This window comes from Heteronotia binoei, chromosome 21 (assembly GCF_032191835.1).
Source record: "Heteronotia binoei isolate CCM8104 ecotype False Entrance Well chromosome 21, APGP_CSIRO_Hbin_v1, whole genome shotgun sequence".
Classification (NCBI taxonomy): Eukaryota; Metazoa; Chordata; class Lepidosauria; order Squamata; family Gekkonidae; genus Heteronotia; species Heteronotia binoei.
Genome location: NC_083243.1, coordinates 79,018,477 through 79,595,192, shown reverse-complemented (window position 1 = coordinate 79,595,192; position 576,716 = coordinate 79,018,477). Strand labels below are relative to the sequence as shown.

At 43.0% G+C, this 576,716-nt stretch overlaps 11 protein-coding genes and 2 long non-coding RNA genes across 26 annotated transcripts in view; 7 read left to right on the top strand and 6 right to left on the bottom strand.

Annotated features, from left to right (window-relative positions):
* Nucleotides 1-178,573, bottom strand: part of LOC132590295 (uncharacterized) — a 394,082-nt gene extending 215,509 nt beyond the window's left edge. The window contains exons 1-4 of one of the 5 annotated variants that reach the window (XR_009556656.1): nt 178,435-178,573; nt 169,289-169,392; nt 165,798-166,008; nt 163,834-165,159 (exon numbers count right to left, since the gene is read on the bottom strand). This is a non-coding gene — a long non-coding RNA (uncharacterized LOC132590295). Of the gene's footprint in view, nt 1-163,833; nt 165,160-165,707; nt 165,718-165,797; nt 166,009-169,282; nt 169,393-178,434 lie in introns of those variants that run through there. The other 4 variants (XR_009556655.1, XR_009556657.1, XR_009556659.1 and 1 more) reach the window with 4 other exon arrangements.
* Nucleotides 8,892-79,044, bottom strand: RTF1 (RTF1 homolog, Paf1/RNA polymerase II complex component). Its single transcript, XM_060263312.1, has 18 exons — nt 78,737-79,044; nt 66,189-66,299; nt 64,747-64,894; nt 62,472-62,673; nt 45,547-45,661; nt 38,130-38,241; nt 35,041-35,176; nt 34,544-34,721; nt 33,049-33,131; nt 32,466-32,553; nt 32,254-32,361; nt 31,396-31,473; nt 29,629-29,750; nt 29,338-29,395; nt 28,731-28,808; nt 27,786-27,881; nt 15,123-15,234; nt 8,892-11,531 (listed from the first exon to the last, which is right to left on the bottom strand). Exons 1-18 carry the CDS (start codon nt 78,812-78,814, stop codon nt 11,425-11,427), a joined length of 2,010 nt encoding a protein of 669 aa, XP_060119295.1. The 5' UTR covers nt 78,815-79,044; the 3' UTR covers nt 8,892-11,424.
* NDUFAF1 (NADH:ubiquinone oxidoreductase complex assembly factor 1) lies at nt 79,015-104,648 on the top strand. The gene is made up of 5 exons (XM_060263323.1): nt 79,015-79,602; nt 80,544-81,134; nt 87,266-87,451; nt 89,928-90,002; nt 104,120-104,648. Exons 2-5 carry the CDS (start codon nt 80,643-80,645, stop codon nt 104,276-104,278), a joined length of 912 nt encoding a protein of 303 aa, XP_060119306.1. The 5' UTR covers nt 79,015-79,602; nt 80,544-80,642; the 3' UTR covers nt 104,279-104,648.
* On the bottom strand, nt 105,639-132,358 carry NUSAP1 (nucleolar and spindle associated protein 1). 2 transcript variants are annotated; one of them, XM_060263322.1, is made up of 12 exons: nt 132,009-132,358; nt 127,967-128,029; nt 126,399-126,581; nt 120,081-120,246; nt 118,459-118,554; nt 114,473-114,582; nt 113,646-113,711; nt 113,201-113,388; nt 112,668-112,819; nt 110,885-110,995; nt 109,612-109,702; nt 105,639-106,081 (listed from the first exon to the last, which is right to left on the bottom strand). In XM_060263322.1, exons 1-12 carry the CDS (start codon nt 132,096-132,098, stop codon nt 105,994-105,996), a joined length of 1,404 nt encoding a protein of 467 aa, XP_060119305.1. In that variant the 5' UTR covers nt 132,099-132,358; the 3' UTR covers nt 105,639-105,993. The 2 variants fall into 2 exon arrangements, with proteins under 2 accessions (XP_060119305.1, XP_060119304.1); XM_060263321.1 differs by having other exon boundaries at nt 112,641-112,819; nt 132,009-132,335.
* OIP5 (Opa interacting protein 5) lies at nt 132,387-152,832 on the top strand. 2 transcript variants are annotated; one of them, XM_060263324.1, is made up of 5 exons: nt 132,443-132,768; nt 142,628-142,694; nt 143,703-143,822; nt 146,682-146,763; nt 152,071-152,832. In XM_060263324.1, exons 1-5 carry the CDS (start codon nt 132,504-132,506, stop codon nt 152,224-152,226), a joined length of 690 nt encoding a protein of 229 aa, XP_060119307.1. In that variant the 5' UTR covers nt 132,443-132,503; the 3' UTR covers nt 152,227-152,832. The 2 variants fall into 2 exon arrangements, with proteins under 2 accessions (XP_060119308.1, XP_060119307.1); XM_060263325.1 differs by lacking the exon at nt 143,703-143,822 and having other exon boundaries at nt 132,387-132,768.
* Nucleotides 178,574-178,785: 212 nt separating the features above from the next.
* On the top strand, nt 178,786-182,056 carry LOC132589209 (uncharacterized). The gene is made up of 3 exons (XR_009556557.1): nt 178,786-179,014; nt 179,738-179,873; nt 181,680-182,056. It is a non-coding gene; the product is annotated as an uncharacterized LOC132589209 (long non-coding RNA).
* A 2,119-nt stretch (nt 182,057-184,175) lies between these two features.
* On the bottom strand, nt 184,176-235,072 carry CHP1 (calcineurin like EF-hand protein 1). The gene is made up of 7 exons (XM_060263327.1): nt 234,887-235,072; nt 203,950-204,022; nt 198,492-198,572; nt 195,946-196,073; nt 188,219-188,280; nt 186,226-186,348; nt 184,176-185,714 (listed from the first exon to the last, which is right to left on the bottom strand). Exons 1-7 carry the CDS (start codon nt 234,951-234,953, stop codon nt 185,661-185,663), a joined length of 588 nt encoding a protein of 195 aa, XP_060119310.1. The 5' UTR covers nt 234,954-235,072; the 3' UTR covers nt 184,176-185,660.
* LOC132588861 (actin, cytoplasmic 1-like) lies at nt 218,149-219,204 on the top strand. Its single transcript, XM_060261324.1, has one exon. The coding sequence runs from the start codon at nt 218,154-218,156 to the stop codon at nt 219,201-219,203; it is 1,050 nt and encodes a 349-aa protein (XP_060117307.1). The 5' UTR covers nt 218,149-218,153; the 3' UTR covers nt 219,204.
* A 110-nt stretch (nt 235,073-235,182) lies between the features above and the next one.
* On the top strand, nt 235,183-294,569 carry EXD1 (exonuclease 3'-5' domain containing 1). 8 transcript variants are annotated; one of them, XM_060263313.1, is made up of 12 exons: nt 235,183-235,540; nt 237,889-238,067; nt 245,699-245,767; nt 246,992-247,049; nt 252,387-252,517; nt 254,232-254,299; nt 264,985-265,071; nt 272,173-272,277; nt 272,433-272,513; nt 273,049-273,192; nt 273,634-273,825; nt 292,284-294,569. In XM_060263313.1, the coding sequence occupies exons 2-12, from the start codon at nt 237,935-237,937 to the stop codon at nt 292,716-292,718; spliced, it is 1,503 nt and encodes a 500-aa protein (XP_060119296.1). In that variant the 5' UTR covers nt 235,183-235,540; nt 237,889-237,934; the 3' UTR covers nt 292,719-294,569. The 8 variants fall into 8 exon arrangements, with proteins under 8 accessions (XP_060119296.1, XP_060119298.1, XP_060119297.1 ...); XM_060263315.1 differs by having other exon boundaries at nt 235,246-235,528; XM_060263314.1 differs by having other exon boundaries at nt 235,464-235,805.
* Nucleotides 294,570-298,416: 3,847 nt separating this feature from the next.
* INO80 (INO80 complex ATPase subunit) lies at nt 298,417-434,192 on the top strand. The gene is made up of 36 exons (XM_060263311.1): nt 298,417-298,688; nt 329,086-329,271; nt 333,363-333,529; nt 333,968-334,035; nt 334,591-334,752; nt 335,402-335,522; nt 336,200-336,414; nt 338,032-338,085; nt 340,842-341,045; nt 342,202-342,397; nt 342,577-342,644; nt 343,575-343,784; nt 346,084-346,164; nt 346,953-347,048; nt 348,917-348,976; nt 349,833-349,975; nt 351,560-351,644; nt 352,486-352,603; nt 353,605-353,690; nt 361,920-362,087; nt 363,137-363,270; nt 365,941-366,008; nt 367,156-367,249; nt 368,493-368,670; nt 379,543-379,680; nt 384,911-385,136; nt 389,051-389,178; nt 392,343-392,437; nt 394,087-394,159; nt 395,395-395,553; nt 396,572-396,674; nt 400,411-400,499; nt 416,515-416,670; nt 417,005-417,164; nt 431,761-431,976; nt 432,504-434,192. Exons 2-36 carry the CDS (start codon nt 329,129-329,131, stop codon nt 432,707-432,709), a joined length of 4,668 nt encoding a protein of 1,555 aa, XP_060119294.1. The 5' UTR covers nt 298,417-298,688; nt 329,086-329,128; the 3' UTR covers nt 432,710-434,192.
* A 32,612-nt stretch (nt 434,193-466,804) lies between these two features.
* CHAC1 (ChaC glutathione specific gamma-glutamylcyclotransferase 1) lies at nt 466,805-469,850 on the bottom strand. Its single transcript, XM_060263326.1, has 3 exons — nt 469,439-469,850; nt 468,975-469,010; nt 466,805-467,835 (listed from the first exon to the last, which is right to left on the bottom strand). The coding sequence occupies exons 1-3, from the start codon at nt 469,679-469,681 to the stop codon at nt 467,431-467,433; spliced, it is 684 nt and encodes a 227-aa protein (XP_060119309.1). The 5' UTR covers nt 469,682-469,850; the 3' UTR covers nt 466,805-467,430.
* Nucleotides 469,851-507,564: 37,714 nt separating this feature from the next.
* LOC132589437 (14 kDa phosphohistidine phosphatase-like) lies at nt 507,565-508,028 on the top strand. Its single transcript, XM_060262165.1, has one exon. The coding sequence runs from the start codon at nt 507,566-507,568 to the stop codon at nt 507,923-507,925; it is 360 nt and encodes a 119-aa protein (XP_060118148.1). The 5' UTR covers nt 507,565; the 3' UTR covers nt 507,926-508,028.
* A 67,274-nt stretch (nt 508,029-575,302) lies between these two features.
* Nucleotides 575,303-576,716, bottom strand: part of DLL4 (delta like canonical Notch ligand 4) — a 15,823-nt gene continuing 14,409 nt past the window's right edge. Inside the window, exon 11 of the mRNA XM_060262127.1 lies at nt 575,303-576,716. This exon is cut by the window's right edge and continues 394 nt beyond it. The gene's annotated coding sequence lies outside the window, so the exon portion shown is untranslated.

Genomic DNA, 576,716 nt, shown 5'->3' with positions numbered 1-576,716 from the left:
TCACGGTAACATCTATAGGTATTGCGCAACAGAGTTTTAACAGCTCTACATTCTTTATCAAATCAGGGCTGCAGAGATTGTTTCTTTCCCTTTTTACATTTTTATGTCTAGCATTTAATGAACTAAGAATGTTAGATACTAGGGAATCATATGCTGTTATTAGCACTGAAGGATTAGTTGCATTAGTTAAAACACTTCTAAGATTCGAAAGGGAATGAGAGTTTAAAAGTAACTGAGCTTCTCGTTTTGTCTGATTATTCCAGCAGATTTTTGTTAAGAATGTAGAATCCACCAAGTTTAGAGAGGGATTAAGAGAAAGGTCAGGGGAGAACTCTGCATGGAGGGTCAAAATAAGTGGAAGGTGATCACTGATAATGAGATCACCTATGCAGAAATCTTTTATATAAGATTCTAGTGAGGGAGGGACAGTAATGTAATCAATTGTGCTGCAACCCTTCTTAGAAATGAATGTAAAATCCCCAGAATGAGAAAACCTTTCCAGACCATTTAGCCAGACCCTATTGTGTTGGATACAGAATTTGGCAAAGCAAATGCCTGCCAAGTTTGAAGAGCTATCTTTAGCTTGCCTCCTATAGGAAAAAAAGGTGGTAAGGTAACATCTAAATTGAGGTTAAGGGCTTTAAAAAAGATTTTTTCCATCATTGCCAACTCTTTCATTAAAATCCCCTGCTATTATTATTTCAGTGGAGGGAAATTTGGTTTCCAGTTCATTCATAATTATATTCAGACGTTCCCAATGATGTAAAAGGGCTGATTTATCTAGGGCAGAAGGGATATATATGTTTACCAAAATCACAGAAAGATTCCCATAAACCAACTTGATAGCTTGTTCCGTAGCGCTTCCAGCCTGTAAGGGGATGCATACAAAATTATAAAGAAGAGACACAAATATAGACAAACCCATTTGAAAACGACCTCTTGAGTTGGTTCTAAAGGCTGGTAGCGAATAGGGCTTATAGCCTTCAAGGTAGATAGGACTTTGGGACCAAGTCTCTTGAAGTAAGATGACATCAAAGTTCTTAAGGTAACTAATGAATTCTGCGTCTTTGGTTTTATTCCACCAACCAGCCACATTCCGCAAGATGATCTTAATATCCGATAATAGAGAAGTATTTGGAATTGAAGACAATGAAGAGGATCTCAGTCAGTCATCTTGGAATAATTGGTTTGATGAACAGGAAGAAGTAAAAATCATACCTTCGTTTTCAAGGCCTCTAGAAATATTTTTGCTAAGTTCACAAAGGCTTGGCCAGATGAGTGTATCCTTAGGATTGATGGAATTATCCATAAACATGGTGGGTGATGGATGGATCTCAGCAACGACCAGCCTTTCCGAGGGCCGCCTGATTTCACGTTGAGGGTAGATGGTTGATGGAGTCTCAGATGAAAGAGTAGGCAATGTATTATCAAGATTCGAGTTTATTAAAGGAGGGTGAATGGGGATTGAAAAATGAGGTGGATCTTGTTGTTGATCTAGATTGATCAAAGGCACATCTTGGAGATCTCTCAACTCAGCAGAAGAAGTCTCAGGAGATCTCTTTTGCTGCCCACCCTGCTTTAATAAGAGACTTTCTTTCAACAAGTCACAAGTTCTATCTGCAACTGTTAAAGAGTTATTCTGTAGGTCTAGATATTTCTTTCGATGAATCAGGGGTAGAATAATTTCATTCTTGAAGACATGAGTAGGGAAGATTCCTTTAGATGAAAGGTATTTTTTAGATCGCAACAAAAGCTGACAAGCAGTCATATTTCTCCTCTCTGCAAGCACCACAACAACGGCGTGCTTTCTTGTTAACGAGATGCAATGCATTACCATCTGCTATTTTATTTGGCAGATTTAACAGGATTGATTACTCTACCATTGTCTTTGTAATCCCAAATGTATTGAAATGTATTATTGAATTGTCCTTTATGATGATATTCGTTGTATATATTTGAAAGATATTTTAGCAGATATGTTGAGCTGTGCTGATTCAGGCAAAGTCTACAGACTTTTAAATGACACCTGCTGAGTTAACTTTAATGGTTGCCGAATTTCTTCAACAGGCCATGGAAATCCGACAGAGACTGGCTCTGGAATGACCATATCTTATTTGTTTTATTCATTTAATTTTGTTAAATTTTAAATTATATATATTTTACTCATTTTATGTACATTAGCTCCCCTGCGTACTCTATTTTCCAGGATTTTATATTACTTACATTGTTATTTGTACTGCTAAATCTGTTTTATGCCAATAAAGGCTTGTTGTTGTTGTACTAACAAGCAGTATAAGGCCTACCTGGAAAGAGGGTGCTGGAGGTTCTCACAAGTGAACTGCCTCCAAGACTCCCCGGCCCACTGGAGCTCCTTGAGTGATGGACGTCCAGGGTGTAATGTCTCATGAATGTGTGCAGCATGGCCCAGGTGGCAGCTCTGCAGATGTACATCAGTGGGATCCCTCTGAGGAAAGCCGTGGATGCAGCCAGTGCCCTTGTGGAGTGTGCACAAATAGGATGCGGGAGAGGTTTCTTTGCTAGCAAGTAGCAGAGCTTAATGGTCTCCACAATCCATTTAGATAACCCCTGTGCGGATATCCTGTTCCCTCTGGCCTGGGTCACATATGAGACAAAGAGGGAGAAAGAGTGGCAGAACTCCCGCATTCTGTGCAAGTAGAAGGATAAGGCTCGCTGGACATCCAAGGTATGCAACCTCCATTCCTCATCTGAGGAAGGGGCGGGGAAAAAGATGGGTAGAACGATGTCTGCCGATAAGTGGAACTCTGAAATTACTTTTGGCAAAAAGTTCAGATCAGGGGCCAGGGCTACCCCATCCAGGATGAAGGTGAGATAGGGAAGATCACAACACAGTGCCTGAAGCTCCCCCACTCTGCGCGAGGACGTGATTGCTATTAGGAAGGCTGTCTTCCACGCCAGGAATTGGTGTGAACATGTGGCCATGGGTTCAGAAGGCCTCATTGTCAGTTTGGATAATACAAGAGGTAGGTCCCATGCTGACAATGGTCTGCATGATGGCGGAAAGAGGTGAATGAGCCCTCTGAGGAACTTTTTTGTGGATGGATGTGTGAACACGGAGAAACCGTCCACTTCTGCATGTGCAGCCAAGAGAGCCCCAAGATACACCCTCAGGGATGAGTAGGAAATAAAAAATTAGGGTGAGGTCTGCCTGAGGTGTGTGGGCCCCCCAACGTGTATAGTAATGAACAAAGGAGTCCCACTTTGCCGCATAGGACTTCCTAGTGGATGGCTGGCAGCTATTGAAAAGGACATGATATATCTTGTTGGACAGCTGAGTCAGTTCAACCTCCATGCAGTTAGCTTCAACTGGAGCACGTGGTGGCGTATTGTGCCCCCATGGGCCAGCAGGAGGTTTGGTACTAGTGGGAACTGGTAAAATGACTGGTTGGAGAGGTAGAGCAGGGCCGGGAACCAATGTTGTCACGGCCACCAAGGAGTGATCAAGATGCCCACCAGCCATTCCTCCATTATCTTGTGCAGAACCTTGGGCGTGAAAGGTATTTGAGGAAACATATATAAGTGTCTGTGGCACCAGGGGTAAAGAAGCCCGTCCCCCAGCGCCAGAGGGTCTGCACCCCCTCTGAAGCAAAATGCCAGACATTTCCTGTTCTCTCTGGTAACGAAAACGTCTATGTCCGGGTACCCCCATTTCTGAAATAGGAGTTTCAGGTACAGCCAGTTCAGCTCCCATTCATGAAAGGATGCACCCCCTCTGCTGAGGGAGTCTGCTTTCATGTTCTGTATTCCTGGGAGATGAGAGGCAATCGGGTGAACTTGCCAAGTCAGACAGTCCTCCCATATGTCCTTGGTCAGTCTGCATAACCAGAGGGAGACTGTACCCTCTTGTTTGTTCAGGTAGTAGAGGGCCGTGGTGTTGTCTGTCAACATGGAAATTACCTGGCCTTGAATTAGATGCTGGAAGGAATGAAGTGCATACCGTATGGCTAGGAGTTCTAGAAAGTTTATATGGCACTGTACTAGGTGTGGTTTCCAAGGGCCCCCTATGCAGATCCCTGCTAGGTGGGCCCCCCATCCCCATAGGGAGGCATCCATTGTGATGGTCTTGGATTGAGTCTTGAGTTTGAAGGGAGCTCCTTGTCCCAAGCTGTGATCAGACTTCCATGTCAGGGAGTGAAGGACACCTTGCGATACAGTGGAGGTGTCTGAATGGGTCAAACACCTGTATGAGCCATACCTGGAGAGGATGCATGCGCAGACGCGCATGGAGCAAGACTGAGGTCATGGATGCCATGAGTCCGAGAAATCATTGGATCTGGAGCACTGTGGCAACTGTCTCATGACGGATGGTTCGAATGAGGGCTTGGATCGCTATGATTCTGTCCAGCAGTAGAAAAGCCTTGCAGTGAGATGAGTCCAGGATTGCCCCTATGAACCGCAGCCAAGTGGATGGTATGAGGTGTGACTTCTTCCAAGTTGACCTGGAGTCCCAGGTCCTGTAGGAGTGTCATGGTAATATGTAAATGTTCTTGAAGTTGTTGAGATTTTGCGACCACTAGCCAGTCGTCGATGTACGGAAATATTAGTATCCTCTGCAGATCTAAGTGTGCTGCGATGACCACCATAGTCTTTGTGAACATCCTGGGTGCTGTAGAGATGCCAAAGGAAAGGGCCGTGTATTGAAAATGCTGGTTCCCAATAGCGAAGTGGAGGTAAGGGCGGGACAAGAGATGGATGAACAGGTGGAAGTATGCATCCTTGGGCTACATTTGAACTAGGGAGATTTGCCTAGCCATGAAATCATTGTCTCTCATTGGGACCTACTTTAAAGGGTTGTTGTGATGATAAAAGCAGGAAAACTCAAAGAATGCCACCATATTCCTTGGAGGAAGGGCAAGATAAATATTCATTAAGTAAAAATTCCACAATAACACTGCAGCTATTAAGTTCCGGTTCCGGGAGTGGTTGGAGTGGACGGCTTCTTTATCACCGCTCAGTGAGACTGTATATTTTATCTTGTTATTTTATTTATCCTTTCATTTAACTTCATCAATTTGCTCTTAGTCTAATAAGGAAACCTCAAGGAGTTTGTGTTAGTGCCAAGTAGCTTTTTAAGCTGTAGCCTTGATGCTTTGGTGTCGATAGTTACTATCTTGTCTAAACAGCTGCTATCTGTTATCCACTCCCTCAAGAGTGAAAAACTAGAGTGATTTATGGTACCAAGGACAGGAGCACTTAAAAGGAGGAAAGAAAGAGAGGATGAAGGAGAGGTGACAGAAAGAGGAGGGGATGATTTACAACTCCCTGCAAATAAACAGACAAAAATTTGCGACTTTTTTGAAAAAGAAAACACAGTTATTTATAACGTGCCAGTTGCAAATTATTTTGCTCCCCTGGCTGAATGTCATGAGGATTTGGGGTCTGAGTCTGAAATGCCTGACGCAGTTTGTTTTGAAACACAATGGGAAAAACTGCTGGAACCGCAAATCATTAGAGAAGAAAAGGCTAGAGAGTCAGACATAACAATTAATAAGTATGCAGACCTTACAGCGAAAACAGTGACTTTGATTTTGGAAAGAGTTTCTGAAATACAAAATAACATCAACAAACTCTCCTCAAAAATTGAACTGTTAATTAAAGACAGGAATCTCCCAGCTGCTGCATATTATCATGAGAGACGGAGCTCACCTGTAAAGAGAACTAATGAAGTTAAAGGACAAATGCAGTCTCACTGGGTTGATAGACACATAAAACAATCCTTGGTACTTCAAAAGAATAAGATATGTTTAACAATTTGCCCATTTGGAGGCAGGAAAATTTGGTGGAAAACAAAGGATGACGCCATCAAACATCTTGGTAACCGACTGGGGAGTAGATTAAACTATATAGACATAGATAGTATGCATCCTTGGAGGTCTATGGTGGTCATCCAGGCATTTTCCCAAAGGAGAGGTAGAATGTTCGGAATTTTTTGTAGACTATGAAGGTGTTGAGTGCTCTGAGGTCTATAATGGGGCGGAGGCCCCCATATTTCTTGGGTACCATAAAATATCGGGAATAGAAACCAAGGTCATGGGCGGGTGAGGTGACAGATTTTATTGCTGCTTTGGTAATGAGGTTTTGTACTTCCTCCAACAAGATGGGTGTTGGTGGTGTGATGATGATGCCGGAGAGAGGAGGAATCTGAAGAAATTTTATGGGGTATCCTTCCTGGATGATCGTAAGGACCCACTTGTCGGACGTTATCCTCTGCCAGACAGATAAGTATGGGTAAAGACAGGTAGGTTGGAATGTCGGAGGGGTCTGGAGAGTGAAATCAAAGACTCTGTTTAGTTGACTTGGCGCCCTTGTGTTTAGACTGTTGTTGAGCAGGGGTGAACTTCTGTTTAGCTCCGTACGTAGGTCTGGATTGGCTAAGCTGTGACTGAGGAGACCATGGTCTCTCTGGAGATGGCTTCGAATAAGGTTTTTTAAACCAGGATTTCGACCACATTTTTTGTTTCTGAGTCCTGGAGGATGTTGAAACTCCCAAGTTTCTGGACATTTTAATACTCTTGTCCAGCTCTCGGAGGGTAGTGTCCATGGTGGAACTAAAGAGGCCCTCTCCCTCAAAAGGTAGGTCCTCAACTCAAGACCTGGTATCAGATGAGAGTGCTGTTGCTCAGAGCCAGGAGTGTTGTTGAAGAGTGACTGCTGACGTGAGCGTCTTAGTGGATATATCCAGTGAATGTTTTGCTGTATTGACCTGACGTTTTGCAACTAACATCCCCTCCTTAAGGAGACATTTGGAGTCTTGACGTTTGTCTTCCGGTTTCATGGAGGTGAACTGTGTGGTCTTCTCCCACAGAGCATACTGGTATCAACTCATGCATGCTATGTAATTGGCCGTCTTTATGCCTAACGCCCAGGCTGCGTAAAACTTCTTGCCCATACTGTCTAGCTTCTTCCCTTCCTTGTCAGATGGTAAAGCGTGTCTTTTTGCTCTCGGAGGAGGACGTTACCACAACCGAGTTGGCCTTAGGGTGGTTAAAGAGGAAGCTGGCCTCAGTTTCTTGGATTTTGTACATGTGGTTGATTCTCCTTGAAGAGACCAGTGTCGAGGCTGGTTTGTCCCAAAGCGATTTAGCGGCCTGAAGGAGTACCGAGGTCATAGGAAGAGATATTGGTGTTGAGGTGTCCTTCTGCAGTATGTTGAAAACTGTGTCTGTTATGGTAGGTTTTAGTTACAATACTGGTAGCGAAAGAGCTTGAGCCATTCGCTTGATGAAATTGCTATAGGCGCTGTCTTCAGAGGGTGAGATGGAGCCTTCCTCCAATGGTTGTTGTAGGGGAGAGGTTTCCAGGCTTGTCTTGGGTTGCTTGGAGCGGTTGGACTCACCATCTGAGTCAGAGAATGTCACCTCACCTTCAGAAAGCTCTGGAGATCTAGAGGAGTACTTGGTTTCAGAGTCGGTGGGTACGGTCTCGTCTGGGCTTCTTCGGTGTCGGTGTCTCAGGTGCCAGGCGGTCTTGGTCCCGATGCTTAGAGTGGTGAGACATCATGGAACAGGCATCCCAGTCTGGATATGAGCGGGGCATCCATGGAATGGGTGGCATGGGACAAGTCCCATACATATACCACCACTGTGGTGGCGGAGGTGGAAGTTTCGGGGCTTCTGGTTGTTTTGGTGCCGGTTGTTCTGGGCTCAGTTGGGTCGGTGGCTTCAGTGTCAAAGGAGTGTCTCTTGGCATGGGATCGGGTTGTGCCGGTTGTGTAGGTGAGTCAACGTTTGATCCTAAAGATGTAGAACGGGATGATTGTTGGGTAAGGTCCATTTCGAAGTCAGACAGACTGGTGTCCTGCGTGTTGCCCTTCTGCCCTGACAGCTGGTGTATGGGGAAGTGCAGAAGTTGGAGTGGTGGTATCTTCCCCGGTGCCGGAATCTGTCCTGAGGGCGATGGAGTTGGATGCGAGCTCTTAGTCGAGTCTTTTTTACTTCGTTTCTCCTTATCCTTCTTTCATTCTTTGTCCTCCCTGTGTTTTTTGGCAGGAGTGGAGGCTTCCAATTCAGGTGCCGGGGTAGAGCGTTTCGGCACCGACCATTCAGCATTGGATCGAGCGGTAGTCATGGCAGTCGAAGTGGAAGCTAGTCTAGAGTCGTGTTGCGACGAAGCCATGGAATGCGCGGTGAGGGCGGATTCCATGAGGGCTGTTTTGAGTCTTGCAGCACGGTTTTTTCGTGTCTGCTTTGAAAATTCTGCACAATGTGCGCAGGAGTCTGGTCAGTGGACTTCCCCAAGGCACAACAAAGTTCGTGTCCATCCGGTGGGGGAATTTTACTGCCACACCGTTTGCACCTCTTGAAGAACCCCCAAAGTTTTATCATGCGGTGGTGGAGTACCACGCCGCCCCAAGGGATGGGGTGGGTAGGGGACCTTTTACCCCGACCGGGGAGGAGTGCACTCGGGTAACAGTCCTTACCCTCTGCCACAGAAGTTTTCTCTTTGTTTGTAGGAAAAAGGTCGACAGAATAGTCGAGAGGAAGAAAATGGTGAGTACCGACGAGCAGTTGGAAAGGGGAACCGATCTGCACAGCGGTCAGAAGGGAATTGGCAGGATCCTCGTGCCTGTCCCAGTGGGCATGCGTGATGGAGCCCACACGCATGACCATTGAGAGGGCGTAGAAATCCTTCTAGGATAGGCTTTGAAGTATCGATCGGAACCAGCGCAGGCGCACTATATCCCATTGGTGTGAAGCACAGAGACCACGAAGAAGATTTTTGGGTTATTCCTCAGTTACAATGAAAGCAAACTATCTGGCCTCACTTACTGTTGCATCAGGGACAAGTACAAATAGCATTTGAGGTGTACAGAATACTTTATGCATCCAAAGGATTAAATACGAACAGTCTCATTAAAACCAACCAAAGTTTATTTATAGCAGTCTATACATTTTTAACGAATGCTGCCAAGACATCAAATGAATTAAAGCAAATAAACCCATCCCCTCCCAATGAGCCAGTGTTGTCGTCACTCACCGTCACATGCACTTAAAGAGGAGAAAACATTACACCTTCATACACAATTAATTTCATAGCTATCTGAGAAAAAAAATTACTCCCTCAATGCATTATTCTCTGTGAAAAAACAGATGGCATCCAAGGACTTGTAGTCCATGACCTCTATTCAAAGCAGAATTTTTCATTTAGCAAATAGGGGATGATTTCTTTACTTGTTCTTTCTAAGTACATCACCCACCTCCCCATTTCTTTAGGCCTATTAACCCCTTTGGAAAGGATAAAACTGCTACATTATTTACAACTTAGAGATGCCATCAGGATTTTGGTTATATAGCCCACATCAGCAGGTGTGCCTTTGTTGCAAGGGTCTGGTGTGGACTGCCCTCAGGGCAGAGTTAGCAAAATATCAAGAAAGTTATAGGTTTCAGCCTTTGTTTGCTTTTTCATTCTCCTATGTCCTAGTTTTTATAGCAGTTGGTGGGCTATTAAACCCTGCAATAGTTTTATAATGTTTTTCTTTATCGTAAGTGTTGGTGTTGGGGAGACTGGCTACTACAGACATTGCTGGCAAAAATCAAGTGGGACCAGCTGTGTATCCACATAGTGTGTATCATGATGGTGCCCAAACAGTTATACATTGGCAGATTCTAGAAATCCACTCTTTAAAAAAAGTTAGAAGCACATATGTAAATAAGAGATCACAAAATCGAGCTCAAGGAAGGGCGGCTCGGAAAAAACGGCAGAAAAACAGAATGATTACATATTTACACAATAGTCCACAAAGTGGGTCACAAACTATGGACTATCTAGTAAATAAAGCCACACAGTTTACACGACTTGACAAGAACCGCTTCAGGGGGAGGATTCTGTGGAGGTTTCTCCCTAATCCCCTCTTCATTTCTTCAGGTTTGACAGTTACATGTCTTCCTAGTCTTAAATAAAGAATTTTTTAACAGATACATTAAAGCATCAATAAGGATCCCACAAATAATAGCCACAAGATTCAAATTTCTATTCAGATAGATATAAGCAAAAAATTTGTTGGGCTTGCTTAAGAATGCTTTATGCATGTTAGGATTTTTCCTTTTAAACCCCAAGTCAGAAAAGCAACCTTAATTTAGGGCACTTTCCAGCACTGGCACTAGAGTAATCTGTTGGATCACTGGTGTGTGTGTTGTCCTCTGTTCAGTATAACCCACCGTATTTCATTCTGAAGAGCTCTTTGATAAAACATCATTTATTTACACTTTGATCTTTACACCTGAGTGATTATCAAGCAGTCATCTTGTTCCTATTCAAACATTCCATACATACAATTTTTGTGCTAGAGTTGCACTGCACATATTGTACCAGTTACATATAGGTCAAATAACTGCGCTCCCATATTATCCTAGTCACATTTTCTACGGTATCTTTTCCATTCTGTGAATCAAGATTTTAAAAAAAGTTTAAACAAGAGGCAAAATTTTAAAAATCTGGCCTGAAAAAGATGAGGTGACCATGAGGGAAAATAAAAGCTGTGTGAGCATATAGATTTGGTATTCTTTAAAAAAAAAAAAAAGGAAGGGGGAAAGGTTGTTCCGCCTCTCTGTAACAGGGAATTTATTATGTATGTAAGTAAAGACTTTACAAAACAAGACATTGGAGGGAGAAGGGGGGTGATTTTTACAAGTCTGTGCAAAAGGAATAGAGAAATGTGAAGCTACGCAGCTATTGTCAGCTGAACTTTTTTGTTGTTGTTTAGCAAGAAGTATTTCTTTGACTAAACTGCTCCTGCTGTTTTGGATGCTCCAATGTAGCTGACAGAAATTGAAGACAACTGTAAAGAACTGTGACAGATATAAACAGTACTGCAGGTTAAAAATGATAAAAAAACCACCTGGAAAAAATTTGCACAACCCACCCACCCCCACAAAAATGTACATTTCCAACCTAACTTAGTTTGTAAAGATGTCCTTCTCCAACGTTAGGAGTTGGGGGGGAGAAGAGGAGGGGAAAAAAGATGCAGGTAACTTTCAAGCCCCAAGAGGCCTTGTGCCACATTTAACTTTTTTTGCCTGTGGTGGCAAGTCAGCCAAAAGTGGGAATGCTGCTACTGCCTCAATGAGATTCCTGCAGAAATCCAGACTCCAGGTTAATACTGAATATTAACAGCCAGCCAACCAGCCGTATAAAAAATCAAAATAAAAAACCCCAAAACCTAAATAGCACGGATCCACATGTGTGGGTGACAGGTGGAAAGGGAAAGAAGGGAGATCTATACAGTAAAGAGTCAATGGTTTATATTACAGATGGCTGGCAATTTCAAAGAGTCTCTTCCCAGCTCTGTTGCTGCTCCAACCCCAAAGGGCAAACTGAAGAGGGAAGGAACAAAATAATGGACATCATGAAGCATGCAGGATCAGAAGCAGCAGAGAGTGGGTATGCTCAAATAAGCCCCCTCCTTTTCTTGTAGTCCTCCAGGTTCAGTGATCGCCGGGGTGCACCATCTTTTGCAGGAGGAGCTTTGGAGGTGATAGCCAGTGTTTTGGACTCTGTTGGGAGAAAAGACACAGATTAAGGATTTATGCAGTGCAGTGTTGGCTTGAGAGGAGGCCTGGTGCTGGCCTGTATTGCTCTTGCAGTAGAAGCAGTAAAAAATAAGTACAGACCAACCTTTGGTCTGTAAAGGAAAGAGACCATACACATCAGGCTGTCACAAAATAAACTCAGCATCTTGGTGACAAATGCCATAGAGACTTAGGGTTTGATTTCTGTCCCATACTTCAATGCAGCATTATTTACCATAAAGCAACATATTGCTACCACTTCTGATCAACTCTTACCTTGAAAGCTATACACAGTAATTCACACAATGTTCATCTCCAGACTGGATTACTCTAACTATCTCTGTGCTTGCCTGACTTTGAGACTGATCTGGAAACTCCAACTGGTTCAGAATGCGGGTCCTGACAGGAACACCATGGACCACACATATTCAACCTGTGTTGCACCAGTTGGGGAGTAACGGATCAGGTTCAAGGTTTTGGTACTGACTTTTAAGGCCCTGAAGGGCATGAAACTCTGACTTTTAAGGCCCTGAAGGGCATGAAAGTCTGAAACTCATGCATCTTAGGGACTGCCTCCTCTGGTATGTCCCTCAAAGAGCTATATGCTCTGCTGAGAACAATCTATTGGTGATCTCTAGCTCTAAAGATGTCCTGCTGTCCTTGACCAGAGCCAGGGCCTTTTCAGTCCTGGCTCCCACATGGTGGAACTCTCTGCCAAATAACATCCACGCCCTGCAGGACCTTATGCAGCTCCACAGGGCATGCAAGGCAGAGATGTTCCACCAGTTTTTCGGTTGAGAATAGCAGTGGGTTCCACCTATCTGGCACTCCTTTTCCCTCTTCTACCATGCCTTCTTTTGCTTATTGATAGACAGTAATACATATTGTATTGCTTTTGGTACCATCTGATGTTACCTTTAACTTTCAACTATCTTATCTTTTGGATTTTACATTGTATAATGTACAATTACATTGTATATCTACTGTTATTAACTGCCTTGAGCTCTGTGAATTCACAGAAGGCAGTATACAAATTGAAATTATAAACAAACCCTATGATGAGACAATCTAAAATAATAATAATAATAATAATAATAATAATAATAATAATAATAATAATAATAATAATAATAATAATAATAATAATAATAATAATATAGAGAGAGAGTGATGGAAGATGAAACCTCCCTGGTCAGATGGCATTCAATCAGTTACTGGGGAAGAACTGAGGAGCACTATTCTTATTGATGCAGCTGGACTAAAGCCAAAAGGACATTCAGCTGTTGACATGAATGGATGCAGAAGAAAAGTATCCTATCCTATGCATACAGCAGGAACATGCAAAACGAGAAGTATGAAAAGGCAAACTCAAAAGATAAACTCAAAATTGTAAAACAAGAAATGGAATGTTTAAACACTGCAATCCTGGGAGTGAGTGAACTAGAGTGGACTGGATCTGAATTTTCCATCAGAAAACAACAAAGTACTTTACTCTGGAAATGACAAACACAGAAGAAATTGAGTAGCTTTAACAGTAAGGCTAGATGTAGCATAAGCAGTCAAGGGCTATAATGCGGAGACTTAACGGAAAGCCAATCAGCACAACCTCAACTACAGATGCTAATGAAGAAGGCATTTTCAAATGAGTAGGAAATTATTCCAGCCAACCAAGGTCAACCACTTCAAAAGAAAACCAACTACTTTCCTAGGCTAAAACAAACTGTACCACACTATAAAGTGAGAAAAATTAAGCTACAGTTAAAGTCACTCAAAGCAGAGCTCAGTATATGCTGACTCTCACAAGAAGTTTTAATGCACCTGATATGCTAGATAAGACAGGTGTTTAGAAATAATCTTTTTGCCAGTTTCTTCTTAAGAGTGAATATAAAATAATAAACAATATTAGATGACTTGTTCCAAGTCAAGTTTAAAGAATACCTAGTGTTACATTCAATGCAGTACAGAAAAGGGTTATTACATGAGGATATGTTGGGTATTTATTACATATACATACATAGACCTTTATTGGCATCAATGGGTATTTATTAAGATAGGGAAGGTTGCTACTTCATGTTTCAATTTGTGCAGTCTACTGCCAGTCATGTTCTGTGACTCTGGCATGACCCCAGAGCACACTGATTTATGCAGGAGATCACAACTTTAATGCCTGTAGCTCACAAGACTCTGCAGCTGTGACGGTAAGGTATGGGTTAACAGAAAACCAAGGAAAACCAAGCACACCTAGAGCCTGCGTCAGGTGACCTGAGGGTGGGGGCCAGAGTGCTCGGAACGCTCAGTGTGAGATTGACAGCTAACGGCTGAGGAGAGTCAGTTAGTGTCCGACAGAGGCTGAAGAGAGTTAGAGCCTGACAGAGCCTGAGAGAGTTGGTCTTTGAGAGAGCTGAGACAGTGGCTGAGGAGTGAAGAAAAGCTGACTGCTAGCTCTATAAACACAGCAAGGGGCTGTGTGTGACTAAAAGGAAGAGTCACCGTGAAGACCTGAACAGTCACAGACACTTTATACATCTCTTAAGAGCTAGAGAGGTGGTTGAGGGAACATATGTGGGTCTAGAAGTCTGAAGGGCTGGGAGTAGAGGCTCTAGTCGACTTGTGAGAGACTTGGCGTATTACACCCAAGAGGCCAGCCTTTGCTAGTGTTGGAGAGTGTTTATATAAGAACTGTGAACCTGAGAGACCCCTTAGCAGCCCCTGAAGTCCACCACCTGACCACCCCACCCCACCAGATTAACCCCCAAAACTTTCCTGCAAAGCAGGCATGCCACCCAAGTGGGGCCTAGCCTGCCACTCTGCCACCACTGATGCAAGCCACAAGCAGCCAGGGGTTGCTGCCCCCTGTCAATCTCAGGTACTCCATGTGTGCCCTAGCTGCTCCTCATCCAGGATTGTTTGAAGATTGGGCAAGCTGTCCCGTCTCCCTGTCCTCAGCCCCACCCCCCTTCTAACCTTTGCCCTATGGCTGTCCATGCTTCAGGTTGAAGTTGAGCCTGGAAGGCAGCCAGTGATGGAGGAAAAGGGAGAGGGATGTGACCAGACTGGGAAAAATAAAAGAAAGCAAAGGAGCTGAGTTCAGGGAGGAAAAGATATGGGAGCTCAGTGGTTGTGGAGCAGAGCACCGGTAGGGGGGAGGGAGGTTGCTCATGGGCCAGATCAGAGACCTCGATGGGTCTGATCCAGCCTGTGGGCAGTTCATTTGACACCTCTGTACTAGGAGCTACTTCTACAGAACAGTAGTGAAAAAACCCAACACTCTCTGAGGTCAAACCAAAGCATTTCCCCTCAACTAACTATAAAACTTCTCTGATTACATGCCGTCCTTTTTCTGCTCCATCAGTTATCAGTTAGCAAACTCATTTGCTAGCCGTGGCTCAACTCTTCAAGCTAGCAGGAATCCAGAAGCAGGCATAGGAAAATCTGTACAAAATTCACATTTCCATTCATAAGCACTGGGATTTTGCTCAAAAGAATCTGACATTTTACACAAGAATCCAACAGGAACCAAACACTTCCTTTCAGTTTCTGCACCATTACCTTACATTCCTCAGCAGCAGCACTTACCTGAGCTGGGAACCTGGAGATCGATCTTCACATCAAAATCATGCACTTTGAAGAGGTCCTCTGAGAGGTCACTGGCTGATTTTGAATTCATATCTTTGTCTTTTCCCTGACTCTGAAGCAAAACAAGGGGAAATTTTCAATATCAAACAGTTTTAAAAGCTAAGGTATGTCTAGGCTTATATATATATAGGATGAGACTGAAAGAACAGATGGAAGAAATTCTGAGTGAGGAATAATGTGGGTTCTGCCAAGGATGCTGTGTAGTTGATCACTGCCTGGTTTTAGCTCATTTGATTGAGAAGCATACTTCTTCAGTAAATAATCATCCATATATAGCCTTTGTGGATTTACAATCTGCATTTGATAGCATCTCTAGAGCTATACTGTGGCAAAAGCTAAAGGAAACTATGATCAGCAGAGGCCTGCTATGGCTACTGACTAGATTATACCAAGGCACAAGAGTGAAAATCAGATCTAGCCTTGGAGCCCAAATTACAGATTATCTCCCAACCTTTACAGGTGTTCAACAAGGTTCTCTTCTATTCCCTCATTTATTTAATCTATATATCAATGATATTGTTAAAGCAGTTTCAGGACCAACTCACCATGCACCTATCTTTAATAATCAAGATCTTTCAATTCTAATTTATCCTGATAATACTGCATTATTATCTCTGTCGACTGAAGAAAAAGGACTGGAGGATAGCGAATGTCAACATTAAACACGTAACAACATTCAGCTATTTAAGAACGCTTTTCTCCCAAGACCAATCTTGAAAAAAACCAATTCTAATTTCTCTCTTACAAGATGGTTGTCAAGCACGCTCATTTCTGTACTGCATTTTTCTAGATAGAGAGCAGGTCACCAGCTCACCATTTCTCCCCCCTTTATTTACAGCCAGTTGGCAAATAATAAATCCATCTGCCCTAGGATGTTTATGCTGCAGCCTGCTGATGTTACCTTCAAGTCGCCTCTCCCACAGTTTCACACAGACAACCCTTATCTCTTCCCAGAGTAGTGTGAGAATGTTTGATGTTTCCAATAGTCTAAAATTCCTTAGTAATAAAATAGATAGTTGTTTAGTAACCTTTGAACCCGTGACTCAAGTATGCATCTGTATGGTAACCTCTGATGATATTGTATATAGCAAATGTGTAACCGTTTGTACGTCATTACTCCCAAGGCTTGTGTCCTTGGTACAGCTCCTGAGTTTCTAACAATAAACCTACTTTTGATTTAAAACAAAGGACTGGTTATTAAGAAATATTAGCACTTGACATTTTGGAAGTAATCCCACCTAGGGGGACGTAACCGAATTGGAAACTTTCTACCACAATGGTGGAGAGAGCTCCATATAACTGAGAAGCCCCCAACAACCCAGAACGGCTGGTTGGCAAGGAAGGACCTGACACAGCCCCAAGGTAGCCTCCATGGCACATGCTCGATGCCAGGAGGGCAGAGAGGCGATCTTAGCACTACCCCCACCCTCCACGCACACGAATGGGGGACAACAGTGACCAAGAAACCTCTGAGGCGAGTGGCGGGAATGGTTGAGAAGAATGAAGTCCCAATGCGATCCCAGATGAAGAGGAGGAGGAAAAACAAAATCCCAACCCACTGGATTTCCTCCAGACGATGAGGTTGGAGATGGCAGAGATGGCCAGAGGTCTCAAAGAAGAAATGCAAGCAAACAGTGCATTCATGACCCAAGAAGTGAGGAGGCAGTTAGACTGGGCACTGCAACCGCCAGCGCCGAGAGTGGGGCAACCACATCAACCTCCTCCACCACCACTGCAACAATCCCAGCAGCCTCAGCCACCGCCGCTGAGGGATTACGACAGAGGCCATGAGCTGGATGCCACCCTCGACAGGGATCCCGAGGAGGTGGAGTACTTTTTGATACAAGCTAACAGCTTCGTGTTCTATTGGGGACACACCTTCCCCAATGAGTTTAGCCAAGTGTGAGTTCCATAAGACGGAACTGGATTACCTGGGCTACCGAGAGTTGGAGAGGGGGTTGGCGATGGACCCAGCCAAAATACAAGCAGTGCTAGATTGGGAACCCCTGAGGACACGTAGACAGCTCCAATCCTTTATCGGATTTGCGAATTTTTACCGTAGTTTTATACAAGGGTTCACCCACAACATGCTCTCCTTACGGACCTCCTTAAAACGAATGGGAGAGGTCCCGAGGCCAAGCGGCCGGGAGCAAAATTGAATTGGACGGAGAGCTGTCAAGAGGCGTTCACCAAATTAAAGAGACTGTTCACCAGTGAACTCATTTTGATTCATCCCAATGAATTAAAACCCTTTGTAGCCCAATGTGACACCAGTGATGTTGCCGTGGGGGCAATTCTAATGCAACCAGATTTGGGGGGGGGGTCCCTAAAACCCTGCGTTTACATCTCCAAAAAATTCTCCCAAGATCAAAGGAACTGGTTGGTGTGGGATAAAGAAGCGTTTGCTGTAACATTCGCATTAAAGATGTGGAGATCTTGGTTAGAAGAAGTGAGGGTCCCGTTCGAGATATGGACAGACCATAAAAACTTGGAAGCCCTAACAGGGTGCAGAAAACTAACTGAGAAACAAATCTAGTGGTATTCTTCGCCTAATTCGATTTCAAATGAAACACATCCCGGGGTCTAAGAATTTCTTAGTGGACGCGCTATCTCGCCTCCCCCAGCACAATAGCCAAAGAGAAGAAGTGGTCAATTTGTTAATCTCCCACAGCCACTTGGGAGGAACTGTGACCACCCGCTCACAGGCAAAGCGCGAAAAACCTGAAGAAGTACTATAGTCCTGTCATAACAATACACTAGCCGGGCATTTTGGATATGTCAAAACCCTGCACCTAGTGAATAGGCAATTTTGGTGGCCGTTTATGAAAAGAGACATATCTGACTATGTAGCCTCTTGCTCAATTTGTTTAATGGCTAAAAGGCAAGGGGGAAAACTGCCAGGCTTTTTACAACCACTGGAGACAGCAGCCAGACTCTAGTCAGTGGTCTCCTTGGATTTTATCATAGAACTCCCTCCTTCCATAGGAAAAACCCTAATTCTTGTGGTAGTATACACCTTTTCTAAGCAAGCACATTTCATCCCATGCTCACAGATACCCATGGCTAAAAAACTAGCCCAACTATTCTTCCAACACATGGTGAAATTACACTCTTTTCTGGATAAATTAGAGTACAGTTCGTTGCCAACTTCTGGCGGGAGTTTTGTAAGTTAACTGGGATCGAGCAGGGATTGAGCTCTGTATATCACCCTCAAACTGACGGACAGACGGAGAGGGTAGCCCAGGTAATCCAGTTCCGTCTTATGGAGCTCACACTTGGATAGCGTTGCTGGAGCAATATTTAAGATGCTTTGTGAACTAACAACAGTCGAATAGGGCAGAGTTGCTCCCTTTTGCAGAGTATGGCTATAATGACAGCATACATAGCTCAACCAAATCCTCCGCCTTTCTGGTAGTAAATGGCTATGAAAGGAAACCCTTCCCACAGTTACCGGGAGGACCAATAACTGAAACCCCATCAACTTTTAAACAATGATGGGGAAAGCTTGGGAAAACATCCAAGAAAATTTGGAATTGGCTAAAGAGACTTACAAAAAACATTAAGACAAGCACCATTCTCCTGCTTGGGATTTTAAAGTACGAGAAACAGTATTTCTGTCCACCAAAAACTTGCCACTACCACAAACCTCTAAAAAACTGACACACAAGTTTTTGGGACCATTCCATATAAAACATGTGATCAATAAAGTGACTGTAGAACTCGAATTACCAAAACTGCTTAGTAAGATACACTCCATCTTTCATTGCAGCCTCCTCCAGAAAGACCCTGGAGCGAGGCCCTGGCACCCCAGACCCGAAGCTCCAGAACCTATCCCGGTGGGAGGTCAGAATCACCATGAAGTAAAAGAAATATTAAGCTGAAGCGGGGTGTATTGTATTTTCTGATTAGATTGAAGCATTTTTCAACAGCTCACGATGAATGGGTGATTAGTTCAAATGTGAGAGCCCCAGCGTCGATTAAACAATTCCCGAAGGAAGACACAATCAAAGGATTTCAAAAAGTCCAAAAAATCTGAGTCATTCACTTTACTCTTCAACCCAGCTATGTTCCAGGAGACAATGTGGATATTCCTTGTAGCTTCCCTAGCTGGTAGTCAATCGATAATGGATATCCCTTCTAGCACCCTGGCATCATCAGTGAAAATACAGCCATTATGTTGAGGTGCCCGTGAGCCAGTTAGAGAGGGTTCCATAGTCAGATCAATTAAGTCAGCCGATGGGGGACAAAGGGATAGGTGGTTGCCTGCAGGATCCAGGTTGATTGAAGGAACTGATTTCCCCAGCTCTAAAGACCTTTGCAGCTGCCCCTTAGTACATTCAAGTCTTACGAGGATCGCCTGTTGTTTTGCTAGAAGGCTCCCAAATGACTGCAGAAGGTCATCTTCTATTGAAACATTAAGGGGACTATGCATCACATCCATAGAGAGCTGCACTGATGACTCATTATCCAACTCAGGGTTTGATTGGGACTGACCAGAGCATGCTCTGGATACCTTAAAACACATTGAAGCCTTATATTTTGCCACTGAAGATGATGCCTTCTTCAAAAGATGAGGATTACTTCGCGTGCTGTCCCTTGCGGATAGGTTAGGCAGCAGCGCATTAGTTTGAGAGTTAATAAAGGATCGCACAGGGAAAACCCCCTTCAACCATAAGTAATTGTTTCACCTCAAAATTAGTGAAGGAATGTTGGGGGATTGAAAGGTAAGCAGAATTCTCTGCATTTCAGACTGATCATTAAGAGATTTGATGGTAATCAAGTCAATTTTGTGATAGTTCAGATGAAGAAGTTCACAGAGATGAGATTTAACTAGAAGTTTACTTCTTCAGCATGGGGTCTTCCTGCCATAAGGACAAACTGTGATGCATACCTTATTGGGCTGTAGAACCAATTGTTGCATGTTCCTTCCATGGCCCACACTGACCTTAGACTCCTGTGTTGCAGACGGACACCGCTTTAAAGGGGCTGAAGCTCCAATAGAAGTATCATCCAGCTGGGCTAAGTGAACTTTATCCATTGACACTGATAGTCTCTTTATTTCCAAAGAAAGGTCAAGAATTTGATCTTCTAATCCCTTTAACTTTTTAAAGATACATTCCACTGTGCTTGCAATCAGGGTAAATGGGGCGAGCTCGTCAGAAGACATGGATCTTTCTTCATTATCACAGTATATTTGTAACTCATGCTGTCTCTGTTGCACCTTTAAAGGCCCCACCCAAGACTGGAGTTGAGAGTCTATGACATCTTCGTGTTCAGACTCATTAGTCAGTTCATTAGTCAGTTCCTCCTTTTCTGCTGGCTCTAACTCGTCTTCTAGAGGGGAGAAGTGATTCGATGTGTTAATAGCAAATGATGGCAGAGCAGATTTGGACTTGCTGTTCAAGGTAAAAAAGTCCTCTATCCTAAATTGTTTGCAAACTGGCAAAGAAGCAGATTCCTCCTCCACTTCTCTTGGCCGCTTGCCCGATGCCATTAAGAGGGTTCTGTTGGATTTTATTGATAAGATTTTTTATTGATATCTTTATCAATAAAATCTTAAAATTTCTGGAAAAAAAAAATAAGAGGGTTCTGTTGGGTGGTAATTGGCACTGTTCAGCTGTCTCCAGAGGCGGAAGACAGTTTTAGACTGATAGATTTTAAAGTTTTTAATCTCACCGCTTACAGAAATCATTCTAAAGGTCGCAGTAAAGCAGACCTGGCTGCTTTGGTGAAATCCAATTTACCATTTTCTGATTATGTGATGTCTTTGTCTAGGAAATTCCATACTGCTCAGCTCATGATTTTTGGTGATTTTAATGCTCGGATAGGCAGTAATAATCAGAAATGGATCTCTCATTTTGGCTGTGAAGCGGCTGAATCCCTTCCACTACAATTATGTTTGCCCTATTGTTCTAAAGATACTTTAACCAATAAGGTGGGTCTTAGATTAATTGAATTCTGAATAGCACACAATGCTGTAATATTTAATGGTCTCTCCAAATTTCCGGCTGCAACTGATTTTACTTTTTTTTCCACATGGGGTTGCAGTGTGATAAATTTTTGTTTGGGTTCATCCAAACTTCTGCCATCTATCGATAACTTTTACATTGATTTGCGCAAGGAAAGTGACCACTTGCCCTAATTCACTCTTTAAGATTGGATCTGGAGTTTAATATGGTATCATCTTCCCAATCGGTGAAAGCCTCTGAGAATATTCTAAAAAAAAATCAAGTGGTCCCCTTCCCTCTTTGGCTCTGAAGCACTGTGCAGATTAAGGGATTCAATCATGAATTCCAATTCAGATGATACAATCCTTTCAGGATTCTCATTATTAATTGATTACTGTAGTGCTAAAGCTAAACCTGTGATCTTGTCTAGGTCTAGTTTCTCTAGCTGGTTCGATACAGATTGTTTAGCTTGGAAACAAGAACTGAGAGCACAATTTAAAGTTTTCTTTCAGAATAAATGGGACCAACTTTACCACTCGATAAAATCTAATGATAATAAGGCTTTCTGGAGAATCATTTCGGGTAATCTAAAAATTCTGTTACTGACCCAAATATTTCTGCGCAAAGATGGGTTGATTACTTCTCTAACATTTTTGCTGCTTCATGTGTATCCCCTCCTATTTTAGCAAACCCCACAGTTACTGATATGCCGGTCTGACCTCCAGTAACTTTAGAGGAAATCAGTGATTTATTGAAGGATTTAAAAGCGGGTAAAGCATCAGGCCCTGATGGCTTTCCCGCTGAGGTATTCACAAAGTTTGCCAATTGGTGGCTCTTGCCCCTTGCAAAATTGTTCTCTTTCATTGATCTGCATGGTTGCTTGCTCATTGGAGCCATAAGAATGGGTTCCGGTTCCAGCACGCCCAGCTTAAGGACGGCGGTGACTTTGTCTCTGATTAAAAAGCTAAGTTATCAAAGTTTTTAAAACCTTCAATTGATGTTTTAAACTCATCTATTGCTGCTTACAACTTTGTTCTTCCCTTTTGGCAAGGGTGGACAAGTTTTATCTTATCTTACTCCACTAACGAGGAGTCAATTATCTGCCGTCCATTTACTGCTGGGAGTGGAGTTTAAGAAACTTCAGCCAGAGGATTTTATGTCTTTCTTTAAGTCTAGTTTTGGAAGTTTATCCTTGGCAGAGGAACCTTTTCAAGTTGTGGATTTTGTGAGATTATTTAGCTCCTCCTTTGAGAAAAGACTGTTTGAAGTTTTAGTGTCACTATTATTTTCACCTGTGTTATTCCAAGCGTCTCCCTTCTACCTCTGGATTGTATTTTAAGTTTTCTGTTCCAGCATAGCCTTTGGTGGTTGTGCTTTGGCTGCTTGTCAACAATGGGATTGAAAAGGACATAAACTTTTGAAGAAGAGGTTTCTCAACCGTCATTCAAACAATCTAAATTGGATCATATGTTGCTTAGGAGGGCGAATTCCTCACCCATCAAATCACCCCAGAGACTGAGCAAGATATGCCTGGTTTCATGTCTCCTAATGACAGACAAGCCACCAGACCTTGGGAGGGCTGGAGCTGCTAGCCCAACAAACAGTTCTAGTTGCTGAATTCCTAAATAAAATATTTCAAGCCCAAGAGAGGATTGTTGGCCCTGCTTCAAGAACTGAATAACACCATGTCTACCAATAAGGATAGCAGCTTACCAATCACTAAAGGGAGTCCAAGTGTGTGATTCCAGTCAGTTATGATGGTGACCAGAAGGCTAATGTAAAAGCCTCCTTTACACTAGTCCTTAATCCTTATGCTGTAGTTGTTAATGTGTTCCCATGGAGAGGGAGACATTTGATTGGAGCCAGAGAAGCAGAGCAATAGGTCATCTGGCTGATATTTTTAAGCTTCACCATAAATGATCTTATTCGGATTGAGAGACTAAGCAGCCCAACAGGTTTGAACGTTTCCTTTTGCATTTTCGCTCTAAGACAATACCATCACGACTGTTTGCCCAATCCACCAAATTAACTGCTCTGGGCATTTGGGTACAGAGACATTTCAAAACCACCTTAATTCAGGAGCTAGCCCCTGAATTTGCTACATTAAAATCTGAAAGATCCGTTCAAGATTTAAATGCAAGGGCAACAGGGACCCAAAAGGCGCCTATCAACCCTTGGGATCTGCTGATGATCCTAGACCTGCCTATTCCCTCCAACTTACAACAGCCATTGAGGGTGTCAGGACAGGAGCCCTCTACTGATATCTGTCCCTAAGATCCCAGAAACATTAAATTCAAAAAGTCAAATCCACATGGAGACTGCGGATTCCCCAGGTGCAGAGGATGTGATAGAGGCAAGGCTTCTCACCTCCTTTAGGATGTTACCAACTCAAGAACAAGATTGTATATTTGGTCGTATGGAGCTCTTGGTATCCACCCTGAAGGGTTTAAGACAGCCCCTGGCAGAAAAAATGAACCTAATGGACTCCCCTCCTCTGCCAAAGATGGTTCTCTAGTGCCAGCGCCATTGAGATGCATTCCACTGGAACCAATCATAACAATCAAGAAAAGGGGCAACAACACCAATCTGATTATCCCTCCAAACAACCCAATCTTGCATACGATCTTAGATGAACCTACTGGAGTCGAAGGAATCACTGACCCTGTTTCCCTGGCAGAAGCTTCAAAAGTATGATGGCCAATTCAGCGTAAAATAGAGAAGCCAAACCATCTTAAAATAATCTCCTGGAACATAGCTGGCTGGGCTTGCCTGAGAAGCCTAGATCATTCCTCACTTTTTAAGACATATGACATTTTATTTCTTCAAGAGACCTGGACAGCTGGGGAGCTTTTATTGGATAGTTACTATGGTTTTACTAACAAGGCTAACCCTGGTGAAGGCACTGGGAGGCTCAAAGGGGGATTGGGAATTCTAATCTCCTCAACAATTAAAGGTAAATGCGTATATTTAAATAATGCAAACCCATGGAGATTGGCAGTTCTCCTTCATTTAAACACAGAGACTATTTTATTAATCGATGTCTACTTACCTCCCCATCAAAGACAATCAGACATTCTTGCAATCTAGAATGATTTCGAATCTCATTTAGAGGATCTTCTGAATGATACTCCAGTTGATATGATCCTAATGGGAGGGGACTTTAATGCTCAACTAGGCCCTCATGATGAGAACCTTATTGGAAAGTTTGAATTTCCTACTTTCATCAATGAGACGAGTCGCCATCCCTCTCTCCTTCGACACCTTTCAAAAGACCCCAGGGTAAATTTTGCAGGGGCTTGCTTAGCAAGGATGGCTAGAAGGTTTGACCTCTCCATATTGAATGGCTCCACAGTAGGTGATTATCCTGGGGAGATCACCTTTCTACCCAGCACTAGATGCAGTACTATTGACTATTTTCTAGCCAGCCCAAGATTACTTTCGAAGGTTCTTCATCTACAAGTTCTACCCGAACTAGAAAGCGATCATCTTCCACTATTACTCACTCTAGCTCCTTTAGTTCCAGAGACTTTTCATAGTATTACGATGGGCCCACATTTGGTTCCAGTCCAACAAATGAGATGCCGTGCCAAGTGGTCCGATCAGTTGGCACAAACAGTGAGGGGAGCCCTGGAGAAGGAGGATGCTTGCTCCAATAGAAAATTAATTATGGATACTCCCCATGACTTGAACCCTCTGATCCCCTTCGACCATTTCCTCCAACTCATAAAACAATTACTGGTTCAAGATGCTTCTGTTCAACATCGTAGATTCAAAAACGTCTCCAAGCTCTGGTTCGATAAAGAATGCAAGTAAGCAAGAAAAGATCTAAAATCAGCGTATCATGCATATAAGAACACTGAGGGCCTTGATTCTCTGTGTGCACAATACCATCTTTCATGTTCTAAGAAGTTATACAAACAACCGATTGCCACAAAGAAGCATGAGGCCATGAAAGTGCTGTGGAATAGCATTATACAGTCATCCAAGGAGAAGATCTTGACAGGGTTTTGGAAATTGATCTCGAGCCACTCCTGCAGAGACATCTCCCCCAATGGTATTTGTCACCCCCAAGAATTGGGGATAATTTTTTCAAGTACTGTACTCTGATCCCCACCATTCTGCAGTTCCCCAGATTCATGAGGCCCTTTCAGACCTGCCACCTTGGCCTCCAGTGATGGCTGGAGAAGTTAGATCTTTGATCAGTAAACTCAAGAGAGGCAAAGCTCCAGGCCCGGATTTTATTCCCCCAGATCTATTGAAAGATACTATAGACTGGTGGTCCTCTCTCTTGGCCCCATTGTTTACTTATATAGATTTGACAGGGGATTTACCTGAGACCTGGAGAGAGGCTATCATCATTCCTTCTTTTAAGTCCGGGCAGAAGGATAATCCAGCCAATTATAGGCCAATCAGCCTCTTGAATATTCTGGGCAAAACTATAAGCTAGCCATCTTCTAGAGAAATTGCAGTGCTGGCTGATTCAAGAAAGGTATCTGGTAGATGAGCAAGCTGGGTTTAGGGAAGGATGATCCACGTTGGGATATAATTTGATTCTATCACATTTGATAGAGAAATACGCAACCAGCAGAACGGTTTCTCTTTATGCAGCCTTTATTGACTTAAAATCTGCTTTTGACTCCATTCCCAGGGGGAAATTATGGGAGAAGCCCACACAACAGATCCGCCACATGCTGCGCTCGGCCAAAGATATGAGAGATCCACTTTCAACCCCTGGAGTCTACAAAATACACTGCTCCTGTGGTGCAGTCTACATTGGCACTACCCAACGCAGTATCAACACCCGTCTCACTGAACACAAGAGACACTGTCACTTGTTTCAGCCAGAAAAAATCAGCTGTAGCTGAACATGCACTTCAAGAAGGAGACCACGTCATCCACTTTGAAAGAACTGAAGTCCTTTCTACGGTCTCACATTATCATACCCGCCTGAACAGAGAAGCTATTGAGATTTACAAACACCAGCACAACTTTAACAGAAAGGAAGAAGGCATTTTCATCCACCAATCTTGGTACCCAGCTCTGCAAAACACCCTACAGACTATAAACTGCAGAAAGTCTCAGAACCACCAGCACATTCCACAGAACAATCAGCACAGTCAACAACCATCTTCCATATCTTCACATCCCTTCCAACCCTCCCAGCAATTAACACAGAACAATGGTCACATTCAACAGCCAGTTTCCTTATCACTACCCTTCCAGGAAGCCCCACCAAACAATGGGCACATCCACAAACCAATTGCCCTTTCATCACACCCTCTCCAGCCTAGAAATAGCAGCTCTCCAGCAGCCCTGGCCCCACTCAATGCACAGCAGCCAAGAAGGTCAGAGCGCCTGCTCCAGCTGCAACGCCACTGAGGATGTTCTCTGCAGCTGAGAACGAAACGTCTGGAAGGAAAACTTTCTCCAGTAGAACACAGCACTTGAGCCCGAAAGATTCTACAAACCCTAATAACTGTGTAACCGTTTGTACGTCATTACTCCCAAGGCTTGTGTCCTTGGTACAGCTCCTGAGTTTCTAACAATAAACCTACTTTTGATTTAAAACAAAGGACTGGTTACTAAGAAATATTGACGCTTGACAATGGTATTTAAATGCCTTGATACTTTTTTCCCCACAGAAGAAGGTAAATATTATCCAGCAGCTATTAGGACTTTTTGTGGGTAAATTTAATCAAATACTTTATGGCACAGGAACGTGGGTAGAAGTTCTATCAGATATTACTGATTTCTTATTAAAATTCCTGAGAAAAATAACCAGGTTACCAAAGTGTGTATCCAGTATAGCTATTTGCCAAAAATTTGCAATTCCTTCATTAGAATTAGTAGCTTGAATGGATGCAATTAGACTCAGGATTAAGATTCTTTTTAACTACAGATCTAAACTCCTTTTTAGACTAGGAGAAGATTCTTTCAAGTTTAAATGGAAGAGACTGGTTGATCAGAGACTGGAACAACTAGACTTTACTAAAACTTTATTACTCTCAATGGAAAATAAGAAAATTGCATCCCAAAGGGTCAAGAAGCAGCTATCAATACTAGATTTTAGAAGCACAAATCAACAAGCAAGAAGGGCATATTCCCTTGCTTATAATGGACTTGAACCCCCAATTATCTTACCAGCATTTTTTAAGTCCATGACAGCTCCTCAATGCTATGATATTTTTTGGTGGCTAGACTGAATGCTGTATTAAACTCAGAAATGAAAGGCCACTTTTGGGAGTTCCCTTTTCAGAATGCTGGTACTTCTGCAATAGGGGGAAGATAGGTACCTTGGCTTATTTAGCTATTAAATGTTCCAAATTCAGTGAGGAGAGAGAGAGATGGATTACCCCAGTACCTGAGAAGAATGAGTCCAGAAATATTAACCAGAGCTGTTATTTTCTCTTACAAATAAGGACCCATATGCCACCAGCATCCTATCTTTTAGCAACCTAGCATAAAATTAAAAAAAAAACTTGTGACTAGAGTGAGCCTCTTTTTCTCATCTATGTGGTTAGGTTAAAGGCTATGGTCAAAAGAGTCGCACTATTAAAGGAAAATATTTGTTTCCCCTGTTCACATGCATAAGAAGAGCAACTATTTCACAAAGTTATAACTTTATTAGAACCAGTCAGAGGTTCTGTGCACTTGCCTTGTTTACGTCCTTTGGAGCATCCGGCAATACACCAGATCCATATTTTGCATTCAGTTGGGCAAGAATAGCAGCTTGGACAGCAGGATCTCTAGACTGTGAAAAGAGGTAGAGATTTATCCTGTGCCACATATAAGACAGAACAAATGTACAACTGTACTTGTTTTATTGCACAAATTAATACCTATGTAGTTAGAACCACAGGAGGTATCTTCCCAAATCTAACATTTTCACCAATTTTCAGAGTGGTATCAGTATTCAGGTTCAATATATCATTTTGCTGAAGGAAAATATAATGCACAATTCTTCATTGAGATGGACAATAGGTAGGACAATGGGTTGAATCTTACAAGCCACCAGAATTTAGCTAAGAGCAAGACTTGGTGCAAGTCTCAAGCTAAGGCTGGGAATGGCTTGTGCTGTGCTATACCTTGAGCTAACATAAGTGGCAATTTGGCAATGATGATGATGATATTGGATTTATATCCTGCCCTCCACTCCGAAGAGTCTCAGAGCGGCTCACAATCTCCTTTACCTTCCTCCCCCACAACAGACACCCTGTGAGGTGGGTGGGGCTGGAGAGGGCTCTCACAGCAGCTGCCCTTTCAAGGACAACCTCTGCCAGAGCTATGGCTGACCCAAGGCCATGCTAGCAGGTGCAAGTGGAGGAGTGGGGAATCAAACCCGGTTCTCCCAGATAAGAGTCCGCATACTTAACCACTACACCAAACTGGCTCTCCGTTATGAACTTAGTACAATGATGAACTTAGTACACTACTAAGCTAAGCAGCCATCTGAAGATCCTTCCCATCAACCCCACAGACTATAGTTTTCTGTTGATACTACTTCAACACCATATGCAGCAATATGTGGATAGCTCTGTTCTAGCTTGTTAAGCCATTATGAAACATAAATAGTCTTAAACTACCCCCCAACTTTACTCACATTAGAGACTATTGTGGGTTTGCACTGCCGCCTAGTAAAGGGATCCATTTGCTGTTTTTTCATATTGTGGCTTTCAGCCTGCATAGGGAAATACAAATTATCAGTCACCTTCCTCTGTCTTGTTTGGTTTTCCTCAGCACAGCCAAGCAACATAAGATTATTTGACACTACAAGGATCAGAAACTCCTTTAGCCAAGTATCTGGCTTTACAGTACTGCAATGTACACTATTTTTAAAAAGTGTCTGGTATTTAAAAAAGGCAGTGAAAGACTACCTCCAAGACATGCCATTTTATTTGAGTAATCTTATTCTTGTAGGTCAACAGGTTTGTTTCTGCAAATGTCACGCCATGAAATTGTGTTTATATTATACACAAGTGCCCTCTTTTGAAACAAACATAAAATTACACTCCTTGATTATCATAAAGAGAACTGTTCAATACTTTACAATACTTTGTTGAAATTGGCACCAAAGTGGCATATGGGTATAAAAAGCAGCAGCTTCTTTGAAGTACTGGGGAAGATATCAAATATTTACCTCGGGTTGCTACCTTTTTAATGGTCTTTCTACATTCTAATGGCTCGTCTCCATGATTGTTACCACTCACCACTAAAGCCTTTTCAGATTCCACAATGTTCCATTCTCTATTCCTCTGATTAATGTAACTGCAAAGAAACACAGCACAAACATTAACACATCCCATAGAGACAATCCATCAAATTTTCAACATAAGCAATTTCATCAGTAATCAGGTAAAGAAAATTAGCATGAAGCACCTTCAAACAAGATTACTAACCACAGAATTTACTAAAGAAAGAAGGGGACTCACAAAACGTTTTGGGGAAGTCCAGCTTCTGGTATGCTGCTTCTGTCCAACCATTAAATGCCAGATACATACCTGATGGCTGAAATGTTTTTTGTTCGCTGGCGATCCAAGGCCTCTGCTCTCTCCTCTAACTCATTAAGCTGATCTTGAATCTGTTTTGCCCTGTCCTGGTCACCCATGTCCTCTGCCATCGCCTTCAACAAAGATGTGTTTGTTAGGCCTGAATTATCCCCACAACACCCATTATGCGAGTCAGAGTTCATAAAAATATTATTATTATTATAATTATTATTATTATTTCAATTTAATTAATTGCCTCATCTCAGCTAGCACCAAGCTCTGGGCAATGTACATCAACAATATATTGCAGAAATATTTATTGTATATAGCCAAAGGTCATCACAATGGAAAATTAAGAGCATAATGATAAAAAAGTCAAACAAACCTAAAAACATAAAAAAATCCATTATAATATACGGAAGCAAGTAATATTAAATTACAGAAACACAATTACCATTAGGCTCAACCATAAAAGACCTAATTAGATACAAACATTGGTTAACATCAACAACATAATAAATACAAAAATTTAAGACAAATAAAACAATTTAAGCTAAAAATATTTACAACCTCTGATGGTCCCCTACTAATTTCCTTCTGTTCCACACTGTGAGACATCGTATGTTTGGAGGGGGGGGGAGCTCGGGGGGGGGGGAATGAGGTGCCAGCTTGGCAATCATCACTGTCCTTAATCGAAAGCCTGGTGGAACATCTCTGCCTTACAGGCCCTGTGAATTTGCATAAGATCCCACAGGGCCCTGGTGTCACCTGGCAGAGAGTTCCACCAGGTTGGAGCCAAGATCAAAAAAGTCCTGGCCCTCGTCAGGACCAGGGATCACCAGCAATAGAGCATTATCGTGCTAACATTAGACCAGGCAGTGCTATTGTTCATTCAATAAAACAGGATAGACTCTGGTCAAACACATGTGGTAGAAGGAACAAACATCAATGCAGTAATTGATTTTATCTTGGATAATAGACCAGTAATTTAAGAGTGCTATCTCTTAACTTGTGTGTGTGACATCAAGTCTCAGCTAACGTAGGATTTTCAAGCCAAGAGACGTTCAGAGGTGGTTTGCCTTTGCCTGCCTCTGCACATTCCTTGGAGGTCTCCCATCCAAATACTAGCTAGGGCCAACCCTGCTTAGCTTACATAAGAACATAAGAGAAGCCATGTTGGATCAGGCCAATGGCCCATCCAGTCCAACACTTTGTATCACACAGTGGTCAAAATACACACATACAAACACACTGTGGATAATAGGCACTGATGGAGCTCTGCTCCATATTTTTATCCAATCCCCTCTTGAAGCTGGCTATGCTTGTAGCCAAATTCCACATCTTAATCACCCTTTGGGTGAAGAAATACTTCCTTTTATCTGTTTTAACCTGACTGCTCAGCAATTTCATTGAATGATCTAATAAGATCTAACACGATCTGGCTAGCCTGTACTATCCAAGTTACAGTAGGTAGCTTCTTAAATTAGCACTTTTAAATTACCATTACTGACAGTAATACAAATTAAAGGCTGGTGGCACAAGCTGAACAATCCGTTTACTCCTTGTACCAAAACAAACCTCAAAATAATAATTGAGAAATTAATCCAAGGAAGGCACAATCAAAGTAGGAAATCATTCAATATAAAAAGGAAATCTGGGGGGAAAGCACCAACAAATCAGACACTGGGAAAAACTGCAGGGAAAGGCAGTAAGAAAGAATTTATTCAACGCACTAGCTAAAGCTGCCTGGAGTCTCAGTTGAAGGCCCCCTTTTCTTACCTTCTCTTTCAGTAGCTGTGTTTTCTTCATGGCATAGTTTGGTGGTGCTTTCCGGAATCTCTCTTTCTCTTTTACAATCTATAAATGGAAAAAAGAAAAATAAAATACTTTGTAGCATTAACCCTGGGATTCCACAAATGACAAGCCATCCAGTTTCATTACCTACCATAAGGTTGCTCTTTATACCTAACACTCACTATATTAGTGTGTATACAAGCCAAGGTCAGTTCCCATACTTAATGGCCCATTTAAAGATCAGCTTTCCTCCCTAACTTATGTACACTGTATTGGAGTAGTAAAATAAGCACTTTAGAACTTGTCCATACATCATATACTGCATGCTGGCTGCAAATCTACTGCTGATTCAAAAGTGGTGAGAAATAATCTACCTGTACTAAAAAGGTAAAGGTAGTCCCCTGTGCAAGCACCAGTCGTTTCCGACTCTGGGGTGACGTTGGATCACGATGTTTTCATGGCAGACTTTTTACAGGGTGGTCTAGGGCAATGCTAGTTTATTTTACAGGTAGGTACTGCAAAAACAAAACAAAAAAACCTTAACCCTCAATTCCTCACTCATAATTATTTACAATATGAGTCCCACTTCAGCTGTGATCTGATTTGTTGCAAGTCTGATGTATATCACTTTTCTATCTGCCTACAACAGGGGCATCTAAATGGAGTCAAAACAGAGCCTTGTGCCAGGTATTTCGTTCTCCAAATTAACCTTGAGCCCATCTTATATTTATAGAACCAGAATTTGGCAACTGAGAACATCTCCTCTTTAAAACCTCACCTATCTTTCCATTATGAACCTTCAATTGTATGGTTCCAGCTCAAAAGTACATTTTCTTCATTTACCTCCTCAATGTCCTGGTCATTAAATTTATAGTTGAGGGCTTCTTTGATGGACACTTCCTTCTTGTTTATTTCATCTAGTGTGGGTAACTGCATCCCAGCAGAAAACATCTAGTTACAAAAAGAGGAAAAATGCCAAATGTCTTCAGTTATTGCTCAACACTATAATTCTTGGCAAAAGGTATTAGGCAAAATAAAGATTCCAAGAAACTTACAGCTTCCTTCCACTTCATGAATTCACTCTCTGTGAATTCTTGATTGGAGACAAATTCTAATCGAAAAACACGCTGGTCACTACCATGCCTGTACAACAAAAAATAATTTTAAATCAGATTGCTGTATGAGAGCAGTTGTTAACTTCTAATCTCTAAATAGGACGCTGTTTTAGAGAAGCATCCAGCAAAGGGCAACTCTACACCTCACTATTTATCCATGTCATATTATGGGTTGGATTCTGTCAGCTTTACTGATGGGACAAGAGGAAGGAGATCCAAAGCTGGAAGAATCCAGTTCACTGTCAACCTCAACTCTAGGTTGCTACAGGAAGAGAGATTCTAAATTGGATTGTACTGGTGAAGAAGAAATCCCAGTCCAGTACTTATAGCACAGGAGACACATCTCACCTACTGCAGTATTGCAGGTACTCCATGTTTTCCACATCTCTATGGATGCTGTAAGGGAAACCCTTTTGAAAGGTTATTTACCAACACCCTATCCTTAAGAAGAGATTTTGACATTTATGTCTATACTCTTATCGCCCAAGGAGTATACCCTCAAAACGAATTCCCAATGTTGTACCTTAGCTGTAATCCTTTGTTTGTCCTGGTACCTCCAAGTTGATAAACCTTTGCAGTTTCTACAACACCAGTTATTTCTGCCACCTATGGATATAGGGGAGAGAAGAATATGAAAACTGCATGTTAGATGGGGAAAAGACTTGACAGTAGGTAGAGCAGAGCAGGAGCTGCAGAATGAGTTCATGCTGACTGTCACATCCTTAGCGATGTTCAATTTGAAGCAGGAAAGTATCAAGTTAATGACACCATTTAAAATGCTTTTGGGTTTTTTTTTAACACATGGAGCAGGAAGTTACATAAACGTTGATGTATATTTATTAAGAATGTCAAGACACTATAACAAGGTAAATAATACAGAATTACTGTAAGGGATATTACCAGCAGCTGATGCCTCACATTTTGGGAATTAACTTTTCATGGCTCCAACACCTTGAACAATAATGAACAAAATAGAAAGACTGAACAGTTGTGGTTCTTAGTGTTCTAATGATCCTCCACCCTTCCCTTGTCCAAGAACACCTGAGAGGTGGTGGGGAATGTGTGTGTGTGTGTGATGTCCCAAGCCCTCCCCTCTCCATATTGCCTTGTGTATATTTCCACCACTCAAATTCTGCCCTGGTTTCCTGCTATTTATGGTTTGAAGCACAGATAAAGTCTATGTGTTAATGTGTAAGCTGCTATACACACCCTCTTCCCCTGCTTGCTAAAAGACTTTAGCCCAGTCAGAAGCCTTTAATCCAAGCATGGAAAGCAGGCAGGTGCTTTGGGTAAGAAACTTTGAGCACAGTCTAAGATCTTTTCTACAGACAAAAACTTTTATTCATTGAAAAACATTTCTAATTTTAAGGAGCACAAGAACAAAGGAAAAATCACCTCAGAACATTAGAATGAATATTACAGAAGATGAATAACAATATACAAAGAAATAAAGTCAAAGGCTAACTAAGCTGTACAAGTCACTGGGTGTACCTTGGCATTTTTTCTGAAGATTGGATACAAGCAAAGCTGAAACTTTGAAACAGGCTGGGTCAAGGCAGACTTCACTCCCATTTATCCCTGTTCTCTGGTTCTTGGCTTGAATGCTTGCACAGTGTACTAAACTTTTAACTCTTTACATCCTACTGGGAGGGTTTCTCTTTGTCCTATTCTGAACTGGTGTTTGAGTTGCCACATGTGCTGCCCTGCACCTTTCCCCCATGATATCAAAGATCACGCACTCAATTTTCACAGTCCTAACTCAGGATATAAAAAGCCAACAGTCTATCTTACTTCTTCCTAGCATGTAAGCAAATGGTCATTTTAATTCTGCCCATTTGTCTCCATAAAGGGAACCATCTCTTCAGCCTGAAATGGGAGGAGTTCATTGCTTCCTTCCTAGAAAGACGGCAACCCACTTGGGGGCCAGTGCCTCCTGTGTATTAATCAAGATATCCTGTATTCTTTTATTACAACAAATGCCAGTGGAAGTTAGGGTCTACCTTCTAAGACAAACTCACCCTGTAAACAGGTTTGCTGTTGTGGTTTCCTATACCAATGCGCACAAAGCAGCCTGTGACTGTCTTGGCAAAAAATGGCATGTGACACCAACGCTCCAATTTGTGCCGAGATAATCGAACGCGATTTAGTTCTTCAGGCAAAGACACTGGTTGTGATTTGGGAGGAATTTCTTCTTTCCTAGTACAGTAAAGTAGAAGACAGAAGACCATTCACATCCTAGAGTCTGAGTCCACAGAGTTATACATTTGGTATCTGAAACTTAAAACACACACAGGACAATAAAGTTAATATTTCTATGACAGCATTCAGACTTGTCCTCCAGCCGTGAATATTACAATGTAAATGGTACAAGTTAAAAGCAAGTACATCCCATGGTATTACATAACCCTAAAGGGTATAGGCTCCTTTGCTGAACACAGAATCTAGGATTAGAGACTGGAACAGGTTCAAATCTTTTCTCCCTTACCCTTAACACAAAGAGACATGCTGTACTCACTCTTCCTCCTCATCAGAAGATGAAGATCTGGATGAACGATCAGTCTTCTCACTAGATTTATCATCTTCCTCCTCCTCTTCATCATCAGAATATACTTCACTAGTTTTTAATGGCTGTTTCTTTGCAAGCAACTCAGCTACAAGGAATAAAAGGGAAACAGCTTGGTATTTGTTCAGTTTCCTTTTACCCCTAGAAACTCCTTTAAATTGAACTATAAGCAAGAGAGATAGATAGCCTAGTACAAATCTGAAGTCAGCTCTCATTTGCTACTAGAGTTGTTTATTGAAGCAATAAATAAGAATTTCCTTAAAATTTAATAAGTTTAGCTGCCTACATACAGGCTACAGAACCATGCAAGCAGATGTACACACATGAAGGAGCTACTTATGGTACATGGCAAAAAAATCTGAAACTGAGGAAGTTACAAGAGCATCTTATGATACAGCACTGTGTTCTGCTGCCAGATGAAAAATAAATTTGAACTGAATTAATTTTTTTGCTTGTTTTTTAAAATGATAGCTAAACATGTAAGATTGTACCCAATGCACCACAGAGCTCTGTTTGCAGAACAGAACAAGCTTTCTTGTCTCCACCTCCAGCCCCTTGCACCCCACCCCAACACTGCCTCTAGGGGCAAGGGACCCCACAAGAACAGCACTGAGTTTGATGTGGAGGTATGCAGCAGGAGGAGGGAATCTGCAAAAATCAGTATTTGGGCAGGCATAGAACAAAGGAGAAGAGACAGACTAAAGCAGAAAGGAACACTAGAAAGCAGAAGCACTTTGCAGTGCTGATTCCAAGCAAAAACCAGTCATGGCTGCAGATCGTAAGAGACACCCTACCTGGGGTCATGACCATTATGGTATCTAAAAATAAGCAATGCATTGTATATCATTTTCTGAAATAGTAAAAATATTACCTTTTAATAAATGTATAATATAGCTTCTGAAGTTGTTTAAAGGCTCTACTGAGTTTTAAGTCAGTTTTTTTCATTATAGCAATATATTAAAATGAACTTATCTAAATCATAAACACATTGAGATAAGTTTTTTTCTTAGTGAATCCACCTACTCCATTCGACTGCATAGAAAAATACATCCAACTGGACATCTTGGGCTTGCTCAGAGTAGCTCTTTAGACCGTGGATACAATACAGGGTAGTACAAAGGGAGCATTACTTTAACATCTCCCAGCCTAGCTGCCAAAATTACTTATGTAGTGCCATTAACATGCACAGCATTTTACAAAACAGAAAAATATCTCTGCCCCTAAGAAGCTTACAATCTGAGATACAGGCAGCAAAGGGGTCTGGAATAAATATGAGACAGATATGTTTATTATCGATGGAAATGCTGAAGTGTACTTCCATTAGGGGATGGATAACAACATGCAGGCATCTTGGAGGCAGTTTCAAGTGAGGACGCCAGCAAGGGCTGAACTGCCTTGATTCCTAGGATGCCCAGGAGGAAGGCAAGTTTCAGGAGCAGGAGTCCTTCAGAGGGCAGGGGGAGAAGCTGCTGAAAGTATGATGCAACAGGATACGGTAGCAGAGACATATGGGATTGGATCCTGTAGTCATAGATATTTCCAGTGCTCCCCTCCCACCACCAGTACTTTCCAACCCAAGGAAATTATCCTGTCTTTTCAGCTATCTCAGCTTAGCTCACAGAAGAGGAAGGAGGGGACAATTCCATTCTCTTCTCCCTCCTTAGTGCTGCATCTCAACCCACATGTGTATTACACTATGTAAGTCCTGCAACGCTGGGAACAAAATTTCCCAGGGTTGGAAAGGATTGCTGGGGTGAGAGGAGGGAGAAAAGGCCACAAAGAGCTCTTGAAGGATCCTATGATTTCTTTCTGCCAGGTTTTTCTTCAACAAAGAGATTCCTTTCTTCAGAGGAAGCCTTTCTCCCTCAGAATAAATAATTCTCTATTAGGGAAATCTTAGAAAGACTTAGTGGGAGAATCATATCCAAATGGGACTGCAAGGATCCTTCTCCAGACTTTCAGGAGGCATGCAAGGCTGTCTTACTTGGAAAAGCATTCTGTTGAAGATGTGAGGCATAACTCATCATTATGAGGATTTTAAAGAGTGTCAACTGTACAATACAGGTTGGATCCAGTGGAAGATTTCTATAGACAGAAAGGGGGGGAGGGGATCTGTGCTGATTTCCCCCATTCTATTGCAGACCCCCAGGGAGGGAGAATTCTGGGCTGTAGTGGGAGGGAGAAGGTGAGAAAGGCATGCTCTACTTATGAAAATCCCTTCCTGCAGTAGAAGCTGCTGCTGGATCCAAGCCTATATGTCTCTCCTTAGGAAACCTGTCCAATTATTTGTTAAAATATAGATGTAACAGTTCACAGTACAAATACAATTGATTTTTGCAAGGCATCCTGAACTTTATGAAAGGGCAAAGTTTACATTTTGATAAGTCCAAAGCCTGTTATTTCAAGTGTCAATGGCAGTGATCTGTAAAAACGCAGATAACATTGTGACAAAAAAGGAAAAGCAGAGAGAAAGATTACAAAAAATTTTGAAATATGTACTGGGAAGAAAAAAATGCTTCCATGCTTTTGTGCAGAGGTAGCAGATGAACAGATGAAGGGAATTAGCAGTATTAAAAAAATGAAAACAACGTCCCCTTTGGGATGTCACTTCACATGACATTCACAAAACAAGATGTATTAATGCTAGTTCTACCTGGTATGTTTTACTAAGTGAAATAGTGGTTGTAGTCAACAATGAAGAAAGCACAATCTAGTCTTTCAAATAACAATCCAATATGGCTCATGCCTGGCCATGGCAAAGTCAGAATAACCATATACCTTCACTCTGAACAAACTTAGCTTATGGTATTATTGCATTTAAATCCACATGAAACTACTAAATAAAATTATGTGGGCAGGAAAAAACGATATGGCTGGGCTATAATTTAAAATGTAATGCATCCCACCTTGCATCCCTATCACAGTGACATATACAGAAGGTAGGGTATCACATGGCAACCGTATTACATGAACCAGAAATGCACTGTTAGTTTAAAAGCAAAGAAAACTACAAAAACGTGGGCATAAATCTTTCAATGTACCTGTCCTGTTCTTCCTTTTCTCCCTCTCTGCTTTCAGTTCTTCCATGGCTTGGGATTTCTTATCCAATTTTTCATCTCGCTTTGACCGCCGTTCTTTATTATGTGACATTACCTGAGAAGAACACATAAGCCATTTCAATACCTAGTCCCAATTCATGTATGAAAACACCTACACCTACATCCATATGGCCTGAAATACAGTGAAGATTATGCAAGGACAGGTTGGGTATGACCACTTACACAAAACAAAAATATAGTGAATAAAAACAGGTTTCTTACCTGTAACTGATGATCTTCGAGTGGTCATCTGTGCAGTCACACACATGGGTTATCTGCCAGGACTGAACCCGACCTCAGAGAATTCAAAGCAATCTTGGAGCATTAATTTCGGCGCGCACTTCCTCTCGTCCCGGGGAGGAGGCATCACTGTGCATGCCTAGACGAGAGGGAGGCGCTTCACCCACCCAGTTTCTTCCCGCCACTGCATAGGTGGAAAAATTTTATTCAGGAACAAGAAACCAGCAGCGGGGAAGGATGGGCGGGCATGTGTGACTGCACAGATGACCACTCGAAGATCATCAGTTACAGGTAAGAAACCTGTTTATCTTCTTTGTGGTCTCTGTGCAGGCCCATACATGAGTGACTGGCAAGCTATTCTGTCCGGAGGCGGGTGCTGGGTCTGTAACCAAAGGGCAAGGTTAGTTATGCATATAAGAAGCAATATCGTACTTACAATGTAGGTGACTGGGGACATCAGTCGAAGATGGATTGTAATACAGCCTATCCGAAGGACGTGTCATGCCGTGCATGGACGTCTATGGCGTAGTGCGAGGCAAACGTAGATGGAGACGACCAGACCGCAGCGACACAGATGTCTTCCATCAGAACACCCCTACAGAAGGCTGTTGAGGTTGCAACGGCTCTAGTAGAGTGAGCTCGTAAATGTTCAGGTATAGGCTGCTTTGCCAGTCTATAGCATAATGTAATAGCAGTCACAACCCATTTAGAAAATCTCTGCGTTGAGATTTTAGTGCCTTGATTGGGGGTAGCGTATGCTATAAAGAGTCTAGTGTCCTTTTGAAACTGACGTGTCCTTTCGATGTAAAAGGCAAGGGCCCTACGTACGTCCAGGTTATGTAAAGTTCATTGACCTGCATTGGTAGGGTGTTGGAAAAGGGCAGGTAAAGTCGAAGGCTTCCCTAGATGAAACGCTGAAACCACCTTTGATAGAAAAGAGGGGTCGGGACGTAGAATGACTCTGTCATGATGGAAAATGGTGTATGGCGGGTCTGCTCTAAAAGCGCAGATGTCGCTAGGTCTCCTGCCAGAAGTAAGTGCTACTAGTAAAGCTGTCTTCCAGGACAATAGATGTAAAGGAATGGATGCCATGGGCTCGAAGGGTGGCTTCATTAACTGGCTCAGTACAAGTGACAAGCTCCAGGTGGGATGAATCTGGCGCATTGGGGGATGAAGGTGGAGGATTCCATTCAGAAAAGCTTTAGTAGCATAGTGGGAGAAAACAGTGCAGCCTTCAATATGCGGATGAAATGCAGAGATGGCCGCTAAGTGGACTTTTAGAGAAGAGTACGAAAGTCCTGAGTTAGAGAGAGATAAGGTGTAGGTTAAGATCTGAGTGATAGTGGAGAGTTCAGGTTTGAAGTTACGTAGAACAGCATACGCCGAAAAAGTTTCCATTTCAAGGAATAAGATTTTCTGGTAGCAGGTTTTTTGGTGTTGAATAAGACATGCCGAATGTCCAGAGGAAAATTCAGAAATCGATTTTCCAGGCAGTCAGTTGTAGAAGTGCCGGGTTGTGGTGTAAAACCCTGCCTTCTTGCTGTGAAATCAAGTCCTGAACTTGAGGAAGTCGGAGGAGTGTGTTGTCCAAGAGGAGGAGAAGAGTGGTGAGCCAAGGTTGATGAGGCCACCATGGTGTAATCAAGATTCAATTGGTCTGATCTAACTTTATCTTTTGTAATACCCTTGTGATGAGAGGGATTGGTGGAAATAGGTAGTGTAGTGTCCTTGACCATTGCTGGAGGAAGGCGTCCCCCGCCGACAGTGGGGATGGAGGGCCCCGAGTGTAAAAACGCGGGCACTGTGCGTTGTCTCAAGATGCAAATACATCTACTGTCGGAGTTCCGAAGGTCTGGAACACTGTGTGCAAGTAATGACAGTTGAGGGCCCATTCGTGGTCATTGACTAGATGGTGACTCAGTGTGTCTGCTTGGACATTCTGGACTCCTGGTAGATGCACTGCTGTCAGGAAAATGCCATGGGCGATACTCCAGTGCCATAGGGATAGGGCTTGTTTGCATAGTCGAACAGAGGCCGTGCCTCCTTGGAGATTGATGTAGAAGACGGTGGCTACATTGTCGGAGGTGACCTGAATGTGGTGGTTGTGAAGGGACGGAAAAAAGGATCTGAGGGCTCTGTGGACTGCCAGAAGCTCTAGACAATTGATGTGAATGGATCTCTTGTAATCTGACCATTGTCCCTGAACTGTCAGTGTTCCCAAGCGGGCTCCCCATCCCCACTTGGAGGCATCGGTCATGACAATCACAGAGGGCGGTGTTCGTACAAACGGCATTCCTGTCAGGAGATGACGATCCACCGTCCACCACCTTAGAGATGGGATAATGTGAGATGGAACCGTAAGTAAGGTCATTTGGTGTTGCAGGTGTGGATGGAATGTCCGAACAAACCACAGTTGAAGGGGGCGCATGTGAAGTCTTGCAAAACAGAGGACGGCGGTGGTGGCTGCCATGAGGCCTAACATCCTTTGAAAGATGAGGGCTGTTTGGGAATGATGTATTATGATCGTATTGGCTAAGGATTGGATATGCTGTACTCTGTCTGCTGGAAGATAGGTCTTGTGAGATATTGTTGACAGGCTTGCTCCTATAAATTGTATGTTCTGAATGGGATTCAGGTTGGATTTTGCATGATTGACCTGAAGACCTAGTGCAGACAGGAGGGACAGGGTAGATGAAATGTCCTTCTGAAGTAGTTTCTATGTTTGGGATACGACCAGCCAATCGTCTATATAAGGGTAAATGGAGACCTGTTGTTGTCGGAGTACTGCTGCCACCACAGCCATGCATTTCGTGAAGACTCTCAGTGCTGTAGAGAGACCGAAGGGGAGAGAACGGAACTGATAGTGCTGATCTCTGACAGCAAACCTGAGGAATCTTCTGTGATGGAGACTGATGGTGAGATGGAAGTAAGCATCTTGTAGGACTATTGACGCCATCCAGGCCTGCTCTGGAATCAGTGGTAGGATAGATTGTAGGGTAACCATGCGAAATTTCTTATAGCGGATATGAAGGTTGAGATTTCGAAGATCCAGTATAGGGCGCAGCCCCCCATCTCTCTTTGGGACCAGAAAACAATGGGAATAGAATCCCATGTGATGGAACTGCAGTGGAACTGGTTCTATAGCTCCCTTGTCCAGCAAGGTGGCGATTTTTGATTGTAGAGGAGGAGAGGGGGGTGTAGGTATGAACCTGTGGAATTCTGGAGTCGAATCGAACTCTATGATGTAACCCCTGTGGATGATCGCCAGGACCCATGAATCCGATGTTATGGATTCCCACATGGGGTAGAATGGTCATAGTCTGGTGGTGGCGTCTGGATGGTATTGTGGCTGATCGAGAGGTAGAGGGAAGAAGTCAAAGAGACTGCTTTGGGGCCAGTGCTGACTTTTTTGCGGTTTGTGGATGTGCTCTCTGCTGAAAAGGCTGTTTTGCCAGAGGAGCCTTATGTTTCCAGAATTCGGCTTGCCGGGGGGATCGAAAACATTTCTTAATATGAAGGTTTCCAGGTTCTCTGCCGATTAAGCTGGGATTGCGGTTGAGTAACTCCCAATCCTTTGGCCCGTTTCCTACTGTCGTCAACAGTGGTCAACATGTCATCCGTGGTGGCATTAAAGAGGCCCTGTCCATCAAAGGGTAAGTCCTCTATTTTAAATTTGATGTCAGGCTGCAGTGACGAGGACCTAAGCCATTCATGCCAGCGTAGGGCAATCGAAGAGGCCATAGATGAACATGCCACAGCATGGCGCACTGTGTTAATTTGCTGCTTGCTGACCCTAGTAAGTTCCTGAAGGAGGTGGGAAGCTCCTGTGCTGTATCCAGTAAGGAAGGAACCAAAGTGTTAAGTTGGGAGGTGAGGTTGAAAGCATATGCCAAAAAATAGGCCATATAATTGTGGATTTTTGTTGTGGCAGTTGTAAGGGAATAGATCTTCCTTCCCAGAGTATCCAATTTCTTGCCTTCCTTTTCAGGTGGGACTGGGTGTCTTGTTTGTTTTGATTTTGAGGACAAATGCACTATCATGGAATTTGGAGCCAGATGATTGAAAAGAAATTTAGATTCAGGAGCATGAATTTTGTAAAGGGATTCAACTCGTTTCGATGTGGGTGGCACTGAAGCGGGTTTGTCCCAAGCTTCTTTCAAGGTTTCCACGGAGCATCGGAAGAAAAGAGCCTGCTGGCAGGTCTGCGTGCACTAAATCGTGGACTACATCCAACTCTAGGTGCGTCAGTAGTCAGCTTGACGTTAAGGGAATTAGCCATATTAGATAGCAGATCCAGACAGGATTTGGAGCCCTCTGAGGGTGAAAGGTCAGCAGGTTTGATAATGTCAGATGCCGGTGAAGGAAGAACTGAGGCTGTGGAGTGGGATGAGTCGGATTGCTCAGCTTCGGACTCTTCCTGGGTCTCGATGGGTGTTTCAAGAGGCTTAGTTATTGTAGCAGTTTGTTTGGGCAGCAGAGGAGGCTGTTCTGGTTGTTTAGAAGAGACTGAACACACAGAAGTCGATCTGGTTGAAGACAGTGGCTTCGACACCGTAGTGTGGTGTTTAGGGTGACAATAGGGGCTTTCACGGTACCGAGAACAGTCCTCACAGTATGCCTAGTCTCGATGTGAAGGAGTTTCACGGTACCGAGGATGGTCATTCCGATATGCCTGATCCTGATGTGAGGGATGGTAAAGTACCTTACGGTACCGAGAGTCTTCACGGTATTGATACCGATGGGAATCTGAAGAAGGTGATCTGTAATATCTTCGGTATCTGCGAGGAGATGGTGACCTGGACCTCGATGGGCTATAATAATAATAGAGTTCCCTATGATGACTTCGAGATCTCTCTGCTTGAACTCGCGTGGATGGCTCTCTCGGTGTCGAGGGTTCTATTAGGAGTGGAGATGCAGGTGTCACTATCTGTTGTTTGGTAGGCATTGAGACCTCCCGGAATGAGTGTGCGCCGAGAATGTTTGCGCGCTGACTTCTGCTGGAATATGGAGATTCAGTGTCGAGGATCTTGTCAGGTAAAGATCCGTGAACTGAAGGGGACAGAGAATGAATGTGTACGACCTCGAGAGGTACGGTATCGATGGGCGCCGAGGCTTCCAATGGAGTCGGTGCTGTCTGTACCGAGGTTGCCGTGTCGATAGTCAGGTGCGATGCAGAAGTCATTGTTGGAGACTTCGAATCCGAGGGTCTATGGCTTGTTTTAGACTTCGTTTTTGGTGATGTTGAAGTCGAAGGGTCCTTAGAAGTCGATTCTGTACGATGTCTCTTCCTAGAATCGTCAGACTTCTTGGAATGTTTCCCGGACTTAGGCTTACTGGGAACCGAGGCCACAGAAGCTGCCGGTCAAGCCACTCCCTTTTGAGTAGATAGGGAAGATGGCGAGGTTTGGGATCCCGAAATATGGGACATTGTAGGGCGCAGTGAAGATTCTAACAAGTGACTTCTGAGTCTAGCCGTGCGTTTTTTTCTTGCTTGCTTCCCAAACTGGCTACAATGCAGGCAGGTGTTGGTACGATGAGCCTCACCCAGACAGAAAAGACATAAAGAATGACCGTCGGTAGATGGAATTTTTGAGGTGCACCGAACACACTTTTTGAAAGTGATTTTTTGTCTTTTCCTTCCATCCGCCCGGAGGAGGGGGGGGGAAGGAGAGGGACAAAGGCCAAAATAGAAGGGATATATATTTAAGTAATATATATTTTAATGATACCAGTGAGTTGAAGAAGAAGACAACGAACGGTGAGGAAAAACAGTGAGGACTAGCGCAGGAAAAAGATGAAGATTGCGATGAATAGAGGAGACTCAGCGAGGTAGTTGTATCCCGGGCGGCGGTAAAGAAGAAACTGGGTGGGTGAAGCGCCTCCCTCTCGTCTAGGCATGCGCAGTGGATGCCTCCTCTCCGGGACGAGAGGAAGTGCACACCAAAATTAATGCTCCAAGATTGCTTTGAATTCTCCAAGGTCGGGTTCGATCCTGGCGGATAACCCATGTGTGGGCCTGCACAGAGACCACGAAGAAGATCCCCAAATTAACAACACCTGTTCTTCTTTCTGACAGAGTTTTGATTCTTAAAAACTTATACCTTGAAAATCTTGCTGGCCTCTCAGGTGCTACTAGACTTGAATCTAGCTATTCTTCCTCTTGTTTACAAAGCTGAGGTGGCATTCTAAAAATCTGCTTCAGCCATCACTACTTTATGATGAAGTATTACCTTGACCCCAGGAATCATCCACATGCAAATCTCAGTCCACTCCACAAATCCTGTAGTTAGTTTTTACACACACAGTGATTACCTACAGTTTGGTAGAAACTTACATGTTTCATGCCATTCTGATTATTAAAATCTGCTTCTAGGGTGGTTTGCATTGTATATCTACAATCACATAATCTGGCATCAGGAAAATTCCTTAAATTCAGTGTTATGGATATCATAGAATGCATGCTCACAAACCAAATGCTTCTAAAACGTTACCTGGCCAGTGTGATGATAGACCATTTCTAGCAAAGCATGTATTTAACAAGCACTAAAGATGAATAGTCCCGAATAGTCCCAAGGAAAGTGGATTAGTGGGAAAAATACTGACAAACCATCCAGATACATGGATTTACAACTGGTCTGTCATTTGTGCATAAACATAAGAATCTGTCAAGATAGTTTATCTAAGACAACCAACTAGACATGGGGTGAACTTTTGAAAAATAATTTAAAACATTTTTAAGCTGCCTTTCCACCCAACTCGGGGGCTTAAAGTGACACACAATAATGTTAAAAAAAGATCAAACCACATCAATACATAAAAACCATTAAAACAATTAAAACAGAACACAAACATGTGAACTGGAAGAGGGGGTCAATAAGAATCACTGAGGGAAGACCAGATAAAACAACAAAGTTGCATCTGGTGGAAGATAATAATAGAGGGGGACAGCCAGATCTTGTTTGGTTGAACTTTCGTGAAGACTATTCTATACAGCCCAGAGAAAAGTCCTTTGGTTAAGATTAAGATGCATAATAAACTGGAATCTAAATTACTTAGCTTTGCCAATGACTACCAAAAAGAATTTCCAGCCTCTAGGAAACACAAATATTGTTTCTCCTACCTGGGATTCTTGGATCTGTGTCAGTTTCTTCTTTTCCTGTTCTTCTTCTTGCTTTTTCTTTTTCTCTTTCTTTTCTTTCTTTTTTGCTGTCTTTAATTTTTTCTTTATTTCAAACCTGCATACAAATACAAGGTTAAAATATGAACAGGAGACTGCACGCAAAAGAGAATGCAGATTCAAATAGCAGAGTGGATTAATGGCTTTGAAGTAAGGAATGAACCCTTTGTAACAATTACAATGAAGTTAGATAAAAATGTTTCCATTATTTATTGTCAACAGTTTTCCTAATCTGTGGCAAATCATGATTTTTAGCTGTCCAGTGTTTCAAAGCATAAGACTGAGATGGAAAAACTGAGACTGAATCAGCAGGAGTGTTTGAATATGCAAGGTAGATTGCCTGAGAATTATGTAGGAATTTTTATCTACATTTACAGCAAGCCTCTGAACAAAACAGCATCTTTAAAGCCAACAAGGTTTAATTCTGGGTATCAGCTTTCATGTGCATTCACACAAAAGCTTACTCCCAGTATTTAAAACTTTATTGGTCTTAATTGAAGGTATCACTGGATTCAAACATTGTTCTGTTGCTTCAGACAAACATATCTACCCACCTGAATTTATCTTCAAGGGGCCTCTGAAGTCGATCTTAATGTTTGGTATGTATGTACAGAAGATACTCAGGACACAGTTCATTTAAGGCTTTAAAAGTAGAACCACATCCTGAATTCTGTTAATTAAATCAGAACACTGAGGAAGTGCAGAAGAGGGCAACCAAGATGATTACGGTATGGCTAAAGAATCTGAGATTCTTCAGTTTATAAACAAGATAAGGTGGGACATGGCAGATGTTTATAAAATTGTGTGTCAGGTGGAAAGAGTGGATTGAGAGAACTTTTTTTTCCTTTTTCAAAACAGTAGAATTTGTGGGTGTCAAATGAAGTTGATAGACAATAGATTCAAGATGGTCAAAAGGAAATACTTTTGTTCAATCAGTAATCAAAATGTGGAATTCACTGCCAGAGATGCAGAGCTGGGCAAAAGCAATGGATGGAATAATGCTAGGAGGCAGCATCAGGTGAAGATCCTGGGCTCTGTGCTGTGCTAGGTGGGCTGCTGTGCAAGGCAAGATGTTGCACTAGATGGGCTGCTTTTCTGATCCAGCAGGGCTCTTCTTCCAGTGATACTCTCTCAGGAACGGGCCAGAAGCATTTAAGTGAAGGTGTAGCAGTTTGCTGCCTTGAAGAATCCATTGTTCATAAGGAAGCTTGGACGTGATTGTGTGTAACTATGGCCAGATCTCATTTTTCTAAGGGACATATCTGGCAAACCAATTGAAGCTGTAACACCATACAGATGCCACAATTTATATCTATCTGCAGCAAGAGATCTATTACTATATGTAAAATGAAATCTGATCTTGCATGTAAAATTTAAATGGAGGGTGCAATTCTTTCCACAACTGACCAACCTTATCTCTGCTGAGCTGTTTTGACCAATATCACCTCAGTCTATTGGCCCTCATATAATCTATTATTGTCCCCAGAACCTTTTACGAATTTCTACCATCTCAAATGGCATTGCTAAAAAGATGTAAGAGTTGTGTCATTGGCATATTGATTCTCCTTATGTAAAATTTAAATGGAGGGTGCAATTCTTTCCACAACTGACCAACCTTATCTCTGCTGAGCTGTTTTGACCAATATCACCTCAGTCTATTGGCCCTCATATAATCTATTACTGTCCCCAGAACCTTTTACGAATTTCTACCATCTCAAATGGCATTGAAGAAGAAGAAGATATTGGATTTATATCCTGCCCTCCACTCCGAAGAGTCTCAGAGCAGCTCACAATCTCCTTTATCTTCCTCCCCCACAACAGACACCCTGTGAGGTGGGTGGGGCTGGAGAGGGCTCTCACAGCAGCTGCCCTTTCAAGGACAACCTCTGCCAGAGCTATGGCTGACCCAAGGCCATGCTAGCAGGTGCAAGTGGAGGAGTGGGGAATCAAACCCGGTTCTCCCAGATAAGAGTCCGCAAACTTAACCACTACACCAAACTGGCTCTCTGCTAAAAAGATGTAAAAGTTGTGTCATTAGCGTATTGATTCTCCTTATTTTTAGGTGATTTTATCCAATACTTTCATGCCTATGTTAAATAGCATGCAGGATCTTCTGGTATCAACAAAGCTGGAATGGAAAATATCACAGCACAGTGTCCCCCAGTATAATTTTTTTAAAATCGCTATGTTTAATGGTACCAAAAGCCAGTGAGAGGTTCAGGACAGTCAGCTGGGCTGCACTGCCCATCTCCCTGCTGGCAAAAGTTACCCATCAGTGGATGCTGCAGAAATTTAAGCCTTAATACAAAGGCTGGAACTGAAGATGTTTAAGTAGCAAACAAGCTTTCAAACTGCAGAATGTTTATGCTGTATCATGTGGAATGTGAAAGTCAAAATAATATTTCTATAGGTTTTAAGTGTTTATTCCATAACGTTTATTCTGTGGTCCCATGTGGAGTGGCAGGCTAAGGATTGCATTTTACCAACATAGTTTAGAAAGCTGTACATGGCAGAGGCTCAATAGTGGTTCAATGCTTCAGCACAGAGTTTGTGTGCAGGAAGTACACGATACACTCCAATGCACTTTCTGAATACCTGGTGAAGGATAAGACGCAAGTTTTTTTATGACAGATATTAATGCAGAAATATAACATGGCACCATAATCTAGTTGGGAGCAAACCAAGGCCTTGTAAATGCAGAGCATGCGGTTTCCCATGCAGCAGGGAAAAAAGTACTCTGAATATTTAAGTTCCTTTTTAGTACATCCTGACTTAGTTTCCTAACCCAGTTTCTGCTTGTGTAAGGCACTTCTGCACACACAATCTTTCTCAACCTTTACCAAGAAAAAAAAAAGTTGCATTAAGAAGCTGCCTTGAACTTCCTACCTCCTGCTCCTAAGTTCTGAAGTAAGTTGATCTCAAAAAGACATTAAGATTGGGAAACTGACCCTTAGTACAAAGCTACCAAGACCAGACTTCCAGGAGATGTCAATGGCAAGTGTTCACAACACAAGAAGGCATCATCAATCAGTTTCTAACCCATCTAATGCAGTTTTATTCTGCCCCTTTCTCCAAGCTGCTATAGGCAGTGTATATTATTCTTCCTTTCCTTTTTACCCTCACAACCACAGTACAAGGTAAGTTAGAATGAGGGAATGTGACTGCCTCAAGGTCACCGAGCAAGATTTATGAAAAAGTAGGTATTCAAAATCCAAGTCTGACACTCTAACCACTGTACTAAACATAATCACACTAATATGTCAGTTTACCAGGTTACTGAGCTTAGAGCCAGGTTTCAAAGTAGGTGTAAGCTACCCTAAGTTCCAGGAGATAAGGAAAGTTAGAAATGTTTCAAATACATATGATAATGGCAGTCTACCACAAACCTGGAAGTACATGTTCTTGCCACACCCAGTTAATTATTCAGGGCCAACAGCAGTTCAAGCTCATTGCCAGCTAGGTGCCACAACTTTTCAAATTATGTCCTACAGCCACATTGCCATGAATATGATGTCATGTAATTCCAACGGTGAAAAAAGTTGATCTTTATCCTGTTAGCAGGAGTCAAAACAAATTGGAGCAGTTTCCAAACATGCAGAAATTCAGACAGATAATTAGCAGTGTTGGAAACATGTGGGAATCTCCCCACATAAAAGTTTGTAAGTCCAGAATTTAATGTTTGTAAGTCCATAATTAAATGTCCCTTTTTATACAAGGTGGATTTCTGGGTATACTGTGTATCTGAAAGAACTTTGGTGCCTGTAGTATTGATAATTCTGGAGAGTGAATGACTCCAAAAACATTTTGTTTCAAGCAATGGATCTGACAGACTGCCACTTATGCCTTATTAAAAAGCCTGCTAATTACCCTACATAGGGTATTTGTGGAAAGCACATCAAATCAGTTTCATTTATTGTTGTTGTAAAAACAATTTTTATTATTCTACAACCTATTATATCACTATTTCATTTACTTCTCTCAAATAAAAGTCAATATGTTGTATCACATTTCCACCTACCCTTCAAGACTTCCCCAGTGTTACTTACAATATAAAAGCAATAAAGTTAATTTAACATTTAAAAAAAACTTTTTAAAAAGAAAAAAGGAACTTATACTTCTTTATGGTTATTACCTTATTTGATTAATGATCCAATATATTACTAAATTAAGTCATATTATCTATCTTATAATCTTTTAAGAAAGAACAAAATATTTTCTCATACTCTCATTTTAACTATCATTCTTGCCTCAGTAAATTAAAAATAGCTGATAAACAAGTTATGCATTATCAAATATCACCAAGTGTCCTTTCAGTCTCCAATGTTCTTCCACATAGTTCTGAAACTTTCGCCATTCATTATTAAATTTTTCCATATCAAGTTCCTTTAGTGTTCTTGTTAATTTGTCCATTTCACTCCAGTGCATAATTTTCATAGCCCAGTCCCATTTTTCTGGAATTTTATTTTGCTTCCACAACTGTGCATACAATGTCCGTGCAGCTGAAAGCATGTACCAAAGTAATGTTCTGTCTTGCTTCGGAAAATTTTCTATTTGTAATCCCAACAAAAAGATTTCTGGTGCCTTCTTCACTTTGTATCCCAAAATCTTTGACATTTCTTGCTGGATCATTTGCCAATATTGTACAGCCCTTTCACAAGTCCACCACATATGGTAGAAGGACCCTTCATGTTTTTTACATTTCCAACATCAATCAGACATCTGATTATTTGTTTTCGACAGGTTTTTTTGGTGTCATATACCATCTATACAACATTTTGTAACAATGTTCTTTTATGTTATTACATGTCGATATTTTCATAGAATTCTTCCACAAATATTCCCATTGTTCCATCTGAATTTCCTTGTTTATATTAACTGCCCACTTTATCATTTGAGATTTTACGACTTCCTCTGTAGACCATTTCAGTAACAGTTTATATACTCTTGAGATCAATTTTACGTCCTCACCAAACAACATTTTCTCCATTTCTGTTCTTGTTTTATTCCTTCATTCCTAATATCCTGCTTCAGTAGACTTTTAATTTGTAACCATTGAAACCAATTAAATGTATAATCCAATTCTTCCACTGATTTTAATTCTGCTTTGCTTCCTTGTATTTTTAACAATTGTTTATATGGTAACCATTTCTCTTCCTCAATATCCGAATATAACTTTATTACTTCCGTTGGCACAATCCACAGCGGTTTCCTCTCATCTCCATATTTTTGGTATTTCAACCAAGTTTTAAGCAAACTACTTCTTACATAATGATGTAAGAAAAAACCATCCATTTTACTTTTCCCATAGCACAAATATGCATGCCAACCAAAAACCTTTCCATGGCCTTCTAATGTTAATAATTTTGTTTAATAACACTATCCAATCCTTAATCCATACCAAACAAACTGCATCATGATATAGTCTTAAATCCGGTACTTGGAAGCCTCTCCTTTCTTTAGTGTCTGTTAGGATCTTCATCTTAATTCTTGGTTTCTTGCCAGCCCATATGTTCTCTATGTTGCCAGCTCGATGTTTCTCTATGGTTTAGTCCTAGAGGGGCTTAAAAAAAGCTATAGTTTTCCCTTCCCTTGATGGCCTCTTCCGCCCACACTTGCCACAAAGTCTTGTTATCTATGGTTGTGAAGTCTCACGATGTTCCCAGACGTCATTTCCTGTAATGACTTATTGATCTGCAGTTCTTCCACTCTCAGGGGGAGTGACCACAAAAATTCCAAACAATATCAGCTTTTGCCTTTTTTAAGCCTTATATCTGTTTAACTCAGTCCAAGATTTCCCCCTCCTCCTCCTCCTTTATTATTACAAGTTGTTTATGTGTCCAGACCTTCGTTTGCCTTCCAAATATTTCCCAATTTAGTCCCGGAGCAACAGATAAAAATCTCTTGACCTTTGAAGACCCGACATCAAACACACTGGTCTGTTTCTCATCCACGATTAATTAGCCCTTAAGAAGCTTGGCACACGTTGAATTTATGTCAATTTAACGACCCCAGATACCCTCTATAGACGTTGGAAGTGGTTCTTCTCCAGAGACTCTTCAAAGCCAAAAAGAAACCCCCCCCTGGGATTTCTCGTTAGCCAAAGTACCTCTCCTCAGAACTTTAAGCATATCTTGGCCATCATCTTGTCTAGATGATGTAGACAGCGGGTATTAAAACACCTTCTCTGTCCAGAATAGAGGGTCTGGTGAGCTCCCCCACTGGAAAGCTCATCAATTCTCCATGAAATCCAAACCGGAAGCCTGTTTAATTTATTGTTGTCCTGCATCACCAAGGCTCAAGATTCCACCAAGGCTCAGGAAATAAGGCTCTCATTCACGATTAGAGATGTGAAGGCCTGGAAAGAAGCCAGGGGTGGAAACTAGTCAAAGGGCCAAAATTACTGATTTCACTGACCAAAATTTTTTTTAAAGCCCTGACCAAAAACTGACAAATTACTGAACAATTTAATTTCAGTTTATTGATAAACTGAAGTATAACTGGGACTTCATTTATTATTATTATTATCTGGCCTCCACCATCCTCATAGCCAGCCACTGTACACCTTTTAATTGAGAACATTAGTTTTTATGAAGATAGGACAATATTTTCATGTTTCCAGCTGAGACTGAATCCTACTAAGACAGAGGTTCTGTAGCTGGATAGGGAGGATTCAGAGCCAACTCCCAGCTCTTGGTGGCATGTCCTTAACACCAGCATCAACTGTCAAGAGCTTGGTCGTGATTCTGGGTGCTTCCTTATCAATGAAGGCCCAGATCACAAATGTTGCCAGACTGGTTTTTTTAAAAATTAACTTTATTTAAAAATACCTACCAATAAAAATAACATATATAATAATCATTTAAAACAAATATAACCATCAATTAGCCAGTTCAAAACAGCCATTTCTGATAATAAGAATTATTTGGCAGAACCTCACATTCTATCAAATATTTTGTCTGCATAAACTTTTCTGCTGAGTTATTGTTGGTTGGCATGTCTAAGTTAACCGCAATTTTGTGCATAACTAAAAAATTTCAAAGATGTGTTCTCCAATTATTAACCATAGGGATATGACTATTTTTCCAATTTAATAAAATTTCAATATGCACAACTGCTAATAATAGTGAGATTACATCTAATTCTGTTTTTGTGCAAGTAGAAGAGGGTAAAAAATCTAAGAGTGCCATTTCAGAAAGAAAAGGTAAGTCTTGTTTAGCAATCTGTTTAATTTCTCCTAATATGTCTTACCAATAATTATTAATGGTTTCACAAGACCACCAGCAATGCAATAAATCAGCAACGTTGCAACAATTTTTCCAGCAGTATTTGGAATGTGAGGGTATTATCTTGTTTGGGAGTATAATGCCATCTTGAATTTAATCTAAAACTTTGATAACAAATGTGAAAAATCTTTGAGGTAAAGTTATTTGAAGTCCATTTTACCTCCCAATTTTTCTCTTCTATTCTATTACTACAGTCCCAAACTCAAAGTTTTTGATATTGATTTAAACTTTTAAATACTAAAGACAGTAAAATATGGTATAATTTTGATGTTAATCCAATATTACTTTTATCAAACTGTTTTAATAGCGATTCAAAATCAGTTAATAGTCTTTCCAGGGATTCTTTAATTGACAAACAATATAAATGGCAAAGTTGAAAGTATAAAAGTCAAGGGATCTCATGCCCTACTTTCTTCTCTAAGGGTGATTTCCTACTAGACCTTTAATCCTGATTCAACCCTGTCCCCAAATGGACATTCTGCATTGAACTAGGGGTCACCCCTGGTTTTATCTTGAGTTGTTTTTTGTTTCTACATTCAATTGAGGTCACCCTGGGGTCATCCCATTGTTGTCCTGGGTTATCACAACACTGTTTGTCCCAGGGTTTTCTTGCATGTTCAGGGACAATCCTGGGGTTGATTAGTAGAACTCATTTTGGAACCTTTCAACCCCTTTACACCCTGCCATCTGCAACTTCACCAATCTGCCATCTGTCAGTGCATGTAAGCTCTTATTTTGGTAGGAGAGTTCTATTACATATTTCCCCCTTATTTTCTTTGTCCATTTTGGGTTGCGTGCCATGCAGTCTTCTACCCCCCACCTATATGGGATGGATTTGAAGGACTCAAAAGTGGTGCAAGTGCTCTCCCTTCTTAATTGTGGAGGAGAAAGTGGGCAGCATATGACAAACCGCCAGGATATTCTTTTTCTCCTGTTGAGGAAAAGATGCCTTCACCCAAGAAGCTCTTCTGACTCGCTTTTGTGTTGATACCCATGGTTTTTGGGTGCTGGGTCTCAAGTCTGGCTGCCCCCTGGTACTCTGGAGACCCCTCTACCAAACTGAAAAGCCACCCCCCCACTCATCCTCTGGATCCCCTAAAGGGAGAGCTGTTTCTCCACCACTTCCATCTTTACTTCTGTTGATAACTATGGTTTTGTGTGCTTGTGTTACGGTTCCATAGGAAGTGGGCTGGGAAGAAGGCCAGCTTCTCCCCCCACCCACATTGGATGGATTTGGGAGACTCAAATGTGGTGTGGGTGCACCCTCTTCTTGACTGTGGAGGAGAGAGCTGAATGGGCAGCATATATCAAACTGCCAGGATATTTTTTTTCTCCCATTGGGAGGAGGATGCCTTCCCCCATGAAGCTCTCCTTCCTCTCTGTTGATGACTAGGAGCTTGAATATAGAATAACCCAGGACAGGCAGGCAAGTTAAACTGGGACAAATGGTGGTGTAGAAAAAAAATACAGATTTCTATTTCCTGGAAGGAACCATGATTGATTAATGAATCACAAAAAAGGTGAGAGATTTTTGGGGTCAATAAATGTCTCTTTTTTCCCAAATGTTTAGCATATTAATTAACATATCTTGTGATTTATTTATAGATTATCAGTGTTATAATCCATCCAGCAAATCTCTAGTCAAGTATAAGGGTGAATGTAGGCACTCTATGCTAAATGCATTATCATCTTTTACTATCTAGTTAATAGTTCTGTAATGTTACTTAAAACCAAGGCCTGATAATAGAAAAATAAATCAGGTACCCCTAAGCCACCCTTTTAGCGGGTTGGCAGTAAGACATTACATTTTACTCCAGGGACCTTTTTATCCCAAAGAAAATTATTAAAAATATGTTGCCATTTCTGAATAAACTTGCGTGGCAAGGCAATAGGGAGCATCTTAAACAAAAATAAATAGGTAGTATAAAACTTTCCAATATCATAATTTCATCTGCCCAGGTAAACTTAAGCTTACCCCAATGTTCTAAGTGAGTAACAGTTGATTCCACAATAACTGTAAAATTATACTTCATTAATTTTGTTAGAACAATTGGTATATTCATGGCTTTTTTTTTTTTTAGCAGGAACGCAGTTCTGGCTGGCTTGGCATCAGGGTGTGTGGTCTAATATGAGTTTCTGATGGGTTTTTTCTACAAAAAAAGCCATGTGAAACAATGGTGACATCATGAGGTGTGGCCTAATATGCAAATGAGTTCATGCTGGCTTTTTCTACAAAAAAAGCCCTGGGTATATTTGTGTCTAAATGGCACCAAGATTGCATGATCCATTTATATGGAAACAAAGAGTGAATTCTAACAGCAGTATGATCTGTTAAATAAGCAGGATACAATTCAGATTTGTTCAACTTTAAACCTGAAATGACACTGAATTGGTGTAAAATAGCTTGTAATTCAACTAATGACTGTTCTGGAGATGTTAAATACAACACCATATCATCAGCACAGAGTGCCACCTTATGATCTTTCTAACCTATCTGAATTCCTGATTAAGTTTTGTTGAATAGCCATAGCTATTCAATTGCTAAGGCAAACAAAGAGGAGACAAGGTCAGACTTGAATTTTTCCACCTCTGCAAGGTCAGGCAATGGGCCCCCTACTTGTTCTGCCCTGCCCTAGTCACAGTAATAAGAACATAAGACAAGCCATGTTGGATCAGGCCAATGGCCCATCCAGTTCAACACTGTGTCACACAGTGGCCAAAAAAACAAACCCCAAGTGCCATCAGGAGGTTCACAAGTGGGGCTAGAAGCCCTTTCACTTTGCCCCCCTCCAAGCACCAAGAATACAGAGCACTGCCCCAGACAGTTCCAATAATATGCTGTGACTAATAGCCACTGATGGACCTCTGGCTCCATATTCTTATCCAATCCCCTCTTGAAGCTGGCTGTGCTTGTAGTCACCACCACCTCTTGTGGCAGTGAATTCTACATGTTAATCACCCTTTGGGTGAAGAAGTACTTCCTTTTGTTCGTTCTAACCTGACTGCTCAGCAATTTCATTGAATGCCCACGAGTTCTTGTATTGTGAGAAAGGGAAAAAATACTTCTTTCTCTACTTTTTCCATCCCATGCATAATCTTGTAAACCTCTATCATGTCACCCGCAGTCGACGTTTCTCCAAGCTAAAGAGCCCCAAGTGTTTTAATCTTTCTTCATAGGGAAAGTGTTCCAACCCTTTAATCATTCTAGTTGCCCTTTTCAGGACTTTTTCCAATCCTATAATATCCTTTTTGAGGTGTGGTGACCACAATTGTACACAGTTTTTCACATGAGACCGCACCATTGATTTATACAGGGGCATTATGATACTGGCTGATTTGTTTTCAATTCCCTTCCTAATAATTCCCAGCATTGAATTGGCTTTTTTTTATTGCAGTCGCATACTGCTTTGACATTTTCAGTGAGTTATTTACCACGACTCCAAGATCTTTCTCTTGGTCAGTCTCTGCCAGTTCACACCCCATCAATTTGTATTTGTAGCTGGGATTTTTGGCACCAATGTACATTACTTTGCACTTGGCCACATTGAACCTCATCTGCCACGTTGATGCCCACTCACCCAGCTTCAACAGATCCCTTTGGAGTTCCTCACAATCCTCTCTGGTTCTCACCACCCTGAACAATTCAGTGTCATCTGCAAACTTAGCCACTTCACTGCTTACTCTCAACTCCAAATCATTAATGAGCAAGTTAAAGAGCGTGGGACCCAGTGCTGAGCCCTGCGGGACCCCACTGATTACCGTCTTCCACTGCGAAGATTGCCCATCCATGAAATAGTCAATTTCAGTTTGGACTACTATAACTTATTCTACGAGGGCCTAACCTTGAGACTGACCTGGAAACTCCAGTTGATGCAGAATGCAGTGGTGCAGGTCCTTACGGAGACCCTGTGAACAGAACATATTCGATCCGTGCTGCGAGAGCTGCACTGGTTACCAACTGAGAACTGGATCAGGTTCAAGGTTTTTGCTTGTCATCCGCGGCCGAAGAGATATCCAGCTGACCTCGCCAGGGCTTTTAGTGCACTGGTTCGAATCTGGTGGAACTCTCTGCTGAATAACATCCATGCACTGTGGGACTTGATGCAGTTCCGCAGGACACATAAGGTTGAAAACAGTGACGGGATTCATCTGGCTGGCACTCCCCCCCCCACCCGATGTTAGCATAACTGGAAATTCAGATCACCACCTGAGCAAATCTGACTGATATGTTATTGTAATTGTAGTGTTTTAACCCAAATAATATATTGTTTGTTTATTGTTGTACACCGGCCCGAGCTCTATTTAAAAGGAATGGGCAGTATAAAAATCAAAATTAATAAATAAAACATATTAAAATACACAAAATAATTATGACAATAAAACATATTTACTGTAAGATAAGACTTGCCTTTGCTTTTACTTTATCTTTGGGTTTTGTTGCTGAAAAATAAGTTATTAATGAACTTTCATTTTTCAATAATTTCCTGCCCTGTCCTGGATAGCCCAGGCAAGCCACATCTTGTCAGATCTCCAGGCCCCCAGTAGGAGTCAGTCACCAGAGGTTGACATGACTGCCAGTTGTGGACACGCATGCACACACACACACCATCCCCCAGTTTTCTGCACTGCATCTGCAAGCATTTTTTCTTGTCCTCTTCTTTCCCCCAAAATGCAGTAATGAAAAGAACCCCCCCCCAAACACACAAATTGCATTCAAATAAACAAATACTGACTTTGTTGGGTTTAAAAAAAAAATTAATGACCAAGATGAAAAAAACGACTTTCACTAATTTTACTGACCATTTCCCACCCCTGGAAAAATTAGGAATTCTGCCCCCCCATTCCCTTTCCCCTCAATTCTTCCAATGGAAAAATTGTGGTTTTCTCCTAGGGCAGGGGTGGCAAACTCATTTGTTAAGAGGAACGGATCTGACAGAAATGGGACTGTGGGGCTGAGTCATGCATATCCTAAAATGTAATGCCATTTTGCATAGAGGAAATATAGAGGAGATAGACTTTATAAAAGACACAAACACATCCATGCTCTTAGTCAGCTTTGTCTCTTCTCAGTGGAGTGAGAACTAGTGCCTAGTGAGTACTCTAACTTGGGAACCCACAGCCGAAGGGGTATATTACACAGGAGATCTATTGCTAAGCTGGGTAGACTGGAGGAGGGGGGGAAAGCTTGCAATGCCTTGCCATTTCATGTTTTTCCAGGCTGAGAGCATTTTATTTTTTTTTCATTTTTCTGCTGTGTGATCTTTGTGCTTTTCTTTGATGTTTTGTTTTTTTAAATTGCATTGTAAAAACCCACTATTCCCCTACCTTTCCATTTTAAACAAATTATTGCAAGAGTTTTAAGCATGTTTGTATTTTACGTTAAATATATATCTGTAGTCAATGTTCTGCAATAACTTGCCCATTGGAATTATGGTGTATCACAACCACTGGAATACCACCACTATCTCTGTCCTGAAGATCCCTCGAGCACAATCTCCTGACAGTTTTAGGAGAGCCAGCTACATCTTCAACAGCTTTCAGCATGAAAAACTGACATTCTCCCCCAAAGTAGCAGAAAAGATTAGAACAGGGGTGTCAAACATGCAGCCTGGGGACTGAATCAGGCCCCCAGAGGGCTCCTATCAGGCCCCTGAGCAACTGGCTCTTGCCTGCTTCCTTCTCCCCCTCTCTTGCGTCATTCTGCATCACTGCTTGCTTTGGAAGGCTTGCTCAACTGCACAGGAGCTACAGAGCAAAACCTCTATTTTCTCCATTGATCAAGGCTCCTCTCAGTCCTGGTCCCCTGGGGAAGGAGGGAAAGAGCTTCCTTTGCCCAGTTCTCCAGATCCCATGGGAGAAATAACAAAGAAAACACTTTCAAGACCAACGAGTGCTAATGTTTTAAGCAAGTCTTATTTTATTTTTTAAAAAAACATTTGTGTTTCTCTGTGTCCATTATAAAGTGTATATATCTGCTATCTAATCTTGAATAGGTACACACATGGCCTGGTCAGGCCTGACAAGGTCTCATTTATATGATTCGGCCCTCATAACAAATGAGTTTGACACCCCTGATTAGAAAAAACTGAGATGGAAGGCACTATGTCTTGGTGGTCTACTTCTAGTACTGAGTCTTTGGTGTGGGATTATTTGCCAGTTCTCCTTTAGCTGAATTTCCCAAATTTGAAATGACAAAATTCAAGGTTCAAGATCCACCCCCAAAAGAGAACACTACTTTAACAAGGACACCAGGATATTACTATTATTATTATTTATTTGATTACACTGAGCTCTGGGTGATGTACAAGGGGCATAATGCCATAAAAATAATACACAAGTTAAAAACTATTACACAGCTTACTAAATTTAAAACTGAACCTGGGGATCAGTTCAAATCACTCATACTATGCCACTCATGAATGACTTTTGTCAATAGGTTGACCAGCTGCCTGAATCCAGATGGGCCATCGGCTTTTATGAGTAAGAGAAGGAATTGTGTATTTCACCAGACCAGATCCTTGACTCCATCCACAACAAACATGTAAGTGGATGTTCAATACCTGGAAGGCCAAAGTACTAAGCAGCTCACTCACCATAACCAGGAATACTTTGGAAAGGAAGAAGGGCAGAACACAATTGGTAGTCATCTATGATGTTCTGGGATAATTCCATAGGGGTTTTTTTTGTAAAACAATTTTATTATTCTGCAACATATTATATTATTATTCAGCTATTATTAAAAATTTAGTACCAATACATTGCATCACATTTTCCACCTCCCTCCCCCCCTTTTCATGAACTCCACTGGTGCATTTTACTTGAAATACTAACAAGAAATAAAAGGTAGTTTTAACATTTTAAGAATCTTCATAAAAAATCTTATAACTATAGTAAAATAAAGATAAGGAAAAAACCATTAACCATCTTCGTTATAATCCTTTAGTCCTCAATCCTTGTCATAAAAATAAAATTGAATATATATTCCCATAGTCTCACTTCAACTATAATCCTTATCAAAACAGGTGGAAAAAAAAGAAAGAGTATAATTCCATAGTCACATTTTTAAACTATATGAACATATGAAGCTGCCTTATACTGAATCAGACCCTTGGTCCATCAAAGTCAGTATTGTCTTCTCAGACTGGCAGCGGCTCTCCAGGGTCTCAAGCTGAGGCTTTTCACACCTATTTGCCTGGACCCTTTTTTGGAGATGCCAGGGATTGAACCTGGGACCTTCTGCTTCCCAAGCAGATGCTCTACCACTGAGCCACTGTCCCTCCCCAATAGCATTTAACTATTATCAAAAATCACCAAATGTTCTTTCACCTTCCATTGTTTTTCAACATACTTCTGAAATTTTCCCCACTCATTTTTAAATTTTTCTGTATCATATTCTTTTAAGATTCTTGTAAGCTTGTCCATTTCATTCCAATGCATAATTTTCATAATCCAGTCCCACTTTTCTGGTATTTTGTCTTGCTTCCACATCTGCGCATATAATGTCTGTGCAGCTGAAAGCATGTACCCAACAAAAAGATTTCTGGTGCCTTCTTTGTGTTGTAACCCAGAATCTTTGAAATCTCTTGCTGAATCATTTGCCAAAATTGTTTTGCCATTTCACAAGTCCACCACATGTGGAAGAAAGATCCTTCATGTTTTTTACATTTCCAACATCTATCAGACACCTGATTGTTCATTTTCGACAGTTTCTTAGGAGTCATGTACCACCTATAAAGCATTTTAAAAGTTTTCTTTAATATTATTACATGTCGATATCTTCATAGAGTTCTTCCATAAGTACTCCCATTGTTCCATCTGTATTTCTTTATTTATATTTATCGCCCATTTTATCATTTGAGATTTAACCACTTCATTTTCTGAAGACCATTTCAATAATTGTTTGTAAATTCTTGAAATCAATTTTTCATTATCGCCAAACAGCATTCTCTCCAATTCTGTTTGTTATTGTCTTACTCCATCATTTCTAATATCTTGTTCAAGCAAACTTTTAATTTGTTGCAATTGAAACGATTATATTTATATTCCAATTCTTCCATAGTTTTCATGATGGCCATGCCATCTGGGGCTGCTCAAGATGAGGCCCTGGTATGAAGTCCCCACGACGGCCAAATCCAAAACCACCACCAGTAATTCAGGGTGGGACCAACACCAGATGCAACAATGAAAAAGAACCTTGCCATTCTTTCCCATGTATCCAACACCAGATACATAACACTTGAACATAGATCTATGACAAAATACATGAATTATCCTTCCCTGACACTTTCACCATTCAACATCACATATAGACCATCTGCCAACTGAGAGAACAACTAGAAACAGAGAAAAACAATTTTTAACCCCCCTTAATCATGTCTGTCATTCTGACTCTCAGCAATATATCTTCTGAGGCAGCTTGATGAAAATGCTAACTCTATGTGTGATGAAGCAAACTTCATGGTAAGGATCAATAGAAAAGGGACTGAAATGAAATGGCCAATGTTACAATGACTTTATACAGAATTATGGTGGTGCTGCATTTGAAATATTGTGCACAGTTCTGGTAACTACACCACAAAAAAAATCTCCCAGAGCTGAAAAAAATGCAGAACAGTTCAACCCTATAGGAAAGGAAAGCTCTCCTGTGCAAGCACCAGTTGTTTCCGACTCTGGGGCGACGTTGCTTTCACAACGTTTACACGGCAGACTTTTTACAGGGTGGTTTGCCATTGCCTTCCCCAGTCATCTACACTTTCCCCCCATCAATCCTATAAGGAAAGACTAACCGGTCTTGGACTAAACAGTTTAGAAAAAAAAGGTGACTAAAGATGGGATATAATCTAATTTTTAGAATTACATATGAGATGGGAACTTTCTGTATCTAATTTCTCCTTTTCCCATAATACTAAAATTCAAGGTGATAGGGAATAGAGTTACAAAACAGACAGGAAACATTTTACTCAACAAGTAACTGAATTGTGGGATCAGCTGCCAGTGACTGTGTTGGTGGCCACTAGCATACATGGCTTTAAAAAAATTCCTAGACACATTCAAGAGGATAGGTCCATCAATAGCTACCCATGACAACTAACAGGAAGCTCCATCTCCAAAAGCAATAATCCTCTGAATAGAGTGTTAAGAGGCAACGTCAGGAGAAGGCCTTGGCCTCTGTGCTCTGTTTTTTGGACGTGTTATGAAACCGAATGTTATGCCTTTGCCTGATTCAACAGAGCACATGTTTCCCCTGCGTGACGTATAAACTTCTAAGGATACCCCAGCCTGCTCCCCCATCCAATCTGGTTAAAAAAAATCCGTAAGAATAATCTCTTACACCAACTTCCTCTCTCACTGATCAACCAATCAATGCTTGTTCTCACTTCAGTAGGATCTTACTTCACCTCCATCTTGCATGGTTGGAAACATGTAAGAACTCCCAGGCACAAGCTCTGCATGTTGTTTAATAGCTAACTCCAGGTAAGAGATAGATAAGGATGACAGATGTTCTATGACTGAAACCTTAGTGTTTGCAAACAGAGAGAGTGTGTCTTGAAACTGATATATAATTATTTCTAACCCAAACCTTACCTTCTCTTCAGCACCTCTCTCTTCTCTATCCGGTTGAACAACTCCTGTTCCCTCTCCTTCTCTGTCATTTGTTCCAGCCGAGCTCTGTCTTCTTCATCACCCATAAGGTCCTCCCCATAGCCATCTGTGAATTCATCTTCAGATGATGAGTCAGAATCTGAGCTGGAAGAACAGCTGTTGCTTTCAGAGTCTGACACCTCACCTGAAAAAAACCAGAATGATTTCACTATGATGATGCAGTTAAGAAACTCCAGGTGAACTACATATTGTTATGTTATTTGCTTGCGCTTATCCCTCTTCCCCTCATTCCTTTCACTCTCCATCAAAATTTGGACTATAAACTCTTTAGATAGAGATGTATCATTTGCAATAGAATGCTGCCCATAATGACTATGCATCTGGAAATTACACACACCTTCTTTACAGGTAACAGAACACCCCTGACCAACCGTAAATTATGGCAGGCAATAATACATTTATGTTATTATTACTAGGGGGGTGCATTCAGATCTTCCGAGCTGAAAATATACCCCCGAAATTTTGGTAATTGGTATTTTTCCAGTGTATTTCAGCATCCCAAAGATATCTGGGATTTCTTGGGGAAAACAAATAAACAAAAAATCTTGAAAAATTGCGGCTATATTTAGGGTAGATTCAAAAAATAGCTGAGAGGCAGGAGCATGTTTGCTGGGCTTTTTACTGCTCCCTGTGGAGCATCTGTTTGTCAGGCTGTGTTCTGCAGTCTCTTTAAACGTCCCCAATTAAAAGGAATGCAATAGAAAGCCCAGAAAACCAGCTGCTGGTGGAGGAATCTGCTCTGTTTGTCAACTGTTTTTTGCTGCTTTGCCAGCACTTTGGGGGGTTTCTCCGCAGTTCCCCCCCCCCCAGTTTTTTTCTTCTTGGGTCTACTGGACACCCCAAAATCTGGGATTTCTGGGAAAAAACATGGATCCAAATACAATGCCAGTATTGGGATCTGGGATTTTTCAGAAACCCTGAAATTGGGGGAGGGGGGACTCCAATAGACCTGAACAAAAAAAATACTGATTAGAAAAACCTTGCACAGCCCTAGTTATTACCTCTAGTAAACTGAAATCTGATGGATTTAGGTATACTCAACTCTTCAGTGGCAGATCTACCCACCTTCTCCTTCTTCCAGCAGTTGCTGGTCAGTATTGATGATGCAAGGATTTGGGGAACCCATGTGGGTAAAAGGTATGTTATGTGAACAGCTGCAGTGAAGAAGAAGAAGCAGGCATACCATATCATCTGCTGGAAGAACGGATTCAAAAGCTCTAACCATATATCATTCAGAAGGTCATTTTCTCTTAGTTTCAATAGCAGTGTGAAAGAAACCCAATATTCTTTACAGCATAAAGAAACAACACCAGACATCTCTAACAGTAACAGGCTGGTGACTATTTGCATGGAGTCGCAGCAGTCATTAGGGTCGTTTTCGCACTCACCTCCAGCCGGCGCGACCCCCCTCTTCACCGCGCAGGATCTGCGCGGATTTCGCACTAAATGCCGCGGAGCAGCCTTTTGCGCCGGAAACTCCCGGCGCAAAAGCCGCTCAAACGCCAAACTGCTTTTTGGCGATTTACGTTTGAGCGGCTTTTGCGATGGGAGTTTCCGGCGCAAAAGGCTGCTCCGCGGCATTTAGTGCGAAATCCGCGCAGATCCTGCGCAGTGAAGAGGGGGGTCGCGCCGGCTGGAGGTGAGTGTGAAAACGACCTAGGAGATTCCAAAATTGACAGAAGGAGGGAGAAATGACTGAGGACTAAAAAGGAACATAAAGTTACTGGTATTTATTTAAAGGTAAAGGTAGTCCTCCTGTGCAAGCACCAGTCATTTCTGACTCTGGGGTGACGTTGCTTTCACAACGTTTGCCCGGCAGACTTTTTACGGGGTGGTTTGCCACTGCCTTCCCCAGTCATCTATACTTTCCCCCCAGCAAGCTGAGTACTCATTTTACCAACCTCGGAAGGATGGAAGGCTGAGTCAACCTGGAGCCGACTACCTGAACCAGCTTCTGCTGGGATTGAACTCAGGTCGTGAGCAGAGGGCTCCGACTGCAGTACTGCAGCTTTACCCCTCTGTGCCATGGGGCTCTTCACAGGGCATTTATTTAGGGAAGAATAAAATCCTTCTTGCTTTACTTCTGGGTCTAAGAAATATGAAACATCGGTCTACTGCCAAAACAAAAATAATCTGCTTCAAATCAAATAGAAAACGGGTATTGACACTACTGACAATACACATGTGTTTTTTTTACCTTCCTCAGGTGCTGAGCTCTCTGCAGAGCTCTCTTTATCAGAGCTGCCTGATGACGCTGTTTTGTTTGTCTGTTTCTTCATGGCTCCTTTTTTCTCAGCTTTCCCTGCTTTCCCCTTTTTTTTGTTTTTTGCACCTCCAACTGTCCACTGTAAAATAAAAGAAGCAAACAAATATATATCACCATGTGAAAAATTTGGTCATTTTATTGCTTTAAAACTACTGGCAATTTCCGCAACAAGTATATTCAATGTGCAGAAGACTGTTCTTTTAAAAAAGATCTTGCACACTAACACAAAATACTTATATGCAGCTTAGAAACAAAACTACAGGAAATTATTTTTCTTACTTAAATGCCACTTTGACACTTTGCTATTTGAACAAGCATGAAGTATTAAGAACCTCTTAGTAAAACACACAGCATAGAACTAGAGAACTACGCATGGAGCAGAGGTCGTAGAATGGATCTTTGCCTGTTCCCTTCTTCCACTGCAGCCTTCTTCTTCCAGCATATAGTAGCTCCAAAAGAATCTTAACTCCTCTGGGAGTGATATGGGAGCAAGTAGGAGGAGCAATGATTAAGTGGAAATCATCAGAAATCAGCTCACTGGCATTCCCCTATCCCATACTGTGTACACCATTCCGCATTCTGTTTGCAGTTCTGAGAACCCAAACTACAGTATGGAATATTTACTGGTTTTGTTCAACTTTACAACAAGCATGTTTGAGGCTTTTCTTCAGCATCTTAAACTACCACTACACTCCTACCGGTATACTCTAACTCTGAAACAAGTGTATCTCCTGTTTTTGTTTTCCCCCTGCATTTTTCATTCTTGTGCCTTAGAATGGTGATGGATCTGCTAAGTCATAGCTGACTTAAGGCACCCCTGAAGGGTTTTAAAGACTAAAGACATTTAGAGATGGTTTGCCATTGCCTGCCTCTACATAGCAACCCTGAACTTCCTTGGTGGTCTCCTATCCAAGTACTAACCAAGGCTGAGCCTGCTTAGCTTTGGAGATTTGATGAATTTGGGGTAGCCTAAGCCATCTATGTCAGGGTGTGCCTCATAACGCAAGTCAGTATTTGCCTGTTAAATGTAGGGGGTTTTCTTAGCACCTTTGACAGAATTTCTTAATATTTTAAGTTACAAGAAATATAAAGCTTGCCTTTAACAAAAGGAAAAATAATGCCTATACATCCCAAATACTTATATATCTAAAGATCTTCTAAAAATGGAAGTCCTTTTAGACATTATCTTGCAAATTTTTACCTCATCCATTCCTCCTGTCCACAATAATGCCTATCGAAATCCAATAAGTATTTTCTAAATCTAGATCTGCCCATAAATAAAATGCAATACCAATCATTTATAGAGAACAACCCATCGTAATAGCCTCACTGCTAATATAATAACAATTAGCTACCTAGTTTTCTACATTTACCTCATCATCACTATCTGAAGTTTCAGAGTCTGATGATGCTGTTGGCTTGCTAGCAGGTGTTTCCTTTTCCTCAGAGTCACTGCGTTTCCGTTTGGCCAATGACAAGAGCTCCTGATGAAGCAGAATACACAGTTATCTTACAGCAGGCTTTTCTAGTTTTGACTAAGATATAATTACCACAACAGTATTTTAAATAAGAACCCTCTTAAAATACGTTAGTAATGATATAGCACAATGTACAATTTATTCCCTTTTTTAAAAAAAAATCAAAGACACAGAATAAATCTTATATATTTTACTAATTCATACACCACATTTCCACCAACTGGGACCCAAAGTGGCTTATATTACTCTCTTCCCCTCCATTTTATCCTAGCATCCCTGTGAGGTAAATTAGGCTGAGAGAGTGTGACTACTCCATGGTCACCCAGTGAGATTTCATGGCATGAGTGGGGATTTGACCCTGGCCTCCCAAGATATTGGTCCAACACTTCTAATCACTATTTATTTGGATTTTTCAACTGCCCTTCTCTGCCAAGCCGGGCTCAATGTAGCGTACAACACAGACATTAAACAACTAAGAACAGACTAAAACCAGCAACAAACAGAATGCAGGGGGAGATGGCACAAGAAAAGCCATTGACACCACTATCTCTCAGGAGGGGGCAGAGTGGCAATGGAAGTGCCCAGCAGCAACCAGCACGTCCTCAACCGAATGCTTGGCAGAACCATACTGGCTCTCTTTTCTACTTCCATCGTGGCTCTGTGGCTTTTCATCTTGATGAAAGCCTGCAAATATCCAACCTTCTGGAGAATGGATAAAAAGGTTTTGTTTCAGACAGTTTTTATTATCTTCTGTCTCTAACACTGTATTATACATATTTTTTCAATGCTATAAACTGTTTTTCACACATATCAAAGTCAGTATAAAACTGAGTACAATGAACAGCTGGGCTTTTCACAAAAGAAATGTTATAGGTCAGTCAAAAATCCTTACAAATTTTCTCAGTTGGATTCTAAATTTTAAAAACATTCGTTCATATATTCATGTACCATATATCGTCACTGGACTAGATAACTAAAAACATGTAGGCCAGTTGCCAAGTTAGAATTTGTTCATGGGAACACTCCCACACAGTACATAGGAATAGTTTATGCAAGCTAAAGCACATATATATATATCTGCTTCAGAATTCTATATAGACAAGCATCTGATACAAGTAATCATGGAGGAAGTGCTAATGTTTCAGTCACGGAATGCCTTGTAAGAGGAAAAAAAATAAGATCTTAGGGAAAAATAAAATTATTTCAAAATGCCAATGAACTTTCTGTAGGACAGGAACAAAACCCTTTAAAATGTATAGATTTAGCATTTAAAATTACAACAGTGTACTAGGTTAATATGCCATGCTACTTGACTTCATCATGACATCTGAATTGGGACGGCTTCAATAATCACCACTGTGAGGGCAAGCTACGTTTTGCATTAAGTATGGGTACACAAATTCAGAAGTCACGCAGAACTAAACTAACAGGAAAGGGAATAGGTGAATGTATATAGGCAGGGACTACTTATGGTGTGGTCATTATGACCACTAAACCTTAGTGATCAGGCAGGATGTCAGCTAAGCTGTACCTCAGTTGTCTCACTCTCCAATTTGCTAGAGGAGAGGGAGAAATTAACACCTAACAGAAAGTTTAGTAACATTACTGCCTTGAAAGGGGTAGCCAGCTCCCCGCTAAACAGAACTGAACTAATCTAGTCTGTTTCTTCCTGTGTCAGCTTCTATGAACTTTATCATTGCAATTTCCATGAACAGTAGGATCCAGTTTTCCAAACAATAACAGAAGACAGCAACATAAAATTTAAATGACATTGGAGATTCACCCTTACTCAGTTTTTCTCAAGATGTTATTTTTATGGGCTGGAACCTATAGATTCACTTATGGTGGAACTCTCCTTTGGTTCCAGACTTGTCAGAAGAAAGCATCTGTGCTAGTGGAAGGCACCACCATTGTTACCAGAACAGATCCATGGGATTCAGCCCAACTACTGTAGACCAGGGGTAGCCGACAGTAGCTCTCCAGATGTTTTTTGCTAAAACTCCCATCAGTCCCAGCCAGCATGGCCAATGGCTGGGGCTGATGGGAGTTGTAGGCAAAAAACATCTGGAGAGCTACCATTGGCCACCCCTGCTGTAGACAATGATTTAGTTATACGGAAGAGCATCTCATTGACAAAATGAAAGTTCTTGCCTACCTCTGAAAGCCAGGAGGACACGGTTTCATACACTGTCAAGGTAGTGACAGGACAGGAAACAGCAAAAGTGCTGGGGAGTGAACCCTCATGGCCAAGTGTAATAAGTCACCACCAGACCATCTGTCTACCTTTCCAGCTAGGAGACCAAGGGAGAGAGTCCCCAGCCCTACAGGGTATTAAGAGATCAGCCTTGCAAGATAGAGCACTTGAAAGTTGAGTTCAAAAACCATTAATTGGATAGCTTTAGCCAATGCGGGGCAAAGTATTGGTTTTAGACTGAAGCCCCAAAACCCCAATAACTCCACAGAAGTATAATTAATATGATTAAAATAAATGTGCAAAAGGTATACAGATATAACAAAAGTACAAAGCAAGGAAAAAATAATAAAATCTAAATAGCTAACCCTAAAATACTAATACAGGCTTTAGTCCTCTGACCCAGATCTTATGTGACCAGACTGAAGGCACAGAATTGAGGTAAAGTTTCTGAAGGCACAGAATTCAAGTAAGCTTTCAGAGTCCAAAATCCAAGAACAGGTATTCTGGCCATGAAAGGCACAACCTTGTACAACACAAGGCACAACAATGACCAAAAGTATGACCCAAAGGTATAAACAATGAATAATCTCACTTTATGCGAGGCTACCCTCAGCTAGCTTGATTCAGGTGTGTTGCTAAGGCACATCACTATGCATTCTTGCAGCCAGTACATGCCCACAGTTAAGCAAGCATTCAGCTCAATGCCCGGGGTTCCTTGTGCTAATGAGGTGGAATGCAAGTGCAAAACTCCTTCTTGGACTTAGCCATGAAGCGCCCATGATCTCACTTGTACCTGTGCCCATCTCATCCCCTTATCTCTCTTGCTGAAAAAACAAGCCATCATTAATTAAGTTCCCAAAGAGAGGTCTTCTGCAACTTCTACTAGGTCCAGAAGTCTGAACTAAAGATTTTAAAAGCCAAGAAACTACTAAGCAAAGCAAGTTTCTTAACATACATTATTTGTGAAACAACAGTTTCTAGCCCTCTTGCAGAATAAAAGGAACACAAAAGTGGAAAGTTGTGAGGAAACAACGCCCTAAGAAAGACTTACAATTGACAAGGCCACTCTCCATCAAGCCAGCTAAAGATTACCTACTAAACAAAGCAGTCTTCCATGACTTGATGCCATGGAAGATGAATTAGCAATCTACAATGAAAGCAGAACTACTGCTACCCTTCTCTGCAAATGGAGATTAACTCTGGTCAGGTTCTGCCACTGGAGAATAAACAGTGATTTTTGCTGATACTCTCCTCCAATCACTAGCTCCCAATATAACCATTTGTATGCCAGGTGCACAAAACACTGGCTCATATGCAAGGTCATTTTTCTTGGCTATTTCATCAACCTGGACACCCCTCCCCCTCAAAAAAAGTTACAGCACACAAAATTAACAAGCTACGTAGCTTATCTAGTGCTTAGTGATCGTTTAAAGTATTTATAATCTGCACTCTGTTCAAGAAGACAGCTGAGCGCTAATGAATATCAATTCAGATTTCCTGTACTGTAATTCTAACAAGAGTTGCCAAATTGTGAGGTTTTTAACAACAAAACACAAATTAGATTTTCTGAACTTTTTCAAAAAGTTCAGTGATGGATCTAAACTCCTGTATTATTACCTCAGCATCTAAGAAATCACTTGGACTCCCTCAAACAATATGAACATGAAAGAAGCAGGATGAAGTCTACAAAATTCTTGTAAACATGCTTTTATTCCCACATTCATGGTATTTCCACATTCTGCATGGCATGAAAGTGATCAGGCCTGGTAACATCAACTAGCTTCTTCTGAAATCTCCATGATTACCAGGCTGAGTTCCTGAGCTCTGGGGTTCCATAAGAAGCTTACCAGGTGTTCTTCAATAAGATGCCAGGCAAGCTTCTCATGCCCATCTCAACCCTTTATCATGTGAGGCTATAGAGTGCTGCATGCACTCTTAATTCACCCAGGGGGATATCTACGAGTACCTCATGTGAACTGTGCAAGCACATTAGAGTCCCTCTGCTGGTCATCAGCTGGTGAAAAAGTTCTCTGAAAGCAAAAACTTGGAACACTGGACTTTGCAGTGCCTACCTATTCAGTCCACAGCCAACAGTACTAACTTACTGTTAAACGTAGTACCTAAAAGTGAAATGGGAAAGAGTCCTGGAGGGAGAAATTATTTTGCATGAGTGGCAATGGATTTGGAAAACAATACCAAAAATATTGATCTAAATAAAGAAAATGTATTTAAAATTATGTGTGGGTGATATTTAATGCCATGTCAATTACCATGTACATATAAATTTCCAATTTATATATGCTGAAGATGTGCTGCGACAAGAACTAACCAATTTCATACTTTGGTGGAGTTTATAGAGGTGCAGAAATGTTGGACTTCAATACTAAAATTAATTCATGAAATTACAGGTTATAAAGTACCCCAAGATCCAAAAGCAATTTTTGTTGTGCTATCTGAAGGGTATGACTGAAGATACAGATCTTGAAATAGTGTTGGATTTATTAACTAGAAATACACAAGTTTTCTCACTGTTTCAGAATGGCTGTATAAAGTATGGAATACAATCCACTTAATTTGGAAAATGGAGTTAGCCAGAAATGCTTATTGGCACCCTCCTTTTTATTTATTTATTTCCATTTATATCCCGCCCTCCCCGCCGAAGCGGGCTCAGGGCAGCTTACATGCTCATGCGTATGCATGAGTATAAAACATATATTTAAACAACATAGCATCATTTTTTGATGATCATTGCCATCCACCAAAATTAGCTGAGATTGGTGTACCTATTCTGCTTCACACAGATAATGCTGTGATTTTGTCTCAAACCAGTGGCAGACTAAAAAGGGCCTTGCAATCTTTCTCCAATTATTGTCAAGAAAGCTTGGTGATTAACTACCCTAAATCTGAGACCCTTGTTTTCACCAAGACTAGAAAATGGAACCTGCCTCAATTGTCTCTCAACGGTTCCAATATTGAGCAAGTAAAGGCCTTCTCCTATTTGGGGGTTCTGTTCTCAACAGACCTTTCTTGGACCCCTCAGTTTAGAACAGCGCTTAATAAACCAAACCTTACGCAAACACTATAAATAGGTTTTTTCACAACAAGGGAGGGAAGTATATTCCTGGAGAAGTACAACCATTTAATCTGAAAGTGATTCCCATCATTCTTTACGGTTCAACTATTTGGATTAAAGCTATTTCTGATAATATTGACCAATTCTTAAGGAAAATATTGAATAGCCCCTGCTGTGTGTCAAACATTGTATTACAGGCAGAATTTGGACAGATATCCTTGGAAGCAAGAGCATCGCTTTTTGCCTTCAAACTAAGATTAAAACAACTCTTTGCTGAGGATGGTTTGTTAGCTGCTTTAAATCAGGATACCCACAAATCAACTTGGATGAAAGCCCTGGATGAGAAATTGATGAAAGCTAGAATGCAGATTTTTGAGATGAAAAAAAAAAAAGCATTTTCTCTGATCAAAAAGTAAGTCTTTGAAATCAACCATGGTAGTTTGAACATGAGAGTCCATAGAGTATGCTCACCCCTAACATTTGGTCTATCTTACTCAAAATCTTTAAACCCCGCCCCCCCAATATGCACTATTTTACAATCCTGTGTTATTGCAGAGCTTTTCTGCTTGCAAGACTGAACATTATACCTACAATGGTTTTGCAAAGGAGAATTTTGAATAGGCCCTACACTTATAGAATCTGCCCCCTGTGACCTTAACAGGACTGATATATCCTTTCATGCTCTGCTGGAATGCAGATTTTTTGAGTTTATGAGGGGTTACTATATTGAGCCTTTATTCAACCAACTGTCCCCCCCTCCCTGTACTCCAGAAACCCTGGCTCTTTTGCTCCGTGATAAGGATCGTAAGAATACTCTAGCACAGGGGTGGCTAAACTTGCTTAATGCAAGAGTCAGACAGAATAAACAGATGTTTAAGAGCAGCAAGACATGAATGTCAGGGAGGGAGGGAGGGAGGGAGGGAAGGAAGGAAGGAAGGAAGGAAGGAAGGAAGGAAGGAAGGAAGGAAGGAAGGAAGGAAGGAAGGAAGGAAGGAAGGAAGGAAGGAAGGAAGGAAGGAAGGAAGGAAGGAAGGAAGGAAGGAAGGAAGCTTTAACTTTGAATGCATTCTCCAAGTTGCTGGCTGGCTTGGAGAAGTGAGTTAAAGAGACAAGTGCCTTCTCCTAGCTGGTCAATGGGGCATTGGCAGCTTTGAGAGCCACACAACATGTGTGAAACAGTCACATGTGGTTCCCGAGTCACAGTTTGGCCACCCCTGCTCTAGCAATAGCAAAATTTGTCTCAGTCTTTTTAACCCTTGCATAAAAAAAATAAGAAAGTCTTTTGCTGCTCAAGACTGATGAATCAATGAGCTTCTATGGGTACAAAAGGAAAGGAATGGAATATAGCAGAGGTTCCCAAACCACGGATTGTGGACCAGTACTGGTCCATGGCCTGTTTGCAACTGGGCCACCACTCCCTGCTCTCTGACGCCGCCCTCCTGCCCTCGCAGCACCGCAACGTGCCGCTCAGTCCCCGCCCCCAGCACGATGAGGCTCGGCTTGCTGCCACCACCAGGGCCTGTCTCCTCCCTTCCTTTTCCCAGCTTTGCAATGTGCTCTGCCCCCCTCCCTCACCTGTGGAATCAGAGGAGGCTCAGCGGCCCTACCTGATTCCATGTTGTTTGAAAAGTGGACTGGGGAAGAGTTTTGTCCCTCCCTCACTTCCTTCAGCGCGCTCTTCGAATAACTTCCAATCAGGCCAGGCCTGCCAAAGCGGCCCTCGTGGTGTCCCTCTGATCCTGCTGGGGGAGGGGCTGGCGATGGGGCTTGGCTCCACAAGCTGCAGCAGCGGTGCCTTTTCAGGACAGGGCTGGTTCCTGCTGCCACTGGCCTGCCTGGGCTGAGTGAGCTCCGTTTTCCCGGAAGATCAGGTGATTGGGGGGGGGGGGAGCCTTTACACAACCCTGAGCAGCTTCTTCTGGACATAGCCGCCCTGAGCCTGCCTTTGGCGAGGGAGGGCGGGATACAAAAATAAATGTATTATTATTATTATTATTATTGTAATTGACCTGGGGTGGAGAAGGGAGGGAGGAGGCAGCGGGGGGGGGCCAAATTAGGCACAACATGGGGGAGGGGGAGACAAACGCCTAGTTTGCCCCCTGCCTCCTCCTCCCGCCCTTCCCCACCCCAGGTCAATTTCAATGTCCAGAAGGGCACAGGAAGGCAACCCTATTTGCTTTATTTTACACTCCCCCCTTCTCTTTCTGTCAGTCTTTTCTCCTGTCTTCCTTCCTTTTACTAATCTGAGTACAGGAAGGGGGGGGGGGAGAAGCCTGAAATGCCCTGCCCTGCCATGTCATTTCTTTCTTTCTCCCTGTGTTCCTTCCTTCTCTCTTTCTGTCAATCTTTTCCCCTATCTTCCTTCCTTCTTTCTGTCAGTCACTCTTTTCCCGTCTTCCTTCCTTCCTTCCTTCTTTCTTTCTCTTTCTTTCTTTCTTTCTGGAGAGCCAGTTTGGTGTAGTGGTTAAGTGTGCGGACTCTTATCTGGGAGAACCGGGTTTGATTCCCCACTCCTCCACTTGCACCTGCTGGAATGGCCTTGGGTCAGCCATAGCTCTGGCAGAGGTTGTCCTTGAAAGGGCAGCTGCTGTGAGAGCCTTCTCCAGCCCCACCTACCTCACAGGGTGTCTGTTGTGGGGGAGGAAGGTAAAGGAGATTGTGAGCCGCTCTGAGACTCTTCGGAGTGGAGGGCGGGATATAAATCCAATATCATCTTCTTCTTCTTCTTTCTCTCTCTCTCTCTTTCTGTCAGTCAGTCTTTTCTCCTGTCTTTTCTTTCTGTCTGTCTCTCTCTCTGTGTCATTCTTTCCTCCTGTCACTCTCCTTCCTTCCTTCCTGCCTGCCAATTCATGTTTTCCCAGGCTGAGAGCATTTTGTATTTTTAGTTTTCTGCTGTGTGATCCTTGTGCTTTTTCTTTGTTTTATTTTTAAAATTGCATTGCAAAATCCCACTACTCTTCTACCTTTCCAAAACAACATATTGCAAGAGTTTTAAGCATGTTGTACATCATTTCCTGTCTCCTGTCTCCACCCCCAAATTTTAGTGGGCCACAAAGGAGAAGTGTAAAAATAATCGGGCCATGGGGGGGGGGGGGAGTTTAGGAAACCCTGGAAAATCGCATATTTAACAAAACAGATATATTACAAACAATATTTATATAGTATTGACCCTTTTACTGATGAACATCTTCAACCATGGACTTTTAAAATAGCACTTTGAAGCAAGAAGTATGAAGATGGAATTCAACTATGTGAATTTTTTCCACCATTGTGGAGCTGTTTCCTTTTTTAGAATATAGACTGGTATTTGATTCCTTTTAGTTAAACAAAAAAAGCTTCTAAAAAACTCAAAGAAATGTACAGCCCACAAGATACATCCCCCCCCCCCAATTCTATGGCAAGATAAAATCTGAAATGCATCCTACAAATAGAATTCTCAAAAGCCGCCGCAGCAGGAAATGTACTAGAGCAGGGGTGGCCAAACTGCAGTTTGGGAGCCACATCTGGCTCCTGAAGCCCCCACTGCCCTACTGGCCAGCTTGAAGAATGCATTTAAAGTTTAAGTTGTTTTCTTTCTACCTCTACCTCCCTATCTTCCTTCCTGTATTACAGCTCTCAAACATCTGACATTTATTCTATGTGGTTCTTATGTTAAGCAAGTTTGGCCACCCCTGTACTAGAGGCATGAACTTAAGAATTTTAACATAAAGGAACTGATTGATATCATTGTCCCATCATTTCTTCTAACACTGAGATGTTTACAGTTGTATTATATGGTCAACAAACTTTTTGACATTACATGTAGATAGATCCAAGTGAGCAGCCATGTTGGTCTGAAGCAATAGAACAAAGCAGTAGACAAACGGCACCTTTAAGACCAACTAAGTTTTATTCAAAATGTAAGCTTTCATATGCTCTTAAGCAGACTTCATCAGACCATCGTCTGATGAAGTCTGCTTAAGAGCATACTGCTTTGCTCTATTTCTTTCAGCATTACATCAATTTAAACAAAATCTTTGATTGGACAAGTTTGATTAAATTCTTTCAGCATCTAGAATGTAGTAGCCTCAAAAGCTATGTTAAAAATATAGCCATATTTGCAGTAATATGTACACTCTCCCTAGCAAGACTAAGAGTAATTAGCTGTTTGCAGCATGCAACAGCTAACAGTAGAGCAATTACATCACCTCTAACTCCTCTATAATAAGTACAAAGCAACAGCACACGGGATATAGTCTCTATCACTCCTGCACCACAAGGAACGCAGCTGATCCTTGAAATGGCACTCAAGGATTCCTGATGGAAAAACATTACAACATGGTAATGCAAAAACTCTCCTACATTTTGGTATGCTTGAGGTTTTTAAATAGTATGCACATTTTTCAAATACTGAAAAGTACAGATCCAAGGTTAAAGGTGAACAATGTGTAAGTGTCTGATAATCTGTATCACAAATCCTTTGCTTGACTAATTGTCTAGGTCAGCTCCAGAATGTAAAGCAGTAGAACAGGGGACAGAAAATCCAGCGTAATTAATTTCTTGGATTTCATTTGCTCACAAATGCTTCTTTCAGTACCAAAGAGGCAAAGCTTGAGGATGCATGTCTAAGGCAAATACCCAGAAGTTCATGGCTGCAATACTTGCACTTGCTGTTAATGAACACGCCTACCCGAGGCTCATAACTGCCACTGCTACATGTTTAGGGAGTCCCAGAATAGCTCTATATTCTTTCTATGTCTGGATTGCATCCACCAAGCCACCAGTACTCTATAAAGTAGACAAAGCACCAGTTTGGTTTTAGATACATGAACTGCAGCAGGAATGTAACATTCACATTTGACATAATAGAACTAAGCAACTATTTGAGCAGATTATTTGGTGTGCATGCTGGAGATGTGCAGTCCATTTACCAGAATAATTAAATTCAATGCTCAAATACTTATAGGACTGTACTTATAACAGCAGACTATCTATACTTAACTCTGCTATTGTCTTTTTGACACCTTGGGCACATCAGCCTACAATCAAAAAGGCCTGCTATGCCACAACAAGACAAATACCTCTGCAATAAGACAGATGACAAGCAGGCCCATGTATAAATATACTGAGCTCAAAGGCTAGCAAGCAAATATGTAACATAAACAGCTTTGCTTATGCTAATTTAGAATAACCACAATGAATATCCTGCAGGTTGGACAAAAAAATTAAGAACTAAAACATGATTACAAAATATCTACATAAATCATATTATAGAATAAATATAAAGGTCTAAGTATGAAGATATACAATACAAAGGTCCAAGGAAGCTAGTACTCAGTTTTCTTCACTCAGCTCTGCTCCCCCTCCTGTAGCCTATTCTGCCCAATCTTTCCATTTAAAAAAAGTTACTGAGGAATAGCACACAGAGATGGACCACAAGGCAGTTAACTCCACATCGTAACTGCACTTGAATGGACTTTTCCTGACAGGCTACCAAATGTGCTGGGTTTTTGAAGCCTATAGTTCTATTATGCAGTTTCATACTATGCTTCAAATGTGTTGCCTGGCCCTATGAACTTGTCTGCCTCAGCCTAAACAGAAAGGTTAAGCTTTAGGTTCTGCCTTTCCAGTTCCATGTACAATCCACTGCCATGACATCAAAAACTACTTGTTTAAACACATATAACCAAAGATCTTAAGTTCACACACTTAAGGGAAATAAAACAGAAGTTCCATAGCACTTTAAAGACAAACTAAATTATTTCCATTACAATCTTTCATGAGTCAAATGCATACAATTTTCATCCACTAGCCAGATACATCTGTAACAAAAGCTACAAAACAGAAAGGCAGAAGAGGTACAGGGAAGATGTTCCAAAGAGATCTTTTGTTTACACTTTTTAGTATAAATGTTATCTGCATAACAGATGAAAACTTTAAGGTGGAATGTGCTTCGACTCACGAAAGCTTACAACAGAATGCTTCTTGTTAGTCTTTAACAGGCCACTGGACTCCTGTCTTATTTTGCTGCTATATACTAACATATCTGGAATGATCAAAACTAAAAGAGCTCTGCAAAATACCACCAGACACTATTCACGTACATGTATCTTAAGAACACAGTGCTAGTTCCATTTCAATCAACAGTATTTGCTGTGCATATAAATTTTGAACGTACAACTAGCAGAAGTACTGCTGAACAACTGATTTCCAAGTGGCAGTAATTGTCTGACACTGCTGCCATCTCCAGGTTCAAATGGACAAGAGACAGACTAGAAGCAGCTTACTTGCCCCTCAAGATCTATGCGCCTTAGATGTGTTAAGGCAAACAGGAAAAAAAGCATTGTACTAATTAAAGGCTGTGCCACAGGGAAACAGATCTCAGCCCACTCACCCGAAGCAACGACTGCACCCTGCAACAAGCTAAGACAAACTTACAAAATGCTCACCGGCTGCACTAGGAAGTCTAAGCAACAAGGGTCAACACTTTCAAGGCAACACAGGGGCATGGATAGGAGAAGCTAACCAAGCACCTCTAACCGTTTAAAAGACCCAGCTGAAGGCCCAAGAAGGATACTCAGCATATTTCTAGATATATAACAGAACAGGACTGAGCTTAGAATGAGAAAATCAGCCTCACTGGAAAATTTTCCACCTAGCTAGAGGACAGTAGGCCTCTTTACTATGAAGCTAAACCAGACATCATACGGCAACCTGTCTCTGAGCAAAGTTTAAGCTTTGGATAACTGATTGCAACAGTTCAGCTGACAGTAATTCCCAAGAACCACCCAGCACCATTAAGACAAGGTATCGAAGAAAGCCTGTTCAGGTGGGGCCTCCAGACGGGTGACTTCTACACAGCCTGCAACATAACATCCTTGCCTTTCCGCGATCACCTCCTAGGGTTCACTCCCCCCATTTCAGGGGATCAGCATCAGCTTCTCCTCTCCCTAAATCACCGCCGTATCCGAGGCCGCTCACATCTGATCCAAAACAGCATCGCCCGCCTGCTCAGCCTCCTCGCCGCTCTGCTCCACGTTTCTTCCCAAAAAGCCCTCATCCAAGCCGCTCGCCTTCTTCATGGGCCTAGAGGAACCCCCAAGTCGCCCACAGAGCTTTTCCAGCCCCCCACGGGGAGCCAGCCCAGCGGAGACCGGGATGGAACTCGGCTGGGCCCAGCGCGCCGGCGCTGCTCACCTGGTCCAGGTTTTCCTCGCTGCCGCTGTCTTCGGTGTCGGAGTCAATGAGGACACGGCCTTTCCGCTTCTTCACCATGGCGGAGCCGGCCTCACCGCCGCCCGACCCCTCTGCTTCTCACGCCGGGCCTCGCGTCGTGGCCGGTGTGGCACTCAAAGCGGCCGGGCCTTTGCCGAGCCAGCCGCCCGCCAGCCAGCCAGCCAGCCCGGGACACAAAGGGCACCGAGCATGCGCCGTACGCCGCCCCGCCTGCTGGGGCAGGGCCAAGGCAGTGACGAGATAGGCGGGGCTAGTGAAAGAACGCCGATGAGGGGGGGAGGAGGAGAAGCGAGGCAAGGCCGTTGCGTCAGTTCGGTCTGGCGGGCTGTTTTGGAAGCTGCTTTGAGAAGATAGGCCTGTTTTCTATGGAAAGGAACGGAATATTGTTATCAATAAGATTACAATTCTTATTATGAAAACATGAATTGAGCCGGGTTCCAATTTAGGTAGTAGTTGGACGGGCTGAGCCGTCGACTGGCTTTTGAAGCGCGCTCTAGTTCAGAGGCAAACAAAAGATATTTCTAAGGCGAATTCTTTATGGGAAAAGTTAACTCCTAAGAGAACACAAATTCCCACTCTGTGCCCTCTCCCTTTAAAGGCAGCAAACGGCTAAAGAGCACCAAACAAAGGAGGAGGGCCATTTTGTTGTTGCAGTCAGAGGTGCTGAGGGTGGGATGGTCCTGTATGCAACTCGGACTCTTCGGCATGGAGTTCTTGTTTCCTTGACGGGAGGAAACGGGAAGGGGACTGACGAAATCGATGGAAGCATCCGGAAGGCTTTCTGCGTGGGACTCACAGTTGTACGGACTCTGGAAACGCCATAGAAAGTAGGTGAGGCTGGCGTGTGGGAAGTAGTTGATCTGGAGAACATGACGGGGGACCATATGGGATGCATTGGCGTTCGTTGGCCTTTCCTTTCATGGCCGCCGGATCTACCAAATCACCGCATGGAAGCTGGCCTGTTATCCTTGTTTTTCGCCATGTAGTTCTCTAGTTGCAGGTCTTGTTAAGCATGATTCCCCTAGGATGTTTTAAGATAATTCATATGAACCAGATTACCAGGACCCAGTGTTAGAAGCAGGTTTTTTTTTTTAAAGAGAGGAGTTGCCTTGGAATACGTGGAAACTAGCAAATAAGACGCATAAGGTGTGAGACCCCCATAGTTTTTAGCTAATTGGTTAAAAACATGATAGTGTCATTGACTCTGAGTAGCTGACATGGAAAAGAGAGCCTGACATGTATCTTCTATGTAGAAATCTACTAGATGTAATTATTTTGTTAGGAATCACAGATGGATTAAAGAATTGTGCTTAAATACTGGATTAACCCTGGATTTTTCCTTTGTTTTAATATTGCAGTTGTCCAACATCTAATCAGTTGTTTGAGAGAACTAAACAAAAGGAATAACATTTGTATTGCCACAACTGCTTTTTATCAAGAGCTAGAGTACATCAGTTTCAGAGCAAATTGTCATGGTTCTGTTTTTCTCTTCAGATATAAACGGCACATCTCCCTCAGATTATATAACTGATTTCATAGTGATGCATATTCTAAATTATGAAAGCAGGACTGAACATTTGTGTCACCTGTTCTTTAAAAAAATCTGCTACTTGCTGATTTACTGAAGTATTTTATGAGGCTGGGATTTTCTTTATGCTATAATACTAACAGTATTACTTAGGTAAACCCATTAGGTATGTATATATTGCAGGGAATGAATTAAAGGAATCAGTAATTTTTCAAAATTTGTAATTTCTTATTGTTACAGATGAAAGCGAGCGACTTCAGCTGGAAAGTGACATCTGTTCGTTTACTTTCATAAAAAGAGCTTGTTTGTCAAAGCATATTCTAATTTTCTGTGGTTGTCATGGCTTTATCCCTCAAGGTGCTTTGTCAGTGTCATTGGCAAAATGGCTTGTATCCCTTTTTTAGATCTGTTGGTGGTGGTTACAACACAGGTCAATACAGCAGCTATAGAAGACCAGGAACACCACCTGACAAGACCCCACCATGGGCAAAGATTAACTTTAGCTTTCAGAAGGGAATAGAAGGGATCAAGACCCATTTTGGACGCTTAGCAAAAGAGGTAGGTGATCATCTGAGAGGGCCTGAGGGACGTCCTTTAAAGGAATACTTGCTGGAACAGACAAGAGTGACTTGGCAGTTTCGCACTGAAGAAGATTTGAATAAATGGGTAATCTCCTCCGACACTGAAATTGGAGGAAAAAGTGAAGTGTACCTAAAACTAGGTAAGGATAACCAGTCTGCTGTGTTGTATGGGACTCTCAATACTCAAGTGCCTCGGGATGGAGAGACAAGATACAGTGGATATTGTTCCATGAGATCAAAGCCACAACTTGTGAGTACAACATATTAGTATATTTACTGGGCAGTGTGGTCTTTGTTAATTTAAACAGGTCTTTTAGTGAGGGTGTGCAAGGAGGGAAAAGATAACTTGTTGGCCTTTCTCTTCCTCACTCGCTCTAACATAGACAGAATGCCTGAAAATAAAAACTTATCACCCCAAACTCTATATTATCAGGAAAAGGTAGATTTAAAAAAAATTGTTGAAATCCAAGATTAAAATTTTAATCAAAAGCAAAATGAAATACTTCTGTCAAACTTTTATCCTTTATAAGTAGTAGAATTCATTTATGTTATGTGGAGCCCATAGATACATTTAATTATTGTTTCCTGATAATAACTGTTTGACTTTCAAAAATTTTGATTTTAGAAACACTGACAAATAAGTTCATTTGCACCATTACTAATGCAATATCTTTCTAAAACTAAAAAGTTCAAACAAATTATTTTACCATACATGTTTTTGCAGCTTATTTGGCTCTGGAAATGACATTAATTTTAGGAGATCTGTGTGCATGAGTGGGTTTTTTTTTTCACATACACCCCCCCACCCCGCTTGTTATATGAATGAAACAATCCAAAACATTATTTTAAAGATACGTTGTTCTATAATATGAAAGGGTTGTTGCTAACCTCTTGACATTTTGTAACACTAGTGATGATAGAATTGCTCTCTGGTATCCTCTTCATCTGTTGTTAAGTGGACCCTTTCGGGATTGAGGGAAATGAAATAGGAATGGAGACAGCTTATATATTGTAGGTGGGAAAATTTGCTCTGGTTGTGACAGGCTATTCAGTTCAGTCCATTGCAGTTCTTTGAATTGACAGCAATGGTGATGAAGAAGGCATTTTTTCCCACTACAATTGCAAGAGCTGAATCTTGACCATCTCAGTTTTTAAAAATAGTTTTAAATGGTCTTTGAACAATCTGTTGAAGCCACCTATTAAAGTGCTGTGGGGTACTTTGCTGATCAAGTCTCTAGGGTCCGGGTTGACTTGGATGCAAATTTGGATACGAATCATTTATTAGATGTATTAAAAACACCCATTTAGCAATTGTATATGAATAGTTTCAGATTTATCACCCTGATGCAGATAGCATTCCCAGATTTGTGTAGAAAGTCACCTGCTAGTTAGGCCTTTCTCTTTGTGGCTTGTAAAATTTTAGCAATTTAGCTCAGTACAATTTTAGAGTATTCTCTCTAGAAGCAGATTTTCCAAGAACAATGCATTCATTTATTTAGCATACTTATATTTTATTTAGGAAAATTATCAAAGTGTCTTACAGCAACTTAAAATACAGAAAATAAACAAAATATATATTATATATAAGCAAGCAAAATTAAGTTAGGAAGTTTTAAATGGGACTGATTTGCTGGTTTTTGCTAGAGTGCAGTTGTTGGTCAGTCAGGTGAACTGTCCTAACCTTATTTTGAAACCATCATCCATCTTCAGCATGGCAGACCTAGCCGTGCTGCTTCATGCTTCTATGACCACTCAGTTAGATTACTGTAATATGATCTAGAGCAGCCCCATGGTGCAGAATGGTAAAGCTGCAGTACTGCAGTCCTAAGCTCTGTTCATGACCTGAATTCGACCTGGGTTCATGACCTGGGTTCAGGTAGCCAGCTCAAGGTTGTCCATCCATCCAGGATCGGTAAAATGAGTACCCAGCTTGCTGCGGGGAAAGTATAGATGACTGGGGAAGGCAATGGCAAACCACCCCGTAAAAAAGTTGCTGACAAAATGTCATGATGCGCTGTCACCCCTGAGTCAGAAACGACTGGTGTTTGCACAGGGGACTACCTTTACTAGTATGATCTAGGAGGGGCTTTTTTTGAAGATGACTCTGACATCAACTGGATATGGTTGCTTTGTCTATATTATGCCACTATTGAAAGATCTACATTGGTTGTCAGTTTGCTTTTGGGCCCAATTAAAGGAACTGGTTGTTAGGTTATAAGAGGCATTGAGCTTATTAGAAGGATAGGATATACATTTTAAATGCATAAAAATCAATCCTTTTTCTGTGAAGATTGGTCTCAGTTAATTGTATTGGCATGTATCCATGTGTGTGTGTATAATCAGAAGGGTACTTAAGTCTTCAGACTAGAGGTAATGATTTCCATTGATTCCTCCTTTTCACTTTGCCCCATTAGAATGGAGGGGTACAACTTGCTTAAAAGAAATAGACAAATACTGAAGAGCGAAGGAGTAGCAGTATGTGTCAACAATGTATATACTTGTGAGGAAATACATAAATGTGAGCATGGAAGATCAGTTGAGAGTCTAGGTAAAAATAATAGGAGTAAGAAATAATGGTGAAGTTAAGGTGCGAGGTCTGCTGTAGACTACCAGGCCAGGCAGAGGACTTGGATGAGACACTCCTAGACCAGACCACAAAGTTTTCAAAGAGACAGGTGTTCATGGGAAATTTCAGTTACCTGGATATCTGTTTAAAGTCAAACCCTGCTAAAAGTTAAAGGTTTAATAAATTCCTGACATCTTTCTGACAACTTCACCACCAGAGTGTGGAGAAGGAAACAACAGGGTCTGCTATCTTAGATTTGATTCTTACCTATAGAGAAGAACTGGTTGATGAGGTGAAAGTAGCGGTAGCAGTAAATTTTGGAATTTAAGATCTTAGGGAAGAGAAAAACTGTACATAGAAAAATAGACTGGACTTCAGAAAAGCTATTTTTAACAAACTTAAAGTTATACTGGGTAGAATCCCATGGTCAGAAGTACTAAGGAGAATGGTGTTCAAGAGGGATGGGGGATTCTTAAAAGCAGGAAAATACGATCACAAACTGTTCCAATGAGATGAGAAAATGGGAGAAACCTAAAGAAGCCTGGGTGGCTCCATAAACAGCCTTCTAAAGATCTAAGAATTTAAAAAGATTCATTTAGGAAATGGAAGGAAGACCATATGACTAAGGATGAAATGCTTCTAGTGAGAGTGTTAGAAAAGCTAAAGCTCAGTATGAACTTAGGCTACTGAGAGATTCTAAATACAAAAATAAAGGGTTTGTTGATTAAGTTTGGAGCAAGATAAAGAACAAGGAAGTTGTAGGCCCATTGCAGGGAGAGGAAAGTGAAATTTTAATAGCTGATGAAGAGAGGGCAGAACTGTTCAATTCCTACTTTGCCTTGGTCATCTCTTGTAAGGGAAATGAATGGTGCTCAGCCTGGCAAATGGAGAACACATACTGAGCGGAGTTGTAACCTAGGATAGACAAGGGGGTGGTACATAAACACCTAGTTTCTTTAAATGAAATTAAGTCCTCAGTACCAGATGAATTACATCTGAGGGTGCCAAAGAAACTTGCTGATGTAATTTCAGAGCCCCTGCACATTATTTTTTAGAATTCTTGGGGAACAAGAGAGGTGCCAGGAGACTGGAGATGGGCAAATGTTGCCCCCATCTTCAAGAAGAAGAAAAAGGATCCGGGTAACTACCGATCCATCAGCTTGAAATCTACACCCGGAAAGATTTTAGAACAAATAATCAGTCCTTGAGCATTTAGAAAGGACAGCTGGGATTACTAAGAGCTAGTTTGGGTTCCTGAAGAGCAAATCATGTTAGACCTTATCTCCTTTGTTGAAAGTCACTACCTTGTTGGATTGGGGAATGGTGTGGACTTAATTTATCTTGATTTCAGTAAAGCTTTTGATAGCATTCCATGTGATATTCTTGTTAATAAGTTGATAAAATTTGGCTTGGATCCATTACTGATAGGTGGATTTGTAACTGGTTGACAGATTGTACCCAAAAAGTGTTTGTTAATGGCTCCTCATCCTCTTTGAAAGGAGTGGCAAATGGAGTGCCTCAGGAATCTGTCTGGAGCCCTGTGTTGTTCAGCATCATTATAAATTACTTTAGATGAAGGAATAGAAAGGATGCTCAGTAAATTTGCAGGTGATACTAAATTGGGAGGGTTTGCAAATACAGTAGAAGACAGAATCAAGATATAGGATGTTCCTGACAGGCGGAAAAACTGGACTAAAATGGTCAGTTTCAACAGAGATAAATGTAAAGTTCTGCATTTAAGTAGGAAAAATCAAATGCATTATTATAGGAGGGGAAAATGTGTCTTGGCAGTAATACATGTGAAAGGGATCTAGGGGTCTTAGTTGACCAAACACTGAATATGGGACAGCAGTATGATGTTGTAGTTAAAAAGGCAAATATAGTTTTGGGCTACATCAACAGAAATATAGCATCCAGATTATGCGAAGTAATGGTACTGCTTTACTGTGCTCTGTTTAGACCTCATTTGGACTACTGTGTTCAGTTTTGGGCACTGCAGTTTAAGAAGGATGTTGATGACCTAGAACAGGGGTGGCTAAACTGTGGCTTGGGAGCTACATGTGGCTCTTTCACACATATTGTGTGGCTCTTGAAGCCCCCCCCCACCCTGTCAGCTGACTTGGAGAAGGCATTTATGTCTTTAAATCACTTCTCTAAGCCAGTTGTTTTCTTTCCATCTCTCCCTCCCCATCTTCCTTCCTTCCTCTGATGTTCATGTATCATGGCTCTGAAACATCTGACATTTATTCTATGTGGCTCTTACGCAAGTTTGGCCACTCCTGACCTAGAATGTATCCAGAGCAGGGCAGCAAAAATGGGGAGGGGCTTGGAGACCAAGTTTTATGATGAAAGGTTGAAGGAGATGGATATGTTGAGCCTGGAGAGGAGACAGCTGAGGGGTGATATGATAACTTTATCTTCAAGTATTTGAAGGGCTATCATATAGAAGATAGAGCAGAGTTGTTTTCTGTTGCCCAGTAGGTCAGACCAGAACCAATGGATTGAAATGAAAAGTTTTTGATTAAACATTAGGAAGAATCTTCTGTTACTGATGGGACAGGATTCCTTGGTAGGTGGTGGGCTCTCTGTTTTTGGAGGTTTTTAAGCAGAGACCATCTGATAGCAGTGCTGATTAAGTGAACTTAGCCAGATCATGAGAGGGAGGGCAGGAAGGGATGAGTCAGTGTTGTGCTCTTATGGCCCTTTCTTACATGACCAGGGTAATGCCGATCAACACTTTGGGGGTTGGAAGAAATTTTCCTACAGGTGAGATTGGCGAGGGATTCTGGAGGCTTCTTGTCTTCCTCTGGGCATAGAGCAGGGGCCACTTGGGAAGTGGGGTGGGGGGAATTGTGATTTTCTGGCATTGTGCAGGGTGTTGTACTAGATGACTCTTGAAGTCCCTTCCAGCTCTTGATTTGTTCACTTCTTTAGACTGTTAAAACTCCCTACTTCCATTATGGAATATTCTGAATCCATATACATACATAAGTTCTGTCAAGTTGCAACTTACTTTTGGCATCTCCGGCAAGGGGCTTGAAGGTGAGAAGCAGAGGTGCTTTGCCATTGCTTTCCTCTGTAGAGTTTTTCTTGGTGGGTTCCTGTCAAATACCAACCACGCTTAGCTTCTGAGATCTGATAAGACTGGACTCTGTGTGTGTGTGTGTGTATATATGTATATAATACTGCCTTCCCTCCTATTTAATCCAGATATTTACAGTGAAATAAACTAAATGCCATTCTAGATAATTGCTTCCAGCATGTTATGTTAGTGTGCCCTTTCACCAGTGCAGACAGCCAAGTCCTGGTATACATGAATTTTGGCAACTGCTGCCTTTGAACTGCTATGTTCTTGACCAAGAATCTTTCTCATTGGTTGGCTCAAATACAGACAGTCAGTTGGAGAACAGAATGCTGCTGTTGAAGCAGTCTTTCCAATCTTAGAACCAGTAATGGAAATGGCAGATGCACTAACTATGCATGGAACTGCTAGAGCTGGGGCCTCAGTGTAATACTTTGATTTTGTGCCAGATAATATAATTGCGGATCAGATCCAAAAGTTCTAGTGGATATAGAATATAAATGTTTAGAAACAGTTCATTAGTCATGGCAATAGGGTTTATGGAAGATCTAGGAAGGAGGAGGAACGTAACCTAAGAGTGTAACCTTAGTTTAACATGCTGCCCATAGCTCTTGAGTACTCTGAAAACCAAAATTAATATCCTGCAAAATCAATTCCCAAGAGGGCAGGAATAGAGTTTATTTGCATGCAGCAGCTGGTGAAACATTGAATACATTGTTGTTCGTTTTGGTAGATTTCTTTTGATCGAAAGCGGCCTTATGATTGGTCAAATTTCAATTGCCTGTACCTGCGTGTTCGTGGTGATGGTAGACCTTGGATGATAAACATCTATACAGACCCATACTTCTCTCATCAGAAGGATGATCTCTATAATTACTTCATGTTTACCCGAGGCGGTCCATACTGGGAGAACATCAAGGTAACCTAACTGTTATTTCCAAAATAATGTTAAAAATACATGAATCAAGAGTCCTTAGCTTGCTTATACTGGTTGATGGAAATTTATTAACTGTCATTACTTTTCATTTTTTGTAAAATTATAACTATTTCTGTTTAAATGCAACTATCTATAGTATCTACCAAGTAGAATTCCATGTTGATTTTTGATTATTGAGGTTCTTCAAATTTGTAGTCTTGGTCTTGGTCTATAACTACTTTATGGGTCTATTCCACTTTGGGGATCCATGACTATTTGGTCCTTTCTGTCTGCCTACATGGTTCTAGCCAGGACCCCTGGGCCACCGATGGCCTCAGATGCAGAGAAAGGAGGGAGTTAATTGCACCTTGTTGTTCCTCTCTTTTTAAGTCTCTCCTAGGCGGCTTGGAGAATACCTGGAGCCTCCTCCCTGGTCTGCTTTTTGGCCCCTTATATGAGTGAGGCCTAATCCTGAACATACCCAACAGTCTTTCTTTTCTTTTTTTTATGTTCAAACTTTATTAACTATTAAACATTTACAAAGTGACATAGTATTGCACATATCAACAATAGCTATCTTATCTTATACAGTGTACAATGATAAAATTTTCAAAAAGAAAAGAAAATTTAAAATATAGCAGGGGTGGCCAATGGCAGCTCTCCAGATGTTTTTTGCCTACAACTCCCATCAGCCCCAGCCAGCATGGCCAATGGCTTGGGCTGATGGGAGTTGTAGGCAAAAAACATCTGGAGAGCTACTGTTGGCCATCCCTGAAATACAGCATCTTCACATAAATTAGATTACTGTACATGGAATTATTTCACAACCAGATAAACACTCAATGATAGGAAACCAAATTCCTACAAACTTAGTATCATAAGTATCAGTTAATTGTATGTTATTTGATATTTTGCTTGATAGAAAATGTTCCCAAAGCTGATGTTGCCATTCAGTTATTCCCAACAGCCTTTCTTAACCGCCTACACCTGTTTCCTATTTGCTTGACAGCTTAGCTGATCTGGCCCAGTTGCAGGTACTCCTGGCAGCTACTTAAAGAGGCTGCTCAGTGCTGTATAGGCACTGTGTGTTTCTTGGCCTGGCCAGCCCTCCTGATGTTGGAGCAGCAGTAGGAATTGTTGGCAGTCTAAAGGTTGGGATTGGGGTCATGGCCATCTGCTGTGGCCTGGATACATCCAGGAGAGATCCCACCTAGAGAGATGGAAAGAAACAATACAGTTGGGAAGTCACTATACTTTTGCTCAATTGCATTTTCTTCCAAGAGAGTACAGCCAATCATTGACAATGTAGGCTGCATGGGGAAGCAGCCACTTAACAGCCATCATGGATATGTCCAGCTATATGTTTGCAGATATATGTCGGGTTGCTGGGACTGTATTCTCAGATACATTGCTTTGGGTAGAAATGGATTTTCTTATTTGTACCTATGTGGCGGATGAATAGGGTGTTCGACTGTATAGCATTTAATTGTCACTACAAAGCTTTTCTGCTGGCCCCTTTTGACCCCTAAGACAGTTGCACTGGTAATTGTGGGGCCCACAGAGACAAAATCATGTGGAATGGGAGCTATAGAGAGGTGGCAATTGGACAAGATTAGCTCTTCTGCATCTTTATTATTATTTATTAGATTTATATCCCGCCCTCTCTGCCTCTCTGCTGAAGCAAGCTCAAGGCAGTTCACAAGGAATAGAATTGCAATAAAACAATCATGATACAATTAAAATATACAACATTCAATAAATAACAATTAAAACAATTTGGTGCTAATGTTGTTAATGTCTGGTACCACAAGAAAAGCTGATAGGCTGCCACCCTATATTATAAAGTGTGAATCACAAAAACAGTGTTATTCTACTAAGCCTGAATATATGGTCAGTCTCGCAGGTTGCCATGGCATTTTCTTAGTTTAGGTGATGGTTCTTTCACTGTAGGATCTGCCACTCTAGCCACCTGTGATTCACTGGCATGTACATAAATATTTTGTTCTGCAAACATATGGCTGGTCTTTTATGTAATTGAGTTTTTAGTTAAAACCAGTTTAAGAACCAGGCACCTAATAAATTCTGGTTGACAATGGAGAAAATGTTATTTAGCCATCTCACCTGTTTATGTAAGCTTTGTATAGGTATTTATAGATGGATTTAAAAGGGAAGTAGGAGTCTGTCAGTGGCTAAAGGAAATCTTCACATTCAGAGGCAGTAAACCTCTGAATACCAATGCCAGGATGCAATATCAGGGGAAAGCTTCAACCGCTGTGCCCTGTTGCTGGCCCTCCAGAGTAACTGGTTGGCCACTGTGGGAAAGAGGATGATGGTCAGTGGACCATTGGTCTGATCCAGCAGGGCTCTTCTTATGTTATATGCAAAGCTAGTACTGCTCTGAAAAGCAGAAGACAAATCTGAGTCATACAATGATGCTTGCTACCAGTAGCCTAAAAACTTGCTTATAATTTATTGACAGATTCCATTTTCTAAGTTTTTTTTGTCAAGCCGGGGCAGAATCCAGGATCAGCAGCACGACCTCTGGTTAGACAAGGTAAAGTTTCCTGTGTCTTTTTGACTTCCTTAATAGATTTTTTTCTGGGGGGGGCAGTCTTTGTTCTGGAATGGCATTCACTAGAGGTCAACCATCAGGAATTTGTATATTCACTTCTATGGAAACTGGCTCTTGTGCACAAAGTCATGTATGCTTTTGCTGCACGTACACAACTAGTGAGAACTGGCAAGCTGCTGCTTTTAGAAAGGTAGATGCAGTTTGACTTCACCTAGAGGTCTAAGGCTATCTATTCTAATCTAATGTAGACCATCAAATAGATAGATTGTGTATAGACCATGCAGTAGATGGGGCAAGTAATGTGTTATTGTTCCAAACTGAAAAATCTGTAGTGTATGTAAAAATAAATGTTGCTTTTAATTTGCCTTATAAGGGATATGAGTTCTGAATAGTGCTGCGGAGAAGTCTGATCAACTGCTGGATTTTATATTTTTGAAGGGACATTAGCCATTTTGTCTCTCCATCTTAGTCACCTCTGATACGTCTTGAAATGTGTTTCACTGTGAGCATTGTGTAATCTCATTAAGTCTGTAGTATCTTATAAGAACTTATAGACTGCAGACTTGGAAGTTTTCCATGATACCTTGAAGTAGTTTTCCTTCAGGAGCTCAGTGAAATTCAAATGTTTATGTGATTTTGTGACTTTTTGTTGATCCTAATAAAGTCCCCTGACCTGGATAGCTTGATCTAATTGGATTTTGGAACCTAAGTAGGGTTGGCCTTGGCTAGTATTTGGGTCGGAGACTTCCAAGGAATACCGGGGTTGTGAAGTGGAGGCGGGCAACTCTGTATGTCTCTTGCCTTGAAAATCCTATGGAGTTGTCATTAGTCAGCTGTGACTTGACAGCAAAAAAAGAAAGTACTATATTGTGATTGCTCCTGGTATAGAATTCCCAACAAGCTATGAACAAGCAAATTAGAATACTACTGGATACTTTGCTTTATGTTTAATGTTGTCAAATGTAATTTCCAGCTTAATTTAGGTTGAAATATAATACCCAGGTAATTAAATTGTTTAACTTGGTCAGCTTTCTTCCCATTAACTTCCATTTATATTCAGGAATATTTCTTGCTTTAGAAAAGGTCATGATTTTAGATTTCTAGGTGTTTATAGATAATCCCTCATTTACAGTATTCAGAACAAAACAGTAAACAAGTTTCACCTTTAAGACCAACAAAGTTTTGTTCAGAATGTTAACTTTCGTATGCTCTAAGCAGACTTCATTAGTCTGATGAAGTCTGCTTAGAGCATACGAAAGCTTACATTCTGAATAAAACTTAATTGGTCTTAAAGGCAAAACTTGTCTACTGCTTTGTTCTATTGCTTCAGACCAACATGGCTGCCTACTTGGATCTATTTACAGTATTCAGAGAAGACTAAATAATTTGCGAAGGCCTAATGGCGAGTGAGAAAGGACCAAGATATCATCTGTGCATAGCATTAACAGTATTTTTTTAAAAGATCCAGGAGGACATGTTGGTTTGAAACAATAGAACGAAGTTAGAGTCCAGTGGTGCCTTTAAAGCCAACAAAGTGTTACTCAAAATATGAGTTTTCGTGTACTAAAAGCACACTTTGTCAGACAATAGTAAGGAATGGAATTAGTCCTACATATTGGGAGTTGGAGTGAGTTAGTTTGCAAAATAGTGAAAATATTTTTAATAGATTAAAAGTTCAAGTTCAGGTCTGGGTAATTTTTGATCTGCTAGAATATGGGCATGGATCAGATGAGGAGCTAAAAAGATAGCTAGATAAATCTAGCAATCATAAAACCAAACTATGGTCTTCTAAAGACTGGCGTTGATGAAAGCTCGCTTGTTCAATTTTCAGAATGTTAGATGAATAGACCCAAGATGTTAACTTGTTATACAGGAATTAACCTTGCAGTTTCCCTACAACTGATAATGGATTTATAGATCAGTAATTCTGTGGATCTGAAAAGCTTTATTTCTTGTATATCAGAATAATAGCTCTCCTCCAAGAATCAGGCATAATTCCTGAGCTATTCTAGAGAAAATGGGAGCAAAAATCCTAGCCCATCACTTTGGATTGTCCTTAAAAAGCTTGGCTTGGCTTAAGTCTGAACCTGGAGCCTTATGAAGTTTTAATCCTTTAACTAAACTTGATATTTTTCTTGTAATAACCAGTGTTCCCTCTAAGCTGAGTTAGCTCACAGGCTTTTAGCCTCCAGCTCACACATTTTTATCTTAGCTTAGGAAGGATGGCACCAGAGGAAATTAATTTATGCAGTAGCGCACAACTTTAATGCCAGTAGCTCACAAAGTAGAATTTTTGCTCACATGACTCCACAGCTTAGAGGGAGCATTGGTAGTAATTGTGGAGGCCACGATGGGGCCTTTAGTATATCTGGTACCTTTGAATTAATAGTGGGGGTTCAAAAATCAACAAAAATGTTGTTCCCACAGAGAAGGAGCAATGTGATATGTAAACTTCCCTCCTGACACTTGTGAGCCGCCCTGAGCCTGCTTCAGCGGGGAGGGTGGGATATAAATCTTGTAAACCATTGAACCATTAAACCATCAGTTTCTAAAAGACATTTGAATTGGTTTCCTGTAGCAGTTTCCAAACCCATTATTGTATTCTCGTTCTTCTTTTGATTTGTCAGTTTTTAAAGGTCCCTTTTCAGTCCCAGTAACTGTAATAGATCATGTTTGAGGTTATATTTTCAGAATCTTCCATGTGTTTGTCTTACTAACCTTAGTGATCTGCAGTTGTTGTCAAGCCTTCAATTTTTATGGGGTTCTGATTCATTGGATAAGCTTGTTCTAAAACAATAGGCTCAAATTTTTCAAAAAGATCCTCTAGTGTTATCAGATTTTGCACCACTGAAGATTCACCTCTTATTTGTTTAACCATACTTAGGCATAGATTTGAAAGCACGGCAACCCTTACCTCCCTTTCTGCTTTTGGGGGAGTTCTCTTGTACCCCCAACAATATAAAACACCAAAATAAAAACCCTGCAAGAACTAAAACAACCTGCAGTTATCAGAAGGCTAATACAAACTCACTAATAAGTTTCCACTTCTATGTGGAGCATCGCAGGCAGCCATCCTCTCACCCATATTTAACATCTATATGCGCCTCCTTGCCCAGATTGCCTGAGGTTTTGGACTGGGTTGTCACCAATATGCTGATGACACCCAGCTCTATCTGTTGATGGACGGCAGACCATCTTCCGCCGCTGAACAATTGTCCGAGGCGCTAGAAGCCATGGCTGGATGGCTACAGCAGAGTTGACTGAAGTTAAATCGATTTAAGACGGAAGTCCTGTACCTGATTCGAGGGGGGTGGGGTCTGTGCACCCAGCTCCCAGCCTTGGGTGCCGCCGCTCTGGTGCCGGCCCAACAGGTGAAGAGTCTGGGGGTGATTCTGGACGCCTCCCCCTCCATGGAGGCCCAGATCATAATGGCTGCTGGGTCTGTCTTTTTCCATCTACAGCAGATCAAGCAGCTAGCACCATACCTATCCCCCCAAGACCTGGCTACAGTGACCCATGCAATGGTGACTTCCAGGCTGGACTTCTGTAACTCACTCTACGCTGACCTACACCTGAAACTGATCTGGAAACTGCAGCGGGTACAGAATGCGGCAGCTCGCTTGCTGATTGCATCACCTATATGGGTGAGCATACGGCCGGCACTCCACAACCTGCACTGGCTGCCTATAGAGTACTGGATCCGCTTCAAGGTGTTAGTCTTAACTTTTAAGGCCTTGCGCAGTCTAATTTTAGCAACCTTTTCCCTGCAAAATTTGTTTTCTTAACTTTTGTAAATCTTTCTGTAACCATATTATTTATCCAATCTCCATCTCCCCCTTCCGCCACGATCAGATCTGTTTGAGTAATATTACAAAGATTAAATTGGCCTTAGAGAATTAACTGCATATATTTTTGATATAGTTTTCTACTGCTATCCAATTTTCATTTCGTTGAATTGTATTAAGGATGGGGGGGAATATAAACTGATAATTATAAAATTATTATTTTCAATCTGTATTTTAACTGCCATAACCAAAGATTAAGAGAGTCTCAACTTTGACATATTTATCATTAGAGAGGAGAAAACAAAACATCTCAAACCAGCACTAGCTCTCTCTTTTCACTGTTCTTTTTTGCTGGTAAGCAAAATGAGACATAACCAGGGAGAAAAATATCCTGGGTAGCCCATGTTTCTTGTAAGAGTATAATGTTGAATTGAATTAGATATTCTCAATACCATTATTTTCCTTTGATCAAATTACTTGGACTGTATGTATAAAAAGATTGCTGTAGTTTTTAGAATTTGTTAATATTATTACCTTGCCTAATCCCTGCAAGGGCTTGCTACAATTTTCCTAATTTTTGTTCAATATGTTGCTGTTCCTCCACCAAAAGATTGCTGAAGGTATTTAGCAGGCTTTGTTCCTGAAGATCTCATTTTCCCATTTCCTTCTCTATATCTGTCTCAGGATCTCTTGATGTTATTTATCTGCTGCAGAAGAGAGTGGTTTAAATTTTGATTATAACCTGTCCTCTGGTCTAAAGGGATTTCTAGATCAATTAATGTGGACTCTACTGTCTTTTTGGCTCTATTTTGTGAGTGTGGTTGTTCTAGCTTTGATTTAATCAAGGAATTTCTTTTAAATTATTATAAGCTCTTGTCAAGTGAGTTCCAAAATTCCTAAAATGCCCTATATTGGAAAACATTTTAGAGGAGATCTTATATGGGGAAAAAGTTCAGGATATACCGTTCTGTATAAATGGGGCCCTGAATTTTTTCTACATATTTCAGATCTATGTAGGGGACAGGCATGCCCAATAAGTAAGAGAGATGACACAAACTATTTCTTTATCTCCATCTGTCCTGATAGGGAAAGATTGTGATCACCACCTGAAATCTATTTAATTGAAACCTAGTCTTTCTTTTGAGAGCCAACATAGAGAGGGCTTCCTTTTTGCAGGATGTTTTCCATTAACCGCCTTGGAGTAGGGGCTCTTATCTAAATTTTGAGCTGGATCAGCCTGCTTCTGTATGGAAGAATTCAATAAAAATCCTTTATAAACTGTTTTTTTCATATGTTTTAACGTATCAGCTATAAGAACAGTCTGAATGGTTAATAAGTTAAATTCATGTGGTTTCCTTTTGATTTGGGATTCTGTACCTATGCTTAATAGAGAAGGTCCATTTCTGGATCCTATTAAGGCTCTCATTTACGCCAGAATAATTCTCCAAGACCTCAAACCAATTTTTTAGTGGCACAAAGGGCAGTTTATTTATTTAGAACTTTTCCAATTTACTTTGCTTACCTTTTATAAAAGGTTTATCATCAATCTGTTGTGCTTGTTGTTTACTCATTTCAGCAATTGAAAAGGAAGAGAACACTACCTCTCTTCTATCCTAAGTAATAAAGCAGCCAAAGACATCTTCAGCAGGAGAGAAAGGAATGAGGAAATAGGTCGAGAAGCCAAAGTCAGTCACCTTCTAGCTAAAAACCACAAAAACTTTGAACTACAAAGAATGATAAAATACTAAATATAGTTGACGGGACTCTAATAAAAAACACACTAATAACAGCCTAAAAGGCCTGAGCTAATTTGAACTAAGTTCTACTGAAATAATGAAAATAAAACCTATAGGCAGCTGCTGCCTCCCCACCCCCCAATATTCTGTCATCTGGAAATAATGAGGACAAAAAAGGTTGACGGAATTTAAACTAATAAAACTTCCAGGTCTTTTGAAAGTTCAAGTTAGTCTGAAAACAAAAAAAAGACAAAATAATGCTAAACAACTGCTAGAAATGTCTTGCCAGTCCCTACATGATTAAACCTGATAGGCAGTTAGATAAGAGAACTGGTTGTACATGAAAAATAATCACTCACAAAAGCAGTCCAAATAAAATGGGGGGTGGGGTTAGAATGAAAGGAGGATCTAAAATAGATTTATAAGAAACGGGGAAAAGGTAACAAACAAGTAGAAACTGAAAATTTGAGAATAAAACTCCTTGGAGCAGAGCACAACCTAAAAGCATCAGCCAGATTAGCACTGGAAACCAGAAGTCTTATATGGTATTGGGTTTTTGATTGATGCGGTAGATGAAGCAATTGAACATATGAAGCTTTCTTATACTGAATCAGACCCTCAGTCCATCAAGGTCAGTATTGTCCACTTAGACTGGCAGCAGTTCTCTAGGGCCTCAAGCTGAGGTTTTTCACGCCTATTTGCCTGGACCCTTTGTAGTTGGAGATGCTGGGGATTGAACCTGTTTACCAAGCAGATGCTCTACCATTGAGCCATTGTCCCTCCCAACCTTTAACACAATCTTTAACACAAATTGACCAACCTTTAATACAATCTCTCTGTAGCATATCAGGGGTGCCAAATTTTGTCTCTGATGTAGCCTTAAGAGTGGAATTAATCAGAAATCTCTGAAAGCTTTAGTGTGGCAAAGATCATTTTTTTGTTGTATTGGAAGATGCTCATGTCTAACAAGGGGCCTTTTAAATTTTTAAGTGAATACAGAGCAGGGGCAATCACTCCTGCCTCTTTGCCTCTGCTTATTTTAGGCACTACTGTCTGGGACCCAGCTCCCCTCCCCATTTCATGTCCCTTGCTTGGCTACCTTATTGTTCACCCCCAACTTTCACCAGTTGTCCTTAGCCAATGTCTCTTAGACTATGTGGTGTTTCCTCACCCACACTTGGTTCTTTCCCTTCTGCTTGTTTTCTTCATTCAGCTTATCTTTATTTAACCATGCATGGTGTGGAGTTGTTTTCTGTTGATCCAGGTTGAACTAGAACCAATGAATTGAAATTAAATCAAGAATTTTCAGCTAAACATTAGGAAGAACTTCCAGGCACAGCAGTTCCTCAGTGGAACAGCCTTCCCTGGGAGGTAGTGTACTCTTCTTCTTTGGAGGTGTCAAACATGTGGCCCAAGGACCGTATCAGGCCCCTGGAGGGATCCTATCAGGCCTGCGAGCAACTCACTGTCATCAGCTTCCTTCTCTCTCTTGCTTCCTTCTGCATCACAGCTTACTTTGCCAGGCTTGCTCAGTTGTACAGGAGCTATAGAGCAAAGCCTCTATATTCTCCGTTGGCTGATCAGCACATGAAGCAACGTAAGAACAAAAACCCTAGGACCGCCAGACTACATACTGTCCGATCAGTGCCCTCAGCCAATGGCGTGACAGAACATCTCTGCCTTGTAAAACCCTAGGACCGCCAGACTACATACTGTCCGATCAGTGCCCTCAGCCAAAGGCGTGACAGAACATCTCTGCTTCGTGCCCTGCGGAAAGGTAGCAAATCCTGCAGGGCATGGATATTCTCTGGCAGAGTTCTACCAGGTAGGGGCCAGGGTCAAAAAGGCCTTGACCAAAGACAACTGGATTTCTCTTGGGCCAGGGACCACCAGATTTTTAGTATCTGAGCATAACAGTCTATTGGGGATGTATTGAGGTGGTCCAGGCAGTACGCAGATCCCTGACTGCGAATGGCCTTAAAGGTTAAAACCAACACCTTGAATCTGATCTGGTGCTCCACTGGAAGCCAGTGCAGCTTGTGTAGTGCAGGTTGAATGTGCGCTGTCCAGGGGGTCCATGCCAGACCTGCACAACTGCATTCTGCACACTAAAACACAAAACACTAATTGATTGGCTGGTAAAGCACTAGCACAAGGCTTTGAAAGCTGCAACTGATGTAGCCAGAAGTAGATATTATTAAATGAGAAAAACAGGTTTCCTACCTGTAACTGATGATCTTCGAGTGGTCATCTGTGCAGTCACACTTGTGGGATTAGGCGCCAGCGCCAATCTCGATCGGTAAACTTCAAAGCTGTGGATTTCCGCGCCCCCGCCCCAGTGCGTATGCCCAGAAGCCCCCACTGCGCATGCCCACTGGGACGGTCGCAGACATCCCGCCAGTTCCTTCTGGCTGCCGCGTTAGCCCCACAGAGGGACCGGCAGCAGCGGAGAAGGCGGGCAGGTAGTGTGACTGCACAGATGACCACTCGAAGATCATCAGTTACAGGTAGGAAACCTGTTTATCTTCTTTGTGGTCTCTGTGCATCACACTTGTGGGAGATTAACAAGCTCAGGCCTACCTGGTGGAGGGTACGCTGGTCCATCAGAAGGAAACCGACTGCAGCACGGCACGGCCCCCTGAAGAAGCTTGTCTGCGTCTCAGGTCCAATGCGTGGTGCGCCACGAAGGTGTGCGCTGAGGACCATGTGGCCGCCCTACAGATGTCCTGCAGGGGAACTCCCTTCATAAACGCCTCCGATGTCACCACCGCCCTCGTCGAGTGAGCCCGCAGTGGCCCGGGAAGAGGTGTCTTCCGAAGAAGGTAACACAAACGAATAGTCCCTGTAATCCACTTGGACAATCGTTGGGACGAGATGCGCTGTCCCAGAGAGGACGTAGCATAGGAAACAAAGAGTCTTGCGTCCTTCCTTGAAGGGCTAGTGCGATGTAAGTAAAAGGAAAGTGCTCTTTTTACGTCCAGAGCGTGTAGCAAACGCTCAGAGTCATTAGCCGGAGAGGGGAAGTAGACTGGGAGATAGATTTCAGAGTTGAGATGAAATGGCGATACCACTTTAGGCAGGAAGGTGATGTCAGGGCGTAACGTCACCCCATCAGCTGAAAACACCAGATACGGAGAATCGCACCTAAGCGCTGCCAGCTCCCCGACCCGTCTCGCGGAAGTGACCGCCACTAGGAAGGCCGTCTTCCACGCCAAGAGGTGGAATGGGCACGTAGCCATCGGCTCAAACGGCTTCCCCACTAGAGCCTTCAGAACTAAGGGAAGGTCCCATGCTAGGGCAGGAGCCCTCACCGCCGGGTACAGTCTTGCCATGCCCTTGAGGAACCTTTTAACGTCCGGGTGAGTAAAGGGCGAATGTCCATCTATCGGCACGTGCACTGAAGAAATGGCAGCCAGGTAAGCTCCGAAGGAACCAGAGCTGCAGAGGCCGCATTCGAAGTCTCACAAAAGTGACGACAGAAGTCGTCGCTGCCATAAGGCCCAGAAGTCACTGCAGCCTCCTTGCAGAGACAGTTGGGTTCTGTTGGATTGAGGACACCATCTGAACAATGGCGTCCGCCGGGTCCGGAGGGAGAAACGCCCTGCAGGCGAGCGTGTCCAGGATCGCCCTAATGAATTGTACCCTCTGGGAGGAGTGCAGATGGGACTTTTTGTGATTGATCTGAAGCCCCAATTCGTCCACCATGGTCTTGGTGAACACCTTTGGAGCCGTGCAGAGGCCGAACGGCAGGGCCCGGTATTAGAAATGGTCGTCTCCGACCGTGAAGCGTAGGAACTTCCGATGGCGGGGATGGATGGAGATGTGGAAGTACGCGTCTTTCAGATCGAGGGTCGCCATCCAGTCCCCGCGTCCCAGAAGAGGGAGTATGTAGGGCAGCGAGGTCATTCTGAACTTGTCGCACCTCACAAAGATGTTCAGGGCCCACAAGTCCATAATTGGCCGGAGGCCCCCGTCCCGTTTGGGGACCGCAAAGTACCGGGAGTAAAAACCTAGACCTTTCTGGTACGTGGGAACCCTCTGGATGGCTTGCTTTAGAAGGAGAGACTGGACCTCTTCGCGGAGGGTCTGTGAGGGTGGGGTGGACGAGGGGTGGGAGAATTCTATTCCATAACCCATCCGGATTATGGACAAAACCCACAGGTCTGAAGTAATACGGGACCAGGCAGGGAAAAACTTGGCAAGGCGGATAAGGTCCGAGTCGGTAGGGCCAGGCAGGTATAGAAGGGAGTCAAAGACCTTGTTTGTGTTGCTTCGCACCTTTCTGGCGAGCCGTCTGGGTGGAAGGCGGGGAATACTTAGGCTTCGTCTGGTAGGGAGGCTGAGTGAAAGAGGTCAATTTTGAGCGCCACTGCCTGTCAGGCGACTTAGAATAAGGCTTCTTCTGCCAGGTCTTAGGCCACTGCCGCTTGGGTTGCGGACGCGGCCCGGAGACCCCCAGGTTCCTGGACGTTTTGATGCTTTTATCCAGCTCCTGGAGGACCGAGTCCGTGTTCGAACTGAAGAGGCCCGCTCCATCGAAAGGAAGATCCTCGACGTACGCTTGCGTGTCGGGCTGAAGGGCCGTAGATCTCAGCCACGAATGCCTGCGTAAGGAGATAGCTGTTGTTAAGGCTTTAGCGCAGGTGTCTCCCGAGTGTTTTGCAGAGTTCAGCTGCTGCTTTGCGAGGGTCATCCCCTCTTTCTGGAGCTTCTTGAGGGCATTGCGGCTCTGTTCCGGAAGGGAGCCCAGGATGGTTGAGACCTGGTCCCAGAGAGCGTATTGGTATCTCCCATAGCACGCTGCGTAGTTCGCGATATTAGCGCCCAGGGAACCCGCTGAGTATAGTCGTCTGCCCATGGTGTCTAACTTCCTGCCCTCCTTATCAGGCGGTGTGGAGTGAGTCTTCTTTGCCTTAGAAGACAACGACACTACCACCGAATTGGGTTTTGGTTGGACATACAGGAACTCCGCCGAAGCTTCTTGGATCCTATACATATGGTCCAGCCTGTGGGAGGATACAGGCGTGGGCGCAGGCTTGTCCCAGGAAGACTTAGCGGTTTGTAGCATCACATTCGTGAGGGGCAAAGCTACTGCTGTAGAAGTATCCTGCTGGACAATGTCGAAGACTGTATCCGTCACCACGGGCTGTGGCTGCATCGTGGGGAGTGAAAGAGTCTGGGCCATCCTTTTTATAAGATCACCGTAAGACTTGAGGTCTTCGGATGGTGATATTGGCTGCTCCTCAGATGTCTTCGCCGGAGGGGAGGGTTCACCATGTGATGATGCCTCTCTGTCAGGAGACGAGCCATCAAAAGACCGTGGCGAAACCTCTGGGGAGTCGGAGAGTTCGGATTGACGCTGCCGTCTCGGGGACTCCTGCACGTCAGCTGGAGTAGACGCTTTCATGGAAGGGGCGCGCTGTTCGAGCTCCTTCTGGCGGATAGGACGTTCTAGCTCAGGAGGCTTCGACACCGATGGCACATGTCTCTGCATCCGATAAGATGTCCGAGACCGATATGAGGTGTCAGAGGCTTGGTCCCAGTCCCTCTGCCGCTGTTGAAGCCAAGGGAAGGGGGGTTGCATGGGATAGGCCCCATACAAGTACTGCCACTGCCTCTGGTCCCAGGGAATCTGGGCCGCCGAACGACGTGGCGAATGGTCATCATCTTGACAGCGAGGGGAGTGGCTGCTAGAAGATCGGTCCCGACGCTGGTGTCGATGCCGAGCAGGGGAGCTGCGAGCCTGTGAGGCCGATCTGTCATGCGGGCTTTCCTCGGTAGCGAGGCGTTGGGCCGGCTCGATCTCGGAGTCCGAGTCGGAAATGACCAATTGGGTCGGCAGCGATGCTAGCTGAGAGCTCGGATGCTGGACTGGCGAGGCAAAGAGCTTCAGCGGCGGGACGACTGGTGCGGTCGGGTCCGCCGGAGATGCCGGGGAAGACTGAGTTGCCGACTGGCTGCGCCTTGGCTTCTCAGATTTCTTGTGCTTCTTCTCCAGGGGCATCCCTTTGTCCTCCTCAGGCCTTTTTATCGGCACTGAGGACTCTGAGGCCGCGACCGAACCGGATCGCTTCCGAGGCCGTTCGGTATGGACGATGGCCCGACTGGTATCGACCGACGTCGACAGGTCCGCCTGGCCGGCTGACGACTCAGCCTGTTCAGCACGCGGGGAAAGTGCTCGTTCCATCAGCGCCACCGCGAGTCGTGCCGCCCTGTTCTTTCGCGTCTGCTTGGAGAACTTGGCACAATGCACGCACGAATCAGGCCTATGCCGCTCTCCCAGGCACAATAAACACAAGGAGTGCCCGTCGGGTGGGGCGATCTTACTCCCACATGCTGAGCAGCGGCGAAAAAATCCCCACCGTCTTTCCATATGAGGGAAACAAACGGCGGGAAAAAACGGAGAAAGGAGAGGGGTCCCCCCCGAAGGGCGGGAAAAACAAAACCCCACTCTCCCGCAACTAGTAAGAAAAAACTAACAATATCTACACTAACTATACCAGGAACTATATACAACTAACTAGCTAAATTCCAAATGGAAAAACTAAAGTTCACCGACTGTAGCAAAGAGAGATCAACCGATCAGCGCGGCGGTCAGAAGAGAACTGGCGGGATGTCCGCGACTGTCCCAGTGGGCATGTGCAGTGGGGGCTTCTGGGCATGCGCACTGGGGCGGGGGCGTGGAAATCCACAGCTTTGAAGTTTACCGATCGAGATCGGCGCTGGCGCCTACTCCCACAAGTGTGATGCACAGAGACCATGAAGAAGATTATGGTATTTCACAGTAGACTGTTGCAGTTACTTGTAGCAAGTCTCAGTGCAAAATTGCCAGAGTGTGGGCAAGTCACATGACTGGAGAAGTGTGTGTGGGGGGTAGATAAGATAGGTGAGAAGAAAGTGAGTTCAGTCTTGAGAGCCAGTTAGTAGAGAAGCAGGGCCATGTGTTACTGAGAGGCGCTGCCTGATATAAACGGAGTACCCCAGTGCAAATAAAAAGAGAGGGTCTCCTATTTCTGGTAAACAAAATGGAGTCCGACCAAAAGACAGGCCAAGACAACACTCCATCTAAAAGGGTGGAGTGGACCCCTGCAGAGAGCTTGTTCTGGTCGGCGCCTATAGTCTGCCTCTCAGGAAAGTCTCACATATTCCCCCTTCAACACCTCTGCCCAAACAGGATGCATAATAACATGGGAACTGCTAGTATGTATTGTTCATACCCTAATTCTCAGCTACTGATCAATCAGCCATCTCCTTGGCTCTTCCTGAAACTCAGTTTCTGTTTGTTTACTGCTATGGTAATATCTGATATCTGGGCAACTTCTTTGTCTTCTATGCTGGCCTCTCCACAGGGGGTATCTTTGCTGAACTGCTCAAACCATTAACACATCCTGACCTTTTGTAACCTATTGGACAGTACTAAATCAGCCCCACTACCTGAAGATCCATCTATGTGAGCAGAGTCTGCACTTCTCATTGGCTTGAGGTGGGCACCCAGATACCCAGAATAGACTGACCACTGACCACCACACAAGCCAGCCCCTTTTCTGGGTTTGTCTCACCCCCTCCAAAGATTATATACAGGACTGCAAGCCATGCTGGCTCTCTCTCTCTCCCCCTGCGTGGACACTGTGCATGTCTTCATCTTCAAGGTCCCAAATAGACCTCTGTACACCTGGAAAGCTATAATACCTTGTGTCTTCCCTTTGACTCTGCTATATCTTGCGTCTTTATTTCTTAGGTCTTGTGTGTGTGTGCTTATATTTATGTGTAAAAGAATGATTGTATCACAACACCTACATTTATTTAAGTAAAACATTATAAAATATCACTGCTTGGACTATTCTTGGCTGAAAACCAGAACTCTGCATTATTGAAAGCAAAGATCCTCGCTCCTAAAGTTGCTCTACCAAGCCTCTTAGCTAATTTCCCCATTAAAAATAAGCGACTCAAAAGCATTGCAGTTAACACATGTGCTGTGAACACGATGAAAAGCAGGATTCAGTCCCCAACTAATGTAAGCAGGGCATGCAGCCGGACAGTTGTGTTTGAGGCTTGTGTCATTGTCCTGCTCAGAGAGAACCCAGATTTCTAAAAACTGTGGACAGAAAACATTTCTTTTCCGGCTGGGAAATGGGGGGTGTGTGGAGAGAATACACTAGATGACATCGTGGGGAAAATTTATTAGCAATGTTAAATTGAGATAGAGGTAGTCCTGGAAATTTTCAGCCTGTTTATGAAAATAGTATTTCTGGTCAGAAGATATAGACAGAAGGGTTTTCCCATAGAAGTCCTTTGTATCTGCCAAGTCATTTCTGAGAATCAGATGAATCCTTCAACAGTTTGTGGTGCAAGAGTTAGTGTGTATGACACTACTTGCTTCTATGAGCAAAAATATCATCTTATATCTACAGGACTTCAGATCCAAACTAATGTTTAGTCAGTATCTGTTTAAAGCCTCTTAACTGAGATGTATGGTTCCATAAAGAATTCAAGATTGATTGACTGTTACTTTTAAACCTTTTTGGGAAGAAATATAAGCTGTGTTAAAAACATGTTATCTTTTCTCTTTTTAAAACAGATCAGTACTCTTGGATTCACTTTAGGTGACCAGGTAGATGGCCCATTCCAGCTGGAGATTGACTACATTGGATTGGGCAAAGACAGAGCACATACAGAAGAATGTGCCTATGAGCAATATGAAAGAAATCCTAAGAAGAAGCGCTCTGGATGGCTTTAATTCATCTACAGTACTTGTTATATTAGCACTGCTATACCACACTGGTCTGTATCCAGAAATCTCATCTGGCAAAATACATTGCCATCAGCAAAACACTGTCCTTTGAAATTATTTAGGACCAGGTGCTGGAGTGAATTAACACAACTCATTTCCATTTGTGACGCATCCCTGAAAGGTCTACTAAATTATATCAGCTCAGCATCTACCTTAAAATGCTTCTTGAATCATAATTGTCATAAAACTTTACTCCCGCCATACTTTTAAAATTACTTTCTCCTATGTGGCCACAGTGGCATGATGATTTCCATCTCTGTTTTATGTTTTGATTATTTGCCCACTTTTTGTGGGGAAAAACATTGCCAAATCTTAAGAGTTCAGCAAAAAAAATTTTTTTGGGGGGGGGGGGTTGTGAGGGGGTAAGAAAGAGCACAATAAAATTTAGAATTTCTGGAGCTCCACCCCAAAATGAAGCCTGTTTAGGACCAACCTGACAGACTTTAGCCCACGGGCATTAAACTAATTTGTTATGAGGGCTGGATTTGACATAAATGAGACCTTGTTTGGCCAGGCCATGTGTATACCTATTAAGATCAGGTAGTAGAGATACAAACTTTATAAAGGACAAACACAATACTTTTTTTAAAAAAAAACCCTTAAAACATATTTAAAACATTAGCACTCATTGGTCTTAAAGGAGTTTTCTTTGTAGTGCTTCCATGGACCTGGGCAAAGGAAGCTCTAGCTCCTTCCTACCCCTGGAGACCAGGACAGGGGGGAGCCTCTACCAATAGAAAGAAGAGAGGCTTCGCTCAGTAGCTCTGCTGTGCAATTGAAAGACTGGAAAACCAAGCTCTGCCTCCCCCCCGTAAGGGCAGAGCCTCAGCCAATGGAGTAAATAGAGCTTTTGCTCTAGCTCCTGTGATTGAGCAAGCCTTGCAAAGCAAGCTGTTATGCAGAAGGAGGCAAGACATATGGAGAAGGAAGCAGATGACAGTCACTTGCTCTGGGGTTTGATTTGGCCCCAGCACTGCATGTTTGACACCCCTGCTTTAATCCAATGTAAGATGTGAAACAAATGGTTGACTTACTTTGAGGCACCTTTATTATTAGCATAGAGAGTGCATCAGATTTGTCTTCTTTTTTAAATAGAATCTCATATTGCCATGTCAAATACAGTCCTTGATCAGAAAGCTTTAGAATGGCCCTGACTTTTTTTTTGGGGGGGGGGGGAGGGGGATAACTTCAGTGGTTTACTCACTGGACGGTGGATGTCTGCCACAGAACAGTTTATGGAAAGCCACATTTGGCAGGATTGGTGTAGTAGTTTCTATTCAAAACATAAATATCATCACGACGATACTGTTATAATTGCCGAACATTTATTTTCTCTCAAGTTAGCCATGCATATAAAAACATTTGTATTTTGTCTGCACCATCAAGTACAATAAAAAGAACATTTCACAGAAAGCTGTTGATTTTCATCCAGTCTAGAGCAGTTTGATAAAACATTAAAAAAAATTACAGTGCAATAGTTGCACTTCGTTGCTTACAGCCTTTCAAGATCGTGAGTCTCAATAGCTAAAATAACTAAAACAGTGTTAAAGCCAACAGACAGTCTTAGGTAAGTCACTGAATAGGGAAGAAAGAAATATTTACAAAGGATGAAGTAATTTTGCATGTAGAATATTATTTACAGAGCAACTTGAGGGGTAGTCCTAAACAAGAGTCAATCCTCTACGGATTCCAACTGCCTTGTCTTTTCTCAGTTTTCTCCCTTCTTCATGTCTTTGTCTCCTCTCCTCTCTGGAAGTAAAGTATTTCATTAGGTTAGTGCAAAAATAATGCAAGAATATTAACAATTGGACAAAGATTTTGAAATGTTCTTGTCCTATATCCAAAGTACGGAATTGATAATTTTGACAGATAAGCAATATAAATGTCTCTTAAATCAACAAAAGCCAGAGATTGCCACATGAAGCCACATCTCAACTTGATCAGCTCCTTGTTCATAGTCAAAGAAGCTGCATGCCTGGATTTGTAAATTGCAGTTTTGCATTCATGAAAATCCAAGGTCTCATTCATTCAATTATAATTAAGTTGTACAGATCAGTTGGAGACAGTCGTCTGAAGGAATCCAGACTTTTTCGGGTTCAGAAACTCGGGCAAGGTGTCAAACGTATGACTTCCAGGGCTCCTGCTGTAGCCGCACCATAGCTCGCTTTCCCTTCAGCTCTTTGTGGCTCTGCTTCCTGTTTTCTGCCTCTTCCCCCACCCCAGAGTTCTGTGGCTCCATCATGCAGGACAGATACAAACACAAGTGCCTCTCTCACAGCTCCCCCCAACACCCCTTCTGCTTCCTTTTCTGGGAGGGGGAGAAGGAAATTGAGAGAACAAAGTTGGAGCCCCATGGCAGCTTTAAGACCATTTTATTTCAGGTATAAGCTTTTGTGTGTAGGTACACTTCTTCAGAGGGTGGGTGGGTGGATGAATTTGACAAGCACAATTTACACTGAGAAAATTTTAGCTTATTCTGAAATTTTTTTAGAAAGGATTGAATTTCTCTGTTCCTATCTGGATTTTAATTTCTTTCAAAAAAGACCCTGATTAGGAATCAGAACACCTGGACTGGTCCTTATATCTTGGAGAGTGAAGTGATATCAGATGCCTAATGATAATATTGGTAATAAGACAGGAAAACTAGCTCTCAGTTCAGTCCTGGAGGATGCATTGTCTTGAGCGTCACTATCAATTGCAATTCAGCCATCTCTAATCTCCCTTTGAAATTCCTTTGTAAGAGCACTGCTACTCTTATGCCCATTGATTCTTTGCATCCTCCTGGTGTCAGGAACAAGTTCCTGATAGGTATCTCACTGCTGTCTGTATTGGTGGTATTATCCTTGCTTATTAATGGTTTACTATTACTGTATTGTAGCCCTCATGATTTACTAACCACATATTGTAATTTCAATCATGAGTATTAACACCCATTGATTTTCTTTCCATTTTAAATGTTTTATTAGGTTTCAAGGGCATTAGGGAACCGGTTGGGGAGAGGGAAATAGGGAAGAAAGCTGTTACATGTTTGCATTACAAATATAAAACATATCGGGGTTGCCACTAAAATTTTATTTTTCATTTCCCTGACCACCATTCAAATAAAACCACAAGTTAAAAATGAATAGGTCGTGTTACATTAATGCAAGGCTTAGTGAAATGTTCCACTCTACAGCTACAGAAGTCCGAACGGCAAAAATATTTGTCAAAGTAACATATTTTGTAGCTTCTTTCAACAGTAACTCTGCAGCAATATCTGTTTTGCAATTGCACCAAGATACAAACTTCAATTCAAGTAAACTCTGAATGCTAACAAGTAGGAACTTTCCAAAGCTGGGGAAGTTTCACTTTCACTTTCTGGTTCCAGAAAGTATAATGAGCAGATCAGCAGCAAGAAAGGAGGTGGAGTGTCTGCAGTTTAGAGAAGCAGACAACCCTTATTTACAACCTTTATGCATGGGAGAAGTCAGGAAAGAGGGGGAGAGAGCTGGTACTCTAAACTCCAGCAGGAAGAAGCAATCACATTTGCAAAATTTACTTTGCATGGTGCAGAGTAGAAAGGGCTACATATCTGTGAAATCCAACAGCAGCAAAACTCATTGGCAACTCTGTGCTGCGTTTAGCAGGAGACAAAACGTCCATTCCATACACAAGCATGACCCAAAAACATGTTTATCTTTATAATAATACTACTAATAATAATACTTTTTATTTATATCCCTCCCCGCCAAAGCAGGCTCAGGGCGGCTCACAACATGTAACATTTATATGTAAGTTAAATGCAGTACTACCAGGTAGGGATGAAAACAGATGTTTAAAGTTTGTATATTGCTAAACGTTTAAACTAGCCTTGCTTTGCAAATGCTACAGGCAAACCTTGAAAATCAGGCGGGGACAGAGCTCAAGAAACACATTAGGTTGGTTGCTGTGGGTGGAGCTGAGAAAGGGCATCATTAAGTTTTACTTGTATTCTGCTACTTCTCTATTTCAGTTGCTACAAGAACAGATCATGCTCTTGCAGCAGCAGGTCAAAAATCCACTGCTTGAATATATTTTATCACCATTTCCCTGAATTCAGACCAATTTCCATTTCCCTGACTTTCCAGAAAGTGGCAACCCTGCATATATACCCACTTTCTGTAGACATTTAGTATTCTATGTGTAGTAGCATGTTCTAGGCCTGCAGGTGGAAGAGGGCCGTGGGGAGACCGCTCCAATCTGGTCTCTCTGGCACCACTGAAAAGGGAAGAGCACTTGAAATGTGACCTTAGGAGGTAATACTGAGGCATGAGAATGGAATATTTTAATTCAAAAGACTTTTGGCAGGCATGGGAAAGAGGGGAGCCATTAGTTTGTAACCTGTAATTGCCTGAGAACTTCAATTCACTTCATTCTAGCAAGACATGGTCTTGTGTACGCATGCCAATGTTTGCTTCAAGCCTCATCATTAAAAGCTGCTTTTGAACCCACCTAAGGAGCCTTGTGATTGAACGGGAGCAAAACCTCATACCTGCTGAACTGAATCCTAGGTTTCCTGTCTCTTTACCAGTGTTGGTATCTCCATGCCTACTACCCCTCTGCATATCACACCTGATCAAATCAAGCCTATTGTCATTCACCTGATATTGCCATTCAAATTCTGAAATCACCTTTCTAAAGTTTATATCTCTGGTACCATTTGTTACATTTTATGGCACACATGGCCTGGCCCAACAAATATCAGATCCATCCATTATAACAAATGAGTTCGACATCTCTGCTCTAGGATCTGGGTCCATCAGTAAGCAATCTGAGGAAGGATGGGAGGGACTATAGACCAACTATAATCACTAGCTCTCGTTTGGTAAAAGAAAACATTCTCTGTCTTTTCTCTGGCTCTCAACTAGTCTTCTTGACTTAATATTTTATGATAATTAGATACAAAAGCCAAATTTGGTATTTAGGATTTTATTCTAGAACTTTCATTCACCGCATACCAGATTAACCTCTTTAAAGACACAAAAATTGCTGAATCATCAGTTGATACAGAATATATTATTGAGCCCATACAACCTTTATGCATGCTCAAGTAGAGGTCATCAATTTCTACTTTAGAGTATTGGTTAGGATGGAAGGATACAATTTGAGCAACATAGTGTTTTTTGTTTCATAAGGGAGCTTCAGTGTTTGGCTGCATGATCCATTTACAGATAGAGAGGTATATTCAGTAGGAATTATCACTCTTGACTTTAGTGGAATTGAAAGTGCCATGTAAACTTAGCCTGACAAATTATACTTACCGGGTTGCGGGAACTGGCTGTTTATAATCTTTCTTGTGGGAGTGTACACTCTGGATGTTTTCCTTTGATTTACCCCAAGGTTTCAGTTTTCCTGTTTACAGAGAAGGAAAGCATGCCCAGATTTAGCTAGTGTACTTTTGTCCTCAGTTTTAAGGAAGCTGCATAAATTCCTTGAGCTAATTCAGAGGCAAATGGTGTGTCTCAATTTCACTGTTTGTCAATGCTAGCAATGCAAAATGCCATCTATAAACTGATGATTCTCTTATAACCAGCATCTGAAGAAAGCTGAGGGCAGCTGTGTCAGTTTGCAGTAGAACAGCTAGATTCAAGTCCGGGAACGCCTTAGAGACCAACAAGATCTTCAGGGCATAAGCTTTTGTCAAAAGTATTTGACGAAGGGTGTGCTGACTCTAAAAAGCTTAGACTCTCAAAATCTTGTTGGTGTCTAAGGTGCTCCTGAACTTGAATGTAGCTAAAGTAAGATCCAGGAGGGTAACCATGTTGGTCAAAGCAACAGAACAGTCCAGGCACCTTTATGACCAACACAGTTTAATTCTAGGCATATGTTTTCGTGCACATGCACAGTTCAGATATCTGTGTTGGTCCTATAAGGTGCCAATGGACTCAAACTTTGTTCTTTAGCTAAAGTTCAGAGTGTTATCACAGCAGGCAGAATTTGTGTCTACTGGAAATGAACTCTCATAGTTAACTGCGTTTCTTGTGTTAGAAATACAGGATGCATTTATGAAAAACAAAATGGTAATACAGTAAGACGAATGAGTCATTCTAACAAAGGAACTTGCAAAACATTGAGAAGGCTAATTTCTTACTATTTACAGCCATCAGAACTGAGCAGAAAGGCATGTCATACTCCTTTTGTGGTACTACAGAAGGTGAGAAGATTCTAGTTAAGCAGGGCCAGGAAAGCAGGGCTTTCTACTCTGCCTAGAGGACTAGACTGTCCAATGCTATGGCTGTACAATCAGGAAGATCAACTCAAAAGCAGTTAACATAACCTTTGCTTCAATATGGCTGGAAACAAAACCAAAAACATCCTTATTAGCCAAGACAAGTGAAATGGAGCTTCTAAAAATATGGGACAAGAGAACATACACTCCCACCATACTCTATGAAATGCTTTGAAAGTTTAGATACCCTAGAAAACACACATACCCCAACTTTTCAGCTCTGTTCTGTGTACCATCTGAGCAAAATCAAAATATTGGCTTGATTGCTACTGCCTTGTCTAAAACATCTTCTAGAGAGACGGTACCTTTGTGAGGCTGATAACCAAGTGGCCTTGACAGACTAGCTTTGAGGTCAAATGCTGGCTTTTTGGTGCTTGAAGGTTCTACTGCTGGCCCTTCAAACTTGAAGATAACAGCTGAGGGGAGGAGAGGAAAAAGACAGTACACTTAAAAAAAAAACAGTAAGCAATGTGCTTGGCTGTACATGCACAAATCTAAATTGTTTTCTTCTTGTAGGCTCTTGTTCTAGTACAGTCCATTTGTAGGATACCCAATATGGACTCTGGTTGTAACAAAAGATTTGCATTAAACTTCTCAAAGCACAAGCAAATGCTTAAAGGATAATCTAGTTGATCTTTGACTTGAAACAGGGTTCCATTTTCCTAATCACTTTATTTGCAAGGGGAATAATTACAAATTTTACATTGCAAAGTTGTACCGTATTTGCTGGCGTATAAGACGACCCCCCAACATTTCTTACAGGAATTGGAAATTTGAACCGAAACCCATTATTATTAGAAACACCAGCCACAGTTCTAATCTCTATTTGCTATTTAGTCACCATTCCTATTTATTATTATTATTATTACGTCTATCTCCTCCTTCCCTCCCGCCTTCCCAGAAACTCCCCTCAAGAAACATTGGACGAAAAGGAAAGAAAAGAGCTCCACCAACGCGCATACGCTTTCCGCGCTCCCTCAGGGTGGGACAATGTATGTTTGAGGCGAGGGGCGGAAAAAGAAAAGGGGGACCTTGCCACGCAGGCGCAGTTGCATCCCGTTGTCAGCCGCTTTGACACACGAAAGGGGTGTGGGGAGGCTAGGTAGAAAAGGAGGAAACGAGAGTGCGCTCCCGCCCGCCCGTGTGGTGACGTGATGTTGGCACGCCCCGCGCTCAGGGTCCAGCGGGCTCCGATCCCTTCTCCCCCCCAGTTCCTTCCTGCGTGGGTGTGCGCGAGAGCCAAAGGGGGAGGGTCGAGCGCCTGTCAGTGAGTGAGTGAGGCGCTGCCGGCTGAGGCGGCGGCGGGCCTCCTTCCCCTTCCCATGGCTGGGCCGCTGAGGGAAGGGTCCGGGTGTGGGAGCCATGAGCGCGGCAGCCTCCGCCGCCGCCTCGTCCTGTACAGGCTCCGGTGCTGGCGGCTTCTTCCTCTTCCCGAGCGGCACCGGCGACGAGCCCTGCATGGCCATGGGGCCCAGCGAGAGCGCGGCTGGCTTTGGGGTGCTGCTCTTGCCGCCGCCGCATCCCGTGGCCTCCTCAGGGCTTCCTTCCCCGGGCCGCGGCGGAGTGCACCTGGCGTATAAGACGACCCCCCCCCCCACTTGGAGGCATGTTTTTCAGGGCAAAAAAGTCATCTTATATGCCGGCAAATACGGTACTTCAAAGAAAAGGCTAGGATGTAGTGTACTTCTAATACACAGGTGATTCTCAGAAGAGTAGATTTCCCATTGCCATAGTATTTTACAAGGAGTGGTAGCACAGTAGCTTTAGTCCCCTAAAGACACTAAACAAGACAGGAAGGAAGATGGACCCCAGTCTAATCCTTAATACTATTTCAGTATGTCACCAAAGGCAGTCATTAAGTATATCAGCACACTTTGCTGCACAACAGAAGGCAAAGCTAAAATCTCTTATCTGCCCAGCAAAGAGTCCTTTTGAAAAGCTTAACCACAGAAAAGGCAGGAAACCTGGTCCTGCAGCAGTATTTTGTTTTACCAAGAATCCCTTCTGACACATAGAATGAAATTAATGGTCCAGTTTATTTGCAAGTTCATTCTTATTTACCAGAGTTTGAGCTTTTTATTAACTGACATTTTGTTGTGCTTCCCCCAAAGTCCTTCCTAGAAACAGATATACTGCTCTTCTGGCCATCTGGGGTGCAGGTGTTCAGGAATGGAGATTTTCTAGATGGTGTCTTGATAAGAGAGCGCTTGTGTTCATTATCCTTGGTGGCTTCTGAAAATCTAAAGAAAATACTCAGATGAGCATAACAGCTCATTTTCAGCTGTTTCTTAAATCCATTTCACCTGAACAGTTACCCACTGCTCCAGTACCAAGTCTGTTACATATTTAGAACGTATAATAAAACCCAATGTCCCAAAGAACCAAATGATGTCCCTAAGAAGTTTGAAAGAAATGGCATTGAACATTTTTTAGATTTTACTCTTATAATAAGAGTAAAATCTTAGCCGCCCTGAGCCACCTCGTGGGAAGGGCGGGATATAAATCCTAAATAAATAAAATAAAATAATATATTGTAATCTTGTGAGAAGCTGGTCCTCAGATTATCAGATCCCAACTACTCTAATAGATTAATAATTGATACCTTTAAGAATGTTGTTTACCTGACATTCATTTTGATTGCAGAGAGACTGGTAGAATTGAATGCTGATTTCCGTGTTAAAATACTCTTATTTCCGTTGCTTACAGAACTGTGTGGTGAGCGCCGCAGGCTTGCAGGGGTACATGTAGCCACACGATTGTTCCCATGGGGATGAGGGCTTAATAAAAACTCTGTGACACTGGAACATGTCTGCAAGATGTGAGGATGGTTAACCATTTTAAAGTTTGGCCTCTCTTATTTGGAATGATAGATTACAAAACTGCCTTCCCCCCATGGATCCATTCTGCTAATGGCAGGGCCTTGCTCTACACAAGGTGTTTTTGTGCTAGCAGAGAATGCCGCTCCTGACAAGTTGCTCAGCTATTAGCAGAATAGACTCATAAGGTCTAATTCCATTGGTTTTAAAGTAACATTTTAACTGAAAATTTGTTCTGGTAAAGTCTTACCTTGGAGTTACTGTTTGGAGTGACTTTCCGAGAAGTCTTCAGATGGTTGTTTTTCTTAGCCTGCTTCTGCCAAAATTGGAAAATAAACTGCATAACATTTGTATAAAAAGTACTTACAATAAAATAGTTTCTCTGCAGATGCTGTTCTGACCATAAAGACAAAAAAGGTGCTTATGCACAGAGTACATAACTAGTAATTTATTTTTTCTAATTTTGTAAGAATTCAGACCCCTCTCCCAAATCTATCACAAACATAAGCACCTATGGTTGTCTTTAGCTATTAGCAGTACAGCTACTTAATACAGAGCTGAAGCATGTCATATGGCTGGGATGAAATACAGCTTTCTAAGATCACGGAGGTGGGGAGGGAATCAAGTTTCAAAGCCAATACTCTGAATTTGCTGTCAAAATGCAATGCCCTTTGATTGTTCTGGACTAGTTGAGTAGGCTTTCATCATTTTGTGAGGACTCAATACCAAAATATATCAAGCTTCAAGATTTGCATAGGTTACTTTTCAACAGATTTATAGGGAGAAATTCATTTCAGCCCCTGAAAGGATTAAAGAAAGCCTAAAAGGAATGCAAGGAAGCACTGGGCCTAGGAAAATTAAGAACTAGAGGAGACAAGGAACTGAAGAAAGTATTTGCTGAGTTACTGTAGTGTCAGGGGCCAGGGAAAGGTACTTGTGTATTGTTGGTGGGATGGTATTCAAGAGCAAGGAAAGCTAATGACCAATATTGTTTCAGGGTTATTCAGATTCCATCCTGGTACACATATCACAGTTGGAAAGATATTTAACAGTTTCAGGAAAAGTCCCAGTACTCACCTTGACCTTATTAACTGAATTACTGAAGTTTTTAATCACTGTTTTCCTTTCAATGTAATCATCAATAGATTCCATTTTCTTGAACTGAGCCTCATGCAGTTTCTTGAAGTCTGTGTAATTGAAACAAACATATTGGTTCACTTTAGAAGTATCCATAATAAAAGTTGTCTCCAAGCAATAAAGACAAGATTATCTGGCCTGTAAAAAGACAGAAAGGATGAAGGAAAGGAAGTATTCTGGGTAATTTCTTCTGTTTACCTCATGCTTATCAGAAGATTTTAAACAATTTACCACTAAAAATAAAACTGTCTAATAATATGACTTCTCAAAACTGGTGAAAAAAACAATGAATAATCTTCAAAAATTATAATTTAAAGAGAAATGAGATCTCTTTAAATTATCAATTTTTGAAGAATACAGATGCTTTTGCTTTGCTTATGCATACACCAGCAGGAACACTGTAAAATGGGTGTCAGACTCCCTTGTTGGGCCAGGCCATGTGTGTACCTATTTAAGATTAGGTAGCAGAGATACAAACTTTATAAAGGACACAGTCAAAAACAAATATATTTTTAAAAACTTAAAATATGCTTAAAATGTTAGCACTTGTTGGTCTTAAAGGTGTTTTCTTTGTATTTCTCGCATGGAGTCCAGGGAACTGGACAAAGGAAGCTGTGGATCTTTCCTTCCTCCCCCAGGGGACTGGGTGGGGGGAGTAGCCTCAGCCAATAGAAAGAAAAGAGAGGCTTGGCTTAGTAGCTCTGCGATTGAGAGAACCTGGAAAAATAAGCTCTGCCTCCCACCCTCTCTCCCCAATGGAACCTCAGCCAATGGAGAAAAGAGGTTTTGCTCCGTACCTCCTGTGCAGTTGAGCAAGCCTTGCAAACCAAACTGTTATGCAGAAGGAAGCAAGATACAGGGAGAAGGAAGCAGATTTCAGCCAGTTGCTTGTGGGCCTAATTTGGCCCCCAGACTGCATGTTTGACACCCCTGCTATAAAAACACAACCATTCGTTTTTACAAACTGTTTCGACATTGTAGTTTATTAGGTTTTGAAGCTAGAAGCCAAAAACATGTTAAGGCAGTAAACTCCATTTGTTAGCAGGAGTATCTGGACTGTAAAAAGACAGAAAGGATGAAGGAAAGGAAGTATTCTGGGCGATTTCTTCTGTTTACCTCATGCTTATCAGAAGATTTTAAACAAAATTTACAACTAAAAATAAAAATGCCCAGGGAAAACGTTGTTTGGAATGTCTTTCCGAGAAGTCGTCAGATAATTACTTTTCTTAGCCAGCTTCTGCTTTCATCTCTGTCCTTAAACAGTTGCAATATAAGTATTCTTTAGCTACAGTGTGCATGTTCTACAGTAAATGAACACTGAAGGCCTAAAGAGTCATACACTTCTAAGCTCATTAATTCAGTAGACTTAAAAGAGTTCAATTCTGCTTAGGGTTGGACTGCAAAGATTCAATTTTTGTTGAAATATGCACGTGGTTCCAGTTACAAAACCAGTATGTTTTTAATCCTTAGTGTTTATTTAGCAACAATTATCTTTTTTTCTTCAGCTGTAGGCGACTTGATTTTTTCCAAATATGTAACATAAAAACGTTATTGCTATTATTATATAAACTGGTCTCAAGTCAAATAAAATAACCACACTAGCTTTCTTCACCCAAAGAACAAGTTCCTACTTCCTTTTTTATTTTAGAAATAAAGAATTAGAATTGTCCTACTGTCCATACATTTATAGGGATGGGCATGAACCAGTGCACAAAGCTAAATCCATTATGAATTTGGGCCAGTCTGGGAAGTGATGTTCAATTAAGCATGTGCTCCATGGACATTCTCTGAGCTTCGGGGATGGTCCAGGAAACAGAAACATCTCCTGGAAAACCGGGTATAAGCACCAGCAAACTCCCAGGCAACAGTGGGGATGGAATTCTCTCCAGCCTTGAAAGCACCAATTGGGACCTTCCAGAGCCTGACAGGGACTCTTGGCTGCCAATTAGAGAGCTCCTATTTGGCTCTATAGGATTTGAAAACTATACAAGAAGTGGGCTCAGACCCACATCCCTCTGTTGGGAGTTTGAAGCATGTAGGAGAGGATTAATACTTGCCAGTTGCCCACTAGACCTTTAATCCTGGTTCAGCCCTGTCCCCAAACTGATATTCTACACTAGACATAGAAACCAATTATATGAGTCTATGATTCTAGTGTAGAAAATCAGTTTGGGGACACAGCTGAACCAGAGTTAAAGGTTTAGTGTGAACTTGCACACTGTATTTGTAATTAATAGCACATGGAAGATTCAGCTTTGCTGGGCAGAGAGGGAAGGGGATTATTTTGATCTCTTAGCTCTGTGTGTGCCACGGCACCCAGCCATTCTACCCTTGTTGAGCAGTAGGGCTTCATTTGTAGGTTCCTCTGAAGAGGTCCCGGATTTCTACACCCCCTCCTCCTTTTGTCAAACAACTTTCTGGGCTGTAGGGGGGCAGCCCAGGGAGGTCCACTGTGAGTTTAGCTCACACAGGGTCCATTTTATACACTCCAGAAAGTGCACCTGATGTCTCCCCCAAAAGCACTTTCCTGGGGGCACCTTCTTTGGGGAGTTGTGACTTGGACCCCCCAGTCCAAGCTGTAGGGTGAATCCCTGGAAAGTCCACTGCAAGCTTGATGCCTCTAGCTTGCCCAGGGTCCATTTTATACACTTCAGAACCTGCGCCTGATGTCTTCTCCCAAGCACTTTCCTGGGGACACCTTCTTTGGGAGGCTGTAACTCGGACCTCCTAAGCCCAGTCTTCACCAAATTTGGTGGGCAGGGAAAGGAGAGTCAACTGGAGATCTCCTGAGAGTCTGGAGATTCTAGCACCCTGGGAGGGGGCAGTCAGCTGTGTTACAAACTTCCCAGATTGGCTTGGTCTGTGTGAGCCCAGTTTGGGGTTCAGTCCATGGGCCACCCTGAACTGAACCACCTTTTCCAGTCCATACTCATCTATATAAATTTATATAACTGTGAGACACAATATACATCTGAACATTGATAGCAGTTCTCTTAACTGCTGCAATGTGATAAATTTATACTGTCCTCAGCTTCCTCAGGCACCCAGTTAGGATCATAATGAAAGCTAAATATCTTATTGAAACAAGAAAGATAAAATTGCATTTCCATAGGTGTCTGTTTTTTCCTGTTTCAGCCTCGGTATTTACTGTGCTTTTGATTGGACATCAGGTGGTTCCAATGTTCTACTCATATAAGGGAATATCTGTCATTGGGAGATTCCATGCTGTAGATCCATCCACCCCCGCCCCCCAATGAGGTTGTTCCAGGGCTGGAGAGTTCTATGTGCAGAATTCTCTTAGGTCAAGCTAGTACATAAATAACGAAACAGGAAAGGTACGTGGGTGTCTGATGAGGCACCGAATAGTTCAAGTAATTGGATTTAAGAATTGGGAGGGTGAATACTGAATGTTATTTCTGGGAGATTACAGAAGAACAAGCGTTCTTTTAAAATTCTTCCTGTGATAAATATAAGTGAAAAAGCTTTCTAAACTCAAAGTAACTGAAGCATAAAAACAAACCATTAGCATGATCTATAAAAGCAACAGATGGCAATGGAAGAAAAAGAAGATACTGGATTTATATCCCACCCTACATCCCGAATCTCACAATCGCCTTTGCCTTGCTCCCCCACAACAGACACCCTGTGAGGTGGGTGGGGCTGAGAGAGCTTTCACAGAAGTTGCACTTTCAAGGACAGTTCTGTGATAGCTATGGCTAACCCAAGGCCATTCCAGCAGCTGCAAGTGGAGGAGTGGGGAACCAAACCTGGTTCTCCTAGGTAAGAGTCTGCAGACTTCACCACTACACCAAACTGCCTGTACAACTGAGGATCAGGAATATGACTTCCCTTTCAAAATCTATAGTATAGGAACCCTAATGACAAGATTTTTTCTACTATTTTAGTACAGTTTGCCTGTAACTTACTTGGAGTACTAGAAGCAAATCCTGTTCTCCCAGATTTGGACAGACTAGTTGTGTATTCAGGTTTCTTTCCAGAAAGAGGGTCTACTAGAGTCCTTCCTGATTGCACAAAATAAAGGACAAAACTTTTTAGAATACTAGCAAACATCTTAAACCATTCTTATAATTTTCAAGCTTTTCAAGTTGATCTGGCCACATCCACATTTCCTCCTCTGCCTCAATTATTCCATACAATTATTCTTATGCTTTATAGCTTTGTACTGAATTCTTGCAACTATTTTGTGGAACAGTAATTTTTTTAATGCCATGATCATACCTGTGGAAAGGAAGAACATTAACAAATAAAGAAATAAAATAATAAAACAGAGCTCTTATTCTAAACAGTCTGTCATTGAAGGATTGCAGAAGTATAATGTCCAGATCATGTGAAGTGATATCGCTTTACTCAGCTCTGGTCAGACCTCAGTTAAAGTATGGAGTTCAGTTTTGAGTACTGCAATTTAATGATATAGACAACAAAGAGGGCAACAAAGATGGTGAGGGATCTGGAGACCAAGTCCTATGAGAAACTGTTGAAGGAGCTTGATATGTTTAGCCCAGGGGTGGCCAAACTGAGACTTGGGAACCACATGTAGCTCTTTCACAAATATTGTGTGACTCTTGAAGCCCCCAGTGCCCCATCAGCCTACTTGAATGTATTTAAAGTTAAAGTTGCTTTCATTCCACCTCTAACTATCTCCTCCCATCTATCTCCCTTCCTTCTAGCTCTCAAACATCTGACATTTATTCTATGTGGCTCTTACATTAAACAAGTTTGGCCACCCCTGGTTTAGCCTGAAGAGGAGATGACTGAGAAGTGATATGATAACTATCTTCAAGTACTTCAAGGGCTATCATAGAGGATGGTATGGAGTTGCTTTATGTTGCCAAAAGGGCAGATCAAAACCAATGGATTGAAATTAAACCAAAGGAGTTTTCGACTAAATATTAGGAAGAACTTCCTGACAGAGTGGTTCCAAAGTGGAACAGGTTTCCTTGGGAGGTGGTGGGCTCTCCCTTTTGAGGTTTTTAAACAAAGGCTAGATGGCCATTTGACAGCAATGCTGATTCTGTGAACTTAAGCAGATCATGAGCAGGAAGGCTTGCATCAGTGCTTAATTCTTGTGGCCCTTTCTTACATGTCCAGGGAAATGCAGATCACCAGGTTTGGGGTCAGGGAGCATTTTTTTCTCCAGGTCAGTTTGGCCAGGAAGGTTTTTTGCCATCTACTGGGCATGGAAAAGGGGTCACTGGGGTGTGTGTGGAGAAGGTATTTGTAAGTCTCCTGCACTGTGCAGGGGGTGGACTAGATGACCATGGAGGTCTTTTACAACTCTAGTATATCATCAATCCATTATTGCTCAAAAACAAGAGGCCCATTTCTACCTAAAGTCTTGCTAGCTCTCCATGAAAATAATTTGAGAATATGGTGTACTTACATCACAGTACTCAAAGGCCTTTTACCCGCTGCCTCCAAACTTTTATTTGAATGAGAATCAGCTTTTAAAAATAAATTTGAGTTTATGAAAGTTTTCCAGGTATCATACTATCATGAACCAGTATTCTACCTTATGAGGACAGCTTACTTTCAAGTCTTTTGCATTTAGTAGAAATCCGCTTTTTGCATTGACTTGGAGTGGCTACATTCTTTGTGATTCCACTGCTTGTCAAATACTCAGATTGGTTCATCTTCACTGTCCTTTCAGGTCCACTATTCTGTGGCTCTTCTCTTCCTTTCAGCTCAGAAAAAACCTATAGTTCAAAGGTCCTGATTAGACGTTTGTAAAAGAAAAATTTAACTTAAAATCCCACCCTGCATTTCTGTTTTATATACATTATTTCCTTCAGTTTGAACACAAGCAGGAAAAAATAAATATAGAAGTAGAATCAAATATGCAAACACAATCATACATAACTTTAGGTATCATGGTTTTGTTTTTTGTTTTTTTACAGATGAATATTAGCTAGTAAACAAAGAATTAGGATATTATTGCTGACTGTTTTTTCCAGAAAAAAATAATTTTTTTGGAAAAATTGAAAAAAAAAATGCTGCATTAGCACTTCTTTTTCAGATTGAAAGTCATTCTGTTACTTTAGGAACATAAAATATGACTATGAACAATTTTACTTGGGATGAAATTTTATCACACCTAGCATATTAAAAATATAGTGTATCCAAACAATTATTACAAACAGAATTTACTTTTAAAATAATATTTCATAGAATCACAGAGTTGGAAGGGACCTCTAGGGTCATATAGTCCACCCCCCACAATGCAGGAAACTCAGAAACACCACCCCCTAAATTCACAGGATCTTCATCGCTGTCAGATGGCCATCTAGCCTCTGTTAAAAAACCTCCAAGGAAGGAGAACCCACCACCTCCTGAGGAAGCCTGTTCCACTGAGGAATCGTTTTAACTGTCAGGAAGTTCTTCCTAATGTTGAGCCGGAAACTCTAGTGATTTAATTTCAACCCATTGGTTCTGGTCCTACCTTCTGGGGCCACAGAAAACAATTCCATACCATCCTCTATATGACAGCCCTTCAAGTACTTGAAGATGGTGATCATATCACCTCTCTCCAGCTCCTTCAACCTTTCTTCATAGGACTTGGTCTCCAGACCCCTCACCATCTTCGTCACCCTCCTCTGGACTCGTTCCAGCTTGTCTATATCCTTAAAATGTGGTGCCCAAAACTGAACACAGTACTCCAGGCGAGGTCTTCCCAGAGCAGAGTAAAGCGATACTATCACATCACGTGATCTGGACACTATACTTCTGTTGATACAGCCCAAAATTGCATTTGCCTTTTTAGCTACCACATCACACTGATGACTCATGTTCAGTGTATGACTCACTAAGACCCCTAGATCCTTTTCACCCATACTACTGCTAAGTCAAGTCTCCCCCATCCTATAACCACGTATTCGATTTTTCCTACCTAAATGCAGAACTTCACATTTATCCCTGTTAAAATTCATTTTATTGGTTTTAGCCCAGTTTTCCAGCATGTCAAGGTCATCCTGTATCCTGTTTCTGTCTTCTACTGTATTTGCAACCCCTTCCAATTTAGTATCACTGGAAAATTTAATAAGCGTTCCCTCTATTCCTACATCAATTGTTTATAAAGATGTTGAACAAAACAGGCTCCAGGCCAGATCCTGGAGGCACTCCACTTGTCACTCCTCTCCAAGAGGATGAGGAACCATTCACAAGTACTCTTTGGGTGCAATCTGTCAACCAGTTAAAGGTCCACCTAATGGTAACAGGATCCATACGACATTTTACCAACTTGTCAACAAGGATAGTATGTGAAACCTTATCAAAACCCTTACTGAAATCAAGATAAACGATGTCTACAGCATTCCCCTGATCCAGCAAGGTAGTCACTTTCTCAAAAAAAGATATCAGGTTAGTCTGACATGACTTGTTCTTCAGAAAACCATGCTGGCTCTTAGTAATCATATCCATTCTTTCTAAATGTTCCAGGAACAAGTGTTTGATTTGTTCTAAAACTTTTCCAGGTATAGACGTCAAGCTGATGGTCGGTAGTTACCCGGATCGTCTTTTTTCCCTTCTTGAAGATGGGGGACATTCACCTGCCTCCAATCTTCCGGCACCTCTCCTCCTATTATCCAAGAATTCTCAAAAATAATAGCCAGAGGCTCAGAAATTACATCCGCAAGCTCTTTTAGAACCCTTGCATGCAATTCATCTGGCCCTGAGGACTTCGTTTCATTTAAAGAAACTAGATGTTTATGTACTACCCCTATGCTGATCCTAGGTTGGAACTTCATACCCTCCTTATATGTTCTGTTTTTGCCATGTTGAGCACCGTTTTCCTCAAAAGAGAAGAGTGAGGAAAAGTAGGAATTGAGCAGTTTCGCCCTCTCTTCATTACCTATTACAATTTCACTTTCTTGCCCTTGCAATGGGCCTTCCATGTCCTTGTTCTTTTTCTTACTCTGAACATAAGAAAAGAACCCTTTTTTGTTGTTTTTAGCATTTTTGGCCAGCCTAAGCTCATACTGAGCTTTAGCTTTCCTAACTTTTTCTCTACAAGCACTGGTGATTTGTTTATATTCATCCTTGGTTATAAGGCCCTCCTTCCAATTCCTAAAAGAGTCTTTTTATTTCTCAAGTCTTTAGAGAGCTGTTTATGGAGCCAATTTGGTTTCTTTAGGCTTTTTCCATTTTTTCTTCTCATAGGAATCATCTGTGATTGTGCTTTCAGTATTTCGCTTTTAAGAAACTCCCACCCCTCCTGAACCCCCTTCCTCCTAAGTATTTTTGACCATGGGATTTTACCCAGCATAGTTCTAAGTTTATCGAAGTTTGCCTTTCTGAAGTCCACCCTATAACTCTGACTATGTATAGCTTTCCCCTTTCCTAAGACTGTAAATTCCAAAATCACATGGTCACTACTGCCCAGGGTGCCCACTATTTCCACCTTCAATCAATTCTTCCTTGTTGGTGAGAATCAAATCCAAGAGAGCAGATCCCCTTGTTTCCTTCTTCACTTTCTGGAAAAGGAAGTTGTCAGCAAGACAAGTCAAGAATGTATTTGACTTTTCATTCTAGCAGAGTTGGACTTCCAACAGATGTCCGGGTAATTGAAATCTCCCATGATCACTGTATCCCTTCTCTTGGAGAACTTTGCAATCTGCTGTAGAAGTATCTCATCCAAGTCCTCTGCATGACTTGGTGGTCTATAGCAGACCCCCACAATAGTATCACTGTTATTTCTGACTCCTTTTATTTTTACCCAGAGACTCTCAACTGAGCTGCCATGCTCAGATTCACATATTTCCTCACAAGTATATACCTCCTTCACATATACTGCTATGCCTCCGCCCTTTCTCATTTGCCTGTCCCTTTTAAATAAGTTGTACCCCTGAATCCTAATATTCCAGTTGTGAGTGTCATCCCACCAAGTTTCAGTAAGGCCTATTATGTCATAGTCTCCTTCCTTTGTTAGGACTTCCAGTTCCTCCTGTTTGTTTCCCATACTCTGTGCATTAGTGTAGAGACGTCGGAATCCACGTTTCATGCATCCCGAGGATTTAGTTTCCATACAAGCCTGCAAGTTCACATTACCTAGCGTATGCACCACTCACCATCTCCCAATAGAAGACCACCATCTCGAAAGCGTAAGCCACGGTCCAGAAATTGGAATCTTTCCTGACGACACCATCAACGTAGCCAGTCATTTATTTGAAGCATTATTCTTTTTTGTCCTAAGCCACGGCCTTCAAAAGGAAGCACTGACGAGAACACAACCTGTGCACTCAGCTCCTTCACCTTCTGACCCAGAGCCACATAGTCTTTCTTAATATGTTCAGGGCTATGACGGGCAGTATCGTTCGTTCCCACGTGGATCAGCACAAAAGGATAGTAATTTGTGAGCTTGATAAGTCTTCCAATCCTTTCTGTCAAGTGCTGGATGCGTGCACTCAGCAAACAGCAGACCTCTTGGGACAGCAAGGAGTCTCCAATCACCACCACCTTCCTCTTCCTATATTAGGGAGCAGAAGCTCCAGGCTTCTAATCCACAGGATCCTGAGAAACTTTCTTTAAGCTTTGTGGAGGCTGGGGAAGTAGCCCTTGTTCCAATGGCTCAGAATCAGTTACTGTGGGGAGATCCTGGAACCTATTGCTGAGCAGCAGGGGCTCAGAAAATCTCCTGATTTTCTTTCTCCTTCGGGTTACATTTTTCCAGGAACCCTTCTCCTGTGTTGGGTCCTCTTCTAATTGCTGAGATACCGTTTCCTCTCCCCCGTCTTGTCCTTTCAAGAGCGCCTCATACGTTTTGTCAAGAAAATCCTCATCTTCCTTTATACACTGCAGAGTGGACAATCGTGCCTCCAGTCCCTATATCTTTTCCTCCAGCAGGGCCACTAACTTACACTTGCTGCAAGTGTAATTCGTGCTACTCTCAGGTAGAAATACAAACATCCCACAGTCTTTACACGTCACTGCCTCTGCTCCCTCACCAGCCATACTGCTGCAATCCATTTCAAAATTTTCTTTATCTTCACTTTATATCTCACTACCAACTGCCACTTGAAACTACTTTTGAGTAACTACCCACCTTTCTACAGAACCCCTAGGCTGGACCCCCAGGATAAGAGCTCGCGCCTCTGGCAAGGATGAGTCTTGCAACTTAAAGGCCCAAGCCCCCACCCAGCTCTGACTCAACAGCCAGAGCAACAGCAGAGGGTGGGGCCAGCAATTACCCCCAGGCAAACAAGCTCTCCTCACTCAGCAACAGTTACACAAAAGACACACAAAAGCAATCAGAAACCCCTCTCCAGCAGGCACCAAGCACTCACATAGTTCCCTCCCACAGCAATACTAGGTAAGAACATAAGAAGCCATGTTGGATCAGGCCAACGGCCCATCCAGTCCAACACTCTGTATTACACAGTGGCCAATAATTTATATATATATACACACTGTGGCTAATAATAATGCTTCCCAGCAGTTTTGGAAAAGCAAATCAAGTCTCACTCACTTTACCAGCAGCTCTGTTCTAGCTCCAAGCACCTTCCTCTACTGCAGCTGAGCCACTTCTGCTGCAGTTAACATTACCTAACATATTCATTTGTAATTGTAACAAATGGAGCAACAGTCTTCTGAACTGTTTACTAGTTTATGTGGAATAGACAAAAAAACCTCCACAAAACAATTTTTAAAAATCCAGAAGTAGATTTCCTCTCCACAGTATTGAATAAAAATAAAACCACCTCATTCTCATAAAAAGAATTGAAAGGTGGAGTGTATAGAAGAGAATGTAGGACTAAGTTTCAGTGAATGGGCATGACCTAGGATTTGCTTGTCCCTAGTGCACAGAAATTAGAATAATCTGATACCATATATATATATATATTTAGAACTGATTTGGAAAATATTTGAACACCTTGTCTTAAAATATTTTATTCAGCATATTAAAATAAACCGTTCCATAATCAATTTCTTTTCTTTTTTTCAATTTTTCAGACAAAAACAGAAAAGGCTTCAGGAAAAAAACGGAACACCCCCCCCCCCCGAGTTTTTTTCAGAATTTTTCTGGACCTTCACATCTCTAGTAGGTTCTCAGCTATAGTATAATTAGCCAATTAATTTAATAGAGTACTTGAACATTACAACATTTCTTTGCTATTTTAAAATCACAGCACAGATTATAAAGCATTTTACCTAGGGCTTGGGCCTCCACACCTCCTTTTGCCCACCACCAGTGCTGCCATTTCAGTGCCCATGGACATCAATGATTCCTGTGCCCCCTTACTCTGCCTTTCTCCAGCAATGCCAGTTCAGAGGGAGAAAGGATGACCCTTGTGCCCTCTCCTCTGCTTGTCTTCAGCATTGCTGTCTTGGTGGAACAAGAGGAAGAATGTAGCTGCCCCAGCAAGAGGGGAGCACCAGTGAGTCCTGCACTTCCTCTTCTGCCTGCCTCCAGTTTTGGTGCTGCCTTTGTGGAGATGGTAGTGGTGAAACACTATCACCTCAGCAGCTGAGAAAGCTGGCAGGATCCATGCCATGCTTTTCCCCTGCCCCTCTCCAGTTACACCACCTCAGTGGCTGAAGAGTGGAAAGAGAACAACAGCTTCTGCTCCTTCTCCTGCCTTCCTCCTTGCATGCGTCCCTGCCTCTGAAAAACAATGATGTGCACTTTCCTACACAACTATTCCCAGTTTGTGGGGTGTGTGTGTACGCGTTGTAAACCCCTCTAACAAGATATGCTTTTACATCCAAAAAGAAAATCTGGACTAATTAGCTCTCTAAGAATTGTTCTTCAAACTGTTAGTTCCAGTTATCTCCAAAATCTATCCATCAACTATCAGCATTAAATACTATTGACGAGCTGCGACTATTTCTCATTTAAAGCTATACATAAGATTACCTCTTTCTCTGGACAGAGTTCTTTATTTTCTTCATGAACAGTTTTTCCTTCTGGATTTCCCAGATCATCATCATCTTCCTTCTTTTTTCTATACCTCTGGATGGCAAAGGACACATTTAAAGGTATTTGACTGCCATCAAGTGCCTTAGTATCCACAGAAGAGAAGGAGTCTCTTTCGCTGACCTGTGAAAAAGAAGTTGGATTATGTCATTTGTATGTATTGTTTTTCCAGATTATTAATAATTACCAGTGAAACAACGTGCTAAAGCTCTCAGCTACCACCAACCAATTGCTGTAACACAATATTTGGGGGATATCATAGAATCTCAGGGGCGTTAAATGTGCAGCCCATGGGCCAGTTCAGGCCCGCAAGCAATTCTGCTTCCTTCTTCCTCTCTCTGACTTCTTTCTGCATCACAGCTTGCTTTGCCAGGATTTTTCAATTGCATAGGAGCGATAGAGCAAAGCCTCTATTTTCCCAATTGGTTGTGGCTCCTCTTGGGGAGGAAGGGTGGGGGGTAGAGAGCTTGATTTGATACTGATCACAATTGCAAGAGTGCTAATACTTTAAGCATGTTTTATTTTAGGTTTTTTTTAAAAAAATTATTGTGTTTGTGTCCTTTATAAAGTTTATATCTCTGGTATCTTACCTTATATTTGATGACACACATGTTCCGACCTGACCCAACAAGGTCTCATTTATGTCAGATCCAGCCCTCATAACAAGAAGATGAAGATATTGCATTTATATCCCGCCCTCCACTCCAAAGAGTCTCAGAGCAGCTCACAATCTCCTTTACCTTCCTCCCCCGCAACAGACACCCTGTGAGGTGGGTGGGGCTGGAGAGGGCTCTCATAGCAGCTGCCCTTTCAAAGACAACCTCTGCCAGAGCTATGGCTGACCCAAGGCCATTCCAGCAGGTGCAAGTGGAGGAGTGGGCAATCAAACCCGGGTCTCCCAGATAAGAGTCTGCACACTTAACCACTACACCAAACTGGCTCATAACAAATGAGTTCAACACCCATGTGACATAGATCTTTAGTTCATTTCACAATGTCTCATGATGTAGGGTTAAACTTCATGATCTCCTCCCCCAAAAGTTCTTCCTGACCCTGGAATGTTTATTCCTGGACAACTTGCATGAACTAGTAACCACATGTATTGGAAGGCAATACTAAGAAGGGACAGAAATTGCCCTCTTTTCTGTCAGTGGAGTTGTGCTGATGGAAGAGGCAGTGTCATTTCATCCCATTTCCCAATATAGCCTCACAAGCTGTAATGTTATTGTAAGTCCACATGGGTCCCATGACTTCTTCATGTTGGAAATGAACTTTCTTCATGTTGGAAATGACTACTGAGGGCATGGAAATGCAGAAAAGATCTGTAATCATAAGCACCTTTCACTGACAGATCTATAAATTACAAGTCAGAAAATCTGTCACTTCAGTTCTTGCAGGTAAACAGGTTTTGGTGGCATTTCACTCCAAGGAAAGCACTGGAATTTTTGAATTGTAGGAACATCCCCCCTTTCAACAGAGAAACTTAGCCAAGACATTTCTATACTTACTATTTTTTCATGTTCTTGTATTTCATAAAAGTGATGCTTCAATGCTTTTAACAGCTTGTCTGCCTATAAAATAGTTACAGTATTATTTAAGCACTAGACACTTAAATTCAGCACATAAGGCACAAAAATCAGCACAGCATGTCAGATCATATAGTAAATATACAAAATTATGGATAAAAGGAAAAATCCTCCCTTCCAATTATCAATTTATCTTGAAATAGTTGTTTTATTATAAAAGTTCTATCTCATATTTGGGACACACTTCTTCCAAAACTGCTCAGAACAATATGAAAGCCATACTTCACAATATATCATGTAGAATAAAACTGCAAGAAGAGAACCATAATAACTAACAGTACTTTAAAAAAAAAAGGCAGACCCAGCTTTCAGGTATCCTGATCTCAAATAATTTAGGGCTTATTAAAGTAATAACTAGCTTTACTAGCTTACTGTTTTGTTATTACTTGTATTGTATTTTTTGTGAAATGAGGTTGTATCTGGCTTTAATGATATAACCTGCTTTGAGTCCCATGGATTTGGAAAAAAGTGGGATATGAACTATTAGACTTCTTGTTGGAACAGTACACAAACTGTATTTCTAAATCCTTAATGGCAATATGTTTCACACCAGAAGTTTGGGGAAATACTGTAACAAAGGGGGAAAAAGTATAACTATAAACATTGTAGCCATTTAAGTGTATTGAAGGAAAATAATCTGCATAGAGTCCTTTTCCCTCACACAAAGGTATTTTTCTGTTCTTTACGAGTAACATTTAAAACAGATGTTATCTCATGCATATCTAGACACACAGCCACAAAATAATTTTAATTAGCTATTTATTTAAAATATTTTCTATCCCACTTCTCCACAAGGTACGCAAGGCAACATACAATAAAACACTATTAAAAACTTCAGTCATCAGTATGAAACCAGCACTGTTGCAGTTAGTGTCTGACTAGTATCTGGGAGACCCACATTCAAATCCCCACTCTACCACTGAAGCTTGCTGGGTGAACTTGGGCCATTCACCTACACTCAACCTAATGTACTTCACAGGGCATTATGAGGATAAAAGCACTTGGAATGATGATGTTGGTGCCCAGAAGAACCAAATGGATAAAGGAAGTTCTTTAATTACCTTGGTCCCACATTTTATAGGGCTTTATTAATCAAAACCATATACCAAGCCCAGAAGCAAACTGGTAACCAACACAGATCTTTTAATATTATAGTGATATGTTAACAATAACTTATTCCAGTCAGTAAATGGGTAACAGCATTCTGAACCAGTTGAAGATTCTTATCAGTTTTTGAAGGCAAGCCCACACAGAACACATTTCATCAGACGAAAGAGTAAATGACTAGTACATTAAAACTTGCTAGATCCCGTGTTTCAAGGATTGGTCACAGTTGCCAAAACAGATGTAAAGACACCAAGGACCACAGCAAAGTGTTGTGTCTTCACCTCTAAATCTGGATGTAACTGTATCCCTGAGGTATGAGCCTGCGCCTTCAAGATGCATGTTACCCCATCTAGAGCAGTCTGTCTCCCAGTCCCCTGATCAGCCCCCACACCAGTCAACAGCACCACAAGCCTTGGACAGACTGAGCTTCAGTTTACTGGCTCTCATCCAGCCCAATACCACACTCAGGGATTAGCCCTTAACATTCAAAGCCTCACAATCTCAGTGAAGAAGCGTTGTGTGCTATCAGCATGCTAGTGTCACCTAAAGTCCACAATTCTAGTTGACCACTTTCAGAGATTGTATGTAGACCAGGGGTGCCAAATGTCTGTCCCGCAGGCCACATCTGGCCCACCCAGCGCTTTAATTAGGCCCACGGGGCTCTTTTCTCCCCCTCCTCCTGTCCTCACCCTTTGAAACACTGAGGCTGATGAAGTTCCCTGCTCTTTCAGCCTTGTCTTTGCTGGCTGCAGCATGAAACAAAGCTGCATGGACAACATAGAACGGATTTTCTATTAAGGTCTCCATGCCCAGATAGATAGGGCCCAGAGACCTTAATGAAAAATCCATTCCACGTGTTCCTTGCAATTTTGTCTGTGCTGCAATGTGTTTCAGTGGAGTGGAGATAATTTCACTTTCAATGTGCCTGTATTTAACTATTTAAGTAAATTTATATTACATCCTACCCCACAAATCGGCTCAGGATGGATTACAACATACAGCATTACAACACTTAAGACAATAAAAAAGAATATATTAAAACAAGTAGAAACCTCCTGGTTCAGAGCAGGTGACAGAAGGGTATAAAATTAGAACAATTTCCAGCTGGCTACTATAGCCAGCTGAAAAACTCATGCTACCAGGAGTTCAACCTGTTTCAAATAAAGGGTTGCTGCTTTAAAACAGCTTGCCTCTGTTGAATAGTCCTGACCTAGTGAATACTCTAATCTGGGGACCCACAACCAAAGGGAGATATTACACAGGAGAGCCTTTGCCAATCTGAGTTGGGGGGGGGGGGGGGGAGAAAAGCTTTCAATGCCATTTCATTGTTTTCCCAGGCTCAGAGCATTTTCTATTTTTTAGTTTCTGCTGTGATCCTTGTGCTTTTTCTTGATGTTTTATTTTTTAAAATTGCATTGCCAAATCCCACCACGTTTCCATTTCCAAGAATTTTAAGCATGTTTGTATTTTAAATTTAAAAATAATATATTTAATTGTGTTTGTGTCCTTTATAAAGTTTATATCTCCGCTACCTCACATTATGACACACATGGCCCAGCCCCACAAAGTCCCATTTGTCAGATCCAGCTTGACACCCCTGATTGTAGATATTATTTAGAACAGGACAGAGGAACATTCACCTGGACCACTCACTAACTTTAAAGCACTGTCAGACTACTGCTTGAAGCTACTCTTGTTCTACTATTATAACCCACTTTGAACCATAAAGAAAAGCAGCACATAAATGTTTTAATAAATAAAATTAGCGAATCACTCACAGACAAAAAATCATCGGATTGTAAAACAAGATTATGGTAGGGTAGCTACATCAGTTTGCTGGGCTTGTTCCCACAGCCATAGCAAGAAATTAAGGCAAGCAGACGAAGCTTTTCCTGTTGCTCTATTTTCTAGAATCTAGAAAGGTAGCTAGAAAATTGCTTAACGTAAGAGCCACATAGAATACATGTCAGATGTTTGAGAGGCACAAGACATGAACATCAGTTGTTTGAGAGCCATAAGGAAGGAAGGAATGGAATAGATGGCAGAGGGAGAGGTGGGAAGAAAGCAACTTTAAATGCATTCTACAAGCCAGCCAACAGAGCTGTGTGAGCTTGGAAAGCCACACAATATGTGTGAAAGAGCAACTTGCGGCTCCCGAGCCGTTGTTTGATCACCCCTGTTCTAGATACAACTAGCGTCATTTGCTTACGTGAAGCTGTTAAAGGCATGGGTTCAAGAGAAGCTAAAAAGCAGGGGAGATAACAGGTGGCGACCGGTCAACTGAAGATCGACGAACAGTTGGGCGCGGGCCGGCTAAGTTTTTCATTTCAACGCCCCCCCCCCCCCCCCCCAATACACACAGATGCTAGTCTTCAGCCTCATTTAGAAGTCAAGTTGCACTTTTAAGACCAACAAAGTTTTCTTCAGAACGTAAGTTTTCGTGTGCTAAAAGCACACTTCTTCAGACGAGGGGATCAGGTACAGTGGGCTGAAATACATGCAGTTGATTAAGAGAGCAAATATTTCAGCCCACCGTACCTGATCACACGTCTGAAGAAGTGTGCTTTTAGCACACGAAAACTTACGTTCTGAATAAAACTTTCTTGGTCTTAAAGGTGCCCCTTGACTCCTGCTTTGTTCAACTGCTCAAGACCAACAGGCTGCCCACCTGGATCTAGCCTTATTTAGGGTACCAGTTTCCAACCCGTCCCATTCCGCTGCGGTTCGAGGCGCAGAAACCTGTGGGGGAAATCGCTTCAACTCGCACCCGCCGGTTAAAGGGGAAAGAGCTGAGCGAGGTGAGTTTTCTCCTAGACAACTGACAACCTCGCATTAAAAAGCCCGCTCTTCTGCCCACCTTGACGTTAGCTCTCAATCCTGCTCCTTTGGCCAGGCGCTGAAGCTCGCTGTATTTGAGTGTTTCCAACTGTTCCAGATAAATCTCCATAGCTGAATCTCACAACGCCGCCTTAAAAAACAAAACGACCCTCGCCCTCAACCGCCGCACTTCAAATTCTCGCGCGCGCACTGTTTGCTCCGCCCTCTTTTCTCCAAAACCGCCTTTCGGTTTAGGGTCCTGCCTACTGTTGATGCGAGGAAGAGAGCCACGGCCAATAGAAACACAGGATTTAGCTGTTTGTTTTTAAAAGTCCAGTGCCTTTGGTTCCCCAATTCGGGTGTAAACAAAACGATGCCTTCAATTGGAGATTCGTAATGTGATTCGGTCGGACGGTATTACGGTAAGGATGATTGTCCAATCAAACGGAAGATCCTCGGATTCCTCCAACTAGAGAGGCTCCAAGAGGCACGACAGGAGGCGGGAAGTTAGGTTTGAAATTCTGGCAGATACAAGATGGCGGTGCGCCGGCAGCTGCAGCGATACTTTCAGGAACCCCGAGTCGGGGGTGCAATTATGGTGGAGAGGCCGAGACCCGCGACGAGGAATTGGCACCAAGAACAGGAGAGAAGGAAGGCGCTTGATAACGCCAGCAGCGTCCTAAAAGATCGGAGTCACCGGCTGGAGGAATGTATGATGTTCCAGTGTCAGCGCTGCCGAACTGTCCTGGGAGACTCCCTCTCTCTCTGCGCCCAGGAAGAGAATCTTATCGCTTGTTTCAGTGAGTTGGCCAGGCTTTTGATCGGCACGGAGCGCAATCTCTTATTAGGGTGATTGAATTTCCATGTACTGAAAACATGAGCTTTACTATTCCACAGCCTGCTTCATCAGCCCGTAGAGGTCTTCAAAACATCCGGTGAAGTCAGTGGTGCCAAAGTGGTGGCCTTACGCTTTTGCGTTCCTGTTTTGTTCCTGCTCAAAAAAATCCTGTCTTTAGCTCCACCTCGGTACAGATCAGGTCTACCCAACAACAAAGCAGATTCGGCCGTCAAAACATCCCACTGAGCAAGCCAAGTTTAAAAGGCTCGTACAAGCGTAAATTCTCCTAATCTGCCTCGCAGGTTGTTGGGTAGACCTGATCTGTACCGAGGTGGAGCTAAAGACAGGATTTTTTTTAGCAGGATCAAACAGGAATGCAGTTCCGGCTGCTTTCGCGTTAGGGGCGTGGCCTAATATGCAAATGAGTTCCTGCTGGGCCTTTTCTACAAAAAGCCCTCTGAAACAATGGTGATGTGAGGGGTGTGTCCTAATATGCAAATTAGTTCCGGCTGGGCTTTTTCTACCAAAAAACCCCTGCCTAAAGATAATAGTAATAGCTTACGAGTGAGGAACACTGACATTAAAAGATAATTGATTAGCTCAAAACCAGCCCCTGAACCTATTGCAGAGATTTTTTAAAAAATCCAGTTATTAAGGAATTGTGCCAGAAACCTCCCCCCTCCCCACTCTTCCTAGCAAAGAGAAAGGAATTCCATATGACAGTAGTTTTACTTTGTTAAAGATTACTAGGGTTTTTTTTTTGCGGGGGGGGGGGGGTGTTCTTCAGGAAACTAGACAAGTTGGGAGCGACCTTTAATTTCTCTACTGTAGCCCATGCAGGTGAAAGGACAAAAAGTGACTGCAAGGATCAGGGGTGGCTATGACATGTAGAGTACAGAGAATGAAGGAGGAGAAAGAAGTGGAGGAACACAATTGTGATTTCCCCATCATTTCACATATGAGAATAAGGACACTTCTGTACATTAGTACCAGGAGGGGCCCAAGGAGTCTGGTAGGCCCCTGTCAAAGAAACATTTAAGGAAATCAGGGTGAAGAGGATAGAAAGAAGCTAAGCACTATTTCAAGGGTGGCCAAACTGGCTTTCACAGATATTATGTGACTCTTTAAGCCCCCACTGCCCCGTCAGCCAGTTTGTTCAAGCCAAGCCAGCTGGCAGCTTGGAAAATGCATTTAAAGTTGCTTTCTTTCTACCTCTCCCGCCCCATCTATTTGCTTTCCTCTCCCCCTCCCTCTCTTCCTTCCTGTTGTGCAGCTCTCAAACATCTGATGTTCACATCTTGCAGCTTTCAGACATCTGACGTTCATGTCTTGTGGCTCTCAGACATCTGGCATTTATTCTATGTGGCTCTTGCATTAAGCAAGTTTGGCCACCTCTGCACTATCCCTGCCTCTCAGTAAATAACCAGGGCATGTATTCCACCTCTCTTCCCTTGTAGGGACACTTGCAGGATATTCCCCTCAAACTCCTCCATCTCCAAGCCTTTGAATATTTGCTAAGCCCAGCAGTTTGTGAGTCCACAGTTCTTCCATTCATAAAAAAGACTAGTTCTAGTATCTACCTGAGCCATCTGTCATTTCAACAAAAAGAACTATTTGTTGATGGAATTGAAGACTTTGCCTGAAGAAAATCTCTAATGTAGTCCCAGCATTTTCAGCTGCTCTCAGTTTGGAGAGCCAGTTTAGTGTAGTGGTTTAGTGCGCAGACTCTTATCTGGGAGAACCGGGTTTGATTCCCCACTCCTCCACTTGCACCTGCTGGAATGGCCTTGAGTCAGCCATAAGAACATAAGAGAAGCCATGTTGGATCAGGCCAATGGCCCATCCAGTCCAACACTCTGTGTCACACAGTGGCCAAATATATATATATATATATTTATATTTATATATACAGACTGTGGCTAATAGCCACTGATGGACCTCTGCTCCATATTTTTATCTAAACCCCTCTTGAAGGTGGCTATACTTGTGGCCGCCACCACCTCCTGTGGCAGTGAATTCCACATGTTAATCACCCTTTGGGTGAAGAAGTACTTCCTTTTATCCGTTTTAACCTGTCTGCTCAGCAATTTCATCGAATGCCCACGAGTTCTTGTATTGTGAGAAAGGGAGAAAAGTACTTCTTTCTCTACTTTCTCCATCCCATGCATTATCTTGTAAACCTCTATCATGTCACCCTGCAGTCGACGTTTCTCCAAGCTAAAGAGTCCCAAGCATTTCAACCTTTCTTCATAGGGAAAGTGTTCCAGCCCTTTAATCATTCTAGTTGCCCTTTTCTGGACTTTCTCCAATGCTATAATATCCTTTTTTGAGGTGCGGTGACCAGAACTGCACACAGTACTCCAAATGAGACCGCACCATCGATTTATACAGGGGCATTACGATACTGGCTGATTTGTTTTGAATTCCCTTCCTAATAATTCCCAGCATGGCGTTGGCCTTTTTTATTGCAAACGCACACTGTCTTGACATTTTCAGTGAGTTATCTACCACGACCCCAAGATCTCTCTCTTGGTCAGTCTCTGCCAGTTCACATCCCATCAACTTGTATTTGTAGCTGGGATTCTTGGCCCCAAATTGCATTACTTTGCACTTGGCCACATTGAACCGCATCTGCCACGTTGACGCCCACTCACCCAGCCTCAACAGATCCCTTTGGAGTTTCTCACAATCCTCTCTGGTTCTCACCACTCTGAACAATTTAGTGTCATCCGCAAACTTGGCCACTTCACTGCTCACTCCAACTCTAAATCATTTATGAACAAGTTAAAGAGCATGGGACCCAGTACTGAGCCCTGCGGCACCCCACTGCTTACCGTCCTCCACTGCGAAGACTGCCCATTTATACTCACTCTCTGCTTCCTATTACTCAGCCAGTTTTTGATCCACAAGAGGACCTGTCCTTTTACTCCATGACTCAAGCTTTCTAAGGAGCCTTTGATGAGGAACTTTATCAAAAGCTTTCTGGAAGTCAAGGTAAACAACATCTATTGGGTCTCCTTTGTCCACATGTTTGTTCACCTCCTCAAAGAAATGTAACAGGTTAGTGAGGCAAGGTCTTCCCTTACAGAACCCATTCTTAGTCTTCCTCAATAACCCGTGTTCATCAATGTGCCTACTCATTCTGTCCTTGATAATGGTTTCTACCAACTTTCCTGGTATTGAAGTCAGACTGACAGACCTGCAATTTCCCGGATCTCCTCTGGAACCCTTTTTAAAGGTGGGAGTGACATTTGCTACCTTCCAGTCCTCAGGAACGGAGGCAGATTTCAATGAAAGATTACAGATTTTTGTTAGAAGATCCACAAGTTCAACTTTGTAATTTGTCTATCAGTTGTAGGACCTCCTCTTTGTCACCTCAATCTGACTCAGGTGTTTCTACACCCCTTCCAAAATTAGTGGTTCTGGGGTGGGCAAAAAGTTCTCATCTTCCACAGTGAAGACAGAGGCAAAAAATGCATTCAGCTTCTCAGCCATTTCCCTATCCTCCTTCAATAATCCTTTTACCCCATGGTCATCCAAGGGCCCCACTGCCTCCCTGGCTGGTTTCCTACTTCTAATATAGCTTTCATAGGAGTTTTCCTTGAAAGGACAGCTACTGTAAGAACTCTCTCAGCCCCACCTACCTCACAGGGTGTCTGTTGTGGGGGGGGGGGAAGGTAAAGGAGGTTGTGACCGCTCTGAGATTCAGAGTATAGGGTGGGATATAAATCCAATATCTTCTTTCAATATCTTCAGAGCAGACTATTCTGAGCTGGATAGATGGTGGTTTTATATGAATACAGGACAACTTGCTGTTTTCTCTCATTTGGGTTCTCATGTGCATTTACATCATTTGATCATGACCATGCTGTTCAGTCTTAGATGTACTGTACGCTTGACTCTAACTAACCTTCCACACCTATATGTAACACTGTACCCAGAATTAAACTTTAATGATCTTAAAGGTGCCACTGGATTCAAAATTTGTTCCATTGCTTTAGATCAACTTGGCTACCCACCTAAATCTGTGTCCTGCAGATAGTTTGCAGTCAAGATTGCTTCATTTATTGGGTAGACCTGCATCCTTGAGCATGCATTTGTTCATCTCCAGTAGAGATCTGTTTCCTTTCAGCAGTGCCATTCTGCTCAGGTGTAAAGCTCACTGACTTCATGTGCATGATACCTTCCTCTACCAAGGTTTGTGTGCGATGTGATATAAACTCACCTCCATTATCCATCTGTAGCATTTGTGGCTTTCTTCCAAACTTGTTAGAAACCATAGCAACACATCTCTTGAGGAATAGCTATTCCCATCATTTGATGTTACATGTACTGGTCGAAGAATGTCACTAGGAAGTAATAATAATGGCTTGGTAGTATTGAGCCGCTTTGGTGGGAAGGGCGGGATATAAACTAAATAAAATGAAAATGAAATGTTTCTTGGTTTTATGTGAAAATGAGGGTCTATATAACTCCTGTTTGCTTCTATATAACAAACATTTGCTTATATCATTGATATCACATGACTTTACTTTAATGCCTTTGGTGAGGTTCTTGTTTTGAAGGGCTAGGACAAGGGTGGCTAAACTGTGGCTCAGAAGCTACATGTAGCTCTTTCACATATATTTTGTGGCTCTCGAAGCCCCCACCGCCCCATTGGTCAGCTTGGAGAAGACATTTAAAGCCTCTTTGAATCACTTCTCCAAGCCAAGTAAACCAGCAGCTTGGAGAATGCATTTAAAGTTAAATTTCCTCCCTTCCTTTCTTTCAACATATGAACATATATGAACATATGAAGCTGCCTTATACTGAATCAGACCCTTGGTCCATCAAAGTCAGTATTGTCTTCTCAGACTGGCAGCGGCTCTCCAGGGTCTCAAGCTGAGGTTTTTCACACCTATTTGCCTGGACCCTTTTTTTGGAGATGCCAGGGATTGAACCTGGGACCTTCTGCTTCCCAAGCAGATGCTCTACCACTGAGCCACCGTCCCTCTCCAGTTCTCAAACATCTGATTTTCACATCTTGCAGCTCTCAAACGTCTTACATTTTTTCTGTGTGGCTCTTACATTAAGCAGGTTTGGCCACCCCTGGTCTAGGATTACTACAGTGTCCTAGACATCTGTGCCACAGTTCCAGGCTCTCTTCATCTTTCCTTTCATGCTCCAGGTGTACCCTTTTCCCTTTTGGTTACCTTGTGCATATACAACATTATCTTTGCTAATGGTATATTTCTTAATTTCAAAACATATGTCATAGTTGTCTAATGCAGATTCAAGTCTGTACAGGATATCTTTCACAAAAATTAGGATTTTTTTTTTGTGAGGTGTGCCACACTATAAAGTGTCAGTATCCATGCCTTGAATCTATATGCATTCACATTAGTAATGGTGAATCCTTGGAGTGTGTGCTGTAACTAGATGCTCCACTGTCTATTAACCACTTACTGTCTTGTTTCTGATTCAGTATCATCATAAATAAGGCTTTTCTGGTCAATTAGTAAAACACTGGGTAGGGCTTGCTCTTTCAAGTTCTTTCAAGAAATGTAACTTGGACTGTTTGTGATTCAACTTTAAAATAATCTGTTTTGAGTATTCCTCCTGCAGTTCTTTTCATGCTTGATTAAAAGATTTTGCATCTTTTGGCTTTGACTTTGCACACTCACAAATGCAAAAAAAATCTCCCCCCCCCCCCCCCCCCCCAAAATCCCAAGCATAAAATTTGCCTTTTGTTCATCAGTTAGATTAAGGTCTTAACTGGAGGGAGGGGAGGGATGATGACTCAGTGAGAGCATCTGCTTGGTAAGCAGAAGGTCCCAGGTTCATTTCCCAGCATCTCTAACTATAAAGGATCCAGCCAAATAGGCATGAAAAACCTCAGCTTGAGACCCTGGAGAGCCGCTGCCAATCTGAGTAGACAAATACTGACTTTGATGGACCACGAGGGTCGGATTCAGTATAAGGCAGCTTCATATGTTCATATGACAAACACAATTATTTTTAGGGAGGGTTGGTGGCTCAGTGGTAGAGCATCTGCTTGATAAGCAGAAGGTTCCAGGTTCAATCTCCAGCATCTCCAACTTAAAAAGAGTCTAGGCAAATAGGTGTGAAAAACCTCAGCTTGAGACCCTGGAGAGCTGCTGCCATTCTGACTGATGGACAAAGGCAATACTGACTGATGGACAAAGGGTCTGATTCAGTATAAGGCAGCTTCATACGTTCATATGTAAGGTCACAGATTGCTAGATTTTTGAACACATGCCTCAGAACACATTCAGACAGAACAATTTTTTCTGATATGTAATCTTGTTTTGTAAAGTTTCTTATCCATACTCCTTGTGATTTAATACTAGTTAACCCCAAAGACTCTTCTAGGCTCTTAAGCATTTATTTTGCTTTTTTTTTAAATAGTCTCACTGTCATCCAGTGATCCCATAATAACATTCTTGGCAATTCCATTTTTGATTATCCAGGAGTCCAAGTCCTTGCCTTTCTCTGTTGGTTTTTCTTCCTCTAGGATTCCAGCAGCTTCTTTTGCTTCAAGGAGTATATGAAATCTTTTAAGCCAGCTTCTGTAGTTTATCTCCAAATATCTGCTTGATTCAGCTATTACAGCAGCTTGGAGAAAAACAATGGAGAATTTTTAAAGATCAAAAAATAAACGGGGATCTGCTAACCAAAGACTTTACGTTCTTTTTAAACATTAAGGTTAATCTAAGCTTCTGATAGACTCTGGACCTATGATCTATTGGGTTAAATATAAAATAAATCATTTGACTTGGAAGCACAGAGGCTTTGTGCTGAATCCCCAGTCCACATTTCTCAGTTAAGGGGAAAATGCCATTCAAACAAATTACAAAGATAGTCTGACAGTGGTAACAAGAGAAAAAAATGTCTTACAAAAATAGAAGCACATCTTACATGACATAGTCATGTAGGTATATTTAATTTATTGTGAACAGATTAACAGATTAATTTGCTACAGCTCAAAGCCCAGATAACATAGAAGAATAAATGTCCTATATAAGATGACACAGAAAGCAAGCAACAAAGAGGTACAGGATCTGACTGATGAGAGTGGGATCAACTGTCAAGTGTACTTGAGTGAGAGAATTATCTTAACCCTTTCCCTCCCAGATCATCTTGCATGCAGAGTTACAGTATTTAACACCAACATGGTTCATAGAATCATACAGTTGGAAGGAACCTCTAGGGTCATCTAGTCCAACCCCCTGCACAATGCAGGAAACTCACAAACACCTCCCCCTAAATTCACAGGATCTTCATTGCTGTCAGATGGCCATCTAGCCTCTGTTTAAAAACCTCCAAGGAAGGAGAGCCCACCACCTCCTGAGAAAGCCTATTCCACTGAGGAATCGCTCTGTCAGGAAGTTCTTCCTAATGTTGAGCCGGAAACTCTTGATTTAATTTCAACCCACTGGTTCTGGTCCTACCTTCTGGGGCCACAGAAAACAATTCCACACCATCCTCCATAGGACAGCCCTTCAAGTACTTGAAGATGGTGATCATATCACCTCTCAGCCGTCTCCTCTCCAGACTAAACATCCCCAGCTGCTTCAGCCTTTCCTCATAGGACTTGGTCTCCAGACCCCTCACCATCTTCTGGACCCATTCCAGCTTGTCTATATCCTTCTTAAAATGTGGTGCCCAAAACTGAACACAATACTCCAGGTGAGGTCTTCCCAGAGCAGAGATCACATCACGTGATCTGGACACTATACTTCTGTTGATACAGCCCAAAATTGCATTTGCCTTTTTAGCCACCGCATCACACTGTTGACTCATGTTCAGCGTATGATTCACTAAGACCCCTAGATCCTTTTTGCACATACTAATGCTAAGACAAGTCTCCCCCATTCTATAACCATGCATTGGATTTTTCCTACCTAAATACAGAACTTTACATTTATCCCTGTTAAAATTCATTTTATTCGTTTTAGCCCAGTTTTCCAGCCATTTCCCAGCCATTTAGCTCAGTTTTCCAGCCAGTTCCTAGTGCCCATTTATAAAAATGCTCTTATAAACAATTATATTTTTTGCATTTTGTGAAATGTATTCTAATTATCCTCAGGCAAGCCATTCCACAGAGTGGGAGTCATAAGAGAATGCTTAGTTATGGGCAGGTGCTGATTTTTACCATTTGCATGGTAGCCTCTTCAGAAGACTTTGATGCGGCTGTTGCTAAGCAAAGCACTGACGTGATCATCTTGGGGTTGAGAGGATCAGCAAGATGGAAAGATTATGAAATAACCTTACTATCTATTCAACTTTCAGTTCAGTCTGTGATTATGGTGCCATAGTGGTATTTGAATAGAAATAATTAGATGCAAGTGATAGAGTTGTAAAGAAAGAAAAATCCCATATCCTCTTTTGCTTCGGTTCCGCTATTCCCCCCACATGTATCTTCTGTTCTTACCCACCCTGCCATACAAACTTCCACCCCTACTCCAAGTACAGTTGTTTTGAGATCCTAGTTTTATTCATTAAGTTTTGGCAATAGATGTTTCTGATTATTTCAGTTTTCCTAAGCCAGGAGTGTCAAACTTATTTGTTATGAAGCCGGATCTGACATAAATGAGACCTTGTTTGGCTGGGCCATATGTATCATAAAATGTAATGTCAGGTGGCAGAGATGTAAACTTTATAAAGGGGACAAACACAATTAAGGATTTTAAAAAAACCATAAAATAAAACATGCTTCAAACATTAGCACTCTTGCAGTACTTTGTTTATGAAACAGTCTCTGATAACTGACACTACTTGCTCTGAATTATTGCACCAAAATCTGGAGACAATGTGCTGTAGCAATGAGTATGCTGTTCAGGTATTGTCCAGATGTGCATCTATAAGTTGCAAACCTACTTCTGATTTATTGCCATAATGGTTAATTCTCATGGTTAATGTTCTGTGCCCTGAAAACATGAAATGGCTGGGCATTTTACATAAGTTGCTTAGTGTTCTGGTCAAGAACATGTAAATACAGCATGACACAGATTGAGGACTATGTGTTTATCTTGTAGCAGTCTTTCCCCTTCCTTGGGGAAGAGTGGAGAGAGGCTGCTTTGCTTGGCTGCCTCAAGCACACAGAGAAAAACAAAAATGGTGACCACAGAAGTAGGAGAGGGGGAGAAGGAAGCAGACCATGAAGGGTCACATAGAAGTCCTCTTGGGAATGGTTCAGGCCCATGGGCCAGACATTTGACATCCCTGTCCTATGCCATGCATATCACCCTGTGTTTCTTGGCAGGATAAAATGAAACAAAAAGAAAGTGCATGCTGCAGCAATTCTATCATTGGTACTGCTTACCTGTAAATGAATGCTGGAAATTGGTTTTGAATGAAGTCTGGAAGTATTTTAAGTGGTTTCAGCAGCTACCTTGGCATTTTTCCTCTGTCTATACCAGAAAATGATAGTGCTAGATCAGTGGTATTCACTTGGCAGCTTGCAGAATGCCACATTTGCAATTACCTTCAATATAATGAGCCATATTTGCTTCCATCCCTGACATGAAGCCTACACCTGGGGCGGGCTTGCATCTTACCTGTTCTTCTGGCAATGGTTGTTTTAATGTGGGAATCACCTGTCAGCCATAAGCCCCACTAGGCAAGGACCTTGCCTACTTTCCTGAAACATGGGGCAGATGTCATATTGGGGAACAGTGCCTTGAAGAACCACAAGAGGCGGGTTGAAAAGCCACACGTAGCTCCCAAGCCACTGAGTATTACTTTGCAAGATAAATACACTGACAAAAGGGATAAATAAACAAAACCTTGTTAACTTTCAGGTTTCCTTGTCCTTTCAGAGGTCACAAATGATGTTATTGTGGAAGATTCTGTGATGGTCTGCATTGAAGGAGACTTCATGGGATGGTAGGCATTTGTGTGGGGGAATAGCTGTTTATCAGCACTGACACTTTTCACCTTCACTGGCCATGAAGGGAAGAGCAGGATACATGGAAGAACAGAGAAATGATAGAATGTCAGTTGATCTGTCATTGTGACTAATTCCGTTAGAAGTAGTCCTGATTCTTCTTTAGGTATAAAAGTTAAAGGTAGTCCCCTGTGCAAGCACCAGTTGTTTCCCACTCTGGGGTGATGTTGCATCATGACATTTTCACGACAGACTTTTTATGGCGTGGTTTGCCATTGCTTTCTCCAGTCATCTACACTTTCCCCCCCAGCAAGCTGGGTTCTCATTTTACCAACGTCGGAAGGATGGAAAGCTGAGTCAACCTTGAGCTGGCTACCTTTAGTTATACTTTACTATTTAGTTTACTTCAGTATACTCTTTAGGTATAATGGTTCATAAATTCACCTGTAAAGTTACAATTGTAACATGAAAAATTCATGAAGATTAGATCCTACATTACTATTTAACAAGATCTTTTGTGACATCTATCAAATATGAGTCCCCACAAACAATGTTTAATATTGCTATATTAATGCAGCATCTCTTGGAGAGTAACTTGGAGGTACCATTACCTCCATGCCATTATTGTAGCTAGTGGCTTTGATCTCACAAAAAATTATGGGGATGAGAGGATTTCTGTAAGTGAACTGTGAGGCTTCCCACTGAAGCCCCAAATGCCCCCCTGAAATGTCCCTCAGAAAAGGGGAACCCCCCTGGATCAGTGTGAGGAAGGACTTAGAGGAGTTCTGCAGCAAGGGGGAGAGACTGGCAAAAATCCACTCCCTTTTCTATCAGCAGAAATTTTTCCTGGGATCCAGTCTACGATCTCAAAAACCCTGTAGATGAACTGTTACCTTTAAGGGATCACATGTTACTATTGGTGCCCATATAGTGTTTCAAATCCTGATGGGGAAAAAAATTATTGAAAAGAATTTTAACTGACTTTATACTCTGCCTTTTTCTTCCAGTACCTACAACACATTGAACTGTCGGTCATGTAAGCTGGACATAGGCATCACGTTGCTGTGTTCAGCATCGTTGGCATATCTGCGAGGCATCTTCTGTCTTTTCAAGGACTGTGTGGTGTGGTTAGTGCCTTCCAGATGAACACTGTACTGCTCAGGACACAAAATTCATGACAATAAGCTTGAGTAAAATTCTACAAATCATCTTATCCATGTTTATTTACTAGAAGAAAATGTTATAAAAAGGGAAACTTTTTGAAAGACCACAGATCTTATTCTTCTGGCTAATGGTTCCCTTATGTATAAATGATATTGTAGTTATACCAAAAACAATGTAAAGCTAGGAGTATAGTGTTCCAGTGGCAGAAGCATGTTGTGAAGCTGACTGCTCACTGAGTTTCCAATGGGTTTAGAAGATAGCTACTCACCTAAAATTAATTTGTCTATGTTAGTTTGTAGTATACCAACAAAGTTTTCCAGGGTGTAAGCTTTTGATGTGCTGAGCTAGTTTGAGCTGTAACCTGCATGTGACTACCAATGGTGTTCTGTTGTTAGTTTTGTTTGCATTTCTGACCTATGTGGATATCTCCTCACTCTAGTCAAGCTGATTACATTTTGCATTCTGACTCCAACTGGCCCTTCTTTGTAACACCCCCCCCCAACACATCTTTTGAGCTGGATATAAAGGCAGATGAAGTTCTCTTTTGTATCTGACCAAGTGAGCTTTGACTCATGAAAGTTAATACCCTAGAAAATGTTGCTGGTCTTTAAAGTGTTACAGACTCAGTCTTTTTCCTACAGTGTTAACTAGTATATCAAATATTTTATTTAAAACATTTGTTGTGGGAACTCAAAGGCAGCTTACATTGTGAATTACATTCAAATCCATAAAATACATAAAAACCACCAATATAAAATCAATAAATTAAAACTGCTGGTAGACAGAAAAACTAATCAAATGTTGTCATGGATAACATGAAGCAGTCTTCAGCTGCCTTCTATAGGATGAAATGAGGGGCCAGGCATACCTCCCTAGAGAGGATGTTTCATAATCATTGGGCTGCTATGGAAAAGGTCCTCTTTTGTGTACACACAAGGTGAGCTTCTTTGGTTGATGGGATAGCCAAGAGGGCTTCTTCCTCTGATCTTCATTCCTGGGCAGGAGTGAATGGGAGAAAATGGTTCTTCAGATATTATAAATCCCTAGAAAGTGCCATTAGAGTTTCTTTATATTATGTGTTATGTTTTTATCCCAAAATCAGGTAGTATATGTGGCATGCTCCACACATTAATTAATCCTTTATCCTCATGACAACCCAAGGAGGTAGGCTAGGCTGCCCACAGTCACCTAGACAGCTTCATAGCTGAGAAAGAATTTGAACCTCAATCAAAGTCCAACATTTTAGGGGATCTCCCACTTCACATATCTACTACATGCGTGATTATACATGTACTGAACAGCCATCAATGATCAAAATGCAAAGCAGAGCTTTCTCGTCTCCTTAAAGATAGCACTTTACGTGCTTAGCTGTGAAGTAAGTGTTAGTGAGATTCAATGCTCCCTCTAAGCTGTGGAGTCTTGTGAGCTTTGTGAGCTGCTGGCATTAAAGTTGTGAGTGAGCAATTTGGCTACTGCATAAATTATTTTGCTCTGGGGCCATCCTTCCTGAGCTGAGACAAAAATGTGTGAGCTGGAGGCTAAATAACTGTGAGCTAGCTCACACTAACTGTGTTTAGAGGGAATGCTGGTGGGATTGTGTCCTCCTGTTCTGAGTGCTGCATGGTGCATCTCACTGGCAGAGAGGCCACTTATAGTGGTGGGACAGGCCTTGCAGCTGTGAAACATACTACCTTTAGCCAAGTGGGGTGCTGCATACAACCCATTAACTAGTGTGAGACACACACACACTCTCTGTGGCACAAGTGATCTTTGTATATGTTTTTAGGCTACTTGGAGGAAAAATATGACAGGGAAGACCTCTAGTTCTTTAAAACCAAAAAGGTACATATAAAGGCCTTTTGAGCTATAAAAATGTCATTTAAATAGATGATCGTGTTAATTTACTTTTTGATATTATCTATGACAATTAAAACGTTAGTGCAGGGCTGTCAAATGTGTCCCAGGGGCCAAATCAGGTCCCTGGAGGGCTTCTATCAGGCCCCCAACCAACTGGCTGTCCTTTGCTTCCTTCTCCCTCTCTCACTTCCTTCTGCATAACAGCTTGCTTTGCAAGGCTTGCTCAATCTCACAGGATCAGCAGAGCAAAGTCTCTATTTTCTCCATTGGTTGAGGCTCCTCCCTTGGGGAGGAAGGGGGGAGGCAGAGCTTGCTTTGCCAGGCTTTCTCAGTCGCACAGCAGAGCTACTGAGTCAAGTCTCTCTTCGTTCCATTGGCTGAGGCTCCTCCCCCCAGTCCCCTGTGGAAGAAAGGAAACAGCCAGAGCTTCCTTTGCCACATTCCCTGGATCCCATAGGAGAAATACAAAAAAGCACCTTTAAGACCAATGAGCACTAACATTTTAAGCATGTTTTAAGGGTTTTTTTAAAAAAATATTTAATTGTGTTTGTCTCCTTTATAAATTTATATCTCTGCTACCTAATCTTAAATAAGTATACACATGGCCTGGCCTGACATGGCCCAGTCCAACCTGACATGGCCCGGCTAATCAAGGTCCCATTTATATCACATCTGGTCCTCAGAACAAATGAGTTTGATACCCCTGTGTTAGTGAATTACTACTTTATCAACAACAACATATCTGAAGACAGATAATCTATTGCTGCTTTGGACATTTAGGATTTCCCATTGCTGAAGGAAGAAGAAAAAAAAAATAGTCTGAAAATATATATAATCTGAAATATTCAATATAAATTAATGAATTTACTGGCTTTAAAAAACTTGCATTTTTACATCCTTATCTTTTATATATTTATACAACAATTGATGAGATGAAATTAAAATGTGAATATTCTGTTTTTCAGTTACATGTTAAAAACTAAAACCACAGTCAAAGCATCAAAGATAACCTTCCCTACAGTGAGCCTAAAGGAACGTGTCCAAAAGGTAATCCTCCCCCCTCTTTTCTGTATGCATGTAAGAATTTGCACCTTGTTTTGATGGGATCTAGACAGATACCTACAAAGAAATACCCACGATTCAAAACACATTAAACACCCTGTAACTTCTGCAACACAGAGCCTAGTTGAATTTAGCCATGATAACAATTTCTTGGATTTCTTCTTTGGCTGCTCTACAATTAACTGGCCCTTTGTGGCCAAAAGGAATAGTCAGGAGAAGCTTCTGATGCTGATGGGGTGTACAAAATGTAGCAGTCTCCCCCCACCCCTTTAATTTACGGCACATGCTATGGTGTCTCAGCTTAGGCCAAAGGCAGCACTTCGAGTGTGTAGAAATATAAAAGACACAAACATGAGTATGTAATATCAAATCTCAGACACACTTTAGCAAATGTTGATTGCCAGAGTCCTTAAAGTACAATCCAGGTTGTGTCAGAATCACATGATTTTGTTTAATTCTCCAAAATATTCACTTAAAAATACTTTTAAATAAACATACACGTTCCTGACAGGGTGCAATCAAACTCATCTTCAAGTAATTGTTCTTGCATTTCAAATAAAGGAAGTGACATTAATGCATCCAACATTTACCTTTGTCTTAGGGTGCAGTGCAGATTGGCAAAGAATGATGAAGAAAAGTTAAAATGTTTTCATTAAGCCTTTTTCCTTCGCATAGTGGGAAGAGCTCTCTTTCATTTATAAGACTTTTTGTTACATTCTTTGTGAATTGTCACCTAAATGTATAAGCAAATTAAAGTGACATACAGCTATACCATTAACTTTTTCCAGATTTTCTCTTCTGAAGTAGCAGGGTACCCTTTAACAACTGAGCACTTCACTTTCCTATCTCCCATTGGAGGCAGTAATAGGTGACAGTCTCTGTCATTATGCAGTACCCTTCTGCTTCTTCTTACCTTTTTGTAATGAAGGGCTATCAGAAGAGCCTGCATTTCAAGGACCAATTCCACAGCAAGAATGTATGCATAAGGATAAATCACACAACAACCAGAACTGATTTTGTTAGGGGAAGGAACTGCATTGGTTCTTCCAGTAATGTGGTGGTGTTGTTTTTGAAAAATTGAATTGAAAAAATGATTCCCTAAATAGGGTTTGATCTGATTTAGTATGTTTATTTTAACTTTAATTTTTTTTACTAAAAATATAAAGAACCACATGCTTTTTGTGTCCTGATAGCAGCAATATTTGATTAGGATTGAAGTCATACTAGTGTGGTTTATATGTTATATTCAGGTCACTAACGTAGAAACTGCATGTGGTTGTCCACTCATCCATGTAAACCATTTAACTTGTGTAGAGTGGTCACTGGGGCACCTCATTTTCACTGTCACTCTCTTATCGCTGATATTATTTTTTAGTTTCCTGTGAGATTGATGATTATATCACTTAATCCTGGTTTTGATTTGACCTGCAGAATCAATTGTGTGAATAGAGAACTAAGTTTTCTAAATTTGGGTTGTAATAAATCAATAAAACATGTTCTCCTTTAATGAGAGAAATCATCCAAATTAGTTAGGTCATATCTCCTCTCACTCCAGGCAGGGCTGTGCAAATTTGTGTAGACTGTTCTGCTTGTTCAGAGCAAGGCTGACTCTAGATAGCTCTGCTGCTCCAGGAGGCCACTTGGACTTAACTCTGTGTTCTTGAAGACTCTTGTCTTATTGGTATGGAACACAGAAAAGCCTTGAAGAAAGGCCCCATTGCCCACCTTAAAAAAGAAAAAGTGATTATTAAGACAAGCCTTTCCTGCCTGAGATTCCAGCCATCAGAGACTGTCCATTGGCAGATACATCTACAGTGGCACAAGCTGCTGTCAGTACTGGCATATCCAAAGCTTCGGGTAGTTCCACAGCCAGCCCACAGTTGCACAGGAACAGCCTGACAGAGATCTACCATGTCTGCACCTAGACCTGTTCTCTTGGAGCTTCTTACCTTATCTGTATGGAAGATGGAAAGGCTTCAAGGAAGGGCCTCATTGCCTGTCTTAGAAAGAAGAGGGAGACCATTGTGGCTGGCTTCTCCCACCTGAGACTTCAGGCACTGGAGACTGGCATGGGGCTAGAGAGCCAGTTTGGTGTAGTGGTTAAGTGTGCATACTTTAATCTGCGAAAACCAGGTTTGATTCCTCACTTCTTCTCTTGCAGCTGCTGGAATGACCTTGGGTCAGCCATAGCTCTCACAAGAGTTGTCCTAGAAAGAGTAGCTTCTGTGAGAGCTCTCTTAGCGCCACCCACCTCACAGGGTGTCTGTTGTGGGGGAAGAAGATAAGAGATTGTAAGCTGCTCTGAAACTCTGATTAAGAGAGAAGGGCAGGGTATAAATCTATGGTCTTCTTCTCTCAGTACTGGCAAATCCAAGGCTTCTCTCAGTACTGGCAAATCCAAGGCTTCAGATTGTTCCACAGCTGGCCCACAACTGCTCTGGAGTATCCCAGCAGAGCTCTACCAGGGTCCAAGCATCTATGAGGAGATTGCAGTGGGTAGCTTGCCCCATACAGACTCAGAGGGTTGGAGTGAAGGCCAGATTCCCCCTCCCAAGACACATAGGGGCAGTGAGATAAAGACCTCCAACACAAACAAGGGGCCAATCCAAGCAGAGCAGTTCCTTCCTCCCCACCCCCAACCTCTGAGGCCTTTCCCAGGGGGTTTGGCAGTCTGTAATATCCCAATAGGGCGGCTGCACAGGTTTTCCCACATTTTTTCAGCCCTTCCTTTGCAGATTGGAGGATGCAGGCCTTCAGTCCAGCTTGGGCCATCCCTAACCCCATGCATATAAAATGCATGAATCATGTTGGCCTTTCCATGGCTAGGAGTACCTGGCCAAGCAGTGGCAGTGGCTGATCTCACCCATAAGCATCTTAAGGACCCTAGCTAGCATCAGGAGCATTTGCGTGCTAGTCAAAAGAGATGTTCCCCTTTCCCACCTGTGACAGGCTCGGGTCAGGGGTGAGGGAGCAATCTTTGACCAAGTATATATGGCAACAAGCTCTGATAAAGAGGAGGAAAAATAGTCATAAAATTCTTCTAGGCCTTTCCAGCCAGAACATTTCTGGAGATTTAAAAAGATGTTTTTTTAAATCTCTTAACTACTCTTAACTCCCTTCTCTTAACTACCAGTGGGATACAAAACCTGGACCATCAGCTTCAGCCAATTTAGATACTAGAGGTCTTAAGAGGTCATATAAAGGGTCCTCAGTTTGTTTGTTCCCTAATTGGTTACATGCTAAACATAGTCTGAGCAGTACTAGACAACCACACTTTATTACAGGCATAACCTTTCCAGCAGGCAACATGGAAGACTTCAAGATCCTCTGCTGGATGCTCCAGTCATAGTCATACATTCAGGAGCTCTTTTGTCTAAGGACAATGTGTTTAAGGATTCAGTGAATAATACCACCACTACCACCCTAGGGAATTCCATGTAACAGCCTCTCTGACAATCGGAGCCCCCACTGTGCTCAAATTTCACCAGGGCCCATAATGACTTGGGCTGATAACCTTCAGGAGACAGATGCTAACCCCTTGATGCTTAAAAGATCCATCCTAAAGATTAAAAGGGCTGCACATTTTGCAGCAGACACATTCCAAGAGGTCATGCAGTTTTGTGCCAGAGCACAGGCCATCAGTATAGTGACTAGTAGGATATTATGGCTAAAGCATTGGAAGGTGGACCCTCTGTCTAATTCAGATTTACTCAAAAAGGGGGGGGGGGGAGCAAAAAAGATTCTAGGAGCTCCTTTCAGCTACAGGTCCAGATTCCAGCAGAGATCTGGAAAAGTGCAGTCACCTGACTATATGGTTTAGGGTCGACTGCAGCAGTTTTCCCACATCTGGATGGTCTATGACCAACCAGTGGTATTCTCCATCATCTGGAAGGGACACAGGATAGAATCCCCCAGCATTGCTTCTGTGCTTTCCCACTTTCCAAGACAGAAAAGAGATTGCTTGAACTGCAAAAGATTGTGTAATTTTTTCTTCTCATAGGCAAATTAGGTGTTCTCTCAAAGGAACCATGCAGTAGACACCTCCCATTAGGCATAGGTTTCCTGCTGTTACAGGCCTTGAGCAAAATACCATTTAGGCCTTTCAAATGCTCAGAATCTAAAGTTTCCTTCTCAGAAGTTGTCTTTTTCTTGCAGAAATAAATTCTGCAAGGATTACTGAATTAAGGGCTTTATTGGCCAGGAAGGAATTGTGTACATTTCACAATGTCTTGGTGGCACTCAGAATGGATCTTTTCTTTGTGCCAGAGGTATTTTCCCTTTATCGTTTTAACCAAGAATTGGCACTATCATTCTTTTGTCCAATGCCATCTCAGAGAGAGAGTCTAGGACAAATTAGACATGCACAGAGCTCTGTGGCATTTGCTTAAATAGGATGGCACAGATTAAGCTAAAGGATTTTCTATCTGCGTCTCACAGCTCCAGTGGAAGAAATCTGTAGAGCTGCAATCTGTTCCCCTTTTTATACCTATGTGAGACACTAGAGGTTGGACCAGTTAAAATCTGTAGAAGTTTCATCTGATAGAAGGGTGCGAGCATAGTGGTGGGACAGAATAAAAATGAGGATCCCACCCAGGTTGTAACCAGTTTGAAACACTGGAGCTTACCTGAAGGTTTCTTCTCTTTAATGGGGCAAAGTCATCCACATCCCGCCAAAAAACAAAAATAAAAATCTAGTCAGATGCAAAATCTGTTATGGAGCTGGCTTATACTAAGACTGGAGGGTTAGCCTCGCCCTGAGCAAGCAGAACAGTCTACACAAATTTGCACAGCCCTGCCTGGAGCAAGAGGAGGTGTGACCTAACTGGTTTGGATTATTTCACCCCACTGAAGAGAAGAAACCATCAGGTAAGCTTCAATGTTTTGTTTTCTCTCACACAAGAATCACTTGAGAAATGCTAACTTTAGAGCTGTTCTGCTTGCATATTGGGAATTGCAGCCATTCAGTGGTAGTAATTTTATGAAACAAGAAATCTTTAAAAATGGAAATATTTCCACAGGAAAATAAAGCACTGAAAAATCTTCCACAAATATCTGGATTCCTTTATTTGTTAACTGTTCATATCAATACTTGTTCTATATAAATTGTCTTTGAAGGCTGCATATTTTGTTTTAAAATGGAATGCTTAGGTATATGGGGTAATGCCTGACAGGTTTTTTTTTCTATTGTTTTGCTACTGTTTACAAGGCAGGCTGCTTAACTGCTACAAAAATAGCTTGGTGGTCTGTGTTTCATATTACCTAACCTCAATGGTTTAAACTTTTTTTTTTTAGTTAAAAGAAAACCTAGTGCTAGTGCACACGCATATACAAGCACAGCATAAGAAACTGGAAGAACGAAGCCAGCAGAAAATTGCAGCCAAGAAGCATTGCTACAAACTAAGGCCTTATACCTTAGCATCTGGGCATCAAAAAAAGTTGAACAAATGACTGATAGTTTGAAACTCATAGCTGCTACTCTGATTTCTTTTGGAAGTACTAGCTGAAGTCTCAGAATGACAAAATGTTTCTTTTACATAGGATGCAAATATATGTATTCATTGTGTGAACGTGAGCCGCTGTGATAGATTTTATTCCACACATATAATTTAAATATTAAAATATTGTTCCTAACCACCTATGTATAAGAATGGAGCACATCTGTTTCCCCAACCCCATGATATAGTACAGTTGGCTGCTGGGCAACTTGTCTTGTTCTGCTGCTGGGATCCTCATTGTTGTAGCAGGGCACCAGACTTGCACTGTCGTTGATCACTGGAAGCAGAGACAGAGAAGGCTGTCAGTCTTTCTCTGCATACTTAAAGTTGCTGTACATGTGCAGAAAGTTATAGCTTATTTCTGGGTGTCCTGTCCTACTTTGCTTGAGGGAATGATAAAAGTTATTTAAAGGTAAATTTCTAGCAAAAGGCTTGCTAGACTTCCATGGGTAAAGCTAAGCTGTTCAGAGAAGGAAGTTCTACATTATGTAAAAATCTGTCTACATTTAAGATTGTGTGTGTTTAGTATATTCTGCAATAAAGATTTCATTTAGCATCACATCCTTAGTCTTCCATATGCTCCTAGTCATCTTCCTCTATGACCATGGGCAATTCTTCAAGACGATAGTTACAGGATACTCACTTGGGAATAAGACACTTTGACCATATCAGATATTTCTCTTGATTAACATTCCCGGGACTAGGCTGCAGCGTTATGCTTGCTTGTGTAAAAGCTTTGTTTCCCAGAAAGCAAATTAGGCAGAATACACAGGTGATGGCTAGGAAGCAGGATGAATCAAGTAGCCAGTTTTCCTAAACTTGCTTTCAACAGGTATCCAAGGATGGGTGTGTCTAGTCTTAAGATGTGAAATAAGCACTGAATAATTAGCATATTTTAAACTCTTGTGTAAGCTTTGTTAAGAGCTACCATGCAGCTGAAAAAGTGTAGTATAGGAATGGGAACTTCATTTGCATTTCCAAGCACTTGAGACATTCAGCATTGAATGGTGTATATTTTTTAGAATTCTCTGGCATTAACAGTATATGTACTGACTATTACACTTAAACCATATAGGTAAAACTCTGCTTCCTGAGAGACTGAATTGTCCTTTAACTGACCCATCTCATCTGAAATTCATTCTCTGCAACCTACATGATTGTATGTAGTTATCTTTCTCAGTCACTATTAGCTAGATTGTTGAATTAAGAGTGGTAAGAGATATATCTAACAGCATCATTATATGTAGTGCTCAATGAAAACTAAAATGCCATCTTGCATCCTAGGGAGTAAAATTGAAACTGCATGAAATGTTTTAACTGTTGTTAGTCGCCCTGAGCCCTTCGGGGGAGGGTGGGATACAAATGTAATAAAATAAATATAGGAGTTGGGGTGGTAATAAAATTCAGCCAGTGCTGGCAGCAGACAAGTAGCCCAGAATCTCTGTTTTGGAATTCTCACTTTTCCAGGTGACATAGGAAAGAATGGGATACAGAAAGCCAAGAATTGGAGATTAAAAAAACTGGTCACATAGGTGAGTCAAGATCCTATGCAAGAGGAGCATTCCTGCTAAGAGAACCTTTAACATCCCATTTCCCCCCTACCCAGGTCTTCTCCCCCATCCCTGTGGGTAGCATGCAATGTTCCCTCTAAGCTGCAGAGTCTTTTGAGCAAAAATTCTACTTCATGAGCTACTGGCATGAAAGTTTTGAGCTACTGCATAAAGTAGTGTGCTCTGGGGTCATCCTTCCTGAGAACATAAGAGAAGCCATGTTGGATCAGGCCAATGGCCCATCCAGTCCAACACTCTGTGTCACACAGTGGCCAATTTTTTTTTTTTATATATATATATACATATATATATATATATATATATATATATATATATATATACACACACACACACACACAGTGTGGCTAATAGTCACTGATGGACCTCTGCTCCATATTTTTATCTAAACCCCTCTTGAAGGTGGCCATGCTTGTGGCCGCCATCACCTCCTGCGGCAGTGAATTCCACATGTTAATCAGCCTTTGGGTGAAGAAGTACTTCCTTTTATCCGTTTTAACCTGTCTGCTCAGCAATTTCATCGAATGCCCACGAGTTCTTGTATTGTTAGAAAGGGAAAAAAGTACCTCTTTCTCTACTTTCTCAATCCCATGCATTATCTTGTAAACCTCTATCATGTCACCCCGCAGTCGACGTTTCTCCAAGCTAGAGTCCCAAGCGTTTCAACCTTTCTTCATAGGGAAAGTGTTCCAGCCCTTTAATAATTCTAGTTGCCCTTTTCTGCACTTTTTCCAATGCTATAATATCCTTTTTGAGGTGCGGCGACCAGAACTGCACACAGTACTCCAAATGCGACCACACCTTCGATTTATACAGGGGCATTATGATACTGGCTGATTTGTTTTCAATTCCCTTCCTAATAATTCCCAGCATGGCGTTGGCCTTTTTTATTGCAAACGCACACTGTCTTGACATTTTCAGTGAGTTATCTACCACGACCCCAAGATCTTTCTCTTGGTCAGTCTCTGCCAGTTCACACCCCATCAACTTGTATTTGTAGCTGGGATTCTTGGCCCCAATGTGCATTACTTTGCACTTGGCCACATTGAACTGCATCTGCCACGTTGACGCCCACTCACCCAGCCTCAACAGATCCCTTTGGAGTTCCTCACAATCCTCTCTGGTTCTCACTACCCTGAACAATTTAGTGTCATCCGCAAACTTGGCCACTTCACTGCTCACTCCCAACTCTAAATCATTTATGAACAAGTTAAAGAGCATGGGACCCAGTACTGAGCCCTGCGGCACCCCACTGCTTACCTTCCTCCATTGCGAAGACTGCCCATTTATACTCACTCTCTGCTTTCTATTACTCAGCCAGTTTTTGATCCACGAGAGGACCTGTCCTTTTACTCCATGACTCAAGCTTTCTGGAAGTCAAGGTAAACAACATCTATCGGGTCTCCTTTGTCCACATGCTTGTTCACCCCCTCAAAGAAATGTAACAGGTTAGTGAGGCAAGATCTTCCCTTGCAGAACCCATGCTGAGTCTTTCTCAATAACCCGTGTTCATCAATGTGCCTACTCATTCTGTCCTTGATAATGCTTTCTACCAACTTTCCCGGTATTGAAGTCAGACTGACTGGCCTGTAATTTCCCGGATCTCCTCTGGAACCCTTTTTAAAGATGGGGTGACATTTGCTACCTTCCAGTCCTCAGGAACGGAGGCAGATATCAATGAAAGATTAGAGATTTTTGTCAAAAGATCCATAAGTTCAACTTTGAGTTCTTTCAGAACTCTCAGATGTATGCCATCCGGACCCGGTGACTTATTAGTTTTTAATTTGTCTATAAGTTGTAGGACCTCCTCTCTTGTCACCTCAATCTGACTCAGGTCTTTCAACACCCCTTCCAAAATTAGTGGTTCTGGGGCGGGCAAAAAGTTCTCATCTTCCACAGTGAAGACAGAGGCAAAAAATTCATTCAGCTTCTCAGCCATTTCCCTATCCTCCTTCAGTAATCCTTTTACCCCATGGTCATCCAAGGGCCCCACTGCCTCCCTGGCTGGTTTCCTACTTCTAATATATTTGAAGAAATATAGGACAAAAATGTGTGAGCTGGAGTCTAAAAATCTGTGAGCTAGCTCACGCTAACTCAGCTTAAAGGGAACACTGGTAGCATGCAAACAGAAAGATGTGAAGGCCTAGGGAGGAAAATAGGTTAAAAAAATTAGAAGCATTGCGGTAAAACATACAAAATGTTTCTTTCTTTGAAATGAGTTAAATGCTTTTTAAGATGAGGTTTTACTGAAAATGTAGTCTGAGGACCCCCCATCCCTCAATTTTTCCATTAGAAATACTGGAAGATCTTAGTGCTGAAAAAATACTCATGTGAAATAGATTTTTGTTTTGGAATTATTACACTAACCAAAGGAGGAGGGCTGAACTAAAAACCTTCAAGAAACTCCTCTAGTAGTCTCATAAAATGGGAACATGCTTTTGTAAAAGAGTAGAAAGGCCTCACTTCCAGTTTGTTAGAGTAACATTACTTTTTTTCTTACAGTAAACATTAGCAAGGCCTCATTACAATCTACAGAATTAGGAGGCTTCAAAATGCTAAATCTCGTAATCCATGTCCAAAGGCATTTTACATTTAATGTATCCATGTGTACAGATCAGGGGGAAACAATAAGAATAAGGCATGAGATAAAATTCAAACCTGATCATTCATTTAAAATAAAACTAAACAATTAAGATTTCCTGAGTCTATTTAATGCTGTTGAGTACTTATAAAGTTCCTCAGCTTAAACTTCTTTCCCTTGCATACTTAAGGAAAACCTCAACATATCTGCAGCTACATTTGGCTACATCAAATTTCTCTCTTTTCAAAGAAAAGACACAATGACATCTTAGTGCATTCTCAGCCCATGCTGCTTTATTGCTAAAAATTGTATACAGGTGCAGAGTTTCCAAGTTCATTTTTTAACATTATTGTTTACAGTGTCAAAATAATAAATTTTATTATCCCTCCCCCAAGATGCATAGATATAAAAGCAAGCTGCCTTCTGGAAAACTTCAGATATATACAGGGGTAGGTTTAGGTTTCAGTACTATTACATAACCTGTACAATGAACTAAATGGTTTGCAGTGTGGCCTATACTTTCCCCATCTTTTTTGTACTCGGGGAAGTTGAAGTGTACACCCATTCCTTAGATTTAGGCCCCCCCACCCAAAAGTAGCATTCCTAGCATTTGGTTTTCAACTACCCTTTTATCTTTTCTACATGTCTTCCATGCATTTTTAAGTTCCAGTAGGATAGCCACGTTAAGTCTGTTGTAGCTACATTAAAAAGCTGCGGAAGCTTAAGAGTCACTTATTCTAAGATAACCTGCCATGTAGTGGACTGTAGCCCATGAAAACGTGTTCCATCATAAACCTGTTAGTCTTTAGGATGCCACAAGATTCCTTTGTTTTTACATACTTCCCAGGACACTTGACAGTAATTTGTTCCTTAGAAGGATGAAATTAACTTTGCCACCTATGGCTGTACTATCTGTGCTTACAACTTTAAAAAGGAGAATATTGATGGAATAGACCACAGTATCATAATTTATTTTGCCCGTAGAATGCAATCAGAGGGGCAGCCAAGCTTATGTTGATGCCATAAAGCCTAAAATAATAACTCCAACAGTCAAACATTTGACAGCTATTTACTGACAATGGCAGTTAAAAAATATGGCCTCAACAACAAGCTAGAAATGTATGTGATTTCTAAAAAGAAAAACCCTATTACTTAGCATAAAAACTATTAGTTACCCCCTTCAGAATCAGCTGAAAAATGTTAGGGTTTCTTTCAGGCAGCACCTTCATATTTTTAAAGTCATTTTTCAGTTTAAACTTTGTTTCAATAACTTTTTAAAAAGAATCTGCTCTTTCACAATTTAGAGAATATACATTTGCAACCCGTGAAGTATAGCTGGTTTGTAAAAATTAGGGATCCAACACTGACTTTTGTAACTGAACAAAACTAGGAAAAAATAAAAGCTCACTGCTACTTATTCCCTGGCAGATCTAAAGATACTACCTTTACTAGCATGCTTTAATATAAGCATGTGTCAGAATTTAAGCCACATAAAAATTCCAATTTTCAGATTAATTTTTGTACCATTGTTACTGGCATAAAACCAGTTCACCTAGATTTAGCTGCTCAGATGGTTACAGAAACATGAAAACACCACCTGCCCTTAAAATCTATTCAACCCCTGAAAAGTATAGATTGCTTATTGATTTCATTCATCTCCTGTACAGGCTGTGGACTAAGGTTCCTGTTCCTTCTCCCTACTACCTAAACAATCCCCTACTACTTAGACTTTTTTGGGTTTAACCTGTTCCCCCCCCCCCCACTCTGAAACTCTGCACCTTTCTATTTGTACAACTGCAGTAGAAAAGAAACCCATCTTACCACCAACCTTGTCAGTTTATGCCCTGGCCTTATGCAGGCACAGGGGATCCCTGAACTTGGCAAGAGGTAAATAGGGCTTTGTTCTGCTGATTCTTCTTTCCAATACACAGTTTTGGTGTCATGCTTCTTCCCTTATTTATAGACTCTGCCCCTTTTCTAAAGGGGTAGTATGTTTTCTAAAAACAAAATCTGAGAATCAAAGCAGTAAATTCAAGCTATTGGTATATTAGTTCCTATTGCTTCATTATGTATAAATGCATATTTCAATTTACTGATAGTAACTATAACACTAGACATCTTAATCATGCATAATTAGAATACTAGCTCTATAAAAGACTTGGTTTGTGAGTCTGTGTGCTTGTGCCACTGTTCACTTTCCTATGCAAGTTCTCCATTCTGAAGGCTCCACAAGCCAAATTGCCTTCTACTGTGTTTAGTAAACACCTGTTCTGTATGGAGGAACAGATAAATTGCACCACCATCTGATACTAAAGAACTGCTAAGCTTTGTGGAGCATTATATTGTGCTGTAACTTGCAGACTTTTGAGAATTCCACATAAAACCTACTAGCAAGCGCTTCAAAAAGCCTCCATCTCACCTATTCTCCTACACCACCATTAAGTCAACTCCTCTCCCCATCTTTATATTTAGGGAATGTTCATTCTGGGGACCTCTTCCCATGATGACATAAAGCCATCTGCTCTCCTGGTTCCAGTCAAATGATACCTTTAACACAAGGAATTCTTTCCTGCATCCTGGTGAAGAGACCCTAATAAGTTTTTATTCCTTGAGACTACTTTGGGTTGGAGAAAGAGTCTACCCATCTCTGCTGATTTTGAGAAAGGAAGAACTCATTGCCTCTCTATAGGAAGAGGACACAGTGTTTTTATCCTCTAATTCCCAGCATATGCATACAGATATCTGTACTGAAAACCTATTTTTGAGACACCCATGTATGCTTTTCCCCTCAATATTGTGCTTGGAGTTCCACTAAACTTACTGTTTCTAAACTGAAAAGCTAAGAAAAGGACAATTTGTCTAAAATGAAGTCTAGTAAGAACAGTTTCACCATATAAGATTGCAGCTGGAGCCAAGGCAAGACTGAGTGTCATATACCAGCTCACACAGATAAACTCTCTCACACAAAGAATGTGCTTTCAATGAAATTTCAATATTAAGTTAAAGGATGATGATTGGAAAATCTTAACAAAACAAAATCCAAGTCCTGCTTAAATACCTCAAAGAGAATGTAGGGGGAAAAGGGATCCCCCTGATTATCTACTTACAGGGAGGAAAGTTTCCGTATTCCATCTTCAAGACCTTAAAATGCCATAGCCAGTGAGTTTTATTTAGCTATTTGAATGCTCTGAAGAATAATGTCCCTCATTTTTCCATATCTAGGCTGCTGCTAGTCAGCCAAGCATCTTCAAGGACACAATTGTATGCATTCTGACTAGACTTCTTAGTAGCACCAATAAGCCATGGCAGCAAACCTTGCAGTTAAGCGACTCACATATCTGAGCTTTGGATACCCACTTTCCATTATGATTAAATTGGGCAGTGGCCATTAAAGCAGTTTAGCACCAGTTTTGCAGACAGGGAACAGTACTCACAACCAACTGTTCAGATGATTTAAAGCAATGCAAGTTCTACAGTCACTGCAGTGATACTTCTCCAGGATTCTGTAAGTGTATTCAGAAGAACCACATGACTAATTAAATGCAAATAATTTCTTTATCTAATCTAGCCTTATGAATTTTTCTTGCAAGATTAAGTTTTCTATATATTTTATTATATAAGCAAAAGAGTTACACAAACTTTGTTGATTTTATGTATAGAACAAATTTTCTTGACTTATATGAAATTTTAAAAATATTCCCATATAAAAGTATATGGATAGGGCTTTGACAGTACAACTGTGCATTCCCTTTTTAAACAGGAACTTTCTTCATCCAATCAGAAAGTTAAGCTGCTGGTAGCCAATGGGTATCTGAAGAACATAAGAGAAGCCATGTTGGATCTCTCATACTTTAAATATGCAAGGCCATATTGTTTCTGTATACACTTTCACTGACAAATCTGCTCTGGTCTACATACTTCAGCTGAATTCTGCTTAAAGCAGAACTGCGTTTACAGCTTCCATGTTTTTCAGTATGCAAGTACATATTAGAGTGACCTGCACTGTAAAGAGGTATGAATTGCAAATGATTTCTAGGATAGTGGGGAAAGGGGCGGAAAGAAGGATTGCCAGGCACACTGGATTACTATACCTTATTTTCCCATTTCCTAGTCTAAGTGTAGCTTTGTAAAACTAAGTGAAAATGTAGCAGATTTGAAAAAAATATAGCAAAGCACATGTCAGGCATCCACAAGCATTTTAAAAGACGTATCAAGGTGTTCTGTATTTTGCTCAGTTTCATAAAAATAGTCAACTCCAAACAGTTTCCATGGTCAAGTGTCCCAAATTACACATCTGAGTAAAACCTAGTCTTGTTCACATGCTCGGAAGAGTTTCCTTTCATTCCAGCGGTAAGCATTAACTACATGCTATATACAGACAAGCAGAATAAGGGTTCAGCTAACCCTTGATGAACAATCAATTCTGAAAAACCAAACGTCTACTGAGGAGTTTATACTGGACCATCTAACTGCAGCATTCAAATGACAGGAGAAGAATATTCTAATTTTTTTTAAAAAGCTCCCATCTCATCAAGCAACTCCCCGCACCACAGAGCGCCACAAACCTATTTGGTTGGTACCATTTATTCTACTGTACAATTCTTGCTAATGCAAGTTAATTCCTATTACATGCAAACAGTTATTGCTACTAAAGTTCTATTTATTAAGTCATCTTATGGCTTTATTTGCATCAGGGATTCTTCCCCCTACATACTGTGCTATTTTGCATTCCAGTTTCAGAGGTATTTTTCCATCAATTGTTTCTTCCGAACACTAAAACTACTTCATTCAGTGGCACAGATATTTGTTCACAACAGAACCTTGACCAAGCACAGGTTCTCACAGCTCATCTGTAAAAGACCCACCTTCCCAATGTTTATGACAGAACAGGCAGAGACCTTTACAAGTAAAGCTAACTTTACAAGGATCCCTTGCATTGCAGTTAATTATATATTTCCTATTAATTTTACGCAATCCACTCAGAATGAGAAATTTATCCTCCCCACCCCCCAATCCCCAAGGTGGCCATTTACAGTACAAGAACAAGAAAAAAATGCAGTATGTATCTTCTTTAAGCTAGGAGCAGGACTTCTTTTCAGACAAACAAACAAAAACCCTGGAAAGAGAAGCAAGGCAGCTCAAACAACAGAACTTTATAACACCACATTAATGGCTTAAATCAATGCAAGAGGACAGTAGGCAAAAGTTACCTACTTAGAGCTACATTTCCAAGCAAAGGAGAGACACTGTGGGAACAGAAACAGCTGCAGTACCAGTAACGGCATTCCAATACTTAGGATTACCTGCAACTTTATACAAGTGCTTCTCTTGCATTGTTTTAATAATGGACTGCACTATTACATTTTATATTTTAAACTATACTAGTAGTTCTACCATTCTAATGTAATTACAAAATTCTTGATCAACAGATACAGTTATGTTCCTAAAACGGGCCACTGGGGCACATGTGCAGCTAGTGAATAACTGCTTTAAAGTACATAAGCTGATCTGTATGGGAAATACAGCATTTGACTCAATATGCAAAGGAATGTTTTACTAGAACATGCAACAGGAGGAATTACTGATCATCTTATTCCAGTAGTAGAACTTTTAGCGCAGGGGTCCTCAGTCTTTGAGCTTGTGGGCACCTTTGGAATTCTGACACAGAATGGCCGCCAGAGGAGATGGAGCCAACCGCAAAAGTGGTGCTGCCAGAAGTAAGCTACACACACAGAAGGAGCCCAAGCCCAGGGGAAAATTGGGTTTTTAAAAATACACCAGGCGAAGAGGACTGAGAAAGAATAAAACTAACACTGGTGGCTGGTGCCACTGAAATGGCATTATTTCAATCTGCTCAGCCAATCAGAAATCCTGTTGGGCAAGTGATTGACCCGGCACATGCGCTTTCTAACATAATTTAGTGGGCACAAGGAAAGGCACCATGTTGGGGACTCCTATTTTAGAGTACAACTGATCAGTGGACTTCTCCATTAAAGCAAGCCATAAAGTCCTTTCCTGAAGACTGCCACTGAAGTCTGGATTTTACCTTTAGTTCATTTCAAATATCACTAAAATGTACTTGGCTGCATGCAAGTATAACTTCCACATAATTTCAAACTCACATTACTGGTTTATACCATAGTTTCTGCAACCACTGCCTAGAAAAGATGCTGTATCTTTAGATTATGAACATAATTCTGTCTGTTTCTTATTAGTTACATCACCAGTGGTTTGTCACTCTGAAATTGTAAAAAAAATTACTACTAGGTTCATGCACTGATCCTAACATGGCACTACAGTTTTGCTACAAAGCACTAATGCTTATGGAACTATACACATCTCAAAATGGAAGACATTGGTGATTTTGTTGTTCTCAAACAACTTGTAACTTTTGTCCACAAGTATTAAAATATATTTATATGTATATATATTATACTATTGCACATGCCCATATTTGTTTAATCTTTCATATGGAAAGGTTTCCTGCCGACATGGAGAAACAGATGCAGACGAAAATATAAAACCAAGAGATTAAGGCAGTATTGCCTTTGCACAGTACGATTAAGATGCTACAGGACAAGTACTGCAATGGGGTTTCCTGCATATGCACAGGCTTTCCCCCCAGGACTTCAACTTCAATTCTAATATGGCCCTATTGTGCACACATATATTCATGGTTAGAAAAAGGCCTAGAGGGAAAAGGGAGGAAGGATTCTTTTACTGAAGGTTTGCATGACCAATACTGATCCTCAGTTGTATTAATTGTGAACCGATGTGATAAAATCCAGGGCTTTTTTCCTGCAGGATTCCACAGGAGTGGCGCTCCGCCTGGGCTGGCCAGGATTCCAGCTGGCCCAACCTGCCATGTGCTCCCAAGGCCAGGGGGTGTGGCCTAATATGCAAATGAACTCCTGCTGGGCTTTTTCTACAAAAAAAGCACTGATAAAACCTCTAAATAACCTCATCCTGTGACAGCCTATAGTATCAGAAAAAATATTTCTGATGTTAAATGACAACTTGGAGTTTGCAGACAAGTCAACAAGCCATCACAATGCTGGATGCATTTAAATTTTCAATTTCAGGGCTGTACAGAATAGTTTTCTTACCAATTAGAAGACCTTGCACCTAAAACCCCACTGAATTCAACAATAATTCCTGTTCAGAATATCCTTAAATCATACCAATTACCTAATAATATTTTATCTGGATTCCAAAGTACTTTTAAAAATGTCACTCTCAATGATAAGCATAACAATTTTTTTGTGCTGGGCAAAAGAGCCAACTTATGTTCTGCTGTTTTACAATGTCGTATTCCAACCTTTTTCTCAGATTGATAAAGGATTAAAAATTCCCTTGCATTTTGTATTATGGAAATCGCACACAATGCCAATGGATAAGCCAATACAAGTGCTTAGTTAATGGTATGGTCCATTTATTCATGTCCATGCCAGAAAATAATGCCCTTGCTATCTATCACCAGATGCTAGGCTATTCTAAGAATTTTTGTTAGCCAATATTGACAGTTATTACAAAACATATCACCATTTAAATCCCGATAAGGGATTTTTAATCATCTGGCAAACCTGTTCTAAATTCACATTTAATAAGTAAGGTGCACTACTGAGGGCTCCAGGTTCAGCATAAATAGATAAGACCTTTATACCAGGAAGCCACCAATCCTGGCAATTATCTATTATCCTGTGCTAAAGCAAAATGTCCCATAAAAGTCACACACAGACAATAAAGAATCCTGTGTAAACTTGTTAAAATCACAACTTCCACCTTAACTGCAAGTGGAGACACCAAAGGAAGCAGTGAAGAAGCCCTTCTTGAGTGTGTCTAGCCTTTGTTCATCTAAGTGGTGGATAATTTCACATATATTTTTTCACTATCACATTTGTTCCCTCTGGGGTAAAAACTTGAACTGGAGAAACCTATTGCTCATTTTGCTGCTAAATTCTGTAGGGACAAATGGAGATGCTGCTTAACCCCTCCACCCCCCCCCCATTCCTCTCAGCTTGCTTGCATGTACTTTTAATCAGAGCTTCACCTTGAGAAGGGATTTGTCAGAATAGCAGCAACATCTCCTTTCCAGCAAATATGTAGATGTAAACATGCAGATTTGTTGGGTTTCTTTAAAAACAAGGATGCACTCAGACAGTGGACAAAATGCCAATCAGTTTCTTTGCACAAGCTGCTAAAGACAGCAACATTAAGACGGTTTTCTATAAATCGGTAACTTTTAAGGGCTGAAAAATCCCAGCTGAGGTATTTTTCAGAGAGTATTTTAAGATTCCTCACTTTAGAGAACACATACATCCTAGTTAGCCTACCACAACTTTTCATGTTGAAAGACTGGCATTATGTTCATAAGACTCATCAGTTTGCTAGATTCTCCAAGGTTATGTAGAGAGTTGACAGTTAACCAAGGTATTTTGAAAAGAGGTAAAAAATACCAATCAGTACTGTCTTTTGCCAGTGCCTGTATGCACAATCTCTTCTAGACAACAGAAACTCCTGAGCAAAGACCTAGTGAAGTTGACACTTTCTGTGAAATGTAAGCTATTCATTTCAGTTGTTTTGCAAGAACTTCATATGTCAAATGTTGAAGAGCTGGACCAGAAACAGAGCAGGGGTTCTTCATTTTCTTTCATGGAGATGACTTCTTTCATCACAAGTAATTTCCTGAACAGATGATGCTTCAAGATCAGACTTGGCTGCATCCACCATAAAGGTCCTGAGAATAACAACAATAACAATGTAACTAAACTGAAGTTCATTTTCATACAACACTATATGCATAACCATTTTATTGAGCTCAGCTTTTGTGTTAAAAACTGGAAGATGATCCTTATTTTTCTCCCTTAAAGCATGCTAATCATAGCAAAGTTGCTGCCCACTCTGTCAGCTTTCACACACGCAGCCCAGATCATGACATTTCTGAGTATTCTATATATAGGAGAGTAAGCTTATCACATACTGCAGAAATCAATGAAAATCACTGCCAGAGAAGACATGTGGAAAAATAACTGCATACAGAGAAGTGACTACTCTTAGCATAATACTTATTTTGAAATATCAAGCTGTAACAGGAAAAAATCCCCATATGTTATGTAAGAATATAAATCAGTAGTGAAGGCTGAACTGGAGCTCATCTGCCATTATCATTATGGATTCAAGAGACTAGTTTTCCATTTCAGTGATCAATGCCAGTATGATTAATTAAAAAATAGGAGACCTGTACCCAAGTAACAGGGAAAAGTTTCATACAACAAAATGGTGCTTCACAAGAATGCTAGCACTGAAGTTACTAAATGGCTACCACATACCACACTCAGAATACCATGACTTCATGATAGGACTTCCTGCACCCACCTTATCTTAACTGCTTGCCTTAATTGTTATTTTTTTGAGTAGTTATCTTCAAATTCATATTAATGAGGTTTGCTCTTGCACAGAGTCTTGATTCAGAAACCTCTAGAGTTAGCATTTAGACTTGGAGAATTCATGTCCAAGGGGAGGAATCCCATCTTTCCGCTCAGCTCCTTCCAAAACCTAAGACTACACCACAACAAGTTAAAACCACCTGTTGCAGAGAAAGTAAGCAGGTCATGTGAATCTGCAGATAACCATAAAATACCTCAAAAAACCTGCTTGGAGCCTGAAGAGCCATTGCACCAAAGTGCAGAGAAGCAAGACTTCAGGGAGAACAAAGTCTTATGAATCATGGAGGACTTATAAAAGCAGGATTGGTCCAATGTCACACAAGTTAAACTTGAACATCTAGGAGCAGGAGTACGTCTCTGCTACTTGAAGAAAGAAGTAACAAGGCCTATGGAATGAGCCTTGAATCACAACTTAAGTGTATTGCCAGTCTTCTTACTGAAAAGGCAACTGTTCAACCTGTCCCTGCCCTCATGATGCACAGAGGAAGAATAAAGTCATGAATGGTATTATACTGCAATGATAGTTGCCATGGTCCTAGTCTCAAAACCAGCTACATACTTTGATGGACTGTTGTTGTATAAGATGTAAAGACCACCACAGTTTGATCAACCTCCTCAGGAAAGTCGTCACAGTGACAAAATCTATGCCCAGACAAAGTATTGCCATCTCACTGTGCAATGAACTGGAATAATTAAAGGGACCACGGTGGACACAGAACAACACTATACATACAACTATATGTTCTAATATTGCTTACAAAAAAACATAATAAATACTTCAATAGTTATATGAACACTCCATATATTTGCATGCGTTTTTTATTTTTTTAAATAAAAAATCCATATTTTACAGCATAGAAGTAGCTAGTTATAATAATAGATGGATTTTGTGTTGCTACTTCATCAGTATTCTTAATGTTTTCTTGTTGAGCTGTATGTAATAAATATTTATAAATATTTTCCTCTATGAGATCTCATTGCTGCATTGCTTGCATTTTGAAGAGCATTATGCTGATTTTTAAACTGAAGGTTTAGAACCATATGAGAGAAATAAATTGGCTTTCTCCATATAGAAAAGTGCATTGCAACAATGAGTGGTTCCTTTATGAAGCCTCAGAGCTTGTATCCAGTATCCATGGAGAGTTTTCTGGGCAGCTATGAAATGGAAGGCTTTGCACAGGTATTAAAAAAGAGACTGGCTTACTCCTTTATTACATACAGCTAAACAAGAAGACATTAAGAATACTGATGAAGTGGCAACACGAAACGCGTCTGTTATTATAACTAGTTACTAGTATGCTGTATTACTAAACAACAATGAGCTCCGTTGAAAATGGTTATTTTTGTGTGAATGATATTTGCAAATTCCAAAGTATTTTCATAAAAAAGTATGGTAGCCTATATAAATCATAGTTGTTTTGTTTCTTGTAGTATCTCTCTACTGTGACCCCATTATTGTTTTTTTGCCCTTGCCAAGAGCAACAAGTCTCCTGTACTGTCTGGCTGCTTCCCCACTCACCCACATCCCCTCATTTAAATCTTATTTTTTAAAATTTTATTTTAATATTTTGTGACACAACAAGTGATGTCATGCTCCTCTAGTACCCATCATGAACTTTTAGACATTTGTTGAGAATTTTATTTCTATGAAGAGGTTCTGGAACTCTGTTTCCCACATTTCCCAGGAAAAAAAAGCTCTGATTCTCTCTTCCCCACTGCATTCTTCACCCATGCAAAGTAGATTAGGCTGACAATGTGTGACTGGCTCAAGTCACCCAGTGAACTTCACAATGAACTGGGATTTGAACCCAGATCTCCCCAAATCTAGTTAAACATGCAAACTTATTACATCACACTGGCTCTCTGAGTGATGTCTACCTCAGGGTGGCTCGGCGGTGCTGATGTTGTTGGACCTGTCGGCTGCGTTCGACACGGTCGACCATCGGCTACTGACGTGCCGCCTCGCCGACGCGGGGATTCAGGGGTTGGCCTTACAGTGGCTTTCCTCTTTCCTGGAAGGTCGGGGACAAAGGGTCGCAATTGGGGGGGAGCTATCCCGGAGGCGCACACTCGATTGTGGTGTGCCCCAGGGGGCGGTTCTCTCCCCGATGTTATTTAACATCTATATGTGGTGTGCCCCAGGGGGCGGTTCTCTCCCCGATGTTATTTAACATCTATATGCGGCCTCTTGCCCAGATTGCCCTGAAGGTATGGGCTGGGATGTCACCAGTATGCTGATGACACCCAGCTCTATCTACTGATGGATGGCCAACCTGTCTGCGCCCCGGAAAATCTTGACCAGGCATTACGGGCCGTGGCTGAGTGGCTCAGACTGAGTGGGCTGAAGCTAAATCCTACAAAGACAGAGGTCCTTTGCTTGGGTCGCCGCGGCCCGGGGAGGGGGATCTCCCTACCGGCTTTTGACGGTGCGCCGCTGACGGCGGCGGACAGGGTCAAGAGCTTGGGGGTGCTGTTGGAGCCTTCCTTAAAGATGGAGGCTCAGATAGCAGCCGCTGCCAAGTCCGCATTTTTTCATCTTAGGCGGGCAAGGCAGCTGGCCCCCTTTCTGGAACGCGACGACCTAGCAACAGTGATCCATGCTACGGTCACCTCAAGGTTGGACTACTGCAATGCCCTCTACATGGGGCTGCCCTTGTCCCGGAAACTGCAGCTGGTGCAGAATGCCGCGGCCCGGCTGCTATTGGGTCTCCCAAAGTGGGGACACATCCGGCCGGGTCTCCGGATTCTGCACTGGCTTCCAGTGATATACCGAGTCCGGTACAAGGTGCTGGTTATTACCTTTAAAGCCCTATATGGCCTGGGACCTGCCTACCTGAAGGACCGTCTTTCCCCACATGTTCCCCAGAGAGCACTGAGGTCGGGAACACAAAATCTCCTCACTATCCCCGGGCCAAAAGAAGCCCGTCTGAAAGCCACCAGAGAAAGGGCTTTCTCCGTTATGGCCCCCGTATGGTGGAATCAGCTGCCAGAAGAGGTGAGAGCCCTGCGGGACTTGGCGCAGTTCCGCAGGGCCTGTAAGACGACCCTCTTCCGGCTAGCCTACACCTAGCTATGATGACAACTGATGTAACTGGCCAGCCATCTGTTTACAGGAAATTGAAATATTCTGTTTTAAAGTTTTAACTGTTTAAATATTTAATTGTTTTATACTTAATATTGTTTAAATTTTATGTTTGATTAAATTGTTGGAAGCCGCCCTGAGCCATTCGTGGGAAGGGCGGGATATAAATCTCAAATAAATAAATAAATAAAATACACAAACATTTGTAATAATGGTACCAGCCAACGTGTTCTTAACAAAGTAACATATTTTAAAACAAGTTCCATCCACATCAAGTCAGCTTCTAAACTGCTTTGAAATCAAGAGGCCAAACCATGAAATTAGCAGAAGACACTTACTGTTTGTTTCAGGGCCGCACAAATCTTCATGTATAATGTCTTTAGCTTTCTGGTAAAGCAATTTTCTTGTTCCACCTGGCAATCAAGATGGTTTATGTATGGACCTGGCAGACACAACAGAAATAAAACAGTTTAAAATGTGGGCATTCCTCAATATTTATTCTTTTCCATCTTGCAACCAGTGTTCCCTCTAAGCTGAGTTAGTGTGAGCTAGCTCACAGTTTTTAAGCCTCTGGCTCACACATTTTTGTCTTAGCTCAGGAAAAATGGTCCCAGAGCAAAGTAATTTATGCAGTAGCTCACAATTTTATTGCCAGTAGCTCACAACTTTATTCCAGTAGCTCACAAAGTAGAATTTTTGCTCACAAGACTCCATAGCTTAAGCAGGGGTGGCCAATGGTAGCTGTTCAGATGTTTTTTCTTACAACTCCCATCAGCCCCAGCCAGCATGGCCAATGGCTGGGGCTGATGGGAGTTGTAGACAAAAAACATCTGGAGAGCTACTGTTGGCCACCCCTGGGCCTTAGAGAGAACACTGCTTGCAACTACTATCAACTACTGAAAATCTACTAAGACAGGGTATTACTAGAACAAGTATAAAACAAATTCCACGTCATACTCTTTTATTAAGGCTAAGTAAAATAATTCAAAATGCTGTGCAGGCTTTCAGGTTTCCCAGAATTCTTCACCAGCCTAGATATTTAAAGGGATGGCAGCAATGTTGTACTGCTCCCTAAATAAAGATAGAAACTAAGCACATGTCAGAATCATACAGGAAAGGTGTTTTGGTTTTTTTAAAATTAAAATTACCATCACATGAAGGTGGTGGTGGGGGGAATCAGCTGTGGAGGAAAGGCTATCCCAGGGAAAGGTTAAGAACAAATGTCACAGTCTTCCCTCACTTTGTTGTGGTGCTAATTAGCTGTAGAGTTCACACTGCCAAAGAAGATCCCACTTTATGGTTCTTCCCTTGGAAAGATACATACAAGTAAATCACACTTCTGTTTGTGTGGGGTTATGGCAGACACCTCCACCTCTTCCACCTGCAATATTCTACCCTATCATCACTTTGACGTAATTAGGAAAGCTACTTCCTTTTGCAGTCCAATTCAACAAGGTACAACACCTCAGTTATTTATCTTAAATAGAAAAATGTGGAGAAAAAGTGTTTGTTATTTCCTCCCCGCACCTAACATTTTTTTAAATTTTTCAAACCCAACATCTTCCTCAATTTTCTATGAAACATATTCTCTTTAGAATGAGTTAAATACTTTGAAAGACAATGTGGGCATGCTGTAAAAAGGTAAAGGTAGTCCCCTGGGCAAGCACTAAGTCATTACCAACCCATAGGGTGACATCACATCATGACGTTCACTTGGCAGACTTTTTATGGAGTGGTTTGCCATTGCCTTCCCCAGTAATCTACACTTTATCCCCAGCAAGCTAGGTACTCATTTTACTGACCTTGGAAAGACGGAAGGTTGAGTCAACCTTGAGCCGGTTACCTGAACCCAACCTCCACCGGGATCTAACTCATGCTGTAGCCACATACTTTTCTTAAATCCAAGATACACTTCAGAATCTAGGATACTAATCTTCATGAGGGGAGAATGCAAGGTTTTCATTGCTTCTCAACTGCTGCATGCCTTACGTTGTCCTTTTAAGCAGACTGTTTTCTTGTGGCTGATCTCCCCAAACCATAAAACATATACCCACAGACTAGGTAAAAAGTAGCTTATTGGTCTATCTTCCTGAAGGGAAAAAAGACCAGATGGTATCTTTATAGGTGCAGACACTGTACCAAAGCCTTAAACTCTAAAAGTTTCACTAAGAACTGAGCTCTCTCTAACCAGCAACCACAAAAGGAAGGTAACAGCTTTTACCTGATGGTGGAAGACAGGAGGACCTGGCATGACTTTGTCCATGGGGTCGCAAAGAGTTGGACTCGACTGTGCGACTGAACAACAACTAAAATGTATATGTGCTAAGGGAGCACAGGGTGCAGTATCTTGCAGTTTTCTCAAGCACTATGTAGATTTACAATTTTGCTTGTGAAAAATAAGGCACATAACTTTTCAATTCCTTGAATATGTCAAATACTAAGATTGTATATGCTAAGTTATAAAAAAAAAGGTAGTCCTCTGCACAAGCACCAGTCGTTTCTGACTCTGGGGTGATGTTGCTTTCACAACTTTTGTGTGGCAGACGTTTTACGGGGTGGTTTGCCATTGCCTTCTGCAGTCATCTACATTTTATTTCCAGCAAGCTGGGCACTCATTTTACCGACCTCAGAAGGATGAGTCGACCTAGAGCCGGCTACCTGAACCCAGCTTCCGTCGGGATCGAACTCAGATCATGAGAAAAGCTTAGGACTGCAGTACTGCAGCTTTGCCACTCTGTGCCATGGGGCAGTTATAAACAATGCATTTTATGTTGCTAAATCTATAAAATTAAGTTAGCTTTGATTGTACAGTAAGTGAACATTGCATATGTATTTTCCCACATTTTCTGTCCCCCCTCAAAAAACAAAACAAAATCCCCCCCCCCAATGAATTCAAAACTTTCTGAAATTTTACATCTCTATCTGCAATTTCACTGAAACTGAATTCTAAACAAGACTTTTTTGAATCACATTGGAAGGAATCTGCAAGTTTTCATGAAGTGGCACTCAATAAATACGGCCACCAAGCCCCTTCATAAGCATGCCAGAACTGTGTTTCTGGCGATATGTATATTCCATCCATATTTTGAGTCTCTACTATCATATATAGGTTGCCATATAAACTGTAAAACAACACTTACCCCTACACAAATGCACTTAACATCAAGATACACCAGCACTAAATATGCGGGCATGAATGCATCCAGTGCTGTGCAAACTGCACTGGCTACCTCTCGAGTACTGGATCTATTTCAAGGTGTTGGACCTTACCTTTAAGGCCCTTTATGGCCAGGAGCCTGCATATCTCCAGGACTGCCTCTCCCCATATGAGCCCCTCCAGGCTCTAAGGTCTCCTACACAACATCTTGTGATCCCTGGTCCTAAGGATGCCCAACTGGCCTCAACGAGGCCCAGGGCCTTTTCAGTCTGGGCCCCTACCTGGTGGAATGAGCTCCCACTGGAGATTTGGGCCCTGTGGGACTTATCCAGGTTTTGCAGGGCCTGCAAGATGGAGCTGTTCTGCCAGGATTTTAACTGATCCAGTGGGCATCCTTTGAAAGTCATTGCTTCCCCCAGAACCATATCACCAAGGTATTTATGTTATGTTGTGTGGTTTTGCTGCCAATGTCTGAACTATTGTTTACTGTGTTGCCTCTGATTTGATAGTACCCATTTTTATGATGCTGTTTTAATCCTGATATGTGGATTCTAATCTTAATATGTTGTTAATATATTGTTCTATTATTGTAAGCTGCCCTGAGCCCACTTGTGCGATTGGGTGGGATATAAATAGAAAATAAAATTTAAATACACTTAGGCAACAATGAAAGCATTTAAAATGCAGTATTCAAATAAATGCATTTTTAAATGCTGCATTCTTTTCACAACTGGTAACCATGACCTTATAAAAGGAGTGTAACCATCAACTAAAAACTGTATGCAGTTTTCAAAAATGTACTAACATAATACTTTGTAAAAGAAATGGAGTATTTTGACACTAACATGATCAGAGAATCTGTATTTTCTGCTTGAACCTCTTTGAAGAAGAAGATCAAAATAACGCCTCAAGAATGCAAAGCTGACAAGCCCAGCAATAGAATGATGGATCACCTATGAAAAGGGCTACTCCATTATAAAGAGCTTACACAATTAAAACACAAGCATACCCCCAGTATGTATAAACCAAAACACTCTGGTCTGTATTATTCTCCTTCTGCAATGCGGGGATATTTTCAAAGGCAAGGAAGAGTCAGCATCTTTAGCAAGATGCAGCTCTCCAGGTCTTCTTAAGATTGTCCTCTCATTTTCATACACTTTGTGTACTACATACATTTTCATATATCATCCTATACTCTGCATTTACCATTTCAAATCAAACTGCAATAACTATAACAATCACTACATCGTTTTTACAGGATGTGGATATGACATTTAAGCTTTCTTACTTTCCCCAAGATTAAAACTCTGATTACTGTAACATATAGAGAGGAGAAGGGAAAAGGGACTTGGCTAATTCAGCTCTTTAGATACACACAGTATCTGAAGGGGTTGTTTTTTCACACCAATTTATGCCTGATTTCCAGAGGTGCTGAAGATTTGCAGTTTACATGGATCCCATGGAAAATGCAGATGCATAGCATTTTGTAAATCAAGGAAGAGAAACTGGTATCACAAAATTTTAAAATTATACAAAAATCACCACTGAAAGCACTGCTATATTCAGAAAACAGGCTACCTATTCGCTTGATTTATAACATTGGATTCTTCTCCCCTTTCTTTATCCATTCAAATAGTCTGGTATTCATTCAGTGTTATGATGCTAATATGTATTTGCGTAAAAGAGAAAAAACCCATGATTTTGTGATGCAAATCTATTTCTAGAACAGCTGTCCATTAACTTTTTAGAATCACTACACAAATTAGAGTAAGCCTGATAAAAATCTGAACCCCTGATTCTCTACTCCAGGGGTGGCCAATAAATAGCTCTCCAGATGTTTTTGCCTACAACTCCCATCAGCCCCAGCCAGCATGCCCAATGGCTGGGGCTGATGGGAGTTGTAGGCAAAAAAAAAAACTTCTGGAGAGCTACCGTTGGCCAGCCCTGCTCTACTCCATACAGCAAATTGACAGTATACTTAAAATTAACAGAACTGTGCATATTACAAGATGACACAGTTCACAGTAACAGTGACTCTCAGCATCTTGTATTTTACCCTTTTCCAGGTAGTAAATAGTAGCAATGTTGCCAAAGGAAATACAGTAGATTATTTTTTTCCACAGTTACTTTTGTTTAGCTAATGTTAATATGTTAAAAATGCAATAGTAAAGGGTAACTATTTCCATTTAAGGCTGCATTTCTATGCTTTGTTTACAGCAAGGTTCTGTAAGGCTTGGGTAACTAAAGACTCAATGAGATCTCAAGGCTTGAAACTAAATAAAGAAGCTATCAGCTTGCCTGTCAGGACTGCTCTTGGGCCAGATCCAAGAGAGGGCTCATCATCAGAGAATGAACAAGATAAAATAGGGGCCACCACAAAGAATATCAGGAGATACCTGACACCACTGGACCCCTCTAGATCCAGATCCCTGGGCCTCAGATCGAAAGCTCTTCCCCTAAGGATCGGCTCCAGTTTATTTATTTCATTGCATTTTAACCACCACCCCTCCCCAAAAAAGCAGGGCTCAGGGTTGTGTACAACACAGTAATTCATAATTCAGGATTAGAAATTTAAAACTAATAAAAACACAATAACTAACCTTAAAAAATTGTGTTAAAATTGCCAACCTGCCAGTGATGTCCCAGTTCCTAGGCTATCAGTCCTCCAGGTTCTCTCGCCATCTGGCAGGAGTGGTAGAGACAGGCTGGCAGTTCATGCTCCAGCTATGCAGCCAGATCACAACATGTGCATATATAGTGCTTAGCAAGATCTGGGCTCAGTCAAGCCCAGAAAGAAGGTGGTGCTTTGTCCTCTCCAGGGTATTTAATCCCTGGTCTAAAGAGAAAGCTTTGCTTGTCCAACCAGTCTGCATGGGTAGTATACTTCTGTGCTATCTGTGAACTCGAACTCAGCTACATGTCAACTATGACAGTGGCCTTTGTGCTAACTGGAAGACTGGACCTAGCTTCCAGCTACTACTGACTTTTGCTCCTGATCTGTCTGTGGTTTGCTTTTTCTCTCAAAGGCAGAACTGCTTCACTACCAAAGAAGGAAAGGAGATAGGAAGTAGAACTGTCAACTTCACTGGAACCACAAAATCTATATTAACCATGTACAGGCCTTGGTCTCTAGAACTGCAAGGAATACAAATAATACACTGAGGCTTCTGGCCTTACCCAGGACAAGATACCATAACACTGACACAAAGCTCAGTTTCTGCTGTTGCAATTGGACTGACTGAAAATATTTTGTAGTATATTCTGCCACTGAGGTTCAGAAGTTAAACCTTTTCATTCAACACCCTCCACCTTTTTAAATAGCAACTTGCAGAGTAAATACTGAAGCTATCCAGCATACTGAGAACTATGCTATCCAGACAGCAGTCAGGCAATTCTCTTAAGAGCGTTCATGCTAGGCTGCCCAATTCAAGAAAATACAGTCATTGTAAAGCACTTTGAAGACAAATTTTCAGGTCTTCTAATCACATCCAAACAATTTTTAGGGATATTTGCTATATCTGACTGTTACAGAGGAACTGTCAGTAGACAACCTCTCATTGTCTATACTCGTGTCCAGCTTTTCTCCAGCAAGATCCTTCTCCAAGACAGCTGAGCTAGGGGGTGCTGGTGCACAAGTTTTCAAAAGGCTACTCACAGATTTCTGCTCTTTGCTCACAACGCATTTCCCCTTGCACTGGAAACAATGGAGGTTGGGGGCACCTCCTTCTGAGGCCCACAGAATTGGACTTCTTAGTCCAATCTTTTTGAAACTTGGGGAGGTTTTTGAGGAGAGGCACCAGCAGCTATGATACAAATGTGGTGCCTCTAACTCAAAAAACAGACCCCCAAGCCCCAGGTTGATTCTCCATTATAGTCTAGGGTGCCCATTGACTATCATGGTCCACACAGGCTACAATAAAGCTGGGAAAAAGTGTGTGTGTGTGTGGGGGGGGGGTTCGCATACCCCTATTATGCTTTTCAATATGATTTGTAAGCTGCCTTGAGTCACAGGGGAAAGTGTAATATAAATATTTGAATAAATAAGCACTTTAGGCAGGTTAATAACATTTAAGAAACTTCCTATTTGTTAGGTCAGGCAGGGTTCTGACAGTGGTTGTTCCTTGTCTCATTATACTTGACCTGTAATGCTAACTATATTTGACTAAAAAACACGCACGCACGCGCACACACACAACAGGCTGCATGATTCCCTCCCTCCCACAAGTGCTAGTGTGTTTTCTAAGGCTCAGCACAGGGTGACAGTCCAAGGCCAGATCTATCAATATAGTGGAAAGGGGCGGGTTGACCTGTTCTCTGGAAGCCAGGTCTACCAATATAGTGGGGAAAGAGGGCAAGTAGATCTGTTCTCCAGAGGGCAGGACTACAAATATTGTAGAAAGGGGTGTGTGAAATTTGAGTTGATTCTGTTTTCTCTAATGTTTGAATTATTCTTAAAATACAGTTTAAATATAATTTAAAAGAATTTAAAATAATTTAAATATAATTTAAAAGGTTATGGAAGTAATTTTCTAAAAAACTAGTTTACATGATAATCAAATGCAGACTCACAACTTTAATGCTACTAGCTTTTTCACTCACAAAGCAGAATTTCTGCTCACAACAGTGTGGAGCTTAAAGGGAACACTGGAAGCAGTGTCAAAAAAGACACTTGTGATAAAACTGGAATTCACTTGTAAAGGTCAGTAAACAAAGATAAACAGCTTGATGAGTTTCCAATGCCTATTGAGTTCAGACAGGGAAAAATCCTTTTCAAGGTTATGGTTTTAACCTTCAAAGCCCTTTATGGTCTGAAACCAACATATCTTCGGAACCTCTTCTTCCCCTATGTGCCTCAGAGAGCTCTGTGCTCTACTGAACAACATCTGCTGGTAGTCCCTAAAGGTCATTCGTTTAACCTCAACCAGGGCCAGGACATTTTCTATTCTGGCCCCAGCCTGGTAGAACATGCTTCCATCTGAAATCAGGGCCCTTTGGGATTTAATGCAATTCCACAGGGCCTGTAAAACAGAGCTGTTCCATCAGGTGTCTGGCTGAGGTGGTGGATGTCTGCACATCTTTGGCCTCCCTTGCCTACACAGCCTATGTGAACTGTTCTTCTTAGAAACTGCTGTGGCATCTGCTGAATGAGCCAGTGTGTCATCTCATGCCCAGCATCTGTAGGAGGTGTTTATGGACACCAGAGGGGGGGGGTGTCCTTGCCACCTATTAGTTTTAACATTTTAACTTATATGAATTTATATTTATTGTATTTTTGGCATTATACTTATTTTATCTGGTTTTAACTGCTGTAAGCCACCCTGAGCCTGCTTCCAGGGAGAGCAGTTTATAAATTTAGTAAGAAATAAATTGCATTTGCATCTGCTGTAGAAAGAAAAAGATAATTGCTGCCCCTTCGTGCCCATCTTTGTCTTTTTATATTCCAAGCCATTTTGGCAGCTGAATAAGTAAACTTCATGTGTATGCATTTATTACATTTCTACAACACCTACCTACTTCAATAGATGCAGCTGCTAACTACTTAGGAAATGGCAATGAGTATACAGTGCATACCAATTAATACATTCAAAATGTGTTCTTCAGCCATCTGCTGCTCGAACAATGGCACATCAGAGATCCGTCAACTCATTCACACTATATGATTCAACATTTCTTTTTAAAGCTAGCCATAACTTCCTGCGTTAAAGGCTCATCCTTCTTAGTTCTGCTTTGTTTAAAGAAAGCCTTCTACCTACTACTTTTATGAATATATATATTCCAAACTACAAAGAGCACTGAAAACGGAAAAGAAAACGGAGGAAATAAACGGCAAAACTGACAGGAAAAGTAAGCAGCAGGAAAATTATTTAAGAGCACTGCGTTTACCACGTATGAACGGCAGGAGGACTGGAGCTATCTTACTTCCAAAAAACCCTAAATTCCATTTCCAAAGCATATAACCTAGGGAAAATCCCGGAATGTAAGTGGCATAAAGCACAGCGGGAGAGAAGCCAACAAGAAGTTCAGGTACAGAAAGAAATGGCCACGTAATTCTCCTCCGGACTCAGGAAGAGTCCAGACCCAACCCACTAAGGGTTTCGCGGCTCCGAAGGAAAATGACCACCGTCGAGGCCAGAAAAAGGAAGCAGGGCTTTTGTAAACGAGAAGCTCGAAGCTTAAAACACCCGAACTTACCCCGGGCACAGAGCTCAGGAGGACACTCAGGCACCTGGCCCGACCTGCAAGCAGGCAGCCCGTATTGCACCCGTCAAGCCTCGCCGCTTTCGTTCAACCCCTTCTACACTGGCCCTTGAGTTCACCCCCTCTTACCTCAGCTGAGGCCATTGGGCCGCAGCCCACGGCTCTTACTTCACTTCTTCCCCTCACTCCGCCATTTTCCCCTCCTTGCATCGACTACCCAATGGGGTCCCGAGCGGAGCAACAGCCCCACCTACCTCCGCATCCTTCTATTGGGTCATGCTCCTATCAATCATTTCTTTATACATCCGTTATTGGATACCGATACAGCCTTGAACAAGCTCCAGAGGACGCCCTCCCGAACGGTCCACCTGATTGGCTAAGAATAGGCTATCACTTTGAGACAGGATTGGCTATTCTTAAGTGCCTAAACGCCTACCCTTTCGCTCCGCCGGGTTGGTGGGGTAGAAGCTATAAACTGCCATTCTTGACGCCCCCTGCAGGAAATGTATTAGCGGTGCAAATGCGGGTTATGTCAGAAAAGGGCTGGTTGTGTCCGCCAGCAACCATAAAGGGGCTAATTAGTGGTAGGTTTTATGAAGGCATAGCGGCCCCTTGGCGCGGAGTGGTAAAGCAGCAGTAGTGCAGATATTGTGGTCTGAACTCTCTGTGCTCACGACCTGAGTTCGATTTCGGCGGAAGCTGGATTCAGGTAGTTTACTCAGCCTTCCATCCTTCCGATGTAGGTAAAATGAGTACCCAGCTTGCGGGGGGGGGGGGGGGGAGTGTAAAAGACTGGGGAAGGCAATAGCAAACCACCCCGTAAAAAAGTCTGCCGTGAAAACCTTGTGAAAGCAACGTCACCCCAGAGTCGGAAATGACTGGTGCTTGCACAGGGGACCTTTCCTTTCATTTCCTTTATGAAGGCATCAATCCTAAACTAGAGAATGGTTTTATAGCGTTCTTTTGTAATTATACATCGGTATTTTAGCAAAATAAAACAGAAGTCCTGTGGTACCTTCAAGACTAACATTTTCCCCAGCTTTCGTGAATCAGAACTCACTTCTTCGAAGCTTAAACTCTCATCAATAAATTAAACAATAAGAAAATCAGCTTTATAGCCAGACTCTCACGGAAACTGTAGGCGGATTACAAACTATGAAAAACAATTTAGACTGCAAACACAACAACGTTGTGGACCTAGGATTGAGGATGGTGTTTGGTTGATGAGCTCTCATTCAACACTTTTGCATTGCCTTTTTTGGGGGTGGGGGGGTAGAACTGTGACTTCCAGGTCTGCAACAATGTAAGAACCTCACAATATTATATGGAAAATGGTTTCTTCACTCTAGCATCTGAGTGCGCTCTGATTTAAGATAATGCTGGAATAAATATTTTTAAGGTGCAACAGGCATTTGTTTTATAATTGCTTTAGGTTTTTGTCTCCTTGTGGCAGCTGCCTTTCTTGGCTAATGGACAGAACGTATGTTACTTTCATCCTCTTCTTGGGGCTTTCTTCAAAGCAGCAGGCTGGCTCATCATGGAAACAGAAGGCTATGTTTCGGATCAATGTAAGGAGGATGGGGAGCTGCTCTCCATTTGTGAATGGTTCAGTCTATCCTACATGAAAAAATAATTTTACTGTTAGTATTGCTTTATAATGGCTATAGATATTTCCCATCACTCAACTTGCCTTGATGCAGCCTTTGGGACCAAAAGGATTAACTCTGAAGTTGGAGACGGTGTGAAAAACGGGGCCTGAACTTATGGCTTACTGCACCTATGTATGCAATCAGTTAACAGAGAGCCTGTTTGGTGTAGTGGTTAAGTGCGTAGCCTCTTATCTGGGAGTACTGGGTTTGATTCCCCATTCCTCCACTTGCAGCTGCTGGAATGGCCTTGGGTCAGCCATAGCTCTGGCAGAGGTTGTCCTTGAAATGGCAGCTGCTGTGAGAGCCCTCTCAGCCCCACCCACCTCACAGGGTGTCTGTTGTGGGGGAGGAAGGTAAAGGAGATTGTAAGCCACTCTGAGACTGAGATTTGGAGTGGAGGGCGGGATATAAATCCAATATCATCATCATCATCATCTTAATGTGCTTTTTAAAAAATATACAATATTAAGGTAACTCACATCCTTCTCTATAGCTGGGGCTGCAGAGTGGTGAGAACATTTATGTGTGTGAGTAGGAACGTGACTGTGAGGCCAGAAGAAATAGGTACTTCAATTTCAGCTTTCCAGAGAAAAGCCACAAGAGTCAGACTTGGTGTATATGGCCCTTTCTGCTTGCCCTCCCAAAATAGCTCAGTTCATTCACTGGAACCTCTCAAGTCTAAAAGAGCTCTCTCAGTTCCACTTACCTCACAGGGTGTCTGTTGTGAGGAGAGGGATAGAGCCACAGCCAGGATTCCAAGTTTGGTGGGGCACACAGGAGATTTTTTTGTTTGGGGGGGACATAGGGAATGGGCACTGGACGGTGTACTCAAGAGTAAGCCTTTCCCGCAACTGCCCGGCCCAGCTGTCCAGGGTTCTGGATGTGTGTGCTGCAGTCGTGCAAAGTGAAGCTGGTGTCTGCACATGCACACGCACTCCTCCCCAGAGAAGGAGAGGAAGCTATGGGGAGGGGGAGTCGGAGGTAATGGGGGGGGACAACATGGGAGGGGAACTCAATGAGGGCATCGCGAATCCCCTGTAGTTCCCCAGATGGGCAGTTGCACTGGTCCCTGGCTGCCTGGCTCCCATCCCACAAGTCCTCACTTCCTGCCATCCCCCCACCCCAGCCTCCAGCACCTCAGGCTGATCCAGCACCTGGCTAGCCACCCACCCTTTAAGCTGCCTCTTTTTCTCTGGACATGGAAGGGCTGGCGAGTAGGCTGCATGGAAGCTGCCTTCCCCGCCAGCAACAGCAGCTCTCTTCACCAATCCCTCCCCCACCATTGAGCCCGCTGTGGCTGGGGTATCCTCCAATGCATGCCTCCCTCCCCCTGCTGTTGCCGATTTGGAGGGAAGCTGCGCCTTAGCCCCCCATACCAGCTCTGAGGCACAAAGCAAGTACGTTTGCCCCCAGGGAGAGTGGTCACAAGGACCAAAGTGGAGCATGTGGTTTCCCCTCCCCACCCTCCTTAAGGGCTCTGATGCTGAGACCTGTGGGGCTCCAGTTGAGGAAGCTGCCTGCTCAGCAGCCCTGAGTGGCAGAGAGACCAACAGAAATGGAGGGGCCTCCAATGAAGAGGCAGTACAGCTGGGAAAGGAGGTTGAAAGGATGGGCCTGCCCCCCCCCCCCAGTAGCTACGAGCCTGGGAAAGATTTTAAGCTGCTCTAGGACTCCAAGTGAAGGGCAGGGTATAAATCCAATGTCTTCTTTTTCTTCTTCAACTAGGAAATCAGAAGAGCAAGAGGAAGTTGGTTACAACTGTCAGCAAAACTAGCAGAGAGTGGTAGGAGACAGGTGGTCTTGGAGGAGGTGGAGACAGTCAACCCACTGGCCTTCAAAGTGCTGATGTAGCCTATAACTCCAAGACAAACTTGTGATTTTTTACTGCTCGGAGTATGTAAAGTCTAAGAGGAGAACCAGGAGGCAGAGTCCTAAACATCTTTCGTCTCTCCAATTTTAACCAACCACCACAGCTGCAGCAGAAGCAAACCTTTGGTATGTGAGCATGTGGCATGCTGGGTGGTTAATGAGTCAGTAATGTGAAAGCCTCAACATAGATTGCCTTGATAATATGATTCAATAAACATAGCATTTGTATTCAAGATTCAACTGGAGCTTTCCCTGTCTCCTCTTGGGGGGGTGAGATTTCATTTGGCTCAGCCAAGCAGGCAGTGGGCCTGATCATCCCTCCATCCACCCACACACAAGGAGGATCTGACAGCAATTTAGCATTTAACAAAAGGAGGCATATATATGTGAAGACATCGCTTCTTATATGGAAGTCATTCCATGTGCCAACTAAAAACTGGTGTAATATCAAATCAACCACTAGAAGGAGCCAAACACATATAGACCAGACCCCCTCACCAAGAAACTGGAACTTGCAACAGAAGAAAATGAGAATGTGGAAGAGTCCTGTACATGAAAGATGCTGGCGTGGGAGGCTGGGTTATAGCTGGACCTATGGTTGGAACTCTATGGCCCAAATTTGGTGTCAGAACCAAGGATTCTCAGTTCCTTCCACTTGGATTGTGAAACAGCACTGTGGTTGGGCAATTTTCTACTTATGCTAGACATTTTTCTCCTACAAATCCACTTTTAAGCATTAGGTTCAATCACGCCTTGCTTTTGGCATAAATTATCTACATACAGGGCACTAGGAAATGCCATGTTTCTTGCAGACAGACAGCGATCACCACTGTGAGAAATTTGTTCATCCTACATACAATTCATGAAGAAATCATTTTGCTTTTTTAAAAAAACCTAGCACTGTAGTATAAATCTTCACATATTTTCCTTAACATATTGATTAATCTAGCATGAGAGATTTTGCCTCATATATTGTACACTATTCATAACAGCATCTTGGGCCATATTTTTAAGTCCTAGTTCTGTAATATAAATCTTACATAGTTTTCCTTTGAATAGTGACCAGATCCAGTCTTCTACATTTTAGTTATTTTCCTCACTGGGAATGTCTTCAACAAGACCTTCATAAAAGAGAACCTCTCAGTGGCAGCAGAGAGCGAGCTGAGGAAAGGGCACTTTCCCCTCTCTTAATCATGCTGGGGAAAGCTGAGAAATCAGTGTGGGAGGAGGAGAAAAGGAGCACCCTTTGGTGTTTTTGAGCTTTAAAACCTCTCCATATTAGCCCTACACACATGCAGAACCCACACGTGACAGCACAGGTACCACAATGATGAACTGGCCTATAACAGTCCACACAGTACACCCAGCACCTCTGCTGCCATCTATCATCCCTGCTGATAGGACTGCTAATGATCTGTTTAGTTTTATTCATTCTACTCTTCCTATAAGGCAAGGGTGGCCAACGGTAGCTCTCCAGATGTTTTTTGTCTACAACTCCCATCAGCCCCAGCCAGCATGGCCAATGGCTGGGGCTGATGGGAGTTGTAGGCAAAAAAACATCTGGAGAGCTATCGTTGGCCACCCCTGCTATAAGGAATACAAGGCAATGTACATGGTTCTCCCTTAACCAGGCTGTGAGGTAGGTTAAACTGAAAGAGTGAGCTACTGGCCTAAAGTTATTCAGTAAGCTTTATGGCAGTGTGAACATTCAAACCTGGGCCCCTACTCCAACACTAACTCCTATAGCACTCTGGCTCTCAAATAACACCAGAATAGATTAAAGGAATCAAGGACTGCCTTCATTTGCTATCCCAGTACTGACAATATGAGCCACTGGTTTCCATGAGAGAGGCAGCAATCAATGCAAGCAGAAGGAAATTTTCCAGCCTCCCCCCTCCTCTCACAGTAGCCTGCCCCACCTGACTCCAAATCCTGCCCTCCACAAATAGGTGGAACTGTGTGGTGTCAGGGGCTGCTGTGGGAATGGAAAACTGACAAAACAACAATTCTCTTTCTGGTGGTGGATGTGCCTTCCATAAGTGAATAACATAGGATTCAAGCTGAAATATATGCAATGCCTGGATATCTGCCTGCCTACCCTTATGTTGGATCAATAGAACTTATTCTTTTCAGCCCCTCAGAAAGGAGGAAGTTCCAGTTGATTTTGACATTTAAGCCTTTGTTCTAAATGATTTCCCCCTTTTTCAAGAAATCTGTTAAAAGCGCTGAGCAGTAAATACAGATTGCATCTTAAATATCAAGTTACTAGATGAGAAAGCCCTACAATTATAGGATTCAACAACTGTAGGATCTTGCATTACTAAAGCTCCTTTTGTTATAGAAAGGCAGACATTATGTTGAAGGATTTTATTCATGGATTTTTGATGAATACAATAGACGTGACAAGGCACAACTGTGGATTACAGCTATAGAACCAAATGGAAAATGTGCTTCTTTGAAAATAAGCTATTTATACCTATGACATCTAACAATGTTGTGAGTGTTACATTCCTTCTTTTTATAAAATTTCTGTTACACCATGATCAAAATCCTAAAGTGTTTATTTTACAGAGATCTATCTTTAATTTTGCTCCCAGGCATTTACAACTTTACATTTTGGTCTGGAAAAGATTTTCTGCTGCGAGTTTTTAAAGTGAAAAAATTATGTGCAACTCTGAAAGATCACTGAATTGTACAGGAAAGAAGTAAACCAGATAAAAATGCACTCAATACTTACAGAAATGCTGACACGTGGAAGTAGTGGGGGAGCATTTGAACACTGATTTAGTAAAAGTATTCTGTGCATTCCGGAAGCCAACACTGCCAATTCAAGTTGCCTCACTAAAAAGTTAATGTGTTTTGATAATCAACACAATGGTATTGCCGGCTGAATCACAAAGGCAACTCAGTCTGGAAAGTTCAAAACACTCACTGCTTTTCATTTTAAGCTTTTACTGCTCTGAAGTTGTAGCAAAATTTACTGTAATGATGTTTAATAATTGATGTATGATTGAAGTAAAACATAAAATTACCTTAGTTATGTGTTCAGCATTTTCCTAAAAATATTAGTGTTCCCATCTCATAAACAGGGCATGTAACCTCATTCCAATCCTCCAGCATGGGCTGTTAGAATACCGGTCAGAGCTCAAAAATCTAAATGGGCTAGTGTGGCATCATTAATATGAAAACAGGACTTTCATCACAACTGTGCAATAAACAAATATGTTGAAAGCACTGAAAAAACATAATCAAAAATGGGTGATTACTGAGAAAGTATTTAACTTCTATTACTAGATGGGAAAACAGACTATGAAACCGTAGAATGCAAGTGTCATGTTACTGCATTCTCAGAATTGTAGAATATAGATCTGGTAGATGTCCTACTTCTTATTTTATGTGAATGGGTATAGTCCTCCAAGTCTTTATCCTGAAAACAAAATTTAAAAGGCATGAAAAACAACAGAATATACTACTACAGAGTCAAACAGATTTATATTGTACATTACTTCAAATAGCTCTTCATTGAAATTTGCCCTCTTGTATTTCCAATTCAGAGTTCATAAGATGATAGAAGGCTACAGTACATGGGAAGAACACATTTCTAATCAAAAAAGCAATGCAAAGAGTTGTGGAAAAGAGGCCATTTAACTGATCCATTCCAGGCTGCATTGCAGCCATGTCCTTTTGTTCTGATGCAGAAGGAATGTTCACATTGATGGAACAAACTGAGAAGGATTCGGAGATGTACCTCACATGTACCAGTAGCAATGCTTAGAAGGAGGGTAAAATAAACTCTATTCCTTAATTATCAGGATAACAAGGAAGGGACTTCATCCATCAGTGAAGAAATCGAATGCTCATCTTTTGCTCTACATCCACCTTCTCCAAAACCTGCAAAAAAATTTGTTACAATTTGTTACAGGATTCTCCTTCTCTCTCAGTATTAAAAAGGTGGAATTTTTTTTAATCCTATGCTAGTCATCTTTCCTACTGGATAATTTTCTTGTCCTCCAGAAATCATTTCCCCCTCATCAATCTAGTGGTTATCAACTAACAAAATTTGCACTTAGGAACATCTGAGAAACAATCTGCATGTTAGGAATATTGTCACCTTAACTGAAATATTAAATTCCTCTTCTCTTCAATGCATAATATGGGCACTCAAGAACAGAAAAGGATATTGGCTAGAGTAATTTAAGCAACCACAAAATATTGTTTGTTTTTGTCAGCACAAAGGGCCTATTTCTGTTCATTTTTGTCCAGCAAAGGAAATCTAGAGAAAGGAGGAAACTGCTAATGTAATGCAGAATGGTTTAAGGCCTATTGATCTCCTTGCAAATCTGATCAGAAAATCTTAGCACTAGAGTAACCAGGACTGCCATAATGAAAGTGGTTTCCTTACCTTAACAAACTCTGTAAAAGAGATAGCACTATCACCATCTTGATCAGCCTCCTGGATAGTTCTGTCAGCAATGCTGCCCAGCTGTTCATCAGAGATGTTTACACCAACCATCATCCGCAACACCTGCAAGTTAAGTAGTTAGGGTTTTTTCTCATATTCAAGTGAAAAATTCACAGAAATGCTGTTTTTCCAAGTGACACGCAAAAAGATCCTTCCAAAAAGATCCTTCCAAGTCCAAGATTTTTCAGGAAAAGAGAAAATAGTGAAGATTTTTTGCCTCTCAACAAAGAGGTCCCTCTACACTATCATGGCTAATGGTGTTAGTTCTATTCTCAATAAATTTGTCTGTCTCTTTTCCCTTTTAAACCCACCTAAGCCTGTGGCCATCATCCGATTTTGTGGCAGTGAGTTCCTCAAGTCAACTATCCATTTTGTGAAGCAGTATTTTCTTTTGTCTGTCTTGAATCTACCGCCATTTTCGTATTAGTATTAAGAAACAGAGCCTAAACAACTTAAGGTTTCAAAGGTTAATGCTAGTCCAGAGTTAAGCTTGAAAACTGAATTGCAATCAATGTAATTTGGAAAGTTTGTATTGTGTTCTACATGGTAGATTCCAGTTGGAACTATTATAGCTGTTTTGGACTAACTGGAGTGTCCAGACATTTTACAAAGGCAGCCTCATACACATGTTAGAGAAATCCAATCTGGATACAGTTATCAAAGGCACACATAAGTGTGGCCAGATCAGTCCTGCTAGTGCCATCTCTTTCTTAAATTTCAATATTGACACTTGATATAGTCTAAGACTGTTGAGTGGTTACCTCCTACCAACAGTACTTTTGTCTTATCAAGACAAAACACAGATTTGGTGCCCACTGGCAATAGTCTGTCAGACTCACAATCTTTGCATTAGTTTTCCCTGCTGTAGATAAGAATGAAATCTGAGGTATCACAAAGGCTAAGAGGCAGAGCAGCAGCCTACCAATACCTTCTAGTGAGGCAAAAAATTTGACAGAGCAAAAGTTCAGATGAAAGGTGTCTAAGAAAAAGTTTAAACAGAGCCCATAGTACTGCTTCCTTTAGTGTTCTAGGAGTGTATCTAGTGAAGTGAGTTCTCTTAAGTATTTTGTCCACAAACTAACAGGTATGCAAATAAATCCATACTTTTATAATGGCACAGTTGGATTATTGTAGCTTGCCCTATGTTGGGCTGCCCTTGAAGACAACCTAGAAATTGCAGCTGGTCTACAATGAAGCAGCTCAATTATTGTTGGGGGCTAGCTGATCAGAACATATGTCTGCCATTTTTTATCAGCTACATTAGCTGGCAGTTTTTTCCAGAGTTTGCATCCAAGTAATGTTTATGGCCCACTACAGCCTGAGATGTGCATATCTGAAGGACCATTCCCCTCCCATATTTTCCTGTGCACCAACTATAGTCTTCAGGCTAAAATAAAGATGAAGCAGATGGTGAACCCACAATCACTCCTACACTCAGGCCTCATTATGAAGACAGTTATTGGCCCTCCTCCCTTGTTCTGGTGTTGTATATTGACATGTTTTCATATAATTATTTTACTGTTTTTAAGTGTTCAAATGTTTTTATGCTGGATACCTTGGGGACTGTGTTCAGGTGGAAAGGGAACATTAAAAGGTTTTAAATAAGAACTGTTTCTCCAATCAACTTTTATCGTTTTCATTTATACTTGCAGTTTCAATTGCTGAACCAAAATTATATATTATTAATCACAAATTTATCACAGTGATTGTGGAGGGTGATTATACATCCCGGTGCATAACAGGCTCCTTATCACTAGAAAAATCATCAGTTTGCACAGTGTAAAAATTATGGCAGCAGAAAAGTAAAGATTTCCTTGCTGTCATATTTAACAAATCATTCAAATATAGGCATGTTTGCAATCTTAACTTTCAAGCACGTAGCAAACCTGCAGTGATATACAACTGGCTTATAGGCTGTGTAAGATGAACATACCTGAAGAAGCTCTTCCCGGGAAATCTTGTCATCTTTATCCAGATCGTATAACCGAAAAGCAACTTCAGGAAAATAAAATGATGAAAAGTTAGTCACCTTTTTCTCTCTCTTTAGAGTGCATTGCTTAAAACTTGAGCATGCAGAGCAATGACTTGTTCTGTAACACAAATACTTTCCTTTGAGCTCTCCACACTCTGTCAGGTAAAGAACGGCCCAACTAGTTAACATTTGACCTGTCCTTTATTTATTTCATATCACTTCAATTTACATCAGTATATGTAGAACAGAATTTTGTTCTTCCACATATAGGAACTTCTAGAACATGTATAAAACTGAGTACTTCAACTGGATTCCCAACTGCAATTCTGAAGCCAGAAGAGCCAGCAGCAGTTGTTAACTATGCATCCTACTATCATGCCTAGGCAGAAGTCTCACAAAGAACGACCATTGGATAGTCATCGTGAAGAGTCCTTCTCCTCTGAGGACAGGAGGACATCTTGTGGGTGATTTCCCATCCTACTTGTAGGGAGGCAGGAACAATTTTTTTAACTTCCTGTTCCTGCTGGGAGTCACCCATTCCCTTCAGGTCAGCAACTCCACAAGCAGTAACCATAGAACTGGAAGAAATACTTAGAAAAAACACTAATATGAAAGAACATTAACTCTCAACAAATAACATTGTAACAGAATAAGGAAGGACATTGACGAACCCACCGCCATGACTGCTGGACATGAAAAAATGTTGATGAATTCACCTAATTCTGTCTGGTGAAAAATAAATAGCAGAACTCCTGTGGGGAATCGGCAGCGATCCAGGAGGGCCAAGATGTCCTCCTGTCCTCAGAGGAGAAGGACCCTTCATGGTGAGTATCCCATGGTCGTTCTCCCTCTGAGGCAGTCGGACATCTTGTGGGACATCCTAAAGCAGTGTCCCTAATGTGAGGGAGGGAAATAGCTGCCGGTGTCCCCCAGAACATTCTGCAGAACCTTGCGGTCAAATGCTGCATCCTTAGAGTCATAGCAGCTTATTTTGTAATGTCTTATAAATGTCGATACTGATGACCATGTTGCAGCCTTACAGATTTCTTCTACCGATGCACTATTTGCTAATGCTGCATTTGTGGCTGCACTCCTGACCGAATGAGCTGTAACGCCGGACGGAACTGGAATCCTCTGAGCTTTGTATGCTTCTGCTATGCAACGCTGAATGACCTTACTAATAGTTGATGCAGACAACTTTTTACCTATGTGCGGGGGCGAGATATTTATAAATAATGACGCCGTCTTTCTTATTGACTCCGTCTTGTGAAGGAAGGCTTTTAGCGCCCTACGCATGCCCAGGGTATGCCTGGCAACTTCTTTTGGATGTTTTGGATTCGGACAGAAGAAAGGGAGGTTTATCTCCTGCGATCTATGGAACTTAGAAACTACCTTTGGTAGGAAACTTGGGTCCGTATAGAGGACGACTTTATCTTTATGAAAAACACAAAGGTTAGATTTCATGGACAGTGCACTCAATTCCGACACTCTTCTGGCGGAGGTAATAGCCACGAGAAAAATAGCTTTCATCCTCAGAAAAGTTAATGGTACTTCCATAATAGGCTCAAATGGTGCTTTGGTCAAGGCTGATAATGCAGTATTTAATTTCCACATAGGAAACCTATGAACTTGCGGTGGCAAAGACAGGGTAGCGCCCCTCAGGAAGCAGCAAACGTGAGGGTGTCTAGATATTGGTTCTCTGTTCCCATTGGGAAGGACTGATGAAACAGCCGCAATTTGCCTCCGTAGGGTAGCTGCCAAGACCCATGGATAAACCATTTTGCAGGAAGGATAAGACATCGCTGATCTTTGGCACTATCTCCTGAAAGCTTTACAGGCCACATTATACAACCTTTGTGCAGATGGTTTTCTAGATGCTAACATGGTTGAGATGACCTGGCTTGAATATCCTTGTTGTAGGAGTTTTGACCTCTCAATCTCCATGTGGTCAAGCGAAACCACTCTGGATATGGGTGGAGAATCGGTCCTTGATGTAGCATATCTGGCCAGGCTTCCAGCATCAGTGGTTGCCTGATCGATAGCTCTTGTAGATCTGCAAACCAAGGTCTTCTGGACCAATAAGGTGCTACCACCACTATCTCTGCTCTTTGCATTCTTATCTTTCTGATGAGTCTTGGAATCAGGGGCAGAGGAGGGAAGGCGAATAGTAGCTCCTTTGGCCATGGTGTCGTCAGCGCATCCGTGGCTTCTGCCCTTGGGTGGAAGTAATGGGAGTAGAACCATTTCAGTTTGTTGTTGAGTGGGGACGCAAATAAGTCTACGGTTGGAACTCCGAAATGCATCACAATGTCCTGGAACACTCTCTGACTCAAGGCCCATTCTCCCTGATCGATCTTCTGTCGACTCAATCAGTCTGCTTGAATGTTTGATGTGCCCTTTATGTGCTCTTCCCTGATCGATGCTATGTTGGATTGGGCCCATATGAACAGCTTGCATGCTTCCTTGTGGAGAGCTCTGGATTTGGAACCCCCGTTTGTTGACATACAATTTTGCTGATATGTTGTCCGTTCGAATAAGGACATGATGGTTGCTCAGTTGAGGGGCGAAGTGGAGGGCCAACCTGATTGCCCTCAGTTCCAGCACGTTTATCAGAACTTCCACCTCCCATGGAGACCACCAACCTTGAACTGGCGAGTTCTAGAGTGTCACACCCCATCCTGAGAGGCTGGCATCCGTGAACAGTTGGAATGTTTCCTTAATCCAGAATACTTTCCCTTGGAGCAGACTGGAGAGTTTGGTCCACCATCTCAAGCTCATCTTCACCTGTAGTGGAATCTTGAGTGACATGTTGGTCTTCTTTGATATATGACTCTGATAAGGCCATAGGAATGCTTTTTATTGCCTGATGTGGAATCTCCCCCATTCAATTTTGTCTATGGATGAGACCATCAATCCCTGCAGTGCCACCAACGACATAAGTGAAGACTGTTTGGCTTTCAAGATTGCTTTTGTTGACTCTTATTATCTTCATAGCTTTTCTTCTTGGGAGATACAGATGGTTCGATGTGGTATCTATAACTACCCCCAGGTGTTCCATGCGCTGTTGAGGCTGTAGGCAACTCTTCAGAGCATTTACTAAGAAGCCAAAATCCTGCAGGCATTCCATGGTCACAGATGTGTCTTATTGGGCTCTCGTCATTGACAGGGTCCTAATCAGGATGTCGTTGAGGTACAGATGAATCAGAATCCCCCCCTCTCTCAGAACTGTTATTGGGCTCACTAGCAGCTTGGAAAACACCCAAGGCGCGGAGGCAAGCCCGAGTGATAGTGCCCTGAATTGGTAGTGGTTGTCTGAATAGCAGAATCTGAGGAACTTTCTGTGACCTGCAAAAATGGGAACATGAAGTACGCTTCCAAGAGATCTACTGAAGTTAGGAGATCCTGTGGTTGTAAGGATTCTGCTATTGACTTCAGGGTTTCCATTCTGAAATGTTTCGAAAAGATAAATTTATTCAAGTATTTCAAATCCAGTAAGGACCTCCAGTCCCCTGACTTCTTTGGCATGGTGAAGAAAATAGAATACATTCTGGTGCCCTTCTCTTCCGCTGGTACCGGCTCTATGGCTCTGATTGATATCAGGTGTTGTATTGCTTGCAATGTCCTTGACTTCTTTTGAGAATTCGTGTGTTCTGGAGAACATATGAAACGGGGAGGCGGAAATGACAGGAACTCCAGTTTGTAACTGTCAGAGACTATTTCCTTGCACCACTTGTCTGCTGACTCCTTCTGCCAATGATGTTGAAAATGTAGCAGTCTGGCTCCGACAGGAAGGGTAGCATAGTCACGCTTTGGTGATCTTTTGATCTCTGTTGGATCTGTCCTGTTGCTTGCTTGATTTGTTGAATCTGTTGCCAAAGTTTGACCTTCTGAACTGCTGTCTAGGTTGGTTCCAGGATCCTCTTTTAGTGTCTTGATGAAAGCACAATAAGGTATGTTGAGTATGAAAGGACGATTGATTAGAGGATCTTCTGTCTTGCCTGCGTAGAAACCTAGGCATTGCCTTCTTTTTATCTTTGGTTTCCAACAAAATTTTATCCAGAGTGTCACCAAACAGCAGACCTCCTTGAAAAGGATATGCCATCACTATGTTTTTAGAGCGATAGTCTGCGGACCAAGCATGAAGCCATAAGGAATGTCTTGCTGCTGTGAAAGAGGCGATGGCTCTGGAAGCAAAAACTAAGGAGTCGAGTGTTGAGTCTGTCAGGAAAGAAACTGCCTTGAGAATCCTCTGTGCACCGTCAATAGTGCATGTGTCTCCGGGAATCTTTGTAATTAGCTTTCTCATCCATACAATGGATGCTCTAGCCACCATTGACCCTATGGCAGAGGCCTTAAGAATCATAGAGCAAGCTTCATGCACTCTTTTAAGTGCAAACTCAGACTTCTTATCCAAATGATCCCTTAGTGCACTGTGGCCGTCTTCAGAAACAAGCCCCGAGGTTTGTAGAGCTGAAATTGGAGCGTCATCTAAGGGAATCTGTAAAAATTCGTTTGTAAATGAATACAAATGATAGAGCTTTCTCAGAAACCATGGGTATTGCTTATTGGCACAAGGCCTTTTCCATTAAGACCTCATTTGCCTTTCAAAATATGATGGAAAAGGGTAAGCTTTTTCAGATGCACTTGCTTGGGGAAAAACTCACTATCTCCCTCTTTATACTTTCTTTTTGATGTACTACCATTTTCCTAATTCAAATCTGGGTAATTATGGAGATCTAGGGCTGCCAGAGTCTTGGACGGAAGCTACTGGTAATCATCAGCATTGAAAAACCTGTGTGCTGGTTCTGGTACTTCTATGTCTATCTCATCGTCCTCTGTGGAAAATTCTCCCTCCTCCCTTTCACTTAGCTTATTTGCTAGTTCCTTAGGTCTAACTGGGGACCTAGATCTATGTGGGTTCCCCTGCTTCTGTGTTGCTTTGGTGGGCCAGGCCTGCCTACTTTTGCCCTTAGCCCTCTTTTGAGGCGAGGCCGAACGCAAGGAGGAGGAGGAGGAAGAGGGAGAACAATGACGTCTCTTTCCCTTGGTTTTCCACAGCTCCAATAACTCTCCTTTAAGGTCCTCTTTTAAGGACACAAGAAAATCGTGGGGCATGAGGACAGGAATAAGATCCCCTTGATCATTTATTAATTGCTTGCTCATTTGTTCTACTCGGGAGTCACATGTAGCACCGGTTGTGCTTGCCGCTGCCTGCACTTGAAGCCCCTGCCCCGTCGAAACGCCACTCTCACTGTTCGAAGCATTCACCATGGCTTGCTGCTTTGGGAACTCACTCCTCTTCTCCTGGGTTAAAGAGCCTTCAGCAGCCTTCGTTTTGGCGCGCTTTACAGATGGGCCGCTAAATGGCATTTTTGCCGACATGGAGACCTGAGCAGACCGCGATTGGTTCGTACTGACTCCGTTCTCCCCTCCTGCTTCTAGAGGCTCCTGTTTCCCTTCTGAGAGGAACTCGTCGCTGCTCTGAGGCATGAAGACGTGGGCTAGTAGTCTAAAGGTCTATGCTCCAGGGACTGTGCCTCAGTGGAGCAGGCATAAAATGGCGAGCGGGAAAAGGAGAGAGGGCAATAGATTGGAAATACAACACACAACAAAAGAGAGACTAGAAGAAAGAAACTTTTATTTTTAAGGTTTAAGAGAAGATATAAGAAAATAAAGAACAGACGAAAAAGCAGAAAGACTGACACAGTCTGAAGAGATGCTCTCCCTACTGAGGCAGGAAACAAACTGAAGGGAATGGGTGACTCCCAGCAGGAACAGGAAGTTAACAAATTGTTCCTGCCTCCCTACAAGTAGGATGGGAAATCACCCACAAGATGTCCGACTGCCTCAGAGGGAGAACTGCTTTCCCATAGACATTTTGCTGTCTTTTTGTTTACATCTGTATTTTCAATTGCTACAAGCTGCTTTGAGAGACGTTTGGGCTGAGAAGTGGAGTTAAATAAATCGTAGCTCACAGAACACCTGAAGCACACAGTTTAAGAAACTACTTTAAAATAACAACAACAAAAAAGGATATATCTGGGAGAATTAGCTGCTACCTTTAAAAAGTTTATTAATTTTATATTTATATATTTTATATCTCAATGCACAGCAGTCAAGAAGGTCAGAGCGCCTGCTCCGGCTGCAACACCACTGAGGATGTTCTCCGCAGCCGAGAACGAAATGTCTGGAAGAAAAACTTTCTCCAGTAGAACACGGCACTTGAGCCCGAAAGATTCTACAATCCCTAATTTTATATTTGTTGAACAACTAGATAAATCTAAGCAAACTGGAAGTATCACTGTAAGCTGATTGCTCAATGTGGCTAATTCTCAATATAAGCCTACCTGTGGATACTTCAGTCTTGATACTGAGGTTTTCAGCAGACAAGATATGTCTTTCTACAGACATAAAAACGCCTCAGGGTTTGCAGAAAAATCTTTAAAAATCTAAAAAACACTGGGTGTGGTGGTTAAAGCCCTCAAAAATAACAGAAGCAGTACCTGTAGCTTTAAGAAACAATGGAGCTCTCAGAGACCACTAAGGCAGCTGTTAGATACCCCACCAGTACTGTCAGCCTTCAGGCCTTCATTTCTGTCAGTAAAAGGCAGGGAGAGAGGGCAGTGTCCTTTTCAGGGCAGTTTTGGCCTTTGAAGGAAGACTCATTGGGGGTTGACCCACCAGCAACCACCAGGAGACCTATTATTCACCACTGTTTAAAAGCAGCCATCTCACAAAAGCCAGTGTGGTGTAGTGGTCATAGTTTCAGACTAAGATATGGTAGCTCCTAATAACAGCTGAGCCGCAGCATTTTACACTGCAGCATTTCCCCATTCCTACTCCCCAACCAACCTATATTTTATCAGTTCCCATCTTCACCTGCCTTGGGTTCTGGGATGCCTGGGACAAAGGTAAGTATATAAATATTTTATTAATTTATATCCTGCTTTTCTTCACATTGGGGACCCAAAGCAGTTTACATAATTCTCTTCTCCACTTTTGCTTCACAACATCACAGTGAAGTAGGTTAGGCTGAGAATGTGTGACTGGCACAAGGACACCTGGTGAGCTCACACAGAGAAGGTTCTTCTATGCAGGCAACAGATCTGCACTGTACTAAATGATTCACAAAAGTTACTCAGAAGAATTATTAGGGACTGTGGTCTATACTACTGTGAAACTAGGATCCTATTATGGAATTTTGCCTCATTTAATGTGCCATGTTAACACTTCTGCTTTGCTTCAATTCTATTTTTAGACTTCTGGTTGGTTCTACTACCATAATCTATTGCATTGTTTACTGAATTGTCCTATCCGTCTATTGACTCACTCTGTGTAATCTGCTTTGAGTCCAAGGGAGAAAGGCGGACTAAAATAATGTAAATAAAAACCATGAGGATACTATTTAAAGGTAAGGTAACACAAAGCACAGTTTTACTTTGACAGTTTTTTAAAATCCAGTTTCACATTTGATTACAACTCTTACTTCCATAATATTTGAATGAGGAGATGAATATACTAAAAGAACAGTACAGAAAAGGTCTACTCAGAATCTTACCTGGGTCTATTCAGTGAGACTTACTGCCAGGAAAATGTTCTTAAGATTGTACTGTAAAATGCAGAATTACCAAATAGAATACAAAGCAGCATAATTAATCTCAATGACTGTATAATTTAAAATTTCTTACAGTGCAACTTGTTGCTCCGGCTGTTGAGTGGTTCTGGACCATTCTGGTCTTTGCTTTTCTCATTATCTTCAATGGGGCGGAAATGGGCCAGAGTTCTCATGAATCCACGGAAGTTTACCTGGTCTTCTCTGCACAAAAGTTATGATACATAATATTAGAGCTCCTCTTGAATAAAGTTTTACACAAAAAACTTTACCCACATTTGGGAAATGACAGAAATATTTTCTTTCCCCTCCAGTTTTTCCATACACACAGCATTCTGGCCTCTTTTTCTTACCTCTTTGCTTAAAATTTGTGTTGCTGTTTAAACAAATGAGTGTTTAATGAGCATCTCAAAATGTAACATAAAGATGTCTCAACGGGGAAGTAGTCAGGATCTCAGAGGTTAACTAGTAATTTACTAACTGTCAAAGCACATTTTTTCTAAGGCAAGATAAAAATCAGGATGTTTTAAAACACTTATTGATTGATAGAAAATTTTTATATACCTACCTTTGTCCCAGGCATCCCAGGACCCAAGGCAGATAACAACAATATAAAACCAGTCTAATAAAACATTAAAAAGTAAACCTAAAAGAACTTATTACCCCAACAAATAAGGTTTCTTTCAATAAATGAGGTAAAAATAATGATAATAAATCTCAACCTTTAACATACAAGAAATGCTAAAAGAACTTTCATTTCCCCCCCTGTAATTGATAGCTAGCTGGCATCCTTTCCAATCTGGTTCCAGGCCTACTTCTTGGACTCAGTCAATGATTTATTATGGGCAAGGACAAGTAGAATAAAATGTTCATTAACCAAGAATTTATAAGAATATAAATACAAAGTATACATTAAAAAGCAGATACATGTTACTGAATGTTTTACCTCTAGCTGCTACAAAGAATCTGACAACTCTTTCTGAGGTATGGGATTCAAGGTCTGCAAGAAGAAAGGAGGTATACCATTCCTCCAATCTCTTCAGGATCTTATAGATGGGTTTAATAAATATATATCTAAGGTCATTACAGAAGGAGCAGTGCAGCAGCGCATGTCTAGATTTTTCAATTTCCTCAGTAGTGCAAAGGTATAAATACTGAAGTGCCACACCATGGTATCCTCCCTTCTAATAAAGTAGAATATTGAGATAGGCCAGAGTGAAAGCTATCCAAGTGTTTTGGAATCAACAGATTAGCTAAATAGTTTGATAATAACAATTCATTGTTCCTGAAGAGATAGTATTTTGCAGCAAAACTTAAATGTGGTTATGGGATCACCCAGTTGGATGAGCTGTATTGCAGATGGAAAGAGGAAGTGTGACTCTGTTGATTCTTCTAGAACTCTGAGGCTTTTGATACCATTGTGATTGTGATATCCCTTTTTCTGGACTACCTTTCAGGGCTGGAGCTGGGAGGCACCTTTTGCTGTGGATTGGGTCCTACCTGCAAGACAGGTTCTGGAAGGTGCTGCTGAGGGACTCCATTTCAGTCCCTTGACCTCTGGGGTCTCACAACATTCTATCTTGTTGGCCCATGCTTTTCAGCATTGACATGAAACTGCTGGGTGAGGTCATCTGGAGATCTGGGCTGGGTTATCACCAATATATGTATGATATTCAGCTCTGCCTCACATTTCCAACAAATCACAGGGAGCCTGGGGAAACTCTGAACTGATACCTGGATGTAGTTTTGGGATGGTCGAGGCCCAGTAAACTGAAGCTGAATCTCAATAAAACCGATGTGTTACCAGCCGCAACCCACAAAATGGCCTTAATGGGCGTGGCACCAAAACAATAAAATTCCCTCCCCAGGGAGATTTGTATTCCCTTTAATAATTGCCTTCTGCCACCAAATAAAGACTTCTCTGTTTTATCTGGTGTTCCCTTACTCCCCATCTCCGTTCTTGTTTAAATGGCTAGGATTATATATATCTGTACTGCTCTTGTTTTTAACGTATTTTTAATTATTTGCTGCTCTCAGGGTCCTATTTGGGCAGAAAGGCAAGATGCAAATGTTTTAAATAAATCAACAAATAAAACTGCTAAACAGAGACCTCTGTTAGAAGAGGGTACTGGTTTCTTGATGCTTTAAGTGAGTTACCTTGACACATAGCAGCAGCTTAGGTACCATGAATATCATTTTAATTCTAACTTCACCACAGTTATTTTGGAAGAGTACAAAGGAGGTCTCAGCTGCTTTCCATACATCAAGATACAATCAAAGCCCAACAGAAAGTGTTTGGTATTAAAATGAAAAAAGCTTGCATCTTAGATATATTCTACATGTAAACTATAGAACTGCCAGCTTGAGGATGGAAAATTTCTGGAAATTTGTGAGTGAAGCCTGGAGAGGGACATCAGCAAGGTATAGGCCACCCTCCAAAGCAACCATTTTGTCCTGGGGAACTCATCTTTGTCATCTGAGATCAGTTGTAATTTCAGATGATCTCCAGGCCCCACCTCGAGATTAGCAACCCTCATACACTATTTGAAATTTTTAACTCAAAACAATTTAAAAATTATTTTTTTAAAAAATTAATTTACAATACACTTGATAGAAACTCACCCTTCTGGAAAGAAGGCATTGATAATCCGATCCCCTAGGGGGTTGATGGCAAGCTCTGGAATGCGCTGAAAATCCTCACGGCTAGTTTCCCAAAAAAAGAAAAAGAAAATTCACATTCATTATTTAGCCCAACATCTATATTAAACTTCTATTATTGCTGTCAGGCCCCACATAATAGCTATGACAGTGTTATTAAAGGCTCTCAAGGTAAGAGAAATGGTCATGCTTATAACTGGAGTCCAGTGGGTAGCCTTTTGCAGAAAAAACAGCAGAAGAGACTTGTGATAATGTGAATGCTAGTAAAATGGTGACAAAATTTTGTAGACTGTTATTGTATTCCTTTAGGTAGATATACACACACCCATTAAGTACAAAGAAGGAGGGGGAAGAAAGGCCAAAAAAATGTAGCAATGTTAGAGATTGCTATACACAATACAAATGAAACCAAAATCCAGTCAAAGAGTAATAAATTCCATAGAGGTAAGTAATTTTGTCCATTGCAGTAATACTACAAATGTCTTGTGGTGCCTTAAATATGAACACATTTTTATTGAGACAAAATCTTGTGGATTAGAACCCATTTCAAACTAATAAAGCAAACCCTCAGTTGGCAGATATGTTAAATACAAACACACAGATGTTTATAGCTTAATTATTCAGTGAATGATAATAATAACTGAGGTGTCACTATTTCACTTCACACACTCCTCACTCTCAAATCTTCCTTTTCTTCTTAACTTTCTAACAGCTTCTATCTCTCACACTTCTATAATACACTGGCAATATTAATTTTTGGCTCTCTATCTAGCCCCTAATGTGTCCTCTAAAGTATTCTGCTTTTCTTCCTAGAATCTTAATGCCTTTCACAGCACCAGTATGGGATTCTAATCAGAAGACCGCTTCTCAGATTCTATAGACTGCTGACTGACCACAACTGACTGTTAACTGCTGTCACTCTGCTGAGAGTTAACTGCTGACTGACTTCTCTCTCTCTCCTCCCTCCACACATACTTCTTAGCTCTGCCCATGCTCTCTCAAGTCACCAATCACTTCACTCACTCATTCCCCCTCTTTCACCCACCCTCGCTCTACTGCAACTTACCAACAATTAAAGGAACACATATACAAATTCAAATCTTTACAATATCCCTTGTAGAAAAACGGTGTAAGTAGCCATACTGGTATACACAAAATCCAAAACAAGCAAGCACATTTATCTAACCTATTTTATTTGGGTCAACAGAACAACACAACATTGTGTAACTTTTGAGCTCACTACAACTCTTAAGCAAGCTAGATATTATGATAAAAACAAAATTTTTCTTGCTAGATAATTCTGATCCAGAAATAACAGAATTAATAACAAAGGTTTTTTTTATAGAGCTATGGTTACTCGTCCTGATAAGTAGTACTATGCATCAGGTTTTACTATGTTGCTCCTTTGTTTTTATCTTGTAATCCTAATTTTATTCTGTATGGATTATATATTCTTTTAGTATGTAACCTGGTCTACCCTCTATTTTATATTCTTATATATCCCAATAAAGGCTGTCTTGTTGTTTGTTTGAAAAACAAATTTTGAAGGGAGGAATAAAACAGATTTTTCAAGTCATGATCTTATGACTGCTTTAATAGCCCTGGTTGATGACATCTGGCTTCCAGTGTTCCTTCTAAACTGAGTTAGTGTGAGCTGGCTCACAGGTTTTTAGCCTCTGTCTCACACATTTTTGTCGTAGCTCAGGAAAAATGGCCCTAGAACAAACTAATTTATGCAGTAGCTCACAACTTTAATGCTAGTGGCTCACAAAGTAGAATTTTTGCTCACAAGACTCCACAGCTTAGCGGGAACATTACTGGCTTCAGTTAGATAAGGGCAAGTGTGCATTACTGACATTATTAGATCTGTCAGCAGCATTCAACATAGTTGACCACTTGGTCCTATTCAACTGCCTAGCTCACTGGGGGTAAAAGGTACTGCTATACAGTGGTTTCAGACTCAATTGAAGGTGCTGGTCCTTACCTTTAAAACCCTTAATGGTCTGGGACCCTCATACCTATGGGACTGCCTCTCCTGTTATGATTCTCCCCCCCTCCTTCCCACTTCCTGTGTTTATCTTTGCACAGCTTGCTAATGGTCCCAGGTCTCAAAGTAACACAACTTTCTTCCACCAGGAGGAAAGTCTTCATAATTGTGGCACCCTCCCTCTGGGATGCAATATCCGAACAAACCTGTGGGCAACAGGACCACATGTTTCAGAGGCATGGTAAGGCAAAATTATTTCGGGATACTTTTGGCCCATAATATCTCTTTATTGTAAGACATAGTTGGCTTGTGGATATTGTAATATCTAATGTCATTTGTAGGGTTCCTATGGTTTTAGGGTTGGGATCAGATGGCTATTATTTATAAGACTGTAAAGGATTTTATTGGCTATTTACCATGCTATTTTGTACTTATTTTAATTGATGTAATCGTGTGTTGCTGTAAACTGCTTTGAGCTCTTAACCAAAAAGAGACAGTATAAAAATTCAAATAGAAATAGGCCAGCATTTGGTGTGAGATGCCATGCATGCTTGTTGATTTGAATTGTATACTTAGTTACACAATATGGATACACACCGGGACAACAGCCATCTGGAGTATCCATTTTCAGATATAGAATTAGCCCAGAAGGCAAGACATCCACCCAATGTGGGTTACCAATGAAAACTAGTACTTATAATACATGGCTATGTTGGAATCTCAGTATTGCTGAAGTTTTCCATTAACACTCCAACTCTGCTTGTTAAGATTCAGCTTCTGAAGTTTAAATGTAAGACATAGGTGAGACATTTCTATGTTTTATGGCTGGTCTTTGTTAAAAATTAACCACATGTAACTATGCCTTTTAAGACTATTTCTGCTGTATTGTTACTAGCATTTAAATATGCCATTTCACTCATGAAAGGGACATTATCTGCTAAGTACGCCAAATGGAAAATCTACACAAGTCATAAAAGTAAATGAATACTGAGAACTAAGGTGTACTTGTTTTATGTACACAACTCTCATTTTAAAACCTACTTCACCTGGCTTAGGCTAGAACATACAGGAAATGATTACTTTGTGTTTGGTTCACAGTGCAGAATAGAAAACAGGCTCTCCCCAGGAACCAATGCATTTTAGTGGCATGTTATGAAGTAAGACAGAAACGTATTCATTTTATATTCAACAAGCCACTCCAAATAATGTATTTGATGTCTAATGTGTTTACACAGTGGGGCCCATATTCAGTAACAGACTTATCTTCTCTGAACAGGGACTCTAGCACCAGTGACCCCTTTATATTTGTCAGTATATTTGAATAACTGGCCATTGATAATCTTCACATCTTTTCCCCATGTATATAATGCTGCCTTTTTAAACATATATATGTAACTGAGCAAAAAAATTACAGCAATGAACCTATGCCCCAAACTACAGTGATGCAGTTGCAACTAAATACACAGACTTCCTGATGTCTCTAGACGTGGAAACCTTTTGGTGGGGTTGTGCATGGAGCAAATCTTCCCTTTCTTTAGAAGTTAAAACCAAGCAATCTGTTTTCCAAAGCAAAAAGCCAATCCCAGCTTTCTTCTGCCTCCTCGATGCAGAAAGTGCTTTAGAAGAGTGCAGCAGGCATCACCTTGGTATCTGCAAGCGTTTCCATTTGTAACTAGCCACCTCCACCATAAAATATTTAGCTTACAACTTCCCAGTATTTTGTGGAACCTCCCAACATTTTGTCATTGTTCCATCACTCTTGCAGCCATTCTGTGGTGGAATCTACTATCTCCTCCCAACATTCCAAAAGTGCCTGCAGCTCAACAAGGGTTGAGACGAAGGTTGCCATCTGATGGCTGGCACCCAGGAGCAGATGGGTGGGCATTGTTGGCATGTTCTAGGGGAAAATGGAAGTGACGCTGTGTTATTCTAGGAATCATCAGAAACTCTATGGTAAAATCACAGGAAAGGAAAAAGGAAAGGTCCTCTGTGCAAGCACCAGACTCTGGGGTGATGCTGCTTTCACAATGTTTTCATGGCAGACCTTTTTACGGGGTGGTTTGCCATTGCCTTCCCTGGTCATTACACTTTCCCCCCAGCAAGTTGGGCACTCATTTTATCGACCTCGGAAAGATGGAAGGCTGAGTCAACCTCGAACTGGCTACCTGAACCAGCTTCTGCTGGAATCAAACTCGGGTCATGAGCAGAGGGCTCCGACTGCAGTACTGCAGCTTTAGCACTCTGCACCAATCACAGAGTTACTGCCAATTCCTAGACCAACGTAACAGCACTTCTCCATTTTTCCCAGAAGCAACTTTGTTGGTCTTAACATCAATTTTAAATTTTGCATGACATCAACTTTTTTCCTGTCACCCAGAGGAGTAGCAGTGGGAAAAGCAAGTTGTCAGCAAGAGGGCTCTTATATGCCTTAGTGTGCATTTTTAAATAGAAAAGCCAATTTACTGAGAAAGTTGAAGGTAGTGAAACAAGGAATGGGTTAACAATTCAGAACAGGGAAATGGAAACCATCTCAAGAGGTCACTACCAGCTTCCTACATCTCGAACCACCTTATCTTGACTCTTTCTCAACAGCCCCCTTTTGGTCTATTTTTAAAAATAGTGCCATTAACAAAATTTGTGGTTGACCCCCATCTTTATTCACATTAACCAGTAATCTGCATTGGCTAATTTCCTTGGTGACATACCAGGTTCAAGTTTTATTACCTGTAAGGATAGTTAACTGACCTGAATATTTAATACACTATATGAATACTAAGGACGAAGCAAAGTAGTTCTGCAAATACTGTACCATAGTTAAAGGCAAGTTGTGCTTTGTATTTCACTACTTCCCTCTCTCAGCTGCTTCACACCCAATCTCCACAACAGCAAATCAGTATTTAAAAACAGCTGTTAAACTGTATTTCTGTTCTGGAGATCTGCTGTGCACTATGAGCATGTTTTCCCCTTCCCCTTATGGAGAGACCATAACTCAGCAGCGGAGCACAATCTTTACATGCAGAATCTGCGTACCAAGTTTAACCAACACATCCCACTCCCTTGTCTCCAGTTACAAGGACCTCACACAGCAGCCCTGGGAAAGGTTCCTTTATCAGGATCTTTGGAGGGTCACTGCTTGGCCAAAGCACACAGCACTGGGCTAGAATAACCAACAACTGTATAAGACTTCATATGTGATCATGTGCCTTTCTCCCCAAACTGAGCCTTCCTTATGTGATTTGATGCAAAGCTGTATGGGCTACAGGATAATTTTAGAATTATTATAATTGCAAATTATACAATTCGCATTTACAAGGACAGAATTTACACAATCCCGATTTCTTTTTATTTGTAGGAAGAGTTAATAAATCCTACTTTGTAAACCAAGACTTCAAAATTCCATCTAGTAAGCACAATAGCTGCGTGAAGAGTACATACCTAAGAGTGCCATTCTCTCCTTTGTCCAGGCTAGTAAACCGGCTGTACAGACGTGTAATCTGGCTGTGAGAAACTGAGGAAAGAAAAAAAATAGAAAAGTTCAATAACACTATTTAATTAATGCTAATGAATACAGAAGACACCCTATTGCTATTCATTAGCCCAAACTTTAATTTTGTCAAGTCCTTATACATTTTAACAGTTCATGAAAAGAACTTCAAACATTACTCCTATAAGCAAAATGTTCCACTATTCACATACTAGAGGTTAACCTTAAAAGAGATACACATCTGTTCAAAAGGACAGGTTTGGCACAGTAAGAAAGTTGTATTATAGCTTTGCAAACAAGCTTGAAGTTACTACCATGAACCCCAACCCCCAAACATTCACGAACTTTTCTGCCCACCCACACCTATGTCACTCAGGGTTGATTCACACATTACAAAATCTATCCACTGATGTGCTCCTTGAGTTCTGTGCTCTGTCCTTCCACTGTGTGACTGGGAACAAAGAGAAATGATGGTGCATGGGCAGAAGGAACTCAACCCATACAATTTCCTTTGACCTGAAATAGCTACAGTTGGAGAAATTACATGTAGCCATCAGTGTACACAAGTTCTCCAGTGGGGCAAATACTTCCCCTGTGGAACCATTTCAGGTCAGAAAAACAGTGCAGGAAGAATTCAAGCCTCTTCTCCCCTCTTGGGATGCTTTGATCCCAATCAGGCCCCTCATCACCTGAATTCTCAACACAAAATTCCAGGTGCAGGAAAAGTGGACACATGGACTTTGTAGTATACGAAACTACCCTTAGAGTTTCAGTGGCTTACAAGAAAAAAGTTCACCCAATGCACAAAAACTTCCATATCTGATTGTCTAGAACAGGCGTGTCAAACATGTGGTCCAGGGGCCGAATTAGGCCCCCAGAGGCTCCTATCAAACCCCCAAGCAACTGTCTCTTGTCTGCTTCCTTCTGCATCTCAGCTTGCTTTGCAAGGCTTGCTCAATTGCACAGGAGCTACAGAGCAAAACCTGTTCTCTCCATTGGCTGAGGCTCCTTCCCCTCCTGGTCTGCTGGGGAGGGAGGGAAAGAGCCAAAGTTTGGTGTAATGGTTAAGTGTGCAGACTCTTATCTGGGAGAACCGGGTTTGATTCCCCACTCCTCCACTTGCATCTGCTGGCATGGCCTTGGGTCAGCCATGGCTCTGGCAGAGGTTGTCCTTGAAAGGGCAGCTGCTGTGAGAGCCCTCTCCAGCCCCACCCACCTCACAGGGTGTTTGTTGTGGGGGAGGAAGGTAAAGGAGATTGTGAGCCGCTCTGAGACTCTTCGGAGTGGAGGGCGGGATATAAATCCAATATCATCTTCTTCTTCTTCTTCAAAGCTTCCTTTGCCCAGTTCCCTGGATCCCATGGAAGAAATACAAAGAAAGCCCTTTTAAGAACCAAGTGCTAATACATATACATATCTTAAAAGTTTATATCTCTACTACCTAACCTTAAATAGGAACACACATGGCCAGGCCCAACATGGCCCGGCCAGGTCTCTTTTATGTCAGATTCAGCCCTCATAACAAATGAGTTCGACACCACTGGTCTAGAAGTAATTCTTAGCACAGAATAGGCAAGTAGCTATGAATGCCTAGTTTACTAAAAGAAAGCTCTATACAAATAAAGAATTTTAGTGAGAAAGCACTGCCAGCCAGCAGCCAGATCTTGATATTTAGAAGTTCTGAAGCAACCAGAAAAATGCAGTTTTTTTCTGCATCCCATTGTCTCCTACTACAAGCCAAAATGAAAGCTTAGCTTGTTACAGCAGACAAGGAGTTAAATTAGTCACAGCTGCCCCCAAATGTGTAAGACATTAGGCAGAATATCTCCAATGCACCTCCCTCACCCCCAACCAACATCAACTACTTCTAGTTGATGGACTAAACAAAGCAAGGCATGGAAATTGCTGCTAAAGAGATGGTCTGTTTGTGGTACCTTCTGCTCCTCAGTACTCAAGATATCACCTGTGCTATCTTGAAAGCATTGTCTGACTGTTCTTTAGAACAGCCAAAAGCAATGCACATCATAATTAAAAGAACATCATACACCCAAGGGTGACAGGCCATTAGGGTCAAAAGGACTTCTATTGGTGGGCTGATAGCTAGTCCCTCCACCAGGTGGGAATGGCAGTGCCTGGTCAAGCACCACACAGTGGCATGAAGGTTAGCACCTGGCTGAGCACAGTGCAATGGCAAGGCTGGCTGGGTGGTCAGGCAGGCTCTTTCTCCTTCTCTCCTTTTTTAGGGGAGAGGATGAATGAGGCACGGCCCTTTTCCAGGGCTTTTCCTCCCAGTCCACCTCTGCCTATACCTTTGCTCTCTATTCACTACTTTCCCAGTGCACATCACTCTGCTGATCATGTATTCAATGCCAAATGAATATAGCAAAACTCAGCAGCGTTCACAGCATCTGCACTTGGTAACCCATGAATCTAAACAAATATCCAACCATGCCAATGAATAAAGTCAAAATCAAGGACTAGTGGGGGGGGGGGGGGAATGGTAGTTAGAGATTAGGCAGCATCTCTGAGATTCACCCATCCCACTCCACGTGGAACTTCATTATGTTTCTGTTTGCAAATATTTGTTTTCCCTGATTTCTTATAGAGCTTTACTTGTCAAGAACACATTTCCTGTCAATCTGTACGCAGACCCGCTATATCAGGGAAAGGCTCCAGTCTGCTGTTTTCAATACTGCAAAAGTGTTCACTGATGGGAGACAGGTAAGGGAAAGCTGCTCCTGTACCTTGCAAGTAGCTTGCACAGAATGACCGCAGACTTCTATTGAAAGTGGCATGGTGGAGTCAGCTTCTTTCTGAGAACATGCTATCAGGAAGCAACATTCCTGTTCATGGTCATACATTTTGAAGTACATTGTGGAAAAAGATAAATGAAGTGAATTCTCAGTCATATAGCACACAGATACAGAAAGAGAAATTGTGAACAGGTTAAAAGGCGAAAAAATCCAAGAGACATCAGTACAAGTCTTTACCTCTTCAATTTTTACCCATTTTACCCCACTGTTCATAAGTTCTTCTCTGTATCCAAACATGTGTGCATGCATGGAGATGTCAAATTTTTATAATTCTGAGGTGGTGAGAGGGAAAGTGTTGGGAGCCCCCCTCCTGAAAAGAATAGACATATTTCAGGGGAAACTGAAAAATATGTTGTACTAATTTTCCTATCAAACCTAGACCTATTTTGCCATTTTAACAACAATCTGAATTATATAATTGTTTGAATGCTGGACCAGTATCTTGGAAACCAAGGTTCAAATGCCTACTCTGCCATGGAAGCTTGCTGGATGACCTTGGGCCAGTCATACACTCTAGCCTAACCAACCTCACAGCATTGTTGTAAAGAAGAAATAGAAAAGTGGAGAATTTTGTAAGCTACTTTCAGTCCCACTAGGGAGAACGGTGGGATGTAAATAAAGTAAATAAATAAAATGCACAATTTATAAAACATATAAAATTGTATTAATTGATATTAATGGAATTTATGTATAATGCCTTAGGTTTCTATAACCAAATTGCAAATATACCCAATACTAAAAAGAAAACACTGCAGACTGCTGAGCCTTAGTATCGTCATCCATTCCAGAAGAAAAACATACTTTTCATAGAATTTTTTTTCAGCACTCCCCAAAATTTTCTAATGCAAAATATGAAAACAAAAATAGGCTTCATCATGCTATATATTTTGAATGAATAAAACCTTGTAAAGTATTTTATGAGGTTTTCTGAACACTCCCCCAAGTTTTCATTAACATTAAGTGGAAAAATGCCATTGAGAAAACAGCACCCCCCAGGCCTTCACATTTCTGTGGATATACACAACCCCTTACATACATTTAAAACTGTACCCCATAAAACCCTATGTGACAATACATTTTTCATCAGAACCATTTTGATTTTCACTGCAATAGTCTAGCACACTGTCCCTCCTTTAACAAGCGTATTCACTCTTCCTGTAAAAATGAAAAGCTAAAACAAACAAACTTAAGATGGAGCATTAACAGAAAGTGTCACCCTAATGAGATGGCTGCTCTAGCTGTCCCCACACATTTTCTTGGAAAACCCCCAGCTCAGGCACCTCAAATAAAGTACTGAGAAAATGAAAGAACCCAATACTGACCTGCAAATACCAATGACTACCTCTTTCTCTCACTTCATGTCAATGTACTTCCTAACCTTTCTCTGTATGTTTTGTACATTTGCCTTCTCATTTCCTGAATCCTTCTAACCTACATTTCTTTGAAATTAGGACAAAGATCCAGCATAGCTTTCATTTTAAATAAAGCCACATGGCAGATAGAAGATTTCTAAATTTTCTGGGGTGGGACAGCAACAATCATCGTTCTGAACTTGCCCCACCAGTTCCTCTAAACTTCTTGAGAGAATACCATTCATTCCTGTCAATTTGGAGGTAAGACGATAGATAGGAAGAAGTATTTAGATAACCCTAATTCATGAGCTGGCGACATTTCTCATTTCTACTTTGCAAATGTTGAAACAAGGTTTGAATGGAGAGAGATCTAAAATTTCCAAAAAAATTTAAGCCATGGAGAAAACACTTTTTCCACCCCCAAGGATTTTTTTTAAAAAATTGGGGGGTGGGGGTGGGGGGGAAATGGGAATACACACAATTTTTACTCTTATCAAATCTAAACTAATTTTACTGCTTTACCAACATAAAATATATTGTTGTTGTTAATTCAATTTGTGGATAATCCCTGCTATTGCAGGGCCCTGAGCGATATACATAAGGCTAAAAACATTTACCAGATAAAACAATAGATATTATAAAAAGAGATATCAAATACAATTTCTTATTAAAGTATCTTTAAATTGCACACTGCCAGCCACTCCGCAAAGCAGTCATGCGGAACAGTGGAGGGTGCCAGCCAGGACGGAAACCATCACTTTCCTCAACCAAAAGCCTAGTGGGACATCTCTGCCTTACAGGTCCTGATGGACATACACAAAGGAGTCATCAATCTGGATGAATGATATCAGAATTTGATGATTACTAGGATAATAGGTTAAGTAAAATAGTTATTAGAGACAGACATATCTATTAATAGAAGAGATTGTTATACATAATACGAGCCCCACAAAGCACTGAGGTCAGTAGGAAAAAACAGACTGACTACCCCTGGGCCAAGAGAAATTAAACTACAGAACACTTGCACACGGGCTTTTTCGGCTGCGGCCCCATATCTTTGGAACCAACTCCCAGAGGAGGTGCGGGCCCTGCGGAGCCTTGATCAGTTCCGCAGGGCCTGCAAGACCACCCTTTTTAAATTAGCTTTTATGAACAGCTGAATTACAATTCTATAATGAAGAAATATCCGCCATCAGCACTAACTAGAATAGCGTCAATGATAATGTTACGGTTTGTTTTAATTAATGTTCTACTGGTTTTTAAGGTTAAATTAATGTCTAATTTTAATGTTTTTTGCTGTAATTGTTTTAATGCACCATTGGTCACTGTATTGTTTATTACTGTTTCATTTATTAATGTGCCATTGGTCATTATATTGTTAGCCGCCCTGAGCCTGCTTCGGTGGGGGAGGGCGGGATACAAATAAAATTTTACTTACTTTACTTACTTACTTACTATATAATAGGATTGTGTTCAGGAAGAGCCTGGGAGAGAGGCTGAGGAAAGGTGTGGAGCCATACTCATGAGAAACAAAAGGAGTCCTTTCAGTAGAGGAGTTCTTGACAAGGAACAACAGCATACATGATGGCTTGTGAGTGTCATACTTACCTGGGAGGGGGATGTTGGAAGTGAGATCAGACTACCCTTAGGCCAATGCAAATGCTAACTTTGTTGCTGTGTACAGGGCACATGAAGCTGCCTCCTGCCTGCATCCATTTTATGATTATATGCAGACCTACAGAGGTGCCACACAAGGGTGCCCTAAGAAGTCCCGAAGATGAAAATGTCCATCCTTGTTCATACAAAAGGCCTGTCATGGGCGTAACAATGGGACTGAAAAGTTATAAATGCCTAAGTTTTGTACAATACACCCTATGCTATCTTAGCATATGTACCTTGGTGTTGTTGTTGTTTTTGGGGGGGGGGGGGTTTCTGCTGTGTGGTTAGAGAGAACTAACAAAACTTTGCTTTCCTCTGAGGCTTTGTTACAGTTTCTGCCCACACCTCTTTATCTTTTTTCTCCTTCCTGCAAAGCAGGGCAATAAACTACTTTCTACCCAGTTTGTGGACTTATTTTATATACACCCCCACCTTTGTCCCCAATTAGGACCCAAACAGCTTACACCATTCTCTTCTTTATCCTCACAACAACCCTGTGAGGTAGGTTAGGCTGACAGACTGTGACTGGCTCAAGGCGAGCTTCCATGGCAGAGTAGGGATTCAAGCCTGGGTCTCCAACATCCTAGTCAGACATAGGCTTGCCAATCCCCAGGTCCCAGTGGGGTTCTTCTGCTTTCCCAGGCTCCTTCCCGCTTCCAGTCAGCTGGCCGGTGGGGGGGAAGCCCTGCCCCCACAGCCACCATGTGCCTTTCCACCTCCGGAGGTTTCAGACTCTACTTGGAAAGGCTTTCTCTTGGGATGGTGTGTCTGTGTCTTTAAGGCTGAATGGGGGCGGGGGAGCAGGCAGAACAACATGGCTGCTCCCAGTGGCTGTGAAAGCAGGTCAGATCCTCCGTTGGTTGCACAATCTTTTCAGAGGTCATTTACATAGGAAAGATAAACTTGAACCTTTGGTTGCTCTGTGTTACTTTGAAGAAGTTGGAAGTTCAGCAATTCGTGAGTAGATATGCCAATTCTCAGGTGGGATAATAAACAAAAAAGGGAATCACAGTTAATGAGACAAGCAACAAAAGAAACAACTACTGTGATATGCTGACTAACAATGTTTAATAAAACCATTTAAATCCTTCATATCTTTTTATACTTCATATTGTAACAGAAGTCCAATTCTCAAATTCACATATTACAAAAAAAGTCCTTTGGGCACCTGAATGTAGGCTCATTTCATCAATGGACTTCCTGAGGAGTAATCCTTCCTATGTTTCTTCCAGGGTTACCAGCCTCTAGTACCAACCCAATGTTAAAGTACTTTTGCAACATCTCTCTCATTCACTCAATGACACATGTGCATATATTTGTTTTAGGAGCTTGAGCCAGTCAAACTTATTCTTTTAACCAGATGCACAAGACTTCTGGAGTTTGCTGGTTTATAGCTCTCTACAATATATTACTAAAAGCAAGCTGTTCTTTAGATGGCCAGTTGCTCTTATACTCTTTATAATTAATTGTTCATTTTTAATTTTAATTTCAAGCAAGCCATTCTTTTGACAGCAATTAAGCTCAAAGTCACTTAAATGTATGATTTTAAGCTGGTCAGTACTATGCCTCTCCTGAATGCAAAAATCTTAGAATTCTAAGAGGTTTTGCATTCAGAAGAGGCATAGGACTGACCTGCTTAAATTAAAATAAACAAATATATGCACTTAAGTGTCATTGAGTGAATGAGAGAGAAGATGTTGCAGAAGTACTTTAACGTTGAGTCGGTACTAGAGACTGGTAACCCTGGAAGAAACATGGGAAGGATTACTCCTGAGGAAGTCCACTGATGAAATGAGCCTACATCCGGGTGCTCATAGGACTTTTTTTTTTGTAATACGGAAATCTGAGAATTGGACTTCTGTTACAATATGAAGTATAAAAGATATGAAGGTTTTTAAATGGTTTTATTAAACATTGTTAGCATATCACAGTAGTTGTTTCTTTTGTTGCTAATCCCCAGGTGGGAGTAGGCCCTGCTTTAGAGTAGTCAGAAATGAGGGTGAGGGGTGGGGAGGGAAATGTCTGCTGGGCACTTCATTATTCCCTATGGAGATCAATTCCCATATGGTATAATGAAGAATTGATCTGGGGTATCTGGGGCTCTGGAGGGGCTGTTTTTTGAGGTAGAGGCACCGAATTTTCAGCATAGCATCTGATGACTCTCCTCAAAGTGTTCTCCAAGTTTCAAAAAGATTGAACCATGGGGTCCAATTCTATGAGCTCCCAAAGAAGGTGCCCCTATCCTTCATTATTTCTTATGTAGGGAAGGCATTTAAAAGGTTTGTGGTTCCTTTAAATGTGATGGCCAGAACTCCCTTTGGAATTCAATTGTGCTTGTCATAACTTTGCTTATGGCTCCACCCCCAATGTCTCCTGACTCCACCCCCAAAGTCCCCAGATATTTCCTTGAATTGGACTTGGCAACCCTAGTTAGACACTCTAACCACTATACCACACTGGCTTTCCAGTGCCATAGTGTGCCTGAAGGAGAGGTGAAAAAGGACAACCACATCAGGTCAAAAGGAGAACAGAAGGCATGCAGCTATTGAAAAGCAAATGAAAACCCTGCATGCTCCCCTCTTGAAAATTAGGTATCCTTCTAGATGCAGAAGTGCATTTGTGTTTCAAGAGCTGTATATGCCCACACAATACCCACCTTGTCTTTAATAGTATTTCACGCATTTGAAAAGAGAAAATGTTTTGTAGGACTTTTTTTTACCACTCTTCCAAATTTCAATTTCCTCCCTATTGGATAAACTTCAAAAAGGTCTGAAGCCCACCTACCCCACTTGATTTTTTTCAGTTTGTTCCTGCAGGCTTTACTCCTACTTAACCCTGCTGAATACATGGGGCATACTTTTGAGTAGATTTGTTTAGGATGGTATGATGTGCCCCTTCCACTTCCCTCCCTCAGAGGCAAGGTTTTCCCTCTACTTTTCTGTCCCTTCACTGACTGAGCAGCCTTGGTAATGTGTTTTCTTCTCCACCCTGAAAAAAGTTTGGCAGCCCCCACCCTGTCAGTAAGTTATAGTATGGCTATTTGCTCATATCAGGAACCTGAGGGAAGGGATAGGATCACCCTTTAACATAAACCCTTGAAAATGGCACTAGAAATGGATGGTGAATGATGCCTCCTGAGCTCACCCCTATTTCCCCGCTGTGGCAGCACAACTCAGAATTGGGCTCAGAAGGCATTTAAATGTCTTCTGAGCTCACTTCCAGTCACGCCCATCATGGACTTCATGAGCTGGTTCATAGACTGGGAAATTCTGTGGAAGTTTGTGGTTTGTGAAATTCATGAGCTTCCCTGAACTTCCATTCTTTTGGTCCATGCCCATCCCTAGTCTCTACAGGCAAGCTCTAATCACACCAGACCACGGATCTCTGTACTCATCAGAGATAACTCTCCCTGTTTGACTGGGTAGGACATTTCCTCTCTCCCTAGAAGATCTATTCCCCTTCCTTTGGCCTGAATGGGAGTCTTCTCTACCCAAACTTCCAATCCAAATTATCTCCAGTACTGCTGTCAAGATTCTAGGCCTAGTGAAGCCTACAGGCTTTAGGGAAGTAAATATTAACAGGTGCTCTGTGAGTACTATAACAGTGGGAATGCAAAGCCAAAAGGGGATGTTACACTGGAGAGCCGTTGCCAATTTGAGTAGATGGGGTGGAGGGAGAAGCTTGCAATGCCCAGCCATTTCATGTTTCCCTAGACTCAAAGCATTTTATATTTTAGTGCCTTTTCTTCATGTTTTATTTTAGAAATTGCATTGCCAAATCTCAGTATTCCCCCACCTTTCCATTTTAAACAAAATGTCATAAGACTTTTAAGCATGTTTGTATTTTAAGTAAAAAAATAATATCTTTAATTGTGTTTACCTGTATCCTTTATAAAGTTTATATCTCCACTACCTGGCATTACATTTTATTACATGCATGGCTCGGCCCCATAAAGTCCCATTTGTGTCAAATCTGGCCCTCATAACAAATGAATTTGACACCCCTGCTTTGGAGAGTAGACTCTATGGTACTGTATCCCATTGAGATCCCTGTCTTCCCCAGAATCCTCCTGCAAATCTCCTGGATTTTCCCAGCCTTGATCTGGCAACCCTACCACTGTACCCCCAACTGGTGGTGGCAAGGAGGGACCTGGCAACCCTAGGGAAAGTGTTCCATACCCTTAATCATTTTAGTTGCCCTTTTCAGACCTTTTTCAATGTTCTAATTTCTTTTCTGAGGTGCAGCAACCAGAACCATACACAGTATTCCAGATGAGGCTGCAACATACAGGGGCATTATGATGTTTCAATTCCTTTCCTAATAATCCCCAGCATAGCATTTGCTTTTTTATTGCAGTTGCACACTGAGCAAACATTAGTGAGTTATCTATCATGACTCCAAGATCTCTCCCCTGGTCAGTTACCGTCAGTTCAGACCCTATCAACCTGTATTTACTGTTCAATGTGTATTCTTTGCAGTAACAAAAGAAAACTACAGCTCTATTCTTTAGGACAGAACACCAAACAACTTGATTTCTTGGTGAGGTTTTAGCTACACTGTTCATTAATGAATACTTTAGGTTTTAGAAGAATGTATTGCTCACAACTGAGAATATTTACATATGATTAAAGCAGAGGAATCAAACTCATTTAACGAGGTCCGTATCTAACATAAATCTCACTTTGTTGGGTTGGGCCATGCATGTCATAAAATGTAACACAAGGTACTGGAGATATAAATTTTATACAGCCTCTGAGTACAGATAACCACCAGAATTTAATCGCTGCCTGAAATCATGATAGTAGCACATGCAAATATTTTAAAATTATTTTTATGTCTTATATTTTTATTGTTGTTTATTTTATCGGTCACACTAGTGTGCTTGTGTCGATCCTCGATCTGTGAGCCGCCCTGAGCCTGCGTTCGGTGGGGAGGGCGGGATATAAAATAAATAAATAATAATTTATAAAGGTGATTTATAAAGGGATAACGATTCAGGCCGCCAAAATTAATGCAAATAATTGTTTTTCTATTTGAAGTCATGTGGGGAGAGCCTAATTTGATGAACACACACCCTGGTCCACCGCCCAAGGCAAATGCCTAGGTCCAGGGCTTTTTTGTAGAAAAAGTCCAGCAGGAACTCATTAGCATTTTAGACCATATTCCCTAATATCAGCATATTAGGCCACACACTCATTAGCATATTAGGCCACACCATCTGGGATAATCAAGTACAAATTGAATTGGTGGTAGCTGGCTCCCACCCCTCCCTCCCTCCCTTCATGCTGAAACTGCAGCTGCTCCAAGCAAACCTTTAAAGGCACCCACAAACCCCTGCAGAAATCCTTCACAATGCCCACCACTCAGGAGACAGAGGGAGGGAGGAAGGAAGGGAGAAAGGTGGTAAAAAGAGAAATAAAGAAATGGGGGGAAGAAAGGGAAATGAAAAGGAGGGAAGAAAGGATAATAAAGGAAAATAAAGATGTGGGGGAAGAAATGAGAAGGAAGAGAAGTAATGGGGGGAAGAAAGGGAGAAGAAATGGAAAGAAGAAAGGGAGAAGAAATGGAAAGAAAAGAAGAAATGGAAAGAAAGAGAAATAAATAGGGGAAGAAATGGAAAGAGAAATAAAGAAATGAAGGAAAAGAAAGGTTAATAAAGGAAAATAAAGAAATGGGGGGAAGAAATTGAAAGGGGGGAAGAGAGGGGAATTAAGGGAAACAAAGAAATGGGGGAAAGCAATGGAGCAAAAGGGAAATAAAGATATGAGGAGAAAATTTACCTGAACTGTGACAATGACTTTTCTTGGCTGGCCAGCCAAGCTCCAGGGAGGCTGCCACACAGTGCAGCTGGGTCCTGCGATCCCTGCTGGCCAGCTGGGCTCTGAGGAGGCCACTGCACAGTCCAGCTGAGCCCCACGATTTTCACTGGCCAGCCAGGCCTCAGGGAGGCCGCCATGTGGCTCGGCTCAGCCCAGCAATTCCCAAGGGCCAGACCAAGTGTCATGCCCTACCTAGAATCATAGAGTTGGAAGGGACTTCCAGGGTCATCTAGTCCAGCCCCCTGCACAATGCAGGAAACTCACAAACACCTCCCCCTAAATTCACAGGATCTTCATTACTGTTAGATGGCCATCCAGCCTCTGTTTAAAAACCTACAAGAAAGGAAAGTCCACCACCTCTCGAGGAAGCTTGTTCCACTGAGGAATTGCTCTGACTGTCAGGAAGTTCTTCCTAATGTTGAGCTGGAAACTCTTTTGATTTAATTTCAACCCGCTGGTTCTGGTCCTACCTTCTGGGCCCACAGAAAACAATTCCACACCATCCTCTATATGACAGCCCTTCAAGTACTTGAAGATGGTGATCATATCACCTCTCAGTCGCCTCTTCTCCAGGCTAAACATCCCCAACTCCTTCAACCTTTCTTCATAGGACTTGGTCTCCAGACCCCTCACCATCTTCGTTGCCCTTCTCTGGACCCATTCCAGCTTGTCTATATCCTTCTTAAAATGTTCCAGGACTGACTGTTTGATTATTTGTTCTAAAACTTTTCCAGGTATAGATGTCAAGTTGATGGGTCGGTAGTTACCCAGATCATCTTTTCCCCCCTTTTTGAAGATGGGGACAACATTCGCCCACCTCCAATCTTCTGGCACCTCTCTGGCACAAGAATTCTGGAGAACAGGATACCTGGCTGGTTAAAGCCTGTGGGGATGGTATTCGAGTCCCCCTGGTGAGATTATCAACTTGTCCCTTTCTTCAGGGAAGCTTCCAAGTGGGGTTAAAGGAGGCAGTGGTTTGGCTGCTCTTGAAGAAACCAACATCTATCCTGGACCCATTCCAGTACAGTTTCTGCCTAGTTGCTCCCACAGATGACCTCTGGAGACATCTGGATCAAGGTGGATCAGTATTGCTGTTTCTTTTAGATCTAACAGCAGCATTCAACAATTATGATCTGCTGGTCCACCTGCTTGCCTATATAGGGGTTAGGGGTCTGCCTTGCAGTTATTTTCCTCCTTGCTCTGTGATTGGGGACAGAGGGTGGTGCTTGGGGAGAGACTCTCCCTGTGATTTTCACAGGGTACTGCGGAGGCAATTCTCAACCCAGTGCTGTTTAACATCTATGTGCGCTCATGCGCCTAGTTGGTCTGGAGGTTTGGGCCAGGTTGCCATCAGTAGGCAGATGACACCCAGCTCTGCCGATGGGTGACTGCTTGGTCTCTGCCCCAGAGTCTTTGGTCAGGGCTTTGAAGGCCATGGCTGGATGGCTGCAGCAGAGCTGGTTGAAGCTTAATCCAGAAAAGATGGAGGTCTTGTACCTGAATCGAGGGAGAGCTGGATCAAGAATCAGACTACCCACCCTGTGTGGGAAGTTATGTGTAAGGTTTGGCAGTTGGTATAATTGGATACTATGTAACTAGAAGTACAGAATGCATGTGCTCCTTGTTGTTGAGCAGACTGTACTTGATGCCTTATTGGTTAAGGGGTATGACGTGTATGAGGAAATAAAAGGAGGTGCTGGAGAGGCTGAGGGATCAATCATTCCCTGTGCAGCTGTACTCGAGCATGCTTTGCAATCTTTAAATCTGTCTCCTGTCTACCTTTCTTCTTCACACCATTATATTGTTGGGGCTGGACTCCGACAAGTGGTGCTTCGTGTGAGGCTTCCAAGAGAGCAATCTTTTAGACTCTGTTCTTCCACCACCCACGCCCGGCAAGGGTTTCAGGCGCGCCACACATCTTCGGATCCCGGGTGAGTGTGACTGGTCAAGATAGAACACATCGGCAACTATGGGTTCCTCACTGTCCGTTGAACAACAAGCCTTTTCTCAAGACCTCCTCTTTCTACTCACTAAAGAAGGACACTCTGTTACAAAGAAGGAGGTTGAAGATTTAGTAAAAGCTATTGATGATGTATGTCCATGGGTCCCCGAAAGAGGAACCCTTAAGTTGAAGGACTGGGTGAAAATTGGCGGCCATTTCCAAGATCACCCTCGGGTGACGGCCAGAGTTCTGTTTACATGGTCCAAGGTCCGAGCATGTTTGAAAGGGCTTACACCGAACAATATTTTGTTTAATCAGCAAATGGAGGCACACCCGTCACCTATGGCTTCGCTGCCGCGACTTTTGCCGCCCGCCTCCGCGCCACCTTATGCCCCGTCTTTAAAAACGGATGAGCGACATTTTGCGTCTCGCAAACCATCTGATGATCATGATACGGACACTGAGGATCCTGGGTTTCCCTTAGCCCCCGTCATACAGCCGGACCGCTCGGCCACCTTTGCGGCAGCTGTTTCCGCCGCAGTCCTGGAAGAAGGGGACATTACTATCGCCATGGATGATGATATTGCCGCACTTGTCGTTGACAATGGCTCTGGAATGTGCAAAGCTGGTTTTGCTGGGGATGACGCTCCCCGTGCTGTGTTCCCCTCCATCGTGGGTCGCCCCAGGCACCAGGGTGAGATGGTCGGAATGGGCCAGAAGGACAGCTATGTCGGTGATGAGGCACAGAACAAAAGAGGTATCCTGACTCTGAAGTACCCGATTGAACACGGCATTGTCACCAACTGGGATGACATGGAGAAGATCTGGCACCACACCTTCTACAATGAGCTGAGAGTTGCCCCCGAAGAACACCCTGTGCTGCTAACAGAAGCTCCCCTGAACCCCAAAGCCAACAGAGAAAAAATGACACAGATCATGTATGAGACCTTCAACACCCCAGCCATGTACGTCGCCATCCAAGCCGTGCTGTCCCTCTACGCCTCTGGCCGTACCACTGGTATTGTGATGGACTCTGGGGATGGTGTCACCCATACTGTGCCCATCTATGAAGGTTACGCCTTGCCCCACACCATCCTCCGTCTGGACCTGGCTGGCCACGACTTGACCGACTACCTCATGAAGATCTTGACCGAGAGAGACTACAGTTTCACCACCACCGCCGCGTCCAGTTCGTCCCTGGAGAAGAGTTACAAGCGTCCCGATGGCCAGGTGATCACCATCGGAAACGAGAGGTTCAGGTGCCCGGAAGCTCTCTTCCAGCCATCTTTCTTAGGAATGGAATCCTGCGGTATCCATGAAACCACCTTCAATTCAATCATGAAGTGTGACATCAACATCCGTAAGGACCTGTATGCCAACACTGTCCTATCCGGTGGTACCACAATGTACCCTGGTATTGCTGACAGAATGCAGAAGGAAATCACAGCCCTGGCACCCAGTACAATGAAAATCAAGATCATTGCTCCCCCAGAGTGCAAATACTCTGTCTGGATCGGAGGCTCCATCCTCACCTCCCTGTCCACCTTCCAGCAGATGTGGATCAGCAGGCAAGAGTACGATGAATCCGGACCTTCCATTGTCCACCGCAAATGCTTCTAAACCAAGAAAAAGGACCTTTGTGGGTCCCAGCTCGTTGTATTCGGCCATGGCGTGGACTTCCTACATCGTGAATCTTATTGAAGGATTTAGATTTGGATTTAGAGCAGACTTAGGTTACTGGGAAGATAACAACAACCATCCATCATATGGAAGAATCTACTCATAATGCTCCTTTTGGTACAGACTCCCTACCTGTTGACAGTTGGTGGTCTGTACTGTAGAAATGGCTCCCAGATGTGGGATGGTTGCAGTAATATTGTACAATTTTAATGTTAGGTTTGTTCATATTAATAGTATGATGTTGTTTTATTCAACATATTTTTTCATTGTTTTGTTTTTTAGTCTTGTGGATTTAAACCTCCTTCCGTGGCCTTGGTGGCTCGTAAGCGAGCCTTTTAATTACAGTATCAGGCCTTTCCCACAAAAGAATACAGTAGATGGGTTGGCCATAAGCCGCCTTTCCAGAAGTCTTTTTTTTTGAATATATATAATTGGCAAAGTTTGTCAACAAAAAATAAATATAAAGGGAGGAGATGTGGGAAGTTATGTGTAAGGTTTGGCAGTTGGCATAATTGGATACTATGTAACTAGAAGTACAGAATGCATGTGCTCCTTGTTGTTGAGCAGATTGTACTTGATGCCTTATTGGTTAAGGGGTATGACGTGTATGAGGAAATAAAAGGAGGTGCTGGAGAGGCTGAGGGATCAATCATTCCCTGTGCAGCTGTACTCGAGCATGCTTTGCAATCTTTAAATCTGTCTCCTGTCTACCTTTCTTCTTCACACCATTATATTGTTGGGGCTGGACTCCGACAACCCTGGATGGTGCAGTGCTTGTGCCTCCCCCGAAGGTGAGAAGCCTGGGGATTGCCCTGGGTGCCTCGCTTTCTATGGAGGCCCAGATCATCACGGTGGCCAAATCTGCCTTTTACCACCTTCAGCAGCTTAAACAACTGCCACCTACCTCTCCTCTCAGGACTTGGCTACAGTGACCCATGCAATGGTCATGCCCAGACTTAACTACTGTAACTCGCTCTACATGGGCTTGCCCTTGCAGCTGATCCGGAAACTCCAGCTGGTGCAAAATGCAGTGGTATGCCTGTTGATGACATTGCCCATGTGGGCACACATTTAGCTGACACTCTACCAACTGCACTGACTACTGGTTGAGTTCCAGATCCATTTCAAGGTATCGTATTAGCCTTCAAAGCCTTGTGTGCCCTGGAACCAACATACCAGAGGGGTAGCCTCTCCCCATATGTGGTCCAAAGGGCCTTGCACTCTTGGAACAAGATCTTTTGGATGTCCCCAGCCCAAAGGATGTCCACTTAGCCTCAATCAGGGCCAGGGCTTTTTCAGCCTTGGCCCCAACCTGGTGGAACATATTCCCAGCAGAGATCAGGGCCCTGTGGGATTTACTATCGTTCTGCAGGGCTTGTAAAATGGAGCTGTTCAGCCAGACTTTGTGTTGAGACAACTGGGCGTCCAGGAAGGCCTACCGCCACCCCCCCCCCCCCACTGACACTGCTGAAATACCATCTTAGTGTACCGTCATATTGAAATACCATCTTATGTAGCCCAGTTGAAGGTTGGAGACCAATGATTCTAGCTGGAAACCCTGTATTTTAACAATTTTATACAATTTTATTTATTTTAATTCATTATTTATATTGACTTTTACATGTTTCTATTTTTATGTCATGATCCACCCTGAGCTAGCTTGTGGGGAGGGCAGAATATAAATTTGAAGACATACAAATAACTGTGTAAAATTTAAATTTTAACAGTCCAAATACGCTGGCAGGATGTATGAAACTGCTTCTGGCCAAATAATATACTTTGTTTATTAGAAAATTTGTTTTCCATCTTCAACTCCCGTTCCCCATCTCTCAGACAGCAAAAAAGTAGATGTATGCATATGGTAGCAATAAATGGTACAGCAGTTTACAACACTCTCTCAAGAATTGGGCATACTTTCAATTTGTTTTACAGAAAAGCATACTTGTTTATTTCTGTTATTTATACCCATCCTTTCTCCCCAATGGTGACCCAAATCAGCTATCCTTAGTCTCCTCTCCTCCATTTTACCCACATAACAACCTTGTGAAACAGGTTAGGCTGAGAACAGGTTAGGCTCAGTATTATGTGGAAGGCTAAAACAGAGAGGGATTTTAATTTAGATCTCCCAAGATCCTAGTTTGACAACTCAAGCTGCAGCACCACATCAGCTCTCAGGCAATGAAGACATTTATACTTTTAAATTCCATACATATGTCAAATAGTGCAATTTTATATAAGAAGGTAAAAAATAAAAAGTACAAGAAATCAGAAGGAAACTGAGACTAGGAATGGCAGCCATGAAGGAGCCAGAAAATATTCTTAAGCATAAGGATGTGTTACTGGTGACCAAGATCAAGATAATCCATACCACAGTATTCCCTGTTATTATATGTGGTTATGAAAATTAGACAATGAAGAAAGCAGACAGGAAGAAAGTTGATTTCTTTGATATGTGGTGTTGGATGAGAGTTTTACAGATACCATGGATTGCTAAAAAAAAAAAGACAAATAAGTGAATTCTAGCTCAAATCAAGCTTGAGCTCTCTCTAGAAGCCAAAATGACTAAACTGAGGCTATCATAGTTTGGTCACATTATCAGAAGAGAAGAGTCTCTGGAAAAGGCAATACTAATGAAAGACAATTCTAGGCAGCAGGAAAAAAGAATACCCCACCTGAGATGGACTGAATCAATCAGGAAAGCCCATGCCCTCAGTTTGCAAGACCTGAGCAAGGCAGTTAACAACTAGATGTTTTGGAGGTGAGTAATTCAGAGGGTTGTCGTAAGTTGGAAGCAACTTGACGGCACTTAACACACAGGATATAAATGAAACTTTTTTTGTGAAATCAGTAAAAGATGTTTGATAGGACAGTTACTGCATATATTTCTCCTCCAAACTTCCATTTGTTTTCTATTAAAAAAACTTTTATCCTTAAAAAAAACTTCAAAATTTCTGCATGTTTTTCATTTCTAACTATGAATAGTTGTCCATAGGCAGTAAACAGAGTAGATGAGGGTCAGAAAACTGTAATAACCCAGACAACAGGGCCTTTGCCCAGCTTCTGCTAGTTCACTAGCTGTGACCTTTCCTTGAGAAATGTGATTTGGTCACACTTGCATCACAGTTCTTCTACAACTATAGCACCTTTTCCATTGCCATAAGCAATGTACAGAAACATGAAGCAGGACAACTACTCTAAACAAAGCTGCAACAGGTAAACAGTTTAGATGTTGCCAATCATACTGTGTTAACTTCCACGGAAGGAAAAAGGGTTGTGCCCTGTGCAACATTCCTCACAACATTCCTATGTCTGTAATCAGCAAGTTATTGCAAGCCAGAAGTCAACAAGCAATTCATTCAAGTTAATGCCTCTTTGCACTGTATACAGCTTGGCAAAGGCAACAAGCAACACAACCATCAGCCAAATAGTTGTTTTTAAAAGTCCCACATGTACATACAAAGCATCTCCTACATAAGTACACTTTTTCCAGAAATATTACGATATTCTTAATGCTATGAACAGTGTTAGTGAACAGTTTGCTCACATAACAGCATATATCTAAACCGAACCTTAGCGTGGTACAGCACTGAAGTATAATGATAGTACAGACCTGCAATAACCATACAATTTTAGCAGGGTCAAAGGGTGATCCTCAGAGAACCCTTCCCTGTACCATTAAAGAAAAAATGGACCACATATATTGTATCAACAACTATAAGTTTCAGGAGTTGTGACAGATGTGTTTTTTTGCAGTGACAAAACTTTGCTCCTGAATAATACCTGAATGAGAGATTGCCTGGCAGCACCATGAAACGGCCCATTGGACTTACCGTGAGGGGTCCTTCTCCTCAGAGGTTCGGAGGACATCTCTGTGGGTTATTCCTACTATTCCTTCAGGGAGGCAGGAACACTTTTTTCAACTTCCTGTTGGCGCCTTCGGAATAACCCCGCCCTCAGTTGTGGGACTCCGAAAGCAGTGTCGTCTTCCCTCTAACTAGAAGGACTATAAACACAACTAACAACTCGTTTTAACATGTAAACTGTAAACTTGAACTCCGATAATACTGAAAGTAACACAGTACAAGGGAGATAGGCTATAGAAAGAAACCTAAGCGATAAAATGAATCTGGGAGTGGCGAGATGTCCTCCGAACCTCTGAGGAGAAGGACCCCTCACGGTAAGTCCAATGGGCCGTTCTCCCTCAGAGGTTGTCGGACATCTCTGTGGGACCTATCAGAGCAGTCCCCTTTAATCGGGTGGGTCTTCATCGCTGACCTCCCCCAGAACATGCAGTAATACCTTTCTCCCAAATGCTGCATCTGCTGATGCCATGGAATGGATCTTATAATGTCTTATGAATGTAGACGGAGAGGACCAAGTAGCAGCTCTACACACCTCTTCGACTGAAGCCCTATTCAGCAGTGCCGCGTTTGTGGAGGCACTCCTAAGAGAATGTGCCGTGATTCCTCCAGGTACCTGTAACCCTGATGCCCTATATGCTTCGCTGATACAGGCCTTCAGCACTGCACTGATGGATGAATTAGACATCTTGTCTCCCACTCTTGGAGGAGAGATGTTGATGAACATGGATTCAGTTTTTCTAATTGACTCAGATCGTAGAATGAAAATCTTCAAGGCCCTGCGCACATCTAACGTATGCCAGACTACCTCCTTTGGGTGTTTGGGTTCTGGACAAAAGGTGGGTAAGTAGATTTCTTGTGAGCGGTGGAACCTAGAAGCAGCCTTAGGAATGAAGGAGGGATCCGTGCGCAGAACCACCTTTTCTTTGTGGAACACGCAAAGACCCGCCTTCACTGATAAGGCCCCCAGTTCCGAGACTCGACGTGCAGACGTGATGGCTACTAAGAAGAGAGTTTTCATTCGCACCCATTTTAAGTCCACCTCTCGAAGGGGCTCAAATGGCTTCTTGGTAAGCGCTGATAAAACGGTATGGAGCCGCCAAGACGGAAAGCGATGGACTGTCGGAGGAGATTTCGATTTTGCCCCCTGCAAAAATAATTGGATGTGTGGATGTTGAGATAGCCTATACCCTCCAACGACCGGTAAGACAGTGGACAGGGCAGCTATCTGCCTTCTCAGCGTAGCTGGTTTTAACCTGGACTCCAGGCCCTCCTGTAAAAACGCTAGTATCTCCGCAATGGAAGGGGAAAGCGAAGGAACCTTTTTCCTACGACACCATCGGACAAAGGCCTTCCAGGTGGTGTTGTATATGCGAACTGTGGAGGGCCTTCTTGATGCTAGCATAGTGTCCGTCACCTCCGGAGAGTAACCTAGATTTCTGAATGTCTCCCGCTCAATCTCCACGCGGTCAGATGAAACCACCCCGGGTCGGGGTGCCACACCGGACCCTGATGAAGCATGTCGGGAGGAACTGGAAGTGACATTGGAAGGTCTATTGATAGCTCTGTCAACATTGAGAACCACGGACGTCGTGGCCAATAGGGAGCTACCATGATGATTTCCGCCTGTAGAGCTCTCACCCTCCGCAGTACTCGAGAAACTAGAGGGACCGGAGGAAACGCATACAAGAGACCTGGAGGCCATATGGCTGTCAAGGCATCTGTCTGTTCGGCTTCTGGATGGGAGAACCTTGTGAAGTACCTTGGTAGTTGCGAATTTGTGTTTGAAGCGAAAAGATCCACCTCTGGTAGACCCCAACGCTGGCATATGAGGTCGAATATGTCTGAGCTGAGGGCCCACTCGCCCTCGCAGATTTCCTGTCTGCTTAACCAATCTGCCTGTATGTTGTCCTGGCCTCTGATGTGTTCCGCCCTTAGAGAGGCCAGATGTTTTTCTGCCCATGTCAGAATTCTTGATGCTTCCCGGTGCAACTGAGAAGACCTGGAGCCCCCCTGGTTGTTCAGATACGCCTTGGCTGTGATATTGTCCGTTCTGACAAGCACATGCTTCTGGAACAATTGGGTCCTGAATGCAACCAGGGCTAGACGTATGGCTCTGATTTCTAGCAGGTTGATGGGAAGCAGACTCTCGGACTGAGACCACCTGCCTTGGACTGGCTTGTCCTGAAGAGAAGCTCCCCAGCCCCCCAGGCTGGCATCTGTGAATACCTCCAGGTATGAGGGAGGATGGAACAACTTGCCCTGGCGAAGATGAGACAAGTCCGTCCACCATCGCAAACTCCTCTTGACTGACAACGGAATTATCAGATTTATGGCCTTTCTCTCCATTATCTGAAGTTGAAATGGTCGTAGGAACAGTTGAAGAGGCCTGGAATGGAATCTGGCCCATTGAATCATGTCTATGGTCGATATCAAAAGTCCCATTAGTTTGGCAAGCAACATCAGAGGTGATGATTTGCTCTGGATGACCCTGGAAGCCAAATCCTTGATGGCCCTGGCCTTGGACAGAGGTAGAAATAGCGAATTGCAAGTGGAGTCGATCATTGCGCCTAGGTGCTCCAACCTCTGACTCGGCTGAAGTGAACTCTTTTCTTTGTTCACCAGGAATCCGTGAGACTGAAGACACTGAATGGCCAGAGTTGTCCCCCGAAGGGATTTCTCCTTGCTGTTGGATCTGACCAAGAGGTCGTCCAGATAGGGGTGAATGTGAATACCCTGCTTCCTCAGCTGGGCTATTGGGTGAATTAACATTTTGGAAAAAACTCTGGGCGCTGTTGACAGGCCAAAGGGTAAGGCCCTGTATTGGAAGTGCTGATTCAGTACCACGAACCTTAGAAAACGACGATGAGAAGGGTGGATAGGGATGTGGAGATAAGCTTCGGTCAGGTCTATGGAAGTGAGGTACTCCCCTGACAATAGAGAGTCCATAATGAATCTCAAGGTTTCCATTCTGAAGTGACGTACTTTGACATAGCGATTTAGAAACTTGAGATCCAAGATGGCCCTCCAGTCGCCATTCTTCTTGGGTATGGTGAAAAGGATGGAGTATACGCCTTTCCCCTTCTCCAACCCTGGGACTAGTTCGACTGCTCGAATGTCGATAAGATGCTGAATTGCTTTTGAGGTGATGAGACGTTTGTGCTTCTGCTTGGGGGAAGGTGATCTGACAAATCTGTCTGGTGGAATGCGGTGAAACTCTATTGAATACCCCTCTTTTACAATTTCTAAAGACCATTGGTCTGCCTGAGAGGCCTCCCAGGCTTCTGCAAAGTGGAGTAGTCGAGCTCCCACCGGTACGTGACCGTAGTCATGCCTGCTTGGACTTGCCCTCTCTGTCAGGCTTGTCCATTTTGGAGAAGTTATTACGATTGAATTTGGAGCCGAATGAGCCTCTTTTGAAGGAATTCTTTGGTGTTTCCCAATTAAACTTCTTTGATTCAGAACGATATCTGGCCAAGGAATGTTGGGTCCGAAAGGACTGAGGGCCCCTCTTTTCATTCCTCCGAATGGATTTGGGCATGGCCTTCTTTTTATCCCTAGTCTCTACTAGGATCTTGTCCAAAGCGTCCCCGAAGAGACGATCCCCTTGAAAGGGATAAGCTGCCACTGTGGATTTAGAGAGGAAGTCAGCTTGCCAAGCCCTAAGCCACAGGAGGCGTCTAGCCACAGTAGCGGAAGCCATTGTTTTAGAGGCAAAGGTCAGTATATCTAAGGTTGCGTCAGCTGTGAATGACGCTGCCTTAAGGATGCGTGAGGCGCCCTCTAACATGCGTCTGTTGTCCTCTGGTAACATCTGGAGTAACTTACGTACCCAAACAATGGACGCCCTGGAGACCAGGGAGGCCGCGGAGGGCGCCTTAACTATCATGGCCACAGATTCGTACAATCTCTTCAAGGTTGCCTCAGCTTTTTTGTCCAGGGGATCTCTAAGAGAACCCTGGCCGTCCTCTGAAACCAGTCCTGAAGACTGTAGAGCTGCTACTGGGCCGTCCACAGTTGGAGCTTGTAACAACTCATTGGTATAGGCAGGCAGTGCATATAACTTCTTTACTAAGTGAGGAAACTGCTTAAGGGAAGCTGGCTTTTCCCATTCTGCTCTAACCTGCTTTTCAAAGTATTCTGGAAAAGGGAAGACTTGTTCAGAAGCTTCCCCCCTGGGCAAGAACTCAGAATTACCACTGGTTCTTGACTTAAACTTCTTAGATTTAGCTACCTTGACTTCCTCATCAATAGGGCCCTCCTCAATTTCTAAGGCTGAAAGCGTTTTGGCTAGAAGAAACTGGTAATCTTCCTGATGGAAGAAACGACTAGCCTGTTCAGGAATTTTAACCTCCTCCTGTTCCTCCTCAGAGAAACATTCCCCCTCTTCCCTGTCTTCCTGGTCAGAGTCAGATGCCATAGTCTCGAGCTCTAAGGATTGGGAAGACTGCACTGGGGCCTTTCGCGCTGCCTTAGTGGGCCAGGAGAAAGAGCGGGGAGGGTCTGCAGGAAAGGTTGATCCTTGAGGGAGAAGCCCCAGCCGGGCGCAAAAGGAGCCCATTTCCTCCTGCATAGCTCTTCTAATAAAAAGCATAGCCTCTGGATTCAGAGGGTTGCCCATTTGTACGTTACCCCCGTCCTGGAAGCCTTCGATGCGCGGTTGCAGGTAGTTCCGAGTCTCCGGAGTGCCTGCTCCTGGGGGTTGGAAGGTCTGAGAGCTACGCTCCGCACTTCCAAAATGGCCGCCGCTGCTTGCTGCCGCCCCGAGGGACGTAGCCTGGGCCTTCATTACGCGCCGTTTCTTGGCGCTGGCAGCTGGCTCGTCTGCGGCCGCGTCAGGAAGGGCGCGAACAAGCCGCAAAGGCAGGTCGGCTCCTTCGACGTGAGTCGGCGCTGCTAGAAGCGCGGCGCGCGACTCTCCCTCCTCGTCCGATAGGAAACCGTCCCTACTACAGGCCATTCTAAAACGACCCAGAACAAGTTTCCTCGGTAGTCTTTGATCAGCAAAGGCAGAAGGAAAAGGAGGGATAAGTAGATATGGAAAGGAAAGGATATGGAATGGAAATTGAGAAGAAGAAACAGAGAAAAAAGGCTGAGCCTAGCCTTGTGCTGCTGCTCCCTGTAGAGGCAGGAACAAAACTGAGGGCGGGGTTATTCCGAAGGCGCCAACAGGAAGTTGAAAAAAGTGTTCCTGCCTCCCTGAAGGAATAGTAGGAATAACCCACAGAGATGTCCGACAACCTCTGAGGGAGAACTTACTTGAACTCTTTGGAATGTTGGAATAAAGATCTAACATGTGAAAGAACTTATAGTAAAAGTTCTAACTTTCTGTTAGACACTCATTCATTAAATATAGGGGCCCGATATGATTAGCTAGGCACTTTTCTTTCAATTTGAGTTAGGTCTTTTTGGGTCTGGTCCATTGTTATTAAAGTTTTTCATGTTATCTTAAATTAATTTTAATTCTTAATGTTTTGTCTATTCTATCTTATTATTTTACACTTGCTGTTAACTACCCAGATAGCTTAACTACAGAAATGAAATAGATTATGATAATAGTAATAATAATAATAATAATAGTGAATACTGAAATATTTCACATCTCAAATACTCTAATTTTAAATTGTAGCTCAAAACACAATCTTAGTTGTCACTATAAGCTTGTAAGATATATTCTAAATTCATTTTTCATAACACTATTCACATTGGCGAACACATAAAAGGCTGAGTTGGAGTAAGTTTTATGAGAACCTGCAGCAATAACAGTGAGTGAGCTACCACTACACAAATTTCACAATGTCTTTAAAACTGTGTTGATAAGCAAATCATAGATTGCCCAAATCTAATGCCTAATGTCAGGAAATTGTCTAGTATGGCTTTAGTTTCCACAAAATATTGTACCAGTTCAAGATCCATATTAGTTACCTTATAACTAAATTGCAAAATAAAACTAGCTTGCTTTTCCACCTCTCGTTTTAATGCAAGGTTTGTTACTATTATTTATATATATTATCTAAATAGAAAAACCAGTTGCAATGATAAGGACAAAGTAGCCTGTTACCTCTACAGCTATTTTTATCCACTTCAAAAATACATATCCTGCTTCTTCATCACATTTAATTTTGTTGCTTAGTGTTCTGAAAACAAAGTAAAGTACATTTCATTACACCAATAATAATCAATTAGTAATAACAGTGTACCATGTTACAAAGCCCCTGACCTCACGGGCCAGGCTAGCCCAATCTCATCAGATCTCGGAAGCTAAGTAGGATCACTCTGATTAGTATTTCAATGGGAGACCACAAATAAATTTCAGGGTTGCTTTGGAGAAGAGGGCAATGGCAACCACCTCTGTTAGACTCGCGCCTTGAAAACCCTACAGGGTCTCCATATGCTGACTGTGACTCAACAGCGCTTTACACACACAGTTTACATAGGCCAGAACCATCAAAAACAACCATCACAAAAAAATCCCCATCAAGGATAGTCCAGAAACTGCTGTATGGGTTAATATAGAAAGAGGTAGCTTTTCTGAGATGTGGGCTCAAAGTCCTGAAGAGCTTATGGAAACAACCGACATTTTTAACTGAGAACAGAAACAAACAGCTAATAAATGAAGCTCTTGCAGAATAGATGTTAGGTGACCCACACCTATCAGCAGACAAGTTGCTATTTTTTATACCAAGTGTGTGAGATTCCTTCAGGAGTAGCCTCATGTAGAACACATTACATCAAATTCAGCCTTGAGTTTAGAAAGGCATGAATCAGGCATGAATGACTGCTCAGCAATTTCAGAGAACTTGTGGACATTTAATGAAATTGCTGAGCAGTCGGGTCAGAACAGATAAAAGGAAGTACTTCTTCACCCAAAGGGTTATTAACACATGGAAGTCACTGCCACAGGAGGTGGTGGCGGCTACAAGCATAGACAGCTTCAAGAGAGGATTGGATAAGCATATGGAGCAGAGGTCCATCAGTGGCTACTAGCCACAGCGTATAATTGGAATTCTCTGTCTGGGGCAGTGATGCTCTGTATTCTTGGTGCTTGGTGGGGGGCACAGTGGGAGGGCTTCTAGCCCCACTGGTGGACCTGCTGATGGTGCTTGGTTTTTTTGGTCACGGTGTGACTCTAAGTGTTGGAATGGATGTGCCATTGGCCTGATCCAACATGGCTTCTCTTATGTTCTTATGGCTAAATCAGTTTAGTACAAAATAGAGGACACTTTACAAACCAAGTGCAGATGGTAAAGCAATCTTAGCAATGTATGCCACAGTTCACCAACCCAGCACTTATTGTAGTACTTGTCTGGAAGAGAGCCTGGGTCAGGAGGCAACCTAGCACCCTACCTAATCAAGTGTGCTACATGAGAGAAGGGAGGGTAGGAAAGTGGGTGCCAGCAGGGGTGGGGCCAGTGTTTTTCTTCCTGCCGAGCTTCTCTCTCCCCACTCCCAGCTCAGCAAGAGGAAGCCAAACACTTATTTATCTTCAAAGGCAGTGCAAGGAGGAAAGCAGAGAAGCACTTGATCAACTTTTTGGCTCCTGGATGTACACAGAGTTTCACCTCCTGTGCCAACCATTTCGTACATGGCTACATCTCATGTGGTGGCTATTTTGGATGGTGTTCAATTCATTATCCCTCTTAAAATATCAGAGGTGCCCACAGGTTCAGAGAGGTTGGGGACTGCAGAACCATGCCAACCTGCTCTTCTTGGATCCACCCCTTCTTTTTAAAGAACAGTTCTAAACTACTGACTTCATTCAATAATGTTAACTTTGTGGTGTCCCTTTTGTAGTGTAAGGTACTGTCAAACTCCATAAGGTTTTCAAGGCAAGACATTTAGAGGTAGTTTGCCATTGCATGCCTCCATATCACAATCCTAGTATTCTTTGGTAGTCTCCTAACCAAATACTAGTCATGTTAGGGCCAACTCTGCTTAGCTTCTGAGATCTGATGAGATGGGGCTAGCCTGGGCTATCCAGATCAGGGCATTGTCTCTTTTGACACTGTATATTACCAAAGAGAAGTATTACCAGTAAGTGAACAGGGAAATATCCTTATGCATCAGAAAGAACAGCCGAATGAAGGGTAAGACTTATTTAGGCTATTTTTAATTTAGTAAGAAAGGATGACAACAGTAAAGTTGTAGAAGAAGGAAATACTATGTTTAGGATCCAAGAAGAAATCTGGTAATACGAGAAAAAGATTTTCAAAAAATTGCATCCATCCGATAAACCAAGCACATTAACCACAGCACATATGATTTGTGAAACCTCTTCTTTGCATTTAAAAATATTTCTCAACATGAAATTGTTCAGTGGCTACATGTGACACTGAAACTATTCCATAAACCAATTACCCCATAGGCCTACAGATCTTTCTGCAGAAGTAAAGCAAATGTTGGTCTCAAAAATAACACTAGTATTTCATAATCTGTAGTTACAAATGCAGTAAAAATTAAGCAGAGACTAGTTTGCCAAAGGCTAACAAAATATTATTCTAGAGTAAATTTTCATGGATTAGAGTCCATTTCTTCAAGTGCAGTCTAGCAGCTCCTCTAGGGCTGCCAGCCTCCAGGTGGGGCATGGAGATCTCCCGCTTTTACAAGTAATCTCCAGCTGACAGAAATCAGCTCCCTTGGAGAAAATGGCTGCTTTGAAGGGTGGACTCTATGGCACTGTACCATGCTGAGGTCCTTCTCCTCCTCATACCCCTCTCTCTCCCAGATCCCCCCCAAAGTCTCCAGGTATTTTCCAACACAGACCTGGCAACCCTAAGCTCCTCACAGGCAGACTATAATGCATGTATTCAAAGATCCAAAGACTATCAATACTTGAAAGCATTCCAAGACAACACAAGTCATTTTTTATATATTTATGTCTAAAAATATAAACTATGTAGGTAGCATCTAGCAAAATGTCAGAAACTACATGAGACTACACAAGGCTTGTAGTGAGTAAGTGTGGGGCTTCAGTGTTCTTTTTGTTCTTTGTAGCTGGCAGAAACAGTGGTGCAAAATATATTTGGCTAAATTGTATAATTTACCTACAGAGCTTGGATTTTTATTCTACTGAATATATTTAAATTTGAAAGATGAGCCACATAAAGATATACAAACCTAAAAAGGTGAATCTTGGATAACATGTAGCCTCTTTTAGTGGCACATATCTTAACACAATTCTCAGTATTTTGCACTTTCAGAAGTATTTAATCACTGTAGCTTTGATTTAATTTCCTGTATCACCTCTCTCAGCTATGCTGCTATCAGTCAGCCTATCCTTACAGATATATTATCCCCATGGCAACCACAGCAGTTTCTTACAAAAAGAAATACCAGGAAACCATTAGTGTATTTTTAGCTTCCTTTGATGCAGTTAAGCAATTGGAAAAAAGGTGAGCCTGATCATGTGAGAGACAAGCAGTACTGAGAACATGACCCACACCCCAATTGCCAGGCTGCAATATTGCACTGTCCTATATTAACTTTATAACTTTAAGATTTCCTATTCTATCAAGCAAATCAATCCCAAATACACACAAGGAATCCATCTTCATCAAAGGAAGCAAAAAAACACAATTTATGCACTATATTTTGCATTCTGACTGTCTGACAACATTGTGATGTTCTACATTTTAAGCTTTAATATTTCTTCACATGCTGCAATGTATTTTAATACTCATTACACTTTGTTCTAAGCTGCCTGGGACATGTATTTGGAGAGTGGCCTATAAATGCACTAAATTAATAAATAATAATTTTGCTTTCCTGACAAACATCAGCCCCCAAAACAGGTCACAAATCAAAATCTACTACAAGTGACTGAACTGAAAACAAAATGTTCTGGAGAGGAAGATCAGCTGAAATAGATCCAGACAAAATGAAGAGGCTACTTCTCAGTTTACCTCAGAACAGTCCCATCAATGGCAGCTGGACACTGGAGGGAAGAGGGCTGTTTGCTCAAGCTAGATCCAGGCATAATGAAAGTGTTCCTGGCTGCACTCTATTCTCCTTCTCAGTGTTGATGGCAGCTGGCAACTGGAAAGAGGGGCTTTCTTCTGGATCTAAGAATAGCAGAAAAATTCCTGGCCCTGGCTTTGATGTGACTGTGCCCTCAGAAGTTGAGACTTTGCCATTTACTTCAAGTCAGAGTAACTGCTGCATATCTTTTGTACAGAACAAAGCATTGCAAATCTGATATGCTAATACAATGTTGAAGCTGGTCTATTATATGGCAGCATTTCTCTATGCATGCCATGGTACTTAACTACAGTATTAGCATCTCAGTTCAGCCAAGAAGTTGCCATATGGCCCCAGGCAAGTCACTATCTCAGTTGTAAAATGGGAATGACAATGACCTCACTGGATTGTTATGAAGGTGAACCTGATGGAAGGCCGAGACACATTTCATATTAGAAGTACTATAAACACAGATGCACTAATTAGTTCCTCTCAGAGACACTCAAATAAAACAAACTGACTACTGCTTTGACAACTATCCTTCTGTACGCTCTGAAGCACACTAAGGCAGCAGTGTAACATCTCCTAGTTCAATTCACATTTTTTCAAATAAGTAATTATGTATTTTGTACTCAGCAGCATTCACAATACAAAGCTTAATTTAAGCCAGGACTTTTAAAAAAATGTTTACCTCAGGAACAAGCATTAAGAGAACACATGAAAGCATAAGCAAGTTCAATTCCTTCTTTACTTTGCCACCATCAGCTATCACATATCCAGGGATAAGGTGAGAGATTATCTTAAGCAAACTAAACTATACTTACAGCCTACCTCAGCTAAAAATCTGAGGTAGTAAAATATTTATGCTGCTGAAATTATCTAAAACAGGATAAGCAAACACATTAAAGTACCATTAAAATTGCCACCACTGCTACCTTAAACTTCTCCCCTCCTCCCTCCACCAACAAGGATAGTTTTTCACAGGATAGTGATTCAAAAAGATATCCAGATTCTGAAAACTAGTTAAACAGAGGAAGATCTACAACTACCAGCATGAAAATATTGACTGCCCCTTGCGCTCCTGTACTTTCATGGTGGGGGGATAAATTGCTCACCACAAAAAAAAAAAAATTAAGATCACACCTTCACATTAAATAAAAATACTTAAGTCAAACATTTCTGTAACAAGAGTACTTATTCCTTTGTGTCAAGACTTTCAAATCAGTTACTTGCAGCTACTCCGAACCAACAGGGCTATAGCACTTTGAAGGATTGGCAATAAGATATCCGAAGGGGGTGGGGGAGGTGCCAGTCGACTTTTACCTGAAAGAGACAAGTCTCTGGGCTGTGCTTGGGACACACACAGCCTTTGAAATCATGAGTCAGAGGCTGTAAGGTAGAACAAGGCAGAAGTGAAGTGCCTTAAGAGCGACATAGGTGAGAGAACTGAAGCAACACCTGCTGAAGTTCACCTTCCTACGTAGACAGGGCAGTTCACAACCCTTCTCATCTAGGCAGAAATCCACAGGACGCCTAGGACAGGGAACGCAACACTCTGACAACCAACCCCACACTCTGCTGGACAAAAGGGAGAGATAAGGCGAATGAAATGTTTTAAAGGGCCAAGAGCAGCCAAACTGGGCTGGAGGCTTCTGGCTGGTTTACTGAGACTATGATGACGCCAAGAAACTGTAGCTTTCCGCCCCAGCCCCGTGTCAGGGAGAAAGAACCAAACAGTCTCGCTAGCCGCACTCGAGAGAGGAGCCCTGAAGAATTAAGGCCGGCACGACCCCTATTAGTACTCACAGCCCGTCTCTTTCTTGATCTCTTCAATCTCCTCGTCCCGAAGCAACGTGGACGCCCGAGAACCCATCACAGCCGCCTCAACGCAAGCAACCAGGCAAATGAAGCCGCCAGACTAGAGAGACTTCTCTGGGCCTAGAGCCGGTGAGCATCCACTGCTCTAACGAGCCAATCAGCTACGTTGCGCCAGCTACTGAGATTGCAACTGACAGAACGCGCGACGCCCCCTCTTATCACCTCCCATCTCCCCTCCCCCAGCTGCCGAGTACACCTCTAGCCCAGCCTATCGAAAGTGCGCCTGCGCAGAACAATTTTCCCACTTTGGCTACGTTTCTCCCTTTTGGCCTGACGTCATTACAGGCGGCTCGTAAATGTTTCCTAAAAACTACAAATCCCAGCAGCTTCTGATAAAGGTTCTTTCCCAATAGCGGCTGAATTGGTGCAAAGCTCATTTCTCCCATTCTTTTTCTTTAGTGAGAGTTTGTGACGCTTGGAATTCATATTCTCACGTGTGAGCAGCTGTTCAGCTTCACCCTCGGGCTCTCTGCGTATGAAAGGAGAGGCTGTGGTGCATAATGCCAGGAAGTGGAGAAGTTATGAAGCACCTTAATGTTTGAAACGGCTTCACGGCCTGCTCGCTGCAAGGTGGTTCTAAAAGTGAGGCGCGCCGTTCCCGACTTTATTTTTTTTTTTTTTTTTAAATTCAGTGGTAACACACACCCGGAATTCTGCAGAGAAACTGTCACAGTTGAGGGAAGTGTAGTCAACGGACAAGCTCCTTGTTGCTTTTTCTGAAGTTATAATGTCGTGCCCCAGCCTAGTTTAACTTAAGCCTTAAAGGGCTTGGCGTACCGACCGTAAAAGGAATAGCCCGTAGTTTTTAAAGGAAACGTTTCCTGTGCTTTGCCGACGCCAGTATATGGTAAAGTGTGCGTGACTAGGGAAAGTTGTAGATTGGTGGCTCAGTAGTCTACCCAAACACAAGGCAAGAAGTCACTGGAGACTTAAAGGTTTTTACGGTCCTAGGGAGTAATTTCTTTTAACATGCTTAGGCTTCTGCTATAGTTGTATAGACCGCTGGAATTAAATATCTCAGCTAATTTTTATAGATGTATGAATCCTTTCTAAAGCTGGTGATGGATCCAAAACTCTAAAAATTGAATATGAGTCTTATCCAATGTTCCCTCTAAGCTGCAGAGTCTTGTGAGCAAAAATTCTACTTTGTGAGCTGCTGGCATTAAAGTGGTGAGCTACTGCATAAATTAGTGTGCTCTGGGGTCATCCTTCCTGAACTAAAACAAAAATGTGTGAGCTGGAGGCTAAAAATCTGTGAGCTAATTCAGCTTAGAGGGAACACTGGTTATCATACTTTTCTATTTTTAATTGTTTTAATTATTTGTTGTTTCTTAGACTTGTGACCAGACTGCATCTATTGTTACAATGCCTTTATTGTTAGTAGGAACATGGGCTCCCCTATCCTTGTTACGGCTCCCCTAACTGCTAACACAGTTTCAGATTGCTACTATACCTGCAGCTGCTGCATTAGTTTTTCTTTAATTCACTTTAAAATGTGTTATATGGGTAGTGTTCATCTGCATGTGTCCAATGGGTATCTATTTCAGGCGCCCCGTCCTTTTGGGGCCTGTGGGCACCTTTAGAATTCTGACACAGCAAGCATGGTGGATGCAGCCTTAGGTTGTACTCCTCCAGGTGGTGACTAGAGATCACTTGGAATTGAAACTGATCTCCAGGTAGCAGAGATCTGTTCACCTGGAGAAAATGGCTGCTTTAAAGGGTGGACTTTATGGCATTATACTCCGTTAAAGTCCTTCCCCTCCCCATAGCCCACCTTCTTCAGGGTCTGCCTCCAAAATATCTTGGTATTTCCCAGACTGAAGCCATTACAGCTACATGACTGCCAGGTAACTGCTGCAAAAGATGGAGCCAGTCATAAAATGGCTGCCACAGCTTACATTGACTTATACAGTAAAGAGGAAGAAGAAAGAGATTGGATTTATACCCCACCCTCAGCTCTGCTTAAGGGTTCAAGTGACTTTTGACTCTAGCTTGTTCAGATTACTATAAATTTCTGTGCTAAGAATAGCAAATGGTTGGTAGGCCCTTTAATTATGTATGCAAACTAACAGCAGTGGGACTACTGTACTAGTTTACAGTAAGATGCACTTGATGCAACAGCTTTGTTTCCTTGTGTTGAATGAAAGGTATTGTTCATTTGCACAAAGTATAGTGCACATTTTACATTCAATGATAAATTGCAGTTAGGTTTAGCAAAATATTTCAAAGACTTTTTCCCTTTAGAGAGATCTCTTAAGTGGCATCAGCAGATATGGAGAGAGAACAAAATAACATTTTACTGTCTGAAATAAAATTACTTGATTTAGAATTTGTTGAGAAGGAATGTCCGTCTAATGTTTGGCATTTTGGTTTTTATTTGCATTGTCCACTGGTAATATGAAGGTGGTGTCTGACTACCTGTGGGTTTCCTGGATTATGCATTGAGCAACTGCAGTTATTTTGTTGTTGTTGTTTGAAAATTCTTTATTTCTGTTTGACCAGTTTTTATGATACTGTGTTTAATTTTGTATTATGATAGCCAATGGCCACATACAATAAATCTGCTGCTGATTTGAACTGCAGTTACTTTGGTTTCCAATATTTTGAATTATTGTGCTTTATTTACAGACTATATATTGTTTTGTCTAGTAATATGAATTTTTTGGCTGTTCCTGTAATATTGATCACATGCTTGGGGCTGCTATTATTTTATTACTTTTTATTTTAGTATTATGTATATCAAGAAGTGACTTCTGGCCTGTGTTTTTAAAGGTGGTTGAAAGTGATTTTCATTTTTGTTGCCGAAATGAAGTATATAGAATTTTATGCAATAATTGGGCAGTATTTCATTACTTTTGTAAATAACTCTAGGGTTTTTTTATTATGTTGATATTTCTGGAAGCATTTTAACAGAAGCCTTCTCTGTTTAGTTTTTCATCAAGGTGGAAAGCCAGATTCCATAGACAATGAGCCATAATGGATCCCAGCAGTGATTACCACTTGCTCAGTGATGTTCTGGGAAAAACAGTTAAAATCACACTGAAATGTGGTATATTCCAGGGAGTGCTGCAACATGTGGATTCCAACCAAAGTATCTTTATAAACAGAGGTTCTGTTTTTGTTTAAAATATTTTTATGTCTGTCCAGTATTTTAAACAATGAGGTTCTTTATCATCTAGACCAGAGTAAAGTCATTGGTGTTTTTTTTTTTTCAGGACCCACACTATGGGGGAGATGGGGGAGACTTGTTTTAACAGTAATATGTGCGAAAAGGATCTAGGGGTTTTAGTGGATCATACACTGAACAAGAGTGAACAGTGTGATGTGATGGCTCAAAAGGCAAATGCAATTTTGAGCTGTATCAACAGAAGTATAGTGTCCAGATCACATGATGTGATGGTATCGTTTTACTCTGCTCTGGTAAGACCTCACCTGGAGTATTGTGTTCAGTTTTGGACACCACATTTTAAGAAGGATATAGACAAGCTGGAATGGGTTCAGAGGAGGGCGACGAAGATGGTGAGGGGTCTGGAGACCTATGAAGAAAGGTTGAAGGAGCTGGGGATGTTTAGCCTGGAGAGGAGGCGACTTAGAGGTGATATGATCACCATCTTCAAGTACTTGAAGGGCTGTCATATAGAGGATGGTGTGGAATTGTTTTCTGTGGCCCCAGAAGGTAGGACGAGAACCAATGAGTTGAAATTAAATCAGAAGAGTTTCCGGCTCAACATTAGGAAGAACTTCTTGACACTCAGAGCAATTCCTCAGTGGAACAAGCTTCCTCAGGAGGTGGTGGGTTCCCCTTCCTTGGAGGTTTTTAAACAGAGGCTAGATGGCCATCTGACAGCAATGAAGATCCTGTGAATTTAGGGGGAGGTGTTTGTGAGTTTCCTGCATTGTGCAGGGGGTTGGACTAGATGAACCTAGAGGTCCCTTCCAACTCTATGATTCTATTTTCTAGGAACTAAAAGTATATTTTGATGCACAAGGTATCAGGTGGTTCCCTTAATATAGTCTCTGAGAGCCTAATTTCATGATACACTGTTCCTGGGCTTGTCCCCAAGTCTCGTTAAACAGATGCGCACTGGGAGTTCCCTGCTAGAACTTAGATTCTCAGAAGGTATGGGGCAGGTTCCACAACAGGACAAATAATAGCTCCTACCTACAGCGCCATTTCAAGTTGGGGAAATGATGTGTGTGTGATGGGGGGGGGGGGGGAGAGAAGGTTTAAGACTCCTATCTACAAATCATGGTTTGGCCCTACACATCTAGGAATCCAAGTTTCGACTGGGAACTCTTAGTGCACATGTGCTTGACAGAACCCTGGGCTGTTCTGGAAACAGTGCATCATGTAGGCATAATCTATACACGACATGTAACACAATAGCCATGGGACTGGCATGAAGATGCCAGCTGTGAATTTCCTATTAAGTCTTAATGCGCCAAAGAGGGGCCATTCAGATTGGGCCCATAGCACAAGGGGAGAGGAAGGGCTTCCCTTGCACTATTTTCCTGAACCAAAATAGCCCCATGAGGGACTGCATGTGCAAGTATAGAATGGCTTTTGCAGCCCTTTAATGAGGCCATTAACACTCCCGGACCATTCCAGTCAGAAAAATGTCACAGGAGAAAGTTTGAAGCCCCTCCTCCCATGCCACAATCTCAGTCCAAATTGGGCCCTGCTGTACTTCAGAATTGAGTTCCAATGGAATATTTGCAGCTGCTGTATGGCTGCAATTCCCCATGGAGATCATATATTACATGTAACATGTCATTTGGGCTGTAGGGAAATCCAAAGTAGCTTTAAAATGATTGTTATACATATACCTAAAGTGACTAAAATTACAATGTAGAATGTAGCCATTGACACTTTGGGAAACAACTTTTTCACAAAAGAGAAGCACTTTGGGAAACAACTTCATTTTCATGTAAGAGAAGCTGTGCACAGAATTTTTTCAAGCCTTTGTTCAAATTTTAATCTGGTCCACAGGCCACCAATTGACCATTCCTAAGCAAAAGATAAGGAAGAGCTCATCAGGGTACAGTAAATATTATTACTGTACAGGATTTGAAAGCTGGGTTTATTCCGCCGCCACCCCTCCCCCCTCCCAATAAATGTGAGTTAGAGACCATTGAGAATTTGTAGGGAAAGTGTTAATCAGAAAATCACCCTCTGTCTCCAGTACAAAGGTGTGAGAGTGCTAAGATCCGGAACTAGTGTTTTGCTCACCTAACCCTGAACCTCAGAAGCCTTGCTCTGTAGCACATCTACCATATAATGTAGATTGCTGAACAGGAAGTTGCTGTTCAATATTAGAAAAGCCATATAGCAGTTTTTGTTCTTTGTCAGACATCAAAGCTTTATTATATAGAAAATCATAAAATAATAGAGTTGGAATGGCCCCCCAGAGTCATCTAGCTCAACCCCCCCTGCACAATGCAGGAAATTCACAAATACAGCCCCTGAAATTTACAGGATCCGGATTGCTGTCAGATGGCCATCTAGCCTCTGTTTAAAAACCTCCAAGGAAGGAAAGCCCACCACCTCCCAAGGAAGCCTGTTCCACCGAGGAACCGCTCTAATGGTCGGAAAGTTCTTCCTAATGTTGAGCCGGAAACTCTTCTGATTTAATTTTAACCCATTGGTTCCGGTTCTACCTTCTCAGGCCACAGAAAACAATTCTACACTGTTCTCAATATGACACCCCTTCAAGTATTTGGTGATCATATCACCTCTCAGTCGTCTATTCTGCAGGCTAAACATGCCCAGCTTCTTCAACCTTTCTCCATAGGACTTGGTCTCCAGACCCCTCACCATTTTCATTGCCCTCCTATGGACCCATTTCAGCTTGCCTATACCCATCTTAAAATATGATGCCCCAAACTGAATACAATACTCCAGGTGAGGTCTTACCAGAGCAAAGTAAAGCGATACCACCACTTCACGTGATCTGGACACTATGCTTCTGTTAATACAGCCCAAATTGCATTTGCCTTTTTAGTCACTGCATCACACTGTTGACTCATGTTCAGCGTATGGTCCACTAAGACCCATAGATACTTTTTGCACATACTACTGCTAAGACAAGTCTCCCCCATCCTATAATTGTGCATTGGATTTTTCCTACCTAAATGCAGAACTTTTCATTTACCCCTGTTAAAATTAATTTTATTGGTTTTAGCCCAGTTTTCCAGCCTATCAAGATCATCCTGTATCCTGTTTTTGTCTTCTACTGTATTTGCAACCCCTCCCAATTTAGTATCATCTGCAAATTTAATAAGCATTCCCTCTGCTCCTTCAGCCAAATCATTTGTAAAGATGTTGAACAAAACAGACCCCAGGACAGATCCTTGAGGCACTCCACTAGTCACTCCTTTCCAAGAGGATGAGGAAGGAACCATTCACAAGCACTCTTTGGGTGCGATCTGTCAACCAGTTACAGATCCACCTAATGGTAACAGGATCCAAATCACATTTTACCAACTTGTCAACAAGAATAGTATGTGGAACCTTACCGAAAGCCTTGCTGAAATCAAGATGAACTATGTCTCCAGCATTCCCCTGATCCAGCAAGGTAGTCACTTTCTCAAAAAAAGAGATCAGGTTAGTCTGACATGACTTGTTCTTGTGAAACCCATGCTGGCTTTCAGTAATCACAGCCATCCTTTCTAAATGTTCCAAGATTGACTGATGATTTTTTCAAAAACTTTTCCAGGTATAGACATCAAGCTGACAGGTCAGTAGTTACCTGGATCCTCCTTTTTTCCTGTCTTGAAGATGGGAACAACATTTGCCTGCTTCCAATCTTCCAGCACCTCACCTGTTCTCCAAAAATTCTCAAAAAAGTGGCAAGAGGCTCAGAAATTACATCTGTAAGGTCTTTTAGTACCCTTGGATGTAGTTTATCTGACCTGGCTCAAGCTCTCATCGAAATCTGACTCAACAGCCAGAGCAACAGTAGAGGGCGGGGCCAGCAGCCACCCCCAGGCAAACAGGCCCTCCTCTCTCAGCAGCAGCCACAAAAAGACACACAAAAGTAATCAGAAACCCCTCTCTAGCAGGCTCCAAGCAGTCACACAAAGCCCTCCCACAGCAACCCTCACAGTTCTCTCCCACATCAACCCTAGGTAATCCTCCCCAGCAATTTTAGAAAAGCAAAATCAACACTCACCTCCCCAGCAGTTCTGTCCCCGCTCCAAGCATCTTCCTCTAACACAGCTGAGTCAATTCTGTCATGTAGGTGCGTCACTCTGTTTGCATTTGGCTTAAATAAATGTGGAAACCCAGCATTATTTAGGGTTACCAGGCCCCCCTGGCCATCAGCAAGAGATGGGGGGGGGGGGGTAGGATTGTCAGGTCCAGATTGGGAAACTCATGGAAATTTGGGGATGAAGCCTGGGGAGGACAGGGACTTCAGTGGGGTACAATGGCATCCATATTCTCCAGGGGAACTGACCTCTGTAGTCTGGATGAGCTGTAATTCCTGGAGATCCCCAGGTCCTACTTGGCTAGCATCCTTAGTATTCCACCAATGGTGGTTCCCTGGATGAGCAGCCTCATTTGTCCATGTTTGCTCAGAAGCTGATCTTGTTGAGCTGTACGGTGAATTTTACTGCCAAGGAAAAGTATAGGGTCACAACCTTATTCTTTTTAAGCTGCCCAAATTTCAGGTAGCTCTGGAGCTAAGGAACAATGTTAATTGGCATTGCTTGAGATACTTGTTCCTGACAGATTAGGCAGAACATGTTCCTTTTCTCTGCCTATGTTTTTGTCTGTTGTCTCTGTATTTAAGAGTATGGGATGCTGGATGAACAGGAGAGAGGTAGAATGCTCCTCTGCATCTTTTGAAATTCAGGTGCAATGAGTAAAGGCCTAAGCTTGGGAGACTGGGCAATATAAGCATTGGAAATGGCTAGATAAATGGCAAGGACTTGTGACAGAACTCCTGAGCTAGGATCAAGTCTTTTTCTGTTTTCATTCCTTCCTTGCAGAGGTGGTCCTCTGTTGTTAACAATATAATTGGTGTTGCGTAAGTGGAAGTGTCTAAAGATAGAGGAATGAACTTCACAATGGAAAATGGCACTGTATAAGCAGAAACAAGGTTTAGGAGCTAAGCCTTAGAAATATTTGCCATATGCATTCCTGATCTTACAAAGTGTAGTGAATATAGTTTTCTAGTACTTAAGATGCAGCTATGATGGAAAATGTTATATATTTATATGAGCAGAATTTCATTAATGTGCAGTTGGATGCTTTGGAAGGTAGGCTGTATGACATTGTACCCCACTGATGTCCGTGTCCTCCCCAGGCTTCATTCCCAAATCTCCCAAGAGTTTCTCAACCTGGCAACCCTGTCCCCATCCACTACTGGTGGCTGGAGGGGGCTTTGCAACCCTAGATGTTAGTTCTCATCTGATTTCATATGCCAATAATAAAGACAAGCATGCATAATAAGTGATTTCAAAAGTGAAGTCTAGCAGCACTTGTATTTTTTGTGTAAGTTTCTGGTTCAGTCCAAATACCACTTACACTGTATAGCGTAAATATTAAATAAATGTATGAGGCACTTAGGCATAGAAATTACATAGTATTTAGAGAGTTTACCAGTCGTAACCGTTAATATCAATGTGATTTATTTCCAAGTAAGTATATTTCATGAGATGAAAGCTTGCTGTAGAGTGAGGTTGGAGTATTGTTACTTATCTATCAGTAGAAACACCAGAAGACACAAAGTAGTCCATAAATAAGTTGTTCTGGAAGGAGCTGAAAAAGGAGGTAGAAAGGAGAAATTCATATTGCCTAGCCTGGTAATATCATAAGTGGTTATCAACCAGGAGAGCTTAGTTTTACCAACCTCCAGATAAACCTGCTGAGTTCTCAGAGTTACAGCTGATCTTCAGACTATGGTGATCAGTTCTCTTGAAGGAAATGACAGCTATGATACTCCTGTCCACTTTCTTCCCCTCAGAGATAATATTTCCCCTCCATTTTTCTTTTCCTTTGTGACTGAGTCATCTGAGTTATGTATTTTCTTCTTTTCTGAAGAACTGTGGCTGCCTCATGCATATTTTGGTTGTTGGCTCAGTTGAGGAATCCAGGGGAAGGGTCAAGAGTCCCCTTTACTCAAGAGTACCCTTTACTGTCATTACTCAACTCTTTTCAGCTAGGGCTGAAATTAGACTGAATCTCTCCTCAGCATTCAGCTCTTGTCTTTCTCTGCTCAGCTGATGCTAACCAATCAGATTCTTTGGAGCAGCCTGGAACAACTGAAATAGTACTCAATGCGTTTTTGAAATTCCAAATTAACAAAATACTTTATTCAACATAGAGGGGAAATGTCAGGTGAAATCAGAGGTAAAATTTATGAGGTATTCAAAATAGAACTATGTAAATCAGTATATACACAGACTTTAGTTCATATGTTTCAGGCTACTGAGAGTTTCAAAAGCTTTTCACAGTGATTTAGGATCTTTAAGATGAGCAGCTTTTGTTCCAGTGTTTCCCAAGCACTCCAGTACATTTTTTTTGAGCCTTCACTGACTCTTTTGGTTTCTAGAAGACTGATACACTCTGTCTAGTACCCAGATTCATTCTTTAAACACACCAGTACTCTTCTTGAGTTTTATCTGACTTTTAAGATTTTACAAGGCAGTTTCTAACTACACCAAAGTACTCTTCAGAGCTATCTTCCTGCTTTGACTGGCTAGGGAAATGCTTCTATCACTAGAAGATCTGTCCCCTTTTCTGGCCTAAATAGTTGTTTCCCCCTAACTACCCACTTCTCTTACCAGCTTTCCCAGAACTCTATTTGTGTTAAACTACTCTGTCAGACTCAGAGCTGATTTCAGAACCTGTCATTACTCAGCTCTTTTCAGCTAGGGCTGGAATTAGACTGAATCTCTCCTCAGCATTCAGCTCTTGTCTTTCTCTGCTTAGCTGATGCTAACCAATCAGTTTCTTTGGAGCAGCCTGTCACTCAAGGCTCTCTGTATCTGTGAAGAATTAACCCTTCACAGTCCTTTATTTGTTTGTTCAGCACTTCTAAGCTTTTAAAAGCGCAATGCATCACAGCATTGTATCATAGTTAAACTTCCTTCCCTTTCTCAGGCTTCACCCCAAATCTCCAGAAGTTTCCCAAGTTAGAGTTGGCATCCCTTAGAGAACTTCCCACGAGCCTAGGCAACCAGTAATCCAAAGAGAAGCCTCAGATAATGATTGAATAATACACAGTTTAATGAAAGGTGAGATTACTATTTACAGTGACATTTCACTTCTCCCAGCAACATTTGCTTTTTGTCATTTTTAATTAGGAAAGTTAAAAGGCCCATGACCCCAAAATTCTACAGAATGATTCTATTTTACAGATTAGTTGAAAACTCTTTTCCAGGAGGCTTTTCCATAAGTACAGGGCAGCCACTAAGTAGGCCCTGGATACCCCTGTCCAACATATCCATCTGGGAGGAGCAAAGCTAAATGTTAAGGAACTTAAGGGGGGGTGAACAAACTAGATTGCTGTACCTTACGTCTTCACTATATTAAAATATAACATCCATATATCAATATGAATAAATTATACAAGCAAGTGTACTATTCTAATGAAGAAAATGATCAAACATTTCAGGCAAGGTCCTTTGCAAAATAACTTCCACGTGCATTTTATAGTTTATATTTATTGTCTGAATGAAATATTTTTATTTGTCTTTGGTTCAGTTTGTGATTGATATTGCTCTTTTTTCCAGTTAAGAACTTGGAAAATGGCAGATGTATTCCAGGAGTAAAGATGTTTTTTGGTCATGAAATTGTGAATGGTGAGAATATATTTTGATGATAAATAGCAACTTTGTTTCTTTTTGCATATATGACATAATTTGGGATTTCCTAGCCCATTTCTAATTTCCTACTCACAATGATTTTTTTCATTGTATCTACTAGAAAGTTACATGTTAGCTTGACATCAGGGAAATAATACAAAGATTTACAGATCCCCAGTTTATTTTCTGAAATGTATTAAATAAAAACAATTGCAGCAGTTCCAACAATGATACAAGAGCATTCACCTCTTCAGTTAAACATTAATGAAACTAGAATTCACCTCTTCAGTTAAACATTAATGAAATCAAAATTAAGTCCAAAGTAAGTAAATTCATGCCATAGTATTTCCCACTACTTTGTATGGATCTGAAAGTTGGACAATGAAGAAAGGTGAGAGGAAGAAAGTTTATTCATATGAAATGTCCAATGCGTCTGAAACAAAAATTACTAAACCTCCTTTCATTCTGCTTTTCAGTTTTAAGATTTTCTGTTTTAACTTGTGTCTTGATGTACTCTCTTATACTCAACATATTAAGACATATTAATACTTATTATAGTATAGATTTTATCTTCTGTGTTGAAGCTTTTAAATTCTTGTTTTTTTACTTGGTCTGTGACCGTAAATAAACTGACTGACATATGAAATGTCATATTAGGAGAGAGTTTTATGGATACCATAGACCACAAAAAAGGCAAATGAGTAAGTTCTAAACCGGGGTGGCCAAACTTATTCAACGTAAGAGCCACATAGAATAAATGTCAGATTTTTGAGAGCTACAAGACATGAATGTAAGAGAGCTGGAAGGAAGGAAGGCAAACAGATGGAGGGAGGGAGGTGGAGGTGGAAAGAAAGCAACGTTAAATGCATTCGCAAAGCTGCAAGCTAGCTTGGCTTGGAGAAGTGATTTAAAGAGAAATACCTTCTCCAAGCCAGTCGACGGCGCAGTGGGGGCTTCGAGAGCCACACAATAAGTATGAAAGAGCCACATGTGGCTCCTGAATTGCAGGTTGGCCACCACTGTTCTAGATCAAATCTCTCCTCAGAAGCTGAAATGATTAAACTGAGGCTATTGTACTTTCATTGAAAAGGGAGGATGCTGCAGATTCTATAGGGGGCACTGCACCTTTGCTTCCCCTCCCCCGCTGCCTACAGCCCTGGATAAATGTCATTTCTGGTTGAAGACTAAATCTGTAATAGACTCTGGTGATTTATGTTTCAGTGCAGTTGCTTGATGAATCAAAGAAATGTGATGCAGAAGGAATGGAAACTCCTACCAGGTATATATCAAGACTTTTAAGTTGTCAGTTTCCCAGAGTGACAAAAGAACTTCGATATTTATGCAAGCAATTTGAACTATTCTCTTTGTATTGATGCAACCAATGAAACCTATTATGTACAGCCCAGTGGAGTATAAAAAGTTGGTATGTCCACTACTTACATGATAGGCTATATGATCTGTTTTTGGTTAACTTTGTTCATTACCTCCTTCCTTGTAGGTTAGCAAAATATAATTACCGTATTTTTCGGTCCATAAGGCGCTCTGGACCATAGGACGCACCTTCCTCCTGGGGGGCGATCTGCTGCCTCCGCCTCCGATCCCAGCGCTTCCCCCACACCTGCCTGCCTGGCTCCAGCTCTGCTTCCAGCAAGCGCTGGGATCGCTCCACGCTGCCCCCACCGCAAACCCAGCGCTTCACGAGTGCCAGCTGCGGAGGGGGAAGCGTGCTTCCTCCGTGCCTGTCTGCCTGGCTCCAGCTCTGACGCTTACAGCAAGCGCCAGGATCGCTTCCTCCGCCCTCTGATCCCGGCGCTTGCTGTAAGCATCAGAGCTGGAGCCAGGCAGACAGGCACGGAGGAAGTACCCGCCCCCTCTGCAAACCCAGCGCTTCGCGAGCGCCGGCTGTGGAGGGGGCGGCGTGCTTCCTCCGTGCCTATCTGCCTGGCTCCAGCTCTGATGCTTACAGCAAGCGCCGTGATTGGAGGGCGGAGGGAGCGATCCTGGCGCTTGCTGTAAGCGTCAGAGCTGGAGCCAGACAGGCACGGAGGAAGCACGCTGCCCCCTCCGCAGCCAGCGCTCGCGAAGTGCTGGGTTTGCGGTGGGGGCAGCGTGGAGCGATCCCAGCGCTTGCTGGAAGCAGAGCTGGAGCAGGCAGGCAGGCGCGGGGGAAGCGCCGGGATCGGAGGCGGAGGCAGCGGATCGCACCCCCCCCCGGAGGAAGGTACGTCCTATCGTCCCTTCTCTCCATAAGACGCACACACTCCCCCCGCTTTTTTTGGGGAAAAGTGCGTCTTATGGTCCAAAAAATACGGTATATCTCTTATAGGACATTATAACATAGCATGAGATTAAGCATCTCAGCAGTGAAAACAACTGTTACAAAGAACTCACTGACATAATGTGTATATTTTTATATAATCTATGGTTTTCTAATTAAGTAGTCTTTCTAATTAAGTAGTCTTTTAATTAATATTAATACAAGTATGGATCTTGGTCTCTGAGGGCATGTGCCATATTTCTTAAGTCATCAAATGATAAAAGACAATAACTTTTTGATATAATTATGTAAGAGGAAACTTGTGCAGTTATTAGCTTATAAAATTTCCTGTATTATATTTATTTATTTAATTTACTTATAGTTGCAGAATTAGAAAACAATGCAAACAAAAACTGTCTAAGGGATGACATACCATAATGCAGAAAGTGGATTACAAAGGTAGAAGTAGAATGATACATTCAGTAGACAACAATTCTGTTGCCTTATAAAAGCATCTCTTGAGCTGCTCTATTATACTTTATCATTTTATTTTATTGGATTTATAACCTGCTTGAAATCTGGCTCAAAGCAGGTAACAACAGTTTATGGGGCATACAGTCTAAAAGTTATAATTACAATAACAAATAATTACAATAAATACAATAAAATAGAACTACTATACAGCTAAAAGATGGCGTAATATCATGTTGTTGTTCAGTCGCACAGTCAAGTTCGACTCTTTGCAACCCCATGGACAAAGTCACGCCAGGCCCTCCTGTCTTCCACTATCCTCTGAAGTCTGCTCAAATTCGTGTTTGTTACATCAGTAATGCTATCCAGCCATCTCATCTTTTGCCGTCCCCTTCTTCTTTTGCCTTCTGTCTTTCCCAGCATCAGGATCTTCTCCAGTGAGTGCTCCCTTCTCATTTGGTGGCCAAAGTATCTGAGCTTCAGCTTCAGCATCTGACCTTCCAGGGAACAGTCTGGGTTGATTTCCCTTAGGACTGACTGACTGGATCTTCTTGCAGTCCAAGGGACTCTCAAGATTCTTCTCCAGCACCACAGCTCAAAAGCATCTATTCTTCTGCGCTCGGCCTTCCTTATGGTCCAGCTCTCACAGCCATACATTACTACTGGAAATACCATCGCTTTGACTATACGGACTTTTGTTGGCAGGGTGATGTCTCTACTTTTTATTATACTGCCCAGGTTCACCATAGCTGTCCTCCCAAGGAGCAACTGTCTTTTAATTTCATGATTACCATCACCATCTGCTGTGATCTTGGATCCCAGAAATGTGAAGTCTGTCACTAATTCCATGTCTTCCCCTTCTATTTGCCGAGGAGTGATGGGGCCGGATGCCATGATCTTAGTTGTTTTTATATTGAGTTTCAAGCCTACTTTTGTGCTCTCCTCTTTCACCCTCAACAAGAGGTTCTTTAGGTCCTCTTCACTTTCTGCCATTAGAGTGGTATCATCTGTATATCTGAGGTTGTTGATGTTTTTCCTGGCAATCTTAATTTCGGCTTGTGTTTCATCCAGGCCAGCATTCTGCATGATGTACTCTGCATATAAATTAAATAAGCAGGGTGACAATATACATCCTTGTTGAACTCCTTTTCTTATTCTAAACCAATCAATTGTTCCATATCCCATTCTGACCATTGCTTCTTGGCCCTTATACAGGTTTCTCAGGAGACCTGTGAGGTGGTCTGGTACTCCCATCTCTTTAAGGATTTGCCACAGTTTGTTGTGATCCACACAATCAAAGGCTTTAGCATAGTCAATGAAACAGAAATAGATGTTTTTCTGATGCTCCCGTACTTTCTCCATAATCGGTTGAATGTTGGCAATTTGATCTCTAGTTCCTCTGCCTCTCCGAAACCCAGCTTGAACTTCTGGTAGTTCCTGATCTTCACATTGCTGAAGCCCAGCGTGTAGGATCTTTAACATGACCTTGCTGGCATGTGAAATGAGTTCAATGGTGCGATAGTTTGAACATTCCTTGGCATTACCCTTCTTTGGGATTAGAATATAAACTGACCTTTTCCAATCCTGTGGCCACTGTTTCGTTTTCCAAATTTGTTGACATAATGTGTGCCATCACTTTAACAGCATCATCTTTTAGGACTTTGAATAGCTCAACTGGGATACTGTCATCTCCGCTCGCTTTGTTGTTAGCAATGCTTTCTAAGGCCCATTTGACTTCACACTCCAGGATGTCTGGTTCAAGGTCAGCGATTTTGCTGTCATGGTTGTCAAGGACATTGAGATCCTTCTTGTATAATTCTTCTGTGTATTCTTGCCACCTCTTCCTGATCACTTCTGCTTCTGTTAGGTCCCTACCATTTTTGTCCTTCATCGTGACCATCTTTGCACGAAACGTTCCCTTGATTTCTCCAATTTTCTTGAAAAGATCTCTTGTCCTTCCCATTCTGTTATTTTCCTCTATTGCTTTGCATTGTTCCTTCAGGAAGGCCTCCTTATCTCTCCTTGCTGTTCCCTGAAAATCTGCATTCAGTTGGATGAATTTTTCCTTTTCACCTTTGCCTTTTGCTTTCCTTCTTTCCTCAGCTATTTGTAAAGCCTCATCAGAGAGCCACTTTGCTTTCTTGCATTTCTTTTTCTTTGGGATGGTACTGATTGCTGCCTTCTGTACAATGTCACGAACCTCCGTCCATAGTTCTTCCAGCACTCTGTCTATCAACTCTAGTTCCTTAAACCTATTCTTCACCTCCACTGTATATTCATAAGGGATGTGATCAAGGTCAAACCTGAATGGCCTAATGGCTTCCCCATTTTCTTCAGTTTAAGCTGAATTTTGCAATGATCTGAGCCGCAGTCAGCTCCAGGTCTTGTTTTTGCTGACTGTATGGAGCTTCTCCATCTTTGACTGCAGAGTATATAATCAATCTGATTTCTGTGTTGCCCATCAGGTGATGTACATGTGTAGAGTTGCCTTTTAGGTTGTTGGAAGAGGGTGTTCGCTATGACCAGTTTGTTCTCTTGACAAAACTCTATTAGCCTTTGCCTGGCTTCATTTTGTTCTCCAAGGCCAAATTTGTGAGTTGTTCTGGTTACCTTTTGACTTACTTTGGCATTCCAGTCCCCTAGGATGAGGACATCTTTTTTTGGGTGTTGATTCTAGAAAGTGTTGTAGATCTTCATAGAACTGGTCCACTTCTGCGTCAGTGGTTGGGCATAGACTTGGATTACTGTGATATTGAATGGTTTGCCTTGGATACGGACCAAGATCATTCTGTCATTTTTGAGATTGTATCCCCTTTCTGTTTTCCTCACTCTCTTGTTAACTATAAAGGCCACACCATTTTTTCTATGGGACTCTTGCCCACAATAATAGATGTAGTGATGGGCAATATATATATGAACATATGAAGCTGCCTTATACTGAATCAGACCCTTGGTCCATCAAAGTCAGTATTGTCTTCTCAGACTGGCAGCGGCTCTCCAGGGTCTCAGGCTGAGGTTTTTCATGCCGATTTGCCTGGACCCTTTTTTGGAGATGCCAGCGATTGAACCTGGGACCTTCTGCTTCCCAAGCAGATGCTCTACCACTGAGCCACCGTCCTTATATATGATGGGTAACGTATATGGAGGGGCAATATATAATCATCTGGTAAGAAGCGAAAGGAGAATGGAAGGGGACAGAGGAGGAGAAAGGGGAGGCCAATCCTAGATGAAACCTATTGCTACCCTCAACCATAAGCCCTGTGGAACAACTCTGTTCTGCAGGCTCTGATCTCTCCCAGGATAGTGTTCCACCTGGCTATGGGTGAGAACAGCCAGGTACTCTTTGGGCCGGGGACCACCAGCAGATTTTGATCACTCGAGTGTAACACTCTTTGGGGGACATACCAGGAATGGCAGTCCTGAAGATATGCTGTCTTTTACCATTTAGTGCTTTAAAGGTCAACACCAAAATCTTGAATTTGATTTGATCTTCAGTCTGGAGCCAGTGCAGCTGGTAGAGAGATGAGTATGGCAACCCACTATATCAAGCAAGATCAGTTACCCTGCCATTGTGTCTTGGGTGCTTCTTTCTTCTTTGATTTCATTGTCTTCCTCTTTGAATTTGTCCTTTGCATGTCATAATCAGTACTGCTGAGCTGACTTGGCCATTGGTTTTCTTTTTACCTAAGGTCTCTTTCGTCTTTACTGTTTTGACTTCTGAATAATTATTGATATATCTGCCAGGAGATATAACAATGTTTGACTAAAATTCATAACTGAATGGAGAACAAAATAGTTTTGTATTCGCATTAGCTAAAATGTGACCAGTATTCTGTCTGTTATGTTATAATTATTTATCCACAGTGCCAATAATTATGTCTTATACAGCAGAGAAAATCCAGCTACTAGAATGGCTGCTGACAGAGAAGAACCACTGAAAGAGAACATTCAGGGATCTAATGCTGCTTCCCAAGAGATGAAGCAGCTCAGTCTATGTCACTTTAAATCTACCTGTTCAGGTAACAATCAGAAATTCAGGCTATTTATTCGGCAATTCCTTTTAAAAAATCCATTTCTATACTGTCATCTTAAGGCTGATAACATAGCCATGAGATTTTGTTTGGTTTTGATTTTTTTATTCTTAAAACATCTTTACATCTAGCAGATAGTTCATTAATACTTCCTTTATGTGCTTGTTGCAAAAATACATTGCATTTTCTAATAATAATAATACATTTTATTTATATCCCGCCCTCCCCGCCAAGGCAGGCTCAGGGCGGCTAACAACATATTCATATAAAAAAGTTATACAGTAATTTTAAAATCAGCATTATCTTAAAACCATTCCAATTTACATTCGACATAATTTAACAGTAACAGTGGTGTTCCTGGCGCTATTCTTTCTGTTTGCATAATGGCGAAGATCACTGAACAGAGTCACTTTGGCGGGTCCATCAATTCGGCCATCCTTAGTCAGCAGTCTGCGAAGGCCAACCTAAAAAGGATGGTCTTGCAGGCCCTGCGGAATTGGTCAAGACCCTGCAGGGCCCGCACCTCTTCCGGGAGCTGGTTCCACAGGCATGGAGCTGCAACGGAGAAGGCCCATGCGTGGGTGTTCTGCAATTTCGCCTCCTTCTACAGTGTCACAGTGTCTTAACATGCACCTACGCATTGCAGTGAAGAACATTTCTGTTGCAAATAGGATCGTTGTATGCATGGGTCACTTTGTAGAAAAACAGGTGGTGGAGCTCATCCAGGGATTGTTACGCAGCTGCACCTACTATTCAGTGGACAAGGTGGAGAGGAGGAGGGGGAACCCTCAGAAAGGTTCAGGAGCTATGCTCCTGTGAGCTCCTGCTGAAGCTGAGGCCTGGTTGTGTGGATTCTAGTACTGCTAGTAGCAGTTAATATTTGAACGTAGTTAGAGCCTAACAACTTTCCAGTTTTTCTTCCTCTAAACACTTTTAAATAGTGTAATTGGAGGTAGGAGTGGGATGCACTTGGGCAAATATGTGGCTAGCATTTGGGGCTCTGGTGCCCACTGCACTGCCTTGTGCACACATCCATGACTTTTAAAGGTGCTTAAAATAAATCATGTTTCAAGAAGAATAGTTTAAAATGAATGCATGTAGTGTCAATAGGGTGTGTGGCAGCACTCCATTTGGCAACTGAGCAGTATGGAGATGAGGCAGGCTGCCAGACATTTGCCTGCTGGATTGAAAGAATATACTTTACCATTTTCCCCATAGTGATGGGCTTTAAATGGATCCATTCTAAATTATAAGAGTGCATAAAGTTGAGTAATTTTGACACCACTGTTTGCATGTAACTGTAACCACTAGACAGAAAATCTTTCAAATGTAGTAGTGACTCACTCAGTCAGGATCAAGCTAGAATCTGCTTGTTAAAAGATGCACTTGAATGATTTGATATGAGCCATCAAAACCAATAGCCATCCACCTTTGGACTAGAGGCGCTTAAGTTTTAAAACTGTTTTATAAGGATCAATGAATCTTTGCTTATAACATGCCTGAGTAAAGATTCAGGTGGGTAGATTCAGGAAATCTGAATTCTGTATCTGATGAAGTGTGCTGGCACACAAATGGTTATACCTTGAAAAAAACTTTATTGGTTTTTAAAGTTCTACTGGATTCAGACTTCGTTATGCCTAAGTAAAGTTTTGCTGTGATTGCAGATAAGAAGAAAGTATTCAATGTGTTAATTTGATTTTAGATGAAGACACAGAGGAGGCTATAGAATACATTGTAATTGATCAGTTCCAAAGGAAATTTGGTTCTGCTGTGAGTATGCTTTAATTTCTATTTGGTTGTTTTCCCCCTCAGGCTTTTCCATTGTCCATAGTAAATACAAGATCTATGAGAAGTTGTATTAGAGCACACATGTTAAATACTTGCCAGTTCTTTAAATAATTGCCAGTAGGACTTAACCTAACCTAACAATATGCAAGAGTTGTAATGATTGTTTCCAGCTCACCCTGGCTAAATTCTCTGAATTGCACTTTTGGTAGAGTCCATGAAGCTCTAACTTCAGTTTTACCTTGCTTTTATCCCCAAAGCAGCATACATTCTCCCACCCTCTATTTTATTCTTGCAACAGCTCTGTTAGGCATGCGACTGGCATAAGTCACTCTGCAAGCTTCCATGGCCAAGTGGGGATTTAAACTTGGGTTTCCTGGATCCTACACTGACACAGTAATCATTACACCACTTTGGCTCCCTCAGTATGTCCCCAAGATTTGCTCTGATCCCTCTTTTAAGTTTCAGATCTTCTTCAGGGTCTTTGTGCATCACAGCTGTGGAATATTGTGGGCCTGTGCTGACCTTGATTGGTAACTCGCAAAGCCAAAAGGATTTTCACACCCTTTGCAGTGTCATGCACAGCAGCTCCACTATACATGCTTACAGTAATGGGCATGAGGATCCTGCCAGTTCCTTTTTGACCACCAGGCTGTTAGAATAGTCTTTCCTTGCCTTGGATCAAGTCTTTCCCACCTTTCTTTGATGTTTCTTTTCTGACCTTTTCTTTTTCTTCTTTTTCATTCATCAGCAAAGAGAGTTAGAACTTTGTTAGAACTCCTGGAGACTGATTTGGAGTTTTTCCTCTGAGTTGGGGGCTTGGGCCCTACACCCTCCTCTGCCTTACACTCCCCCTTCTGCAACTGTCAGAAAAATTTGTTTTTCCATCTTTTTGACTTATGGAAAAATGCTGGGGGTGTTTTTAAAAGGTGTAGCAAGATCCCTCCTCTGGACAGACACTCATTGTGCCTCCTTCATCATGGACTCACTGGACTGATTCTTGCATCTACTACTCTAAATTTTCCAAACAAATTAGAAAAAAATTGAGCATGTCATCTCCACACTGTGCTCTTGGAATCCACCCTTTCAGCCCCCACAATGGCAACCTTCATTGAAGCATCAACTTCTGCACAAACTCAGATTCCCAGCTCAGCATTGACCTCCACCTCTCTACTGACACAGGTTCCTCCGGCACCAAACGAATGGTGCCATTTGACTCGGAAACCTCTTCTCCTGCTAAGAAATGCAGGGAGGGTAAGGAGCATAAGGCGGACAAACACAAAAAGCATAAGAGAGACTCTGACAAGCCCTCAACATCACTCTGACAAATTGAAGTCTCCTCATCAAACTCCAGAGCCACCGGCAATACTTCCACACTAGTTGAACTTGTTACAATCTCCTATTTGTGCTTTGAACTTGTGCTCAGGATCAACGCAGCCAGTCTTTCTATCAGAGTTTGAGATCAACCTCATGCAGCTGACATCCCATTCACAGTCATCTAGCATGGAGACCAGTCACTCTGACCACCCCAATTGCCCCCCTTGCTGAAACATGGTAGAGATTATTTGTCAGGTCAATTCATAGCACCAAATCAGGGTTTTGCCACAGGTCAAGACAAAAGAGATTACTGTGACTGATCTCTCAACTTTAAACCGCCCTCCTCACCATCACCAGAGCCTGGGGACTAATGTATTAATTTATATTTTATCAAATTTATATCCTGCCCTCCCCTAATGGGCTCAGAGCAGCTCACAACATTTTAAAAAAACATAAAATTTTAAATTCGGATATACAATAAAATCATTTTCATACATTTTACAATCATTACATCCAAGATGTATATTGATATTCTGATTATTCCAATGTTTTTGGTTTCAGTTCTTTCAGTTCAGTGACTGTGGTAATATTTATATGGAGCATATGCACTCCCTATCTCTTTCCCACGGCTATCCTACAGACCAATGGATCGGGATCCACAACCTGCAGCTTCTTACCAATACTGACACTGGGACACTAGGCTGACAGCATCAGCTTCAAAACCACTACCAACATCGACTTGTCCCCGTAGTCATTCATCACATTCCCAACTGCCTCCCTGGCCAGTTTCCTGCTTCTAATATATTTGAAGAAATTTTTATTGTTGGTCTTTATGCTTTTTGCAATATGCTCCTCATAGTCCCTTTTTGCCTGCCTGATCACAGTCTTGCATTTGATTTGCCACAGCCTGTGTTCCCTTTTATTAATCTCACTTGGACTAGCTTTCCACCGCTTAAAGGAGTCCTCCTTACCTTTTACAGCTTCCATTACTTTGTTTGTTAACCATGCAGGCCTTTTCTTATATCTGTTTGTGCCTTTCCTAACTTGTGGTATATATTTTATTTGAGCTTCTAGGATTGTAATTTTAAATAGTCTCCAAGCTTCCCCAAGGGTTTCGACTGTATTTACCTTTCCTTTCAGTTTCCTCTTCACATGCCTCCTCATCTCAGAGAATGTACCCCTTTTAAAGTTAAACGTGGTTGTGCTGGTCTTTTGGGGCAACTCCCTATTTATACAAATGGCGAAATCAATAACGTTATGGTCACTGCTCCCAAGTGGTGCGATCACTTTTAAATCTCTCACCAAGTCCTGGGCATTACTTAGGACCAAATCCAGGATCGCCCCAGCCCTGATAGGTTCTGTGACCATCTGCTCCATAGCAGTCATTGAGAGCATCTAGAAACTCAATCTTTTTCTCTTGACCTGAACACATATTGACCCAATCAATCTGCGGGTAGTTAAAATCACCTATTACGACACAGTTTTTACGTTTAGTCGCTATCTTTAATCCGTCCATTTCTGACCATTCTTCCTGATGATAAATGTCAGGAAGCTAGATGCATCCAAAAGGAGGGTATGTTGCTAGCCAAAACACAACTCAATCCTTACAAACATCCGTTGGATATTTTCACCAAGTCTCACCTCTGCCATCACACTAAGACACCTCTCCTGGCTACAATCAATGTCCCTACAAGAAGATATCAGAGCATATATTGAAGACCTTCCCTTTGAAGGAGAGGATCTGTTTAGCTCCACTACTGGTGTTGTAGGATCTTGACAAAAGTATCAAGACCTTGCAGTTGGAGAGGGGGGGGGGGGAATCCTTCTCTTCCAGATCCTCCCAATCTCAACCTTGGAAGAAATCATAGTCTCATAGGCCATTCAGCAAGCACTCCACAGACCAAACGTAGCAATCAAGATCCCAACAGAGCCTCCTGTGAACACATCCAAGTCTAAATTTTCTTCCTCCACCTCCCAAATGGGAAGATCTAAGGCTGCCAGGACTCCCAAACAGAATCTTTGACACCAACATCACAAACATTGAAATTCCAAGCGTAAATTCCTCTGGACCCGCTCGACTTTACTACCACTTATCAGCTTGGAAAGAGATTCACGTCCAATAAATGGGTCCTCTCTGTCATCTCAGATGGATATACAATAGAATTCATTCAGATCGTGCCACCTTGGGGGGGGGGGGGTTGTCACCCCTCCATCGGCAGTCCTCCTGGAAGAAGTACAAACTCTACTGGACAACAGGCCATGGAACCAGTCCCTCACAACCAACACCACTTTGCCTTCTACTCCACTATTTTACAGTTCCCAAGAAGAATGGAGGCCTCAGCCCCATTCTGGATCTCAGGGCTCTGAATGAATTCATCATATACAAAAAGATCCACATGATATCTCATTACAATATCCCATCACTTCTCTGGGAAGGGGCATGTATGCTGACCCTAGATCTACAGGATGCCTGTTTTCACCTTACCATTTGTCATCAACACAGATGGTTCCTCCAATTTGCCATCAGGGACCATCATTTTCAATATAAGGCTTTACCCTTTGGAATATTGACAGCACCACAGGTTTTCACCAATATGACCATGGTCATTGCAGTCTATCTTAGTCTTCAAGGGATCACCATCTTCCCATTCATAGATGACTGCTTTTTGTGGCAGATTTCAGGGAAACCCTCCTCCAACTCATACTCTGAGGATGAATTTTAAGAAGTCCAACTTAATTCTAGCCACTTGGGTCCAGTTCATTGGAGCAGTGCTCAATTCACGACTGGGCAAGGCTTTTCTTCCCCATTAAAGGACAGAGGACATGATTGCACTCATTTGTCTAATCCACTCCCAAGGAAAAGCATCAGCTCTCCAGATCCAACGCTTGCTAGGAATGAGAGCTGCAACAACCTCAATCATCATCTTCACCAGCCTTCATATGAAGCATCTACAAACTTGGTTAAGAACATAAGAGAAGCCATGTTAGATCAGGCCAATGGCCCATCCAGTCCAACACTCTGTGTCACACAGTGGCAAAAAAAAAATTATATATATACACACACACACACACACACACACACTGTGGCTAATAGCCACTGATGGACCTCTGCTCCATATTTTTACCTAACCCCCTCTTGAAGGTGGCTCTGCTTGTGGCCGCCACCACCTCCTGTGGCAGTGAATTCCACATGTTAATCACCCTTTGGGTGAAGAAGTACCTCCTTTTATCCATTCTAACCCGACTGCTCAGCAATTTCATCAAATGCCCACGAGTTCTTGTATTGTGAGAAAGGGAGAAAAGGACTTCTTTGTCTACTTTCTCCATCCCATGCATTATCTTGTAAACCTCTATCATGTCACCCCACAGTCAACATGTGTTATGTGTTGGTGTATCAGGTACTTCTCCTAGGGGGTGCCCACACAAAATCCATGAAATGTGCACCCCACCCCCACAGAGATGCATCTGTTCTTAGGGTTACTGAGGGGGTTGGTGGGTGAAATGCAGCACCAGCAAGGAGATTCTGAGTTACTGAAGGTATTCAGTAGATTCAACACATGGTTATTGAAGGTATTCAAGTCATTGATCCACTCATAGTTGCTTCACCTTCTTCTGACACACCTCTTAACGTCCCTAGAGTTGTGGGAAGATACTCAGAATCTCCTTGCTGGTGCTCCATTTCACCCACCAACCCCCTCAGTAACCCTAAGAACAGATGCATCTCTGTAGGGGTGGGGTGCACATTTCATGGATTTTGTGTGGGCACCCCCTAGGAGAAGTACCTGATACACCAACACATAAGCTATCTCAAACTACTGGCAGTGAAGTATGTGATGCAATCTTTCAGTTACCTGACTGGGGACAAGTAGTCTCAGTACTCACAACTGCTCTGTGCTACATAAACAGACTAGGTGGCACAATCTCCAGACAGCTGTGTCTTCTCACAGTGGATCTCTGGAAAGACTGTCAGTCTCAGGATGTCTTCCTTGTAGCTTCATGACTACTGGTGTTCAGAACAGCACAGTGGACTTCCTGACACTCTGCTACCACAATCTACTCGGCTTGAGCCATTCATCCCTCAAGGTATATCTAGCTGCTATTTCAGTTGTTCCAGTTGATGGGTTTTTCTGTGTTTGCTCACTCTCCTACAAAAAGGTTCCTCTGGGGTCTGCTTTGTTTGTTCCCTCCATGGAGATTCCCTGCACCAGCCTGGGACCTTTCCTTTGTTCTTAACAAATTAACTTCTAAACCATTTGAACCTATGGGAACTTGCAGTCAGCAGAATCTATCTTGGACGACAGAATTCTTGATCAGCATTACCTCCGCTAAGGGTAGGTGAACTGAGAGCCTTACGGTGTGACCCTCCCAACCTGATGTTTCATGCAGAAGGGGTCTCTCTGGCTCCAGATGTGAACTTTCTTCCCAAGGTGGCCTTGAACTCTCATCTCCAAGCAGACATTGCCCTTCCAGTCTTCCTTCCCGCTACTTAGGATGAGTCTGAACACAAACATAATTCGTTGGATGTTCAGAGGGCTTTAGCCTTTTACTTGCATGGAACTCGGAAACATCATGAAACCCCTGTTATTTTTGTATCCTTCCCCTCACACAGTTTGGGGACTGATATTCCTTCTCAGACTCTAAGTGGATTGTTGAAGAAAACAAGTTATACTACCTGCTGACCAAACACACTCCACCTGGACCTCATTGATCTCACTTCAGCAGAGCCCTGGTCACCTCCACGGCTTTCCTCAAGGGTATGCCACTTCATGATACATGTCAAGCAGCCACATAGGCCCTGCCTCACACTTTCATGAAACATTATGCCCTGGACGTATGTCTGTCTCAGTAGACTTCAGTGGGACGGTGTTACAAGCAGCATGTGTATGAGTCTCTGCCAGCACCCTCTTCTAGGTAGGCTCTTTTTTGCTTGCTGTTCTCCCATAAGTATGATGCACAGAGACCATGAAGATGAACAGGTTGCTTACCTGTAACTGATGTTCTTTTGAGTGGCCATCTGTGCATTCACACCACCCTCCCTCTTTTCCCACTGCTGTTTGGACTCATCTAGAAGCTTTTTTTGGCAATCAGAAGGAACTGGTGGGATCCTTGTGTCCATTCCAGTGGACATGCTTGGTGCATCCTCTGCACGTGACATTAGAAAGGGTGCAAAAATCCTTCTGGCTTTGCCAGCACAGGCACACCGTATACCATAGGTGTGAATGCACAGATGACCACTTGAAGATCACCAATTAAGATAAGCAACCTGTTTTTATAACAAGTTTTTTATTAAAATAACCTGGTTTAAAATGAAATCTGAACTATTTATTTATTTATTTATTTGGGATTTATATCCCGCCCTTCCCACAAGTGGCAACTGAATAAAATTAACCTCCTAGAGCTGGATTTATTACCCTCTTAGGAATTCATGACACCTGCAATGTGCTTCACTTTGTAAAGAAAGAATATGGGGGAAATATTTGTCAGTTACCATATTGTACAATAATTCATGTAGTTTATGGCTGGATACTGGGGGGCTGAGACCAGCACATTACCACAGGAGTCATTCAGTGATCCATTTAGATGACCTCTTATTTTTGTTTTTTGTATAACTTGATCTCTACAATGGATTCAGTGTCCTAATTATAAATATTAATTAAAGAACATAGATATTTACCTTCCAACCCATGGAGATCACTGATCTGCTGAGGCAATAGCTACCAGCCTTTGGTTTTGATAGAGATTATGTACTGTTCTGGGGTGGGGCTGAGTGGTTATATGGTAACAGAGAAGACAAAAGTAGAAATGAACACTGGAAAGAAGTGTCACCTTTTGATTCCACTCAAGATCTATACAGAAAAGCCTTTCATGGCTGCAGATTATGAAAGACATCCTATGTAGAATAATACCTATTGCGTTATTTAAAAATAAGCTGTGTTTAATATTTCTAAAAATAATAAAATATCAAATTTAATATAAGTCTGTTTATATTGATTCCTCCCTAGTCCCCCCTCCCCATTTTTTTCCTTAGCAGAATGCATAGAGAAATAGCTCTACTGCTATTTTCTTTTAGGTCTTGTGCCACTTTCCTATTAGGCCACAGTGTTCCCAGAGTAGAACCACTTAGTTTTCTTTCTGCAAGCAAACAAAAAGAGAACCAGGATTATAAAACAACCTCACAAAAATTAATTGGATTTTTGATTAGATGCTCTTTATCCTGAACATTCAAATTTAGGGGGAGGGGTTTGATTTTAAAAAATGCTGAGGTTTTTTTTCAAAAGGCATTGATCCGAGGAAGTATTAAACGTTTTATTATTTATTTACAAAATGTATACACCCATCTTTCCTGCCCTCATCAGACCACCAAGGGAGTTAACAGACTTTTAAAAGTTCAGGATAAAAATGCATCTTAAAAGCCATTAAAACCAAAGAAGAACACATCATTAAAACAGTTAAAATCAAAGATAGCATAAGCATTAAAAAGTATCAGAACAACAATTAAAACATAGGGCAGGAAGGAGAATCACTGAGGGAACATCAAATGAAACAAAAAGTCTTCACCTGTTAGCAGAAGATGGCAACAGAAAGGGACTGACAAATCTCCCTGAGGAGTGAGTTTGAGAATTTTGGTTATATAACCAAGGAGGCACTCTTAGGTTGCCACCCAACTAACCTCAGAAGGCAGGGGTACCTTGGAAGATGACCAAAGTGATCAGGTAGGTTAATAAGGTTGTTCAAATATGCTGACCTCAAGCCAAATAGGGCTTTAAAAATCAACATCAGCATTGTGAATTGTGCCAGAAAACAAATAGAGAGCCCGTGTACATGGATCAGGACTGGAGTGATACTGTCCTTATGACCTCTTTCTGTCACCATCCTGCCTGCAGCATTTTGCACCAGTTAAAGTTTCCGAACTTTGCTCAAGAGCAACTCCATAAGGCTTTGCATTAATATAACCTAGATGTAACCATGTATTACTATGGCCAGGTTTTTTTCTGACCTGGAAAGCTTTTGGCTGGCTGAACAATTGAAGCTGGTAAAGTGTGGGCCTAAGAGTATCCCCAAACTACAAGAGACAGTTTCTCATCCATTTTTTCCTGGAAAGATGACCCAATAACATTTCACACAACTGGTATGGGTTACTAAATATTCAAAAGGAGTGGAATAATCTAAAACAGCTGTGCAAGTGTGAGTCTAGATTTAACTGGGTTTTGGAAGTTTTGAAATGCACTGCCTTCAGCCATTAAAACCAGATCTTTATTATTTTGATTTCTATCCTGCCCTTCCTGTGAGCTTGCTCAGGGTGGGTTACAGCAAAAATTAAAAAAAATTAAAGGAAAATTAAGATTACAATTAAAACAAGATTAAGATTACAATATAGACAGCTGAAATACCAATTTAAAACTCTGCTTCAACAGTCCTGACCACTCAGGTCCATAGGTCCATCAGATCCTAATTACTGGGGGCCAGATAGAAGGCGACCTCTGCCGCCTTAACTGAAGACCTGGCAGAAGAGCTCTTATTTCACTGCCCTCAGATTCATTGAAATTTGTCTCTTGGGATAAAGAATATACCCCCAAAGTCATTTATGCATATTTTGTTTACAATTAAGATAATTATATACCCTTTGAAGTTGTATAAACATTTTATTTAGCCTGAAATCATAATTACTTGCTAAATAGTGTTTTCTGTCTAAGTAATCATATAAGTAATTGTGCTTTAAATCACTGCACCCAGGATACAAATTTGTGATATACATATGCCCTTAGTGATCAAACAGAGAATTTTGAAAACAAAAGGCTTATGTCAATATAAGATGTACTGAAAGGTGTGATTGTAAAATAAGTGTAAAAATTGTATTTCCTCTTTCCACAAGTTGTCTTTGTATGGTTTTTTGATTATTCAAGCTTATACAGATTTAAAGCGAATGGGAAGTTTCGAAAAATTTAGTTACATTTATATAAATAACTTCAAATTGCAAAGTTCTCTTAAGTACTTCTTCAACAAGAATGAAATAATTTGTTAGATGAAAAATATGAAGAATGTCAACTAGTAGAGTAACATAAAAGAAATTTTATCTGACAGCATCAGTCCTGATCCCATAGATCCCTGATCACATAAAAAGCAAATTTTACAAGAAGCTGATGATGTTACATTATCATCATTGGAGCATAGTTCCCTCCCTGTCTTTAATATGGAACAATAGCTGATGACCTCCATCTGATGGTGGACAGAGGCCAAGCCTCTCCATTGTTCTTATTGGATTTATCTGCAGCCTCTGATACAGAAGATCATGCCATCTTGTTGAGGCACCTGGAGGCAGAACTAGGTATCAGAGGATGTGCATTGAATTGGTTCAAATCAATCTTCATGGATTGCTGCTGGAAACCAGTCGTCATTAGTGTGGGATCTAATTTGTGGGATTCCTCAGCACAGTTCTATCCCCCATGCTTTTAAATCTCTATGTGAAGTCCTTAAGACAAATCATTTGTAGTTTTGGAGTTGGTTGACATCAATATGCAGCTGCAAAAAAGGCTTTCAGCTCAGCCTGTAAGATGGCCCCTTACCTTGATACAGCTGACCTGGCCACCTGACTTAGCACCACAGTAACATTGAGACTAGACTACTGTAATGCACTGTATATTGGTTTCTCCTCAAAATCAACTCAGAAACTGAAACTAGTCCAGAATGCTGTGGCTTGGCTGGCTATTAATGGGAGCTAGATGGAATGTACATATTACTCCTATTCTGCAGATGCTCCATTGACTGCCCGTCTCTTACCAGGATCAATTTAAGTTATTGGTTATCACAAACAAAGCCCTTAACGGCCTTGGCCCCTTTTATTTGTGAAACTGCCTCTCTCCCATGCTTCTCCACAACACCTTCACTCATGCCAACAGGGACGACTCGGGTGCCAACCTGCAAATGAGCAAAATCAGCAACTGCCTTTATACATGCTTTCTCTATTGTGGCTCTAAGCTTGTGGAAGGGCCAGCTCAAGGAGGTAATGAAAACTCCCAGATTCCTGGTTTTGTGCAAACTAAGGGAAATTGGATTATTCAGGAGGGCTTTTCTTCACAAGTAATAGGGTTGCACTATATAAAGGGTTCACAAACTTACTTGTATTGAGATTGTACTCTATACTGCTTTGTATAGCTTACTATGTGTAGGATCCTACTATGTAATTTCTGAACACTTAATGGGTCATGTTAATACTTATGCTATTTCAGTTCTTTCTGGTGGTTTCAGACTTCTAAAATACTACTGCATTGGTTATTGAACATCCCTTGTTAACTGTACTGATTTACTATGTGTAATCTGCCTTGAGTCACTCCCTACCCCCTTGTTCTGACTAGATGATGCACATCAAAAAGCAAAATGTTTGTGCTATAGCAGCAGAGGGTGTCAGTCTGTGCCGTCATGGAAAACTGTCTTGGCTGCAGGTAAGAAGACAATTTAACAACACATACTTTGCAATTCATATCAAAGCATTTGGTTATTAGTTTCAGTCTAGCCAGTTTGGTGCAGTGGTTAAGTGTGTGGACTCTTATTTGGGAGAACCAGGTTTGATTCCCCATTCCTCCACTTGCACTTGCTGGAATAGCCTTGAGTTAGCCATAGCTATGGCAGAGGTTGTCCTTGAAAGGGCAGCTGCTGTGAGAGTCCTCAGCCCCACCCACCTCACAGGGTGTCTGTTGTGGGGGAGGAAGATAAAGGAGATTGTGAGCTGCTCTGAGATTCGGAGTGGAGGGCGGGATATAAATCCAATATTATCAATCTGTGGTTTCCCTCAAAATCTGTATATATAAAGGTTTTAGATGTGCCGTATCTTGGTTTATCAATATAATACTCCCCTCCATTTCCTCCATTATTTCTGTGTCCTTGCTATAACTTACATTGAATTTAGGTAGTTGTGTAAGCTCATTAAAAAACAAACAGAATGTACAGCTTTTATTGCCCCAAGATCTGCCCCTTTTCAGAAGCCATAATCCCCCAGAGAGTACCCTTCATTCTCTAGCACCTATGTATCCAGAGGTACAGGAAGACTATATCTTGTAACAGAACAGTGAACCAAATGCATCTCATGATGAGACAGTCAGGTTCCCAAAAGAAAGATGTGACACAGTCCACTGGGACTCATTCTGTGGTTTAAAACGTTCCCCTCTCACCCAGGCCAACATGAATAACTGGTATTTGCAGGACAATAGCTTGACTTTCCATTCCACTAGAATTAATCATCCCATTAATCAGCAGGATAATCTGTTGGAAGTGAAAGACTAGGCACTATCCCCTGCCTCAGTGTCCAGACTGCATGGCAAGAGAGTCAAACAGCTAGATAGGCAGACTCAGCTTGATTCCTGTGTTTATTCTTCTGCTACCATCCCTTTGATATGTAGAATGCTATTCTCAAGGAACAACTTCGTTCCTCCCATTCATCCTTTCCCACAACACACTTCTTCTTGCATACACTGAGGAGGACATGCTCTCCATCTTGGCACCATAATGAAGTTGGCCCTCTCACCAGCTGCAACCACCCATAGTAAATTAGATTAGTATACTATCCTTGTCTCTATGCTTTCCTATCTAGTTCTTAAATAGACTATTATTAGTCTTCAAACTGAAAAGTGGCACTTTATAACGTGGCTTGAATACTTGGTACAAAAGTTGCTGCTGCATGTATAACAAAGCAATCTGCTAAACTAATCAGTGGGGTAAAGAAAATAAACTGTGCAAGCCAATATTAAAATTGTTAAATTGTTAAATTATACACACTCATCATAGAAATTAATATAATATACAATAGATCATCAACAAGATTTACACAGAATTCATAAACATCCAGCACTCAACATAAACCACCATGTATATAAATAACTTTGCTCCAGGTCTTCTTTTTTTTTTCCAGTTCAAAAATCCAGTCCAACTTCAGATATTGTATCCAAAAGCCCGGTAGGAAATCCACTTCAATAGCTCTTGTAAGAAATAAATTCCAGGTTGCTTAGAATTCAGTGTAGCCAGGGCTTTTTTTGTAGGAAAAGCCCAGCAGGAACTCATTTGCATGTTAGGCCACACCCCCTGACATCACTGTTGTTTGGCATAGGGCTTTTTTGTAGCAAAAGCCCAGCAGAAACTCATTTGCGTATTAGGTCACAACCCCTGATACCAAGCCAGCCAGAACTGCGTTCCTGTGCATTTCTGCTCAAAAACCCTGAGTGTAGCAATGTTCTTCCATAGCCTGCCGAAGCAAAATCCTTCATGAGTTGCCAAAGCAGCCCCACCCCGACACCTTTGCCGGCTTGTGACAGTGTTTCATGTTCACAGCTTCCTCAGGAATTATTCCTTAACAAACTATAACCAACTCATACATTCACAAACAGCATGTGAGACCATGTGTCGAACAAGGTTTGTGTATTTTGAGCTGAGGAGAGGTTTGTGAATGTATGAGTTGGTTATAGTTTATTAAGGAATAATCCTTGAGGAAGCTGTGAACGTGAAACACTGTCACAAGCTGGCGGAGGTGTTGGGGTGGGGCTGCTTTGGCAGCTCATGAAGGATTTTGCTCGGCAGCCTACAGAAGAACATTGCTACACTGAATTCTAAGCAACCTGGATTTATTTCTTACAAGAGCTACCGAAGTGGATTTCCTACCGGGCTTTTGGAAACAATATCTGAAGTTGGACTGGATTTTTGAACTTTTTTTGGCGGGGGGGGGGGGGGACCTGGAGCAAAGTTATTTATATATACAGTGGTTTATGTTGAGTGCTGGATGTTTATGAATTCTGTATAAATCTTGTTGATGGTATGGTGTGAATTCTATTGTATATTACATTTTCTATGATGAGAGTGTATAATTTAACAATTTTAATATCGGCTTGCACAATTTATTTTCTTTACTTCAGTTGTTCCTGTGTGTTCCTTACTTCTAAACTAATCAGTGGGAGCTGGACTAACTATACCAGTTAACTCAACACCTTCTGCCTGTTAGCACTCCTGTTCCATTATAGCGGTTGAAACTTTGTTTCCCGTTGGCAGAAAAAGTGCTGGGTTTTGGTATAAAAATGACTCCTTCATCCCCAACATAGAACCACACTTCAGGACAGCACAATATGACTTAATTTCTCTTGTTCTGCTTCTCATTCTCTGCCTTGCCTCCATGTCCTCTTCTTCCTCACTCTATAACTTCATCCCTTCCTGCCTTTTCTCCAGCCAGCAGGTACTGTCACCTTCCAGCATCTTCCCAGCACTGTGCCCTCTTTCATAACTTTCTGCTCCCTAGCCGGTCTACAACCCCTGTCCCTTGTGAAATTTCTCTCTTAGAGTATGACAGAGCTTAATGACCATTCAAAGGGTTGATCAGGCAGAGTCACCGATTTGATACCAGCTGGATGGACTGATATTCCTAGAAATTCTTTATTGAGTATTGTGTTTATAGCATCTGAACCAATATTCCTGAAAGCAATTGCTGCCGAATCTTCTTCTTATATGGATCCTTTGTGCTGAGTGCAGAGATTGAAAAATGCAGGTCCCTCAAGAGCATTCATTTCCCAACTGTTAATTTAACTGGCAATAAAAAAATATCAAGACACATGATACCTTCCAAATATTACAGGAATATTCAGATAGCTAAATGAAAATCAAATTCATCATTTCCCCTTCACCTGTATCCAAAAATGAAGAAATAAATGATTTACTTCATTATTTTTATTACTTTATCTGAATTTTATTCCCATCTAATATATTTGACAGCAAAATTGGATCCTCAACACAGAAGATGAATTATCTACTGCTCTTGACACAGATGTTGAAATAGCCAAGAATAATTCTAATATACACCATAATGATGAGCATTGCTGAATACAATGCAAAATAAAAACTTTCAAACCGAAGCATCATTTGACAGGCAGCAGAGAAAAGGGAGGGATATTGTAATACCCAGCTACTATTCAGCATTGTTCAAACCCAGGGATCCTTAACCTTTTCAAGCCTGTGGGCACCATAAGAATCCTGACACCGGGTTGTGGGTGCAACCACAGAATGGCTTTCGCAGGACATAGAGCCAACCACAGAATGTCTGGGGCTGAGGTTATACACTTAACAGTAGATCTCCAGCATTTCAGGCAAAAGCCCTGTTTAAACTGAACTCATTGTTTAATTTTTTTCCCTAACCACAGGTTATGTTCAGTCATGCAGTGAGTGGAAGATATTTGTGCTGTGGTGGCAGCTGTTGCCAAAACAATGTTTTTAAAAATTTGCACAGTGAATCAGATTCCTGATTGGAAGCCTGTTAAGGAATTTTACATGTCTTACAATTTTTTAACATATTGGAATTTTACATGCTGGTTTTGCCAAATTTTAGAAATGTTGTATTCTTCCCTGACCACCCCCCACCCCCATGGGTCTGTTCATTTTTTTTTTAACTCTGTTTTAACTCTGCTTAGAACAGGGGTGTCAAATGTCTGGCCTGTGGGCCAGAACTGGCCCACTCAGGGCTTTAATCAGGCCCATGGGGCTCTCTTCTACCCCCTCCTCCCCCTCCTGTCTTCACCCTTTGAAGCTCCGAGGCTGACGAAGTTTTCTGCTCTTTCTGCCTTGTCTTTGCCGGCTGCAGCAGGAAACAAAACTGCAAGGAAAATGTGGAATGGATTTTCCATGAAGGTCTCTGTGCTCAGAGAGATAGGGCCCAGAGACCTTAATAGAAGATCAATTCCACATTTTCCCTGCAACTTTGTCTGTGCTGCAATGTGTTTCAGTGGAGTGGAGATAAGTTTCACTTTTCAGCATTCCTATAGCCAGCTGAAGCTCATTGTGTCCTTACAAATAAAGTGTTGATGCTTTGAGCCAGCTTGTCTCTGCTGAATGGGCGTGACTTAGTGAGTACTCTAACCCGGAAACCCACAGCCAAAGAGGGATATTACACTGCAGAGCCATTGCCAATCTAAGTAGACCTGGGGGGGGGGAGGGGAGAGAGAAGCTTGCAATGCCATTTTATTATTTTTCCAGGCTCAGAGCTTTTTATATTTTTAGTTTCTGCTGCGATCCTTGTGCTTTTTCTTTGTGTTTTATTTTAAAAATTGCTTTGCCAAATCCCGCTATTCCCCCACCTTTTCATTTTAAACAAAATATTGCAAGAGTTTAAAGCATGTTTGTACTTTAAGTTAAAAAATAATATATTTTAACTGTGCTTGTGTCCTTTATAAAGTTTATATCTCTGCTACCTTACATTACATTTTATGACACACAGTCCTATTTGAGTCAGATCCTGCCCTCCTAACAAATGAGTTTGACACCCCGACCTTAGAAGCTATTTCAGTCAAGGGTTGAAGCTACACTATCTCTCAGGGAAGAGTTTTATTATTTTTTTTCTTTTGTGGAATGTAGAATGTATTCTAAGCAGAGGTTAGAGAGAATTATGTTTGAGAACAGAATTTGTGAACTCTCTTCAAAATTCTAGCCCATGACCTTTTGCACACCTTACCCTATAAAAGAGTGACTCAGTGTCTTGTTCAGTGTGCTTTCATGATCTGCTCTTGCAGGCACCAGGATGATCATCCTTAATAAAGATTGTATGCTCTGTTAACTTGAAAGCCTTGAGTGTTTCTCCCCTAGACATGTTCTCAGAAAGCGGGGCCCTGTCTATTCTAGGCCTTGCATAACAAAACACTGTTGGGCAAAAGCCCCATCTGCCCCCTCACACTTTTTGAAAAAACTTAGCGGGTTCTTGGGAAGGTGTTGGCGGGCACAATGGTACCAATGGGCACCACACTTGGGACTCTTGCTCTTAGCATTCTAGTTCTGTTCACAAGAAGCTCCTGTTAAGTGGAAGCTTTCATCTCAATCAAGAACAAAAAGAGGCATAGATTAACCAGTGATCAAACTAAAAAATTGTTTATATTTCTCAAAAAAATTCTGGAAAATAAGTCACAAGTACAGTATAGGAGTCCCATGGCACAGAGTGGTAAGCTGCAGTACTGCAGTCCAAGCTCTGCTCATGACCTGAGTTCGATCCCAGCAGAAGCTGGGTTCAGGTAGCTGGCTAAGTGTAGATGACTGGGGAAGGCAACGGCAAACCACGCCACAACTAGAGCATTGTTGCTTGAATTCATTTGTTGAAGGTTAGCCTGTCACAACAGTAATTATGAATTAATAATTATTTACATGAATGGATGATCATAATTTTTATTATACATGTTAATTTTCTCTAGCCTAAACCACTGTGGAAGATTTACTGAAAATTGAAACACAGGAAAATAAAACACCCAGGTCTTTGTATGGAATACTTGGGCTAGTAAAAATATACATGGGACTTTAATATAGGGTTGTCAATCCCCAGGTGGGGGCAGGGGATCCCCTGGTTTGGAGGCCCTCCCCCTGCTTCAGGGTTGTCAGAAAGCGGGGGGAGGGGAGGGAAATGTCTGCTGGGAACTCTATTATTCCCTATGGAGATTTATTCCAATAGAAAATCATGGAGAATTGATCCGCGGGTATCTGGGGGGGCTGTTTTGGGGGGTAGAGGCACCAAATTTTCAGTATAGCATCTAGTGCCTCTCCCCAAAATACCCCCCAAGTTTCAAAAAGATTGGACCAGGGGGTCCAATTCTATGAGCCCCAAAAGAAGGTGCCCCTATCCATTATTTCCTATGGAAGGAAGGAATTGAAAAGGTGTGCCGTCCCTTTCAATGTGATGGACAGAACTCCCTTTGGAGTTCAATGATGCTTGTCACAGCTTTGATCTTGGCTCCACCCCTAATGTCTCCTGGCTCCACCCCCAAAGTCCCCAGATATTTCTTGAATTGGATTTGGCAACCCTACTTTATTTCTTTGTACATAATTGCCTAGTGTTGGGTTCTTTTGTTATTAACTTTGTATACCGTCACTCCAAATTGTTCATTGTTTGTAAAATGCCAAGAAAAAAGGCCAGTTCAGGTGTGGTGGGATCAAACAAACTAGTTTGGAATGAACCATGAATTGGCCACTTTTAGCACGAATCATGATTTGTGGCTCGGTTTGTGACCATCCCTATTTAACATCCTCTCATGATATGGCTGCTTTTTTCTTTTCTTTTCTTTTTGTTAAAAAGGAAGAATGTTTACATATCTCCTATGCAGCATCTAATTTTGAAATATTAATGGGTGGAAGGGTACTGAGACAGCTTTGTCCTACACATACCCACCTATTATATATTTGGTATCATAATTCAAGCAGCAAGAATTGTATCTAAGCATGGAAAAGTACAGACTGCCATCCCTCCACTGGCACACACTCTTCTTTATTTGATAATCTCTTGATAATCTCTCTCTTCTTCCTGTTTGAAATGAGAAGACTTTTGTGTACATATATTCAGGAAATGTTGAGCTTCACAGTCTTATCCTAAGCACAGTACTTGAAAGTAAGTCCTGCTTGCCTCAGTTATGCTTACTATGTAACATGTTTTGAATTAGGGTAGCAATTATCAAGGTAAGTATTTTTAAATACTGTAGTGTTTATATTTGGGTAATAGCAGACTGTTAATTTTTTATTCTGTTTTGCATACATATTTGCCATAGGTAGCAACAAAGAGCCATGTTTTTTTATTTGACATTTTCCTCCTGGGACCTCAAGTGTTTAAGAACGGCCTCCAAATGATACTGGAAGACAGGAACATTTTGAAAGTATGTATTTGGCTCATGCGAATAGTTGAGAGCAGATACAGGGAAAATATGGGGTAGTCAGAATATAGCAACAAAAATATGTCTGTGTATATTTACACATTTATTCCTATACCTGTTCAACTAAAATTCAGGTTATTTTTTCCTCTATTACTTAGGTTATTCATGACTGCCGGTGGCTTTCTGATTGCCTTTCTCATCAGTATGGAATTATGCTGTCCAATGTCTTTGATACACAGGTAGTTTGCTGGATGGCTTACGAGATTGAACTGTTTTGTAAAGGAATTCTTTATCTTGAAGGACATTGCTCCTTAATGCATGCAACCTTCCACAGAATCTGAATACCCATATGAATTTGGATTCATGAGAAACCTACTTCAGTTAGCCATGGTTTTGGAAGAAGGCATGAGAGCTAACAACATGCAGATAGAAACCAAAAAGATCCCATGTTTTGCATTGCAAATGTCCTTGTTCTTGTTGATGGAGCCTGACCAGTATATTTCTAATAACATTCTGCTGCTTATGTCCCACTGTTACTCCCATTACATCATTGGTTTTATAACAGACATTTCTATTTCTGCAAAAGGGAAAAAACCCTCAGCTAATGTACTGGGTTTAATAAACATGTAGAGGATATATACAAATAATTTAAAGTCATGTCTGATTGGTTGGCACAAAATTTTGGCTTGGTGACAGCACAGTTAACCCTCCATGCTCTGTAGCACCATGTGTACTTCTGGCCAGGGTGTACTTACCTTTGCTTCCCTTCCACAGGTTGCTGATGTCTTGTACTTTTCAATGGAAACGGGTGGTTTCCTTCCACACTGTATTTGCACTCTACAAGAATGCTTGATGCATCACCTGGGACTGCCTTACAAACAAGTTTCTTTTATGGCACAAAGGCAGCATGCAGTTGAGGTAAGTGATTCTGCTGGGATGGAATGATCCTGTCCTTTTGAAGGAAATTGCCTCTACTGATGGTAGAGGCAAGCAGGGCTCAATTAAACCCTGTGGAGGGTCAAAATCTCAGGGACCACCTCATAAATTATCTCAAAGTTGGAGCGCGCATCACCACCACCTGCAGCCCCCACTGTAATCTTTGACAAAGCCCCTTGACAAAGCTGTGGGGGAGAGGCAGGCAAACTTGACAGGGGAGCCCATAGGCCAGTGCCTACTTAGCCTAATTATTAATCCGGCCCTGGAGGGATTGTCTAACTGGGGATGTGCTTATTTAGTAGATTAGTCCTTTTTAGGCATGATGTTTAATCAGAAATCACATCCAGTTTTGGAATAATGTTTTTACTAATTTTTGTTACTCTTTAAATTATACATGTGTCATTATATGTCTGGGGCATGCAGAGAAACCCTGAGGTGTGGTTTGTAAGACCCCTTCCACCTGCATTGCTGAGTGTGTTGGCTCTGGAAACATTTTACCTTCTTCCTCTTCGTATGATGCTCCTGGATGAAATTATGTCTGATCTAACAGCTTTGGTTGATGGATACCTAAACGCATTTCGAGAAGGGTCTGCAGACCCACTAGGGAGCACAGAGGTAGGGATCACTTTAATACTTATTTTTACCAGTTTTGTCATCTTAAATCAGATCCGGTAACTATGTGCATTCCCTCTAAACTGGGGCCATTTTTCCTAAGCTCACACTAACTCAGCTTAGAGGAAACACTGGCAGGGAGTCAAAGGAAACAACAATAGATTGTATTTTTCTTGGTAATGAGGTTGAGCAATTTGATGTAAATGCGTCCAACAGCAGCAGGCAGGCATAGCTCTCAGGTTCCGTTCTAAAGTAAAGTTATAACCAGAATTTTAAGGTTGATAGCCAACCTCTTGTCACTAGGAGGTGCTGTCCTGTCTCCAGGTACATGGCTGTATAATTTACACCAGAGATGTTGAAACTCATTTGTTACGAGGACCATATCTGACATAAATGTCACTTTGTTGGGCTGGGCCATGTATACCATAAAATGTACGATGAGGTACCTGTCCCATTACCACTGTGTGCTGCTATTATTTGGCATCGGAAATCATTCCGCTCTTCAAGATATAAGGACCAATGCAAGTGCTCTAATTCCTAATCAGAGTATTTTTTTGAAAGAAAATAAATCCAGATAGGAACAGAAAAATCCAATTTTTTTAAAAAACCATCTTTTCAGAACCCAAAATAATTTCCTCAGTGTACATTGTGCTTGTCAGAAGAATCCATCCACACACCCATCACCTTCCACCCACCTAAAAAGAAGTGTGCTTGCACACCAAAGCTTATACTGGGAATGAAATGTTGGTCTTAAAGCTGCCATGATGGGACTCCAAATTTGTGTGTTCTCTTTCATCCCCGAAAGAGGAAGAGCAGCCCTGGAGAAGGAAGCAGAAGCTCTGTCTCTCTGTGTAGGTGTGAGAGAAAGGGGACTTGTTTTTGTATCCTTCTCACACAAAGTAGGAAGCAGCTACAGAGCTGTGTGTGTGAGAGGGAGGCAGGAAACAAGCAGCCTGTGAGGGAGCTGGGGAAAAGCAAGTTACGGTGTCACTGCAGCAGCCCTGGAAATGGAAGCAGGAGAGGGAATTTGCATGGGGGTGGGATTTGAGCCCTGCATGGGCTGCATGTTTGATACCCAATTTACAGTTTGGCACTCCAAGGATACTCAACAAAAACATTGCCTGGATCTGCTCAATGTGTTGATTAAAGGAGCTAACCCAGACAAGGATCTCATAAAGTATTTGGGATACGACTTTGGCATTAAAAGCTTTCCCAACCACGGAGGCAAGTTGACTTCCCTTCACATTGGAAAACTTGGCAGGTTTATTACTTGTTTCCTCTGACCTGTTCAGCTATTAGAGGATTCCCAGATATTTGAAATGTTTGACTTGCTCAATTATATTACCATTTATATACGAAATTAAAAACATTTCAAGGACCTTGAGAATACCAAGATTTTAAATTTTTTAAAATTAACAAATAAACAGTTGTTCTTGCAGTAAGATGTGATAGCAGATAAAACACACTTAAGGCCCTTCCATGTAGCTTTGTATCAATTGCCGTTTTTAAAGAAAAGCCTTTTACTGCTACTATGGGGAAATGGCAACTGTTAGGTACGAAGGTACAAATTTAGGTACGAAAGTTAGGTACGAAGAAATTTAAGACCCATAGAATGCTGATGTGGGTGGGACCTTGGATAATGCTCATCTTCCCATCCAGGCTGCCTAATAACTTGCTTGGACTGCTCTCTTTCAAAAAAAGAAAAAAAGAGTGAAGCAGCTTTGGGAAGGAAAAGAACAAGGACGGGCAAAGGACCCTTGAAACATGATTAAACCATGATGGTCATATGGATATTCCCCCCCCCCCCCAAAAAAAGCTCTGTGTTTTTTTTTAATCCACAATTGAGTATTGTTATATCAATATCGCATTCTAATGATGTGTTTATTGTTATTTCTTATTTATAGTCTGCGTTTCTCATAGGGGTTCAAAGTGGATTACATAGTAGTCAGTATGGTCAACAAAGTGAGACGTTCAATAAATAGTGCCCAACAACTTGTTTATTTGTTGGATTTGTAGCCTGCCCTCCCCCGTACAACAGGGCTCAGAGCATGTAACAACAGTATTATAGAAGTCTAGAACCAACAAGAAAGAACTGAAGCCTATAATAAGTATTAACAATCTATTAACTGGTACAAAAATTACAAAATAGGATCCTATATACAGTAAGCTATACACAGCAGAATAGACCACAATCCCTAATCTTTATCCAGGCAAAAAAAAATTTGTGTCCAATAGCACTGTTAAGACCAATAAAGTTTAATTCTGGGTATAAGCTTTTGTGTGCAACACGGCTACCCACCTGAAGTTATCCAAATAAGCTTGTGAATTGTTAGTGCAGTGCAACCCTATTACCAGTGCAGAAAAGCCCTCTCAGATAGTTCCATTTTGCAGAGTTTGCAGAAAGCCAGGAGCCTGCGAGTCTTCCTGACCTCAGGCAGGCCATTCTACAAGCCTGGAGCCATAATAAAGAAAGTACACATATTGGAAGTTATGATTTTGCACATTTGCAGTTCGCAGCTGCAGCAGTCCTTGCTGACATGGGCATCTGTTGCGATGGAGCATAGGGGCAGAAGCAGTCCTGCAGATAAGAGGGACAAAGGCCATGAAGGACTTTGTATGTGACAGCCAGTACCTTAAACTGAGTCCAGTGTATCAGATTCTCTGAATTCCCAGCTTTCATTTTTTAAAAAAATCTCTAGCACCATTTGTTGCATAGGTATGAGAAAAGCGTATTTCTGCAATAAAATGTGCTACGGACTTTTTTTTTTAAAAAAAAACAGCTAATAGTTCAATGAAGCTGAAAGAGATGGTTAAGATTGTTATATGGATATAAAATTGTTGATAGCTGAAAAAGCTCTGGTGGTTGGGACAGGGGTGGGAATGACCATTGCTGGAAATCTGCCACGTGGAAGCCCCATAGCCATTGTGCTTTCTCAGCAGCAGCAACAAAAAAGCACAGAAGGCTGTCCCTATCTGGAAACCACCTATGAGAGTCGTTGCTTGGAAACAGAAGAGATGGGCACCATGCAATAATTTTAAAAAAATATATTTTCCTCACTCTGGCTTTTTTCTGTTTATGTAAAAGCATGAGTGAAGTTTTGATATTTTTAAACCATTGGGCCTTTCAAACTATCTGTGAGGGGCTTCTCCCTCACTGCTGCAACACCTCTGCCTTCCACTGTGTTGTTGTCAAGCTGGGAGGATGTCTCCAGGCCTCAGAATGGGAACAAGCACCTTGCCTCTCACTTCCCTGGGATACACCTTCCTTCCTTCAGGAGATCTCTGTTCCTACTTTCTCTTTGTCCTGTTGGGGGCTACCTCCCTTTCATCCAAGACCCAATCCTGTTGCCCCCAGTCAACAGCCAGCAGCAAGATCTGCCTCATTTCTATCTATTGGGGAAAAAACAGGTTGCTTACCTGTAACTTATGATCTTCGAGTGGTCATCTGTGCAGTCACACACATGGGTTTTCCCGCTGGAACGAACCCGACCTCGGAGAATTCAAAGCTAGCCTTAAGCGTTATTTTTGGCGCGCACTTCCTCCCGCCCTGGGGAGCAGGCATCCACTGCGCATGCCTGGAGCGGGGGGAAGGCGCTCCACCCACCAGTTTCTTTCCAGCCGCTGTTAAGTGCCACAGAGTCTAAGGGATGTAGAATCACAGAAACAGCAGCGGGGACGGATGGGTGGGCGTGTGTGACTGCACAGATGACCACTCGAAGATCATAAGTTACAGGTAAGCAACCTGTTTATCTTCTTCGTGGTCTCTGTGCAGTCCCACACATGGGTGACTGATGAGCTAACCTGCACGGAGGAGGGTGCTCTTTCTGAAAGAAAAAATTTCAGAAGTTAGGTTATACATAACAGATCAGTAAGGTACTCCCACTTACCATTGGAGAGCATGGCAGCTCAGTTGAAGATGGAGCGGAGTACGGCTTGCCCGAAGGAAGCATCTCGCCTTGCATGAATGTCCATGGCATAATGCATGGCGAAGGTGGACGATGAAGACCATACTGCTGCTGCACAGATGTCTTCAACGGGTATGCCCCTCGCAAAGGCGGAGGATGTGGCTAGTGCCCTAGTAGAATGTCCCCTTAGAGGTTCTGGAACTGGTTGTTTAGCTAACTTGTAACAAAGTGATATAGCTTTAACCAGCCACTTAGACAGTCTCTGTATAGAGAGTTTTTGTCCCTTCTTGTGGGTTCCGTAGGAAACAAACAATGCGGTATCTTTGCGGAATGCAGCAGTCCTGTCCAAATAGAAGGCAAGGGCCCGACGCACGTCGAGGTTATGGAGGGATTTCTGTCCCGAATCCGAGGGGTGTTGAAAAAAGGATGGCAAAGTGGTTACACTTTGGAGGTGGAAGGGTGACACCACTTTAGGTAAGAAAGTTGGGTCCGGCCTCAGAACCACTCTGTCATAATGAAAGACAGTGTAGGGCGGATCAGATCGGAAAGCGCAAATGTCACTGGCTCTTTTAGCTGAGGTGAGTGCAACTAGCAAGGCTGTTTTCCACGATAAAAGGTGCAAGGGGATAGACTCCATCGGTTCGAAGGGGGGCTTCATCAATTGACTGAGCACGACAGATAGACTCCATGTAGGGTAGAGTTGCCTAGTCGGAGGTTTAAGGTGGAGAATTCCCTTCAAGAAAGATTTTGTAACAGGATGTGCGAATACTGTGCGGCCCTCTATGCTCTGGTGGAAGGCAGAGATGGCTGCCAGATGCACCTTAAGTGAGGAGTAAGTGAGACCAGATTCCGAGAGAGAGACGGTATAAGTAAGGATCTGCAAGATGGAGGAGGACGCAGGGTGGAAATTATTGCGCATGGCATATTGGGTAAAGCGTTTCCATTTAGCTGTGTAGGATTTCCTAGTAGAAGGCTTCCTGGCGTTTAAAAGGATGTGTCTGACGTCGTCAGGAAAGCCTAAAAACTGATCCTCCAAGCCGTTAATTTGAGGACTGAGGGATTGTGGTGTAGGACCCTGCCCTTCTGTTGTGACAGAAGATCCTGTACCTGCGGGAAGCAGTGATAAGTCTTGTTCGATAGGAGGAGTAGAGTGGTGAACCACACCTGGCGCGGCCACCAGGGAGTGATCAAGATACAGTTCGTGTGGTCCAACTGCAACTTTTGAATTGTTCTTGTTATGAGCGGAATCGGTGGGAAAAGGAAATGAAGTGGGCCGTTCCACGTTTGTAGGAACGCATCCCCCGGTGACAGGGAGGATGGGGGGCCTCTCATGTAGAAAATGTCGCATTGAGCGTTGTCCGGGGACGCAAAGACATCTATGGTTGGGGCACCAAACATAGTGAAGACAGGGAGGAGATACTTCCTGTTGATTGACCATTCGTGATCGTTTACTGACATCCTGCTCAGAGTATCTGCTTGCGTATTCTGCACCCCTGGTAGGTGCACTGCAGTCAGATGGATTTTGTGAGCGATGCTCCAATGCCACAAGCGTAGTGCCATCTTGCAGAGACGGGAGGACGCAGTCCCTCCTTGCCGATTGATATAAAACACAGTTGCCACATTGTCTGATGTTATTTGTATGTGGCGACCGTGCAGAGATGGCAGGAAGGATTTCAGTGACCTGTGAACAGCAAGGAGCTTGAGACAGTTGATATGCAGGAGCTTTTCGTTCGCTGTCCACTGACCTTGGACCATCAGAGAATCGAGGTGAGCTCCCCACCCCCACCTCGACGCATCTGTGGTGACAACAGTTGAAGGTGATTGTTTCAGGAATGGCATTCCTAGTAGAAGATTGTGCTGGTTTGTCCACCACTGTAGGGACGGCAGAATGTGGTTGGGAACTGAAAGTAGCGTCCGTTGTGATTGCCTCTGTGGGTGAAAGGTTCTGACAAACCACAGTTGTAGAGGCCGCATGTGGAGCCGAGCATATGAGAGAACGGCGGTTGTTGCTGCCATCAGACCCAGCATGCGCTGAAACACGAGAGCTGTCTGTGTCGGATGGGAGATTATATTGTTGGCCAGGGTTTGGATATTCGTAACCCTGTCTATGGGTAAGTATGCCATATGGTCTGTGGTGGATAGATATGCCCCGATGAATTGTATTGTCTGCGAGGGGGAGAGTAGAGACTTTTGCTGGTTGACCTGCAACCCTAGAGTAGCGAGGAGGTGAAGGGTTATTTGGATGTGTTCCCTGAGCTGCTCTTCCGAGGTTCCCACCATCAACCAATCGTCTATATAGGGGTAAAGGGCTATGCCCCGTTGACGGAGGAACGCTGCTACCACTGCCATACATTTTGTGAAGACCCTTGGGGCGGTTGAGAGGCTGAAGGGAAGCGCCCGGAATTGGTAGTGGGCATCCCCTATGGCGAACCTCAGGAATCTTCTGTGGCAGCTGTTGATGGTAATGTGGAAGTACGTGTCCTGCAGGTCTATCAGCGCCATCCATGCGTCCTTGGGAATGAGTGGCAGTGTGGACTGTAGGGTAATCATGCGGAATTTTGTGGGACATATGTATTTGTTCAGTCTGCGTAAGTCCAGGATTGGGCGCTGACCCCCGTCTCTCTTCGGCACCAGAAAGTACCTTGAGTAGAACCCCGTGCGATGGTATTGGGGGGGGATTGGCTCTATGGCCTGTTTGGCCAGAAGGGTGTCGATTTCGTCTTGTAGAGCCTGTGAGGGGGGGGGTTGTTAGAGTATTTTGCACGCAGCAGAAGAGCTGAAGGAGAGGGACAGGCAAAACACAGGAATTAATAGACAAGAGAAACAGCTGTATTCAATGGTAGATATATTTACCAGGAAAGTATCCAATATTCAGAGTCGTTGCCAGGCCAAGGTCATACACAGTAATCAGTACACACTCCAGTAGATAACAGTATACAGCAGTAAGTATACACAGCACGATCCAAGCACAGTAGCATAGGATCCAACACCAGCAGTGATCGCTGCCACCCAGATAGCGGGCCTCACAGAACCCACAATCCTTACAGGCAGACTGAGCAAGCTCACTGAGCTTCCCTAAGTACACATACCAATCATCAGGGTTGCATCAGCTCTGTGAGTCAGCACAAAGCCTAATTACAGGTGAGGTCATCCCACCTTACCTCAGTAACAGGTAACAGCTGGATCATGATGCAGCATGACTCAGCATGACATTGCAGAAACAACATTACTATTACTAAGATGGAGTCAGTCAGCCATTTTAGGACTGAGTTCCAACATTCTCCTCTTAATAGTTCTGTTCGTTTCTCAATCCGAGCTTTTTACAGTGCTCATTATGCTTTTCCATAGTCTGGGGTTTGGTAAACATATCTGCTGTATTGTGGCCAGTATCACAATACCTTATGTTTATCAACCCTTCCATGATACATGATCTGACATTCTGGTACCTTATGTCAGTGTATCTATTCCTTGTCTTTACTCCTTCTGCTTTTGCAATCTCAATCACAGCTTGATTGTCTTCCAGAATTTCAACAGGCTTCTCTGCCTCTATATGCAGGTCCTTTAGTAGCTGTCTAAACCATTCTACCTCAGTACAAGCAGTAGAAAGGGCGCAGAACTCTGCTTCTGTGGTGGACAAGGCAACCACACGCTGCTTTTGTGTCTTCCAGCATACTAACACCTCTCCCAAATATATGGAAAGACCTGTTGTTGACTTTCTGGTTTCACAGTCACTTGCAAAACTTGCATCTGTATACACTTTCAGTGCTAGCTCCCCCCTAGGTTCGATATAAAGACACCAGTCAGCAGTGTTCTTTAAATATCTCAACACTCGCTTAGCAGCAATCCAGTGATTCTGCTTAGGGTTCTGGGTAGCTCTTGCCAACAGATTACAGGCTACTGATATGTCTGGCCGTGTCCAATTACTGATATAGCTCAGACTACCAATTAACGACCTGTACATTTCAACATTACATGGTGGGCTATCTGTAACATCATTTACAAAGCCAGTCACCATAGGGGTTGAAACAGTTTTGCAATCAGTCATCTTGTACTTGTCCAACAAATCTATGATTTTAGGTTTTTGTGACAGTTTAAAACCTTGTGTAGTTTTTGCAATATCTACACCCACATAGGTCTGTACAGTACCAAGATTTCTCAGTTTAAACTTCTTACTTAAGGCTGAAACAATATCATCTGTTTGTTTCTTTGTCTTGGTCAGAATCCCCAAGTCATCCACAAAAGTAAGAACAATACATCGTGTTTCACCACTTCCCTTGGTAAACACACATGGATCAGCAATGCTCTGGGTAAACCCTAGCTGTTTAAGTGTACCCACTAGGCATTTTGACCATTGATGACCACTTTGTTTTAGACCATACAAGCTCTTATTTAGCAACCAGTATCCCTTTCCAGTACCAGGAATACCTTCTGGTCTCTTTAAATAAATTTGGTGCTCCAAATTAGCATTTAGGTATGCTACACAGACATCCAAATGGGTAAAATGGAGTTTTTCTCTGGCTGCCACAGTTAACGCAGTCAGAAGTGAACTGTTCTTTAACGTTGGAGCAAACACTTCGTCATAAGTCTCATTAGTCTGTCTGCAACCTTGTGCTACAAGCCTCGCCTTATACTTTTTTCCCCCAGACTGGTCTGTTTTCACCTTGTATACCCATCTACTGCCTATGGGTTTTACACCAGCAGGTACAGTATCAGTCTCAACATAAACATTTAAACGTTTCAGGGAAGAAAGTTCATCGTCCATAGCAGCCTTCCAGTTACACTGCTCTTCCTTGGACAAAGAGAAAATGTCAGTATATTTCTCAGGCTCATGTATAGCAGACATTACAGGACTAAATCTCTCAGGAGCTCTTCTTTCACGTGTAGATCTCCTCAATGCAGGCTCATCAGTTGGCACATTCCTCCCGGATGATTCCTCACGAGTAGGCTTCTCCTCCATCTCCTCCTCGTCAGGCATCTCTTCTTTTGGGGTTAACTCAGCTGCCTCTCCCTCCTCTGGGTTGCTAGGCATTGAGCTGACTTGTAACCGGATTCCTTGGTCATCCTCAGGACAGAACGCTGGCGATTGGGTGCAACGATCCCAGCCCTCTGATCTCTCCAGAAACGTGGCTGAAGCACTAATTACCACCTCACGACTGTCGAGCGTGCCAAAACGATAACAGCTCCCGTTTCTCTCATACCCGAGAAACCTCATACGTCTAGCCTTCAGTTGGCCTTTACGTCTGAGCTGTTGAGGAATATGAACAAAAGCTGTAACTCCAAATACATGCAAATTTGCCAAGTTAGTTACCTTGTCATGCCATAGGCTTGCTGGTATTTTGCCAGTTGATGAACACCAAACTCTGTTCAGGTTGTAGTTGGCACAGCACATAGCCTCTGCCCAAAATCTCCAGGGCATATCTGCATCACGTAACATACACTGGCACATGTCTTGCAATGTACGGCCTCTTCTCTCACAAAAAGCATTATGGGTAGGTCTGTATGGAGCAGTCAATCTGTGCTCAATCCCAAGCTCTGCAAACAAACTTTGAAAACGTTTATTAACAAATTCCGAGCCTCTATCAGAAATAATGCATGCAGGCACATTTCCAGTTTTTCTCTTAACAAACCTTAGCCAATTCTGCATATTTTGAAAGGTTTCAGTTTTAGCTTTCAACAGGTAAACAAAACCATACCTTGAATAGTGATCTTCTATACTTAAGACATATTTGGCCCCGCCCACTGACTCCTTAAAGGGCCCTATCAGGTCTAAGAACACTAGGTCAAGAGGTTTCTTACTAGTAAATTTACTTGGAGTACGCACAGGAGCTTTTGTAGACTTCACAAGCTTGCAGATTTCACAGTCAAGAAATTCCTTGCAAGGTTTAAGATTAATACCTTCTGCTTGTTCAACAGTCTTCTTTAGAGCAGGAAAACCAGCATGGCCTAATTTCCTGTGTAAAAGATGACAGCAATTATCATGCACTGGTTTATTCACACAGACGTTATTACACGTTTGTACCTTGGTATGCAAGAAGTATAAATCTTCCTTCAGCATTGCCTTTACACACACACCGTCTCTGGTGTTCTTCAGCTCACAGCACGAGGTGTCAAATTGCAGTTTGAAACCTTCCCTGCACAGAGCAGACACAGACAGCAGATTCATCTTAAGTGAAGGAACAAAACCCATATGCAGCTCCTTCCTTAGGCTTGGCAGGAACACTTTCCCTCTGCCAAAAACAGTTGCTTTAACTCCATCTGCCAAAACAACCGACTGGTTATCAACAGGTGTGTAAGAAGTAAACAAACTCCTCTCTCTACAGAGGTTCTCCGACGCTCCGCTGTCAATTAGGAAAGATTGAGTGTGGTTAGTTGACTTACCAGTAGTAACGAGATGCACATTACCACTCTTATCAGCAGACCTCATTTCAGACCGTCTCTCTTTCCCTTTCTGGCCTTGACAATTCCTAAACAAATGTCTAGATGAGCCACACCGGAAGCATTTCTTCCTTACAGCCATTACATTACCTGTTTGACAGTCAGGATCCTCCTTAACAGTAAATCCACTGCCCCTCTCTGGCTTACTGACAGGCTTTTTCTCCACACGTAGAGAGGAATTGGACTGTCTCTTGCCATATTCATCAAGAAGCCGTCCAGTTACGACGTTCATGGTTAACCCTGTCTCAGGCAAACCCTCCAGGCTCGTTATCACAGCGTCATATGATGCATCTAAAGAACTTAAAAGTATGCACACCTCCTGTGATTCAGAAAACATTTGGTTATGCTCTCTTAGCTCTAGAAACATCCTACGCATAGACTCTATATGAGATAACATATCTGCATTAGCTGCCAGCCTGGTATGCAGAAGCTTCCTCATCAAACGAATCTGAGAACCGACAGTTCCTCGGACGTAAATTTCCTTCAAAGCATTCCAGCAGTCACGAGCCTTCTCCAGTCCTGCTATATGCACCAGCTGGGAGTCGTCTAGAGAAAGACCTATTGAAGACAAAGCCTTAACATCCTTTTTACGCAAAAGGTCTACAGCTTTTCTGTCCTCAGCAGCTTCCTCTGCCTCCTCAGCAGCCTCCTCTTCACCCTCCGGGCTACTGATAGGAGCAGCCACCACCTCCCACAGCTCTTGGTGCTTTAATAACAGACTGACCTTCTGGGACCACGTAGCATAGTTAGTCCCATTCAGCTTAGTAATGCTGAGCCCAGAGAAGGAAACAACATTTGCAGCTTCCATCTCTGCTACTTATCACTGGACACCTGGGCAACTTGGCAGTCTGCCTCCGTCTCTTCCAAAACACTGTGTTGCCTCCTCTGTCTTCAGAACAGCAGCACCTCTGGAAACACTGGGAGCACTGGGAGCTCTGGGCCCAGAACCAATGTTAGAGTATTTTGCACGCAGCAGAAGAGCTGAAGGAGAGGGACAGGCAAAACACAGGAATTAATAGACAAGAGAAACAGCTGTATTCAATGGTAGATATATTTACCAGGAAAGTATCCAATATTCAGAGTCGTTGCCAGGCCAAGGTCATACACAGTAATCAGTACACACTCCAGTAGATAACAGTATACAGCAGTAAGTATACACAGCACGATCCAAGCACAGTAGCATAGGATCCAACACCAGCAGTGATCGCTGCCACCCAGATAGCGGGCCTCACAGAACCCACAATCCTTACAGGCAGACTGAGCAAGCTCACTGAGCTTCCCTAAGTACACATACCAATCATCAGGGTTGCATCAGCTCTGTGAGTCAGCACAAAGCCTAATTACAGGTGAGGTCATCCCACCTTACCTCAGTAACAGGTAACAGCTGGATCATGATGCAGCATGACTCAGCATGACATTGCAGAAACAACATTACTATTACTAAGATGGAGTCAGTCAGCCATTTTAGGACTGAGTTCCAACAGGGGTTACGATGAAGTGCGAGTTCTTTGGTTGTGAAGTGAACTCTATGAAGTAGCCCTTCTTTACAATTTGCAGTACCCAAGAGTCCGATGTTATGGACTGCCACATCGGTAGGAAGGGGAGGAGTCTGGGAGTGGAGGGGGTGAAGTCAAAGAGACTGCTTGTTTGGAGGAGTGGTCTTTTTTGAAGGTTGCGGTCTTTGGCGTTGCTGGAAGGGCTGCTTCGCAGGGGGTGCCCTCCTTCTCCAGTAATCAGATTGCTTTGGAGATCTAGTGCGCTTGTAGAAGGGGGTTTTCCAAGGTCTCTGCCTGTTGCCTTGAGGTTGCTGTTGGGTTACCCCCAGTCGCTTCGCTCTTTTCCTACTGTCATCCACGGTGGTAAGGATGTCATCCGTGGTGGCATTAAATAGGCCCTGCCCATCAAATGGGAGATCTTCTATCTTGTACTTAATGTCCTGTTGTAAGGAGGACGAGCGAAGCCAGGCGTGTCTCCTAAGAGCTATTGCGGTCGCCATCGATCTGGATGTGCATCCGACTGAGTGGCGAACAGTGTTGATTTGTTGCTTGCTAAGACGATTGAGCTCTCTTAGCAGTTTGGTGGCCTGTCGTTGTGATGTTTCAGGTAGCGATGGCACCAGAGTGGTGAGTTGTGCTGCAATATTGTGTGCATATGCCGCAAAATGAGCCATGTAATTATTAATTTTTGCTGGTGCTGTGGAGATTGAATAAAGCTTTCTCCCTAGTGTATCCAATTTACGCCCCTCTTTCTCTGGTGGTACAGGGTGGCGTGTTTGCTTAGTTTTTGACGACGAATGCACAATCATAGAGTTAGGTGCTGGATGATTAAATAAAAATTTTGACTCTGGAGCGTGAATTTTGTACAGTGACTCAACACGTTTGGACGTTGGTGGTATAGAGGCTGGCTTATCCCAAGCCTCCTTTAGTGCCTCTAGATGGACCGGAAGCATGGGCAATGATGAGGTAGCAGGTAGGTCTGCATTGATCAGATCGTGGACGACGTCGGTAACCTTAGGAAGGTCGGTGGTTAACTTAATGTTCAAAGCTGTGGCCATGTCGGTTATGAGGTCCAAATAGGACTTGGCCCCTTCTGATGGAGAGAGATCTGCAGGCTTGACTATGTCGGAGGCTGGGGAGGCCGGCTGAGATAAGGACTGTGAAGAGTCTGAAGCCTCAAGGTCCGACTCGTCTTCGTCCCGTGGGTCCTCTGGATCCGGTGGTAAGGGCGGTTTAGTTTGCTTAGATGTTGACGGCGTAGGAGAGACTGGAACCCGATGGCGAGGCGATACTGCATGTTCAGAGCGGGATGACAGGTGGCGTTGGTACCGTGCTGGACTTTGCTGTTGTTGGTACCGTGCTGGACTTTGCTGAATCCTGTGGTTGGTACCGGCCCAAGTCCTTCTGCTGTTGGTACCGTGCCGGGTCCTGTTGTTGGTACCTGGTCGAGTCATGTCGTTGATACCGGTCGTGGTACCGTTCTCGATGTCCCACATCCTGGTACCGTGGGTCACGGTGCCTACGGGTGCGGTAAGATTCTATAGAAGGGGATCTTGACGGTGTATAGCGCGGGTAGGAGCATCGGGATGGAGAGCGTGATCTGCTATGGTACCGACTCCCTTCGTCTCTACTAAAGGATCGCTCACGGTATCGTGTGGTCTTCTCCCGGTATGGGGATGTCTGGTACCGGTGCTTCATTCTGTCCCTGTTGATGGGGGACGCAAGATGTCTGTCCCTAGAGAGTGATCTTCCGTGACGCCTATCGGGTGCGTGGTCTTGATGGCATGGAGAGTCGAAGCGGAGGGGAGACACCATAGCGTCCTTGTAGGTACGAGGGACAGTAACGTCCCGGAAGGAATCAAGGTCGAGCTGTTTTTGCAGTTGCTGCTGTTGGAGAAGCTGTTGCTGTTGTTGTAGCTGTGAAGATGGCTGAGTAGGTTCCTTCGCCAAAAGCTCCTCCGGCAGAAATTCCTGTATCGAAGGCGAACGAGAGCCAATCCGGATGACCTCGGATTCGATAGCATCTACCGGAGTCAGGACTGGAGGCGGCGTTGGAGCCGTGAGCACTCGGAGTGAAGAGACCGCTAAGGCGGCTTTCGCATCCGAAGCCGACTGGTGTGGCGAAGAAGATTTCTCTTTTCCCGTCGAGTCACCATGTTTTTTCTTGGAATCGTGGTGCTTCTTCGGGTGTTTTGAGGGCTTAAGCTTCCTGGGAGTCAGAGCCACAGAAGCTGCCTGGGCCGTACCGACCCTCTGAGGTGTGTGGGAAGGTGGTGACTTCTGAGGATCAGAGGATTGAGACATAGCCGGACGCAGGGATTTCGTCAGTAGGTGACTGTTCAATCTGGCGGCGCGGTTCTTTCTAGCTTGTTTGCCGAACTGGGCACAGTGAGCACAAGCGTCAATCCTGTGAGTTTCACCCAGGCAAATCAAGCACAAAGCGTGGCCGTCTGAGGAGGGGATCTTAGTCCCACAACGGATACACTTTTTAAAAGTGATTTTAACTTCTTTTCCTTCCATACGCCCGGAGGGAAGGGGGGGAAGGAGGAAAAGGGGAGAGATAAAGGGAAAAGGAGGATATATAAAGAACTCTTTTTTTTTTTTTATACTATACCAGACAGAAGTAAGCGGAGCAGAAAAGTGAAGAAAAGACGTTAGCGGTAGCGGTAGGAAAAAACGGTTGAGGAGGCTAGTTGAGAGGAGACGCAACGAGGAAGGACTATCCCGGGCGGCGGTCGGAAAGAAACTGGTGGGTGGAGCGCCTTCCCCCCGCTCCAGGCATGCGCAGTGGATGCCTGCTCCCCAGGGCGGGAGGAAGTGCGCGCCAAAAATAACGCTTAAGGCTAGCTTTGAATTCTCCGAGGTCGGGTTCGTTCCAGCGGGAAAACCCATGTGTGGGACTGCACAGAGACCACAAAGAAGATGCAGGAGTTCAGGACTCATAACCAGTGTTCCCTCTAAGCTGAGTTAGTGTGAGCTAGCTCCCAGATTTTTAGCCTCCAGCTCACACATTTTTGTCTTAGCTTAGAAAGAATGACCCCAGAGCACACTGATTTATGCAGCAGCTCACAACTTTAATGCCAGTAGCTCACAAAATAGAATTTTTGCTCACAAGACTTTGCAGCTTAGTGAGAACATTGCTCACGACCCCACCTAGCTTGATAATGGAGGGAGATGACACTGGCAGGGACCCTGTAGTTTCATATAGAGACACAGCTGTTCCAAAATAACTCTTATTTATTGAAGTACAAAGACAATAATGCAGAAATCTTTAAACATGTAACATTCTAGTACTTATCATACAGAATTAATCAAATTTATACATGTTGTTATGCCAATAAAGGTTATTGTTGTTGTTATAAAATACCCAGGGGTAGAATTCTAGCAGGAGCTCCTTTGCATATTAGGCTACACATCCCTGATGTAGCCAATTCTCCAAGAGCTTACATGGCTCTTTTTTGTAAGCTCTTGGAGGAATTGACTACATCAGGGGTGTGTGGCCTAATATGCAAAGGAGCTCCTGTTAGAATTCCACCCCTGAAAATACCTAAATAGAATGCACTGTAATTCTATAGAGGATATATCCTGGTTGCTCTGTCAAGACCCATAGGAGGGTGGTTGCCCAGAACAACTCCAAACAAAAGCATACACTGACATTATATACCTGTAAATTACATGTAGATTTCAGACTTGTGACAAACACCTAACACATTTGACAAACGCCAGCCCCTCATTCACTGCACAAAAAACCCACTCACCACAATGAGTAAAATCTAATATATTCCAACAAGAATCATACATGTATAGTATACATACACTGAAACCATAATAATTATTTCCCAGATTTCCATCATATATTAGAAAATCCTATAATTATCTTCCTTAGTTCCTTCTGAAATCTTCAACTGGAATGAAATGTAACACAATATATGTAGGATATTCTTACGATCAAATAACCTAGTAAACTGTGATACTCTCTATTAAATTGTTCGCAGTCTTCTTGAGAATATATTCTCAATAACAAATTCTCTGAAGTAATGCTTCTATGTGCCAAAACTGTTTAGCAATCAAAATCAGTTAATAAGTGATCCCACTACCCAACAGGTATCCGTGGATTTTCTCTTGTTTCAGTTTCCTCTTTTTCAAGAATCACTGTGATATTTCCGATAAAAAACATAGTCAAAAGTAGGCACTGCAAACCCAATTTCATCAATTTTAGAGTCTCTCATACCCAGCAAGTATGAACATTGTTATTAAGGTATGATGCTCCAGACTATTCTGGCACCTCTTCAAGTGGCAATCTATATATTATCAATAGGCCAGGATGCCCTTAGACATATACTATTGTGGTGGAAAAATTCTAGGTTGGCCTTTTATGAAACATCCACTCACTTTATGAAACACACATTGATTGCTATCTCACCCACTAGGCAAATTAGACATTTGCCAAGGCAGTGGGGGGGGGCACCGAATTGGGCTCCCCCCGGCATCCCAGACAAAAGCCTAATTTTCCCCCCACTTGTCCACTGGCTCTCCTCAGTGGTGGCGGCAGTGGGCAGGCCACCTTCCATGCCCCCCCCCCGCAGGGTGTGCTCAGAGAAGTGATGCCAGCCTCCTCCTTACCCACTTCAGCAGGTAGTACAGCATTTTCTTAAGGGAGTGCATGATGAGGCTTCGCTTCTCCTCCCTTCCCGTTCCAAAATGGGGGGAATGAAGCCTCTCATTGTGTGCTCTTTTAAGAGAACGCTGTACTGCCCTTCAAAGTGGATGAGGACAAGGCTGGCGTTGCTCCTTTGGGTGCGCTGGGGGGTGGAGTGCGGTGCCGCAAATAAGAGGAGGGGAAGGGAGGGGGCATGGTGTGTGCGAGCAGGGAGGAGGGGAGGGGCAGTTGGGTGCAGGTGCGGGATGTGGCAAGTCTGCCTGGGGCGCCACGCACCCTAGGGCCGACCCTGATTACAAGCCTCATTTTTAAAACACTCACTGACTACAAGCTCCAGGATGCTTTGCAGGACACAGCTCCCTGGAGAGTGTATCTCAGGACAGATAAGGTGGGATAAGGCCATTGAGATGGGAGGGGGGCAGAAATGAGCACCATTGGCATGAATATTGTTTAGATTTACCAAAGCTGGGAATTTGAGCTTATCAAGATTTTCTCTCTGGACATTATCACAAGTCCAGATGGTGTCAAAGAGTTATGGAAATTAGCCAGCACTTAAGTGCTGCTGTTCTCTACCGGTAGTTGTTGAGTGACATGTCAAAACAATGATTTTATAGGCAAGATGTTTATATTAAAAAGTATTCGATGGTAAGGGATTCACACATCTAGATAGTATATAAAGACTGAATTTCATGCTATTTTTTGCTGCCATCTCAGCTGAATGCTGACTGGGGTGTCAGCCAAAAAACTTTTCTGGAGCTTACAGTAGGCCCTGTACTAAGAACTCTGTAAACTCTTGGAGGATTGGCTACATCAGGGATATGTGACCTAATATGCAAAGGAGTTCCTGCTACAAAAAAAGTCCTGCCTGTTTGTTAGCCAGAGTAGCAAATGAACACTTTGGGGAGTCATCCACTATTTAGATGACTTTACATGAAAATTTTCCTTTTCAAATGTGGAAATGCCACAGAGCTACTGTGGTTTGAGACCCCAGTGAATTCTTCCCTTCATGTTTAGTTCCATCTTAGGGTTGCCAAGTCCAATTCAAGAAATATCTGGGGACTTTGGGGGTGGAGCCAGGAGACTTTGGGGGTGGAACTAGGAGACATTGGGGCGGAGCCAGGAGCAAGGGTGTGACAAGCATAATTGAACTTCAAGGGAGTTCTGGCCATCACATTTAAAGGGACCACACAAATTTTAAATCCTTTCCCTCCATAGGAAATAATGAAGGATAGGGGCACCTTCTTTTGGGGCTCATAGAATTGGACCCCCTGGTCCAATCTTTTTGAAACTTGGGGGGTATTTTGGGGAGAGATACTGGATGCTATGCTGCAAATCTGGTACCTCTACCTCAAAAAACAGCCCCCCCAGAGCCCCAGATACCCGCAGATCAATTTTCCACTATTTCCTATGAGAATAAGTCTCCATAAGGAATAATAGAGTTCCCTCCCCTCCCCCCACTTTCTCTCTCTCACTCACACCTGCGCTTAACTGTCTCTAGTGCAAGTGGGCAGCCATGTTGGTCTGAAGCAGTAGACCAAAGCAGTAGTCTCAGGTGTCTCCACAACCAGGTATGGAAAGTACAGGGGCTACCTGCTCTTTTACACCTGTCTGAAACGAAAGCAAAACAAACAGAGGGGCTGCACTCTGAGGAAGTCTGCTGTTGCTAACCCTTCCCCATGAAGTACTTCCTGCTCCAATTTAAAGGCACACACACATTTTAAAACCTGACCTGTTTGCAAGTCCTTAGTGAGATCTAAAGGTACATGGTGGGTGTGTGGGAGGGGCTTCCCCCACCAGCCAGCTGGCTGGGGGCGGGGGGAAGCTTGTAAAACCGGGGAATCCCCCGCTGGGACCTGGGGATTGGGAAGCCTATTCCATCTGTAGATATACTAACTCTTCATGAAATAAACAATATTAATGATAAATGCCCACTGATAACTGATAATCTTTTTTTGTGTGAATCAGTTCTCTTGCACAGAGCTACCACAAGAGTTACGGCAGTTGGCAGATTTCCAGAAGCTACGAAGAGAAAAGGCTTTGCAGACGTTTCAGCAGAATGAAGAAGGCCTCCTCATCAGAAAACAAATGGGGACTATGGAAAGAATGACAGCAAGAAAGGAAGCAAACCAAAGAGAGAGCACTGGCTTAATTCCTTCAAATAGGGCTGCATATCTTACCACATCCAGTGTCAGCCCTGTCCATTTCTTGGGTCCAGTTGGTCAGGACAACTCTGTAAAAGAAAAGTGGAAGAAAAATAACTGGGATAGTCATAGCACAACAGCTGGGGATAGTAATGTCAGCTCTGAAATAGAAACAATGTATTCTGTCAGCTGTGAGCAATTCCAGAGGCAATGTTGTAAATCTGTGTCAGAAGAAATTGAGGCAAGGGAAAAAGAATAGTCTACAAAATTCAATCTACAAAGAAAGGCTGATGAGATTTTAAAAGAGGAAACCAAACCATCAAGAGACTCAAGGATGAAGATATACCAAATGGTGCAGTTTCTGCCTCTTTGTTTCAGAAAGTGAATAGTTCTCAGATTTCATTTCAAGGTGGAAGATTCCCCTCACCTTCTGTAGAACAATTTCACCAAGCGCCATCAAACACAGCACAGAGTCAGAACCTCCCGCTCCTCAAGTAACTCGAGGCTGTACTTTGGAGCCTCTCACAGGACTGAAAGGAAAGGCAGGTAACATGGTGATTAATTTTTCCTTACCATCAGAATTTAGCTGCCATGTCCCTGGCCCAAGTCTAGTAGGAAAATAGTTCCTGCTATTTTTGTCATCATTTATGGATTGTGAACCGTATTTCAATACTTTCTTTATCAGAACAAAGATCCTGAAGTGGGAGTGGGGTCATGGCTGCTGTGCACAGTTTTCTTATACAAATGTGATGGGTGTTACTGGTTTGTTGGAAGTTTTAGTTGGGTAGCAAAGTGCTCAAAGGCCTATAATACAGCATAGCCATATGGTCAGTTTGTGCTAGCAGTGAACAGTGTTACACATGGAACTTCTTTATCTTTGTAAAACTAATTAGTTCTTTATTATAAGGAACTCCATTCTAGACAGGATAAAATAGATGAAGATTCCTAATATATTCTAACTAGCTAAGATAGAGATAGAGAAGGCATGTCCTGCTCACATGGTGCCAAGATGCAGAAGGGCAGAGTGATGTGGAGAGAAAGTCTTAAAAGCAGAAGGAAGTTTCCTGAAGTATAGCAATCTACACATCAAAGGGGTAGCAACAGAGAGTAGTAAAAGGAAAGGTGATCAGTGTTCCCCCCGCAAGTCTGAGGCTAATAAGAGACAGCATAAAAGTCCTTCGCTTCCAACAGTTGTACTACTGTGGACTGAGATCTATTTTCAAATCATTCCAACGAGCCTCTAGTCTTTGATAATAGAATATTCCTGAATGCTCAATGAAGACTAAAGTTTGTGGTGTTTCAGTAATGTTAATTGTATGAAAGGCAAAAGTTCTGAACCCTTGGTTAGTTGGTGGTGGCATGTTAGATGCATTATTTTTTATAATCTTGGAAGTACAATCACTCAGTTATCAAAATATTTTACTTATTTGGGAGGCTGTAAATTAACCACAGAGTGGCTGCTTTTTCTTGCACAATATTTTCTGTATTTGGAACAGGAATGTTTTCCATTCTGGACTCCGAAATTGCCTCTAGGGCAAAGAAGCAATTTATTTCTTGATGGACCCATAAATAACAATATTATTTCTACAGCATATTCTTATATAAAGGGAGTTGTAAGTTACATTTTGTAGAGAAACATTTACAACTCTGTCCTCGTCATCTTTACTCCAAAGGAAGTTTAATTGATCTCAATAGGACATATGTCTAAATATGTAGGTTTAGAGCTATAGCCTTAATTATATTAAATATAAAGTTTTTCATTTGTCTTTTCAAAACAAGTGTGAGCCACACTATTGGAATTCAGTCTTGATCAACTGTGTTCTAAATTTCAAAAAATAACTTTGTATACCTTAATTTTAACATGTATGAAGGCCTATGAACAAAAGTGGAAATCTTAAATACACTTTGGAAGTACTTCCTAATGAAGAATACAGGAATTACTTTGAAATGAGATTTCAAAATCAAAGAGCAAAGCATTCTTTATTTGAACAAGTCCACTTATTTTTAAACGCAGTTAATTGTATTTTAGTTCATTATTTTAAATATTCTCTTTAAAGGGCTGCAATGCTTTATGCTTAAAATTATTAAAATTCTTTGTCACATAGAAAAATATTTTCTAAGATGTTCTATACATTATACCTAGCCTGGAATGTGATTTCTTTGATATGATGTAATATGACACTACACTTAAAGACTTCTTTGGAAAATGAGTAACAAGAAAATGCTGGATGGGGGTAAAAGTTGTAATGTAAAAATAACATTAGATTAGGTTTAAAGGGGGGGGGGGACGACACATTCAGTCCTAGAATGTGGATCAAGATGGGTAGGTGTGTTAGTCGGTCTGTAGTATTAGAAAAGACTATAGTAGCACCTTAAAGACTATCAGAATTTGTGGCAGGGTAAGACCTTTTGTGAGTCACTGCTAACTTCCTCATATACAGGTACTGTACTCTTTTCTAGTCCTAGAATGTGTGACTATGTAGACAAGATCGAACTAGCACTACATAGAAGGCCAGAGCTAGTGGGATGCGGTATCAGCTACTTGGATTTGTGATATGTAGGTTCAGATCCTGCCTAAATATGTGAGTTGACGCAGTCTAATGTACCTTGGTGTGAGCCCCTCCCCCAGTGTATTAAATCAAATGACAAGAATGCCCCTCAGTGTATTAAAATGAATGACAAGAATGCCCACATAATCATAGAATTTGAAGGGACCTCCAGGGTTATCTAGTCCACCTTCTGCACAATGCAGGAAGTTCACAAATCCCTCCCCCCACACCCCCACCACCAGTGACCCCTTTTCCATGCCCAGAAGATGGCAAAAGACTTCCAGGTTTCCTGGTGAAATTGGCCTGGAGAAAAATTGCTTCCTTGACCCCCAAGTGGCGATCAGCATTTCCCTGGATGTGTAAGAAAGGGCCACAAGAACCAAGCACTGTTGCAACCCTTCCTGCCCTCCCTCTCATGATCTGCCGAAGTTCACAGGATCAGCATTGTGTCAGATGGCCATCTAGACTCTGTTTAAAAATGTCCAAAGAAGAGCCCACCATCTCCCAAGGAAGCCTGCTCCATTGAGGAACTGCTGTGTTAGGAAGTTCTTCCTAATGTTTAGCTGAAAACTGTTAAAATTTCAACTGGTTGGTTCTGGTCTTGACCTACTGGGGCAACAGAAAACAACTCTGCACCATCCTCTGTATGATAGCCCTTCAAGTACTTGAAGATGGCGATCATATCACCTTTTAGTCTTCTCCTCTTCAAGCCTAAACATATTCAGCTTCTTCAGCCTTTCCTTGTAGGACTCAGTCTCCAGACCCCTCACCATCTTTGTTGCCCTCCTCTGGACACATTTCAGCTTGCCTTTTGTGGTGCCCAAAATTGAACACAATACTCTAGGTGAGATATAACCAGAGCAGAGCAAAGCGATACCATCACTTCAAGTGGTCTGGACACTACTGTTGATACAGCCCATGGTTGCATTTGCTTTTTTAGCTACCACATCACACTGCTGTCTCATTTTCAGTGTATGATCCATTAAGACCCCGTGATACTTTTTGTGCATACTGCGCGGGCAAGTCTCTCCCATCCTATAATTATGCAATTGGTTTTTCCTACCTAAATGCAGAACTTTACATTTATCGTGGTTAAAATTCATTTTATTTGTTTTAGCTCTCTTTTCCAGCCTGTCAGATCATCCTTTTTCCTGACTCTGTCTTCTATATTTACTACCCCTCCCAATTTAGTATCACCTACAAAGTTAATAAGCATTCCCTCTATTCCTTCATCCAAATCATTTATAAAAATGTTGAACAGATCCTTGAGGCACTCCACTTGTCACTCCTCTCCAAAAGGATGAGGAACCATTTACAAGCACTCTCTGGGTGCTCTCTCTCAACCAGTTACAGATCTGCCTAACAGTACAATGGGAGATGTCTAAAGCTCATTTAATATGATGGGAGCCCTGTTTCATTCCAGAACAGGTTTTCTGCACCCAGGGACTGTCATTCCAGCCCCAGGTCACCTTCTGTACTTTCAGAGGCCATCTTTTCATAATTTTTCTTCTCCCAAGGATGGTCATTCCGCTCAGGGGCTGTCATTCCAGTCTCAGTGCATGATATTCTACTTTCAAGGACAGTTATTTCACCCAGGGGTTGACATTATAGGCCAGAACACTTTTGTTCTCCCAGTGACATTCACACCACTCAGCGGACTGTTATTCCATTCCCTGAACACATATACTCTCATTCTACTTTGGCAGCTGTTCTTCCCACTTGCAGGGTCCACCATTCCAGGTCCAATGCTGTTTATCTTGTTTCAGAGAGCGTAATTCCAGTTCCAGAGCACTGATTCCTTTTCCTGGAACTCTCAATCCAGGTCCAGAGCAGATTTCTCCAAAACAGTTTTGTATTTTCACTGCAAATTTTCTGTACTGTACTTCAGTGGACCCATACCAATCTACTGGCATTTGTGGGTACCACATACCCAATGAGCATACTTGTAATTTAAGCACAGACCACCCCCCCACCCCGGTATGCTGCTCTTAAGAGTAGGATCCAGGGCTGGTTGTTGCATTAATTATGCACAGCTAAATGAACACACTAAACATCTGCACCTATGTAATATGGGATTCAAAAATATCCCACAGCCAAATGTCCATCTAATACTGTTGCATATAACGACCACATCATTTATTGAGAAACAGAAGAAACTGCTTTAAAAGCCTAAGTGGTGGCTCCCTGAACTGTGCATGGCGCTCTAGCACCATGGTTTTAGGTTTACACCTTCAAAACACACAGTCAGAAAATCTAGTTCTTCTGGCAACCATAATACAGTCTAATGTAGAAAGGGGATGCAGAAAGAGTCTATACACAACCTTTCTAACTTCCTGGTCCATATCTTGTTTCGGGAGCCTTTCACCCCTTCCAACAGCCAAGAAATCAGGAGATTGAGCCTTGGAGGGGCAGCCATGAAGGAACAAGAAATGCTCTTTAAGTGTAACGATAATCAAGATAATTTATACTGTGGTATTCCCCATTACTATGTATGGATGCAAAAGCTAGGGGTTTTTTTAAACTGAACGGAAGAAAATTGACAAGTAGATTCTAGATCAAATCAAGCCTCAATTCTAGATAGAAGCGAAAAAGACCAAACTCTGCACTTTGGTCACATTCCAAAAAGACGAGATTAACTGAAAAAGGCAATAGTGCTAGGAAAAGTTGAAGGCAGCAGGAAAAGAGGAGGCCCAATTTCGCACTAGACCTTTAATCCTGGTTTAGACCTGTCCCTAAACTGAGATTCTACACTAAAATCATAGAGTTGCTTTCTCTGATTCTCATGCAGAATGTCAGTTTGGGGATAGGACTAAACTAGGATTAAAGGTCTAGTGTGAAACAGGTCGAGGACTCAACATGAGATTTATTAACTCCGTGAAAGAACCCACGGCCATTAGTTTGCAAGACTGCTAAGACAATGTTTTGGAGGTTGTTAATTCATAGGGTCGCTATAAATTGGAAGCCACGAAACACATAGCTCGCGCGCTCGCATACACTCCCCCTTTAATGCTAAAAGAAAAGCAAAGAAAAAGAACGTCTCCCAGGATAGCGTCTCAGGTGTACTAACCCACCCCACACCCCCGTTTTACGTCACTTCCATACACCTCCCGGTGGAACCTCACTATCGCGAGTAATTGTTCATCCTCGCGCGAGAACTGCTAACTCACGCAATTCTCTTCGGCCGAAAGCGATCGGCAATTTCCGTCAATGTCAGACTCTACCAATCGAGCAAGGAACTAATCGATGCAAGAGGGGTCCTTGTGGATTCTTTATGGGGGGACGATGACGGGGTGCGGGCTCAGGGGCCAGGCAGAAGTGTCAGCGAAGCGCGCCAGAAAGTGTTTGTGCGTCAAGCCTCCGGGCGCCAGGTGGGGGTGCTGAGTTCGATTATTCCGGCCTGGTTATGGCGCCTCTCCTCCCCCCCGCCATGGCTCCCCGTGTCCCTGCTCTTCTCCTCTCAGTGAGCGAAAGTGGCCGCCGCCGCCGTCCCAGCGCCCGCAGCCGCCGCCTCCTCCTCAACAGCAATAGCGCGGCCGCCATCTTGGCGAGGCAGAAGCCGAAAGGCATCGCGGCAGTACACAGCCAGCGCCATCGCAGGCAACTCGGCTCAGGGCGGGCCGGAGCGAGCGGAGCGGGCAACTCAGGAGTCACCCTCGGCCCGAGCCGCGCCAAGCATCCAGGTGAGACGCGGGCCGGACAGGTGCTAGCGCAACGGGGACCCTCGGGGACAGGCCCCGGCACCCCTCCTCACTCGTCCACCTTCCATCTCCCGCAGCAGCGTCCCCGGTAGTAAGGCCTTCTCTTAAAGGGGCAGGCCCTTTCCTATTCCACCTCCGTTTGGGGGGGGGGCACACAGCGCAGAGGGGGCGGGACCCAGGCAGCCTTCCCTCCTTCACAAAACCCCTCAACGAGAAGAAGGAGGCTGTCTCAGGTGCTCGGGGCACCATCTGGCCTCGAACTGGCGGGCGAGGGTGTGACAGTCACAACGGGCTCCTTAGTACACGTGCACTCTCTGCAGCCCAGGAAAGCTGAGGGCAAGCAAGCGGGCGCTCAGCGGTTGGGTTGGTCAACCCCGCCTTAGTCTGGGCGCCGCTTTGGCACAACACCGATGCCTAGTGAAGTGACCAAACAGTAGCTTGTTTTCGAGTTCAGGAAGGCACTTGGTGACTCAAAGGCTTGCTAGTATTCTTGTCAGTCAACTGTAAGATAATATAAAGAGCAACTATCCTTGAAACGTTTAAAAGCCAACTTGGCATGTTGGTCTTGCTGTCTAACTTGAAATAATTAACACATGATTACGCAGGTCATGCAGCGCACAGGCCTTATAGCAGGTATATCTTCCTGGTACACTTCCAAGTGAAGATTGGCAGCCTGTTGTGGTGTAGGTGCTTTGCAGTATCTGGCACTCCTGTCTGCAAAACAAAAAGCCTGATTTCTGGTTCGTCATCAGTGATCGGAAATTAGTGACTGGTAGTCATCAAGTGTGTATTTTCTTAGAAAATCTTAATGTTATTTGAAGCTTGGTAAGAATGTTGCTGCCTTGGTCCCTCTCATGCTGGCATACTATAGTGATCATTGTCTAAATGTACTCGTGACTGAGGAGTTTGATGAATGCATACCATGTGCTCAGGCTGCCAGTTGTGAGCTGCTACTACTATGCAGAGACTTTTAGGATTCTGCTTAGAAAGACTGATCTCTGTTATGTATTTACCTGTTACAGCAGGGGAGTAAAAAATGCGGCCCAGGAGCTGAATCAGACCTGCAAAAGCAAATCTGCTTCCTTCTCCCTCATTCTTGGTTCCTTCAGTTATCAGAGACTGTTAAAAATACTTCAATAGTGATAATCTTTAAGCATGTTTTATTTAAAACTTTTTAAAAAATCTTTAATTGTGTTTGTGTCCTTTATAAAGCTTATATCTCCACTACCTAGCATTACATTTTATGCCACTCATGTTCAGGCCCATTTATGTCAGATCCTGCCCTCATAAAAAATGAGTTTGACACCCCCCCCCCCCCCGGCATTACGATATGTGTGCTGGGCACTAAGGCAACCAGATGAGTTAATGGCCTCCATAGCATCCTATCATTAATTGCCTTTAAGACCAACAAACTTATTCAAAATGTAAGCTTCCGTGTGCAATCACACTTCTTCAGACAAGGAATGAGGATATAGCTGGTGGGGTTTAAAATGCAAAGTGGTAAAAAGTTAAAATCCAGTAGCAGACTACTATTCTGCTATTGGATTTTAACTTTGTACCATTTTGCATTCTAAACCCCACCAGCTATATGTAGCTCTGCTTACTGTATCTTATTCCTTGTCTGAAGAAGTGTGCATGCACATGAAAGCTTTCAGTCTGATTAAATATTTGTTGGTCTTAAAGGTGATACTTGACTCCTGCTTTGTTCTGCTGTGACCAACACGGCTGCCCACCTAGATCCATTAATAGCCTTGTTCAGGTCATGCAAACTGAGGTCTGTGGCTACCTTTATTGAATCTATCCTATCCATGTGATATTGAACATAAGAACATAAGAGAATCCATGTTAGATCAGGCCAATGGCCCATCCAGTCCAAAACTCTGTGTCACACAGTGGCAAAAAAAAATTATATATATATATATACACACACACACATATACACACTGTGGCTAATAGCCACTGATGGACCTCTGCTCCATATTTTTATCTAACCCCCTCTTGAAGGTGGCTATGCTTGTGGCCGCCACCACCTCCTGTGGCAGTGAATTCCACATGTTAATCACCCTTTGGGTGAAGAAGTACTTCCTTTTATCCGTTTTAACCTGTCTGCTCAGCAATTTCATCGAATGCCCACAAGTTCTTGTATTGTGAGAAAGGGAGAAAAGTACTTCTTTCTCTACTTTCTCCATCCCATGCATTATCTTGTAAACCTCTATCATGTCACCCCGCAGTCGACGTTTCTCCAAGCTAAAGAGCCCCAAGTTGGTTCTTCCTCTATCCATGCTGCCTTCAACATTTCTTATTAGTATTGTTTTTTTCCAGTGAGTCTTCTCATAATGTGACCAAAGTATAATAGCCTCAGTTTGGACATTTTATTTTTTTTATTTGATCTCAATTTGATCTTCTTGATCTTGATTTAGTTTCTTGATTTGATTTATAACCCACTTATTCATCTTTTTTGATGATCCACTTTTAACTTTCATTGGTAGTCATTCCAAGCCTTCACTGTTTTGTCAGTAACATGGTGTCATCAGCATACCTCAAACAGTTAATGTTCCTTCTCCCAGTTATACTCCACTTTCATCTAAATCTAATCCAGTTTTTCTTATGATATGTTCTGCATATAGATTGAAGAGATAGGGCAATAAAAACATCCTTATCTGACACCTTTGCCAATTGGAAACCATTCTGTTTGTCCACTTTCTGTCCTAACAGTAGCCTCTTGTCTGGAGTACAGGTTTCCTACTAAAATGATCAGAAGTTGTGGCATACCCATTTCTTTTAAAACCAACCATAACTTTCCGTGATCCACATGATCAAAAATTTTGATGTAATCTATGAAACACAAGCCAATTCAATGCTGAAATTCTCTTGTATGCTCTTGTAACCAATGTAAATTTGAAATCTGATCTCTAGTGCTTCTTCCTTTTCTGAATCCAGCTTGAACATCTGGCATTTCTCATTCCATATATGTTTTATTTTTCCGTAGATTAACAGTCATGTAAAATTTTGAATATCACTTGACTTGCATGAAAAATTATGCAATGGTACAATAGTTGCTGCAGTCTTTGACATTTCTCTTTTTTCAGAAATGGAATGTAACTTGAGCGTTTCCTGTCTGTGGGCCATTGTTTTGTTTTCCATATTTGTTGTCATATTCTTGTTTATTTCTTTCCACTGGTTATTATAATAGTTCTCTTTGCCAGTTGCTGGAATGCTGCATTTAGACTTCTGATTCTGTTTTTTGGTTCTCTTCTATCTTCAGCAATTTTAAGCGTTTCATTAGTCATCCATAGAGGCTTTTCATTTCTTTTGGCTACAGGAAGTCTTTGCACATTATCCTTGATAATATCTCTGGTTTCGATCTATAGTTGTTCTGGTTCATATTCACTTGAACTTAGTAGTGCAAATCTATTCTTTTATATGGTTTTTAAACTCTTCAGGAATTTTGTTCAGATGGTATTTTGGCACTATGAATGTTTTAGTGTGTGTTTTTCAACTTTATTCTAATTTTTGCCCCTGTAGTGCATGCCCTAGTTACATCTAGATTAGTTTACTGGAATGAAATCTGCGTGGGGCTGCCCGACAGAAGTTTGGATATTTCAAGTGGTGCAGAATGTTGCAGCTAGGATGTTGACTGGAGTTTGTCACAGGGACTATGTAACTCCAGTCTTGATGATGATGATATTGGATTTATACCCCTTCCTCCACTCCGAATCTCAGAGTCTCAGAGCGGTCACAATCTCCTATATCTTCTTCCCCCACAACAGACACCCTGTGAGGTGGGTATGGCTGAGAGGACTCTCACAGCAGCTGCCCTTTCAAGGACAACCTCTGCCGGAATTATGACTGACCCAAGGCCATTCCAGCAGGTGCAAGTGGAGGAGTGGGGAATCAAACCCGGGTCTCCCAGATAAGAGTCAGCACACTTAACCTACACCAAACTGGCTCTCTTGGCCCTTGTACACTGGCTCTCAATATGTTTCTTTGCACAATTCAAGATACTGAATTTTTGAAGTCCTCTATGGCTTTTGATCAGCATATCTGAAGGGTCTCCTATACTCTTAAAAAGCTACCCAACTTCTGTGATCATCTTGTGAAGCCATGCTTCAGGTACCCTGAACTGCCTGAGCTTAGACAGGTGGCAACCAGGGGCTTGGCCTACTTGGTCATGGTAACAGAATTTTGGAACTCTCTTCAGGGAGATTTGTGTGTCCCCTTCTGTTGCCAGCGGATGAAGACTGCTGCTGTTGTTTCATTTGATGTTTCCTCTATGATCCCTTTTCCTGCTCAGTATTTTAAAATTGTTTTTATGTTTTTGTATGCATTTTAGCTCTGGTTTGAGTTGTTTTAATGATTTGGGGGTTTTGTTTCAATTGTTTTTAAAATGTGATTTCATAATGTACATTTTTAACTTGTTAGCTATCCTTATGAGAGCTGGGAGGCAGGGTATAAATTCTGTAAAATAAATAAATGCTAAAAAACCAAAACAGAGCAGTTGTTCTCAAACAGTTCTGCAAAATAAGTTCCTTGAACTTTCTTTTTATAGTTGTGGAGAGGAGATGGGTAACCACATCTTATCTATGTTTACTTGGAAATAAGCTGCAATGAACCCAGTGGGACTCATTCTCAAATTACGTATTCATAGGATTGCATTAGATGGGTGTTGAATTCCAGTCAGCATCAGTCGTATGGTGTACCACCAGAGAAACCTCAGTCAATGGAGCTCCTCACCAGCAGATTATTAGAGGAGATGGTTTCTGGTCCACCTCTTTATGCTCCATGTATGTGACAAGAGGACTCTAACTAAGGACTGCAGCTTTGCAGTGACTCTGTTCAGAACTAGGGTTGCCAACCCCTAGGTGTTAGTTGGAGATCTGGGATTATAATTGATCTCCAGATGACAGAGATCAGTTCACTTGGAGAAAATAGACATTTTTTAAGGTGGACTCTATGGCATTTTATCCCATTATATTCCCTCTCCTTCCTAAATCCTGCCCTCCTCGGGCTCCACCCCCAAAATCTCCAGAGCTGGCAATTCTATTTCAGACATATCATGAGGCTATAGTTTATTTTAGAGCCAGGTTGGTGTAGCGGTTAAGTGTGCGGACTCTTATCTGGGAGAAACGGGTTTGATTCCCCACTCCTCCACTTGCACCTGCTGGAATGCCCTTGGGTCAGCCATAGCTCTGGCAGAGATTGTCCTTGAAAGGACAGCTGCTGTGAGAGCCCTCTCAGCCCCACCCACCTCACAGGGTGTCTGTGGTGGGGGGATAAGATATAGGGCAAGGGTGCCCAACGGTAGCTCTCCAGATGTTTTTTGCCTACAACTCCCATCAGCCCCAGCCAGCATGGCCAATGGCTGGGGCTGATGGGAGTTGTAGGCAAAAAACATCTGGAGAGCTATCGTTGGCCACCCCTGATATAGGCGATTGTAATCTGAGTCTCTGATTCAGAGAGAAGGGTGGGGTACATATCTGCAGTTGACTTCTTCTTTTAACTTTAGATAGTTTGTAAACCTAGAGTTATGTTCACAAATGCTCACTGAAATTCTGTATTATCTTGGGAAATGCTGGTTCCATCTTCCTGCAGAGAGCTGGCTGGTATCCAGGGCCACAGCCAGCACAGGGGCAGCACAGGCAATGCACCCTATCTATTTTGCTGAGCCCTCTGTTGATATTGCTATGCCCAACCCCAGTCTCCATGCCATCTGCCTCGCCTCCTCACCCTCACTCCTGACTTCCCTGGCAGCTGTGCAACCAAGTGTGCACCACTCCCCTTTGCCCACCTGCCTGTTCAGGTCCAGTCTGAGGAGCATGGGACTTAAATCCAGCTATCCCAGATTCCATAGTAAGAGTGCAGTCATAATTATAGTATGGCATACTTCGAAGTAAAATGTATTTATTATCCCAAACATTTTTATTTAGTCTTTAAATTTTTTTTTATTAAAATAGTTATATCTCACTCAAGTGCTTTGTTAGCACTTTGAGCTGCAGACATAAACAATAACCTTAAAATGGCAAAAATACCATTTTCAAATTCTGACTAACAGTCAGTTCCTTGCATTTTATCAATCCCAGCCTTGCACAATGCTGTTTTCAGCATGACTGTAGAGGCAAATACTTTGTCATAATCCTGACCTCCTATCTGGGAAAACCCCATTGCTACTAGCCTGGCTTTCCTTTGTAGCCCACCATCCGGTAAGGCTTTCAGTTTGTATACCAAGCAGCAACTGATTACATTTTTGTTAGCAGACATCAGTTAGTGTAAACACTTCATTTTCAGTAAGAGAATCATGTTCTGCTTGCATGGCAGTCTGCCAAGCTTGCCTTTCTGACTCAGGCAAAGTTAACACTTCCTGGTAACTCTTTGGTTCTCTTATATATACATGATTTACAGTGGTGGTATCATATCCAAACCTGACTGGAGGTATACTTTTAGTACTTCTGGTAGACACTCTAGGTACCCTGTTGCACACTCTGTTCACTCACAGAGGCCTGTTGCCTAGGAGACACTATCTCTTGTTTTACACTTGGTGAAGTTTCCTCTGATAAGGGGAGTGCGACCTGTGAAGGTAATTCATTAGCATGAACTCTGTGCCAACTCTGGTCTTCACAGAAATTGGCAGACCTGCTGAAGCTCAGTGTTTGATGCCTATTAGCAAACCTGTAAGCCTTCATGCCAGTCTGATAGCCTAAAAATATCAGTTTCTTAGAGCGAGCACCCCCTTTCCTTCTCTGGTTTAAAGGAACATTCACCCAGGCCTTTGTGCCAAAAATTCTTAAATGTCCCAAACTGGGGGTTTTGTTGTATAACACCTTATAAGGAATGTTATCTATGGACTTGGTCCATATTCTGTTGCATGTATAGTATGCAGCTTTCAATGCTTCAGCCCAGTAAGTGATTGATAAACCAGCATTGGTAAGCATAGACTGCATCATATCTTGCAAAACTTCCCCCTTTCTTTCAGCCACACCATTCTCCTGCGGTGTTGACACCTTTGCCACTCTTTGAGTTATGCCTTGTGCCTGTAACCATTTGTGAAATTCAGAAGACATGAATTCACCTCCCATGTCTGTCTGCAAAGCACATATTTCACCCAATTGTTTCTGTACCTTGCGTGCCCAATATTTTATAGTTGTGAGCACCTCAGACTTCTGTTTGAGCACATATACCCATGAGAATCTGGAACAATCATCAACTAGAATTAGGGCAAACCTCTTATTAGAGTGGCTTTTGGGGAAAGCTCCTATTACATCTGCAAGTACTAAGGCCAATGGTTTAGCAGACACTCTATCACTTTCTTTGGCAACCAGGAATGCTTTTGATTTTTGCGTTTGCACACATCACAGTCAAGGAATACATTCTTTCACTTCCTCATGCCCCACAATAGCAAGTGTTTTGCTTAGAGTGTTAAAACTGGCATGCCCCAGCCTTCGGTGGAGCAAGTGCACACAATTGTCATGAGGTTTGTTATTTGTTACCACCTATACCCCCACAGATGAGTTTTCTACAACATAAACATTGTTTTCCAACGTTCCCACAGCACACACTCAGCCACCTTTCATTATTTTACACGAGTTGCTGGCAAAAGTAACAGTAAAACCAGCTTTGTCCAAAGCCAGCACACTCAGTAAATTGTTTTCAAGAGCAGGAACACACAGCACTTCTTTAAAAGTGTGTTGTAGTGCTGGGAATGTAACACTTCCCTGACACTGTACAGCAGAGTTCCTGCCATCAGCCAGACTCACATGTTGTAATGGTGAGGAACGAATGTCCTGAAACAAAAGTTCGTCTCTGCAAAAGTTCTGAGACGCTCTTGAGTCCAAGATCCATGTTCCATGCGGCTTTCTGGCTGTGTGAAGAGTTGTGAGTCGTGCCTTTCTTTCATTCCGGGCACGCTTGTTTCAGATGCTTTGTAGATCCACAACAGAAGCATTTACGTACTCTTAGAGCAATTTGAGACACCTCTCCATGCTTTTTACTCTCTGCTTGACCGGTCTCACAGCTGGCCCCTTTCGCCTCCTCCACGTTGGAACGCTGCCACAACTCTGTGGAACGCAACTCCCTCTGCCTTTCTTCCTCTTCCAGCAGTCCTCCAATAACCCAGGCCAAGGTTAGTTTGTTAACTTCTGCAGATTCCAGTGACGTTATAAGCATATTGTAATCCACAGACAGGGAACTGAGAATAATAAATACTTTATCCTCCTCCTCAGTTTTTCCACGCTGCTCCAGGTGCTGAAAGCATTCAGCCAGAGTGTTTAAATGAGCCCTCACAGACTCCCCCTGTCTCATTACAGTCCGGTACATGCGATGGGTAATTGTTATCAGAGACCCAGCCTTCAGACTGTCCCACGCCTGTTTAGCCTTCGGCTTACCAGATACATACACAAGCTGGTTGTCTGCCACGCTCAAAATGATGGTCGCAAGAGCTTTTTCATCCTTGATGTCGTCTCCAGCAGCTGAAGGATCTGGGGGAGCATTGACATATATCCACAGACCTTCACGCCTTAGATAATGTTCCATGCGAAGAGCCCATGCGCTAAGTGAGCTTTTCCACCAGCAGAGCAGTCAGAGCCTGAGCCATGCTGTTGTCTCCATCCGGCAGCTGGTCCTCAGAATCACTCCCATCCTCCGTGCTGTTATCAGGAGCCTGGCTGAGCACGTCTTCCTCCTCAGTTCCAGAAGCGGCAGCTGCAGACTTCCACTCAGTCCCAGGTCACCACAACAGTTCAGCCTCCCTCAGAACCTCCAGAGCACGGCGCAGCAGAAGCATGCTTGGCCCATAACCCTGTTGGCATGTTCGCTGGTATGCTCTGGGTTCAAGAGGCTTAAGAATATACAGCACATTGACTTGTGTTTAACTATATGCATTTATTTACAGATTTACAAGTTATAGCTTTCCTGGTATACACTGGTCAAAGTGCTTCGCCAGACAATACATATGATAGTAGAGGATATACTGTGCAAGCTCTCCTCAGTTATATACACATAGCTATATACAAGCACCAATCAGCACACAGTGCTGAGTCATTCTGCATAAGCACAAGTCCTCTGGACAGTATCGGTTTGCACCTGCTAAGGGAAGCTGTCGGGAACTTTCATAGATCAGGAACTGTCATTTGCATTAGACTCCAGCCTGAAGTCTTACTAGCAAGCATATGCTGACAAAATTTTATATTCAAGTTGTGGTATCGTCCTATATAGAAATTGTGTTTGAGGGTGATATACGCATATTATCACTGGTGCACCATTCCTTGGTTATACTTTCTGCCATGTAACAGAAAAAGTTAGTAACACATAATGATGCTTAAAGCAAATGCTTGTGATTATGTTGCATAGTAGCTCTTACAGAAGCCAGTATTAACAAACACACTAGTGCTTGTACAAGGACAGATGAATAATTATTTGAGGTACTGAAACATTCATTCACTGGCTATCAAGTTCATAACTTTCTAGTTTTATTTTCTTGTCACCAAGTTAGTGAGGCTGTAATCTCATTTTGTTGAAGTAGGAGTTGGACATTGTTCTCCAGAATGTGCTATTGATTAAGGATTGCTATCTAGGGATGCCAGCATCCAGGTGGGACCTGGGAATCCCCTGGGATTACAGTTCATCTCCAGGCAACAGATGTTAATTCCCCTGGAGAAAATGGATGCTTTGGAGGGTGGACTTTATGGCATTGTACCCCACTGAGGCCCCTGTCCTCCCCAGGCTCCATCCCCAAACCTCTAGCAGTTTCCCAACCTGGATCTGGCAAGCATACCCCCCCCCCCCCCTCCACTAGTGGCCAGGAGGAACCTGGCAACCCTAGATATTTTGCTGTTGTGAATCTGTTACATGCAGGAATTGTGGTACCTGTAACATATTTTTGCTGAAATCTGCGAAAGAAAGCTCTCCTAAATACCCCGCCTTCGGTAAATACTAATTTATATACTTGTGTTTGTTTTAGGCAAAGGACAGTCCATAGCCAAGACCTGATTATTACAGGAGCTTGTATAAGATTACATACCCCATTACTTTCCTTGATTTGATTATCTAGTGTTATGTATGAATGCAGCAAAAGTCATAGTTGGACAGAATATCTGTTCTGTTCCAGCTGAACAATGTCAATTCATGAGTCTTCTGTTCTTTTAATACTTGCATGCTTGCATGTATTCTAAAACCCGATTTGGATAAAAGCTTAGTGGTAATATAGGGAAAGAGTTTCGAAACAGCATATTATCTTCTACTTGAGCATTTAATTGTAGCCCTTGGATATGAAATCTTGCATAATATTTTAATAAAGTGGAATTTCCTTTTGTGAACTATACTAGTTTGTTCTTGCATGGAGTAATATTACCAAATTGATTTCTTATGTTCTTCTTTACCTTTACAAAGAATACAGTGTATTGTTAAAAATCTATTAAACCTAGATAAAATATCTTCAACCTGGATAAAATAAGAGACACACACACATACACACCTTCTCATGAGCTAGATTTTGAAAGCATTGTTTAGTTTCCCTATGAAGACTGTATTTGGGTATTTAGTAGCTATCTTGTTCTGTCCTTTATTTGATGTTGACTTTAAAAGATATGATTCAAATCATTTGCTGCCTCAAGTCCAGACTACTGCCATTTATTTATTTGATTTTTAATATATTTTCTCTGAGAAAGCAGTACACATGGTCACTTCACTCTTTACCCTCACAACAACCCTCCAAGGTGGGTTAGGCTGAGAGAGGGTTACTCACCCACAATTGTCCAGCCAATTTCATGACAGAGTGGGGGTTTGAACTTGAGCCTCCCATGTTGTGGTCTGAGATTCTAACTACTGCACCACATTGATGTGTTTTATACGGGGCTTCTATTATCATTCCCCATATTTTCAGTATAAATTATAGTATCTGGCCACATGACTATAGAGGGACACCAGGAACATATTTTTCCATCATCTGCACTAGCTCTTAGTTGCAGACATTGTGCACCGTAATTTTGTTCATAAATGGAATTGGAGTGAACCATGAAGTGGATAGAAAACCCAGTGAACATATATGAACATATGAAGCTGCCTTATACCAAACCAGACCCTCAGTCCATCAAAGTTAGTATTGTCTACTCAGACTGGCAGCAGATCTCTAGGGTCTCAAGCTGAGGTTTTTCACGCCTACTTGCCTGGACTCTTTTTAGTTGTAGATGCCAGGGAATGAACCTGGGAGCTTCTGCTTACCAAGCAGATGCTCTACCATTGAGCCACCATCCCTTCCCTACAATCCTGATTCAGTGTATGGCTGTTGTGGAAAAAAATAGAATTCTGCACTAGGGACTGTAAGCAAAGCAGCTGCTCTCCTTTTATAGGTCTGTGGTATGGCTGTTTTTGGAATACTCTTCTGGCTGCCACATTTCTAATATGGTATTGTAATGAGATTAGAACATCCTATAGGTCATTTATGCGGACTTATGAGGTGGCTGTCAAGACCACAAAGAAAGCTTACTTTGTGGCCTGGATTGCGTCTGCGACCTCACGCCCAGCCCATTTATTTAGTACAATTCGGTCCTTAACTGCCCTACTGCAAGGCAAATCAAATGTTAGGGAATTGGAAATCGGCTGCAAGGCTTTTGCGAGTTTTTTCGCAGATAAAATCTCATCACTCCGTCATGACCTCCCTGCCACAGTTGAGACAGTAAGTGAACTTGAGGCTCCAAGCATGTCTTCATGTCCATTTCTGGATCACTTTGACCCACTCAGCCTGGAGGAAGTTGACAGGATTCTCATTTCTGTGCGCCCTACAACTTGCGTTTTGGATCCGTGCCCGTCCTGGCTGATAAAAGCTAGCCCGACGGCATTATGTGATCCACTTTGTTCTATTGTCAACAGATCCCTCATAGAGGGGGTCTTTCCCACACCTCTTAAAGAGGCTGTGATCTGCCCTCTCTTGAAGAAATCATCTTTAGACACGACCAATTTGGCCAACTATTGGCTGGTGTCAAACCTGCCCTTTTTGGGTAAGATTATAGAGAGGGTGGTGCCGACACAGTTACAGGGTTTCCTGGAGGACGCTTCCATACTGGACCCATTCCAGTCCGGCTTCCGCCCAGGCCACAGGATGGAGACAATGCTGGTTCCCCTCATGGATGACCTCCTGAGACATCTGGATCAGGGTGACTTGGCAGTACTGATCTTATTAGACCTGTCGGCTGCATTCGATGCAGTCGACCACCAGCTGCTGTCTAGCCGACTTGCCGACATGGGGATACAGGGGTCTGCCCTACAGTGGCTCTCCTTTTTCCTCCAAGATCGGGAACAAAAGGTGGTGATTGGGGAAATTCTGTCTCAGAGACACCCACTTATTTGTGGGGTGCCCCAGAGGGCAGTTCTTTCCCCAATGTTGTTTAATATCTATATGCGCCCCCTTGCCCAGATGGTCAGGAGGCATGGGCTGGGTTGCCATCAGTATGCGAATGACACCCAGTTGTATCTATTGATGGGTGGCCGGTCCGCCTGCGCCCCAGAGAATTTGGACCTGGCGCTGCAAGCCGTGGTATCATGGCTCAGGCTGAGTCGGCTAAAGCTGAATCCAACGAAGATGGAGGTTCTCTAAGTCGCAGTGGCCAGGGAAGGGTGATTCCTCTACCAGCTTTCGATGAGGCGCCATTGACGCCAGCGTCAAGGGTTAAGAGCTTGGGAGTGCTCCTGGAGTCCTCCTTAAGTATGGAGGCCCAAGTAGCAGCTACTGCCAGAGCTGCTTTTTTTCATCTTTGGCGAACATGGCAGTTGGTCCCCTACCTTGAGCACAGCAACTTAGCAATGGTGATCCATGCCTCGATCACCTCAATAATTGATTACTGTAACGCTCTCTACATGGGGCTGCCCTTGACTCAAATTTGGAAGCTGCAGCTGGTGCAGAATGCTGCAACCAGGCTACTAATGGGGCTTCCTCGCCAGGAGCACATTCAGCCTGTGTTGAGAGCGCTGCACTGGCTGCCTGTTGTGTACCGAATCCGTCTCACGGTCCTGGTATTAACCTTCAAAGCCCTATATGGCCTAGGACCTACCTATCTGCAGGACCGCCTTGCCCCAAATGTTCCCCAGAGAGCACTGCGATCAAGTTCTCAAAATCTTTTGGCTGTCCCTGGGCTAAAGGAGACTAGGCTCAACTCCACCAGAGCAAGAGCCTTCTCAGTTGCGGCCCCAATACTTTGGAACACCCTTCCAGAAGCCATCAGGGCCCTGAGGGATTTATTGCAGTTCCGCAGGGCCTGCAGAACTACTGTTTCAGATGGCATATAACGTCTAATGGGAGAGGGCTGCCACCACATCTGGATCCATAGCGCTTTTATTACTAACTGCCCAGGATCTGTGCACATGAGAAAGAAAATCTTATACAATCTGCCTGAAGTAGCACCATTGTTATTTATCTGATTGTTTTGCTGTTTTAATATTGTTTTGTTTACTGTCTATTTTATGCTGTTAGCCGCCTCGAGTCTGTATGGAATGGGTGGGATATAAATATAACGTAACTAAATAAAATAATGCTGGAAGAGGTGCAAGGAAGGGCAACCAAAGTGATCGTTGGGTTATGGCATATCTTCTGTGTGAAGAAATGTTGAGGAGTTTGAAACTCTTGAGTACCCAGTGAAGTTGATGGGCAATAGCTTTAGGACAGCCAAATGGAAGTACGACTTCAGTCAAAACTAAGCTTGTAGAATATCTTGCCATGGGATACAGTGATTGCTGCTTTAGTTGGCTTTAAAATGGATTTAGAAAAATTAATGGAGGATGAATCCATCAGTGGGTGTTTCCCACAATGATTAAATGGAACCTTCAAGTTGAGAGGCATTAACCCTGTGAATATTAGTGCTAGGGATGAGGACCATAGGGAGCTGCTTCCCTTTGCTGCTTGTATTCCTTCTAGGAAAGGGATGTTGAACTCATTTGTTATGAGAGCCAGATCTGAAATAATTAGGACTTTGTGGGTCTGGGCCACGTGTCATATAACATAATGCTAAGTAACAGAGAGATAAACTTTATAAAGAATACGGATATACACAATTAAATGTGCTATTTTTAACTTAAAACACAAACATGCTTAAAACTCTAGCAATATTTTGTTTAAATTGGAAAGGTGGGGGAATAGTGGTATTTGGCAATATAATTTTAAAAAATAAAACATCAAGAAAAAGCACAAGAATCACAGCAGAAACTAAAAATATAAAATGCTTTGAGGCTAGGGAAACATGAAATGGCTAGGCGTTGCAAGCTTCTCCTCCCCACCCCCACCTGCGGTGTACTCAGATTGGCAATGGCTCTCCAGTGTCATATCCGCCTTTCACTATGGGTTCCCGGACTAGAGTACTCACTAGGCACCAGTTCTTAGGTCCATTTCGCAGAGACAAGCTGGCTCAAAACACCAACCCTTTATTTGGAAGGAGACAACTCCAGCAAGCAAACCGGACATTCAAACACTGGAAAGTGAAACTACTTGAGCTCTACACCATTGAAATACATTGCAGCACAGACTAAGTTGCAAGGAAAACACAGAATGGATTTTCCATTAAAGTCTCAACACCCTTAATTCTAAATCCATTCTGCAGTTTCTTTGCAGCTCTGCAAGCCCAGAAGAGCTTCCTGCTGAAGCAGGCAAAGATAAGGCTGAAGGAGCTGAGAACTGTGGCAGCCTTGGAGCTTCAAAGGGTGAGGGCAGGAGATGAAGGAGGGAGGAGAAAAGAACCATGGGGCTTATAGCCCTAGGTGGGCCAGTTGTGGCTGTGGGCCATAAGTTTGACACCCCTGTTCTAGCACATCTGTTTGGGATATGAATTCAAGAAAGCTGCAGAGACTTTTCTGTTGGGATTAGAAATGGAAAAATTTCCAAAAGAAGATAGAACTATAATTTGGTATTTGCTTTCAGCTGCTAGGAAACTATATGTGCAGTTATGGAAGCAAGAAAAAATACCAGATAAATGGGATTGGATTGTAAAAGTTATGACATGGAGTGAGATGACAAATTAACAAGAACTTTAAGAGACTATGATTTAGAAGATTTTAAAAGGGAGTGGAAAAAATTTAGAAGTTATGTAGAAGACAAGTGGAAAGTAAAAGGACATTGTACAATTTTTGATAATGATTAAACTTTAGAAGAAAGAAGAATACTAATTTTAGTTCTTAGGAATTAAGGGTACCTTTTAATGTTAGTATTTTGAGTAAATAACACTGGCGGGGGTCAAGTAACGGGGGGAGAGGTGATTAGAAAGAAGCATATGGGATAGATGAAAATAAGTTATTAATGGAAATTATTACCATATGTTATCAATAAAATTGTTTAAAACCGAATAATTTTAAATTTCTGATTTGGGCGGGGGGGGGCTAGATTTAAGTCTTGTATTCATTTTTGTTCTTTGCTATTAGTACATACTTTTGTTTCAAGAAGCAGCATTCTTACCAGCAGGGGAGAAGTAGGGTGTTTGCGTGTCATGGAAACCTGAAGCGATGGCCTGTGCTCCCAAAGTGTCTCTCACTGCATGGCTACAGTTCTCTCAGAATTTGAGGTTATTGTCCCACTCAAGAGCCAGTTTGGTGTAGTGGTTAAGTGTGCGGACTCTTATCTGGGAGAACCGGGTTTGATTCCCCGCTCCTCCATTTGCACCTGCTAGCATGGCCTTGGGTCAGCCATAGCTCTGGCAGAGGTTGTCCTTGAAAGGGCAGCTGCTGTGAGAGCCCTCTCCAGCCCCACCCATCTCACAGGGTGTCTGTTGTGGGGGAGGAAGGTAAAGGAGATTGTGAGCCGCTCTGAGACTCTTTGGAGTGGAGGGCAGGATATAAATCCAATATTTTCTTCAACCAAGCCCCCATGCTCTCAAATAGCCATGAATTGCAGGCTTATGTTATTAGGATCAGCTAAAACTGATCATAGAAATAACAAAGAGGAGTAAGGGGAGGGAAATATATGTTGGACATGATGAAAAGCATCCTACCTCTCTTCTTTGTTTTAAAAGAAACCTCTGCATGCTAGCCTTGTTATTAGCACTAGAGGTGAACCTGAATTGCTGCTTCCCCCCCCCCCCCCCACCGGACTGTTCTTGTAGACTTTGTACCTGAAATTAGCTAAAAACAATAATTTAAAACTGCTGCCAGGCAGAAATCTAATAAAGTGCCATCATGGATAAAACAGTCTTCAGTTGTCTCCCATGTAACCACCAGATGAGTTCCTTTGGTCTGTGGGACAGTCAAGTGAGCCTCTCCCTGTGATCCTAGTTCTTGGACAGGAATGTATGGGAGAAGATGTCCTTCAGATACCCGAATCCCAAGCATGTAGGCTGTAAAGATTAAAACCAACACCTTGAATTGGGTTCAGAAGCCAGTGTAATATTGGGCTTGCATGACCCTGGTAGCTGGCTCCAATCAGCAGTCTAGCCACAGAATTCTGCACTAGCTGCAGTCTCTGAATGCTCTTCAAAGGTAGCCCTATGCAGAGCACATTGTCATAGTCCAGTCTAGGTGTAACTATAGGTATGTATCACTATGGCTAGATTAAACTAAGGTATGGGTATGTATCACTATGGTTAGATTAAACTAAACCAGGATCAGGCACAGCTGGTACACCAACTGAAACTGGATGAAAGCCCTCCAAGCCACAGCAGCTGCCTGTTTTTTCTGTGGTGACTACTATGTTAAGCAGTACCTGCAAGCTGCTAACCTTGCTTTTCAAGGGAATTATAAGTCCATACAGGATAGGAGAGATCTCAAGTCCCTGGTCTTTTTTACTAACCCAAGATATGGTGACCCATACATACAAATATACCTGGTAGGTGATCCAGTTTAAAACAACAGACATGCCCAAATAAAAAAAAATTAAAAGGCAATGACCCACTTTCACAGATCACACCCTGCTTTGGAGTTGGGACTTTCAGTTTGGGAAGCAGTGCTTTACATCATACATTAGTTTTGATGGTCTATCATGTCCTGTATAGCAGTCATCTCTAATGTCTGTGAATTGCACCAAATTGCACCAAATTGCACAAGAACTCCAAATTTCATTTCTGTCTGCTTTAGAATCAAATTACATGATTTCCTTGAACTACTAGTTTTCATACTTCCTGCATGTAGGAAACATTTGTGCATAGACCACAAATTTGTGCATAGGCATATGCCCTGGTTCAAAGCCCAAGTTTTTTTTTATTAACTGCTCCGTAGTGGGTTGCTTCCAGAACAAAATACAGATGAAGAAACTGGGGGAAAGCTATACCCCAAAATAATCTTTAGATCACCATGAATCATGCATCCCCAATTTCTACGTGTGATCATCCAAGCCTCATTTTGAGGTACAGAGGGCATGCAGCTGTTCCAGTTCGCTGTTCAAACTATCTACATAATATAATCTTATAAGCTTCTTGAAGGCACCCCTAACAGAAGCACTTAATGCCAGAACCAGTGTTTAGACCAGGCCACAAGTGCATGTCCTTTTATAGGAAGCAGCCCTCAGATTCTGTGAATGTGCAACTCAGGGCAGTCCAAAGATTATTTTGGGGTATAGTCTCCTATTTCTGAATCTGCATTTGTCTTAGAGGCACCCCACTTTGGAGCAGTTAGTGCAGTAATGGGGCTTTGGACCAGAAAACAGGATTGGTCCCCTTGCAGGACAGATGCCCCTAAATGTTAGGAGTGTATAATATGTGGTGGTCCAAAGTCTGGATGCTAATGTTTTTAAGTCTCCTGAGTACTTGTGTTTGTGTTCATGAATAAGGAACTAGGAAGTGCAAGTAGGAGCTGTGAACCAACTTCAGTATTTTTTAAAATCATGACCTGAAAAGTCTGAACTTGTCGTCCTTTGTTATTTTGTAACATCCAGGCTGAGGAAGAGTTCTTGTGAACTCAAACACTCATGCAGTGGCGTAGAAAGGGGGGGGGCGGGGGGAGCGGATCGCCCCAGGTCTGGGGGGGGCCCCTTGGGGGCCCCTCAGAAGCCGGCTGCACTCGCCGCCTTCCCCGCCCACGCGCTGGTCGCTGGAGGCCGCTCGTTCCGTCCGGGCTCCTGGGGACTGGTGGGCGGCGTCGATGGGGGCAGCTTCGCAACTTCAGAGCGGCCAGGGCAGCGCACCTCTGCCGCCTCTCCCCTCCCACCGCCCCGCCTCGTCCGCCAGGCGCCTTCCGGATGTCTCCACTCGCCCAACTTCCCAGCTGGAGTCCTCGGGCAGCGAGGAGGTCTCCGGAGGGCCCGCCCGGCTCTTTCCCTTTCCGGCCGCCAGGAAGGAGGAGGAGGAGGGCGAAAGGGGCCCTCGAGCGTCCCGGGCTGCCTGCCTGAGTCCCTCTCGGGGCGGCATGAAGCCCGACGGCAAGGTGGTGCTGCTGGGCGACATGAACGTGGGCAAGACGTCGCTGCTGCACCGCTACATGGAGCGCCGCTTCCAGGGCACGGTCGGCGGCGCCTTCTTCCTCAATCAGTGGGGGCCGCACCACATCTCCCTCTGGGACACCGCAGGTCAGCTGAGGAGGGCGCAGCCGAGGGGAGGACTTGGCGGGGAGCTGGGGGGCCGAACCGCGACCCGGGGGCCACATGTGGCTTTTTTACACATCTGGTGAGGCTTGCAAAGTCCCCACTGGGTGGTTTGGAGAAGGCATTTCTCTCTTTAAATCGCTTCTCCAAGCCAAGTCAGCTGGCAGATTGGAGAATGCATTTAAAGTTAAAGTTGCTTTCTTCCCACCTCTCCTTCCCCATCTTCCTCGGGAGGTGGTGGGCTCTCCTTCCTTGGAGGTTTTTAAACAGAGTCTAGATGGCCATCTGACAGCAATGAAGATCCTGTGAATTTAGGGGGAGGTGTTTGTGAGTTTCCTGCATTGTGCAGGGGGTTGGACTAGATGACCCTAGAGGTCCCTTCCAACTCTAGGATTCTGTGATTCCTTCCTTCCTTCCCCTGATGCGCATGTCTTGCAACTCTCAAACATCGGATGTTTACTTTATGTGGCTCTTTCATTAAGTGAGTTTGGCTCTCCCCACGCCCAATGGCCTCCGTGCCGCCACAGCCCCGGGGGCTGGGGGTGGAGGGGTCCCCTGCCTGCTGTGTTGATCTGCTCCTCTGTCCAGTGCACTTTGATCTCAGCTAAGGAGCTGTGTTGTGTCCTCACAGCAACCCTTTGAGGTAGGTCAGGCTGATGGAGACTGGCCCCAAATTGCTTTGGAGTAGAGGGGACTGCTCCACTGTGCCACAGCCTGTTGGGGAGTGCAGTTTGAGTTCAAGGACCTGGGGGTTACCAGTAGCACAGGGGTGGCCAAACTGCTGCTCGGGAGCCACATGTGCCTCTTTCACACATATCGTGTGGCTCTCAAAACTCTCTTGAGTTACTCCTGAAGGTTTTGGATCTAAAATTGGTTGTGAATGGACATGTCTGTCACTCGAGGTTGCAAATTCCCCATGAGAACGCAGTTTCTAACACAGAGCTTTTGTTTTTGTGGCCAGTCCAGGTTTCTTGAAATCCCCACTGCCCTGTAGCTGGCTTGGAGAAGGCATTTGTCTCTTTAAATCACTTTGCCAAGCTAGCTGGTGACTTGGAGAGTGCATTTAAAGTTAAAGTATATTTCTTTCCACTTCTCCCTCCCTCCCCATCCATTTCCTTCCTCCCTCCCATTGTAGTGGTTAAGTGTGCAGACTCTTATCTGGGAGAACCAGGTTTGATTCCTCACGCCTCCACTTGCATCTGCTGGAATGGCCTTGGGTCAGCCACAGCTCTCGTAGCAATTGTCCTTGAAAGGGCAGCTTCTGGGAGAGCTCTCTCAGTGCCACCTATCTCACAGGGTGTTTGTTGTGGGGGAGGAAGATAAAGGAGATTGTGAGCCACTCTGAGACTCAGAGTGGAGGGCAGAATATAAATCGTCTGTCTGTCTGTCTTCCTTCCTTCCTTGTGGCTTTCAAACATCTGACATTTATTCTGTGTGGCTCTTACATTAAGCAAGTTCGGCCACCCCCGCAATAGCGATTGTGCGTGATCCTGGCCTTCCTTTCAAAGCGTTCCAGGTAACATCGGTACAGAACTTCTGCAGCCACGGAGAAGTCCCCAAGAAGATTTTAAAAAGTAACCTGGATCACCTGGGGAAATGATAGGTAATGTGCTGGCATGGCTGCTGTTGGCACAGTGCTGTTAAATACTTCTGGGCCCCGTTTTTTTTGAAAAATGGCTTAACTTTACTTGGATTACTCCTAGGTCAAAGTCCACCGGCTCCTCAGAGATCAACAAAAGTTCCAGAGTATAAGTTTTCAGGAATCACTTCCCGTTTCCGGCAGGTGGCACGGGGGAAATGATGTCACAGGAAGTGATGTCACTTCCTGTTTCCGGCGGTGGCATGATGTCACCGGAAGTGACATCGCTGGAAGTGGCGTCACTTCCTGTTTCCGGTGGCGTGCACACACGTAGGGGGGCCCACATAAATCTTGGGCCCCGGGCCCCCAAAGCCCTAGCTACGCCCCTGCACTCATGAGCTGTTAATGTGTCATTTGGTTGGTCTTAATTAAAGATATTATATGAATTGTGTTCTGGTGGGGGGTTTTTTAAATTACATTTGGGCTTGCATCACATAAACCTCAAGTATATCCTACCTAGAACACTGATATCACTTATGCGGCTGCACATTACATGGGAAGATCAATAGCGGGGGTTGCTTCCCATTGCTAGCCTTGTAATCCAGCGGTTCTAGGAAGCTTACAAAGAATCCTAGGGTTCCTGAGAACATAAAGCTTAAAAAAACAATGAATAAACTCGTACATGGCTGCATGCCCTCAGGGATGCAAACAGAGATTTTTCTCAACTGTTATACTTTTCATAAAACGGGTATCTGAGGTTAAAATTATGCCTTTGTAAATGCCAAACATTAGTTCTATCTCCAGATTACAATTCCTGCTAAGAATCTTCTTATGTGGCATATGTAAAGACTTATGACTTTTTGATCAAATAATGTTTTAGTTATAGTCTTTAGCTATTTGGGGTGTTATGTAAACAGCCTTTGAAATTAATGTCAGTGGTGAATGTTATGATATCTATAGTAAACAGTATTTTAATGCAGAAGAAACAGCAACATTATACATCCACCAGTTGTGCTGGCACTGGCCCAAGGCTTTATGTGGAATGATGGAATCTAAAAGAGCAGGTCCCTAGAAAGGCAGCATATTCATTTTCTAAATAAAAATCAGGCTAACCCCTGTCTCCTAACTTCAAATGTTTATTTTCTAGAATTTGAATTTTCCCACATTAGGGACAGGCTTGCGTAGTTTCTCAGTTGGCGGCTGCTGATGTAATGCAGTAGCAATGGGACTTCCACATAAGAAGAGCCCTGCTGGACAGTGGTCCATCTAGTAAAGTTGCTTGTTTCACAATCCAACAAGTTACCCTGAAGAGTCAACAAACAGCACAGAAGTCAAGGCCTTCCCTAATGTTGCTTCCTAGCACTGGTATTCAGAGGTTTGCTGTCTCTGAACGATCTTCTTCGTGGTCTCTGTGCTTCACACTCATGGGATAGAGCGCCCACACTGATCACCGAATTGGTACCTAAAAAGCCTGGGATTTTTTCGCGCTCGGCACCAGTGGGCATGCGCAGACGTCCCAGTACGCATGCTCACTGGAACCAGTGCGAGGATCCCACCAGTTCCTTCTTGACCGCCGTGTTGAAAGGATCTTCTTTTGATTGCTCCGGTCGGTGCCTGGTAATCCTTTGGATTTTTCTCCATTTGCCCATTTTTTTGTTTTCTCCAGTTAAAATAGTTAGTAGTTGTAAAAAAAAAAAAAAGAACTTTGTGTTGGACTTTGCCCCTCGGGGCTTTATTTCCCCCTTCCTTCGTGGGTTCCGGTCCTGTGGAAAGGCGTTGGGGGTTCTTCAAATGTTGTTTGAAGTGTGGCAGCAAGATCGCACCCCCTGACAGTCACTCCCTCTGCTTGTTGTGCCTGAGCGAGGGACACCGTGTGGACTCGTGCCCACATTGTTCGAGGTTTTTGAAACAAACCTGAAAAAACCAGGCAGCAAGGCTATCGGCGGCTTTAGTCGAGTCAGCTTTTCATCTGCTGAAAATGGCAACGGGCCTGTCGGTATCGATGGGGGATGCTACCCAGGCTCTGGTTTCGACATTGGTTGATCCATCGTCGCCAGTGCAGACGGGTATGCCGACGGAGCGAGGTCAACCCACAAAACGACCCTCTGAAGGGTTAGTGGTGCCCACATCAACCAAGAAATGCCGGGACGATTCGGGGACCCGATCGTCCCTCCCAAAGAAACCTAAATCGAAGGAGAAGCGGGAAAAAGGACAGACTTTCCCGCACTTCTTCTCCCTCTCGGGATGTTTCGATGGAGTCGGTGGAAGTCGCTCCACCTTGGAAGATTCTGGCTTCTCCCAATCCCCGAAGTCCTTCGATATTGAGAAGCTGTGGCCCGCAGCCGCTCCATCTTTCGGGATAGGAGCAGGAGATCGATCTAACGCAACGGATTCATTCATCCAGGTCGGGGACGCGTTGTCGGAGCAACAGTGGTTGGGTTTCGGAAGTCGAGGCTTCGGCGCCGAGTGAACCTTTAGTAGGCCACTTCCACCTACTACTGCAGGATGGAGAGAGCACGAGTTGAATGCTGTGATGCGATGTTTCCCGCCACCTCCAATGTGGGATCAACATCAGTGGCCTTGCTCTTATGGGCCATACCTGTATCCATCGCCATACCCATGGTACCCTCCCCGTGAGTTGCCGAAATGGGACCAGCGCTCGGAAGCCTCGCACTTATCAAAGGTTTCACATCACTCTGCCACTTGTCGTGCACCTTCGGCATCGGTGTGATTCCCCCTGAGAGATGCAGGGAGCAGTCTGGGGACCTGCAAGCTCATCCATCAGTATCACTTTGGTCGTCTGAACGTGCTTCGACCCCGATACTATCCGAACACTCTGCGAGAAGGGAGTCTTCGACATCGAACTCCGAGGTCGGTACCGATGATCTGGATGGAGCAGCGGAACCTTCTCCAGATTCACATATTGCTGAGGACCTTTCCATACCCCCCTCGGAAGATCTCAAGTCTTATGGGGATCTGGTGAAGCGGATAGCACAGTCTCTCTCCCTTCCAGTAGTTCTACCACAGCCAGTCATCGATGATACTGTCTTCAACATAATGCAGAGGGATACATCGACGGCTGTGGCCCTTCCAGTGACTAAAGTTATTCTGCAGGCTGTGAAGGAGCCCTGGGCAAAGCCGGCGTCCACACCGATCTTGACACGTCGCCTGGACCACATGTACCGTGTTCAGGAGGCTGGTGCTGAGTTTTTGTTTTTCCACCCGAAACCCAATTCTGTGGTGGTTTCTTCATCTTCAAAGGCGCGTAAGACCCATTCTTACACACCTGATAAAGAGGGCAAGAAAATTGACAATGCTGGCAGACGATTCTACTCAGCAGGAGCTTTGGGAGTAAAAATCTCAAACTACGCTACGTGTATGGCTCGCTACCAGAATGCGATTTGGGAACAGCTCACACTGTTGATGTCATCCCTGAGTGAGGAGAAGCGGGCTTCGCTGAAGAAGCTGCAAAGAGAGGAATTTGCCGTGGCCAAACAACAGCTGGCTGTGTCAAAGCACATGGTGGATGTCTCTGCCAAGACCCTCACTTCTGCTGTCTCCCTGCGCCATCACTCTTGGCTACGGTCTACAGCTCTTCAGCCTGACACCAGGGCCTATGTTGAAGATCTTCCCTTCGAGGGTGAAGGTGTTTTTAGTTCCACCACTGATAATGTCGTTCAAGAAATGGACAAAAGTATAAAGACCTCAAGGAATCTTGGTGTTCCTGCATCTACTAGGGCTGGCAAGCCTAAGTAGTGGCACAAATCTTGGCCCAAGAGGCCTTATCAGAAATTTTCCCCTGACCAATGCTGGAGACCTCGCTCTTCACACCCGGAGAGTAGATCTCCTTATAGGGGAAACAAGTCTAGGTTTGCTTCTGCGAACACCAGCAAATCTAAGGGCTCTCACCAGCAGAAGCAGGGCCTTTGACTTTTCTGCCGCATACATCACCGCCCCTCTTTCTTCTCACATCCGCCTCCATCACCATCTACCGGCTTGAGAGTCCATCTCCACAGACAGATGGGTCCTCTCCATCATTGCAGAAGGCTACAAGATAGACTTTGTTCAGGTTCCGACTCAGTCAGTGATTCTTACCACACTTTCTTCCCTCCCTCTGCTAGAGGAAGTCAGCAACCTCTTGCAGAAACAAGCCATAGAACCGGTTCCGGTAACAGCCAGAATGGGGGGGCGGGTTCTATTCTCGTTATTTCCTGGTCCCCAAATGGGATGGGGGATTGAGACCGATTATGGACCTTCGAAATCTGAACAAGTTTATCATGTACCAGAAATTCAGGATGTCTACTCTGCAAATAATCCTTCCCCTCATCAACCAAGGGGACTGGATGGCAATGTTGGATCTCAAGGATGACTACTTCCATATCAGCATACATCCATCTTACAGGCATTTCTTCGGGTTTGCGATAGGCTCCAACCATTTTCAGTTCAAACCCCTTCCATTCGGCCTGTGTACTGCGCCACAGGTGTTTACCAAGATGATGAGTGTTGTAGCTGCACATCCAAGGCATAGTCGTTTTTCCATATATCCATGACTGGCTCCTTGTGCCGGATTCAGAAGAATGTCTATCCGGACATATTGCAATCACTCTTCGTCTTCTTCACATCTTAGGTCTGCAAGTCAACATGAAAAAGTCCCATCTGATACCATCAAGGACAGTTCAGTTTATCGGGGCTTTGCTGGACACAAACCTTCATCGTGCCTTTCTGCCTCAGCAGAGAGCGATGGACATTGTCAATCTTATCCGTCTTTTTCAAAGCAGGAAATGGGGCACAGCACAACAGCTGCAGCGGATGCTGGGGTTGATGGCAGCGACTACCAGTGTGCTGTTGTTCGCGAAACTGCACATGAGGGGGCTTCAACTTTGGTTCCTCAGGAAGTTTCGGCCTTTGTGGGACTCACCTCGGAAGAGGTTTACGATTCCATCATCAATCCTTCGGGCCCTGGACTGGTGGACATCCAGAGACAACATCTGTCAGGGAGCTCCCTTCCATCTCCCTGTGACGACAGTTACGATCACCACAGATGCGTCCTTATGGGGCTGGGTGCTCACATGGATTCTCTGTGTGTGATTCGTTGCCATATAAACTATCTCGAACTGTTGGTGATTCATTTAGCTCTTTGGTCCTGTCGTCCTTTGGTGGCGAGGAAGGCTGTGGCTTTGTTGACGGACTACAGCCCTTTGTTATGTCAACAGGCAGGGCGGGACAGTCTCCCAAAGACTCTGTGCGCTAGCAATAGAACTGTGGATGGAATGCCTAGAGCACGGCATTTATGTGAAGGCTGCGCAGCCTCCAGGAGTACTCAATCTGCAGGCGGATTCGTTGAGCAGAGGAGCAGCATCTCCACACGAATGGGAGATGGAGTGGCGCTTCCTTCAACCTGTGTTCCAGCTCTGGGGGTATCCTCAGGTGGATGTTTTCACCACAGCCTTGAATCGGAAGTGTCCCCTGTTCTGCACCAGGGGAGGAACGGATCCAGCGTCCTTGGGAGATGGCCTAATGTTCCCGTGGAACGGTTGGTTCCTGTATCTATTTCTACCTCTTCCACTGCTGACAAAAGTTGTCAACAAAATAGTGAGAGAGAAACCAAGGTGCATTCTAGTCACACCGTGGTGGCCTCAACAAAACTGGTTCCCAATTTTGCTTCATTTAGTGAGGGGAGTTTTTTATCAGTTCCCGGTGGAACCGGACCTTCTTTCGGCCCAGGAAGGGCATGTGTTTCATCACAACGTACCTCACCTGAAGCTGACGGTGTGGTTCATCGACCCTGCGAATTTTCAAGCAGAGTCCAACACGTCTTTCTGAACAGTAGAAAGTTGTCTACCCGTGCTTCCTGTGACAGGAAGTGGGGGACGTTTCTTCGGTTTTTCACTGACCCTACAGTCTCACCCCAAAAGGTGGGCCTACCGGTGATTTTCTGTTGTCCTTGGTGGATGCTGGACTTTCCTTTTCTTCTGTTAAAGTTTACTTATCAGCAATATCATCGTACCGTGAATCTGTTGAGGGGCATTCAGTTTTTGCTCATCCTCATTCAAAGCAATTTCTCAAGGGACTGGTCAGATTGCATCCTCCATCTAGATCACCTCCACAGTTGTGGGATTTGCCGTTAGTATTGGACAGGTTGACTCGGCGCCCCTTTGAACCAATGGCAACCTGTTCCCTACAGCTTCTATCCTGGAAGACTGCATTTTTGGTGGCAATCACACTAAAGTGGTTTCCCAGTTTCATCTTAATTTGGACGTTTGGTTACCTACGTTTTATCCCACGCCTTCCTCGGACAAGGAACGTGGTGGCACGCTTTGGATGTTAAGCGTGCATTACTTTTTTACTTAAGTCCTTCTAAGAGTTTTCGTCAGGACCAGCATCTTTTTGTTTCCTATGCTGCTCCTAGATTGGGTTCGAAAATTTCATCTCAGCAGCTTGGTTTACTGAGACTATTAAACTGTGCTACTTGCTGGCGAAGAAGCCGTTGCCTGGACCCATTCATGGACACTCTACTAGAGCGATGGCGACATCGGTGGCGTTCCTGAAGGGTGTTTCCTTGACAGACATGTGCAAGGCCACCACTTGGTCCTCTCCTCATGTTTTCATGAAGCATTACGCTCTGGATGTGCATGCTCAGCAGAGGACTCGTCTGGGAGCTGTGGTGTTGCAAGCTGTCTCTTCTGGTTGACCATCTTCCCACCTCCAGGTATGTCTTGCTTGCTAATCTCCCATGAGTGTGAAGCACAGAGACCACGAAGAAGATAGGTTGCTTACCTGGAACTATAGATCTTTGAGTGGTCATCTGTGCATTCACACTACCTGCCCTCCTTCCTCACTGATGGTCTCCCTATGTTAGGGGCTTCCAGCAGTCAGGAAGGAACTGGCGGGATCCTCGTGCTGGCTCTGGTGAGCATGTGTACTGGGACACCTGCGCATGCCCACTGGTGCCGAGTGCAAAAAATTCCTGGGCTTTTTAGGTACCGATTTGGGGATCAGCGCGGGCGCTCTATCCCATGAGTGTGAATGCACAGATGACCACTCGAAGATCTACAGTTACAGGTAAGCAACCTGTCTTTTCCTTCAGTCACCATGGCTAGTCACTGAAGGCATCTCCTCCATGACTCTCTTAACTCCATGCTCATGGTCACTACATCCACTGGCAGCAAATTTCACAATTTAATAACTTGTTAAATAAGGAGTATTTCCATTTTTCTGTCCTGAATAGGGATAAGCATGAACTGAACCACAAATCATGATTTGTGCTAAAAATGGCCAATTCGTGATTAATTCCAAACTGGTTCATCTGATCCTGCCACACCGTACATGAAACAAACTGGTTTTTTTTCTTGGCATGTCATTTGGTTCATGCTTGCTTTGTTTTTCCAGACAGCCTAGTGCCAGCATGTGCACTTTAGTTTTCAGTACAACTGACTACTAGACACCAACTCCGCTCTCCCTGGCATCCTGTGGCTTCTGATCAGTTTCACATGAAACTGACCAGAAGGGCAGGGGCCTGAAGAGGAGCTGCATCATATAGTCAGTTTCCAAGCTTCCTGGGGGTGAAACCATCTGGAAGCTGCAGGGCAGCTTCCCTTTCTTTCTCCAGCTCCTAGGAGAACAGTTTACTGGGGGAACCCACTTTGGGGGGCTATAGCTCAATCCCCAAAAATCCAATTCACGCCAAACTTGCAAAGTAGGCAGAGTCTGCTGAAGAGTTTGCTGCACGTTTGTGTCTCTAGCCCACTTGGGGGCCATTCTGCACCTTCCAGAACCAAATGAACCAACCAACCATGAATTGTTTGGGAAAATGAGAAAACACAATCCAAACCAAACCACTACTTCGGGCAACCCTACGAACCACAAAATGAAGCAACACCGTTTTCAGCTGTTCTTCAAAAAACAGTCCTGTCCGCCATTACACATGACTGGGTAATACCCAGATTCAACTGCTTTCAAAGGCCATCTGGCAATCTTAACCAGATGTGGCACTCCAAATGGTAATTGAGGCTTGTTGGAATTAATACTTCAAACCCTTGTTGTGCAAACTATTTTGTTTCTGGGTCCTGTTCAAAGGCCCTTAGCTGAGATTGTTAATCTATCCCTGTTATCAGGGGTATTTCCAGCTAAGTTTAAAGAGGCTTCTGAAGAAGCTATCTCTGGACCCACTGGTCCTAGACAATTATCACCCAGTCTCAAATTTACCATTTCTGGGCAAGATAATTGAGAAAGCAGTGGTGGAGCAGTTTCAAGCTTTCCTAGAAGATACATCTGTCCTTGATCCCTTCCAGTCTGGCTTCCGTCCTGGTCATGGGATGGAGACTGCTCTGGTCGCCCTCACAGATGATCTTAAAAGGTATCTGGATCAAGGTGGGTCAGCGCTGCTTTTACTTTTAGATCTTTCAGCAGCGTTTGACACAGTCGACTATGATCTAATGACCCACCGCCTTGTCGACATTGGAGTCCAGGGGGCTGCCTTACAGTGATTTCCCTCCTTCCTCTGTGGTCGGGGACAAAGGGTGGCGATCGGCGAACAGACCTTCCTGCATCACCCACTAGAGTGTGGTGTACCGCACGGAGCCATTCTCTCACCAATGATATTTAACATCTATATGTGCCCCCTTGCCCAGATTGCCAGAGGTTTTGTGCTGGGTTGTCACCAGTATGCAGATGACACCCTGCTCTTTCTGCTGATGGACTGCCACCCAGACCATCTAACCAGAGCGCTGGAAGTAGTGGCCAATTGGCTGCAACTGAGCCAGCTGAAGCTTAATCCAACTAAGACGGAGGTTCTGTACATAGGTTGTGGAAGGCTGAGATCAGGCATCCAGCTCCCCACTCTGGATGGCGCATCTCTTGTGCCAGCTCAGAAGGTGAGGATCTTGGGTGTGATACTGGATGCCACCCTTTCTATGTATGTCCAGGTCACAGCTGTTGCACAGTCTGCCTTTTACCTTCTTTGGCAGGCCAGACAACTAGTGCCCTATCTGGTCCCCCAGGACTTAGCTACAGTGATCCATGCAACAGTCACTTCCAGGCTAGACTACTGTAACTCGTTCTACGCAGGTTTGCCCTTGAGGCTGATCCAGAAGCTCCAGCTGGTGCAGAATGCGGCAGCATGATTGCTGTCTGAATCGCCTGTACAATTGTTTTATTATGTTGGAAGCCGCCCTGAGCCCACTATGGGAAAGGGTGGCCTATAAATCTACTGAAATAAATAAAATAAAAAGTAGTAGTTTTGGCCTTTAAATCCCTTAATGTCTTGAGCTCTGGTTAGTATTTGTATGGGAGACTACCTGCCTCCACCCCAATACTCCTGTCCATGTTCTAAGTTGCTTGGGGGGAGGGGGCTCTGTGGCTCTTGTTCTGTGGGAACCTGCACTTTCATGGGTGCATTTGGGAATATGAACAAAGGATGCTATGGCAGGTGCTCCTAGACTGTGGAACTCCCTTCCCTAGCACCTTTACAGGCCTTCTTGATCAGTTGAAATCGTACTTATTTTGGAATGTCTTTGAATAATGTCCTCTTTGGGTTTTACCATTATCCTGGTTTTAAATAATTATTTGTTTTGTAGTTGTGAGCCTCATAGGAATTATTGTTTTCATAAAAAGATCTCCTAGACATTTTACAAAAAAATAAAACCAACTACATTTCTTGCCAGCTATTTGAATTTTGTTGTATTTAGTCAGTCACTTGTGCTTTTAGTTTCTTTTCTGACCGATAGGTTGGGCTAAGGGAAAATCAAATCCCTAGGTGCCAAAACAATTGTTTTAACAAGTATCTCATGAGTACCCAGCTTGCTGGGGGGGAAAGTGTAGATGACTGGGGAAGGCAATGGCAAACCACCCCGTAAAAAAAGTCTGCCATGAAAACTTCATGATGCAACATCACCCCAGAGTTGAAAACGACTGGTGCTTGCACAGGGGACTACCTTTACCTTTTTTTTTTTTTTAAATCTCATGTTAGCCCTGACCTGGATAGCCTAGGCTAGTCTTATCTCATCACCTCTTGTAAGCTGTGCAGGGTTGGCCCTGGTTAGCATTTGGATGGGAGACCACCAAGGAAGTCCCTGGTTGCAACACAGAGACACACAATGGCAAGCCACCTCTGAATGTCTCTTGCCTTGAAAATCCTATAGAGTCAGCATGTCAGCTGTGACTTACTGACAAATAAATAAATAAAAATCTAATGCTTCTGCTTCTGAGTGACCAAATGAAAAAACTGTGTCCTGTGACTTCATTACTTGATCAAATTGAAAAAAAATAAAAAATCCTGTGCATGGATGTGATGATCCTAAATGACCCATCATTCCTTTTTATGACAGCTGTGCGTTAAGAGGTCTCTGTGAATGAGGAGAGTCTTGTTCTATGGCCTCAGAGCTGGGTGCCAGAGAAGATGGCAACTGCACAGAGCTGGCAACACCTCTATATCTGCAGTATCTGGAAAAAGCTCTGCGATTGGACCACTTTCTACGGCAGACTTCTACCATCTTCAATAGGAGTGTATCCAGGTATGAAAACATCGTCTTATTTGGTCTTGGGAATACAAAGGAAGATGTGAGGGCGATCTGTCACCCCATTGAATGCCAGAGTTGATTTGTCTGATCTGGTTGATTAGGTGAGTGTCCCCTATCTCCCTTACCGCTTCATGTGCATCCCTCCTGAAGCTGCACACTTGGTGGAAGAGGACAACCATCCCAGATAGAAGGAGTGGGCTGTTCTTTGGTCAAGGGCATATGATAGTTGGACTCCCCTGATAAAACTTCCAAACAAACTAAATGTCCATTTACAAAGGAAAAAAGTGTTTTATTTCTAGGTTTACAGAAGGACGAAAAAGGAGGGAGGGAGGGTAAGCTGAAATTTCAGGGAAAATTGAAATACATGCAATATTTTCCCTATCAAACCTAAACAGTTTTACTGATTTATTAGCATGGAATCCATTATTTATAACCTAGCATATCAAACTGTACTATGTGGCATATCTGTGGAATTTAAAATATAAATATATTCATTTTAGGGTTGCTAGGTCTGACTCAGGAAATATCTAGGGACTTTGGGGATGGAGCCAAGAGATTTTGGGGGTGGAGCCAGGGGCAAGATTGTGACAAGCACAGTTGAACACCAAAGGGAGTTCTGATAATCACATTTAAAGGGGCCACATTCCTTTTAAATGTCTTTCCTTTACTGGAAATAATGGAGGATGGGGGCACCTTCTTTTGGGGCTCATAGAGTTGGACTCCTGGTCCAATCCTTTTGAAATTGGGGAAGGGGGTAGAAGCACCAGATGCTATGCTGAAAATTTGGTGCCTTTACCTCTAAAAACAGACACCAAGAGACACCCAAGAGGCCCAGATACCCACAGATTGATTCTGCATTCCAGTCTCCATAGGATATAATAGAGTGCCCAGTGAACATTCAATCCCACCCCCACTGTCTACTAATCCTGAAGTGGGGAGGAGAGCCTCCAAACCAGGGGATCCCCTTACCCTAACTGGAGATTGGCAACACAACTTCTTTTTCAATAAGAAAGATGACAGATATACCCAATACTTGAAAAAGACTGCTGCATTGCGGCTGTAGCATATGCATCTTTAATTTTCTGCTATCTAGGAGGTAAGAAAAATAAAAGGTGAAGGTAGAAAATAAATTCTTTAATAACAAAAGAGTATTATTTGGACAGAAACTACTAGCGACACATGATAGGCAGGACTGCCAGGCAGTTTGGATGTCAAGCTAAACTTTGTATTACTGAAAACACTAAACTATTATATTATTAGGGTTTGTAGAATCTTTCGGGATCAAGTGCCGTGTTCTACTGGAGAAAGTTTTCCTTCCAGACGTTTCGTTCTCAGCTGCGGAGAACATCCTCAGTGGCGTTGCAGCTGGAGCAGGCGCTCAGACCTTCTTGGCTGCTGTGCATCAAGCAGCCAAGAAGGTCTGAGCGCCTGCTCCGGCTGCAACGCCACTGAGGATGTTCTCCGCAGCTGAGAACGAAACGTCTGGAAGGAAAACTTTCTCCAGTAGAACACGGCACTTGATCCCGAAAGATTCTACAAACCCTAATGATGTTACCAGCCGTGAAAACCTGAAATCTTTTATTATATTATTATTAAACATCTCATAGTGTATTAATTGTTGCCAAAATTATTTAAACAACAAAAAATTTGAAAATATTTTATATATCTACAGTATAAGAGTTCTTTAACTTCAGTGCTCCTGCAGATTTCCCAGATTTTTCATTGGACATATTGAGAAAGTCCTCAGACTTTAGCATGCTGTATTTTTGGAATGAGTGAAATGCTTCACAAAACAGGATTTTCTTCACTCAAAAAAAGGATTGGGGAGGAAGTGGGGAGGAGGCAGCAGCGGCAGCCGCTTTTTCAATGGGTCACTGGTCCTTCCCGCTGCTGCTGGCCTGCCTCTTCAACCCGGCACTGACAGTGAGCACGTGAGAGGGCCAGTGTAGGAACTGGGAGCCTCCAGTGTGGTCTTACCCGCCAATCAGCTGATTGGTGGGGGTGCCATTAGATAGCCTGGGAGCACGGTGCTCGACCTCCCATTCCCAGGCATAGAAATAGACCTGGTGAGGAAGGGAGGGAGGAAGAGTCACGGCAGAGGGGGGGGCAGGGTGCTGCGGGGGGGTGGGTGGGCCACAAGTCTGCCTAGGGAGCCATGCGCCCTAGGGCCTGTCCTGTTTACAAAGGTATAGAATGAAATATAATAAATGGATCCAGTTAGAAAGTTACCATGAAGAATAGCTGAACTTATGCAGGGAATAGGATATGCAAGATGTTGCACCTATGTTGAGGGAGAAATCTGAAACCCTTGTTTAAGACCTTGGGGGTGGGAAGAGAATAGTATTGAACTTCTTTTGCTGGCTGGATCAGTTTGGTGTAGCAATTAGGAGTGGTGGACTTTAATCTGGAGAACCAGTTTTGAGTCCCCATTTCTTCACATGCAGCCAGCTGGGTGACCCTGGGTCAGTCATAGTTCCCTCAAATCTGTTTTCTCAAAAGCAATTCTCTCATAGCTCTCTCAACTCCACCTACCTCACAGGGTGTTTGTTGTGGGGAGGGGAAGGGAAGGAGATTGTAAGCCACACTGAGGGCGTTTTCACACTGACCTTTTAGTGGCGCGACCACCCTCTTCACACCGTAGGATCTGCGCGGATTTCGCACAAGAAGTGCCGGAGCACCCAAAAGAGCCAGCGACTTCCGTCGCAAAAGCCGCTCAAACGTTTTCCTGCTTCTTGGCGGTTTCCGTTTGAGCGGGTTTCGCGACGGAAGTCGCCGGCTCTTTTGGGTGCTCCGGCGCTTCTTGTGCGAAATCTGCGCAGATCCTCCGGTGTGAAGAGGGTGGTCGCGCCACTAAAAGGTCAGTGCGAAAACGCCCTGAGACTCAAGTGAAGGGCAGGATATAAATCCAACTCTTCTTCCTTCACAGAACAGGGCACATTCCACCAGTTCTACTTTTGGGGTTGCATTTGGGAAAGGGTGTGGGGTGTCAGCTCCTGAGCCACGCCTATTACATGGTCTTTGCAGATCCAGTCAGAGTCCCTGGACAGTTAGGCCAAGCTGTTGTACTTTAATGGAGGAGGTTGTTGTGACCCCTTGTTCCCATCCCCACCCCAGCAGCTTCTACCCCCAGAACCTTGAGCCCCAGAACCCATCCCTTTCTCTTCATAGTATCTTTATTTATTTATTTTTAATTTTAGTATACTTCTATTCCGCCCATTCCCTGTAGGGGTCAGGGTGGAGTACAGCATATGATAAAACAATAAAATACAATAAAAACATTTTTAAAAACAGACAACTCAACAGCACTCAGAGAAGTTTCTGAGTATCTGAGCAGACTCAGGCTCTTTGGGCTTCCTCTTAGTAAAGGAGTAATGGACTTTTGTTAATAATTGAATAATCAGTTCATATAAATGTAATCTGTAATGCAGCTGCCTGTGAAAATAGTAAGTTCATATAAATGTAATCTGTAATGCAGCTACCTGTGAAAATAGTAAGAATGCTTCAGTAGGTAGACATCCCTGATCACAACAGCCATGATTATTTGCTTTGTACAGTACATTTCAAATGTACAAGGACACTTTACAAGTTAATCTTTACAGCAGCCTTGTAAGGTAGACTGTAGTTTTATCCCCATGTTGACCCATAGTTTCATTAGGTAATGTCAGGGACTGGAGCATATGCAAACTGCTTAGCTGCAACCAAGGACCAATCTGGCCTATGTAACAATTTTGTGAGCCCCTGGCCTAGTGCCTGATGGTTATTTGGATTTTTGCAAAAAATGCTGAACTGGATGGGCCTTGCTGTAATCCATTTCTTATGTTCTGAAGCAAAAGTGCATATTCAAGACTACTTCACAACTGTTAAGTCATAGCTAATACGTGTTAAGTGCTAAGAGCCTTCATGCACTCTCTTGCTTTGTAAATATAAAGTATGTAGGAATTTTAGTGATTTTTTTTAAAAAAAGACAAGATTGAAGTCAGCTGATCTCTGCAACTATGTTTTGTATACTACTGTTGCTAAATTAGTATTTGTTTTGACAGAGCTTTGTGCTTTTATTGTTTTCATATTTTTACAATTTATTGTAGTGATGAAAGTGAAGATGGACTGGAAGACAATCCTTTGTTGCCTCAGCCTGGGGGTTCCTTGATACAAGTTAAAGAAGAGCCTGCAAGTTCATTGCTTGGAGAGTCTTCTGGAGCAGGAAGTTCTGGAATGTTAAACACACATTCACTCAATGGAGTATTGCAGTCTGGTAAGTGTGCTTCACAATGAACTTTGCTTTACATTGGATGGTAATCGTTTCCCAGATTTTCCTGCAGCCACGTATATGGACCTAGCAGCACTTTTTTCTTAGTGGATATCTTGGAGAAGGAAAAGGAGGGTGAAGGGAAAGGAGATTTGTAAGCCACTCTGAGACTCCTTTGGCTAGCGAAGGGTGGGGTATAAATCCAATTTCCTCCTCCTCCTCCTCTTGTTAGACCTACAGTGTAACCTGCACATATGAGGGAGGGTATCAAGTTTTTAAAACAATGGATACTATTTTGTTTGTATTAGAACTATCATGGGGGTCTGCAAACATTTTTGATGTTAATAAGGGGTTCTCATACTGAGGAAGATTGAGAACCACTAGCTTAGAGCATTTTTATTGTTTTCACAGTAATGTTTTACTCTTTGTATCTTCTTTACATAGAGCCAAAAACAGAAAAAGGGAATCTATATAATTTTTCCAAATTGAAGAAAAGTAGGAAATGGCTGAAGGTAAGGTTTGGCTGTTGTTATGAAAGCTACACGTTCTTACTGGTGCTTCTGTTGGATTATTGTCTCATGTATATGCAGAAATCTGAATGAGTTCAGAAAAATATGGAAGCTGCTAACAAAACTTACTACCATATGTTCTTTCCTTAATAGACTTGAGAGTGATATTCTAAAGTTTCTAAGCCTTCATCTGCAATCATTTCCATCTGTGTGTAGTTCATTTGAAATTGTAGCATTATTTATGTGGCCAGATACAGATAAGTGATAAAAAGCATGGAAAGAATCTATGAATCACAGAGAGAAGTATTAGGAGTTTCAGAGGCTTGTAACATGACAGTATGTCTGGTTCTTTACTCTTACAGACATTTCTACTTCTCAGGTACACAAGCAATCTTGTTGAGAGATGATATTCAGTGTTTCAATTTTTCTAATATATGTAAAATGTGCTGTGTTCTCCTGTAGCACTTATAGACTAGCAAATGCAATTCATGAGCTCATATTTATCTGATGGTTATAACCAGTGTTATATCAAACTAGAATTAACCTTGTTCTTGGCAGAGTATTCTCCTGAGTGATGACTCCAGTGATAGTGAGTCAGCAACAGATGAGGATGGAGAAGAAGGGGAGGAGCTTTCTCTTTCCAGGGAAGAACTTCACAACATGCTGCGATTGCACAAGTACAAGAAACTGCATCAAAGTAAATACAGCAAAGACAAAGAGGTAAACATTCTAATGCATCAGTTGCATATTGCATACTGCTCACCCTTTCTCTGTTTTGGGTGAGTAATTTTGAGTGGCTCCAACTGCTGATGTATGTAGAATTGCTACATCATCCTCCAGTACAAAAGAGCAGGCTTTCACACTGTTCTTCCTTTCTAAGAACAGCATAACTATTTGGCATGTCATTGTCCAGAAAAAAAGTATAATGGTTACTCTCTTCTCTGTGATCTCTTATTTAAGCCAGCTTCTAAGTGTTGCACATGAAATTCAACAGTGGAATAAGAAACGGTGGTATTACAATCCCTTTGTTTATTCTGTGGAATTACTTGCTGTTCTTTTTGTCTCTAATTTTCCAGCAAGATTATCCAGTGGTATAGGATAGGGGACTTTATCTTCTGCATTGTTGGTGACTCTTCTACTCTGCCCCCCACCAAGAGTTTGGTGACTTCTCCCCTGCTTCCACAGGAGAGTATCCCAATAGTAGTTCTCTTGGAACCAAATGTAACCCAACAAATTCCTTAATAACATTTATTTTGGTTGTATAGATTTTTAGTGTAGCAAGGTCTGTGCTGTCTGAACAGACATCAGAATTTGTTAGCCCAGTTTTACTTAGTAAGTCTGTTAATTTTATTCTACCTTTCTGCTTCAGTTACAGCAGTACCAGTATTACAGTGCAGGTTTGCTCTCCACACATGATCCTTACTATGAGCAACAGCGTCATCTCATAGGACCCAAGAAAAAGAAGTTCAAAGATGAAAAAAAATTAAAAGGTAAGAACTGCCATAGTATTTTTGACCATGGACTTCTTTCCTACTATGCTCCTAACCAGGAATAGCAAAATGACACTCAGTGATAGGTATCAAATTCTCTTGTGTGGTTTCCAGTGGTTTTTCTTGTATATCCAGGGCTTTTTTTCTGGAAAAAGAGGTGCCAGAACTCTCAAGAAGGAAATGAAGGAGAAACACACAGGTGCCCCTCATGAACTTTTAAATTTTTTTTGAGAATTTTGTTTCCACAAAGAGGTTCTGGAACTCCATTCCATTATGTTCCCCCAGAAAAAAAGCCCTGGTAACCTCCCAGGTGAATTATACATTGTGCTACCCATATTATACCAGGTTGGGCTGAAGAGAGCATTTAAGAGGTGGGGAAGCATTTATAGCTGTTCCAAAAGTGCTTTAGAAGTGACTTATAGTTGTTCCTTTGAAGCCAACATGAGCATTTTGTCTGCAGAATAGTGAGGAAGTGTTATACAATGGTCATTTACAAAATGACTGCAAACAGTTTTCAAATCCTTACTGTTGGGGAACTGAGTGAAGTATGTGTTAATTTTAATAGCAACAAATAGGAAAGAAGCTGATTGTGTGATCCTGAGCCACTTGTGGGAAGGGCGGGATAGAAGTCACCAAATAAATAAATAAATAAAAATAAATCCTGTATCCTCATGCAGCCAAATTGAAAAAGGTGAAAAAAAAGAAAAGACGGGATGAAGAACTCTCCTCTGAGGAATCTCCTCGGCGTCATCACCATCAGACCAAAGTTTTTGCCAAGTTTTCTCATGATACTCCTCCACAAGGATCCAAGAAAAAGCATTTGTCCATTGAACAATTGAATGCTCGCAGGCGAAAAGTATGGCTCAGCATTGCTAAAAAAGAGCTGCCAAAGGTGAGCCTCGTCCATAGGAAGTTATGGGTTATACTAAGCAAGTGTGTCAGCAGGCTCAAGAATTTGGAATGAAGTGTAATGTGAATGGAAGCTAATATTTTGTTGAGTGCTTGCATTGTGTTAGTCATGTTTTCTGCCTTTAGTTCAAGCAGATCTTTCCTTAGCCTGAAAGGGGCAGTAAATGTACATGGGGGAAAACAGGGAATGCAGAAAAAAATAAGTATGTCAGTTCATAGAATGTAGCACATCTAAATAGAACATTGCTTGATTTGAGATAGGTATGAGTTGATGCAGAGAAGTCACTGTTCACATGATAGAAGACAAATATATAAAGCAGCACAGCATCTTTCATCTGTGGTAACCTTGGTAGTTCTTTTTAAAGTATAATTTTATTAATGTATTTATCATGAACCAAATTGGGAGGTGCCAAGAGCTGCAAGAGCGACCATTGGGCCTCATCCAAAAGATCCCCTTGGAATTTCATATCATGCCATCCTAGAACTGCCAGGTCCTACCTCTTCCCTGACAGGGGACTTTGGGAGGCATTCCTGGAGGGGATAGGAATGGCCCCAATGTGATGATATCACACAGAAATGACATCATGTTGAGGACTAGCACCTCACATGCCTGAACTCCAAGTGGCAAATTCGTTGCTGGAGGTCAGGCATGTACCCCCCCCGCCCCCACACTTATTGCAAACAGCATTAAAATGCTATTTGCAAGAAGCGGGGGCCACACATGCCTAGACTGCAGCAGTGAATGCTGCTTGCAAAAAGCGGGAGCTGACTGGAGTTCAGGCATGAAGCCAGTGGCCACCTCTCTCCCTCTCCTGCAAGATTTAAAGGGCCCTCCAGCTGATCCATGGGCCAGGTGCTCTGCAGATCAGCTGGAGGGCTCTTTAAATCTCACAGGAGGAGAAGGAGAGGTGTGGCTGCCCAGTGATTGCTCTTGGAGGTAGAGCCTCCCCCAGCTGGCCATCAGCAAGCTGGAGCCCACAGAATCAGGGGATCCCTTGCCACCATGTGTGGACTGGCACCCCGATGCCATCCATACAGACCCAGTGCAAGGATTATATTGAAATACTCTGTATGGCTTGCTATTAGCACAAATAGGCTAATATATGGTATGCATAGAGCCCCTCTCCCATTCCATTGCTTATACATATCCCACCCTCCCTCCAAGGGCCATAGGATAGTATACATCATCAAACCCCATCCCTCAGATCTTCACAACAGGAGGCTAGGCTAAGGGAAAGTGACCAGCCTAAAACCACATTTGCTCTTTCTGCTCCCTCATCAAAGGGGATGCTAATTTAAAGCCATATACCAGCTGTAATTCTAAGGGGGATAAGGCCCTTGGAATTTTGTTCCCTTAGTCCTCTTGCTGGTGGCCATGGAAGGCATATGATATAAAATATACATTTAATAGACAGTAACCATGGTTTTATCACTTTGTAGTAATGTAATATAACGACTGATGGTAGACTCATGAAGTACAGTTTTCTGTGTAGCTTGCAGCTAGCTGTTGTAGTTGAACTTTATCTTTTTGAATACGGTAAAATTGCTTTTTAAGAATATAACCAATGCCAAATGTTCTCTTCAATTTTGTTCTGTTTAGGCATACAAGCAGAAAGTGTCAGCCAGAAACCTGTTTCTAAGTAACAGCCGAAAGGTACTTTGATTTCTTATAAAACTAAGATTTTAATTGTGTTAAAATTGTTTTAAATTTATTGTCAAGTCAAGTTTATTATGATCCGAGATCGGAATTCAGAATCAGACATCAGCAAACATTTACATTAGTTGCGTATCTTAAATGCACTACATACTATAAACATAGAATACAATACTGGGTTAAAATAGACTGGTTCGTCCACTTTTGTCTAATTAAACATGCTTGAGCACAAAATCTGGCTACTTTAAGGGTCATTTTAGTTACAGCAACCTCCAAGGAGAGAAATTTAAAACTGATTGGTTCTACCTGGGAAATTGGATTAAATTGGGATAATATAAATATTTCAAATATTCTGGTAAAATTGACAGTATAATAAAACATTCTCAGTTGTCTCTACCATATCTGAGTGGCATGGGCAGAGACATTTCTCATAACGAAATTTGAGTAAATCTCCCTTCAGGAAGGGCAGATGGAAGGACATACAATCAGACAAAGGTGAAGGCTCTACAATGTTTAGGGTATTCCAGCATGCAGAGGTGAGTGGATGGGGTGAAGTTTTGATTGCAGTACCCAACATCCGGGACAAGATGTGCTTTAACTATGTCCAATCAAAGTGAGATATCCCATAATCCCTTCTTAATTATAGTTTTAGCTCTTTGATAGCCAAGATGCAAGAGAGCTATGCTAGAAAAACCTAAACATTGAAGTTTGTCTTCCATTACCTCCAACCACCATGAATGAAAACTGTCTACCAGAATTAAGAAAGTTAATCTGTAAGAGTAAAAATTTAGCTGCAATCAAAATCAAATAGCTTGCAGCCAAAATTGTGATTCTAGGGTTACCAAGCTTGCTTCTAGTCTATGCATGGCATTGGAGGTGGTACTCCAAATAAGGATCTTAAAAATTTAGACTGAATAGTTTCCAGTTTTCAGTAATCCCTAGGTAAACAGCCTTATGATCTGTACATAAGTTTGGGCACAAAATTTCACTGCATGAGGGATATGAGAGCTTCCTTTCATGTGGAAAAATCTTAAGGTTGCTAGAGCTGATTTTTTAGCAGATTCTGAAACCTGAGAAATTAAAGCAGACCATCGCCAGAGGATTGAAAAGCAACACCTAGATATCAAAGATTTCAGGTTTTCACGGCTGGTAACATCATTAGGGTTTGTAGAATCTTTCGGGATCAAGTGCCACGTTCTACTGGAGAAAGTTTTCCTTCCAGACGTTTTGTTCTCAGCTGCGGAGAACATCCTCAGTGGCGTTGCAGCCGGAGCAGGCGCTCAGACCTTCTTGGCTGCTGTGCATCATTGCTGTGCATCAATGCACAGCAGCCAAGAAGGTCTGAGCGCCTGCTCCGGCTGCAACGCCACTGAGGATGTTCTCCGCAGCTGAGAACGAAACGTCTGGAAGGAAAACTTTCTCCAGTAGAACATGGCACTTGATCCCGAAAGATTCTACAAACCCTAACACCTAGATAGCTGAATACTTTAACTTGGTCAAGCTTGTAACCATCGATCTGCCATTTATATCTAGTGTACTGTTTGGCAAACACAAGTATTTTCATTTTAGAAATGTTAACTGTTAAAGTGTTCCTCATTACAATATGCTGTAAGAGGCTCTTCTTAGCCCTACCTTAGTTGTGACAGGATGGCGGTATAATCCACATATAAGAGAGTGGCAGTTGGTCTATTAACCAGTGTTGGTGAATGGAAATCCAGGTTTGATAGATTCTGTACCATGGAGTTGATATAGATGTTGATTAATAAATGAGCAAGGATGCTTTATTGTTTCACTCCTCTCTTGACCGGGATCTTATATGATAGGTACTCACTTGGATTGCATCTCACTGTCAGGTAGTTATTCTCATGCAGTGAGTGTATGAGTGCAAGAAATCCACAATCTATTGTAGAGGTTTCTAGTTTTAACCAGAGCCTATTACAGGAAATGCTGTCAAAAGGCCATCTTAAAATTCGCAAAGGCCTACATAAAGGGCTCCTCTGACAGTGTATTTTTCCACTAGCTGGCATAGAATCAAGCATTGGTCCATTGTGGAGTGCCCACTTCTACATCCTGCTTGTTCATCTTACAGAATGTTTTCTCTGTTAGTCTGCTCCCATTGTTACCAGTATAAATGTCTGGCATATAACTTACCACACTTAATAGACTGATTGAACAGTAATGTGAGGGGTCAGATCTCACCCCTTTTTAATATATTGGAGTAATAACTGCCATGCCCCAGATAATAGCTGAAAGCTACTTTGCTTTCTTATAAAACTAAGATTTTGTGTTAAATCTATTGTCCTGCTTTTCATAAGTGTCAATAATATTATTGCATCATTTATATTCAACACATTTTTCTATTTCTGAAACATTTTATATTCTAATTTACTTCTGCTATATGGGGAAGTCTCGCTTTTTTATGTATGGTCTAACTTTAAGGGTTTCAAATGATAATTTCATTGTGAGTAAAGACCACTTTTGATTCTATAACAGGAAATAGATTGACTTCTAATTTCTTTTGGATTTTTAAAAAAAATGGATTTGTGTTTTTGTTACAGTTTTTATTTCAATTGCAAATAAATTGATTTATCAAAAGAATGGAGATGCTGTGAAATTCAGCAAGTGTAAATTTTGTTGATAGCAAATCAGCTGCTCCACTTGGAATTGTGACAAGTATAGAGTGTTCTATGCAAGATTTGCAAGACGTCCATTGTCTCTGAATATTTGACACCATCCTTTCTCTCTTCTTGGGTTAGCTGGCTCACCAGTGTATGAGAGAGGTTCGTCGAGCAGCTATCCAAGCCCAAAAGAACTGTAAGGAAACTCTGCCACGGGCACGACGGCTTACCAAGGAGATGCTTCTTTACTGGAAGAAATATGAAAAAGTGGAGAAGGAACACCGCAAAAGAGCAGAGAAGGAAGCACTGGAGCAACGCAAGCTGGATGAGGAGATGAGAGAGGTAAAACTTAATTACGGATGATGATTTATCCAGATTATGTGCCCCAAAGACCCTGACAGTGGATGATAACCTGATTCACTGTAAGTTTTTTTCTTTTATGATTGCCCTTTACCAAAAAGTACCATTATATCCCTCATATCACCAGTTGCCTTCAGAGAGTGCCGTAAAAGTTTCAAGATACATTGCATCTATATCTTGGCAGTACTTAAAAGTGTACCTAATGAAATGAATGTGTTTTGACGTACACTACAATTTCATGTGCTCAGCTTTTAGAGCTTTTATTTTTGTTGATCTTGTAACACCAGTTTCCTTGGTCTGAGAAATAAGACCTGGTTACACTCCAGTGGAGTATTGGTTTGGCTGATGGGTGGCAAACCAGCCATTAGAGTGAAAACTGTCAGTTTCTCTTTATCTGGAAACAGTAGCTGACTGTTTCTGCCTGAATTCCATTTTATATTTTATTTGCCTACGGTGTGGCCAAAGCCAAAAAGTATTTTATAAAAATAGTTGTTTTGTAAAAAGCATGATCTTGCCAGGCTGGAAAAGTGGGCTAAACAAATAAAATGAATTTTAACCGGGATAAATGTAAAGTCCTGCATTTAGGTAGGGAAAACCAAATGCATTTGGAGGTTTTTAAACAGAGGGTAGATCACCATCAGACAGTAATGCTGATTCTGTGAATTAGGCAGATCATGAGGAGGGAAGGAAGGGTTCCGTCAGTGCATAGTTCTCATGGCCCCTTCTTGCACACCCAGGGAAATGCTGACTGACACTTTGGAGTCAGTCAGAAATTTTTCTCCAGGTCAGATTAGCAAGGGATCCTAGAGGTTTTTGCCATCTTCTGGGCGTGGAGCAGGGATCACTGGGCAGGTATGTGTATGTGGGAGGTATTTGTGAGTTTCCTGCATTGTGCAGGGGTTTAGACTAGATGACCCTGCAGGTCTGTTTGATACATCTTCATCTCAAGATTAGTGAAAGAGACAGCCATTTGCATGTGTTTTGATGAAGATTCCTCTTTTGTGTTGTTAGACACCCGTCTTCTGTAATGAGAATATAATTATTTGTTTTTAATATATCTGCAATTGTAAAGCTAAATGAGGTGTTTAGCTTACTTGGTTGTCTTCTACATAATTATTTCCTTGCAAATAATTTTTAGGCTAAGAGACAACAGAGGAAACTTAACTTCCTGATTACGCAAACTGAACTGTATGCCCACTTCATGAGCCGCAAACGAGATATGGGGCATGATGGAATACAGGAGGAAATCTTAAGGAAGCTCGAAGACAGTTCTATCCAGAGGCAAATTGATATTGGTGGAGGTGTTGTGGTCAACATCACACAGGAGGATTATGGTAAGGGAAGAAAATGAATTCTAGCAGGAGTTACAGAAATCTTAGAAACAGTTGCTGTACTGCAGGCTTGTGCAGATCTGTGGACTTTTCTGATATTTGTAAATAACTCTTCTATAAAATCTTGAGATTAATCCATGTGGTTGTGTTTTGTGTTTTTATTTTTAATTTAATATTTTCAGATAGTAACTACTACAAGGTTCAGGCTCTGAAGAATGCAGAAGATGCTTACCGGATTCATCAGGCTCAGGTGAGTATTACATTGAATATATAATCTTTCTTGTAATTTGCTAATTTTATACCATGTCTAACGGTCCCTCATGTTCTTCTGGACTGCCCTTTCTATAGCAGCCCACGAGCAAAATACCTAGATGCTCTGCTCTCTGACCATCAAGGCCTTTCTGATAATGCCAAGGCCCGCTTTTTACTCCACGGGAAACCCAACTTTGTCACTACTCACGTTGCTTGTTTTTTACAGGTTGCGATCCGAATCAGAGAGGCTTTTACTCATGCATAGCCCACAGCTATTTTATGCCATTTAACTTCTGCTGGCTTTTTTATTATATTATATTTTTATTATATTTTATGTCATTTAACTTTTGCTGGTTTTATATTATATAATTTTTATTATATTCTATAGTATCACTGCTGGTTTTAAAGTATACTGTATCCTTATATTAATGCCAATAAAGGTCTGTGATGAGATTCTAATCTTTCTTGTAATTTGCTAATTTTATACCATGTCTAAATTTCTGTTAATTTGGCTATATTTATTTATGCCCTGCCTTTCTCCCCATTGGGGACCCAAACTGGCTTACAGCATTCCTTTTTATTCATACAACTGTCTTGTGAGGTAGATCAGACTAAGGTCACTCAGCGAGCTTCCATTAAAAAGTTAGCATTTGGCCTTGTGATTCTTGCATCTTAGTCAGATGCTCTAACCGTTACATTACATGGCTATAGTTTCATTATAACAAATACAAAGCGAGGAGGCTAGTTGCTCATTATTAATTCAAGAAGTAGAAATCGTATTCAAATTAATTTGTTTTTAAATTGGGACTCTTACAACCTGATCCTCTGTGTATTCGCTTGGAAATCATTCCTAATGGACTTGATTCCCAAGTAACAATATTTAGGATTATAGTCATAAAATAATCATTTCCCACCTCTCCTTGTTTAGACAAGGTCATTTGATGAAGATGCTAAAGAGAGCCGGGCAGCAGCCCTTCGGGCTGCCAACAAATCTGGCACTGGATTTGGAGAAAGCTACAGCCTTGCAAATCCATCTATTCGAGCTGGAGAGGACATTCCACAGCCTACCATTTTTAATGGTAAACTGAAAGGTTACCAGCTGAAAGGCATGAACTGGCTGGCCAACCTTTATGAGCAGGTATGTATGTTTCTTGAAGCTTGTTGAACATAAGAAGCTGCAAGTCAGAGCACTGATATGGTAAACTCAACATTCTCTACTCTGGCGGCAGCTCTCCAGGGTCTGAGGCATAGAAAGAGCCTCAATAGCACCTGGCTTGTGAAATTACCAGACACGGTACAGACTGAGCTTGAAGCTTTATTGGTGCAGAGTGTATGCTCTCTGGGTGAGCCCGCCCCCCCCCCCCCTTGTTCTTAGAGACAGGTTCCTTCTTGGTATGGCTCTGGAGAGGAGTGAATTACACTAGGTGAATTGGTTATAATGAGAAGATTCTTTATAAGAATAAATGCAACCATTTTTTTATGGTATATGTACATGGTTGTCTTTCAAGGTGTAGTGGCAGTAGTATGAAACTCTCAAATAGCATCTGTTGCTGTTTAAAAGAATGTGGAGGGCTTCAACATTCCTCTGATTTTCTAGCTAGCTATTGTTTCTATTTGATGCTTTACCAAACTAAATTGCAAAGTAGTTGTCACTTACAGATTATTATTATTATTATTCTGCCCATTCCCCCATTTGAGGGCTCAGAGAGGAGTACATCAAAATAGAAATAAAATCACAATAAAAATCATAATAAAACCAGTTTCAACATTCAGTAAGTGCAACAGGATGATTCACCAAGATGATACCACAGCAAGATGGTACAGCACAAAAAGAGTACCACCATACAGCACCACAATAGAGTAGTTGAGTAGGGGGGAGGCCAAGCGATTGAATAGATAGATGCCCGCTGCCTCATCCAAAAACCTGACATAACAGCTCCGTTTTACAGGCCAGCAAGCCAGGTAGGGCCTGGATCTCCATAGGGAGCTGATTCCACCAGGTCGGGGCCAGGACCAAAAAGGTCCTGGCCCTGGTAGAGGCAAGATGGGCATCTCTTGGGCCGGGGACTATCAGAAGATCTTTGGAGGATTGTGAGGCACTCCAAAGGGATCTGTTGAGGCTGGGTGAGTGGGCGTCAATGTGGCAGATGAGGTTCATTGTGGCCAAGTGCAAAGTAATGCACATTGGGGCCAAGAATCCCAGCTACAAATACAAGTTGATGGGGTGTGAACTGGCAGAGACTGACCAAGAGAGAGATCTTGGGGTTGTGGTAGATAACTCACTGAAAATGTCAAGGCAGTGTGCAGTTGCAATAAAAAAGGGCAACACCATGCTGGGAATTATTAGGAAGGGAATTGAAAACAAATCAGCCAGTATCATAATGCCCCTGTATAGATCGATGGTGCGGTCTCATTTGGAATACTGTGTGCAATTCTGGTCACCGCACCTCAAAAAGGATACTATAGCACTGGAAAAAGTGCAGAAAAGGGCAACTAGAATGATTAAAGGGTTGGAACACTTTCCCTATGAAGAAAGGTTAAAACGCTTGGGGCTCTTTAGTTTGGAGAAATGTCGACTGTGGGTGACATGATAGAGGTTTGCAAGATAATGCATGGGATGGAGAAAGTAGAGAAAGAAGTACTTTTCTCCCTTTCTCACGATAGAAGAACTCGTGAGCATTTGATGAAATTGCTGAGCAATCAGATTAAAACAGATAAAGGAAGTATTTCTTCACCCAAAGGGTGATTAACATGTGGAATTCACTGCCACTGGAGGGGGTGGCAGCTACAAGCATAGACAGCTTCAAGAGGGGGTTAGATAAAAATATGGAGCAGAGGTCCATCAGTGGCTATTAGCCACAGTGTGTATATATGTATGTCATAGGTATGTTGGTCCCAGGCTGTGCAAGGCTTTGAAAGTCAGAACTAACACCTTGAAATAGATCCGGTACTGTATAGGCAGCCTGTGCAGGCTGCAGAGCACCGGTGGTATGCTCACCCGTACAGGTGATGCAGTCAGCAGGTGAGCTGCCGTATTCTGCACCCGCTGCAGTTTCCGGATTAGTTTCAGGGGCAAGCCAGCGTAGAGCAAGTTACAGTAGTCTAGCCTGGAAGTAACCATTGCATGGGTCACTGTAGCCAGGTCTTGAGGGGATAGATATGGTGCTAGCTGCCTGATCTGCCGTAGATGGAAAAAGGCAGACCCAGCAGCTGCTGTGACCTGGGCCTCCATGGAGAGGAAGGCATCCAGAATCACTCCCAGATGTGTTTTCAGAACACTAAGCCTATAAATGTACCGACATGTGGTATGGGAAATTCTTGTTATGACTAGTGTTATGAGTAGGAATGGTTTCAAATTAATGTTACCCTTTGTGCTAACAACGGAAGTACAGCTGTAGACATATATGTGGGAATATTTAGTTATTACTTTCTTACAGGGCATCAATGGAATCCTGGCAGATGAAATGGGTCTGGGCAAAACAGTGCAGAGCATTGCCTTGCTAGCACATCTAGCCGAGGTACGTGAATTCTTTGCCTATGATTAAGCACGTACTGAGGGTTTAGTTGGGTCTTAGTCAGTCTGTACATAAGTCACCCTGGGTTCTCAAAGTTTTTCCAGGACTGACACAAATCCACACTTTCTAAGCTCTCTAGTAACACTCCCTGATCTCTGTCCTTATTTCTCCCTTACTCAATCATGTCTTCTGTTTACCATGGCTCATAGCAACAAAAAGCTAAGGCAATTTATTTTCATTCCATTAGAGCTTATTTTGCGAAGAAATATATAAATATATGCTACGTGGCCACTACTATTATTGACTGTAGTCTGCTGAATACAATGTCTGTTTTATAGTGTATGATTTTAAATGATATGTTACTGTTTTTATTGTATTTATTGTTTGCAATTTTAAGACTGTTGGAAGCCGCTTCAGGCTGTTTCGGGAAGAGCGGGATATGAATATAATAATAATAATAATAAATTTTTATTTATATCCCGCTCTCCCCACCAAGGCAGGCTCAGGGCGGCTTACAAAGGCATGATATAGAAATATCATGTTATGACAATAAAACAAGATAGTACAGTCAATAAACAAGATAAAACAATTAAATACAATATATAAATTAAACATAAATAAACGTGAAAGAAATGTTAAACATTTTAGATATCTGCTGAATCTAGCTAGTTCAAAGCTTTGTTATAATCAGTGCTACTGATTCATTTTAGCATTGTAAGAAAAGTTGTTTTCTCACCAGTTGTCTCAGAAGTTGTCTGTCAGTTGTTTCTCAAAAGTTGTCTATCTTCCAGAGGGAAAACATCTGGGGACCCTTTTTAATTATTTCACCGGCTTCCACACTGAACAATTGGCATCAGGAGTTTGCCAGATTTGTTCCTCGATTTAAGGTAATAAATCTAATCATGGGACAATTCTAGAAAATTATTTTCCTTACTTGGTTCAACTTGTGATAGAAAATTTTTCCTGATTAAAAATTGGAAGAATGTAGAATACCAGACAGTATGGCATTGTTCCTTTTGTCCTTTCATTTCAGCAATTTTTGCTATGTCCAGTAATGGTTACCTGCCTGTCCTTAAAAAGGCAGTTATTAAATTCTGGGAAGCATAGTTCCTTCCCCATTGCATTTTTCTCTGTATTTAAGGATGTGTGTCTTTTCTTCACACTTTATATTTTTGGCCTAGAAACCCAGGTCCAGCCTGTTATCCGCACAAAGTGTGAATCAGCTTTTGTTGCAAATCAGAAGCTAATGAAACTCTTCTCTAGGGGCGTGCAAAAAAAACCAACAATATTTTTTGGGTTCAGGTATATTGAACCCAAAAAATATAGATATTTTCCAATATTCCCCAAAAATATAGATATTTTCCAATATTGGGCAATATTTGGGAACCCCAATTTTTTCCAGCTCCATTGATCCCCTTAGGGCATAATGGAGAATCGAACTGCAAGAGGAGCCAGACCAGGATCAGCAGAGGTGATGGGAACTGAGAGTTCCACACTGCCTCAGCTGGGGCTGGCTCCTCTTGCAGCTCCTGCCACCCCAGAGCTGTAAGAGAGGATCAGCTGGGGTGGCAAAAGTCGAGAAATCCATGCTGCCTCAGTTGGGGCTGGCTGTTCTTGAAACTTGGCTTAAACTGAGCTGTAAGAGAAGCCTGTCCCAGCAGGTGCAGCGCAGAACTTTCAGCTCCCGCCGCCCTAACCAAACTTCAAGAGGAACCAACAGCTCCAGCTGAGGTGGAATGAAGCTGCCACCCTAGCTGATCCTGGGCTGGCTCCTTTTGCAGCTTGGTTTAAATAGAGCTGCAAGAGGAGCCAGCCCCTAGCCAAGACTTCACCTGGAGGGCATTTAAAGAGACTTCAGGCCCTTTAATGTCCTTCAGAGTTCTCCAAGCCTTGGAGTCACGCAGTGTGGAGAAGGCATTTAAAGGGACTGTGATCCCTATAAATGTCCTTTGTTTGTCTATCTGAAGGTCACAAAAATTCCAAATATTTTTAGAATTTTGGGGGCTTGGCCATTTTGGATAGACAAACAATATCCAAAATCACTATCCTGCCTAATCAGTACTCTAAAAATACTGATAAGGTATTTTCCAGGTATTTTTTCAGTTCGGATTTAGCCAAGCACACCCTCCTATTCTGTACTTGGTTCAGGTTATGCAGATTTTGCATCTGCCAGCTGATGGCAGTAGTTATTGTGTGTATGGTATATATTATGAAGGTCTGTGGCTAGCGCTGAGGGACACCACAAGTCAGTTCTTCTGATGCTGTGCTAGTCTTCTTAATGATTGCATTCTGAATGCAGTCAGAAATTATTTAAACTAAAAGTGTTCATAGTATATTGTTGCCTAAGCAGATGAAATTAATGCAAACCAGTATGTTCAGTAGTTTCTTTTATTTCTTTTGGGATTATGTTAATTAGTAAATAGGAAGTATGATTTACATATACATTTTAATCAAATCTTTTTCATAAATTTAAATCAATCTGTCCTTTGGGTCACTAGGATTCTAATCTTTGTTGCTTGATGCTTGTTGTCTGTGGTTTTATCAAACTTGCTTTATAAACAAGCTCCTGTGTCCTTCACTTTTATAACTATTTTTTGCATTTTTCTTACTAGTTAGGACTATTGTTTTGATTCCTTGTATTTATCAGTTATAATTATTTCTGGGCCTTTTGTTAAATGGAGAAATATGAAATCTCTTAATTCTTGTTCAGATGTTAGGAAGTGTTTATTTGGAATTATTTTTGTATGTTTTCTAGGTGCTGCCTTACTGGGGAAATCCCCATGAACGAAAAGTAATCAGGAAATTCTGGAGTCAGGTACTATCATATGCATTTTTGTGCTGTTATTTTTTTAATTGCTAGTCATCATCTCTTTTATGCTAAAAACTGAGAACATATTCTTTAAAAGATAAATTAGGAATATACAGTCCTCTTATACTTCTCTGTTTTTAATATTTATTCCTTCTACAGCATCCAGTTCTGCATTTCTTCTTGCTGGGCTTTACCAGTTTTGCATCTCCCAGGTTCTATTATGCCTCAGTTTTTGCCAGTACCCATTGTATTTCCTATTTCTTACCTATTTCTCCCAGTTCTCAGAAGAAGTTCTTCCTGGTCTCAACATTACCACTTGTTTCTCCTGTTGGATGTTCCCCAAACCTCTGGGGAATTTCTTCCAGCATTTGAGCAGTTCTTGATGGAGGAGACTGCAGCAACTCTAACATTGACTCTTGAATATGATACCTCATGGCAGCCTCCTTAGAAATCTGACTGTATTTGGGAGATTCTTCCTGACTGGTAGGATCACAGCTTGCAGCATAATTACTGTGATACTGGGCTTCATCCCCGGTCAGAAAGATAAAAGTATATTAACGGGAGCAACCGCTGCAGCAGAAAATATTTAGCCCCCCTTCCCTTAAATCTTGAACAAAGGCCATATCATTTGTCTTCTGTACTTATTTTTTTATTTGTACATAAAAGCATGAACCTGTAAAAATAGGAGATAAGAAACTGAAACAACATATAGGCAGATGTCTCCATATGAGAAAGTTGTTGCTTACAAATAGCATATTAAAATGCCTCTTACTGTAATTTGGGAGACGTGAGAATTCCTGAGCATAGATATATGATCTTCATACCAGTGATGAGTAAATTTCTGCTTGTTTCTTGGTTACAGAAGACTTTGTATACTCAGGATGCTCCTTTCCATGTGGTGATCACCAGTTATCAGCTTGTAGTCCAAGATGTAAAGTATTTTCAGCGGGTTAAGTGGCAATATATGGTGCTGGATGAAGCACAAGCGCTCAAGAGTAGCTCCAGGTAACTTTGTGCAGAACAAAAAAAGAAGAAAGAAAAGATTATTTTGGCTAGTAATAGGAAGGAAATTAGAATGGGTTTAGAAATATACAGAATGTTACTGTAGAAGAAAGGAATACATTTGCACCAGCCTTGCTGAATGTTTTTGATCTCTGATCTGTTGAGGTGAATTATGATACTCTGGGATTTTTCCTTCTATCTCTTCTCAAGACCTCATGACTTCTAGTTTGAATACACTGTTGTGATGTCTTAAGATGGGTATAAGATGATGGTATTTTATTCCTGAAGGAATAAATGATCAATAAGTGAATACCACATGTCATTCTTACTCTCTGGATGAGTGCAGCTGCTCTTCATGACTGTCTCAATTACTTTTTTGAAAGTTCTGAGTAGGGATGAGCACAAACCTCACCATGACCCTAAATTTGTCATGAAAATCACCAGGTTGTTGTTTGCGAACCGAGATTCATGCCCATCCCTATCCATGTCCCTCCCACAAGCCTCCATTTGGTTTTCTGGAGGTTTGTGGGGCTCATGGTGGAGTGTAGGGGGGAGTGAGAGGGATCGCTTAAATGGCTTGCATTCATTTCCACCTAACAGCTGTTAGGCTGAAATAGAAGCATGTCATTTCAGTGTTCCCTTTTGCTCCCTCCCCCCACCTGCTTCCAAGGGATCACTGAAATTACTTCCGAGCTCTGTTGGGCAGTCCAGTTTGAACTAGGCTGCCCAGCAGAGCCTTAGCTGACCCTGCAGGTAGAGTTCTTCCCACAGCACCAGCTTGTTAGCAGGCTCTGTCGGGCAGTCTGGTTTGAACCAGGCTGCCCAACAGAGCCCCTGCCAAGCCTGTGGGGAGAGTTATCCCTACAGGATCATCTTGTTTGTAGGCTCTGTTGGACAGTCCTTTTTGAACCAGGCTGCCCAGCAGAGCTCCAGCTGAAGGCTGCAGTGGTGTACCTTGCAAAAGCCCTTCCCTTTAAAAGGCTTTTGTAAGGCGCACCATGCATGAGTGAAGTCGAAGGACTTCATTTGTGTGCAGCACACCTTGCAAAAGATATTTAAAGGGACCTTCCCCCTTAACGGCTTTTGTGAGGCATGCTGTATAAATGAAGTTCAAGTGGCAAGTCCACCCAGTAACAGTCCTCATAAAATGAACTGGTTCAGTAACTGGGGAGGCTTGTGAAGGTTTGTGGTTTATGCTGCTCCACTAACCAAAATGAACCTCTATTTTTCTGGTTCATGCCTGTATCTAATTATGATAAGCACCCTTAAAAATTAGAGGTGGGGAATAAGTTTTACATAAGTACCTGCTCTTATCTACCATATATGTTTTATGGCTCTACCACCATTTTATTTGGGTGCCTTACACTTTGATTTTATCACATTGTTTATGCTACATTATATATCTAGAACTGCTGTAAGAAAGAGATGGAGTGAAAGAAAATACTGTAGGAAAGCACATATAATCTTTGCCTTTCTGAGAAGAGATTTTGTAAACACACTTTTTATAAGTATCAGTAGAATTGTGTCATGTGTTGCTATCTTTTATTATTGCTCATTTTAAAGAATTAAAGCACATTTGTCTTTTAGTGTCCGTTGGAAAATTTTACTTCAGTTCCAATGCCGAAATCGATTGTTACTAACTGGGACACCTATCCAAAACACCATGGCTGAGGTAAGTGGGCTTTTTTTTTCATTTTCCCTTTACCCCACCATTGTCTTTACACTATTCTATATTAGTTTATGAACAAGGTTGAAATAAATAACCATTCTGATCAGGATCCAAAGAACCAAGTGTGGAGAACCATGCATACTATTAAAGCTTCTTTGTTGTTTGGAAGTGCTTCACTATTAAAGAGATGAGCTTTTCTCAGCTTAAAAGGTAGCTTGTCTCTTTGGCAGAAAGCCTTAGAAATAACAAGCAAAGCTATGGCTAAGCAGTGAGTGCTTCTTATGTGTTTCTGACCACACTGTGTAACTTGTAACATATGCTACAATGAGTTAATTCCCTGAGATCCAGTGAAGGTGGCAAAGATAGCAAAGCATTCACTCCCTGCAATTGGAGGATTGCGAATCTGGGTCTTGCTACTGTATGTGAATGGGCATGGGCTCTTTTCCCAACATGGACATGTGTGACTGCCTGCAGTACTACTTCCCCACTTTCCCCACCAAGAAAAATTCTCATCTGTGAATGTTCATTGAAAACCATCTAGGGAACATCACATTGCCATCCCCCTTCCTCTTTGAGCCCACTGTCAGCCCAGAGCTCTAACTAACTGGTTGGGTTTTGAACTAAGGAGGGCAAAGCCTTCCCTATCCTATTTATAATAAGCCTGTGTGAAGTAACATCTCTGTAGCTTTTGGCATGACTGTTTTAAAAAAATTAAGAGCCATGTGAATAGCTATGTGGGCCTTTTTTAAGAACAAGGAACTTTATTTTTAGCCCATGTGGTATACTCAGTGAAAGGTATTTTTTAAGGTTAGTTGCTTCTAACAGTTTTCTTTTGTTCTTGCAGCTCTGGGCTTTGCTTCATTTCATTATGCCAACATTGTTTGATTCCCATGAGGAATTCAACGAGTGGTTTTCTAAAGATATTGAAAGCCATGCAGAGAATAAATCTGCCATTGATGAAAGTAAGTACTGTATGGGAATCTGTGTACTTTTGGTAAAAATTGCAGTTTGTGCACAGGTGATCATAGGGACTACAATAAATATTGCATAATTGCTCAGTTGTTTCATAACTCCAGAATCAGACTTTCATTTATTCTGTGGCACTTGGGATTACCTTTGTACAAGCTGAGTAGTCATACTGTAGACAGGTTATACAGCAGAGCAGTAATAATGGTCCCAGAGCAAACTAATTTATTCAGTAGCTCGCAACTTTTAATTCCAGTAGCTCAAGAAGTAGAATTTTTGCTCACAAAACTCTGCAGCTTAGAGGGAACATTGGTAGTAATGTGTTAACAAAATTTTTAGTTACAGCACCACAGAGCAATGACAGACAACAGCAGGATGGAGGGTGGAGAAAACTCAATATAAGTGTATTTGAAGCATAGTTGACACCAGTTTGTGACAGAATAACAGTAGTTAATACAACAAAATATGGGGAGTAACCAGGTCTGAAAATGTATTTCATAGAAACAGAGTTTGAAGGGACTTCCAGGGTCATCTAGTCCAATCTCCTGAACAATGCAGGAAACTCACAGATACCACACCACCATCCCACACACACAGTAACACCTGCTCCATGCCCAGAAGATGGCAAAAAAACCCTCCATGATCCCTGACCAACTGGCCTAGAACAAAATTGCTCCTTGACCCCGAAGTGGCAAACAGCATTTCCCTGGGCATGTAAGAAGGGCCACAAGAACTAAGCACTGATGCAACCCTTCCTGCGCTCCTCCTCATGATCTGCCTAAGTTCATAGTGTCATTATTGGTGTCAGATAGCTATCTAGCCTCTGTTTGAAAACCTCCAAAGAAGGAGAGCCCACCACCATCCAAGGAAGCCTGTTGCACTGAGGAACTGCTCTAACTGTAATGTAGTATACTTTGTATATAACTGGGAACAGGAAGGGTAGAACATTTTAGATAATCCATTTAGCAATCACATTATCTTTGTTCTCCATTTTCAGATCAGCTATCCCGTTTGCACATGATCCTGAAGCCTTTCATGTTGAGAAGAATCAAGAAAGATGTGGAGAATGAGCTGTCAGACAAGGTGTGAACAATATTAGTAGCAAATTCTAGTTATTTGGCTGCATTCCTTTCACTGTATTTTTCCAGAGTTCTATTATTAAAATCAAATTATTAAATCGAAATTCTAAACCTTCATCGTTTCAACAGCTGTTTAACTTCCATGAATACCATCTCATGGTCTCTATCGCTACTCTCAAAATTCTAAATGCATTATTGTATCCCCTGTGGTTCAAAAAATCTGTATAATAGGGCTCACCAAAGCTAGTAATTTCTACAAACCTGCAGAAATTAATCTGCAGGTCTGCAGATTAATTTGCTTGGGGAGAGGGAAGGTGTTTTTTTTTTTTTTAAACAAAATAGTAAGAGCTACATCTGGGAATGTTCAGACGTCACAAGAAAAAAATGAAGTCTATAGCAAGCTAAAATTGAGGTTATATTCTGATTATGACTAAACTAGAGGAAGGGAAAGGAAACTAAAGGTGGGAAAGGAGCAACTGCAGGGGCTGCATAGAGGAACAAATGGCATGAGGGGGAGGAGGGAGTGAGGACAGTCAGTAAAATGGGTGAGAAGGGAGAGCAAAAGCAGAGACAAAGGCAGCGAGATAGAAAAATGGGCCATCAAGTGGTGAGCAGAGCAGAAACCATAGCCAGTAGAGGGAATGGGACTCCCCCCTCCCCTACCATAAGTGTTCTATAGGTCTACTTCTTGTATATTCCTATAGGGTTACTATAAAACCTTTGTAACTGAACTACTTCCTTTAAAAAAGCAGTAAATGCACAGATGCTACAACATCAGCTTCTGTACTTGCACACAGTAGGTTTCTGCTGTTTTTATCAACTGGCAATGTTTGTAATTTTAATATAGTGTAAAATCAGCCTTAAAATATAAATGAAACAGTAATTTAGCAATAATAATTATACCAAAAGTAGTCACAAGCAGTATCTGTACTGGTGTAGTCCAATCAGTGACTTATGTGTGTTCTTTGGGAGTGACTATAATGCCATAACGACTAGCACACAAATAATAATTGGCAGCTTAGTGTGTGTTTCCCTGCCTGTGAATTTAAGTTTTGAAAGATAACTGATTTGCAACTGTTATCTCTTAATAAAATGTTTGTGTATGTATAGCGGGGTTTCAGTCATGACTATATTTATGCTGTGGGTTACATCATAGATTTCTTACAGCAGTAGCAGACCACTGGTCAAGGAACTAGCTGTTGGTTAGCATCAAAAATTAATATTTCATTCTTATTCTCTTCTGTCTCTACAAAATAGCTTTGGGTTCTGTATTTACAAAGGTATCTGTTTTTTTAACAATACTATTTGAAAAATGTGATGCAGTTTACAGCAGCAGCATTAAAGTGCATATCAAGCAAAATATAAAAGCAGTATCTTAGCCTAGTGTAGTAATACTTAGTCAAGTAATACTACTTAGTAAATTGCTGGAAACATGACAGTTTTGCCTCCCCCTACTGTCTGCCATTTGCACATCGATCATAGAACTCCTACATATAGAATCTAATTTATATTTGGCCCTGTTTGCCTTACCTCAGTATTGAATATAAATCACATGCATGTATCATATGTGTATAAGCAAGTATGCAAGTGTGAAGTCCATTGCCCAAATGACAGGCAAGGATGATTCTCCACCAGACACAGGATTTGCATGAATTTTTATATTGTATAAATTTATGTTGAATTCATCACATTGGCTTTCACCAGCTTTGGAAAACAAATCTGCCATTGATGAATACTTCTGCATAAAAATTCTGAAGCCTGGAATTCTGAATCCCAGTGCCAGAATAAATCATATACAACTATTTTATCAAAGGTAGAATTAAGTTTTCAAAAACTCCAGTTTGTTCTTTGAAAAGGACCTAAGTCATCATTATTCCACAGTGGCTATTATCTTGTGTATTGAATAATTAAATAATTTCTATCCAAAACATTCCTGACCAAAAAAGATTAAAAAAAAAAAGCATAGATTCCTGAAATCCAGGAATAATATGTGTCTAAGGTTTCTCAATAAAATCTCTGTCTGGTATGATTGTTTGTGGTTTGTGTGTGCAAAATGCTATCTTCAGATCTTCTTCGTGGTCTCTGTGCAGTCTTACACATGGGTCTTGCCGCAGGCAACGGATCCATACCTCGGAGTCTCTAATAGCTCGCCTAGAGCACTTTTTGGCGCGCTTCCCCCTTGCTCTGGGGAGCAGGCATCGACTGCGCATGCCTGGAGCGAGGGGGAGGCACCCTTCCCACTCAGTTTCTTTCTTTCCGCCGCCCGGACAACACCTACCTTGTTGCGTTCCTCCTCCTCCTCTGGCTCGTCTCTGCTCGGTATCGTACTTCTTCATCTTAGCTTTTTTCTTCTACCTTTCTTCGTCCATTTAAAAAACTTTTAAAAAGAAAAAAAAAGAGCCCTTCTCTGCGCTTTTCTGTTTGTTCTTCTCCCCCCCCCCCTCTTCCTTCCCTCCTCCTCCGGAGCGTATGGAAGAGAAAATTACTTTTAAGAAGTGTCGGAAGTGTGGGTCTAAAATCCCTACTTCTGACGGACACTCGTACTGCCTTTTCTGTCTGGGGGAATCCCATAGGGTGGATACTTGCCCTCACTGCGCCAGCTTCGGAAAACAGGCGCGAAAAAACCGAGCGGCTAGACTTCGTAGTTTTCTTCTGGAAAAGTCTATCCGGGCTATGCCCACTTCGGACTCGCCACCTCCCCCACAACGAGCGGGAGATTCGGCCGTGTCGGCTGCTATTCACGTATCTAAAAAGCATAAGTTCGACAAGAGACCTTCCAAGCACTCCGAGGGCCATAAGGCTTCGAAGAAGCTGTGTCACTCGGATTCGCCGGTCTCGGTGCCGAAGTCTCGTCATTCCACCTCGCTGGCCTCAGTTTCAGAGAAGCCCCGCGATCTGACTGCGACTGCGCACTCAATGGCGACTGCGCAATCCAACCCGACGGCTCCGATTTTACCATCAGAGCTCTCGGCGCCTTCCGATGTTATTTCGGATATGCCACAGCTGACTCCACACTCTCCATCTACGGTCGAGGTCATACCGATCAGATCTCGTTCCCCCTCGATCCATAGCGTCGTACCATACGACATCCTTGAACCGGACCCTTCCTCGGATCCTACCCGTTCGGGTTTTTGGGCGGAATCCTTTCGGGACATTGCGGTATCTCCACAATATTGAGAGTCTTCCACGCAAGTCTCCACCCAACGGTACCATTCCCGTTCCTCGGTTCGACGCCATCCTCCTCGATCCCCATCTCCATATCAGGATTACTACCAGGGCCACCGATACAACTACTCTTCCCTGTCCAGGTCTCCATCTCCTCGACCCCGACGAGTCCACCGTCGTTACTCCCGCTCCCCTTCTGAGCAGAGCTCCCGTTGAACCAGATACCTGGAATTCGAGGCTGACACCCGCATGCGAGATATTTCAACGCCTCAAATCCGTGACTTTCCTCATACCAGAGTCCCAGAACACTGTTCTTCCTGTTCGAGAGACCAGGAATCCCCTCGGTACCGTCGCCCTTCTCCATATTCTCCCCGTTATAGAGACCAAGAATATTACTCCCCTCGGACCCGTGAGACCATCCAACCCTATCATCCTCCTCAGACCCGAGATGTTCCTAAAGAGCCCTTGATGCCCCATACAGCTTCTGCCATGGTTTCTACAGCTCCTCCATCATCCCCGCCTAAACTACCCAGAGATCCTATATCCTCCGTACCTACCAAGCCTCTCATGTCACCCCAACGCGAAGATTCCCAATCCGAAATGGGCACATCTGATCCTTCTGACTCTGAGGAACCCCCCGTCTCCCCGGTATCGGATTCCACCCAACCTACCCAACTCTCACCTTCGGACAGTTCCAAAGCTTACCTCAATTTAATCACCACCATGGCTGCAGCCCTAAACATCCCTCTCCCATCCGATTCTCCCAAAGTTTCTGATATTGTCCATGATCTCGTACAGGTAGATTTCCCAGCGGGTTCGATCTTACCTATGTTGCCTGTCCACCTCGAGGCTCTACGCAAGTCCTGGGACAAACTTGCCTCCATACCTCCTACCTCCAAACGCCTCGACTCCCTATACAGAGTACACGCACCCGAGTGTAAGTTTTTAACTTCCCACCTGGCTTCCAATTCCATTATCGTCCATTCGGCTATTAAGGCCAAACCTTCCCGGCATCCAACACCACCTGATCGTGAGGGCAGGAAGCTGGACACACTAGGTCGGAAAATTTACAGCCTGGCCTCCACAAATTCCAAGCTCAATAATTACCTAGCCTACTTTGCAGCATATACCTACAACCTGGCCAACCAAATTACACCACATATTCCACCCATGTCAGACACTACCCAGAAGGCTGTTTCTAATCTGGTCTCGGAACTGTCACGTGTGTCCAAACAGCAAATAAACTCCTTGAGGCACGCCGTATCCTGCTCATCTAAAGTCTTGGCTTCATCAGTGGCTCTACGTCTCCACGCCTGGCTGAGGTCGACTAATTTACAGCCCGACATCAAGCAAAAAATTGAGGATTTGCCATTTGATGGCTTGGGCCTGTTCCATGCCTCAACGGATGAGGTCCTGACGTCTGTAGATGACGGTCGTAAGAGAGCAAAACGCCTGGGTGTCTCCCAGCCGGCTTCTCAACATTTTAACAGACCAAAGCCCTGGAGATCTTCTTTCCAGCGCCGTCAATGCTCTCCAAGACAACAGGATTACTGGAGGAAGAAGCCTCCACAGCAGAAACAACCTTTCCAGCAACGGCCACGCTCTCAACCAGCTTAGAAGTCTGCTCAACCACCCAAGTAGTCTCTTTGACTTTCCTCTAAGTTCCCTTTCACAAATGAACCCTCTCTATCGCACCCGTCTGTTTCCATTTTACCCAACCTGGAGTTCAATCACCACGGACTCCTGGGTTCTCACCATAATCCGTCTCGGATACGCAATCGAGTTCGTTTCACCACCTCACCACCACTACTTTATCGTTACTCCGTCCTCCCCTCACCTCCAACAAGAGATTCTGGACCTGCTCCAGAAAAATGCCATAGAACCTGTTCCTCCTCAACACCGCGGGACGGGTTTCTACTCAAGATATTTCCTGGTGCCCAAGAGGGATGGGGGCAAGCGGCCTAATCTGGATCTCCGGAGGCTGAACAAACTTATAGCCTACAGGAAATTCAGAATGATCTCCCTCCAATCCATTCTGCCCCTAATTCCAAGGAACTCCTGGATGGCTTCCCTGGATCTCCAGGATGCTTATTTCCATGTAACCATCAGACCTCAGCACCGCAAATATCTTCGATTCGCCATAGGACACCATCAGCACTTCCAGTACTGGTCCCTTCCATTCGGGCTCTCCACGGCGCCCAGAGTGTTCACCAAGTGCATGGCAGTGGTCGCAGCTGCCCTGCGTCTACGAAACATCGCTGTCTTTCCCTACATAGACGACTGGCTGCTAATTGCACCTACAGCGCACCAACTGATGAGGAATCTCACCATAACCTCTCTCTCCTCGCCTCCCTGGGCCTCTGTATGAATGTCACCAAATTACACCTTACACCGACTTGCAATTTATAGGTGCTCGTCTATGCACGTCTCCTCATCTCGTCTTTCTTCCATAGGATCATGCCCAGACCATCATCGCCCTGGCCCACCTAGTTCAACATACTCCTCTGCAGCCTGCGATCACCATACAATGTCTCCTGGGCCTCATGGCTGCAACCACGTCTGTCCTCCATTTCGCAAGACTGTGTATGCGACACCTTCAACTTTGGTTTGTTCGTGCCTACCATCCACACTTACAACCACAGAGTACTCTTCTCACCGTCCCTCAGAGGGCTCTGCACTCCCTTGCCTGGTGGACAGTGCCACACAATCTGCTTTCCGGGATGCCTTTTCTTCTCCTTCCTCCATCTGTCATTGTAACCACAGATGCTTCCAAGTGGGGATGGGGAGCCCACTTAGAGGACAAGACTGTCAGAGGGCTGTGGACTCCGTCAGAGAGGGCTATGCACATAAACTGCCTGGAACTGATTGCTGTGCACAGGGCCCTTCATTCGTTCCTCCCATCTGTCAGAGTTCAACATGTCCAGATCACTGCAGACAATATGGCCACAGTGTTCTACGTGAACAAACAGGGCGGCACCAAATCTCTCCGATTGTGCCGCATAGCCATACTGTTCTGGGAATGGTGTATCAAACACAACATCTTCCTGACTGCCATTCACCTCCCAGGCATAGAGAATGTCCTGGCAGACTCTCTCAGCAGGATTCGCATAGATGACCACAAATGGTCCCTCAATCCAATCTATCTACATCGCATTTTTGGTTGCTTCGGAGTCCCCCAAATAGATGTGTTTGCTTCGAAGGACAATGCGAAATGCCCTCGCTTTTACACCAGGAGAGGCAACGATGCTTTCCTGCACACCTGGAGGGGTCCTCTGCATTACCTCTTTCCACCGACCCCCCTTATAACGTGGTCATTGCTCAAGATTGCTCGGGACGGCACAGACTGCATTCTGATAGCACCATGGTGGCCACGGATGTCTTGCCACACTCCAGATGTCTTGCCACACTTACCGCCGCCGTCCACTAGCAGGCGATCTGCTGACCCAAGCTCACGGCCAGGTACTCCACCACAACCCTCAAACTCTGGCCCTCACAGCTTGGAGAATCCATCCACATCCTTATCTGCAGGAGTAGCTGCGGTTATTCCAAACGCTAGAAAGTCCTCCACCAAGCGTTCTTACCAATGCAAATGGAAGTGTTTCTGTTCCTTCGCATCATCCCAGCGTCTCCACCCAGAGTCTGCACCTCTGAACTTGATCTTTGAATATCTACTGTCCCTACAGGGGTCAGGTCTCTGCTACTCCTCATTAAAAGTTCACCTTTCAGCCATCTCTGCCTTCCACGATCCTGTTGATGGCGAGACTGTTTTCTCACATAGGTTGTCCAAATCTTTTTTAAGGGGCATGTTGCACCTTCATCCTCCTATCAGACTGTTTGTACCAGTTTGGAGTTTGTCGTTAGTGCTTTCACATCTTATGAAGCCCCCATTTGAACCCCTGGCCACAGTGCATCTCAATCTGCTGTCCTGGAAGACTGCTCTATTAGTTGCCCTTACCTCCGGTAAGCGTGCCAGTGACCTGTGTGCTTTCCGCTATGATGCTCCTTACACAGTTTTTCATAAGGACAAGGTGGTCCTAAGACCAGACCCTTCCTTCCTTCCAAAAGTTGTGTCCACTTTCATCTGTCAACATCCACTTCGTTGCCAATGTTCTTTTCTGATCCAAAGGACCCTGGGCAAAGAGCTCTACACACCCTCGACGTCAGAAGAGCGTTGTCCTTTTACCTCTCTCGTACACAACCGTTCCGTAAGGACCCTAACCTGTTTGTGGCCTACGGCAATCCCCACAGAGGGCACAAAATTTCTACCCAGAGACTATCTAAGTGGGTATGTAGTGCCATAAAGTTGTGTTGCGAGTTGGCTAAGCAACCCTTACCCGAAGGCCTTAAGGCTCACTCAACCAGAGCGGTCTCGAAGTCTTCGGCCTTCCTGCAGGGCGTCTCTCTAGAGGACATCTCTGCTGCAGCATCTTGTTCCTCACCATCCACGTTCGTCTCCCATTATGCTTTGGACATTCAAGCGAGACAAGACGCCTCCTTCGGTCAAGCGGTCCTCAGGTCCATCTTCCTTTGAAGTGACTGGTGAGTGCATCCGCTTTTATCTACCAGTTGTAGGATATGACTAACACTTTCTTTTTCTTACCAGCACCCACCTCCGTGACCATTTAGCTGGCTAGTCACCCATGTGTGGGACTGCACAGAGACCACGAAGAAGATAAACAGGTTGCTTACCTGTAACTGATGATCTTCGAGTGGTCATCTGCAGTCACACACGCCCACCCAGCCTTCCCCGCTGCTGGCTTCCTCTGCCTAATATTTACCTCTGTAGAGTGTCAGTGGCGGCTGGAAGAAACTGAGTGGGAAGGGCGCCTCCCCCTCGCTCCAGGCATGCACAGTCGATGCCTGCTCCCCAAAGCAAGGGGGAAGCGCGCCAAAAAGCGCTCTAGGCGAGCTATTAGAGACTCCGAGGTATGGATCTGTTGCCTGCAGCAGGACCCATGTGTGTGACTGCACAGAAGACCACTCGAAGATCATCAGTTACAGGTAAGCAGCCTGTTTTTCTGATGCCATCTATTAGTAAACAACTAAATCTAATTTTATCTTTTCTTAGATTGAGATTCTTATGTACTGCCAGCAGACAAGTCGACAAAAATTATTGTACCAAGCTCTGAAGAACAAGATTTCTATTGATGACCTTTTGCAGTCCTCGATGGGCACAACCCAGCAAGCACAGAACACTACCAGTAGCCTCATGAACCTTGTCATGCAGTTCAGGAAGGTGAGATGTATAAACATCCTAAGTTGCTGATATTATCTGTTTAGAGTAGGGGTGTGCAAAAAAAATTTAACTAGTATTTTTCAGTTCAGGTCTATAAAATTCAAAGAAATTTCAGGATTTCTGAAAAATCCTGGATCCAAGTATTCAAATCTGGGGGGTTTTTTTGAGTCCAGTAGACTTGAGAAGAAAAAAGCTGGGGGGTTTTGTTTTGTTTTTTAAAAAGCCAGTGCAAAGCTGAGCTGATGGGGAAGATCTGCTACTCATGGGCACAGCCTATCCTGGCTGGGCTTGCTTCTCCTGCAGTCTGGTTTAAATCAGGCTGCAGGAGAAGCAAACCCCAGGAGCTGCTGTGCTGCATGGGACACGTTGAACCAAGCTGCATTTAAACTGGCCTGCAGGAGAAGCCAACACACAGCCCAGCCTGTTCCCAGCAGTACAGCAGATCCTGTTGCTGGCTTCTTCTGCAGCCTGGTTTAAACTGGGATGCATAAGAAGCCAGCCCAAAGCTGAGCCAGCAGGAAGAGTCTGCTCTCTACTGACACAGCTGATCCTCGGGCTGTCTTCTGCAGTCCGTTTAAACTTTAAAGAGGCTGCAGTATAAGCCCAACAAACAACTGAGAGGCAGGAGTAGTCTGCTCTGGCCTCTTTACTGTTTTTTCCCCAGTAATTCCCAAATATATTAAGGATTTGTGGGGGGTGGGGATTTTTCTCCAGTTGCCTGAGAAAACTCAGGTACATTTCACATACCAAAATCTACCCAGTAAGAAATTTTTCAGGTAGCATTTGGGCTCAGGTAGACCCAAATGCACCCCTCCCCCAGTCTAGAGCAAAAAGAGCTATGCATCCAAGTTTCAGTCATTCCTTGGCTGTGACCTTTTACTATAGTTCAGAATATTCAGATGAAAATCCTTACCATTTCATGCAGTAAGATGGGTGTTCTTTTGGAATGAAGGCAGGAGGGAGAGGGATGAAAAAGACATTGCTGGTTATACTTTAGCTATGTTCCCTGCATCATTAGGTTTCTCAGCAATTTTTTCCCCTTTATATAGGTATGCAATCATCCAGAACTCTTTGAAAGACAAGAAACATGGTCTCCATTTCATATTTCACTCAAGCCATACCAGACTTCAAAATTTCTCTACCGTCATGGGCAGATCAGGGTGTTTAATCACTCACGGGACAGGTAAGCAGTCTTGCCATTCTCTTAAACTCTTTATAAAGCATTTTTTCTGTCTGTTGATTGAATGCTATTGTGGATAATTGATTTTGTTATCCTGAGAACTAAAAGATCATTTGAGGACTGTATGATAGAATCCTCATTTTAGTTTTGCGTAATTCTATTGTGAAAAAAATAAGTGGAAGAGAAGAGCTGTGATAGGTATATGTTTTAAAAAGGGGAAGGTAATTGGTACATACAAAAAAAGAGGGAAGGTAAACCTGCAACCAACACAAAGCAAATACTTAAGTAAAAATCAGATCTACTCTTTGATACCAATATAATTTAAACAAATTAAATATACTTTAATAAATAACTTGCAGGGCATTACTGTTATTAGCCATAAAACATACTTCACCATATTGTCTTCATCCATTTTCCCCTACAAAAATGTATAAATATAATTATGCCTTTATAAAAAGAGATTCAAAACTATGAACACAATATATCAAGAATTAAAATATCAAATGTGCAGATAAATACAGATTAAGTTTTCCTAGGTTAAAAAGTTTACTAAAGGAAAAGAGAAAGAGGAAACCCTTCAAATGAAACAGTCAAAACAAAAGTACAGAAGGGTATATCATAAAATTTTTGGGGAGTGGGGATTGCAGTCAAGCACATTGAGCCCACCAATTGAAAATGATAACTATATTCATATAATACATGCAAGAGAAGATAAGTTTCAATTTCACTACTTTTGCAGTACATAAATAGTATCAGATGTATAAAAGGAACAAAATGGATAAATAACAATTGAATGGTGATTCAGTTCTGGGCTAGCAACTCTGCTCCTAACAGCATGGTGATACAGTCTTTGGAGGCCTTGATTTGGGTGCCCTAACTTCTGAGACTAGGTAGGTGGGTGGCAACCCAGGAGATGGCCTTGTTGGTCATGGCACCAAAAGTCTAGAACAGGGATGTTAAACCCATTTGCTATGAGGGCCGGATCTGACATAAATGAGACTTTGTTGGGTCTGGCTGTGTGTGTTCCTATTTAAGATTAGGTAGCAGAGATAGAAATTTTATAAAGGACACAGACAAACATCATTAAAGATTTTTTAAAACATATGAACATATGAAGCTGCCTTATACTGAATCAGACCCTCAGTCCATCAAAGTCAGTATTGTCTACTCAGACTGGCAGCGGCTCTCCAGGGTCTCAAGCTAAGGTTTTTCATACCTGGACCCTTTCAGTTGGTGATGCCGGGGATTGAACCTGGGACCTTCTGCTTACCAAGCAGATGCTCTACCACTGAGCCACCATCCCTCCCTCACCTTAAACTAAAACATGCTTAAACTGTTAGTACTAATTGGTCTTAAAGTTGCTTTATTTCTATTTCTCCGATGGGATCCAGGGAACTGGGCCAAGGAAGTTCTGGCTCTTTCATTCCTTCCCTAGGAGGGGGAGGAGCCTTAGCCAATAGAAGGAAAAGAGGCTTGGCTCAGTAGCTCTGCTGTGTGATTGAGAGAGCCTGGCAAAGTAAGCTATCCTTCCCCTGCCCCTTCTTCCCCAAGGGAGGAGTCTCAGCCAATGTAGAAAATAGAGGTTTTGCTCTGTAGCTTTTGTGCGATTGAGCAAGCCTGGCAAAGCAAGCTGTGATGCAGAAGGGAGCAAGAGAGAGGGAGAAGGAGAAGGAAGCAAGATGACTGCCAGTTGCTCGGAGGCCTGATAGGAGCCCCCCGGGGCCAGATTCAGCCCTTGGGCCACATGTTTGACACCCCTGCTCTAGAACTCTCTTCCCAGGGAAACTCATATGCCCCCTTCTGTTGCAATCTTCTGTTTGTGGGTGAAGATTTTACTTAGTTTGGCCTTCCCTCAGTGATCCCTCCTTCCTGCCCAATGTTTTAATTGTTGCTTTTATATTTTTGTATGTATTTTAGATCTAGTTTTAATTGTTATACTTATGCGTTTCTTGTTGGTTAGTGGTTTTTAAGCTGTGGTTTTATTATGTATGTTTTAATTTGTTAGTCACTTTAATGGCCTTTATAAGGGCAGAAAGGTGGGTATAAATTCTCTAACATCATCCTAAAAATAGGAAGTTCATATTGATTAACTGAAATGAAACTTCTAGTGTTGTTATTTTCAGAGCTGGCTGATATGCTCTCCTTTGAAATCTGTTGCCTTAATAGGTCCCTCTAGCTGCTACTTTCTCAATGTCTATGATAAAAAGGCCTATAGATAAACATTCTGGCTTATCCAGTATTATAGTAATCAGTTTCATGTAATGGCTCCAATTATGTGTGTATAAAGGGCCAACAAGTTGCAGCCAACAGTGCTTTCAACGCAAATGAGAAGCAGAGGTGGTTTGCCATTGCTTTCCTCTGCAGAGTTTTCTTTGGTGGTCTAATGGTTCCAGCTAGGACTTGGAAAATGGAAACCCAGACTGGGCTTCAGGCAGATGGCTAATAATAATAATACTTTTTATTTGCATCCCGCCCTCCCCGCCAGAGCAGGCTCAGGGCGGCTGTCTGACTTAACTCTCAGGCTCAACTTGTGAGTTAAATAGCCAAACCTACATCGTAGAATTATTCTCAGGCTCCTTGGAGTGAAACATAGTGAGGTAACAAATTCTAGACCAGGATTAACTGGCACTGATTTTATCATATGTAAATTCTCTGTTTTGTTCTTTTTTAAAGGTGGTTGCAGCTTTTACTTTCACCTTTTGCCCCAGACCACATCCAGCAGTCTCTCTTCCATAGGAAGGGTATGTTATTAACTTTGAAAAATACAGAGTAAAATATAACATGCTATTAAAATGAAATAGTGAGTTGGATCATTTTTTCTCTTTAATCCAGATTACAGTTACAAAACAAGGCATTGCCATGATTTTCCGAGTTAATTTAATTCTTTAACTGTCATATCAGATGTACTAAAAATAAATTACTTTCTTCAGTTGAAGTGCTTCATTTTCAATCTTGTCCTAGATGGAAGGAAGAAACAAGAAACATATATATATATATATATATATATATATATATATATATATGTCGTGTAGTGACTAGGACAGGGGTCCCTGGCCTTTTTGAGCCTATGGGCACCTTTGGGATCTTGGCAATGGGTGGTGGGCATGACCTCAGAATGGCTGCCCCAGAGGAAGAGCTGGCCGCAGAATGTCACAGAGTCAGGTTATGCAAAAATCTAATAGTAATTCTTCGACATTTCAAGCAGAAGCTCTGATTAACAGGAAGCCATTTAAAATTAACGTATTGTTGAAAAAATGAATGTACTGCATACACACAGGTTACCTTCAGTCACACAGTGAAGATCTGGTGCTGTGGTGGCAGCTGCTGCAGAAGCCATTTTTAAAAATATGCACAGTGAATTATAAGCCCTGCTGTACAAAGGCCCATTGACACCAACCACTTTCTAAACACACTTGGTGGGCACCAGGCAAGGTGTCAGCAGGTGCCAGGGAACCCACAGGAACCACGCTGGAGACCCCTGTATTAGGATGGTGGATCAGAACTTGAGAGACCCAGGTTCAAAACCCTGGTTAGTCACACAGCTCCTTGGATGACCTCAGTCTGGCCATTCTCTCTTACTTTAAACTACCTGATGAGATTCTTGAGAGAATAAAATGCAAAAAGTCAATAGAACCTTTGGAATGATTAAATTAACTAAGAGAAGAATATGGTGATTGCAGAATATGTTGTGTTTTTTATTTTGGTCTGGACAGCAAATACTGTCAGAACAATTAAATTGTGAGTTTCTTTTAGGGCCTAAGTAAAGTACTAGACCTCTAGCTTGTAATTCTTGCAGCTCAGTTTGAGGGGCTGTTAGGCCACAAGATCAAGAGCCTGTTGTCTTCTGCAGCAAGTGTTTATTTCTAGTGTTGTCATTTTTTGTTACAGGTGCTGAAAAAGAAAGTTGTTTCTCTTTCTTACGATTTATAGATGTTTCTCCAGCAGAGATGGCAAACCTCATGCATCACGGACATTTAGCCAGGTGAGAAAAACCAAATATTGAACTATCAAATGGCATAGAGGAGAATGACAGTGTATGTTTTATAAAAATTTGTAACACAGGTTTAAAAAATGGATATATGTGTGTTTGTAATAACATGCGCTTAATAGCTGTGTTTCTTCAATGCCCATATATTTTCCAAGCTCAGAACCGTTGATCAGGCACTGAAACAGTCATGTTGATAACATCAGAATGAACCTGGATGGGGAGAGAGAAGTGAAGAGCGCAGTCTTCTGTTCACTTATTGGAATAAGATGCCTTGAGTGCAGTGATATATTTCCCACTAAATGCAGATAATAGGGCTGTTAGAAATGTACAGCTGCCACTTTCCTTCTGTTTTCCTTGTCACTACAAAAAATCATGATTAAAAACATGACACAGAAGCAGAATACATAAGCAGAGCAAGTCTGTACACATGTACATATTTCTGAGTTCAGAATTGTAGTGGCAGAAAATAAGCATCCCTGTAGGCTTGAACTAGGAGAAGTCATTTGTACTGATGGACTGCATAAATACACATTAAAACTTAAATAAAGATGACCTTTTCTGGTGATTTTGAGTTTAACAGCATGCTGAATTATTGTTTGTATCTAATGTTCTGCATAAATTTGATTTGGGCTTTTGCTACACAAAATGCTACTTTTCTTCAGGATGGTGTTGATCAATAATATCTCCTGATGTATAAAAATCTTTCTGCTGGTAATCGATAAGTAGAATATTTTTGTAGGAAGCTTGGAATATAGCAAGAGACAGAGGGAAAGGTGAGTGAATGGCTAACAAGTTTAGAACCAGAAAGTTGATTTCCTTACTAATTCAATCACCTTCCCATAAGAAAAGCCACACTTTTTTTTGTTTTTGCCATCAATTTGCAGCTGAATTATGGTGACCCCATGCAGTTATCAAGGCAAGTTACATTCAGAGGTGGTTTGCCATTGACTGCCTCTGCGTAGCGACCCTGGGTTTTATTGGTGGTCTCCCATCCAAATACCATCCAGAACCAACCCTGCTTAGCTTCCAAGATCTGATGACATCAGGCTAGCTTGGGCTATCCAGGTCAGAGCTAAAGCCATACTACACAAAGTTCTAAAAATTCTGATAACTTTGTTTTTAAAAAGTTCTAAAATGTAGATGCTAAACAAGTAGGACTTTGGAAAGTTGTATTCTTCCTGCGTACTTAGGCATGTATTAACAGAACTGTAACTAAAAGAGTGTTCTGTTGTTTCAGATGGTTAGCTCTTTTCCTGTCTCTGAAAGCTACCTACAGGCTCCACCACAGGCGTTTCTGGAGTGAGCCAGAAGAGGATCATCAGCAAAAGTCTCAGTGTCTGAATAACAAAGATTTCTTGCTGGACATCAGTCACCCACTCTCCCTTCCCAACTTGCACAGCTGCACTTTGCTGCGAGTAAGCATTACTTTTGATTCTGTGTCACTACAAGTGACTTCAGTAACATGGAAATTGATAGGATTTTGTAGCCTCCAGCAGTCTCAGCATGTTCATGGATGATTGTGTCCTCTGTCTTAGTAACATATACTGACAAATAGGAGAACTTTGACATATCTATGTTTTTTCTTGATAAGCACATTATCCTGTCTACCTCTGGCATTTAGTAGAATGTGGCAGTAGGAAAGGAGCAGTTATATAAATCTGCACCTGACCTTTGCCCCAGCTTTAAGATAGCTGTAATCCCCTAAAGCCAGTTTTTCTTAAATATATCTTTGTGTGGAAGTAGTCATCAAGAGTTGGTGTGGATTGACCAGATGATCTCACCCTACTCCTGATTGACCAGATGATCTCACCCAAACCTGAATTTGTGACTTGAATTAATAAAGGAGACATGGACAAGGTTCTAGTGTACTTCCCAGTAATAATTATCTTGTAGGGAGTCTTTAATTGTAAAAAGTGGGTTATGTTGGCACCTGGATAAAGGTGGCTCGGCAGCGCTGATATTGCTAGACCTGTCAGCAGCGTTTGACACAGTTGACCATCAACTACTGACCTATCACTTTGCCAATGCTGGGATTCAGGGGTTGGCCTTGAAGTGGCTTTCCTCCTTTCTCCAGGGTCGAGGACAGAGGATGGTGCTAGGAGATGAACTGTCCCGACGACACCCACTTATCTAGTGGTTCTTTCTCCAATGTTATTCAACATCTACATGCGACCCCTTGCCTAGTTTGCCCAGAGGTACAGGCTGGGTTGTCACCAGTATGCTGATGACACCCAGCTCTATCTGTTGATGGGTGGCCAGTTCGACTCCACCCTGGAAAATCTGTCCGCAGCATTGCAAGCTGTGGTGGGGGTGGCTCAGGCTGAGTGGACTGAAATTAAATCTGACGAAGACAGAGGTCCTGTATCTGAGTCGTCGTGGTTCGGGACCGGAGGTCCACTTACCGACCTTTGGTGGAGTGCGGCTCACGCTGGCGCCCACGGTTAAAAGCTTAAGGGTGCTCTTGGATTCCTCTTTAACAATGGAGGCCCAAATAACTGCCACTGCCAAGTCAGCTTTTTGCCATCTGCGGATGGCAAGGCAGTTGGTCCCCTTTCTCGAACGCGACGACTTGGCAACAATGATCCATGCTACGGTCACCTTGAGACTGGATTACTGTAATGCCCTCTACATGGGGCTGCCCTTGTCCCAAATCCAACGACTTCAGCTAGTGCAGAATGCTGCAGCCAGGCTGTTGATGGCAGTTACTCTACAGGAGCACATTCAGACTGTGCTGAAAGCGCTGCACTGGCTACCTATAATGTACAGGATTCGTTTCAAGGTGCTGGTTATTACCTTTAAAGCCCTATATGTTCAGGGTCCTGCATACCCTTAGGGGACTGCCTTTCCCTGCATATGCCCCAGTGAGCACTTCGGTCCAGGTCTCAAAACCTGTTGACAGTTCCCAGCATCAGAGAAGCGAGGCTCAAATGAACAGCCGGGACCTTTTCCGTTGCTGCCCCTAGCTGGTGAAATGAGCTGCCGGAAGAGATCAGGGCCCTGCAAGAGCTTTCACAGTTCTGCAGAGCCTGCAAAACGGCACTCTTCCACCATGTCTTTTTATAATGATAACATCTGCAGCAGCAGGATTGGCCCATAGAAACATCACCAGTGGTCTACCTCTTCATGTTATCGCGATCCTAGGGGCTCTTAGAATGGCTAACGACCATTCAGATTGCTGTCAGAAACCTTGATTCCAGTATAAATGGATGTTTTTAGAAATTTTTTTTTGTTTATGTTTTTATTGTTGTTTTATTTTATTTGGTCACACAATGTAACTGTGTGACCTCAAATTTGTGAGCCGTCCTGAGCCTGCCTTGGTGGGGAGGGCGGGATATAAATCAAATAAATAAATTTTGTTTCTTGAGGTAGGTTAGTAGAAAATATGGCAAGATTTGTTGCACATTACAGCTTTACCTTGAGTGTGGGTGTCGATTCCACTTCTTCTCATTGAAGCTATCTCCTTCACTGTCATCCACAGTTGTAAAATCCAAGACATGGTTACCCACCTGATTTAATTTTCTCAGGCTTAGGACAGATTGTACTGCCATGTGAAACATTATCTTGGGTCAGACAGTACAAGAGAAAACTATTTTACAACTTGTATAAAAGTGCCTGGGTTTATTAACTTTCTACTACTATTAACTATCTCCATACTATTTTCCAAGTGTGGCCCACACCAGTGGATACCTAAGTAACAGGGCTCCCCCCCGCGCTTTTAGCAGGAACGCACAGGAACACAGTTTCGGCTGGCTTGGTGTCGGGGTGTGGCTTAGTATTCAAATAGTTCCTGCTGGGCTTTTTCTTTTAAAAAAAGCCCTATGTGAAACAATGGTGATATCAGGGGGGGGGTGACCTAATATGCAAATGAGTTCTCGCTGGGCTTTTTCTACCAAAAAAGCCCTGCCTAAGTACATGGATTGGGGCCCACACTTGTAAACAGATCATTCTGCAAACTTGAGCATCCTCCCTGCCAAGTTTGCAGAAAAATCTGAAATACATGGGAGAGTTTAATTCCTTCAAAATACTTATCTAAAAAGCACCTACCTCAGTGGTCATAATCAGCCAGCAGCAGTGGTGGCACTGGGGAGCAGCACTGGGTCCAACAGCAGTGGCACAGCCCAGGAGCCCAGCCACACCCACAGGCAGCACAGCCCAGGAGTCAGACTGGACATGCTGGTGGCAGCACTGCCAGCAAGGAAGTGGGAGGGACTCCCCCTCATGAGTATACTGCTGTTTGCAATATCTGCTTAATATTGTTGGAAAACAGCTTGTTGCTTTTTAAATTAAAATTTATTGTTAGCTTTTTTTAATCCACTACATGGAATTGTATTTCATCTTCTGTGACAGGGTTGCCACTTTCTGGAAAGTGAGGGAAAATCAGGGAAAGGGAAATTGGTCTGAAGTCAGGGAAATTGTGATTAAAATATATTCAAGCAGTGGATTTTTGACTTGCTGCTGCAACAGCATGATTTGTTCTTATGGCAACTAGAATATAGAGAAGTAGCAGAATACAAGTAAAACTTAATGATGCCCTTTCCCAGCAACCAGCCTAATGTGTTTGTTGAGCTCTGTTCCTGCATGATTTCCAAGGTCTGCCTGTATCATTTACTAAGTAAGGCTAGTTTAAACATTTTGCAGTATACAAACTTTAAACATCTAACTGTTTTCTTCCCTACCTGCTAGTACTGCATTTAATTTACATATAAAGATAAGCATGCTTTTGGGTCATGCTTGTGTATGGAATGGACGTTTTGTCTCCTGCTAAACCCAGCACAGAGTTGCCAATGAGTTTTGCCGCTGTTGGATTTCACAGACAACTAGCCCTTTCTACTCTGCACCATGCAAAGTAAATTTTGAAAATGTGATTGCTTGTTCCTGCTGGAGTTTACAGAGTTCCAGCTGTCTCACCCTCTTTCCTGACTTCTCCCATGCATAAAGGTTGCAAATGTGGGTTGTGCTTCTCTAGATTGCAGAAACTCCATTTCCTTTATTGCTGCTGATCTGCTCATTACTTTTTCTGGAACCAGAAAGTGAAAGTGAAACTTTCCCAGCTTTGGAAAGTTCCTACTTGTTAGCAAGGGTAGTTTTATTTATTTGTTTATTTATTTATTTCTCAGATTTATATCCCGCCCTCCCCGCTGAAGCAGACTCAGGGCGGCTCACAACAGTCAAACTAAAACAATAAAACAGTAAATAAACAATTAAAGTTTTAACAATTAATACCAATTAGATAATTTTAAAACAGTTTAAAACAATTTTGGTGCTAGTGTTGATTTCATTAAGTTCAGCGATGTTGGGCATCTACTTATACTATAATTCAGCTAAAGGCAAGTCGAAATAGGACTGTTTTACAGGCCTTGCGGAACTGAGCAAGATCCCACAAGGCCCTTACTTCTTCTGGAAGTTGGTTCCACCAGTGGGGGGCCGCAATTGAGAAGGCTCTTTCTCTGGTAGCCTTCAGTCTCACCTCCCTTGGCCTGAGGATTGACAATAAGTTCTACATTCCAGATCTGAGTACCCTCTGGGGAGCATGTGGGGAGAGATGGTCCCTAAGGTAGACAGGTCGTCGGCCATATAGAGCTTTAAAGGTGATTACCAGTACCTTGTAGCGAATCCGGAATACTATTGGCAACCAGTGCAGTTCCTGCAGCCTTGGCTGTATGTGCTCCCGTATAAAGAAACCCAATAACAGCCTGGCTGCCGCATTCTGCACCAACTGCAGTTTCTGGATACGCGACAAGAGCAGTCCCATGTAGAGGGCATTGCAGTAGACTAGTCTCAAGGTGACCGATCGTTGCATGGATCACAGTTGCCAGGTCACTGCGCTCAAAGAAGGGGAACATCTGTCCTACCCGCCTAAGGTGAAAGAAGGTGGATTTCGCAGTGGCTACTATCTGGGCCTCCATTGCCAATGTGGACTCCAGCAGCACCCCCAAGCTTCTGACTTTGGGTGCTGATATCAGTGGCACCCCATCAAAAGCTGGTGGAGGGATTTCCCTTCCCAGACCGCCACGACTAGTTTTGTAGAAAAATAGGTGGTGGGGCTCATTAGCATAATCATTAGCATATGCCACCCCCAGCCAAAAGCAACCCAATGCAAGAAAGGAGAGCCCTGGGCAAGCCGACCTTGCTCGCCTGGGGCTCTCCTGAGCTCCTCCCCCCCAGTCAAAAGACCAGCAAGCCATCCACCGCTCAAAATCACATAAGTGGAGAAAGGGTGGTGCGGGCTTCTCCAGGGGTTAATGAGGGGTGTGTGGCAAAGCCCCTGGTGACTGGCTCGCTGCCCACTCTCCTAATCCAGGGACTGTTATGCAACTGCACCTACTATTCAATGGACAAGGTAGGTGGGGAAAAAGAGGGGGAACCCTCAGAAAGGTTCAGGAGCTGTGCTCCTGTGAGCTCCTGCTGAATCTGAGGCCTGCTTGTTAGCATTCAGAGTTTACTTGAATTGAAGTTTGTATCTTGGTGTAATTTTTGGTGCAATTGCAAAACAGATCTTGCTGCAGTTAATGTTGAAAGAAGTTGATATTAAATCTCTTGCAGTTGTTATGGAGTGGAACATTTCATGAAAGTCGGGGAAATGAAAAATAAAATTTTAGTGGCAACCCTGTGTGAGCTTGTAACCACGAATATTTATTACATTGGTACAACACAAGCTCAATTATATGTACTCACCATTATCTGGAATGTTCTCTACACTAGTCATATTTATGTTCCCCATTATCAAATCAGCTAATTAGCATTTTTATGTTTATTTAATTCCATTTATATCCCGCCCTCCCCGCCGAAGTGGTCTCAGAGCAGCTTACATGCTCATACGTAAGCATGAGTATAAAACATATAAAAGACATAAAAACTGTAAAACAGTTTAAAAACATAGAAAAGTTAACATTTGGATGCTATGGTCTTAAATTCAGGTTTATGTTCTCTGTAGGCAGATCTTAGATGGTCCTTTCTGTTGCTGCTACAGGACAGCTTGCAAGAGGTGGTCCAGATGTTTCCTAAGGACTGTAGTGGCCAACAATCTAGTTTGCAAATGCCTGGTGGAAGCATGCCATCTTACAGGCCCTGCAGAACTGTATGAGCTCTCGCAGGGCCCTAACTTCTTCCAGCAACTAGTTCCACCAGTGTGGGGTCATTACAGAGAAGGCCCTGGCTCTAGTTGTCATGAGCCTGGCCTCCTTAGATTTAAATTGTGTCCTCACTTAATCCATGCACCCTATTTAGAACTGTCAATATTTCGCCGTGATATACTGATAAACAGGGTGCTGCTTGTTCTATTTTAATTGTCAGAACACATTGCCATCCCTAACTATATTTTTCGTACTTTTTTCTTTCATTCAGCTGGAGATTGTTCCAAATTGTTAGTAGCTATAAATGATAGTTCTCACTTGACTGTATAAGAGTGGGCTTTCAGAGAAGAGAATATCAGCTGTGCTGCTTGAAAGTAAAAGTAGTCAGGTTCATCAAAATGATAAAACAGGATATAAATCCTGTTGCTGAAATGCAGGTGAATTAGCATTTTCTTTTGACTCTCCGTTTAAGCCTTGTTCAGATGCTTTTTGTCATCTGTGTGACTGCAATCAGAGAACTCATAAACAAACAGGGATTGCCTGGAAGTGCTGATTGTGTCACCTGGTGCCTCTCTATGGCCATTGGCACCAACGCCAAGTATGAGGAGACTTGGACCCCCCTTCCTTTCCATGGAGGCACAGGTCACCATGGTTGCCAGAACAGCCTTTTACCATATCCATCTGGTCAGGCAGCCGGTTCCCTATCTCACCTCTCAGGACTTAGCTTCAGTGTGATCCATGCAATGGTCACTTCCAGGCTGGATTACTGTAACTCACTCTGTGTGCAGCTACTCTTGAATCTGATTTGGGCGGTTACAGCGAGACGAGGCGGTCGCGTTTCAAGCCATCAGGGCAGGAACAGATCGAACTGTGCAGGTTGGGGGGTCATAGGACCCAGCAAAGCTCCCGTCAGAGGAGCATTGCTAGCAGAAGGGGTCTTGGGGAGAGGCACGGGGGAACTTCTAGGTTCCTGGCTTTTCTACCCTCCCTTTGCCCCAACCGCATCGCGCGCCATTAGGTGAGAGAGTCTCAGCTACCAGAGACAGAGGTGAAGGTGGGGGGCGTTTGGTGAAAGTAAATGAAACTAACCCAAAAACAGAAGACCAAGAGGAGACGAAAAGGGAAAAAAAGGACAGTATATACCTGAAGTAAGGCACTTTTTGTTATGGCTGCAAATTGGGCTTGGCTCGGTTGCGTATGTGGGTGTGGCTGAGAGAACTACTTTGAGACAACTACTTTGTGGCTGGCAAGAGGAGCAGAGGAACAAGGAGGAAGGAGGTGGGCGGTGGCGGCAGCACCGGATTTGGCACCGAAGGAACAAACTGATTTTTTCTTTCACTGTCTCACCTCCTCTCCGTGGCTAACAAACAACATAATTGGTATTTTTTCTTTTTGAAGTATTCTACTTTTTTCTTGTTAAAGAACACTGAAATGTGATTTAAAACACTGTATCTCTAGCTGAAGGGCGTGGAAAAGAGAGGAGGCGGAAAGTGACAATCCTGTGCTAAAAGCGTGGAAAGACCTCGAGTTAGAAAGTAAATTTCTTGAAACTTGCCTAAAACTAAAGACTCATTTAAAACATTGTGTGTAAAGATTGCTACGTGTTGTGGAGATTGGATGGGAGAAAATATATAATGTTAAAGAAGATCTGATTTATATTAAGGATTAGGTGGACTATTTTTTTGGACTAAGAGCTGTAGAAAAGTGAATAGTTCATTAAAAAACTGTGTTCGATCAATATAATATAAGTAACTTGGAAGAAGAAATTTAAAGACTAGAAAGACCAGAAAGACAAAAAGGGGGAAAAACGGACAAAGAAGAAGAGGAAGGAAGGGGAAACAGAAGGACTGAAGAAAGAAAGAAGAAGAAAGAGAGGGAAAGCAAGGAATTGAATGCTGTTAAGTCTATAACTGTATAATTTACAAAAGTGTGTGAATGTGTGTGGGTCTAAGTAAAAGTATATGGTTAATGAGAAAGGATTAGGATGGAGAATGAATGAAGAAGTGAGTGTATGTAGTCTGCAAGAGTTAGTGAGTGGAGTGTTTGAAAGGGTTAAGTGGTGCAAGAGGAAGGCAAATAATGAATAATTATTTCAATCAGTTGAACATGAACCATTATTGCTTGGGGAACAAATTGATTTAGACTAGTTGGTAAAGGGATACTAAATCTCTGTATTAGTGTCTTCATTCTATATTAGTATATGATAATTTGGAATTCTCCTGTTTAACTCAATGATAGAGGGAATCATGTTGTTGCAGGATGCTCTCAAAGTATTTCAATCATCTTTTGAAGATTTTTTAATGGGGGCATTAAATCAGATGCAGAACAATTTAATGGAACAGATAGGGGGATTAAAATTTAAACTTGATGGATTAGAAAATGGATTGAAGGACATAAAAATGGATATGACAAAGTTGATGCAAACCAAAAATTCTATTGATACAAAACAAATACTAAAGGAGCAAGGTACAGGAGACTTGGAAATTAAACAGGAAGAATCAGAGAACAGGATTACTAGATCAGACATGGATAAGGTAAAATATACTAAAAGATTTTTAAGCATATCAGAAGAAATAAATGAGGATTTATTTTGTTCAGTAGTGGAAACATTGACCCCCATGCTGGAAAAAGAACAAAAAAAAGCCGAGAGGGAAATTGAATATATGTATATATATATAGGCTAAACTCTCTAAAGCTAAAAAAGAATGGTTCACTTAGAGAAATACATTCAAGAGACATAAGGAAACAGATCAAAGCTGCAGTTTGGAGAAGGGAAAGGGAGCAACTTATTAGAGGTCAGAAAAATTAAAAAATGAAAGAGATATTATGGATAATTAGGCATTTAACTCCAAAACCAAGAGAGGTTTTAAATAACCAAGAGAGAAATTGGCGTAAACGGAAGAAATACCAAAAATGGAGGATTCATTAGGAAAGTATGGAATTTATCAAAATTACATAACTGGATGGTGCTGCTGAATGGAATGCCAAAGCAAATAGTTAGATTAGTGGGGCAGGACATATAGACGGTTAAAGGTGTATGGAAGTAAGGTATTATGTAAGGTGTCGAGTGTCATCGATAAAACATCTTTAATTAGTTTTCCTTAAGTGTAAGTGAAAAGGATAAATGGGTTTAATTTGTAATGCAATAGTGAAGGTGAATGCATTAAATGGTGAATAGAGATAATGGAATTTGAATGTATATATAACAGTGAAAACACTGCCTTCAACTTCTGTTTTAATAATACTATTTTCTTTTGTATGGTAACGGGCTTGTACAGAATATATTAATTTAATAAACTATAAAAATATTGGGGAAAAAAAGAATCTGATTTGGATACTGCAGCTAGTGCAGAATGCGGTAGTGTGCCACCTGACAGCAACACCTCTTCGCGGGCGCATCCAGCCAGTGCTTCGCTGACTGCACTGATTGCCAATTGAATACTGAATCCTAGTCAAGGTTATATGGAATTGACCTTTAAAGCCCTACACAGCCTGGGACCAGTATATCTGTGGGACTGTCTCTCCCCATGTGTGCCCCGGAGAGCCTTGCACTCCATAGATCAGCACCCTCTGGCAAGAGATGTTCACTTAGCCTCAACCAGGGCCAGGACTTTTTTGGCCCTGGCTTGGTGAAATATGCTCCCACTTGAGATCAAGGCCCTGTGGTAACTACTACAGTTCCACAGGGCCTGCAAGACAGAGCTGTTCTGCCAGGCCTTTGGGTGAGGCAGCAGGTGTTAAACCATCTCGGCCTCCCCTGCCTTTTGGTACCTGCCTAGTGCCTTTCAGACATTGTTTATTATCTATGGGGCACTATATTTTAGATACCTCTCACCATCTGACTACAAATCGTTATAATTCAGGCAATCTATCATCACCTGTCAAAATGTCACAGGAGACATTGGATTTACTTGTTCTTTAATGCCATCTTGTTTTAATCGCTTAAATTGTTTAACTCATTTTTATCATTGGTTTTTATTGTGCTGTGAGCCACCCTGAGCCCATTCATGGGGTAGGGCAGGATATAAATAAATAGTAATAATAACAATAGTTTGTGAATCATAACTTCCCTGCTCCATGCTGCATTGACAATACAAGCTGTGGTAACCATCCACTGTATGGAGGTATCCATTCGCATCATCTGCTTTGCATCCTATCAGGTTTCAAAGCTGTTGGTATCTTAGCCATGCTTTCATGAGTGTCCACTCTTATGCTTCTCCATATGGGGCCAAGAAGTGACTGAATATGTGTCTCCCTAGGGTCTGCATTAGGGGGTGGCCAAACTTGCTTAATGTAAGAACCAGATAGAACAGATGTCAGATGCTTGAAAGCTGCAAGATGTGACATCAGATGTTTGAGAGTTGCAAGGCAAGCAGGCAGGTAGATGGGGGAGGGAGAGGTGGAAAGAAAACAGCCTTAACTTTAAATGCATTCTCCAAGCCACTAGCTGGCTTGGCTTGGAGAAGTGATTTAAAGAGAGAAATGCCTTCTCCAAGCTGGCCAACAGAAAGAGCCACATGTGGCTCCCAAGCCACAGTTTGGCCACCCCGGTCTGCATTTCTATCAGTGTATTCTGAATATCTAGAGCCCCGTGGCGCAGAGTGGTAAAGCTGCAGTACTGCAGTCGGAGCCCTCTGCTCACGACCTGAGTTCGATCCCAGTGGAAGCTGGTTCAGGTAGCCGGCTCCAGGTTGACTCAGCCTTCCATCCTTCTGAGGTCGGTAAAATGAGTACCCAGCTTGCTGGGGGGGAAGTGTAGATGACTGGGGAAGGCAATGGCAAACCACCCCGTGAAAACGTTGTGAAAGCAACATCACCCCAGAGTCGAAAACGACTGGTGCTTGCACAGGGGACTACCTTTGCTTTTTTATTCTAAATATCACTGAAAGCATTTACATTCAACATCTATAAGTCCCAGAACTTTCAAATTAACCTTTATGGTCAAGGAAAGTAAATTGTTTTCCTACTTCAATGTACTTTATTAATGTCATTCTATGGTAATTATGCTTCACCATATTGCTCATCATTATCAGTTTTTAAAAGATAATTAGCAGCAATGGCCTGAGTTTGTTATCTTAGGGGGAAAGGACCATACTGTAAAATGTCTGATAATTTTGTGTAATTATCATTTCTTACATGGAATAGAATTAATATGGAAGAAATACTCTTTTAAGTTTTTATAAACTTTCTGAAATTTGTTGGGGTTTTTTTAAGAACCTTGTCTTCACAAGCCACTGTAAAGCAGTAATTGGCTGTTCTGATTACATCGTTCATCAACGATCAGCTACCTCATGGAAACAGTGTTGTCAAATCACAGAGCTGCCATCCTTCCTGTGTGTAGTAAGTCCAAAGGTATGTATTTAAAAACTATCTTTCCACTCTCTTCTGAATATGTATTATAGCAAGAAGACAAGTACTCTTTAATTATTTCCAAAGTATTTGATTTGTGTTGCATTTTATTGAATTTTTAATTTTCTGCCCCTCTTTGTTTTATTTTCCAAAAGATGCTTTGGCTTTGCTCAGTTATTAGATCTAGGCACTGTTACCTTTCATGTCATCATGGAATCACACCTTCCTCATTCTCACCTGACATTTGTATATTGTATATCATAGTTGCCTGTATATCATATGCACGTAGATTACAACTAATGTGCCTGTGAACACCTGAGGCTGCCTTATACCAAGTCAGACCTTTACTCTACATATTTCATTGTTGTCTACTCTGACTGAAATCACCATAGGGTTTCAGGCTGGGTGCTGGAGCTGCCATGGGTTGAATGTGGTGCTCCTACATGAAGGAAGGTGCTCTACTGCTTAAGCCCCTCCCCCAAATGTAGTGTTTGGTGGGTGGATGCAATCTTGTTCTCTCTAGCAAATATAGTGTCTGCATAGGGAATCCATAGCATCTGAAACTGCATTTCAAAAAGTACAAATTAGGAATTCCACCTAACCTAGTATGTATTGCAAGCTGCTTGGGGCCATCTCACCTTGTTAATGACTCTTTAATTGCAACATAGAAGAGGAATTTAGGGATTTTTTCCTTCCCCATATCCATATCAATTATATTTTTGATAATAAATATATTGTTTCACACTGCGTATGAATCCTCACTTCGCTGAGCAGATTGATAGGATACCCACCAGTGTGTCTCGCAGATTAACTTTGCTTTTTATTGTTCAATAAAATGTGAAACTTTTTAGTTTCTTGCAAGCTGTTATTGTTTGATGACATAATATGAAAAACCTTAATCAGCAACATTTAACTTAATAGATACAATTAACCATCTGCTGTCAGAAAATCTTCTCCACCCAGAATATGCTTGAAGGTTGTCTGGAAAGGTTCCACTGGTGTGGACATCTGTTTGTACTCTTCTGTGTGATGTCAACTGTTGATTTGAAAGTGATAGCAGAGCAATAAATCCCCATTCTGCACAGAGAAGCAATGAGAGCAGTAATCAAATAGAAGCAGGCAGAGAGCAGGAGGCCCTTATCACCAGGCCACCCAAATGACCCTTTGCTGATCTGTATTTGTTTTAGTAGTAATACATCTATGGGCGTTATCTGAATTGAGCTATAGATACCTATGTGCTGACAAATAAGGCAAAGAATATAACAAGCACCTCAGCTGCTCTCCTTGGCACTCCAAAGATTTAAGCATTTATTTATTTAAAACATGAATATACTTTGTTTCCAAAAGATAAACAGGAAAATAAGGCAGTTTATAAAACTCAGATCCATTAATTTTACAAAAAATTCAAAAAATACTTGCTCACTAGCAAAACTGTACTAAACCAACCACTTCCTTTTAAATTATAATACTCTGCTGACCTCATTGGGCAGCCCACAATTAGACTGAAGCTGCCACAGGAGAAAAAGCCCTTGTTTGGGCTAACACAATCAGGATTACAGGAGTACTAAGCAATTCCTGCCACAAGGCACAAAGTGCCCTTGTGAGCTCATTGTGAAAGAGGCAGTCTAGTAAGAGCCTTGTGGGTCCCAAGAGCTTTATTGGTTAAAACCAGAATCTTGAATAAAACCTGGAAACATACTGGCAGCCGATGTTGCTCTTTAGGTATCTCAGTAACACAACTGGTCCTATTTGTCCCAGTCAGAAACTATGACATTCTGCTGCATTTTTTACTAAATTACGTTTCCAAGTTGTCTTCAAAGGCAACCCTACAGTAGCATGAAGCATTGTATCCAGATTAACTGTGTTCAATATTAGGCACATCTTCCAAGACAGATATAACTGAAAAAATTCCCATGATCCCATGTAGAATTCCCATGATTCTACAGACCAACTCACTGCCCACTTATATTAAGAATTGCTGTTTGCCATTCCCATGTTGTCTTAGGAAGTCTGTTTAAGAGCATACGAAACCTTACATTCTGAATAAAACTTAGTTGGTCTTAAAGGTGTACTTGTCTACTGCTTTGTTCTGTTGCTTCAGACCAACATGGCTGCCTACTGGGATCTATAACTGAAAAAAAGATATTCCTAGCAACAATCACCTGCTGCTCCATCCACATGAGCATTGATTCTGGGACTGGGAATATTCTTTGCAATCTAGGGTAGTTTTCATTATGACTAAGGTGAAAATAGGCAATATACATTAGAATGGCTTGCTCTAGAATGGCTTAGCAGAACACTGTAGCATGGTTTCAGGCATTTTGCACTCACACCTATGAACAATGTTCATAACATCTGTACAATATGACCTTGTGAGATCTTTCCCAAGGATTATTTTAGGAACTTTTAATTTCTCCCTGGGACAAAAGAGAACAACATTTTGAAATATTCATTATGCTTTAAGACAGAATTTTTAAGACTTTGAGGCTGTACTTTATTGGGCAGCAGTAGACTTAAGAACTTTGAAGCTCACTGCTCACTTTGCTTAAGAATGTATACTTGCCACACTCCATCAGAGAACCCTTTACATAGTTTATTATTTTCTTTACTGCAGATGGCAGTACAGTATAAGATATCCTTTTTAAATGCTTTTCATAGCATTGCTTTTGACTAGAAAGTAGCAATCTCTCCAAAGAGCATCCTGTTCTTATCAATTGAAACTGCCTATTTTCCCCCTCTTGACAAGCATCAAATAACTGGTTTTTCAGCTCACTATCCCAAAATAAAACATCTTTCAATTGTTTATGTGTTCCATAGGTCAGTTGAATGTCTCTTTCTCAGATGTGTATGCCACAAAGCCACACTGCTGTTCTTTTTTGAATTTGCACCATCTGTGGACCACAGAATGTCAGGCACACAGAATTCATCCCTTGTGCACTGCCTGATATTACACCAGCTTGATTAATAATTTTGCACTTCCTATAAATCTGATGTGCATTATGTACCATCACTTCTGACTTTGAACAACCCTATGAATGAATGACTTCCAAAACATCCTATCAAATTGAAGGCTATGGGCTTCTTGACTGAGTCAATCCATCTCATGTCGGGTCTTCCTCTTTTCCTGCTGCCTTCATTTTTTCCTAGCATCTAAATCTTAAGAGATTTCTAACAGTGATGACCTTTGCAGAATTCGGGTCCATGCGGTTTTGTTGAATGTGCTTTTCAGCATGTGCTTACACAGTTGGGATCATTTTGGAGGCAATCTCTTATCTCCCTTTTCACACGGGAGTTTAATGCGCTTACTAAGAAATTGTAGTGACTGTATTCCAGGGGTGTCAGACATGTGGCCCAGGGGCCAGATTAGGCCCCCAGAGGGCTCCTATCAGGCCCCTGAGCAACTGGCTGTCATCTGCTTCCTTCTCCCTCTCTCTTGCTTCCTTCTGCATCACAGCTTGCTTTGCCAGGCTTGCTCAATTGCGCAGGAGCTACAGAGGAAAGCCTGATTTTTTCTACATTGGCTGAGGCTCCTCCCTTGGGGAGGAGGAATAGCTTGATTTTCCAGGCTCAATGGCACAGCAGAGATACTGTGCCAAGCTTCTGTTCCTTCTATTGGCTGAGGCTCCTTCCTCTCCTGGTCCCCTGGAGAAGGAAGGAAAGAACCAGAGCTTCCGTTGCTGTTCCCTGGATCGCACAGGAGAGATACAAAGAAAGCACCTTTAAGACCAACAAATGCTAAGGTCTTAAGAGTGTTTTAAGTTTTTTAAAATCTTTAATTGTGTCTGTGTGCTTTATAAAGTCTATATCTCTGCTACCTGGCATTACATCTTATGACACACATGGCCCGTCCCGACAAGGTCGCATTTATGTCAGATCTGGCCCTTTGAGTTCGACACCCCTGCTCTGTTCCTTCTTGAGGAACTGTAGCTTAGCAATTACTTGTTTTAATTCTGAATGTATAAACAGTTACTGCTTTTTAAAAGAAAATATTGGATTTAGATCATGTATCTTTGTTTATAAAGGGCATATAGTACATTCCGTGATAATACAGACATCGCTCCTGGATTGACCTGCATAGTAAAGATTTGATCACTATTCATTGAGTTGTTTGATGGTTCATAATTTTTCAGCTGAGGTGTTCCCAATATCTACTGTGCAGATATGTAAACAGAGAGTATAACTCCATATCTTTCTCACTATATCTTGCATCTACTTGCTGTTGTTTTGGTTTTCACTTGCTAGCTGTAAGAATCTGAGTGTGTTTGGAAACAGTGACTTGCTGCACAGGATGGTACCATGGTCTTGCTTTATAGCCTGTTGAACAGAGATAAAGAGGGTATTTTTGCTTTTTGCTTTTTTTTTTTTTTACAAAAGACAACCTTGTCTGCTGTAAGCTGTTATCAGGAGACTGTTCAGCCATTTCAGGAGGCAGCTGTTTGGCTAACATACTGCCCTATCCAGATAGCAACAAGAATTAAAATGATGGAGATGGTCCAAGATAGCTGCTTTGGTATACAGCTTAGATTCTTGCATTGGCAATGTTGTTCATTTGGCAGGATAATTCACACTGAAGCTGATAGTAGGGAAGGTGGTGTGCAAAGATAAACTAAAGATTCTGACAGTCTAAATATGGAAATGGAACTTTGCGTTTGGATAGCTCAAGACAGTTTCCAGGTTGACACTCAAGCTTAAAGAAAGAATTCTATTTTTAAAACTACAAATATACAAAACCTGTTGGTAGTGGCAGTGGCTGTGGTTCTTTTTCAGTACAAGCTCAACATGGCCATGTACATTCTGAGATCTGTCCATGAGAGTCATAGGAGAGCAGCCCTAGAAGGTCCAGTGCAGCCTGAGCTCTCTCCCCATCCCCCCCAAAGAGATCAATGGAGATTTGTGCAAGGCAGCTTTTAGAGGAGTTACAATAAGCTGACTCAATTAATGTAACTTTGATAGTATTGCTTCTGCTCTATAGTTTCAGTGCAGAAGTTGGTAGAGAAGGTTCAAATCCTAAATTATTGTGCTTCAGTACACCGCTAAGGCTCAGCAAGTATCAAGAATAGTAATGACTTCCCCAAGAAAGAAAGATAACTGCTGGTACATCTCAGCACAACTACAGTATCACCTCTTGTTTGCCTCTTTTGCTGTTTGCAAATTGAACAGAAAGATTTTTATGGTTTCATATCTTTGCTTCAACATTGTGTTCTGAAACTAATTTTACTTTTTAAATCTGTAGGTAACAGCTGTGCCGCTGGACTTCTATTGCAATGATCGGAGTGCAGAGTATGAGCGTCGGGCACTTAAAGACGGGGGAAGCCTCGAAGCAAAGCAGTGTATATTGCATGGTGCGCCTGAACAAGCAGCTGGCTGGCTTAAAAGGTGCTCCCAGTTCTTTCCAGAATATCCTGGAGGATTGTTAGGGATCAGGCCTCAAAATGGCTGGTCTTTCATCAGAATTCCAGGTGGGTTGCAATCCTGTGATTGAATAATTTAATGGACATGGAGTGCAGCAGACTAATATGTTACATGTTAGACTATGTTTTCGTTTACCTTATTGCTGTAAATGCTGAAACTTTGACCCATGTGTTGTGCAACAGACAGTATGCTAGAACATAAAATGAAGACTTCAAACAAGACACCTGATACAGGCTATTAAGGATGAGTGCACACAGGATCTGTGCTTTTCTTAACTGTGCCGTGTATGTGTGTGTGTGTAGTTGCTGCCTTGTGCTTACTTAGATATCCATGCTATTCTGTCTACATTGCAGTGTATTAATAACTGCTTGTAGAATAAAAGACAAAATGTGACTGTACGTGGAGACATGAAAGTGAAGATGCTTGCATTTTCAGATCATCGGAGAGCTCAAGAGAGGAGATGAAAAAGGGAAATGTCCTATAAAATATATTTCTGAATGCATTTGTAATTAATTGTTAAAGCTGAGGCGAAACTATTAAGAGAATTCTTAATGTCCAACCTTCCCTTATTTTGTTAAAATATGTGCACTCCCATTTATTTATATTTTATTTAAAGAATTTATTAGCCACCTTTGGAGAGCCAGTTTGGTGTAGTGGTTAAGTGTGCGGACTCTTATCTGGGAGAACCGGGTTTGATTCCCCACTCCTCCACTTGCACCTGCTGGAATGGCCTTGGGTCAGCCATAGTTATCACAGAGGTTGTCCTTGAAAGGGCAGCTGCTGTGAGAGCCCTCTCCAGCCTCACCCGCCTCACAGGGTGTTTGTTGTGGGGGAGGAAGGTAAAGGAGATTGTGAGCCGCTCTGAGACTCTTCGGAGTGGAGGGCGGGATATAAATCCAATATCTTCTTCTTCTTCTTCTTCTTCTTTCTACCTTGTAGAATTCAAGCAACTTACAGTATAAAATAAAACAATGATAATAAAAACACACAGAAGACCACAGTTTAAGTATATGGACTCTAAAAGAGGCAGGTTGACTCAAGTAGGAATCTGGGAATGACTACAGTGAACTAGGAATTTATAAATGTAGGTTTAGATTCATACCAAGGAAGCACAGAGAAAAAAGTTATAAGAGATTGAAATAAAAAATGAAAAGGCAACTGGATGTTTAGGTGGATAAGATCTAGCTTCTTTTAGAGCATGAATAACAATTCAAGGAGTGATTCAGTTCAATGAGGTGAATATTGAAATGAGCACTAGAACAGCTGCTATTGCAGTTAACTCTGGCCTCTCTCAGACTCAGTGTTCCCACTTGTGATCACTGTGGGAATCTCTTGAGGCTTTTCCTGTTCTTTGAAAGAAAAATGGTCTTGGATTAAATGGCAGGAAGTGTCTGAGTCCTTCTTACATTGATAAACAGTACCAACTTCACTGGTTGTTTACTGTGAGACCTAGCTAGCTCTTCATTGACCCCATTATGCCCTGCAGACTTCTCAGGGAGGGGAGAAACCAGAAATCAGGATTTAACAGTTTTTCTTCTATATTTTTAAATTATCAGGGGGTTATTTTCATATTCCCTAGTAGGAACTAAGGCACAAACAATATTCCTCAACAAAATCTCTGGTGATATTTTCTTTAGCTATTATTTTGACTCTTCCACAGACAGCACCCTCTTTTTTACCAGCTAAGCTCAGTTAAGCCTAACTTAAAGTATTTTTTCCCTTTGTAATGAAAGGAAGCAGAAATGTGTGTCAGAAGGTGAACAGCCTTTCCCTTTTAAGACTCTTTATGAATCATATGGAAGCTAGAATTAGAGTTTCAGTAATATATACCATATTAATCATACCCTTTTTAATCCAGTGGGAGATAACAGAGCGCTATAGTTCAGTCAAATAATTTAATGTTTGGTGTTGCAGTTTAGAAACAACATGTTTCAAAAGGTACCATGCTGGGTAATGTTTCTGCTCAGGGCCTTTTTTGTAGAAGAACCCCAGCAAGGACTCATTTACATATCAGGCCACACCCTGACATCACCATTGTTTCACATAGGGCTTTTTTCTGTTTTGCATATTAGGCCGAGCCAACCGGAACAGCATTCTGCTCAAAAAAACCTGTTTCTGCTTATTCCAAAGTAAATTTAAGCAGCCTAGAGTAGAGTACTTAAAAGTACAGTTACTAATTTATCAGTTTATTATAAATATAAAAGGTGCTGCTGATAGTAGTAGGGTATTTTCTTGCGCTAAATGTACTTTTATATCAACTCCCTGTCTTATCAATTACTGTATTTAATTTTTGGCTTTTGTAGTAAGGGGAAATGGTTGGATCATTCCTGTGTTTGTAAGTTACTTATGTTATGACTTAGTTCAGGCATGACTCAAAACTATGGTTATACATGAGCAAGCCTTTAAGAAGCCTGGCATTGGTTTATGGAATACTTTTACCTCAAAATCCTTGTTTGTGGAGCTTGCACAAACTGCACTTTACTGGTTCAGATGTAATGATGAGCTATGATTTGCTGAAAACCCAGAAATGATCAATTTGCCAAGAATTAAAGATAGACAGCTTTTAGATTCATGAACAGCTAGATCTGAGTCCAGTAGCACCTTAGAGACCTATAGAATATTGGGGGTATCAGCTTTTGAGAGTCAAATTTTCCTTTGCCAGAGCTTTGATTCTTGAAAACTTATGCCTACAAATCTTTTGGTCTCTCTAGTGTGTTCTACTGTAGACCAATATGGCTACCCACTGAAACAGATTCATGAAGAAACTTAAATGCATACAAAAGAGAATCCCTAGCACAGGGCTGCTTAAAGTTATCAAGAGCCCTGCTATGAAGATTCCCTTTCCCCATATACCGACTAAGACTTTCTATGAAAGTAGCCCACAGAAGGGTCCCTGGAGTTTGTTTCCTACACCCTATTCCACCTTTAGCAACCTTACCCTAATATTAGTTACCTTGTATGAGGCAGATTGCAGACAAACACAATGTGGTGTTTTAAAAGTACTTTTGCCACTTCTCAAATAATACTGCTAAATAAACAAAGGAAAAATGATAGAATTGAATTAATCAGTCTTCAATATAATGAATCCCCTTTGAATGCACATTTGTTTCAGCATCATTTAGACAGCCTGCGGTCTTTCACAGCTTGAAGTCTATATTATGCACTACCATATATTTTAATGTTTTCTGCCACCATGAACTGAGAAGCTCTGAATGAAGAAGTGAAGTTGGGAAACACATGATATCAGAATTTCTTTCCAGTATCCAATTCCATGTTATTCTGGACATACATATAATATGCATATTATATGAATATAGGTATCAGCTTCATGGAACAAAATGTAAGCCAGATAAAGTAGGAGGTGGTGCAGAGATGACAGTTTTCCATAGGTATCCAATAAACACAGAGGTTTGTGTTTAGTAAGCAAGGTTTATATGATCTGGACACAAAGCTGGTCAAATTGGCTTAATAGAAATTATCTGCAACTGACAGCACTATTAGCCCTAAAAATAGTGGCACATGTATTTCCCACAAAATCGTAATTCTACTAGACAAATTGTTTTTCTTTTTTTGGTTGTTTAAGTTACTGTTTAGTCAGTTTTGTATACGAGCTTTATGTGGCATCTGTAGTGTTTTGTTTGCTCATAGAACTACACAAAGTACTATTTGGTTTGTTTGGCTTGTGCTTGTATATCAAAGGAAATCAAAGGAAAGGTATAGCAAAACTATAGCTAAGTCTGGCAGTGTCTAATGTCTGAAGAAAACACAGTGCAAATGCCTGGCTATGGGGGGAGTCCTTGGGTTTTGTAGAATGACAACTTGAAAATGAGGTGTGAGGGATTGGGGAGCATCTTCATATTAATCAAGTAAGGTGTGATTTTTAAAAATGAATATTTTATCTAATACTACAATGGCTCCCTTGCATCAAGCTTTTAGTTATCTTTCCTCCCCTTCCTTTTAGACAAAGAGAGTCTGATCACAGACAGTGGAAAGCTTTATGCCCTTGATATTCTGTTGACAAGATTAAAATCTCAAGGACACAGAGTCCTTATCTACTCTCAGATGACACGGATGATTGACTTGTTGGAGGTAAGAACCATGTAAACTATACAAAGGGGATTCTGAAGTTAATGACTAAAGAAATCTAGGATCTGGGATAAAAATCTTTTAAGCAGATGTAGAGACTGATTACAGTTGTATCAGTTTGCACTTTCTGTTCTAAACTTATGGAGCTGCAGTTTTTATCAGTGTTCCTAGTTCTGTACTGTTATCTCTTCAAGGGAGGTAGAAACATCTGGTGCCTCTGTGTCACTGCCAGGGAAATGTTCACCAAGCAACTTAAACATGAGAGCCAGGTACAGGCTTTATAGTGACTTCAGTTCTGTCCACAGTAGGGCAGCATTAAGTGCCCTTGTGCAGCGCCACTTCCAGCTGTCGAATCTGTACTCATGTGCTAGGTGTGTTGCACTGGGCTTCAAGCCAGAGTACAGTAGCACAATCCTTCCTCTTGTGGCTGTGTGCCAAAAGAGAGCCTTTATTGCTTAACTCTTTGGCTAGTACTGCAGCAGTTAGGGCTGGTTCATAGTTTGTTTTTTAACCATAGGACTGTGCATACTTCTTCCCCACCTACCACAACTGATTTCTGTAAGGCCATGCTCAGAACACTTGTGCTATTGTATGTAGCTTCACTTGTAGAATCCTGATTGGCTTATATCATGCACAAGCAGGAGGAGCTTGCAGAGGCAGATCTTTCACACCTTTGCTCAGGATCACCCTGCATGCACCCAGAAGCCAGTACTGAGGATCAAAGGGCCCTTCTGGACCAAATACTCTGTGAAATTGAGGGAGGGGGCTGCAGTAAAGGGCAAGAAAAGGGCAACCCTCCTTCCTTTGTGGGGATGGTGAAAGTTCAGTGGAGCAGACTGTCCTCTAGCACAAGCTGGCAGAAGATTCCCTTTCTTTACTGCACCCAAATGGCATGTGGTGCCTTGTCCCTGGCGTTCCCGGAGTCTGCTAGGGGAAGGAGAAGATTCTCCTCTGCAAGCTCCTTTGACTTCAGAATGTTAAGATCCATCTCTATGTCTTAAGTAGCTCATCTCCCTAGTCCTACCTGGTTTCTTGCTTCAACAGTAAGAGCAAGAGATCTAAATAAACTGCTTTGATGTTTTTGGTTTGAATAATTGCTGTTGGGTGGTGTATAAACTTTTCTGGTTTAGCAAACTCCTGGTCAGTCTTAGTGGATCAAAGGAAGGGGTAGATGAAATTAGTTAACTTTTCTGTTGCCTGAGTAACATGCTCTCTGCACTCTGAACCAATTTTCATTATTTTTTAGGATTAGTTCTTAAGGTATTATGCTGACCTTTAGAGTTGAACGAGCTATAATGAAGGATATTCACAGTAAATTTAATACCCTTTTAAAATTAGGCAGTAGCACTTTTTTGTACTTAAAAGGCTAAAGATGCTAGCTGGCAAGAGCTCTTGAGTCTTGTGCTTCTTTTAACATCCCAAATTCCACATGTGGCCTTGAATCTACCTAGATATTATTACCAGTCTTTGGGTTTCTGTTAGAAGGACAACCATAGTGCTTTAGACCCAATTCCACCCTCCTATTTTTCACACAGATATATTTATCCTGTTTGAAGCAGGTTCCAATACACACACACAAAGAGACACACAGACACCGATTGCTCTGGTGTCTGTATGAGCAGCTCTCAGTTCTTTAGCAAACATGATTCATGCTCCCTGCGGCTCAGCAACCATGTCAGATGGTCTTGCTTGTCCAGGATAATTTACCTCCATTAAGGTACCTGGCTGCAATACTAAAATATCTTTATCAGTTGCCCTAAAGTACGATAGAGAGATCTCCAGAGCAGCTGCAGAAACAACAAAAGGGGGGATATAAACTCCAAGGATAAATTGTGTAAATTTAGGATTGGAGTTTTCTGGATGTTGCACAGGGATCTGGGGTTCCTTTTGCCCTTTTTGCTCCTTCTATTGCAGTGGCTGCTTGGTCTTCAGTAACCAGGCCACGTTGAGATCTTCCTTCTTTCCTGATCAAGGAGGCCGTCTAACATGCTTGACAGATGGGGTGCAGGAAGGTTGGCACGCTTTTTTTCCTAGAGCTCAAGGCAAGGGTGTTGGTGACTTGCAGTGTGATGGCCACTAATGGTGAAAAACAGCATCAATAAGACTTAAGGGGACATGGCTATTGCATCAGAGTTTCACTTAATTCCAAATTGGCCTGTTAACTTTTGTTGGGAAATTAGTAGTGAAAAACAAGTAAATGTGTTACATAATCTACCTCCAGTTCAGTCTTTTAAAATCTTTAAATACTTTAGATTTTGCTTATGATGGCAGTATAGTTTATAAACAAGACTGGAAGTCTGATTATTAGTATTTAATAATCCTAATTTTAATCTGCCTAATTTACAGAACCTAGCTTTCATCTCCAAAGTCTTGAGCATCTGTATTTATGGTTGGGAAAAGAGAAGCAGTGTTCGTGGAGAATATTACTGGGGTTGTATATAGTGAGAGGGATCTTGTGCTCTTGATTTGTGTTTTATAGAATATTGCAGACTTTTAAGATTGTCCTGAATGCTCTTCTGGAGAAATACGGATAAACTCTGGATGTTTGAAACTGTGTTTGCATATTATGATAACCAGGACTTTTTTGTAGAAAAAGTCCAACAGGAACTCATTTACATATTAGGCCACACCCCCTGACATCACCATTGTTTCACACAGGGCTTTTTTGCAGAACAAGCCCAGCAGGAATTCATTTGCATATTAGGCCACACCCCTTGACACCTAGCCAGCTGAAACTCTGTTCGTGCTCAGAAAAAAGCCCTGATTATAACCATACAATATATAGGTCAGAAAGAGTTTTAAGTAGGTGCAGGGTTAAAATCACTTTGGTAGTTTTGTCTGGTTATTAAATATTGACTGAATGGGGAATCACAAAATACCTATGTGATATTGGCTTTCTGAGGACCAGTCTCTCTTTATTATGTCATTCAGTTGGATTCAAAATTAATAGATTTTAACAGTATTGTGCAAACAAATGTTATTTTGCATTTAGGTTTATGTGTGTAACCTTTTGGTACATCAGCTCCCCCACTCCATATGATGCACAAATTTGAAGTTCAATAACTAGTATGATTTTCACTTTTGCTGAAATTCAAGATATGAAGTTCAAATTAGAAAGGTATAAGATTAATAAACATTCTTTTGAATTTCTTGTGTTCTTCACTTAGGAATATATGGTTTACAGGAAACATACTTATATGCGGCTAGATGGCTCATCAAAAATCTCAGAAAGAAGGGATATGGTTGCTGACTTTCAGAACAGGTATCATTTTTAATTTTAGTAACTGTGTTGATAGGTTGTTTCCAAAATCCCGTTTAAGTAGACCGTTGCCCCTCTCCCAAATTTGGTCTTCATGTTAGAATTCTTCCCGACTAGTACATTTTTTCAGCTTCTGGATATGTTAGAATCCAGTGGGATCACACTTCCACACTGGATCTTTTCTGGCCCCTCCCCCCCAAAGAGCAGACAGCTCTCAAGAGTGGTGTGCAACATGGCAAGGAAGGGATGCTGCCAGTAGCAAGAATCAACAGCATATACACTCAGCACATGCATGGAAATACTTTCTGCTCTCACATAGTGGTCTTTGGATCCCAGGATTATACTGGTGACCAGCACAGTTGTAATAGTGACTCCTATACTTCCTTTTGGTAATTGCCACATTAACACAAATATAAGATATTCCTGCTTCAGAATCAAATGTAGTTCACAAAGAAGCTGTTGGCAATTAACCATGTTGTCAGATGTGCTTCCACTCCCTTTATGATTCTGCATCATACTCAGCTGTTTAAAGCTGAAGTTCATTGTGATAATGGTGATAGGGGGGTGGTTGACTGTCAGAAATCATGGGACATTGCAGCAGATCTCAGCTAGGCAACTTCTGCCCAGAGATCTCACAACTCGCAGCATTTGTTGATTATTTCTCTACTCCATACCTGGCCCTGAGTTTCAGGTTCAAGAGAACTATGTTAGACTCTTAAAGACTTTACATATTTTGAAGTTTGGTTAATTAGAGTTTCTAATTAAGGCTTTTTGGTTTGGGTTTTAAACTTCCATAATATAGTGATAGCCTCTTCTTCTGTATTGCTTTGAGTATTGAATGTCTGTATTTGTTAGGAAACTAATTGTTGCAGGTCACAGGTGGGTTGTTTTGTTTTGGAAGTTTAAATGCTGAGGCCTAAATTCCTGAGAAATAGGTTGGCATCTCATAAGGTCAAAGCCTCTTGTAAACAATGAATGAAATTATTGATGCTTGTCTTAAAAAATTTCTGTGACTGTGCAGTTTGCTGCAATGTTATGCCTAGCAAGGCAACATCAGAGACTTAATTCAGCTCGCTCCTCCAAATAATATTGGTCTCCTTTCACAAAAATAGATTCTTCTCATTGAGAAGAAATTAAAAGTACTGTGTGAACTGTAAGGTTACAGATACACTTTGTAGCAATTTCTGCAATAGGTGTGATGCCAGTAAATCAGACAGCAGTTCAGAAATAACTGCAATAAATACAAAGAATGGGGCAGGTTGGGAGTGTGGAATCATTTTGAAATCAATCCAGTATGCAGCCAGCTATACAAGATTTATGAAGTTACTTTGAGGTGTCTTTCCAAGAAGAAAAAGAAATGCAACAGCTGTGTTAGCAAAATAGTTTTCCTGAACATTCATTGAATTCTTTTATAAAGTATTGTGCTTTCTTAGCAAAGTAATTGGTAGAATATTTTCTTCCCTGTAGCATTTTCACAGAAACACCCCCCAAAAAATCCAGGACAGATAGATATTTGTGGATATCAATCATTCAAAACTAGGTAAAACTGAGTCAAATAACAACGAAACTCATCCTGATTTGTTACACACTTGTGTGCAGCGCTTCAACACATTTTAGTTATTCTTATTCTTTTTCTTTTCCTGTCTTTATAGGAATGATATCTTTGTCTTCTTGTTAAGCACAAGAGCTGGTGGCTTAGGTATTAACCTTACGGCTGCTGATACAGTAAGTAAACAGCTTGCTTTAAGTATGTTATTTTACCACCATATACTGTTCAGTAGCTTGAGTGTCAAACAAATAATCAAAACGTATGATTTGTGAATAAAATACATTGTTATTTAATTACTTCATTTATAGTCCACCCTTCTCTGTAAAACTCAAGGCAGTTTATGGGATATAAAACAGTGCAATCAGACAGCATAAGACAACCCGTGAACAATGTAATACAAGTAGGATTACAGAATTAGAACCCAATACGATCAACAAACTAAAGCAAGGTAAACACATGAAGCTGTCTTTATACTGAATTAGAACCTTAATCCGTTAGAGTCAATATTGCTTATTCATAGTAGCAAAAGCTCTCCAGGGTTTCAGGACATAAGAACATAAGAGAAGCCATGTTGGATCAGGCCAATGGCCCATCAAGTCCAACACTCTGTGTCACAGTGGCAAAAAATTTTATATACACACATACACTGTGGCTAATAGCCACTGATGGACCTGTGCTCCATATTTTTATCTAAACCCTTCTTGAAGGTGGCTATACTTGTGGCTGCCACCACCTCCTGTGGCAGTGAATTCCACATGTTAATCACCCTTTGGGTGAAGAAGTACTTCCTTTTATCCGTTTTAACCTGTCTGCTCAGCAATTTCATCGAATGCCCACGAGTTCTTGTATTGTGAGAAAGGGAGAAAAGTACTTCTTTCTCTACTTTCTCCATCCCATGTCTTCCAATTAGCTGCTACCTGATGGGAGATGCCAGGGACTGAGCCTGGACTTTCAGCATGCTAAGCAGATGCTCTGCCACTGAGACATGCCCCCATCTTAAAATACAACACAAAAAGTATGACAAATAATGCAAGCAGGTTCTTCCTACAATAATAATTGCAATGAACTGTAATCCTGTTCCATTATAAAGGTGCCCTCTTGGATTGTCATAAATTGTAATCACTTTAAAAAGTTCCCTCTTGAACATTACTGTTTTCGAAACATTACAGTCTTTGAAACAACAGAGGTTGAAGCCTTCCTGACTTCCTCAGGCAGCTCATTCCACAAATTGAAATCCATAACAGAGAATGTACATAAATGGGCAGCTGCCAATCTTACCCAGTTGCACCTTTAGAAACCTTTGCTCAGATGAGCAAAGCTGTTGCAGCGGAGCAAGTTCAGATAATCTTTACAAGTAGCAGCTTGGATTTGGTTTTTGTATTTGTAACTTTTCCAAAAAATGCCCTAACAGGTAATTTTCTACGATAGCGACTGGAATCCAACAGTGGATCAGCAGGCCATGGATCGAGCTCACAGGCTGGGTCAAACAAAACAAGTCACTGTGTATCGATTGATTTGTAAAGGCACCATTGAGGAGCGCATCTTGCAGAGGGCCAAGGAGAAAAGTGAGGTAAGAGAGGGAACATATATATAAAAGGAATGGCAGGGAACTTGGACAGTGACATTTAAGGGACTAGTTATAATCTTGAGAGATGGGAACAACTCAAATTGAGAGTGAATACATTGTGAAGAAAACAGCAACCTCTTAATTGCCTTATACACTGAGTGTTCACTGTAAATGCCATGTACTGAGTTTGGCAGTCATAAACTCACGGTCTCTTTTCTTGATATCTTTTTGTTTTATTTGAGGTGCTCTGTGAGTTTGTGAATTATCATCATCATCCACTTATATTCCACCCCAGGGCTTTATTTCTTGGGTAACATGGCAGAACAGAGTTCTGGAACCTCTTAATGGAACAAAATTCTCAAAAAAAAATTAAAACACCTGTGTGTTTCGCCTTCATTTCCCTCCTGAGAGTTTTGGAACCTTTTTCCAGGGAAAAAAAATACTTCCCTGCCCTATCCCACAAGTGAGCTCAGGAAGGCTTATATCTTAAAATCCATAAAACAATAAAAATGGTAAAACAATGGATGGCAGCATTAGTATTTAAGCATGTACATTTTTCTGTTTTGTTTTGTTTTTAAATCTTTCATTTTATATGAATATGTTCATACTTTAAAATATATTTCATGTTTAATATTAATTTATTAAACAGATTAATGAACTGTACCCGGTATTATGTCTGGTTTCAAGTTTATAATCATCCATTGAATCTGTAGCCTGTATAGTTTCATGTTGGTAGCCATATTGGTTTACAGTAAATGAGTAATATTTGAGTCCAGTAGAACCTTAAAACACCAACAGGATTTCCCAGCTATAAGCTCCCTTCATTGGAGGCAAAGCTCCCTTCATCAGATATCAGAGGTTTCACTCTCAAAAGCTGAAGCCCTAGGTGCTACTAGACTTGAATCTTGCTCATTTGTTCCTTATCACCATACCACTATAGGTGTTGGGAGGGGGCTGAGGGGGTGTCTCAGGCATGAAATAATCCAAGATGAAAGGCTGATAGATTTGTTTTCTCCTGTAGATTCAAAGGATGGTGATTTCAGGTGGCAATTTCAAACCAGACACATTAAAACCCAAGGAGGTGGTTAGTCTGCTGCTTGACGATGAAGAACTTGAGAAAAAATGTACGTGTGAGGCCATTTCCAACTTGAACCCATATTTCACTAGTTCTTGAAAACTTTCTGTTCAAATGCCATGGACGTGTTTCTGTTCTCTGGCTTATTTTGTCAATAATTATAATGTGCAGTGGATGAAAGAGTATAGTTATGTTCATGTATGCATGCAGTGTCATAGTTTTTTAAAGTAATTATAGTGTCTGTATTTGGACTCCCATTTTCTCCACTGTTTACTGCACAGTGCAGCCTTACTTTGGGTATATGCCCCACAATGGAGTTCTCCCAGAAGAATTTTAAACTACTGCAGAAGCTTCCAAATGGAAGAGTATGGCCAATCTAAACCCCCACCCCACCCTTGAATCCTTACATTTCATATGTTTTAGAGAATAGGAAGACGGGACATTACATGTTACTCACGTATAGTGTGAGTATGATGCACAGCAGAGGCAGAGGGTAGTATATGCCTGCTACTAGCACTGTTCTTCTGCAGACATTAGCAGCAGCAAATAGTGAAAGATCAGATGACAGTGGCAATTCAATATTATTTTTTTACAATCAAGCACAAGTCAGGAGTGCTGACATAATGCAGGAGAGTAAAGACATTTGTTTCTTCTTCTTCCCCATGCTTTGCCTTTTGGTGAATTTTAAACTTGTTGGGGGAGAGGCATGATGCCATTTCAAGCCTCACGTGTCATTTCCCTCTAAAGTTTGTCAGCTTGTATATAGTTTGCTGTAACAGTAATGGGTTTCATCAGGAAAGAGCATGGCACAAAGGAATGGGCTAAAGAGCTGTGATTAAAGGGGTAGCCCAAGTCTTGTTTCTTGAAAATGTAAGAGTTTTCAACATCTGAAAGGAAAGTCCTGCCTCACCAGTCTTTTAAGTTCCCTAAGAAAGTGAACAAACATGTAGATAATGGTGACCTGGTAAAATTGTTTACATCAAAGGTGGCCAAACTGCAGCTCAGGAGCCACATGTGGCTCTTTCACATATATTGTGTGGCTCTTGAAGCCCCCACCGCCCTGTTGGATGGTTTGGAGATGGCATTTCTCTCTTTAAGTCTCTTCTCCAAGCCAAACCAGCTGGTGGCTTAGAGCAGGGGGCCTCAACCCCCTGTTTACAACTGAGCCATGCAGCCTTGCTCCCTCGGCGCCTTCTCTCTCCCCCCCACCATTTTCAGGCCCGAGAAGGGGTGCTGAAGCGACTCCCAGGCCGCACCCCCCCCGGGCCGATCAGCTGATCAGTGGGAGAAACCACGGGGGCACCAACAACCAGCTGAAAGAGCAGCGCTGCCCTTGCTTCCTCCCCATTTCCTTCTTGGGCATGGGAAGGAAAGGGGGAGGAGACGCCACGGGGGGGGGCAGCCAAATTCAGTGCCCCCACCCTGCCGGTCCTGGGGCCACGGTGGGGCGGTCCCTGGGGCCAAAAAGGTTGGGGGCCACTGGCTTAGAGACTGCAGTTAAAGTTGCTTTCTTTTCACCTCTTCTCTCCCTCATCTATTTGCCTTCCTGTCTTGCGGCCTTCAGACATCTGATGTTCATGTTTTGTGGCTCTCAAACATCTGACATTTATTCTGACATTTATACATGGACTTTTAAAAGACTTTTGACAAGGTATCTCACCAAAAACTCCTGTATAAATTTAGCAGTCATGGGATAAGAGGACAGGGAGAAAAGAGTAGGAATAAATGGACAGTTTTCACAGTGGAGGGAAGTAAGCTGCAGGGTCCCACAAGGATCAGTATTGGGGCTGGTACTATTTAATTTATTGATCTGTGATCTGGAACTGGGGTGAGTAGTGCACTGGCCAGGGTTGCAGATGATACAAAATTATTCAGGATAGTGAAAACCAAGGATGAGTGTGGTTTTATGATTGTACATAGGATAGAGACTTACGATGGGCCTTTAAATGCCCATCTTTTAGCTTTCTACAATAAATACATGTATGTTGGTTTATGATTTATTTTACAGTTTGTTTTTAATGTTTGGCCCTTTAATTGTATATTAACCTTTCAGGTTTTTTACTCCAGTTTTTGGGTTAAGTTTCTTTCCCTTTTTTGTTTTTCCTTGGTCATTTATTGGGGATAGTAGCTAGTGCACACATCATGTCATATAAGGATTTTGGCATGTTTAGCTACTCAGAGGATCAAACAGCCTCTTTGTTACAACAAACTCCATTTTTTAACTCAAGTGGGAGCCTTAACAATTGTAGTGCATGGAGTAAATTTGAGAATTTGCAAGTTAAGAAAATGAAAATTGGTATTCATGCTTTGGGTGATTACTTAAAGAATAAAATAGTACCTAGAGGATTACGTATAAGGAAAACACCAGGCATGTTTCCACAAAATATGGAATTTAAGGATAAATGGTATGCGATCCTAAACAAATGTTTAATGGATCTCATGGTCCTTTTAATAGAAACAGCCAATAAGGAGATGTCTGTTATGCAGCAGGAGATTGAATCTCTAAATATGGAAATTAAAAATACAATTGGGGAAATGTCTATGGCAGATAAGATATCCATATTAGATAGGAATTTGGAAAAAGAGTATATGTCCATTAAAGAGGTTAAATTTATTAAATTTCAAACGGACCTTAAGGATTACCAGGAGAATAAGGTATTTGAATGGACACTAGAAGAAGCTCAAAAAGAAAGTCTGTTTCTTTTAACATCACTGTTAATACAGCTCTGAAATGGAAAGGACAGACTCTGAGGTGAAGCAGCCTCAGCACAATCAGTGGGTAACAGTTTTCATAGGTCCAATTCTCCAGTGCCTCACACTGCCAGTGATACAAGTTTTTTAGACACAAAATGGAGGATTTCCACAAAATGGATAAATGGGCAGTAATGTGGTAAATGAAGTTCAATGTTAGTAAGTGTAAAGTGAAATCCCAGCTTCAAGTACAGGCTAAGGGGGTCTGAACTTATTAAGACCAAGAGGGAATAAGATCATGGAGTCATAGTAGATAGCTCAGTGTCAACACACTCTGCTGCAGCAATAAAAAAGGCAAACTCTGAAGCAGGGGCTATTAGCAAAGGAACTGAAAATAAAACTGCTGATATTACAATGCTCCTGTATAGAGCTATGGTATGCCTCATTTGGGATGCTGTATACACCTCTGGTCACCATATCTCAAAAAGGACATTGCAAGGCTGGAGGACAACCAAGATGATTAGGAGGTAGGAGCACTCTCCCTGTGAGGAAAGGCTGAAGAGTCTAGGACTTCTCAGTTTAGAAAAGAGACAACTAAGGGGGGGGGGCATGATAGAGGTTTATAAAATTATGCACAGGTTGGAGAGAGTTGACAAAAAGAATATTTCTCCCTCTCCCAAATTCTTGAACTCAAGGGCATCCAATTATGGTAATGGCAGCAGATCCAGGACAAACAAAAGGAAATACTTCTTTACATAGTGAGTGCTTAAAATGTGGGATTCAGTATCAGAGGATGATGGCTATGAGATAGGCATCTTTTAAAAACAATTAGACAGATTCATGGAGGATAGGTCTGTCAGTGGCTACTAGCCATGGTGACTCCACATTCAGAGGACGTAAACCTCTGAATACAAGTGACAGGCGTCAGTGCAAGGGGAGGCCTTGTCCTCTGTGGACCTCCAGAGAAACTGGTTGGCCACTCTGTGAGACAGGGTGCTGGACTAGATGGAGCCGTGGTCTGATCCAACAGGGCTCTTCTTATGTTCTTATCCCTGTTAACAAAGTTTTCTGATGGTCGCCTCTTAAACCAACAGTGCGCCAGCGGCAGGAGGAGAAGCGGCAGCAAGAGGAGACGAATCGTGTGAAAGAGCGTAAACGAAAGAGGGAAAAATATGCCGAAAAGGTATTTTCTGAAAAAGTATAAGATTCATTTGTCCAATTACACCTTTATATATCATGTTCAAAGGTAGAAAAGGTAGTCTATTCCACCTTGACTGATTTCAGGTCCTGCTCTGGTGGGATTTTCAGTCTGGCTGGATACTGAGTGAATTTGATGCAAGATCTTTAAGGATGTGTTTCTGTTATTTTCTGAAGTGTTTTCTGTTTTGTATTGTATTTGTTCCCTTCACATCTGGATTACTTAAGTGTGGAAAGGTAGTTAGGAAATGTCCTCAGCTCTAGTTACACCTCAACATCTGATTACAGTTCCTTTCTAAAAAGTGATTTTGTCTTACTTATTTTGATTGAAGTTGCCTTTTGGAGAAAATAAAAATTCCCACTAAGTAGCAATTTTGCCTTCTAAATTGAGTTTCCTTTTTAAAAAATAATATTTAGGACTGTGCCTCCTTTTAAAGTAATTTTTGTTAAGAAATCCAGTTTAAATTTTTGGTTTTTTTCTAACTTTAAAAACAGCATTCTCCCTCAGTGGAAGAAGATATCCTTGTATACATTGTGCCTTCTCCTTTCTCTGGGGGCAGGGCTATGCAGATTTCTTGCAAAGGCTTCCACTATGTTGAGGAGGCACTCCACCTCCCCAGTCCATGCCCTGCCTGCTCAGTGGATGGACATATTCCCACAGCTCTCCCACCTCACATTGAAAACACAAGCAAAAGTACTCTTAAAAATAGCTGGTGATGGAAAGTATACAAAGTTGTCTCAGCTGGAACAGTGGTGATGGTTGGGAGGGACAGGGAGTGGACAGCTGACTCTCTCCCACTATGAAGTACCAGTACCAGTGGCCCATCAAAAAGGCCGCCTACAGCTCTTCTGAGCCAGTGCTTTTCACCCTGTCGCCTACACAAGGCCCCAGCAAATCCTAACACTGAAAGGTGGTCTCCATCTCCCCCATCTTTCTTGGCTGCAGGAAGGGACTTCCAAGTAAAGTGGCGGAAGTAAACAGGAAGTGCTTTCCATTTCCCTTCTCCCCCATCATCCTCAACAGGGCTTTGCTTCCTCAGCCCTTTGTCCCTTTACTGTGCCTATGCATGAAGGATGTAAAGTGCAACTTAAGGGAGGAAGGGCATGAAGAAAGGGGGGGGGGCAATGCCATAAAAAGAGGGATTATTTCTCTTCTTCTAAACCTTCCACCCCCCACCCCAGATGTGATGAGAGGTGGGGATCCCACAGATTTAGCCATTCTTCAGAGGAGCAAGACTCCTATTCTCTGGATCCCAGAACTATTCACAGGAGCAACCATTTTAGCTCTTTGTCTAGGCCAGCAGACCATGAGGCCAGCACTTAACTCTACCTTCAGCTTCCAGAGCTAGATGCTCTGTCCCTGCTAGTTATTATAAGTCACTGTGCTCCAACTTGGCTTCAGGTTCCATAGTTCAGTTTAGGAAAAGGGGGAGTGGTCACAGGAATGTACTACTACTTCTGGGCCAACCTCTTACTAGCTTTCTCCATCAGGAGAATCTTCTGCTCCCTTCTGGACTAAGGTTTTGCAGGACTAACCACTTGCCAACTGGCTCCAAATCCTCATCTTCCGCTGTTGCACTCCTCTCCCTTGCCAAAAAACCAGCAGCAACAGCTGGTCCTTTTCCACTCCAAACCACTACTGGAGGATGGACCTATCTATTGAATTGCCTTTCTGGCAAGGGACTTCTTTGCACAAGGCATATCCTCTTCCAAGCTCCAGGCAGTGCCCTTGCTTGCATAGTGACACCAACATCTTTATTACAGAGCCCCTCTTTTCAGGCTCTCCCTCACCCTGAGTCTGTACCCAGTTGATGGCCTCAGCAGGTCCATCTCAGGTTGTAAGTGTGTGTTTATAGCACATATTTAGATAACCTTATATCCAGGCCCCGTGGCGCAGAGTGGTAAAGCTGCAGTACTGCAATCGGAGCTCTCTGCTCATGACCTGAGTTCGATCCCAGCAAAAGCTGGTTTAGGTAGCCAGCTCCAGGTTGACTCAGCCTTCCATCCTTCCGAGGTCGGTAAAATGAGTACCCAGTTTGCTGGGGGGAAAGTGTAGATGACTGGGGAAGGCAATGGCAAACCACCCTGTAAAAAGTCTGCCGTGAAAACGTTGTGAAAGCAATGTCACCCCAGAGTCGAAAACGACTGGTGCTTGCACAGGGGACTACGTTTACCTTTATATCCAGGCCACCACACAGATTACGGGATCTCTGGAACATCCAGTTGCTGTATAGGTCCTCTGCATCTACAGGTCCTGGTTTCGCCAGAAAGCCATCCTCATTTGCAGGCCATCATCCATCTGGGGATGTTGACTGACTCTGCTCAGTCCTCTATCACCCTCCAAGAAAATGTCACTTCAGTCTCAAGGCAACAGTAGCTCCCCTCTGATACACAATGCCTGAAGATCTGGTGGCCCTGAGGAAGCACTGGGTCCCATGATCTCCTGCCCAGTTACTGTGCTATGATTCCAATTCCACTCCTCTCCCTTTTAACACCTCCAGTTGCCTTTTCATGGGACATCCTTCAGCATCATTGGAGGGAACATTATTATTCCCACTGTATACTGCTCCTGAAGTTGGTGGCTCCAGGTCTCCTATCTGGTGGGGGGCACCCTAAAACTTCTCAGAGTGGAAACCACCATGGATGTCAGTCTGCTCAGTGTATGCTGCCATCATCTAGTCACCCAAAGAAAGTGGCACATCATAGAAATAAGGCACAGCATCTAGTAGTTGGAACAGAGCGTGATTTCACTTGTACTACTCTCCTTCTAGCTCTTGATAGACTCTCACTCCCTCATCCTCACCAACAACAGATGGTAAGCACCATCACAGCTGTCCTCTGACAGAAAACTACTACTTCAGTGGGCAAAGTCTCATCTTCCTGTCACTGATCTCAACATGTTCAGAGATTCACAACTGAAGGCAAACTATCTCAGTCAGCAGAACTTGGGATCTAGGCAAGGGACTCAAAATTCTGGAGTCTTTCATGCAGTGACCAGGAGTCAGAGCATCCCCTCTCAGGTCCTCCTGGCATCCGCACAAAAAACAACATGCCAAAATTCTACTGCAAGTGTATGTTGATGAGGCAGAAGGTGAGGATGCTCTCTCAGCATTTAAGGCACAAGGGAGTTCAGTAGAATACAAGGGAAACAGCAGAGGACATTGTCATAATAGCCCTCTGACCAAAGAGACCCTGGTTCTCGGACCTGGTGATGATGTCACAGCAACCATTGGGGATCTTCCAAGTGGACCGTGACATCCTTCTACAGGATTCCCTGTTCCATCTTACTCTGGGATAAGCTCTGCTCCTTCACATGGAGAATGAAAAGAGGACACTAGAGTTGCATGGCTAGCCAGAAAAAGCTTCCAGGTGGTCTTGTCTTTTTGAAAGCCTGCAATCCATGAAATCTATCAAGTCCTTTGAGAGGTATTCCACTGGCAGAATTGGAGGAAGGAAACCAGCACACCTACTGCAGGTGTGTTAGAGGATAGAATGTACTACCTCCAGGATAGAATGCATCAGAACCAATTTTCCTTGGTGCCAGCTACTGACCCTTTAGGGGTTCCCTGTCCTGTCACAGAACACCCATTCGTTAGACACGGTCAGTTGCAGCCTTTCCAAAGGGAAGTAACCTTAGCATAGTCCTTTTTGTGGAATCTCCACAGTGTGTTGAGAGATGTATTCAAACCTCTCTTGAGCCACTGGGATCTGCTACACTGAAATTCAGGCATTCAGAGTAGCTTCTTATGCCCTAAACCTCAGCAGAGAGTTCTTCAGAGCTATCTTTCTTTTGGCTCAGAAATTAGCTTTGCTACCATTAGAAGGATTGGGTGATACCAGTCCCTCTTTCTTACCAACTTTTCATTTCACAAGGACCAGGACACCTATCTATCTTCAATATGTAGTCATTCCAGTCATCCTGTGGAATGGGTCTATCATAAATTAGAAGTCCAGGGAACTCCCCATATCCACCTAATAGCCTTCATATCTCTGGATTCCTGTTGATCACATTCTAACCCAACAACGGGGGGAAACAGCATAATCTTCATCGTGGTCTATGTGCAGTCCCACATATGGGTTTATCCGCAGGATCGAGCCCATCTCGGAGAATTCAAAGCAATCCTAAAGCGTTATTTTTGGCGCGCCTTTCCCCTCGTCCCAGGGAGGGGGCTGCGACTGCGCATGCCCAGACGAGGGGGAGGCGGCCAACCCACTCAGTTTCTTCTTTACCGCCGTCCAGAAAACACCTATCTCGCTGATCTCCCGCTTCATTGCAGTCCTCTCTGATCTACGTTCCCGTTCCTGATCTACGTTCTTCTTCTTCGATTCCTCTTCTCTTCATTCTGGTATCTTTATTAAAAAAAAAAAAAAACCTTTCTCTTTACTTCTTTTTCGGCCTCTCTTCCCCCCCCCCCTCTTTCCAGGCGGATGGAAGGGAAGGGAAAAGAAAAAATTACCTTTAAGAGGTGCGTTCGCTGTTCGGCAAAACTACCGTCTACCGACGGGCACTCTCTCTGCCTTTTCTGCCTTGGGGAGGCTCACCGAACCGACTCGTGTGGGCACTGTAGCCAGTTCGGCAAGCAGGCGAGGAAAAACCGCGCGGCAAGACTAAGAAGCCATTTGCTAGAGTCCTCTCTACACCCCAATATGGCGCAAGCCGCAACCTTGCAATCATCGTCGTCTTCCCTACTTCTGAAGGGAACGACTCAGCCGGTTGCTTCCGTGGCTCAGATTCCCAGCAAGCATAAATCCGGCAAACACCACAAGAAGTCTGACGACTCCAAGAAACGGCATCGTACCGAGTCGATCCCGAGGGACCCTTCGACCTCGACTCCGAAGGACTCCTCGAATCCGAAGTCTCCCAAGAAGCAAAAACTGGCTCATAAGACTCTCGAACCCGACGCCGCGCTTCGACCTCCCCTCGAACCCGTCGTCATAATTAGGCCTCCTACACCTCGACCTTCCATGACGGCTGTCGCCTCGGCTTCGACATCCTCCTCGACTCCGGCCATCACGCCGTTGGAGATTGTGCGCATTAGTTCTAGATCACCATCGGTGCACGAGTCACCTCCAGACCAAATCTTAGGTACCGAGTCCCCGACTTCGACCAGGAGCCAGCACCCGATTCCTCTCCAGGAACGCTTCCGTGAGCTCCCCACGCTACAACCGATCACTTCACCGCTTCAACCGATCACCTCACCGGCATTAACGAGGAACCCCTCGACTCCGAGAGAGCCTCCTCGGCTCCGAGAGGATAGATCCCGAAGTGGACGCAGAGACCATTACTATTATTTTTCACCTTCGAGGTCTAGATCCCCATCTCCTCGCAGATACCACAGATACTATAGATCGCCCTCTTAAGGCTCCTACAGACATCGCACCCGAGACGACTTTCGGGCCCGTGAAAACTCCAGACACCGAGAACGAGCTTATTACAGGGATTACTCCCGCGAGCGCGACCGCCCTCGGTACCGAGACCAGTCTCCTCATCAGTACCGAGACCAGTCTCCTCATCAGCACTGTGACCCCAGGCCTAAACTGCTGTCACCTATCAAGCCGGCACAACCACCTCCACTGGAGCTTCCTGCACCTGAGCAGCTCCGAAAAACTCCAGAGGTTGACTCAGTAGATGACTCGGAGGCTGAACAATCCGTATCATCCAATTCCTCAGCTTCAAACCTCCATTCTCCGGATTCAGACATAGCCAAGCCGGCAGACCTCTCTCCTTCCGAGGGCCCTAAGTCATACCTTGACCTTCTATCCAACATGGCTACATCTCTTAACGTGAAGCTAACTTCAGACGTCCCTAGAGTATCTGACGTGGTCTATGACCTCGTAAATGCAGACCTCCCTACGGGATCTTCTTTCCCTATGCTCCCAGTCCATTTGGAAACCCTAAAGGAAGCCTGGGACAAGCCGGCTTCTGTCCCTCCGACGTCCAAGAGAGTTGAGGCGCTATACAAGGTGCATGCACCAGAGTCAAAGTTCCTCTTTAGTCACCCAGCTCCCAACTCTATGATCGTCCACTCTTCCTCTAAATCCAAACAGACAAGGCACCCTGTTCCTCCCGAGAAGGAGGGTAAAAAACTGGATACCATTGGGAGAAAAATTTACTCCCTCACTACTGCGACTACCAAGATCCATAATTACATGGCATATTTTTCCGCTTACGCCTACAACCTTACATCACAACTGAGTTCTTTGGTCACCGCCCTGCCGGAAGCTGCCCAAAAGCAAGCCAATCATGCCCTGCAGGAACTTTCTAGAGTGAGCAAGCAGCAGATAAATACTGCCCGTCATGCAGCCCAATGCTCCTCCAAGGCATTAGCTTCAGCCATCGCCCTGCGTAGGCACGCATGGCTCAGATCTTCCTCCCTACAGCCGGATATCAAATTCAAGATTGAGGATTTACCGTTTGATGGTCTAGGACTGTTTAATGCTACTACGGATGACATACTCACCAACGTCGACGATAGCAGGAAACGAGCAAAGTGGCTAGGAGTCACCCAGCCACAATCCATTTCCAAACAAAGGCCCTGGAGGCCCAATTACTTCAAACGGTCCAGATCTCCTCGTCAAAATGAGTCCTGGAGACGCAAGCCTACCCAAACTAAGCAGCCATTCCAACAAAGGGCTCGCCCTCAAACCTCAAAGAAGACAACACCCACCAACAAGCAGTCTCTTTGACTCTCCTGCTTCCCTTCCGACTCCCGTTCTCACCGACATCAGACTTCAGCCGTTCTTCCACAACTGGGAAACCATAACATCCGACTCCTGGGTACTCTCAATCATTCTAAACGGGTACTCAATAGAGTTCAATTCGACCCCAACTCACCGCAGGTTCATCTCTACTCCTCCGTCACCCCATCTTATCCAGGAAGTAGCAACCTTGCTGGCCAAGGGGGCCATAGAACCAGTCCTCCCCCCATACCATTGCACGGGGTTCTACTCCCGCTACTTCCTTGTTCCAAAGAGGGACGGGGGCCTGCGTCCCATTCTAGATCTCAGAAAACTCAATCACCATATTCATCACAAGAAATTTCGGATGGTCACACTCCAATCCATCCTTCCGTTGCTCCCAAGACAAGCTTGGATGGCTTCGATAGACCTCCAAGATGCATACTTTCACCTCTCCATCAGCCATCATCACAGGAGATTTCTCAGATTCGCCATAGGGGATCAACACTACCAATTCCGCGCCCTTCCCTTCGGCCTTTCCACAGCCCCGAGAGTGTTCACCAAATGCATGGCAGTAGTAGTAGCGACTCTGAGACAACAGCGCATCTCCATTTACCCCTATATAGACGACTGGCTGGTCGTCTCACGCTCCAAGGAACAGCTCCAGTCCGATGTCTCCGTGACACTGTCCCTCCTGGCCACTCTGGGCCTTCAAGTCAACACCTCCAAATCGAACCTAACACCTACTCAATCCATTCAATTTATAGGGGCTCATCTTTCGACTCTGTCATGCAAGGCATATCTACCAGAAGACAGAGCACAACACATCATGTCTCTGGCCAGGGACATCATTCTACATCGCTCCCAGACAGCTTTCACCTTTCAGAGGATGCTAGGCCTCATGGCCGCCACCACCTCTGTGCTCCTGTTTGCCAAGCTACATATGCGCCCTCTTCAGCTTTGGTTCGTGAGGACCTTTCATCCTCAGCGTCAACATCAGCTCACTTTACTCACTGTCCCGGCTCACATCATTCTGTCTCTCAAATGGTGGACTGTGCGCCATCACCTTCTCAGGGGAATGTCCTTTGCTCGGACTCCTCCCTCGGCGATTGTCACTACGGACGCTTCGAAGTGGGGATGGGGAGCCCACTTTCGACAGCTCACCGTACAGGGCCAATGGACAGAATACGAACGCTCCCTTCACATAAATTGCCTGGAGTTAATGGCAGTCCACAGGGCTCTGCGGTCCTTTCTTCCCTCACTCCACAACAAGCATGTCCAAGTCGCTTCGGACAACGTTGCAACTGTCTTCTACATAAACCGACAGGGGGGCACTGCTTCCATCAGACTGTGCAAGAGAGCCTTGAGCCTATGGCACTGGAGCATTGCCCACGGCATTTTCCTATCTGCAGTGCATCTACCCGGAGTCCAAAATGCTCAAGCGGACACGCTGAGTCGACATCCCATCAACGATCACGAGTGGTCCATCAACCGCCGTTATCTCCTTCCCGTGTTTCGGAAGTTCGGTACGCCGGACATAGATGCCTTTGCAACGCAAGACAACACTCAATGCCCGCGCTTCTTCACCCGCGGCCAGCCGTCTCCACTGTCAGCAGGGGACGCCTTCCTGCAATCCTGGAACGGCCTAATGTTGTACATGTTTCCGCCAATTCCTCTCATCACGAGAGTATTGCAGAAAATCATGACAGACAATGCCAATTGCATCTTAGTGACTCCGTGGTGGCCACGTCAACCGTGGTTTACCACTCTCCTTCTGCTGTCTCACGGTCTCTTTCTCCGCCTCCCGCAGACTCAGGACCTCCTCTCTCAGCAGAGGGGCAGGGTTCTTCATCACAACCCTACTCTCCTCCGTCTTACAGCATGGAGAATCAATTCCTAACTTTCACACCAGAAGTCCGTCATATCATCCTCAATGCTAGGAAACCAGCCACCAGAAAGGCCTATAACCTCAAGTGGAAGCGTTTCTCTAAGTATGCGGAATTACATTCCTTTCAACCTGAGGCGGCCAATATCAATCAGATTTTATCCTACACCCTGACACTCTCCAAAGCTGGACTCTCTCACTCCTCTCTGAAGGTGCACCTGGCAGCTATCTCGGCATTCCATCCTTGCATTGACGGCTCCACTGTATTCTCGCACTCCGCCACTAAGGCCTTCCTGAAGGGAATTCTTCACCTTCACCCTCCAATTCGCAAAATACAACCTGCTTGGAGCCTATCCTTGGTCCTCAGTCAGTTAATGAAGCCACCATTTGAGCCAATGGGTTCCATCTCCTTAAACCTTTTGACATGGAAGACTGCCCTTCTAGTAGCCGTCACCACCGGCAAACGAGCAAGCGACATCTGCGCTTTCAGGTCGGACCCTCCGTACACTATTTTCCACCATGACAAGGTGGTGCTGCGCCCTGATCCTGCCTTTTTACCTAAGGTCGTATCGCCTTTCCATCTTGGGAAACCTTCCGTCTTGCCTGCGTTCTTCCAAAATCCTACAGACACAGCCCAGCGCACCCTGCATCACCTAGACGTACGCAGAGCTCTGGCGTTCTACATCGAAAGGACTAAACAGTTCCGACAGGACAATAGACTCTTTGTCTCTTATGCTACCCATAATCAGGGTGCCAGAATCTCAACTCAAAGATTCTCCAAGTGGATTACCTCCACGATATCTTTATGCTATGAACTGGCTAAGCAGCCCGTACCTGAGCACTTGCGAGCTCACTCTACCAGAGCTGTCGCAACCTCAACAGCCTTCTGTAAGGGCGTTCCGATGGAGGACATTTGCGCTGCTGCGGTCTGGTCATCCCCATCTACCTTCGCCTCGCACTACGCTCTTGACGTTCGTGCCCGGCGCGACACATCCTTTGGGCAGGCTGTGCTGAGATCAATCTTCGACTAAGTCATCTGCGGACTTTGTGAGTACAAATTTATTCTGCTTATTCTACTCTAACTTGCAGATCTTCTTTACAGATCCAGCACCCGCCTCCTGCAAGGTAGCTTGCCAGTCACCCATATGTGGGACTGCACAGAGACCACGATGAAGATGGACAGGTTTCTTACCTGTAACTGATGATCTTCGAGTGGTCATCTGTGCAGTCACACATACCCACCCAGCCTTCCCCGCTGCTGGACTATCACATCATTTCACTTTGTACACCTACCCGGCGGCGGGAAGAAACTGAGTGGGTTGGCCGCCTCCCCCTCGTCTGGGCATGCGCAGTCGCAGCCCCCTCCCTGGGACGAGGGGAAAGGCGCGCCAAAAATAACGCTTTAGGATTGCTTTGAATTCTCCGAGATGGGCTCGATCCTGCGGATAAACCCATATGTGTGACTGCACAGATGACCACTCGAAGATCATCAGTTACAGGTAAGAAACCTGTCCATTTTAAAACTTATCCAGATGCATCATTTCTCAACATCTCCTACCAGTCTCAAAGGTCTAGTCTTTTTTTGCTAGAGTGGCCCCTACATATGCAACCCTCTCCATCATTTGGGCTTCATCCTCTACTTTGGTGAGGCATTACCAACTAAACATGTTTGCCTTGGCTGTGGCTATTTTAGACAGCAATGTCTTAAAATGGTAGTTCTTTAATTCCTTTCCTTTTCCATTCCGCACTCCACCCCCTGGACTAACAGAACTTTTCAGTATACCGTATAAGAATACCTTCCTCTACTGATGGAGAGTGAAACATTTAACTTAATTTAAAGCTTTCTTTGCATCAGTTGATTGAAAGGTATCCTTCCCCATCTCAGTTGGTGGAAGAGAAATAGGAAGAACTCCCTAAATCAAAAGGGACATTATCAGGTTTTTCCTCACCTGTTTTTCAGCCTTATAGTATCTCCATGTACAGATCTTCAGGGAGAATTCTTTTGTATGTAATTGTGGTCTAGAGGTGGTTCTTTCTCTGTTAGGAGTTTGGAAAGACATGAACTAGAGAGATGGAGCACCTCATAAGAACATAACATAAGAACATAAGAGAAGCCATGTTGAATCAGGCCAATGGCCCATCCAGTCCAACACTCTGGGTCACACAGTGGCCAATACACACACACACACTGTGGCTAATAGCCACTGATAGAACTCTGCTCCATATTTTTATCCAATCCCCTCTTGAAGCTGGCTATGCTTGTAGCCGCCGCCACCTCCTGTGGCAGTGAATTCCACATGTTAATCACCCTTTGGGTGAAGAAGTACTTTCTTTTATCTGTTTTAACCTGACTGCTCGGCAATTTCATTGAATGCCCACGAGTTCTTGTATTATGAGAAAGGGAGAAAAGTACTTCTCTCTTTACCCTCTCCATTCCATACATAATCTTGTAAACCTCTATCATGTCACCCCGCAGTCGACGTTTCTCCAAGCTAAAGAGCCCCAAGCGTTTTAACCTTTCTTCATAGGGAAAGTGTACCAAACCTTTAATCATTCTAGTTGCCCTTTTCTGCACTTTTTCAAATGCTATAATATCCTTTTTGAGGTGTGGTAACCAGAATTGTACACATTATTCCAAATGAGACCGCACCATCAATTTATACAGGGGAATTATGATACTGGCTGATTTGTTTTCAATTCCTTCCTAATAATTCCCAGCATGGCGTTGGCCTTTTTTATTGCAATTGCACACTGTCTTGACATTTTCAGTGAGTTATGTACCATGACCCCAAGATCTCTTTTGGTCAGTCACTGCCAGTTCATACCCCATCAACTTGTATTTGTAGCTGGGATTCTTGGCCCCAATGTGCATTACTTTGCACTTGGCCACACTGAACCTCATCTGCCACGTTGACGCCCACTCACCCAGCCTCAATAGATCCCTCACCATTCTCTCTGGTTCTCACCACCCTGAACAATTTAGCATCATCTGCAAACATGGCCACTTCACTGCTTACTCCCAACTCCAGATCATTAATGAACAAGTTAAAGAGTGTGGGACCCAGTACTGAGCCCTGCGGCACCCCACTGCTTACCGTCTTCCACTGAGAAGACTGCCCATTTATACTCACTCTCTGCTTCCTATTAATTAGCCAGTTTTTGATCCACAAGAGGACTTGTCCTTTTAGTCCATGACTCTCGAGCTTACTTTGATGAGGAACTTTATCAAAAGCTTTCTGGAAGTCAAGGTAAACAACATCTATTGGATCCCATTTGTCCACATGTTTGTTCACCCCCTCAAAGAACTGTAACAGGTTAGTGAGGCAAAATCTTCCCTTACAGAACCCATGCTGAGTCTTCCTCAGTAATTTGTGTTCATCAATGTGCCTACTCATTCTGTCCTTGATAATGGTTTCTACCAACTTTCCTGGTATTGAAGTCAGGCTGACTGGCCTGTAATTTCCCGGATCTCCTCTGGAACCCTTGTTAAAGATGGGGGTGACATTTGCTACCTTCCAGTCCTCAGGAAAGGAGGCAGATTTCAATGAAAGATTACATATTTTTGTCAGGAGATCCACAAGTTCAACTTTGAATACTTTCAGAACCCTTGGATGTCTGCCATCGGGACCTGGTGACTTATTAGTTTTTAATTCGTCTATCAGTTGTAGGACCTCCTCTCTTGTCACCTCAATTTGACTTAGGTCTTTCAACACTCCTTCCAAAGTTAGTGGTTCTGTAGCGGGCCAACACTTCTCATTTTCCACAGTGAAGACTGAGGCAAAAAATGCATTCAGCTTCTCAGCCATTTCCCTCTCCTCCAGTAATCCTTTGACCCCTTGGTCATCCAAGGGCCCCACTGCCTCCCTGGCTGGTTTCCTGCTTCTAATATATTTGAAGAAATTTTTATTGTTGGTCTTTATGTTTTTTGCAATATGCTCCTCATAGTCCCTTTTTGCCTGCCTGATCACAGTCTTGCATTTGATTTGCCACAGCCTGTGTTCCCTTTTATTAATCTCACTTGGGGTGCGGCCAGACGTACCATTAGTGGCGACACAGCTCCGTCTCGCTGATGGATTAAATGTGTTCGTTCAGACAGCCACATCTGGCAATCGATCATCACCTGGGCTCATCCAGGCTTGCTACGCATGAATGGCACATTAATTTGACAGTACATAAAGTCCGGCCCTTTTTCAAAACAGCGGCACACGATCGGCTTTTTGTTGTTTGGACAGCTCACGCGCGATACTGCCTCCCACCTTGTTTTTGAAAAAAAGCCTCAGCAGACATGCGCATTGCCAGATCATCCGGGAATCTGAGATTATGCTTCTGCTTCTCCAATCAACACAGGATCAGAGGGGGGGGAAAACGTTATCCCACTTTTCAGAACAGGAAAAAAATCTTTTTTTTCAATGTGAGGATTTCAAGATATCATTGTCACTGCCAATTTCTAGGAAAATAATTCCTGCCAGTGCCTTGGTTTGGATCGGCAACATTAATTCCGGAAACTTTCCCCCTTCCCCCCCCCGCCGCTGAAGCAATGTTTGATTTCCCAGCTCCAAGCAGTTGGGCACATGTTCAGTGGAAACCCCCCCCCCTCCCAAAAATCACCATCACCGTGTGATCGATCAACTGCATTTCACTAACGGGACCAACTCTTTATACGACCGTTCATGTGAACGCCACCACGTCAGATTTTTCTGCCCCGGTCCAGAAAAAGGCTCTTTCGTCTCGCTTTAAGTGGTCCGTCTGGCCCCACCCTTGGAGTAGCTTTCCACCTCTTAAAGGAGTCCCTCTTACCTTTTACAGCTTCCATTACTTTGTTTGTTAACCATGCAGGCCTTTTCTTATACCTGTTTGTGCCTTTCCTAACTTGTGGTATGTATTTTATCTGAGCTTCTAGGATTGTAGTTTTAAATAGCCTCCAAGCTTCCCCAAGGGTTTTGACTGTATTTACCTTTCTTTTCAGTTTCCTCTTCACATGCCTCCTCATCTCAGAGAATATACCCCTTTTAAAGTTAAACGTGGTTGTGCTGGTCTTTTGGGGCAACTCCCTATTTATAAAAATGGTGAAATCAATAACGTTATGGTCATTGCTCCCAAGCGGTGCGATCACTTTTACATATTTCACCAAGTCTTGAGCATTACTTAGGACCAAATCCAGGATCGCCCCACCCCTGGTAAGTTCTGAGACCATTTGCTCCATAGCACAGTCATTGAGAGCATCTAGAAACTCAATCTCTTTCTCTCGACCTGAACACAAATTGACCCAATCAATCTGCAGGTAGTTAAAATCACCTATTACGACACAGTTTTTACGTTTAGCCACTATCTTTAATCCTTCCATCATATTATAATCGTCCTCTATCTTTTGATTTGGTGGGAAATAACAAACTCCATAGTTAAATTTCCTTTTGGGCCCTCTATTTCGACCCAAAGCATTTCTAGAAGGGAATCTAATTCTTTGACCTCAGTCTTACTGGACTGTATACCCTCTCTGACATACAGAGCCACCCCACCTCCAACCCTTCCCTCCCTATCCTTCCGATATAACTTATATCCAGGAATCACCGCGTCCCACTGATTCTCCTCATTCCACCAAGTTTCTGAAATTCCCACAATGTCTATGTTTTCCCCCAACACTAAACATTCCAACTCACCAATTTTACTTCAAACACTTCTAGCATTTGTATACAAACATCTATAATTTTCCAGGCAAGCTAGGCCCACAACCTTCCTCCTGCTGCCTCGACACTTTGGCAGGCAGCCCATATTGTTTGTCACCATCTCAGTGGACAACTCTGATCCATTACCTGGTAGAAAAGTAACAGCTAACCCTTCATCTCTTTGAGATGAGTCCTCCCGGAACAGAGATATTTCATCTCCTGTCGGCTTTTCCCCAAGATTTAGTTTAAAAACTGCTCTGCCATCTTTTTGATTTTAAGCGCCAGCAGCCTGGTTCCATCTGGGGATAAGTGGAGACCGTCTCTTTTGTACAGCTCCCGCTTGTTCCAGAAAGCATCCCAGTGCCTAACAAACGTAAATCCTTCCTCCCTACACCATCGTCTCATCCACACATTGAGACTTCTAATTTGTGCCTGTCTCTCCAGCCCTGCACATGGAACAGGTAGCACTTCTGAGAAGGCTACCTTGGAGGTCCTGGTCTTAAGTCTCCTGCCTAGCAGTCTAGATTTTTCCTCCAGGACCTCGTGACTGCATTTCCCCACATCTTTGGTGCCAACATGCACCACGACCACTGGCTCCTCCCCAGCACTGTCTATCATCCTATCCACTTCACGCGTAATGTCTGCTGCCTTCGCACCAGGCAGGCAAGTCACCATACGGTCAGTACACGGTTTTGCCACCCAGCTGTCTACTTGCCTAAGGATCAAATCACCAACTACCATGACCCCCCCCCCTCTCTCCCTGTCCAGGGATGGTTCCTTGGCACAAAAGGATACCCACTCACCAACTGAAGAAGAGGTCCCTACTGAGGGCGCAATCCCCTTATCCTCAGCACAGTGCCCGGTTCCCTCTTGACCCTCATGCTCCCTGGCAGCAATGAGGCTGCCATGTTCAGAGTGGGGCTCATCTAATACGTCCCCAAGAGACTTTTCTAAGTGCCTAACTGACTTTCTCTGCTTCTCCAGGTCAGTCACCTCGGCCTCAAGGGTACGAACTCGTTCCCTGAGGACCAGGAGCTCCTTGCATTGAGAACACACCCAAGACTTCTGTCCTGTGGGCAGTTAGTCATACATGTGACACTCAGTGCAAAACACTGGAAGCCCCAGGATAGTGGAAGCCTTTGCAAGAAATTTGTATGTCCTGCCCACGGAGCAAGGGGGCGGCACAACCCATACTATGATACCTTACAATTCATTGATGAAACATAGAACTGGAAGATACTCCAAGGGTCATCTAGTCCAACCTTCACCATAAATCCAGTGTTTCATTCTCTGGGTCACTAATTGGATCACATTGTTTTTCATTTTCAGTTAGACTATTGGTGTAATATAATTAAATTAAGCTTTTGTCATTCACCACCACAAAATGAGGTGATAGCTGCTGGCTCAGATGGCTTTTTAAAAGTATTAAACAATTTCATAGAAGATAAAACTATTGACATCTATTAGCCATTAATGGAACTTCCACGTTTGTACCTCTGAAGACCAGATGCTGGAGGTGAACAACTGAGGGAAGGATGTTGTCTTAGAGACCTGTTTGTAATATCTCAAGAAGTATCTGGGAACACAACGTTGAACTAGACAGAACTGTGTCTTGATCCACCAAGACTGCTTTTATATTGCATTATCCAACTATTTTGGAGCAGCTTGTCATAATTTTCTTATTGTGGTGGACTGGCACTTAATCTCCTTGATTTTTAGCTTCCCCCATATATTTCCAGACCTTATGATGCTTGTTGTTTTTGTTTGGATTGCAGAAGAAAAAGGAAGATGAGCTGGATGGGAAAAAAAAGAAAGAAGGCATGAATCTAGTGATTCCTTTTGTTCCATCTGCAGATAACTCTAATCTCTCAGCTGATGGAGATGAGTCATTTGTTAGTGTAGATTCTGCTATGCCTAGCCCTTTTAGTGAGGTAAGAGTTTCTTTATACCATCGTGAAGCTATTTCAGAACTGTTTGGGTTCTTCTAAATGATATGAAGTCCTGAAATTCACTACTCAAGAAATCCAGGGCACATTAGTTGCTAGAAACACCTGGGCATAGGACATTTTTTCAACTTGATAGCCCAACTGTGCTGAAGGGTATGAGTAAATGTGGGTGATGATTTCAGCACAGAACCAGCAAAGGTACTTCTTGGATGGAATACTGGGCTGTGAGAGTTCCGTGGCCCCTGCAGGCTGATTTGGGGGAAAGATGGATATTTAATGTATTCATAAGTTTTAAGGTCTGTATTTTCTCGTGGTCTAGATCTCCATCAGCAGTGAATTGCACATGGGTTCCATCCCTCCTGATGAGAGCAGCAATGACATGCTGGTGATTGTAGATGATCCAGCCTCTTCAGCACCTCAGTCAAGAGCCACCAACTCTCCTGCTTCCATCACTGGCTCAGTGTCTGACAACATGAATGGTTAGTAGTTTTCTATCATTGTAAGACCGTGCCATAAGAATATCATAATGTGATTTCCATTTTGTATTACTTATTTATTACTGGAATTTGCCTAGGGACAGGGCAGGAGGCAGTACAGAGAAAATGTATCCTTCATATTCGTTTATTAACTGAAATCTGATGTGTTTCTTCATCCACTGTATAATGCTTTTATTTCTGAGTAAGATTTAGAAGCTGAAGTATCATGATAGCTAACCATGATTTAGTTCAATTATCATTTCAACCATGAACTTGCTGGTACTTTGCCCAGTATGTCCCCTTCCCCTACCCCAGGAGTCCAATGTCACTTTAGCAAAATTTATTCTAGCATGAATGTTTGTGAATCAGAGTTGACTTCATCAGATGAATGTACATGTATCAGTTCAATTAGTTTATATTAAATTTCATATAAATGTAATATAATACATTTGGCCTTTCAAATGTATACTTATGCGTCTGATAAAAGTGAGCTCTGATTCACAGAAGCTCATGCTGGACTTAATGTTATTAGTCTCAAGTGCCAGTGGACTCCTGTTTTATTTTGTGTCTGCATACTAACACTGCTCCTTACATGGACTACTTTATGTGAAGTTCTGTTTTGGTTTTTTTGTCACCAAACTTTTATTTTGCAATATATTGAAATGCATTCATCTATTCAAATTCAAATATACTTCTCCAATACATTACATATTTTCCTCCCCCCCCCACTCTTATTCATGACCTCCGCCGGTATTTAAAACAAATTAAAAGCATATTAAAGGTAAATTCACAATTATAGAATCTTTAGAGAAGAAGAAAATATATATATATATATCATTCACTAACCTTCTCTCTAATAATCACTTAGCGCTTATTAAACACAACGCTCATAATTATTAATTCAGTTCCAGAGTTCCCTCTATCTTAGTCTTATCTTAACTCTCATATATATATATTTACCAAGTAGCTATGTTCTACTAATATTTTTATCACAATAGCACAATACCTCTTTATCATTAAAAGTTCAATTAATGTTGTCATACACTACTAAATATCTTTTCACCATTATAAAATTTTTACACAGAGAGTTACACAAAGAGTTATCTTTCCCCAACCCTTTCTCTATAATTCACTTAATGCTTATTAAACACAAAACCCAAAGTTATAAAATCAACTCCGGAATTCCAGCTGTCTTCATTTTATCTTAACTCATATATGCATAATTACCATGTAACTATATTCTACTGATTCATTAATCACAAATCTTCTTTATCATTTAAATTTCAGTTAATGTTGTCATAAACCACTAAATGACTCTTCACCCTCCATTGTGTTTCCACGTAACTTTGAAATTTACTCCAGTCTTCTTTAAACTTCTCCAAGTTATTGTCTTTTAGGATTCTAGTAAGTTTGTCCATTTCACTCCAGTTAAGAACCTTTAAGACCCAGTCCCATTTTTCAGGTATTCTGTCCTGCTTCCACATTTGCGCATACAGTGTTCTCGCAGCTGAAAGCAAATACCACAACAATGTTCTGTCTTGCTTCGGAAAGCTTTCCATTTGTAATCCCACCAGAAAGACATCTGGTGCTCTCTTAATATTATAACCCAAGATTTTCGAGATCTCCTGTTGAATCATTGTCCAAAATTGTTTCGCCTTTTCACAAGTCCACCACATGTGGTAAAAAGAACCTTCATGTTCTCCAGTGGTCCCAGGAGTGGGCCAGTCCTCACTCTTGGGATTATAGCTCCTCCCTTTCGATTGCAGGGCTTAACAAACTTGACCCGAAGGGGAGGCGCTTGATCCTCAGAAGTCAGTTTGTTTAGCCCTGCAATCGAAGCAGGACGTGCTTTAGAGCCCTTTGAGGCTCTTGACCCGAAATTTAAAAAAAAAAAAAAGGAATGTAAGTTCAATGATTAATTACCTGATCTCAGTGGCAAAGGAATCTCCTGGCAAGGGAGAAAAGTCCAGCCGCTGTTTTTTCTTCGAGGGAGCAATTCCTCCTGCACTGAAAGAGAGCGCCTGAATAGCCTCACTCCAGAGGCACGCGTTCGCGCCCTTTCATCTTCCAGCCTCCTCCCAGCTCGGCAGGCGTGCCTGGGGCTGTAAACCGATCTTCCCCTTCAGCTCCCAGCAAAGGCACTCCGGCAACCCCAGGGGCCTGCGGAGCAGCAAATCGAAGGGAAGGCTCAGAGGGGAGCCGGACGAAGGGAGAGGACTCGTGAGTTTCACGCTGCCCTCCCAAAGCACCGCAGACAGCGCGATCGGTGCGATAGTTCCTGGAAGGGAACTCGAAGCTGCGGTAAGCCTGGAAAAAGGGGGGGACCCTCTGGAGGGTCCCTAGGGGGAGAGGAGGTCTTTAGACCTGACCCAAGCCCCTTTCCCGCGGCTCAAGCTGATGGGAGTTGAAGGTCTCTGGGTTTCAGACGCCTTTTTCTCAGCCTCCCCCCCCCACTCCACCCCTCACTCCCTTCTTTCCTGCTGTCTTTCCTGAAATTTACTCCTGCATTCAGGAGGGGTGGCCCTATCTGATATGGCCCCTGGGAAAGGGAAAGGGAGTTAAAACCAGGTTAATGCTGGTGGGGGGGGAAGGTTTTTTGGCGGGAATGGAAGCCATTTTGCATATGCTTCTTGTGTTCTATAGGGCCACTCATTCTAAGATGGCCACCTCCACTAGATTTCCCATGGGAGCAATGTTGGAGGAGGGAACAGGTGAGTTGGAGTTGGCTGATTCCCCAGCACAGGAAGAGGGGACAGAAGATCATCAGACTGATATCTCAGCAGATGAAGCTAAATCTAATCTTCTTGCTTGAGCTGGTAAAGAGCTGGTAAAAAAAAAAGAGGTTCAGGCAGCCTCTGCGGCCACCCCAACTCCTTCACTTAAGAGGGTAGCCAAACAAAAACACAGGGAGGTAGATAAGGAAAAGGAAAGTTTTTCCCATAAGGCCTCCCAAGCGCAGTAGGTTTGAGTTGCATCCCGTGTCCTCTGATCAAGAAGAAGAGGACTCTGACTTGTCTGATGGCTCTTCGTCACCAGATACTGGGGAACTCTCTTAGGAAGAGGAGGGGGCAGCCTCTGCTCACTCCAAACTGTTTCCTGCGCTTACTCCCAAAAGTTATTAGAACTTTACAGATACAGTATACTCCAAAATCTAAGGATGAGGAGGATGCTGAGTTCCCTGCAGCAATAGAGGATATCATTCCCAAGTCAGGTTCAAAACCTCTACAGGTTCCTTAGCCCTCTGGGTTCTTCTCTATAATCAGATCTGAGTGGGAACATCCAGCCAAGCCTAAGACGGTTTCATCAAATTTTTCTAAGTTCTTCTCCTTCATCCCAGAGGCGACCAGGAGGCTGAAGCTACCAGTGGTAGATGACCCTGTCAACAGTTTGGCCTCTAACTCCATACTGCCTATGGATGCAGATAGGATGCCAAGAGATCCGACAAACAAGCGTATAGAGCAGGCTTTATGTCGTGATTTTGAAGCTTCTGCTAGTTCCTTTAAAGTGTCAGCTACCACGTCTCTCTTCTGTAGGGCTTCATACATGTGGCTCTCTGATCTAGCTAAGAGGGAGGATCTGCCTAAGGATGTTAAGGACTCACTTAAGAATATTACGCTAGCTACTGCCTTTGCATCAGACTCTACCCTTGAAGCAGTTCAACTATCTGCTAGGGCCATGGCCTCCAGTGTGACGGCTAGAAGGAATACCTGGCTACGTAATTAGGATGCGGACCCCTCAGCTAGAGCTAAAGTGGCTGCGGTTCCCTTTAAAGGGGCCTCACTCTTTGGGGAGGGCCCAGATAGATACCTCGTAGAGGATAGGAATAAGAAAAAAGTACTGCCCTCCAAGAGACGTGATAACAGAACAAGACAACGATTTCAGTCCTTTCGTGGAAATCGGAGAGACTCAAGACAAACCCCCTTCAAGCAATACGGAACAAAGTGGCAACCAAAGACCAGAGACAGCAGAGCTTCCTTTGGTGGAAAACAAAGTCAACCCAGTAAGGGACAGAAGAAGCCTACATCAGCATGACTGGGCGGGTCCATTGGACCTAAGTCGGATAGGGGGACGGCTTCAAAGATTCTCCCACGTGTGGCATCAAACGAGCTCAGACAGATGGGTGTTGGACACAGTTATCAACGGTTACTCCCTGGAATTTTATTCACCTCCACGACGCCATTTCCTGGAAGTACAGAGAGCTCAGTCTCTAGAGAAACATCATACCTTGCTGATGGCCATCGACCATCTGATTCAGATAGGAGCCATAGAACCGGTCCCGGAGTTGGAAAAATTTCAAGGCACATATTCAGTCTTCTTTGTAGTTCCCAAAAAGAACGGAGACGTTCGGGCAATATTGGATTTGAAGTGGGTGAACAAGTCGGTAGTTACAAAGAAGTTTCGGATGGAGACTCTGAGATCCATACTACTGGCTGTCCAACGGGGAGACTTCATGGCCTCCATAGATCTGTCAGAAGCCTACCTTCATATCCCTATCGCCAAGGGACATCGCAGGTTTCTTCGCTTCTCCTACGACGGGTGTCATTACCAGTACAGAGCCCTGCCCTTTGACTTAAAGTCTTCGCCAAGAGTGTTCACAAATTTCTTAGTCACCCTTGTGGCGCTCCTCTGGTTACAAGGGGTTTCTCTGTTTCCGTTTCTGGATGACATTCTGGTCAAGGCCCCGTCAGCGGAGCAAACGAAACGAGACCTGGATCTGACCATAAAGACCCTCAGATCCCATGGGTTCGTGATAAACATTCAGAAGAGCTGGCTTTAACCTTCCCAGTCTCTGACACATCTAGGGGTTCAGATCAACTCCAGCTTGGACAGGGTTTTTCTGACCCCAGAAAGGCAGTCAAAGATCTTGCAGCTGATGTTAGAAGTCCAGCAACGGAAGCGAGTCAAGTTGATGCTGCTGGCAAAGTTGCTGGGAATGATGGTTTCGTGCCAGGATGTAGTTCAGTGGGCACGGTCCCACATGAGACCTCTCCAGAAGTTCCTTTTACCCTTCCAGAAGCAGATAAGTACCAAAAGCCCGATTTGGCTGACATTACCAGCCAATCTGTTAAAAGATCTCGAATGGTGGCAAACTACCGATCGCTTTTCCTTGGGAGAGGAATTGCGGGAGCCCAAAAGGGTGGTAGTAACCACGGATGCCAGCCTTTTTGGCTGGGGAGCTCACATGGCCGTAGCCGTAGCGCAGGGTCAGTGGAATGTCCGAGAGGCCAAAGAAAGTATAAATCTTTTGGAATTGAGAGCCATACAACTGGCCATGCTTCAGATGGAAAAAAGAGTGATGGGGACTCATGTACTGATTCAGACAGACAATATGACGGCAAAGGCCTATGTGAATCGTCAAGGAGGCACCAGGTACCAGAAGCTTCAAGTCAAAGCACAGGTCATGTTCACCTGGGCGGAAGTTCATCTTCAGTCCATCAAGGCCGTCCATGTGGCAGGAAAGGACAACGTGGTAGTGGACTGGCTGAGTCGGCAATCACTGGACCAGTCGGAATGGGCTCTTCATCGTGAGACGTTTCGAGACATTTGTCAAAGATTCGGGATGCCGGAAGTGGATCTTTTTGCCTCGGACGACAATCACCAAGTGGCTCAGTATTTGTCAAGGACAAGAAGCAGAGGAGTGGCAGCGGTCGACGCTCTGAACTCAGACTGGCCAAGGACTCTATTGTACGCCTTTCCTCCGGTCCAGATCATCCAGAGATTTCTGCAGAGGGTCTGGGAACAGAAAGCGGAAGTGATTGTGGTGGCCCCCTTTTGGCCCAGGAGAGCCTGGTTCCAGGATCTCCAAAGCCTGTCGATAGGGGAGCCATGGCGAATTCCATTGAGAGAGAATCTTCTGTCCCAAGGCGAACTGCATCATCCACGACCAGAGATGCTGCAGCTCACTGTTTGGAGATTGAGCGGCAGCAGTTGATTGGTCTAGGTTATTCTTCTAAGGTAGTAGACACCATGTTGTCTTCAAGGAAGAGCTCCACTAACAGGAGCTATAATGTTACCTGGCAGGTTTTTCATACCTGGTGTGCAAGTAAGGGGGAAGATCCTTTACAGGCCTCAGTTTCTGTTATCCTTTCTTTTCTACAGGAGGGGCTAGAAAAAGGCCTTAGCACTAGTACGCTGCGTAGACAAGTGGCAGCCATAGCAGCGGTTAGAGGGTCCAGAAAGGGCAAGCCTATTTCCGCACACCCGCATATCAGGAGGTTTCTAAAGGGGGTGGCTTTGGTTAATCCACCGCAGGTGCATAGGTTCCCCTCTTGGGATCTAAACACGGTGCTGAAGGCGCTGTGCGGCAAGCCTTTTGAGTCTATGGCGTCGTGTAGCCTTAAGTTGCTGACCTTTAAGGTGGCGTTCTTAGTGGGCGTCACATCGGCGCGCAGAGTCGATACATAAGGATCTCTGCGATCTTCTTCGTGGTCTCTGTGCATTCACACATATGGGTATTCTTCCAGAATGGCCCTGACCTCGGAGAGTTCAAAGCAATCTTGATCGTAGATCTGGCGCGCCTCCCCCTCGTCCTGGGGCGGAGCCACCGTTTGCGCATGCGCGGACGAGGGGGGAGGCGTCTAGCCACTCAGTTTCTTCCTTACCGCTGACCTGATCGCACCTACCTCGTTGATCTCCAACTTCCTCATTGCAATCTTCAGCAAACTACTTCTTTCTTCAACCTACTTCAGTCTTTCATCTTCACCTGGTATCGTATAAAAAAAAAAAAAAACCTCCTCACTATCTTTCGGACTTTCTCCCTCACCCTCCCCCCCCCCCCCGGGAGCGGATGGAAGGAAGGGACAAGGTCACTTTCAAACGCTGCACGCGCTGCTCTGCCAAGATCCCATCGTCTGACGGGCACTCCCTCTGCCTTTTCTGCCTCGGGGAGACCCACCGCACGGATTCCTGCGTCCACTGTAGCCAGTTCGGCAAACAGGCCCGCAAGAATCGCGCCGCGAGACTCCGGAGCCATCTAATGGAAGCCTCCCTCCGACCGCATGGCGCGCAACACCAGCCTCCGCCATCTTCCCCACTCCACGTGGGAACGGCGCAGCCGGCAGCTTCCGTGGCTCAAGGTCCCTGCAAGCCTAAGTCCGGCAAACATACCACAAAGTCGGACGGCACCAAGAAGCGTCACCGCTCCGAGTCCGCCCACGTGGATCCGACGAGCACCGCCAGCATAAAGAAAACCAAGTCTGCGCATCGACCCTCCGACCAATCTGGGCAACCCACGAGCTCGAACCCGGCCACGAGCTCGACCGCAGTAAGATCGACATCGAACCCGACCACGAGTTCCGCCTCGGCTCCAAAGACACCAACAGTGAAATCGACGCCGACGCCGAACATCACACCATTGGAGATTGTGCGCATCTCCTCCAAGTCGCCGTCAATCACGACCTCTCCACCCGACCAAATACTCGAGGTCCACTCCCCTGCAAAGAGCCACCAACCACTCGACCCCCGCGCCTTCGTAGATCTCTCTAAGCCGCTGGAAGCCCAATCCCTGACCAGGGAACCTTCAACTCCGAGAGTCCTTTTACCACGGCAACCCACACCAAGAGCTCACAGCCGCCAACGCTCACGCAGCCGCCAACGCTCCCGCAGCCACCGTAGGCAACGTTCCCGTAGCCGCCGTAGGGACAGCCGCCAACGTTCCCGCAGCCGCCGCAGTCACCGTTCCCACAGCCGCCGTAGAGAGAGATACTCCTACTACTCCCCGTCGAGATCTAGATCTCGCTCTCCCCGGACCCGACGAGGGCACCGACGATCCCCCTCTCACGACCGCTACCGCTCGGATTCGAGAGGGCGCCACTACCACAGCTACCATGACTCCCCTCGGTACCGAAACCGCGCGGACAGACACGATCGAACCCGACACTACGAAGCGTCCCCGCGCACACACCACCTCGACTACGACACACTCGCTCAGCTCCATGACGAACGCAGCCGCCTCGACCTCGAGCCGAAACTGCCCTCACCACCGGGCTCCATACACACTGCGACAAACAAACAGCTGCCACCTGTAGAAACCCAACCAGACCTACAGCACGAATCCGACGACGACTCCGAAGCCGAACTCTCCGAATCCGACCGCTCCTCGGGGTCGGACCTACAATCCCCGGCTTCCGATATAGCTAAACCGGCGGACCTGTCTCCATCAGAGGGTCCGAAATCCTACCTTGACTTAGTCTCCAATATGGCGAACTCGCTGAACCTGAAGCTTAACACAGACGCACCCAGGGTCTCGGACGTCGTCTTTGACCTCGTACATTCAGACCTCCCAGCAAGCTCCTCTCTCCCTATGCTTCCCGTCCTCCTCGAGACACTCAAGGAAGCCTGGGACAAGCCGGCATCGGTACCTCCAACCTCCAAAAGAGTCGAAGCCCTTTACAAGATCCACGCGCCGGATGCAAAGTTCTTGTTCACCCACCCGGCTCCCAACTCCATAATAGTTCACTCCTCCTCGAAATCGAAACAGACGAGACACCCGGTACCCCCGGAAAGAGAGGGCAAGAAGCTCGATACTATAGGGCGAAAGATATACTCGCTCACTACAGCTGCAACAAAGATACAAAACTACACGGCATGCTTCTCAGCATATGCATACAACCTAACCACCTATCTCAACACCCTGATACCCTCCTTACCCGAGGAATCACGAAAACCAGCCTCTAACGCCCTACAGGAATTAGCAAGACTGAGCAAGCAGCAGATTAACACAGCTCGCCATGCTGCACAGTGCTCCTCCAAAGCCTTGGCCTCAGCTATAGCCTTACGCAGACATGCGTGGCTTAGGTCCTCGTCACTCCAACCGGACATTAAATATAAGATTGAGGACTTACCCTTCGACGGCCTTGGACTATTTAACGCAGCCACAGACGACATCCTCACATCAGTCGATGACGGCAGGAAACGGGCGAAACGCTTGGGGGTCTCCCAACAACAACCCCAGTTCAACAGGCAGAGGAACTGGAAGTCCACCTACCATAAGGGTACCAAGTCCCCCAGACAGCAAACCTCATGGAGACGGAAAACCCCCCAGTCCAAGCTGTCATCTCAATACAGACCACGCACGCAAACTTCCAAAAAGACCGCAGCTACCTCAAAACCGTCTCTTTGACCACCCTGCCACGAGACGTCCAGTTTCCCTCCTTCAGCCAAACCCCCACACCCGTCTACAACAGTTTTACTCCGCCTGGAGAGACATAACATCGGACGCTTGGGTCCTCACCATCATACAGAGAGGATACCTAATAGAATTCACATCCACCCCGAAACATCACAGATTTCTTACCACCCCATCGTCCGCACCGCTACAGACAGAAATCGCGTCCCTGCTAGACAAGAACGCGATAGAACCAGTCCCACCCCAATACCATCGCACCGGGTTCTATTCCCGCTACTTCCTGGTGCCGAAAAGGGACGGAGGTCTCCGCCCGATCCTCGACCTTCGCAAACTAAACCTCCACATCACCTACAAGAAATTCCGTATGATCACACTCCAGGCAATCCTTCCGCTTATCCCAGAACGCTCATGGATGGCATCCATAGATCTACAGGACGCCTACTTCCACATCACAATCAACCACCATCACAGAAGATTTCTCAGATTCGCCGTCGGGGAGCAACACTTCCAGTTCCGCTCTCTCCCATTCGGCCTATCGACGGCCCCGAGAGTCTTCACCAAATGCATGGCAGTGGTTGCCGCATCATTACGGCAACAGAGCATATCGATATACCCATATATAGACGACTGGCTGATCGTCGCCCATTCAAGGGAACAACTCCAACTGGACGTCTCCACTACCCTCTCCCTCCTGGCCACACTCGGCCTCCAGGTCAACTTATCAAAATCCAAACTAACCCCCACTCAGAGAATTCAGTTCATAGGAGCAGACATCTCCACAATCTCCCAAACAGCCTCTCTACCGCACGACAGAGTACTCAGCATACAATCTCTGGCCAACACCATCATTGCCCAGCGCTCCCAGACAGCCCTAACGTTTCAAAGGATGCTAGGCCTAATGGCAGCAACCACCGCAGTCCTATGCTTCGCAAAACTTCACATGCGACCCCTGCAGATGTGGTTTGTCAGGACCTTTCATCCTCACACACAGCACCAATCTATACTCTTGACCCTTCCATCGCACATCGTAACATCCCTCAAATGGTGGACGATGGAACATCACCTCCGCACGGGCATGCCCTTCAAACAAGCTCCCCCCTCAGTGATCGTCACCACGGACGCCTCCAGGTGGGGATGGGGAGCCCACTTAGGAACCCTCACAGTCCAAGGCCAATGGTCGGACTACGAGCGGTCCCTCCACATCAACTGCCTAGAGCTCCTTGCAGTACACAAAGCGCTGAGATCCTTTCTCCCATCGCTACGGAATCAGCACGTCCAGGTCACTTCCGACAACATCGCCACGGTCTTCTACATCAACAGACAGGGAGGCACCGCCTCCATCAGACTCTGCAAGAGGGCCCTGGCATTGTGGCATTGGAGCATCACCCAGGGCATCTTCCTCACGGCCGTTCACCTACCAGGGACCGAAAATACCCAGGCGGATGCCCTGAGCCGCCACTCGACCAACAACCACGAGTGGTCTATCAGCGCTCAATACATCCAACAAATCTTCAAAACCTTCGGAACCCCGAGCATAGATGTATTTGCCTCACCATCAAATGCCCAGTGCACCCACTTCTACATGAGAGGTCCACCATCCCAGCTCTCCAGAGGGGATGCATTCCTCCAAACCTGGAAGGGAAAACTACACTACCTGTTTCCCCCCATCCCACTCATCACAAGGGTCCTGCAGAAAATCCAAACAGACCGCACGAACTGCATCCTCATAACCCCATGGTGGCCACGCCAACCCTGGTTCACCACCCTCCTGTCTCTGTCCAACAGGACATTCCTAATCCTCCCACAAGCACAGGACCTCCTCTCCCAACAAGACGGGAAGGTCCTACACCACAACCCGGCATCCCTCAAATTGACGGCCTGGAGAATCAGTTTTTAGACTTTCCCCCGGACGTTCGCCAAGTCCTACTGAACTCTAGAAAACCATCCACTAGGAAAGCCTATCTACTAAAATGGAAGCGCTTCACCCACTACGCCTCTCAACACAACTTTGACCCTAACTGCGCTACCATCTCTCAGGTATTAACTTATACCTTAGCACTCTCAAGAACAGGCCTCTCATACTCCTCCCTGAAGGTACACCTCGCAGCTATTTCTGCCTTCCACCCCCACATCGGGGGAACAACAGTCTTCTCTCATCATGCCACGAAGGCCTTCCTCAAGGGCATCATTCGCCTACACCCTCCTGTCAGACAAATCCTTCCAACCTGGAGCCTCTCTCTAGTGCTCAGCCAGCTCATGAAACCACCCTTTGAGCCCATGGCATCTATTCCACTACACCTGCTATCGTGGAAAACAGCACTACTCACGGCTCTCACCACAGGCAAGAGGGCTAGCGACATCTGTGCCCTGCGGGCGGACCCACCCTACACAATCTTTCACAGTAACAGGGTGGTCCTTCGCCCCGACCCGACCTTCCTACCAAAGGTCGTCTCTCCATTCCACCTAGGGAAACAGTCAACCATACCAGCCTTTTTTCAGCACCCCTCGGACGCAGGCCAGAGGGCTCTCCACAACTTGGACGCGCGCAGAGCGCTAGCTTTCTACATAGACAGAACTCGAGAATTCCGTAAGGATCCGAGACTCTTTGTCACCTACGCCACCCATAATAAGGGCAGCAAAATATCTACTCAGAGGCTCTCTAAGTGGCTCGTTGCCACCATAGAACTCTGCTACCAACTGGCGAAACAACCAGTCCCGCAACACATACGAGCTCACTCTACTAGAGCCGTCGCCACCTCGTCAGCTTTCACGAAGGGCATCCCTATAGAGGACATCTGCGATGCAGCGGTCTGGTCCTCCACGTCTACCTTCGCCTCGCACTACGCTCTTGACGTTCGTGCCCGGCGTGATGCCTCCTTCGGACAGGCTGTACTTCGCTCCATCTTCGACTGACCACCGTAAGTACCACTCTCATTACATTCTGGTCTAACCTTGCATACTTTTTACAGATCCAGCACCCGCCTCCGAAGGGATAGCTCGCTAATCACCCATATGTGTGAATGCACAGAGACCACGAAGAAGATGGACAGGTTTCTTACCTGTAACTGGTGATCTTCGAGTGGTCATCTGTGCAATCACACAGACCCACCCAGCCTTCCCCGCTGCTGGACACTCACCTAGTACGTCTTCCACCTGTCCGGTGGCGGGAAGAAACTGAGTGGCTAGACGCCTCCCCCCTCGTCCGCGCATGCGCAAACGGTGGCTCCGCCCCAGGACGAGGGGGAGGCGCGCCAGATCTACGATCAAGATTGCTTTGAACTCTCCGAGGTCAGGGCCATTCTGGAAGAATACCCATATGTGTGATTGCACAGATGACCACTCGAAGATCACCAGTTACAGGTAAGAAACCTGTCCTTTTCCATCAGGACAAAGTAGTGCTTCGCACTGATCCAGCATTCATTCCGAAGGTGAGCTCACGGTTTCATAGGGCGGAAGACATTGTGCTTCCTTCTTTCTGCCCTAATCCAGTTCATGAGACAGAGAAGTTGTGGCACTGTTTGGATGTCCGTAGAGCCCTTAGTTTCTATCTGGACAGGACCAAAGGGTTTCGTCAATCTGACTCTTTGTTTGTTTCCTTTAGGGTTTCAAACAATGGTTGCAAGGTATCAGCCTCCACCATTAGTAGGTGGATTAGGGGGTGCATTTGGGAAGCTTACAAGGTAAAAGGCCTGGAGCCACCGGTCGGGGTGACAGCTCACTCCCTCAGGGGAACAGCCACTTCAGCAGCCTATAGGGCTTTTCCTTCCCTGGAGGTTTTGTGTAAAGCGGCAACTTGGAAGTCGGTTCACTCCTTCACTAAGCACTACAGGATTGATAAGGCGGCCTCGACTGAGGCTGCATTTGGTAGGAAGGTACTCCAACACGTGGTCTCGGGACAAAGCTGAAGTGCCCACCCAGGGACTCGGCTTTTTTATGTCCCAAGAGTGAGGACTGGCCCACTCCTGGGACCACTGGAGAACGGAAGATTCTATTCACTTACCGTGAAGTCTTCCTTCTCTGTGGTCCCGGAGTGGTCCAGTCCTACCCACCCAGTTGTGTCGGGGGGAGTATCAGCTTTGTCCTGGGACTTCGGAGTTAGAGGTGGACACTGTGTTTTGGGTTCCTAGGTCCCTTGCTAGAGCCCCTTGAGTAAGGGTTCAGGATAAGCTCTGGAGGGAGGGGACTGTTATGTTTTCCCCAGAGAAGTTTTCTCCTGTTGTTCTTGGAGTTATTACTTGGGAGGTAGGATAGCTGGCAGAAGAACTGACTTCTGAGGATCAAGCGCCTCCCCTTCGGGTCAAGTTTGTTAAGCCCTGCAATCGAAAGGGAGGAGCTATAATCCCAAGAGTGAGGACTGGACCACTCCGGGACCACAGAGAAGGAAGACTTCACGGTAAGTGAATAGAATCTTCCATTTTTTTACATTTCCAACACCTATCTGAGGCTTGATTACTCATTTTTGTTAACTTTTTAGGTGTCATGTACCATCTATACAGCATTTTGAAACAGTTCTCTTTTATGTTATAGCACGTTGATATTTTCATTGAATTCTTCCATAGGTGTTCCCACATCTCCATCTGTATTTCTTTATTAAAATTAATCGCCCATTTAATCATTTGAGGCTTCACCACCTCTTCTTCTGTAGACCATTTCAATAACAGTTTATACATCCTTGAAATCAATTTTTCATTCTCGCCCAGCAGCATTTTCTCCATTTCTGTTTTCTCTCGTCTTATACCTGTACTTTTAATGTCTTTCTCTATCAAGCTTTTAATTTGTAACAGCTGAAACCAATCAAATTTGTCCTGCAATTCTTCAATCGATTTCATTTCAACTTTGCCCCCCTTGAACTTTAGTAGTTGTTCGTATGATGCCCATTTCCCTTCCCTTACACTTTGCGGCATACTTATTACTTTATGTGAAGTTCTGAATACTCTAAAATACTGTGTAAATGCAAGTATCTAAACATTTATATGCAGAGCAAATAAGTATCCTAATCATAAATCTGAATGGGTTCAAATGGATGTTAGCCGGACACAAGATATTGTTCATATGAAATGCATATCATGTATTAATTACTGAAGGATTGCAGTAGTAACTCAGTAAGCCAAGGCATGTATTTAAACAATTGGGCTACCTATTTTGGAAGGGTAACTTTTAAATCATCTGACGAATCTGTTATACAGGTCAAACATGTTTACTGTTAGGATACAGACTAAAATCTCAGATTAGATACAGTCTTAGTGAGCGAATGCCTATGCACAGGCAGTAAGCATCTGCTGTCCAAAGTCATTTTTCTATCTGTCTTAGCAGTGTGTCAGTACATAACTTAGAGAATGAAATTTATAAGACCTACACTAAACATCTATGGAACTATGCAGACTAAATCAATTGTATTCTTTATTGAATGGTATAGAGTCTCCATTTGTGATATAATAGTAATTGTGCCCACTGTGTCTTTGTTTCCTTAAGGAATTTCAATACAGGATATGCCAGTCACAGGGAGGGGTCATTCAGGTAGAAGCCGAGGTCGCCCCAAAGGTTCAAACAGTGGATCAAAAAGCACAGGAAAAGGCAGGAGCCGGAAATCAACAGCAGGAAGTGCAGCTGCCATGGCAGGAGCTAAAGCAGGGGCAGCAGCTGCCTCTGCTGCAGCGTATGCAGCATATGGATACAGTGTGTCTAAAGGTATGAGAGAATGGGTGGCATGGAGTGCTTTGTGTGTTTTCATTGCAGGGCATCAGTAACATGTAAGATATCTGGTGTGTATCTTATCGTCTCCAGATGAGATCTGGCCACGTTGAAGTAACCATGTTCAACCATGTTGAAGTGTAATGCCGTAAAAGTTTACACTGGTCTCAAGGAGAAAAGTAATCATCCACTTCAATTGTTGTTATAATTACTCTTGTAATTAAAAGGTTTTCCAGCTTCTTGGAGCTGATTGGTTTAATAACTAGGTCATAATTGGTCAAATTGATACTAAATATATACAATGAACTTGCCATTTTTTTGCTTTTAAAATCTTTCTTTCCATCAAACTGAGTACCCAAAGTATATCCTAAGAGTAAAGAGGAAGGCTAGTAATATTTTTATACAACTACTACAGCTGTAATTAAGGCCATGACATGAAGATAGTTTTAATCCTTTAATTTTTGCGTTCAGAATCCATAATGTGACTGTGATATCTTAAGGAAGGATTTGCTTTCTGTTGCTAGGTATGTCTTCAGGCAGCCCGCTGCATTTGCCACATATCCGACACTCTGGACTTGCGGACTTTGGACCATCAAGCGCCTCTTCTCCCTTGAGCAAAGGAAACAGTGTTTGTGGAACCTCTAAAACTTTAAACCTGACAAGTTCCTTGACACCAGAAACCTCTGTCCGAAAACAATACAAAGGAGCCCACACCTCAGGTGGGCGATAGTGGTTTTGAATCCCTGGAACTTACCTGTGTCCATATTGGCTTTCTGAGCAGTCTACTCCAACCAGCAAAAGGGTATTCAGATGATGCCTTGTTTTCATCCCATATGTGGGTATGATGAGATGATAACTGCACTAATGGGTAAGAAGTGTTCTCTGTGCACTGTCATGTGTAGCCCAGTTTTTAGTACCTTTGCAAATTTGTGAAGAGGAGGGACATAGACTTAGGGTGCTTGTGCTTAACTTTTGCCATTAAGTTCTTCTGGCATCCTAGAAATCATGTGAGCAAAGGATCCAGCCTCCATGTGAGACTAGCATCAAGGCTCCCCCTTTGTGCTCACACCAGCCTCTTCTCCCTTAAACTTTCAGGTTTTATGTGGAATTCAGCTGTATTCTTATAATAAAGAGATAAGTATCAAATATTTGAGGGTACCCTGCAGGTTCAGAAAGAGGGTTATGGTCAGTGCATCTTTTGGAAAAAGCTATGGAGAAATAACTTGATTGTTCCAATGTGTATCAATGGTGGATGCCGTGAAAAATGGTTTTGTAAGGAGAAAGGAGTTTTGCACTGTGGCCCAAAAATGGTATTTTATCAATACCGTGTTTATGAACAACTAGAGTTCTGTTCCTTTAATTGAAATAACAGCAGAACTGGTATTTTGGGAATGACATTGCTGTGTCTGCTCCAGAGAGCAGAAGGCGCTTTAAGTTACTGCTTTACATCGCAGTATCTAGGTTCATATTCATTTACTTTGATAGCATCTGATTTTAAATACAGTTTCTTGCATTTGGCTTATGTGGAAATCTTAAAGGTTTTAGAAAGAAAAAAAAGTCAGCCATTTTGTGTGTAATTTTTAACAAGGGAATTTGATGGAGGGTATAGATCACTGCTGTTCTTCTCTTTGTGCCATAGAAAAAGTTTTTAAAATTATGTTTTAGGTACCATTGGCTACCATACCACGGTAAAACAGCAAGGGCAATGCGCCATTCCCTGCTTCCATCCAGTCTCTAGTAAAGTGATGTCTCATTCCAAGCTGTTGCTTTTTTAGGCATATCTTGTTCAACCCTTCACCCCCAGCAGGTTAAGATTTGCTCCATTGTGGTGATCTATTTCCTTAGCAAAAATGGTCAGAGAACAGTAACACCATGAGGGCAACTCTTTTGTTCTGGTACTCCTTTTTGAATGCACAAGAACCCTCTGTTTTGACATAGTATATATGATGTCTGCATTGCACTGAGATGAAGGAGAGAGGCAGTGCTCCTGCCTTTGTGTTGATGTTAAGCGGTTGTTCTTTCTGGGCATTTTCATCCTTCAAGGGTGAACCAGGCTACGAGGTGAAGATCTTAGCTAAGAAAGCAAAGGATTTTTCAGTCTCATGCACCTTGCCTGGCATCCCACACTGTAGAGCAAGTGCTTCCTGTTGACTCTGCCTCTAATTTGCACACCTGAAAATAGCAGAAATGAGTTCAGTTAGATACCTTTTTTTTTTTTAGAAACAGATTTGGAGGGGATAATTGGGTAGGGAGGGGATATTTAAGTTAAATCATGAAGATTTACTGTACTCCCCCCACTCAGATTCACATGTGTATATACAGTGTTTAGAGGGAATCATAAAAATGCCAAGCCTTTTTTTTCCTCTTTGAATGTGCTGTCTATTTTTATAACTGAACTTGTATATATGTATAAAAAGAGAAACATCTTTCTTTTACTAACTGGAGAAAAGAATCTTAAATAAAATGGAGTGAGATAATTTTATGTAAATTCAGCCTCTGTGGTTCATTGTTTTTCCTTGAGAGTGTGGTGAAATACAATGCATGTTGAAGCACTACTTTCTGAAAGTGTGCCTAGGTCAGTATGTTTACTGTTTTGCTAAATGTTTGATGTTTTACTGAAACATAGAAAAAGTAATGACTAGCTACTGTAGGATACACTGATCATGTGCTTGAGATTATATTCCTTATCACTATAATCTCAGCCATTTGGCTGTTAGATTGGGATCTAAAATATAGGTGACTTCCTTACCTTGCCCTGTCCTTCTGTGGGTGTTCTGGTATGAGATTTCCCTGTTCAAATAGTACTTAAATGTGTATTGTGGGATGGAATAGTGAAGGAACAGATGCTGAACGTATCATGCCGTTCTGGATGGTGAGTCTTTTTTGTATGAGTAACATACATGATGGGTGATAGAAATTCTAACATTGTCCTCTCCCTTCATGCTAAAATTCAAAACTGTAGGCACACGACATCACTTCCTCCCCCCCGTTATGGTTGGTAGCTGTGTGCCTGACAGTGGCTTGTGAGGATGTAGAGAGGATCCATATTAGAAAAGCTGAATCCACAGAGTTTTGAATTCTATTGTGTTCTAAGGGAGGTTGTGATATGTAGATACTGTGACCTTATTTGATTAAGTGCAAGTCCTGTTCTGCATTCTTACACATTCTTAATATTTAGAAGCCATGTTCTTAGGTACTAAAAGTAGCCTTCTGTTTGGTGGGTAATTTTAGCTCTTCCTTGCTCATCACTTTTGGAGAGGAGTGACAAGTGGAGTGCCTCAAGGATCTGACCTGGGGCCTATTTTGTTCAGCATTTTTATAAATGATTTGGATGAAGGAATAGAGGGAATACTTATTAAATTTGCAGATGATACTAAATTGAGAGGGGTTGCAAATACAGTAGAATACAGAAATAGGATCCAGGATGATCTTGACAGGCTAGAAAACTGAGCTGAAACCAATAAAATGAATTTTTACAGGGATAAATGTAAAGTTCTGCATTTAGGTAAGAAAAATCCCATGCATGTTGATAAGATAGGGGAGACTTGTCTGGGCAGTAGTATGTACAAAAAGGATCTAGGGGTCTTAGTGGATCATACGCTGAACATGAGTCAATAGTGTGATGTGGTGGCTAAAAAGGCAAATGCAATATTGGGCTGTCTTAACAGAAGTACAGTGTCCAGATCACATGAAGTGATGGTATCACTTTGTTCTGGTAAGACCTCACCTGGAGTACTGTGTTCAGTTTTGGGCACCAAATTATAAGAAGGATATAGACAAGCTGGAATGCATCCAGAGGAGGGCAACAAAGGTGGTGAGGGGTCTGGAGACTAAGTCCTATGAGGAAAGGTTGAAGGAGTTGGGCATGTTTAGCCTGGAGAGGAGGCGGCTGAGAGGTGATATGATCGCCATCTTCAAGTACTTGAAGGGCTGTCATATAGAGGATGGTGCATAATTGTTTTCTGTAGCCCCAGAAGGTAGGAACAGAACTAATGGGTTGAAATTAAATCAAAAGAGATTCCAGCTCAGCATTAGGAAGAACTTCCTGACAGAGCAGTTCCTTAGTGGAACAGGCTTCCTCAGGAGGTGGTGGGTTCTCTTTTGGAGGTTTTTAAACAGAGGCTGGATGGCCATCTGACAGCAATCACCATCCTGTGAATTTAGGGGGGGCGATATTTGTGAATTTCCTGCATTGGGCAGGGGGTTGGACTAGATGACCCTGGAGGTCACTTCCAACTCTATGATTCTGTGTTCCAGGGGTTAATGCTCATCACAATTTTGGAAGCACCAAAGAAAAAATTTTAAATGGGATTCCACTAAAGAATTTGTTAATCTCTTAGCCTTGACTTCACTATATATTTTCTGTGTTACCCAAGCTAAGTTTAATGCTCTGCCTGACCTCTGTTTATTATTTGTTTATTTTACAAAATTTATAACCCACCTTTCAGCCCTCACAAGGGCCAAGAAGGCAGCAAACAAATTAAAACATACAAAATAAAATCACATTTTAAAGGCATTAAAGCCAGGCTACCCAAAGCACAGATCATTAAAATATGTAAAACCAGAGCTTCTTGGTCAGTATGGAGGGATCACTGAGGGAACAGATGAATTTCTCTCAGGACACAGATCAGGAGTTTTGGTGCCATGACCAAAAAAGATTGCCACTCATATAGTCTCAGAAGGTGGGGACACCAGAAACAAGACAAATGAAGATTACCTTAGTGGTCAGGTGGGTTCATAAAATGATGTATGCTGGTCCCAAACAATATAACGCTTTAAAGTTCTACAACTGTACCTTGAATTGTTCCAAGAAATGGACCAAGAAATTGGGCCAATAATTGAGTGATATGGTCCTTATGGACCACTCCAATCAACATTGCAGTATTCTGCACCAGTTAAAGTTTCCAAACACTTCTCAAGGGCAGCCCTATGCAGAGCACATTGCAATAATCTCCTCTAGAAGTAACCAGAGCATGCACTTGAGTGGTCAGATCTTGTCTTCTCCCAAAGGCCATTGCTGGCTAACCAGTCAAAGATGGTAAAAGGCTCTCCTGGCCAAAGCTGCCACCTGCTTGTGCAACACTACAACTGGGTCCAAGAGCACCCACATACTACAGACCTGATCCTTCAAGGGGAGTGCAATGGATGATGCCTTAAATCCCAGGGCAGATCTGCTCAACAGTAGCACTTCCATCTTGTTGGGATTCAGTTTATTAGCCTACATCCACTCCAGAACTGCCTCCAGGCATCAGTTCAGGATTTCTAAAACTTCCATGGGATTACCTGGAAATACAGTTCCAGGTCCAAAAACCAGGCCTAAAACCAGAACTGAAGGAATCTAAACAACTCACCTCATCCAGGAAAGCTTGAAGTTGTCCAGCCATCACCCATTCAGTCCCCTTACTCAAGAATAGAACATTTGATACTGGTCATAGTGGAGATCTGGATCCTTTTGTAGAAGTAGATGCACCACAGGCTGTTTCAAGGCTGGAGCAACTACCCCTCTCTCAAGGAGGCATTAACTACCTCTTGGATCCAGTCAACCAGCCATTTCCCTGGCAGATTTAATTAACCAGCAAGGGTCATACAAGCAGGTGGTAGACCTCAGACCTCCAAGAATCATGTCTGCATTCTCAGACTGGATATACTGAAAAGTAGCCCAAACAACTGGACAGGCCTTCACCCTGGCACCATCTGACCATGTCACTGCTAATGTACAAGTCAGAATGGATGTGAAAGATTTTATCTGCAAAGTGCTGAGCAAAACAGCCACAGCAGGTGACCAAGCAGTCCATTTCCTCCTGCCTGCCAAATTCCAACAGGCCTCTGACCACCCAGAACAGCTCCACTGGCTGACACTGTAGCAACACAATAGTGATAGAAGAGTATTATTTGCTGCAATCATCACCATGGAGTATGCTTTAAAAAGAACTTTTGCCCATATCTCATTAGATTTGTCCTGAGTCTTCCTTTACTGTTGCTCTAGCAGTCACACTTGTGTTTTCATAGCCCACAACCCCTCAATAAACAAGAGTCTACTTAGGCTCTAACACTTACGAGAGGGCACCGGAGAGAGATGGTGTCAATCACACAGGTAATTTCCTCATTCCAGAGATCAACCAGGACAACAGCAGCAGCACCAATGACATCAACAGGAAAATCCCCTAGAACCATCAGGAAACCATTAGGATCCATCTGGTTACAGGGTGAATCACACACACACAAGCCTTTTTTGGCATATATCAGATTATAAATAAGACAATAAAGGAGATACAGAAATAACAAAATAAGCCAGTCATATACAGGTGAATCATTTTAATAGATCCCCCACCCCTGCAGAGTCTTGATATCCCTGTAAGTCTAAACCCAAGCAAATACTAATCTGTCCATGACGAAGCATCATCAGTTCCTCCACCCTCAGATCACACTCCCCCAACCCAGAACAAAATACCAGATCAAGAGTGTGACGTACACAATGTGTAGGACCAATTACTACCTGAGACAGGCCCAAGGTTGTCATGAAGGCCATGAAATCCTGAGCTGCTGCAGGCAAGACAGCCTTGGCATGAATGTTGAAGTCCCTTGGGAGATCCAGTCGGGGGGGGGGGGGTCCTCAACATCACTCCAAGACCACCTCTATTAGTGGAGGCAGGGAAGCTTTTGGGCAGCAGGTGGATAGTACGTTAACAGAATCCCAGTCTATTTTTCAATCCCAGATTAGGTACACAGCCTTAAAACCAGTAGTATTCTGGATCAGGCACCGTACTAAAGAAGATAGACTCCTTATAGGCTACAGGACACCACCTACTACCCACATGTCAGACATATGCTAATGTATCAAGTATCCTGGGGGACACAGTTGGAGAGAGGGTCACCATCTCCCCTCCTCTAGCCAAGTCTCAGTGGCACATGCCCAATTAACCCTCTCCTGGATGGCTGCTGTTTTTCCTGCAACTGACCTAGCATTTAGCAGCAGGATTTTATAGCCTGGTGGGTTGTTGATATGATTACCTACAACACTTCAGCTGAAAGTAAAAGTAAAAGCCAGGAAAAGTAACAGTACACAAATGTTTGTTGTCTCTTCCTCTTACCTGGCCTGCTTTTCTCCCACCACCATGGCTCCTTTTACATCACACATTATGAATCGTGGCACTCTCACCCCATTCCGTTCCACCACCACCACCACCACCACCCGCACATCTCTCTCTCCAACAGCAAAGGAACCAATCAACAGCAAAAATAAAGAGAGGCACTACACTTAAAACTCACTATACAAAAATCCAGACCACTTGGATTTGATTAAAATACATACACAACACCAATTCTCATCTGGTTAAAAATAAAAACAGTATGCCCTCACTCTCCTTTCTCCCAGAATAACAAGCCCAAGTCCCCACTCTTCTCTCTAGGTTGTTCTCCCTGCCTCATGACAGCAGATGGTGGTCAAGCAATGCTACTTCAGCACTTTTCCCTTACATCAAGGATACTGGATCTTCCAGTCAGCTGAGCCACACACTGCAAGAACAACAGGTTAAGACCCACAAGCCAAGAGCCCTTTAACTTTTGCCTTTTTGGCTTATACCCAGGCACCAGAAAAGTTCTAAATAGTGTATATGCACAAAAGAGGCATAATGACTCAGCACTGATGGCTGATGAACAGTAGGTGTCTACACTTGAGTAAGTTGAGAGGCTGCTGCCTGCTATTACAGGGTTGCCATTTTCTGGAAAGTCAGGGGAATGGATATTGGTCAGGGAAAGTCAGGGAAATAGTGATTGAAATATGTTCAAGCAGTGGATTTTTTACCTGCAGCTGCAAGAACATGATCTGCTCTTGTGGCAACTGGAATAGAGAAGTAGCAGAATACAAATAAAACTTAATAATGTCCTTTCCCAGCTTCCCTTTTTCTCAGCTCCACCCCCAGCAACCAGCCTAATGTGTTTGTTGAGCTCTGTTCCTGAATGATTTCCAAGGTCTGCCTGTAGCATTTGCAAGGCTAGTTTAAACGTTTAGCTATATACTTTGAGTATATTTGAGTTGACACAGCCACTCATGTTGCAAGCTAGCTGTCCTAGTGTGAGCCAAAGGGTGAAAGCTAAAGGGCTCTTGGCCTGTGGCTCTTAGCCTGGGGGCTCTGTAAGGACCAGGAACCCAGATCCGTATTTTCCTTGTGTTCCTAATAAGGTAAGTAGACCCTCCAGAAGGAGAGCCACATAAACAAACAGGATTTAAAAGGGGACTGTATATTTTGAAAAAAATTATCATGAAGGTAGAATGCCAGCAGGGGGGTGGGAGTGTTCCAGTGTTTTGCACTGAGTGTCACATGTATGACTATCTGCCCACAGGACAGAAGTCTTGGGTGTGTGCTCGATGCAAGGAGCTCCTGGTCCTCAGGGAATGAGTTTGTACCCTTGAGGCTGAGGTGATTGACCTGGAGAAGCAGAGACAGTCAAGCACTCGGAGAAGACTCTTGGGGACGTATTAGATGAGCCCCACTCTGAACGTGGCAGGCCGGTTGCTGCCAGGGAGCATGAGGGTCGAGAGGGAACAGGGCACAGTGCTGAGGATAAGGGGAATGCTCCCTCAGTAGGGACCTCTTCTTCAGTTGGTGAGTGGGTTTCCTTTCGCGCCAAGGAACTATCCCTGGGCAGGGAGAGACGGCGGGTCTTGATAGTTGGTGATTCGATCCTTAGGCAAGTAGACAGCTGGGTGGCAAAACTGCGTACTGACCGTATGGTAACTTGCCTGCCTGGTACAAAGGTGGCGGACATTACGTGTGTTGTAGATAGGCTGATAAAAAGTGCTGGGGAGGTGCCAGTGGTCGTGGTGCATGTTGGCACCAATGATGTGGGGAAATGCAGTCGTGAGGTCCTGGAGGGAAAATGTAGGTTGCTAGGCAGGAGACTTAAGGCCAGGACCTCCAAGGTAGCCTTCTCAGAAGTGCTACCTGTTCCACGTGCAGGGCTGGAGAGACAGACAAAAATTAGACGTCTCAATGTGTGGATGAGACGATGGTGTAGGGAGGAAGGGTTTAAGTTTGTTAGGCACTGGGATGCTTTCTGAAACAAGCGGGAGCTGTACAAAAGAGACGGTCTCCACTTGTCCCCAGATGGAACCAAGCTGCTGGCGCTTAAAATCAAAAAGGTGGCAGAGCAGTTTTTAAACTAAATCTTGGGGGAAAGCTGACAGGAGATGAAATGTCTCTGGTTCTGGAGGACTCATCTCAAAGAGATGAAGGGTTAGCTGTTACTTTTCTACCGGTTAATGAATCAGAGTTGTCCACTGAGATGGTGACAAACAGTACAGGCTGCCTGCCAAAGTCTCGAGGCAGCAGGAGGAAGGTTGCGGGCCTAACTTGCCTGGCAAGTTACAGATGTTTGTATACAAATGCTAGAAGTGTTTGAAGTAAAATTGGTGAGTTGGAATGTTTAGTGTTGGGGGAAAACATAGACATTGTGGGAATTTCAGAAACTTGGTGGAATGAGGAGACTCAGTGGGACGTGGTGATTCCTGGATATAAGTTATATCGAAAGGATAGGGAGGGAAGGGTTGGAGGTGGGGTGGCTCTGTATGTCACAGAGGGTATACAGTCATGTAAGACTGAGGTCAAAGAATTAGATTCCCTTCTAGAAATGCTTTGGGTCGAAATAGAGGGCCCAAAAGGAAATTTAACTATGGAGTTTGCTATCACCCACCAAATCAAAAGATGGAGGATGATTATAATATGATGGAAGAATTAAACCTAAAAACTGTGTAGTAATTGGTGATTTTAACTACCCGCAGATTGATTGGGTCAATATGTGTTCAGGTCGAGAGAAAGAGATTGAGTTTTTAGATGCTCTCAATTACTGTGCTATGAAGCAGATGGTCACAGAACCTACCGTGGGTGGGGCGATGCTGGATTTGGTCCTAAATAATGCCCAAAACTTAGTGAAAGATGTAAAAGTGATCACACCACTTGGGAGCAGTGACCATAACATTATTGATTTCACCATTTGTATAAATAGGGAGTTGCCCCAAAAGACCAGCACAACCACGTTTAACTTTAAAAGGGGTAAATTCTCTGAGATGAGGAGGCATGTGAAGAGGAAATTGAAAGGAAAGGTAAATACAGTCAAAACCCTTGGGGAAGCTTGGAGACTATTTAAAACTACAATCCTAGAAGCTCAGATAAAATAAATACCACAAGTTAGGAAAGGCACAAACAGGTATAAGAAAAGGCTTGCATGGTTAACAAACAAAGTAATGGAAGATGTAAAAGGTAAGAAGGACTCCTTTAAGTGATGGAAAGCTAATCCAAGTGAGATTAATAAAAGGGAACACAGGCTGTGACGAATCAAATGCAAGACTGTGATCAGGCAGGCAAAAAGGGACTATGAGGAGCATATTGCAAAAAACATAAAGACCAACAATAAAAATTTCTTCAAATATATTAGAAGCAGGAAACCAGCTAGGGAGGCAGTGGGGCCCTTGGATGACCAAGGGGTCAAAGGATTACGGAAGGAGGATAGGGAAATGGCTGAGAAGCTGAATGCATTTTTTGCCTCAGTCTTCACTGTGGAAGATATGTTTGCCTGCTCCAGAACCACTAATTTTGGAAGGGGTGTTGAAAGACCTGAGTCAGATTGAGGTGGCAAGAGAGGAGGTCCTACAACTGATTAACGAATTAAAAACTAATAAGTCACCAGGTCCGGATGGCATACATCCAAGAGTTCTGAAAGAACTCAAAGTGGAACTTGTGGATCTCCTGACAAAAATATGTAATCTTTCATTGAAATCTGCCTCTGTTCCTGAGGACTGGAAGGTAGCAAATGTCACCCCCATCTTTAAAAAGGGTTCCAGAGGAGATCCGGGAAACTACAGGCCAGTCAGTCTGACTTCAATATTGGGAAAGTTGGTAGAAACCATTATCAAGGACAGAATGAGTAGGCACATTGATGAACACAAGTTATTGAGGAAGACTCAGCATGGGTTCTGTAAGGGAAGATCTTGTCTCACTAACCTGTTACATTTCTTTGAGGGGGTGAACAAACATGTGGACAAAGGAGACCGATAGATGTTGTTTACCTTGACTTCCAGAAAGCTTTTGATAAAGTTCCTCATCAAAGGCTCCTTAGTAAGCTCGAGAGTCATGGACTAAAAGGACAGGTCCTCTTGTGGATCAAAAACTGGCTAATTAATAGGAAGCAGGGAGTGAGTATAAATGGGCAGTCTTCTCAGTGGAAGACGGTAAGCAGTTGGGTGCCACAGGGCTCAGTAGAAAAAGAAGAAGATGATGATATTGGATTTATATCCCGCCCTCTACTCCGAAGAGTCTCAGACCGGCTCACAATCTCTTTTACTTTCCTCCCCCACAACAGACACCTTGTGAGGTTGGTGGGGCTGGAGATGGCTCTCACAGCAGCTGCCCTTTCAAGGACAACCTCTGCCAGAGCTATGGCTGACTCAAGGCCATGCTAACAGGTGCAACTAGAGGAGTGGGGAATCAAACCCGGTTCTCCCAGATAAGAGTCCACACACTTAACCACTACACCAAACTGGCTCTGGGTCCCATGCTCTTTAACTTGTTCATTAATGATCTGGAGTTGGGAGTAAGCAGTGAAGTGGCCAAGTTTGCAGATGACACTAAATTGTTCAGGGTGGTGAGAACCAGAGAGGATTGTGAGGAACTCCAAAGGGATCTGTTGAGGCTGGGTGAGTGGGTGTCAATGTGGCAGATGAGGTTCAGTGTGGCCAAGTGCAAAGTAATGCACATTGGGGCCAAGAATCCCAGCTACAAATACAAGTTGATGGGGTGTGAACTAGCAGAGACTGACGAAGAGAGAGATCTTGGAGTCGTGGTAGATAACCCACTGAAAATGTCAAGACAGTGTGCGATTGCAATAAAAAAGGCCAACGCCATGCTGGGAATTATTAGGAAGGGAATTGAAAACAAATCAGCCAGTATCATAATGCCCTGTATATCGATGGTGCGGTCTCATTTGGAGTACTGTATGCAATTCTGGTCACCGCACCTCAAAAAGGATATTATAGCATTGGAAAAAGTGCAGAAAAGGGCAATTAGAATGATTAAAGGTTTGGAACACTTTCCCTGTGAAGAAAGGTTAAAACGCTTGGGGCTCTTTAGCTTGGAGAAACGTCGACTGCGGGGTGACATGATAGAGGCTTACAAGATTATGCATGGGATGGAGAAAGTAGTACTTTTCTCCCTTTCTCATAATACAAGAACTCGTGGGCATTCAATGAAATTGCTGAGCAGTCAGGTTAAAGCGCATAAAAGGAAGTACTTCTTCACCCAAAAGGTGATTAACATGTGGAATTCACTGCCACAGGAGGTGGTAGTGGCTACAAGCATAGCCAGCTTCAAGAGGGGATTGGATAAAATACGGAGCAGAGGTCCATCAGTGGTTATTAGCCACAGTGTGTGTGTGTGTGTATTTTGGCCACTGTGTGACACAGAGTGTTGGACTGGATGGGCCATTGGCCTGATCCAACATGGTTTCTCTTATGTTCTTATGTTCTAGTTTTTTCTCAGGCACAGTGCACAAAACCACCTGAACAGGTCAGAGAAGAGTCTGATATTTTCCTAGTAACTGTTTTTGTCTCCTTAAGCAATGCAACATGGAGAAGAGAGTTCAGTGAATGGAGAAGAGAGTTCAGTGAATCTGATGGCATGGAACTTTGTTTACCAAATTATCCTATTGAAGTTTTGTAAGGGTACAGTTTCTGTGTTATGGTTTGCTGTGGTCTGCGCTTAAGGTAATCATGCTGTTAAAGAAAATTGCTTAGTGGATGTATATAATTTCATACAGTTAATTGTCATGTGCAGCTAGGAAATTGGCTGCATTTTCAGTGTTCACTTAAAATAGTTCATCATGGCTTTCCTGCAAGAAATGCTGTAACTTTGAAATGGCTGCATATCCTATGGTCCTGGAATTGTTTGTATTCTGTCCTTTCCCCCAAGGAGCTCAAGGTAGCCTACATGATGGGGTTATTTCAGCTTGACCATACAACACTCCTGTGAGATGGGTTAGGCAAAAAAAGTGTGATTTATGCAAAGTCACCTAGTGTGTTTCATTGCTAAACTTGGATCTGTACTCAAATATCCCTCAAATATCCAACAGCATGCATTACATTGGCTCACTGGTGGTTTTACAAGGCCACAATTCCCAGGAGTTTTTGTGGGAAATTATAACCATTCAGAACAAATCAACAGTTCCCCTTCCCCACTGTGAAGAGGAAACTGTGGAGAAGATCTGCCTTTGTGAGTTTCTTCCAGTCACATTCTCATTGGATCCAACACATGTGTCTGGGGCAGTGACATAAAGAATGACCTCTAACCATATAGTATATGTACACGGTAAATATATCTGCAGTGATCCTGCGGTGGCCTTCAAAATAGTTCAAGAATGAGCCATTTTTCTTCTGGTTTATCTAGTGGGATTAGCTATCTTTCTGCTATTTCTTAGGAACATTTCAGCCCTATCCTTTTCCTTATGTTGTATACATATTTTTGATACTGGTATTGAGCTTCATGGTTCTATATATGTAAAATGTAAGATGGTATGAACACTTTGGAAACTGAAAGCTTTTGCCCTTTCCTTGTCTATGAGAACCATGTAATTTATACTTTATCATTAATACGTGTAATTTACCAGCATATAAAATAAGGATAGACCTCTCCAGCTAATACAGACCTTTTTATGTATCAGGAAGTTAATTCCAAACTAATAAAGTACTCATGTACTGCTACTGAGGAAAGGCATGAAATTGTTTCAGTTGGCTCCCTTTCTGTGACCAAAAATGATTGATGTGTAGCAGAACAAGCATGTAGTGTTTCCAAAAACAACATGCTTATCATTTATTCCCCCCCCCCCATTTTTTACAACAGACTGTTTTTTGTGTAAATAATTTATCTGTTTGCAACCACAATATGGAAAAAGACTGTAATGGATTTCCATGGGGCTAGCCACTTCCCCCCAGTACCTTCCTTCCATACATCACAATACAGTGTTCTTCCTACCCTCACTGTACTGGGGTTCCTAGCAGGAAGTTAAAAAAAAAAAACACCTAGATTTGAGGGCATAGGATCTGGTCCTAGTGTAATCCACTGAAGCCTAAGGCAACTGAAATGAAACTGACAGGCACAAGATGGCTCATTTTTTTAAGTGAACAAGAACAAGTTAGGGGTTTTGGGTTTTTGGGGGGAGGGGGAACAACACTCAACTAGGAGTTATAGGATATTGGGGTTTTCACAGTACATGCTCAGGAAAACAATCTCTCAGGCAAGTTTATTACCATGACATTCTGCTGCACTCTGCCTGTCAAAGGACCTTATTAATTTTCTCAAAAGAAAGCTTAGTAAATAAGCTTAGTACCAGCTTGAATTGTACCTAGGTCTCTCATAATAAGGCACATGTATGCATCTTTCCCATTAACAAAATTACCAGACTGTTCCTCTGAGTAAGGCCTCAGGCTCACACACTTTCTCTTCTCTCCATACTCACAGGTACTGAAATGGAAGACTTTCTGACTTGTAAAAAACCCACAAAAAACAGCGCACAGTCTCAGCTCCATGCACGAGGGTGGGGGTGGAGCATGCAAACCTATGCCCTCACTTGCACATTATTATAATGAGCAACCTAGAGAGTTTGTTTGAATGCAGCCTTAAAGTTCAGTGACCTTATTGTCTAAGCAATACAAGGCTTGAAATGATACCACAGGAAGCAACCTTAAGATCCACCAGGCTACATGCCTTACAACTAGAGATGGGCACAGACTGGACTATGGACCGGGGCCCAGTTTGTGGTCTGTAAGCCCAGTCCATTCCATCCTGCAAACATGGACGACCCACAACCCTCCTTACAAAAAGAGATCAGTAAGGTCTGTGTTGGCAGGGCTTGCAAAGCCATTTAAAGGGAATATGTTCCCTTTAAAAGGCTTTTGCAAAGCCTCAAAGTGCAAGAGTGAAGGCCAAGGGGAGACTTTACCCACCCAGAAGTGGGTAAAGTTAACACTCACTTTCACCTGCGTGCCATGTGACTTTGCACAAAAGCCATTTAAATAGCTTTTGTAAAACCACACAGCATGCAAATGACAGCTGAGCAGCAACTTCACCCACCCAGATGTGGGTTACCATTCACCTTCACTCACATGCCACGTGGCTTTGCACAAAGGCAATTTAAATTTTAAATGACTTTTGCACACACCACAATTCAGTCCATTAAATATGGAGGTTTGTGGTCTGGAGATCTGTAAACCCCACAAACCTTGAGCCTTCACTGTCCATTTTTTTTCTGGGCCATGCCCATCCCTACTTACAGCTTCCGCTAAACACACATAAGATTAAATCCTGCTAAGTTTAAGATGGTTTACTCTCTCCGAGAGCAAGCATGATGTAATGGTTAAGAGCAGTGGACTCTAATCTGGAGAAATGGGTTTGATCCCTGACTCCTCCACATGAAGCCTGCTGAGTGACCTTGGACCAGCCACAGTTCTCTCTGAACTCTCTCAGCCCCAGCTACCTCACAAGGGGTCTGTTGTGAGGAGAAGATCGGAAGAAGATTGTAAACCACTTTGAGACTCCTTAAGGCAGAGAAAAGCAGGCTATAAAAACCAGCCCTCCTCCTCCTCTTTCTGTATGCCTTAATTATTTTGGAAACCACAGCAGATACTGACTAGTACAAAAATCTTAATTGGTTGTCTAATATTTTGTTGAGGTTGATGGAGAGGATAATACAGGCAGTTATAATTTGTGTTTATCATTCAGTTTGTCATTCAGACCTTATCAGTTTATCATTCAGTTTCAGTTGATCATTCAGAACTCTTGATCTCTCTGCTGCAAAAACATGAACAAGCCCTGCTGAAATGTTCCCCGACTATTAAGTATAAAGCAGATGTGCATATCACATGTCCCTCATTTTTATGCACATTGTCCCATTTGTGTTTAAAATGTGTAATCTTTGTGTGCAGTTATCACTAACATTATAGCGATTGTCACTTCAGCGGATATCAGAATTTCTTTAAATTGTGTTTTTATGACTCCCCTTTTATAATTGCTTTACATTGGTGCCAAACCTGCCACGTGCTTGTAATTATCTTCTTGTTAGTTGATGACTAGTGCAGACTAGTACAGTAAATGGAATGTCGAAAATACACACACCCTTCCCTCCTCATGCTATTACTGGTGACCTCTCCTCCTTTAGTCAGAGGAGATAAATAGCCCAGCGCTTGGTGCTTGAGAGCCCTTGCCTTGCTGGATGAGAGGGAGTCCTATATCTGACTCTCTTTGGCGCGGTCACACCGTTAAATCCATCCCTAACCCGTCGCTATTATACCCCGCAGCTTTTTTACAACTAATTTCCTGATCAGACATCCCTCCATCCTTCAGTTCTAAGCAGCGTTGGTCCTGTCGTTGGCTGATCAGAGGTCTCAACTGGACCTCATTTTTTGAGATGGCATTCTGCACTCGCGCAAGCACAGTACCATGGGATATAGTGCTTGTTTTGTTTTGTTTTAAAGGTGCCAGCAAAGGTGGGCAATCTGCCCCCCCCCCCCAATTTAAACACCCGTCCATGGAGGGGAAGCCCAGGAGTTCTCTTTGCTGCCTCTCCGCCTGGCGGGGAGACAGCAAAGGTGGGTGATCTTCCTTCCCCCCCATTTAAACACCCCGCTGTGGTGTTTAAATGTGGGGGAGCACGGCAACTCTCTTTGCTGTCTCTCCACCTGGTGGGGAGACGGCAAAGGTGGGTCATCTTCCTCCCCCCCCCCCCCATTTAAACGGGACAGGGTAAAAGCTGGAATGGGCATCAAACAACGTAGACTGTCACAAAAAATGAACACCCCACCAGGGTGTTTAAATGGGGGGGGGGAGCACAGGAACTCTCTTTGCTGACTCTCCGCCTGGCAGGGAGAAGGCAAAGGTGGCCGATCTGCCTTTTCCTCATGTTTAAACACTCCACCTGGGTGTTTAATGTGGGGATGGGAAGCCCGGGAACTGCCTTTGCCATCTCTCTGCCTGGCAGGGAGACAGCAAAGGTGGGCGATCTGCCTCCCCCCTCCCAATTTAGGAAAGGTCCCCTGTGCAAGCACCAGTCGTTTTCGACTCTGGGGTGACGCTGCTTTCACAAAGTTTTCACAGCAGACCTTTTACGGGGTGGTTTGCCATTGCCTTCCCCGGTCGTTACAGTTTCCCCCCAGCCATCTGGGCACTCATTTTACCGACCTTGGAAGGTTGGAAGGCTGAGTCAACAATTGCTGGCGCAACGATATCATTTGGAGTGGGCTCTTGCAGGGAAGCGGATGTGCGCTTGCGACGAGTTGGCTACATTGGAGCGTTCAAACATAGAAAGTGCGCACGGGAGTCATCGGAAGCATTCTTGGTCCGGATTTAATGTACTATCAAAAAAGTCTGCATCTCAGTCGTGGCAGTTCGGGACACGAACAAGCCAACGACCATTGCCAGATGCTGATGTTTGGACAACCGCATAAAATCCAACATGCATCTGGCTTTCATCCATGCCCATCTCATCAGTTTATTTGCGTCTGACCTTGGCCTTTAACAGGCTAACCCACCCCCTTCCTTTTGCCAAGACCATTAGATTAAACATTTGAAATTATGGGAGCCAAAAGACCTAACCAGTCACAGGTAAAAAGGCATAGGTGGCGTAGGTCCCCGTCTCATCAAGCCCCACCTACCATCCAGCCCTGCTGTGTTCTTCTCCTGAGCTGTACCATTCCCCAAGGCAAAAAGGGCAACCAGCAGAAGCTGCACATTTGTGATCACACACAGCATCAATGGGAAACCACTGCTTGTTCCCACACCAAGAATTAATCCACAATTTTCATAAGGAGATGTCAACAGGTTGTGAAGATTGGAAGTAAAGATGTACATGGTGAGGGGGCGGGGAAGTGTTTTTTAAATGCATATTTTAGGAAAGACATAAATATCAGTATTTTGGGATATTCTAGTCCCCCAATACCATTTCAGTATTTGGTTTTTTTTTAAATTCTGACATTTTTGGGGTCCACTATTCCCTATGGGGAACTCTTTCAAGGGCAGGAAGAAGTGGTGGTTTTTCAAGAAAATGACACCACCATTGCAGGGAACTTAATCCTGCCTGTCCACTAAAGATACCTCCTCCATAAAAAAGTTCCAAGCAGATTGGATCAAGGGTAAAATTACCCAGACCCCTGAAAAAGATATTCCCAGCTATCTTACTTGTCTCCATTGTTTCCTAAGGGAGAAAAAAAGATTCCATGCTTTCTTCAGGGCAAAAAAGCCAATAGCTAAATACACAAGAGCAACTATCGGCCAAAAGCCTCTAGATCTAAGCAAAACCAACAAGCCTGACAGAGCAAATATTAAAGTAGAAAATCCCAAGTGAACCATCAGCCAATGTATCATACCCAGTACAACCAATGTAAAGTCAGAGAATCCAAGCAAACCAATCTGGTAGGACAGTACCAAGACCTGGCAAGAAGACACAAACAAACACACTATGAAGAAACATTGAAGAAAACCAGCACTGGGAGCCTTAAAATGCTGCTCCTGAATATTTCCAGAATTTAATGACACCCATTTACTGATATCTCAAAAAATCCCAACTACCATCTGGATGCCTGAATATATCTGAAAAGTAATGATTAAAGGAACTGCTCCCAATTAGGGGACTGCAGCCTATCTCTGCTGTTCCAAAAACACATCCATGTCATGCACATGCTTTTACATTCCTTTTTGTCTTACTCATATTTTACATCTTAAAATGTCTACCTTAAACATAATGTGTCACAAGGCATGTCCTGCAATGTAGATGGTCTTGTGATCTTACAGATTTTTCTAGGACTAGTTTTCACTCCTTCTCTTTGATGGCTGCTAGAACATGTTTCTGAGAGGTTTCATTTGTTTTCCAGGGTTACACATATCATTACTAATTTGCACTTACTGCCATTTCTCTTAAGAGGATCCTGCCAGCAGTAATTCAGAAGGGCAACAGCCCTCCATGGTAATTATAGATAGCCAGTTTATAAATAATGTATTGGCTTCATAGTCTGCCCTTAAATCCCTGCTGACTGGTGTTTACACTTTGTAGGCAATTATTGGAACTCTTTTTAGTCCCCATTATGTGCTATAAGCATTTCAATTTATTTAATCCCCTTAGCCTCATCATTATTTTTTTTCTATCCTTTTGAATTCCTAGATTATACGACATTGTTCTAGCATTTCAGTGCTCAGATCTGTAGAATCTCTTCCAGTCAAAAATGTGTGTGGTGAGCAAATCCTAACTTGGACAACTTTGCCAGGCAAAAATACAAGTGGCCAAATGTCCAATGAAGTACAGAGAACCTTACACTGTATTGAATTTATGGGAGGTGAGACTCCACAGACAGCACATGGGAAGGGCTAAATGAGGTGTGACATTGGCAAGCTTCAGGTCTACATAAAGTGGAGGGTGGCATACCATATTTTAGAAAAATACTCCCTAAGTTTTGCTTCACTGCCCTCTTTTCTCCTCAGCTAAGCTCCAGCATTGGATGTGAACTCAATTAGTTGAAAAGCATTTGTGGGGAAAGAGGAGGGCACAAGATGATTCAACTGTCTTTACCCACATGCCCCACCCCTGCTCTGAAATTCAGGTGTGGCTCTCCTTCCACACTTAGTATGCATTTGGAGTTCTAAGTTGAAACTAACAGGCCTGCCAAGGATCAAGGAGGTTGAGGGGAAGCTTTGAGATGGGAGAAAATGCGGTGAGGGATTGACAGATGGTTTGGGAGAAAGGGAAAGACAGATGACCAAGAACTTAGTGTGAATGCACCAAGCAGGCCATACAGGGGAGAGATTTCCACATGGCTCACTGTTTGGGGAGCCATGTGGCCAAGCAGAGGAAGAATGGTTGTGTGAAGGAGAACTCATCAACCAAAATCTTGATCACAGATCGCTAGTGACTGTTGTTTTGAGCAGTTCTTGAACTGCTCTCTTGTCCACATGCAGTTTTCTCCAGAACAGTCCAGAATGTCCTCTCAATATATCTGCAATTTAATCACTAAAGAGAAAACAAGCTTCTGCATTCTCCTTAGCACCCAGTTATTTGGGACACCACCTCTTGTTCTTCAAACTCAGACAAAATAAAGCTCATATGGCTTTGTATCTTTCCATCCCTCTCCTCTTTGCTTCCTTTGTTTGTCACCCATATCATGCTCTCCTCTCTGTCTTCCCACTACAATTTGAATTGTAAATCCTGGGGGCTGGAGCCTGCCTTTTTGCCCCCCCCCCACTCTCTCAAGCATCATGAAGGTCACTGAGTCATGTTTGGCCAAGTATGTCCAGATGGGCCACAGATTAGAACTGGCATGTATGCATGTCTGTGCCTAAGACATTCCACCTTTGCATATTCTCAAGATCACATTTACTGTCTTCTCTGGCTCATCTGGTAAGAGTAACCTGAGGCACTGGCTCCCAGTCTCACCGGGGGGGGGGGGGGCGGTCTGTGCTGCAACAAGCATCTGCTGCACATCACCCCATTTTGGAAAAAAAAATATCAAGACATTTCAGTGGAAGCTAAAGGACAGCCAAAAGGGACTGAAAGGTCTACAGCTGGTGATTCTGAAGTGTGCAGTTAGCAAAATCAGAAACATGATGCATCATTTTTAAAAAAAATAAAGGAGAAAATGATGGTAGAAGGACTTGGCTATTAGGAATTCCTAACAGCCAACACTGCACCCAAGAAGATTTAGTCCACACTGTGAGATGTGTGTGTGTGTACATATACGTATATTATATACATATACAGAGAGAGAGTGAGTGAATGTGTGTGTGCTGTAGCAGGAAAAATAAAAATAGATAATATTCTAATTCAGTGATTCCCAGTGTGGTGGCCATGAGCATCACAGTGCCTACTCATTGAGTTCCTGGTGGTGCCTATTTACTTCTTCCCAAAGCCTCTGCCTCACTGGAGCAGGAGGTGCTTCAGAATAACCCAGGAGGCATTGCTTTTGTGTTTGCAGCAGAGCACCCATTCATAAATAGCTGCTTCTGTTGTAGTATGAGTATGCTTGACTTGCAACTTCTAGGCATTTTGTGATTGGTTGCTATGGGACATCACCCACTGCCCCTTCTTAAAATTTCAAAAGTGCCCACAGGCTCAACCAGTAGGGTTACCAGCTGCATGGAGAAAAGATATCCTGTCTCTTTGATAGAAACTTAAAAGGTAAAGGTAGTCCCCTGTGCAAGCACCAGTCATTGCTGATTCTGGGGTGACATCTCATCACAACGTTTTCACGGCAGACTTTTTTACTGGGTGGTTTGCCATTGCCTTCCCCAGTCATCTGCACTTTACCCCCAGCAAACTGGATACTCATTTTACCGACCTTGGAAGGATGGAAGACTGAGTCAACCTTGAGCTGGCTACCTGAACCCAGCTTCTGCCGGGATCGAACTCAGGTCATGAGCAGAGCTTAGAAGAAGAAGAAGAAATTGGATTTATATCTCGCCCTCCACTCCGAAAAGTCTCAGAGCGGCTCACAATCTCCTTTACCTTCTTCCCCCACAACAAAAACCCTGTGAGGTGGGTGGGGCTGGAGAGGGCTCTCACAGCAGCTGCCCTTTCAAGGACAACCTCTGCCAGAGCTATGGCTGACCCAAGGCCATGCAAGCAGGTGCAAGTGGAGGAGGGGGAATCAAACCCGTTCTCCCAGATAAGAGTCCGCACACTTAACCACTACACCAAACTGGCTGCAGCTTTACCACTGCAGCTTTACCACTCTGTACTGCAGCTTTACCACTCTGCGCCACAGGGCTATCAATAGAGACTTAACAGAATATTATTTACCAGGAGATGTTACTTACTTCTAAGCCATGAAAAGATTGAGCTGCCTATTTTCATATATTAAATGTTCTGTCCCTGTTAAAAGCACAGAACATTTTTCTCCAGACTTGTTGGCAACCTTATCAACCAGATTAGAGACTCTTGCTCTTATGCTTACAGGCTCTTCAGTGGTATAGATCTTGTTACTGCACATTATCTCCATCCCACCACTTTCAGTCTTGAGTGTCCTTACACACAGCAATGTGAACATCCTTAGCAGGTGTAGACAATGCACAGTCAAGGCCCAGCATCTCATTATTGTGTAAAGAACAGGCTCTGTGTAAGTGATTGCATGCACACGTACACATGCACAAGGTGCTGGAGGAGTCAAAATAAGCATCCAAGAGGATGACTGCTCCCAGAAGTAATTGCCTGATACAGAAGTATGTCTGTGGATATCTTTCACACAAGCAGACTTTTCCCTTGGTCACTCCAGTTTCAAGGAATGAACTCTCTGCCTCCATGACCTGGAAAACTTCTGTGCTTGATTCTCAGTAAACAGAGTCCCTGTCTGAGCTTAACTGACCTTTCACATAATTTCATCAGCAATTCTCAGGATACTTGCAATGCTGGCTGGCTAGTGTAAAGAATCAGAAAGCGTAAACACGAATGCTATCATGACTAGCAAAATATTTATTTCAGGGAGCTGGTTGAGGCTGTATAAACACACCCAAATAGGATTTAAAAGTCAAGTTCTCAAGCCTGGTACAGAGGCAGGGAAAGCTATCTTCTCAGGAAGTTAAATATTCACTTCATTTTTAAAAAGCTGTTTTGTATATTGTCCTCAGCTAACTTCAAAACAAGTAGCTTTCATTAAAGGTTAGGAAAAAGAGGGAGGTTAACAATATAATAATTTGTAATGACTGCGCAACCTGAAGTTTGTATCAAATGTGCAGTTAAAGTCAGTGGAAGCTGCATGGGATATAGATTGTATCCATAGGGGTGGTCCACACATACACATTCATCCCTTGGAGGCTGCAGTGTCAAATGATTATTTCCATGTGTGAATGAGCCATTACAGATCTTGCACTTTAGACAGTGGCATGTATTTTAACCGCTCCACTCAACAAAATTTGAAGCCTTGCTGCAGTCTAAGGAGACTTCTTTCAGGTAAAGCGGCTCTTCATATAAGTTGTCATGAGTCAGAGCTTACCTCATCAAAGGTATTAAAAGTACCAGTAAAGTAAGGGTAAGTGTACCAATGCTGTATATCATAGATGTATTTTAAAATAAACTAGCTGTCTCTCTCTGATGGTGGGCCAGAGAGAAGAGACATTAAAAGACCAAACATGGCATACCCACCTCTCATTGCAGAGCTAGGTGCCAATTTCTGTCATTGTTCCTAGAGCTGAGCGCTGTTTGGACTGAAGACAGTCTTTTCAGATGGTCTCTGTCTCTGTTTTCTTAAGAGGCAACCATCTCAAAGAGAAAAAATGGCAGTTCTGACTGCACATAAGGATGTTCACTGCTACTCTAACTTGAACAATTTGCCACCTTAGGCAAGTGTAGGCATTACACAGGGCTACTGCTCTCCCCCTCGCTAATATCCAGTACAACTTACCTCACGTTCTGATTACAAGAGAATGTATTTTTCATTGCACCACTTAATTGGCAGCTTTGTGGCAGGAAATGCACAATGATTTTTCTCCAGATCCCAGGGTAAGTTGAAAACGAACAGAAAACGAGAGGGAGCTGCCAGCCCCATGTTCCTTGGAAAGTGTGGTTCCACTCTCAGATCCATCTCATTAATCTGTTTTCAGAAAGTAACATTTGAAAAATAAAAATTAAAAGGAAAATGTGATTTTTACTGTCCCTAACATGGTTTTAATTTTTACTGACGACATAAAACCTGTTTTTAATAGTCTTTTGTTTACCCTGTTACGTCTTTTGTACTCTGTTGAGGAACAGTGTTGAATCAAAAATATGGCCGCCTGGAAATAAGGGGCTTCTTTTTCCTCCATCCCCAAAGCCATCATCACCTTATTGGGTCTCCAAGAAGTCTATGAGCTTTCTTTACCAGAAACTTTAAACATTATTTGTGATGCTTTTCTGAAGATGTGGTACTTGGATGAATGGATGAACAAACTGAATGATCTGTGAAAAGTATCGAACCTCCTTAGATAAAGAAAGGTGAATAAATAGAAGAGGGAGGTAAAATCTCTTGTTTAAGTGTCCTCAGGTGAAGGCTAGAGTCCCAATTTCTTGATAAACAATATCTCCCAGTCCTGGAACTCTCTTGACCATTTGTATTATTTCATTTCTCCAGAATTCAAGGTACTGGCCACACTTCTTAGGAATTAAAGAGCATTAACAACCACTAGAATAGACAAGCAAGGGGATAAAATGAAAAAAGAGCACACACTCTGTGAAGAAAAACCTAGTGTACAGTACTGGAGGGGGATGCAGTACTAAGCCATTCAGAATGCCTGTGTTGGAGCCCTGTCACAAGGCTTTGCAGCTGCTGAAAACTAACCCAGTCTTGTATTGGCGGCAGCAGGTGGGAAATGTGTGGTTTGCGCTAGATCTGACAACAAGGAAATGCTGGTGCTTTTTGAAGGAAGAAATGCACATTCTAGTTGCAGATGTATTGGCTGCACTATAAAGCTACCTCCTCGTTGATCGTCTTTGATTTGGGATGGTCTTGCCCATGTGCACCCAAGTGGTAGCACCAGCCGTTTGGATTATATGACCTGCATATTTGTGAATCTAGACTAATCATTTGCAGTCTGTCTGAGTTTGTGTGAAGTTTCTCAAAGTGTAATTTACAACCTTAATTGTTTTAGTTCGAAATTCATTTTCTTAAAATCTGTTGTGTATTACAAGATACTGACATACAGCACTTACATATTAAACTGGCCCAGCTTCTGCAGTGCTGGAAAAGGCAAGTTTAAAATGACAGAAAGGGATACTAAGCTAAACATAAAAGATTACTCAGCAATTGTGTAGTAACTGTGAATCTTTTTCCCCATTAAAGAAAACACCCACCCCCATTTACTGTATGAACAGAGCTGAACCTCAGAGTACATGCAGTTCAACATGGAGGAGGTTTTCATTTAGTGTCCTACTAATTCATTTTTTTCTTGATTTTTGTGGAGCCCTGACATGTATCAGCAAAGTGAGTTGCTTTTGCCACCATCTCACAGAGAACATATTTTGCACACCTACTGAGATATGACTCTAAAAAACAGGTAGATATACAGAAGTTCCTCTTCCCACATGCAAAACATTATTGCAGTGAGCGAAGAATTATAATAACATAAACAGCATAATAGAATGAGAGGAAAGGTCCTCTTTCACAAAGTGCACCCCAAAACTTTTAAGTTTTTGGAAAATCCTAAAGCATTGCCCTAATGCAATGGAGTTTATAATATAGTCGGTTCAACACAAGGAAGAGGCGAGGTGGCAGTGATCATAGCTCTTTTATTCTGTACAGCATAATATATGGCTGCACTCAAAGACTGGAAAACTGGACCAACGGGGCCAACTATATACAACTCAGAGTTCCCATGCCAGCACGTTATTGGATCATCCAAACCAGCAGGGGGCCCATGACTGGAGCAAGGCAGCAGGGATTTGAATCCTACTGCCCATTATTCCTGAGTCCCCAAGCTCAGTCCTTCAGACTCCAATGAGCCAGGCAGGAACACCATTGATAGCCATACTTTAGTTGACATACACAACAGTGTTGTTTCTGGTTTTGCTCCATAAGTAACCGCACATGTTGGCACAAGGTGATCATCCTTGCTGCCCCTTGTGCATGCTTAAGCAGCACATATACTAAATTGGAATGATCCTTCCCCCCTTCCGTTTCTTCTGCTGGGTTGCCAGTAGTGGGGAGTGCTTATATTACAACTCCCATGTTAAGTAAAACATATAACCTAATATTTAGGTAAGCAAACAATCTGTCAACCAAAAGTGTTTGTTGGTATGTTTTCCTGGTCAAGTCCTGCATTCTGAAGACAACCCTGTGTCATTGGTAGCTGAAGCTTGGGGTTCAAGGCATACTATGTCCATATTCATTGCTATGGACATTTTGTCTTAGCCTATAGTGGCATATCAGAGTCTTTAGAACTTCTTAGTAAGTAACTCTTCCAGTAGGGTATAATGAGAACCAGTTTGGTGTAGTGGTTAAGTGTGCGGACTCTTCTCTGGGAGAACTGAGTTTGATTCCCTATTCCTCCACTTGTAGCTGCTGGAATGGCCTTGGGCCAGCCATAGCTCTCGCAGTAGTTGTCTTTGAAAGGGCAGCTGCTGTGAGAGCCCTCTCAGCTGCACCCACCTCACAGGGTGTCTGTTGTGGGGGAAGGAGATAAAAGAGATTGTAAGCGGCTCTAAGTCTCTGATTCAGAGAGAAGGGTGGGATATAAACCTGCAGTCGTCTTCTTCCTCAATGGATGACTGGAGAAGGTGTAGGGACCTGTGCTAACATATACACCATGTCATCCTCTACTGTACCCTCTTGGGGATGTTTCTCATAATTTTCCACCCATCTTCTTTCTTTCCTTTGAGTGAATCAGTTAAGTTCCTATGCACAACAAAGTGGGAATAGTGGCCTTTCTTTATCAGCAAGGATAGGCTGGTGCAAAGTTTCTAACCACTCTACATGTGGATACAGCAGAGGAAAAAGTCCCTGTATCTTCTTGACTCCTGAAGCATTCGGTTATTGAATGGAAAGACAATGGATGTAGCTGGGGTTAAGTGATGATTACTGATGACAAGTCACTGTGAGCAGATGGAGCAATCTAGGGTTACCAACCTCCATATAGCACATGGAGACCTGCTGCGATTACAATTGATTTCCAGGTGACCAAGATCAATTCCCCTGGAGGAAATGGCTGCTTTGGAGGGTGGGCTGCTCTGTGGCATTATACCCTACTGAGGTCCCTCTCTTCCCTAAACCCTGTCCTCTACATGGATCCACCACAAAGTCTCTAGGTATTTCCCAACCCTGAACTGGCAGCCCTAAGTGGTACTGGGGTCTCTGAAGACTACATGGACTTTCATAGTCACCACAGGATTCTAGTGCTGTTTTCTTGGAGTAAATTTTGTTCAGGACACCACACGTATTCCTGGACTGTTAGCAGACCACATTTGTTCTTGGATAATTTCCAGATGCCTCTTTTGACAGTGGGCATTAAAAAATGTGGACCTCAGCTGGTAGCACTTCAGACTGTAGAAAGGCCTACACCATGCCAGCATAGTGACAAAGAAGCATTGCTTTCTGAAGTGCTAGTGAAGCCTAGACATCTTGCCCTAGTGCCCCAGGGATAAACAGCTGCTGCAAGGAAAGTATTGGATTGTTTGGACCCAACACCTCCATCCAGGCCTTTTGTTAAGCAGAACCATTTTTCCTGCTTTGGCATAAAGGGGAGTTCTGGGTTAGAGCAGTTAATATGACTGTCCAACAAGTGCAATTCCTCAACATCTGCATAGTTTCATGCTCTGATTCATGCCAACCAATACAAATGCACTAGTTTCCTTCCCCTTTTCCAGGATGCGTAATGGGGTTACATTGCTCCTGAGATGAAGCTTGGAATAATGGCTCAGGGTGAAGCTGAAGTGAGTGTTTTCTTCTCTTGAGCAGGCACGGGGATGCCCTTAAAATTTAAGCAAATGATACAGCCCAGATGACTGTATAGTTACAGTAGCTTTCATAGGAAGAAGAAGAAAACTGCAGACTTATACCCTGCCCATCTCTCTGAATCAGAGACTCAGAGCGGCTTACAATCTCCTATGTCTTCTCCCCCCACAACAGACACCCTGTGAGGTGGGTGGGGCTGAGAGGGCTCTCACAGCAACTGCCCTTTCAAGGACAGCTCCTGCAATAGCTATGGCTAACCCAAGGCCATTCCAGCAGCTGCAAGTGGAGGAGTGGGGAATCAGGAAGTGGAGGATCCCACCAGGTTATTATGCAGTTTATGAACTGGATTGATTCTGAGGGCATGTCCACATATGAAGTATATTACAGTCTGTATACTGTCCAGACAGTGAAGGAGCACACAGATTTTAAAAAACCCTAAAATATTTTTAAAATAACACTACCACCAAAAGTACATGAAGGCCTTATGCCTTTCTAGACAGGCTTTTGCATGCCAGAGTCACCAATTTCCAATTGCTGATAGCCTAAATGAATTAGTTGAATTAGTACTGGTGACCCAGCTATTGTGATGTAAAGTGAATTTCAATAGCAGTGTCAAATCCTCCTCCCCTTTACTTCTAGGAGGATGTTTTTTGCCACACATACACTTCCTTTTTTATGTCGCCCTTGCAGCTTTCTGGTAGCCCCTCCTTGCCTAGTTTTATTTTATTTTCTCTCAAACTGCTTTCTCATTTAAAATTTACTTCCTATAATGACTTATATACATAAATCAATATATTTATTTAACATCAATTAATGTTTGTTTCTCACCCTGGCTTGGATAGCCCAGGCAAGCCCGAGCTCATCAGATCTCGAAAGTGAAGTAGGCTTAACTCTGGCAAGTACTTGGACAGGAGGCCTTCTTGAAATACCAGAGCAGGAGGTAGGGGCAGGCTTTGTGTTTTGGGCACCACAACTGAAGAAGGATATAAACAAGCTGGAATGTATCCAGAGGAGGGCAAGAAAGATGGTGAGGAGCCTGGAGACCAAGTCCTATGAGGAAAGGTTGAAGGAGCTTGGTGTGCTTAGCCTGGAGAGGAGATGGCTGAGAGGTGGTATGATAACCATCTTCAAGTACTTGAAGTCACACAGAGGAGGGTGAAGAGTTGTTTTCTGTTGCCCCAGAAAGTTGGACCAGAACCAACTGGTTGAATTAAATCAAAATAGTTTCCGGCTAAACATTAGGAAGAACTTCCTGACAGAGTGGTTCCTCAGTAGAACAGGCTTCCTTAGGAAGTGGTGGGCTCTTCTTCTTTGGAGATTTCTAAAAAGATGCTAGGTGGCCATCTGACAGCAATGCTGATTCTGTGAACTTAGGTAGATCATGAGAAGGTGGGCTGGAAGGGTTGCACCAGTGCTTAGTTCTAGTTCTTACACACCCAAGGTAATGCTGTTCATCACTTTGGGGTCAGGCACAATTTTTTCTCCAGGCCAGTTTCCAGGGATCCTGGAGGGTTTTTTGTTTGTTTGCCATCTTCTGGGTGTGGCGCATTGGGTGTATGTGGGGGGAGGTATTTGTGAAATTTGTGCATTGTGCAGGGACTTGGTCTAAATGACACTGGAGGTACCTTCCAACTCCACAGTTCTATGATTCTGTGAGGTATCTGCTTGTTTTTATTCATTAGTATGTTTGTACCATGTCTTTCCTACCATCCAGCCTTGGCTTTTGCATTACTCAGTCAACAGATTTTAACCCCTACTCCCCCACCTTGGTATTTTCACATTCCGTATGGAACAGGGCCTCATATTTTACTAACTATGTATGCTACTCATCTTGATAAGACAGAGAGAAAGGAGATGAGCTACAATCTCTGAGTGGATGCATTGTTCATGTTTAATGAAAGACTGTAATTGGGGGTTAATAATTAGGGTTGCCAGGTCTTACCTGGCTCCAGGCAGGAAATGTTTTTCTATGGTGTTTCTCTATGGTGCCATAGAGTTTTTACCCAAATGCTAGACCATCCCCCATGCGATGTGCCCAGCACAATTGTGTCACTTCTGGGTGATGTAATCGCACCAGGCACATTGGGCACTGACAGAGCTCTTTGAGGGCAGGGATCCCTCTGCCAGCAATATCAGTGGATTGGGGCCCCCAAAACTGGGGAACCCCCGCAGCAGGAGGTTGGGAACCCTATAATGATCGATCAGTTTTAACAAATATTTAATGGCCATAGACAGCTGGTTTAAAATTGAAAAAGCCATGTAATTACTGAGTTTATGAAGAATCATGTAGGTCATTCCCTGTGGAGAAAGATTCCTAGACTTCAAACATTCCCATTAAGTGCTTTTGCTGGTCTTAACTTCATTTCACTGCTGCCGAAGGCTGTTTTTTCCCATCACCTAACTGGAATATGGTACAAAGTATTTCCAGTTACATTTAAGTCTGCTGTGCAGCAATGTTGGGCCTTTTGCTTCAAGCCTTGGTGGTTTTGGTAAACAATTATTCTCCTGCTTCTTTATGATATTGTGCAGAAGCTAGAAGATTACTATTTTCTCTGTTTTTCCTTGGCCTCTTCTCTACCGTGGCACAGCACCTGGAATATTTTAAAAAAATTATGTGTCCCTTGCACATCAGCATTTAGAGTTGGCCATGTATCTTGCCTCCTCCTTTTCAGTGTATGATCAAATTGTGGGCAAAGCCTTTTTATTTGAGTCCTGTGTAGACAGTACTTTCCATATTAACTTGGGAGAAGGGTAAGTGATGAGACTAGGAAGGAATGGGCCAGGAGGTACAATAGTAGCAATCTCTCATTCACTTATGATGATAATTATAGTTTGTCCACATTGCAACAACCCATCAGTCCCACTGAGTCATAGTTCAGTTTTTGATCTGTCTTCTTAGCAGTGCTGGAGATCAACTGTGCAATCCTTAGCAGAGTTACATCCCATGGACTTAGAAGGGTGTAACTGTCCTTAGGATGGCACTGTGTATCCCCCATTTTGTATTCTGATAGATTTAGAAGGGAAAGGAATTCTATATCTGATGTCCTCTTAGAGAGTTGTGCTTTTCAGGTACTTCACTTTAGGAACAAGATCTCTGTATCTTTCCTGTCCCTGCAATGCAAAGTATTAGAATGCAAACTCCGCATCCTCTCTTTTCAGCACCACAATATACCAAATTATGCCTTTTGAAATTCACCAGGCTATTAAATGCACAGGAAGTTCTAATAGCTGAAAGGTTGATTCTTTCTGATTGTCACGAAGTCCAGCATTTACAACTTGAACTACCATTAGCAGGGCCTAACTAGGATTTATTTTGGGAGGGGGCAGCGGGGACCATGTGTGTGTGTGTGCTAATTTAGCTAAGGGAGAGGGTTCACAGCAGAAGCCCACCTGCTGAGCTCGCTTGATCACACCTGACATCAGGGGGGAGGGAGAAGAAGAAATCTGGCAGGACACAGCCAACATGGGAAGCCAGCAGCTCCTACACCCTCCTCCCCCGCATCCAGACAGCACACTGGTGACTGGAGTCCAGAAGGACCCTGGCGTGACCCTGTTTATCGTGGTCTTTCATCTCCTCCTAACTTCCCTTCCTGTTTGAGATCAGAAACTTCACATGAGTAAATGTGTGATATATATGGTTCCCAATTAGCCCCTTTGTATAGCTACTTGCATAGTCTGTGTATCTGTTGGAATACAACAATACAGTTTTGCTCTGAATTCTTGAAATGTGCAGAAGCAGAGAGTGAAGGTTATAGGTTACTGTCAGGCTGTGTCAAGTGATTTGGCTATGCCCCTTAACATTCTTAATTAGAGATAATTTCCTGGAAGTCAACAAGGCTTGCTTCCAAGTAAATAAGTTTGTATTCAGGGAACCTGTACAGTTGTCTGGTTGCAACCCAAGAAGGTGCTGTCTGTGTGTGCTTTGAAAAGTGCCAAGGAAGGAAGTGGGGGCAATGTGAACCAATTAAGTATCTATGAAGTGCTTTCATTGGGCACATTTGTTCAATTACGTAGATTGAACTAGATGGTAATTTGGGGAGAGAATTTGGAATGTTCTTGTGTTGAGTGGTTTGGGAGCAGGATGAAAAAGGCAAGAGAGAGATCACAGCTTAAATGATATTTATGAGATCTGACTGGACCACATGTCAAATGGGCAGTCAGGTCCTTTCCTCCCCCTTATAATCCTGACAATAGCCTTGGCACACAATAGCCTAAAGGTCATTCCACGTACTATCAGTTCCTTAAAACAATATCATTCTTTTTACCACATGTAGACAAGACTTCTTTTAAATTGCCCAGGAGCCTGATGGCCACTGAAGGCGGCACTTGCCATTGTTTTCTGATAAATTTTTGATGTCAGAGCTTGGTTCTTCTCCTTACTGGCTGATATATAATGCCACTTTATCACGCACCTCAGCAAATAAGCAGCTCTGTCATGCAGTCCAAAATCTTTAGACAGCTAATGATACTATTCCAAAGGGATTAAAAAATTGAACTCTGCTCTGTCAGTCTTGTGATTTATGAATGTTATAATTCTGTGTTTGGACTTACCAACATGAGTGAGGTGATACCAACTACTATCAGCCAGAGAGCCAGGCAATCATATGAGCTACCAGACAGAGAAGCAAGTGGACTCCGGTCAAAACTGTGTTCTGCCATTAATTTACTGGAGTAGCTTTAGGTCTGCGAGGACTATTAAAATGAAAGTTGTTTAATTCTTCCCACACAAGCATTAAAAGAAAAGCCACCGTGTGTGTTGAAGATTCTTTAGTATATGAGAATTCATCTAATTGGGTTTGTGTGTTTCTTAGATACTGCCTGGCTCCCTTGAAATACTACTGTTCATGTGATAGCCCATACACATGCTGTATGATGGTTTTGTAATCTACTTCTGCAGTTCATAAGGGCTAAGCTATTTTTCCCTAGCACCAGCAGGAGATGCGCAGCAAAACAGTGTCTTGTGTCTTTCATAACTGTTTCTTGGAAGTGGAACAGCTGACTGTCTCTCTCTAAGCTTTTCTTGGCATTTGTGCAAGCAGAGAATCATGTTTCTGTACTTGACTTCTGTCCTCAGAAGAACTGCCGCCAATGCAGCCCACCACTCACAGAATCATGCTGAAAGAAGAGTTCAGCAAGGTTCATCATCAACGCCATTTGTTCATAACACTCCAACCACAAGGATGGTGTAAGAAAATCCTCCAGGACTTCATTTGGGTGAAAGTTCACAAGACTGGCACAGTTGGACTAATGTAAATAATTTTTCCCAGATGTCTAGGGGACAATATCTTTTGTGCACTACAGCAGGTGAAACATCCTACACAGGGTGCCAACATAACAATTTTACAATCAGAGAGCTGAACACACACGACCACACAGAGCTGCCATTCATCTAGCAAGGCCAGTCTTTCACATCACCTACTACTTGACCTTTTTTTTTAATCTGGAGGACTGAAATTGGGACCTTTTGCATGCAAAACAGATGCTCTGCTCATAATTCATCCCCTCTACCCATCCCAAGAACACAAAAGCTTGCACACTGTATTGCGTTGTTTCAGTTGGTCTGAATAATAGGTATTTGCATAGCTTTTGCTTTTGGATTTTGCAATGGACCAATGTGGCTATTTTTTAAAGTAGCAGCAGTTAAGAGTATTGCTCAAATGGAAAAGGTGGGCTTGTAAATTTAGGGGAAGAGTCTCCACTGCTACTTGTGGTACAGAGTGGTCTTCCTAGGCTTCAGCATCTTTTTTGGGTTGGGGGATTGAGTGACCCTGTGCCTCCATGGTTTAATAGTTTATCAAGATGTGTTTTAAATATTTTTTTTTTAAAAAAATTGTGTTATGAGCATGAAGGCACTGGGTTTTCAGTACCAGTGATAATACAGTTGCCAACCACAGGGTGATCATGCCTCTTGTGCAAACTATAGTCCAAACTACATGAACTAGTCATGAGGGGGAGTAACATTAAAGTTTCATTGGACAAAATGTATTTTGGTGACTGGTAAAACTAGGTCCTGTTGAGAAGTATTGCCTGCAGCAAAACAATGGCCAGCTGCAGCCATTTCCTATTCTTCTCATGTAGGAGGACTTCTAGATCAGGCAGTATAAATTCCTAGGCATACTGGCAGTGTATATTTTAGAGATTCAGCATCAACCCAGTCTGATTATGAGGACTGGACACTTATTAGTGTGGTAAAATAAATGTATGCCCAACATTGGCTGTGGTATACCTGTTTTCTCCATAGGCTATATTTTGTGCAGCTTGGGAACAAAAAAACTGCACAATAACAAAGTTATAGTAGTATCTCTATCCTAGAGTATGGCACAATAGAATCTCCAGGGGTAGGGGAAATATGCATTGACTCATGCATGGCTTCTGGAGAAGAGAGTCACTCTGCTGTCAGTGATGGATGGTGAGGAAATGTAGCATCATCAACTGAGGTGCTGTTTCCAGAAGCAGGGCCTAACATGTGGCCTGACCATGGCAAAATTGAAAGGTGGCACTGGAAAAACCACATGCTCTTTCCACAGCGTGCTGCTTAAATCAGTACTCTCATACCACAGGTGTTGTAGAAAGGTGTTCATCCATAAAGTAAATAAATCACTGCTACCATAGTAGAAAAGGAAAAAAAAGTACCATGTCCCTTTGAATAAAGCCTGGGATAGCCTGCATTAGCACCATCACCTAGTCACTGCAATGAAGTTGCAACATCTGTGACATCCTTGGAATGATTTTCTTCTCCCTTTACAGAAAAAAAAACCTACCTGCAGAGGCTGGAGTTCTTTCATAGTAAAATAAAAAGTCTTATCAGCTTGGCAAGCTTCATAATGTCAACTTGTTCTATTTCTAGGGGCAAGAGATTGTTTCTCTTTTGTATACACCACTGACAGTGTATCATGTCAGGCATTAGGCACTCTTCCTTAGAAAACTGTGTGCCAAGGTTTGCTATTGTTAACTGTAATTACAACAGCAGCATCTCTCTCAAGTACTGTCAGAAACAGGGAACTGCTTACATTGCTTATTTTTGCCTTCAGGCAATTCATATACGCAGGGCCTCCAACACTTACAGAGGTATGCTGCAACAAAGGCTGGGCATTAGTTTAGTAATGAACATATAGATAGAACAAAGCCATGAGAAATCCTCATCTTTTAAACAGTGTTTACACCTTGCAGTCTTGTAAAGGAGATGTGGTGTAGGCAGGCAGATGTGGTGTAGAGTGACACCAGGAACAGCTATATCGCTTGTGGAGATGTTATTTGAGGTAAGTGCCTCTCCCAAGCCAGAAAATCTGGCCTCAAACCAGAAGGCACATAGCTTCCCACTCAAACCTTTGCAACACTCCCTGCACAACAGGGCATATGCCAAGACACAAACCACCATCTGGATGTTTTCCCATAGGAAATATATATATTCATTACAATAAATACATCTTCAAGTTATAAAAAGTTTAGTGCATCAACTGCTAATTTAAGACATGTTTGAGGACATTTGGCCCCATCAGAGCCTACAGAAGGCAAGGAATTCATATTGCACTGGAACCCCGGCATAGGCATGAGGGTTAAGTCACCATCAAATAGGATGGAGAGAGAAGGACAAGGCCAATCCCTTAGACCTGGAACATGCATACAGCCCAGTCTCCTTCACCACCCCAGTGGCTCTGCCAGTTTATGAGGGGCAGCAAAGTTTGTAGTGTTTCAATATTGCAGCCAAGTCTTTGCTTGAGAGGGGCCTCAAATACTGAAAAGAAAGCACACTGAGTCTTCAGCCACCTGAAGATGAGAAAATAACACTGCTTAAGTTAGGCTTCTTAAAGCCATTGTTTTTCAGTCAGTTATGCATTCCCAGCATAATTCACTAGTCAGGTACAGTTTAAAAAGTATCTGTGTGGAGTGCTGTCCTACTCACTACTTCATCCACCAATCCTATTGATCTGACTACTTGCATTAAAAAGGTGCATCTTTTCTCCTTGATTAAAGTCCTCTCTTAGCTCCTCTGGCAGGCGGAGTCATGTTCATTCTTCTACTAAAGATTCCTCTCCATGGTACAGGCAGGGTAAGATAGAGATGAGCTCCTCCTCAATTGAAAACAAGTGCTCATCCTCTACCTGAGGGCAGCAGTAGCGCATGAAGTCCGCCAGTCGCAGGAGATACTCTATATTGTGGCCTGAACGGCCACTGGAAACAATTATTTGAGCAGCAATGTCCTCTTCTGATGCTGGGCCAAGGTAGGAAGGATTCTGAGGGGTAGCAATGTAAACCAGGGCCAGGATAGGCTCACCACCCTCTTTATCCTGGGGATGGAACTTCACTAGCTTGGTGTCATAGCCACCTAGCACTGCTTCCCGCATATTTAGATACTTCAGTGAGGCAGCAACTTGGTCTCCACGAAGTTCATAGGCAACACCCCACGTGCACCCCTGGAACAAGAAGTTAAATTACAAAGAGTTATTTGCTGCTGCTTAGGGAGAAACTGAATTGTGGTCACAGTGTCTAAGAAATGGATGAGTGTGCTAATTGTATTTAGATCAGCCATAATTAGGTGGGGGCCATGGGGGCAATGCCCCCTCCCTAATCTGCCAGACATACCCTCCCCTGGTCCCCCCAACCCCCCTCTCCTATTGTTTATGCTTCACTAATTAAATAAGCATCCACCAGCCCCCCCCCTCCAGAAAAAAATCCTAGATATGGGCCTGGCAAAACTAGGGTAGAAAAGAGCTCTGAAAGGCACAAAGGAAAGACTATTTGGCCAGCCACTCTAGAGGTTGTTCCTCTACTTGCATGCTAAAATCCATGTGGGTGATTTCCACCCCCACCTGGCTGTAGATGAATGTAGCTCATATAGTCAAATGGCCGTGGCAAGCTCTCCAAGCAGTTTCATCACTATTTATGTCTTTCAGTGCCTAATGCACCCCCTGTCTGACAGTATGGGTAAGGAAAGGAAATCTCAGAAACCACCTAAGTTTAGTCTCCAGTTTTCCTACCCAATGTAGTTTTCTATAGAGAAACTTTGCAGATGTTCATTTCCTCATGGCTCGCTGCTATCTTCACAATTCATTTTAATTTATATATATATATATATATATATATATATATGGGCTGGAGAAAGCAGATGCAACACTTGTGCTTGGAGCAGAATATGTTTCATCTTAGCCTCTAATTTAACCTCAGCCTCAATCATCAAGTGATTAATCAGCTTTTGTAAAGGCTCTTTGAGATGCCATGGTATTGACTCAATTGCATAACCATTTTTTTCCATTACTGACTTTTTGTCATCCCAAATTATCTGCAGGATAATGGATTCTTATGTTAAGAGCACTCTTAGTGCTTCCCCCCCATCTATTGGACATTCACTGGTTATTTTAACAGCAAATGCAAAAGCAATTGTATTGCTGCAGTTATTCAATCAACCTCATCTTGATACTCCCAAGGGGTAGTAGCCAGAGTGGACTCTTGTTGTTCTAGTTTGTCATTACTCCTCTACCCTTCCCATTAAGTATTAGTAACATGGATGTAGCTATAGGCCAACAAGACATAAGTACAGACACAGAATACTTACATCATAATCTTCTAGGAGGGTGACCACTCTTCCAGGCTACACAGGAGAGGAAAAAGAGACATTTTAGAATTCTGTATTAGGTAGCATGCCCCCTTCCCATCCCAAAGATAGGTCATTGCTATAGGCTGTAGCCAAGGCGACCCAAAGCATCAGCACTGCAGAAAAAGATAAAGGAGGCACCAGTTCCAGCCACTACACCAGCAATGCCAAGCCAAGGACAATGGGGAAACCGGTTCTCGCTCCATCGGCACTCCTGCCAAAACTTAGCTAGCCAGCTAGCCAGCCATCACTGGCTCACAAGGGGCATCCTCTCCCATCCCCAAGAAGTCCAACCTTCATCATCAAGGGATCCATACCATCCGCTGCTCGCGATTCCCACCCTCCCCAAGAGGCAGACGCCCGTCGCCCTTGCTCAGCAGCCCCTCCTCATGAAGAAGAGCCCTGGAGCGCCCTTGTCCTCTCACCATCTTCTCGGAGCCTCGGTGGAAAGTGTCTCCTTGCCAGAAGCGACGGCTGTAGCCGCGGATGTAGCCCACTTTGCGAGAGGTGAACTCGAAATCCGGCCTCCACACCAGTGAGCCGTAGCCGAAGATCCAAAGCGGAGACTTCGGAGGTGCATCTTCCGCGGGGGAGGAGACCTCCTCTTGCTGCCGCCCAGAGGGATGCTCTCCCCCGGCGGAAGGAGGCTGCGGCGGTTCCCGTTTCATGGCCCCGCAAAAGGAGCTGCAGCACTGCCTCTTGGCCCCGGGGGAGGGCTGGGCTGAGCTGGGCGGAGGACGAGACTGTGGCTTGGCACTACGGGAGGACCGTGGTAAATACAGGTAAGGCGGCGGCGTCCAAAGCGAACAGTCCCTCGCGCCTCTGCTCAAAGCCTTAAATACCAGCCTGCCGGTAAACTCCGCCCAATTATCGCTGAGCTCTTCGGCCTCGCGCCGTCCGTCTTCCAATCAGAGCCTCCAGCGTCCAGACGGCCAAAAAATAGTCCCGCCTCATGGACGGTACGCGAGATTTCGATAGGTCAGAGGATTCTGCCCGTCTTGGGAACTAGTCGGCCACGGATTGGTTCCTTTATTCCGCGCTGTGTCAAAGCCGAGATGATGCAACCTTGCTGGAAGCTTTCGAGTAAAGCAGGCAGGTGATTGCATCAGGCGGCCTCCTGAAGGCTTCCCTTGGGTAGACCTGATAAAAGAATGCCAGGATCGGGGTCAGTAGGAGGAAACGTGTCTTGAGAAAGGATGGCTGCTGCGAGGAGGTGGAGTCTCTCCGCGCCTAGGTCAGATAGCTTTTAATAGTTTGTTCTAGTTTCTGCAATAGAAGGAAGGCGGTGGATTGATTAGATTAGGATGGATGGATGGATAGATAGATAGATAGATAGATAGATAGATAGATAGATAGATAGATAGATCGCCTGGGCTTTGAACTATGTTCCACAGTAGTGTTCATTTTGAAGTCGAAATCGGTAGTAATTAGGGCTGCCAGCTCCACATTGGAAAATACCTGGAGATTTTTTCTCTGGAGGGGTGAAGCCTGAGGAGAGCTGGGTTTGAAGAAAGGAAGATCCTCAGAGGGGTATAATGCCATAGAGTTTACCTTCCAAAGCAGCCAGGTGAACTGATCTCTGCCACCTGGAAAACAGCTGTAATTCCTCCCAGGACATTTGCAACCACCACCTGAAGGCTGGCAACCCTAGTAATAATGGGCAATAGAGAAGAATGAAAAAAGTACCTACTTTTATCTGTCAGTACCAGCTAGATTACACCTGTATAGAGAAAAGGGGTATTTCCCAGCCATGAGCTGGCAACCCTATGCTATCCAAGAAAGAAAGAGGGAACTGTTTTACATTTGCATAGAAGTTACAGTTATGTCCAATAATAATTTGTGTCTCTGTATATAACCTTTTTAAGGGGTTTGTCTTACATTCTGGTGGTCTTCCTAGAGAGTAAATACGGTAACATCCCATTAAGCCCTAATTAAAGAGACAGGACATTTCTCCCCAGGTCTGTTGGCAAATCTAGTTGAGAATGTCTAGTGAGTAGGTTTACCTCTTTTTGTATCTTGCTTTGTCTTCCAGTTTAGACTGTTGGAGTCTCTAAAACAACAGCCCACATGTTACATAGGGGTTCCTATTTCCTTCATACGTAACACGGTGTTTGGCCCACAGTAAGCTAGACAGGAGAAAGGAATAAAATATGCCATGAATGGCTAGATCTTTTCTGTCCAGGAAAGGCTGCAGCTAGCTAACCAGCTGAAGCTGGTAAAGGCACTCCTTCTGGTCACAGTTGCCATCTGCTTACCCAGGGCTTTTTTTGAGCAGGAACGCAATTCCGGCTGACTTATGTCATGGGGTGTGGTCTGATATGCTGATGAGTTCTTGTTGGGCTTTTTCTACAAAAAAGCCCTGTGCAAAACAATGATGATGTCAGGGGTGTGGCCTAATATACAAATGAGTTCCTGTTGGGCTTTTTCTACCAAAAAAGCCCTGTGCTTATCCAACAGTAGACCTGGGTCCAAGAACACTCCCAAACTGCAAACCCATTCTTTCAAGAGAGGATATAACCGTAGGCAAAATGGGTGACACTGGGTCAGACCTGGACCTTTTCTGTGGCTGTGTGTTGCCTTTGTTTCCTGATGAGTTAAATCCTGACCTGTCTGATGCTTTGACTTTGTGGCACCCCTTCTGCAAAGGGGCATTTGTTTGGGGGGATTTTTTTCTTGAATTTGGATCAGACCCTCCCCACATGTTTTGCACTTCCTTTGAAAAGGGGTTGTGTGGCCATGTTTGGTGTAGTGGTTAAGTGTGCAGACTCTTATCTGGGAGAACCGGGTTTGATTCCCCACTCCTCCACTTGCACCTGCTGACATGGCCTTGGGTCAGCTGTAGCTCTGGCAGAGGTTGTCCTTGAAAGGGCAGCTGCTGTGAGAGCCCTCTCAGCCTCACCCACCTCACAGGGTGTCTGTTGTGGGGGAGGGACATAAAGGAGATTGTGAGCCACTCTGAGACTCTTGAGTGGAGGGCAGAATATAAATCCAATGTCATCTTCTTCTTCATCATGTGCTTCATCAGCAATGGAACCTCCTTTTTTTACATGTGCAGTAATGTTATAACATCGTAACAGTGTAAAAAAAGGCTGGATGTATTGTGGGGAACAGCATGATTGCTGCCATTTCAAAGGTCCCCCCCACTCTTCCTAAGATGCCAACTAAGAAAACTCATTGCAAAGATTCCCACATAATCCTAATGAAAATAGTATTCCATTTATGATTGTCAAACTGGAAACAATTCTTAACAGTGTTATTCAATAATTATGATGAAGCGTGCTAAATGTGTTGTTACGTACTTCATCAGCAACAGAATCTCCTTTGTTGTGAATATGCAGTAGTGTTACAACATAAAATTATTTTTTTAAAAATGAATATATCATGGGGAACAGCAACTTGCCACCATTTAAAAGATTCTCTGCTCCTCCTTAGTTGCCAACTAAGAAAATGGCTGACTACAACAAATTGAATATACCAATACATAACACAGTTATTCAGTAATTATAAAGCACACTAAATGCATTGCCATGTATGGAACCTCCTTTTCCTGCATATGCAGTAATTATATCATCATAACATTGTTTTGAAATAAAAAACACACCAGGTGCTAGAAAGAGAAGGGGGGGATGAAGGAACAATTCAAGCATGTGGTATCAAATCCTACTTACCAATAAAAAAGGAAAAAAGGAAAGGAAAGGAACTTCATAAGAACATAAGAGAAGCCATGTTGGATCAGGCCAATGGCCCATCCAGTCCAACACTCTGTTTCACACAGTAGCCAAAAAGCCCAAGTGCCATCAAGAGGTCTACCAGTAGGGCTAGAAGCCCGTCCATGGACAAGTAATTGTACTGAGAAGTCTACAGGAAACCCAAAAAATTTTGTCCCAACATTTTGTCCCAACATCACTGCCATCTTTAAAAAGGATTCCAGAGGAGATCCAGAAAATTACAGGCCAGTCAGTCTGACTTTAATGCCGGGAAAGTTGGTAGAAACCATTATCAAGGACAGAATGAGTAGGCACATTGATGAACACAAGTTATTGAGGAAGACTCAGCATGGGTTCTGTAAGGGAAGATCTTGCCTCACTAACCTATTACAGTTCTTTGAGGGGGTGAACAAACATGTGGACAAAGGGGACCCAATAGATGTTGTTTACCTTGACTTCCAGAAAGCTTTTGATAAAGTTCCTCATCAAAGGCTCCTTAGTAAGCTCGAGAGTCATGGACTAAAAGGACAGGTCCTCTTGTGGATCAAAAATTGGCTAATTAATAGGAAGCAGAGAGTGAGTATAAATGGGCAGTCTTTGCAGTGAAGGACGGTAAGCAGTAGGGTGCCGCAGGGCTCAGTACTGGGTCCCATGCTCTTTAACTTGTTCATAAATGATTTGGAGTTGGGAGTAAGCAGTGAAGTGGCTAAGTTTGCAGATGACACTAAATTGTTCAGGGTGGTGAGAACCAGAGAGGATTGTGAGGCACTCCAAAGCGATCTGTTGAGGCTGGGTGAGTGGGTGTCGTGGCAGATGAGGTTTAGTGTGGCCAAGTGCAAAGTAATGCACATTGGGGCTAAGAATCCCAGCTACAAATACAAGTCGATGGGGTGTGAACTGGCAGAGAATGACCAGGAGAGAGATCTTGGGGTCGTGGTAGATAACTCACTGAAAATGTCAGGACAGTGTGCGATTGCAATAAAAAAGGCCAACGCCATGCTGGGAATTATTAGGAAGGGAATTGAAAATAAATCAACCAGTATCATTATGCCCCTGTATAAATTGATGGTGCGGTCTCATTTGGAATACTGTGTACAATTCTGGTCACCGCACCTCAAAAAGGATATTATAGCATTGGAAAAAGTGCAGAAAAGGGCAACTAGAATGATTAAAGGTTTGGAACACTTTCCCTATGAAGTAAGGTTAAAACGCTTGGGGCTCTTTAGCTTGGAAAAACATTGACTACGGGGTGACATGACAAGATTATGCATGGGATGGAGAAGGTAGAGAAAGAAGTACTTTTCTCCCTTTCTCACAATACAAGAACTCGTGGCCATTCAATGAAATTGCTGAGCAGTCAGGTTAAAATGGATAAAAGGAAGTACTTCTTCACCCAAAGGGTGATTAGATGGGCCATTGGCCTGATCCAACATGGCTTCTCTTATGTTCTTATAACATTGCTGTATTATAATGGAAAAAATTAACGTTGTAATGCAATCAACATTATGTTTTTTAAAAATCAGCAGATTGTTCAGGGGACAACCTGAGGGGGAGCAGGAGGGTGGGAGGAAGGGTGAACACATGACACCAATGTCACAAAAGAGCAGTGGGAACCAAAATTCAAAACTGAGAATTCCTCAGTGGATTCGGAAAATGTGGGATAAAGGGGCACTAAGTTTGGATGTACTTCTGGGGAGGCAAAAAGTTGTCCAGAAAGTTCTACAAACTTCAAATTGTTAAGTGCCAACAATCAATGATCTGGGATTCATTGGAGAATTTCTACAGATGGAACATTTACAGATGGAACAGGAGTTATATTTGCCAGTACCCCTGCCCCCCACCATGGGCTGCAGATCCTGTGCTGGGGTGTGGGGGGAAGGGAAATAAGCTTCTACTTAATAGTAAAGAGTCCAGTAGCATCTTTAAGACTAACGAATATTATTCTGGCATAAGCTTTCGAGAAACACAGCTCTCTTTGTCAGATGTAGCCATGCTTAGTGAAACTGTACCAAATTCTGTGGAGCTGGGTTAATAGCTTCTACTTAGTAAACAAATGATCCCTCCAGGGATCATTCTATGTGTGAGTCTCAGCTGACTGATTCATATATGGTGGTGAGTTTAGGTACCTTTCTGGTAATGGTGAGTCATACCCAGGTGAGAGGGCCACACAGAGTTGGGGTGATGCATGGGAACAAACTGTGACCAAAAGCAATTATCTGCATTGCAGCTTCAGATATCTTCCATGTATAAGCAAACTAAGGTTGCTTCTGTGCTTGGAGATGCAAGGCTGCGATTAGCAGGACTGTTATTATATAAATAAAGCTGAGCCACGAAAAGACTGTACTGTACAAAGAACACCAAGATAGCAACTTCTGCAATGCTAACTCCGCTCAGTTTAATTTGGATTACATCAGTTTTGTGTTTTGACATTTACTCTGGAGAACAAAGCTTGAGTCCAGTGGCACCTTTAAGACCAATAAAAGTGTTATTCTGTGTATAAACTTTTGTGCATGAAAGCTTGCACCCAGAATAAAACTTTGTTGGTTTTAAAGGTGCCACTGGACTCAAACTTTGTTCTGCTGCTTCAGACCACCATGGCTACTCACCTGGCTCTAAAGAACAGTGTAGATAAATAAACAATTGAAAATTGCTTTCTTTTTCCCAGGTCCCAGTTTGCTCAGCTATGGAGCCATGCTTGGTGAAACTGCACCAAACTCTGCAGAGCTGGGTTAATCACCAGAGATCAAATCTGAGCATGAAACCCTACTAGTTATTTTGTCCTTAAAACTTGAAAAAAAAGTGATTTGCATCTATGAAGGATATATTCAAATTGCTAATTGCAAGTAGCCTGGTTTAATTTTAAGAAATCTTCCTTATAGGCAAATCTGCAGGAGTATTATTCAGGATCCTGATGCACAGTTTCAGCAAGACCACAAAGACTGTTGTGTGGCCCATGTCTAGATGTCAAAAATAAAAAAAGGAGATAATTAATTTTTTTTTAAAGGTCTATCTGAAATTCACACTTTCTAATCCGTTAACTGCCTGAGCATTTCAAATGTTTAGGGAACGATTGTTGTGGTTACTCATGGATGAGGGAAAGCGCTTTGTACATCCCCAGAGGCATCATCTCCTTCAAATGTTCGGAGAACGACCTCTGGAATAGAAAACTGGTTCTCAGAACAAACCTGTCATCCCACTGGGCTCTACCACAAAGAATGAAAACCGTTCCAGAATGTACAGCTAATAGCCGCCTATGTTGCACTGATCGGAGTGTAGAGCAGCTCCTCCTCATCCTGTTGAGAGTAATGGTAATTGCTGAGACCAGAGGATACATTTCCCAGCAGCATTTATTTATTGACTACGATTTGGGGGGAGTTGCTCTTCTTCAGGGGGAGGTGGCAAGCTGGAAAAAAGGAGATAAACACTAGAAAGGACTGCCACCTCAAATGAGGACTCTGAGACTTCAAGTGGAAGATTTCAGAGATCAGCAGACTGAAACCAGAGATCCCTCTGGGGTGCAATTTGATTGTGCTCAGCCCAGGGGGGTGGAAAGCCTTATTTTAAAATTACCATGTTCTAAGCAAGTGAGGTGAATAAGGAGAAGATTCTTAAAGAACCAGAGCTGCTGTTCGCACTAGGAGAGGAAGAAGGGGTCAAAGAGCCCTTTCCTGTGTCTGAGGCCATATAGGTGTTCCCTGTGCCATCCATGATTAGCTCCTAGATGGCGTCATAGGCTGGAAAAGCACTGGTCGCACAAGCCAGCCAGCATCATTGGAAGGGGCCTTCTGAGAAGTGTAGCACTGGCTTGGGAAGGTACCAAGGGCTGGCAGGCAACCTTTCTGATTGGTACCTTTTATTTATCAACAGCATAGGACTGGGAATGACTGTGCTTGCAATACAAAAGCATTGTGTAAATTTATCCCCAGTGAGTGGCAGTGGTGTCCGCACAGGAAGAGCTCTGCCAAATTCTCTGTTGTTGGTCACACTGGAGATGAGAGATTGAAAGAGCCTTTAGTCTGTCATTTGCCTTGTGCAGGAGTTAGGAGCTGAAGTATGTAACCAGGGATCGGGAAGGCTATTTTGGGGACAGAAAGGAAGGGCTGCCAGATGTGAACATTTATATTAGCTTTGCAATAGAACAAAGTATGAGTCTTGTAGGACCTTTAAGACCAACAAAGTTTTATTCAGAATGTAAGGTTTCGTATGCATGAATACTTCATCAGACAATGGAATGAGGTACAGTGAGCAGAGCTACATATAGCTGGTGGGCAGTGGTTAAGAATGCAAAGTGGTACAAAGTTAGAATTCAGTGGCAAAATAGTTAAATTAACAAATTGAAAGAACATTTGGTCTGGATATCATTTGTGTGGGAAACCAATAAAACAGTAACATGTCAGAATGGGACAATGATGGTGAGAGTGTCATAAGGCAATAAAATCAGTCTGTTAATAGCTCTGTTGCTTTCAAGTCTGGGTTAAACTGAGAACATGTGGATTTCAGCGGTTTGCGAGTGAAAGCGTCTCGGACTGTAGTGTCCAGAGCCGCTTTCAAATTGGGTCGTTGAGGGGTCACCCCTCGAAGGTCGACTCGACTCTGGGACCCAGGAAGGTTCCCAGAAGGCAAGAGAATAGAAGCGGTGGATCGGGAATGTCAGCGGAGGCGGCTCCTTACCGATCCCGCTTGTCTCTAGCATCAGCCTCCCAATCGCCATTTTTAAATGGCCAAAGAGTCAGCCACCGTTTTTCTTTCTTTTTCTTTTCCTACACACTACATTTTGGTTCTTCAGGACTCATATCTTCAAGAATAAGGACACTGATCTTCTTAATATTGTGTTTCCCCATATTTGTGTTTGGATTAATAGCAAGTTGCAGGGAAAAAAGAGAATCAGGAGCAGACTTCAAGTAACGCACGAGACTGAGAAAGGGGGGGGGGGACCTCTCCCTCTTTCTTTTCCAAGGCTTTTAAAAGTTTGCCTAATCTGATATATTGAAAATACCTGCAGCAAGAGATTTCTTCAATCTGCAATGGATGGTTGAACTAATTGACTTGTATTAAACCCTCATTGAGAGATGAAAATGTTTTGCTTCTTGGGGAAGATGCTGGCTGATAAGTGCACTTGGATGTGAAAGGTGGCTGGTTTAAAAAACTTTTTTCCTTGAAGTTGGTTGGATTATTTTTTTGGGTATGGTTTTAAAGACTTTTGGTTTGGGATTTTGTTTTTTGTGCACCTATATGTTTTTATTTTTGGATTCTCTGGCTTTTTCCTTTTTGTCTGGATTACTGATTTTTTGTTTGGTTTTGGGGGTCATGCTTGGATTACAAATAAGGTAATCAGCCCTGGATTACAGATTTATATTTTGTAGCCTCTGCATCTGGATTATTTATATTTGGTTTTATGCATTTGTTCTTTTTACCTTTATTTTTGGGTTTGTTGGTTTTTTCTTGGGTTTTTTTTTTCCTTGCCTGGATTACTGGTCTACAGTTGAATTTGGGTCACACTCTTGGATTATAAATAGGGTAATCAGTCCTGGATTACAGATTTATATTTTGCAGCTTTTATACTTGGAATCTAATGGAAAGACCTGGTGCTGATCTGAATTACAATTGAACTAGCTCTGTTTCATATAACAGGCAATGGCTGCAGTGTCAGTGAACTCAATTGTTTTCTCCTTTACTATCTACTGTGGTGAACTGAAAACGGGTGTTTATTATTATTTTTAGTACTGTTTTGACTAACAAATTAGAAGGCTGATATTTATTTTGAACTGCTTTTTAACAAGGATACTTTTTGTTGGAGCATAATTTATCTGGCACAAACAAGATTACAGAGTTTCTAAACAAATGGGGAAGAGGTGCCTGTGAGTGTTTTAATTTTAATAACAATGAGTGGTCCCAAGGAAACTGTAAACAAAAAGATAACAAAGAAGGAAAACAAACATTTCTTTCACCTAGCAATCCATCTGGACCAGGCAAATTTACGACCATGCCAGGAGACGTAAGAACATAAGAGAAGCCATGTTGGATCAGGCCAATGGCCCATCCAGTCCAACACTCTGTATCACACAGTGGCCAAACATTTATACACACACACACACACACACACACACATGAAATGAGATGCAGATGAAATGAGACGACATGAAAGAGATGCAGGCTGCTTTAATGACTGCTATAGTACAACTAACTGGTAAAGTAGATTACATTGGTGAATGGATGGTACAGATACAAAAAGATCTTTCGGAGAATACCAGACAAACAGCTGAAGCTAACAAAGCTCTAAAAGTACTAGAGGGTCAGGTGACAGCGAATAGTCAAAAGGTGGAACACTTGGAAAAAGAACAGAATTTACAAGACTCTAGACTCTTACAACTGGAAGTAGATAGAGCTTCATATATGTTGAGGTTTCAAAACATACCAGAAGAGAAAAATGAAGACTTACAGAAAATTCTAAGTGAAGCCTTGGCTGAAATCTTGTAGGTGACTCCTGAGAGGATGGAAGAAGAATTTGATTAAGTCAGACAGGTACTTTTGAGCTATACAAGACGAAACAAACTACCTAGTGAAGTTCACTTGAGATTCACAAGAAAGAGGACTAAAGATGAGATCTTAAAACAAGTAAGAGACAGACCGATGATGATAGCTGGAAACATGGTGAAAATTTTGAGAGAAGTTCCCTGGCCTGTGAGACAAAAGAGGAGAGAATACCAAGACTTAACAGACTTTTTGAGAAGAAGAGAAATACCCTATATGTTGCTAATGCCAGAGGGTCTTCTCTTTACATATCAGGAGAATAGATAAAGGATTAATTCCATCTTTAAAGCTCAGAACTTTTTGGAAAGAATAGAAGAGAAAGAAGGTAAAAAAAAAGGAGGAAGAGGAGGAAGAAGGAGAAGGCTCTGGGGAAGAAAATCCAAATGAACCACGGAGATACCACGGAGATACCATACAAGGCAACACCTCAAAAAGGATAAGAAAGATAATGATAATCCAAACCCATAATGGCTTCAATAGTTTCAGTTAATGCGAATGGACTTAACTCTCCTGTTAAAACAAGAAAGACATTTAGATATTTGGCAAAATTGGAAATGGATATAATTTGCTTACAAGAAACTCATATTTTAATGAAAGATCAACATCTTTTGAAAAACAAAAAATTGGGCAATTTATTCACAGCAACAGACAGCTATAAGAAGAAACGAGGTGTGGCAATATATATTAAATTTAACCCGCAATTGCAATTTGCCTCTGAAGATGGAAGAATTTTATTGGTGAAAATCACAGTGGATAATAAAAAAATTTTACTTGCAAATATTTATGCCCCAAAATGATCATCAAGAGAAATTTTTTCAAGACCTGCGTCTTAAATTATCAAATTTGGAATATGCAGGATATTGTTTAATAGGAGATTTTAATGCAGTTTCAGCTAGACAACTGGATAAAAAATGCACAAACAGATGAAAAATAAAAGTCTTCAGTTACCAGTAAGTTTTTGGAAATTAGCAGAAGAAATGGACCTGGTAGATGTATGGAGAACAAGATATCCCAATTCTAAAGATTTTACGTATTTTACGTATTATTCTTCCAGTCATCAAACTTGGTCAAGGATTGATGTGTTGGCTTTCGGCAAGTTTGATTAAAGATCTGATGTAGAAATTCAAACAAGAATTATCTCAGACCATAGTCCTATAATGATAAAGCTAAAAGGTTTACGGAAGAGAAAATTTTGGAATTTAAATATTTCAATTTTGAAAGATAAAGACTTTCTTAAAAAATCCAAGGCAGAGATGGAATACTTTTTTAAACAGAATATAACACAAGAAGTAAAAATGCAAGTAGTTTGGGACACTGCTAAAGCGTATTATAGGGGTCTTGCAATTAGATATAGTAGCAAGAAAAAGAAAGAGAGAACTGAAAATTTCCAAAATTTAATATCACAAGCCGGAGAAGTGGAAAAGAATCTTAAAAAACAACCAACAAAATCTGAATTTCAAAAAAAAGTGAAAGAAATGCAACATAAACTGATTTTAATTCTTATGGAAGAGATGGGAATTAAACTAAGGTACGCTAGACGAAACTTTTTTGAGTATGCTAATAAGCCTGGAAGGTGGTTGGAGTATAGGATGAGAAAAGAGAAGGCTAAAAGAACAATTATGACACTGAAAGATGAGAACAATAAAGAGAAAAGCCAAAAACAAGAAATACTGCAAATTGTGGAGCAGTTCTATAAAAAATTATATGCAGAGAATCAAGTTCAGAAAACAGAGAAGAATATATTAATCAAAATAACCTTAACAAATTCGCAGAGGAACAACAAAAAACCTTAAATGAGCCAATAACAATAAGGGAACGTGGAGAGGCAATGTCATCTCAAAAGAATGGTAAAACTCCTGGACCAGATGGTTTACCTGCAGAATTTTATAAAACTTAGGAAGACTCTTTGCTTTTACCATTCAAATGGCTTATTGAAAAGATCCAAGATGAAGGTCAAATACCAGCCTTATGGCAAGAAGACACAATATCTTTGATCCCAAAAGAAAATAATGATTTGAAAGATATTAAAAACTATAGACCAATTTCCCTTTTAAATGTGGATTATAATTTTTTTGCTGCAATACTGGCGCAACGCCTGAAGAAAGTTTTACAGTCTACAATACATTATCAAGCAGGATTTCTTCCTAAAAGATATTTGAAAGATAATGTCAGAACAGTTTGTAATATTTTGGAATGTTATGAGAGACATCCAGAGAAACAACTGGCCTTAATTTGTCTAGATGCTGAGAAAGCATTTGATAATGTTCGTTGGCGTTTTATGATACAACAATTGAAAGACATGGAGTGTGGTAAAAAAATTTTAAGAGTAACAGAAGCAATATACTGTTCACAAAATGCAAGGGTGACAGTGAATGGTGAATTAACAGCTGTTATTAAAATTCAAAAAGGTACAAGACAAGGCTGTTCATTGTTGCCTCTACTTTTCATTTTATCTTTAGAAATGTTGAATAACCAAAAAAGGGAAGATCCAAACATAAAGGGAGCTGTGATAAAAGATGAATAATATAAACTGAGAGTTTTTGCTGATAATTTAGTTTTTATATTAGAACAACCAATGGACTCAATTGACTGCCTTATAAACAAGATTAAACAATTTGGCTATTATGAAGGATTAAAGATTAATTATCACAAAACAAAATTTTTAACAAAAAATATGACGATGGAACAAGCTCAAGCCTTCCAGCAGAAATCAGGATTTTCTTATGAAAAAAAAATTAAATATTTAGGTGTGGTTATTTCAAATAGATCCAGCAACCTAAAAAGCAGACAACTATGATAAACTACTCAAAGAAATTAAAAAAGATTTGGAAAAATGGCATGATCTAAACTTATCTTTAATGGGAAGAATAGCCGTAATAAAGATGAATATTCTACCAAGATTATTAGTTCTATTTCAAACTATTCCAATACTTTTAAGTAGTGGATTTTTTCAAGAACCAAACAGGATGGTTGCTAAATATGTTTGGCAAGGCAAAAAACCCCCAACTAGAATTAAACTAAAGACGTTTCAGGATTCTAAACTAAGAGCAGGCATGGGGCTACCAGATTGGCAGCTATATTACAAAGCATCTGTACTTTTATGGGTAAGAGACTGGATACTTTTGAATGATAAGAGACAAATGCTATTAGAAGGACATGATTTAACTATGGGATGTCACGCATATTTGTGGTATCAAAGACTCGAAGGCCACTCCTATTTTAAGAATCATTGGTTTCGAAAATCTTTATCATATGTGGTCATGATTAAAGATGAAAATTTACTAAAAAAGCCCGATGGGTTTCTTCAGTAGAAGCATTTACACATCCAAACCTAAAACCAAATCAGAATTATAGATATGAAGACTCGTTGGGAAAAGATAACCAACTGAAAACCAAAGAAGAATTGGAAAATGTGAATATTAAAATGGGGTGGTCAAGAATGCAAATTGAATCTAGATATGCCAAAGATAAGGCGACGGGTTTTAGTACAGAGCAACATGTATTTGACAAAATTTTGTTGGGTCCACAAGAAAAGTTGATTTCCAAAATATATGCATATCTACTTCAAATGAAGACACAAGATGAAGTTGTAAAGGACTGTATGGTTCAATGGGCAAAAAACTTTGGCTACAATATAGCATTAGAAGACTGGGAGAAACTATGGAAACTTAATGTTAAATTAACTAGGTCAGTAACTTTCAAAGAAAATCTATATAAGACCCCACAGAAACTCTGTAAGATGTATACTAATATGTCCAATAAGTGTTGGAAATGTACTCAACAGATTGGTTCCTTTTATCATATGTGGTAGAGATTCAGAAAGTCTATTGGCAAATGTTACAGAAGACACAGATTCATTTTAACCCAGAACTATTTTTATTGAATATATTTCCGGAGGAATATTCCAAAGAGATTAAACATTTGTTGGCTCATTTTAATACAGCAGCTAGGGTCCTTTCGGCACAGAGATGGAAAACTTAGGAAATTCCCACAAAAATGGATCTGGTGGAAAAAGTTCTGGAAACAGCAGAGTTGGACTTCTTGTCCCAGCTGTTAGCTGGGAAACCTAAAGAAGAAGCAAGAAAATATTGGAGGAAATTTTATGCCTGGTTAGATAACCAAGACTCTTACGATTCTCTGACGTGAACTTATTTTTTCTTTTTTTCTCCTGTATTTTATATTATAAAATTTATCTTTACTGGAGTTGTCAAAATTACCAGACAATTTTAACAAAAGGTTTATACTATAAAATTTGAAAATGGATCCTGTGCAGTTGAGACAAAATAATAGGGGACAATCTATGTAAAGAAAATATTGGTGAACTAAGTCTTTTTGAAAGTATTCCTATGAAAAATAATACCAGAATGTATTGTGTTTTTTTTCCCCCTTCCCTATCCCTTTTCCTTCTTAAAACCAATAAAACTTTTTGAAAACTTTAAACTGAGAACATGTCTTTCCCAGAGGTGTTCCTGTCCACGTAATTTACTTTTTAACATACACATGTTAGCTTTGTAACACTGCCATCCCAAACACAGATACACTTTCATAAATCCTTTGAAGTCCCTGGGTTTAGGATGCTGTAACTCAGTTTAAGACGGCACACACACTCCCCCTCTAGTAACTGAGGTTTCCTTTAAATGTGACACTAGTGAGAGAGAAGTACTTTATACAGTGTCTCATTTAAGCTGCTCTGCTGTCCCTGCAAAGCAGCTACATGTGTTTAATCGAAAATTAGCATAGTGTAGGGATTAGACTGCAGGACTAGGGTAGACATCCAGGTTTGAGTCCCCACTGTGCTGCGGAAACTTGCTGAGTGACCTGGGGTCAGTCAGACACTTGCAGCCTAACCTACTTCACAGGGTAGTAATGAGGATAGACGAGGGAAGGGCATGATGTTGTAAGCCACTTTAGATTACCATTGGGTAGGAAGGTAGAATATAAATGATGTCAATAAATAAATTAGCATACTTGCACAATATCTACTTTGGCCAGGGCTTTTTTTTTGTAGAAAAAGCCCATCAGGGACTCATTTGCATATTATTTACTTACTTACTTTCGATTTATATCCTGCCCATTCCAAAATGGACTCAGGGCGGCTGACACTCATAATAAAACCAACATCTCAATTACAGGTATAAAATGAAAAAACATAAACAATTTACAATTTAAAACAAAATATTGGTGCTATACAATATACATTAGACTACCCCCCCTGACACCAAGCCAGCCAGAACTGCGTTCCTATGCGTTCCTGCTAAAAAAAAAAAATCCTTGACTTTGGCTATGGAATTTGTGTTTGCTAAAAATAACTGCAGATAGCAGTTGGTCCAGTATAAACGATTCTCTGTGCCAGGGCAAAGTCCCACAGGAAATAGCTTTTGCTTCTCTTGTGTAAATCAAACCTAATATGTGCTGAGTGGATGATCAAAAAGTATTATTCAGGTCCAGCCAGCCATCAACTAAAGGTCAAATACAGTTACTCGACTATGATATTTTCAACTTGGGTTTTAAAAAGGTAAACTGCAATTAAGAAAAGGCAAAGAGAAAGGAAGACTTTTCAAGGCTTTTTTTTTAGCAGTAATTCACAGGAACACAGTTCTGGCTGGCTTAGTGTAGGGTTGCCAAGTCCAATTAAAGAAATATCTGGCGGCTTTGGGGGTGGAGCCAGGAGACTTTGGGGGTGGAGCCAGGAGACATTGGGGGCGGAGCCAGGAGCAAGGGTATGATAAGCAGAATTGAACTCCAAGGGAGTTCTGGCCCTCACATTTAAAGGGACACTTCCCCCCCGCCACCACCACGAGAAAGGGGGCTCCCCTCACCCTCGCCGCTCCCGCCGGCCGTCCAGCTTCGTTGCCACGGGGAGACGGAGGCGAAAGAACCTCGCGCACCCCTTTACCAGCTTCCCGCCGGCTGCAAAAGTTCAAAGGGAGAAGAGCATCGCGGCGGCGGCAGGGAGAGCAAACAATCCTCGTGGAGCAGGATCTCTCTTACCATCAAAATGTCCATCAGGCAGGGTTGGGAACGCTCTCCTCTCTCTCCCCCCCCTTCCCTTCCTCGCGCTCCAGTCGCTGAGAGGAGGCGGCGCCGGCGGAGGGAGGCGGAAAAGAGAGCGGTGATTTAGTAAGTGGGGCTGGGGAGCGCCTCGCGCCGCAGAGGTGAGGCTTGGTGAGGCGAGCGTCTTTTCCTGCGCGGTTTCTCCCCGCCCCCCTTTGCCATACCCCTATCCAATCAGGGACGGGCTGCCGCTGCCCCTGTAAGGGTCAACTGTCCCTGTGAAGTCTTAGGAGAGGGGAAAGGGGGGCACCCCAGCGCTGTTTCCCTCCCTCCCCCCGCTTCCGTTTTTTGGGGGAGCGGGGGAAGAGGGTGGAAATCCTGGGGTCCCCCGCTAGGGCGGGAGGGTTGGAAAGCCTAGCTTAGTGTCAGGGGTGTGTGGCCTAATATGCAAATGAGTTCCTGCTGGGCTTTTTCTACAAAATAGTCCCATGTGAAACAATAGTGATGTCAGGGGGTGTGGCCTGATATGCAAATGAGTTCCTGCTGGTCTCTTTCTACAAAAAAAGCTCCATGTGAAACAATGGTGACGTCAGCGGGTGTTTCTTCATAGTGATATACCCAGGCTATTGTTGATCTGTCTCTGGCTACATGTTTTCCTGTTATCCTATCCCTGTGCATGCATGCACACACGTTCACATGTGTACACACACAACGATGCTTTCTTTATACCCTCTTTGAATGAAATTGGTATGTTTCTGCTCTGGAGAGAAAGAAAGCTCACAGCAAAAATAAAAAACTAGCTGAATTCGTAACAAGAACCTTCAAAATGGCAAGTCCTTGCAGTGAAAAAATAGTTTTTATGGAATATAATGTCAATCCATGTTATGTAGAATGTATATGTTATGTAGAATGTATGCAATGTTCCCTCTAAGCTGCAGAGTCTTGTGAGCAAAAAATTCTACTTTGTGAGCTACTGGTGTTGAGCTACTGGCATTAAAATTGTGAGCTACTACATAAATTATTGTGCTCTGGGGCCAGTTTTCCTGAGCTAAGACAAAAATGTGTGAGCTGGAAGCTAAAAATCTATGAGCTAGCTCACACTAACTCAGCTTAGAGGGAACACTGAATGTATGTAATTTTTATAGACCTTGCCTCATGCAATTTACTGGGTTTTTTTAATTAAATAAGTTTTTATTGTGATTTGTAACAATACAAAGCCATGAAAATATCGTTATCAGTTCAAAGTACAAACTTAGCTTTAACAAGACATGTTAAACAATAAGACAAAACCATAAATAACAACAAACAGGTGATACACTCATTAGATAAACATATATACTGGTTTAAGAGAAATTGAAGACACACCTCGGTACTACAAAAAAGAAAGGAAAAAGGGAGGGGTTACAGAAGCAGTATCTCTGTATATATTGTATTCTTATTGGAGGGGGTAGCATACCAGGGTTCTGAAACCTATTTTTTCTAGGATTGGGAACCATTTGGCCACAAATTTTAAATAGGATTCATACGGGTACGTTTGTTCCAGATCAGAGGTGATCTTGTCCATGATCAGGTGGTCCCAGATCTTGGAGAGCCTATTGTCAGTGGTAAGGGTTGCGGAACTTCTCCAGTTCTGGGATGTGGCTGACTTGGCTGCAGTTAGGAGGGTTGTTAAGAGGGGTCGTTTGTGTTCAGGTATTTTGGCAGCCTGCCAGTGGTTAAGGAGGATCCACAGCGAGTCCATCGGGAGCAAGATCCCTGTCAAGTTAAGTATGCGGTGTATAATTGTTGCCCAGGATTGTTGGACAGTCCCACCAGGCGTGGATGTAATTCGCTATTGTACCACATCCCCTCCAGCAAAGAGGCGAGTAGTTAGGAATCATGTGCACAAGTTTGGCGGGGGTATGGTACCATCTGGATAATGTTTTAAAATTTTGCTGGAAGATGTTTAGGGATTTAGTTTGGAATGCCTCCATCGACCAGATTGTCTCCCATTGAGTAAGTGTTAGCTGCGTCTTGCATTCTCTATGCCAGGAGTGCATATATTGAGGTGGTTTAGCAAACGTTAGGAGGAGTAAAATCTGGTAAACTTGGGAGATAATTCCTTTTTTCTGTGTCTTAGGTTGCATGACTAGTGCTTCAAATTCTGTGTGTGGGTGTTTCATTCCTGCTTTGATTTTTGGGTTGTCTAGCAAGTGTAAAACTTGAAGGTATTCAAACCATGGCATTGGGGTGTTAGATTTCTTTTCTAGCTTTTCTTTAGGAAGTAGTTTGGATTTGGATGTAATGTCTGCAAAGTACTTTAAGGCCGCCTGTCTCTGTACAGAGAAGGAATTTGGGGGTTGGGCTGGTGTGAACAAGGGTTGACCAAGGAAGGTCAAAATAGGGGATATGTCTGGTGCTTGGCGATGCCTCAGTGGGTCCCATGTTGTAATGATGGCCTTAAGGAATGGATTGGTTATTTGCCATTGTGGTCTAGCTGATTTTTTGAGCCAGACGAACTTAAAGTATTTGCACGGTGAAATGTGTGCCTCTTCGATGCTTGTCCATGCAGGGAAAGATTTGTTATACAGGATTCTATACATGCCTGATAGGACATTTGCCTGATAGTACAATTGTACATTGGGGACTGCTAACCCATCTTGCACTGAGAGTGGCTAGGTTGAGTCGGGGGGTTTTATAGCTCCAGATGAAGTCTAAGAACATTTTTTGCGATTTACTTAGTTGGGTCATTGACAGCTCCATGGGCAATGCTGTGAAGAGGTAGAACAATTTGGGGAAGACAAATTATTTTACTGTGTTGGTTCTTTCTATCCATGAAAGGTAAGTCATGTCCCACTGTTTTAATAATTTAGAGATTTCCATATATGTCTTCTCGTAGTTCGCTTTGGTTAAGTTTTTCCATTGCAGAGGGATATAGATGCCTAGATATGACCAGTGAGAGTTGTCTTCGACCCATTGGTAGTCATAACTAGATTTAATGTGTGATTGTGTCTGAGTTAGTAAATTGATGGGGTATAATACTGTTTTGGCTGGACTAACCTTTAATCTCGACAGTGCCCTGAAGGACTGGAAGATTTGTGTCAGCTCTTCAAGGGATTGTGCTGGATTGGCTAAATACAGGACTATGTCGTCCGTGAATAGGTTGATTTTGTAGATGTTGTCTTGGATGTTTATGCCTAGGACCTTATCCAATTGGCGGATCATATTGGCCAGTGGTTCTATGACTAGGGTGAAGAGCAAGGGGGAGAGGGAGCATCCTTGCAGTGTGCCCCGGCCTAATTTAAAAGGGGGAGAGTCTATGCCATTGATGTGTAGAATCGCTGATGGTGAGGCGTACATGGCATTGATGGTTTGTAGGAATCTAGGACCGAAGTTCATTTCCTTTAAAACTGTTTTTAGGAATAAGGATTCCACGCTGTCAAAGGCCTTTTCTATATCAATTCCCAGAATGAAAGATTCTGAGGATTGATTGTTGCAATACTGGATCACATTTAGGGTTGTTCTGGTGTTGTCTGTTATGTCCCTCTGAGGAATGAAACCTGTCTGGTTGGCATGTATGTAATTGCCTATGAAGTGGCTTAGCCTAACTGTGAGAGCAGAAGTAAATATTTTGTAGTCGTTGTTTAATAGTGAGATAGGGCGGTATGATTTAGTGTTTAAAAGGTCACTTCCTCTCTTGGGTAGGAGGATAATTTTAGCTTGTTTCCAGGTTTTGGGTAGTTTACCGGAATCCATTATTTGGTTACATAATTCTGTAAGGTGGGGAGTCAGGGCATTGGCATATTTCTTGTAGAATTCTGAGGGTATGCCGTCTCTTCTGTGTTTTATTTAATTTGGAGTTTTTGATGGCTTCAAGGACTTCTTGGGCTGTAAATGGTGTTTCTAGTACCTGTCTGTGGGCCGGTGCCAATTTTCTGAGTATGTTATTGGTTCTCAAGTATATTTGCATTTCTGAGGCAGAGGGGTTGGAGGAGGAGTAAAGTTGTTGGTAGTATTGTTGGAATGTTTCTATTATTTTGGGGGGAGAGGATTGGGTGGTACCTTTTTGGTCCCTAATTTTCATAATTTCCATGATAAAAGTTTAAGGGATTTGGGATGCTTATACCAGTATTGCTGCTTTATGAATACAAGCTGTTTTCTTATTCTGGAAGCTTCTAGGGCGTCCAGTTTTTTCCTTTCTAGTGTCAGCTTTTGGTAAGTTTTAGTAGACCCTGTTTGTGCTTTAGTTCAAGTGATTTAATATTCTCAATAATGTCATTTCTAAGGATTTGATTTCTTTTTTTGTAGGCAGCACTTAAGGAGATGCATTTTCCTCGTATGACAGCCTTCATTGCATCCCAGACAGCTTCGGAGGGGACTCCGCAAGAGGAGTTATTTTTGAAATAGCTTTGAAGTTCTGTCTCGATTTCCTGACAAGTTTCTTGATTGAAAAAAAGGGATTTATTTAAAGACCATGATGTTGGGTGCTTTTTTTCAGTATTGAGATTTAAGGTGCATTCTATCTAGTCGTGATCAGATAGCATTCACAAACCAATGTCCGTGTGTAAAGTTTTGGAGATGAGGGAGTTAGAGACCAGAAAGAAATCGATTCTTGTAAAGATATTATGTCTGGGGGAAAAATAAGTGTAATTTTTGGTGCCCGGATTTTGTAGTCTCCATATGTCTTTCAGATTGAGCTGTAATAGGAGATCCTGTAGTTTAGTGGACATGACATATTTTTGGGGGATTTTGGTATAAGATCTATCTAATCTGGAATCCAGAATCATATTAAAACCTCCTCCTATGATTATATGTCCTTCTTGGAATAGGGAAAGCTTGTTAAGGGTATTTTCTATGAATTGGTACTGTGCATCATTTGGGGCATACAGTGACACTAGCGTGCATTGCACTCCATTTAGGAGCCCTTTTAGGAATATATATTGTCCTTGGGGGTCTATCTCTGAAGCAGCACAGTGAAATTGTGTATGTTTGGAGAAAAGGATGGCTACTTCCCTGGATTTGGAAGTGCTTGGGGCTGAGTATTGTTTGGGGAACCATTTGGATTTGAGTATGGGGGAGTCTTGTGATTTTATGTGGGTCTCCTGTAGGAAGAGAATATCAGGGCGTAGTTTGGATAGGGCGGATGTGGTCCTCCTGGCTTTAATTTAATTTAATTTATGTAATTTTTATAGGCCTTGTCTCATGCAATTTACTTTTGACTTCATGTAACAAAATCAGACCTTTTTCCATTCTCATTGTTCAAAGGTAAAGTTACTGTCCTTGAGTGTTATTTAGCTAGCACCAGCCAGTTCCGTGCTAACAGCTTATAAATAGCTGGTTCTCTGTCAGCATAAATCCTAGGAAATAGAACCATTATATTGTTAACACCAGTGGGAATGTAATCTTCAGAGTTTCTCTTTAAAAATTCTTTTGTATGCTCAAAGGAATGTCATGAAATGGACAACGTACCAGAGACATCTTTTCCTCACACATATTCTGTGCCTTGTGCCTTGTGAGCTCCTTGGATCTAAATTAAGTGGTGCAGCAACCTTTTCTACAAATTCTTGGGTAAAAAACATTTGACAAGGAAGTATTGGGAACCCTAGATCTGAGTAGGGTTGCCAGGTCTGTATTGGAAAATACCTGGAGACTTTGGGGGTGGATCTGGGAGAGGGTGTGGGGGAGCCTCAGCATGGTACAAGAGTCCACCCTTCAAAGCAGCCATTTTCTCCAGGGGAGCTGATCTCTACCAGCTGGAGATCAGTTGTAAAAGCAGGAGATCACCAGGTCCCATCTGGAGGCTGGCATCATCTGAGGTGTCTCCTGTTCTGGATGGTGTCACACTGCCTTAAAAGAGCTGATTTACAGTTTGTGGGGGAGGTAAGCTTCTGCACCAAGGCTGCTTGTTGGATAAGCAGAAATTTTTTCTTAAATTTTCCTATTTAAGAAAAACGCTGCCACTGTGATACATGCCCTAGTAATATCTCAGTTAGATTACTACAATGTGATCTTGTGTGGGGGCTGCCCTTGAAGAATCTCAAGAAACAGTAGTTGGTATAGAATGCTACAGCAAGAGTGCTGTCTGGAGTGGGTCACTACAGTCTTGTTCTGTATGCACTGACCAGTTTGTTTCTGGACTCAATTCAAGGTGCTGGTCTCAACATTTAAAACCTTATATGGCCTGGGATCTGGAAACCTTAAGAACTGTCTACTTCCATATCAATCTGACTATTTCAATCATCTTCAGGGCCTAGCTTTGGATATGCCTGTCATATGATGCTAGATGGGTGGCAACCAAAAAAAGGGCCTTTCTTGGTTGTGACACCAAAATGTTTGGAATTCCCTCCCCAGGGAGATTTGTCTATTCCTCCTTGATCATTGTGGTAGTGAGTGAGATTTTTCTGTTTTGTCTGACATTTCTTTACTGCCCCTCCATCTTAGTATGTGTGTGTGTATTTTAAATGTATTTCTAATTGTTGTTCATTTCCTTGAGGGCCTTAATTGAGCAGAAAGCCAGAATATAAATGTTTTGAATTTCATACTTTAACACTTTTAGCTAGATTCAGTTTAAATAAAGTTTTAAAGTAGGACACTGTTGATTAGGCTTGTCAGTCTCCAGGTCTAGGTGGAGGATCCCTCAGTTTTTCAGGCTCCTCCCCACCACCAGCCAGCTGGCCAGTGGGGGGGAAGCCCGGCCTCAACAGTTACCATGTGCCTTCAAACCTCAGCAGGTTTAGAAGAGGCTTGCAACTGTTTGTGTTTTTGAATGTGTGTGTACATTTAAGTCTCAGCAGGAAAGCTGCATGTGGGCTCGGTGAGCAGACAGAGCCACAGTTGCTATCAGTCCTTCTGTTTGTTTGGAGGAAAACTCCACCCCCTAGGCCGTTCTTTCATTTTCCTATTAGTCTGAAGAAGTTGGTTGAAATACAGCAGATGGTTATATTCAGCAATGTGAGTAAATTGTCCCATTGAGATCACAAAAGTGTGTGCTCGCTAAGTGTGTTTATTTTGGCCGCTTTATGAGAGTGTATGTTTTCAATTTCATCTAGTGGAACTGCAGCTGCTGGAGGTTGAGGAAAAGAAGATTGTATTCAGGGGAACTGCACTGATGTATTTTTATTTATTTTATGGAATGGGAAAGTCTCCTGGCTCCACCCCCAAAGTCCCCAGATATTTTCTGACCTAGAAACCTTACTGTTGATAAACAAAATTTTAACATGAGACTTGGAATCCATAAATAAACATCTTATTTTCCCTTAAAGTCAGAGGATTGTGTCCTGATATATGATGAGCACACAAGGGAGAGTTCACTCAGCATTGTCACCCCATACGTTTGATTTCTTACACAAATCTGGTAAGTATGTGACAACTGGATAAGCCCCCATGGTTTTGGGGTCATGGCAGTCACAGAAATTGTGCTTTTAAAAAGTGATGGATGCTTATCATTTTTGTTTAAATGCTTCTGTAATCCTGTTCTCTGTAATCCATTTCTCTGTGTACATTTGCCTTGGGTACTGAGGGTTTTGTTATTCAGCACTTGCAGTGAGAGTAACATTTGTATCAGTTCTGACCCAAGTGAAATGATGAAAGAACTCTGACGCAGTGAAGGAAAAAAGGAGTTTTAAAGCAGTGATAAAACTCTGACCTTGCTTTGTTTGTTCCTCCTCATCTATGATGGTGGTTTTTTGTTTTTGCTGAAAGGAAGGGCAGCAAGGAGAACTAGGAAAACTGGAGAAGGAAGCCCCACTTTATTCAACTGCTTTTACTTCCAGGTAAATGGGAAGAGCATTGCAGAGACTAACACCCACCCTCCATGTTTCTTGTTTACCACAAGTGAATAGTCTCGGTAACTGCTCAGAAGTGATGTTGCAACTGCTTGATGGTAAAAAAAGAAAGAAAGAAACCAAACAAACAAAAACAAAGCCATTAATTTTTTTGTACAGCAATCAAAGGCAAAATGTTGTGTGCACAAGCAAATGTTCTCCTGTGCTGAACCAGAAGATGCCAAGGGATTTGCCTTGTTAGTGCAGGAGTAACATGCTGATTGTCAGCATGCAGTCACCCCTTCCAGCTGTGGACGGTTCCTGATCCAGAGATCCACATAGCCTCAGATGTGTACTTGGATCTGCTGCAGGAGTGGACTTCATTTTTATTTCAGCATGGAGAAACATGTCCCTTCACTGAAATGATTCCAAGAAGTCAGGGAAGCCCTTTGCAAGCATCTCCTATAAATTCTTAATTTATAAAGTACTGGGTTAGGCAGAGAATGTTCATTTCCTACTTCTGTGTACTAAACCACAGGGAATATCCAACCAGATCTGGGGAATACCAAATTTTTCTCACCATTTTGTGACATTATTATTTTTTAAACAAAAGGTGCTATATTGCTGCTGGTTTTTGGAGGTATGATGTTGACAGTAATTAAAAATTGCACAAATAGACCCAGCAACCTTTTTTTAAAAATAAAAATAATGCTTTTATTGAAAATATATGCACATTACAGTATGAAATATGATATTGTTACAACCATAGGCAAAACCAGCACAATGTTACAGAGCTATCAATTTGAAAGGTTACTATTGACAATATGTACATTTTTAATTAATGCCAGAAGTTTTGGGTTCATAAAAAAAAGGAATAGTCCTACTTAAGACGAGGTGAGTAAAGAAATACATTCCTGTACGGAGAGAGCGGAAGCACTGGCGGGCGAATTGAATTCCCATGCTAAATAGGGTGACCAAACTTGGGAAAATATTGATGAACTATCTGGGTTCGCATATTGCTTTTTGGCTTCTGTGATTTTTTCAAAGATAAAATATTCCCAGAGTTTCTTGGACCAGATATTGATAACCGGGGGATCCAAGGAATGCCATTTAGTAGCTATAGCAAGCTTTGTGGTGGTTAACATCAAGGAGAGCAAAATTTGTTTGGGTTTGGGAATATGCATATCAGCCCAGATATTTAGCAAGAACACTTGTGGCAAAAAAGGTAGATGTATACCAATGGTGTTGAATATTATAGAAGAGATGATCAGCCAAAATTGTTTGATAAAGGGGCAAAGCCACCAATTATGGAAATACGTTGCTGTTTCTCCACATACCTTAGAACACAGGGGAGAAACTGATGTGGAAATAGTGACAAGCGTGTTGGAGACAGGTACCATCGTGAGAGTGCTTTAAGACCCAGCAATTTTTAAACCAGATATTCTGTTTATTTGCTATAAGATTGACCTTGTTTTGCTGTTGGGCTAGACTGAAATATGGTCCTCAGAGCCAAACTGTGCATTTTGATTTTCAACAATCTGGCTTTAAATCAGTTGTACATCCTCTGTGAGTTTCATTCTTGGCCCTCATTTCCCAAGCACACATGGCCTCGATTTGGTTTGGGACCATGATGCATGAAGCAAATGTGCCATTTTCTTGTCCCCAAATGACCCTGGAGGGATGCTGTTTTCCTCATGGGGGGGCACACATTTAGCCAGTATTGGGGTTTGCTATTCCAGACTATTAGAGAAAGGGTTCTTAAATATCTGATTAATAGCTTGTTCACTTTCCTTCCATATGGATGCACTGAACAAATGTAGCTAAAAGAATATCTTGGCACATTTCATGCTTGGGACAAAGTAGGCTGAAAGGCATCATGTTTCGAAGATAAATGTGGCCATTTTCAGCACTCAACAAGGCTGGGTAGCACCCCAGGGATGTCTGGAGAGCCCATCAGATCCCAGTTTCAACATGATGCATCCTCTATCCTTCAGTCTTGGCAGTTTTCTTACAGAAATGACACATGAGGTTCACTGTTGCTGTTTCACTGCATTTGGATAAACAGTGTTTTCCCATATTGAAGAAGACAAAGAAGACATTGGATTTATATTCCACGGCAGTCTCAGAGTCTCAGAGCAGCTCACAATCTCCTTTATCTTCCTCCCCCACAACAAACATCCTGTGAGGTGGGTGGGCTGAGAGAGCTTTCCCAGAAGCTGCCCTTTCAAGGACAAGCTCTGTGATAACTATGGCTGACCCAAGGCTATTCCAGCAGGTGCAAGTGGAGGAGTGGGGAATCAAACCTGGTTCTCTCAGATAAGAACCCGCACACTTAACCACTACACCAAACTGGCTCTCTTATGAAGGAATGCCACCTGCTCCACCTCAGTCATTTATCTCCTTCCCACATCTGTATGGGCACTTGGAGGATCAATGGGGAAGGTATATTAGGGATTGTGGAAATGAGTAGAGCATAGGGAAGGGGCAGAGATGGGTCTCTGCCTGGGGATCCTGCAGAAATGTGTAACTGGCCCAAAACACTGGATATTATATTTCAGCATCAGATGCTGAATTGTTCAGAACAATGCAGAGCAAGGTGGGCCTTGTAATATGTACGGCAGGCTTCTGATGGGGCCAGAATGTCATAGGAGAAAAAAAGCTTGCCTTGTTTTAGAGCTTTGATTTGTATTACAATGGAAGATAGGAAGCAGGTAAACAGGCATAGGACTGGGCTTGTGTCCAGGTGTGTCTCAAAGCATCTCTTGAGCTGACTGTATAAGGGAGTGGCCCTCTAGAGTCAATAGCTTCATGTAAACAAAGGTAAAACCAAACAACTCTCAAGCTTTTCAGTCCACTTGCAGTGGAGATGTGGTAACGGACATAATGGCTGCATGAACTGTGGCTGAGCAATGCAATTGTCCCAGCAGGGAAAGGTGGGTGGCATGTAGGTGTTGTTTGCCCAGTCAAGCTATACACTGACTGTATTTAAGTTAACATCAGTATGCCTTATGCACCAACATGAAGAAGGTGTTGATCTGAATATCATGTTGACTATTGCTACCATTCCTTTGTTCCTCCTCTGTTGCTCTGTGTCCTGCAGATGCTCTTGCACCCACATACCAACCTGCCACTGGAGAGCAGCAGCAAGGGCAACGGAGGTGACAGCTCTGCTGCATCAGTGCAAGGCCATCTATGGGTGATCCTGTCTTTCTCACATGGGGTTAACCTCTTGGGACATTATCAGAAGATAGGTCCCATTTCCTGGAAGCAAGTTTGTTTGTTTATGAGATTTATATCCAACCCCTCTCCCACAATGCAGGGCCTCAAGGTGGTTCACAGGTTAAACCCAGGCACTGGAAGTTAGGGCAAGTACAAGGCTTAAGGCCTCCTTTCTTAAATCACCCCTCCCACACACACACCTTGATTTAAGAAAATTAACTATTTATTAAAAAGAATAAACACAGTTTTGTACACAGGGTATAGTGCTCCCAAACTACTTTCCCTTCCCAAACCAGAGATCCAGCAGTCAATGTCCCAGAAGTGCTGCCTTCTTGATGAAGCTGGTCCAGAGGCAGTCCCTCAGAAGCAGCAAGCCTCCAGTAGGAAGGAAAGTTCTCAGGTCTCTCTCCTCACCATCCAAGGGAAGAAGTCACCATCAGCTCATAGGCAGGTGGTCTGGGAGCTAACCTCCTCCAGAAAACAGTCAGTTCCAAAAAAACCCCAGAGGGCCCACACCGGACAAAAATCTCTTCAGCTGAGGCCTCAGCACTTCAGTCCTTGGAGAGACCAAACGACTAGGACTCTGTTCCTCCCACTACCCGGTTTACTTTTCTTCTAGTCACTCCTACATACACTCCTCCCAATATGCAAATTAAGTACTTTCATTGCTCTCCCCAACAGCATATATCCCCAAAGCTGTACACAACATTTTTTAAAAATTACAAAACTGCAATTTTCATCATTAAAACAGTTGAAATCTTGACATTTTCATGCTACCTAGAAAATGTTCAAAAGAGAAAGCATCTGGCAAACCAATAACAGCTGAAAACAGAAGGGTTAGCTAAAGGACTACCCTGACCTGGATAGCCAGGCTAGCCTGATCTCATTGGATCTCACAACTTAAGTGGGGTCAGCTCTGGCTAGTATTTGGATGAGAGACCTCTAAGGAATACGAGGGTCATGATGGGGAGGCAGGTAATGGCAAACCACCTCTGAACATCTCTTGCCTTGGAAACCCCACAGGGTTGCCATACATCAGCTGTGACTTGATGGCACTTTCCACCACTAGCAGTGGGCACAAACTAGCTGTGAACTAAACTTTGTCATGAGTTTTGACCGGTTTGTGGGTCACAAAATGATGTTCACAAACTGAAGAACCACCACAAACTTCCATGAATTTTCATGCAGTTCATAGTGGTTCATGAAGAAGAGAAAAAGCTCTTCACAAAAACCAGCTGTTTGGTTTTAATGGCTCAGAGCCAGTTTCTGCTCCCTGAAAAAAGCTGTGGGGAACAGAAAGCAGAGGTTTAAACTTTAAATGGCTCACAAACCAAGATGAACTGGTTTGGTTAGCAAACTGGTGTATCAGTTTGGAGTTCAGTTTGTGGTTCAGCTACAAACCACAAACCAAACTGCAAATGTGTGGTTCATGCCCATCCCTATTATTCACCAACTAAAGGTCTACCAGAACAATTCCATTTTTAATCTGCAACCTGGATAGGTCCCACAGGGCAAGTGTCTCCTCTGATAAAGCATTCCACTAGGATGGGGCTATGATGGAAAAAGCCCTCGCCCTGGTGGAAGCAAGACAGGCTTCCTGGGGACCAAGCACTGTTAAAAAAATTTGCAATGATGAGCACAAGCAACATAGGGGTTTGACTTCAGTAGAACTTACTTCCATGTAAACATGCATAGTTTTGGGCTCAAAGTCAGCTCATATTGTAGTCTTTCCTATGGATCATTGTAGCAGTTTCTCCTTTTTCAAAGATTGTAATAGATGAGCTAAATAATTGTTCCATTTTGCTTAAATTGCATTAGTACAGGACCCTTCTTTTTTGAAATAGTTAGCAATCTTCCATTCTACTGTCAAAGTGTTTGATGTAACATGGTGCACTCTTTCTCCTGCATGAAATGATCACTTAAATGCATCATCTTGTTTATTTTTCCACTTCTCCATAATATATCATCTATAACAGGGGTGGCCAACGGTAGCTCTCCAGATGTTTTTTGCCTACAACTCCCATCAGCCCCAGCCAGCATGGCCAATGGCTGGGGCTGATGGTAGTTGTAGGCAAAAAACTCTGGAGAGCTACCGTTGGCCACTCCTGATCTATAATATCAATGCAATCATTCTTTCCCTTCCTCCACACTGCCGCTGTTTCAGACTCACGTGTTGGCAGATGATTACTATGACTCACAATGGAATATCAGAGTCACAATATGAATAGACAACCTTCACACCATTACATAACTATCATATTGGAATGTGTTGCCTGAGCATAAAGATGATTGTGCTGCTCACTAGATGCACAGGTGACACAGCAGTGTCAGAATTGCATCATGTTGTGAGAACTGGCAGTTGTAGAGTCCCACATTATTTGGGACTAGTGCCAGGCAGGGAATCCAACTAAGTCAGCTTTCTGTTTGGGAGCTGGGTCACTCCAGAACACTCAGTTTTCCCAAAACTCCCAGATGGGTTATAATACATTTTCTCTGCCTCTCAGCTGCAGGCTGTTTTGGAACCAATTCCATCTGATAGATCATATCGCTTTGTAAAGTAATAGCCCTTCCCACTTCCTGATGCTTGTGGCAAAACCAGACCTCTCATTATGCACGTCTCTTCCATCAGTATAACCCTATTTTAGAGACAGATCGAGTCTTTTCACATGGAGGTTTTCCCACCATTTGGGTGCTGAACAGCAGCGTTTTTTCTCTAAGCTTCTTCATTACAACACTTCCATTTGTTATCTTTCCATGATTTCCTGGTAATTCCTACATTCTTCTGGAAATCAGATTAAAGGTGGTTTGAAAAAGCACAGAAAAACTATGAGGAAAGACAACTAATGGAAAATGGACTAATGAGGAATCTCAGGGGGGAAATACCCTGCGGTTTGGCAGCCAAACCATGGGAAAACCTCCATGTGAAAGACTCCAGTATGGGGGAGTGGTTTGCAGTCAATATTGCAACTGTACAGTAGGCTACTCCAGGCAACAGCAGGCTACTCCAGGATTGCTCGTCTAGCTGAGCATTGTTCTGGAAAATGAAGGCACCCTTTCCCCAGCTTATTTCAATTGTAAAGCCAGCCATACTGATAACTCTATTGGTCCTGTGGTCATCCTTCTCAGCCATATAGACTGTTAGCAGACTAAAGTGTCTCATGAAGAAACACTAGAATCCTCCCCCAGTTTACAGCCATGCAGATACCCTTGTATTTTGCTGTTCCATAGGTGGTCTCTTCTCTGCCACTCCGTGGTAGTGGCCTGGTAGTAATTCAAGATTTGTCACATGAGTGATTCAGACCCCTGTGATCCTAGCAGGTGTGCACTCTACACATAGAGGAACTATTCAGCAAAAAGCCTTGGGTTGCCATTGCAAGGCCTATTATATTTATATTCTGCTTTTTTGTCCAACATAGAATTCAAAACAATAAGGGCTGGTATCCAACCACATAGTTCCTCTGATGGAGTCCTTTTTTTCCCTGAAAAGGGGGTAGCAATTTTTACTGATTTCCTCCTCTCACTGCAGACTCACATTTTGCCCCTAAGTGTTCCTAAGATTTTCTGACTCTTAGGAACAAAATCAGCAGCAGCGCTCAGGAGCAGAGCTATAGTCCTCTAAGAAAACAGTTAACATGATATCATAATTGGTACCTTCTTGAAGATCCAGAAAAATGGGGAAGTTAGGCAAGAAAACAAAATCATCTGGTCGGAGCTTGTTTACTGGTAAAACTTTTCAGTGCAAAGAATGCATTATTTCCATCTGTTAGCCACCCTGAGCCGCCTAGGCGGAGAGGGCGGGATACAAATAAAATCTATTATTATTATCTTAGTTCCCTGGCAGTCAGACCTAGTGTCCATCAATGCACACATTAATCTATTTTGGTCATTGTAGAAAAAGGGAGATTGCCTACGGATTGTTTCCAGATAACTACTGGGGAATGTGGTATCAGGTAGTGAGTAGCAAAGGAACTCAGAAGAAGTTGTTTGTCTCAAAACCATAAGAGTCAGTTCATGACCATAAAATTACAACTGCTTTTTCATTACATAATGGATAATGTTAACTGTGGAATGCTCTTTTGAAGAGAAAGGGAAATGTAGCCCCTGGGGGAGAAGATCACCTCATTATGACTCATTGCTTAGTGCAGAATTGGTAGCCAGTGACATAAATAGTAACTGGATAGTATCAGGCGAGAGAACAGCTATGGAGATGGCCCTTAAGGCATTATGGGCCTGCTTTCAACAACTAAATACAGTTGGCTCACCTTGGTTGTGCAGGCACCTTCTCTCACATGGGAACCTTCCCCCTGCACTTTTGACAAATTTACCACACAGTACTCCAGCTGGCTATCTCATGTTGTGACCTTGGAAAAGGGGCATCAGGAGGCTCATCATTTCCAAAGGAGAGTGGCATGAGTACATAGACAGGATTATTATGCTGGACACAGGGAGTGTAAAACTGCTAAGATGTTTGGGACAGAGGCACATTTTTTTCAACTGGCCTGGCCATTGGCTCTCCATGTCTGATGCATCTGCACTTGTTGTTGAGTGTTGAAAGGGAAGAACTATGTCTGAGCATGCCTGAGAGTCATATGACCCACAGTTAGGTTGCCAACCTCCTGGTGGTGGCTAGAGATCTCCTGGAATTACATCTCCAGGAGACAGATCACTTCACCTGAAGAAAATGGTTGCTTTGGATTATGGCATTATACCCCCTTGAAGTCCCTCTCCTCCACAAATTCTGCCCTCCTGAAGCTCCACTCTCAAAATCTCCAGGTATTTCCCAAACTAGACCTGGCACCCTACCCACAGTAAGCATTTAGTTTTGCAAGGATAAGTTAGACCATATTTGGTTCTGAATCTAGGAGCTAGTTCATGCTGTGCTCAAACACATGCATTATGTTCATCACTGCAAACTTGTACCTACTGAACTATTATTGTGAGGCGCACAACTCCCTTTCTAAACAAATCCATGCTTGGTCCTTTTCTGAAAGAAGATGTAGGAAATCATATAGAAGAGCCTCCTTAGTTCCATCTCTATGATCACCAGCAATGGAACAAGCCCCATGAGATTTAAGTGAAACTGATAGGTAAAACAACAATACTGAACCTGTGGTTAGAGCAAATGGCGCCACTACCATTTCTGGAAAAATAAGCATACTCCAGGCCTTACTAATTTAGATACTTGTTTACTACTTAACATATAAATAAGCCCCACCTAGCTATGCAAGTTAAATGTATGTCACTTCAGCTGCCATTGAATGTATTTCTATCATCATATGACTGTAGTTTTGAGACTTCCCATTTCTTAAAGATCCATATTGTACCCAAACAGACAATCCATGGTTGCACTAGGCATACATAATATGTGAAGTGGTAGGGTTGTCAATAGACCAGAGGAAAAATATGGTAGTCCATCAACAAAGTCTTGATGTATGGAATGAGCAGCTGAAGCTTTTCATGGCCCAGGGGGTAAATAGCGTCACCTGTTAAAGAACACCCCAATAAGCCTCATTAAAGGGAGAGGACATTTTTCTCCACACCTGTTGGCAACATTAGGTATGGAAAATATTAACACAGAATACTAGAAATAGAAAAGATTGAATAATTGCATCATAATTGGAACACTTAAGTCACAAAAGGAGCAAGTAAGTCCCATGCTATGTAGTTATGCAAAGGTTAAATTACTAGGAATTTGACAAGAAGGAAATAAAAGTACCCAAGTAGAATTGTTGCAGTCGTAATGGTTATGCAAAAAGGACTACAGTGACATGTCTTAATTGCATGGCAGAATGTCAGCAAGCATTGTCAGCAAGTATCTGGAGAAGCAGTGGTCTGGATACAGCCATTTCATGCAACTGAGTCAGTTTTCTGTTTTGCATTTCTTTACCTCTACTCCACAAACAAAACAAAATAAAAATGTTATTTCAATAGCAAATCAGCTTCTTGCCCTCGTGTAGGACTAGGCTGCATGGGTATAGTTCCTTACAGCTTGGAAAAATTAAGGTTATCCAAACCACTACACTTCTTTGAAAGTGTATTCTTTTGAAATCCATTGAACGTATTTCCAGGTAATTTGCTGCCAATCTGGATAATGTGATTCACATGTTGAACATCCCTTACTGTGTGTATTCAAGCCAACTGCAGGTGGATTGATCCAAGTGGGTAGCCGTGTTGGTCTGAAGCAACAGAATAAAGTAGGAGTCCAGTGTGATACACGAAAGTGTATACCTTGAATAAAACTTTGTTGGTCTTAAAGGTGCTACTGGACTCTATTCTGTGGGTAGATTGGGGAGGAAAGTCTTCACCTCACAAACCAAGAGCCTAGAATTACAACTGATCCCCAGACTACACAGATCAGTTTTGTTAGAGAAAATGGGTGCTTTTGAGGGTGGACTCTATGGCATGTACTCAACAGAAGCCCCACAAACCCTGCCCTCCCTAGACTCCTTCCACAAATATCCAGGAGTTTCCCAATCCAGATTTCACAACTGTAAGAAGACCCCAGTATCTGAATTCTGTCAATGAGGAATAAAAGCCTTCCCCTTTGTATGAATTAGGGATTTCAAAACAATGGTTCCAAACAACTCCATGGAAAAGACTGTTATGGAAACACCTTTGGAGTTGATCATCTTCTGAGGAAGATTATGAAACAAGTTGAAACCTAACTGCTTGTTGAGTTTGTTGCAACATTGAGATTTTGTGTATGTTTTCTTGTCACAAATTGGAATGGAGTTATTGTAGTTCAAATTGGATTATGCTGTACTGTACTGAATATACAAACTGAAACTTTTGTGAATGGTATTATAAAAATGGTTCACTTGTATTAATATAGGACTACAGTATATTATTTTGATAAAACAATGATTAAGTACACTTTATTCAACTGTATTTAATACTAAGTTGAGAAGCTATTTCTCACAGTGGTTTCTGTTTACTGATTCTCCTACTCTGTGATCCTGCTTTTTCTGTCACATTGTACTAATCAAGCTGATTACATTTTACATTGTACCTTTGCATTCTGACTCCTTTCTTTACACTAAGGACTCAGGGATCTCCATTCCTACTTGTATCTGACCAAGGGAGCTTTGGCTCTTGAAAGCTAATTATAATTAATGATAATTGTATGGCAATGTATGTACTACAGCTAGGAGATCCTAAGATTGTCTAGCAACCAGAAGTTCTAGCTCTTTTAACATTATGTACCACTAGGTGGCAAGCTAGACTTGTTTTTAAGGCAAGAGACATTTCAGAGGTGGTTTGCCATTGCCTGCCTCTGCTTCATGCACCTGGTATTCCTTGGAGGTTGCCCATCCAAATACTAGCCAGGGCCAACCCTGTTTAACTTCCAAGATCTTATGAGACAGGCTAGCCTGGGCTATCCAGGTCAGGGCTCTCAAAAGCTTACACCCTGAAAAACTTAAGTCATTATAATATAATTCATGAGTGAGCAGTGACTCACAAAAACTCAACACCCTGCCACAAATTTTGTTCATCTTTACACTGCTACTGGACTCTTGCTCTTTTCTACTGCTACAGTCAGACTAACATGGCTGCCCATCTTGATCTCTCTCCCTGAAAAGCTTGTTAGTCTCTAAGGTGCTGCTGACTTCAGTCTGGCTCTTCTAATACAGAACAGCATGGCTGCCCTCTGAAACCAGAGCCTGATTTCCTCCCTCTTTCCTGCTAACACATAAAGGCAGCTTAGGTTCCTCTGGCCATCAAGAATTTGAGCCAGGTGGGGATACAGAAGCTGCGCTGTAGTTTAGGCAGGGTGTGCTTCTTCTTGCCAGCTGTGGAAGCTGCAAGTGGACAGCAAGATCCCATCCAACGTACTTACTAGGCATTTTCCAAAAAGTGTGCACAAAGTCTCTCTCAGACACACACTCCATAAAAATCAGTGAAAGTCAGCATAAAGATGCAACCAATAAATCAATAAATAATAACAACACAGTTGATTAAGTCAATAAAACACAGCACTGGTGCAGTTCTAACCATCACTGGCACTGGCAGAGGCAGGGTGCTGTGCTGGATGGGCCACTGATCAATTGTGTTTTTAAGGGATTGCAGAGTTACATATTAAGCCTGTTTTATAAGAAAAGGAGCAGGCCTGCTCAAATGGAAGAAAAGGCAGCAACACCAACTAACATAAAAGGATGCTGCCTTTGATCAAGCCTCAGCAAGCCTGTGGAATGCATTGCCACAGGACATTTCTGGGTCAAGTAGCTTAGCAGGATTAAATCCAAGGAGATGTTTATATGCATCTTAACAACGAGGTCAAAAAGTCTGAAGGAACACCAGCTGTCTTGCTTCTGGGCACATGCTGATTTCTTAAGAAATGAATTTTCCTCTTCATATATTTTTGGAATCAGGCAGCAGGTATATTGGGAGTCTGAATTCCTCTAAGGCATCAGATAGTTTATATGCAGATGGACATTTATCTCCTTCACTCCAGTTTCCTAGGTTCAAAAACAGCCCCTGTTGTGCGCACCTGTTGCCTCAAGAACACACAATACGCTACCAGCAGCCAAAAAAAATGTAATGACAGTAACTCAAATAAGAAGAATTCTCCTAATTCAGGATACTGCCAACTGTTACTGAATTGTTTTGATAACTGCCCTACCTGTTAATTCATTGACAGAAGAATGAAGCCTAATGCTTTTGCTGGATAAACCAAGATGTAACATCCACTTTAAGGAAAGATACAAAATATTAGACAAAACCTGCCTAGTAAGACACAGATCTTATTAAAAAAACCTCGTAAATGATAATAACTAATCAAAGATTTCAGGTTTTCAGGGCTGGTAACATCATTAGGTTTTGTAGAATCTTTCGGGCTCAAGTGCCATGTTCTACTGGAGAAAGTTTTCCTTTCTACAAACCCTAATGATAATAACTAATACTTCTTCGAGAAGAGACAAGGAAAGAAACAGGGTTTTAAAATCACCCATTTCAGGGAACAGAAAGACTAGGCTCCTCATGAACCCCCTAGCCATTGGGATGAGAGGAGCCAGTGTCTTTTGGGGCATGGATATATACCTCATCTAATTCCTCATGTTTATAGCACATCTCTCTCCCAAGGAGCTCATGATGGTGTCAATGGATGGACTGTCCCATTTTTGATACTCACAACAATCCAGTGTAGAGCTTAGACTGAAAGAGTGATTGACCCAAGGGTACCAAATGAGTTTCATGACCTGGGCAGAGATTCAGGTCAAGGTCTCACTTGTCCAAGTCTCTACCCATGACATCACTTCTACTACAGAACAGTATGGCTGAGGAAGATTAGTTCTAAACATCCCTAGATTCTATGCATTTTGAAACACTATGCTTTATCTTCTCTAGAATGTACATATTCTCTCTCTTCAAGAATGCATATACTAGAAGTGCAGAAGGCTCACAGAGTGAAATTCAGGTACCCAGGTCAAACTGTGTGCAGAACCAAAAGTGTCAGGTCAGACCTACATCACTCCCACACAGAAATTTTGCTCTGTGTTCTCTCCTAAATGTCAGCAGGTTTTTGTTCTTTCCATAGCAATCATTTACCTTCCACTTTCCAAACCTGCTTGCATAAAAAGATCCACTCAAAATAGATTTGGTTGTCATATGGACAGGAAGATGTAGATTTCCAGTCCTTGTCCAAATGCAGCACTGTTTTTTCTCACACTAGCCCTCCCTAGCTTTTGATTTTTTTAACATAGGTAGTAGATATAGTACTTACAGATAGGTTTCCCAACTCTGGCTTGGGAAATTCCTGGATGTTTGTAGGCAGTGCCTAGGAAGGAGGGGTTCAGTGTGGGTGTGATGCCATAGACTCCACCCTCCAAAGCAGCCATTTCTTCCAGGGGAACTGATCTTTGTAGTCTGCAGATGAGGTGCAATCCCATGAGAACTCCAGCCCCCATCTGGAGGCTGGAACACATAAAGAACACTATAGTGGCATACTTACTGCCATTTTTTAAGTGTAAAAAGACTGCTGGCAGCAAAGAAGGGGAACTGGTGGGTGTGAGTGGAAAACGTGGAGATGATGTCTGTGTGGAGGCTCTGTTGCTGCTGAGAATGCCTCTGCATTCACGCTGGCTATGAAAGAGTGGGGAGGCCACCTAGGAAGGGTATTTTAGAGAGCAAATTGTAATCTTAGGGTTGTCAGGTCTATGTTGGAAAATACCTGGAGACTTTGGGGGTGGATCTGGGAGAGGGTGAAGATTGGGGAGGAGAGGGGCCTCAGCATGGTACAATGCCATCAAGTCCACCCTTCAAACAGCCATTTTTCTCCAGGGGATCTGATCTCTGCCCTCTGGAGATCAGTTGTAAAAGCAAGAGACCTCTAGGCCCCACCTGGAGGTTTGATAATACACGGAAACCCCAGTGTTAGGTTGAGCAAAACAGAAAAATCACTGTGAAATGCACTCAATCATTACTATCATACATTGATTTGCTTAAATTATATAATTCACTCTTAATCTCCACTATTTCTTCAATGAATTACAGTTACAGTAGAAGAGCTCAGATCATGAGCTACTCATTGCAAAATGCAGGCTTAAACTGAAGAAAACTGAGGAAACCATTAGGCCATTCAGGTTTGACCTTGATCACATCCCTTGTGAATATACAGTGGAGATGAAGAATAGGTTTAAGGAACTAGAGTCGATAGAGTGCCTGAAGAACTATGGACAGAGGTTTATTACATTGTACAGAAGGCAGCAGTCAGCACCATCCCAATGAGAAATAAATGCAAGAAAGCAAAGTGGCTCTCTGATGAGGCTTTACAAATAGCTGAGGAAAGAAGGAAAGTGAAAGGCAAAGGTGAAAAGGAAAGATTCACCCAACTGAATGCAGATTTCCAGAGAACAGCAAAGAGAGATAAAGAGGCCTTCCTGAAGGAACAATGCAAAGCAATAGAGGAAAATAATAGAATGGGAAGGACAAGAGATCTTTTCAAGAAAATTGGAGAAATCAAGGGAACGTTTCATGCAAAGATGGCCATGATAAAGGACAAAAATGGTAGGGACTTAACAGATGCAGAAGAGATTAAGAAGAGGTGGGAAGAATACACCGAAAATTATACAAGAAGGATCTCAATGTCCTTGACAACCAGACATTCTGGAGTGTGGAGTCAAATGGGCCTTAGAAAGTATTACTAACAACAAAGCAAGCAGAGATTATGGCATCCCAGTTGAGCTATTCAAAGTCTTAAAAGACGATGCTGTTAAAGTGATGCACACATTATGTCAGCTAATTTGGAAAACTCAACAGTGGCCACAGGATTGGAAAAGGTCAGTTTAGGTGGCCCCACGGCCATTTTAGGGGCTCGACGACGCCTTTCCCCCTGCGCGGCGACCCCTGGGGCAGATGTTCAGCTATGGCAGTGACCGCACAGCTAAGCTCGGTGCCCGAAGTGGAGAGAGACCCAGACGGCACCTTCAAGTACATTTTCGTGCGAGCGCAGCACAGCGCTGACAAGTACCGCAATATTGTCAGGGACGCCGCTGCCAAGTTACACAATCACATATTTGAAAAAGTAAATCCTGAAATGGAGAAACTAGGTTTTGTATGCAAGTGCCTTGGAGGAGAAAAAATTGAGCATAATAGTAAAGAAAAGAAAATCCATGTATTTGGTCTTTCTACATGTTATGGAAAAGCTGATCATGCTATGTCAGTGGAACTACTGAAGAGAACCTATAGGGACTATGAAAGTAGTTGGTCAGATGACGAGAAGTGAATTGCTGCTGCTGTGTATTTTGAACTATGAAGTCAGTCCTTTTTCTTTTCAGGATAGTGTGGACTTGCATCACAAAATACAGCCAAGTGAATTTTGTTTTTGCTGAGTAAAAAACTTCAACGCTGGGGCAAAAAAAAGAAAAGGTCAGTTTATATTCCAATCCCAAAGAAGGGTAATGCCAAGGAATGTTCAAACTATCTCACCATTGCACTCATTTCACATGCCAGCAAGGTCATGTTAAAGATCCTACAAGCTGGGCTTCAGCAATATATAGATCAGGAACTACCAGAAGTTCAAGCTGGGTTTCGGAGAAGTAGAGGAACTAGAGATCAAATTGCCAACATTCGGTGGATTATGGAGAAAGCATGGGAGTACCAGAAAAATATCTATTTCTGCTTCATTGACTATGCTAAAGCCTTTGATTGTGTGGATCACAACAAACTGTGGCAAATCCTTAAAGAGATGGGTGTACTAGACCACCTCACATGCCTCCTGAGAAACTTGTATATGGGTCAAGAAGCAACTATCAGAACAGGATATGGAACAACTGATTGGCTTAGAATAGGAAAAGAAATTTGACAAGGATGTATATTGTCACTCTGCTTATTTAATTTATATGCAGAGTACATCATGCGGAAGGCCGGCCTGGATGAATCACAAACTGGAATTAAAATTGCTAGGAAAAACATCAACAGCCTCAGATATGTAGACGACACCACTCTAATGGCAGAAAGTGAAGAGGACCTAAAGAACCTCTTGTTGAGGGTGAAAGAGGAGAGCGCAAAAGTAGGCCTGAAACTCAACATCAAAAAACTCAGATCATGGCATCTGACCCCATCACACCTTGGCAAATAGAAGGGGAAGACATGGAAGTAGTGACAGACTTCACATTTCTGGGATCCAAGATCACTGCAGATGGTGCCTGTAGCCATGAAATTAAAAGTTTGCTCCTTGAGAGGGCAGCTATGGCAAACCTAGGCAGTATAATAAAAAAGTAGAGACATCACCCTGCCATCAAAAGTCATTATAATCAAAATGATGGTATTCCCAGTAGTAATGTATGGCTGTGAGAGTTGGACCATAAGGAAGGCTGAGCTCAGAATAATAGATGCTTTCAAATCGTGGTGCTGGAGAAGAGTCTTGAGAATCCCTTCGACTGCAAGAATATCAAATCAGTCAGTCCTTAGGGAAATCAACCCTGCCTGTTCCCTGGAAGGGCAGTTGCTGAAGTTGAAGCTCAAATACTTTGGCCACCAAATGAGAAGGGAGCACTGACTGGAGAAGTCCCTGATGCTGGGAAAGACAGAAGGCAAAAGAAGAAGAGGACAGCAAAAGATGAGACGGCTAGACAGTGTTACAGATGTAACTAACATGAAGTTGAGCGGACTTCGGAGGGTGGTGGAAGACAGGCGGGCCTGGCATGACTTGGTCCATGGAGTCGCAAATAGTCGGACTCAACTGTGCGACTGAACAACAACAATCTTAGATTCACTTCTACAAACACAGTAACTTTCCATTTTGCCTCACTTGGAGGTTGGCAACCCTATGACAACTGCTGTATCAAAAATAAAGAGGACTCTTAAGGCATCTTGAAGATCAACAAGATTTTATTCCAACATGAGGTTTCATTGATTAAAGTCCACTTTTTTGGACACAACTCAGTGGATCCTTATAAGCAAACTAAAAACATGGGTGGGTAGGTAGGTGGGTGAGGGGAATAAACTGCAGAGGCAAGGGGCCATGAAAGCTAGTGAACACCTGTAATGTAAGCTTGGCTAAGATAGAATAACAGCAGTGAGATATTCCAATTCTCTGTTCAACAAATGGCATGTGAATCTGAGAATATAACTCTTGAATAACAATGGCGTGTGAATCTGAGAATATAACTCTTGAATAACAAATGAACAACAACAACAAACCTTCCAGAAACTCTCTACTGGACTTATTAGGGTTTGTAGAATCTTTTGGGCTCAAGTGCCGTGTTCTACTGGAGAAAGTTTTCCTTCCAGACTTTTCGTTCTCAGCTGCGGAGAACATCCTCAGTGGCGTTGCAGCCGGAGCAGGCGCTCTGACCTTCTTGGCTGCTCCGGCTGCAACGCCACTGAGGATGTTCTCCGCAGCTGAGAATGAAACGTCTGGAAGGAAAACTTTCTCCAGTAGAACATGGCACTTGAGCCTGAAAGATTCTACAAACCCTAATGATGTTACCAGCCGTGAAAACCTGAAATCTTTGATCTCTACTGGACTGTTGTGGGACTCTAGGCATGGGAGATTGACAGTGCAATCCTAACAGCACTTTCCTGGGAGTGAGCCCCATTGAATAGACTTTAGTAGACTTCAGAGTAGACCTGTTTAGGATTGCTCTCTGAATGTCAGTTGCCAAGCAGAGACTGCCTGGGTTGAGTATTGCTTGAGTTTGTGCTGCAGTCAAAGTTCAGGGAACTCTATGGCTTCAAGTTGCCATTTTCAAGTGTTAGCTATTCCTGTGTGGAATAACAAGCGAAATGGGGGCTCTGAAGGAGAGAAGGCATGCCACAGGCCTATAAATCACCTGTCAAAATTGCAAAGTACAACTTTTTAAAAAATTCTATCCCCTCTGTGTTTGGGAACACTTTGACATTCTAGAAGTGTGCCTGTAACACCCTCTACTGGTTCATGTTTGCAGAACAAACAGTTTCTCAAGCAGAAACTCTATAGGTTTTGTTGTTTTTGTTGCTTGATTTTTGATTGAAATGCAGGAACCAGATCAACAGGAAGACTGAAACAGTCCTGCATCCGTCTAGCAGAACATGACCTCCACCATCCCCCATTACTTATGGACTGGCATAAACAAGTGAATTTGATAAATGGATATAACAAAGTAAATATCATACAAACAAAAGGAAATAAGCTGGGACCATTAAGTTCTTTCTCAGCTGAGGAGAGATTTCAGAAACATTCCGAATTGTAACCATCTGTTGCCATGTAAGCACACAGAATAAGGACAAAGCAACATTACATGATAAAGTCATCATGAATTACTATTCTTATGACAATTCATTTTATAGTTTTTTTAATTTCCTAAATATTCTTTCATTTTTTATCATAGACTTTATTAAAGGGCTTTTTTGTTTTTATTATAATCGTGAGCCTGCAGCCTGCAGCATAGCTGCTAGGCTGCGCTGGCTCTGTTTGCCTCCCTGGGAGGGAGGAGTCAGAGCTCGCCCGTTCGGGCGCGCAATGTGGGGGGTGGGGCTAGCTGCTTTAATGGCTAGCTCCACCTTTTCCCTCAGCAGTCCTTCGATGATCGGGATCGTAGGCAGGCGGTTGCTGGCGCGGTCGGGAGCCTGGGCAGCGTCGGAGGAGTCCTTGTTGGCCGGGAAGAGTCGGGCAGCGTTGAAGCGGAGTCAGGAGTGCAGAGCGGCGTCGGAGGATTCCTTCTGGGCTGAAGAGCTTGCTGACGGCGTGCTTGGCGGTGGCAGCGGCTGCGTCAGCGGAGTGTTGAGTGGCTGCGTCTTGGCTGGGGCTGGGGGGTTGTTTGAGTAGGGGGAGGGCCATTGTGCCCCCCCTTCTTTACTGGTAACTCTGGCCTGGCTGCCTGTGCTGGCCTTCTCTGGATAGCTGAGGGTGCTTATGGTGGGCTTTGGCTTGAGGGGTCTTAATTGGGAGTTGGGGTGGTCTGTTCCTCCCCCCCCCTTTTTTCAGTCAGAAGCAGACGGCCTGAGGGAGTTAGGGGCTCATTGGTAGAGCATTGGCTTGGAAGGCAGATCGTCACAGGTTTAGTACCTGGCATCTCCTACTGGGGAGGGTTTAGGTAGGCTGTGAGGAGAACATAAGCCTGAGACTCTTGGGAGCTGCTGCCAGTATTGGCAGGCCGATAGAGGGGCATTGCCACCTCATTTAAATTGTGTCTCTGGGCAGAAAGTGGGTGGTGGCCATTTTAAATCCCTGCTTTGAGGGAAAGAGTCATTAAAGGCATTGGAGAGCGGCCATTTTGAGGCTCTTTCTGGTGCAAAAGGCGGCAGCCATTTTGATAGGCGGCAGTTGTGCCTTTGTTTCGGCTTGTGGAAAGGTGTAAAAGGCTGTTGGTGGCCATTTTGAGTCCTTTTTTCAGTGAGGGAGGGTGGCGGCCATTTTAGAAGCGTTTCTTAGGCAATAGTTGGTGCAGTTAACCTTGTAAGAGATGGCTGGGGGTAAGGGCTCGGGTAAGTCTAAGGGCAAGAAGCCTGCGCCTAGGCCATCTAAGGTACCTCCTAAGAGACCACCTCCCCCGTCTTCTTCTTCGGATGAGGAGGGTGAAGCAGCGGTGGATTCTAATATTTTAAGCAGGTTGAGGGCGCTGGAGCGGGTGTTGGGTGTCCCTCCTCTAAGTGTGTGTGGGGGAAGCGGTAAGCAATCCAAAAAGGTGAGGCAGGCTAATATTCTCACCAGACTGTCTATGCTTGAGGGCAGGTCTGGTGGAGTCGTACCTGGCTGGGATGTTGGTCCCTGTGGTCCTGATGCGGGTTTGGTGGCAGTGGCTGGAATGTCTGGCAGCGGTTTGCCATTGGTTCCTGCTGGATTTGGAGATAGGTTTGGTGATACCTTGCAAATTGGGTCTGGGCAGAGTTGGCCATGGGGGACATGGGGGCCTGCTTCGGTGGCTGGGCAGGGTACATCAGCGGTGCCTGCATCTTCTGGGGCGGGAATACCGTAAAATTGAGTGTGGCCAGGTGGGCAGGGTATACCTTGGGCATGTCCAGTTACAGGGCAGATGAATTTGGCGGGTCCTGTTATGGGGGCACCTTCTCCGTATGGGATGGTGCCTTTTGCAGCCTTGCCCTTTGGGGAGGTTGCTTTGCCGCTGGGGGATCATCTGCTACTGGCCACCAGGGAGATTTTAAAAGGGGAATATGTAGACATATTTTCTCTTCTCTATCGTGAGATAGAGAAGAAGGATAAGGAAGAATTAGATGATAAGGAGAAGTTAAAAAAGAGGAAGGTGGATAGGACCTGGACGAATTGGCTTCCTGGGTTCTGTATTTATGCTGGGGTGATTGCAAGGGCACAGCCGTGGCGGGCGGCGTCCTTGTTCCAGTACCTGGACATAATTTATAAAGGCTATACTGCCTTTAGTGGACCAGCCTGGCTGCAATATGACCAGGAATTTCGGATGAGGGCCGCCCTGTATCCATCTCTTCAGTGGGATCGGATCCATCAGCAGCTTTGGCTGCAGGTGATGTCCCCGGCTAGGCCTAATCTGGGTGATCGCTCTGACAGTGGTCACTTGGTAAGTAGGTCGTCCACCACTGCTTCAGTTTCATCAGGCTCTTCCTGTGGTACAGCGAGGCAGGCAGTTCAACCCCGCTTGCTCTGCTGGGATTTTGGAGCTCTCGGGGTATGCAATAGGAAAGCGTGCCAGTTTAAGCACGAGTGCCCCATGTGCAGGGGATCCCACTGTTTTGATGAATGCCCTAAAGCCCGGGGGCATAGGAATTCAAAGAAACCTGGAGGGAGTGGGGGAGCCTTTCCGCCCAAAAAAGGGACCCAGCCCAGTAAGGGTGGGACCTCTTGAGCAGTGGCTGGCAAGGTATCCTAGACAGGTTGATAGGTTGTATTTGTTAGAAGGTTTTAAGTTCGGTTTTAGGATCCCTTTTCAGGGGTCTAGAGTTCAGTTTATGTCAGGAAACCTTAAGTCAGTTCAGGGTTTGGAACAGGTCGTGAGGGACAAGATTGTTAAGGAACTGGCTGAAGGGAGGATTTTGGGCCCCTTTTCACATCCTCCAGTGAGCACTCTTAGAGTCTCACCTTTGGGTGTGGTCCCTAAAAAGACGCCTGGTGAATTTCGTTTGATTCATCATTTGTCTTTTCCTAAGGGTAGGTCTGTGAACGATGGAATTCTGGAGCACTTGTGCTCCGTATGGTACACCAGCTTTGACCAGGCTATTGCCGTGGTCAGGCGTTGTGGGGTGGGGGCAGAATTGGCTAAATGCGATATTAAGTCTGCATTTCGCCTTTTACCTGTCCACCCTGATGATTTTGAGCTCTTAGGGTTTTTGTTTGAGGGCCAATTTTACATGGATAGAGCACTGCCAATGGGCTGCTCTGTGTCATGTGCTGCTTTCAGGCGTTTCAGCACATTTTTGGAATGGGCTGTACGGGAGAAAGTGGGTCTGCAGGATGTCGTTCATTATTTGGATGATTAGCTGTTTATGGGTCCCGAAGGGATGGGGTGTTGTGGGCGGCTGCTGGCCGGTTTTGCTGAGCTCGGGGTACCTTTTGCGCCCGAGAAGACGGAAGGTCCGGCCCAGAGGTTGACCTTTTTGGGGATAGAGATTGATACTATAGCACAGTTGTCTAGAGTGCCTCTGCAGAGGATAGTGGAGTTGAGGTCTAGGATTGGTACCTTTCTTCTTAAGAAGAAGGTTACCTTGTTGGAATTGCAGCAGCTAGTGGGGCACCTCAACTTTGCGTGCAAAGTGGTCACTCCTGGAAGGGCTTTTCTTAGGAGGCTGTGTGATGCTATGTTAGGGCTATGCCAGCCTCAGCACAGAACTAGGGTTACCAGCAGCATGAGGGATGATTTGAGGGTTTGGCAGGAATTTTTGGAGTCTTTTAATGGAGTCTCCTTTTGGAGGGAGGACTTGAGGCCGAGCTCCAGGTCATGTCTGATGCTGCTGGTTCCTTGGGTTTTGGGGTTTATTTCCTTTTTTTTTAACTTATAAAAGATTTATTGTAAACCAAAAAACAAAAACAAACAAAAACAAGAACATAACAGAAAGAAAGAAAAAAGAATACGATACACATATAAACAAAGAAACCCACACACCATCACTCTCCCACCACCTACCCACCCACACGTACATGGAGTTTTAAGGGCTTTACACTATATCAGTTCTATTATCTCTTCACAAACCCAATACTTTTTGCCCATACATACACTGGCTCCCAAGTCCTTATGCACTCCTGCCAGTTACCATCTCTCAATCTTGTAGTCAAGATATCCATTTCGGCAGAGTCCAATAACTTGAATAAAAATTCTTCCTTGTCAGGGATTTGGGGTTTTTTCCAGTATTTCGCATAGAGTATCCTAGCAGCGGTGATCATATACATTAATAACTTTTTTTCCGCTCGGGAAAAATTTTCTTTACAAATGCTCAATAAGTAGAGTTCAGGAGAATGTTTAACCCTCTTTTTAAAAATTTTTTGAATCCATATATTAATTTGTATCCAATTTTTTTTAGCAGATTCACACTTCCACCAAATGTGGTAGAGCGTCCCTTTAACTTTTTTGCACTTCCAACACTTATTGCTGTAGCTTGGATTCATTTTGGCTAATCTCTCAGGGGTAAGATACCATCTGTACATCATTTTATACAAGTTTTCTTTAAAGACTGCTGATTTAGTCAGTTTAATATTTTGTTCCCAAATTCTTTCCCATTCCTCTAGTTCAATAGAATAGCCAAAATCCTGTAACCATCTCATCCAGCTTTCTTTTACAGCTTCACTTTGCATTTCAACCTTTAGTAGCCAATTATAAATTTTGGAAATGAGTTTTTTGGGATCATATATCAAAGTATCAAATTCATTTAATTCCGAATCTTTGGGGAAACCTAAACCTTTATCCGATTGATACTTAGACTTAACTTGGCATCTAACCCACCAATCCGATATTGTATTTCCTTCCAATTTTAAATTACTATCAGCGTCTAACAATGTAGCATAGTTATAAGAATTTCCCCAATCATATAGGTTCGGGTGCATGGCTGCCTCTACTGGTGATACCCAAAGTGGAGTATACATATAGGTTTTGTTTTTAATTTCTATCCACACCTTATAAATTGCCCTTTGTATTTCATGATTCTGAAAATTACTATTTCTTTGAGGGATTTGATACCAAGTATATGCATGCCAGCCCTTAGCCAGCCCTGCCCCTTCCAGTACTAACAATCTTTTATTTTCCAATAAAAGCCAGTCTCTAGCCCAGTCTAAACAAGATGCTTTATAGTACAGGCTCCAATCCGGTAGGGCCATGCCACCTCTTAGCTTACTCTCTTGTAGCACTTTTAGTTTAATCCTTGGCTTCTTGTTTTGCCAAATAAAAACCATAACTACTTTATTAAGTTTTTTGAAGAAGGATCTAGTTAAATCAATTGTAATCATCTTGAATAGGAATAGAATTCTTGGAAGAATGTTCATCTTGACCGTAGCTATTCTCCCCAAAAGGGAGATTTGCAAATCTCTCCATTTATCCAAATCCATTTCAATTTCCTTAAAAATCTTCTCATAATTATCTCGATAGAGGGATTTCAAATCATTTGTTAGGTGAATCCCTAGGTATCTGATTCTCTTTTCATGTTTAAATCCGGATTTAGTTTCTAATTGTGTAATTTGTTCTTTGCTCATGTTCTTGGTTAGAAATTTAGTTTTTTGTATGTTAACTCTAAATCCAGAAACTTCTCCAAATTGTTGTAGCCTTATTTTCAAGTTGTCAATTGAGAGAATAGGATCTTCTAGGGTGAACAGTAAATCATCTGCAAATGCCTGGATTTTAAATTCTTCATTTTTTATTTTCATGCCTCTGATCTTAGTGTCGTCTCTTATCTTCTTAATCAAAAATTCAATTGTCATTACAAAAAGAAGTGGAGATAAGGGGCACCCTTGTCTAGTCCCCTGCTCTATTTCAACCAGTTCTGAGTTACCCCCGTTTATGTTAATTTTCGCGCTTTGCTTAGTATATATAGCCTCTACAAGCTTTCTAAAAGTCCTCCCACAACCTATCGCTTCCAATGCTTTGCTGATGAATTTCCAGTCCACGTTGTCGAACGCTTTTTCAGCATCTAGAGAGATACCCGCAAATTGCTTTTCAGGGTGTTCTTTGTAATACTCTAAGATGTTCAAAAAATATCTTAGATTTTGCCGCATCATTCTTCCTGGTATGAATCCAGTTTGATCTTCCTGTACTATAGTTGTTATAACTTTCTTAAATCTGTTAGTCAATATTGTCGTGAAGATTTTATAGTCCGCATTTAGGAGAGAGATTGGTCTATAATTTTTGGTATCTGTTGGTTCTGTTCCTTCTTTATGGATTAATGATATCAATGCCTCTCTCCAGGATGCTGGAATTATAGCCGATTCTTGAATTTTCTCTAACACTTTTTTATAAGGGATTAAAAGAAGATCTTCAAAAGACTTGTACACTTCCACCGGCAAGCCGTCTAGACCGGGAGTCTTGTTGGTTTTCTGTTTTTTAATTGCTTCAATTAGTTCATGAATTGTAATTGGGCTCTCTATAGATTCCTGCTGCTCTTTCGTTAGTTGTTTCATATTAGCGCTTTTTATGCAGTCTTCTTGCCATTGTTCTGTGATTTCCTGCTTTTTGTATAGATTTCGATAAAAATTTTGGACGATTTTCCTCATTTGATCTTCTTGAGTGGCTTCTTCACCTTCTTTGTTTTTTAATGATCTTATAATTCTTTTCTCTCTTTCTTTCTTAAGTTTATAAGCCAGCCATCTACTTGTTTTATTGGCATTCTCAAAATAATTTTGTTTGGCCCATTTCAATTTTCTTTCTAACTCTTCTGTTAACCATAGGTTAATTCCATGTTGTATGGCTTGTATTTTAAGTTTTATATCTTTGGTATTTCTAATTTTTTGTTGCTTCTCCTGTTCTTTTAGCTCTTTCACCAGGTCATTATATGACTTCATTCGTTCTCTTTTTCTTTTTGCTGTGTAGCTGATGGCAATGCCTCTGAAAAAAGCTTTAAAGGTATCCCAGATATTCTGGACGCTTGTATCTTTATCTAAGTTGCATTCAAAAAATTCCTTTATTTCCTTTTTAGCTCTTTCCAAAAATGCTGTTTCTTTTAGGATCTGGAGATTCAAAGTCCAATGGCTGCTCCTTGCAGGGTATTGCAAAATCACCTGCACGGGATTATGATCTGCAAACGTTTTAGGTAAAATGTTAGCTTGATTAATTAACGGAGTTAGATCTGTTGACGTCCAACACATGTCAATTCTGGACCAACACCTATGTACTTGGGAGTAATGCGTAAAGTCTTCTACTTGTAGGTTATTAACTCTCCAAATGTCAATCAAGTTCAGTTCTTCTGCCATTCTGAAGAAAGTCTTAGGTAGAACACTACGTGATAAATTCTTCTTCGGTTTTTCAAATTTTTTGTCTTTTTTGGCATCAAATACCGCATTATAGTCTCCTATAATACAACAGTTTTCTGCCTCCAGATCCAATAATTTCCGATGTAGATCTTTATAAAAATTTTCTTGTTTATCATTTGGGGCATATATATTTACAACAAGAATTTTTTTTTGTTAATTATAGTTTCTATTATTAGGATCCTTCCCTGTTCGTCCTTATATAACAATTTAGAATTTAAATTTTCCTGGACATATATGGCTACTCCTCTTCTCTTCCGCTCATCACATGAATGGTATAACTGTCCCAGCTTTTTATTCTGTAAAAATTTGGTGTCATCCTTTTTAATATGTGTTTCTTGCAGACAGATTATTTGAGCTTTGGTCTTTTGGAGTTGCAGAAAGGTCTTTCTTCTTTTTTTAGGTTCATTTAGCCCATTTACGTTCACGGATATAATCTGTAATCCAGTCTTATTAATCATCCTAGTATCGTTTTACTTTCCGTTATGTTTCTTTGGTCTCTTTTGGTTTGCTGTCTTGTTTTGACTCTTTCTCTTCTCAACTTCTGGGTGCCTTCTTCCTCTTTTCCACACGAATCAGCTTCTTCATCTCGATCTTCTCCTGCATCCGATCCCTGGCTACTTGAAGCTGCAAAACTGTCCCAAAAGTCCTCCATTTTTTCCAGTGTTGTGATGTTATATCTTTTAAATTGGTAGGTGAAAAAAATTCCCTCTGGAATCAACCACTTGAATTGTATTGAATGTTTTAGTAGCCAGTTTGTTAGCTTCCTATATCCGAATCTTCTCTGTCGGATCGGCCAGGGATATCTTTCAAGACTTTAATGCTGGTATCTTTCCATTTCAGGCCATCCTCTCTTGCTTTCTTCTGGATTCTCTCACAGGTCACGACTCGGGAAAACCTAACCAGTACTTCTCTTGGAAGGTTAAGTCTTTTGGTATGAGAGGAGGAGGTATGAGGGAGTGACGAAGGGAGAGAAATGGCGGCGTTAGAAAGAGTGGCGGAGAGCAAGCTGGGATGGTGTTTGTAAGTAGCAGAAAGTTTGAGCAAGGAGTGAGTGAAGGACTGGGTAATTGAAAGTTGAAGGCTAAATAGTCAGAAACAGACGGTGTAAGCCTCTTTCTGGATTATAAATACATTACCTTGGAAGACAGATGAACAGAGACATATAAAGAGGGGGAGAGACGGTTTTTAGCAGTGGACTCTAATATAGACTCCACTGCGGCTGTCTCTTCCTTGAAGAAGGGGGGAAAGGCAAGACATTAAATCGAGACTAAGGAACAGAAGACCCCTTCAGGATAGACTGTAAGATATAAAAGAGAAGAAGGAAGAAAGAAGGCAGAAGAAAGAAAGAAAGAAAGAAAGAAAGAAAGAAAGAAAGAAAGAAAGAAAGAAAGAAAGAAAGAAAGAAAGAAAGAAAGAAAGGGAAGGGAAAACAAATGGGACTGAGTTTTTTAAAAAACATTAATTGCTTGTATTGAAGCTAATGAATGAATTGTTGTTGTAATGAGGTATTGATTTATTGATTTTTTGAGAACGCTACTGATTATATGGTTTATATTGAGTAAGCTTTTGTGGAGGGATAAGTTGCAAAGAATTATTGATTAGAACTGAACCAATAGGGTTTGGTACCAATGTGATTAATTTATATTGTTGAAGTAGTTGGTTTGGACTGTTTATAGCAATTTAAGAAGAAATAATATAAGAAAATTGGGTGGACCTGATTAATATTGAATTTGTATTGGGAACTATTAAGATTATGGGAGATAAAGATAGGAAAGAGAGACAGATGGAGACTAAAATTAAGAAACTGGGTCAGGGTACCTCGCCAGGAGGTCCAAAACCTATGCCACCGGTGGATAACCAGGACGCTTTAGAGAAATTGCAGGCCATAATGGTGGCAGGCTTTAAACAAAACCAAGAGGCCCTGGTAGAAATGAAAACCGAACTCATGGGAGAAATTTAAAAAACCAATGAGAAAGTGGAGGATTTTCAAAAGCAACTATTAGCAAACACACAGCAAGTACACAGCTTAGCGGCAAAAGTAGAAAATTTGGAAGACCAAAGTAAGGCCACTATAGCGACGGTACGGGAAAACAAATCTGATTTGGTGGACCTGGAAGATAGATTAGCAAGGCTAGAAATGGAAAAAGCGGCATGCGTGCTACGGTTTCAAAATGTTCCGGAGGAGAGGGGAGAGAATTTAGAAAACAAAATTCTGGAAATATTAAATACAGAGGAAGAGGAGTTACTGGAAGAAGGAAGGAGAGAGATTAATTGGATTAAAAGAACCTCCTCCTCTGATACCAAAGGTTTTGGGGTTTATTTCCACGGACATTGGTGCGTGGATTGTTGGCCTGATTCATGGGCACGGGTGGGAGTGAACCAGGATCTCACGTTTCTCGAGTTCTTTCCCATTTTAGTCGCAGTTTGGCTGTGGGGGAAGGATATGGCCAATCACACCGTTCATTTTTGGTGTGATAATATGGCGGTGGTCCACGTCATTAATTCCCTCTCATCCAAATCTGGGCGGGTTATGAAATTGGTGAGGGCCTTCACTCTGTGTTGTTTGCGGCTTAATATTTTGTTTTTAGCCAAACACGTTCCTGGGATAAATAACGGGGTAGCTGACGCTCTATCTCATAAACAGATAGGGAGATTTCGTCAGTTGGCGCCGGAGGCAGACGGAGAGCTGGTGCCAATGCCCCAGGAGCTATGGCTGATTGGAGAGCCGAAGCCTGCAGAGCGATAGGTCTAGCCATTGCACCTAGCACTCGGAAGTCTTACGAATGGGCTGTGCGGCAGTTTGAAGACTTTAGGGCTGAAGTAGGGTATTGCAGGGTTTGGCCCCTTCTGGTGGAGGAATTGCTCCATTACTGTGTTTCGCTGAGAGGTAAGGGGTTGGCAGTACGATCCATCAGGGGGCGCTTGTCTGCTCTGGCTTTTGCCAGCAAGGCGCTGGGTTATAGGGAGAGAGACAGCGGACTTTCGTCTGCGAAAGATGTTGGTGGGGTGGTCTAGAGAGGCTGGTCCCAGGGTTGATACGTGGAATCCTGTGTCTCCATTGATTCTGCGTGGTTTGAAGAGAGTATGGGACGTGGTGTGTGCTTCGTCTTTCGAAGCATGCTTATTTCATGCTGCGTCCTTAGTGGCCTTTTTTGGGGCTCTTAGGGTAAGTGAGCTGGTGGCTCAGTCTAGGAACGATGTCTCTTGTAGGGCTCTGCGGTTGGGGGATTTGCAGCTGTCTGGGGGTAAGGCAGTCATTACTGTCCGTCGTTCCAAGACGGATCAGTTGCAGCATGGTACTGCGCTCGAGCTTGGTAGTTGTTCGGAGCTTGAGCTGTGTCCGGTTACCGCGTTGGCTGCTCATTTAGCAGTCAGGGGGCCCAAGGATGGGATTTTGTTTATGCATTTGGATGGTAACCCATTAACGAGACACCAGTTTTGGGCCGTGACATCCCGGGCTTTGGGTGAGCTTGGGTTGTCAGGGGTGCGGTTTGGGACCCACTCCTTTAGGATCGTGGCGGCTTCTACGGCGGCTGCCATGGGGTATCCTTCTACCTCTATTCAGAGGTTGGGCCGGTGGCGTTCATTGGCCTATAAGTCGTATGTGCGACCTTTTTTCAGGCAGTGAGTGGCTTGTGGGTTGGAAGGATATTGTTCTGGTTGTGTTTAACTGTTTCTTTCTCTTTAGATGCTGCTGTTCCTGGCCAGATGAGCCAGAGCCAAGTTCTCATCTGCGGCCATAGCCACGTGTTTTGGGCTGCTCTTCAAGCACGGAGAACTGCGGCTGGCTCTCAGCTGGGACTCAGCCAGCATGCTGTTATCGAGTGGCAGGGGCGCCGGGGCCTTCAGTGGCCGGGCCTGCTGCCTTTGTTGTTTAATGATAGAACGGGTCCTCCTCCTCAGATCTTAATTGTTCACCTGGGAGGTAATGATCTGGGGTTATTGAAAGGCAAGGCCTTAGTTTGGCAAGCCCGTGATGATTTTCAGCACATTTGGGAGCGATGGCTGGGGACCATCATTGTGTGGTCAGCCATGCTGCCCTGCCTGGTGTGGCATTGTGCTTTGGACCCTGCAGCTATAGAAAGGGCTAGGTATAAGGCTAACAAGGAGTTTAAAAAGGTGCTGGAGAGGGGGTTGGGACACTTTTTGCCCCATTTCGGCGAAATGTCCTGACCTCTACAGGGGGGATGGGGTCCATCTCTCGGAAAAGGGTAATATGCTTTTCCTGAGAGATTTGCAGCAAGGGTTGCGGGTGGCTTTGGGCCTCCTGGTGGGCGCTAAGCCCTAAGTAGAGACTTGGCCTTAGTAGTGGCAGGTTTTGGGGGTTTAGGACACTATGTGGCTAGGGGAGGACTGCAAAGCATCCCCCTTTTGGGGAATTTGGGGTCTGGCATGATCAACCTTGGGGTTTGGAGACCTTGGGGGTTGGAGATTGCAGACTGCCCAGGAGGTTCGGCTAGAGGGTGCCTTTCCGCCGAGATGTGCGTCTGGGTTTGGGCCCTCTCATGCGGGGCTCCCTGCTGGGCCTGCCTGGAGGGAGCTGAGTCACTCAGCTCCGGCTGGGGGGCTGGGTCTCTCGCCCATTAATGGCAGGGGAGTGGTCGCGGTGACCCCTAGCCCTGGCCAGGCCACTGGTGTGGTCCCCTTGCTGTTTATGCTGTTAATTAATAAAGTGGCCCAAATTTTATTCCAATGCATTGTGTCTGACTCTTCATTCCGACCTTGCGGGGCAAAGTATAACTATAATCAGAAGCATGTAAGAAAAGCAAAGATCTTAAAGCATAAAAATTGAATTTTAGAAAAACACAGATATAGCACAAAACGGTTATCCACGTATACTGAACAAACTGTAGTGCAAATAGGGAGACTAGGGGGAGGGGAAGGAGGGGTAACAATCAGTGACAGTGTGACATAACTTCCAGGAAAAATCCAGTAGTGATGTTGGTCCTCTCTCTATGGTTTTTCCTGGAAGTGACATCACACTATCACTGACAGCATTTTGCCTCCCACTGGCTGCTAGAATGCCAGAAGGCAATGTTCATTGGGGGCAGGATATCTCCCACTTCCAGCAGTATGTGGTAGGCCTAAGTACTAAACATATTCAGCAAGGCAATTAAATGTTCAGTGGCAATCAAAGTCAAAACCAAGCTAGCTCAGAGTACGAAAACTAATGGGAAATAGGTAGAATACTAAGACACTGGTACCAATACTCATGAAAAGAATCGTGAGTTCAGTGGCATCTTTTTTTTTCTTTTTTAAAATCACTCAAAAATTAAAACAGTGGTGTAGTAACACCAATAAAGCAAAAAAGAGCTTAAATAAAATATTAATAGCTATAAAGTTCTTTTGGAATTTCTCTGATCTTCTTCGTGGTCTCTGTGCATTCACACATATGGGTAATCCGCAGGATCGGCCCTGACCTCGGAGAATTAAAAGCAATCTTGAGCGTTAGATCTGGCGCGCCTCCCTCTCGTCCTGGGGAGGAGGCATCGTCTGCGCATGCCTGGACGAGGGGGAGATGCTTAGCCACTCAGTTTCTTCTTTACCGCCGACCGGATCATACCTACCTCGTTGAGTCTCCTGATTTTCTCCAACTGCAATCTACTTCCAACGTTCTTCTTCATCTTCTCACCTTCTCCTCATCTTCTGGTATCGTATTTTAAAAAAAAGAGACTTTCTTACTATCTTTCGAACTCCCCCCCCCCCCCCCGGGCGGATGGAAGGAAGAGACAAAATAACATTCAAACGCTGCACTCGCTGCTCCGCAAAAATCCCATCTTCGGACGGGCATTCTCTGTGCCTTTTCTGCCTAGGAGAGGCACATCGCACGGATACCTGCGTGCATTGCAGCCAATTTGGCAAACAAGCTCGCAAAAACCGTGCCGCGAGGCTCAGGAGCCATCTTATGGAGTCTTCCCTTCGACCAATGCCCCATGCGGCACAACAACCTCCGCCATCTTCCCCATCTTTCGTGGGAGTGGCGCAGCCGGCAGCTTCGGTAGCTCAGATTCCCTGCAAGCCTAAGTCCGGCAAGCACACCAAGAAGTCCGAAGACCCAAAAAAGCGCCGCCGGTCCGACTCCACTCACGCGGAGGCAACCAGCGCCAAGACCCCAAAAAGGGCCAAAACCGGACATAAGTCATCCGACCCGACAGCAAAACCTGCGGCCTCGAACCTGACCACGGCTTCCACGATCCCGAGGATGCCAACTTCGAAGTCGACGTTGACGCCAGCCATCACACCGCTAGAGATCGTGCGTATCTCCTCCAGGTCTCCTTCGGTACCCAACTCTCCACCCGAGCAAATACTCGAGGCTGACTCACCCGTATCCATCAGAAGCCAATGCTCCAAGACTCTAGACGCTCGCGCCTTCCGAGAGGTCCCTCTCGAACCGCTGGCAGCTCACTCTCTAATCAGAGAACCCTCGACCCCGAGGGACATACCACTGCGCCCCCGCACACCTAGATCTCACAGTCGACAACGATCTCATAGCCATCGGGGAGAAAGATACCCCTACTACTCCCCCTTGAGGTCCAGATCACCGTCTCCTCGGGACCGACGGAGACATCGGAGATCTCCCTCCTTCGACGCCTACCGGCATTCGGACCCGAGGAACCGTTCCTACCACAGCCACCACGAGTCCCCTCATTATAGGGACCGCAGCTACAAAGTCGATCGGACTCGATACCGTGATCCGTCTCCACACAGACGCCATTCCGACTACGAAGACCCTCAGTACCGTGAAGAGCCTGCTCGGTACCGTGGAGAGCCTGCCCGGCACAGCTTCGAACCGCAACCAACCACACCGGCCAAGTCTACATCTGCCAAACAACCGCAGCCTATAGAGCCTCCGGCCGCACCCTCTCTCGAAAGCGACGACGACTCCGAAGCGGAACACTCCGACTCCGCACAATCCTCTACAACGGACTTACACTCTCCGGCCTCTGATATAGCTAAACCTGCCGAGCTATCACCCTCAGAAGGCCCTAAATCATACCTCGACCTCCTTGCGAATATGGCAAACTCTCTAAACATCAAGCTCAATACCGACGCCCCCAGAGTCTCGGACGTCGTCTACGACTTGGTGCACGCGGACCTCCCCTCAAGCTCGTCTTTTCCTATGCTTCCCGTTCACCTTGAAACCCTCAAGGAAGCGTGGGATAAACCAGCGTCTGTATCTCCAACATCCAAGAGGGTCGAAGCCCTCTACAAGATCCATGCACCCGATTCGAAGTTCCTGTTCAGCCACCCGGCGCCGAACTCGATGATTGTGCATTCCTCCTCGAAGTCGAAGCAGACCAGACACCCAGTGCCCCCGGAGAGGGAGAGCAAGAAGCTCGACACCATCAGCAGGAAAATATACTCTCTCACCACGGCAACGACTAAAATACACAATTATATGGCATATTTCTCGGCCTATGCATACAACCTAACAAACTACCTCAACACACTGGTTCCTTCCCTACCGGAGTCGACACAGAAATCAGCTACTAACGCCCTGCAGGAATTGGCTAGAGTCAGTAAGCAACAGATCAATACCGCGCGTCACGCTGCTCAGTGCTCTTCCAGGACCCTCGCCTCGGCCATAGCCCTGCGCAGACACGCATGGCTCAGATCATCATCTCTTCAGCCTGACATTAAGTACAAAATTGAGGACCTACCTTTCGACGGTCTCGGCCTCTTCAACGCCACCACGGACAATATTCTTACATCCGTAGACGACAGCAGGAAGAGAGCAAAGAGATTAGGGGTCACTCAACACCAACCCCAACTCAACAAGCAAAGGAGCTGGAGACCTAGCTATTACAAGAGCTCCAGATCTCCAAAACAACCAGACGCATGGAGACGCAAACCACCCCATGCTAAACAGCCCTTTCAGCAGAGGGCACGCGCTCAAACATCCAAGAAAACCCATCCTGCTACCAAACCGTCCCTTTGACCACCCTGCCCCCAGACGTCCAGATACCAACCCTCAGCCAAACCTCCAATCACTCACCCGACTACAGCCTTTCTACCCCACCTGGGAGGCCATAACATCGGACTCATGGGTCCTGGCCATCATACAAAGGGGGTACATGATAGAATTCAAGTCCACCCCAAAACATCACAGATTCCTCACCACACCACCATCTGCACCTCTCCAATCAGAAATCACAACCTTACTGGACAAAGGTGCGATAGAACCGGTACCACCACAGTACCACCGTACCGGATTCTACTCCCGCTACTTTCTGGTGCCAAAGAGAGACGGAGGACTCCGCCCCATCCTCGATCTCCGCAAGCTCAATCTCCACATCACCTACAAAAAATTCTGCATGATTACCCTTCAGTCAATCTTGCCGCTCATCCCAGAACAAGCTTGGATGGCATCCATAGATCTACAGGATGCCTACTTCCACATTACCATCAATCAACCTCACAGAAGATTTCTCAGATTCGCCATTGGGGATCAACACTTCCAATTCTGTTCCCTCCCATTCAGTCTCTCAACGGCACCAAGAGTTTTCACCAAATGTATGGCGGTGGTGGCCGCAGCTCTGCGCCAACAAAAGATATCTATCTACCCGTACATAGATGACTGGCTGATCATCGCCCACTCAAAAGAACAACTCCAACTGGACGTCTCCGCTACCCTGTCCCTTTTGGCCACACTCAGCCTCCAAGTCAACATATCAAAGTCCAACCTAACTCCCACTCCAACAATCCAGTTCATAGGAGCAAACATCTCCACGATCTCTCAAACAGCTTCTTTACCACAGGACAGAGTCCTCAGCATCCAGTCCCTAGCAAACACTATTATCGCTCACCGCGCCCAACCGGCACTCACCTACCAGAGAATGCTAGGTCTAATGGCAGCTACTACTGCAGTCCTATGCTTCGCAAAGCTCCACATGCGACCCCTACAACTGTGGTTCACCAGAGCTTTTCACCCTCACAGGCAGCACCAGTCCACAATGCTGACCCTCCCGTCACACATCATTCCATCCTTGAGATGGTGGACGATGGAGCACCACCTCCGTATGGGAATGCCGTTCAAACAGACATCTCCCTCCGTGATTGTCACCACAGACGCCTCCAAGTGGGGATGGGGAGCCCACTTGGGGACCCTCACAGTTCAGGGGCAATGGACGGACTACGAAAGCTCCCTCCATATCAATTGCCTGGAACTTCTTGCAGTCCACAAAGCTCTAAGGTCCTTCCTACCATCCCTACAAGACTGCCACGTCCAGGTCACCTCAGACAACATCGCCACGGTCTTTTACATCAACAGACAAGGGGGCACTGCTTCCACCAGACTCTGCAAAAGAGCCCTAGCACTCTGGCACTGGAGCATCAGCCAAGGCATCTTTCTCACTGCCGTCCATCTACCAGGAGTCGAGAATGTACAGGCAGATGCCCTAAGCCGCCACTCCACCAACGATCACGAGTGGACCATCAACAGACAATACATACGACAAGTTTTCAAGGTCTTCGGTACCCCGAAAATAGATGTGTTTGCATCCCCATCGAATGCCCAATGCACCCACTTCTACATGAGAGGACCCCCATCTCAACTCTCCCTGCACCGCCAAATAATCAGCCAATGCAGAAACCGGGCAAAGCTCCACCTCTGAACATGGACTCAACTCCACTACAGTCCCAATGCCCTGTTGGTCATCTTAGAACGGCGGACAGTAAGAGCCGCCTTACCTGCCATTATCCTAACATCCCTAAGTGACAACGCCCTACCAGATACATCCCTCCCGGAGCTTGCCACTAACTCACTAATCCTAAGTGCCCCAAAAAAGGCCACCAAAGAGGCTGCATGAAACAAAACAGCCTCAAAGTGAGAAGCACAAACTGCACTCCAAACCCCCTTCAAACCCCTAAGAATCTCAGGAGACATAGGGTTCCTGGTGTCAGGATTAGTGGAGTAACTGCTCCACTGAGAGGGGCCAAACAATACGATACCCTACCTCAGCCCTAAAGTCTTCAAACTGCCGCACAGCACGTTTGTAAGACTTCCTGGTGCTAGGCACAATGGCTAGGCCTATTGCTCTGTAGGCCTCGGCTCTCCGATCAGCCATAGCTCCTGGGGCATTGGCGCCACCTCTTGATCGGCATCTGGGGCCAGCTGATGAAACCTCTCCATCTGTTTACGAGAGAGAGCATCAGCCACCCTGTTATTCACCCCAGGAACATGCTTGGCCAAAAACAAAATGTTAACCCGCAGGCAACGCAGAATGAAGGTCCTCACCAACCTCATAACCCGTTGCAATTTGGATGAAAGGGAATTAATAACATGAACAACAGCCATGTTATCACACAAAAATGTACGGTGTGATCGACCATATCACTCCCCCACAACCAAACCGCAACCAAAATGGGAAAAAAATTCTAAAAAAGTGAGTTCCTGGCTCAAACCAGCCTGCACCCATGAATCCGGCCACACCTCCATGCACCACTGTCCGTGGAAGTAGACCCCAAAACCTAATGACCCAGCAGCATCGGACATGACCTGAAGCTCCGCCTCAAGTCTCATGTCCTCTCTCCAAAAAGAAATCCCATTAAAGGATTCCAAAAACTCCTGCCACACCTGCAGGTCCTCCCTCATGCTTCTGGTAACCCTAGTCCTATGCTGGGGCACGCAAAAGCCCACCATAGCATTACAGAACCTGTGAAGAAAGGCCCTTCCAGGGGCAACCACTTTGCAAGCAAAGTTAAGGTGCCCAACTAACTGCTGAAGCTCAAGAAGCATAACCTTCTTCTTGAGGAGGAAAGTACTAATCCTACTCCTTAAATCCTCCAAACTTCTGACAAGGAATCCTGGCCGATTGCGCTAGGGTGTCCAATTCAATTCCCCAAAACACAAGGCATTGGGCCGGGCCCTCAGTTTTTTCCTCGGCCAATGACACACACAACTCAGCGGCCAGCTCAATAAAGCCGGACAACAACTGAGCACAACGTCCAGTACCTGCAGGACCCACAAACAGTTAGTCATCCAAATAATGGACAACATCCTGTAAACCCACTTTCTCGCACACAGCCCATTCAAGGAATGTGCTGAAACACTCGAAAGCAGCACATGATACAGAGCAGCCCATAGGCAAAGCCCTGTCCATGTAAAATTGCCCTGCAAAAGAGAAACCCAAAAGCTCAAAATCATCCGGATGGACAGGGAGAAGGCGAAATGCAGATCTGATATTGCATTTAGCCAGCTCAGCCCCCTGACCACAGCATCGAACGACGCCCACGGCCTGATCAAAAGTAGTATACCTAACTGAGCAAAGTTCCTCAGGAATCCCATCATTAACAGAAGAACCCTTGGGGTAAGAAAGGCGGTGAATCAAACAAAATTCACCTGGCGCCTTTTTTGGTACCACCCCCAAACGGGAAACCCTAAAGTTGACCACTGGAGGACTAGAAAATGGGCCCAAAATCCTGCCCTCCGCCAGCTCCTTGGCAGTCTTAGCCTCCACTACATGTTCTAAACCATTAACCGAACTAAGGTTCCGAGACCAAGTTGGCACCTGAGAACCCTGAAAAGGAATTCTAAAGCCCAATGTAAAACCATTCAACAAATACAAACTATCAGCCCTACGCGGGTACCTGTGTAGCCACCACTCAAGAAGTCCCAGCTTCATCGGGCTGGGGCCCTTTTCCAGCTTGGGAAGAACCCCCACTCCCGCCCTGTCTCTTCTGGCCCTTACGTGGCCGAATTCTTGGACAGTTATTAAAAGAGTGTGGGCCGGCACACGGGGCATTCGTGCTTGAACTGGCAAGCTTTTCGACTGCATGCACCCTGTGACCCAAACTCCCAACAAAGCAAGCGGGGTTGAACCGCCTGCCCCACTGAACCACGGGAAGATGATAACGAAGTAGTCTGGGAAGAGGAAGCCTTAGCAGTTAATGACCGCTGTCAGAGCAGTCGCCCAAATTGGGCCAAACCGGTGACATAACTTGCAGCCACAGTTGCTTGTGGATGCGATCCCAGGGGAGGGAAGGTTACAAAGTGGCCCTCATCCTGAATTCCTCGTCATACTGAATCCAGGCCAGGCCTCTGAACATCGTGTACCCTTTGTATATAATGCCCATATACTGGATCAGCGCTGCCGCCCGCCAGGGCTGAGCACGCGCTATCACTCCAGCATACACAAAAAACCCGGGCAGCCAATTAACCCAGTTCCTCTTTTTCAACTTCTCCTCCTTATCATCAAGATCCTCCTTATCTTTCTTTTCTAATTCCCTGAACAAAAGGGAGAAAATATCTACATATTCCCCCTTAAGGATCTTCTCCCTCGTGGCTGGCAACAAATGGTCGCCTAAAGCGACCTCCCCAAAGGGTATGGCGGTAAAAGGGACTGCCCCGTAAGGAGAGGGGAATCCCCAACTACCAGACAATGAAGGCTCTACCCCCTGTTGTCCTACCCCAGGCCAACTGCCATCTGGGCCAAACTACCCGTGCGGCCATGTCCAGCTAGCCTGTGGCCCCAGAGTAGAAGTACCTGCACCCGCTGAAGCAATGCCCAAACCATTAGGAGCAGTAGGTCCCACTGCCCCCCCAAGGCCATGTATGCTACAGAGCTGTCACCTGACTTACCTGTTAGTCCAGCAGGCACCAAGGCCGTGCCTGCCCCCACGACACCAGAAAAAGGGCCTGCTCCCGCATCCGGAACCCCCGGCACCTCCAATGTCACTAGCTGCAGACCTGCCTTTTAAAATAGATAATCTGGTTAGAATGCCAGCCTGAAGAGCCATTTTTGACACCTGCCCCTTTTTCAAAACTTCATCTGAAGATGAAGGTGGGGGAGGGTGCTTTTGCGTAGACTTAGGAGCCTTATGCACAGGCTGCTTACCCTTAGACTTTCCTGCACCTTTACACCCAGACATTCTCTTAATTAACAAATAAGGTGCTTGAGAAAAAAGGGGACAGCACACAGCCTCTAAAATGGCTGCCTTAAATTCACACTAAAATGGCCCCCAAGCTCACACTCCTAAAATGGCCACCTGAGCAAAGACTTCAGAAGCCTGCAAAAATGGCTGCCAAATCCCCACACAACAAAGAAGGAGCAATGGCCACCCAGGCAAAGACTGCAGCAGCCTGTAAAATCGCCGCCAAGCCCCCACACTACAAAGAAGGAGCAATGGCCACCTATGCAAGGACAGAGAAGATGGCCTCCCAGTCCCCAAATCCAAAAGGAGAAAGCAAGGGGGGGAGATGAGGAGAGGTATAAAGAAGACAGCCCACCAATAATGCAGCCCCCAGCCGCTGAAAAACCCTGCCTTTACCAATCACCCTCCCGGTCCTCGCAAACTGCGTGAACCACAGGCCGCTAAATAACCCCCCCCCCCCCGAGAATACAAACAATCGGTTCCACAACGATCACAACCGACGACTCCTCACTTTGACCAAAACCCAGGGCAGAGACCAAGCAGACCACAAATAGCCTACCAGGGCCTGAACCCCTTGATACTGGCTCGGAGCAAAAAGCACGCTCTGTCCCAGCTGAGCATTGCTGAGGAACTGACAAGAGGGAGCGGAGGCCTCTAGAGGTACGTTCAAGCCCCGCCCCCATAAAGATGCGCCTAAAGGCCCGCGCAGAAGTCCGCTCTCCCTCCAGGGAGGCAAAAGTTCCCCGGCAGCCAAGCTGCAAGGCGGCAACCTGCTGGAGATTCCATTGTTGAGGATGAGCTACACATGGTACTTCAGAATGCCCTGTGTGGTGTTGTGGATTCTCGGTGTGACCTTGGGCCAATCACTTGATGGATCCACAGGGTAGTTCTGAGGAAAACATGGAGGAGGAAAGGCCCATGAAGACTGCTTTGGCTCCACGGAGAAAAATTAAGATAAAATGCCATAGATAAAGTGTGCTTAACTGGCAAGGAAGTTGGATTCATATTGCTCTTGCTACAGCCTCTAAAATTTAATAGCATATTGAGAAAAGGTAAGTTTTTTATAGGACTATGATTAAAAATGCAGGTAATTCCCCCCCTGCCCCCATTCAGCCAGTGTTTGAAGTAATAGACTGACTCTGAATCTTGGGACTATTTCTACCTGAAAGATAAAACAAAGGGTTCAGGGGACATCTGTTCCACTTGCATGAGCAATCTGTAACCACTGATATTGGTCAAAAGAGGTATATACTGTTCCAGTAAGCATTATTGGACTGTTCATATAAAAGATCAGTGACCAAGATTGTCTTTCCACCTAAAAGCACCCAAAGTGGTGTGCCAAGTAATTAGACATTACAATGTTAATTGCATCAAGAACTCTGCTGGATCAGACCAGATGTCCATATAGTTCAGAACCCCATTGTCCATAATGACCAACCAAATGTCCCAGGACTAGGGTTGCCAGGTCTGTGTTAGAAAATAGCTGCAGATTTTGGGAGTGGATCTGGGTGAGGATAGAATTTGGGGAGAGGAGAGGCCTCAGCATGGTACAATGCCATAGTGTCCACCCTTCAAAGCAGCCATTTGCTCCAGGTGAGCTGATCGCTGCCAGCTGGAGATCAGTTTTAAAAGTGGGAAATCTTCAGGCCCCACCTGAAGGCTGGCAACTCTACCCAGAACTCTTCACAAGCAGGACATGACATTAAAATCAAATAATCATTAGTACTAATGAAGCCATAAACCAAATAATAAAACTAAGGCAAATTCAGTAGTAACATAAGCAGAAGTCATCTTCCAAAGCCTTGTAAAAACACAAGAATCTTAACAAACCTCCTATAAGTCAGTGTGACAAACCTTTCTGGGGATGACATTCCATAGAAGAAGAAGAAGAATTGCAGATTTATACCCCACCCTTCTCCCTGAATCAGAGACTCAGAGCGGCTTACAATCTCTCATATCTTTTCCCCCCACAATAGACACCCTGCGAGGTGAGTGGGGCTGAGAGGGCTCTCACAGCAGCTGCCTCTTCAAGGACAACCTCTGCGATGAGGAGCAGACCAGAGCCTCTGTTCTGGGCAGAGAAGGTGATCCTAACACCTGCTGCCTTCTTCTCCCAGGCAGGGAGAAGCCCAAGACATGCATGTTAAATTCTGAGGGGATTTACTTTGGCTGACGAGGAATTCCAGTGGGGTTCCTTTTTGACTTTGAAGGGTCCCCAGAGAAGGATTGCATTCCAACGTCTACAGAGGATTTCTGAGGTCATTAAATTGACTTAAATTCACCAGGATTCAAAGCTTCTTTGGAACTGAATAACGTCTACTTTTGAAGAGAATGGTGTTTAAAAGGATAGCAATTCTAAAGGTAAAAGATCTTTATCTATCACTCCGGGACTAAAATAAGACTTATTTGAAATAAAGATAAAGGTCTGGATCCAACCATGTTATATTAAAGTAAGGAAGATAAAGGAGGGGGTAAATTTGGGACTAATGAACTTGGAGAAATAAGGTTAAAAGAAGAAAAACAACTGTTGTTTGGAATACCTTCTGTTGGGCTCGACAACCCCCTCCAAAAACAGATCTGCTGACTTGTGAGATGTCACAGGAAATGACGTTATAGAACTAACGTGAGATTTCTCAACCATCGAAAACGAGACTTCGTGGCAAGAAAGGAAGGAATTTGAAAAGGCTTTGGAGGTGGATGGCAGTAGTGTAAGAATCATGAAAGAATTGCCAAGGAAAGTTATAAATGACAGGAGATTATACAAAAAACTGACTGAAAAGCTGAGAGAAAATGAAATGAGATACAGATGGATACTGCCAGACGGTTTAAGTTTTGAATATAAAGGAAAGAGATTTATAATTACAAGCACTCAAGAAATGACAAAGTTTTTGGCTAAATATAAGGAGTTTGGGGGTACAGATTAAAAACAGAAAATCATGATGGATTACAAATTAATATCTTGGAATGTAAATGGACTTATTCACCACAAAAAAGAAAGGCAACGTTTCATTGGATTGGGAAACAAAAATGTAATATAATTTGCCTACAAGCAGTACACTTAAAAAATGGGTTACAGATTTTTATGGAATAAACCACTGGGTGTGGAATTTTGTTCATTGACTAAGGAGAAAAAAGGGGTGTTGTTTTCTATGTTAAACAAGAATTGGACCCAAAATTGATTTTAAGGATGATGATGGCAGATATATTGCGGTGGAAGTGATGTTGAACAATAAAAGAACTTTGTTATTGGGATTGTATGCCCCAAATGGAGCAAAAGACTCTTTCTTTAAAGATATTATGCAACAATTAGACCAAGTGACATATGAGCAAATTATGCTAATGGGGGATTTTAATGGAACAGTTAAAATATTTTGGACAGATCTGGGAAAAAAATAATGAAGAGGAATTACCAAAGTCATTTTTTTATTTAGTAAAACAAGAAAGTTTGGAAGATATATGGAGGGAATTTAACCCTAAAGAACGTGATTATACTTTCTTTTCAGCAAGGCATAATTCTTTCTCAAGAACTGATATGCTATGGAGTACAAAAAACGAAAAAAATCGGAAAAAATAGAAATTCTTCCTAAAGTAGGGGCAGACCACAATCCATTAATGTGGTCTACAAAACCCGTGAAAAAGACTCTAAGATGGCAGATAAATGGAGATTTGCTACAGAAAAAGGAAGTAGTGGTGTCTCTGGAAAAGGAAACCAAGTCTTTCTTTCAAATAAATGAAAGAGAGAACATTCAATTTCAAACTGTGTGGAATGCATATAAAGCGGTAATGAGGGGTATCTTAATTACACTGAACAATAAAGATAAAAGAGCCAAAGACAAGCTAATGGTGGATATTCAGAAAGAGATTGTAAAAAAGGAGAAGGAGCTTAAAAAGAGACCAGGGAAAAAGAAAATTATAAGGGAAATTACAATATTACAAAGTCAATTGAGACATTTGTTAAAATAAAGAAGTGGAATGGAATTTAAAAAGACTTCAACAGAAATCTTTTGAGGGAGCGAATAAACCTGGAAAATATTTGGCATGGCAAATGAAAAAAAAAAGGGAGAATAAAATTATTAACAAAATCGTGTCAGGAGGTAAGGATATTGTTGACCAGGAAGGAATTAAAAGAGAATTTTATAAATATTACGCCAAGTTGTTTAAAGGTCAAAAGGTGGACAAGGGAAAAATTGAAGTATATTTACAGAAAATTAAAGTAAACCCCTTAACAGAAAATATGGAGAAGGTATTAAATGAACCAATTGAAAAAGGAGAAGTAGAGGCAGCAATTAATGCAATGAAATTAGGAAAAGCACCCGGTCCAGATAGTTTTACAGCAAAATTTTATAAAGTGCTTGTGGAGGTGTTATCACCAAAACTTCAGAAATTGATGAATATTATAAGAACAGATGGGAAAATACCTAACACATGGAAAAAAGCAGTAATTTCGTTGATATCGAAAGAAGACAGAGACGTCACGAACGTAACAAACTATAGACCAATTTCACTACTTAAAAATGGCTATAAAATATATGCTAGTATTTTAGCAGAATGCCTTAAACAGCATTTGAATAATGTCATTAAAGAAGAGCAAGCAGGATTTCTTCCCAGGAGGCAAATTAGGGATAATATCAGAACAGTGGTAGATATTATCGAATATTATGAGAAACATCTGGAAAAAGAAGTAGCATTATTTTTTGCAGATGCAGAGAAAGCATTTGATAATGTGCAATGGGATTTTATGTTTGCAGTGATGCAGAAAATTAGATTGGGAGAAGATTTTATAAGAATGGTGAAGGCGATATATACTGAACAACAAGCAAGACTCTGTATAAATGCAGACTTGATGGAAAAGATGACAATTAGTAAAGGAACAAGACAAGGTTGCCCTCTATCTCCATTGATATTTATAATGACTTTAGAGGTTTTGCTTATGCAAATTCAAGAAGATAAGGAGATAGAGGGTTTGAAACTGAGAGGTTTTTCTTATAAATACAAAGCGTTTGCAGATGATGTAAAGTTTATAAATGAAAATCCCACTCATGTAACACCATTGTTGCTTCGTAAGATACAAGAGTATGGAGAACTGGCAGGTTTTTACATAAACAAAGAAAAATCGAAAATATTGTGCAAAAATATATCAAAGAGTAAACAGAAAGAACTACAAAACTTAACAGAATGTAAAGTTACTTCTAAAGTAAAATATTTAGATGTAGAAATCACAACAAAAAATATTGATTTGTACAAAAATAATTATGAGAAGCTTGGCGTAAGATTGATGGAGATTTGATAAAATGGAACAAATTGAATTTGTCTGGGCAGAATTTCCGCAATTAAAATGAATGTCTTACCAAGAATTATGTTCCTGTTTCAAACAATTCCAATAGTAAAAGATAATAAACAATTTAGCAGATGGCAAAGAAAAATTTCAGAATTTGTATCGGCCGGGAAAAAACCAAGAATTAAAATGAAAATTTTGATTGATGCAAAAGAAAGGGGAGGTTTCCAACTACCTGATTTAAGGCTGTATTATGATGCAGTATGCCTGGTGTAGATTAAGGAATGGATGACGTTATTAAATAGAAAATTACTAGTACTATAAGGTTATGGAAATGTTTTTGGTTGGCATGCATATATGTGTTATGCAAAAAGTAAGATGGATGGGTTTTTCACACATCACTATATAAGAAGCAATTTGGAAGGAAAACTTTCTCCAGTAGAACATGGCACTTGATCCCGAAAGATTCTACAAACCCTAATTTGTTAAATACATGGCTAAAATATAAAAGTTATGGAGATGAAAGGAAACCGCTTTGGATTTTGCCAACTGAAGTAATAAAAATTATATTCTGATATTAATGAAGAGAAATGGCTATCATACAAACAATTGTTAAAAATACATGGAGGGAAGGTGGAATTAAAATAGGCTGAAGAATTACAATATAAATATAATTTATTTCAACTGCAACACATTAAGAGTTTGCTTGAACAGGACATTAAAAATGATGGAATAAGACAAGAACAAACAGAACTGAAGAGAATGTTGTTTGGTGATAATGAAAAATTGATTTCAAGAATTTATAAATTATTGTTGAAATGGCCTACGGAAGACGAAGTAGTCAAATCTCAAATGATAAAATGGGCAATAAATATAAATAAGGAAATACAGATGGAGTCATGGGAGTACTTATGGAAGGACTCTATGAAGATATTGACATGTTATAACATTTAAAGAAAACTGTTTCAAAATGTTATATAGGTGGTATATGACACCTAAGAAATTGGAAAAATGAATAATCAGATGTCAGACAGATGTTGGAAATGTAAAAAAACATGAAGGATCTTTCTACCTTACGTGGTGGACTTGTGAAAAGGCAAAACAATTTTGGCAAATGATTCAACAAGAGATCTCAAAAATTTTGGATTATAATATTAAGAAGGCACGAGAAATCTTTTTATTGGGATTACAAATGGAAAAATTTCCGAAACAAGATAGAACGCTAATTTGGTACATGCTTTCAGTGCAAGGACATTATATGCACAGATGTGGAAGCAGGATAAAATACCAGAAAAATGGGATTGGACTTTAAAAGTTATGTATTGGAGTAAAATGGACAAACTTACAAGAATCTTAAAAGAAAATGTTCTAGAGAAGTTCAAAAATGAATGGGGAAAATTTCAAATATATGTTGAAAAACAATGGAAGGTTAAAGGATATTTAACAATTTTTGACAATAGTTGAACATTGGAGGAAGTATACATGGACTATAGTTAAAAAGCGAAAATATGGGAATATACTTTCTTCTTAATTTTCTTTTGATAAGGACTAAAGGATTACAATGAAGATGGACTATAATTATAACATATGTTTTTTTCTTTCCTTTTTCTTTTTTTGCTGTAAGATTTCTTTATGAAGATTCTTTATTTGATATTACCTTTTATTTTTAGCAATTTACTTAAAATACACCGTTGGAGGTCATGAAAAGGGGGGGAGGGAGGAGAAAAATGTAATGTTTTTGTATGAACTTTTAATAATAGATGATGAGTATTATTGCAATATATTACAGAATAATAAAATTGTTTTAAACGAAAGGACAACCTCTGCCAGAGTTATGGCTAACCCAAGGCTATTCCAGCAGGTGCAAGTGGAAAAGTGTGGAATCAACCTGGTTCTCCTGGATAAGAGTCTGCATACTTAACCACTACACCAACCTGGCTCTCTATTCTTAACCCCCTCAGCCCTATTCTTAATCCCCACAGATGGGATTTCCCTTTGGAAGGCTACCTGAAGCAGGACTTCCTCAGAGGGTCTTAACTAGGCTGGCTGAGTATTCATGATTTGAATTTGTAACATGCTTTAGCATCACTGGATGTGATCCAAACAAAATTTATGTGCAAAAAATAAAAAATAAAAGGAATTGCATGTACAGCCTGAGTTCTTTTGCAAGGGATTCCCACAGCAGCCCTGACTTCCCAGGAGCCAAACTTCTTTTTTAAATGGAACAGGAACATTTCTATTTATTTTAGGACAGTTTTATTATTTCACTTTTTAAAACTGGTCTTTCTATGAAAGGGGCTTGGGCAAGTTACAGAGTGGAACCTTCTGCATAATCCATAGGCTTGGCTCCCACTGTTTGTATGTGTTTTACTAATTACATTATGTTCTCAGCTCAACAGGACTTCCAGAGAAGTCTTCTCTAAGGGCCAGCAAGGCTTAAAGCAGAAAGACGGTTATGTCTTATTTGTTTGTTTGTTTAATCTTGCCAAAGATGTCAGAGGGCCATTCAGTCCATTTAGTGTGATGTCATCATGTTGGGGATGTCCCCGACCCCTCCAGTAATGCCCTCCCAAAGTTCCATACCAGGGGCTAGGAGTAGGGTTGCCAATCCCCAGGTGGGAAATAGAAACAGCTCACAGGGTTATAGTGACCACAATTACTAAAGTTTCATGCACTATAATTACAAATTTATAGGTGAAACAAAGATGCACACATACATCAAATTATGGAACACTCTCAAAAATGCCTTAACACACAAAAAATTCCACAATACAAAGTAGAGTCCCATCGTACAGGAGGTTGACTTCACTATAACCCTGCGGGTTGTTACTATTTTGCAATCTAGAGTGATGTCTTTCTGTGTTTTCAATCCCCAGATGGGGGCAGGGGATGCCCCGGTTTGGAGACCCTCCCCCCACTTCCGGGTCATCAGAAAGCGGGGGGAGGAGAGGGAAATGTCTGCTGGGAACTCTATTATTTCCTATGGAGACTTATTCCTGTAGGAAATAATGGAGAAATGATCCGTGGTATCTGGGGCCCTGGGGAGGCTGGTTTTTTTTAGGTAGAGGCACCAAATTTTCAGTATAGCATCCAGTGCCTCTCTCCAAAACACCTCCTACGTTTCAAAAGGATTGGACCAGGGGGTCCAATTCTATGAGCCCCCAAAGAAGGTGCTCCTATCCTTCATTATTTCCTATGGAAGGAAGGTATTTTAAAAAGTATGTAGTCCCTTTAAATGTTGTAAAGTACTGGGGTCAACGCAGTAAGAGACCAGAGTCGGAGAGTGATTTCAGCAAGCTTTACTTCAGGAACACCAACACAGACTGAGCTCTATTCAAACCTCCCGCTCCTTTATACAATTCTTGCCCCCTTCTGATTGGTCCTTAACTATGTGCATGGATTGGCTATTTACAGGGGCCTAAGGGCCTATCAGGGTACAGTATGAGCCTAGATGTTGATTGGCTACTTATGTTTCAATCCTTCCCCTGATTGGGCACGCTTAGGCCTTCTCTGGAACCCTGGTGTGGAGTACAAGCTTTGGCTTGTTCAGCTTCCCTCCAAAAGTAACAGTTCCCTCCAAAAGTAACAGTTCTCCTATTTGAGCCTAGGACACAACAAATGTGATGGCCAGAACTCCCTTGAAGTTCAATTATGCTTGTCACACTCTTGCTCCTGACTCCACACCAATGTCTTCTGGCTCCACCCCCAAAGTCCCCAGATATTTCTTGAATTGGACTTGGCAACCCTAACTTGGCAACCCTATTGCAAGAATTCCAAATTTAGGACCTTCTCCTTCTCTGCATCTGTTCATCCTTTCTGAGGAGTTCAGTAGGCAGCTAGTATGAGAACTGATTCTGAACAGGAAGGAAATAGGATTGTTTTCTAAAATGAAGGGCACAAGCAGGCATCATTGTTCTACACTCTGTATTTCAGCAAGTTCCCACTTCTTTACCCAGAGCAATTTCCTCCTCCAGGTTCAGTCTTGCAAATAACACATGCCCGGTTGCCAGCCTCCAAACGGGGCCTGGAAGTGTCCCAGAATTACAGTTGATCTCCAGGCTACAGAGATTGCACCCAGCTGAGGTCCCTCCCCTCCTTGGGCTTCCCCCCTCCCCCCCCCCAAATCTTCAGGAGGTTCCCAACCCACGGGGTCCAAGAAATCAGGGGAATCAAAGTAAGTACTCAGTGCATATAATTACTTTCTAGACAGATTTTAGATAAAAGCCTGTTATGCCATTTAGATCATGGACAAAGCTCCTGAGGTTTTTCCACAATCCTTAGGATAACATACTAGGGTTGCCAGTCCCCAGGTGGGGGTAGGGGATCACCCAGTTTGGAGACCCTCCCCCTGCTTCAGGGTCATCTGAAAGCAGGGGTGGGGGAGGGAAATATCTGCTGGCACTCCATTATTCCCTATGGAGACCGATTCCTATATGGTATAATGGTGAATTGATCTGCGGGTATCTGGGGCTCTGGGGGGGGGAGCTGTTTTTTGAGGTAGAGGCAGCCCCTGAATTCAGCAGGAGCTCACAGGAGTGCAGCTCCTGAACCTTTCTGAGGGTTCCCCCTCCTCCCCACCTACCTCCCTTGTCCATTGAATTGTAGGTCCAGCTGCATAACAATCCCTAGATTTGTTGTCAAAGTCTTTCATGGCCAGAGTCCATTGGTTGTTGTAGATTTTCAAGGCTGTGTGGCCATGGTCTTGGCATTGCAGCTTTACTACACACCCAGCAGCCCTCATTAACCCCTGGAGAAGCCTGCACCACCCTTTCTCCACTCCTTATGTGATTTTGGGCAGTGGTTGGCTTGCTGGCCTTTTGACTGCAGAGGTGAGTGGCCAAGGAGGGCCCCAAGTGAGGGAGGCCTGCTTGGGCTGGCTGGATTTCTAGCCAGCCCAAGCAGGCCTCACTCACCCAGGGCTCTCTTTTCTTGTGTTGGGTTGCTTTTGGCTGGTGTGGGGAGCAGCATATATTAATGAGTTATGCTAATGAGCTTCACCACCTATTTTTCTACAAAACGACCCTTGGGTAGAGGCATAGCATCCAATGCCTCACTTCAAGACACCCTCCAAGTTTCAAAAAGATTGGACCAGAGGTCCAATTCTACAAGCCCCAAAAGAAGGTGCCACTATCCTTCATTATTTCCAGTGGAGGGAAGTCATTTAAAAGGTGTGTGGTCCCTTTAAATGTGATGGCCAGAACTTTCTTTGGAGTCCAGTTGTGCTTGTCACAACCTCGCCCCTGATTCCACCCCCAAAGTCTCCTGGCTCCACCCCCAAAGTCCCAGATATTCCTTGAATTGGACTTGGCAACCCTATAACACAGGGGTGTCAAACTCATTTGTTATGTGGGCCAGATCTGACATAATTGAGACCTTGTCGGGCTGGGCCATGTTGGGCCAAGCCATAGGTGTACATGTTTAAGATTAGGTAGCAGAGATAGAAACTTTATAAAGAACACAAACAAACACAATTAAAGATGTTTTTTAAAAAATTAAACATGCTTAAAACATTAGCACTCATTGGTCTTAAAGGTGCTTTCTTTGTATTTCTCCCATCAGATCCAGGAAACTGGGCAAAGGAAGCTCTGGCTCATTCCTGCCTTGGCCAGGGGATCAGGAGGGGAAGGAGCCTCAGCTAACAGAAGGAAGAGAGGCTTGGCTCAGTAGCTTTTCTGTGTGATTGAGAGAGACTGGCAAAGCAAGCTCTTCCTCCCCCCCTTCTTTCCCAGGGGAGGAGCCTCAGCCAATGGAAAAAATAGAGGTTTTGCTCTGTAGCTCTTGTGCGATTGAGCAAGCCTTGCAAAGCAAGCTGCTATGTAGAAGGAAGCAAGAGAGAGGGAGAAGGAGGCAGATGATAGCCAGTTGCTTGGGGGCCTGATAAGAGCCCTCTGGGGGCCTGTTTTGGCCCCCGGGCCAGATGTTTGACACCCCTGCTATAACATATATCTTCTGTTTAGCTCTCTAACATCTTTTTTTTTTTTTTGCATCTGAAATGTTGTGTTCTGTGTATCATATTTGCCAGACTGTACACTGTTTGCCAAGAAGCTTGTCATAGATTCTGCGGAGGGTAATAGAGGAAAATAATGTCACTGAAAATAAACTGGAGCAAAGGAAGGGAAAGCTGGGATTAGACTTCTAGGCCCAAACTGTGGTGGAATGAAGGCGGAACTGTGGTGGACGGAGGACTGCAAAACATGTGCCAAACTATACGGTAAAATGGATATAAATGAAATGTGCTAATTACATGAGCTATATTTAAATTGTTAAGTGTCAATATGATGGTAATTAGGCCCCTCACAACAAATGTTTCTCAAAAATCACAATATACCTTGAATTGTACATAAAAGGTAAATTACTTTACAATATTTAGTTAGTGACTGATGTGCTTTCTGGTTATAGAATGGTTAACTGAGGGAACCACACGCTTTTCTGTCAGGCCCTCCTGCCACAGAAATATTTATTATAGTATTTTTGTTTAACAAGAAAGGGAATGGTGGGCGAGTCGGAAGTTGGTTAATGCTTGAGAAAAAACAGTTGGCAAGGATGTAATCAGACAGGAAACAGGAAATGATGTCATTAGGTAACAAACAGGAAGCAATGATTATAATACAATGAGGTCTCCTTGTTTTGGGTTGAAACTGAAGGAAAAATTCTAGGAGAGTACAATTTTAGTTGCAACAATTTCATCCTCAATGTTTTATTTTCTGGAAACGAGCTTGCACTGCTGAGCAGATGTGCTTACATAGCAAGGCGTGCTAGAAAATAATCTACAAACTGATTAGTAGATGTTTGCAACAACAACCTATAATGAAGAGGGGAAGCATTATTTGTTTTCTAGTATAGACATGGAAATTGGGATAGTGCATAAATTTAAAGGGTTTTTTTTATTTGAAAACTAGAAATTGAATCACCCGCTGAATTCCACTGCAAGTAGTGTGATTGAATTTTTAGGCTTATTTTGCAAATCAGACTTGCAAGAATAAAAATACAGATGAAAGATAAAACCAAGAAAAGATTTCAGATTGCTAAAAATGTATTATATTTCAGAACAAAATCTAGAAAAACTGAAGTACATCAGGAGCTAGTGGAAGTCTGAATTGTAGATAACTTTTAAAGTTATAAGATGAAAAGTAATTTAAACAAAGAAGGAAAAATAACAAAAGGAATAAGACTGAAGGCAGCTGACTGACTGGCCTTCTCAGTGGCTGCAATACACACAAATACAAGAATGTTATCAAATATCCTGTGCAAAACCTTTCAACAAGCCTCTTCTAAGGAGCAGATGAACTACTTCAGTATGGCAGCATATTGTGTATGCATTTGAACTACAATGCAAATGTAATGACATCCCACATGCAATAATATAAAATGACATCCCTAGAGATTACTTATAGTGCCATCTTGAGCAGGCCTATTCACGTCTATTCATTGGGCTTACTCCCAGGAAAGTGTTCTTAGGATTGCATTATTAGTGTGCAAGCACATGCATTTGATGTGACAACTCAAACATATGCATTAACAGACAAAGCGACCCACATTCCATCTCCCTGGTTTTGCATCAATTGTGGTGAGCCACAAAAGTACAATTAAATAATGGATTAAGCTGCAATTGTATCTGAGATGGACAGGGTAGACCTTACATCTATCCTGGCATTAGCTCATACTTCTTTAGGCTGTTATGATGCTTACCTGAGAAGGCTGACAGAAGAAGGGGCCAAAATTATGTTTTGAATTAACCTTACCCAGAAACAGAAATACATGGATGCTTTAGAAAACAAGCCATAATCTGAAATCAAATGCATGCAGGCACACACATGTAAACAGAATCAGAGAAAGAGGAACTGAAAAGAGAACAACATTGTTGGGAAGATCAGCATGGGAATAATTAACGAAATAAGTGAATTCCTACAACAGGGAATGCATTTACATGTCAGCATATTTCTAAACATAAGCAGAAAATAAAGAGATCCAAAGGCAATGGCAGGAACACCATCATCCTTCTTCACATTATGCTGTGGCTTAATAAGGGAACAGCTCTGAAGTCAGAAAAATCTTCATTTGTAGAGAGGTCCCCCTCCCTAATTTATATATAAAAATTATAGCTATCAAAAAAGAGAGCATGACAAATAGATATAATAAAAGGCATGAGCTACTGGACACATTTTCAGGACTAGAGTTTTGTTTATAAGGAGCAAAATACACAGTCTTATCTGTCATGAACAGCCAATATATGTTGCATAAGCTGCCGCAACAGGGCAATGAACATGTAACCTTTGTCAGTTTCAATTTGCAATATTCCTGCATGGTATGCAGTAGAGGTGGGCATGAACAGGGAAAATGGAGGTTCATGTAAGTTTGTGGTTTTCATGAACTTCCACGAATTTCTCCATTGCATGAACCAGTTCATGCTTTGGGAGGTTTGTGGGGCCATGGCCCTTAAAGACATTTAAATGCCTTCAGAGCCCACCTCTGACTCAGTCAAGTTGGGTGGCCCGACTTGACTGAGCCCCCAAAGTGAGCCTATAAAGGCCTTCAGAGCTCACTCTTGAACTTCAATTGGGCCAGCCCAACCTGGAGGTGGGCTCTGAAAGCATTGAAATGCCGTTAGAACTCACTTCCAGTTGGTTGGCCCAACCTGGAAGTAATCTCCGGACCCAGAAGTAAGCTCTGAAGGTATTCAAATACCTTAGGAGCCCGGCACCCACACAAACCCAACCATGAACCTCGCAAATGTCCATGAAAAACAGGGAGGTTTGTGAGTGGGTCATTGGAGACACATTTTCCTGAACCCCTGGTTTGCAAACCACGAAGTGGCTTGGTTCATGCTTGAACTGGGGTTCATTTGTTGGTTCATGCCCATCCCTAGTATCCAGTATCTACCCTGTTTTCAGCTCGAGTATTAAGAACTGATCATAATGATAATATTTACAGTTCTGGAGGCGAAACATATAGTTAACAGCAATATTATATCATTAACTGAGATTGTCTAGCTAAGGGAGAGAAAAATAGAGAAGTCAATATTTATTTAAAATTGGAAAACCTTTTACGATTTCTTGTCCTGAAAGTTAAAATTGAATACTGATTGTTGTAATTGTGTAATATTTTAATAAATTCTTCAGTTTTTTAAATTGTTATGTTTACAAATCTTTTAAAGAATTGTCATAATATTATTGTAGAGGTGGAACCGTTATGTTGCCGAAAATGTTATAATAATTTATAGTTTGCATGTTGCACTGAGCTATGTAAAATATATTTCTTTGTATATTGTCTGCTCATCTCACTGAAAATGGAGTTGGACAAGTGTTGTGAGCCATTTATTCAAGTTGTTTCAATCACAAAAATAGAAATGATATGCGCCTTTACCTAATTGCATTTGCTGAGATGTGAAATCTGCTATATATATATATGGAAACAAAGTTGGAAGGGACTTCAAGGTTCATCTACTTCAACCCCCTGCATAACACAGGAAATTCATAACGGCCTTCCACCCCTGCCAATTCAGTGTTGTGGTTAAGTGTGTGGACTCTTATCTGGGAGGAACTGAATTTGATTCCCCACTCCTCCACTTGCAGATGCTGGAATGGTCTTGGATCAGCCATAGCTCTCTCAGAGCTGTCCTTGAAAGGGCAGCTTCTGTGAGAGCTCTCTCAGCCCCACCTACCTCACAGGGTGCCTGTTGTGGGGGAGGAAGGTAAAGAAGATTGTAAGTTCCTCTGACACACTGAGATTCAGAGTGAAGGGTGGGGTATAAATCCAATATCTTCTTCTTCATGCCCAGAGGAAGGTAATAAAACCTCCAGGATCCCTGGTCAATCTCAACTGGAGGAAAAACACTGATCAGCATTATCTTGGATATGAGAAAGGGCCACAAGAGCTGTGCAATGGCCTCCTAGTCTTTGCTTAAAAACCACCTCCCGAGGAACCACTCTATCAGGAGGTCCTTTCTAATGTTTAGCCAAAAGCTCTTGATTTAATTTAAATCCATTGGTTCTGATCAGATCTTCTGGGGCAACAGAAAACAACTCTGCTGCATCCTCTATATGACAGCACTGCAAATGCTTGAACGTGACTGTAATATCACCTCTCAGTAGTCTTCTGTCAATGTTAACATACTCAGATCCTTCAACCTTTTCCTCATAAAACTTGGTTTCTAGACCCCTCACCAGGGCTTTTTTTTTTTTTAGCAGGAATGCACAGGAATGCAGTTTCGACTGGCTTGGTGTCAGGGGTGTGCCCTAATATGCAAATGAGTTTCTGCTGGGGTTTTTCTACAAAAAAGCCCTGTGTGAAACAATGGTGACATCATGGGTGTAGCCTAATATGCAAATGAGTTCCTGCTGAGTTTTTTCCCCCTACAGAAAAAGCTCTGGTCCTCACCATCTTTTTTGTCTTACGCTGGATACATTCCAGCTTATCAACATCCTTAAACTGTGATGCTCAAAACTGAACATAGTACTCCAAGTGAAGTATAAGCAGAGCAGCATAAAGAAATACCATAACTTTGCGTAATCTGAACACTACACTTCTGTTGATGCATCCCAAAATCGCATTTGTGTTTTTAGCTACTGCATCACGCTGCTGTGATAATGATGGTTGTAGTAGTAGTAGTAGCATCAGCCGGGGCTTTTTGTGTGTACAGGAACACACAGGAATGCAGTTCCGACTGGCTTGGTGTCAGGGGCTGTGGCATAATATGAAAATAAGTTCCTGCTAGGCTTTTTCTACAACATGCTCTGTGTGAAGCAATGGTGACATTGGAGGTGGGTGGGGATGGCCTAATATGCAAATGAGTTCCTGCTGCAGTAGTAGTAAAAGTATTAGTAGTACTGAAATGACTCTTTTACAAGGAGACTTGCATTTCCTAGCTGTGGAGTGGGGCCCATAAACTCAGGAACCACTCTATTATCAAGACTGGAGGACAGGGGCCAACATCATGGCTTGGCATTCTCAGGCAACTGGCAAGGACTCATTGCCCTTGGAGGGCCCACCACCAACTACTGTCAGTGTACCTCCGCCCAGACCAGAAAGTGGTCACCACATATATTTTGCCGCTGAACAGCAGCAATGATCAGGTCCTCCTGAAGGCTCAGGATTTCCAGGTTCTAACTTCTCCTTGTCATCATGCCCAGCAGGAGAAGGTGAGTACCTGGGTGGCATGGCTTTCCCTTGTCTGCTGTTCAGTGGGTGCTGACATTAGCTGCTGCTCTTCACCACTTCTGGTTATTCTTTTGCAGAAAGGTAGTGGGCAGGTGCAATGGTAGTACCTGCCACTGCATGCACAAGTTAAGGTAAACAAATTAGTGGGACTGGCTAAATTGGTAGGGTTGCCAGGTCTATGTTGGAAAATACCTGGAGATTTTGGGGGTGGGGGCTGGGAGACAGCAGGATTTGGGGAGGGGAGGGGCCTCAGCATGGTACAATGCCACAGAGTCCAAAGCAGCAGTTTTCTCAAAGGGAGCTAATCTTTGCCAGCAGGAGACATGGGAGATCTCCAGGCCACACCTGGAGGCTGACGACTCTAAAAATTGGTCTTGTCAGTGGTCAGTAGGGTTGCCAAGTCCCCTTCATCCCAGAGCGGGGGGTTTTCACGCACGACGCAGTGATGACACCCGGAAGAAATGTCATTGCACGCGACCGCTCTAGGTGTTTCCGGGAAAACTATAATTTTCTGAGAAACGCCTAGAGCAGCCACGTGCAGCATTGCCAGCGCGATGATGTCACTTCCAGGTGACGTCATTGCACTGATGACGTAGGGGGATGTTCCCCCCGCCGGCCCAATGTGGGTGGATGGGTTGGGAACCTCCTGGGCAGGGGAACTATAAGGCTGGTACCTCCAGGTGGAGCCTAGAGATCTCCCAGAATTACAATTTCAATCAAAGACTACAAAGATCAGTTCCCTTGGTGAAAATGGCTGCCTTGAAGGGAGGACTCTCAGGGATTATACTTTGCTGAACTCCCTCCCCTCTCCAAACACTGCCCTCCCCAGACTCTACTCCCCAAATCTCCAGGAATTTCCTAAAGCAGAGCTATATATAAAATAACCACTACAAATAAAATCTCCTTAGTTACGGATTACACGCACTTTGAAATAGAATAGCTGGAGCATAGTGTACAAAACCCACAGAATGATGTAGCACTGAAATATAGAACCTCTCTCTTTCTCTTACAAGTTTTGAAAACTTTTTTTTTTGTACATTGGAAACTGGGAGTATACTTTTAGCCTGGTCTCAAAATATAATTTCCTGTTTAATTTTTTTGATTCAGAAGCCTGGTTCTACTTGCTTAAACTGTAAAAAGAGCTCAGTTTTTCTATTTTATTAGGACGGTGGGGGTGGGGGGGAGTTGTTGAAGCAAGACTGTGTGTATGTGTAATCCATGCACTCAATTAAAAGAAGCATCTCTTGGGTTTATTTCACATTGCCGAGGAAAAGTCTGCAAATCAGGAGCATCTGCTTAGCTTTTTGTCAATGGCTTGTTTTTCATCATTTGCTCTACAGGATGAGTGTTTGGGGATGGGAGGGGTCTTTTATTTCTGTGTTCCATCTTGATTGTTGTTTGCCTCAAATGGTCGTCAAGGAGACTGATTAGGATTTTCAACTGATCTGACAAAGAAAAGAATTAAAAGGGAAACACACATGCACAGTCCTTTTGAAAAAGTAAACAAACTTACATATCATTAAAAACTAGGTATATTATCGTTCTCTCACCATTTTTGTTCTTGTGACCATTGTTTTATGACATGGTATAAATTCTGTGTCACATGTGTTTGTAATTTCAAATTCTTTTTAAAAATATTTTGTTTTAAAAGACACATGCTCTAAAATCTCTGTGCCAGTCCAGCTGGGTGTATCTGGTGGAGGCCGCAGAAGGGCATAACTTTGCTTAGGATGGCACTGTTTGTTCCACTGACTTCAACCAAAGACTCCAGCAGAAGGTTGTAATTCAGTAGATGTGTATGTGTCATCAAGTTGGTTCCAAATTATGGCAACCCTATGAATTAATAGCTTACTTTAAAAAACGTACTTGATATTAGCAATATTAGTCTTAGCAAACTTATTTTACATTAGGGAAACTTCAGATGTGAGTTTTGACAAGTGACAGGTGGGCTGAATCAATATTCCTTTCATTTGCAATCTTTACAGTAAGGTTCCAAGTCCCATACTGATTGTTGCTAGTCCAAATAGACAAAAAGGATTTGCATGTTGTCCAGAAACCATGGTGTAAAACCTGCAGTGGCAACACCAGTATCTGGATACATTTTCCATAGGGAACGTCTCCCTGTCAATTGTGCTGTGGCACTGATGGGAGAAGGAGCCCTCTGGAAGCACCTTCAGATGCACAAGATCCAATAGTACCAACCTAATGCCTGACAAAGATTCAGTAGGTTATGTTGATGCTTAGTTGCCCAACCTCAAAAGATCCTTCTGGAGCACCTCACAGTCATCCCTGGTTCTCACTGCCCTGAAAACTTAGCCACTTTACTGCTTACTCTCAATTCCAATAATTAATGAGCAAGTTAAAAGGCAATGGACTAGTACTGAGCCTTGTGGTACCCCACTACTTTCTGTGAACACTGCCCATTTATACTCACTCTCTGTTTCATGTTTATTCAGTTTTTAACTCACAAAAGGACTTGTCCTCTTATCAAATAAAAATTGCATGCAGCTTCTCTGCCTTTTCCCTAACATCCTATAAAAATCCTTTTAACACCTTGGTCATCCAAGGGCTCCATTGCCTCCCTGGCTGGTTTTTAAGGATGGGCATGAACCAGCTTGATAGCAGCACCCTCAGGGAGTCAAAGTTCTTTGACTTGTGTGGCTAGCCAGTTAAAGTCACACAGTGAGACAAAACCCAGACAGCAAAAAGAGGTAACAAAAGTTTTATTTGAATAAGAAACAACATTCAGCCAAAGGTTCAGCTCAGTTGTTCACTGAGCTCCAGTTGCGTTCAAACTTTTATACTTTTCATCGTTTTTCCCCTTTACATCATTAATCTTACGTCATCAAACATGCACTCTTGGAAGTTTTTGAACATTCATTAATCTTACATTTGACAAACAAGATGTTCCTGGCTTATTTTCAGCTTTATTGACCTTCTCATCAACAGGTGTGTTGTCAAGACTTTCTCATTAAAAATGAAATGTAACATCTTTCTGGACACTGACCTTCCTGTTACCTTTAATTAGCTCCTTTCCTAAACATTCCATCTCTCATGAACTTACAACCTTAAATTCATATCACAAGCAAAACTTTATATAGCAAAACGTAACTTCATATTTAATAATCTTGCTTCTACATACATAAAGATATATAAAAACACTTGTTTATTAAGCATTCCTACAAAATATATGAAAAGAATTGATAATAATACCACATCAGCCATTTCTTAGAAATATTGAACTTTTATATGAATTTTTCCAGCTCCAAAATTGCATATTCCGAAAGAGTTTATTTTTGTCTCTTGAATGCATATTCTTGTTTATTCTCTAATTGATCAGGAAGCCTTTATTTGATTTTTTAAAATATTTAAGTTTATATCTTTCCTGTAAAAACTGTAGATTAAACACTTTTCTTCTTAAGCACATGAGGGTGTTCTTTGTATAGGAATCATTTTTGCTTTTCCTTATTAATTTAATTACTATCTTAACTAGCCTTCACAATTTGATTTAATTTTCACTTATGTCAAAGGTTCTGGACAGGAGTAATAAATTTTAAAACATCTGCTCTATTAGAAGTATCTCTATTTGGCAAATACTTTCCAATTACAAGGTTCACCTTTGCTTGTTAAAAATAATGCTGATTGGAACAGGTTTTTGATTCCACCAGTCACGGATCAGCGGGCGGGGGGGCGATATTCATACGGGAGGCTTACTCCTTCCGGGCCCTCCCGACCCCAAAGATTGACGGTATTGAGTGTGTCGGCCTTGCGTGGGATGTCGGGGAGAGGTTGGCGATCTGGCTGGTGTACCGTCCGCCTAACGCACCGGCCAGCGCCCTACCATCCCTGATGGAGGCGGTGTCCGGCTGGGCGTTGGAGTACCCAGGGCTCTTGGTCCTGGGTGACTTCAATGTCCATGCCGATGACGCGGCTTCCATTCAGGCGATGGACCTAGTATCTTCCATGGCGACACTGGGACTCTCCCAATTTGTCACGACTCCCACGCACCAGGCTGGGCACACATTAGATCTGATCTTTGCGGCCGGGATTAAAGTGAACGAAATCGCAATGGAGGCGATACCATGGTCGGATCACTTAGCCCTCAAGGCTCGTATGGAGACGCTACCACAACCCTGTAAGGGCGGAGAGCCTATTTTGGCTTGCCTGTGGAGCCTGATGGACCCGGAACGGTTCCAAATGGCTCTTCGGGATCCTTGGCCCCCTTGCGACTCCCTTGATGCCCTGGTTGATGCCTGGCAAGACCGGCTATCTGGGGCAATCAACGAGATCGCACCCCGACGTCCTCTGCGCCCTCGTTCAAGGCTGGCTCCCTGGTATACCTCAGAGCTACGCCGGTTGAAACAAGGACTCCGACGACTAGAGAGGCAGTGGCGGCGCACTCGTGGCGAAGCGGCGAGAACATCCTACAGAACGTTTATGAGGTCGTATGAGATGGCAGTCAAGGCCGCGAAGAAGAAGTACTTCGCGGCCAAGATTGCGTCTGCAAACTCGCACCCGGCACAATTGTTTAAAATAATTGGACATTTAACTACACTGCCCCAGGGCAGACCAAACGCTAGAGAATTAGAAATAGGCTGTGAGGCTTTTGCGAGATTTTTTGCAGACAAAATCACGTCACTCCGCCAGGACCTGCCCATCATTTTAGACACAGTACATGAGCCCGAGGCCCCACGCCTGTCTTCTGATTTAACTCTGGATCATTTCGACCCGCTCAGCCTGGAGGAAGTTGACGGAATCCTCTCCTCTGCACGCCCTACAACTTGTGATTTGGACCCATGCCCCTCCTGGCTAATTAAATCCTGCCTGAGGGAGCTAGATTGTCCTTTACGGGACATCATAAATAGATCCCTCTCAGAGGGGCGTTTTCCATCATCTCTGAAAGAGGCTTTGGTCCGACCCCTCTTGAAAAAAAGTACAGCAGACCCGGCAGAATTGGCAAACTACCGACCGGTCTCCAATTTACCATTTTTAGGTAAAATAATAGAGAGGGCAGTGGCGTTGCAGTTGCAGAGCTTTCTGGATGACGCTTCCATCCTAGACCCTTGCCAGTCCGGCTTTCGCCCGGGCTATGGGATGGAGACAGTACTGGTCACCCTGGTAGATGATCTCCAACGGCACCTGGATCGGGGCGGTGTGGCGGTGCTGATGCTGTTAGATCTGTCGGCCGCGTTCAACACGGTCGACCATCGGCTACTGACCTGCCGCCTTGCCGACATAGGGGTGAGGGGGTCTGCCTTACAGTGGCTCTCCTCCTTCCTCGAGGATCGGGGACAAAGGGTGGCTATTGGGGGCGAGCGGTCCCGGAGGCGCACACTGGACTGTGGAGTGCCCCAGGGGGCAGTTCTCTCAGCAATGTTATTCAATATCTATATGCGCCCTCTTGCCCAGATTGCCAGGAGATACGGACTTGGGTGCCATCAATATGCAGATGACACCCAACTCTATCTGCTGATGGACGGCCGGCCTGACTGCGTCCCTGAGAATTTAGACCGGGCCTTGCAGGATATGGCAACTTGGTTGAGGGGGAGCGGGCTGAAATTGAATCCAGCGAAGACAGAAGTCCTTTGTCTGGGTCGGGGCGCTCGGGAAGGGGAAATACCTTTTCCGGTCTTCGACGGGGCGCTGCTGAAAGCGGCGCACCGGGTTAGGAGTCTGGGAGTTTTACTGGAGCCTTCATTATCAATGGAGGCCCAGATTGCAGCCACCGCCAAGTCAGCCTTTTTCCACCTAAGGCGGGCAAGGCAGTTGGCTCCCTTCCTAGAGCGCCAAGATCTGGCAATGGTACTTCACGCAACGGTCACCTCGAGACTGGATTACTGTAATGCCCTCTACATGGGGCTGCCTCTGTACCGAACCCGGAAGCTGCAGCTGGTGCAGAATGCAGCGGCTAGACTGTTGCTGGGGCTTCCTAAATGGGAGCACATACAGCCTGGACTGCGCGAGCTGCACTGGCTGCCAGTTATATATCGGGTTCGTTACAAAGTGCTGGTCATTACCTTTAAAGCCCTATATGGTCGAGGACCTGTCTACCTTAGGGACCGTCTCTCCCCATATGAACCCCAGAGAGCACTGAGGTCAGCCGGAAAAAACTTGTTGACTACTCCCGGACCGAGAGAGGTGAAGCTGCAATGTACCTGTAACCGGGCCTTCTCCTCCGTAGCCCCGAGCCTATGGAACCAACTTCCAGAGGAAATGCGGGCCCTGTGGGACCTTGAACAATTCCGCAGGGCCTGCAAGACCTTCCTCTTCCGACTGGCTTTCGCTGATGAAGAAAGAAATTGCTAATGATAACCGCCATCCTAAAAGAACAGTATTAGCACTTCTATTAACTTAATTAACTAATTTTTAAACTTAATCAGAATTTTAATGCTTAAATGTAATTTTGTGTTTTTTGCTTTCTTTGTATAATTGAAATTTGTATGATGTTGTTGGCCGCCCTGAGCCTGCTCCGGCGGGGAGGGCGGGATACAAATAAAATTATCTATCTATCTATCTATCTATCTATCTATCTATCTATCTATCTATCTATCTATCTATCTATCTATCTATCTATCTATCTATCTATCTATTCCTTGCTATGATCATAGAGCTTAAATTATCAAGCTGCTTAAACTTAATAATCCTCTAATAATTCAATATCTTTTAATGCATAATGCAATATCTTTTAATGCATAATGCTTAAACCTATTATTTTATGAACTTTCTCAGAATCTAAACTTTAAGCAACAGTTTCGTAGCTGATATTAAAATATTATGAGCTAAAAACAACATACTCGGTCTTTCACCAGTCGCGGACTAGCGGGCGGGGGGGAGGGGTGGCCCTGTTCATTCGAGAGGCTTACTCCTTCCGGGCCCTCCCGGCTCCGGAGATCAAGGGCATTGAATGTGCCGGCCTGGCGTGGGATGTTGGGGAGGGGTTGGCGATCTGGCTGGTGTACCGACCGCCTAACGCACCGGCCAGCGCCTTACTATCACTGATGGAGGCCGCAGCAGGATGGGTATTGGAGCACCCGAGGCTTTTGATCCTGGGTGACTTCAATGTTCATGCCGATGACGTGACCTCCAATCAGGCGATGGACCTAGTGTCTTCCATGGCGACACTAGGACTCTCCCAAGTAGTTACGACACCCACTCACCAGGCCGGTCACATGTTAGACCTGATCTTCGCGTCGGGAGTTTTAGTGAACGATCTTGCTTCTATAGCAGTGCCATGGTCGGATCACTATGCCCTCAAGGCTCGTGTGGACGTCCCACCCCAACCCCGTTTGGGCGGCGAGCTTATTTTAGCTCGCCCGCGGAGCCTGATGGACCCGGAACGGTTCCTGACGGCTCTGCGGGATCCCTGGCCCCCTGGCGATTCCCTCGATGACCTGGTGGAGTCTTGGAATAATAGGCTTACCGGGGCCATCGATGAGATCGCGCCTAGGCGTCCTCTGCGCCCTCGTTCAAGGCCGACACCCTGGTATAACCAGGGGTTGCGGCGGTTGAAACAAGGACTCAGACGGCTAGAGAGGCAATGGCGGCGTACTCGAGATGAAGCGACTCGAACATCTTATAGAGAGGTTATGAAGTCCTATGAGATGGCAGTCAAGGCCGCAAAGAAAACTTACCTTGCGGCAGAGATTGCGTCCGCAATTTCGCGCCCGGCACAACTGTTCAATACAATTCGGACCCTTACTACGCTGCCACAGGGCAGACCAAATATTAATGAATTGGAAATTGGCTGTGAGGCTTTTGCGGATTTTTTTGCGGATAAAATCGCATCGCTCCATTCCGACTTCCCTGCCACATTGGATACAGCTAGTGGACCTGAGGCTCCGTGCCTGTCTTCGGATTGTGTCCTGGACGGCTTCGGCGCGCTCAGCCTGGAAGAAGTTGACAGGATCCTCCTATCTGCACGCCCAACAACTTGTAAATTGGACCCATGCCCCTCCTGGCTTATTAAGACCTGCCAGAGGGAGCTAAGATATCCTATACGGGATATCATAAATAGATCCCTATTGGAGGGACATTTTCCATCAGCGCTCAAAGAGGCGGTGGTCCGTCCCCTCTTGAAGAAAACAACGTTAGATCCGACCGAATTGGCACACTATCGGCCGGTATCGAATTTGCCCTTTTTGGGCAAACTTATAGAGAGGGCAGCGGCGTTGCAGCTACAGAGTTTCCTGGAGGATGCTTCTGTCCTTGACCCCTACCAGTCTGGTTTCCGCCCGGGCCACGGGACGGAGACGGTGCTGGTCGCCCTGGTGGATGACCTTCGGCGACATCTGGATCAAGGCGGCTCGGCGGTGCTGATGCTGTTGGACCTATCGGCAGCGTTCGATATGGTCGACCATCGGCTTCTGGCGTGCCGCCTTGCCGACGCAGGGATCCAGGGGTTGGCCTTGCAATGGCTTTCCTCTTTCCTTGACGGTCGGGGACAAAGGGTGGCGATTGGGGAGGAACTGTCCCGGAGACACACGCTTGATTGCGGGGTGCCTCAAGGGGCGGTTCTTTCCCCGATGTTATTTAACATCTATATGCGCCCCCTTGCCCAGATGGCCCGAGGGTATGGGCTGGGTTGCCATCAATATGCTGATGACACCCAGCTCTATCTGCTTATGGACGGCCGGCCCGCCTGCGCCCCAGAAAATCTGGACCGGGCGTTACAGGCAGTGGCTAGGTGGCTTAGGCTGAGCGGGCTGAAGCTGAACCCGGCGAAGACAGAGGTCCTTTGCTTAGGTCGCTGCGGCCCGGGAAGGGAAATCCCCCTGCCAGTTTTTGACGGCGCTCCGTTAACAGCGTCGGGCAGGGTCAAGAGCCTGGGGGTGCTGTTGGAGCCTTCACTGATGATGGAGGCTCAGATAGCAGCCACTGCCAAATCCGCTTTTTTTCATCTTAGGCGGGCGAGGCAGTTGGCCCCCTTCCTGGAACGTGACGACCTGGCAACAGTGATTCATGCTACGGTCACCTCGAGGCTGGACTACTGTAATGCCCTCTACATGGGGCTACCCTTGTGCCGGACCCGGAAACTGCAGTTGGTGCAGAACGCTGCTGCCCGGCTGTTATTAGGGCTCCCAAGATGGGAGCACATTCGGCCGGGGCTCCAGGGTCTGCACTGGCTGCCAGTAATATTCCGAGTCCGGTACAAGGTGTTGGTCATTACCTTTAAAGCCCTATATGGCCTAGGACCTGCCTACCTTAGGGACCGTCTCTCCCCACACGTTCCCCAGAGAGTACTACGCTCAGGTTCACAAAACCTGTTGGTAGTCCCCGGGCCAAAGGAGGCCCGCCTAAAATCCACCAGGGACCGGGCCTTCTCAACAACGGCACCTTATTGGTGGAACCAGCTGCCGGAAGAGGTGCGGGCCCTGCGGGATCTAGGGCAATTCCGCAGGGCCTGTAAGACAGTCCTCTTCCGGCAGGCCTATGACATCAACTGACAATGGAAACATCATGGATGGAACAAAATGTATTTATAGGCCGCCGGTTCTATTTTATCTTATTTTATCTTGTCTTTATTAATTTATGGTTTGATTGTATTTTTAAATGTTTTAAGCTGAAGTTGTTGAATTATCATGTTGTAAGCCGCCCTGAGACACTTAGGTGAGAAGGGCGGGGTATAAATCTTAATATAAATAAATAAATAAATAAATAAACAAACAAACATTTCAGAGCTTTGAACTTCAATTCACCTTTTGGTGATTAACAAAGGGCATTTTGCCAAGTTGTTTTCTCTGTTCAGAAATTTAAACCATAATGTTTCCATTTTGACAGCTCATTATGTTGCACTATATATAGCTTGTAGACAGCTAATTAGGATGACAAAAAACAGATTGTTTCTGTCTTCAAGTGTTGTCAACTGCTTTCTGGAAGCCCAAAGCCTGCTCCAGGAGATTTCCCAAAGATCTATGAAACAACACTCATTTAGGCCTTGGGCTCACTCTACAAGCTCATGAACAAAAGTTTGTGATGAATTTTAGCTGGTTTGTGGTTTGAGGATTGAAGGCACTGGGAAAAGTGGTAGAACCCAATAAAAAAAAATAAAATAAAAAATAAAAAACTCATGCATGCCAATCTCAAGGGGGACAACAGCATCTGGCTCTTAGCAAAGAGGAAATGTGGCCACCTGTTGCACAGCCCTGGGATGTCCCCCCCACCCCGGCCTGCCTGGCCTGCCTCAGGAGCCTGCCTTGCCATGTGTCCCCCAGGCAGCATGGGCCGGCACGCACCAATCTCTGTCTCCAGGGCAGGTAGGAGGCCAGCCTGGCAAGCTGAGAGGCACTGCTGAGATGCTCTGTCTACCTTCCTACTTTCATCAATGAGGCAAGTCGCCATCCCACTCTCCCTCGACGCCTTTCAAAAGACCCCAGGGTAAATTTTGCAGGGGCTTGCTTAGCAAGGATGGCTAGAAGGTTGGACCTCTCCATATTGAATGGCTCCACAGTAGGTGATTATCCTGGGGAGATCACCTTTCTAGCCGGCACTAGATGCAGTACTATTGACTATTTTCTAGCCAGCCCAAGATTACTTTCGAAGGTTCTTCACCTACAAGTTCTACCCGAACTAGAAAGCGATCATCTTCCACTATTACTCACTCTAGCACCTTTAGTCCCAGAGACTTTTCATAGTATTACGATGGGCCCACATTTGGTTCCAGTCCAACAAATGAGATGCCGCGCCAAGTGGTCTGATCAGTTGGCACAAACAGTGAGGGGAGCCCTGGAGAAGGAGGATGCTTGCTCCAATAGAAAATTAATTATGGATATTCCCCATGACTTGAACCCTCTGATCCCCTTCGACCATCTCCTCCAACTCATAAAACCATTACTGGTTCAAGATGCTTCTGTTCAACATCGTAGATTCAAAAACGTCTCCAAGCCCTGGTTCGATAAAGAATGCAAGCAAGCAAGAAGAGATCTAAAATCAGCGTATCATGCATATAAGAACTCTGAGGGCCTTGATTCTCTGTGTGCCCAATACCATCTTTCATGCTCCAAGAAGTTATACAAACAACTGATTGCCACAAAGAAGCGTGAGGTCATGAAAGTGCTGTGGAATAGCATTATACAGTCATCCAAGGAGAAGATCTTGACAGGGTTTTGGAAATTGATCTCGAGCCACTCCTGCAGAGACATCTTCCCCATTGACTCATTTGTCACCCCCAAGAATTGGGAATCATTTTTTCAAGTGCTGTACTCTGATTCCCACCATTCTGCAGTTCCCCAGATTCATGAGGCCCTTTCAGATCTGCCACCTTGGCCTCCAGTGACAGCTGGAGAAGTTAGATCTTTGATCAGTAAACTCAAGAGAGGCAAAGCTCCAGGCCCTGATTTTATTCCCCCAGATCTATTGAAAGATAATATAGACTGGTGGTCCTCTCTCTTGGCCCCATTGTTTACATATATAGATTTGACAGGGGATTTACCTGAGGCCTGGAGAGAGGCTATCATCATTCCTTCTTTTAAGTCCGGGCAGAAGGATAATCCAGCCAATTATAGGCCAATCAGCCTCTTGAGTATTCTGGGCAAACTATACGCTAGCCATCTTCTAGAGAAATTGCAGTGCTGGCTGATTCAAGAAAGGTATTTGGTAGATGAGCAGGCTGGGTTTAGGGAAGGACGATCCACGTTGGGACATAATTTGATTCTATCACATTTGATAGAAAAATACGCAACCAGCAGAATGATTTCTCTTTATGCAGCCTGTATTGACAAAATCTGCTTTTGACTCCATTCCCAGAGGGAAATTATGGGAGAAGTTAAGTGCCACCTCAATTGACAGGAGACTTTTATTCCTGATCCAGGCATTATATACCAACACGTCTATTAGCGTCAGGTGCAATAAGCAAGGTCTCCTTACTGACCCTATTCCAACTTTAAAAGGAGTCAAGCAAGGCTGTGTGCTGGCCCCTTCCCTTTTTGCCATCTTTATTAATGATATGATCAGCAACCTCCATCTAGTCGATACTCATCCCCCCTCCCTGGCAGATAGGCAACTGGTAGCCTTACTCTTTGCAGATGACACAATCTTGCTATCTAGAACACCAGTAGGCGTTAGAAGGGCATTAGCTCAATTTGGTCTTTATTGTGATCATAACCTCTTAGAGATTAATTATCAGAAAAAAAAAGTAATGGCTTTTGGCCCCAAACCCAGGCTAGGGAGATGGAATATAAATGGCCATAGTCTACAACAGGTAACAATTTACAAATATTTGGGGGTCATGATTCAGTCCTCAGGGTCAAAGAAGGCTCACCACGAATATGCTGCCAATTCTGGTCGCAAATCGACCCAGGCCACCATTAGGTTTTTTCTCACGAAAGGGGGGCATTTTATACCAGTTGCATTAAAACTCTACTTGGCCAAAACAATACCCCAACTCACTTATGGAACTATGTTGGGTCCATCCTTATCAAGTTTTGATCCCCTTCAGAAAATTCAGTCCAAATTCTTGAGAGCCATTTTCCACTTTCCAACCTGCGTTTCCAATGCAGTACTACGCTTGGAAACTGGCTTGCTAAGGATAGAGGCTAGGGTGAGCCTACTTTCAATCACCACTTGGCTTAATCTCAGTCATTGCCCCACGAATATCACATCATTGATTTTAAAGGATAGTTATTGTTTCTCTTGGGTTACAACCATCCATCAGAAATTGTCTATGCTTGGCTTTTCACCTGAATCTCTCCAGATAATGACTGAGAGAACAAGACAAACAGAGACTACAAGACATTGAGAGACAGAATGATATTGCCAAGGTCCCGGATTATCTAGCTCCCCCTCAAAGGAGATATGTGTTAGCTCCAGCCCCCTATCTCTCAATTCTAACAATACCATCCCACAGAAGGGCCTTTTCTATGGCCCGTTGTAATATCTTTCCTTCAGTAGTCATTGAGGGCCGCTTTAGAAAGGTGCCTATGGCTGAGCGGGTTTGTCCTTGTGGTGCAAATAAAGTTGAAACGATTGACCATGTTTTGTTTGGGTGTGGCCTATACCCTGGCATACGAGCCAGGTACATTTATTCTTTGTTGGAGGGATGGGTTTTCTGATTCCAAAATGAGAAAGACGCTGTTATCAGATTTTAACCCCCAATTCACAATTAATTGTGCCAAACTTATGGCGGCAGCTAGGAGAATTCGTGAGGATTATGTAAAGAAGGGGTCCTGAACTGACTGTTCTTGGAATATTTCCAAGCTTGTATTTATCTTTTCTTAAATGCCTGAGTACTCTGTATAGCATCACAAATAAGAACATAAGAACATAAGAGAAGCTATGTTGGATCAGGCCAATGGCCCATCCAGTCCAACACTCTGTGTCACACAGTGGCAAAAAAATTTATATATACACACACACTGTGGCTAATAGCCACTGATAGACTTCTGCTCCATATTTTTATCTAAACCCCTCTTGAAGGTGGCTATGCTTGTGGCCGCCACCACCTCCTGTGGCAGTGAATTCCACATGTTAATCACCCTTTGGGTGAAGAAGTACTTCCTTTTATCCGTTTTAACCTGTCTGCTCAGCAATTTCATTGAATGCCCACGAGTTCTTGTATTGGGAGAAAGGGAGAAAAGTACTTCTTTGTCTGCTTTCTCCATCCCATGCATTATCTTGTAAACCTCTATCATGTCACCCCGCAGTCGACATTTCTCCAAGCTAAAGAGTCCCAAGCGTTTCAACCTTTCTTCATAGGGAAAATGTTCCAGCCCTTTAATCATTCTAGTTGCCCTTTTCTGGACATTCTCCAATGCTATAATATCCTTTTTGAGGTGCGGCGACCAGAACTGCACACAGTACTCCAAATGAGACCGCACCATCGATTTATATAGGGGCATTATGATACTGGCTGATTTGTTTTCAATTCCCTTCCTAATAATTCCCAGCATGGCATTGGCCTTTTTTATTGCAAACGCACACTGTCTTGACATTTTCAGTGAGTTATCTACCACGACCCCAAGATCTCTCTCCTGGTCAGTCTCTGCCAGTTCACACACCATCAACTTGTATTTGTAGCTGGGATTCTTGGCCCCAATGTGCATTACTTTGCACTTGGCCACATTAAACCGCATCTGCCACGTTGACGCCCACTCACCCAGCCTCAACAGATCCCTTTGGAGTTCCTCACAATCCTCTCTGGTTCTCACCACCCTGAACAATTTAGTGTCATCCGCAAACTTGGCCACTTCACTGCTCACTCCCAACTCTAAATCATTTATGAACAAGTTAAAGAACATGGGACCCAGTACCGAGCCCTGCGGCTTCCCACTGCTTACCGTCCTCCACTGCGAAGACTGCCCATTTATACTCACTCTCTGCTTCCTATTACTCAGCCAGTTTTTGATCCACAAGAGGGCCTGTCCTTTTACTCCATGACTCTCAAGCTTTCTAAGGAGCCTTTGATGAGGAACTTTATCAAAAGCTTTCTGGAAGTCAAGGTAAACAACATCTATCGGGTCTCCTTTGTCCACATGTTTGTTCACCCCCTCAAAGAACTGTAACAGGTTAGTGAGGCAAGATCTTCCCTTACAGAACCCATGCTGAGTATTCCTCAATAACCCATGTTCATCAATGTGCCTACTCATTCTGTCCTTGATAATGGTTTCTACCAACTTTCCCGGTATTGAAGTCAGACTGACTGGCCTGTAATTTCCCGGATCTCCTCTGGAACCCTTTTTAAAGATGGGAGTGACATTTGCTACCTTCCAGTCCTCAGGAACGGAGGCAGATTTCAATGAAAGATTACAGATTTTTTTAGAAGATCCACAAGTTCAACTTTGAGTTCTTTCAGAACTCTCGGATGTATGTGACTTATTAGTTTTTAATTCGTCCATCAGTTGTAGGACCTCCTCTTTTGTCACCTCAATCTGACTCAGGTCCTTCAACACCCCTTCCAAAATTAGTGGTTCTGGGGTGAGCAAAAAGTTCTCATCTTCCACAGTGAAGACTGAGGCAGAAAATGCATTCAGCTTCTCAGCCATTTACTATCCTCCTTCAGTAATCCTTTTACCCCATAGTCATCCAAGGGCCCCACTGTCTCCCTGGCTGATTTCCTACTTCTAATATATTTGAAGAAATTTTTATTGTTGGTCTTTATGTTTTTTGCAATATGCTCCTCATAGTCCCTTTTTGCCTGCCTGATCACAGTCTTGCATTTGATTTGCCACAGCCTGTGTTCCCTTTTACTAATCTCACTTGGACTGGTTTTCCACCGCTTAAAAGAGTCCTTCTTACCTTTTACAGCTTCCATTACTTTGTTTGTTAACCATGCAGGCCTTTTCTTATGCCTGTTTGTGCCTTTCCTAACTTGTGGTATGTATTTTATCTGAGCTTCTAGGATTATAGTTTTAAATAGTCTCCAAGCTTCCCCAAGGGTTTTGACCGTATTTACCTTTCCTTTCAGTTTCCTCTTCACATGCCTCCTCATCTCAGTGAATTTACCCCTTTTAAAGTTAAATGTGGTTGTGGCAGTCTTTTTGGGCAACTCCCTATTTATACAAACGGTGAAATCAATAACATTATGGTCACTGCTCCCAAGTGGTGAAATCACTTTTACATCTCTCAGCAAGTCTTGGGTGTTACTTAGGACCAAATCCAGGAGCGCCCCACCCCTGGTAGGTTTTGAGGCCATTTGCTCCATAGAACAGTCATTGAGAGCATCAAGAAACTCAATCTCTTTCTCTCGACCAGAACACATATTGACCCAATCAATCTGCAGGTAGTTAAAATCACCTATTACGACACAGTTTTTACGTTTTGCCGCTATCTTTAAGCCTTCCATTATATTATAATCATCCTCTCTCTTTTGATTTGGTGGGCGATAACAAACTCCCGTAGTTAAATTTCCTTTTGGGCCCTCTATTTCAACCCAAAGCATTTCTAAAAGTGAATCTAATTCTCTGACCTCAGTCTTACTGGACCGTATATCTTCTCTGACATACAGAGCCACCCCACCTCCAACCCTTCCCTCCCTATCCTTCCGATATAACTTATATCCAGGAATCACCATGTCCCACTGATTCTCCTCATTCCACCAAGTTTCTGAAATTCCCACAATGTCTATGTTTTCTCCCAACACTAAATATTCCAATTCTCCAATGTTACTTCGAACACTTCTAGCATTTGCATACAAACATCTATAATTTCCCAGGCAAGCTAGGCCCACCACCTTCCTCCTGCCGCCTTGAGACTCTGGCAGATAGTCCATACTGTTTGTCACCATCACAGTGGACAACTCTGATCCGTTACCCGGTAGAAAAATAGCAGCCAATCCTTTATCTCTTTGAGACGAGTCCTTCCGAACCAGACATTTCATCTCCTGTCGGCTTTCCCCCAAGATTTAGTTTAAAAACTGCTCTGCCACCTTTTTGATTTTAAGTGCCAGCACCCTGATTCCATCCGGGGACAAGTGGAGACCGTCTCTTTTGTACAGCTCCCGCTTGTTTCAGAAAGCATCCCAGTGCCTAACAAACTTAAACCCTTCCTCCCTACACCATCGTCTCATCTACACATTGAGACTTCTAATTTGTGCTTGTCTCTCCTGCCCTGCACGTGGAACAGGTAGCACTTCTGAGAAGGCTACCTGTTCCACTCCTGGCCTTAAGTCTCCCACCTAGCAGCCTAAATTTTTCCTCCAGGACCTCACGACTGCATTTCTCCACATCGTTGGTGCCAACGTGGACCATGACCACTGGCTCCTTCCCAGCACTTTCTATCAGCCTATCTACTACACGTGTAATGTCCGCTACCTTCGCACCAGGCAGGCAAGTCACCATACGGTCAGTACGCGGTTTCACCACCCAGCTGTCTACTTGCCTAAGGATCGAATCACCAACTACCAAAAACCCCCCTCTCCCCCTGCCCAGGAATGGTTCCTTGGCTCTAAAGAATTCCCGCTCACCAACCGAAGAGTTGGTCCCTTCTGAGGGCGCATTCCCCTTATCCTCAGCACGGTGCCCTTTTCTCTCTCGACCCTCACGCTCTCTGGCAGCAACGGGGCTGCTACATTCATAGCAGGGCTCATCTAATATGCCCCCGAGAGTCTCCCCCAAGTGCCTAACTGACCATCTCTGCTTCTCCAGGGCAGTCACCTCGGCCTCAAGGGTACGAACTCGTTCCCTGAGGACCAGGAGCTCCTTGCATCGAGCACACACCTAAGACTTCTGTCGTTTGGGCAGATAGTCGTACATGTGACACCCAGTGCAAAACACTGGAAAGCCCCCCACCCCCTGCTGGCATTCTATCTTCCTGATAGAATATCTTCTATCTTCCTGTATATATATATATATAGTCCTTTTTAAATACTGGTGTTTATGTGGCTCCCCTTCTGGAGGGTCAATTTACCTTATTGGGAATACAAGGAAATCAGGGATTTGGGTTCCTGATCCTTAGGGAGCCCCTAGGCTAGAGCCACAGGCCAAGAGCCCTTTAGCTCGTGCCTTTGGCAAAGCGCAGCTTAAAATGCAAAGAGGGTGGAGCAGAGGCACTCTTAAGCAATCAGCAGCAATCACTCTCAATCTCTTTCACCTTTAGCCCACTCCACCAAACAAAGAGCAAACAAAGACCAAACGAAGAGCAGTTCCCCAGCTATCAAAACTCAGAATTTTAGGCAGCCCCACAAACCTCAGAATGAAGTCTTTCAAAACTCAGAAATTCTCAGCAACTTCTCCAGCTGTCTCAGCTATCAGAGCTGCTCTGCTTTGTTCTGCTCCTCTCAGACCTTTGTGAGATGTGTGGAATTGGAAATGGAAAGGGATCCGTTGGGAAACGAACAGAAGAAAACCAAAATGGAACCTATTGCACAGTTAAAAAGAAGGAATGGAAATCGAGATTGATTGAAGTTTTTTTGAGAGAAACAAGAGGCGTGGGATCCTTACTATTTTTACCAAGAGGGATGACTGCATTAAGGAGAGAGAAGGTACATCTCAGCAAAAAAATTAAGACGTGAAAATCTTTCAGGAAGATGGGTCTGTGAACTGTTTCTCTTTCTGTGGGTAATTGGATATGGAATTCTCAACAAGAACTGACATGGGATTTTAAAAGGCCAAGTGAGATTTTTGGGTCATATTGAGTTCTTTCTCCTAGAGCAATATGGATTTAAATAGTTAACTTGGATCAAATTTTAAAAAGGCAGACAACACAATTATTCTGTAATCTGGTAGATCTGCTCTTAATATGTTTGTTTGGAGAAATTGTTTATGCTGAGACAGATAAATGACTGTATTTTTTCCTGCTTATTATTTTTTTCTCTCTCTACATTTTATGATATTTTAAATCTGATTTTTTTCTTTTTGTTTGAAATAAGTAAGTTAGAAGAATAAAGATATTTGTTTCTTATGCTCATTTTAATGACGATATTGTTAAAACAAGTTAGTCTGTATTTTTAATATGGATAAGCTTAGTCAGTTAGTTCTGTGTTGAGACTTCTCTGACTTTTTTATACTTATATGTGCTGAAGAAGAATAGTTGAGACTTGTATTTTAAGTAATTAGTAAAAAGTCTATAATGAAAAATAAAGATGGTAAAATATAAGGGGAAAATTTCATATTTGCAGGTAGTAAGAATTGGGCATTTCATTTGGAGGTTGAAATGTAACTGATATACTTGCATTTTTCTTTGTTTCTGGTTTCCCACTTTGTATCCACCCTTCCCCCTTTTTAATGCCTCTGTATCTATGCTTATGCTTTTTTCTTTTTATAGTTAAAATCAATAAAAATTATAAAAACCAAATATCTTTGCTCAGTCCAGTTTAAATTGTTGAAAGTTTTCCAATTTGTTCCTTGCTTTCTGAAGCCTTCCTTGTGGAGAAAAAAAGGGGGGGGGATTTCCCTCCTCTTCACCTTTCTTTTGGAACAGTTCCAATTGTTGTTATGTTAAAAGATCCATTAACCAGTATTGTTAGAAAGCTGACTTGCTTTCATGGTAGAATTCCAGTGATTAAGGTAGAAGAATAATGCATCAGAAGCTTATTGAAAGAGAAAAGCAATCGGGCAATCACCTCTTGCTGCCATCTTGGCGTTCTTGGCAGCAGGAGCACTGGAACAGACAGGAAGAACAGGGAACAACTGCCGTTGTTTCTCTGGGTCCTGTAAAGTTCCTTGCTGACAGGCCCCCCCCAAGGCCCCCTTTGGGATGCTATGGATGTAGCACCCCTCCTACTGCCCAATTTGGGGGGGTCATTGGAGCCAAGCTCCTCCGACTACCTCTGAGCTCAAAACCCAGGAAGTCATCAAGCTACATCATCATCGGCTTCAGATGGATTGGATGTGGAATAAGCACACCAGTTCCATCACCCACCCCGCCGAGGACACAGGCCAGCGGCCCAACCACAGACCTCCAAGAAATGAGATCCGGAGAAGTGCACGAGCTGTGGGGATCAGCATGAGCGCTGTGACTGCCCCTTCCGGAATGTGGACTGCTGGAACTGTGGAAAGGTCAGCCTCATTGCATGGGCATGCAGGGCCAAGTCCAACCGGAGGTGCCAGTCAACCCACCATGACTTGACAGTCATGCACACCTCTGCATCGACCAGCATCCAGGTACTGAATTTGCCCCAGGACAGTCCCAATAAAACTAAAGTACCAATGCTGATCAACAGGACCCCATGCCTGATGGAACTGGACTTGGGGTCCTCCATCCCCATAGTTTTGGAGGAGACCCTGAACAAGCTATACCCCAATAGCAGTCTGCTCCTGTGGCTGCCCAAGTTCATATTGCGGGACTTTCAAAAGAACCCCGTTCAGATTAAGAGGTGGGGCTGAGTCTGGGTATGGTTTAAACCAGGGGTAGGGGCTGATGGCTGGGGCTGATGGGAGTTGTAGGCAAAAAAATGTCTGGAGAGCCAATGTTCCCTGCCCCTGGTTTAAACAATTCAGTGGCATGCTGGACATCCTGGTGGTAACGTGCAAGCTCACCAGTTTACTGGGCTTAGCCTGGTTCAAACCGCTAGGGATAGAAATTGTCAGGGTGAGCCAACTACAACCTCACAATTTCGACCATGTATGCTGGGAATTCCCCGAGGTATTCGATGGGGCTCTTGGTTGCTACAAAAGGCCGCCCATATTGTTACAGCTCAACCCCACAGTCCAGCCCATAAGGCTAAAGGCGCAGTGGGTCCCGTTCACGCTGAAACCTAAGATAGAAGCTGAACTGGACCGCCTCATCACCCAGGGGGTCTTAGAACCCGTCTCCCATGCTTCTTGGGAGACTCCCATAGTCACGCCTGTGAAGCCCAATGGGGATGTCTGCATCTGCATGGAGTATAAATGCACCATAAATAAGGCCCTCCAAGATCACACGTACCCGGTGCCAGTGGTGAGCCACGGAAGCAGAGAGAAGGGTGCTCCAAAGAGTGACGAGAAGAGCACAAAAGATTTGTGGATGTTCTCTCCCCTCATTGGTGGATCTGTATAATATGGGATGTAAAAGGAAGATACAAATGATCCTAAGGGACCCTTCACATCTGGGCCATTTGCTATTTGAGATCTTACCGTCAGGTAGACGATATAGAGTGTTGAAGGCTAGGACAAACAGATTTAAGGACAGTTTCTATCCAAGTGCTGTGGTTAGGTTAAATGCAGGGTTATGACGGATTATCTGTTTTAAATGTATTTAAATGGTTTAAATGGTTTTATGAATGTCTATCTGTTTTAGATGTAGTTAAATGGTTTAAATGGTTTTAATGGTTTTAGATGTATTTTAAATGGTTTATGAATATGTGTGTTTGATGTGTTGGTATGTTTGTGGAAGAGCACCTCATTTCGTTGCTCTCTTTTTGTTGAGAACAATGACAATAAATTTATCTATCCTAGTGTCATTGCCTGGCTCACAGATTTTCGGGAAGCTGGACTTAGCTCAGTCCTACCAATAGCTCCTGGTGGACAAGTGAAACGCAGAGGCCCAGATAATCATCACTCACAGGGGGGCTTTCAGGGTGCGGCGGTTACAATTTGGGGTAAGTGTGGCTCTGGGGATTTTTCAAAATCTCATAGACTCTCTTCTCAAAGGGATCCTCGGAGTACAGCTGTTCTTTGATGATGTTCTGATTGCAGCCCCCAACATTGAAGAATTCAGCTGTTGCCTCCGCGAGGTGCTCTGCCAATTCCAGGATGCTGGCCTCAAGGTGAAGCATGAAAAGTGCTCGCTCGGGGTTCCCAGGGTGGAGTTCCTGGGGTTTGTGGTCGATGCTGCAGGAATCCACCCGATGGATGATAAGACCAGGGCGATCGTCCAGGCTCCAGCTCCCATATGTAAGATGGAGCTTCAGGCCTTCTTGGGGCTCCTGAACTTTTATCACTCATTCCTGCCTCACAAAGCTGCTCTCACAGAACCCCTACACAGGCTCCCTGACAAAAAAGCCCCATGGGTCTGGGGAAAGAAGCAGGCCGCTGCCTTCCAGGCAGTCAGGGACATTCTGGTCTCAAATGGGGCACTGCATCACTTCAATTAGTCACTTCCGGTGATCATGGCCTTTGATGCTTCTCTGTATGGTGTTGGTGCGGTGCTGGGCCATCAGCTTCTGGATGGGCGGGAGGTCCCCGTGGCCTATTATTCACGCACCTTGTCACCAGTGGAGCGCAACTATGCTCAAATCGACAAGGAGGCATGGGCAATCATGGCTGGGGTGCTTAAGTTCCACGATTACCTCTTCAGGCAGTGCTTCACAATTGATACAGACCACAAACTGCTGCTGGACCTCCTCACTCTGGACCGCCAGACCCCTCAGATCCTGTCTCAGTGCATCCTGTGGTGGAATGAGTTTCTAAGTTCTTACACCTACTCACTAGTCCGGGGGTGGGGAACGTAAGGCCTGAGGGCCATTTGCAACCCTCAAGAGCACATGGTCTGGCCCTCGGGGAGCCTGAGTGGTGGGCATTGTAAAGTACTGCTGTTGGGGTATGTGGGTGTCTTTAAAGGTCTGCTGGGAGCAGCTGCAGTTTCCGCATGAATAATAATAATAATAATAACAACAACAACAACAACTTTTTATTTCTATCCTGCCCTCCCCGCCGAGGCAGGCTCAGGGCGGCTCACAACATAAAATATATTATACAACAATTATACTTATAAAATCATAGTTAAAACAGATTACAAATTATTAAAATTAACATTAACAATAAAGTGCTATAACATTAGATCTTCAATAGAATTCAGTAACTAAAAGCACTTCCTGGCTTGTTGTTAGTTGAAGGCTATTTTGAAGAGGTGGGTCTTACAGGCCCTACGGAATTGATCTAAGCATCGTAGGGCCCGTACCTCCTCCGGGAGTTGATTCCACAGCAGTGGAGCAGCAATAGAGAGGCCCGATCCTGGGTGGCCTTCAATCTGGCCTCCCTTGGCCCAGGGATATTCAGCTGTTTTTTTCCAGCTGACCTCAGCGCTCTCTGGGGCTCATATGGGGAGAGACGGTCCCTCAGGTAGGCAGGTCCTCGGCCATATAGGGCTTTAAAGGTGATAACCAGCACCTTGTAACGAACTCGGTATACCACTGGCAGCCAGTGCAGTCCGCGTAGCCCCTGCTGTATGTGCTCCCACCTTGGGAGCCCCAACAGTAGCCTAGCCACCGCGTTCTGCACCAACGGCAGCCGCCGAGTTCGGCACAAGGGCAGCCCCATGTAGAGGGCGTTGCAGTAATCCAGTCTCGAGGTGACCGTAGCATGGATCACCATTGCTAGGTCACGGCGCTCCAGGAAGGGGGCCAACTGCTTCGCCCGTCGAAGATGAAAGAACACGGACTTAGCAGCGGCCGCTATCTGTGCCTCCATTGATAATGACTCTCCCAATTTGTTACCACCCCACGCATCAGGCCGGGCACATGTTAGACTTGATCTTTGCGTCCGGGATTTCGGTGGACGGTATCGCAGCAGAAGCGGTGCCATGGTCGGACCACCTAGCCCTCAAGGCTTGTGTGGGTGCGCCACCTCAACCCTGTATGGGTGGCGAGCCTATTTTGGCTCGCCCGTGGAATCTGATGGACCCTGAGCGGTTCCAAAGGGCTCTGCGGGATCCCTGTCCCCCTAGCAATTCCCTTGATGACCTGGTAGAGACCTGGCATGACAGGCTATCCAGGGCCATCAACGAGATTGTACCTTGGCGTCCCCTGCACCCCTGAAGTAGGCTGGCTCCTTGGTACACCTTGGAGCTACGCCAGCTGAAACAGGGACTCAGACGACTAGAGAGGCGGTGGCGGCATACTCGTGACGAAGCGACAAGAACATCCTATAGAACGTTTATGAAGTCTTATGAGATGGCAGTCAAAGCCGCAAAAAAGGATTACTTTGCGGCTAGGATTGCATCTGCAAACTCGCGCCCGGCACAATTATTTAAGATAATCGAGAATTTGACCACTCTGCCTCAAGGCAGACCAAACATGAGAGAATTGGAAATAGGCTGTGAGGCTTTTGCGAAATTTTTGGCAGATAAAATCTTGTCGCTCCGCCAGGACCTTCCTGCCACATTGGATGCAGTACAAGAACCAGGGGCTCCGTGCCTGTCTTCTGATGTTACCTTGGATCACTTCGACGCGCTTAGTCTTGGGGAAGTCAATGAAATTCTCTCAACTGTACGCCCTACAACTTGTGATCTTGACCCATGCCCCTCCTGGCTACACCAGTTTGGTGTAGTGGTTAAGTGTGCGGACTCTTATCTGGGAGAGCCGGGTTTGATTCCCCACTCCTCCACTTGCACCTGCTGAGATGGCCTTGGGTCAGCCATAGCTCTGGCAGAGGTTGTCCTTGAAAGGGCAGCTGCTGTGAGAGCCCTCTCCAGCCCCACCCACCTCACAGGGTGTCTGTTGTGGGGGAGGAAGGTAAAGGAGATTGTGAGCCGCTCTGAGACTCTTCGGAGTGGAGGGCGGGATATAAATCCAATATCTTCTTCTTCTTCTTGCCAGAGGGAGCTTAGATATCCTGTATGGGATAGCATAAATAGATCCCTCTTGGAAGGGCAATTTCCAACATCTTTGAAAGAGGCTATGGTCCGCCCTCTCTTAAAAAAAAGTACAGCAGATCCGGCCGAATTGGCGAACTACTGACCGGTCTCGAACCTACCATTTTTAGGTAAGGTTATAGAGAGGGCAGTGGCGTTACAGTTGCAGAGTTTTTTGGATGACACTTCCGCCTTAGACCCTCACCAGTCCGGCTTTCGTCCAGGTCATGGGACGGAGACAGTGCTGGTCGCCTTGGTGGATGACCTCCAGCGGCATCTGGATCGAGGCGGCGTGGCGGTGCTGATGTTGTTGGACCTGTCGGCCGCGTTCGACACGGTCGATCATCAGCTACTAGCCCGCCGGCTCGCCAACGCAGGGATAAGGGGGTTGGCCTTACAGTGGCTTTCCTCCTTCCTTGATGGACGGGGACAAAGGGTGGCAATTGGGGGGGAGCTGTCCCAGAGGCACCCACTAGTGTGTGGGGTGCCACAAGGGGCAGTTCTCTCCCCGATGTTGTTTAACATCTACATGCGCCCCCTTGCCCAGATTGCTCGGAGGTTTGGGCTTGGGTGCCATCAATACACAGATGACACCCAGCTCTATCTACTAATGGACGGCCGACCTGACTCCGTCCCAGAAAACCTGGACCTAGCATTACAAGCCGTGGCAGGTTGGCTCAGACTGAGCGGGCTGAAGCTGAATCCAACGAAGACAGAGATCCTTTGCTTGGGTCGCGGCGCTCTGGGAAGGGAAATCCCCTTGCCAGCTTTTGACGGTGTGCTGTTGAAAGCAGCCCATAAGGTCAGGAGCTTGGGGGTTCTTCTGGAGCCTTCCCTTCTGAAGGGAGGGAGGGAGGAGTGGGGGGGGGGGAATCAGCTACCACCAGTTCAATTTGCACTTGATTATCCCAGATGATGTGGCCTAATATGCTAATATTAGAGAATGTGGTCTAATATGCTAATGAGCTCCTGCTGGGCAAGCCTTGGATCAAGGCATTTTTCTACAAAAATAGCCTTGGATCTAGGCATTTGCCTAGGGCGGCAGGCCAGGGGTGTGCACCAAATTAAGCTCGCTCCACATGACTTCAAATAGAAAAAACAATTATTTGCATTAATTTTGCCAGCCTGAATCATTCTTCCTTGGTGGAACACTGTTTTTTAAATTGATAATTTTGTATGGCCCGCAAATGACATTATAAATATTCAAATGGCCCTTGACAGAAAAAAGGTTCCCCACCCCTGCACTAGTCTACCGCCTGGGGAAGCCAATGAGCCACGTGGATGCCCTCAGCCATTGCTGTCAGTGGACCCTGATCCGGCGCCGCCTCACCACATGATGCTGATCAACAAGCTGCCCGATTGGCTCCTACATGCCTCTGAGGTTGCCCATTTCTCAGGTCATGACCGTATCCTTTCCTGTGTCTTGGACTGGGTGGGGAGGGGTTGGCCCATCAGCCGGGTCGGCTCAGAGTTTGGGGCGTTTGTCTCCGCCGGGATGAACTTTTGGCCCACAAGGACTGCCTCCTATGGGGTAACCGCATCGTGCCCCCCCCCCCCGTCGCTCTGGAAACAAGTGCTAGAGGCCTTACACGAGACGCACCCAGGAATAGTACGTATGAAGGTCTTAGCCAGGAGCTACATGTGGTGGCTGGGAATGGACAATGAGGTCGAGACGTGGGTGAAATGCTGCAAGCCCTGCCAGGAGTTGAGGCCGGACCCGCCCAGTGCTCTGCACACCTCTGGGAAGCTAACCGCATGCCTTGGTCCCGGCTGCACTTGGACTTTGCGGGGCCCTACCAGGGACAAATATTCTTCATCCTGGCCAATGCCTACACAGAGTGGTTGGAGGTGATCCCAGTGGCCTCCACCTCCACCCAAGCTGCAGTCCACACTCTCCTTAGGACCTTTTGCACACACGGGATACCATGGTGATGGACAATGGGACTGCATTCACCTCCCGGGAATTCTGGGAGTTCTTGAACAAGTACCTTATCCACCACATGTGGTCTGCCCCATTTCATCTGGCAACCAACGGACAAGCAGAATACATGGTCCACACAACAGGCCGAGAACACTTCTGTCTGCAGAATGTCAGAGAAAACATGCTGGGCCCTGGCTCTGATTGCAACATAGCATCCTCTTGGTTTGGCTACTCTCCCCCTCCCATCTGAATGATGAAATTATGGGTTCAACAGGTAATGTATTGTTTCTGTCTTAATCCTAGGCCAACTGATTAAGTGGCCATCTCCTTGCCTCTTTACTGCAGCTCAGTTTATCTTTCGTTTAATGCTATGGTAATGTCTGACACCTGGACAAATCCTTTGTCTTCTGTGCTTACTCCTCCTCAGAGTATCTCTGCTCTATTGCTTGAACCATTAAAACCTATCCTAACCCATTCTAACCCATACTGACAAACATTGTTGAGTTAGCCTCGCCTAATGTTTCAATCTGGAAATCCATTCAGACACCCAGGAAAGAAACATCAGCACCCATTAAGGAGCAATCAGAGCTCTGGGAGGATCTTCAACCCTCCAAATCAGGGATGGCCAAACTGTGGCCCAGAAGCCACATGTGGCTCTTTCACACATATTGTGTGACTCTTGAAGCCCCCATTGCCCTGTTGGCCAGCATGGAGAAGGCATTTGTCTCTTTAAATTGCTTCTCCAAACCAAGCCAGCTGGCAGCTTGGAGAATGCATTTAAAATTACTTTCTTGCCACCTCTCCCTCCCTCACTCCCCTCCTCCATTTGCTTGCCTTCCTTCCTTCATCTCAAATATCTGATGTTCATGTCTTGAGGATCTCAAACACCTGAGATTTATTCTATGTAGCTCTTATATTGAGTAAGTTTGGCCACCCCTGCTCCAAACCTTATAAAAAATGGGAAGAGAACAAGTCATACCTCCTTGTTCAGTCTGAGCACATGTAGACAGATTGTTCCCCAAGGGGATCCTCAGACATGTGCATGTCTCCATCTTTAATTTCCAAATGGACCTCTGCACATCTGGACAGGTAATATTACCTTTATAAGAAACCCTACAAATCCCTATCGATCACCTCTATCTTTCTTATTCCTTGTTTGCTTGTATTTTATTGTCTCTGTGTGTGATTGTACCTTTTTACATCATTTTCTAGTAAAGATAAAATATATTTGATCTGGAATCTTTCTTCCTGAAACTGGACCTTTGTATTATTGGTGGAAAAGATCTCAGCTCCTAATTCACTCTAAGTCTCCCTCTTGCTAATTTCCCCATCTAAAAGAGGAAACCCCAAGCATTTCCACTAACACTCTGTTTAGTTCACTTTTCCATATTCACATCATCCGCTTCATGGACTCCTGAAACTCATCTTGATAGGTCGATATGATTCCCCCAAACCCTGCTATAATCCCTCTCACCCCTGCATTTTCTGTTAAGCTTGTGTATTTGTTTCTAGTGTGAATCTATTTTCTGTATGTGTGGATTATTTTATTATTAACTATTAATAAAACAGCCTCCATTGGTTAAACAACAGTGGTTAATTCTGAGTAACCAAAGGAACAATCGTGGTAGACAATTAATGTAAAGCACTGTTACAAGCCAAAGTCTCCTTAAGAGCTAATGTTCCCTCAAAAATATTAGGGGACTCCCAATTCTGGTAACACAAGATTGACTATAAGTCACCTTAAGCAGCTAGAGGCAGTTGCTGGGATATGGGCAGGTGGTAGGCACACATTGAAGGTCTGCTTGTGAATATCAATGGTGCTCCATGGGCTTCTGCCAGCCTCTGCCCCTGTGCCCCCTCCCCCAATGATGCTGAGAAGTACTCCAGTGCATGTGGTTGCTCATGTTCCTGTGACAGCCCACAGTGGTCTGGACCTGTATGGCCCACATGACTAAAAGAAAAAATCCAGAAACCACTGGATGTGTTGACCATGAACTTCATATAAGGTGACTACTCTGTCTGTACAAATGTGATACCCTATAAACATAACAAGATCATGAAGGTCCGATGATAAAAAAAAATTAACCACACTAAACTGTGCAGTAGCAGGAACTTGTTTTCATTATTTGAAAAAAAAAATAAAATTCAAACTTTGTCGTCACATAAAAACATTGCATGAAAAGTAATAAACATATTTACACTTCTGTTTTTGATTATAAATATACATTATATACAAAATAATGTTACAAAATGTAGAAAGTTCAGTGCTTCTGATTTTCTTTAAATTACTGAAATACTAGACTTCATAATAAACTATGAACAGACACTAATATAAACCATATTATTGATTTCTGAAGGTCATTTTCATAATGGCCAGAACAGAAGGTCAGTAGTGAACATTCCAAGCAAGATTTGCTTGCACAATTCAAGACTGTAGGTGGACTAATCTAACACTGGGATTTTACAAGGTCAGGAACTCTTCTACCATAGAAAGCACAATCACAGTTTCCTTGAATGAGAATTCACTTCCTCTCTCTGCTTCCGCCATGTTCTCTTTCCCACAGTATTTGTTTATCACTACAAACATCACAGCACTTCCTATCTGAAATGTCTATTATTATTGCTGTAAGTGTATACGTTAAGTCTGTGTGAACTGCTCCTTTGGACTCCAAAATTTAACCTTATCCCTTTCCTTGCAGCAATGTGAATAGATTTAAGAGTTGCCCCATGGAATGCCCCTCCAGAAGTCAAGTTGGTTGCTGTACTTCTATTAAACATTTGGGAAGAGGGCTGTGAACTGCAGATAGCAGTGGTAGTAATGGTTCTGTAGCAGGGCCAAATAACTCCTTCCCTGGCTGTGACAACAGACAGTTTGGACTTTGAGATTAGGTGTGATTGTAGTAGCTTCAGGTATCTAACACAAAATTCAAATTCCTTCCAAGTGTGTATGATGGAGAAGAAACACACTTCTGTTTGTGGTGACTCTGCAGTGCAAAGGGTGTGAATACAGCTGATTGATTTTAAACGCACTGTAAGGCTTTCAAGTGAGCACTGGAATTAAGTATCCTCATAAAAAGGAGAAGGAGCCAATATTCATTTTTAGATTCATGGATTTGGTTGTGGTAGAGAAAAAGGACCAAACCCATAATTTTACTGCTTGGTTCACTGAAGCATCATCACAAGATAAAATGCGGTGTCTAGATCCATCTTCCCTTTATCCTATTTGCCTTCACATTGCCTAGAATACATGAAAAGGCAAAAGGGACTTAAAATAGATGAGCTAGAGGAAGTTTATCATCTATCCCTGGCCAATACTGCTTGAATTCTGTAAAAAAAACTTGTGGGAGGTTTGTCTCTATTTGGGTTCTCTAGATTCTCAGACAAGCTTTAGGCACTTTTCAAATCCAGAAGAAACATTGGGTTCATTTAACTTAAATCCATTATCTGCATAGCAACATTTGCTTCTTTATTAATTCATTCTTCTCAAGATATTGTTGATATACATCTGTGAT

Excerpts from the sequence above, each read along its gene's own strand:
- RTF1 (XM_060263312.1), bottom strand. The coding sequence starts at position 78,814 with ATGGTGAAGAAGCGGAAAGGCCGTGTCCTCATTGACTCCGACACCGAA. Across the intron at positions 33,132-34,543 it reads ACAGCAAACCTGTTTACAGG|GTGGCAGAAATAACTGGTGT; the intron begins GTGAGTTTGTCT and ends CTATATCCATAG. Across the intron at positions 29,396-29,628 it reads AAAAACATTTCAGCCATCAG|TTACATTAATCAGAGGAATA; the intron begins GTATGTATCTGG and ends GTTTCTTTGCAG.
- NDUFAF1 (XM_060263323.1), top strand. The coding sequence starts at position 80,643 with ATGGCTTTATCCCTCAAGGTGCTTTGTCAGTGTCATTGGCAAAATGGC. Across the intron at positions 87,452-89,927 it reads CATACTGGGAGAACATCAAG|ATTCCATTTTCTAAGTTTTT; the intron begins GTAACCTAACTG and ends ATTTATTGACAG. Across the intron at positions 90,003-104,119 it reads ACGACCTCTGGTTAGACAAG|ATCAGTACTCTTGGATTCAC; the intron begins GTAAAGTTTCCT and ends TTTTTAAAACAG.
- NUSAP1 (XM_060263321.1), bottom strand. The coding sequence starts at position 132,098 with ATGGAGATTTATCTGGAACAGTTGGAAACACTCAAATACAGCGAGCTT. Across the intron at positions 126,582-127,966 it reads TACAAGAACATGAAAAAATA|GTCAGCGAAAGAGACTCCTT; the intron begins GTAAGTATAGAA and ends TCTTTTTCACAG. Across the intron at positions 109,703-110,884 it reads TGGTTATCAGCCTCACAAAG|GAAAACTGAAACCTTGGGGT; the intron begins GTACCGTCTCTC and ends CTCTGTAAACAG.
- OIP5 (XM_060263324.1), top strand. The coding sequence starts at position 132,504 with ATGGCGGTGCGCCGGCAGCTGCAGCGATACTTTCAGGAACCCCGAGTC. Across the intron at positions 143,823-146,681 it reads TTCAAGGACTGTGTGGTGTG|TTACATGTTAAAAACTAAAA; the intron begins GTTAGTGCCTTC and ends TCTGTTTTTCAG. Across the intron at positions 146,764-152,070 it reads TAAAGGAACGTGTCCAAAAG|TTAAAAGAAAACCTAGTGCT; the intron begins GTAATCCTCCCC and ends TTTTTTTTTTAG.
- LOC132588861 (XM_060261324.1), top strand. The coding sequence starts at position 218,154 with ATGGATGATGATATTGCCGCACTTGTCGTTGACAATGGCTCTGGAATG.
- CHP1 (XM_060263327.1), bottom strand. The coding sequence starts at position 234,953 with ATGGGTTCTCGGGCGTCCACGTTGCTTCGGGACGAGGAGATTGAAGAG. Across the intron at positions 198,573-203,949 it reads GGAGAGAATGGCACTCTTAG|CCGTGAGGATTTTCAGCGCA; the intron begins GTATGTACTCTT and ends TTGGGAAACTAG. Across the intron at positions 186,349-188,218 it reads CCCGGGAAGAGCTTCTTCAG|GTGTTGCGGATGATGGTTGG; the intron begins GTATGTTCATCT and ends CTTAACTTGCAG.
- EXD1 (XM_060263313.1), top strand. The coding sequence starts at position 237,935 with ATGGATCCCAGCAGTGATTACCACTTGCTCAGTGATGTTCTGGGAAAA. Across the intron at positions 238,068-245,698 it reads AAGTATCTTTATAAACAGAG|TTAAGAACTTGGAAAATGGC; the intron begins GTTCTGTTTTTG and ends TCTTTTTTCCAG. Across the intron at positions 254,300-264,984 it reads AAAGGAAATTTGGTTCTGCT|ATGATGCACATCAAAAAGCA; the intron begins GTGAGTATGCTT and ends TGTTCTGACTAG.
- INO80 (XM_060263311.1), top strand. The coding sequence starts at position 329,129 with ATGGCCTCAGAGCTGGGTGCCAGAGAAGATGGCAACTGCACAGAGCTG. Across the intron at positions 349,976-351,559 it reads GCGCTCAAGAGTAGCTCCAG|TGTCCGTTGGAAAATTTTAC; the intron begins GTAACTTTGTGC and ends TTTGTCTTTTAG. Across the intron at positions 351,645-352,485 it reads TCCAAAACACCATGGCTGAG|CTCTGGGCTTTGCTTCATTT; the intron begins GTAAGTGGGCTT and ends TTGTTCTTGCAG.
- CHAC1 (XM_060263326.1), bottom strand. The coding sequence starts at position 469,681 with ATGAAACGGGAACCGCCGCAGCCTCCTTCCGCCGGGGGAGAGCATCCC. Across the intron at positions 469,011-469,438 it reads ACCGAGGCTCCGAGAAGATG|CCTGGAAGAGTGGTCACCCT; the intron begins GTGAGAGGACAA and ends TCTCCTGTGTAG. Across the intron at positions 467,836-468,974 it reads CCCTCCTAGAAGATTATGAT|GGGTGCACGTGGGGTGTTGC; the intron begins GTAAGTATTCTG and ends TTCTTGTTCCAG.
- LOC132589437 (XM_060262165.1), top strand. The coding sequence starts at position 507,566 with ATGGCAGTGACCGCACAGCTAAGCTCGGTGCCCGAAGTGGAGAGAGAC.